The sequence below is a fragment of the Macrotis lagotis genome, chromosome 1 (assembly GCF_037893015.1).
Source record: "Macrotis lagotis isolate mMagLag1 chromosome 1, bilby.v1.9.chrom.fasta, whole genome shotgun sequence".
Lineage (NCBI taxonomy): Eukaryota > Metazoa > Chordata > Mammalia > Peramelemorphia > Peramelidae > Macrotis > Macrotis lagotis.
In genome coordinates, this window is record NC_133658.1 from 666,032,403 (window position 1) to 666,609,118 (window position 576,716).

The 576,716-nt window shown below is 35.2% G+C and overlaps 6 protein-coding genes, 4 long non-coding RNA genes and 1 pseudogene across 23 annotated transcripts; 6 read left to right on the forward strand and 5 right to left on the reverse strand.

Annotated features, from left to right (window-relative positions):
* Window positions 1-7,088: 7,088 nt before the first annotated feature.
* Window positions 7,089-7,743, forward strand: LOC141522625 (large ribosomal subunit protein eL14 pseudogene; annotated as a pseudogene).
* Window positions 7,744-95,918: 88,175 nt separating this feature from the next.
* Window positions 95,919-203,719, reverse strand: PMS1 (PMS1 homolog 1, mismatch repair system component). Its single transcript, XM_074215503.1, is given in 14 exon segments — window positions 95,919-96,253; window positions 97,438-97,598; window positions 101,100-101,230; window positions 103,569-104,060; window positions 116,046-116,584; window positions 116,586-116,945; window positions 117,802-117,945; window positions 118,295-118,417; window positions 133,769-133,885; window positions 161,036-161,199; window positions 185,077-185,179; window positions 195,015-195,197; window positions 197,937-198,085; window positions 203,535-203,719. Coding segments are annotated over 13 exon segments (2,811 nt in total). The 5' UTR covers window positions 198,069-198,085; window positions 203,535-203,719; the 3' UTR covers window positions 95,919-96,091.
* Window positions 203,720-203,863: 144 nt separating this feature from the next.
* On the forward strand, window positions 203,864-217,098 carry ORMDL1 (ORMDL sphingolipid biosynthesis regulator 1). Its single transcript, XM_074215504.1, has 4 exons — window positions 203,864-203,980; window positions 205,187-205,367; window positions 208,111-208,262; window positions 213,423-217,098. The coding sequence occupies exons 2-4, from the start codon at window positions 205,194-205,196 to the stop codon at window positions 213,556-213,558; spliced, it is 462 nt and encodes a 153-aa protein (XP_074071605.1). The 5' UTR covers window positions 203,864-203,980; window positions 205,187-205,193; the 3' UTR covers window positions 213,559-217,098.
* Window positions 217,099-219,160: 2,062 nt separating this feature from the next.
* LOC141507642 (uncharacterized) lies at window positions 219,161-223,871 on the reverse strand. The gene is made up of 2 exons (XR_012474212.1): window positions 223,704-223,871; window positions 219,161-220,461 (listed from the first exon to the last, which is right to left on the reverse strand). It is a non-coding gene; the product is annotated as an uncharacterized LOC141507642 (long non-coding RNA).
* Window positions 223,872-223,968: 97 nt separating this feature from the next.
* Window positions 223,969-258,176, forward strand: OSGEPL1 (O-sialoglycoprotein endopeptidase like 1). Of its 2 annotated transcripts, none has more exons than XM_074215509.1 (8): window positions 223,969-224,092; window positions 238,063-238,302; window positions 240,592-240,979; window positions 245,278-245,482; window positions 245,566-245,714; window positions 246,229-246,359; window positions 248,034-248,105; window positions 250,155-258,176. In XM_074215509.1, exons 2-8 carry the CDS (start codon window positions 238,082-238,084, stop codon window positions 250,225-250,227), a joined length of 1,239 nt encoding a protein of 412 aa, XP_074071610.1. In that variant the 5' UTR covers window positions 223,969-224,092; window positions 238,063-238,081; the 3' UTR covers window positions 250,228-258,176. The 2 variants fall into 2 exon arrangements, with proteins under 2 accessions (XP_074071610.1, XP_074071611.1); XM_074215510.1 differs by lacking the exon at window positions 250,155-258,176 and adding an exon at window positions 249,661-250,137.
* ANKAR (ankyrin and armadillo repeat containing) lies at window positions 253,315-344,140 on the reverse strand. 4 transcript variants are annotated; one of them, XM_074215506.1, is made up of 25 exons: window positions 343,963-344,140; window positions 343,625-343,850; window positions 338,703-339,324; window positions 329,504-329,941; window positions 318,040-318,203; window positions 313,165-313,265; window positions 311,617-311,797; window positions 306,396-306,621; window positions 303,663-303,704; window positions 297,144-297,345; window positions 290,272-290,480; window positions 287,189-287,293; window positions 281,708-281,952; window positions 279,728-279,896; window positions 277,962-278,203; window positions 277,480-277,633; window positions 275,688-275,849; window positions 271,295-271,401; window positions 265,243-265,365; window positions 260,655-260,813; window positions 259,856-259,973; window positions 258,971-259,080; window positions 257,857-258,053; window positions 255,616-255,662; window positions 253,315-253,725 (listed from the first exon to the last, which is right to left on the reverse strand). In XM_074215506.1, the coding sequence occupies exons 3-25, from the start codon at window positions 339,295-339,297 to the stop codon at window positions 253,460-253,462; spliced, it is 4,362 nt and encodes a 1,453-aa protein (XP_074071607.1). In that variant the 5' UTR covers window positions 339,298-339,324; window positions 343,625-343,850; window positions 343,963-344,140; the 3' UTR covers window positions 253,315-253,459. The 4 variants fall into 4 exon arrangements, with proteins under 4 accessions (XP_074071607.1, XP_074071606.1, XP_074071609.1 ...); XM_074215505.1 differs by lacking the exon at window positions 343,625-343,850; XM_074215508.1 differs by lacking the exons at window positions 329,504-329,941; window positions 343,625-343,850.
* LOC141507643 (uncharacterized) lies at window positions 283,058-318,168 on the forward strand. Of its 2 annotated transcripts, XR_012474214.1 has the most exons (7): window positions 283,058-283,143; window positions 290,400-290,523; window positions 294,253-294,416; window positions 296,184-296,274; window positions 303,683-303,885; window positions 304,408-304,712; window positions 317,948-318,168. It is a non-coding gene; the product is annotated as an uncharacterized LOC141507643 (long non-coding RNA). The 2 variants fall into 2 exon arrangements; XR_012474213.1 differs by lacking the exon at window positions 294,253-294,416.
* A 4,811-nt stretch (window positions 344,141-348,951) lies between the features above and the next one.
* On the reverse strand, window positions 348,952-359,676 carry ASNSD1 (asparagine synthetase domain containing 1). 3 transcript variants are annotated; one of them, XM_074215512.1, is made up of 5 exons: window positions 359,642-359,676; window positions 356,201-356,254; window positions 352,275-353,807; window positions 351,285-351,466; window positions 348,952-349,299 (listed from the first exon to the last, which is right to left on the reverse strand). In XM_074215512.1, the coding sequence occupies exons 3-5, from the start codon at window positions 353,724-353,726 to the stop codon at window positions 349,044-349,046; spliced, it is 1,890 nt and encodes a 629-aa protein (XP_074071613.1). In that variant the 5' UTR covers window positions 353,727-353,807; window positions 356,201-356,254; window positions 359,642-359,676; the 3' UTR covers window positions 348,952-349,043. The 3 variants fall into 3 exon arrangements, with proteins under 3 accessions (XP_074071613.1, XP_074071614.1, XP_074071612.1); XM_074215513.1 differs by lacking the exon at window positions 359,642-359,676 and adding an exon at window positions 359,170-359,485; XM_074215511.1 differs by lacking the exon at window positions 359,642-359,676 and adding an exon at window positions 358,828-359,485.
* Window positions 359,543-454,173, forward strand: LOC141507645 (uncharacterized). Of its 6 annotated transcripts, none has more exons than XR_012474219.1 (8): window positions 359,543-359,740; window positions 366,158-366,259; window positions 411,916-412,134; window positions 414,518-414,603; window positions 417,364-418,812; window positions 432,293-432,344; window positions 448,393-448,424; window positions 450,740-454,173. It is a non-coding gene; the product is annotated as an uncharacterized LOC141507645 (long non-coding RNA). The 6 variants fall into 6 exon arrangements; XR_012474220.1 differs by having other exon boundaries at window positions 417,364-417,418; XR_012474218.1 differs by lacking the exons at window positions 448,393-448,424; window positions 450,740-454,173 and adding an exon at window positions 433,130-433,515.
* A 31,176-nt stretch (window positions 454,174-485,349) lies between these two features.
* On the forward strand, window positions 485,350-513,023 carry SLC40A1 (solute carrier family 40 member 1). 2 transcript variants are annotated; one of them, XM_074215514.1, is made up of 11 exons: window positions 485,350-485,562; window positions 485,659-485,745; window positions 487,398-487,488; window positions 490,157-490,293; window positions 490,997-491,064; window positions 496,738-496,897; window positions 499,055-499,170; window positions 500,102-500,228; window positions 503,858-504,103; window positions 505,205-505,864; window positions 507,476-513,023. In XM_074215514.1, exons 4-11 carry the CDS (start codon window positions 490,251-490,253, stop codon window positions 507,787-507,789), a joined length of 1,734 nt encoding a protein of 577 aa, XP_074071615.1. In that variant the 5' UTR covers window positions 485,350-485,562; window positions 485,659-485,745; window positions 487,398-487,488; window positions 490,157-490,250; the 3' UTR covers window positions 507,790-513,023. The 2 variants fall into 2 exon arrangements, with proteins under 2 accessions (XP_074071615.1, XP_074071616.1); XM_074215515.1 differs by having other exon boundaries at window positions 485,695-485,745.
* Window positions 513,024-548,211: 35,188 nt separating this feature from the next.
* Window positions 548,212-554,798, reverse strand: LOC141522671 (uncharacterized). The gene is made up of 3 exons (XR_012478244.1): window positions 554,584-554,798; window positions 552,672-552,802; window positions 548,212-548,670 (listed from the first exon to the last, which is right to left on the reverse strand). It is a non-coding gene; the product is annotated as an uncharacterized LOC141522671 (long non-coding RNA).
* Window positions 554,799-576,716: the final 21,918 nt, after the last annotated feature.

The following is a 576,716-nucleotide window of genomic DNA, read 5'->3' on the forward strand; positions in this document are numbered from 1 at the left end:
TTTCCTCAGACTATCCCCTACACTATTCCTGATATCTAGCCATTGGTCTGTTTTTTTTAAATATTTCCCTCTCTCAACTGAAATGTCCTCTGCTGAAGTGCCAAATGCCCTAAGCAAAAGAATTACTTCTTAAGGCTTTGATAAGCCTATTATTAATGTTAAAATCATAAATATCTGAATATACAAATTCAGATAAATGTAAAAACAAGACAGCACAGTGATTCTTATTATGTTAGCAAATAAAAGATAATGTTTTGAATTAAGGTAGTAATTTAGAAATATAGTTAATGACTTCTATTTTAAAAAAATAGCAAACATCTAAAATTACAAAGCAAGTAAATCAGATGATTATTTGCATGAAGATCATTCTCCTAACAAAAAGATTTACTAATTGCCTCCTTTGAGTAGGAGCTTGACAGAACAGCTTAAACTTAAGAGCTATCTAATCCCACCTCTTTGAATGATGGAAAACATTATATATATATATATAGAGAGAGAGAGAGAGAGACTGACTAACTTTTAGATGCATTACTTTTCATTTGTAGCTGTATATATGTGTGAAAACAAGACTGAGGATTTTAATAAACAAGCCTAAAAGAGTAATTAATAAATTCAGTATATTTCTTCTTAAACAACTTATTACAAAGCTAAAAACGTGTTTAATTAAATTTCTGCCTCAAATGTATCCAGTTAGTTTTTGGAAAACAAAATTCAAAATTACTTCTGTTCACACAAGTCTTCTTATATATCAAGGAAATATGTTTAGTCACCATTTTCACCTTTAATTGACACATACAAACTTACTCAAGGTAATCTCAAATAAAACAGTGATGAAACCTTAATTCATGAATCTGTTCTTTGTTCTTTCTTGCTATGGATATTGGCCAATATCTAGATTTTAGCAAAAACATGTATAGTATACTTCAATTCTTTACTTTATTAAACAATCTTTTATCAAAGTATAACATATTACTGAAATTTATGTATAAATCACTGTTAATTCAGTCACTTGAAATCTATAATGAAGCTATGTAATAATCTTCCATTTATGCAAAATGAGGTGTCCTAGTTCACCTGAATGTTCACAATAATAGTGTTTTACCTATGGCAGATATTTACTGTTTGCTTATGTACAACTTGTGTATTGCATATTTTAAAATTATTGGAATACCAAAATAAACTTGACTATGAACAAACTAATCTAACTAAATAAATGTAATCTCTCTTAGATAGTTCTAAAACTATTTTGCAAGGCTTTAAGATGATTATTTTGGATGTTATCACTGTGTAATACTGCAAAAATAATTCTGATTATAAATTTTAATTTTTTTGATAAATAGGAATTTATATATATAAAATATATTTAATAGCAGATAAATAATAACAGTAAGTTCACATATTTGTGATGACTTAGATATAGCTGTACCAATTTGCCTTATTTTACTTAAAATAAAACCTAAGAAAATGAAAATTTATTCAAAATAAAATATTAAATGACCAAATTTCCATATTTTTCAAAGAAAGAATTCTTTTAATTATGTGCAAATTAATATGAAACAAGAGCTTCATCCTCTCCCAAATTTTCCCCTCGGCCTTCTATTTAAAGCTATTGTTCATATAACCTCAACCCATGAAATTCTTTATTCCTAAAGAATTAGGGATATTTTTTATTTGCTTGTCAAGAGTTATGATACTTTTTACATCTTCTGGTCCAAAGAGCTATATTCCTCCTTATATTTAAACGTAAAATAAATGCCCATTTCAGCCATCAAATCATTTTTTCCTATTCACTCTTCCTTATGATACAGGAATATATTTTCTTCCCCCCCCCCTTTGATAGACCTATCCCCAACTAAAGAAACAATCAGTAAAGAAACTTATTCAGTCACTTTTATAGTAAAATTAGATTAAGGGCCCAGAAATGAGCCATTAGAACATGTGACATTCAGTTTGGAAACATCTCTTAGAAAACAGTTTTCAAGTCTTATATAGAGTATATAATGACCTATATATTAGCATTAATTTTATACATTACTTGTAATCATACCTGCAACACGTTCAGTGGGTAATAAAACATACCTGCTGCCATACTGAATCCAAAGCTTTATTAAAATGAAAAAAAAATTGTATAAGAAATTTCCACTTACATATTATAAACTGTGTGTGTGTGTGTGTGTGTGTGTGTATGTATATGTTAAAAAAAGAAATTACCATGAAGCTCCTGGTGATTTCCTAAATTCATCACTTGAAATTATTCCAAACTTCTTAATTCTCATCATAAGCCTCTGAAAACACAGAAACAAGATAAATGTTTTAAAATATTAAAAAATAACAATACCAGAACTGCTATAAAACTACATGAGGAATAAGATGGCAGGTCTCAATATGCATTCTACTAACTCAAAATTTATGAAGATTCAACCTGAAACAGGCAGGAATTTACTTTTGAATTATCTATGAATAAAGATTTTGCTAAATAAATTCTAAGATAGTAAGATTGCAGGGTACATATATTTTAAACAACCTGAAATTTTTGTTTATAGAGACTTTAAAACATATAGTTTAGATGCACCTACATGTTGCTATTTACAAATGACTGCTGAAGTATAGAAGTACATCTTCACAACACCGCACTCAAAAATCTGTCAATGCTAGAATGTCACTAAATCAAATATAATGAAAAATGTATATTTTGATGCTTCTGAGAAAATGCCAGTCTAAGAGATTATAAGAAAGACCAGTTCTCTGAGATTTCTATCAAACAATGTAGAAGTGCCAAAAAGGAGTAACTAAAAAAACCTCAAAAAAAATTATTTTATAAACTTAAGTTCAAAGAAACAAAATACAAAGCATGAAGTGAAAGAAATCAAAGAGAAAGCATTAGAAGGGGAAAAAAATGATGATTAAAGATCAACAGTGGTCCACATAAATGAAGCTGAGTTGAAACTATCATACAATACATTATAAAAACAGTTAAGCATAATCAACTAATCCAGATATGTTATTTTAAAACTATTCTTAGTGCATATAGAAGGAAAAAGGTGAAGAGACAACACTATGGCTTTAAAAGTAGAGTCATTTAAAAATAAGAGATAAAGGATCTGAGTTTTACTGAACAGAAAGAAGCACCCTTGTCTAAGCCCAGGAATCACATAATGTGATATATATTTTGTATAAAATATACCAAATTAATGTACCAAAGAAATTGTCTAATCCAATTTCATTTATTTTACAGAATGAGAAATTAAGGCCCAAAAAGGCAAAGTATCTTTGCTTAAGATCATATTTAAGTAGAGCTGGGATTTGAACACACATCTTCTGACATAAAATTCAGTGTGGAACGTGCTATACTGTTAGCCTGGCATTGAGATAGTTCATATTTGGTAAGACTCTAAACCAATGAACAAATCTAAGTACCAGAAGGGTTATTAACAACTACAGAAACTACTATTGTTCCATTCTGCCTTACCACATGACCAAAATGACCATATTCATTGAAATAAGAAAAATGACAACTACACGTTTCCTGGGATTAAAGAATATCTTTACCATATACTACTTCAGACTGACAATGACATTTTGGAAATTCTGCTCCTGTTCTATCCTCTAAGATCCCTTCCAGCTAAATGGCCTCTGAGGTCTCTTCAAAATTTAAATCTATTATACTATGATCCCTTCATTCATGGCTATAAAGTCCTACAAGTAGCCATCAACACATACAGTAATTCTGTTGTTACTGTTCTCCCTTCCCAAATGACTGCAAAAACCTGGGGACCACAGATACTAATTCCTGTGAGAGCCACTGCTGCTCCATTCTCCCTTGCCACAAGACCACAAAGGTTCTGAGTGGCCTAGACCAGTGCAGAGCCTTCTGCCTAGGACCTGATTCATTTAACCTGGATATGAAAAACTTAATCTAGAACTGTTCAGCCTAGATTAGAGTTTACTGACTCAGTTTTCCTAGACCAAAACCTGAACCAAATTAGTCACTGGACACCTGAAGGTCAGGTGCTCCAAACACACAGACCATTTCTGCCTCCAACATTCACTGCAAAATCTCCAGCACTGCCATACCTAGCTGTCTTCTGTTTGGAGATAGAAAACGTTTTGTACGGATACTCTTCCAGCAACCCCACAGCCCATTATCATAGATTCCGGGAGAAATGGAGCACCATTCAACTGATACTTCACCTATCCTATGATAGTTCCACTAATCTCTGTGACTTATATTCAATCTATCAAGGCAAAAAAAGTTTCCCTATAATATCTACGCATACTTACATTCCTATTACTCTTCCTTATAATCCTCTGTTCTTCCTTTTCACTTTGTCTTTTTGTTCCTCAACTCTATCATTTTCAAATTTTCTTTAATTTTAGATCTTTCAATTTCTTGCTTTCTTGGAAACTAAACTTCCTCAAAAAGTCCATTTCTGACCACTCTTTCCCAGCAACAATTTCTCATTATTTCTGGCATCCTACCGAGTGAGGAATTGACAAATTTCTTATTCCCTACCATTACTACTCCCAAATTCTCCATCTGCAGCCATCATTCTGAAATCTTTGCTCTTTTGAAGAGAGAAATCACCAAGCTTGATGCAACAGTTTGCTGCCCCATCTATTTGATCTCTCCATCCTTCTACTCAAGTCATAGTTTCCTTTCTATACCAATCCCTATGACTCCAGTGATAACCTTTCTCCTAAACACCAGTCTCATTTTGGTCAACTTCCAGCAAGACATCTCTACCTAGTGGGAGATCACTCAATAGGAATGGAAAATAATCCACTATCTTTTCCCATTTCCCAAACCAACTTCTCTAATCTTTATTACATCTATTAAGGACATCATCATCATTCAGGTTTATAACCTTAGAGTAACAGAAACATTTATAGCTGAAAGAATTTCAGAGATCATTTTATCCAACACCCTTATTTTACATATGAGCAAACCGAGGCTGAAAGAGTTACCCTAGATCAACCTCTGAGACTGAGATGGTGAAATTCTGGATGCTATGAGATTTAAGTTCACTTACCAGGGATGTGCACAATGATGATGAAATGCATACATTTCTAGAATTGATTCGGTGTTTGGCAGGCTCCAAAAGCAAGTGTAGGATAAAAAAAGTTATTAATCTATCTCCCAAACTGAAGATATACATCACTGCTGTGCTGACCTCTTTATTGTATGCCTGTAAAACCTGGGCAGTCTACCAATTCCATGTTAGGAAACTGAATTGCTTTCTGATGCTCAGACACACTGAGGTCCTTTTTCTTGAACTTAACTACCAAGCATTCAAATTCTACTGCAGACAATGAATCTCTAAAGGGCTAGGCACAATGTTTGAATGTCAAACATACATTTAGCCTAAAAGGCTAGTTTACAGAGAACTTAAACACGGGAAGCACTCACATAGAGGTCAGAAGAAGTGATACCAGGACACTTCAAGGTGACTCTGAAAAACTTTGGAATCAATGGTGAGAAAACTGGCAAAGGACTGCCCAGCATGACAAGCCTCTATCAAAGAAAGCACTGTGATTTATAAATGAAGGAGAACTGTATAGCTCAAAAGAAAAATGAGATATGTAAATTTAATCTCCACTCCAGAAGTTCATGTGAACTTTTTGTGCCCAGCCTGTGGAAGAGCCTTTCGAGCTCATATTGGTCTCATCAGCCATCGTCAGACACACTGTACCTTGACTCCAACATAGGGATATCATTTTGATCTTCTTTAAGAATAAAGGACAAGGGGCAGCTAGGTGGCACAGTGGATAGAGCACTGGCCCTGGAGTCAGGAGTACCTGAGTTCAAATCCAGCCTCAGACACATAATAATTACCTAGCTGTGTGGCCTTGGGCAAGTCACTTAACCCCACTGACTTGCAAAACTTAAAAAAAAAAGAATAAAGGACAACAATCAACCAAATAATGTCCAAAGGTAAAAGTAAAGAAGCTTACAAGCTTTGGGATCATGGACAAGTGCTTTAACTTCTGCCTGCTTCAGGAATGGGGGATAGCCAGTGAAAATGTCGTAATTTAGGAGATTGGAGTGTCTTGTTTGAAGAAAAGAAAGTGTCACTGAAGGGATTTAAGGAGTAAGCAGATTGCAAAGGTAAGAGTGAATCTGTCTGAACACTGAGGTGATAAGGAGCCACTGGAGGTTACTGAATAGGAGAGTGGCATAGTCAGAAATATATAATAAGGGGGGGCCGGAGCCAAGATGGCAACAAGAAAAGATCGAGTCTTAGGTGCTCTCTGATAAAACTCATAAGCTAAGGACTCTAACTAAACTTTCCAGAGACAGAACCCACACAGGGACCCAGGGCACACAGCTAGCAACTTGTTCTTTTGGCAGCTCAGATCCAGGAATCTGAAGCAGGCAGAGCTGGTAAGCAGGAGCCCCCAGGGCATGAGCCATTGCACCTAGGGAGGGGAGTGAAGAGAGACTGCAGAGCTCTGTCCTCTGCCCCAGGAACAGGACTGGGGCTCTGACCACATTTAGATCCTGATCCCACTCTAGGGCCCCCGGGAAAAGCAGGGCACCCCCCCACCTCAGCCCCGTGGCAGAGAGGGGTGCTTATGGTCACTCACAGACCAGGAGGGAGGACAGAGCCTCACACACTGAGACCCTTGTGGGAGTGTCCCAAAAGCTCAGGAAGCACCCCAAAACCAGGCTCGGGCTGGGAAAAATGAGCAAGCAGAGAAAAAAGAGGAACACAATTGAGAAATATTTTGCAAATGAGCCCAAGAAGGATCAAAATACTCAGTCTGAAGATGAGGAAGCACAAGCTCCTGCATCTAAAGACTCCAAGAAAAACAGAAATTGGGCTCAGGCTATGACAGAGATTAAAAAAGACTTTAAAAATCAAATGAGGGAGTTAAAAGAAAAACTGGGAAAAGAAATGAGAGAGATGCAGGAAAAACATGAAAATGAAGTCAGCAGCCTAGTCAAGGAAATCCAAAAAAAAAAAATGCTGAAGAAAACAGCATGCTAAAAACCAGCTTAGGTCAAATGGATAAAACAGTTCAAAAAGTTATGGAGGAGAAGAATGCTTTAAAAAGCAGAATGGGCCTTCTCGCTCAGAGCTGCCAGCATGGTGTTCAAGCGCTTCGTGGAGATCGGCTGCATGGCCTACGTGTCCTTCGGGCCCCACGCAGGCAAGGGGGTGGCCATTGTGGACGTGATCGACCAGAACCGGGCTTTGGTGGATGGCCCATGCAGTGTTGTGAGGAGGCAGGCCATGCTGTTTAAGTGTATGCAGCTTACAGACTTCATCCTCAAGTTCCCACACAGTGCTAGGCAGAAGTACGTCCGTGCTGCTTGGGAGAAAGAAAAGATCAATACAAAATGGAAAACCACAAGATGGGCCAAGAAGATTGAAGCCAGAGAAAGGAAAGCCAAGATGACAGATTTTGACCGTTACAAAGTCATGAAGGCCAAGAAAATGAGAAACCAAATTATCAAACATGAGGTGAAGAAGCTTCAGAAGGCCGCTACCCAGAAGGGCTCTCCCAAGAAGGGAGCTGAGTAGAAGGCACTTGCCTCCAAGGTTTCAGCCAAGAAGATCCCAGCAAAGAAGACAGAGGGTCAGAAGGCAGCTCCAGGCCAGAAGGGGCAGAAGGGCCCTAAAGCACCTGGCCAGAAGGCCCCGGCCAAGAAGGGACCCGCACAGAAGGCACCTGCTCAGAAAGCTGCTGCTGCTCCAAAGGCCAAAAAATAAGACTACCAGAAATCTAATAAAGGTTTTGCTACACGCAGATAGACAGATAGATAGATAGATAGATAAAAAAGCAGAATGGGCCAGATGGAAAAAGAGATAAACTCTCTGAGGAGAGAACAAATCCTTCAGACAAAGAATAGAATTCAGGGAGATTGATGAATTTGCCAGAAATCAGGAATCAATACTTCAAAACCAAAAAAACGAAAAATTAGAAGAAAATGTGAAATATCTCATTGAAAAAACAACTGATATGGAAAACAGACTTAGGAAAGATAATTTGAAAATTATTGGAATACCTGAAAGTCATGATCAGGAAAAGAGCCTTGACATCATTTTCAAAGAATTACTACAGGAAAATTGCCCTGATATTCTAGAAGCAGAGAGGGCAAAATAGAAATGGAGAGAATCTACTGATCCCCCCAAGAAAGAGATCCCAAAAAACCAACCCCTAGGAATATCACAGCCAAGTTCCAGAACTCCCAAGTCAAAGAGAAAATATTACAAACAGCCAGAAGGACACAGCTCAAATATCGTGGAGCTGCAGTCAGGATCACACAGGACTTAGCAGCAGCTACATTGGAAGCTCGTAGGGCTTGGAATAGAATATACCGGAAGGCAAAAGAGCTGAGAATGCAACCAAGAATCAAATACCCAGCAAGGCTGAATGTCCTCTTCCGGGGAAAAAGATGGACTTTCAATGAACCAGGGGAATTTCAAATGTTCCTGTTGGAGTGGCCAGAGCTGAACAGAAGGTTTGATCTTCAGATACAGGACTCGGGTGAAGCATAGAGATTGAAGGAGAAGGGGAAAATATGAGGGACTTAATGATGATGAACTGCATGTATTCCTGTATAGAAAAATGACACTGATAATACTCATATGAACCTTCTCAGTTAATAGAGCAGGTAGAGGGAGCTTTTATAGTTGAAGCACAGGAGAAAGCTGAATTCGAAGATAAAATATGGTGTAAAAATGGAGTCAATAGAAAAACAGGGAAATGTAATGGGAGAAAGAAAAAGGAGGGGGGAATAGGCCAAGATATTTTATGTAATAAGATTTTTATTATAATGAGCTATTGCAATGATATGGAAGGGGGGGAAGGCAAGGGGGAATGAGGGAAACTTCGCTCTCATCAGAGGTGGCTAGGAGAGGAAACAGCATATATACTCAATGGGGTATAGGCATCTGGAGTAAGAAGGAGGGGGGAGCAGGGGGAAGGGGTGGGGATATGAATAAAGGAGGAGAGGATGGACCATAGGGGGAGAGTGGTCAGATATAGCACATTTTCTTTTTTACTTATTGCAAGGGGCTGGGATTGGATGGACTATCCAGGACCACAGGACCAAGTAGATTCTGGGCCTAAGGGGTGGTATGGGGGCTCGGGGCCTCTTGGCCCCAGGACCAGGGATCTGTCTGCTGCGCCACTCAGTGACCCTACAGCAGAGTCAGAGTGAAAGGAGAGAGAAAATATAGTACATGGTAGTGGAGAAATACGAAAGGAGGGAGTTGTGATCAGCAATGGCAACGGTGGAAAAATATGGAAGTAACTTTTGTGATGGACTTATCATAGAGAATGTGATCCACCCGTGACAGAGTTGTTAGTGTTGGAACAAAGACACAAGCACATTTTTTTTATTATTATTATTTTTTGGGGGGGGTGCAGGGCAAATGGGGCTGGGTGGCCTACCTGGGGCCGCATAGCAGGGTGATTGATCCTTGGGTGTCTGAGGCCGGATTTGGACCCGGGTGCTCCTGGCTCAAGGGCCAATGCTCTGTCCACCACCCAGCCACCCCTACTATTATTACTATTTTATTTTATTTTGGGTCTTTTTTTTTCTTTTTCTTTTTTTTGGGGTTTTTGCAGGGCAGTGGGGTTCGGGTGGCTTGCATGTCACATGTCTGGGTGAGTGTTGGGTATATGGGGCCAGATGTGGGCTCAGGTGCTCATGGCTCCAGGGCTGGTGCTTTGTCCATTGCGCCACCTGGTCATACCTACAATTATTACTATTATTTTTTTAATTTTAATTTTTTTCTCTCCCCTTTACTTTATTGCTGAAGCAAGTCTGTATTTATGGGGGGAGGGGGTATCTTGTTTACTCTTAAACAAGAAGTTTTACTGATGTAAAAATAACATTAATTGCACAAAATGAGAATAAATATTAAACTAAAAAAATTAAAAGAAATATATAATAAGAAAATCTATATCATAACTGAATAAAGGTCTGTTGGAAGAAAAATTTGAGACAGGAAGATCAACTAAAAGGCTTTGAGATGGTAACTGAGAAGGTATGAGGTGATGAGGGATGGCCACCAGAGTTGTGAAGATCCAAACAAAATAAACTGAAAAGAAGAGAATTGAGAATGATGATAATGACAATGATGATGATGATGGTGATGATAACAATGATGATAGTAATTACTAGCATTTATAGAACATTTTAAAGTTTGAAAAATACTTGGTAAATAGTAATACATTTTTTCCTCATAATACCTGGGACACCGGTGCTAGCTATTATTATTATTATTATTCAGAGGGCAGAGCCAAGATGAAGGAGAGATGCTAGGAATGTCCTTAAACTCTCCCAGGTTTTCCTCAGAAACAACATTAGTCAAGTCTTTAAATGAATTCAAGAGTCACAGAACTCACAAAAGAACAGAGTGGAGCATTTTCTAGCAAGACCTATATCAGGTGCAGCAGGAATGTGACCAAGGCCAGGGAGTAGGACCTAGGGCAGGGAGCAGAGCCCAAATCATGGAGCTGAAACCATTGTGGGTGAGGTATGGAGGGAGCCAGCTGGAGGTTCCTGACACCAGCAGAGATCTGCAGTAACCCCTGAAGTCCCAGGTCAGCAGACCAACTGGAAGGACTCCAACACAGATACCCCAGACCCCTTGTTAAACTGGTGTGACTGAGGTGGATGATCCAGTTCAGTCAGCAAGCCATTAGCATTCTCAACATAGAAGACCTATCCCAGAGAGAAAGTCATTGCAGAAGGTCTGTCAGTGGCCCCTTCTTTCCAACATAAGAAACTTAGGTCAGAAAAGGCCAAAATGAGTAAGAAGTCAGAGAAAAACCGTGCCAATAGAAAGATACTTTGAAAGTAAATAGGGGTGAAATACCATCTCAGAAGAGGGCAGCCGAAAAAGTAACACATGTGAAACCCCAGAAAGGAATATGAATTGATCTCCATCCCAAAAAGACCTCTTGGAAAGCTCAAAAAGGATTTTAAAAATCAAGGAGAAAAATTAGGGGGAAATGAAAGAGAAATTCAATATCTTGCAAAAGGAAACACAAAAATTCACTGAAGAAAATGATTCCTTTAAAAACACAATTGGGTATATAACATGGAAACAATGTAAGAATTATCAGACTGCTTTCTGGGGAGGGGTGAGGGGGAGGGGAGAGTGGGAGAATGTGTAAAATTCAAAACCTTACCAAAAAATGATAGGTAGAAACTACTACTGTATATAATTGGGAAACAAATAAAATATTTATATAATAAAAATAAAAAATAAAATTACAATTGGGCAAAAGGAAAAAGCTCCTGGGAAAAGGAGATGCAAAAGCAAATGAAAAAATAATTCCTTTAGGAACAGACTTGAGCAATGCAGTCTAATGATCTATGAGACATTAAGAGTCTGTCAAGAGCTTCTGGTCAAAATGGCAGAGAGAAGTCACGCACTATCCTAAGGTTTCCTGGCTTTCCCTCAGGATATGAATCAAACATTTTTAACAGAATTCAAATCCACAAAATCCAGATAGAGCAAAGGAGAAGAACATCTACCAACAAGGTCTTTCTCAGGGGAATGTGGGTGAGCTAGGAACAGAGAGCAAAGAGGCAACATAGGGGTGGTAGGGAGAGATCTGGGACTAACCTCAGAACAGCCACAGAAGCTTCTGGCTTTGCAAGTGGGCAGGAGAGCTCCAGCACAGTGGCTAGACATCAATCAGGTCAGCTGGTGGTCTGGAAGACCAGGGCCCCATATTTTCAGCCACCCCCCATCCCTGTGAGAGAAAGGGACTCCTCCCAGAGCAAATACAGTAACAACCTCTCTATTCCACTCCCCAGGCTCTCTCTGAGTACTAAGTAAATAATGAGATTAACTACATAACCCAAGGGCCCAGCACACATTGTTCAAGGATGATTCAGACCATGTTGCTCCCCCACCCCAGGCCTACGGAGTGGGCCCAAAAAGGAGGTCACAGACACTCCAGAAAAAGCCTCTACACCCCCTACTAGCCAGCTGACTTGGAGTTACTAAGCCCAGTAAGGAAAAACTCTAAGATTTTCAAAACCAGTCCCTTCCCCAATACAAGATCCTAGGAAAATGAAGAAAGGCCAGTAAAAAGGGGGTTGTCCCCTTGAAAGCTACCTTGAAGAAAAAGACCCTAACTCAGAGAGAGCTAGAACTCCTGAAGAGAATATCAATTGATCTCCAAACCAGAAAGATTTCTTAGAAGAGATCGGGAATGAGTTTAAAACTCCATTGGAAAAACTGGGAAAAGAAACCCAGGAGAAAATTAATACCATGCAAAAAAAAAGTTAACACCTTGTAACATGAAAAATTAAACTTGGAGAGATCAGTGGCAACAGCTTGAAGGGGCAGTGAGAGAACTCTGCTCCAGCAGAATGAGTGTGGAGTGAGGAGCACAGGTTGCAGAATCTGCAACGAGAATCTGGAGAAAGCAGCCTTCACCCCCAGATATGGTAAGGGAAGTCTGTAGAGATTTCTCTGCTCTCCTTGAGGTAGGGCTCTGCTGTTTCGGCTTCCATATTAAATAACCAAGCTGGATCCCTCCTTATAGCCCCCAGGGCAGAGGGAAGTATGGGGGCCATCTACATATCAAAGCACAGGCAAGAGAGCATAAGACCTTGGTCCCACTGGGGTGTCCCTCCAAAAAAACAACCCCAAAGTCTTGAAAGTGCTGTAAATTAGTCTTGAGCTGAGGAAATGAGCAAACAACAGAAAAAGAAGAATCTGACCATAGAGAATTAGTTTAGTCCCATGGAAGATCAAAACACGTAACTCAGATGATGACAAAATACAAGACTTCCGTATCCAAAACTTCTAAGAGAAATAAAAAATGGTCTCAGACTATGGATGAGCTCAAAAAAGAGTCTGAAAAGCAATTAAGGGGGCAGCTAGGTGGCACAGTGGATAGAGCACAAGCCCTGGAGTCACAAGTACCTGAGTTCAAAATCTGGCCTCAGACATTTAATAATTACCTAGCTGTGTGGCCTTGGGCAGGCCACTTAACCCTATTGCCTTGCAAAAAAAAAAGCAATTAAGGGAGGGGGAGGAAAAATTTGGAGGAGAAATGAGAGAGAGAAGGAGATGCAGAAAAATTAGGAAAACCAAATAAAAACCTTGGTGAAAGATATAAAAAAAATACTAAAGTAAATTAATATGTTAAAAACCAGTTTAGGCCTAATGAAAAAAGCAAAACAAAAGGCACATGAGGAGAAGAATGCCTTAAAAAGCAGAATTGGCCAGCTGGAAAAGGCGATAAAAAAGCTTTCTGAAGAAAATAACTCCTTCAAATGCAGAATGGAATTAAAGAAAGCTGATGAGTTTACAAGAAAGCAGGAAGAAATAAAACTCTTCCAAAAAAACATCTAAAATTAGAAGAAAATGTGAACTATCTCATTGGAAAAACAACCGACCTTGAAAATAGATCCAGAAGAAATAATTTAAAAATTATTGGGCTATCTGAAAGTCACAACCAGGATAAGAGCCTAAACTTCACTTTTCAAGAAATAGTACAGCAAAATTGCCCTGAGATCCTAGAAGTTGAGATTAAAATAGAAATCAAGAGAATTCACCGGTTACCTCCTGAAAGAGATCCCAAAAGAAAAACTTCCAGGAATATTATAGCCAAATGCCAAAACTTCCAAATCAAAGCTGCCAGAAAAATCAACTACCGAAGTTTCACAGTTAGGATTACACAAGATCTGGCAGCATATACATTAAGGGCTCATAGGGATTAGAATACGATATTCCAGAAAGCAAAAGATCTTAGTTTACAACTGAGAATCTACTACCCAGCAAAACTGAACATCCTCTTTCAGGGGAAAAGATGGACTTTCAATGAAACAGGGGACTTCCAAACTTTCCTTCTGAAACAACCAGAGCGGAACAGGAAGTTTGATCTCCAAGTACAGGACTCTGGTGAACCATAGAGGGGGTGGATGAGAAGGATTAACTATGAGGAACTTAATTGAACTGTTTGTATTTCTGCATGGGAAAAAGATACTGATAACTCATATGAACTTTCTCATTTATGAGAGCTGATAGAAGGAGCATATATAGACAGGACATAGGAAGGAGTGGAATATAATGGTATAATATAGTAAAAAGATGGAGTCAGTGGGTGATAAAGGAAAGCACTGGGAGGAAGGAAAAGGAGATGAAGAAGCTAAGAAATTTCACATTAAAAGGTCAAGAAAAAGTTTTTTCAATGGAGTGGAAAGGTAGAAGGCAAGGGGGAATGAGTGAGCTTTCATTCTCATCAGAAATGGCTCAGAGAGGAAATAACATACACATTTAATAGGGTGAGGAAATCGATCTTACCCTAGAGAAAAATAAGAAGAAAGGGATGGGATAAGGGGGAATGGGGGAGGAAAGGTGGGAATAGGTGATAGAAAAGAGGGAAGATTGAGGGAGAGAGTACTCAGATTCAAAACACTTTTGGACAGGGCCAGGATGAAAAGAGAGAGAATAGAATAAATGAGAGTGGGGAGAAATAGAGTGGAAGTATAGCTAGTAAAAACAACTGTGGGAAAAATATTGAGGCAACTTCTCTCGTGCATTTATGATAAAGAAAGCAACTCACCCCAGAGACAGAGCCATTGAATTCCGAACATAGACTGAAGTACAATTTCTCCTTCTCTCTCTCTCTCTCTCTCTCTCTCTCTCTCTCTCTCTCTCTCTCTCTCTCTCCCTCCCTCCCTCCCTCCCTCCCCCTTGAGGTTTCTCATCTTCTTATCTTCTGGGGTGGGGAGTATGTTTATTCTTATGTTTACTCTTATAACACATTCAATTTACATCAGTGTATGGCATGGAAACAAGGTAAGAGACTATCAGACAGCATTCTGTGGGGGGGGAGGGGATGGGGAAATTGTAGAATTCAGAGCCTTGCAAAAAAAAATGATGGATACATATTACTATTGTATATAATTGGAAAACAAATAAAATGTTAAAATGAGAAAAAACATTATTTCTCTCCACTCTTCCAAATCCAATAAAAAGGCAAAGGAGTGGGAAATCTATCCAAGATGAATGGGAGGATGCATTATTTATTCATCAGAGAACTGCTGCCGGCTTCATAGAGTGATGGGTAGCAATTTTTCAAATGGCTAGTCAGATGACAGAAGTACATCCCAGGAAATTATTTGAAGGGAGACTCTCTAGCTCTGTTTCAAATTTTTTTCTTTATTTAAAAACAGACTTTATTGATCTATCTTGTCTTTATATCATCAAAAATTCCCCTTATATTCCTCCCCCTTCTCCTTTCCAGAAAGCCGAACTTTGCAATAAAGAATTACTGAGAAAAAAAGAAAATAATTCAATGCCAGTCAATGCACTGAAAACATCTGATATCATATACAAAATTCCATAACTATGAACTCTGATCTCTACAAGGGAAGAAGAGAGCTATCTTCTCATTTATCTTCTTTGGAGTCAAAGTTTCTCTTTATTAACTTTGTAAAATTCAGTTGTTGATAGCTTTGTGGCAGTGGTTGTGTTTTTTAATTTACATTATTGTTGTAATGGTCAAATTGATGCTTTAGTAATGAATAAGTTATTAATTACATTAAAAAAAACCTTGGAAAATACAATTGGATAAATGAAAAAAGAAAATAATTCTCTCAAAACCACAATTGGGCAAATGGAAAACTCCTTCAAAAATAGAAATTACCAACTGGAAAAGGAGTTGCAAAAGGTAAATAAAGAATATTATTTATTTAAAAAAAAAGAATGAAATTTGTGGAAACTTGTGACTTCATGAGACAGCAAGAATCTGTTAAACGAAACAAAAAAAATTGAAAAAATAGGAGAAAACCTAAAATACATCACCAACAAAACTACTAACCTAGTGAATAGATCCATGAAAGACAACTTAAGAATCACTGGGCTTCCTGATCACATTGAGCATTAAAAAAAAAAAACAAACCCTGGATTCAATATTTCAGAATCTTTTGAAAGAAAATTGCCTTGATTTTATAGAACTAGAGGGCAAAGTAGTTATTGAAAGAATGTATTGATCCCCTCCTGAAAGGCATCCCAAAATGAAAACACCAAGGAATATTGTGGTCAAATTCCAAACTATCAGATAAAAGAGAAAATCCTGCAAGCTACCAGAAAGAAACAATTTATATACCAAGGAGCCACAATAAAGATTACACAGGACCTGGATACATGAATAAAATAGAGAAAGAGGAAATCAATAAACTAAGCATAAAACAACAGAAAGAACAAATTAAAAACTTCAAATTAAACACCAAATTATAAATTCTAAAAATTAAAGGAGCAATTAATAAAACTGAAAGTTAATGAACTAATAAATGAAACCAATAGCTGGTTTCATAAAAAAAAATCAATAAAATTGATAAACCATTGGTTAATTTGATTAAAAAAAGGAAAGAAGAAAAGCAAATTACTAGATCATAAATGAAAAAGGTGAACTCACCACCAATGAGGAAATTAAAATAATCAGAATTATTTTGCCCAGTTGTATGTCAATAAATTTGATAATCTAAGTGAAATGAATGAAGATTTACAAAAACAAAAGTTGCCCAGGTTAGATGATGAGGAAATTAAATACCTAAATAACCCTATCTCAGAAAAAAGAAATTTACTTTTTTTTTTAAAGTTTTTGCAAGGCAAGGCGGTTAAGTGGCTTGCCCAAGGCCACACAGCTAAGTAACTATCAAGTGTCTGAGGCCGCATTTGAACTCAGGTCCTCCTGACTCCAGGGCCAGTGCTTTATCCACTCCACCACCTAACTGCCCCAGAAAAAAGAAATTCAACAAGCTATCATTGAACTCCTAGGAAAAAAATCCCCAGGTCCAGATGGATTCACAAGTACATTCTGTCAAGCATTTAAGGAAAAATTGGCTCCAATTCTATATAAAGTCTTTGGAAAAATAGATGAAGATGGAACTCTGCCTAACTCCTTCTATGACACCATTATGCTGCTGATACCTACATCTAGGAAGAGTAAAAACAGAGAAAGAAAATTATAGATCATGAATATGGATACAAAAAATCTTAAATAAAATCTGAGCAAAGTAATTACAAGTTATCATTAGCATAATATATACTAAGACCAAGCAGTAACTATTCTACGAATGCAGGGCTGGTTCAATGTTAGGAAAACTGTTAGTATAATTGACTGTATCAATAACAAACTTAACAGAAATCATATGATTTTCTCAATAGATGCTGAAAAGGCCTTTGACAAAACACAGCACCCATTCCTACTAAAAACATTAGAGAGGGTAGCTAGGTGGTGCAGTGGATAGAGCACTGGCCCTGGAGTCAGGAGGACCTGAGTTCAAATCCAGCTTCAGACACTTAATAATTACCTAGCTGTGTGGCCTTGGGCAAGCCACTTAACCCCATTTGCCTTGAAAAAAACCTAAAAAAAAACCCCAAAACACTAGAGAGCATAGGAATAAGTGGATTGTTCTTTAGAATAAGTAGTATCTATCTGAAACTATCAACAAGCATTATCTGCAATGGGGATATGCTAGAGGCATTCCCAAATAAGATTGGGGTGAAACAAAGATTCCTGTTATAAGCATTACTATTCAATATTGTATTAGAAATGTTAGCTTCAGAAATTAAGAGAAGAAAAGGAAATTGAAGGAATTAGAATTGAGAAGGAAGAAACAAAACTCTCAGTCTTTACAGATGACATGATGGTGTACCTAGACAATCCTAAAAAATCATCTAAAAAAACTACTAGAAACAATTAGCAACTTTAGCAAAGTCATAGGATATGAAATAAGCCCACATAAAGCCTCAGCATTTCTATATATCACTAGCAAGATACAGCAGCAAGAGATAGAGAGAAATTCTATTTAAAATAATTTCAGTCAATATAAAATACTTGGGAGTTGACCTAAGGTAGACTCAGAAACTATGAAAACAACTATAAAATACTTTTTACACAAATAATATCAGATTTAAATTACTGGGAAAATATCAACTGCTCGTGGTTAGGCCAGGCTAATATAATAAAAATGACAATTTGCCTTAAATTAAATTACTTATTCAGGATCATACCAATCAAACTACCAAAAAATTATATTATTGAGCTAGAAAAAATAGTAACAAAATTCATCTGGAAGAACAAAAAGTCAAGAATGTCCATAGATTTAATGGAAAAAGAGTGCAAAAGAAGTTGATTTAGCCTTACCAGATCTAAAATTACATTATAAAGCATCAGTCATAAAAACTGTCTGGAATTGACTAAGAAATAGAGTGGTGAATCAGTAGAATAGATTAGGTGCAAAAGAGAGAGAGCAGGAAATGATTATAGTAATATGCTGTTTGATAAACACAGAGCCCAGTGTCTGGAATAAGAACTCTCTTTTCAATAAAAACTATTGGGAAAATTGGAAGTTACTATGGCAGAAACTTGGATAAGACCAACATCTCACATCCTATACCAAGATAAGATCAAAATTGGTACAAGATTTAGACATATAAGGCAATATTAAAAGCAAACTAGGAAAGCAAGGAATAGTTTATCTGTCAGATCTATGGAAAGGAACGCAGTTTATGACCAAGGAAGAGATGGAGAACATCATTAAAAACAAATTAAATAATTTTGATTATATTAAAAAAAAAGCTTTTGTACAAACTGTAACCAAGATCAAAAGAAATGTAGGAAATTGGGAAACAACTTTTACAACTAGTTATTTCTGACAAAGGACTCATATCCTTTGATTATTTGTCATTTGGGGAATACAGTCCTCTGTATATTTTAGAAATGAGTCCTTTGTCAATGCAATAACAAGGAACAACTTTAGAGTACAACACAATTTGTCTATCACTACTCTTTTATTTTCTCCTTAAGGATATGATTTCTCTCTCAACACATTCAATTTCAATCAATGTATAATATAGAAACAATATAAAGATTATTAGACTGTCTTCTGTGGAGGGATGGGGTAGGAAAGGGAGGGTGGGGAAAAAAACTGTAAAATTCAAAACCTTACAAACAAGGATAGGTAGAAACTACTATTGTATATAAATGGAAAACTAATAAAATATTTTCAAAAAGAAGAAAAAAGAATCAATCAAACAAAATAAAAAAAGAAAAATATCAGAAAATGTAAATTACCTCATGGGAAAAACAACTGACCCAGAAAACAGATCCAGGTGAGATATTATTGTACTACCTGAAAGCCATGATCAAAAAAAAATAGACTGGACAACATATTACAAGAAATCAACATGGAAAACTGTTGTGATATCCTAGTATCAGAGGGTAAAATAGTCATTAAATAATCACCTCCTGGTAAGAATCCCAAAATGAAAATGCCAAGGACTATTGAAGCCAAATACCAGAATTATCAGATCAAGGAGAAAATTCTATAGGCAGACAGAAAGAAGCAATTCAAATACCAAGGAGCCTCAGTCAGGATTACTCAAGGCCTTTTCAGCATCAACATTAAAGGATCGAAGGGCCTGAAATATGACACTCTGGAGGGCAAAAGAGCTTAGATTACTACCAAGAATCAACTACCAACCAAAACTGACCATAGTCTTTTAGGGGGAAAGATGGACATTTAATGAAACATTATTCCCCAATAAAAAAGTTTGATCTTCAAATAAAAGTCTCTTGAGATTCATGCAAAGGTATCCAAATTAGATTAAACTGGCTACATATCTTCATGGGAAGATGATACTTATAACTCTTAAGAACTGTATCTCTATTAGAGGGAGCATACTTAAAGTATGGGCATAAGTTGATTCTGATGGAATGATTTTTTTAAAAATTAAGACATAAAGGATTGTACTGGGACAGGAGGAAGGAGGAGACAGAATGAAGTAAATTACATCAAATGAAGAGGAACAAAGGACTTATTACAGTAGAGAGAAAGAAGGGAGAGGATGAGAATTGTTTGAATCTTACTGTCAAAGGATTTGGTTCAAAGAGGGAATAAAATCTACAGACAATTGGGTGTAGAAAAGTATTTTCCCCAACAGGGAATTAGGAGAGGAAAGGGTGGGGACGGGGGGAAGGGTCTGACATACAGGAGGGAAGAAGACAGAGGCAAAGTGAAAGGGGGAAAGAAAAGGGATTGATAGAAGGTGGCAGATAGATGTACTGTTCAGAAGCAATGGTGAGGAAAGATATAGTGAAAAGAGAAAATACAAATAGAGGGGAGAAAGGATGGAGGGTAACAAAGAGTTAATAATTATTACAGTAAATGTGGATGGGATGAACTCTCTCAGAAAACAGAAGCAGATAGCAGAATGGATTAAAAACTAGAATACTATAATATGTTGTTTACATGAAACACATTTGAAGCAGAGGGATATATACCAAATAAAGGTAAAAGGCTGGAGCAGAACATATTATGCTTCAGTTGAAGTGAGAAAAGCAGAGGTAGCATTTCTCATCTCAGACAAAGCAAAAGGAAAAAAATAAATCACATTAAAAGGCATAAGGAAGGAAACTATATCTTCCTAAAAGGTACCATAAACAATGAAATAATATTAATTTTAAACATATATGCATCAAGTGGAATAGCATCCACATTCCTAGAGGAAAAGCTAAATGAGTTACAGGAAGACATAGATAGCAAAACTATATCAGTAAGGGACCTCAACCTCCCTCTCTCAGAATTAGATAAATCTAACCACAAAATAAAGAAGGAAGGTGAGAAGGTAAATAGCATGTTACAGAGATTGGATATGAATGATCTCTGGAGAAAATTAAATGGGGGATAGACAGGAATGTACCCTTTTTTTCCAGTGGTACATGGTACCCTCACAAAAACTGATACGTATTAATAAATTAGGGCATAAAAATACTTCACAATCAAATTCAGAAATGTAGAAATATTAAATGAACCCTTTTCAGATCATGATAGAATAAAAATCCTATGTGATAAAGGGTCATGGAAAGATAGACAAAATTAATTGGAAACTAAATAATCAAATTTTAAAGAATGAGTGGATCAAAGAACAATCAAATAAATAATATTTCATTCAACATTATGACAATTATGAGAGAACATACAAAATTTGTGGGATACAGCCAAAGCAGTTATTAAGGAAAATTTTATAGCTCTAAATACTTCAATAAATAAAATAAAGAAGAGATCAATGAACTGAGCATAAAATTTAAAAAGATAGAAAAAAGAACAAATTAAAAATCTCCAATTAAATACCAAATTAGAAATTCTGAAAATCAAAGGAGAAATTAATAAAACTGAAAGTAAGAAAACTATTGAACTAATAAATAAAAGTAAGAGTCTTAGGGAAAAATCAATAGAATTGATAAATTTTTGATTAGTTTGATTCAAAAGAAGGAAGAAACCCAAATTAATGGTATCAAAAATGAAAAGGGTTAAGAGGAATAAGGAAAAAATTAAGCAATAATTTAGAGCTATTTTGCCCAACTACATATACATAATATATGTCAACATATATATACATATATATGTCTAATAATATATACATATATGTCAACAAATCTGATAAGTGAATGAATGAATATTTACAAAAATATAAAATACCCAGATTAACAGAAGAGGAAATTAAATACTTAAATGACTCCATTTCAGAAAAAGAAATTGAATAAATCATCAATGAACTCTCTAAGAAAAATAACTTCAGGGCCAGATGGATTCACAACTTAATTCTACCAAATGTTTAAAGAATAATTAATTCTAATTCTATATTAATTATTTGAAAAAATAGGTGACGGAGTTTTGCCAAATTCCTTCTAGATACCTAAACCAAGAAAAGTAAAAATAGAGAAAAAATTTATAATGAATATTGATGGAAAAACTTTAATTAAAATATTACCAAAGTTATCTTGTTGATACTCTATGATCAGGTAGAAATTATAGCAGGAAAGCAGAGTTGGTTCAATAATTGAAGATATCAATAACAAAACTAAGAGAAATCACGATAATTTCCATAAATGCTTTTTGACAAAATACAACTTCCATTCCTATTAAAAACATTAGAGAGCACAGGAATAAATGAAATTTTCCTTAAAATAATAAGCAGTGTCTAACTAAAACTATCAGAAAGTTTTATATTAAGGGGGATAAGCTAGATGAACTCCCAGTAAGACCAGAGGTGAAACAAAAATACCCATTATCACCACTCACTATCATTCAATATTGTATTATAAATGTTAGTAATAAGAGAAAAAAAGAAATCGAAGGAATTAGAATAGGCAAAATCTTTCTTTGAAAGTGTTATGAAGAGAAATCTAGAAAACCAACTAAAGAACTTCTTAAAACAATTAGCAATATTAGCAAAGTTGCAGGATATAAAATAAGCTCGCATGAATCAGCATTTCTATGTATTATCAACAAAGCACAGCAGAGATAGAAAAATTCCATTTAAAGTAAACATAGACAATATAACATATATGGGAATCTACCTGCCAAGACAAACTCAGAAATTATATGGAAACAATTACAAAATATTTTTCACACAAATAAAATCAGATCTAAATAACTGCACAAATGTCAATTGCTCATGGTTAGACTGAATTAATATAATTAAAATGACAATTCTGCTTAAATTTAATTACTTATTCAGGATCATTCCAATCAACTACCAAAAAATTATATTACTGAGTTAGAAAAAATAGCACCAAAATTCATTTGGAAGAACAAAAGGTCAAGAATATCAAGGGAATTAATAAAAAAAAAAACTGTAAAAGAAGGTGACCTAGCCATACCAGATTTAAAATTATATTATAAAGCAGTGGTCATCAAAACTGTTTGGTACTGACTAAGAAATAGAGTGGTGGAACAATGAAATAGATTAGATACAAAAGGAACATTGACGTGATCTACTGTTTGATAAACCCAAAGACTCCAAATTCTGGCATAAGAACTTACACTTTAAAAAAAAAAAATTGTTGGGAAAATTGTAAAAAAGTCTGGCAGAAACTAGGCATAGACCAATATTTCACACTCTTTGCCAAGATAAGGTTGAAATGGGGATGAGATTCCACAAATCAGTTAGGAGAACACGCAATAGTTTGTCAGGTCCATGGAAAGGGGAGGTGTTTATGACCAAAGAAGTGATAGAGAATACTATAAAATGGAAAATGAACAATTTTAATTACATTAAATTAAAAATGTTTTAATGCACAAATAAAACCAATGAAAACAAGATTAAAAGGAATGTGGTAATTTGGGAAACAATTCTACAGCTAGTGTTTAAATAAAGAACTGATGGGGTGGGGGAGGGAAGCAAGATTGGGGGAAAGTAGTAAAATTCAAAGTAAATAAAATCTTTCTAAATAAATAAATAAATAATGGAGCCAAATTTATAAGAATACAAATCATTCCTCAATTGATAAAGCCAATGGATACAAGCAGGCAGTTTTCAGATGAAGAAATTAAAGCTATCTATAGTCATATAAACAAAAAGTTCTAAATCACTACTGATTAGTGAAATGCAACTCTGAGGTACCATCCCCTGAGGGTAATATCTATCAGATTGGTCAATATGTCAAAAAAAGGAAAATGATCAATGCTGGAGGGTATGTGGGGAAATTGAGAAACTAATGCATTGTTGGTGAAACTGTTTACTGATTTAACCTTTCTGGAGAGCAATTTGGAACTACATCCAAAGAACAAAAAAAACTGCAAGTTTTTGATTCAGCAAGCCCATACTATGTATGTTATCTCAAAGAAATCACAAGGAAGGGTAAAAGAAACCCACAAGGACAAAAATATTTATAGCAGCTCTTTTTGTAGAAGAAAAAATTGGAAATTGAGGGGATGGAAAATAGTTAAACAATTTGTGGTATATGAATGCGATGGAGTACTATTGTTCTGTAAGAAATCCTAAGTACCTGGACTTCAGAAAAGCCTAGAAAAACCTGCATGAACTGATGCTGAGTGAAGTGAGCAGAACCAGAAGAACAGTGTTCACATGAACAGCAACATTGTGTGATAATCAAATGTGATGGACTTGCTTTTCTCAGCTGTGCAATAATCAAAGATAATTCTAAAGGACTTGTAATGAAAAATAACTTTCATATTCAGAGAAGGAACTATGGAGCCTGAATGCAGAGTAAAGTTTGCTATTTATGTTTTATGTTTTCTTTTCATGTTTGTGGTTTTTCTTTTTGTTCTTCTTTTCATAACATGATTAATATGGAAATATGTTTAACACCATTCTATATGTATAACATATATTAGATTGGGGGAGAGGGAGGGAAGGGAGGAAAGGAGAAAAATGTGGAACTCAAAACCTTACAAAAATGATTATTGAAAACTATCTTTATATATAGTTGGAAAACTAAATATATAAATTTATTTAAAAAAAAGAAAAGAAAACTGAGTTAGGAAGAGATTACATGACATTTCCAGGGTCACATAGTGAATGAGACTGCATTTGAACTCAGATCTTCCTTATTCTGGGTCCAAAACCGTATGTACTGCATTGCATAGCATCTATACAGATGAACCATAAAAGAGAAGTGTCACAAAAATTAAGAGACAAGAGAGGATGTCAAAGATTCCAGAAAGGTCAAAAAGAACAAAGACTTTAAAAAAAAAGATTATTAGATTTAGCAATTAAGAAATCATTTGTTACTTTGGGGAAGGCAGCTTCAACTGAATAATAAAGGGAAGCGAAAGGAATAATTATTTATGTAGCACTTACTACATATCAATTATTTTTCTAAGCAATTTACAAATATTATCTCATTTTAAGTCAGAAACCAGTCTATAGAGAGTTAAGAAAAGATTGAGAAGAAAACAAGTAGTGGTTGTAGATTACATTTATCAAGGAGTTTAGCTCAGAAAAGGAAGAGATTATAAAATGAGAATAGAGATAGAGGAATTGATATTAACATTTATGAAATGTTTTAAGTTTTGCAAAGTATTCTAGATATACTATTTCATTTAATAACAGAACTGATTTTAAGAATAATAGATTTAGTACTGAAAATGTGCTCTGATGTAACCCACCCATCTGTAAAATGAGGAAATTGGGAGTCAGAAAGATTAAAGTGATTGCTCAAGGTGACCTAAGTAAAAAGTAGCAGAGAAGGGATTTAGATCCAGGTTCTTTGACTCCAAATTCAGAACTCTTTCCACTTTATCATGAATTGTTTAATATAATAAAGTTTCTCTGCTATGAACACAAGAGTGAAAGCTGAAGAAATTTCTTATAAATTAGTTTTAAAATTAAGCATATAGTATTTATAATGTTATGTTCTATCTCCAGTTCCACAGATCAAATGAGTTTAAAACTTTGGACAATTTATCTGAGTTTTGAAATGATACCATGCCTCACTGCTTTCGAAAAAGTATTTCAGAATCTAAATTTCATAGCTATAAAGGTACAGCCAAACAGGGTTTGTGAAGCTGGCATTTTCTCTAATCTAGACTACCTAATAGGAGTGAAAGAACTCTGAACCAAGCCCCAGGTTCTGTTCATTGCTAATGATATATAGAAGGGATTAGTCAGAACTGGAAGATAGTTGGAACTAGAAGATAGCTGGCTGTTGACCATGAAAATATCTGACCTGATATAATCTTTCTTGGAAAGTGAAACATGGGTCAACTTGCAAGTAGAAGTCCACTCCCTTGTCCTGTGATCCTAGTAATCCTTGAGGTTTTGGAAGAAGGCCTCACTAAAAATGCAGATGGGTAACATCTTCACAAATGAACTGATGAAGTAGACTTCTAATACTATAATAACTCTATGAGGAAGCTAGGTACCAATTAAAATGAGCATGGGAAGTATCTTGTGAAGTGCATTATCCAGATTTGCAGTACATATTTCCAATAGGCTAGAAACAACAAGCACATTTTATATCATGACTTCACATAGTGCAAGTTCAAATACACGACGATTCAGTATCCACACTAATTGGGACTTAACTAGAGATGCTATTATCACTAGATATATTAACTATTATAATGAATATTTCACACCATGAAAGTGTTTGTACAATAAAAAGTGAACAAACTCTTTGGCAAATTTTTTTTAACTTTTTTTTAAGACTTCTGCCCAAAACAATTATATGGTAATATCATTAGGTTTGTACTTCAAAAGAAATTAAATTTTATCCCTAAATTAACCACCCATCAAAACTGAGTATACTTTTGGCACAGCAGTGGTGAGGAATGCAATAAAGAATCAATTAGGGAATATCAAAAGTGTAATCTTGTGGCAATAGGGACCAAAGAGAATAACAAATGGTCTAAGGATATAGTTCTGAAACTATTCGTACCACTCTGATTTGAATTCATTTGATGGGTTCCCTGTGGCTGCTACCCCAGGTTCTACCCTCTCTGTGGTTCTATACTTTTGAAACTATACTTCATTAGCCCCTACGAATTTACTTTTAACAGAGCACCAGCAGACAAAATAAGTTCAAAGCAAAATCATTTACAAAGATTGAATAATCTTGTAACAGAGGCTCCTACAAATACACCTGGTATTAATGGTAAAAATGGGATTTCTATAAAGTATCCTGGTAATGAGGTACATATGTAGTGAACATTACAAGTAATTCATGCTTCCAGCAAAGCAGATAACTTATGTCCTTTTTCATTGGTGATCTCCTAATGTTTTACACCTGTTATAGTGTCTATTGGGAAAACTGCTCTAATGGGATTCCCGGGCCTACCCCACTTTGTAGCTCCCACTGACTATCAGGACTAATTTCCCTTGAAATATATAAGCTGTCTTTCTTCTCTGCCATAATCAGTACAACTGAGGCTATGGCAAAATGTCATGAGATGGGGCATAAAGGGGGGGGGTGTAGTCAATATGGCAGCATGAAGGCAGAAATTCATTCTCAAAAAAACCCCGCAAAACTGTCAAATTATTATTCTAGCCAAAATTTGGAGAGGCAGAACTCACAGAAAGACAAAAGTGATACAATTTCCCAATTCAAGTCAACTTAGAAGATCTGCAGAAGTCTGTTTCACTGGAACTGGGGGTCGGAAAGAGCCGCAGTCACAGCACAGCAACAACCTGACCAGAGCAAACCAGCTCCAGCCTTCCAGAAAGAGACCGTGTAGTGCCTGGGTCCATGACAGAGGAGGTGGTTTCCAGATCTCTTGACCCAGGGATCATCAGGAACAGCCAGGAGGGGTGGTAAGAGTACGCTGCTACACCAGGGAGCACGGAGTAGAGCTCTGGCCTCAGAGCAGCCCTGTGGTAAGAACTTGCAGTGGGAATCACTGGAGTCACCCAGCACATCCAGAGCTCCCAGACAGTAAGGGGGGGTCGAGTGAGACTGCAGAGGTTCCTCTGCTCTCCCTGGGGCAGGATTCTACTGTTTGCCCACTCAGACCCAGGTTGCAGTTTGGGCTCCCATACCACCATAGTTGAGCAGGGACCCTCCTCACAGCTCCAGTGCAGGGGGGGGGAGGATCTGTGGTCATCCACATACCAGAGTCCAGGCAAAACAAGCAGTCAGAGCCTCTCATAAAATCTTGTAATTAAGGTCCCTGTAGGATGTCCCCAACCCCCCCCCCCCCCCATAGCTTTGGAAGTGCAATAAATCAGTCACAGGCTGAGGAAATGAGTAAATAACAGAAAAAGAAATATATGATCACAGAAAATTATTTTTGGCTCATGAAGGATCAAAATACATACCCAGAAGATCACAAAGTTGAAGCTTCTGTATCCAAAACCTCCAAGAAAAATAGAAAATGGGCTCAGGCTATGGATGAGCTCAAAATAAGCCTTTGAAAAGCAATTAAGGGAGGCAGATGAAAAGTTGGGAGGAGAAATGAGAGCGATGCAGATAAATCATGAGAACCAAGTTAGCAGCTTGGTGAAAGAAATACAAAAAAATACTGAAGAAAATAAATGTTAAAAACCAGTTTGGGCCAAATGAAAAAAGCAACACAAAAGGTAAATGAGGAGAAGAATGCCTTAAAAAGCAGAATTGGCCAGATGGGAAAGGAGATAAAAAAGTTCTCTGAAGAAAATAACTCCTTCAAATGCAGAATGAACTAAAGGAAGCTGATGACTTTGTGAGAAATCAGGACAAAATAAAACCATACCAGAAGAACCAAAAATTAGAAGAAAATGTGAAATATCTCATTGGAAAAAAAACTAACCTTGAAAACAGATCTAGGAGAGATAATTTAAAAGTTATTGGACTATCTGAAAATCATGACCAGGAAAAGAGCCTAGACTTCATTTTCCAAGAAATAATGCAGCAAAATTGCCCAAAATTGAGGGAATTCATTGATCACCCCCTGAAAGAGATCCCAAAAGAAAAACTACCTGGGATATTAAAGTCAAATTTCAAAACTCCCAAGTCAAAGAGAAAATACTAAAAGCTGCCAGAAATAAACAATTTAACTCCCGAGGCTCTATAGTCAGGATTACACAGGATTTGGCAGCATCTACATTAAGGGCTTGTAGGATTGGAATATGATATTCCAGAAGGCAAAAGATCTTGGTTTGCAACCAAGAATCAACTACCCAGCAAAACTGAACATCTTCTTTCAGCGGAAACAGGGGACTTTCAAACTTTCCTATTGAAACAACCAGAGCTGAACAGAAAGTTTGATCTCCAAGTATAGGACTAAAGTTAACTATAGAGGGGATAAGCAAGAAGGACTAATTATGAGGAATTAAATGATGTTGAACTGTTTGCATTCCTGCATGGAAATAAGATACTAATAACTCATATGAACTTTCTCATTTATAATAAGACCAGTTAGGAGGAGTATATATAGACAAGACACGGGAAAGAGCTGAATATAATGATACAATATAATGATAAGATGGAGTCAATAGGTGACAAAAGAAAGTACTAGGAGGAAGAGAAAGGAGAAGAAAGGGTTAAGATATTTCATAAAAGAGTCAAGAAAAAGCTTTTTCAATGGAGTGGAACAGGTGAGGGGGAATGAGTGAGCCTTCATTCTCATCAGAAATGGCTCAGAGAGGAATTAACATATACATTTAATAGGGGATAGAGGGCAGCTAGGTGGCGCAGTGGATAAAGCACCAGCCTTGGAGTCAGGAGTACCTGGGTTCAAATCCAGTCTCAGACACTTAATAATTACCTAGCTGTGTGGCCTTGGGCAAGCCACTTAACCCCATTTGCTTTGAAAAAACCTGAAAAAAAAAAAACAAAAATAGGGGATAGAAATCTATATTACCCTAGAGAAAAATGAGAGGAAAAGGATGGAATAAGGAGGAATGGGGGGGTAAGGGGGGGTAGGTGATAGAAGAGAGGGAAGATCATGGGAGAGGGCACTCAGATACAACACATTTCTGAACAGGGACAGGGTGAAAGGAGAGAGAGAATAGAATAAATGAGAGTGGGAAGGAATAGAGTGGAGGGAAATATAGCTAGTAATAGCAACTGTGGAAAAAAATAGTGAAGTAACTTCTCTGATGGACTTAGGATGAAGGAAGGCAACTCACCCCAGAGAGACAGAGCCATTGGAATCTGAATACCAACTGAAGTACATTTTTCTTTCTCTCTCACTGTTCTTGAAGTTTCTCTATCCTTAGGGAGGGGGATTTATGTTTACTCTCACAATAAGATTATTGTAATAATATAAAACAAATCCCCCCCCCCAAAAGATATCATGAGGTAATGGTCAATGAAATGAAAGGGGAAGAAAGAAATCCCTTCCATTCTTCAAGAGGTGAGGAGGCATTCCCTTTCAGGAGTTGGGCTTTTTCTGCATTTCTGATTTTTCTCTATATTACATTGGGTCATATTTCTTGTAACTGCTTCCTGCCTTCCCTGTGTCCCAGAGTTGGCAGCAAGCTTGCTTTTTCTAATTTAGCTAAATAATGTCAAATTAGCATTCTTACTCCATCAAGGAAGAACTTTTTCACCTAGCACAAAGCAGTGACAAAATCAAAGTCCTTTATATTTTATTTAATAGAGGAACACCTTGCTATATGTGTGTAATTTATTCCTTCTGTGATTTCATCAACTGAGTAGAGGACTTGTTGTTGTTGCTATTTTTGTTGCTTGTCCTTCATTCTCAAAGAAGACCATGAAATCAAGGAAGAGATGCCATGACATGCAAGTGAGATGGATTTATGTGAGGAGGTGCAGTATAAAGTCACCAATCTCACTTTCTCCTCTGGAGTTATCTCAGTCCAGTGGCCAGATATGGATCAGGACAACTGGAGATGGCCCTGGAGTTGAAAGGTAGATACAAGAGCAACTGAGCAGGGAAGTTCTGGCTAAATCCCATCTCCTCAATATTTATTGTCCCCTGAAAATCAGCAATGATGATTTTTACATATTTGTTCATATCCCCAATTCTGGACACACACACACACACACACACACACACACACACACACACATCTTGTGACTTGGTGAAGTCTAAGCATTGTCTTTTTAAGTACTTTCTTCCAGAGTTTTGCAACAAATAGTCTTGGCAAAATTCATATGGTACAACTCTTGAAAAATTCAGAAATTAGCATTCTTCCAAGAGGGTCTGGGACTACCTTAATTCTTATACCTGGGAATTACCTTCACTTATAAAATTAACAGTTTGGTATTAGAAGCACAAAAAACACTGAATACTGAAGAAAAGAAGGCTTTAAAAAAGCAGAATAGGTCAAACAGAAAAGGAAGTTTAAAAGCTCACTGAAGAAGAGAATCACTTAAAATAGAACTGGACAAATAAAAACTAATGACTCCCTGAGAAATTAAGAAACAATATAACAAAGTCAAAAGAATAAGAAAAAAAAGATGTAAAGGTGAAATACATCATTAGAAAAATAAATGACCTGGAAAATAGATTAAGGAGAAATAATTTAATAATTATTGGACTATCTAAAAGCCATGATGAAAAAAGAACCTATATAGTATATTTGAGGAAATTATCAAGGAAAACTACTCTGACATTCTAGAACCAGAGAGTAAGATGGAAATTAAAAGAATTTACCAATTACCTCTTGAAATAGATCCAAAAATGAAAACTTCCAGGAATATTTTAGCTGAATTCCAGTGCTCCTAAGTGAAGAAGAAAATATTGCATTTATCTAGATAGAAACAATTCAAATAGAGAGCTATAGTCAGAATTGTAGCAGCTTTCATATTAAAGTAGCAGAGGATTTGGAATGTGATATTCCAGTAGGCAAAGAAGCCAGGATTATAACCTAGAATATTCTACCCAGAAAAACTGAGTATAATTCTTCAGGGGGGAAAAAATGAATATTTATTGAAGTAGAGAACTTTCAAACATTCCTGATGAAAAGACCATAACAGAATGGAAAATTTGATGTTTTAACCACAATAATCAGGAGAAAGATAAAAAGGTAGCCACGAAAGGGAAACCACAAAGGACTCAATAAAGTTATAACCTATATAAGGAAGACGATATATGTAACTCCTAAGAACTTTATAATCATTATTAGGGCAGTTAGAAGTAGTCTACATAACAGGCATGGGTGTGAGTTGGTTATATTAGGATGTTCTAAAAGAATGGAGTGAGAAAGAGGGATGTAGTGGAAGAAGGGGGAAGGGAGAGGTAGAATGGAGAAAAATTTCTCAAATAGAAGTCACACAAAGAACCTAAATGGAGTCAGTGTTGGTGGAGGGAGACTGGTGAAATGTGCTCAAACCTCACTCATCTAAATTGGTTAAAAGAAAGAAAAAAATCTATCTTATCCAACAGGAAAATAGGAAGAGAAGAGAATAAAAGAGAGGAGGAAAGCATAAAAGGGAGGGCAAATTAAGGAAGACAGTGATCAGAAGCAAAACAGACATCCGAGGAGGGACAGGAGAAAAATAGAGAAGGATAAATCAGAAAATAGAAGAAAATTCATAATTAATAATTATATAACTATGTATTTGAATGGAATGAGCTTCAATAGCAGAATGATTTTAGAAACTAGAATCTAGCGATATGTTGTTTACAAGTGACCCACTTGAAACAAAAAGACATGCAGAGTTAAAATATGAAATTGAAGCAGACTATAATCCTTCAGCTGAAATAAAAAAAGTTAGGGACAGCAATCATGATTTCAGAAATAGCAAAGGCAAAAAAGAGTTAACTATAAGAGACAATCAGGGAATCTAAATTTTGCTAAAAAAAAAAAATCACCAGAGAAGAGAAACCACTGAAATTTTTATAGCTCTGATGAAGGTCTCATTTCAAAGGAGACTGAGTGAAATTTATAAAAATAAGAGATATTCCCCAACTGATAACTGGTCAAAGAATATGAACAAGCAGTTTTCAGAAGAAATTAAGGCTCTCTACAGAGTCATGAAAAAATGTTCTGAATCACTCTTGATTAGAGAAAAGCAAATTAAAACAACTCTGAGTATCACCTCAAACCTATCAGAAATGACAAATACTGGAGGAGCTGAGAGAAAATAGGTACACTAAAGAATTGTTGATGGAATAGTGAATTGACTCAACCAATCTGGAGGAAAAATTTGGAGCTATGCTCAAAGGACTACAAAACTCTATATATTGAGCAATATCAATACTGTTCTAAACTCCAGAGAACAAAGAAAAGGGAAAAGGACTAATATGTACAAAAATATTTATAGCAGCTCCTTTTGTGGTGGCAAAGAACTGGAAATTGAAGGGATGTCCATCAATTGAGGAATAACTAAACAAGTTATGTAATATGATTGTGAGGGAATACTATTGTGATCTAAGAAACAATGAGCATGATGGCTTAAAAAAATCAAAATCTGGGAAAATATAAATGAACTGATGCAATGTAAAGTGAGCAGAATTAGATTATACACAGAACTAGCAATATTATAATGATGATCAATTTTGAAAGACTTGGCTACTCTGATCAATATAATGATGCAAGACAATTACAAAGGACTCATGATGAAAAAACGTTATACACCTCCAAAGAGAAAAGTGATGGAAGTCTCAAGTGCAAATTGAAATATTAATTTCTCATTTTAAATTTTTTTCATCCTTTTTTTGTGATGTGACTAACAGAAATGTTTTGCAAGATTTCACACCTAAAATAGCTATCATATTGCTCATTGAGGGGTAGGTGGTGGAAGGGAGGGAAAGAATTTGGAATTCAAAAGTACCCCCACCACTGACTCAAATTACAGGAGCTCCCAAGATACTCTTTATGGCATTCCAAACCCTTTCTAATCTAGCCTAATCCTTTCTTTCCAGTGTTTTTATAATTTACTTGCCCACTATATACTCTTCCATCTAGTGAAACTGGCCTCCTTGCTATTCCACAAACAAGACACTACACCTCTTAGCTCTGGGCACTTTCTCTGGCTATCTTCCATGCCTGGAATGCTCCCTCTCCTCATCTATATCTACTATCTTCCCTGTCTTCCTTTAAATGCCAACCAAAATTTCCACAGGAAGTCTTTCCCAATCCCCCTTAATTCCAACCTTCCCTCTGTTGATGATTTTCTATTATTCTCTATAATGACTTTTTATAGATATTTGTTTGTTTGTTGTCTCCCCACCCCAATTAGACTGTGAATTCCTTGAGGAAAAACATGTCCTTTCTCTCTTTTTGCATTCCTAGCACTGAGCAGTGCCAAGAATATAGTATAAGTTTAATTAATGTTTATTTACTGACTAAATTCATTCTAACCATATACTTTTCATACTCATAGTGGCCACAATAATATAACAAATATTAGTATGTAAACATTCAAATATACACCCATGCCCAAGTACTCCTGAATCCATACCCTAGACCCTATGGAAGTTATACACTCACCTTTAGAGTTTTTGTCCAAGTTGATTGGTGACTTGGGTATGTTCAAACTGGTCTATTATGTTTACTTGTTGGCCCTTACTTCACAAACCATTCAGTTTTATTAAGTCATCCAGCCTGGCCATTTTACTATATTCCTACCTCTTCTGATTAAGCTTCTTCCTGAAATATTCTGAGTAGTCCTCCTAATTTTACTAGAGGAAGAAGGGAAGGGGGGAGAGGGGAGAGGAGGGGAGGGGGAGAGAGGAGGAAGGGGAAGACAGAGGAGAAAGGGAAAGGGAAAGAAGGAAGGGAAAGAAAGAAGGAAAGGGAAAGAAAGGAAAGAGAAAGAGAAAGAAGGGAAAGGGAAAAAGGGAAGAAAAAAAGGGAAAAGGAAAGAGAAAGGGAAGGGGAAAGGGAAAAGGAAAAAATCTTCTCTATACTGCACTCAAAGCATTAATAACTTATTGTCTGTTACCTGCCCCTTCTGTGATTTCAGAAAGTGCGTTGGTGGAGTGGTAAGAAGCAATATTGAAGGTGTCTTGACAAACTATCTCTACGTACATAGTCATTTGACTTAATAGAGTACTATTCAATAAAATGTGAAAATGAACTAAGAAGACAGAAGATAGGAGTGATTCAGACTTGAAATTTTAAGAAGGCATGAGCAATATGTCAAAGGGAGCAAGGGATTTGAAAGAAAAGCCTGCTGAGAAAGGCAGAAACAGTGAATACATCTTTCTCAGATCACAATGCAATAAAAGTCATATGCAATACTGGGCCAAGGAGATAAAGACCCAGAACAAATTGGAAACTGAATAACCTCATTTTAAAAAATGAGTGGAACAAAAAACAAATTAGAGAAAGAATTAACCATTTTATTATAGATAATGATAATAATGAAACAACATACCAAAACCAATGGGATTCATTCAAAGCAACTCTCAGGGGATATATTATAACTCTAAATGCTTATATGAATAAATTGGAGAAAGAGGAAATCAATGAACTAAACATGCAACTAAAAAAATTAGAGAACGAACAAATCAAAAATTCCCAATTAAGTACTAAATTAGAAATTCTAAAAATTAAAGGAGAAATTAATAAAATTGAAAGCAAAAAAACTATTGAATTAATAAATAAAACCAAAAGTTGGTATTATGAAAAAACCAATAAAATTGATAAACCTCTGGTCAATTTGATTAAAAAAAAAGAAGAAAACCAAATAGCTAGTATCATAAATGAAAAAGTTGAACTCACCACCCATGAGGAGGAAATTAAAATAATAATTTGAAATTATTTTGCCCAACTCTATGCCAATAAATATGATAATCTAAGTGAAATGGATGAATATTTACAAAAATATAAGTTGCCCAGGTTAAATGAAGAAGAGATTAAATACCTAAACAACCCTATCTCAGAAAAAGAAATTCAACAAGCCATTACTGAACTCCCTAAAAAAAAATCTCCAGGGCCTGATGGATTCACAAGTGAATTCTACCAAACATTTAAGGAACAATTGGTTCTAATCCTATATAAACTCTTTGGAAAAATAGGGAAAGATGGAACTCTGCCTAACTCTTTCTATGAAACCAATATGGTACTGTTACCTAAACCAGGAAGAGTTAAAACAGAGAAAGAAAATTATAGACCTATCTCCCTGATGAATATAGATGCAAAAATCCTAAATAAAATCTTAGCAAAACGATTACAACAAGTCATCACTAGGATAATACATTATGATCAAGTAGGATTTATTCCAGGAATGCAGGGTTGGTTCACTATTAGGAAAACTGTTAGTATACTCAATTATATCAACAACAAACCTATCAGAAATCATATGATCATATCAATAGATGCTGAAAAAGCTTTTGACAAAATACAGCATCCATTCCTATTAAAAACACTAGAGAGTGTAGGAATAAATGGACTGTTCCTTAAAATAATTAGTAGTATCTATCTGAAACCATCAACTAGCATTATACTCAATGGGGAGAGGCTAGAGGCATTCCCAATAAGATCAGGGGTGAAACAAGGGTGGCCATTATCACCACTACTATTCAATATTGTATTAGAAATGTTAGCATCAACAATTAGAGAAGAAAAAGAAATTAAAGGAATTAGAATTGGGAAGGAAGAGACAAAACTCTCACTCTTTGCAGATGACATGATGGTCTACCTAGAGAATCCCAAGAAATCATCCAAAAAACTACTGGAAACAATTAGCAATTTTAGCAAAGTTGCAGGTTATAAAATAAACCATCATAAATCCTCAACTTTTCTTTATATGTCTAGCAATAAACAGCAGGAAGAGCTAGAAAGAGAAATCCCATTCAAAGTAACCTCAGACAATATAAAATATTTGGGAGTCTATTTGCCAAGACAGACTCAGAATCTTTTTGAAAACAATTATAAAACACTTCTCACACAAATTAAATTAGATTTAAATAACTGGGCAAATATCAACTGCTCATGGATAGGCAGAGCTAATATAATAAAAATGACAATTCTACCAAAACTAAACTATCTGTTTAGTGCCCAACCAATGAAAATTCCAAAAAATTACTTTAACGAGTTAGAAAAAATTGTAAGTTAATTCATATGGAGAAATGAAAAGTCAAGAATTGCCAGGAGCTTAATGAAAAAAAGTGCAAAAGAAGGGGGCTTAGCCCTACTTGATCTAAAATTATATTATAAACCATCAGTCATCAAAACTGTTTGGTATTGGCTAAGAAATAGAGTGGTGGACCAGTGAAATAGACTAGGTGTAAAAGCAGGAGATGATTATAGTAAGCTCCTGTTTGATAAATCCAAAGAGTCTGGCCATTGGGATAAAAACTCCCTCTTTGATAAAAATTGCTGGGAAAATTGGAAGTTAGTATGGAAGAAACTTAGATTAGACCAACACCTCACACCCTTTACCAAGATAAGATCCAAATGGTTACAGGACATAGACATAAAAAACAATACTATAAGCAAATTAGAAGATCGAGGATTAGTCTACCTGGTCAGATCTATGGAAAGGGGAACAGTTTATGACTAAGGAAGAGTTGGAGAATAGCACCAAAAAACAATTAGATGATTTCGATTACATTAAATTAAAAAGCTTTTCCACAGATAAAACCAATGTAACCAAGATCAAAAGAAATGTGGTAAATTGGGAAACAATCTTTACAACTAATGATTCTGACAAGGACTCATTTATAAAATATACAGAGAACTGAGTCATATTTTTAAAACAAAAAGCCATTCCCCAATTGACAAATGGTCAAAGGATATGCAAAGGCAATTTACAGATGAGGAGATCAAAGCAATCCATGGCCATATGAAAAAATGCTCTAAATCATTAATTATTAGAGAAATGCAAATTAAAGCTTCTCTGAGGTACCACCTCACACCTCTCAGATTGGCCAGTATGACCAGAAAGGATAATGATCATTGTTGGAAGGGATGTGGGAAATCTGGGATACTATTACACTGTTAGTGGAGCTGTGAACTCATCCAACCCTTCTGGAGAGCTATTTGGAACTATGCCCAAAGGGCAACAAAAATGTGCAGACCCTTTGACCCAGCAATACCACTATTGGGTCTATACCCTGAAGAGATGAGGAAAAAGGGTAAAAACATTACTTGTACAAAAATATTTATAGCAGCCCTGTTTGTGGTGGCAAAGAATTGGAAATCAAGTAAATGTCCTTCAATTGGGGAATGGCTTAGCAAACTGTGGTATATGAATGTCATGGAACACTACTGTTCTATTAGAAACCAGGAGGGACGGGATTTCAGGGAAACCTGGAGGGATTTGCATGAACTGATGCTGAGTGAGATGAGCAGAACCAGAAAAACACTGTACACCCTAACAGCAACATGGGAGTGATGTTCAACCTTGAAGGACTTGCTCATTCCATCAGTGCAACAATTGGGAACAATTTTGGGCTGTCTGCAAAGGAGAGTACCATCTGTATCCAAATAAGGAACTGTGGAGTTTGAACAAAGTGCAAGGATTATTCCCTTTAATTTAGAAAAAAAACGATAGCTTATTGTCTGATCTTGTACCTCTTAGACTTCTCTTCTCTTTAAGGATATGATTTCTCTCTCATCACACCCAATTTGGAACAAGGTACAACATGGAAACAAAGTAAAGACTGACAGAGTGCTTTCTGGGGGGGGGGAGCAAGATTGGGGGAAAAATGTAAAACTCAAATATCTTTAATAAAAATAAATTTTAAAAAAATCCACAGACAATCCCTCCCCCCCAAAAAAAAGAAAAGCCTGCTGAGTTGAACTGTTATCTGTAGGACCAGGTAAACAAATTATCAAGCATTCATTAAGCACTTAACAGGTTCAGTGGCACTGTGAAGAATACTGGGGATATAAAGGCAAAAAAAAAAACACCACACCTCCCTGCAGGTAACTTATATTGAAATGAGGAAAACACATGTAAATAACTAGCTACAAACAAGATAACCGATTAGATGGGAAATCTTACAAGGGTAAGGCACAAGCAGCTAGAAAAGATTTCCTATAGCATAAGAAACTTGAACTGAGTTAGGAAGACAGGAAAGCTAAGTTTGAAAGGTGTGGTGGTTTGTTGAACACTGAGAAGAAAGAACAAGAAAATATGGTGAAAAATAATAATTGACAAAAAATCATTTAAGATTTATAATTTACAATAATTATAACACTGGAACTTCAAATTGTGTGAGGTAAATATTATATAAGATATTATTATTCTCATTTTGCAGATAAAACTCTAAGAGAAAAAGATTTTTCCCATGGTATCTTAGCTAAGACAGAATACAAAGGGTACGTATTAAAACCTAGGTGTTTCCAATTCCAAGTCCACTATTCAATCCACTCTGCCGGGCTATGATGAGAAAGCCTGGAGAGGTAAAGAAGAGTTTTGAAGTTGAAGTCAAGTAGATCTGAGTTATAATGCCAACTCTTACATTTAACAGCTATGTTAGCATGAGCAAGCTCTCTAAACCTCAGTCTGCTAACTTATAACATCTAACTATAACCTGAGTACCTAATTCATAAGTTTACTCAGAAAATGTACAAAAATGCTTTTCAAACTTTAAAGGTTTATAAAAATGTCAGCAATTGTTGGTTACATAAATATTTGTTAGACCTGACACTGCCAAAAGCAGAACAGCTAGGAATTTCTTGACTTGCTTTAATAATAATTATATCCTTCCAAGTTAAAAGAATAGGTCATAAGAGAAATAAAAGGAGCATCTTGGATGGCTCAATGAGTAATTAAGACTTAAGAGGTATTGGTAGAGTAGTGGGAAGAGCACAAAATTTGCTACAAGAGGACCTGGGTTCAAATCTCACTTCTGCTACTATTTGCTGGCTATGTGGTCTGCGTTGTCACTGCATTTCCTTTGACTTCAGTCTTCTCATCTAGAAAATGAGCAGGTTAAAATTATCCCAGGAGTTCCCAACCTGTTCAATAAAACTTCCTATTCAACATAAGAGAAAATAAATTCTAAGGTTTATCATGTACATAAAAACTGAAATTAAATAGTTTAATTAAGTTGGTAGACATTTTTACCAACAAGAAGAAATTGGCTGTTATAATAAAAATGATGTGAAACTTGAGAACAAGTTAACACTCAATCACCAAGTTTGTGATAGAGAAAGAAAAGAAATCCAGGCACAATCTGCATAGGAGAGAGAATTATAAAGGATTAAGAGAAAGGATAGGTCAAATATTCTCCATGAAAATTCAATTCAAGGAGAATAGAAACTTCTCCAAAATTAAATTCAGAAAGAACAAGAAAACAATTCTGATAATAATTTATTTTATTTGGTATCCTTCACCAAAATATGATTTTCCTGTTTATGTCTTCTTGTAGAATCCAAAGAAGTCAGAAGAAAGAGATGAGGAGTGTTCCTAGAACTTCCAAAGAAAAGATAGTGAAAATGTCTGGAGTAGGGAGATGTCTTGTTTGAGGAATAGCAAGGAGGCCAGAGCTATTGCAATGACCCAGGCATGAAGTTATGAGGGGTGATGACAATGTCAGAGAGGAAAAGAGTGCATATGTAGGAACTGTTCAAAAAATAAAAATTGGCAGGCCTTGGCAACAGGTTGGATATGGTTGAAATGGGGCAACAGGACTGAGAGTAAAGGAGTCAAGTATGTCACTAAGGATGCAAACATGGCAGAATGATGATACCCTAAAACAGTAATAGCAAAATTAGGAAGATGAGAGACAGAAGGTCAGTTTAGAAAGGAGTGTAGTTTGAGATATATTGTAATATGGCCAATGCAGTAATTTATTTTGTTTGACTATGCATATTTTTCCTTAAGGGCTTTTTCCTTTTCTTTTCTTGTAGGATGGAAAAAGGTTAGACAGAAGGCAGATTTTCATTCATTGAAAAATCAAATTAAAAACTATATACAGAAGATGGAAACAAGGACAAGTAAGGGAAGGAAATAGCACTTATTAAGAACCTACTTCTTGTCAAGTATTGTTTGGTTCTCACAGTAACAATGAGATAGGTGCTATAATGACCTCCATTTTACAGCTGAGGAAACTATACAGGCAAATGTTTAATAATGTGCTAATATCTGAGGTTTGATTAGAACCAGGATCTTACTGCCTCCATGTCTGATGCACAATCCACTGTGCTACCTAGCAGAAATACAAAAAAACAAAACAAAACAGTACAGTGCTATAAAAATGACAGGAATGATAATACTATCACAACAAATTCAGGCTGAAAATGAATAGAATAACTAAAATTTTATTTTGCCTTGATTTTCTCTAACAAAAACAATCCTTAGACTATAAAGGAAAAATAGCTAAAAGAAAGTTGAAACTCTAAGTAGAGATGAGTGCTACCTTTAATTAGTTTAAGTCACTAGATTCAGAAAAACTAAACAAATTGGCATAAGAGCTATTGTCAATGATCTCTGAAATAGTATGGAGAATAAACAAGGTTTCATAGAAGTAAAAAAAAAGTCTTGATTTTCAAAACTAGAAAATGTTTGAGGTTAAAAACTGTAGACCAGAAATCTGAACTTGAACCTATGGCCAAATTCAAGTATGCATGATTTAACAGTTAGTTAGCAAATATCCAAAAAGGAAGCAGGAATATAAAGTAATTTTTCTTGATTATAGTGTTTATCCTATAAGTATTTGGCACAGAAATGAAACAAAAAATGGATGCAAAGAAAAAAAAATCTTTCCCTTAATCTACTGTCAAGTGTCTTTGGGTTTGAGGAATCTATAAATATTATGCCAAAATTACAAGGGGTAAACCAGAAAAGATTTACTTCACCTGGTATCAGTTTCTGGACACTGAAGCTAGGTACAAAAAAAGGCTTCCTCTACTAAGGAGACACTACTGTGTCACACAATAGCCACTCTGTAACCTAATCAATGGAAACGTTTTCAATCTCAGGGAATTGGACAAGTTCATATAAATGCCGCTAGCCTCCCCTCCTAAACGTGGAGTTACAAAGTAAGCATTTTTCTCGGGCAAGTGCACTGGCTTCTTTGAAAATGCTTGGAACTTTACGCTCAATCTTTTGTTACTAGTTAAGGCCGTAGGTATAAATTTAGGCCACAGGTATGAATTAAGCATCTTCTTCCCAAATAATCAGATAACCTATTAAAACCCCTCCTTGAAACCTGAAGAAAGCCTGAAGTCTAAGAGGTTAAAATGAGACTGAGAATGCTCATCTGTCAAAATGACTACAGTAAAAATTACCAAACAGGACTGTAGTGAACTGATAATAAATTGTGTCATCTACCTCTTGACAGAAAAAATGATGAACCCAATATGCACAAATTAGACATTTTCATACACAGACCATGTGGGAATTTATTTTGTTTTACTATGGATATTTGTTACATTTATTTCTCTTTTTCCCTAAACTTGGGAAGGGTAAGAATAGAAGAGAACTGAGAGAAGGCCATTGAAGCACACTTTTTTAAAAAAATGCAAAGACCACCAGACAAACAAGACAGCTTTGAAAACTACAGATTAAATGTTATATATTTAAAAAGAAAGATGCATGTAATAGATTTATGGTTTTGCAAATTCTTCTTTTTCTAACCTACCATGTATATGAGACTACAGGTTTTATTTAGTGTTTTTAAGTTCAGAAAAAAAAATGATCCATTTTTCAAATGAAGGGTTACAGTAGCTGCTAATCAAGGAAACCATAGAATACAAACAATCAACTAAGGAGATTCAGGAAAGTCTTAAGGGAGGTAAGGGAATAACTATCAAATAAACTCTACTTTGGGGATGGAGCTAATTACAGAGGTCAGATATGAAACAAGTAAGATGTGAGATTAATTGCTAGACTGTCCAAATCCCATAAATAGGGTTACTCAACTCCTAACTGCAGGTTTTTCAGATTCTAGGATTAATTCAGTCCCTTGGCAAAGTACTCTTAAATGCATAGCTCAGTATCAAGTCAGTCTTTCAGCCTGTCCCCTTTTGACCTTTTAATAATAGTATTCCTATCTTGGTTTCTATATGCAGCTTCCTAGTTCTTGAAGAAAGTGCTTGCCCCACCCATTTTACACCCCTCCCTCCACTAAACCTTGCTCTTTCCCAGTCATCTGAACTGTTGACTAAAACAGATCATCTAAGGAAGTTCTAACAGATGAATAATTACTATCAGGAAGTTCTTCACATTACTGCCCTCTGTCAAGACTAAGTTCCATATACTAACCTACACTGCTAAAAATCTGAGTCTTATCCTTGCTAGTCACTCACTTGTGTTAATTACTGAGGATATAAAAAAAGGCAAAATGTAGTCCCTGTCTTCAGAGTTCACAGTTTAATGGAGATAACTCTAAATGCAAATAAGATATATAAAAGATGAATTGAAGATAATCAGTGTATATAACTAATAGTAAATGAATACAATAAACAGCCTCCTGCGTATAGTAATCCCTGTTATTATCTCTTCTCATTTGCCATAGAATGTTAGTTGTTTGATTACAAGTATTTCTCCATTCTATTGGTTGGTTGGTTCTTGCCCTTCATTATCGAAGAAGACCAAAATGACATCACAGTGAGACAAATTACAGTGTGTTCGACTGTGGATGATGAGAACAATATGAGTATGGAATGTTTTACTGCAAGTCTGGCACAAATAGACTATGTGAACACCTGGGGTACTTTACTCTAAACTTACGTATGTATGTTTCCTTATGAGTTGTTTCAATTCTCATAGAGCATAGCACCCTCTTTGATGAGGGTACACCATGCTGGGAGGTCTTGTGTCAGTGTCTCCCATGTTGTAAAATCAATTCTGAAGTCTAATATCACTCCTTTCTGAGCACTTGCCCTTTGTGAGTTCTCCATAAAATAGTCTTTTTGAGAAGTGTACTTCTGGCATTCTAACAATTTGTCCAGTCCATCATTCTATGTAGGAATGTTAGAATGAGTGGCAAGGAAGAAAGGATCCCAGTATCTTCCCCTACCTGGTGATCTTCAAAATCTTCCTAAGAAAATTTAAATGGAATTGATTCAATTTCCTACCATGATGCTGGTAGACTGCTCAGGTTTCACAGGCATACAACAGTGAGGTCAGGAGCACCAGCCCTGGAGTCAGGAGGACCTGAGTTCAAATTTGAGCTCAATAATTACCTACCAACACTTAATAATTACTAGGTGTGTGACCTTGGGCAAGTCACTTAACCCCATTGCCTTAAAAAAATGAGGTCAACACAATGGCTCTTGTAGACCTTCAATTTGGTAGTCAATATAATTCCTCTTCTCTCCCACACTTTCTTTTGGAGCCTACCAAATACTGAGCAATGCAAGTATCAACCTCATTGTCAATGTGTACCTTCCTGGAAAGGACAGTGACAAGGTAAGTATTTAAACTTCTCTATTTGCTGTAATCAATGGCTCCACGTGAGTGAACTAATGGAGCACCTGGGTTTTCTTGGTGTTACTTATTAGACCAAAATTAGCCCAAGCAGCAGAGAATCAATTCATACGTTGTTGCATCTCAGCTTTAGAGCTGCATTGAGGGCACAGTCATCTGCAAACAGAAGATCATGCACTAATACTCCCTCCACTTTGGTCTTGGATTCTAGCCTTTTCAAATTGAAGAATTAGCCATCAGTAAGGTAGCTGACCTTGAGGACATGTTCATCCTTAATGAAGGCATTTGATAACATGGCTGAAACCAGTAATAATGTCTCATAGTCAGTAGGTACCCAATAAAAGCTAGTTAATTTATTGATTGGTACATACCTGATATACACTGCTGAGCATGATGTTCTTTTTTAAATGCTATTTCATTTTTTCAATCATATGCAAAGATAGTTTTCAACATTCATCTTTTTGTAAGCTTTTAAGTTCCACTTTTTTTGTATTCTCTCCCTTCCCTTTCCCCATGTACAGGAACTAATCCGGTATAGGTTATATATGTATTGTATTGTCAGGTTCAACATATTTCTATACCAGTCATATTGTAAAAGAAGAATCAGCACTAAGTGGAAAAAAAATTTAAAAAAACGTAAAACAAGTTTTTAAAAGTAAAAAAACAGTATTCTTTGGCTTGCATTCAACTCCTCCCCCCACCTTTGGATGTGGATGGCATTCTCCATCACAAGTCTTTTAGATTTGTCCTTGATCACTGAACTCCTGAGAGTTACAGTAAGTTCAGCATAATTAATCATCACACAATGTTGCTGTTAATGAGTTCTCCTGATTCTGTTTAGGATTATTTTCTAGAAAAGGTCAATCAAGATCAAGGTTAGCTGGTACAATTCACTATCCAGATGTCACTATAGCTTTCCTCCATATTTACTTTTCTATTCTGATGCCTTCTGTTGGGCACATGCAACAATCCCAAAACAAACATATTACAATGATGACACAGGGAAAGGAACAAACACTTGCGTGTGCCACAGGTGTATCATGTCTCCCTGTCTTAACTAGTTTTTTCCTAGGACTAACTTTATTTTCACCAAATGCTTTCTTACATTATAATCTGACTTTAATCTAGCAACCTTTCCATTGTCTAGCTTGCTTAAATGCCCTAGGAGAAATGTGCTTACAATTAGCAAGCACCAGTATAAGTTATTTCCTTCAGGGTGACAAGAATAATAAGGAACAACTCAGATGAATATCTCATATGGCACCTGTGGTCTTTTTCATTCCCCACCCCAGAGAACCCTATTGATATCTTCTCTATGATTAGGTACATTCTAAATTGCCATTTAATTGACATTATTTTATACCTGACCTGAATTAGATTAAATCTTTCTCTTTCTTTGTAGTTGATTAAACTTTCTACATAAGAAGCCTCTGTCTTGCCCCTTGAGGAAAATAGTTGATGGCTGGTTGTTTTGATCTGTTTTGATTCCATGTGCTGAAAATCCTTTTATCTCTCAGCTTCTCTGATTATTTTGTCTGGGTCCTGCCCTCTCCTCAGAAGAAACACAATTCCTAAGTCCCTGTCCAGAAGGCTCTGCCTCTTAGCCCAGCCATGTAAATCAGTATAGCAATAAATATAAAAAAGATTTTAAGGAGGTACAGGGGAATCAAATTAATTTTAAGAAATCAAAATCTAAGAAAGTATGGCACAAAAGGAAAAGAAACTCTAATAAAACTATATGAGGATTAACAACCAATGACAATTATGTGGAATCTTGACATTTGTTTCCTATGTGTCCTTGAACAAGTCCCTATTCTACTTGAATTTCACTTTCTTCATTTACAAAACGAAAGGGTCAAACTAAATTATGTCTAAAATTTTTTCTAGTTCCAAAAATCTATTATCCTATGAATGATGACACAGTATTATCTATCTGTCCTCCAGATGTATAGTTTGTTACTCTAGCTGAGGGGTAACCAAGTGACCATATGCTGACATGACTTAGCTAATCAGGAAGCATGCTGGTTTCCTGGCTTGTATATCTGAAGCCTGCCAAAACTTATCAAACCTAGCAACTGTTACCTACTTCTGATTTATGGGAATGAATGATATTAGGCCAGAAGAAGCCTAGAATCTATCTTTAATGACCTTGAATTCTTGGATAGGAAAAGGAAGCACTTGGGGGCACAAGTTGTGTATTCATCTCTTAGTCCAAAAGAAGGCCTAGTCTTTGAAGAGAAAAAAAAAAGATGTGAAGAGTAAATACTTCTTTATGTGGAAGAATAAGATTTAGATAATGCCTTATAACAACAGAACAATAGAAAGACAGACTTTTGAGGATTAAGAATCTGTTTGGTGAGATACTTGCTAATTTGATCAAGAAGGTTTTTAAACTGATATTTTGAAGATGGGGAAAAATGCCCAAATATAATTGTACATTGAGTATAGTACAACAGAAAATTACAGAAAGTACCATAGTAGATGAGATACAGAAATTCAATTCAATTCCACAAATATTGTTAGGAGCCTTATTACATGTCAGGCATTGTAATAGATGCTAAAGATACAAAGACAAAAACAAAACACCTCTTGCCTTCAAGGACCTACTGGGAGTAAACAACATGAGTAAAATGATTTTTGATTCATAAAAAAACCTTTTGTTCACAACTATTTAAACCACAAAAATTACACAAACAAGCAAATTTACGGGGCAGCTAGGTGGCGCAGTGAAAAGAGCACCAGCCCTGGAGTCAGGAATACCTGACCTGGCTTTGGACACTTAATAATTACCTAATTGTATGGCCTTGGGCAAGAGACTTAACATCATTACTTTGCCCCCCCCCAAAAAAATAAAAAAAAACCCTAAAATAAAAAAGAAGCAAATTTATAAAGTGAAGTTTTAGCATAATTCATTCCTCCTTAGATTATTTACAGATCATCATAAACCAAGTCATTTCTTTAATACTAACCTCTTCATCTGTCATTGCTGAGATACTCCTCAAGGATACCTTCTGAGGTTTTCTGGTACTGTCCAAAATGGAAAATAAAATATTAATATCAGATTTTAAAATACAAACAAATACCTCACATTGGTTAATAAGGAAAGAAATATGAATTCATGAATGTATATTTTGTACACAGAAAGATATTTGTGAGATTGACAATTAATAAAAATTTATTAAGCACTTACTATTTGCAAAGCATTGTGCTAAGCACTGGAAATACAAATAGTCCAAAATATAGTTCCTGCTGTCAATGAACTTACAGTCTAATGGAATCCTATTCTATGTATCAAGGAGGCATATATATAAAAAGAATGTATTAGGTAGAAGATAGAGGTTGAATGTATAAGTGTATATAAATTGAGGAATATCGGTAAAGTGTGTGTGTGTAAGTGTGCCCATGCAATAGTTCTATTCCTTCCCAATTACTTTAGTATAGGATGTGTTCAAGGAAAACTAATACCTCTGGTGTGAGGGCTACTGAGCCCTTTTCAGGACTGCTTTCTACCACTGATGTCCACCTGAGCCACCTAACTCTCACCTGTGGTTCCAAGAAGCTGTAGCATGCACAGCAGACACACCCTGGTACCCAGATATGAGTAACTAAGGGACTTCTAAATTCACTGATGAATGGGGGGGGGGGGGGGAGTTGTCTACCCCAAGCATAGGAAGTCTTCCATCAGTGCAATGAGCAGATGAGAACACTTTGTTCCAATGGCCATGAAGGCAACTGAAGCATGTGTTGTGGATGACTTAAGAGGTTGGTTAGATATCGAAGACATACACAGGATCATCCACTGCATCTAGAGTCATCACCAGTTGTCTTGACTCTGTTCTTGCCACTGGATCATGATGGCTTTGGAAGAGTGAGGCCAAGGACTTCATGCAATTCCGTCTCACTTAATCCAATTTAAGTAGGAATCAAAAGACATCACCCATACCACTTTACCATTCCTTTAGTCCTGTGATAGGCAAGAGAAAAAAGTAGCAGGTATGGATATACTGGGAGCTGTAAACACAACTTGTGCAGAAACAGTCCAAGTCATAGGGTAGTCTCCCTATTGAAAACAGCAATGGGATTCAGCAGTCCCCTGGGTATCTGAACAGCCTTTTTAAGGATCACACTGCTCACCTTCTGGTGTGAGGAAGGAGTTAGAAAAAGTACCCTAAGGGGAAGCTAGGTGGCACATTGGATAGAGCACTGGTCCTATAGACAGGAGTACCTGAGTTCAAATCCGACCTCAGACACTTAATAATTACCTAACTGTGTGGCCTTGGGTAAGCCACTTAACCCCATTGTCTTGCAAAAACCTAAAAAAAAAAAAAAAAAAAAAAAAGGAAGGAAGGAAGAAAGTGCCCTAAAAATTGTCTGCTTAGGCAACTCTGGCCTGATTACCTCAGCAGGCAGGGATCCACCCTATGGTCAAAACACAAAAATCTACAAAAATTTCTTCAAAGATTCTACTTACCAAGGAGCTTGGAATATGTGTATATTCATAGGATAACACAAAATCCAATAGAACTAAAAGAGGAACACTCTTTTTTGCAAGAAAGCTCAGTAGATATCATATCCAAATAGCAGCCCTGAGTGAAACAAAGCCAACAAAGGACAATCAGCTTACTGAAGTTGGAGGTGGAAATAGGTTTTTCTGGAGTGACCACAGTGAAGGGGAACACTGTGAAGCTGGGGTACATTTTGCCATCAAAACTAATCTAGCAGACTTCCGGCCAAGAAGGTGGAGAGAAGACAGGCACAGTTCTAAAATCTCCTCATCTTTCCCCCATTCATGATATGAAACAAACCTCTTAAAAGAAATCCGACCCACAAAACCCAGAAAGAAAAGCCAGGAGCAAAAACATCTACCTCAGGATTTCTCTCCCTCAGCAGCATTGGCTGAATTTGGGTGGGTGAGTCTGGGCTCAGGGGGAGGATCAGCCCCGATTAACAGCTGAATTGGAGCCAGGAGTCTGAGGGCCCGAGAGCCAGCCCTGCTGGATCAGTGGTGGGGCTGGACAACAGGGGCTTGGGTTGGTGGGGGAGTAGAGGCGCTGGTGTTGGTGCTGTCCCCCGGGAGCTTGCAGACAGGGCTGGGGGGAAAGTTCTGGTGCAGGAGAGCTGAGGACACCATCCCTGGGCTCCTTTGGTCTGAAGAACCCAGAGGCCCATTACAGCTCAGACCTCTTCCAAGCAAACAAAGAAGCTGTAGCATGCACTGCAGGTGTGTGAGCAGAAGAACCAGCCCAGCTGACGAATGACCTCAGGCCAGGGTAAAGAGCACCATTGATTAAAGGCAAAAGAATTCAATAGCTCCAACTCCTCCCTTCAAGCAAAGGGAAAAGGCCTCAATCAAGGTCACAGACACTCCAGAGAAAGCAACCAACACCTCCTACTGGCCAGCCAGAGAAATTGCACTCAGTGAGCAAAGCCTTTAGCGATTCCCAAGCCCCTGTGAACCAGCCCCTCCCCAACTCAAGGTCTTAGCAAAATGAAGAAGGGTCAGCAGAAAGGTGGATCCACAGAAAAATTCTTGGAAGGGAAAAACCCTACCTCAGAAAGACTGGAACCTCTGAGGAGAATAAGATCTGGTCTTCAGCACAGAAAGACTTCCTCGAGGAAATAAGGAGCTTAAAAATTTGGGAGAGACAATACCTTGCAACAAGAAAACAAAATCTTAGAAAGTACAATTGGACAAATACAAAAGGAGAATAAATCTCTCAGATCCTCAATTTGGACAAATACAAAATGAGAATAATTCTCTCAGGTCCTCAATTGGGCAAATGCTAAAAGAAAATAATTCTCTCAAAACCTCAAATGGTCAAATGGAAAGCTCTTTCAAAAGTAGAATTGACCAATTGGAAAAGGAGTTGCAAAAGGTTAATGAAGAAAACTCCCCAACAAAAAGAATGGAGTCTACAGAAACTAATGACTCCATGAGACAGCAAGAGTCAGTTAAACAAAATCAAAAAATAGAAAAAAATAGAACAAAATGTAAAATACCTCATCAACAAAACAACTGACCTCCAGAATAGATCGGGGGGGGGGCAACCTGAAATTATAGGACCTCCTGAAAACATTGAAGAGAAAAAAAGCCTGGACTTAATATTACAGGATCTAGTGATGGAAAACTGCCCTGATATCATGGAACCAGAGGGCAAAGTAGTTATTGAAAGAATACATCAATCCCCTCCAGAAAAAGATCCTAAAATGAAAACACCAAGGAATGTTGTGGCCAAATTCCAGAACTATCAGATAAAAGAGAAAATCCTGCAAGCAGCCAGAAAGAAACAATTTAAATATCAAGGAGCCACAGTAAGGATCACACAGGACCTGGCTGCATCAACATTAAGGGATCAAAGGGCCTGGAATGAGATATTCTGAAGAGCAAGGGAGCTTGGAATGCAGCCAAGAATCTACTATCCTGCAAAGCTGAGCCTTCTCTTCCAGGGAAAAAGATGGACATTTAATGAAATGGAAGAATTCCAAAAATTTCTGATGAAAAGACCAGAGCTAAACAGAAAATTTGGACATCAAACAGGAGGCTCAAGAGAGACACATGAAAAGGTTAAAAAAAGGGAGGGGTGGTAAAAGGAAAAAAAAATGCTATCCAGTAAGTTGAAACTGGCTATATCCCAGCATGGTGAAAAAGATTCTCATAAATCTTGAGAATTATAACCCTAACAGAGAGAATATACGTAGCCAGAAATGATGGACATTCATGACCTATCCATGAGACTGCTATCTAATGGGATGTAATTGGCTTTAACTCCACTTGGGAGAAAGACTCTAATAATTCTCAGGAATTTTGACTCTATTCGATAGAATATACTGAACTAGAAGGGACAGACACTCAGAATTTTCTATTACTTAGATAGAATGATCTAAAAAACACTATCTCCTTAAAAAGGGGGACAGGAAAGAGCCAGGAGGAGGGAGGGGATTGAATGGGGTAAATCTCATTACACTAAAGAGGTACAAAAAAACCTATGGTAATAGAGGGGAAGAAGGGAGCACATGAGAAACACCTGAATCTTCTTCTCATCAGACTTGGCTTAAAGTCAACCTATACATACTCAGTTAACTTATAAAACATCTAACCTTTCAAGTATTAAAAGGGGAAAAGGGGAAGGGGAGTGGGGGAAAAAGGGGGAAATAACAAAAGGAAGGGAAGGGAAAAAGGGAAAGGGGAAAGAAAGGGGAGGGTGTGATATAGGAGGGCAAACACATTGAAAGGGGTGGTATTCAGAAACAAAATACTGGGGAATATGGATAAGGGGGGAAGGGGGAAAAACACAAACAGAGAGAAGATAGAATGGAGGGCAATAAAGAATTAGTAATCATAACTCTGAATGTGAATGGGATGAACTGTCCCTTAAAAGTAAGTAAATAGCAGAGTGTATTAAAAACCAGAATCTGACAATATGCTGCTTACAAGAAACTCATCTGAAGCAGAGAGATACATACAGAGTAAAGGTAAAAGGTTGGAGTAAAATATATTTTGCTTCAGCTGAAGTAAAAAAAAGCAGGGGTAGCAATCCTTACCTCAGACAAAGCAGCAGCAAAAATAGATAGCTTTAAAAGAGATAAGGAAGGACACTTTATCATCCTAAAAGGTACCATAGACAATAAAGTCTTTTCAATACTGAATATATATATATATACACCCAGTAGGACAGCACCCAAATTCTTAGAGGAGAAGCTGAAAGAACTACAGGAAGACATAGACAGCAAAACTCTACTACTGGGAGACCTCAACCTCCGCTCTCAGATCTAGGTAAACTGAATCATAAAATAAACAAGAAAGATGTTAAGGAGGTAAATAGATTGTTAGAAAAACTAGATATGATAGACTTATGGGGGAAATTGAATGGGGATAGAAGGAATATACCTTTTTCTCTGCAGTACATGGAACATATATATATACAAAAATTGACCATGTAACTAGGACATAAAAACCTAATGATCAACTGCAGAAAGGCAGAAATAGTGAATATATCTTTCTCAGACCACAATGCAATAAAAGTCATATGCAATACTGGGCCAAGGAGATATAGACCCAGAACAAATTGGAAACCGAATAACCTCATTTTAAAAAATGAGTGGACCAAAAAACAAATTATGGGATTAATCATTTTATCCTAAATAATGATAATAATGAAACAACATACCAAACCCTATGGGATTCATTGAAAGTGACTCTCAGGGGATATATTACAGCTCTAAATGCTTACATGAATAAATTGGAGAAAGAGGAAATCAATAAATTAAACATGCAACTAAAAAAGTTATAGAAGGCACAAATCAAAAATCCTCAATTAAATACCAAATTAGAAATTCTAAAAATTAAAGGAGATATTAATAAAAGCAAAAGCAAAAAAAAAATATTGAATTAATAAATAAAACCAAAAGTTGGTATTATGAAAAAACCAATAAAATTGATAAACCTCTGGTCAATTTGATTAAAAAAATAAAGAAAACCAAATTGCTAGTATCATAAATGAAAAAGGTGAACTCACCACCAATGAGGAGGAAATTAAAGTAATAACTTGAAATTATTTTGCCCAGACAAAACCACTGTAACCAAGATCAAAAGAAATGTAGTAAACTGGGAAACAATCTTTACAAATAATGTTTCTGACAAAGGACTCATTTCTAAAATATACAGGGAACTGAGTCAAATTTATAAAACAAAAAGCCATTCCCCAATTGACAAATGGTCAAAGGATATTCAAAGGAAATTTACAGATGAGTTCAAAGCAATCCATAACCCTATGAAAAATTGCTGTAAATCATTAATTATCAGAGAAATGCAAATTAAAGCTTCTCTGAGGTACTACCTCACACCTCTCAGATAGGCCAATATGACCAGAAAGGATAATGATCATTGTTGGAAGGGTTGTGAGAAATCTGGGACACTTACAATACTGTTGGTGGAGCTGTGAACTCATCCAACCCTTCAGGAGAGCTATTTGGAACTATGCCCAAAGGGCAACAAAAATGTCAAATGTCAAAGGGTATGACCCAGCAATATCACTATTGGGTCTATACCCTGAAGAGATAATGAAAAGGGGTAAAAACATTACTTGTACAAAAATATTTATAGCAGCCCTGTTTGTGATGGCAAAGAATTGGAAATCAAGTAAATGTCCTTCAGTTGGGGAATGGTTTAGCAAACTGTGGTATATATAAGTCTAATAGAACACTATTGATTGTTCTATTAGAAACCAGGAGGGATGGGATTTCAGGGAAGCCTGGAGGGATTTTCATGAACTGATGCTGAGTGAGATGAGCAGAACCAGAAAAACACTGTATACCCTAACAGCAACATGGGGGTGATGTTCAATCTTGAAGGACTCACTCATTCCATCAGTGCAACAATGGGGAACAATTTTGGGCTGTCTGCAAATCTGTATCCAGATAAGGAGCTGTGGAGTCTGAACAAAGTTCAAGGGCTATTCCCTTTAATTTAGAAAAAAACAGATTATCTAATTGTCTGATCTTGTTACCTCTTAGACTTCTTGTCTCTTCTTTAAGGATATGATTTCTCTCTCATCACACCCAATTTGGATCAAGGTACAACATGGAAACAAAGTAAAGACTGACAGATTGCTTTCCATGGGGGTAGGGGGAGGGAAGTAAGATTTTGGGGAAAATTGTAAAACTCAAATAATATCTTTTTCTTTTTTTTTTTTTAGGTTTTTGTAAGGCAAATTGGGTTAAGTGGCTTGCCCAAGGCCACACAGCTAGGTAATTATTAAGTGTCTGAGACTGGATTTGAACCCAGGTACTCCTGACTCCAGGGCCGGTGCTTTATCCACTGCGCCACCTAGCCGCCCCCAAATAATATCTTTTAATAAAAATACATTAAAAAAACTAATCTAGCCAACCATCTTGAATGCCTACCAAAATGAGTGAATGACAGGCTCACGACAAAGAAATTGTCACTAAGAGAAATATATTATGCCATCATCACCAGTACCTAACTCCTACCATAATGAAGCCTGATTAAAGAAAAATTTCATGAAGACCTGGAGATCCCTATTATCAATATACCAAAAGAGGACAAGTTTATAATTCTAGGTGACTTTAAAGTTAGAGTAGGCTCAGATTACTAGACAGAGCAGGGAGTACTTGGGAGGAATGGAGTAGGAAACAGCAATAGCAATGGTCACCTACTACTAAAGTCTTGTGCATCTCATGACCTCAGCACTGTTTACCCAATAAAACTTCCTTGAAGTACCTGAGCAACAAACATTGGCATCTAATAGATTATATTATTGTAAGGAGAAGAAACAGATAGGATGTGAGAGTGACAGGATGTGTGGACTGATCATAGATTCATCCTTTTCAAGCTAAAGTATTCCCATTCAATGGAAGCAGTAGCCCCAAGGCAAAGTGGTTTCCAGAAGAATTAAATAACTTCAAGAGATTGTCTGTCAGAGTTGGAACAGTTTGTTGCTAACTTGGAGGGTAAGTTGAATCAATACACAATTGGCAACAGTGAAGCAGAAAAAGAGTGAGCAGCTTTCAGACTTGGGCTATAGCACTGCATTTAGTCATGTGGGTCAGAACACTCTCAAACATCTAGACTGATGAAAATGAAGGGGAAATACAAAAGTCGCTAAAAAGAAAAATGAGAATTCCACAGGATTTACCAACAGGATAGCTCATTCATTTTTAAGAATGGCAGCATTTAATTCCACCAAAAGTAAATTAAGCAAAGCTTAGAGAGATGTAGGGCTCTTGGCTCAGAAAGAAGATAGATGAAATTCAGTTTTATGTAGATAATAACAATCTAAAGTGCTTTAACAATGCCCTGAAAGTTATTTATGTGCCAAAGACCTATGGTCCATCTCAACTGATGGATTAACGATAGGGATATGATCCTCGAGAGATGAGCTGAACACTTACAGATCATCAATCAATGTAGAAGTCATTGACCATTTACCTCAAGTTGAAGTCAGTATGCCCCTAGTTGAAGTTCCATCTGAAGAAGAGATTTTGAATGCTAATAGGTTTGGTTCATATGGCAAAACATCTAATGCTGATTCTATTTCACCTAAGTTTTCAAGGTGGGAGGGAGTCCATTCCTCATTCCAAAGTTGACTGAAATTTTCCAGGTTACATAGCATGAGGTGGTTAGCCCCCAAGAATTCAAGTTTGCCTCCACTATTTATCTTTGTAAAGGTAAAGGAAATAGACTGTCCTGTAACAGTCACAAAAGTGTTCCTCTTTTAGTCAGTGCTGGTAAGATTCTTGCCAAAGTCCTTCTCAATAGGTTGATCCTTCACCTGGAATCTGGTCACCTTCCTGAAAGTCAGTGAGGCTTCAGAAAGGATCATGGGACAGTCAACATAATGTTTGCTGTTCAATAACTTCAGGAAAAATGTCAGCAACAGAACAGAGGTCATATACAATGTTTGTAGATCTGACCAAGGCCTTGGATACTGTCATTCTTGGGAGGTTATGGAAAATCATGTCAAAATTTGACTGCCTGGAGAAGTTCATCGGTAATTTACATCAACTTCATGACAGCATGCATGTTCAGGTTCTGTATAGTGGACAATGCTCTGGAGATTTCCCAGTCACCAATGGAGTGAAATAAGTCTGTATCCCTGGCTCCCCTTCTTTTTAGTTTGATGTTTTCAGCCATGTTATTAAATATCTTCAGAGGATGAACATAGCATCAAAGTCAGCTACTGCACTGCCAATAAATTATCCAACTTGAAAAGTCTACAAGCCCAGACCAAAGAGGAGAGTGTGCTGGTGCATAATCTTCTATTGGCAGATGACTGTGCATGCTATGCAACCTCTGAAGCTGAGATGAAAAGTATGAATCCTACTGCTTGAATTAATTTTGAACTAACAATTAACACCAAGAAAACACAGATGCTCCATCAGCCAGCAGACACCATCCATATGAGAAACCATCAATTACAGCAAACGGAGTTTTGAGAACTGTGGACAAGTTCATTTACCTTGGTAGTTTCCTTTCCAGGGAGGCTGACACTGACAGTGAGATTGACATATGTATTGCCAGAGCCAGCTCAGTATTTGGGAGGCTCCGAAAGAAAGTATGGAGGAGAAGAGGTATTAGATTGACTACCAAACTGAAGCTCTACAGAAGTCTTTGCATTGACCTCAAATGTGAAACCTAGACAGTCTACCAGCACCATTTCAGGAAACTGAATTAAATTCTCTTAGGAATATTCTAAAGATCACCTGGCAGAAAGTGCAAAAGCAATGGGCTGGGCATGTTATTTTGGAAAGTCAGAAGTATGTACACTTGCCAAAGACTGTTTTGGGGAGATCTCAAATAAGGCAAGCATTCATTCTTAATAACTTTAGAACTGATTGCACAGCATGGGAGACACTGGCATAGGACCACCTAGAATGGGGTACTCTCATCAGAGAGGCAAGTTGTGCTCTATAAGTAAGGCAGAACTGAAGCAACTTAAAGGAGAAGTGAGATATGTAAGTTTAGAGTAAACACCCTAGGTGCTCACAAGATTTATTTGTGCTTGACCTGTGGCAGAGCATTCTGAACACATATTGGTCTGATCAGTCACAGTTGGAAACACTGTAATTCATCTCTAACATAGTAATGTCATTTTGATCTTCATCCATCATGAAAGTCAAGAACCAGTCAACCTTAAGATTCCCTTTTCGGTAAAGATATTCTAGAATGCTTTTATTTCTGATTAAGTAAAACTTGGGATTCTTTCCTGATAGTATTTTACTCTCCTTTCCAATTCTTTCAGGCACCTTGCTCATATAACTATGATATTCAGGATCATTGTTTTTATTGTTTTTTATGGGAGGACCTGATTTTGCTCTGAAGTTTATTCCATTTATACATTTTTTTTAGTTTTGTCTTACCTCTTTTCTTTTTCTGAATGTTATGCTTCAATATTTTCCATCATCACAAAGTGAAGTGAATAGAACCATTATTACATTGAATATAGTAATAGCAACATTGTGATAATGATCAGCTGTGAAAGATTTACCTATTCTGATCGAAATAATGATACAAAGTAATTACAAAGGACCCATAAGGAAAACTATTATCCACCTCCAGAAAGAACTGATGAATTGCGTGCAGAATGAAGCGTATTTTTTTTTTTCATTTTACTTCTCTTGGTTTTGTGGGAGACAGGATTTATTTTTCAAATGTGTTTTGCATGACTTCACATGTATAACTGATATATTGCTTGCCTCCTTAAAAGAGTAAAGGATGGATAGGAGAGAGGAAGAGTATTTGGAAATCAAAAACTTTAAAATTGAATGCTAAATTTTTAAAAATTGCAATTAGGAAATGTAACACAAACACACACACACACAACACTGTCCACTGTCTGTTTCAAACTATCAATTCCCTTGTTTGTCTTTTCACATTGTTTTGTAAAAGCCCTTGTTTCAATCCTTAGTCTTTCTTCCTTTTATTAAGCTTCTAACCATAATGTTGGAGGATTCTTGTAGTTGTTCCATTTTCATTTGGGTGAGAGGGGTCTGGTTGTTGTGGCTGAGATGGTATTCCTTCCCCCCCCCCCCCCACAAGATTTCACTTTCTTTATTAATCACCCAAACCCCATTCCACAACACCATCACTAGACACATCACTCCTATTTCCCTCAATCCTCCAACCCCAAAGTTTCAATCTAATTCCACCAAGTCCTTCCATTGTGCCATCTGGAATACCTTTTCCAAAGGCAACAAATTTCCCTTCATCTTAAATCTTTTCTTCTCCCACTCCTTCCACCTACTAGCTCTTACTGAAACTTCTCTGATTACACAGCTTTCCTGGCCATTTTGTCTAGTACTGCCTGTACCTTCATTCATTCTCTCTGATTCATTCGTCAAGAGAGGAAAGGAGGGAGAGTTGGAATACCACTTGCTCTGCAACCCCACTTGTAGATTTTTCTCTCCCTCCATCATTCAGTGACCTCTCTTTCTTTGAGATTCATTCCATTCACACACCACTTAATCAAAATTCTGGCAGCTGTTGTCTACACACCTCCAGTTCATTCTTTTTTCTTCATTAATCAGTTTGGTATCTAGCTCATAATTTTTTTTCTCCTCCCCAACTCCTGCCCTCAAACTAAGAAACCTCAACATAAATATTGATTCTCCTTCAAAAACCAAACTAGTCCCTCAACTTACTCATCATCTCCTCCACTCTTTGGCCACACACAAAGTTTACCATATCCTTAATCTTGCCACAACTCACAAATGTATTATATCTCTGTGTTCATGAATATGATCATAATCTACTGGCTTTCACCTCATGTCTTCCTTACAAAACCTACCCTTTGTGTGCACTATGACATCCAACCTCTTAACCCCTCAATTTTTTCTGAGGCCATATCCCTTGCACTAGCCACTCTTTCATTCCCTACCTCATCTTAAATTCTTGGTGAATCAGTATGAAATTTTAGACTATCAAAGCATAGTTATACTCAGTCAAGCTTTAGCCTCACATCACTCCCACCATTTGTCACTCCTATATTCATGCTGCTGAACAATAGTAGAATTATTTTATACTACCTTAGCTGGCTGGGGCCCTTGATGCTGCTTAGGTAACCTTATTATACCTCCCTTATCAACTATACACACACACACACACACACACACACACCACTCTCCACACCTCCCATGAATCTTCCTACTCTACTGAGCCAAGAACATTGCTTTTACAGAAAACGATGAGGTCATTCTCTGTATACTACCTCTTTTCCCCTTTCCCCACTTCTTCTATCCTCCATTGAGGGCAGCTAGGTGATGCAGTGGACAGAGATCAAATCCTGCCTCAGACACTAGATGCTTACTAGCTGTGACCTTGGATAAGAAACTAAACCCTGACTGCCTCACATCCAGGACCATCTCCAGTCATACTGATTCATATTTGGCCATTGGACTTAAGATGGCTTTGGAGGTGAAAGTGAAGCTGGTTACTTAGCACAGCAACCCCTCACTCAAATCCAATTCATGTGTTTATCATGGCATCTCCTCCCTGATATCATGTTCTTCTTCAAAAATGATGTCTTCTGGGACAGCTAGGTGACGCGGTGGATAAAACAGCAGCCCTGGAGTCAGGAGTACTTGGACTCAAATTCAGTCTCAGACACTTAATAATTACCTAGTTGTTGTGTGGCCTTGGGCAAGCCACTTAACCCCATTTGCCTTGCAAAAAAAAAAAACAACACCTAAAAAAACAATGTCTTCTTCCACTTACTCCTACTTCATCCTTGTCTCATATGATGTAGTCTTACTCCTTACCAAGACCAACTCTTCTCCTTGTTACAGTAATTTAATTCCATCTTGTCTTCTCTAGCAGATAGCTCCCTCTGTCATCTGTCCTCTTATTTTCAATATTTTTCTAACTATTTACTTATTTCTGTCTATAAACACAATCATTTCTTCCCTATTCTGAAAAAAAAACTCACATCCTACCACTCCTGCCCTTGTCCTATTTTTTTTACTCTTTGTAGCTAAACTCCTTGAAAAGATTATCTATAATGGGTAGCTCCCCTTTCCTACTCTCACTTTTCTTAAACCCTTACAATATGGCTTTGGATCCTATCATTCCATCAAAATTATCATCCATACTCCAAAGTTATTAATGACATCTTAGTTGCTAAATCCAATGGTCTTTTCTCAATTCTCTTTCTCATCAATCCCTTCACAGCCTTTGACACTGTTATCACCCTTTCTCTTCTCTACATTTTTGGGAACCATTCTCTTCTGGTTCTCTGGCTGACTGCTCTATTTCCTTTGCAAGATCCTCCTCTGGATCATAACCTCTGAATACATGTATCCCACACAGCATTCTGTCCTGGCCCTCATGTCTTCTGATATTATTTTACTTGGTGGTGATCTTATCAGCTCCCATGAATTAATAATTGCTTATTTCTAGTAATTCTCAACTCTATCTTTCTTAATCCAATCTCTTTGCTGACATCCTACCTCACATTTCCAACTGTCTTTAGATATCTCAAACTGGATGTCCAGTAAGCAATCTTAAAATCAATATATTTAAATAAGAAGTCATTCTTTTTTCCTAAGCTCTTACCCCCCCCCCCCCCCCCCATTTCTATCAAGGCCAACTTCCTATGCTCAATCCCTCAGGCTCCAATCTCTCATTTCCCTTAACCAATCTGCTGCCAAGACTTGTTAATTTCATCTTTGCAACATCTGCAAATATGACCCCTCTTTTCTTCAACATTGCTACCACTCTAGTGTAGACTGTTATCTCCTTGCTCACAGCAACAGCCTGCTGTTGGTTCTGTCTGTTTCAATTATCTCCCTGCCTTAATCCATTCTCCATTCAATCATTGCTGCCCTGGATAGATGGCAGTAATCTTGGGTTCACGATTTAGGGCTGTTCCCATCAGTGTATAAGAGGTGGTGGAAGTGGTAGTCTAGATGGTGGTGGCTTGACTCACTCAGCGCATGCCACTTGTCTGTCTCATAGGTGATAGTTTGTTAAGCAATTTGTGGGGAAGACTGGATTCTTCCCTAAAAGATGATTACAGGGGTTGAGATGAAAATTGGGTTAGTGGTCTGAGGAAAGGAGATATAGATATTCCTAGGACTCTTGGGTCTACCTATCCTGCAGAAGTAGTTGGTCACTGGTTAGAGGTAGAGTGGCAAAGATGATAGAACCCTTTTCTATAAGGGTTGACTTCAAGGACTATATTGGCCTACTGACTTATCTTTTACAAAAAGGAAAACTTATACTAGTCATTAAGGTGTTGAGGAGGGAAGGGTAGGATATACCCACCTGATAATGAATAGATTCAGAATTAAGGTCCAAGGGAACCTTAGTTTTAATGAAGTGTCAAAATCCAAAGCATGCAATTTAATGTCAGTTGGATCCTCTTTACTGATGTATTTTATTCATCTCTTGTTTATCAAATTCCCTGCTGTACAGCTGTTTAAAAATATTTTTAAATCTCAAACTCTGTATTAATATGGATATATGCTTAACATAGTTATACATGGGCAACTTTTATTAGATTCCTTTTTGTTGAGGGAGGGGTGAGGAAGGGAGAGAGGAAGAAAAATGTTTAACTCAAAACCTTATAGGGGCAGCTAGGTGGCGCAGTGGATAAAGCACCGGCCCTGGAGTCAGGAGTACCTGGGTTCAAATACGGTTTCAGACACTTAGTAATTACCTAGCTGTGTGGCCTTGGGCAAGCCACTTAACCCCATTTGCCTTGCAAAAACCTAAAAAAAAAAACTTACAAAAAATAATTGTTGAAAAAAGTCAAGAATATCAAGGAAATTGATGAAAATACAAAGGAAGGTGACTTAACAGTATCAGATCTAAAACTATATTATAAAGTGGCAATCATCAAAACTGCCTGATATTGGTTAAGGGATAAGAGTAATGGATCAGTAGATTAGAATAGATACAAAAGAAACAATAGTAAATGACTATAGTAATCTACTGTTTGACAAACCCAAAGACACTGGCTTCTAGGACAAGAACTTGGGAAAACTGGAAAATAGTATGGCAAAAACTAGACTTAGATTCATATCTCATACCCTATACCAAAATAAAATTGAAATGAGTATGGGATTTAGATAAAAAGGGTGACACCACAGAACAATTAAGAGAACAAGAAATACTCTGTCAAATCTATGGAGAAGTTTATGACCAAACAAGAAATAGAGAACATTATAAATTGCAAAATAAGATGATTTTGACTTATTAAATTAAAAAAGCTTTTGCAGAAATAAAACCAATGCAGCCAAGATTAGAAGGAATGCAGAAAGCTGGGAAAAAATATTCACTTCACAGTTTTTCTGATAAAAGACTCATCTCTATAGAGATCTGAATCAAATATTTAAGATTACAAGTCATTCACCAATTGACAAAAGGTCAAAGGATATAAACAGGAAGTTTCCAGATGAAAAAATTAAAGCTATAGTCATATGAAAAAATGCTTCAAATCATTATTGATTAGAGAAAATGCAAACTATGAAATACCACCTCATACCTGTCAGATTAGTTAAGATGACAAAAAAGGGGAAATGATAATGGTGGAAAGGATGTGGGAAAATTAGGACATTAAAGCAGTGTTGGTGGGGTTGTGAACTGGTCTAGCCATTCTGGAGAGCAATCTATAACTATGCCTAAAGGGCAATAGAACTATGCAAATCTTTTGCTCCACCAATACCAATACTAGGTCTATATCCCAAAGAGATCATAAAAAATAAGAAAAGTATCACATACTCAAAAATACTTATAGCAGCACTTTTTGTAGTGGCAAAGAATTGGAAATTGAGGGTATGCCCCTCAACTGGGGAATGATTGAACAAGTTATAGTACATCAATATTATAGAGTACTATTGCTCTATAAGAAACTATGAATGGAAATCCTTGCATGAACTGATGCTGAGTGAAGTGAGCAGAAATAAAAGAACATTGTACACATTAACAATATCATTGTGAAGTAATCAACTATGATGGAGGCAGCTCCTCTCAGCAGTTCAGAGATCCAAGGACAATCCTGAAAGACATGCTACAGACAATGCCATCCAAAGGAAAAAATATGGAGGCTAAATACAGAGTGTAAAGCATATTCTTTCCATTTTTTAAAACTTCTTTTATGTTTTTCCTTTGTTTTTTTCTTCCCTCTTAGTTCTAATTTCTCTTTCACAAAATGACTAAAATGTTAAATACGAATGTACATGTATAACTTTTATCAGATTGTTCATCACTATGGGGAAAATGTAGAACTCATAAATTTGAAAACAGATGTTGAAAAACTACATTGCATGTAATTTGAAAAATAAAATAAAAATTTCAGTTTAAAAAATGACTACTGAAAACTCTCTTTGGATGTAATTGAAAGAATAAATAAATGAAATATTAAAAAAAATCTCAAACCCTCAACACTATCCCAAATCCCTTTCTCCCCAAATGGCCTTGCCTCTGATTTTAAGAACATGAAAGACATTAGATATGGTCTTGCTAAGTCTCTCAAACTGCTTTTAATTTCAAAGTTTCTCTATCTTCATGTATTTTTCCCCATCATTCCTGCTTTTGATGTTTATATTCTTCCACTATACCAAAGCTAACTTTTCCACTTGTGGTCTTGATTCTATTCAGGATTCTCTTAGCGATTCTCTCTTCTCTCCTTTAGAAAAATTAATCTTTCTGCACGATTTTCTCCTCTGTCTACCTGTAAATACTAAAAAATATTTTCTTTAGTCTTTCCCTTGAATATATTAGCCTAATATATGTGTATGCGTATTTTCTCTACTTTCAAATTTCTTGAAAGTTGTTTACATTTGCTACTTCCAGTTACCCCTTATCTACTCATTCTTTAATTCCTTTAAGTTCTAAAAATGCTAGTTAACATTTTATTAGCATTTTAAGTTTTACAAAGTTGCTCTACATATATTATTTCGTTTCATTTTCACATCTCTTCCCTTTCTGCAGATAAATGTTATACTCCATTTTCCTTAAAGGGAAATGGAGAATGAAGGAGGTTAAGTGACTTACCTAGGGTCATAGACCTAAGTGAGTATCTGAGGCAGGATTAAAGCTTCTTCATTCCAAGTGCTTTACACTATGGACGACACATACCTATCACACAGTACTGAAACTCCTCTCTCCAAAGTCACCAAAAATCTCCCATTGCCAAAATTTAATCGTCTTTTCTTAGTCTTCATTCCTATTTACCTTCTGGCCATATTACACATTGTGCCTTCTCCATCTTCTCCAAATTCCTTCATCTTGCCTTCCCTTGAAGTTCTACTTTGCTAATGATTCTTTCTTTTACTAGTTCTTTTTAACTCATACTCCATAGATGCAGATATTGCCTAGATACTCTCCCTCCTTGAAACCTCATCATTTCCCTCAAATAATCTATTAATAATAAATAATTAAGTATTATATATATGTATATGCTATTTGAGAAATGGGCTAAACATTAAGGATATAATAGCAAAAATTTTAAAATCCTTGACTTCAGGGAACATATTTTATGCCAAGAAAATAAATGTACACATTTATTAAAAACATGATTTATAAAATTATACTATGTATAGTATAGATTTACAAATATAGTATAGATTTACAAACACATGACAAAATGAATACAAGATAATTTTGAGATGTAAGATACTATATAGCCTGGAAGGATCAGAAAGATTTCATGTAGTAGGTAGTAATAGAGATGAGTCTTGAAAGAACCTACAGATTCTTTGGTGCATAGGTTAAATGGGAATGCACTCCAGATAAGTAGGATAACCAGGAAAAAGGTAAGGAGACAGGAATAGCAGGAAGGCCAATATGGCTAGACCTTAAAATTCATAGGTGGGAATGTATAAGACTGAAAATGTAGGAAGTGTACAGATTGGAGATTTAAAATGCCAAACAAAGGAGTTTATATTTGATCCAAAGGCAATGAAGCAACATTGGAATTTTTTATTCTTGCATTTGTTCTTTCTTTCTATTCAAATGTTCATCATAGTTCAGACCCCCATCACTTTCACTTAGCTACTGCAATGGTCTCCTAATTCAGTACTCTCATCAGTCTATCCTCTATATATCCAGCTGCTTAAGGTACAGATATGTCTATGTCATTCATCTCAATAAATTCTGCTACCTCTTCATTGCCTTTAGGACTAGTCATATTAGCCTTCTTGCTATTCCTATCTCCATACCTTTGTTCTGGTTGTCCACATTTATGTTTTTCTAAGTCAATAAGTACCCACAGGGATCCTTTGTTAAATTCTGATTTTATTTAAATTTAACTATTAGTCTACAATGAATGATTCTTAAATATTTTACTCCTGTTTTTAACTAAGTTATTTTTATATGAGATTCTTTATATTTTCTTTTAGTTTTTCAGTCTTTTGATTTTTTTTTAATGTTTCTCATTCTCATCAGGTCATTGGCTTCTACCTGGTCCAATATCATTTTTAAGAAGTTTGTTGGCTTTGGCAAAGTTTCATATTTCTTCAGTAAAGTTTGCTAATTCCCTTTCTAAATCTTTCTTTCATAGCTCTCAGTTCCTTTCCTCTAGCATTTCCATTTCATTTATAAAAAATAGTGAAACTTTTTTTAACTTCCTAACTTCATCCCTTCCAAGAATGCTCGTTGAATTTGTGCCCAATATGAGTTTTTCTTTGAGACTTTGCTTGTAGAGGTTTTAGAGTCACTCTCTTCTTTCAGGTTTGTGTCATAATGTTTCTGCCATAATAGCTCTTTATGATGAAATTATTTCTTTGTTCATTATTCCAGCTCACCTCCTAACTTTGGCTTTGATGTGTTAGGCTCTGCACATTTCTGGAAGGAAGGTCTAGTCCTGTTGTTGCTTTCTTTGAGTCTTACATTGTTCCAGGATGGCAGAGACAGTTCAGGTTAGGCACCTGCCAGCTTTCAGTATTCTCAAAGTGATCTGATCCAGGCAGCAGTCTGATTCTGCTCTTCTGGGCTAAGCTTTTCAAGTTACTGACATGGATTTAGGTTTCAGCAATGAGAAACTACAACTGCACTTAACCACTATTAGCCCAACTGGGAAGCTCTGCTGCTTTAAAGTGACAGATCTTTAAGCTCCCATTTAGTCTGGTATTCCTTCCCCTATTACTCCTCTATAGGCTTTAAGGAGGATTTAAAGGAAATGAGATCCCATTCTACTAATAGACTCAGAGTCACATAGATGCTACTGGCTTCAAAACTTACTTTTCTCTTGGTTGGTACACTTTCAGGGTCCACTACTGCCTCTCACCCTGAACTGCCATACCCCTAGGTACAATTTCTTTTCTTAGTCTAACTTAGATCTGGAAGCTTAAACTATTAATTCTTATATGGAAGTGGAAAATGAATGATGAGGTTGTCAATTGGCATCTGTTCCCAATATGGATGAGATGGGTACCATGGTATAGGGGGGTTCCTGCTCCTGCCCTAGTGCATAGCCTTTTTCCTTCTTTGGAGTGCTCCATGGTCAGCAATCTTCTGGCTAGATTCTATCCCTAGTGTCTAGACCCTGTCCTCAGTTTTCAAGGTACTGTCTCCTTATACCAAGTTTGGAAGAAAATAAATGACTCATTGTACTTAGATTTCTCCATCAGGTTTCCATGTGGCACATTTTGCAGAACTTTTTGGAAGAATTTTGGGAAGGAGCTTGCCTTGTTACTTCCTGTTATTCTACCATCTTGGCTCTGTACTTCAGACTTCTTTTCAATTACCTTTTTAAAACCCCTATGATAGCTCAATAATTCACTCTTTAAATATTTCAATTTTTTTCCTAAGCTTCTGGAGCTTTTTCTCTGCTTTTCCTCTATTGGAAATACCCTCTTCTCTACGTTCTGATTCAACAAATATTGTGCATTTTTCAAGAGCCAGCTCAAATTCCTTTTTCAAGAAGCCTTTATTAGACAACTACATCCAACTACCATAGTCTGTCTTATATTATTATATAGTATGTCATGTTTTATTATTTAATAACAAATTATATATTACTTCATGATACTTTACTCCATGGAAAGCTAACAGAGTTATTTTTTATTGTATTCTAAACTATAAATTTCTTTTAAGCAAAGAACTTATTTTTCAAACCATCTATGATGCCTAGCATAGTGCTTTTATCATGATGCTTCCTAAATACTAGTTGCTTAACTTATAGACTCTTTTAAATTAGCTATGTTTCTCCTGTGGTTATTTAACCAAATTACAGAAATTGTTATTTTTTTATTCAATTTTTTCTAAAAAATACAGTGTTTTACTAAAATCCAATGCCATTACTAGAATTGTTACTTGTTATATTTCCAAAACAATCTAAAATTTAAAGAAGCATAAACATTCTGAAACAGTTAAGCATCTCACTTAGAAATTTTTCACTGTTTTCCATCAATGTTCAAACTAAACTATTTCCTCCAAAGTTTTAGAAGTTAGAAATTCTTCTTAACATTTCTTTGTGTCTAAAGCATTGTATAGAAACCCTCCTAGTTAGCTTTGCCATGTATTGTGAATCTATCAGCCTTTCTTTTGCTACAGACATCTTATTTACTCAAATCTTCATACTTGGTTAGGACCCCGATTACTGAGACTGCCTATCAGGACAAAGGTATTATTTTCCCTTCCAAATTCTCTCTTTCCTTCTGCAAAGAAAGAGAGAGGAAAAAATCATATAATAACATTAATATACTGCTTTATGGTTTGCTTTATAAATTCCTCCCTAGAGCTACTTCCCCAATACCCACCAGAATTAGAACATCAGGTTCCTAAGGGTTGGCTGACTATTTCTCACCTCATAGTTAAATAGGCAACCTAAAATATCTAGGACTTCTAATAATGTTTATCATGAGCCTCCACTGTTGTGCTTTCCCATATCAGACTTAGCTTTTAGAGGAAGTATTTACATATTTTTCTCAGCATTTTCTGTGGATGTCAGTTCTTGGTTTGACTTTTTTCAATAATAGTATCCAGAAAGGTAGAGGTATAGGTGTGTTGTGAAGACTAGTACTTCTAATATGAGGGCTGCCAAGCTCTTTTCAAGGTTGCTTTTCACCTTTGGTATCCACCTGATCCACCTAACTCTCACCTCTGTTTCCAAGAAGCTATAGCATGTAAAGCAGTCACATCCCATAAACCATTTTTGCAAATGGGATAAACCAAGTTGTGGGTAACTGAGGAGCTTCAAATCTGTCAGTGAATTATCTGTCCCAAGCATGTTAAAGACTTCCCCTAGTAAAATGGCAGATGGGAATAATTTGTCCTAACAGCCATGAATATAATTTACACATAAATCAAAAGACATTACCTATACCATTTTACCATTTTTACCTATCTCAAAGTTCTGAAACAATAGGCAAGTGATGAAGCAATGATACACTGGGAGCTGTAGTCATAACCCTGCATACAGATGGTTCTCGATGAAAGCAGCAGATTATTCAGTAGCCTCTTGGATATCTGAGCAGTCTTAAAACTGTTTGATGGGGCAGCTAGGTGGTGCAATGGATAGAGCACTGGCTTTGGGGTCAGGTGCACCTGAGTTAAATCTGGCCTCAGGCACTTAATAATTACCTAGCTGTGTGACCTTGGGCAAGTCACTTAAATCCATTGCCTTGGAAAAAAATGCCTGCTTACCCAACTTTGATCTGATTATGTAGCAAGCAGGTATCCCACCCTGTGGTTGAAACACAAAAAACTGTACAAAAACCTCCCCAAATATTTCATTCACCATCAGAACATACATTGTGAGCAAACTTACTGACAACACAAAATCCAGTAGACTTGAAAGATAAACAACTCTTGCTCAGAGAAGCCAACATCCAAATAGCAGCCCTGAATGAAACAAGGCTGGCAAATAAAGGGCAGCTTCCTGAAGTCTAAGGTGGATATTCATTTTTCTGGAGTCGTCTCAGTGAAAGAGAATGCCATGAAGCTGGTCTAGGTTTTACAGTCAAAACAATCTAGTGAACAAGCGTGAATGCTTACTAAAAGTAATGAATAACAGGCTCATGACAGTGTATTTGCCACTTGCAGGAAAATGCCATGCCACCATCATCAGAGATACATTCCCACCATGACAAATTCTTATGCGATCAAAGGAAAACTTGTTGGGACTCCAGGGACCTAGCATCCCTCCATCATTAATGTGCCAAAAGAGGACAAGCTTATAATTCTGGGAGACTAATGCTAGAGTAGGTTCAAATTACTAGACAGAGCAGAGTGTCTTTGGAAGGAATGGAGTTGGAAACAGCAACAGCCATAGTTATCTACTACTGAAGACTTTTAGGCATCTCATGACCTTCTCATCACCAACACTGTCTTCTATTTACCTAAATGCCATATAACTCCCTGGATGCACTCTTACAGCAAACACTGGCATTTAATAGACTGTAGGACTGTAAATTAGATAGAATGTGAGAGTGACAAAGGCAATGTGTGATGCAGAGTCCTCTATTCATCACAGATTCATCCTCTCCAAGCTAAGTATTCATATTCAATGGAAGCAACAAACAGCCTTAAGGCAATAGCATTGCATTTGGTCATCTGGATCAGTATACTCTCAAACATGGAAACTAGTTTGATGAAAATGAAGGGGAAATACAAAAGCTGCTAAAAGAAAAACAAAAACTCCACAGGGTTTACCAGCAGGATAACTCATCCATTTCCAAAAAAGCAATATTTAAATAAAGAGAAAAGGGTGTGTGTGTGGGGGGGGGGGGGGGGGCAAGTGATGCTTAGATTCAGTATTTTTAGCTCAGTAAGAAGTTAGATTAAATTCATATTTATACTGATAATAACAATCCAAAGTGCTTTCATGACATCCTGAAGGTTTATTTATGGGCTATGTAATTTATAATTTGTCTCTAATGTAGTGATGTCATTTGGTCCTCCAAGAACAGGACAAGAACCTAACTTAATCAGAAAAGAATGGTAGAATAAGGAAGAAGACCTTGAGTTCTCTTCCTCCCATGAGACCTCATGAATATGGGTTTCAGCCCTTTGTTAGCCTGATTTGTTCTTTTGTTTTAGGAGGTGAAATTAGGTTTCAACTTTGTCAGAATTAGAAGATCCAGAGAGCAAGCTGTCCAGGGGTCCTAGAATAAACCATAGGACTAGAAATATATCTGATTCTTTCAACCAGTTATTGTTTTCTCTGTAGTATCATCTGGCTTCATCCAATGATCAAATATTCCTAAATCTAAGGACAAATATAACCCTGGTTATATGTATACAACCTCAGTTGAATGATTAACCCATCATGTTTTCATAACTTCTGTAATTACATTAAGTAGGATGGGAGGTTTCTACCACCACTCTTATACATGCACATGTATGCACACATTTGTATACTGTGTGTATGCCTATATGCACATGTAAATATGTATATACACACACAACCATGTAAGAGTAGTGGTAATAGTAAAAAAAAAAGTGTATGTGTGTGTGTGTGTGTGTGTGTGTGTGTGTTTGTGTGTAAATTAAAAATTTTCATCTGATACTCACACCAACCCTGTGAAGTTGATGCTAATATCCACTCCATTTTGTGTATGAGTAAACAGGTTATAGGTTGCAAAATGATTTTCCCAAGGTCACACAACTATGAAGTATCTGAGGTCACATTTGAACCCAAGCTCTTCTTTCATATTTTAGTATTTTATCTACTCCATGTTACCACTTAGATTCATAATGGTATGATCTATAAAATCCTTTAAGGGTATTTTTCTAATCAATAATTTGGAAGACAACTCATTCATTTGTTCCCCCTTTTCACCTTCCTTCTACAATTTCTCTTGTATTTACATACAATATTCATTTCAGTATATATGTATGTGTGTGTGTGCACATGCGTGCAAGATTTTCCTAATTATAGAGTATAACATTTAAACAAAGCATATTAAAGTTTTAAAAACACATAAAATCACAGAATCTAAGAGTTGGAAAGGGAGCTCAGAAAAGATCTGCTCTTTCCTGTTCTTGATCCAAAAAACCCTTTCTACAAATTGATTAATAAAAGTATACTGTGAGTTTTGATAAGGCAATGGTAGTTAAGTGACTTGCCCAAGGTCACAAAGCTAAGTAATTAAGTGTCTGAGACCAGATTTGAAATCAGGTCCTCCTGACTCCAGGACTGGTGCTCTTTCCACTGTACCATTTAGCTGCCCCCTTAATTTTTATCTATAAAGTCATTCAGAGGAAAGTGGCAGTTGACTCTGGAATTTCTACAGATAAATTGGTGACTCAAATTACTGATGCTGTTTACTAGTCTAAGTCTTTTGTCAACAAACAAGATCTCTTTACTCTATCCTATCCAAAATTGGAAAGTGAAATTTGTTTTAAATTTACTTAACGATCTAACCAAATTTATTTAACACCTATGCTCAATTACATATGCCAAAAACAAACCTAAACTTAAAAAAAGGTCCACATTAGTAAAATATCCCTCACCACTGCCAATTTATTCTAATGAAATTCAGCATATTTATGTAATAAAATAACTCAAATATGTGAAAATATCAGATCAACATATCAACCATATCAGCATATTTTTTGAAAACTTCTGTCATAAAACATCAGCCCAAACAGGCAAATTTGAAATCAACGCATTAAAAAATTCATGTTTTCATCAGTATGCAGGATTACGCTACCAAAGCCTATTCTATTATTTTTTAAGGTTTGGTGCATGTTCTATAAGAATTACTGTGACAAAAAAATTTATCACTATATGACCTCTACTCATAGATGAGTCCTTTTTTAAGTTGGTGCTCCAAAGACACAGTCCAATGCTGGTCTATACAGAAAACTTTTCTAGTTTGGTTAAAGAGGAGTCTTGAAGGACCCGAGGTATATTACTTTACAATGAAGATTCTGATTAATCACAACATTGTGCATAAATAACTGTGTCAAGTCTTGAGGATAAAAACAAAAGTCCATGTACTCCAGATTACAATCCAATAGAAGCATAAACTGTGTTAATTTATACATACAATATAAATTAGAAATACCTAAACAAAATATTACCTACTTGACTCAAAGATCTAAATTTCTCCTAGGGTATATAAATAGGTAGAGGGCAGTTAGGTGGTGGTGCATAGAATGCTTGACCTGGAATCAGAAGACTGCTCTTCCTGAATTTAAATCTAGCCTCAGACACTTAGTAGTGTGTGCCACTCAGCAAATCACTTAACCCTGTTTGCCTCAGTTTCCTCATCTATAAAATGAGCTGGAGAAGAAAATGACCAGTGTCTTTGCCAAGAAAACCCCAAATAAGATCACAAAGAGTCAGACATCACTGAAAACTAATGAACAAAATAAAATAATAGAGACAAATTAGTTCTACTTTAGATAGATGTTCTAATCAGAATAAGAGGTGATCTATTTATAGAATTGGGATGGGTAAAGCAGTGAGCAGTTGTGGCAGAAAAATTAAACAAATTTTCTAAGTTTTCCTTTACAATGTAGTTTCATTATGCTGTTTAAAAATTGAGAGGGAATCTATAATCAAAATCCCAATTAAAACAAAAAGTAATTCTTTCCAATCAGGTTACCCCAGTTCATGTTGGCAAATTAATAATATAAAAAAATAAAATTATATATTTGTGATAAAACATCATATCATGATATGACATAAGAAAAATTTTAAATATGAACGAATAGCATTTTACATGCCATTGTAATTGAAAATGAATCTTAATTTTTCAACTGCTTTAAAAGAAATTTAATTGTAGAAAAATTTAAAAGATATTTATAATTTACTTACTTATTATGTACTTCTTTTGAACTCTCATCTTCACTTATAGTTTCTGTTTCTTCTTCCTTTGAAAAGAAAAATATTCAAACTCTGGTCTAATGTTAATTGTAGTTTTATTTTAAAAGTTGTATGGTCCTTTTCTTCAAATATTATCCCCATTCTACATAACTTCTCACCAATTAAAGATTACTTAGGATTAAGGAACTTTTAAAAATGTAAATATTATTGTAATGGTTAGAGGGTTTTAAGTTATTCATATTAAAGAGGTAGGGCAAGAAAGAAAAAGGAGAGTAAAGTAGTAGGAGACAGCAATGAATTTTGTAGCCAGAAAGAGTAGACTGGGTAGTATAGTGATGTAGATGGTTTGGGCAACTAGAGAACAGACTGAGAGCACTAGGGCCTGTTTAATAGAAAATTCAGAAAGTGGAAGAGGTACATAAAAAGAAAGAGAGATAGACTAATGACTATGGAAAACTTCCACTCCAGAATTTTTCCCAGGACAAGATCTATGCAGCAACAAATACAATACAGTTTACACAGTCATTTTAATTCCTAAATATCTCTTAGAAGATATTTGAAAGTATATTTGCTCTCCTGATAATAGCTGATAAGATAAAATTTTAAATTAATATAAATTAAATGTATAATTTTATCATAAGACATGGGAATTCATGAATTATTTTGGTAAATGTATTTCTTGACATACCACTGACATACCATTGATGATGTGCTGTTATTTAATATGACAGAAAAATAAATTTTAAAAAATATTTTACATACCTCAAGAATGTCAAATTCTTCCTCCTCGAGTTCTTCCAAACTAACATCATCTTCTTCTAGGTTGAATGAAAATAAGAGAACTCATGTACATTGACATTAGACCACATACTAAATAAGGTATTAAACAATAATTTCAGCAGTTGTAATTTAGATAATAAATTAATAAGTGTAGGAATCAAAATTTAGAAAAAACTTTAAGAGATCAACTAGCTCAAATTCCTAATTTTATAGGCAAAGAAACTTGCTTAACAGTGTATTTTCCTCAGCATTCTGTAGTACAGGACAAGAGTAATAGAATTCTGTACAAAGTAAATAAGATGAGCTCATTAACATGTAAGAATTTTACCCATTAACCAGACAGTATTATGGAGGATCATCAAATGGCAAAATTGAGACAGAAAAACACATTGACAAATTTTTACATTTAAAATTGAAGGCATTTATGTAACAAGTAAGCAATGGTAAAAGAACCCAAGAGGGATGTGAACCAGAAGTAATGCTCAGGGTAGAATTGAATAAGTTTAAGTCAATCATTAATTTCATGTGATCCAGGACAAGTTTTCACAAATAAGGTCTTTTAATGTGCCCAACACTCCTTTTCTACTCCCACAATCACCAAAGTAGTCAGCTAACAAATTGTATTTATCTAAAAAGAGCCTGGATTCTAAGTCAAATTCCAACATTTTGAAGTAGTACTTCATTTTTGAGACAGGATTCTTAAAGAAGGAGGTGCACACATAACAGAAATTGCCCAATTCCTTAAAAATGTTGATAGTTTTAGGAATAAGACAAGAACAGGCTGCTTTATCATCCCGAGGTTGGAATAATTAATTGTATAAAGATATTAATTAAATTTGATTCCTTTGGGAATTAATTTTAAAATAGGAAACTATGAGCAATAATATAATTTGCCCAAAGTAGTACAGGATTTGAACCCAGGGACTATGAGGCCAAAATTCAGTATTACTCTTCCACTAAACAAAAGGAAATAATTAAGAACATAAAGATGTCTCATAAAGGTGTTGAGGAAAACCATTATAGCCATTAGTACTGGATAAATCAGTAATCACAGTAAGGCAAAGAGAAGGAATTCAAATTGTTTAAATGAGGTAAATAAAAAGGATTCACTCATTTCCTCCCAGTATCTGTCCAATATACCAGAGAATACTTTTATCACACAATTTTCTGAGAAAGTGAACACAGGTATATCAAATCACTAAGACTACTAGTTCCAGCCTAGCAGGAAACTGTTCTATTGTTCTACATTTGATAAGCTGACAAATGCTGGCTTCCCTCAGAGCGGCTAATATTTGCTAGTCTCTACTTCAGTATGCTGTCGACTGCTGACTCTCCCCTTAGCTACCTATTGCTTTAGTGAACTGAAGCTGCTATAAGGCCTCTTTTTGCTGAGAGAAGTAAAGACAGTAAAGACAGGAGCATACCCACCTAATCTATTTTAGCTCTTTTGTCCAAAAGACTCAGGCTTGCACCTAGGCAACACTCCCTTTTAAGATTTCCTCTTTCTCTACCCATATTTCTTTGGTGAAAGGTGTCACTTATCTATACTAAGCTGCTACAAAATGCTAATTGGTTGTGTACTCTAGGAAGGCCTAAAAGTCATAAAAACTAACCCAGTATCCTAGAAAGTTGAAGTTGCTATCTGCAGTTTCCCTAGAATACCAATATATTTTTCTTTTTAGCTTGGCCTCCAACTTTGACTTGTGGTCATTAGAACTCCTGTGACTGCTAGGCCTCTCTCAAGAGGAACCAGTTGCTCTCTGTAGGAAAAATTCCCACATACTAGTTTCATATTTGAATTGGGATAAGCAAATTCCTTTCAATTCCCATTATATCCCAGCTAGTCTAGATTGATGGAGATTACGAAGCTTCATTTTTGCAAGACAAGGGAGGCTAGATAAAAGGTCATCAGATTTACCAGTTAATAGATCACACACAGCCTTTAGCTCTAACAGAGGTGGGGTCAGAAACCAGATGTGAATAAGTGGTGAACAAATAGATCAAAAGAATTTAGATATTCTAGGAGTTTGGCAAGTCCCTATCACCTCATGCCTGGACTATTTCAGTAATAAGTTTTGCAGCCTTAAGTCTCTCCCTATTCTAGTACTTCCTCCAGTCAGCTGTCAGTCATCTTTCTAAAATGCAGGTCTGATCAAGCCAGCCCACAGCTTGATCAACTACCATCTACAAATAAAATACAACAGTTATTTTAGACATAAATTTGGACATGGGGAAGTACTGCAGATGGTAGTTTCTTCTTTGACACAAATTTTCAATAAAGCAGATAGAATTTAAGAATTGAAAAAGAACTAAGATCTAGTTCTAATATCTCCGGGATCAAATATAAAATTCTGCGTTTGGAATTCAAAAACCTTTCATAATTGGACCATCCTCTCTTACAGACACACATTAAACAGACACAAAATCACACACACACACACACACACACACACACACACACACCCTCAGCACCTTCCCCAATACACTCTTCAATCCATCGACAATAGCCTCCTTCATCTCTCCACTCAGGCATTTTCACCAGGAATAAATGGAATTCTCTCCCTCCCTCTTCATTTCTGTCTCTTGGTTTCCTTCAAATCTCAGTTGAAATCTCACCTTCTAGAGCAGGGGTGAGGAATCTTTTTTTCTGCCAAAGACCATTTGAATATTTATAGCAACATTCACTTGCTATATTTGGTCTAACTAAATTAATTTACCCCTATGAAATTAGGAGTCCAGCCTACAGTGGCCTTGGCAGCCCCAGACCACTGAACTTACAGACTGTGGGCAGGACCTTCCTCACCCGTGTTAGAGGAAGCTTTTGTTCATCCCCCTTCTCTCTTATGCCTTCCCTCCATTAATTATCTCCAATTTATCCTGCATAAAGTTTGTGCATAGTTGTTTGTAAGTTGTCTCCCCACCACACAAACATTTGCTGAAGTGAATTGGAAAAAGGAGTCAAGGTTATGATCTTCAAGTACTTGAGTATCTGTCACATGGAAGAATGATTAGCCTTATTTTTGTTTGGCCACAGAATGACTTGGAACATTTAATGGAAGTTACAGAAAGGCCTAATTTTGGCATATTACGAAGTTCTTCCCTTATAAATTAGTACTCTTCCTCAAAAAGTAATGAGTTCCCCAACACTGAAGATCTCCAAATAGGAGCTGAATATACACATAACTACAAAATTACATCAATTATATTCTAAAAACTAAACTTTTTGTTTGTAACTCCAAATATATTTTCCCATAGAAACATTGTAATATTGACTATAATTAACATTTCTTTAAAAGAAAAAAAGACCAAGGTAACAAGCTTATAATGGTCCCATGAGAGAGAAAATGGCATCTGAACAAGAATTCTGTTCCCTTTACAGAATAACCAGTAGGGGTATTAAATGGTCATCAAGCCTTTGCTTAAACACCTTTCTGCAGGGAGAAGACCACTACTTCCCAATTATAGCCCATTTTATATTGGAACAGCATTATTAGGAAATATTTCCTAACAATAAAACAAAATTTGCCTGCCTAAAATTTCTACCTACTGCTTTTAATTCTGACATTGTCACAGAAGTGCAAGAAAGGCCATAAAAGACCATTTTAAATTTTTTTCTTTGCTCCTTGGGTTGTCAAATAGAGGCAGGAGGAAATAAGATTTTGGATAGGTGCAAATGGGTTGGTAGTATGGTACTGTAGAAAGAGCACTGGTATTAGAATGCTTAAGTTTAAGTTCCAGTTATATCACTTATTGCAAGTGATTATGGTAGAGTTATTTAAACTCATAAGCCTCAGTTTCCATAAAGAAAATGACATTTTCACTTACTCAGAAAGTAAAGTTTTGCAGTTTACAAAGGAATATATATATATGTATATATAATTACAGATATCTGCAAACATATATAAATCAACCAAACCATAACTTTTTATTTATTGTCTAATAGGTGCCAGATACTATGTCCCTGAGGATTCAAAGACAAAATTGAAAATGGTCTCTGCCCTGTCGGAGGGAGGGGGTGGGTGAGCATAGATAGGCATTAGTAGTGGGCACAGATGAAGAATTAGCAAAGGTAGGTGTATTAACAGAAGACCCATGAAAGAGTGGTGTAACAAAAGCCTAGAGAAGAGAAAGTGAGCAACAGTTGATGCTGAAAAATAAATAATTTCATAAATTCTAGTTGTGATGATGGAAAAGAAATTAGATAAATGAGAATATATATAGTCCATAATATCTATTAAAAATAGAAAGTATAATTTATGCTAATAAAGGGAGATACACATTGGAAGCTTGTATCAAAAATATTTTCCTCCTTTAATTATACTCTTATGTCTTATAATAACTTCAAGCCTAGGCTCTCAATATTCTCCTCCCCACTCTGCTTCCAGCATCCATAGTAAATGCAATATTGTTAATTAACAACTTGAGCTCATATTTCTATGATTTAATAAGCTTCAGTGACCTTTCATCTCCACTCAGGTGCCCATATCACAATCTTCCAAGACCTCAAATTTTAAAATTCTCGTAAGTGTTATCATCTTTTTAATCTATTTCCTCAGTCCTATTAAATCTCATCATTCTCACTTACAACCACACAGTCTCTCAATCATTCTATATTCTTCTAATCATAGAAAATTCTTGTCTCCTGGCTCAGCCTGTGACTTCAGGATTTATATATTAATGATGCTTTCACAAGCATAAAAGAATCTTTCATTTTAACCTTTCGCAATTCCTGATTTTCCAGTAGTCATACCTAAATAATTTTTAATGTTGATGTGATCCATGTCTAAACCTGGGAATCCCAGGGAAAACCAAACTATACTTACTGAATATAGTTTGGCCACCACTGCAGTTGGACAGCACTTTTATTCTTCTTGTCTTGAATCCCCATCACATTTCAAAGCAGCTGTGCCAACCAATTTCCACTTTCTTCAGTCTTCTAACCTCCCTCAAAATTCCCTTCTTCTCAATAAGTAACCTTTAGTTCCCCTTTTCTGAGAAAATTGTGGCTGATATTTCCCTCAGAATTCTCATTTTCCATTTTAAAGGTTCTCTTTATTTTTAACACAGTCTTTCTTCTATTTTTAAGGAAATGTACTTAAAGATAAATCATTTCATCTAGCTCTTGATTTTAATCCCTTCCCACCTCCCTCTGACTCTGTTCCATCAATTTATTTAGTTATAAAGAAAATGCCTTAAAAAAACAAAATATAACTTCTTAAATAACAAATTAACCAGAGAAAACATACCATTTTCTTCCAAAAGCATGTTCAACTCAGTCACAATTTCTTGTCTGTTTCTTCTCAATTCTTCATTCATTTCTATCATCTAAATTAAAAACAGAATCACAGAATTTTTCAGGATTATCTTCTCTACTCCAACCCCCTTACTTTTTGGATGAAGAAATAGGCCCAGACAGATAATATATCCTGACTCTTGTTCTGTCCATTATAATACAAATACTTAAGTCAAAAAATTTCATATCAACCTCAGAAAATTTAAGACTAAATAACCAGTTTCTGAATGTAAATAAAACATTCAGAACTGGTATTTCTACTAAAATGAATATAAATTTTTAAATGTACCAATTCTTTCTTAAATATCTCATTTATGGGACACATCTAAACCCCAGACTGGTTCATGAAGAACTTCATTCTTTGAGCTTGAGTTAATTAAGTTTGAAACTTTGGGGTCACTACAAAATGAAACTGATAGGTTTCTGCCCAGGATGTCTGCCTAGGAGTCAGGGAGCCTAGCTCAACAAACATTAACCAGAAGAAAAACTAAAAATCACACCAGATTAAATAATGACCATGAAATCTGATGGAAAGGGCTTTAAAAGCCTCAGATAATATCATATTTTTGTACTGTGTCAGACAATTTTGAATTTTTCTCATTTCACCTCTCTCTTTTTAAAAATTCTTTATTAATAAAGAAGGCTTTATGACCTTCCTTTATAGGGGAAGAACATGAGGAAAATTTAAGAAATATAAAAACAAAAGAAATTGTTAGCAAAATGTATTTTTTTGGGGGGCAGGGCAATGGGGTTAAGTGGCTTGCACAAGGCCACACAGCTAGGTAATTATTAAGTGTCTCAGGCTGGATTTGAACTCGGGTACTCCTGACTCCAGGGCCGGTGTTCTATCCACTGCAACACCTAGCTGCCCCAAAATGACACAAAAAACTAGCCAAACTATCTCAGACAATAGAAAAGGGGACTTGTTGGCATCAGTTCAGACAAACAAGAAGGCAGTCTACCAGTTCAATCAGATCCAAGACACAGACACCTGTAACTTAGCTTACAAAGTTAATTAGAGGCAATAAAAGCAAAAGTTCAGAATTGTTTGACAAGGCAATTGGGGTTAAGTGACTTGCCCAAGGCCACATAGCTAGGTAATTATTAAGTATCTGAGGTCATATTTGAATTCAGGTCCTCCTGACTCCAGGGCTGATGATCTATTATCTATCCACTGTGCCACCTAGCTGCCCCAAAGCAAAACTTCTTAAAAAAAAAAAAAAAAGCACCAATGATCCAAAACCCATAGCATGGGCCTTGTAAACATTGAGATTTGCAGAAATTTAGTTTGGGCAGCAGTGCTCAGACCAAGGCAAGCCAGGCCTTTGGGCTCTAAGGTCTCCAGCATTCAGTCCTGAGAAACCATGGAGGGCCCTGAAGATCCAGGTTTTGAAAGCCTAACTGCAACAGGCAAAGCTCACTGCAGGAACCCAGATGCATTAAAGCAACGATAAGCAGAGTACACTACCTCGTCCAAAAGCACCCAGGAGGTGTAACTTTGCCCTAGAATGAAGCCACATTAAGGCTAGTGAGTGGAATATTCCCTCTTAAGAGCTAATATTTCTAGTGAAGTCCTCTCAGGGTTAAAAAATCATTAAAACAAAGACAAACTATTACTCTTAGACTATTCTTAGAAGAAAGAGGGAGAGAGACCTTGCATTCCAAGAAAGGCACCCTCCAGATTCTGTTGGGGGGGGAAACAGTGGACTATTTCCAGAGATACCATGCATTTTTAGTCACCCATTTGATGATAAAACTATCTTTACTGGGAGAATAGTAGACTGTTCCCATGAGAAAAACCTTGCATTCCAAAGAAGCTCATTAAGACTCCTCTTGTTTGATGATGAGTAGACTATTCCTAGACCTTGTTTTACTTCAATTAAGATAGTTATAATTCTGAAAGTTATTCTCACCATCTGGATGGTGAGGCAATATTTTATGAAAACCTTTCATTCTTTTCTTTGTTACTGGAGTAGACTTTCACAAGTAGAATGTGACTCTGAAAACTAACCAAAGAGTCGACAGAGAGGGACAATAAGGAGGAGGAGGAGGAGGAGGAGATCCAGTTACCTGGGGCAACTCCTTGATCTTCACTACCTTTGTGAGACTTGGAGTGTGCCCTTTTCTCGAGAAAAGTCAATAAACTTTTTTGTTTTTGCTCAGAGGTGCCTCTATATTTTTTAAGTGGATTTTTATCCCACACACTAGAAAGTTGAGTAAATACAAAATATACAAAGAACTACAAATAAGTATAATAGATCAAGAAATGCCCTAATATTGAAACCAGAAGAAAAGAGTAACTCTATCTTAAATATAAGCATTTAAAGGAAAAATAGGATTTACCACAAGGACTAGAGAAGTTCTTAGAAGAAATGAATCAAGGGATAAAAGTAAATAAACTTTGGAAGAGAGTAAATAACTTAGAGCACAATATTTAAAATCTTTCTCAAATAATAGACACCCTGAAAATTAAATAGACCAAACAAATCAGTGACTTCACAAGATAACAAGAAAGGTTAAAATAAAAATCAAAGATTGAAAAAATAAAAGAAAATGTAAAAGTACTTGCTATTCAAAATAAATGATCTAGAAATTATGCCAAGATATTTTAAGAATCATAGGGCTCCTTAAATACCATGACCCCAAAATAAAAAGCCTGAAAACTCCATTTTAAGAAATCATAAATGAAAACCAACCAAATATATAAGATGCAGAAGACAGAATGAAAATAGAAAGAATCCACAGATTGCAACCTGAAAGGGAGGCTGAACCTTTAAAGTAATAAGAGAACTTTTCAAACATTCCTGATGAAAATATAGTGATATGTTTGAATTATGAAATACAAAAATCATCTGAAACCTAGAAAAATAAATTGATTCATGAAAAGAAACAAGTTTCTCTTCAGAGCCATACAGTCTTTAAAAGGTATTGAAAGGGGGGCAGCTAGGTGGTGAAGTGGATAGAGCACCAGCCCTAGAGTCAGGAGGACCTATATTCAAATGTAGCCCCAGACACTTAATAATTTAATTACTTAGCTGTGTGATCTTGGGTAATTCACTTAAACCCATTACCTTGCCAAAAAAAAAGCGGGGGGGGGGGGGGGGGTGTGTGAAGGCCCAAAAAGAGGACCTGGAATACTTCTAGTTCCGTTTTGAGATTCTAAGAGGGGAAAGAAAAGGGACAATAAAACAAAGAAGACAATTCACTATTTCTCATAATTGGGGTAAGAAAAATATACAAATTCAGAGGAAGAAATGGGAGAACAAACATCAGATGAATCGCACACCCTGGAATAAATAAAGGAGGACTGAATACAGAGTTAAGTGTAGAGATATATCAAATTCAACTAGAGACAGTGAAAAGATACAGAGAGAGAGAATGGTAGCAGGAAGGGGGTAGTCAAACTTCCTGCTTGAGGGAGAAAAAAGGTAAAGGAAAAGAAAAAAGGAAAGAAGATGCCTAAAAACTGAGGCATAAGTGAACAAATTATTATATATAAGTGTAATGAAATATTTCATATAAGAAATTATGAAAAATTATTCAGATTCCTGAAAAATAGGACATAGTGATGAGTGAATCTGTGAGAAGCAGAAAAAAAAATTACAAAGCAACATTTTAAGGAAAAACAACTTTCAAAGACCAATGGCCAATCACAGTTCCAGAGAATGTATTGAAGTCTCGTGACATATTCATGGTGTAGAAGGATTCAGATATTTTTGGATGTGATCATATGCATATTTATCTTGCATGCTATGCTTATTTGTAACAAAGGTTGCTTTTTCATGCATCAGTGTTTAGCATGATTGTATGTATGACCTAAGTTGGATTGCTTTCTGTTGGGGGAAGAGGGGAGGGAAAAGGAAGAGAGAGGGAGAAAAATGTAAAATTCAAAACCTTGCAAAAAAAAAAAAATGATTGTTGAAAACTACTGTTCCACAAAGCTGGAAAATAAATAACATTTAACAAAGATTGTTTTTGTTTGTTTTTAGTCAAAGGACTTGTGAGGGAAGGAAGACTGTTGAAACATTTTTAAAAGTACAAAGGGAAAACAGGATTGAGCACAAACCAGCAAGACAACTTGAAAATAATTATTTTTAAAAGCAAACAAGGAGCAGAGATTTCTCATTTCCTATACAATCCTTTTTGTATGTAGAAATGTTTATTAAATACCCTGATGGACTTGCTCATCTCTTCAGTGCAACAACCAGGGTCAATTTTGAGCTATCTGCAATGGAGAATACCATCTGTATCCAGAGAAAGAATTATGGACTTTGAACAAAGACCAAAGACTATTACCACCAAATTAGAAAAAAAAAGCTTTATATTACTATGCAATTTTACTATCTCATACTTTATTTTTCTTCCTTAAGGATATGATTTCTCTATCAAATTCAACTGAGATCAATGTATAACATGGAAGCAAGTTATCACTAATAGAATGCCTTCTGTGGGGGGGGGGGAGGGAAGAATGGGGGAAAATTGTAAAACTCAAAATAAAATCTTTCTTTTAAAAAAAAATGCTTATTAAGGTCAACTTTTGCTGCCCCGCCCTCCCCCCCATCATCCTCTACCACTGCATAGCCCCACTGAAGGATGGAGTCTTCAGCTTGCGTGGGATAAAAATCCACTTTAAAAAATAAAAGTGATGATGGAAAAAAATAACATAAACGATAAATATCTAGTCAATAGATATTTATAATAAATATCTATTTAAATATTTATTTAAATTAAAAATAAATTTAAAAATATTTATTTAAATATTTAAATAGATATTTAAAAGACATTTAAGATATTTAAAAGATATTTAAAAATAAATATCTATTTAAAAATAGAAAGTATAATTTATGCTAATAGAGGGAGGGAGAGAGATGCATAGTGGAAGCTCCTCTGAGCAAAAAAAAAAAAGTTTATTTTAGCTTTGCTCAGGAAAAGGGTACACTCCAAGTCTCACAAAGGTAGTGAAGATGAAGGAGCTGCCGGAATTGAGAGTCCAGCAAGATTATACGGTCTGACTCCATCCCCCTCCTCCTCCTCGCTATCCTCTCTGTGACTCATTGGTTAGTCTAAAATCAATTTGCCCCAGCAATAAATAGAAGAATGAAAGGTTTTCATAAAATATTACCTCACTATTCAGATGGTGAGAATAACCTTCGGGATTATAACTATTTCATTGAAGTTATGTAACTTGTCTTGGAATGAAAAGTCTAGAACAGTCTACGAAGCTCCTGAGCTTTTTTTTCTCATGGGAAAAAGTCCACTATCCTTCCAGTAGTCAGTAAAAGTGGTCTTATCAAAACCTGTTTGGACTACAAGGGGCTTTCTTCTAGAAATAGCTTAATAATAATAATAGTTCTTTGTTTAATACTTGTTCCCCTGGGAATGTTAGCCCCGAAGCGGTTTACTGGGCCTGTTCCACTCGGGCAGGAGGCCTTGGCAGCGCCCTCTCCGCAACTGTGCTTCCCTGTGAGCTCAGGCTCCCGCCGCCCGGGCGCCTCACGTTGCTTTGGGTTCCCAATCCCTGAGCGGCCGCTCCCGGAGGCGGCTGGCGCCCGGGCTGACCCGGCCGGGCCCCGCGCGGCCGCATCCCCCACGCCGCCGTTCTGGCTTGTCTTACCGCCCTCGGCTCCGAGGCCGGGCGAGGAGGCCGCGGACAGTCCGCCTGGCATCGAGCGGCGGCGCGGCCTCGCGCGTGGCACCCCCCCCACTCACGGCCTCGCAGACGGCCGGGCCTCCATCCCCTCGGGCCGGCAGTTACCTCCACCTGGGGCGCCGGGGCTTCGGCGTCGCTGCCGCCGACTCCCGCCATGTCTCCGCTAGCCCTTGGCTCCGGGAGGCGGCAGCGGAGGGGCTGGGGCTCCCGACCTCACCCGGGATGCGGCTGGGCCGGCGGTAACCGAGGGCGCGCGAGCCGCGTCCGGAGCCTCCGCCAGGTCCGAGGTCCGAGGGCCGAGGTCCGCTGCGCGCGCAGCTCCGGGGCACGTGCAGCCCCGAGGCACGTGCAGTCCCGAGGCACGTGCAGCCCCGAGGCACGTGCAGCCCCGAGGCACGTGCAGCCCCGAGGCACGTGCAGCCCCGAGGCACGTGCAGAGGCAGGCGGGGCGCAGGCCACGTGCTGCGCGGGGCGGGGCGGGGCCTAGACCTCTGCAAAGGGAGGTGCTTTAGAGCCTGGACCCGGGAAAAGCTTCCCTGCGCCTTGACAGAGCTGGTGGGCCTAGGACCAGGTTTTACCATCCCACATTTAGTTGGGGGCAAAAATAATCAATCAGCAAGCATTTATTAAATAGTTATTAAATAAATATTTATTATTAAATAGTTTGTTTATTAAATATGTATTAGTTTATTAAGTATTTACTAGTTTGTTTATTATTAAATAAATAAATATTTATTATTAGCTTATTTGCATATTACATATTTGTTTATTAAGTATTAAATAGTTTGTTTATTATTAAATAAATTGAATAAATATTTATTATTAGCTTGTTTGTTTGTTTATTACATATTTATTAGTTTATTAAGTATTTATTAGATAGTTTATTTATTATTAAATTGAATAAATTTTTATTATTAGCTTATTTGTTTATTACATATTTATTAGTTTATTAAGTATTTATTAAATAGTTTATTTATTATCATAGAAATTAAATAAATATTTATTATTAGTTTATTTATTATTAAATAAATCTTTAATATTGAATAGTTTATTTATTATTAAATAAATATTTAATATTGAATAGTTTATTTATTATTAAATAAATCTTTAATACTGAATAGTTTATTTATTATTAAATAAATATTTAATATTGAATAGTTTATTTATTATTAAATAAATATTTAATATTGAATAGTTTATTTATTATTAAATAAATATTTAATATTGAATAGTTTATTTATTATTAAATAAATATTTAATATTGAATAGCTTATTATTAAATAAATCTTTAATATTGAATAGTTTATTTATTATTAAATAAATATTTAATATTAAATATTTATTTATTATTAAATATTTAATATTAAATAGTTTATTATTAAATAAATTAAATAAACATTTATTATTAGTTTATTTATTATTAAATGAATTAAATAAATATTTTTATTAAATAGCTTATTTATTTGGCTATTTATTAGTTTATTAAGTATTTATTAAATAGTTTATTATTATATAAATTAAATAAATATTTATAGTTTATTAAGTATTTATTAAATAGTTTATTATTAAATAAATTAAATAAATATTTATTATTAAATAGATTATTTATTTGGCTATTTATTATTTTATTAAGTATTTATTAAATAGTTTATTTATTATTAAATAAATATTTATTATTAGTTTGTTTGGCTATTTATTAAATAGTTTATTAAGTATTTATTAAAGAGTTTATTTATTATTAAATGAATTAAATGAATATTTATTATTAATTTATTTATTTGTTTATTTATTAAATATTAAGTATTTAAGTAGTTTATTTATTATTAAATAAATATTCATTATTGAACAGTTTATTAAGTATTTATTAAATAGCTTGTTTTTATTATTAAAAATTAAATATTTATTATTAAATAGTTTTTTATTTGTTAAATATTTATTGAATAGTTACTATAACAATTAAGCAGTCATAAAAACCCCTGCTATTGGATTATGGAAAAAACAAAGGAGTTCCAGAAACCCCACCATCACCACCACTACCATCAAACATCTACTTCTGCTATATTGTTACACTCCTTGACTGTGTGGGTCATAACAAATGTGACAAGATCCCAAAGAGATGGAAATACCAGATCATCTTATTTGTCTCCTGAGGAACCTGTATTCCTATCCAGAAGCAACAGTTAAAAATTGACCATGGAGCCACTGATTGGTTTAAGATTGAAAAAAGAGAATGAAAAGGCCATATAATTGTCAGCTTAGACATCATACAAAGTGCCAAACGGGTGAATCAAAAGCTGGAATTAAGGTTACCAGGAGAAAATATCAATAATCTGATATGATATCACTTTGATGGCAGAAAGTGAAGAGGAATTTAAAAAGCCTCTTCATGAGGGTGAAAGAGTGTAAAAGCTGACTTGAACCAATGTTAAAAAAAAAAACCCTCAACGGTTTTGGCAACTGGTCCCATCTATTCTTGGTAAATACAGGGAGAAGAAACAGTAGCTGTGTCAGATTTTATATTCTTGGACTCAAAGATCACTGCAGATGACAAGTGCAGCCACAAAATTAAAAGACACTTTCTCCTTGGCAAATCTGAGCAGTTTACTAAAAACCAGAAACATCATCTTGCTATGTCAAAGCTATAACTTTTCCAGTAGCAATAATATGACTGTGAGAGCTGGACTATAAAGAAAGGTGAGCATCACAGAATCAACACTTTCAAATTGTAGTCCTGGAGAAGACTTTTGAGAATAGCTTAGAAAGCAAGGAGACAAATCAATCAATACTTAAGGAAATTAATTCAGAGGATTAGACCACACACTGAAAGGTCAAATACTAAAGTTGAAACTTAAATACTTTGGCTACATATTGAGAAGAACAGATTCATTAGAAAAGATCTTGATGTTGAGAAAAACTGGAGGCAAAAGGAAAAGGGGATGTCAGAGGATGAGATGGATACATAGTCTCCTGTAAACAATGAACATAAACTTGGACAAACTTTGAGAGATAGTGTGTTTTGATCTATAATTGAACAACAATATGCAAATGTTTTCTTATTTGATCTAAAGATGACAATTCTGGAAAGTAAAGTGCTATTTTCCCCAATTACAGATGAAGAAAGTGAAGTAGACAGTTTAGTGGCATGGCCAGACATATATAGATAGTTAATTATGAGTCTGGATTTCAATTCAGTTTTTCCTGACTTCAAGTTCAAAGTTCTATCTGCTGTGCCACCAACCTGCCCCATGTATCAGGTACTGAGGTCAATAAAGAAGCAGAATCAAGGAAAGGAAGTTAGAATTTTGAGGAAAAGAATTAAGAAACTTCTGGCAATAAAACTTGAAAAGGGAATTAGAGCCTCAAAAAGACAGTTTACAAGACAAGACAAAAAGGGAAAGGTAAGTAAGCAGAAAATTGATTTAGTAACAGTAAGTGAACAAATTGTTGAAAAAAATTTATAGACAATTTCTCAGATAAAGGTTTCATATCTCAACTATATAAAGAACTCTGTAAAATATATAAAAACATGAGTCAATCCAGTTGATAAATGGTGAACAGGCAGTTTTTAAATAAAGAACAATTTATACTCATATGAAAAAATCCTCTAAATCATTATTGATAAGAGAAATGCAAACTAAAGCAACTTTGAGATATCATTTCACAAATATTAGATTGGCTAAAATGATTGAAGAATAAAGGATATTGTTGAACCAACAGAGGTTGGTGCAAGGCTAGTGAGATTCTGCAGCTGTTTTATAGACTAAAGAAAAGTTGAGTGAGGTTGTAGATTATCAGATGCTTATTTTTAAGGGAGAAATACCCACAAGTAGTTATTTAAAAAAAAAAAAAAGACTGCAGAATATTCAACCGCTATGAAGGATAAAGATTTTGCAGGGACTTTCATCAAGTGTGTGTGTGTGTGTGCGTGTGTGTGTGTGTGTGTGCATTTCCACTAGAGTTGAGCTCTTGTTACCTCTTTCAGAAGAAAAGGTGAATGTATATAAAGAAGTGTACCCCTCCATGTTCCAAGTTCTTAAGGAAAATAAGGAACAGGAGCAAGGTTTTAATGGGGGAAGAGATCAAAGGTGGAGGACGTAAGACTTGACACTTGTCAACATTTTAAAGAATGGAAAAGTATTACACAATAGAGGAGTGAAGGAAAAGGATAGCTGTGCAATTAGACATTAAAACCAGATTGAGGCTCATCCTTAAGAAAAGGGAATTGGAGGTTCATGACAAAGTAATTGCCACTTGCAGGCCAGTGATATGCCACCATCATTAGTGAGTATGCTCCCACTATGATGAGGTAAAATAAAAATGTTATGAAGATCTGGAGGCCTTTCACCATCAGTGAAAGAGGACAAGTTTATATTTCTGGGTGAATTTTCATTCAAGAGTAGGCACAGAGTATCATACATGGCAAGAAATTCTTGGAAGAAATGGAGTCAGAAAAAAAGTGACAACAACCATCTTATTTGAATGAATATTTATATGTCTCATGACTTCGTCATTACCAATGCTGTCTTGTCTGAACCCTGCAGCAAACATTGGCATTTAATAGAATATAATTAAGGATAGGATGTGAAAATGATGAAGGTGATGTGTGGTGCCAAGCATTGAACTGATTATAGACTTATCCTTTCACCAAAAGCAATGTCTTCAAGGCAAAACTCTCAGAAGACCTAATGTCAACAGATTAGAGTGCTTCTAGTAAGAGTTTTGTTAACTTGGAGGGAAAGCTGAACCATTACACAATTGGCAACAGTGGAGCAGAAAGGGAGTGGATAGCTTTTAGAGATTTAGTATACAGAACTGCATTTTACTTTTCTGGGCAAATATCAAAAAAGCTTGAAAATATCAAGATGGGTTTGACAAAACTCATGGGGAAATCCAGAAGCTGTTAAATGAAAAATAAGAACTTCACAGGGTTTGCCAGCAAGATAGTTGATCTGACTATCTCTAAAAAGACAGTGATTAACTCCATCAAAAACAAGTGCAAATATAACTTAGAGAGAGATGCAGGATTCTAGGCTCAGTAAGATGGCAAGTAAAATTCAGTTTTATGCTGATAATAACAATTCAAAGTGTTTTTATGATGCCCTGATGGCTATTTATGGGTCAGAGACCTATGGGGCATCTCAACCACTCAGTGCTGATGGAGCCACATTGATTAGTGATGAGGACTTGGTCCTGGAGAGATGGGCTGAACACTTCCACAGCATTCCCAAAAGACCCATCAATCAATGCTGAAGCCATTGATTTTATACCTTAGATTAGATTCAATTCCTCTCTAACTGAACTTAGAACCAAAGAAGCTGTGAATGCCATTTGTGGCAAAGCACCTGGTGCTGAGCCTATCTCAGCTGAGCTTTATATGGCTGGGATTTACTGTTCATAGAAAAGCTGGCTGACATTTTCCAGGTTATATAGCAAGAGGTTATTCCTCAGGAATTGAAGGATGCCTCCACTGTCCATCTGTATAAAGGAAAAAGAAATAGATTATCCTGAGACAATCACAGGGGTATTTCTCTCTTAGTCATGCAGACAAGATTCTTATCAGAGACCTCAATAGGTTGCTCCTTCACTTGGAAAAATGGTCATCTTCCTTAGAGCCATTATAATTTCATAAAGGACAGGAAAATTGATATGATGTTTGCTGCCTGACAACTCCAGCAAAATTACTAAGACCATAACAGAGATCCATACATAATGTTCATCCCAAGGTCATTGTTACTATAAATTGTGAGGGCTTGTGGAAAATTATGGCAAAATTTGATTGGTTAGGGAAGTTTATCAGTATTGTATGTCAGTTTAATGATGACATTTTTACATGGGTTCTAGATAATGGACAATGAATGCTCTTGGGTTTTCCCAGTCACCAATAGAGAAAAGCATGGTCATAAGACTGCTCCCATCTTTTTAAGTCTGATGTATTCTGTGATGTTGCCATACAACTTCAATTAGGATGAAATAGCATCAAGATCAGTTACCACACTGAAAGTAAATTATTTAACTTGAAAAAGCTAAAACTGGGGCAGCTAGGTGGCGTAGTGGATAAAGCAACGGCCCTGGAGTCAGGAGTACCTGGGTTCAAATTCGGCTCCGGACACTTAATAATTACCTAGCTATGTGGCCTTGGGCAAGCCACTTAACCCCATTTGCCTTGCAAAAAAAAAAAAAAAAAGCTAAAACCAAGTTTGAAGTGAAGGGAGAGTTGGTGCATGATTTTTGGTTCACAGATGATTGTGTGATCAATGCAATCTTTAAGACTGACATACAACAAAGTATGGTATGATTCTCTACTGTTTGTGCTAATTTTGGCCTAATAATTAACACCAAGAAAACACAGCCAGAACCACACCATCCATATGTGGAACCATTGGTTACAGCAAATGGAGAAATAGTGCTGTGTGGAGAAGTTCATCAACCCTGGCAGTTCACTTTCCAGGGATGTACACATAGATGATGAAGTTAATGCTCACATTACCAGAGCTAGTTCAGCATTTGTGAGTTTCCCAAGGAAAATGTGGAAGAGAAGAAAAATTACACTGCCTACCAAACTGGAGTTCTTCAGACCCATTATGCCTGTGAAGCGTAGACAGTCTTCTAGCTCCAAATTAGAAAATGAATCACTCCTGTTTGAATTGTCTTGGGAAAGTTTTGAAGATCACCTGGCAAGATAAGATAGCAGACACTGAGATCCTTTCTCAAGCTAAACTGCCAACCATTCAAATTCTATTGCAGAGAATGCAACTCCATTGGTCTGGTTAGGGTGTTTGAATGCCAAATGCAAGTTTGCCTAAGAGATTCATTTTTATAGATAACTCACAGAAGCCAAGTGCTTATATGAAAGTCAGAAGAAGCAATACAAGGACATTCTCTGAAGAATTTTGGAATTGATGGTGTGAATGGGAAACACTAGCAAAGAACCACTCCCCATGGTGTGCCTAATCAAAGTGATGTGCCCTATGAGCTAAGCAAAATTGCAGTAGCTCAAAAGAAATGTGAGATGTGCAAATTTAGAAACATCTCCACTCCAAATGTTCACACGAATTATTTGTGCTCAACTTGTGCTATAACCTTCCAAGCTCAGATTAGTCTCATTGGCCACAGTCGGACACACTGTACTTCCAACATAGTGATATTGTTTTGGTCCTCTGCCAGAAAAAGTTAAACAACCACCTTTACAATTGAGGGTATCATTATCTTCCCAGTCACCTAGGCTTATAATCCAAGTGTTTTTCTTGACTCTTCACCCTTGCTTATACCCCATATCTAATCTGTTGTCAGGTCTATCATTTATGTTTTCATAATATCTCATATGCTCTTTCTTTTCTTGAATACTGCCAACCATTTTGCTGCATGCCCTCATCACCTGAACTATTGAAAAAAACTTAATGGTTGGTATCGTCAAACTGATCATCCTAAAGCACAGGTCTGATCTGTTGTATTCCTATCCAAAAAATTCCAGTAACTCCTTTTTAATGTCAAATATAAAATCCTCTCTTTGGCTTTTTAAACCTTTCATAACTTGAACCCCTCCTACCTTTCCAGTCTTCTTACATCTTATTCCCTTCCAAATATTTTGTACACTAATGACCCTGGTCTCCTTGTTATACCTCTCAAAACTTACTTCATCTCTCAGCTTCATCTATTTTCTTTTTTTTTTTTCTTTTTTTAGAGGTAGACTGTATTTAATGACTTGTCTAGGATCACACAGCGAGTAAATGTCTGAGGTGAAATTTGAGGTCTTCTTATGTTCAGGGTTTGTGCTCTATCCACTGTACCACCTACTTCAAACATTTTTACCAGCTGTTTCCCATACCTGGAGCTGTCTCCCCCTCTTGTCTTTTTTTTGCTTCTTTTAAACTTCAACTCAAGTCTCATTATTTGTAAGTCTTTTTCCAGTCCTTAGTCTTAGTGTCTTTCCTCTGAGGTTATCTCCAATTTATTCTGTGTATCTTATTTGCATCTAGTTGTTTGAATGTTCTTGCCCACATTAGACTGTAAGCTCCTTGAAAGCAAGGACTATTTTTGATTTTCTTTGAATTCTCAATGCTTAGCATAGTACCTGTCAGATAGTAGGCACTTAAAAACTTGTTGACTTGACTTAACATCACATCTTCCCAGGGAGTCATCTTCTAGATGAATTCTTCCCTTTCCTTCTCCCTTGAATTCCTATGACTTCTAATTCTTCTTCTGTTAATCCTTTCCTAAAACATTACCTTGGTCCATCTATATTCTCTTCCTTTCCCAATCTCAATTCTTTAGAGAACCAGTTCAATTCTTCATTATCCTTTGCTTTGGACTTTCTGGGATTTATGTGTTTTCATTAATTGTACCTTACTGCAGCTCAACCCGTTACTTCCACCACCATCATCCAGGCTACTGAATGGAGCTGGACAACATCACAAGACCATCACAAGACTGAGTCTACTACAAATTTACAAATATGAACTGGGTTCTCCCTGAAGTATGGTAATCTTTCTACTTCCAAGTCAGTTCTCTATCACAAAAAGAAACTGTTCCATACCTTTTCTTCTCTTAAACTTCCCATGTTACCCTTCACACACTCTGTCAGTTGAGGCCATCAGCTAAGAATTTCTCTTTTCTTCTCATCACATATCACTCAGATATATTTACTCCTTTATTCCAGTTTCTGACAAAGAAGCAGGCTTTCGCATCTTTTTACTTCTTCAATTAGTAGTTCAAAGGATAGTTTTAGACTTGGAGTTAGGAAGACCCAAGCTCAAATCCAGTGGCAAATACTTGTTAATGGTGTGATCCTGGATAAGTTCTCATTGCCTATTAACTCTAATCCAAACTCCATAATGGGCATTTCAGAGTGTTTTATAATCTGGTTCTAAGACCTTTATATATCTCCCCTTTCTATAGCTTAAGATCACTCATCATTATAGAACACATTTTATATTTTCTTGTCTCTCAGTCTTTACTCATGCTGCTTCACACTTCAAGAATATTATTTTGCTTTTCTCCTATTTGAGACCTGATTTTTACTAAGATCCAGTTCAAATGCTATGCCTACTGGAATGCTTCCTGTTCTCCTTTTCTAGAGGGCAGCTAGGTGGATAAAGCACTGGCCTTGAAGTCAGGAGGACAGGAGTTCAAATCCAACCTCAGACATGATACTCACTAGCTGTGTGCCTTGGACAAGTCATTTAACCCTGATTGCCTTGAATCCAGGGCCATCTCCAGTTGTTCTAATTCATATCTGGCCACTGGACTCAAATGATTTTGGAGGAGAGTAAGGCTAGTGACTTAGCACAGTACCTCAAATCCAAAAATTCAATTCATGTGTTTGTCATGGCATCACCTTCCTGATGTCAAGGTCTTCTTTAATAATGAAGGATAAGAGGGGCAGCTAGGTGGCACAGTGGATAGAGCACTGGCCCTGAAGTCAGGAAGGCCTGGATTCAAATCTGGCCTCAGACACTTAAAATCATTACCTAGCTGTGTGACCTTTGGCAAGTCACTTAACCTCACTGCCTTGCAAAAAACAACAATTAAAGAAACCTAAACAATGAATGAAGGAAATATAACACCATCCTCTGAACTTCCTCCTTGGACTTAAAAAATAATCTTTTAACTGGGCACTTAATCATAACCTGTATATTATGTATCTGTATTTATGTCATATCATCTAATAAAGTGTCTTTAAAAGACAGGGAGGGAATGTCTTTTTTATCTTTGGTATTCCTGAACAGCACTTGGCCAGATACTTCAGTAAAATATTCAATAAATATTCATTGTATCAAAATATAGTAGCTGTAATACTTGCCTCCATATGTGTGGGTCTCCCAAAGTCATCCTGACTAAAAGGTTCTTTGGGTCTGCAGCTATTCAAAAATCATAATTCAGGAGTCTTCTACAATATGTTCACTTTTACTCAGTGAGTCAGAAGACAGTCAAAATAATATTTAAGAAAGTAGCCATCAGAAAAAGGAGCAATAGTGCATATCAGTAATGAATGAGGGATGCACATGTAGAACAAATGTTGAAGACAGCTAGTGTACTTCACTATAACACTACTGACTATTGAACATTACTTAATATAAGATGGATACATCATTTATTGAATTCCTTCAGAGGCATATCAGATACCAAAATGACCAAAACATTTTATTATTAGATGCCTTATGTAAAAGACTGTTCCATGTGACATTTGTGATCATGGAACAAATATCGAGGGGCAACCTATGCCTCAGATGTATAGCTGCTCTGGTGAATCCTCCAGTTAATGTCAAATGTTATTCTTGCTGGGTGCTGCTCTCTGCTGAGTCTACTGATCATTGGGCACTAGATCCAAATGTTGTCCTTTGATGTGGTAAGCATGTTTATCATGAATTTTTTGGAATTGCATTGATTAGCGTTCCTAACTCTTTCATAGTTGTTTTTCCTAAGATTTTTATTGTCTAAATTGTTCTTCTAGCTCTGCTCATTTCACTCTGCATCAGTTCATGTGTGTCTTGCTAGGTTTCTCTAAAGAATTCCTCTTCTCATTTGTAGCACAATAGTATTCCATCACATTTACATATCTTGCTGCCTAACCATTACCCAACTGAGTATCCTCCTGTTTCCAATTCTTTGCCATTACAAAGCAATCACTATAAATACTTTTGGACATATGGTCCTTTCCCTTTCTTTGATCTCTTTGAGGATTTGGACCTATATGTTGGTATAAAAAAAGATTCATACATGGACATAAAAAATTCATAGGCACCAATTTTTGACCTGTTTAGAGTATGCATGGGTTTAACTAATTTGGGGGTATACATAATTGCTTCTCAAAAAGGTTGAACAATTCACAGTTCCACCATTAATGTGTATTAATATATCTAATTTCCCCTCAGCTTGTCTTGCTTTTTGGTCAGTTTTGTTCAATTGATGGGTGTGAGTGAAGCAGAACCTGAGTTGTTTTAATTTGCATTTCTCTAAAACTATTATTGATTTTGAGCATTTTTTTTTCATTTTGCTATTGATAGTTTTTTCCTCTGGAAAACTGTCCACTCATTGACCTTGTATCATTTGGGGAAGTTTTGATTCTTATACATTTGAAACAGTTCCCTATATATGCTAAAAATAAGATTTTAGCCAGAGAAATTTGGTGTACAAATCACCACACCCACCCTCATTTTCCAGCTTTTCTAATTTTGGCTGTATTGGATGTTGTACAAAGACATATAAATTATATTTAATCAAAATTGTCTATTTTGCTTTCTATGATGCACTCTTATTTCTTTTATTAATTGTTCCTCATCTGTAGATCTCAATAATTCCTCCTTTGCTCCTCTAATTTGTTCAAGATGTCACACTTTATGTCCAAGGCATGTATCCATTTGGAGTTATCTTGGTGTTTACAATGTGAGTTATTGGTCTATGCCAACTTCCTGCCAGATTGCTCTCATTTTCTCAGCAATTTTCATCTAATTTCTTCTTTATCTGTTTTGGCTCTTTATTTTTTCCATCAGCTGTTGGAGTCCATGTGGCCAACTTATTCTTTTAGGAGTTTCTCCTCCAGCTCCCGATTGATATCCACAGCTTTAGTTCTTGGATTAGGACTTTGTGCCACAAACAGGAAAGTACACTCTCCCGTTTCTCTGTCTTACTGCTGGATGGGGTAGTTAAGCTAAGATCTGGTCTCCCATTGTAGTTTTGGTGGGGATGGTGCTGTACATGGGTTAAGTCCTACCTTCATTATAGTCTGAATTGAGCATTGGACCACAAGGCATTGGTATCAAGGCTCACCCTATAGCCTGACTTCTAAGTCTGACCCAGGTAGCATTGGCTCTAGGATCCAAGTTGTTTTGATATTACTCCTCCCTAAGTAGCCACCTATGCAGATGTCTTCATCTTCAGGCCCAAAGAACACTCCTGAGATGAAAAAAGATTTAAATTGATTTTCTAAGGTATACTCAGATTCCTCCAACTTGCTTTGGACATGGCCTTTTCCCCCATGTGTTACCATTTAGCAGGGAGCCTCAACCTCTGAATGAGATCAGGAATATGACCCTTTTGTTATCCATGATAGACTAGAAAAGCTCAGTGGTGTTTTTCTTTGGTTTGTTGTTTCATATGGAATTCTTCAGCATTGTTAATAAATATGCCTCAAAGGATAAGGTTGAAGTTTGTAAAAGATATTTTTGGAACCCCAGGAATTAGAACTGTATTTAGTGGATGCTGATTGATATGGTGTCCAACTGAATAGTTCTAATATAGTATATTTATAAAAACTGATTTTTTTTCAATATGAAGTCTACAGTGACCATATTAAATACAAATGACAGGATATTTTAAAATGTCTTCTTATGTTTGGGATTATACCTTACAGAGTAAATTATTATGAAGAAGTTAAGGAATATTTACTGAATTTATCGAATGAATAAAAATGAAAAAATGATGAGTTAATTTAAAATATATATATATAAAGAACAAATCAATCTAGCTGGACTTTTTATATGTATGTGTAATTTATTTCAGTTTACAAAATGGAGAATCTTCATTAAAAACAATTATTTATAATACAAATAAATGATACAAAAATGTTTAAGACATGATTATAAAGTTTTAAAGCAGAAAAGGTTTCTTAACTGAAGAGAAGAAGGAAATGAAATATTGTTTTGTTGAATAATTTATAAGCATAATTTAGTTTTTTGGAAGATATATTAAGTGATGAAAAAATGGGCGACCATGAACACATCCTTTAATTTCATTTCCAAGCTGTAACTTCATTCTACAGATAGTATCTTGCACATCTTCTTTTGATAAATACAAAGGTAGCTGTCGAGAGAGACGCACTGCTTCTCCCTATAAGGAAAATATCCACAAGATATCAAAAAGATACATTCTTAATTGTGGCAGATTTGATAAAGAAAATTTGGATATATATTAAGTTTTTATTTTTTAATTATATTAATATAATAATTTAGATAAAAGATACTTTCAAAAGACACTACTTAATATGAATAATTTTGGATAGGAAAAAATATGCAACTTTAATATTTTTATTTCCTTTTTCTACCTACTTTCAAGAGCATGAAATTGGTTTTATCTTAATCTTACAATTCAAGATACTTTCCCCCAGCATATTATATAATACAAAAGGCATCAAATTTCCATTTATTAAATAATATGGATCTGTAAAGAGAGCAAATGTTGGAGACAGCTAGTAAACTTACTTAACCATAACACTATTGCCTACTGAAACATTATTTAGTATAAAATGGATACATCATTTGTTGAGTCCATTTAGAGGGGTATTATTAGGTACCTTATCTATAAGACTGTTACCCATGGCATAATCATCCAATTTGGAAACAGCTGACCCAGCTGTGATATATGATTATGATAGAATATTGTTGTGCTAAAACAGATGATGAAGGGGATGGTTTCAGAAAAACCTGCAACACTTATATGAATTGAAGTGAAGTGATCAGAACAAGGAGAACACTGTACACAATTAAAGCAATATTGTGATTCTAATCAACTGTGAAAGACTTAGTTATTACTTTGATCAGCATAGGAATCCATGACAACTCAAAACTCCAAACTCTCCAGAGAGAGAACTGATAAGCTCTGAATACAGATAGAAGGATATAGTTTTCCTATGTTCTTTCTTTTTCTTTTTTGCCCCATGGCTAATATGGATATGTTTTTTTCACATGTATTATGGGTATTATATTGCTGTCTTCTTAATGGGGGGGGAAGTGGGAGAATTTGAAATTAAAAATATAAAAATAAATGTTAAAAAAAAAGAAATCATAGTTCTACCCTACTTCTCCCAAAGGAAAAAAAAATAAAATGAGAAAAATGTAACTGATAATAAAACCATAAAACAAAAAGCAAATAAAAGACCATTCCCTGTAATGAACCAAAGATTAGCATGATAGTAAGGCTTCTAAACATTCAATTAATAAGGAAATGGCATAATATCTTAAGAATCTTTAACCATTTTAAAACCTGCCAACTCTATAAATGCTAGCATTACATACCTCTAAATAACTTATTACTTTACGAGGTCTACATTCATAAACTTCCTTTGCATTTTTATTTAGCACCGCATTAAGGAGTTCCTTTAAGTCCAATATTCCATAGAATGGGAGACAATTAGCCATTCCTTCTATTTCCAGATGGTTTTCAGTAACTGAAGTTCCTGGAATAACAAAAAAAAAATAAAATCTTACATCAATTTTGAATTACATTCCAGAACATGTCTATTAAAAAAAAAATCAATGTTAAAACATTTAGTGAACTTTGATTAGAATTCAATTCGGAAAAATATTTCTTTTTTTCCCTTTCTTAGAGACTATATAATTTCCCACAGGACTCTACATTAAGAGGTGGTGCCCACTGACACTCCACATGTGCCTTAAGTAATGTAATTTCATCTAAGTTATTGCTGTTTTGCTAATTCTATTTACTTAAAACATTTCTTTCTTTGGAGAGAAAATGAAGTCCCATGACATTTATTAAAATAAAAGTGATTTTAAGCATTTTACCAACTGCTATCCAAGTTGCTTACCAAGACTCTGTTCTGGGTTCTATCTTTTCTCTCTCTTCCTTTGCAAATTTATCAGTTGATATAGGTTCAAATATCATCTCTAAAAAGAGAATTCTTAGATTCATATATCTATCCCAAATACTCAAATGAATCTGTGCTGGAGATCATAAATCTCTTTTTTGATCATAAATCTGATATGTTTGTAATCAGTGTAAATGGTGTATAATCAGTAATCATGACAAAGTTATTTTTGTTGTTATTTGTTATCATCATTTAAGGAATTATGAATAATTTTGATGTTTGGATATGAGATACCTTGTTGAAACCTTTTAAGGTGACACTTTGTTCTACCCATCAAATGCTTTTTTCTAGTGGCATCTGGTGCTATCTTTACTTTTCAGTCAATTGTGCAATGATAAAGATATAGTTCACTATTACCTCTTCCTAATCCCCTATGTTCAACTGTTTTCAAATTCTGCACCAAAATCTTTTTATTCCATTTCTACAACATCTTTCATGGCCGTTCTCTTCTCTCTACTGACTCAACTTGAGTTAAGGATTTTATTATCTCTTGTCTGGATGAAAAAAACTGGTCTATCTCTAGAATATATCCTTTCCAATCTGTTGTTTATATAGCTACCAAAAATCTCAATTATCCTCATATTGCCTCTAGGATGAAATACAAAATCCTAAGCCTAACATCCAAGTCCTTTCATTTTTCCATAACAGAGTTCCCACCTATCTTTCCTGTGTTATTCATACTATTCCCTGTCCCGTCCTCTGCTACTCATATCAATTTGGCATAGATGACATTCCATTTTTTTGTCCACCATTCCTTTGCAGAGGTAGTTCCTCTGATATCTGGAATGTCCTCCTGCTTTAACCTGTGAGTTATAGAATCCTTAAGTTTCCTTTGAAGCACAGAACAGGTGCTATCTTCTATAAGAGGTTATTCCCCATATTTCCAGTTTTTAGTGCTACCTTCTTTTTGAAATTAATTTACACATAACATATATTTAATCACAGGTTAAATGTTATATTTCCTCAGTAAACTATAAGTTCTTTGAGGGCCAGAATTATTTTGGGTTTGTCTTTGCATTTCCAGCATCTATCACAGTGACTAGCACATAGTGCTTAATATCAATTGAATTAAATAGAACTGAAAGTTGCCTTGGAAGCTATAAAAATAAAACATTGTTTCTGGTCATAAGGGGTTTAAACAAATAGAAGAGTTAAGACTAGTACCAGAATAACTGTAATTAACAGAGAAAGGATGAGAGAACAGTTCAGAGGAGAGGTACAAAGTACTATGAGAACACAAGAAAAAGACTGCTTCCATCTTGACACTTGACACTCAGGAAAATATTTATGAAAGAGGATGACATATGGTCTATTAATGATAAGCAGAATTGTGACAGAAGAAAATGAGGATGGGCAAAGAATATTCCAGGAAGAGATAATAGCAAGAGTGATATAGAATTCAGAGAATGGTGATCATACCATACTGATTAGAATACAAAAATAAAAGGTTCATGGAGGGATTACATGGGAGATAATTTTTTTAGAATTAATTAGGCCTATCATTTGATATATTGTTTGAAGGCAGGAAAGATAGTACATTAAAATGAACACTGGCTCTGGACTTAAGAGGACCTAGGTTTAAATTCTGTGTCTGGTATTTACCTCTTAAATGAGTTCTGTCCTTCAGTTCTACATTTATGAACATGTGACACAAGTATACCACCTTTAACAATTGGACTCTAGAGAACTGCTTCCCTGAGAACATTGTGACAAATATCAAAGAAAATTCAAGAAAATCAGCAGAATTGCTGATTACTTGATTATTGCAATATTGTTTAGGACATCAATTATCTCTGTTCTACAACCAAGCACAGGGCTCAGGTTATCAAGTTATCTCAAGTTATCTTAGCAGAAAACAAGAACTTATCTAGCAACTTACAAAGAATAAAGGAAATTTGAGAATGTAAAAAACAAAGAAGTTAGTTTCTAGCGGTGAGAGAGGACTAAAGATCTACAAAAAAGTTCCAGAAAAAGAAGAAATCTACCATCAAGACCACATGGCTACTGAGATCAAACTGATGTTAGCTTAGAACAAAAAGTTCAATAAAGACTAAGACCAATTTGGACAAATTGCTACTAAATGATTTAAACAAACCATACAGGACAGGGAAAAAAATGGGTCAAAAAAGGGTAGGACTTCAAAGAGCTCTGAACCATTGAACTGATGGGACAAAGCAGAAAACCATAGATGACCTTGAGTCAATAAAGTGGATCCTGAAGTTCAAGGGCAAAAGTTTATTAAAGTCTTTTCCTCATCCAGGAGGGAAAGATCTTTAATAGATGCAAGGAATGGCTGTAAAGCAATACTGTATGTTCTAGAATTAGAAAGTTGAACTAAAACAAAGACTGACAGATTGCGTTCCGTGGGGGTGGGGGGAGGGAAGATTGGGGGAAAAAATTGTAAAACTCAAAATAAAATCTTTAATTAAAAAAAAAATAGAAAGTTGAGCAAAAAGATTCAGCCTAGAGAGAAGATTAGGGGGAAAAAAAGTCTAAGAAGGGAGCAAATATCAGCTCACCATTCCAGTAAGAAGTTCCAACCTAAATCCATTTAAGAATGGATACTTCTTCATTCTTCCTAAAAAAAAGGACTATGGAAGGGGAAAGAATTAGAGGTAGAAAGTCAATAGACTGTGCAAGCCATTTTCCTCTGGGATTATATGTTTTAATGGTCAAACTGAGGAATCTTAATCTTGTTGAAAAAATAAATAAAAAAGTACAGTTCAGCCAATATTTCTACCAATCACTAAGTAAAACATATAGGGTACTCTGTATAGTAAAAGGACAATAAAGATTATTATGAAGTCATTTGATTTATTAAAACAAGACATTGTTTCAAATCCCACTAAGCAGAAACCAATGTTTTCTTACCTGTTGTGTGTATGATAGTCTTTATGAGACTAGGAAAAGTTCTTATTTGCTACTATTTCACATGTTGAGAAGTTAATATATTAATATTATAGAAAACAATTTAAGGAAATTACAATTCAAATTATAAAATTCAAAAGTAAGCTTTTAAAAGAGAGTACTTGACTTTGTTTTTCAAACTTAATAGCAAACATCTTATCACACCTGGTATCAATTTTATTCTGAATCCATTTGCTGTAAGACGAGGATCAGACAAGTAGGTTGAACCACTTAAGTCTTGATCATCTGTTGTCATTTTATTTAAGACTTCTAAATAATGAGATCCATTGAAAAGACTGAAAAAGAAATTAATTTATTAAATCATATATGGCAATTTAAGAAAAAAAATGGAAAACATTTCTCCCACAACTTCCTTAGAAGATTACTCTAGGTTCATTTAAAAAATATTCTCATGGATGAATCTCATTGCAAAAGAAAAATCTAATTCAACAATACATTTATTAAGTAACTGTACTTTGTAATAAGTAAATAGTAAAAAGTAAGAGTAATAGTTTTGAGGTTGAGTACCAATACTAATTGTGTTATTTCAGGTGTTACCTACTTCTCTAAGACTCAGTTTCCTAATCTGAAAAATGGAGCTAATACTTGCACCATCTACCTCATACAGTCATTAAGAAGAAAACAGTAATTTAACTAATAATTACTCCTTACTCTTTTAGTTAAAATTTACATAGAATAATCATTCTCACAACATTCTTAAGTTGTTAGTATTAGTATCTTGATTTTACATATAATGAAACAGGGTCAGAGAAGTTAGATGATTATATTGATGTTTGTCTTTCATTCTTTTTTTTTAAATTTAAGGCAATAGGGTTAAGTGACTTGACCAAGGTCACACAGCTGGGCTATTATTAAATGTCTGAGGCTGGTTTTGAACTCAGTTTCTCCTGATATCAGGGCCAGTGCTCTATCTACTGTGCCACCTAGCTGCCCTGTCCTTCATTCTTGAAGAAGATCATGACATCAGGGAGGTGATGCCATGATAAGCACATGAATTGGATTTGAGGGAGAGAAGTAAGATTGAGTCAAGCCTTGAACTTCTGTCTTCTGATGCTAAGTCCAATATTCTTTTTACTCTGCAATATACCCCTCAGGAATACAAAGGGGTGCATTTTGCTAGCCTGGGGCCTTGGACATAAATAAGCACTCAAAAATACATGCAAAATTGAATTTTTCAGGCAGTATTTTTTGCCAAGGATTTACAGTATTGAAAGCTTGCTTTAGGCATTACAAAGAACTAAAAAGAAATAAAAGATTTAGCCTACAGTATCCACTATACTGAAATAAAATTTGTAAGACTGTAGAAAATGCTTTTCAATATAATATTCCAGATATCTTTCATATTATATATACATAATATATAAATCTTTTATAAATCTATGGCATTCTACCTGTTAAGTGGCTTCAGTTATACATTAATTATCAAGCCATTTAAGAGATCATCTCACTTCGAATCTCTGGGCAGGGCTTTTAAAATAATTTGTGAGATAATATTCTTCTTATTCTTAAGAACTTTTGGAGAAGTAGATTCTATAACATTTCTTAGTAATTTGTTCCAATATCTACTAACACTAATAGTCAGGGAAAGCTTCCTGCAGAGTTTAGAGGGGAGATCAGCAGCCTGTGGCACTTGTGCCAAGGATGGTCACGAGCTGAATTTGAGTGGTGTGGCCTGGGCTGGCCCTCTGCTAAACTGTGAAGTAGCCAAAGTTCATCTTTGGCACCTACCCAATCAATGTCAATCTTGGTTAGACTGTATCACACAACAAGTTCTTGGGGGGGGGGGGGGGGTTGCTGATTTCTGAGTGTCTATCATCTTATTCTCAGAAAGGAGTGCTCTCATACCAATTCCCATTCCCTCTTCAAGAGAGGGAATAAATGAAGACCTTATCAACATATGGGCTAGAGAAGAGAGACCATAGCCTGAAAAAAATATTTGGCTGCAATCGGGAGATATGTGCTGTCCTCACTTTACATTGGTCACACTGCCTGTTTGCCTTTAGAATATCACTTCACTTCTTTATGCTTTTATTTTACCAATTCCAAAAATGGGAATATCTGCTCCTATATAATATTTCAAGCATTACTTTGAAAAATACATAAGTATACAAATAATATAAAAATTCATTCCAGCTCTTTAATGAAATATGCACTATATAACAGAGACCATTACTAGTGTCAGAGGACATAGATCATAATACCTGTGTCACAGTGGAGGTTTTTCATAAAAATTCAGTGTACTATGTTAAGATATTAGCTACCAGTAATTCATACTAAGAGAAAGCAATCCCATTGTTCCCTTATGATGCCCAAATTAGTAGTGATGATTTGGGATAGCAGGCCATTGAGGTTTACAATAAATATTATCTTAGCAGAATCACTTAATGATTAGAATTAATGAGCCTGATGCATAAGTGTACTTTATAGAAAGTTCTATAAATCATTACATCTCTGTAGAATTTTAAAGGCAATTAACTATAAATAAATACAGGTTTTTTTTAAAGCTTAGAATTAAAGATATTCTTTAAGTACATACAACTTCAGGTTTAAAATTTCTTAATAAGTAATGTTAAAAAAGACAAAATCCTGCATATTTACATATCTTCAACATACCTCTCTGTTAATATCACTGGTTTCTCCAATGGCTCTGCAGGAAGCTTATGATTCTCAAGAAGTCTTTTAAATAGTAAAGCTTCTTCTACTCTGTATGGGTTTAACAACATAATCTCTGCTTTGGAAGCAATTATCCATGCATCAGGAAAACTTAACTGGTGGATCAGGCAAAGTTCTTCTTTATGTAGCAAGTCACCCTTCATATACTTGGCAAACTTAAGTTTTAAGGTTTTCATAGAAAAAGGAACTTGTATAATTTTTGCATTTTGTGTCTTGCTTTTCCTTTTCTCACTTTGGGATTGAAAAAGTTCATCAAGTTTTGGCTGATTAGGAAATGAATCTTTCAACTTGTGTTTCTGTGCCAGATTCTGTGCTGCTGTTAGTTTTACTCTTTTCCCACTGTCTTTTGGTGTTCTTTGTAATCCCTGCTCAGTAGCCTTCTTGATTTGCTTATGGTAGCGCTCTAGATCTTTAGAAGCTTTCTCTTCATATCTAAAAGGAGGGAAAAATAGAGCCAATAAGAACATAATCAGATATATTCATAATTGATAGAACATAGAAAAATAATGAAATGACAAATACAATATAGCTGGAAGTAATATTAATGAATTTATTTTTGTGTGCAGAAACTACAGTGTTCTTTATTAATATTTAAGTTCTCCATTGGTGTTTTCAATTTCACAGAGTAAATTAAGCAAATCAGTACATCTACAATTCCTTTAGATATTTCCCTCACAACAACAATAAAAGTAAATGCATTTTTAAATGGTAATACTATGCTTTCCACCTTCTCTTCTGGAATCACTGAAACTAAATATTAAACATTAATGTGACAAATTTAAACTCCAGAATTGTAGAAAAAGCAAAATTTTGGATGGAAAAATTTTGTGTGTTGGGGGTGTGTAGTGATTGGGGATAGAGACTGGGGGGGAGGAAATGAAGGAATGTAATGCACCTGTGATTTCATCAATATTGGAAATTCTTAGTGCAAATGAGAAAACCTATTCTATCAATGTATACTGGCATCTGTTCTGCAACTTTCAACCTTAGTTATCTACCTGGAGCACTGAGAGATTAAGTCACTTGTCCAAAGTTACACAGCTAGCATTTATAAGAGGTAGAAATGGAATTCAGATCCCTATGACTTCAAAAACAGTTCCTTATATACCTCTCAGGATGAGAATATCAGTTTTTTAAAAAAACTGACTCAAAGACAAGAGCTTCTAATTCTTTTTATTTTGAAAGGTCCATAACAGCCCCTATTTTGAAATTTTAGTTTTATTATAATGCTTTAAAGAATTTGTTAATTCATGAAGACCTATACCCAGAGTAAGGAGGCCTGAGTTTGAATTCCAACCCTAAAATTCACCAGTTGACTGATCTTAGACAAGTCACTTCAATTCTGTGGATTCTCATTTTTCTTATTAGCAAAACATACATTGAAAGAATTAGTTATCTTACAGGGTTGTTGGGAAAACTCTTAATAACATTTAAATATGAATGTGAGTTATCACCACCAATACTCCTTCCTCTAACACAAAAAAAATGACCTCTCTATACCTTTTCACCTTGTACAACTCTAGTTCAACATTTCAAGAAACAGTTATTAAAGCACCTATCATGGGCAAGGGATTGCTCTAGGTTCTTGTGCCACACAAGATGACATGTGATTCTGCTTTAATTAAACTTACCCTCTAATAAGGAGAGAAAGGTATACATATAAATAACTGATATAAGGAAAAGTGAATTAAGACTGGGAAAGAAAAAATGACAGGGAAGAGGGTGGAACTTGTATTAGGCTTTGAAGGAAGGGAGGGACTTCAACAGATAGATGAAACAGTGAGGAGGATAAGTCTCCTGTAGGAATGGATGATAATGTGAATAAAGGTATAAAGAAAAGATGAAATGGGGGCAATAAGTGGATAGAGTTACTGGACCTGGAGTCAGGAGGGCTTGAGTTCAAGTCTGGCCTCAGACAATTACTTAGCTGTGTGACCTTGGGCAAGTCACTTAACCCCACTGCCTTGCCAAAAAAAAAAAAAAGGAAAAAAAGAAAAGATGAGATGGTAGGACAAAGAAAAAGGTAAGAGAATAATCTAGTGTGGTTGGAATGTGGAATGTACAGGAGTACAATGAGATAAGGTTGACTATAGTCAGACAGTATGTATTAAATGAGAAAGTATGTGTTAAATGAGTTTATATTCTAGATCTTTTAGGGTTAGTGGAAGTACCATCTATAAGAAACAATTTTTTTCTTTACTGTTAACCTTCTAAGTACCTCCTAGACCTTAAAATTACTTTGTATTTGTTCTATATGTATTTTATACTTATTTATCTGTATATATGTTGTGTGATATGTTCAGAATAATGTATTATTTTGATTGGTGAGGAAAGAGAGGAGACAAGAAGACCAATAAGGAGCCTATTACAATAATTTGTTGTCTTACAAATTCTCTATGGAAAAATCTACTAAATAAAATGGAAATCTTTCTTCTGTTCTTTTGATATCTTGGATATACCAATATATAATTCAAGCAGTCCATTTCCTGGATTTTATTTTTACAATGTAAGCAGCTCACCCTATTTTTTTTAATACATTATATTTATCAAACACACCTTTTTTTGTAAACCGAAGATGTATTAAATGTCTGAGAATTCACCAATGTAAATAGTTTTTAAAAACCTTAGTAATTTTGAAAAAGGAAAAAGTATGGTCTCAGATAATATTTTTCATGTATAACTTCTTCAAATGAAGAGGTACATGAAATGTGTTAGGCAATGAAATTGTTGTGAAAATTATAGATAAATATACATCTTTGAAAGGTATAAAAAGGAAAACAATTCTCAGGGACAAACAGCACTGTTTGACTATAAACAAAATAAAAAATGTGCTGGGGCACCTAATCATTCCACATCTGCAAATTTTTTAGTTTCCTTCCTTTACTTAAACAGAATCTGGGCAGCAATATAAAAATCAACTTGATTTTCAATATAGAACATGGTAGTAACAATAGAAATAAGTATTTTTAGTTGTGGAAACATTAAAATTCAGGATTTTTCCTGTATGGTGGAAAATTAGTTCAACAAAAAGGTCACCATTTGTAATTAATTATAATGTTCAAACTTTCACATATGGTATCAATCTTAGGTTTACTCAAGTAGTCAATTTAATTAGTTCCTTGGGATGAACAGAACGCCATGTCCAAGAAAATATTAAGCGAATGTTAAGATAAAAAACAGCTGCTACCTATGTAGTTAATGTAGTTAAGGAATATATTAACCTGAATGGAAAAAGTTAATCCTTAACACTATTGTGGTTTTGTTCTGACCAATAAGCAATCTATTCAAAGGATGTTTCTGGAATAAAGAAAACATCTAATTATATGGCTTTGACTTTTAGTTGTTTTAATACTCTGGTGCCTAAAATACCAATTTAACAGTACAAATGAATTAATGACATGGCTTCTCCAAAGGAATCCTCAAATTACTATTTATTTGACTGAAATTCCCAGTGGCAGAAGGCATCTATGGCCCAGAGTTAGATCCCAATCCACTGAAGGAGGACAAATAGGCAAGAAATCTCAGTCCTGTTACCCTTTAAAACAGAGCATCAGAAAGTAGCTCAGAAGTCTTGATCCTATCCTATCCCTGTAAAAGGTTTTCTTCCAAGTCAAGTTAACAAATATTTATTAGGCACTCATTTTGTACCTGGCTCTGTGCTAAGTGATGGAGATACAAAGAAAGGCAAAAAGCAGGGCCTGCTCTCAAAGAATGCACAATCTAATGGGGAACACAACATGCAAACCACTATGTACAAAAATGCTACATACAGGATAGAGTAGAGAAAGGCTCCTAGTCTAAGATGGGAAGGCTGAGATGCCAGAAGGTGGAGAATGAAGAGAATGATAACCATGTGGGGAAGTCTATGGAAATGCATGAAGTTGGAAGATGGAATGTCTTGTCTGAGGAACAGCAGAGAGGCCAGTGTCACTATCTGGAGGGGAGTAAGGTTTAAAACCAAAAGGTGGGAATACATACTAAGACAGTCACTGAAGGCCAAACAGAGGATTTTATATTTGATCTCAGAAGGAAGAGTAAGTCACTGGACCTTATCAAATGTGTGTGTGGGGGGAGAAAAAGGTGTGCAAGATGTGATCAGTCTTGTGCATTAGAAATTTGATAACCAAGTGCAAGATGAACTGGAAGTGTAGAGATTGGAAGTAGAGAAACAAAAAAAGAAAAGGCTACTGCAACAGTACAGATGTGTCAGAGAAGAGAAGAGGAAATATATATAAGAAAATGTTAAAAAGGTAGAATCAACCAGTAATTGGCAACTGATTTTAACTTTAGTAGGAAAGAGTATAGAATGGAACCTTCAATAGAAATAGGAAGGAAAATGGGAGGGTTGGGGGGAAGGAGGGGAGTGAGTTCAGTTTTACAAATGTTGAAATTAAGACATCAATAGAAAACCCAGTTAGAGATGTCCCCGAGGCTGTTAGGGACATGAGACAGGAAGTCACAAAGGGAGGAGAATCTGTATAGAGATGTTAATTGAATCCATGGGAGACAGGATTTCTTTCTCCTCCCAGACAGCCTTGGGGGACACATTGAAAAATAGTCATCCAGTAAAGGACACTGAGAAGTAGCAGTCAATCAGGTAGAAGGAGAACCAGAAGTAATCTCACAGAAACCTAGAAAAAATGGATTGTCAAGGAAGAAAGGACATTGGATTCTCAAAGGTTGTTTTTAATAATGTCCAAGTATTATTACTCTATCAGGTAAAGAAACTTATCTCCAAATAGGGCACTGACAGTACTTTAGTGTAAAGAAAAAGACCTTTTTAAATTAATTAGTAAAAGATTTAAGATATTGCCTTTTTCATAGAGAGAGGATTAGGGAAAACTGCACTGGTTTAATAAAAATTTCTAAAATTTGTATGTAAAGAAACAGTTTTCATGTGAAATTTGAGAAATTTGGGCAAGAAAATGAATTGATGCACAAATATAAAGACAAATCATTTAAAAAGAATGTAAGATGATTTTTCTCTTTATATATAAAATTATGTCTACATGTATATTCACATTTTTATATGAACATATATACATATGTAAACATACATATACACATATAAATAGATGGATGTTTAAAGAGGACAGAGAAAGTACTTGTATTTAAGTGTGAGGAAACCTTGTAAAGGATAAAAAAAATTAAGAGGGAAAGCAGTTTTGAAAATTTCTGGAGAAGCATGATTCAACTCACTGAAAATAATTGTTTTTTTTCTTTAAATCATAAAACTATTTGAAAGCTGATTAAATACAGACTGTTGATTTCATAGGGGAAATGTGGCCAGCTGTAACCTCCTAAGTGAAAAGCTCCAGAAAGCTGAAAAGGCTAAGATGATGAAGGGAAGAGAGTGAAGGATGTGTCAGAAGAGGAAAGTCTCAATAGTTGTTTGAAGAAATCAGCAGTAGAAGCAGTCAACTGACAAGAAGGTTTAAGCTACTATTTCTTTATATATATATACATATATAAATATATATATATATACATACATACACATATATTCATATATATAGATATATATATTTTCCAATTATATGTAAAAATAATTTTCCAAATTCATTCTTTTTCAAACTTTTGAGTTCCACATTTTTCTACCACCCTCCCTCCATTTCCTCCCCACTCCCCATGGCAGTGAGCAATTTGATACTTTACAGATTGTAAAGTTAAAATCATGATTAATTTATTTCCATATTAGTCATGTTATGAAAGAATAATTAGAACTAAAGGAAAATATAAGAAAAAACAAAAGAAATTTTAAAAAATGAATATAGCATATTAAACTGCTATTTCTTAATTAAGTGAGTAATTCCAGCTACTGTCCTTCAATCTAATGCATGGAGCTTGAGAGAAGTGAAATAAGTGTTGCTCTTTGCTACCCTCTCTGGCTTCAGCCAGTAAAGCAGAAAGGGGAAAGAAGTTTCCCATCTGCTCTGCAATATAGGAAGATCCAATGAGAGCTAATAGATTGACTCAGGATCCTGTTGGGTGGAGAGTTGATAAGTTAGGTTGACCTTTCCCAGAGAGATAAGCTGAGTAGTTCTGAGTTTTGTTGTGACTGGATAGTGCAGCTAATATGATCTGTACTGCCCAGAGATAACTAGCAGTTCTCTGGTTTAGAGGGAAGTGCTAGCCAATTCAACTCATTTCAAATGTTATTAAAATGGGAATCTAAGTTGAAAGAGATTATAAATGCCAAACTAGAGATGGGAAGGAACAAACATTTATAAAATACCTACTATGAGTCAACCATTAGGTCAAACACTTTAAAAACAAAAACAAATATTAACTGATTTGATCCTCACCATAACCCTGTTAGATACTATCATAATCCTCATTTTATAGTTGAGAAGACCAAGGCAAATAGTGTCTGATGGTAATTTAAACTCAGGTCCAAGGATAAAAGAGAAAAGTTGCCTAGTTAGAAGTTAGGAAGACCAGCATATGAGCAGATTAACAAAGAAATGACTTTGTGTAATGCAGATATTTTTGAATGGAATGATAACAAAATCCTGTAGTCTAGAGCTATAAGGCATCCTGAACACATAAGTTTTCCTTCCTCTTGTACTTTTCTGTTAATTTTCTCTAAGACTGTTCACTCTCCCCAATAGATAATGGACATATAGTAAGAAAGCGAAACCTAGATTTATATGTGGATTGGGATGTATTTACTATTTCAGCATTTGTTTTATATTAGTAGTACCTGCTTTGTACTAAGTAAATGGTTATGTTTAAGATATCAAAGTATCATCATTGAGAGTAGCTGGTTTGTATAAATCAAAATACACCAGCAAGAATCATGAGCTAAAATAGATAAGCGGGAAAATGTATCTTAAAAGGAGTTGTCTGTAGGACCCTAATATAATAATCATGTGTAATTTCATGATAGTGGTCCTTCTCTAGAAACATGGGTAAGTTATAAGAGCAGTTTGGAAGGAGTCAACCAGTCCAAAGACTAAGAAGGTGTCCAAAATACTCATATATGAAAATCAAATATGGGGGTTTAAATACCTCATACACTCTTACATCTGCATCACAGAAACATGTTTCTCTATAATGGGAAAGGCATTTCTACTATATTTCCAATCTTTACAATACCATCATGATGCAATGGTTCATTGGTAGGAACCAGCATAATCTAGAAAGTTTTATATAGTCTACAAAAGAATAGCCTCAAAAGTTATGGAATTAATATCCCCTACCTTCTTCAGATAGCAATTTTAATTTTTTTTATTTTCTATAGAAAGGTCTTTAGTTGCAAGCTGTGAATCATTTCTTCAAGTTTCAATACATATCCTACAAAATAAATTTAACCTTAATATAGAAGATGAAAAACAAAGTCAATACTCAGTTTTCCCCATTATTCTATCCTTAAATGGAATAAGAATACTCTTACTTTAATGCAAATTATAACCTATTTATGTCTTTTTATACTATATAACTTTTGTTGATATCTTCCTTTTCACAGGTGGGCAATTCTAGTAATATTCAAAAAATATACATTAGTCCTAATTCGAGAGCAGTAGAAAATGATGAAAAATTTGCTTGGATAGAAGGGGGAAAAAATAGAAAGGAAAATGTCCAAGTTTTCTTCAGTGTTGGATGGAAGATTTGTCAGTGCGATAACTCCAGTGTGGGGTTTAACTGGACATTTTGCTGCTTCTAGTAGAATGCTGATGGCAGATTTACTATCTTATAATAGTAAGCCTGGAATAAGGAAGACAAGTTTAAATCTAGTCTCAAGACATTTAATGACTTTATGACCCTGTGTAAGTCATTTAACCTCAGTTTCCTTAGCTATAAAATGAATATAATAAAGCACCTTCTCAAAATGTTTTGAAGATAAAATAATAAGATAATACTTATTTTTAAAGGTTCTTGGGGTTTCCAATTTCCAACATTCAAACTAAGAGTTAAGTAATTCACATATCAGGACACTGTGGTAGGAACTACGGGAAATATGAAGACAGATAAATCATAGTCTTTAAGCTGCTTATTATAGCTTAGCAAGAAATGTATAAATGTGAGAAATTCTTTCTGATTGGGGAGATCAAGGAAGGCTTAATGGAGAAAGTGGTAATGAAACTGAGAAGGACAAGAATAATTTCAAGAGAAGGTGGAGAAATGCTTTTCAGCTTTTGGGAAGAGAATGAAGGTGTAAAGGCTAGAACAGAAAGCATATGAGAGAAGGGTTAGGTAAGGATGGAGAAAACAGAGACAGATTATGGAGAGTTTAATAAACCAGCCTGGTTGAACTTTATTTGATAAGTAATGGGAAATCAGTGATAATTTTTTTAAGAAGGGGGAAAAATGAAAATCAGTGGGATCACTGACAGAAATATAAATAAATAAAATAAAAGAAATTGGAGCAAGTGAGACTGAAGGTTGGGAAGGAACATGAGAAGGCTAGGGCAATAGTCTAGCCAAAGGGTAATTAGGGCCTGAATTAAAAGAGTTAGCAATGGGATATAAAGAAGATTAAGTGACATTTCTTACTGAGTTAGAATCAAGAGAATTTGGCAACTGTCTGGATTTGGAAGAGTGAGAAGACAGTAGAAGGGGAAAGGAAGAAACTTCAACTAATTTTAAGTTTTCCAAACTTAGTGACAACAGAAATAGGGAACTTGGGATAAGGCGCAGTTTTTATTATTTTATTTGTTAAATAATGAGTTAGTCTTTACTGATGATGAGCTTGAAGTACAATAGTTCACCAATGGAAGTGTCCAGAAGTTAACTGGAAATGAAAAGATCTTCATCAAGGCTAAATATATAAGTGTAGTTGTAATTGTAGAAGTCGATGAAAGTCCAGGGAAATGGAAAAAGGAAGGTTAAGAGTAAGATCTTGGTGGAAATGAAGGAACGAGAAACATGTAAAGAGTGACCAAAAAGGTAGAAGGAAACAACACAGCAGCATGAGGCCAACAAAGGAATGAATTTTAATGATATTAACTAATGGTCAGTGTTAAATGCTGCAGAAGCCAGAGGATGAGGGTCATGTAAAAAGACACTGGATTTGTTATATTTACTGCTCACTCCAAAAAATAATTTACTTCTTCAGGAAAATGAAACATTGTACTATTCTATTTATGTTTGTTGGGAAGATGTGGTAATCATCAGGAGTTGATACATGGGAACAAAGATCAGTAGTATAAGATAACTGGCTGAGAAATGCATGCTTATAATAAAATTTTATTAAAACTGCAAGAGTTTCAATTGAGACAAATGGATTAGGACAAAGATTATCTTATTTAAAAGTAATCACATTATAAGGGGCAATAATAAAGATGCAAAGGAGAAAAGGCAGAGTACTTAGTGGGCAAAGGAAGGGAAAACATGGTAACTATATGGGTAGTACTATAGAGTCCTGAAACAGTAAACACAGGTGGGCTGGACCTAAGAGTATATATTAGATTACTCAATCTAAGAGACTTGCATACCACATGCATGATAAAAATTGTAACAAATACTTATATCACTATTACTGGTGCCAAGTGCTATAATTTCTTTCTCTACAACATCTCTCAAATACATTTGCTTCTCTGTAGTCACAGTCACTACCCTAGACCAGGCACTCATCACTACCCTGAGTACTGAGTCTCTTAATTGGTTTTCCTGTCTTAAGTCTATCAGTACTCCATTGTACCATCCACATAGCCATCCTAAGGCAGAGGCCAATCTAAGTTTGTTACTTCATTAGTCAACAAACTTCATTGATATTATTTTGCTTCTAGCATCAAATAAAATTTTATTTTTGGCATTTAAAGCTTCTCTCTCTCTCTCTCTCTCTCTCTCTCTCTCTCTCTCTCTCTCTCTCTCTCTCTCTCCCCCCCCTCCCCTCTTTCTCCCTCCCTCCTAGAAAGTAAATTAAATCTCAGATTATAAAACTATAGAAATTCTAGGTGAATTTGAACATTCTTTTTCTTTTTATTCACTACTACTTATATATTGTTTTTCTTAAGTGTGTCTATTTTGGCTAACACTTCTAATTAAAAAGTTAACATTCACATTTCTAGATTTCCCAGTTTTGAGAAAATTTTACTTAAAAGTTTTTCTGAGGTGTTTTTTTCCTTTTCACCGGGAACAAAGTGTCTAGATGCACTATTTTGGGAATATGTCTTCTTGCTTTCTGCCCTGCTTCTGGGATTAGACTTATCTTCAAATAAACCTTTCAAGTTGAGACATTGTTGGAACTTTTATCCTGAAACCCCACCATCCTCAACAGCAAGTGCTTCACTTGACCCACTATATCACAGGTGGCTTGCCCTTGCTTTGCTTTACTCTTTAAGCATCTTTTCACCTGCCCACCTTACTGATCCATGATTCCATATCTCCCCGGTCCCTTGGGACTGTCATTGCTACTATAATGTCAATCCACTCCCCTAACAATCCCTACAACTTTCTAAACCACAATATCCTCCATTCTGACACACTTCCTTATTCCTGCTAACTTTTCCAATGAAATGTAATCTTCTTTAGGGTAGGATTTGCACAGAGCCTACATCATAAATGTTCCTTCCCTCCACTCAATTAGGTCTTAAGGCTCCTACTAATTCTTTGGGTGACTTATGAAATTTCTAGTAAAATAAAAATTCTGTAGTAGTTGATTATTTTCTAATTTAAAAAATTTTAACTCCATAAAGAAAAATTCACATAGTTCCTAATGGTTCAAGTACATAGCTAAGAAGCAATTTCTGTTGATCTAATAGGTTAAGGATACCACATTAATTGCAAAGTTACTTATCCTTTGGTAGTTCATACAAAAGGAAAATATCTTCAAACACTAAATTAAAATGTATTATATATGAATCTGGATTTGACTTGTTACTTTATTCCCATAAAGAAAACATATATATCCTGAAACATTATAGTACCATAGCATATGCCTTAAAGGGAAAAAAAAAATCTTTCCATATTTCTCCCTATCTAGCTATTAAGGAGGAATAAATAAAGGAATGAAAGAAGTTTAGGTTAAATTTTATAATATACAAGACATAAAAAGATTCGTGTTGGCTTTAGAGGAGAACAGCTTTTTCTCTCACTCTGGAATCATATCCTGATTTTATAGAACCAAATTAACTTCTACCTTTGGAGTTTAGGCTAGTCAGTGATCTAAAATCTTATAAAAAAAGATTATGGGTTAAAATAAATCTTTCCTGTTATCATTAAGATATCTTGGGAGACTTTAAAAGAAAATACTACAATAAAGAAAGATGAATAGGAGAGAATAAAAACTTAAAAGAAATTATTTAAAGCATTCTGGTGATTTTTTTTTTAAATACTGGATGCCAGTGACTGTTGTATGAAGAACAGCTAGGATATAGTAGAGTTCTATCTGTTTGTCCCTTAAGAAAAGAGATTTTTAAAAATTCTGAAACACAGGATATAGAGAATAAATAAAATAGTGACTGTCTTTTAATACTAGGGTTTGTTTGCTTGTTTTTTATTGTGAATTTTATTCATAAAAATCATAATAAAAATATTTCCATATGCATATAACTTAAACTACCAGGTTGGGGAAAAATATTTCAAATATTTTATCTCCAAATATCTGACTATATGTGAACATCTTGATATTGGCAAGGGAAATTTAATAATCCCATTTAAGTATTCATTTTTCCATTGTGTTGCATCATGCAAAAAATGCTATATCTATTTAAATGAGAGGTTCTTGGGGGGTCTATGAACTTTCTTAAATATTATAATAATTTAATTTCATTATAATTCGTTTCATTTTGAAATCTTGCATTACATTTTTGCCCTTAAAGACATTATTCTGAGGAATACCTAGGCTTCAGCACATTGCCAAAGAGGTCCAGGACAGAAAAAAAAAAGGTTGAGAACTTCTTTTCTAATTCAATTAATATATCATTTTAGTTTCTGAATACTTGTTCTGGTCATCTAATTTAAAAATGATGATTTCTGTACTGAGTCAAAATGGATAGCTACTACTCAAAGTCTGGCAAATAGTACTACTGATTTATAGTTTTAAAAGTTTCTAATTATGATAATATAAAATATAATTAAGTCATAATTATACTAAAACATAAAATTACATAGAATACTGGGGTAACAACTCTTCTGAGTTGTCTAGATCAGTGTCACATGTCTAGTCTTAGTAAAATGATATATCACTTAAGTAAAACAAATAATAAAGAAAGTGATGCTTTTAAACTGAAAAGCAGAATGGAAAATCTCTAACAAACTTAAATCAGAAAACAGTAAGGGCCTGTAACAAATAAAAAATGAAAATCAGAAATAAAGTAATGCCAGGAAGGGATTCTAGCCATGCCAAAAAATCATTTTCCATTTTATTTTTCATAAGTAATTAATATTTGTTTTATTTTTTTTTCACCTAATGAGTCATATAGAATGGAAACAACTAAGTATTCTGGTCACATGTAAGATCTGGAAACTTACTTCATTCTTTCCTCTTCACTCAATGTCTTCCACAGTTCTTCAGTTTGTGCTGTCATATCCTCCATGTGGGTCTTTGAATTTTCACTGAGAAATTTTGAACGCTGATCTTGAATAAAAAGGGCTCTTGCTGAAATGGGCTTCTTAATTATTCGGTTGCTAATTAAATCATAGGCTGTAAGCTGTCCACATTTGTCATCTATCACATTTGATTTCTTTTTATTAGGGCTTTTACTGGGACTCCTCTGTTCAGTATTTTGTTGGTCACAGCTTATATTTACATCAGATGTTAAATCTTTTCCTGGTGGCACAAAAATTTTCACAGGTTCAATGTTCTTTCCTTTTGAGTTTTTTAGTGCACTTCCCTTACTCCAATCATCTGCGTAGATTTCAAAAGATGTTTTAGATACTATTGCTTCTTCATTTTTTTCCATCTCATTAATAGGACTGTCTCTATTGCGATTTAGAGAATGAACGTGCTTTAAAGCATTTAGATTAAACATTTCACTATGTTGGCCCTGGTTATCCTTACATGATGAAAAAATTATTTATGAAGATGTCTTGACATGCATTTTGATTTGCCTTATCAGTGCTAGAAATTTCACCATTGAAACTATGAGGATTATCATGACACATTATCTGATCCTTTAAACAGATCTCAGTGTTATTTTCTAATTCACAATTTTGCATGTCATGTTGGAATGAAAAGATTGAAATATCAACATCTGGATAACTGTTTCCAGATGATTCCATTTCATTAACATTCACATCTGTTAGTACTGTTCTGTTAACAGTCATGTCAACTGAGGAAACATCTGTTCTATTATTTTCACGAGAATTTGTACTAGGTAGTGGTCCATACCATGATGTCAACACATTTTCAACAGCAATTAAAACAGATTCCTAAAAACAAAAGTAACCAAATATTAGAATAAATCATTTATAAAACAATAGATGTGTAGGAAACATGACAAAAATAAGAGAACATCTGAATATAAATCTGCAGTTACAATGGTTCTTTATAAAACCCATTTTCATATGAACTCTCATTTTGCAGTCTCTTTTCTTTCAACTTAAAACATTAGATGAATTTAGGCATAAAAAATTAGAGAAAGTCAGTATGGTTAACTATACAAACATAAATTAGTGGGTCAATTTCACAGGCCATGTTGCCTAGTATTTTGTTCTTGATAATGGCACAAAAGGATGTTTAGTCTAGGGACATTATTGCTCATCATTACAACCACAGAAAAGTTTAAGAATTTAGCTCAGCAACCATCCCTAGGGTTCTCTAATAACCTATTATGGATCACTGAATTTGACATAAGTCTTCTTGAATCTATCTCATTTTTCAATCTATAATTGGTCTTTGGGGTAATGAGTTACATAACTTTAATACTTTCTGTTATTTATACTAAAGCTATCAAACTTCAAAATATATCTTCTTCCCCATGTCACTTCTTTTCCTTATCTTCTCCTCTCCTTTATCTATCTTCTTTTCCCCTTTTCCCCCTCCCTCTCCTGATATGGAATACAGAGAGGTTTACAAGGATAAAAGAAAGTTCCATGAAATTAGGTCAAGGAGGATGTCAAACTTGACCTCAATTTCTCTTAAATTTCAGGGTCTGGTGGGATAAGTCATTTTAGTATAACTTTCAGAAATTTATAAACTTCCATCAAATCCTTCCTCATTCTTCATCTTTCCACACTCAAAAGTTAACATAAATTAGCATGAAGAATATTTATGAAATTATGTTACCTTATTTTGTAATAATACTTGACTTTTATCAGGTGTTAAATTTACATCCACATCAGCTGCAGGCACAACAATTTTCATGAAGAAAACTGGATAAGAACGATTTGACTCTTTTAGGCATTTCTCATTGTAGTAATGTCGAATTAACTAGAAATGTATATAGCAAAATTAAGTTAAGAGTTAATTGGAAAATAGAAATAAAATAATGAACATAGGAACACATTTATCAAAGAAAGTTATCTGATGATCATCAAAACATGTTGGGACAATTTCTATTCTAAAGTTCCTTTAGGGACTTTGAATTGTTTATGAAAATTTAAACAATTATGATCAGAGAAAATCCAATGACCCAAAGCCATTAGGTTTCAGATTTAAAGGAAGTTTTTCTCTTTTAAAAGAATTCTAATGCCCATAAAAACATTCAGTCTCTGTTTGTAAATGAAAATATATTTGATTTTATATCATATTAGTTTTTAATTTTTTAAAATGTGGTTACCTTCAAGATGTCTTTTTGATGTACTGGTCGATTATTTATAAAAATAAAACTCCTTTCTGGGGTTGAAAGATTTGTCAAGGAGTGATCAGAGTCAAGCTTTGGAAGAAATCCACTCAAATAAATCTAAAATTTTAAGAAAAAGTGAAATATTAATTTTAAAATAATTCATATGCAATTTTGTATTAAGAAAGGTAGCCTCTGAAATAGAACAAAGATCAGATTAAGAAATGGATCTATGATTTCCTCATTATAGGTAGCTCCCAGATGAACAAGTTCCCAACTCAATTGCAAGATAGCACTTTTTTTTTTGCAATTTCTAATCTTATAGCAGGAGCTTTTAGTGTTTTCTGTATCAGAGATTCCTAGAGGAAAGTCTTTGGCTCTTTCTCATAATGTTTTTTAATGCATAAAATATGTAGGTTTACAAAAAAAATAACAATTATTTCAAACAACTACCAAAATTTTTTGATCATAAGTTAATTAATGATTTGTTAAATTGAACAGAAAATAAAAATGAACTTGAAATAATGGTTAAGAAACAACTCCCCTACTACTCCCTGCTCCAGCTAGACCCTTAGGGAAAGGTAGCTTTTTTTTAACAGCCTCTTTTAGAGTTAGCCTCTTTTGATACAGTTTTATTATAAATATAAATAAAGGACTATAAGGGGATAGTTAATGATATAGGTATATAATCTTACATAACAATATAGCTAATTATAAATACACATATACACATAAATACACACAGACACAGACACAGACACACACACACACCTCTCCTCACAAAATCAATACAAAAGCTTCATTTAAGGCCTTAGTTTCAGTATTTTCATGATTAAGGGTATATGATATTAACACTGATCACAGGGTTCAATACTACTGAATTTTATGCTTTCTTTCCTTATGTCATTCCTTTTCATTACCATATATGCTTCTTTCTCCTTCTTTCTTACCCTATACTCTATTCTCTCTCTCTCTCTCTCTCTCTCTCTCTCTCTCTCTCTCTCTCTCTTGAGGTGAAGAACAGAAGGGCTGCTGAAGTGTCTGAGGCTGGATTTGAACTCAGTTACATCTGACTCCAGGGCCAGTGCTCTATCCACTGCGCCACCTAGCCACCCCTCACTGCACCACCTAGCCATCTCTCACTGCGCCACCTAGCCGCCCCTCACTGCGCCACCTAGCCGCCCCTCACTGTGCCACCTAGCCACCCCTCTGAACACATTCTTAAGAAAGATTTTCTTGGAAAGACCTTCTTATGGAATTTAAAAGTTAAAAAATCTCAAATATAAACAGTTATCGATTATCATTCTTAAAATTCTCTGCCTTCTTCAAATGTTTCCTTGTTATCCTCCCATCTTTACATAATATGTAGGAATATTCAGAGAAAAAAAAGCAAAGCTTGTTTACATATTTGTTATATCTCATTTGAATTTTGAGGATAAGGCAGTCAAATTATAAAATAATAATCTTACTGAATTTTTGTTTGAGTCTCTTAGTACTTTTAACTTAAATAAAAATTATCTATTCCATTTCTATAATTAAAATTCATGTTTGCATTTTTGTTTTTAATACTTCCAGAGAAACATAAGTTTAAAGTAAGGGGAAACTTCAGGGAGGGATAAACTACAGAGAAGACAGGGAAGAAAAGGCATGGAAAAAGACCTTACTCTATCCATTCAGTTTAATTTAGTCCCCACCCCCATGCCCCATGGCAAGGCTCTGGTTCTAGACTTGTCACAAACATCCTACTCACCTCTCCCAACATTATCTTGCTAATTCTGCATTCTGGCTATCTCTAGCAACACAATGTTCTTCTGCTTGCACATCTGATCAGGCCTGCCTCCATACAACCCAAGTAAGTTTCTTGAGGGAAGGGTTAAGTTTTCGATTTTTATTTGAATTTCCAAAGCTTAACATAATGCTTAGGACCTGGTAAGTTCTTGGTGACTGACTGATGATCTCCTTAACCCATATGCTCCCATTAAAAAATTAACCGACTTGTCCTTCTGCCTTCCATGGTGATGGCAAGCAAATCTTATAAATAACTTAACATGGATTACTGGAAGAGTACCTCCTTTTTCCAAGGAAAAAGTGAATTGTAATGTTTTTCAAAAATAGTTCTGACATTTACTGCAAATTTTCTTACTAAAAATAAGAGTAGGTTAGTAAAGAAAGACCTTGAGGCACCTTACAAGACACATTGTGTGGCCTGACACCTTAAGTATAAGGTTGTCCCTGAGGTTGCAAATAAGTTTAAGTATTTAGGGATATGCATTACGCATTACTTCTTTTAGACCACTAAGTGCATTATTGTTGCTGTGCCAAATTTTACCAATTAGTGAAAATAAATAAATAACTCCACATCATCCATTACAAATGATACTACTTAATTCATTGTAAAATTTCACAGTACTTATAAATGGTAGTTTAATTTATAAGGTAACTTGAGATATCTCTGTAGCACCTGTTGAACAGTAGGGTGAGGCTGCTGGGTCTTTGAAAGATTTACAGAGTTTATGAATTTCCAAAAAGTGTCTGCCCCAGAAAGGATAATAAATAAATAAAAAATATTCTTAATGTTTTGTTTTCTTACTTTTTGCCCAATTATTGAAGAAATATAATTTACTTTAGGGATAGGACAAACTTATATGGTTGAAGCTAATCTCAACATTATAATATTTGGTTCTTATGTTTAAACATTAGCATAATGTTTAGTTCTTATGCTGAAGTTATATAAAAGGTGAAATAAAAAGGCAAAACAAAGGAAAATAAATTGAGTAACTATCAAATAAAAACTTCTTTGGGGAACAGAATCTTATATGACCCACTGAAATTTCACTTTATCGTTTGCAATTCTTCATTAAGTTTAACATAATACACTGTTTTTTGTGAAAAAATTTACCTACAATGAAGAAATTTCAGGGAATGTGTATTTCTAATTTTAAAAAGGTTTTAGGGCAAATTAGCATGACTTCTTTGGGTTCTTTTCTGGATATAGTGGAAAGTTAAACCAGAAAGAATCCCAGCAGTATGATACATGCAGAGCTTGTAAATTGTATCTGTGTGTAAAAAGAATAGGAAATGCAGCAACTTTCAACTAAACATGGAGGGACTTCACAAAAAAGAAAAAGAAACATCAGGTAAGAAAAAACATGTAAGAAAAATAAAGTATAGTCTACTAGAGACATAAAAGAATACCTATCGCTTTATTAAATAAGTATAAACAATAATCAAAACAAAAATTTTTATTATTTCGTATGAAGAAAAAATTGATTATGAGGGACATAGAAGGGCAGACTCTTAATGTGTTAACTGTCTATGATTAAAGTAACTCCTATGGTACTCAAGCATAAAGTTAAATAATTAGACACTATTTTAAAATGTTGGAGTTGTTCAAATCATCAGAGTTCAGGACAAGCAGAAAATTTGTATAAGGAATTGGTAAAAATTATAGGTCTCAATGATTAACCTTAAAGCCTAATAAATCAGAGTTATTAGAAATATTCCACAATTGGAAAAAGTTCAAATATTCTGCTCATATTTGAAAGATTCATCTTAAACACTGTTCTAATAAGGTTCCATTCTGTTGCCTCACTATTGTAATGAATTGTTCCCCAGTTCTTTAAGTCTTTGCCAGCAAGCACACAGTCTGTCAAGTTCTGTAAACGTGGAGATGCTTCAAGTATAATTCTTTTGATGGATAGACTGTATTTTACTGGAGTATCTGTCTCTTCATTTAGAGAGATTCAGTAGTTGATTAGGCCAGGGAATGATGAGTTTTTGGTCAAAGAAATTCCTGAAGACTATAAACTAAATTACAGAGGGATTGCAATTTCTGTCGATAAAAGGAGTGTCCATACTGATAAATTTACAAAATACTTAAAATCTTTAAAATACTGAAGTATAAGTAACCTATAAATGGTAGACTAGTCAGTCACCTTAACCTAAGAAAACCAGGAAAAAAAGTTAATATTTAAACTGACTAGCAAGAAATACTAATATTAAGGAATCCATTGAAAAACCATTCAATCCAGTATGACAAGGATACCTTAACCACATACTTGGCAAGTGGTTATTCAGCCTTTATGTTAAGTAACCCTTTGAAAAGGGGGGAATCCACTATTCCTTGATAGGCATACATAAATAATATTATGTCTTGTTGAGGACAAAAGTCACTTAGGTACTAAGAGAAATTCCCTATAACTCAATTATTGAAAATCTTTCATAAATTATTTTCTTTAAAATTAGCAGAAAGAACAGTCAAGCTAGATCTCTCACTCCCACTAAGATGTGAAAACTCCACAAAGATGGCTTAAAATTGACAACTCCTGCTGATCAATTTAGCCTGAAGGCAAAACAGGTTTAAAAAAAGTAGGTATTCACTTCTACAGCCTCCAGATTGCAAGCTCACTGAGTCACTCAAAGGATAACTCACAATAGGTTGGCATAGGTCAGGTCCCAGAACATTCTGAGGGGATGGATCTATGGTGTCCAGGAAAGAAGGTAGGAATGAAGCATGAGGATGCTATTACCTCCTCTCCCCCTTTATATTATATCCTCTCCCTTTTTCATTTCAATACGTTCAGGTTTCCCTCACCCTTTAAAAAAGCCTTCTTTTACCCTATTCCCATTCAAGGAATCATTTTCTATGTCTTTCTCAGGCCTATTTCTTGAAAAACTATCTATATTCCATGTTCTCTATTATCACACATCTCTCAGATCTTTGCAACCTGTCTTTTTTTTTTAAGGTTTTTGCAAGGCAATGGGGTTAAGTGCCTTGCCCAAGGCCACATAGCTAGGTAATTATTAAGTGTCTGAGGCTGGGTTTGAACTCAGGTAGTCCTGACTACAGGGCCCGTGCTCTATCCACTGCGCCACCTAGCCACCATCACTCTTCTCCCCAATGTTAAAAATTATTTATTTTTTCTCATTTTTAATTTTTTCAAATTCAAACTAATTTTATTTGTAATTCCAAATTTCAGCTCCATACATTTTGTCCACCCCCACTGAAAAAGCAAGAAAAATGAAACCCATTATAAATATGTATAGTCAAGTTAAAAATATTCCTTCATTAGTATATGTATATAGATATATCTATACATACACACACACACACACACACATATATATGCATGTATGCAGTGTGCAGTATATACTTCAATTTGTAGTCTGAGTCCATTATCTCTCCTTTCACCAAAGTGCTCTGGAACTATGGTTGTGTTGGTAAGTAAGAGTTATTACGTTTTCAAAGCTGTCTGTCTTTATAATATTGTTTTATATAGGATATTCTCCTAGTTTGGCTCACTTCACTTTTCACAGAAATCTACTCAGAGGTTTTTCTAAAAAACTACTCCTTTTATCATTTTTACTGTTCAACAGCATTCACATTTTTACACCTTAACTTGTTCAGTCATTCCCCAATTGATGAGAACCACCTCAGTTTAGAACATATGTAGATATGAGTCTTCTTCCTCTTTCTTTATAGGTATATAAGTAATAATCATTGTGTAGCTGAATATGCAGAGTTTAATTGCTTTTTGGACATAGTTCCAAAATGATTTCCAGAAATTCTAGACCAGTTCACAGTCCCATCAACAGTACATTAATGTCATTTTTCCTTTTCTATCAGCTTTGCCAATTTAATGGGAAATGGTATCTCAGAGTTGTTTTAATTTGCACTTATCTAATTTTTAGTGACTAAAAGCATTTTCTTTTTTTTAAAGATTTTATTTATTTTGAGTTTTACAATTTTCCCCCTAATCTTACTTCCCTCCCCCCCACCCCCCACAGAAGGCAATTTGCCAGTCTTTACCTTGTGCCATGGTATACATTTATCCAAATTGAATGTGATAAGAGAGAAATCATATCTCCAAGGAAGAAACATAAATTATAAGAGATAGCAAGCTCAAACAATAAGATATTAGTTTTTTCCTACATTAAAGGTTATTACCATTATTATTATTATTATTATTATTATTATTATTATTATTTATCATTATTATTAGTCCTTGGTCTTTGTTCAAACTCCACGGTTCTTTCTCTGGATACAGATGTATTCTCCATTGCAGAAAGTGCCAAATTGTCCCTGATTGTTGCACTAATGGAACGAACAAGTCCATCAAGGTTGATCATTGCCCCCATGTTGCTGTTATGGTGGTACAGTGTTTTCCTAGTTCTGCTCATCTCACTCAGCATCAGTTCATGCAAATCCCTCCAGGCTTCCCTGAATTCCCATCCCTCCTGGTTTCTAATAGAACAAGAGTGTTCCATGACATACATATACCACAGTTTGCTAAGCCATTCCCCAATTGAAGGACATTTACTTGATTTCCAATTCTTGGCCACCACAAACAAGGATGCTATGAATATTTTTGTACAAGTGATGTTTTTATCCTTTTTTCATCATCTCTTTAGGGTATAGACCCAGTAATGGTATTGCTGGATCAAAGGGTATGCATATTAAAAGCATAGTGGTATTTCTTCCTCTGAAAACTATCTATTCGTATCCTTTGACCATCAGATAAGGATTGACTTGTTCTTATAAATTTTAATCAGTTCCCTTTTATCTTAGAAATGTAAACTTTACCCCAGTAATTTTCTACAAAGATTTCTTCTTTAATTTCTTTCTTTTCTTCTAATTTTAGGTGAAATAGTTTTGTGTAGAAAAACTCTTTAGTTTAATATAATCAAAATTGCCTATTCTACCTTCTGTGACCATTTCTATGTCTTATTTGGTTATAAACTCTTCCCTTGTTCATATTCTAGGCTTGAATTCATTTATGTTATCAACCTTTAAGTCTAAATAATGTATCCTTATCTTGGTAAAAAAAAATGTAAGATGTTGGTCTTCACCTAGTTTCTCCAAGATTGTTTTCTAGTTTTCCTAACAGTTTTTGTCAAAGAAAAAGTTTTCTCCAATAGTTGGGATCTTTTGGTTTATCAACACTATTTGGGTTTAGCCTACTATTGTGTTTAATTGCTTCTGTTACACTAATCAATTTATTTCTTATCCAGCACTAAATTGTTTTTTAAATAATTATGGCTTTGTTAGTATAGTTTGAGACCTACTACTACCACCAAGCCTTCTTTCTACTTTTTTTTAATTAGTTATCTGACATTCTTGACCTTCTGTTCTGTTCTTTCAGACAAATTTTGTTAATATTTTTTCTAGATCTCCAAAGTAAGACTTTGGTAGTTTAATATGATTTAGGTAATAGTGTCACTTTTATTATATTGGTCTGGCCTATTTATGAGCAATTCATATTTCTACAATTATTTATATGCAACTACTTATAATTATGTTCATATGTGTCTTGGCAGAGATTCAAATATTTTATAATGTCAATAATTTTAAATGAAATTTTCTCTTTCTTGCTGGTCTTGGTTAGTTAGTGATATACAGTAATGCAGATGATTTGTGTGAATTTAATTCATATTCCACAACTATGCTTAAGCTGTTATTACAATTAATTTTCTAGTTTAAATTCTATAAGTACATCAACAGAAAGTGTAAATTTTGTTTCCTTTTTAATTATGCTTATGCCTTCAATGCCTTTTTCTTGTCTTAATGCTTTAGCTGGTATTTCTAGCACTATCCTAAATAAATTTGGTAATAATTATTAGAAAGACTTATTGATAAGACTTCTAGTTAACCTCCATTACAGATAATGCAGATTCTTGATTTTAGATAAATGCAGTTTTACCATTTTAAGGAAAGTCTCATTTATTTCTGTTTTCTGGTGATTTTTGTTGTTTTTATAACTAATATGGTCAATTTTGTTTATGGTTTTCCTAATATCAAACCAGTCCTATTTACCTAGGAAACAAATTCCCTGAAAGTTAGAATTGATCAAATAGAAGCTAATGATTTCATGAGATATCAAGAAATATTAAAATGAAAAGGATAAATAAAAAAAGAAGAAAATGGGAGGGGAAAAATGACTTGGAAAACATAGCAACGAGATAATTCAATCATTAAATGAAATAGTTCAGCTACCTTTAAATGAGAGGGCAAAGTAGAAATAGAAACAATCCACTGATTAATTCTTTTTTTTTTTTAAAGGTTTTTGCAAGGCAAATGGAGTTAAGTGGCTCGCCCAAGGCCACACAGTTAGGTCATTTTTTTTTTAAAGTACCAGAGGCCGGATTTGAACTCAGGTACTCCTGACTCCAGGGCAGGTGCTCTATCCACCTTGCCACCTAGCCACCCCCCACTGATTAATTCTTGAAAGAAACTCAAATGAAAATTCGTGGGAACATTACAGCAAATTCAGAATTCCCAAGTCAGAGAAAAAAATACTAAAAGCAGCCAGCAAGAAAAAATTCAAATGCCAAAGAGGAATTCACACAAGATATAGTAGCCCACAAAGCAGCATAAAGCTTGAAATGATCTTCCAGAAGATAAAAGGCAAAACTGAGTATAATCCTGGGGGGGTGAGGGGAGGAGGAAATAAATCTTTAATGAAATAGAGGAAGTGAGTAAAAGACTAGAGCTGAGCAGAAAATCTGACTATAATATATAAACATAGAAAAATTACATCATAAACATGGAATATATATAAAAGGGGGTGGAATTGGAAGGTAGTGGGAGATAGTTGAACCAAACTCTTGGTTTTGGGGGGTTTATTTTAGGTTTTTGCAAGGCAAATGGTAACCGTGGCTTGCCCAAGGCCACACAGCTAGGCAATTATTTAAGTGTCTGAGACTGGATTTGAACTCAGGTACTCCTGACTGCAGGGCCAGTGCTTTATCCACTGCGCCACCTAGCCACCCCACTGAACCAAACTCTTAACTGAACTAGTTAAAGTTGGTAAGAATACATATAAACATTCACACAAAGTTAAATATAGAAATACATTTAAACTGAGAGAGGAAACAGAAAAGGGATTAGGGGAAATAGGTGGAGGAAAGAAGAGAAAAAAATAGATGAAGGAAGGGATTAGACAGGAGCAAAAATAATCTTCTAAAGAGAGATAAAAGAAGAAAAAGAATAAGATGTAATTCACTATAAAATGAAAGGAGATAGAAGGAATTAGAAACCAGAATTCAAAAAATATATTGCTTACAAGAAACACATTTGAAATTGAAATATATATATATATATATATAATAAAGGGCTGAAGAAGAAACTTTTGCTTTCAGCTGAAGGGAAAAAAAGGCAATAGTAGCTGTAATTGTAAAAAAAAACCCAAAACAACAACAGCAAAAACAAACCTAACTAAATGAGATAAGAAATTAAATTTTGCTAGAAGGTTCCATTAACAATGAATTAGGGGGTGGCTAGGTGGCAGTGTATAGAGCATTGGTCTTGAAGTCAGGAGTACCTAAATTCAAATCTGACCTCAGACACTTAATTACCTAGCTGTATGGCCTTGGGCAAGCCAAGCCACTTAACCCCATTTGCCTGCAAAAACCTAAAAAAAAAAAAAAAACCCAACCCAATGAATTAATATCAATTCTAAACATATACGTGCCAAGTGGTATAGCAAATAAATACCTAAATGAAAAGTTATATTAATCAATAGTAAAATCTTGTAGTGGGAGACTTCAATTTATCCTTCTCAGACCTATATAATCTAACCAAAAAAAGAGAAAAGAAAAAGTCTCAGTCTCTCTCACTCTCTGTCTCTCCCTTAATATCTGGTCTATTGTAGTAGCTTGTTGTTGATGTTGAGTATCCCTAGATTATGTCTCTCCCAACTCCATTTAGCTATCAAAATGATCTTACTTAAGTACAGGTCTGAGGAATTTTAATGGCTCCATATTATCTACAGGATCAAAAATAAAATCCTATTTGGCATTTAAAGCTCTTTATTACCTGGTCCTTCCGAGTTGTTCCTTGAACAAATCACTCTTTCAACAATGTACATTTTCTCTCTGTCCTTCAGGCTGGAATTCTCTCCCAACTTTTTGCTTCCTAGCTTCCTTAAAGTCTCAGCTAAAAATTGCATCTTTTGTAAGAAACCTTTATCTAGTTCTCCTTAATATTAGTACCTCCCCTCTGAAATAATCTCTAATTTATCCTGTATATATTTTGTTTGTATATGTTTTTTACATGTTGTCTCCTCCCATTAGATTGAGAACTCTGTCTTTTTTGGTATCTTCAGTGTTTATCATAGTGCCTGGAACATGGTAAATGTTTAATAAATGCAAGTTGAATTGACTTTTTGGAAAAAAATTGCTGTGAAAATGTGATGTCTGGCAAAGTCCCTTCTGAAAGACAATCCCAGTTCTTGAGAGAAGAGAGTCAGCTGTGAGTCAAGAGAAAACACAGTGGCAGTTGGGATTCAAGAAGTAGCAAAGTGGCCCAAGGATCAGAGATGAAAGACCTCCCCAGCAGGATGCTCTACTTGGGGGGGGGGGGGGGGGGGTTAGTATGAAGACATTATGACCAGAAAAAGGATATTCAGTAGTGCTGTGAACTGATGGGTCACCTGAGTTCCCAGTATATTCTATGTAGGTACCCACTTTTCCAAAAAATTGTAGGTATATACCCCTATTTGTGGTTATGTCCTGGATTGATATTGAGGAATGATTCTACTATTCTTAAAATATTCTTACAATTTCTTAGCTTGATGGGGATGCATGGTACAGAAGTTAAAGAGTGAATTTGGAACTTTCAACTGGGGTGGGAGGTGGAGAAGAGGGAAGGAGAGATATTAGAGATTTAATAAAGGAACTAGAACTTGATTAGCATTTCAAAGAAGAGAGTATAGACTTAATAGAGGAGATAAATGAATTGATGGGATAAATAAAATTGATGAAAATGCCAAGAATGAAAGTAAATAAAGAAAGGACCAAGGGCAGAACCTTTGGGGATACTCACATTTAGGAGAGAAGAATCTGGAAAAAGAAAGTAGAAAATCAGAAGAGACCAAGAGGAAGTGGTGTGGTCAGGGGTGGAGGTAGGAGGAGAACCAGGTGAAAAGAATGTCATCAAAGTCAAGGGAAGAAATACTTTTTATCTTAATTTAAAAAAATTATGCAATTAATACAAAAAAGGGGAGCATTTACATATACCAAGTAGAACAGAAAAAGATTGAATATATAAACCAAGAATCTACAACTTAACTTGCTTTAAAAAAGTATATAAATGTTCATATAAATTATATATATGTATATATAAATAAAAAGTGCATACAAAGTAAAAGAGTACAAGAAATTTAACGTTACTTCCAAAACTGTCCTCTCTGTCTATTTCTTTCTGAATTTCCTTTTGCCTTCTATACAAATTCTTTTAAATATTTCAATAACTCTCTTTTTGGAGATAACACAATTGTAATACCCCTTCTCTATCTCCTTCATTTGACTGCAAAAATGAAAACTGAAATCCTAATAGTGCATAAACATAATTACCCATTGGCTATATGTGAAAATATGAGTCTTTTTTGAATCTGTTACTTCTCCAGTTGGGACCTCATATCATTATTAGGCTTTTAGTATTATGGTTGCACTGATCTAGGTGGCACAGTGAATAGAACACTGTCTTTGGAGTCAGGAGGACAAGAGTTCAAATCCAGACTCAGAAACTTTTCTCTTACTGTGTAACCTTCAGAAAGTCACTTAACCCTGATTACCTCACATTTAGGACCATCTCCAGTTATCTTGATTCATAGCTGGCCAATGGATCCAGATGACTATGGAGCAGAAAGTGAGGTTGGCTACTTAGCATAGCACCCCCTCACTCAAATCTAATTCATAAGTTTGTCATGGCATCACCTCCCTAATGTCATGGTCTTCTTAAAAAATGAAGGACAAACCTTAGCTTTTTTTGCACAAAACAATGTTCTTAATAATTTCAAAATTGATTTTCCTTATGTTATTCTTATATAAAATGTTGTTCTGGTTTGGGAACAGAGAATATTAAAAGGGTCGTCAATGATGCACAAAGTGCAAAGTGCAAAGTGTCAAATGATGCACAAAGATCAGGGAGAATGAGCACTAAAAAAATTGGCAATATGGTCATTTGTAACTAAAGGATTGAGGAGAACATGGGCATTAAGGAAAAAGAGACATTATAGACCATTTTTTCAAGTTTTATAGTGCATGAAAAGGGAAATATAAGAAAACAGTATGAAAGGTCTGGGGAAATTTCTTGAGAAAAGAGTAAATATGATATATGTTTAAAGGCAAAGGAGGAGAGAACGAATAACAGAAATGATAAGAAGATGGAATTGAATGCAAAAGTAAAAAATAGCTTTGAAAAACTGAAGATCATGTTTGTCTCAACATACAAAATAATTAAGTTCTTCAAATCTGACTAGAAACAAATTTAAATTTGGCTTAAATATTCAATGAAATAAATTTATATATAAAAGATACTTCTTTATGGACAAGGTGAGGATCTTAGAACCAGAAGAATGGAAGCTCAGTCAGGATATACTAAGTCAGAAAATATTTGAACAAAGGATTAGTATATACAAGTACATGTTTACAAATACACCACATAGTCATAAAGTCATAAAGAAAGTATTCCTAGGAATTGTAGGGAAACTGGGACATTAAAGTTTTGATAGTGGAGTTGTAAACTAATACAACCTTTCTAGAGAACAATTTGGAATTATGTCCAAAGGGTTAGGTGTGTATCCCAAAGAGATCATACAAGAGGGTAAAATATCCACAAGTACGAAGATATTCATAGCAGTTCTTTTCATGGTGGCAAAAAATTGGAAATTGAGGGTATGCCTATCAACTGAGGAATCAGTGAACAAACCGTGGTTTATGAATATGATAGAACACTATTGTTCTATAAGAAATAATGAGAGATGGAATTTCAGAAAAGCCTGGAAAGACTTATGTGAACTGATGCTGAGGGAAATGAGCAGAATCAAAAGAACATTATATACACTAACAACAACACTGGGTGTGATCTACTATGATGGATTTGTTCATTTCAGTAGAACAATAATCAAAGACAATTCTAAAAGACATATGATAGAAAATACCATTCACATCCAGAGAAGGAGCTGTGGAGTTGAAATGCAGACCGAAGTTTACTATCTTCAATTTTTTAAAGTTGTTATGTATTATGTTGCTTTTTCCTTTTTTCTTTGTTTTTTCCTTTCCTTTTTTTCTTTTCATTTAGATTTGATTCCTCTTTCCACAACAAGATTAATATGAATCTTTCTCTAGCATAATTACGAACATAGAAACTATATTAGATTTCTTTCTGTCAGATGGGGTGAAGGGAGGGTGAAAAATGTAAAACTCAAAACCTTGCAAAAAATGAATGGTGAAATAAGAAATGATCCAACAACAAAAAATGAATGGTGAAAGTTATTACTGCCTGCTGTTGGCAAAATAAATAAATTCAAATATTAAAAAAAAAGAAAGTGTTCCTATAGCCCAAAATATTCACAAAAAAAGTCAGAGTCTACTATTAGATATCTGTCTCAAAGAAAGAATAATCAGAGCAAGATTTTTTTGGAGGGATAGGGGAAAAAATTCAAAGAAAACAAGTGAGTGAACATACACTAGAAAATGAATATACAAATTGTGTATGGGATTACGGTATGCCATTTAAAAAAAAAGATGACTATGCGGGGTTCTTAGAAACACAAGAACACTTACATGGATTTATATAACCTGAAAAAAGTAGGAGCACATCAAGACAATATATATATAAAATGATAACTTATTATAAATGATATAACTCAAAAAGAATGCTGAACTTATATTTATTCTTTATTACAAATGAGAATGATGGATTGTGAGTGAAAGCTATGTATTAGTAAATTACTATGTTATCAAAAATAAAGACATTAATTTTTTAATAGGAAAGAAGGTCCTGAGAATCACTGTTTACAGATCATTTACAAGAATTGATATAATAGACGATACTCTTTAATGTCAATATTCATTTAATGTTCTAATTGCTACAGTACCAGAGAAACTGAACACATTGACCTGATGCTAAAAATGAAAACAGTAATGATACAAGTACGGGAACTGAAGGTGGACTGGTCATTTACTGAGAATGAGAGACAATACCTAGAGAGCCTAAGTACTATATTGATAATGCCCAAGATCTTGAGGGGCATGGAATAGATCTTATTAGAAAATTTAAGGCTGAACTTGAAGAAAACTTGAACTCCAGACAAAGAGGATCTGTACTGGTAACAGAGGTACATACACACTATACTATTGATGTAAATTATCAATAACTCAAAATATTCAAATTAAAATAAGTAAATATTAAAATAAGTAAATATAAATAAAGTAAATAAGTAAATAAGTAAAATTACAAGCAAAAAAGTAAAATAAGCAATCTATGACTACAGACTATTCTTTATTAAAGTTTAACAGTGAAAAAGCAAGAAATAGGAGAATAACTTGAATAAGTAATTCAATACATATTATTTAAATATTAAAGAAAATAATTGATGGAACAAGATCTCTGAGGAAACCTTGATCCTATTCTATTACAAGTGAAGGGACTATCCTTAACGATGAAAATCATTTAATCATACTTAAGTTTTATAAATCTAATAACAATATTGAACTTTTATGAAAACAGTACTTTGCAATTGCAAAGTCCTTTATATATATCATATTTCATCTGAACCTCACCATAAATGGGAATAATACCAAGTCAATTATCTACCTGATTATCTGATTAGCTATATTTGGCATTATTATGATTTTTTTATTGATAACTCAATATATTTGTTATGAAGGTGATGGTATGTAGTGAAGTATGAAAAGATGGCAATAAGTATATGTATGTGATGGAACACTATTATTCTATTAGAAACCAGGAAGGATGGGAATTCAAGGAAGCCTGGAAGAATTTGCAGTAACTGATGCTGAGCGAGATGAGCAGATCCAGAAGAACATTATACAACCTAACAGTAACATGGGAGTAATGATCAACATTAATGGACTTGCTCAAACCAACAGGGCAGCAATCAGCTACAATTTTGGGATATCTACAATGGAGAATGCCATTTATATCCTGAGGAAAGAACTATGGAGTTTGAACAAAGACCAAAGACTATTACCTTTAATTTTTTTTTAAAATGTTACCTTATTGTGTAATTCTGCTATATTTCATACTATATTTTCTTCCTTAAGGATATGATTTCTCTCTTATCACATTCAACTTAGATCAATGCATACTATGAGAATGACATAAAGACTAATAAACTGCCTTCTCTGGGGGGGGGGGGACGGGTTGGGGGCAAAATTGTAAAACTCAAAATAAATAAAACTTTTCTAAAAAAATGAAAAAAGAAAAGATGGCAATAAAAAAAAAGGTGACATAAAAAAGGAAGGAAGAAAGAATTTTTTTTTTATTTTTTGCAAGGCAATGGGGTTAAGTGACTTGCTCAAGGCCACACAGCTAGGCAATTATTAAGTGTCTGAGGCCAGACTTGAACTCAGGTTCACCTGACTCCAGGGCCGGTGCTCTATCCACTGGGCCAGCTAGACACCCCCGAAGAAAGAAAATTTTAAATTACATTATCCTTTGGTTACCTGAGTTTCTTCATAATGATGTTGAAAGGCTGCCATATTGCTCATCATGGTAGTTCCTAAGACTGCCATTAAAGCTGTTTTGTGATCTGAAACCCTGCTTTTCTGCCAAATAATTACCTGAAACAAAAAGAGTCAAATCTTATAACACTGAATTTAGATTTATAAAACTCAAAATGCCTATAAATTATGAATTCATGGATATGTATATTTATATATGTTCTTTTTTTTTGCAAGGCAATGGGGTTAAATGACTTGTCCAAGGTCACAAAGCTAGGTAATTATTAAATGTGAGATCGGATTTGAACTCAGGTCCTCCTGACTCCAGGGCTGGTGCTCTCACCGTGCCACCTAGCTGCCCCTACATATATTCTTATATTAAAATTCCAACTCAAATGATGCTTTCAATTTCATTTAAAAGCTTTAGTAATTCAGCTCAGAAAATCTTTAAGAATAGGCTCCAAGTTAAGTACTAATTTTTATTGATGACTAGAAAATATACTGTAACATTTATATAAAGCCTGATTAATACAAAAATTAGAAATCATTAAGTAAAAAAGGTAGTTTCAGAAAACTGGCCTTAGAATTTAAATTAAATTAAGGTCTAGTTTCATTCAAGTCAATACTGAAATCAACGATGGATGGAGATAAGATATAAAGGTAAAGAGCTGCCAATTCTGCTCTTTGATGCTAACTATTTGAAGAAGTAAATTAATAATGATGGGGGCAACTAGGTGGTGCAGTAAATAGGAGCACCAACCCTGGAATCAGGACCTGAATTCAAATCCAGCTTCAGACACTTGATATTTATTAGTTGTATGACTTTGGGCAAGTAAAAAAAAATACATTCAGAGCTCATTAATAATGATAGAACTAATTACCTATCAATTTATATTTTAACAAAACAAGACTTTTAAAATTATGTTTTAATAGGAACACTGATATACTATTGGTAGAGTTGTGAACTGGTCTAACTGTTCTGGAGAATAATTTGGAACTATGACCAAAAGGCAGGAAATGTTCAAAAAAACCTGGGAAGACATATAAACTGATGCAAAGGAAGTAAGCAGAACCAGGAGAATATTGTACACAGTAACAACAATATTTTAAGGATTATCAACTATGACAGGCTTAGCTACTCTGATCAAATCAGTGATCCCAAACAATTCCAAAGGATACATGTTGAAAAATGTTATCTGTTTCCAGAGGCGAACTGATGAACTGGAGTGTGGTTATAAATAAGTCTATATATATAATAGACACACACACACACACGCATACACAAACATATTTAGAAAGAAAGGGTCCTAGAACTTGGGTAGAATCTGGAAAGACTCTATGTAGAAAGTCTTAAGGGAAATAAGGGAACAAGTCTTAAGAGAAATAAGGAATTTTTGTCAGAACTGAGGAGAAAATCCATTCCACACATTGAAGATGACCATTACAAAGTTGTGTGCAAGAGAAATGAGAGTATGATATGTGAGGAAGACCACTCTGGCTGGACTGTGGAGTACAGGAAGAAAAGTAAAACATGAACAATCTATAAATATAAGTTAGCATTTTAATAGGCTCTGTCCTCAGACAGGAATTTAATATGTTACTTTGGTGGCAACAGGTAGCCACTGACTTACAGAGTAATGGAGAGACTTGGTTAGATCTGTTTTTAAGAAAAATTTCTTTGGGAATCATATGGAGAATGAACTAGAGTGAATGGATGATTAAATAAATGAATAAAAAAGCACTTAATCTAAGTGCTGAGAATACAAATAAGCAATAAAGTGCTCTTAATTTGCTCATATTCTAATAAAAGGGGTAGGGATACATTTGAGACAGGAAAGCCAATTTGAACAGTCTTAGGAAAGGTCACTGCACAATGATCAATGTTGGAAGGAATGTGGGAAATCTGGGATATACATTGATAGCGGAGCTGTGGACTCATCCAGCCTTTCTGGAGAGCAATTTGGAATTACACCCAAAGGGCAACAAAAATGTGCAAACACTTTGATCCAGCAATACCACTCCTGGGTCTATACCTGAAGAGATTAATGTAAAAGGGTAAAAATATCACTTGTACAAAAATATTCAATAGCAACCCTGTTTGTGGTGGCAAAAAATTGGAAATTAAGTAAATGTCTTTCAGTTGGGGAATGGCTTAGCAAACTGTGGTATGTCATGGAACACTATTGTTCTATTAGAAACCAGGAAGGATGGGAATTCAGGGAAGCCTGGAGGGATTTGCATGAACTGATGCTGAGTGAGATGAGCAGAACCAGAAAAATATTGTACATCCTAAAGCAACATGGAGGTGATGATCAACCTTGATGGACTTGCTCATTCCATCAGTGCAACAATCAGAGACAATTTTGGGGTATCTGTGATGGAGAATACCATCTGTATCCAGAGAAAGAATCGTGGAGTTTGAACAAAGGCCCAAGACTATTTAGAAGAAAACGTATCTTATTATGTAATTCTGCTATCTCTTCCTTAAGGATACAATTTCTCTCTCATCACATTCAACTTAGATCAATGTATTCCATGGAAACAATGTAAAGACTAAGAGACTGCCTTTTGTGCGGAAAAATTGTAAAACTCAAAAATTAATAAAATCTTTCTAAAAACAAAAAACAAACAAAAAACCAGTACTATGATAATTTGATCATAATTGAATAGTTAGCACTTGACTCAGAAATCTGTCTACTTGTATATAAAGAACTTTAAAAAAAAAAGGTAGGTCACTGCAGTGTTTAAGACAGTCCCTGAGGAAAACTTGACATTAAGTGGTGGTCATGCGAATCATCTGAATAAAAATATGAAATAAGAATATGTTATGAAGGAGAGAGAATTGAAGATGAATGAACTAATGTTAAAAGGTTTATTAAGTGTCTACACTGCCAAACACTGAGCATAAAGTAGCTATTGATTCTAGCTATAGAGAGGTGGGATTAAACATGTAGTAGTAGAGCAGATAACCAGAAAATGTGAAACATTACTGGAGTCAGCAACATATAATAAAACATGTAATACATGAGTTCCAGATCTGAAAGGGATAAACTGCACACATCATAATCTCTGAAAATGCCATAGTCTGAAGGAAACAGCACCAGGCTTGGGGATGGCAAGAACAAAGATGGGGAGAAAAATGTTGTAAACTGGGAGATTTTAAAGGTAATGGCATCCTCTAACAGAAAAATCTATCCACTTTTTTCTGCCATGAGGGAGGAAGTCATAGAATAATGGATTAAGGCTGGAGGCACTTTAAGAGATTTAGTCCAACTCCCTCATGAGGTGAAAAAAAATGAGGCCTCAAGAGATTAAGTGACTCGTGGGTAGAAAGGAGCAGGATCTGGAGTCAGACTGAGTGCTTATAATCATTAATACCTAAGTTTGATTTTTAGGTTACATGACCAATAAGACAGAAGACTAGTCATTTTCACTGATCCTTGTGACCTCTCAAAATTCTTCAGCCTCAAAAATAAGGCAACTACAACTCTCTCCACGGTCTAAGATAGCAGGAGCCCATTTTAGGTAACAATCTAATGAATTAAACAATGGGAACCAGTCAAGAATACACCATGTGGAACATTCTGGTGCTCTAGACTGAAAGAAGACTGAAGCTCTATAACAGGACAGGAAGAGGCTCCAGGCAGTCCCCGAACTAGTTCAGGGTATGGGAATTTAACACCTCTGTCATTCATTACTCAGTCCCAGGTCCAGGAAAAGTTTGGTATATAAATGTGATGAAGTATTATCGTGCTCTTAATGATGATGTGGATGATTTCCAAGAAACTTAAGAAGACTTTTAAGAACTGAGGCAGGGGCGGCTAGGTGGCGTAGTGGATAAAGCACCGGCCTTGGAGTCAGGAGTACCTGGGTTCAAATCCAGTCTCAGATACTTAATAATAATTACCTAGCTGTGTGGCCTTGGGCAAGCCACTTAACCCCATGTGCCTTGCAAAAAAAAAAAAACCTAAAAAAAAAACTGAGGCAAAGTGAAATGAACAGAGCCAGGAACACAATTTATATAATAACAATATTGTAAAGACAAAGACAAACAACTTTCTGATCAACACAAACCAATCACAATTCCAGGAGATTCATGATGATGAAACACTTCTCAACTTTGCAGACAGATATATGATGGACTCAGTGTGCAGAGAGACATATAGTTTTGAACTAGGCTGATGCAAGAATATGTTTTAACTCCATTTTGCCTCTGCTGCGCTCTTTAGTTTCAACTAAACAGAACAAGATGCCCTTGGTGTTCCCCCTTATCCTAACCCTCCTTATATTTCTGCCTCATTTTGTGTTCTGTCTCCTTAATTAAGTTAATGGAAAACTTTTTGAAAATGAGGAGGTTAGGAAGGAGAGAACAGGTGGAGGTTAAAGAGAAAAAATTCAAACCTGAAAATAAAATAAAATTGAGGGTGGAGAAAAGGGGGGAAAGATTTCTATAACAATAAGAAATCTGGAATGTATTCTGGAGATCAAAGGAATCCAAAATCCAACCTAAAATGACTGATATACTCTACAAAGCCAAGCACAGGACCTTCAGTAAGGGGGGGGGGGGGGGGGGGATGAGCAAATTATTTCCTTTGCAAACACTCCAAATAACAAAAATTCAAGAAACATAAATAAATAGTTATTCCCTCCCACGTTGAGACTTTCTCCTGTGCAGTTTTACTATATTATGGGTTAGCAAAAGAATTTAAATGGGAATTTTGTGGACAGATGGAAGAACTAATGGTGGAGATATAAGCAAAAAACCCTACAGACATCATAACACTACAAGTGGGACTAAACTGAAGAATGTGAAGGCAAATAAAAAAGGGGCTGGGGATTAGAGAAGATAGGTGGGAATGTGTGATGTTTCCTAATCAAAGCAATGCTAAATAATGAAAAGAAAAGAATTCTAACCTTTTTTAGGAAGAAATCTTATGAGGAAATGGGTAAAGATGACAAAAGGGAATGATTAAAACAGGAAAAAAAAAAAGAGGAATCTTGATTCAAAGTGGGAGGGGTACCACTGAAGAATGCTCCTGGAGTTGTGAAAGGATCCTATAATGGGAGAAAAGGACCTTACAATGGATATTACTTTACAAAGATCTGGTACTTAGATCACTAAATCTGAGAGAGTATTGTGGCCTAATGGGTAGCGTCCAGCATTAGAAGGTGAGTCAATATTATTAGAAAACTGACATCCACAAAACTTGGATGGCATAGACTCACAGGGAAGATTCATGACAAATAGAGGGGAAATTATCATGCAGAAGATAGCACAATTAGGAAGAGCAGGAGAGTTTATTTCTATCTCTTGCAGTAATTTATACTTCTAAAAATGAGGTAAAAAGCAATAACATAAACCACCTGAAAGTAAATCAAAACTTAACCTTTCAGCCTCAGTTTCCTCATGCATAAAATGGGGTTCATAACACCTACTTTACAGTGTTGAGAATATCAGCTGCTGTGCTGTTTGCAAACTTTAAAGCATGAGTGCTGTTATTTTTATTATCGTATAGAGTTCTCGCTTTGGTTCTCTTGTTTTACTTTGCATGGGTTCATAAAAATCTGTTTCTTTGATAAAAATAAAATCTTCTTTCTTCTCTTTCTCATGTTTTTATTTCTAACTGCATAAAAATTTTATCATATTCATGTCTGTCTAATGATTCCCTATTGAAAACATTGACTTTGTTTCTTATTTCATAACTTTTACAAATAATTCTGCTATGAATATGTAGGTTTACACTGGACATGTTTCTGTTTCATCCATCACCCTCTGGAAGAGGGCTTTCAAAGTTCCCACCATTTTTTTGACTAGGTTAAAGAGGCTGCTCTCTGCCTCATTTCTTTCTAACTTAATTATTTAACTTAATTTCTTTTCTAACCTTAATCACTGAATGGGCATTGCCTCAGTCAAACTGAGAGCTGCTAAAAAACCTTAGATTGAAAAGGCCAAGATATCCCATTGCATCCAGGGCCTTCTCCAGTTGTCCTGATCCATATTTGATCTTGGGTCCAGATGGCTCTGGAGGATAAAGTGAGGCTGGTGACTTTGTATAGTACCCCTCACTTAAATACAACTTACTACATGTCATGGAATCATTTCCTTAATGTCTTGGTCCTTTTCAAGAACATGGATAAAAGAAATCTGTTAGTGACTTCTCTAAAGTTAGTCTGTGTCTATTCATATGTGTTTTATATTTATCCATTTAGAAACATCTTCTCCTCATTGGAAACATTGGTTTTGCCTGTTCTTTGTATTTTTCTTAGCTTAGCATATTGTCTGACATATAGAGGGTCCTTATTACTTATTGTTTTTGACTTGAAGTAAATGCCCAATAGTTATTTTGCTGAGTCAAAAAGTATATAGTCAAACTATTTGATTCCAAATTGCTTTCCAGAATGGTTGGAATAGTTTTATAGCTTTATCACAACAATGTAATTGTCTTACCATAGCTCTTTCAACACTTTTTCTCACTGACAGATTTTAGAAAATAAGATGAAATATCCACTGTTTTAATGTTCATTTCTATTATAGTAGTGTAGTATAATGGTTAGAGTTGGCCTTAGAGTCAAAGATTTGGGTTCAAGTGCTATCTCTGACATATATCAGTTGTGTGACATTTAAATAAGTCACTTAAACTCTCAAAGTTCTATACAACACTCAGCAACTATAAGTTTCTGAAAAAAGAACCAACATGTCATTTCTTTTAGGTATACTAGAATGAACCTGGTCTCTCTTCTGGACTACCCTAAAATGCATCTCCATTACACTGGCTAATTCCATATTCCTTGAATTTTATTTTTACTGCTATTCTCTATTTCTCATTTGTTTGTCTACTCCAATTCAGAGGATAGAACCTAATCCCTCATACCCTGCTTATCAGTCATCTAATTTTCAGGGATATTTATTAATAATGCTTCTTTTTTAGAAGTTCCTCCTCTTATGCCTTTGTTACTTCTCAAAACTTCAAGGATTCACTGGAATTTATTCCTGGTAATATTAATTTTTGATAAAGGCAATGGAATCTAGCACTTTTTCTTCATTGTTTATCTCTTTGGTGATCATTTTGCTTTTCATCTCAACCTCTGAACTCCTGGTTCTTCCACTCACAAGTTTGTCCTGCAAGATGCCCAATCTTTTTCTCCTTCCCAGTGAAAGCTAACAAAATACATGAATCCATCTTGTAGAATACTAATATCCTAGCTTCATTTTTCAAGAGTCTAGACTCATTTTCTCCTACTTTTGAGGGTTTTCCCCCCATTTTCTTTTCATGCTCCATCAGCTTCTCTGCTTGGTTTCAATTTCAAAAACCAGCTTATCACCCCCAGAAACTCATCCCCCACCGGAAAATCTCATTCTGAAGAATGCTTCAGTTAGGATACTCAGCACCTCCTTTACACCCTCAATGGCCTCTTCCTTCTAAAGGAAAGACTGGTTCCGCCCAAGATGGCAGAGAGAAGACAGGCACAGTTCTAAAGTCTCCTGATCTTTCCCCATCTAGCATATGAAACAAACCTCTTAAAAGAAATCCAACCCACAAAACCCAGAAAGAAAAGCCAGGAGAAAGAACTTCTACCTCAGGATTTGTCTCCTTCAGCAACACTGGTCAAATTCAGGCAGGTGAGTCTGGGTCCCAGAGGGAAGATCAGCCCCAAATTAACCAGATTAGCAGCTGAATTGGAGCCAGGAGTCTGAGGGCCTGAGAGCCAGACCTGCTGGATCAGCAGTGAGGCCAGACCCGCTGGAGCTTGCCACCAGGGCTAGGGGGAGAGTCCCAGTGCAGGATAGGTGTGGACACACTATCCCTAGGCTCCTCAGGTCTAAGGAACTCAGAGTCCAAGCCTCCACTGCTGCTGAGGCCTCTTCCTGGAACAAACAACAGAGGACTACTTCTACCTCAGGCATAGGTGTGTGAGCAGAAGAACCAGCCCAGCAGACAATAGGGAGAGGGATGACCTCAGGCCAGGGCAAAGCCCACCATTGATAGAAGGCAAAAGGATTCCATAGCTCCAACTCCTCCCTTCAAGCTAAGGGAGAAGGCCTCAATCAAGGTCACAGACACTCCAGAGAAAGCAACCAGCACCTCCTACTGGCCAGCCAGAGAAATTGCATTCAGTGAATAAAGCCTCTATAGATCCCAAGCCCCTGTGAAGCAGCCCCTCCCCAATTCAAGGTTTTAGCAAAATGAAGGGTCAGTGGAAAGGTGGATCCACAGAAAAATTCTTGGAAGGGAAAGACCCTAACTCAGAGAGACCTAGAACCTTTGAGGAGAATGCGACCTGGTCTTCAACAAAGAAACACTTCCTTGAAGAAATAAGGAATGAGTTTAAAAATCAACTAGAAAATTTGGGATAGACAATTAATACCTTGCGACAAGAAAACAAATCCTTAAAAAATACAATTGGACAAAAACAAAATGAGAATAAATCTCTCAGATCATCAATTGGACAAATACAAAATGAGAATAATTCTCTCAGATCCTCAATTGGGCAAATGCAAAAAAGAAAATAATTCTCTCAAAACCTCAATTGGTCAAATGGAAAGCTCTTTCAAAAGTAGAATGGACCAACTGGAAAAGGAGTTGGAAAAGGTTCATGAAGAAAACTCCTCTCTAAAAAAAAAGAATGGAGTCTGCAGAAACTAATGACTCCATGAGACAACAAGAGCCAGTTAAACAAAACCAAAAAATAGAAAAAATAGAAGAAAAGGTAAAATACCTCATCAGCAAAACCACTGACCTTGAGAATAGGTCGAGGATGGGCAACCTGAAAATTATTGGACTTCCTGAAAAGTGAAGAGAAAAAAAAGCCTGGACTTAGTATTACAGGATCTAGTGATGGAAAACTGCCCTGATATCATGGAACCAGAGGGCAAAGTTGTTACTGAAAGAATACATCAATCCCCTCCAGAAAAAAGATCCTAAAATGAAAACACCAAGGAATGTTGTGGCCAAATTCCAGACCTATCACATAAAAGAGAAAATCCTGCAAGCAGCCAGAAAGAAACAATTTAAATATCAAGGAGGCACAGTAAGGATTATGCAGGACCTAACTGCATCAACATTAAGGGATCAAAGGGCCTGGAACCAGATATTTCCAAGAGCAAGGGAGCTTGGAATGCAGCCAAGAATCTACTATCCTACAAAGCTGAGCCTTCTCTTCCAGGGAAAAAGATGGACATTTAATGAAATGGAAGAATTCCAAAAATTCCTGATGAAAAGACCAGAGCTAAATAGAAAATCTGGACATCACACAGGAGGTTCAAGAGACACATGAAAAGGTAAAAAAAAGAGGGGGGGGGTTGGTAAAAAAACTGCTATCCAATAAGCTGAAACTGGCTATATTCCAGCATGGGGAAAAAGATTCTTATAAATCTTGAGAATTATAACTCTAACAGAGAGAATGTACCCAGCCAGAAGTGATGGACATTCATGACCTATCCATAAGACTGCTATCCAATGGGATTTAACTGGCTTTAACCCCACTTGGGAGAAAGACTCTAATAACTCTCAAGAATTTTAACTCTATTAGACAGAATGTACCTAGCCAAAAGTGACAGATACTCAGAATTCTCTATGATTCAGGTAGAATGATCTAAAAACACTATTTCCTAAAAAGGGGGGACAGGAAGGAGATGGGAGGAGGGAGGGGATTGAATGAGGTAAATCTCATTACACTAAGAGGTACAAAATACCTATTGGTAATAGAGGGGAAGAAGGGAGGAGATGAGAAACAGCTGAATCTTCTTCTCATCACACTTGGCTTAAAGTCAATTTACACAGACTTAGCTAACCTAAAAAACATCTAACCTTTCAAGGATTAAAAGGGGAAAAGCAGAGGGGGTGGAGAAAGGGAGGGGGAGTGGGGAAAAAAGGGGAACTAACAAAAGGAAGGGAAGGAAAAAGGGAAAAAAGAAAAGGGAAAGAAAGGGGAGGGGTTATATAGGAGGGCAAACACACTGAAGGGGGCGGTATTCAGAAACAAAATACTAGGGAATATGAATAAAGGGGGGGGAAGGGGGAAAATACAAACAGAGGGAAGAAAGTATGGAGGGCAATAAAGAATTAGTAATCATAACCTTGAATGTGAATGGGATGAACTCTCCCTTAAAATGTAAGCAAATAGCAGATTGGATTAAAAACCAGAATCCAACAATACGCTGCTTACAAGAAACTCATTTGAAGGAGAGAGGTACATATAGAGTAAAGGTAAAAGGTTGGAGCAAAATATATTTTGCTTCAGCTGAAGTGAAAAAAGCAGGGGGTAGCAACCCTTATCTCAGACAAAGCAGCAGCAAAAATAGATAGCATTAAAAGAGATAAGGAAGGAAACTTTATCATCCTAAAAGGTACTATAGACAATAAAACTATTTCAATACTGAATACACACACACACACACACACACACACACATATATGTATGTATATATGCACCGAATGGGACAGCATCCAAATTCTTAAAGGAGAAGCTGAAAAGAACTACAGGAAGACATAGACAGCAAAACTCTACTAGTGGGAGACCTCAACCTCCCTCTCTCAGATCTAGATAAATGGAATCATAAAATAAACAAGAAAGAACTTAAGGAGGTAAACAAATTGTTAGAAAAACTAGATATGGTAGACTTATGGAGGAAACTGAATGGGGATAGAAAGGAATATACCTTTTTCTCTGCAGTACATGAAACTTATATGAAAATTGACCATGTACTAGGACATAAAAACCTAATGGTCAACTGCAGAAAAGCAGAAATAGTGAATACATCTTTCTCAGAACACAATGCAATAAAAGTCATATGCAATACTGGGCCAAGAAGATATAGACCCAGAACCAATTAGAAACTGAATAACCTCATTTTAAAGAATGAGTGGACCAAAAAACAAATTATAGACAGAATTAACCATTTTATCCTAGATAATGATACTAATGAAACAACATACCAAAACCTATGGGATTCACTCAAAGCAGCTCTCAGGGGATATATTATAACTTTAAATGCTTACATGAATAAATTGGAGAAAAAGGAAATCAATGAAGTAAACATACAACTTAAAAAATTAGAGAAAACAAATTAAAAATCCTGAATTAAATACAAAATTAGAAATTCTAAAAATTAAAGGAGAAATTAATAAAAGCAAAAGCAAAAAAACTATTGAATTAATAAATAAAGCCAAAAGTTGGTATTATGGAAAAACCAATAAAATTGATAAACCCCTGGTCAATTTGATTCAGAAAAAGAAAGAAGAAAATCAAATTGCTAGTATCATAAATGAAAAAGGTGAACTCACCACCAATGAGGAGGAAATTAAAAGTAATAATCCGAAATTATTTTGCCCAACTCTATGCTAATAAATTTGATAATCTAAGTGAAATGGATAAATATTTACAAAAATATAAGTTGCCCAGGTTAAATGAAGAGGAGATTAAATACCTAAACAACCCAATCTCAGAAAAAGAAATTCAACAAGCCATCATTGAACTCCCCAAGAAAAAATCTCCAGGGCCTGATGGATCCACAGATGAATTCTACCTAACATTTAAGGAACAATTGGTTCCAATTCTATATAAACCCTTTGGAAAAAATAGGGAAAGATGGAACTCTGCCTAACTCTTTTTATGAAACCAATATGGTGCTGTTACCTAAACCAGGAAGAGTTAAAACAGAGAAAGACAATTATAGACCTATTTCCCTGATGAATATAGATGCAAAAATCTTAAATAAAATCTTAGCAAAATGAGTACAAGTTATCACTAGGATAATACACTATGATCAAGTAGGATTTATCCCAGGAATGCAGGGTTGGTTCAATATTGGGAAAACTGTTAGTATATTCAATTGTATCAACAACAAACCTATCAGAAATTATATGATCATATCAACAGATGCTGAAAAAGCTTTTGACAAAATACAGCATCCATTCCTACTAAAAACACTAGAGAGTGTAGGAATAAATGGACTTTTCCTTAGAATAATTAACAGTATCTATCTGAAACCATCAACAAGTATTATATTCAATGGGGAGAGACTAGAGGCATTCCCAATAAGATCAGGAGTGAAACAAGGGTGCTCATTATCACCACTACTATTCAATATTGTATTAGAAATGCTAACTTCAGCAATTAGAGAAGAAAACAAAATTGAAGGAAATAGAATGGGGAAGGAAGAGACAAAACTCTCATCTTTGCAGATGACATGATGGTCTACCTAGAGAATCCCAAGAAATCATCCAAAAAACTACTGGAAACAATTAGCAATTTTAGCAAAGTTGCAGGTTATAAAATAAACCCTCACAAATCCTCAACTGTTCTATACATGTCTAGCAAGGTATACAGCAGGAAGAGCTAGAAAGAGAAACCCCATTCAAAGTAACCTCAGACAATATAAAATACTTGAGACAGACTCAGAAAATTTTTTAAAACAATTATAAAACACTTCTCACACAAATTAAATCAGATTTAAATACCTGAGCAAATATCAACTGCTCATGGATAGGTAGAGCTAATATAACAAAAATGACAATTCTACCAAAACTAAACTACCTGTTTAGTGCCCTACAAATCAAAATTCCAAAAAATTACTTTAATGAGTTAGAAAAAAAATTGTAAGTAAATTCATATGCAGAAATAAAAAGTCAAGGATTTTCAGGAGCTTAATGAAAAAAAGTGCAAAAGAAGGGGGCTTAGCCCTACCTGATCTAAAATTATACTATAAAGCATCAGTCATCAAAACTGTTTGTTATTGGCTAAGAAATAGATTGGTGGACCAGTGGAATAGACTAGGTGTAAAAGCAGGAGACAATTACAGTAATCTGCTGTTTGATAAACCAAAGAGTCCAGCCATTGGGATAAAAACTCCCTCTTTGATAAAAACTGCTGGGATAATTGGAAGTTAGTATGGAAGAAACTTAGGTTAGATAAACATCTAACACCCTTTACCAAGATAAGATCCAAATGGTTACAGGACTTAGACATAAAAAAAAAATACTATAAGCAAATCAGAAGATCAAGGACTAGTGTACCTGTCAGATCTAGGGAAAGGGGAGCATTTATGACTTAGGAACAGTTGGAGAACATAACCAAAAATCAACTAGACAATTTCGATTACAATAAATTAAAAAGCTTTTGCACAGATAAAACCACTGTAACCAAGATCAAAAGAAATGTAATAATTTGGGAAATAATCTTTACAACTAATGATTCTGACAAAGGACTCATTTCTAAAATATACAGAGAACTGAGTCATATTTATAAAACAAAAAGCTACTGCCCAATTGACAAATGGTCAAAGGATATGCAAAGGCAATTTACAGATGAGGAGATCAAAGCAATCCATAGCCATATGAAAAATTGCTCTACATCATTACTTATTAGAGAAATGCAAATTAAAGCTTCTCCAAGGTACCACCTCACACCTCTCAGATTGGCCAATATGACCAGGAAGGATAATGATCATTGTTGGAAGGGTTGTGGGAAATCTGGGACACTATTACACTGCTGGTGGTGGAGCTGTGAACTCATCCAACCTTTCTGGAGAGCTATTTGGAACTATGCCCAAAAGGCAACAAAAATGTGCATACCCTTTGACCCAGCAATACTACTACTGGGTCTATACCATGAAGAGATGATGAAAAAGGGTAAAAACATCACTTGTACAAAAATATTTATAGCAGCCCTGTTTGTGGTGGCAAAGAATTGGAAATCAAGTAAATGTCCTTCAATTGGGGAATGGCTTAGCAAACTGTGGTATATGAATATCATGGAACACTATTGTTCTATTAGAAACCAGGAGGGACAGGATTTCAGGGAAGCCTGGAGGCATCTGCATGAACTGATGCTGAGTGAGATGAGCAGAACCAAAAAAAACACTGTATACCCTAACAGCAACATGGGGGTGATGTTCAACCTTGAAGGACTCGCTCATTCTGTCAGTGCAACAATCGGGAACAATTTTGGGTTGTATGCAAAGGAGAGTACCATCTGTATCCAGATAAAGAGCCATGGAGTTTGAACAAAGTTCAAGGACTAGTCCCTTTAATTTAGAAAAAAAAACAGATTATCTCATTGTCTGATCTTGTTACCTCTTAGACTTCTTGTCTCTTCCTTAAGGATATGATTTCTCTCTCATCACACTCAATTTGGATCAATGTACAACATCGAAACAAAGTAAGGACTGACAGATTGCTTTCTGTGGTGGGGTGGGGGGAGGGAAGTAAGATTGGAGGGAATAATGTAATATCTTTATTAAAAAAATTTTTTAAAAAAAAGGAAGGACTGGGGGAGGGCAAGTAATAAATTTCTCCCAAAGCTTCTCTTTATAGAGCTCTCAGAATTTAATAGCCATTTCTTCATTTTACATCAGCTGCTATGCTGTTTCCAGCATACCATGCATCCACACCTAGCATTCTCAGCTTCCCATGGTGTACTGTCTTCCCTCAGGAGACTGTAAATTCCTTGAGGGCAGGAACATTGTTTTATTTGTATCCCAAGCGCTTATTGGCCTGGCACCTAATAAGTTCTTAATAAATTCTTACTATTAATTTTTATGCTTCTGCCAGACTATTTAGTTGCTGAAGGATATATCTAACGCCTATTTTTAAAAATTTTCTTAATGTTTTATATTCCCCAACTACAAGCAAAAATTTTATAATATTTGGGTTTTTTCAAATTTTGAGTTCCAAATTCCTTCCCTCCTCTGATATAGTAAGCAATATTATATAGGTTATACATGTAAAATCATGTAAAACATTTCCTTATTAGTCATTTTATGGAAGATATCCTAAACCTCTCCTAGCCTGCCCCCTGCAAAAAAAAAAGTGAAAAATCATATGCTCTGCATTCAGATGCCATCAGTTCTTTCTCTGGAGGCAGATAGCATTTTTCATCATGAGTCCTTTGAGATTGTCTTGGATGACTGTAGTGCTGAAAATAGCCAAGTCATTCACAGTTGTTCATCATAAATTATTGCTATCACTGAGTAATGTTCTCTAGTTCCTGCTCACTTCACTCTGCATCAGTTCATGTAAGTCTTTTCAGGTTCTTCTGAAACAATTCTGATCATTTTAAATAACACAATAGTATTCAATTACAATCATAAAATAAAACTTGTTCAGCCATTCCCCAATTTCCTAACTAAAATCCCTCTTTCTATAGAAGTTTTCTCAAACTCCTTAATTTCAATCCCTTCCCTTTGTTAATTATTTCCTATTTATCCTGTTTGAAGCTTATTTTGTATAGACTTATTTGCATGCCCTCTCCTTGAAGGCAGGGGATATATTTAATGTTTTCTAGATTTACTAATTGAAAGAGATCATCCAGAGCATGTGGGTAGGTCTCCTGTAAAGGATTTACAGGAGGAAATAAATAACAGTCATACAATAAGAGAAGGTATGATTGGAATGGGACCTGGAACACTGGAGGGAGTACCCATATCAACAAGATCTCAGATCCATTAAAAAATTATCAAAATAAGTTTGGGTATTACAAAATAATGTGGTTTGGGAGTATCAGAAAGTTATTTTCCAGTTTTAAAGTTCATATTATACTTAAAAAGCTCCTTGAGGGCAGGGAATATTTCCATTTTGTACAAGAATCCCTAATTGCTAGCACAGTATTAGCTTTATGGTGGATTTTAATAAATACACGTTGATTGATATTGCCATAAGCTTGGATTAGATTACAATATGTACCCTAATTATTAAGTAATTTAAATTTGTACAAAATCTTGCAAAAATATACTTATCGGTAAGAGTTCTAAATCATATCAATGTTCCTTGAACAGTATCATTTTTATCTTTAAGAGAAGAGAAATTAATCTTGGGTTATCTTTTCTTCTGTTTAAATCTTTCTTATTTCTTAATCACAAATCATTTCTTCCTTAAAGACAGTCTTTTCCCTTACAGTTTTGCACTACTTAGCTCACAGAGCTGTAAATAGAAAAACAACTGTAATAAAACATAAATCATTCCATAACAAAATTTTATTACTCTACCTATCTATGAATATCATTCTTCTAATACTTTTTATTGCACTTTACTTTATTGACTATATTTTAATAGTGCTCAGTCCATTTTTCTCTACTTCACTTTTTGACCCTCAAATTTTATTATTGATTATACTCAATCAAGATGTAATAAGATTATTTATATTAGAAAGATGGATCTCTAGTCACCAGAATATTAAAGAATCACTGAATAATGAGCACAACGGCATCTGTGGGATTATTATTTCATTTTATCTGACAAAAATAAATATAATAAAGGACAAAGACATAGAATTTACTCATAGTTCATGTGCTTGTTTGATTATCTCAATAATCAAGAGGCAGTATGCTAAAAGGGAAAAAGAACTAAAGAAAAAATAAGGTTTTTCTCCCTTCTCTATATTCACATGGCAACTATTATTCAGGTTCTATCACTTATCACCTCTACTGCTACAATAACTTCTTTTCCATGCATACCTTTATTCTTAATTCTTTTCTTTTGTCTTATTGCTATTGTTAGCATTCATAGAACTGTATCAAATAACACTGAGGAGAGTGGCCAAGCTTACTTCATTCCCATATTTAACTAAAAAGGTTCAAGTATATTCCCATTACTTAAGATGTTTGCTTTTGTTTTCATATGATTTGTTTTTTTAAAAGGTCCTTCTAGGCCTATACTTTATGGAGTTTTTAGCATAAAAGAATGCTGTATTTTGGTTCTAATATGAATAATTATGTTGATTGCTTTCCTAAGGTTCAGCCATCCTTTCTCCCTGATATAAATCTCATTTGATATCATAATGAATGAATTCTTAGATCAATCAGTGTTCTTTTTTAATAATAGGATTTTCTTTAAAAACTATCAAGTCAATCTTCATTGATGATATTGGCCTAGAGTTTTCTGTGTTTTATCCTTCCCTAATTTAGGCATTTGGAGAATATTTGCCTTATAGAAGGATTCTGATAGAGTTCTTTTCTTTTTCAATAAAGAGAATAATTTGGATAATATGGGTATTAATATTTTTTAAAAGTCAGATAGATCAGGGGCAGCTAGCGGAAAGGAACACTGGCTCTGGAGTCAGGAGGATCTGAGTTCAAATCTGACATCAATCTCCAGCTGTATGATCTTGGGCAAGTCTCTTAACCCCACTGTCTTACATAATTTTTTTTTAAAAGTCTGACGGGGGGCAGCTAGGTGGCATAGTGGATAAAGCACAGGCCCTGGAGTCAGGAGTACCTGGGTTCAAATCTGGTCTCATACACTTAATAAATACCTAGCTGTGTGGCCTTGGGCAAGCCATTTAACCCCGTCTGCCTTGCAAAAACCTAAAAAAAAAAAAGTCTGACAGGGAGTGGCTGGGTGGTACAGTAGATGGGAGCACTAGCCTTGGAGTCAGGAGTACCTGAGTTCAAATCCAACCTCAGACACTTAATAATTACCTAGCTGTGTGGCCTTGGGCAAGCCACTTAACCCCATTGCCTTGTAAAAACTTAAAAAAAAAAGTCTGACAGAAATCTCCTTTGAATCTGTCAGGCCCAGGAGTTTTTCTTTTGTAGCTATTAATCTATTTCCTCTTCTAGAATTGGATTATTTGTTCTCTCTCTCTCTCTCTCTCTCTCTCTCTCTCTCTCTCTCTCTCCTCCCTCTTTTGATATTTTGAATGTTTCATATTTTTAAGGTATCCCTTTATTTCTTTTGTGTTGTCAGTTTTGTTAGCATTTAACAGGATACAATATGTTCTGATTATTCTTTTTTGTTTCTTCTTGTTCTGCTGTGATTTCACATTGCATATTTCCTATTTTATTGATTTTCTATCTTTTCCTTTTAACCAGATTAGCAGTGGTTATCAATCTTTAGAAAGAACTAGCTTTCACTTTTATTATATATATTTTACTTCTAATTGTTCCTATTTTTACTCATTTTTAATCTCTTGTGCTTATTTTGGATTTTTGTGCTTATTTTGGATTTCTTTACTTATTACCTGTTTCAAAAAATGCACATTAAATTAATTATTCTTCTCTTTTTTTTAATTTTGTTTATGCATGATAAGAATACAATCTTCCCTGGAACTGAGATGACAGAGTAAAGGCAGGGACTCACCTGAACTCTCCCCCAAGCCCCTCCAAATACCTTTAAATAATGACTTTAAACAAATTCTAGAGTAGAAGAACCTAAACAAATTCTAGAGTACAGAACCCACAGAAAAAGGGAATGAAACGATTTTTCAGACCAAGACAACTTAAAGGATCAGCAGGAAAGGTCTGAGGCACCAGGGTAAGAGAGGGTTACAGTCCAACTCAAGTCACACCAATATAGACCAGACCACAGCAAACCAGGAGCAGATCTTAGGGTGATTGAATCAGTAGTAGTAGTGGTGATTTCCAGATCTCTCAGCTCATAGATAGTAAGGGGATTGGACAATGGGTCAGAAAGAGATTTACAAGGGTACCTTTGCTGGCACCAGGAGCAGTACTCTACTGCATTGCCCATACTTGGATGTGGGTCATAGTCCTGGGTCTTAGTCCTAGTGAGAGAAGGAACACTACCACTGCAGAGCTTACAGACAGCACGGGAAAACGGACCCTTGGTCACAGTTCCAGGGTTGAGAAGAGTATTTGTGGTTGCTTACTAACTAGTGCCCACTATAGAAAAATAGGAAACAATACTATCCCTAGATCATGCCACTGTGGAAGAGTCAAAGACTTACAGGTCCCCAGAATGAACTTTGAAAAAATTGCACAGGGCAGTTAGGTGGTGCAGTGGATAGAGCACCAGTCCTGGAGTCAGGAGGACCTGAGTTCAAATCTGACCTCAAACACTTAATACTTACTTAACTTTTTACCCTTGGGCAAGTCACTTAATCCTATTGCCTTGCAAATCCCCCCCCCAAAAAAAGGGAAAAAAAAGAACTGCACAAAAATCCTAAAACTGAAACAGTGCCCCCTCCACTTGGGAAGCACAGTCCTACTTTAGCATAGAGTTTAAAACCAAGAAATAGGCTGGAAAATGATATAAAAATATTCTGACTGTAAAAGTTACTCTAGTGGTGAGGAAGATCAAAACACACACACTCAGAAAAAGATAAGTCAAAATTTCTGCATCCAAAACCTCAAAATAAAATATGTATTGGTCTCAAGCTAAGGAAAAGCTCAAAAAAGATTTGGAAAATCTAGTAAGTGAAGTAAAGAAAAATTGGAAAAGAGAAATAAGAGTGATGCAAGAAAATCATTAAGAGAGTCAATAGCTTTCTGTAAAGGACACACACACACACACCCAAAAGAAAACACCCTAAAAAAAAAGACTAGGCCAATTATCAAAGAAGCACCAAAATCCAAGGAAGAGAAAAATTCCTTGAAAAGCAGAATTGGTCAAATGGAAAAAGTTATACAAAATTTTTCACTGGAGAGAAAGAACTACTTAAGAATTAGAATGGGCTGAATCAAAAAATGAGTACAAACTCTCACTAAAGAAAATAATTTCTTAAAAGTCAGAATTGGACACATGGAAGCTAATGACTTTAGGAGATACCAAAATAAAAAGAATGAAGAAAACAGAATGCAAAATATGCAGAAAAAAGAATGCAAAAAAATATAAAATATCTCATTGTAAAAAGAGACTGGAAAACAGATCCAGGAGAGATAATTTAAGAATGAAAGGACTAGGGGCGGCTAGGTGGTGTAATGGATAAAGCACCGGCCTTGGAGTCAGGAGTACCTGGGTTCAAATCTGGTCTCAGACACTTAATAATTACCTAGCTGTGTGGCCTTGGGCAAGCTACTTAACCCCATTTGCCTTGCCAAAAACCTAAAAAAAAAAAAAAAGAATGAAAGGACTATCTGAAAGTCATGATCAAAAAAGGGCATAGACATCATCTTTCAAGAAATTATCAAGGAAATCTGCCCTTATATTCTAAAACCAGAAGGTAAACTAGAAATGGAAAGAATTCATTGAGCACCTTCCGAAAGAGATACCAAAATGAAAACTCCCAGGAATATTATAGCTAAGTTCCAGACCCCCCAGATCAAGAAGCAAATACTGCAGGTAGACAAAAAGAAACAATTCAAATACAGTGGAATTACAGTCAGGATAACATACACTGAACATTCTACATTGAAGCATCAGAGGACTTGGAATATGATATTTATGATATCATGGAAGGCAAAACAACTAGAAAGAGACAAAGATTTTCAGGTCTTTTATCCAATGAAAATGAAAATAAACTTTCTACAGGAAAAAATATATGTTCAATGAAATAGAGAATTTTCAAGCATTCCTGATGTAAAGATCAGAGCTGAACAGAAAAACCTGACTTTCAATTACAAGATACAAAAGAAACATATAAAGGCAAACAGGAAAGAGAAATGAGAGGGAACTCAGTAAGGTGAAACTATTTATAGTCCTACATGGGAAAATTAAATTTATAGAAGCTTACTCTTACCAGAATTAACTCAAAGAAGGAATAATATAAACACTCAATTGGGTGAAGAAATTTATCTTACCATTCAAGAAGGTAAGAAGGGAATAAAGAAAAAGGAGCACAGAAGGAGAGGCACATGTAGTTAATAGAAGGGAGGGCAGCTTGAGGGGTTGAAAGTCAAGGGCAAAACACTTTTGAGAATAGACAGGGTAAAAGGAGAGAGAGAGTAGGATAAAGACAAGGGGAACATTACTGTGAAAAAAATTTTTTACTGGGAATTTCTCTGACAAAAGACTTCATTTCTCAAACATACAGAAAACTGATCAAAAGTACAGATGAGCAAATCCTCAATGGATAAATGGTCAAAGAATATAAACAGAATTTTTTCAGACATAATCAGAGCTATCTGTAGACCTAAAAAAAGTTCTAAATTGCAATTGATGAAAGAAATACAAATTGAAACAACTCTGAGTTGCTACCTCACAACTGTCAGATTGGCTAATATGACAGAAAAGGAAAATTAGAAATGTTGGAGGGGATAAGGGAAAATTAAAACACCAATGTACTATGGTAAAGTATACTGATTCAGTATTCTGGAGAGCAGTTTGGTACTATGCCCAAAGGGCTATAAAACTTTTTTCTTTGTTTTTTTCATTAAAGATATTATTTGAGTTTTACAATTTCCCCCCCAATCTTACTTCCCTCCCTCCACCCCCCCTACAGAAAGCAATCTGTCAGTCTTTACTTTGTTTCCATGTTGTACATTGATCCAAATTGAGTGTGATGAGAGAGAAATCATATCCTTAAGGAAGAGACAAAAAGTCTAAGAGATAACAAGATCAGACAATAAATTATTTTTTCCCCTAAATTAAAGGGAATAGTCCTTGAACTTTGTTCAAACTCCACAGCTCTTTATCTGGATACAGATGGCACTCTCCTTTGCAGACAGCCCAAAATTGTTCCCAATTGTTGCACTGACGGAATGAGCGAGTCCTTCAAGGTTGATCATCACACCCATGTTGCTATTAGGGTGTACAGTGTTTTTCTGGTTCTGCTCATCTCACTCAGTATCAGCTCATGCAAATCCCTCCAGGCTTCCCTGAAATCCTGTCCCTCCTGGTTTCTTATAGAACAGTAGTTTTCACAGTTTGCTAAGCCATTCCCCAATTGAAGGACATTTACTTGATTTCCAATTGGCCACCACAAACAGGGCTGCTAGAAAAATTTTTGTACAAGTGATGTTTTTACCTTTTTTCATCATCTCTCTTCAGGGTATAGACCCAATAGTGGTACTGCTGCATCAAAGGGCATGCTCATTTTTGTTGCCAAAGGGCTATAAAACATACTCTTTGACCAAACAATATACCTTTGACCTCAACTAGATCTAAATCCCAAAGAAATAAAAAAAAAAACAAAAATGAAAAGGATCCATGTGAACAAAAATATTTATAGCAGCTCTTTTAATGGTGGCAAAAAAAACTGGAAATTGAGGAGATGTCTATCAATTGAAGAATGACTTTTGTATATGTTTATGATGGAATTCTACTGTGCTTTAAGAGATGATGAGCAAGCAGACTCTCAGAAAAACATAGAAAGGGGGCAGCTAGGTGGCACAGTGGATAGAGCACCAGCCCTGGAGTCAGGAGTACCTGAGTTCAAATGCGGCCTCAGACACTTAATAATTACCTAGCTGTGTGGCCTTGGGCAAGCCACTTAACCCCATTGCCTTGCAAAATCCTAAATAAATAAATAAATGAACAAACAGATAAATAAATAAATAAATGGCTGACTGAATGGATGAATAAGGCTTACATGAATTGATGCTAAGTGAAATGAGTAGAACCAGGAGAACATTATACACAGTAACAGTAATATTGTATGATAATCTACTAGGAGTAACTTATTCTCAACAATACAATAATTCAAGACAATTCTGTGGGACTTATAATGAAAGGTGTTGTGCATCTCCAGAGAAGAACCTAATTATAGATCAGGTTTTTTCTTAAATCTTGTTTTTTTTGGTCTATTTTCTTTCATAGAATGACTTACATACATATATGTTTTGAATCACTACACATGTAAAACTTATGTCACATTGCTTCTCTTCTCAATGGAGGGGGAGAGGGAGAGAATTTGGAATTCAAAATTTTTAAAAAGTTAAAACTTTTCACATGTAATTAGAAAAAAGTAAGATTGTAAAAAAATGAAATATTACTACCTTATTTTCAAATGATTATGGCACAGATTTTGGGACAATAAAAAAGACTAAAATACTCCCACTGAGGAATAATTTAATTCCTTTCCTGAATTTTAGTATGTTATTTCATTACTGTTTACTTTTACATAGTTATTCACTATTTCTAAAGTTTGTTCTTTCATCCACTCATTATTTAAGGCTTCATTGTTAAGTCTCCATCTTTTATTTTTGAAGTCCCTGAATCAATTTCTGCTTTAGTTGCATTAGGAATGTAAAGAATTTATCAACCATTCGAGGCTTTTTAAATTTCTTTGTAAAATCTCTTTGTCCAAGTAAAAATTGCATGTGGTAGAGAGATATATATGCAGATTCTTTTGCTGTCCAATTTAGAAGATGCCATAAATCTTTTTAATGCTGACTTCTAGACAAATTTAGCAATTTCTGTGTTTTCTCTTTTGTTATCTTTGGGTTAGAATTATCCAAAACTAAAAAAGGCATATTAAACTCTCCTGTCACAATTCTGTTTCTACTATGTCTTTTTGAAATTCCAGTATTGTTTCCTTTTTAAATATGAATGACAAAGCACTTGAAACATAGTTTTATTCATGATTTTGATTTGTCTACATTTTCTTTCAGCAAAATATTTCTTCGTTGATCCCTTTTATTTTTTGTAACGTTTGTTTTTGCTTTGTCCGATAGCATAATAGCAACTCTTGCTTCTTTTCAAGTTCATTCACTTGATGCATTAGACAAATTTTTCTATTTCCTTAATTTTATTTTGGCTGTGTTTTTGTTTTTAAAACAACAGAATAAAGGATTTTTTTTTCTTATCCAAGCTGTCATTCTTTTTTGTTTTATTGAACTATTTAACCCATTCACATTTTTATTTTAAATGTATTTATTTATTATTTTATTTTTTCCTAGTTATACGTAAAAATAATTTTCCTTCCACCTCATCCCCATTGAGAAAGCAAGCATTTTGATATAGATTATAAATGTATAGTCATACAAAACATTTTCATAATAGTCATACTGTAAAAGAAAACACAGACTCACTACCCTGCAAAAGAAACTGCAAGAAAAATAAAGTTTTAAAAAAGTATGCTTCAATCTGCATTCAGATCCATCAGCTTTTTCTCTGGGGATGGATAGTATTCTTCATCATAAGTCTTTCAGTATCCTGTTCATTATATTGCTGAGAAAACTAAGTCATTCATACCTGATCATTCTACACTACTGCTGTTTCTTTATATACAGACCATTTCACTTTGCATCAGTTCATGTCTTTTCAGGTTTTTCTGAAAGCATTCTTCTCATCATTATTTATAGTGGAATAGTATTCCATCATTTTGTTCTGAGAACAATGGTAATTTTTGAGATTTCATTGTAAGATAACTTACAATGTTCCATGGTAAGTTATACCCCTCCATTCAGGACCCCCTCATCTGTTCTATAACCTCTCTTTTTGACCATTTTCCCCCTACATTTGCCTGAAAATCTCCCTGTTTACTGCTTTCCTGCTCCCAACAGTGCCAATTTCCCCTAAAGATGCCAAATCCCCATCCTTAGACAAGAACACCTTTTAAGGCATCAAATTCCCTAGTCCTCAATCAGTGCAAGGTTTTCATTTCCCTTGACTCATGGGAATATGTACAAGTGAAACTCTTCTCATTCCAAAGTAAAGACCCCTTCCTTTCTTCCCCTCTTCAAAATTTCCCCTTTCTCCTGACCCAGTCCCCTGTAGGTCCTTTTCTTTCTGAAAACACAGTGGTCACCTTCCCCTCAATGTTAGTTCGTGATTTGATCCTAGTACATCACTCACTACTCCCTTTTTTCTCTCCTCTTCCTTCATGTACCCTCTCTTACTTTTCATTGCTATCTTTCATTGCTATACACCTTCAACCCCTGACTCTTTCCATACACTTAGAGAGAAGTCTCTTACTGGTCTTTCTGTTGTCACTCTGTGGTTGTTGCTGTTTGCATTTATTCAATCCTCTACATTTCTGTTGTTTAGCATATTAGCATATTCATATAATCTCTTCAGTTCTGGTTTTTCATTCTAAGAATGTTTTAAACTCTTCTTTATTATTGAACATGCATCTTTTATCCTGCATGGTTAGGCTCAGATTTGCAGGAATAAGTTACCTTGGCCTGCAACCTGGATTCCAATGCTTTTCAGAACATAATATTCCATTCTCTCCTCCTTTTTCTAGTAGATTCAGAATAGTCTTGAGGGAACCAATTATCCTTTCCTTGATGGCCTGCAGAAATTGTTTTCAAACTGAATTGTTACATTTAACCAAGAGTATTGGAGTTTGCAGACTTGGCGTTCTATTTTATCCCCCCTCCCCCCCGAGACAATCTATGTATTCTTTCAATTGGAATTTTATTTTTAATGTTCTGAAGTCCTAGGCAGTTCTCTTCTATTATCTGATTCAGTATAATTATTAAGGGTTTTTTCCCTATTTGTTCTTCTTTGAGACCAAAGATCCTTAAGCAACTCATGTTTTGATTTCAGTGAATATATTCAAGTTCTTTGCTTTTCTTCTAGATTGTTCTTAATTTCTGTGTAATGGCATCCATCTTTGTTCTCTCTTACATTTCTTTGGTGAAACTTGACATTAAAGATTCATTTTTCTGTTTTGCTAATTATTTTTGCTGTGCAGTATAACAATTCAGTTCCCATAATTCTCATTTCCCTTTTAAATAACTCAGAAACATGTATGGTTCTATGTCCTCCTTAATTACCATAGGGTCCTCTGTCTCAACAAGTGTTAGATCATATTCCTTCCTTTTGCAGTATTATTTACTAGATGGCTGAACTTGTTCACTAGATCTGGAGGTCATGTTTCCATTTGTTATTACTTTTTTCTTTTCATTTATCTATTTGTATTCAAGGTCTTTGTAATTGTTCTTCTTGGAATTTTTGGTACTTTTAGTTCTTCCCTCTTTAATTTTTCTAATTCCACTGTTTCTGATTCCCTCCTTTCTACCTGCTCCTTTGAATCTCAAAATAGTTCACCCATCTCCCACATTGGGCAAATTGTGATTCACCAACCTGGATCTTTGTCCCAACTTACTTTTAGGTTGTTAGAACTAGTCCCATCTGGATACTGTGCTCTTTCCTTAGGTATGAAAGAATGCTGAACACTCTCAAAAGCAGGGTGATCTGTCCTCAGACCTCTCCTGGTGATCTAACCCAATCCCTCAGTTTCTTATTTCTCTTTCTCAGCATCAGAAGTTTTGTTTCACTGGAAGTTCTAAGTTTTCCAGCACTGATGCTTCCAGGTTTCAGTCTCTAGCAAGCTTTTACTTCTGAAGGGCTGTGGCCAACCTGACTGTTGTGGTCTCAGAAAACTTCCCGCAACCTGCAGCTGGGGATCTCTACAGCAGTAAAAAGAAGGAAGGAACCCTCTTCTGGGGGGGGGGGGGGGGAGAGTTTTGATGTAAACCTGTGTCATATTATGCTAGTAGGGGTCTTGTTACTGGTGGCATAAGAGGGGAAGGGTATTCAATGAGCTCAGTCAGTAAGAATGGGCTCCTAGGTTTATATTTTCTTTTGGATTCTGAGTGTCTTACACCACAAAAACAGCTCCAGTTACTTCATCTTTGCTGCAAAATTTCTGCTTTGGAAAGGTTTGAGAGGACATAAGGATTGGAGAACATGTGTTGCTTTCACACAACCAAGCCTTGCAATAGCTCAAATAACTCCCTGCTTTGAGTCTGCCCTTTGTTCCAGCTCCCCTCCATGCAGTTTGTAAAGTAATTTTTTTAACGTACTCATTTGACCACGACATTTTTCTACTCATTACACCCTAGTGGTTCCCTCTTACTTTTGGGATGAAATATAAACTGCTGTGTTTGACATTTAAAATCCTTCACAATCTGGCCCCAATCTACCTTTTCAATATTATATGTTACTCTAATTAACAAATTCTATGATTTAGCAAAATTGACTTTATCTCTGATCTTCACACATAGTAATATATCTTGTTTCACTGTGCCTGACCACTCATTCTTGAACTGTATTCTCTCCTCACCTCCATTTCAGAGAATACCTAATTTACTTCAAAACTGAATTCAATGGACACATGAAGCCTCTCTGATCATGTCATCCCTTTAAATATATATATATATATATATATATATATATATATATATATATATATATATATATATACACACATACACACACACACACACAATTTCATTTGTATATGTTGTCTTCCCTGATAGAATGTAAATTTTCTGAAGACAGGAACTGTTTTATTTTTGTCTTTGGAACCGCCAGGCCCAAGCACAGTGCCTAGAATATATTAAGAGCTTTACAAATGCTGGAAAATGGATCAGCATCTGTAGGTTAAATTATTACCCGAGTAGCCATTTTACCTCAGTGAAACCTTCCCTGATCTCTAGTCATTCAAATTATATTGTCCTTCCTAAATTTATCTTGCATTTACTATAACATGTCATGAAAACTAGGACATTGTGCTATTTTTTTTTTTTGGCCATATCTCCTCCTGATGCAGAGTAAACACAAATTGTTTTAAATTGTACAACTGATTCTCATAGAGAGAAATCACTATAAATGAAACTGGGTATAAATGATGGACTATCCTGCACCATTCCTTTTAAAAACCACATTTCATAAATTATTTTACAAAAACCAAAAATCTTACCTTATTATGTGTGAAAATAATCCTCAATTCGGGCTTGAGAATGCCATAGGCTATAAGGAGATCTTGGATTTTTTTTAATTCATCCTTACATCTTTTAGCAGTTGAGTAAAATTGTTTTCTTACAGGTAGATTCTTAAATAGTTTTAATGCAGTTACAGTTGTACCTATAAGCAAAATATTAAAAAAAAAATCAACTCTCCCCAAAACAGTGCTAACAAAAGGCAAATTTTAACTACAATTCCACTGAAGAAATAATTTCATAGATTAAGTAATTTGAAAAATTTCCCTGGGTCAGATCTTTAGGAGATTTAAATTAAGTCTGGAGATTTGATATTCAAATTCTCAGTAACAAAAAGAACAAAACATAAAAATAATTAATAACTGAGAGATAATCATAAATGGTAAAACAACATGATGAAATTTCTGGGATAAAGTATTCCTAAAACAAAGGTATCCCTAAAAACAAACATTATCAAAATAGAAAAATGGAGAAATATTCATTTAAAAATTAGAATGTTAAGAATTAAACTCAAGATAAAAAAGGCAAAGATCTCAAAAATTAGTGAAGTAATTCAACTGTCATATAAAAGTCTATAAAGCTGATAATCAAAATTAAAAACTAATTCTTTGAAAAGACTCCATTTATTTGCCAAGGCAGACTCAAAAACTTTTTGAAAACAATTACAAAACACTTCTCAAGCAAATTAAATCAGATTTAAGTAACTGGGCAAACATCAACTGCTCATGGATAGGTCGAGCTAATATAATAAAAATGATAATTCTACCAAAATTAAACTACTTGTTTAGTGCTCTACCAATCAAAATTCCAAACAATTAATTTAATGAGTTAGAAAAAGTTCTAAGTAAATTCATATAGAGAAATAAAAAGTCAAGAATTTCCAGGGGATTTAATGAAAAAAAGTGCAAAAGAAGGTGGCTTAGCCCTACCTACTCTAAAATTATATTATAAAGCATCAGTCATCAAAACTGTTTGGTACTGGCTAAGAAATAGAGTGATGGACCAGTGGAACAGACTAGATGCAATAACAGGAAATGATTGTAGTAATCTGCTATTTGATAAATCCAAAGAGTCCAGCTATTGGGATAAAAATTCTCTCTTCAATAAAAAACTGCTGAGAAAATTGGAAGTTAATATGGAAGAAACTTAGATTAGACCAACACCTCACACCTTATACCAAGATAATATCCAAATGGATATAGGATTTAGACAGAAAAAAACAATGCTATAAGCAAACTAGAAGATCAAGGACTGGTTTACCTGTCAGATCTATGGAAAGGAAAGCAGTTCATGACTAAGGAAGAGATAGAGAACATCACTCAAAACAAAATGGATGATTTTGATTTTATTAAATTAAAAAGCTTTTGCACTGACAAAAACCACTGTAACCAAGATTAAAATAAATGTAGTAAACTGGGAAACAATTTTTACAATTAATGCTTCTGACAAAGGACTCGTTTCTAAAATATACAGAGAACTAAGTCAAATTTTTAAAAAAAAGGCATTCCCCAATTGACAAATGGTCAAAGGATATGCAAAGGCAATTTACAGATGAGATCAAAGCAATCCATAGTCATATAAAAAATTGCTCTAAATCATTACTCATTAGAGAAATGCAAATTAAAGCTTCTCTGAGGTACCATCTTATACCTCTCAGACTGGCCAATATGACCAAAAAGAATAATGATTATTATTGGAAGGGTCATGGGAAATCTGGGATACTATTACATTGTTGGTGGAGCTGTGAACTCATCCAACCTTTCTGGAGAGAAATTTGGAACTACACCCAAAGGGCAACAAAAATGTGCATACCCTTTGATCTGGCAATATCACTACTGGGTCTATACCCTGAAGAGATGATGAAAAAGGGTAAAAACATCACTTGTACAAAAATATTTATAGCAGCCCTGTTTGTGGTGGCCAAGAATTGGAAATCAAGTAAATGTCCTTCAACTGGGGAATGGCTTAGCAAACTGTGGTATATGTATGTCATGGAACACTATTGTTCTTTCTTTCTTTATTTATTTTTATTTTTTTAGGTTTTTGCAGGGCAAATGGGGTTAAGTGGCTTGCCCAAGGCCACACAGCTAGGTAATTATTAAGTGTCTGAGACCGGATTTGAACCCAGGTACTACTGACTTCAGGGCCAGTGCTTTATCCACTGCACCACCTAGCTGCCCCAGAACACTATTGTTCTATTAGAAACCAGGAGGGATGGGAATTCAGGGAAGCCTGGAGGGATTTGAATGAACTGATGCTGAGTGAGATGAGCAGAACTAGAAAAACACTGTACACCCTAACAGCAACATGGGTGTGATGATCAACCTTGATGGACTTGCTCATTCCATCAGTGCAACAATCAGGGACAATTTGGGGCTGTGTGCAATGAAGAATACCATCTGTATCTAGAGAAAGATCTGTGTAGTTTGAACAAAGACCAAGGACTATTAACTTTAATTTAGAAAAAAAGAAACTGATATCTTATTGTCTGACCTTGCTAGCTCTTATATTTTATGTTTCTTCCTTAAAGATATGATCTCTCTCAACACATTCAATTTGGATGAATGTATACCATGGAAACAATGTAAAGACTGGCAAATTGCCTTCTGTGGGAGGTGGGGGGTGGCAAGTAAGATTAGGGGGAAAAATTGTAAACCTCAAAATAAATAAAATCTTTAAAATTAAAAAAAAGACTCCAAAAACTGACAAAATATTAGCCAACCTGATTAAAAAGAAGGCAGAAAAACAAATCAACAAAATAAAAAAAAGAACAAAGATTAAAATCACAATTGAACCAGAAAAAATAAAAAAAATTACTGGAACTCATTGTGATTTGAACAGAAGAGAAAAGGATTACACCAAATACTCCAAATAACAACACCAAAAGTAAAGATCCTACAAAAAAAAAAAATCTAATCTTAGGAATTGTAATAGGACCAGAAGAAAGGAATGTTTTTTAAAAAACCCCATAAACCTAATGAACTTACAGGAGAATTCTATCAAAGTTTAAAGAAAAATTAATATCTATAACTATAGGAATTATTTTCAAAAATTGGGAAATATATAAAATTCATTTATAAAGGAGACAAATATAATCCTAATACCTTAAAACAAGGAAACATAAAAGAAAGGAAACTTTAGAATAATATTGTTAATGAATATTTTTTAATTTTAATCCTAAACAAAAAACAAGAAATCTTTCATTATGATCAAATGAGATTTATAGTAGGAATACTAGTAAAATACAACATTAAGACAATAATCAACATAATTATATTTAAAAATCCAAAACTACATGATTATCTTCAGAGAAGAAAATAACTTTAATAACACATTAAAAATGATCTACCTAAAACCAAAATCAAATAAGCAATGAAAACACAGAAGTGAAATTATTTTTGCTTTTTTTTTAAATTTTATTTATTTTGAGTTTTATAATTTTTTCCCTTAATCTTCCTTCCCTTCCCGCCCAAGAAGGCAGTTTGTTAGTATTCACAATGTTTCCATGGTATATACTGATCGAATGTGATGAGAAAGAAATCACAGCTTTAAAAAAAGAAAAATAAAGTATAAGATAGCAGAATTACATAGTAAGATAATAGGTTCCCCCCCCCCAAAAAAAATTAAAGGAAATAGTCTTTGGTCTTTTTTTTTCAAACTTCATGATTCTTTCTCTGGATCCAGGTGGTATTTTCCATTGTAGATACCCCAAAATTGTCCCTGATAGTTCCACTGTTGGAATGAGCAAGTCCATTAAGGTTGATCATCACCCCCACGTTGCTGTTAGGGTAGTGTTCTTCTGGTTCTGCTCATCTTGTTTAGCATCAGTTCATGCAAATCCTTCCAAGCTTCCCTGAATTCCCATCCCTCTTGGTTTCTTTCTTTCTTTTTTTTTTTTGCAAGTAAACTTTATTTAGTATTACTATTATTACAATAATTTTATTGTAAGAGTAAGCATAAACCCCCCTCCCCCCCAAAAACGAGAAACCTCAAGAATAGTGAAAGAGAGAGAGAAATGTACTTCAGTCTGTTTTCAGATTCCAGTGGCTGTCACTGTGGTGAGTTGCTTTCTTTATCATAAGTCCCCAGAGAAGTTGCTTCAATATTTTTCCCACAGGTACTATTACTAGCTGTACCTCCACTCTATTCCTCCCCACTCTAATTTATTCTATTGTTTCTCTCTCCTTTCATCCTGGCCCTATCCAAAAGTATGTTGTATCTGAGTACCCTCTCCCATGATCTTCCCTCTCTTCTATCATCTATTGGCCCCCCCTTCCCCCTTATCCCATCTCTTTCTTCTCATTTTTCTCTAGGGTAAGATGGATTTCCTCACCCTTTTAAGTGTGTATATATTATTTCCTCTCCGAGCTGTTTCTGATGAGAATGAAGGCTCACTCACCCTCTTGCCTTCCACCTTTCCACTCTATTGAAAAAGCTTTTTCTTCACTCTTATGTGCAATTTCTTAGCTTCTTCATCTCCTTTCCCTTCCTCCCAGTACTTTCCTTTATCACCCCATTAACTCCATCTTTTTACTATATTATACTATTATATTCTACTCCTTCCTGTGTCCTGTTTATATAGGCTCCTACTAACAGCTCTTATACATGAGAGTTCATATGAGTTATCAGTATCTTCTTCCCATGCAAGAATACAAACAGTTCAATATCATTAGGCTCCTCAGAGTTAGTCCTTCTCATCCACCCCCTCTATGATCCAACAGAGTCCTGTATTTGGAGATCAAATATTCTGTTCAGCTCTGGTTGTTTCAACAGGAAAGTTTGAAAGTCCCCGTTTCACTGAAAGTCCATCTTTTCCCCTGAAAGAGGATGTTCAGTTTTGCTGGGTAGTAGATTCTCAGTTGTAAACCAAGACTTTTTTCCTTTCGGAATATTGCATTCCAATCCCTATGAGCCCTTAATGTAGATGATGCCAGATCCTGTGTAATCCTGACTATGGAGCCTCAGTAGGTGAATAGTTTGTTTCTGGCTGCTTTTAGAATATTTTCTTTGATTTGGGAGTTTTGGAATTTGGCTATAATATTCCTGGAAGCTTTTCTTTTGGGATCTCTTTCAGGAGACCAGTGAATTCTCTCAATTTCTATTTTACCCTCTGCTTCTAGGATCTCAAGGCAATTTTGCTGTATTGTTTCTTGAAAAATGAAAAATGAAGTCTAGGCTCTTCTCCTGATCATGGCTTTCAGATAGCCCAATAATTTTAAAATTATTTCTTCCGAATCTGTTTTAGAAGTTAGTAGTTTTTCCAATGAGATATGTCACATTTTTTTTCTAATTTTGGGCTTTTTTTTGGAAGTTTTATTTCTTCCTGATTTCTTGCAAACTCATCAGCTTTCTTTAGTTCCATTCTGCATTTGAAGGAGTTATTTTCTTCAGAGAGCTTTTTTATCTCCTTTTCCAGCTGGCCAATTGTGATTTTTAAGGTGTTCTTCTCCTCACTTGCCTTTTGCTTTTTTCCATTAGACTTAAACTGGTGTTTAACATATTATTTTCTTCAGTATTTTTTTTGTATTTCTTTCACCAAGCTGTTGATTTGATTTTAATGATTTATCTGCATTGCTCTCACTTCTCCTCCCAATTTTCTTCCACCTTCCTTAATTGCTTTTCAAAGTCTTTTTTGATCTCATCCATAGTCTTAGAGCCCATTTTTCTGTTTCTCTTGGAGGTTTTGGATATAAAAGCTTCTATTTTGTTGTCATCTGAGTATGTGATTTGCTCTTTCATGGGACTAAAGTAATTCTCTATGGTCAAATTCTTCTTTTTTCTGTTGTTTACTCATTTCCTCTACCCAAGACCAATTTACAGCACTTCCAAGGCTTTGGGTTTCTTTCTTTCGAGGGGGACACCCCACTGGGAGCTTCACTCCTCCAAGGTCTTATGCTCTCTTGCCTATGCTTTGATATGGAGATGACACCCCCTCCAACTTCCCCCTGCCCTGGAGCTGTAAGGAGGAGTCCTGCTTGGCTACTTAGTATGCAAGCCCAAACTGCAACCTGGATCTGAGTGTAGACAAACAGCAGAGTTCTATCAGGAAGGAGAGCAGAGAAATCTCTGCAGTATTCCCTGACCCCCTTACTGTCTGTGGATTTTGCTCTGGGGGTACAGACTGGTTTCTCCAGATTCTTGCTGCAGATTCTGTGGACTGTGCTCCGCACTATACACTCATTCTGGTGTAGCAAAATTCTCTCCCCACCCCTTCAAGCTGTTCCGGGGATGCATTGCGACTGGGACTTTTTCCAACTCCTGGTCTCAGTAAAACCCACCTTGCCTGTGGAACGTCCAAGTTATCTTGGAATGGGAAAATGTATCACTCAGTCTTTCTGTGGGTTCTGCCCCTCTAAATTTTGGCTACAGTCATAATTTGACTTTTAGAATTTTTTTGGGGGGGGGGAGTTCCTGGGAAATGCTGCCTTCATGCTGCTGTCTTGGCTCCACCCCCCCTTGAAATTCTTATCTGTGAATTTCTGCTTTTTAAAAATATAATGTGGAGGGGCGGAGCCAAGATGGTGACATGAAGGGATCAGGTCTTAGGAGCTCTCTAATAAAAACTCATAAACTAAGGACTCTAACTAAACTTTCAAGAGACAGAACCCACAAAGGGACCCAGTGAGGCAGTTCTCCTACTCAAGGTAACCTGGAAAAGAGCAAAAAGGCTCTGCTCCCCGGGGTCGGAGGGGTGGCCCGCCAGAGCCAAAGAACTTCAGCCTCCCGTAGGAAGCCCCAGGGCACTGGGAGCCCCAGCTCACAGCAGCGGGGGAGTCTCCTGAGCTGCACCCCGGGGAGCACGGGGCACAAAGTGGGGGAACAGCAGGGGGACCTCTGCCAGAGCGAGCACGAGGAGCCCAGCCCTCAGGGCACACAGCAAGCAGCTTGGTCTTTCTGCAGCCCAGACTAGGAAACAGAAGCAGGCGGAACTGGTAAGCAGGAGCCCCCAGGGCATGAGCCCATTGAGCTGAGGGAGGGGAGTGAAGAGAGACTGCTGAGCTCTGTCCTCTGCCCCTGGAACAGGACTCTGGGGCTCTGACCACATTCAGATCCTGATCGCAGTCTAGGCCCCCCCCCATAGAACAACAGGGCCCCCCCACCTCGGCCCCGTGGCAGAGGGGGGGGCTTATGGTCATTCACAGACCAGGAGGGAGGACAGAACTTCACACACTGAGACCCTTGTGGGAGTGTCCCAAAAGCTCAGGAAGCACCCCAAAAAACAGGCTTAGGCTGGAAAAATGAATAAGCAAAGAAACAAAAGGAAGACCAGTGAGAAATATTTTGCTCATGAGCCCAAGAAGGATCAAAATACTCCGTCTGAAGATGAGAAAGCACAAGCTCCTGCATCTAAAGACTCCAAGAAAAATAGAAATTGGGCTCAGGCTATGACAGAGCTCAAAAAAGACTTTGAAAATCAAATGAGGGAGTTGGAAGAAAAACTGGGAAAAGAAAGGAGAGAGATGCAGGAAAAACATGAAAATGAAGTCAGCAGCTTAGTCAAGGAAATCCAAAAAAATGCTGAAGAAAACAGCATGCTAAAAACCAGCTTAGGTCAAATGGATAAAACAGTTCAAAAAGTTATTGAGGAGAAGAATGCTTTAAAAAGCAGAATGGGCCAGATGGAAAAAGAGATAAGAAAACTCTCTGAGGAGAACAAATCCTTCAGACAAAGAATAGAATTCAGGGAGATTGATGAATTTACCAGAAATCAGGAATCAATACTTCAAAACAAAAAAAAATGAAAAAGTAGAAGAAAATGTGAAATATCTCATTGAAAAAACAACTGATATGGAAAACAGACTTAGGAAAGATAATTTGAAAATTATTGGAATACCTAAAAGTCATGATCAGGAAAAGAGCCTTGACATCATTTTCAAAGAATTACTACAGGAAAATTGTCCTGATATTCTAGAAGCAGAGAGGGCAAAATAGAAATGGAGAGAATCCACCGATCCCCCCAAGAAAGAGATCCCAAAAAACCAACCCCCAGGAATATTATAGCCAAGTTCCAGAGCTCCCAAGTCAAAGAGAGGATGTTACAAGCAGCCAGAAGGACACAGTTCAAATATCGTGGAGCTGCAGGCAGGATCACTCAGGACTTAGCAGCATCTACATTGGAAGCTCGTAGGGCTTGGAATACAATATACTGGAAGGCAAAAGAGCTTAGAATGCAGCCAAGAATGAACTACCCAGCAAGGCTGAATGTCCTCTTCCAGGGAAAAAGATGGACTTTCAATGAACCAGAGGAATTTCAAAGGTTCCTTTTGGAATGGCCAGAGCTGAACAGAAGGTTTGATCTTCAGATACAGGACTCAGGTGAAGCATGGAGATTGGAGGAGAGGGGGGAAATATGAGGGACTTAATGAGGATGAACTGCATGTATAGAAAAATGATACTGATACTGATAATATTCATATGAACCATCTCAGTTAATAGAGCAGGTAGGGGGCAGCTAGGTGGCATAGTGGATAAAGCACTGGCCTTGGAGTCAGGAGTACCTGGGTTCAAATCCAGTCTCAGACACTTAATAATTACCTAGCTGTGTGGCCTTGGGCAAGCCACTTAGCCCCATTTGCCTTGCAAAAACCTAAAAAAAAAAAATAGAGCAGGTAGAGGGAGCTTTTATAGTTGAAGCCCAGGAGAAAGCTGCATTCGAAGATAAAATATGGTGTAAAAATGGAGTCAATAGGAAAAAAAAGGGAGATGGAATGGGAGAAAGAAAAGAGAGAGGGGGAATAGTCCAAGATATTTCACATAATAAGTTTTTTTTTATTACAATGAGCTGTTGCAATGATATGGAAGGGGGGGAGGTGGGGGGGAGTGAGGGAACCTTTGCTCTTATTGGAGATGGCTAGGAGAGGAAACAGCATATATACTCAATGGGATGTAGACAACTGGAGTGGGAGGGAGGGGGGGAGCTGGGGGAAGGGGAGGGGATGTGAATAAAGGAGGAGAGGATGGACCATGGGGGGACAGTGGTCAGATATAACACATTTTCTTTTTTACTTCTTGCAAGGGGCTGGGATTGGATGGCCTGACCAGGACCATGGGGCCAGGTGGATTCTGGGCCTAAGGGGTGGTATGGGGGCTCAGGGCTTCTTGGCCCCAGGACCTGTCTGCTGCACCACTCAGCAACCCTACAGCAGAGTCAGAGTGAAAGGAGAGAGAAAATATAGTACATGGTAGTGGAGAAATAAGAAAGGAGGGAGTTGAGATCAGCAATGGCAACAGTGGAAAAATATGGAAGTAACTTTTGTGATAGACTTATAAAGAATGTGATCCACCCATGACAGAGTTGATGGTGTTGGAACAAAGACTGAAGCACATCTTTTGTTATTATTATTTGGGGGAGGGTGCAGGGCAAGTGGGGCTGGGTGGCCTGCCTGGGGCCACATAGCAGGGTGATCTTTGGCTGTCTGGGGCCGGATTTGTACCCAGGTGCTCCTGGCTCAAGGGCCAATGCTCTATCTGCCACCCAGCCACCCCTACTATTATTACTATTTTATTTTATTTTGGGTCAGTTTTTTTTTCTTCTTTTTGGTTTTTGCAGGGCAGTAGGGATTGGGTGGCTTGTATGTCACATGGCTGGGTGATTATTGGGTTTACGAGGCTGCATATGGACGGGTGCTCGTGGCTCCAGGGCTGGTGCTTCGTCCATTGCGCCACCTGGCCATACCTACAATTATTACTATTTTTTTTAATTTTAATTTTTTTCTCTCCCCTTTACTTTTTCGCCCAAGCAAGTCTACCTATATTCATGGGGGGAGGGGTAATTTGTTTACTTGTAAACAAGTATATTTTATTAATGTAAAAAAAACATTTGTACAAAATGAGAATAAAAAATAAATTTAAAAAATAAAAAAATAAAAATGTGGTTTTTTAATCTTATGATTTTTATTTATTCATTTAAAAACCTTATTCTAAGAAAAGGCTGAAAGATTTCATTTGACTGCCAATGTGGTTCATGAATAAAAAAAATATTAAAAATATAAGCTTTCCCAACAAAAAATAAAGTGTATATATATATTTTAAACATATATAAATTTTATATAATTTATTAGATTATGATATAATTAATTTATATAATTAAAAATGCTATTATAGCAAGAAGAGAAAAATGAAGACAAAACTAGCTCTATTTGTTGATACAATATTTTACTTAGAAAAATTTAGAGAATCAGCAAAGAAATTGAGACAATAGCTTTAGCAAAGTCGGAACTACAAAATAATTCACAGAAGTTCACAGAATTATTATATAACAAAAAATCCAGAGGCAAAAATAAAAAAGGCAGTTCTACTCAAATGAATAAAATATATGCAGTTGATTTAACAAAGTATATTCAATACTTTTAACCAAAGCTGTAAAAGCTATCTCCTTCAACATGATTCTGAAATAGCCTTCACAATTTAAATTCTTGTATTTGTTTGAAGTTTGTTGTGGTATGTGTTAGAGCTGTTGCTCTAAGACTGTTTTTTATCAGATTGTTTTCTAGTATTTTTGTAGTACAGTGGCTCTTAAAAGTATTTTGGTTTCAGGCCCCTTTATCCTCTTATTTTTATTTTATTTTATTTATTTTGGGGGGGGGGGGGTTTACAAAGCAATGGGGTTAAGTGGCCTGCCCAAGGCCACAGGGCTAGGTAATTGTTAAGTGTCTGAGGTCGGATTTGAACTCAGGTACTCCTGACTCCAGGGCCAGTACTCTATCCACTGTGCCACCTAGCTGCCCCTCCCCTTTATACTCTTAAAAATTATTAAGGATCCTCAATGAGGTGTTGTTTAAAGAGCTTATAATCTATTGATAATTACAGTATTGGAAATTAAAACTATTAAAATAGTTTAGACTTCTCTAAAACAGTCTCAGCATCCTCTGTCCACATTTCTAACAGTCTAGAACTACTGTACTAGGGAATTTTAACTCAAAGAGTAGTTATCTTATGGTTTGTTGAATGCTAAACTACTATATAGGATTCTCCTGGATTCTCTAATCTGTTCTAGTGAACAACATTTGTTGTTAAGCAAAAACAATTGGTTTCTTGATATCTATTACCATATAGTTTTAGACCTATTACTTCTAGGTCCTTTTTCAACTTAAAAAGACAAAATAGTATTTCTATTGGATTTCTTGACAAATTTATTCCTCAAAATGAATTGTTATTTTTTATCATCTGCCCTAAAGTAACCATTTAGAAGTCTGATTCTTCTGACATTTAGGAATCAATTTAGGAAGTATTATCATTTTTATTAAAATACAGAGGCCTAATCATGACTGATAGTTCTCCAACATTTCAGTCTAACTTTATTTCTAGTGTTCTGTAGTTCCCTTCATCTAATTCCTATGTATTGTTTGTTACGTATTGTATGTTATTATGTTATCTTATGTATTGTATGTTCCTAGATATGTTACACATTGTATAATTATTCTGATTTGACTTTCTTTTTTTTTTTCATTTCTTCTCAATAATACAAAGAAAGGTTTAGGATTTCTGCAGGCTTACTTTATGTCCTGCTAATACTTAGCTAAGTTGTTCCAATTTTTTCTACATCTTTAAGATTCTCCAAGTAAACCAACAAAGCACCTGATTTTTAAAAAAAGTGTATTTTCTGCTGATCTATTAATAGCCTTAATATCTATTCGGGGGTGGGGTGGTGATTGCAACAGAATTTCTAGAAATAAATTAAACAAGTGCTAATAATATTTATCTAAATGTTACCAGAATATAGTGTTTTTCCAATATAGATAATGTTAGCTCTTAGCTTTAAATAGATGTTATTAACTATATTAGAGAAAACTTTATTTAGAACTACATTGCTCAATAGTTTTTTAAACATAAAGGGTGCTGTATTTTATCAAAAGATTTTCCTAAGCACCGGCCCTGGAGTCAGGAGTACCTGAGTTCAAATCTGGCCTCAGACACTTAATAATTTACCTAGCTGTGTGGCCTTGGCCAAGCAAGTCACTTAATCCCATTGTCTTGCAAAAGATTTTCCTGAATTTACTATCATGTGATTTATATTGCTTTTGCAATAAAGTCATATATGACTCTTTACTAATATTGAACCAACTTTGCATTCCTGATATAAATTCAAACTAGTTATAGGATATAGCATTTTTAATATACTGTTGTAGATTATAATATCTTAAATGAATATTTATTAGTATAGATCTATAGATTTCTTTCTCCACATCTTCTGTCCCAGGTTTAGGTATTATGAACATACTTGTTTCGCTGAAGAAGGAAATAAGCTTTCTTTCTTTTTTTTTCAAATAATTTATGTAGCAATAAAGTTAGATTTTCATGGAATGGTTTGAATTGAAAGTTATTTGTAAATTGATCCAGGCCCAAGGGATTTTTTTTCTTTAGGAGTTCTTTTTTCTTCTACTAGCATTTATATAGTGCTTTAAGGTTTGTAGAATACTTTTTACTGTTTTCTCATCTTGTGAGGTCTACTGGCTAGGTGGCACAATGGATAAAGCACTGACCCTGGAGTCAGGAGTACCTGAGTTCAAAACCAGCATCAGATACTTAATAATTATCTAGATATGTGACCTTGGGCAAGTCACTTAACCCCATTGCTTTGCAAAAAAAAAAAAAAGATTGGATTATTCAAATTCTCTATTTCTACTTCTGTTAATAAGGATGTTTTTTAAAAAATATTTCTCCATTTCAGTTACCAGCTTCTTGGGGCATGTAACTGGACAAAATACCTTCTAATGATTTTCTCTTCATTTACAATCAATGTTCTATTTTTTTTTTTGAGTATGATACTTTGGTTATATCCTTTAAAAAATAAGCATCAGTTTGCCTAATATATTAACTTATTATTATTAGTGTCTAGTTTTAGTCATCAAGTTAACGTTTTTAAAAATCTGCTTTTTTACTTATCTAATGCTCATTTTTGTGTTGATTTGTTGCTTTCCTATTTTTTTAGTTGAATGCCCAATTTACTCAACTGTTCTGCTTTTTTTTTGGTAAAAGGAATTAGAAATATTCATTTTTTTGTCTAATAACTACTAGCTATATCTCTATACAGTTTGGGGATTTGGCTCTTTGTTATCATATTTTTACTGAAATTATCAATCATTTAGGAGCAGCTAGGTGATGCAGTGGATAGAGCACTGGCTCAGTCATATACTTAATATTTACTTAGCTGTGTGACCTTAAGCAAATCACTTAACCCCACTGCCTTACAAAAATCAATTAAAAAATTATTAATCTTTCCATATTTTCTTCTTTGTTTGATATCTTTCATAGGATTATAGTAGTTTCTATTTCAGTCTCAAACATTTCAAATGACTTTATTAATTGTAATATTTTATTACATGTAGTTTGTAAAGGATTTGTTTAATATTATTGCTTTTCTGAATTTATTTATAGTTTTCACACCTTAGCAATTAATAAAAATATCTATGTGCCAGGAACTATGCTAAGCCTAGGGATACAAAAAGAGGCAAAAGACATTCCCTGGCCTCAAGGAGCTCACAATCTACAAATCCATGGTTAATTTCTATAAAAGTTTGTGCACAGATGAGAAATAGGTATACTTTTGATGATTCCTACTCAATAAGCCTAAAAGATTTATCCTATCTAACTTTTGTAAATTCTATACAAGTCAATCTTTCTTGTTTATCTTTTTTGTTAACTTTGTTTAGGTATTAAAAAAAAGGTACATTGAGAGCTCCAGTGATTTAAGTTTTGAGGTCTACTTTTTCCTATAGTTCAATGTTTTTCTTTCATTACTTAGTATATATATATATTCAGTAAAAGGCATCTAATTATTAATATTACTGAATCAAGTATGGTGCTAATTTTGGTTGCTGTTTAGCTTTTCTGAGATCATCTGAAACAGGAAGAAAGAGTGTATGTGTGTGTGTGTACGCCTTCATCCATCCCTTTGTATTCTTGTATTTACACTAATGCCAAAAAAATGAATCATTTTTAGTATCCATCTCAAAGCAGACATTGCCAAAAAACAAATGCAAGAGAGCCAAAGAGTTGTAACACAAGGCAAATATCGAACTTTGTCCTTTCAAGTGCCTAGTAAGGAAAACCTTAACATGTCACCAATTCTATGCTCAGGGGAAAAGGGTCACACAAGAGCATTCTAATAGATTCTCACTTCACTGACCCTTGTTAATCAGACAGATACAGTAAGCAGATTATCTAATCTAAACTGTCTTTTATTTAGCATTACAATAATATTTAGAGCTGGAAGGGATCTTAGAATTCATCAAGTTCTGATTCTATTATTGGTGCAATTACCAATTCTATGACTGGTGCAATTAAAGGAAGCTAGGTGGTTTATTAGACTTGGAATAAAGAAGACCCAAGTTAACATTCTGCTTCAAACATTTACTAGCTTTGTGACAATGGACAATTCACTAAACTTCCATCTCTCAGTTTTTTCTTTATAAAAGGGATAATAATAGTGCTGTTTCCAGGACTGTTGTGAGAACTCACAAGATGAGAAAACAATAAAAAGTATTCTACAAACCTTAAAGCACTATATAAATGCTAGTTACATCTGTGATTTCATCAATGAAGTATTCTTGCTGTAGGATTACAGACTACATTACTTGAAAGACTGTATTGGAGTTGACTCATATTGGCCTGCAGGTTTGTCAGAGTTTGTTATATTTTCACCCTGAACATTTACACCTTGAAAAAGAGAAAACTACAAATCATAGCTTGATTTATTGTTCTTCTGATTGTTTAAACTTAAGAAAATGATAGAGAAAATGTAAATAATTTAGATTAAACTTAAAAGTGTGTCATTAATTTTTGAATAGTTAACCAATGCTCCTAGGGATCATCCTCTTTTTAAAAATATTTGATGGGGAATAAGGTAGTCTGGAGAATAGGGTGGTATAGTGTATAGAGTTAACCTGGAACTATGGAAAACCTGGGGTCAAATTCTTATCTCTGATACTTAACCAATTATGTAATTTTGATACTTAACCCCAGACATACCTCTAAAATTGTAAATTCCAAAACAGTTATCTGTCTACTCAGCAGAAGGAATTTCTTTTTCAGAAGTTCATTATACCAGAGATGTCAAACACTGGGTAGCTTGTGGCCCACACCATTCAAACTACATTAAAATGTAACTGGGAAATAATCAATGAAATAAATAAAATATAATAAACATAGATAATATTAATATATGGTTATCTAAAGCAATATGTGACACCTTCCACCAAGATCCTTATGTATAATTTAGTAGCTCTTGTTTCTGAGTTTGGCACCACTTCCCTACACCAATAAAACTACAGGCCCAAATAAGAACAATAAAAATGCAGAATGGGACAGTCTATAAATCTGTTATTTTTCAGCTTTGCTACATGATTGGTTCCTTTCTGTTTCAGTTCACACATTTATTGTTCTGTTATTTCAGTTATGTTCAACTCTTTGTGACCCCATTTGGAGTTTTCTTGGTAAAGATACTGGAGAGGTTTGCCATTTCCTTCTTCAAGCTCATTTTACAGATGAGGAAATTAAGTGACTTGCCCAAGGTTACACAGTTAGTAAGTATCTAAGGTCAGATTTGAAATTAGGAAGTTGACTCTTCCTAACTCGGGCACAGAACCCTATCCACTGCACCACCTAACTGTTCATATATGATGTTATTAGTGATCCTTACATGCAAATCAATGATGCTATGTAGTACAGCCTATTGATGATAGTTGAATATATGTGTATGTACATTGTATATACACTAATTATATGAACAGGTATATAATTGCATGTATAAGTATACATATATATGTATGTGTGTGTGTATATATATATATGTATATATATATGTATATATATATATATATATATATACATGTGAAAGTTTATGATAAGAGAAGTGGCCTTGGAGTCAGGAAGACTTCTGCCCATTTTCTGAGTAAGAGGTAAAAGCTCAAGGTTGTTTTATTTCACATTTCTCTTAGTAGTGATGATCTGAATCATTCATGATTATGATTAAGTTTAAAAAGTTGTTTTGAAAAGTTTGTTTGCTTCCTTTGACCACTTTAACAGCTATATTGTTTTTAATTTCTTATATATCTTAACTATTAGACCTTTAGCAGACATAAATACTATTTATCAGTCATGACTATTATGAAAATTTCCCAATCAAGTTTCTCTTTTTATCATAGCTGCACTGATTTTGCTCTGAAAAGGGTTTTCAATTTCAAGTAATCAAAATTGTTTTTTTCCTTTGTGATCTCCTGATTTCCCTGTATTATTAAAAATATTCAGGGTGGCTAGGTGGAGCAGTGGATAGAGCATCGGCTCTGGAATCAGGAGTACCTGAGTTCAAATCCAGCCACAGACACTTATTACCTAGCTGTGTGTCCTTGGGCAAGCCACTTAACCCCACTGCCTTGGAAAAAAACCTTAAAAAAAAAGAAAAGAAAAAAATTAAAAAAATATTCCTCCTGGATTTTGGTGAGAAAGGTATGTCCATCTCTTATACTTTTTTTTTTTAATGATGAGTCCTTTTACATAAAGGTCAAGGAAATATTTAAAGTTGATTGTGGTATATGGTCTAAGATGCTTGTCCAAAATTATTTTTTTGTCAATTGTTCTCTAGTTTTCCCAGAAGTTTATGTCAAGCAGTTCTTCACTAAGTAGTTTTTCTTGGGGGGAGGGGTATATTAAATATTGGATTATTGGATTCAATCGTTTCTGATCTTTACTAATCAAGTCTGTTCAGCTAATCTACTCTCTTTTTTTAAACAGCACAATATAATTTTGATAATAATTTTTTGTAATATAATCAGAGGTCTGGAAATAAAATTTCATATTATTCCTAACATTTCCCATTATTTCCTTTTGGATTCTAGACATTAAATGAACTTTGCTACTGTTTTCTCTAGTTCTAAAAATTAACTCCGGGGGTGGCTAGGTGGTGCAGTGGATAGAGCACCGGCCCTGGAGTCAGGAGTACCTGAGTTCAAATCCAGCCTCAGACACTTAATAATTACCTAGCTGTGTGGCCTTGGGAAAGCCACTTAACCCCATTGCCTTGCAAAAAAAAATAACTCCTTAATAGGTTGATTAGTAGAGCACTAAAAATGTAAATCAAATCAGGCAGTGCAATATTTTAATGTCTTGATAGACTTGACTCCCAGATATTTTATTCATTTTGTAGTTATTTTAACTGGAATTTCTCTTTTCACTTTTTCCTCCTTTTCTTTCTTAATGCTATACAAAAAGGATAAAAAGTTTGTGGATTTACTTTATATTCTACTGCATTAATGAAATTATTTTTTCAGTGTTTTCTGCTGATTACTTAGGAGTTTCAACTAAATTCCCCAATGTACAAAAAAGTCAAAATTATAATTCCTATTTGTTGATGTTTATCTTCTTTAATTTTTGCTTATTCAAATTGCATTATTTCTTATCTGAACTGCAAATTCCATTATTTCTAGAACTGCATCAAATAATAGTGGTATGAGAGAGAATCTTACTATATTTATTAAGAAAGTTTCTCCTATCTTCCAAGTATAAATGATGTTAACTTTGGAGTGCAAATAAATGTGTTTTGTCATATTAAAATTTAGCTCTTCTATGCCCATGCTGTTTTGTTTTCTTTCTTGAATATTACATAATCTAGAGCTATATTTGTCAAAGATTTTTTATATCTACGGATAAAATTATGTGGATTAGCTCTTTTTGTTTTTATATTATGAATTATGCTAATAATTGATAATAAACCATCTTGCATTCATGATATAAATTCAATTTGATCATTAACAAATAATTTTTTGTATATATGGTTATCTTTTTTGATAACTTTTTATCTAAAATGTTGAATCAATACTCATTAGTGATATTGAGTTATTGTTCTCTTTTTAAAAAATTCTTCTCTAGTTTAGGTATAGAGACCATATATCTGATAAAAACAGTTCTGAAGAATTCCAGCTTTCTAAATTTAGTGAGAATAACTTTTGTTATTCCACATTTAGAATAACTTCTAAACAATTAGATTAAATATTCTGGTATTTGATAAATTTATATGAAAATCTATCAGGAGTTTTTTCCTATGATAGTTCTTTTTTTGATTTCTTCAATTTTACTTTCCAAGATTAGATTAAAAGTTCTATTTCATGTTCTGTTAACTTGGGTACTTTACAAACATGGGATAATTATCTATATACTTAAAATTCTAGCATATGATTGCATATAGAAAGTTTTGACAATAGTTTTATTCCTTTAATTAGTTGTGAATTTACCTTGTTAATTTTATTAATTTGACATTTTAATTGTACCATCTCTCATGAGATTAAAGGTTTATTGATTTTATTATCTTCAAAGATCCAACTCTTTAATTTTATTATCTCTATAGTTTGCATTTTCTCTATTTTTAAAGATTTCTTATGAACTGAGTTAATTTGTTGATTCTCTAAGGTTTTAAAAATTGTATATTCAGTTTATTAACCCTCTCTTTTTCATATTTATAATGAATTTTCAGAGGTATAATTTATCCTTTGATGACTTTAGCTTCATTCCCAAAATTCTTTTCTTACAGCTGTTAATTGTTTTTGTTAGGGGTAAAGTTTTCTCCTTTTCCCTTTCAGTCTTCATACTTTTGCTAGATATGTGTCTTAGTCACTCATAGGCCTAATAGAATATTAAAAGTATTAAACAGTCTCTCAACTGGAATGACATTGGATAAGAATTATGTTTGGATGGGTCATGAAAACTTGACTATATCCTAGGGATCATCTACATCTTAAACTGAAAAGGGGATTAGATTCCAGAAATTAGAGAAAATGTAGCTTTCTAGCAGACCACCAAGGATGAACCACTTAGGGGGAGAAAAAAGAAGAGGAGATGGCTTTGGTCAAGTCTTCCTTCTCCCTTTCCCATTTTCGTCAAAGCAAGACTTCGAAAGCTCTAAAGCAAGGATGGGGAATCTTTTTCTGCCAAGGGCCATTTGGTTATTTCTAATACCATTCATGGGCTATATTTGGTGAAACATTTAATTCATCCCCCCCTAAAAAGCTATTAGATTTATTGAGTTTTGAATCCCACCTACAATCACCTTTTCATTGTTTTTTTTTTTAAGGATTTTGCAAATGGGATTAAGTGGTTTGCCCAAGGCTACACAGCTAGGTAATTATTAAGTGTCTGAGGCCAGACAGGGCTGGTGCTCTGTCCACTGCACCACCTAGCTGCCCCCTGAAGTCACCTTTTCAGTGTTGACCAACATGGCCCAAAGGCCAGTGGTTCTCCACTCCTGCTCTAAAGAAACCATAATATTCTGGACTTCCCATCTTCCTATCAGTAGCCTAAAGTCATACCTGGGACAGCTGAACAGAAGAGTCATTCAATGCAGTAGAAGCTTTCCTTTGATTATCTTCTTCATCTTCCCTTTTTCTACCACTCTTTTAACTACTCTGCTCTTTTTGAATATTCAAGAGCATAAATTAGACATACCCTTTCTACTGCCATATTTCAGTCATATAATATAACCCATCATGTCTTAGGGTTATTCATGATGTTGAATCTGCTTCTTTCTCTTACCTGTAGTTTCATGATAATTCATAGTTTATTGTCTTTGTGAATAACTATTTACGGTCATGAATGCCTACTTTACTTTTTTCCTGGATACCAAGACTTCCTAGATTTCTCCACCGTTATTATTCATCCCGAGTCATACATTTTATTCACTAGGATATCTGGGATATAGGTAATTAGTTTTCCTCTCTATTTTCAGTTTGAAGACTCAAATCTGTAAGTCTTCAGACAAATATATCATTTTCTGTCTTCAATAGTTGAACTTTATCTCTATCTAAGAGTCTGTTATTATTATATTTTAAATTCTGGTAGAAGTTCAGATTCTCCAATTTAGAAACAGAATTCTAGAGTTGAAGGGGATCTGAGAAGTCAGGTCACACCCAGATAACAATCTCCTTTACAAGATTATATTCTCAATCAGTTCTTGACTTAAAATGAATCAAATAAGATTTTTTTAAAAAATGCTTAGAAAAACACAAAATTTCCTATTCTGGCCTTTACAATTTCAACATTTTAATATAAATGGTTATACTTCCCAAGTCATCAAATTATCCCTGGATTTAGAATATATGTCAGAATAGGAAAGAAAAATTCATAGATCTTTCTTCTCCATCAGTTCGAGATAATCTCTCAGGTTACATTGGGGCTTACACAAAAGTTTTTATATATGATCTACAAGTCTTTCATCAGATTCATGAGCTCAGTGAAGTAAGTACATCCTTTAGCATAGATTTTTAACTTATCTGAGACTTCTTGGCCTATGTAATTCTTAACAAAGTCTTTTTCATAAATCCTCCAAAAAGAATCTACTCAAAGTAATGGAGGCCTTCTTCTGATACTAGTGCAGCAATAAGGTTATCTATTCTATCATGTCTACTTCCTTTTCCAGTGTCCTTAATGATGTCTTTACAGACATGAAAATTCACTAGACCTTAGTTATTAAATAGGATCCATCCATAAAAAAGGCTGATCCTTTAAAAAGAAGTTGATGCTTCCAAATTGAGGTCACGATCCACTATCAGATTTTATAAGAAAATTCTTATGATTTAACTGCTTAACTCTGACTTCAGTATATTCTAGAGACTCTGTAATTAAACTAATCTGTTATATACAACCAAATAGGCTATATAATTAATAAGGCAACTATTTATTATCATACTGTAAAAAGGTATGTCTATTAGTATATCAGGAATGTTTTTAAATATTTGTAGAAAGCCTCTGTTCCTAAATTAAGCTAAAAAGATCTTTCAATACATACTCATTTGCCCTGCAGGGATTTAAAAAGAACATGATGCTCTACTTTAAATAACAGGGTAGGCAAATGAAATGTCTCAAGTAAAGTACTTGAAGTATGTTACTTTCAAAATCTGAGAAGTTCTTACTGATGTAGCAATAAAAGTTGAGATTTCATCTACAAAAGTAATCCATAAAAGTAGCTCTAAAATACTGATAACTGATTCAAAGGGATTAACTGAGGTAGTGATAGAAGGAGGATATGGGAAAAAAATTGTCTTTTTTTTTGTTAAATGAATTTTAAAACTTTAAAATAATCTTATTAGTTTTTATTTCAAAATAAAAACAAAGTGTCAACAAATATAAGGCTATTTAACAAATATGGATTAAATGCTCAAAGACAACATTAAATGACATTTGTGTAATGGGTACTAAATCAAATTCTTAAGGGTTTTGTTATTTCTCTTCAGTGATACATAATCTTTAACTTTAAAAATAAGAGTAAAATCCATTGGTATTCCTGGAAAGTGAATGTTTTCAAAAAAAAATAAAGAGAGTTTCAGTGTGCTACAGACTTAAGTCATCATTTGTGCCTAGAGTTAACTTTCTATAAGCATCTTCCAATTTGATGATGTGAGAAGTAATGCTAAAAGAAAGAAATTTACTCTACTGCAAATATTAACCTACAGGAATCTTAAAGGCACAGGTATAAATTGGGATGGCAGTAGTAGTTTTATCTTACACTGAAAATATTTAAATGGAAGCTGAATGACAGCTGCTGAAATGTGACTCTGTGATTCAATCACTCAAATAAATATCATAGCTAAGGCTATATAAACACAAAAAAACTTTTGCAAGTGTTTGCAAATTTCTATAATATATTTTCAAATGACAAGTTGATATTTGCAAAAGCATTGGTTTCTGTTTACCCATTCAACCAATTATACTTGAAGAGAATGACTAAGTGACAGAATTAAGTTTTAGACTAATTTTTTAATGTATACAGCTTAAGAAAATAGTTAATTCATTAAAGAATAAAAGGTACATAAATGACTAAGGAGTTGTCCCTACACTTGTTCACAGTCATACCTGACTCACATTTGCTAATGGGAGCAAATATAAGAAGGGCAAAGGTGATTAGGAAGAGAAAAATCAACTAGCAAAAGGGCAAAGATCAGGTGGACTCAATGCTTAAGGTTTGTTATTTCACAGTTCCCATGGAGATGAATACAGAGAGGCTTGAGAACTATGAGTGATGCAGAACCACCAGTCATCTAGATCAGACTGCCTATTACAAAGATAAAAATAAATACATTTAAGTTTTATAAGGTGACTAGATTAGAGCAAGGCACTCTAATGGAATCTCCTCTGGAAAGCCACTTAAACTTTTCCTAATAAGTTTCCTAATTTGACCTCCCAAGAACTAAAGACAAAGAATTGACTCTTTTGCTCAAAATGCCTTTCTTTTATATCTTAATCTTTGAAACAAGGAAAAGATTCAGATGTTACACACGTAAGTAAAGAATTTAACAAATTCGCTATTTCTTAGAATTTAAAATTAGTATTACAATATATATTTTGAATAGTTATTAGAATTTAATTCATTTTTTTAACCAAAAAAATTCATGATTTTTTGATTACCTATGACACTGATTTTTCCTTCATTTAATCCAGTCAAGATACAAATATAAAAATAAAGGAATGGCTACCAGCAAGTAATCTGAGGATTTTGAAGATACAAACAATGCTTATAGCACTTTTCTTAGCACTGAACCAAACAGTAACAGTAGCCAATGAAAAGAAGCAAAATTTCAATTAGGAAGATTATAAAACAAAAATATCTTTGGAAAAATAATAGTAACTAGCTTATATTTAAAGGCAGCAAGAATTTAGAAAAATGTTACTCTGAAAAATAAGAAACTGCAAAATTAAATATCAATTTACAAGGCAATTAGAAAAAGAAAAAAGGGCAAACAATCCATTTCAAAGACAATTCCATTGACTACCAATTTAATGAGTTTCCTTCTATAATACTCTTAAAACTTCATTGATCTTGTTAGCAGAGATAATACATTTTAAGCATATGCATGCACATGCTCACATACACATAACATACTTTTCATGACCCATTTTATATTATAGCTACATATATGTTTTCCCTTATTAGATTGTAAATTTTATTTAGACAAGGGATGTATAATGATCTTTATATATTCCCCAGGGTCTACTACAATGCTTTCTATATAATAGCATATTATACTATTATACTATTTCTACTATTTAAAAAGTGAAAAGAATTTGCAGGAAAAAGAAGAAAAGATCAAAGAATGCATACGATATCTAGTTTAGAAATTTTATCCTTACAATTGAGAAATGAACACCAATAAAAGAGATGAATAAATAGGCAAGTTATCATTTATAATTAAAAATAAATGAACAAATATGTAAAAGCATGTGTGCACATGCATGTGCATACACACACACACACACACACACACACACACACACACACAATTGGATTACTACTACCAATAAAAATGTCTGGAATGTACCCCTTCCTCACCTGTGCCTCAGGAGACTTTCTCTGAGGCTTCTCTTAGGCTTCATGAAGTGTATTGCTATTCCCCAGTTCTTAGAGTGTTCTCCTCCTGAAATAACTAATGTACATTCCTTTGCAGGAGGGACTGTTTGATCTTTGTCTTTAAATTGTCCAGAACTGGGTGGCTATGTGGCGCAGTGGATAGAGCACCAGCCTTGGAGTCAGGAGTACCTGGGTTCAAATCTGACCTCAGACACTTAATAATTACCTAGCCGTGCGGCCTTGGGCAAGCCACTTAACCCCATTGCCTTGAAAAATCTAAAAAAAAAAATAAAAAATGTCCAGAACCTAGATCATTTACACACAGTAGGCATGAGAATAAAAGTTTGCTGAATGAGCAAGTTTCATCTGCAACACTCTGATACTGGTCAAATATTTTTACTTTAGTGCCTTAATATAATATGTTACTGTAGATTAAGAGCCTGCTTAATTTATTCATATTGTCTTGTCCTATTTGGCTTGTAAACAATTACAAGTATTTCTAATATGGTTGAACAGGATTTGGGCTGAGAATTAAAGTCTTTAAGCAAATGGCCTTAGCAGTTCCAACTAAATGTCCAGGAGGAAAAAAGATTTTGCTAACAAGGATAGGGTATACAACTTATAAAAGCTTTTAAAATATGCTGAATAAGATATAGATGAGAAAGTGAAAACAACATTGCACAATTTCTTTACCTTGTCCAAGATGTGAAGGCTTTTGGGAAACTATATGACCACTGCTATCTAAAACATACTGGGTGCTAAAGTTGTCAGCAGCTGTCTTTGTTGTAATTAAAACCTGAAAAAAATTCAAATGAAGTGATTTTTAAATGTTTAAAGTGGACCCACTTAATAGCTGTGTGTCACTGAGCATATCACTTAGCCCCATTGTTTGTAAAATCAAAACTAAAAATAAAGTGGTCCCATAAGCTAATCTAGATTTCAAATGATTCTTATTCATAACTCTACTTATAACAGATATTTTAATTTCTGTGATAATTTCCATTATTCATAAAATTAGATAAAAGAAGGATGGAAAAATAGTAATGTTTGTTTTACTGAAAATTTTAGTGAGTTTTGTAGATTATATTTTCTTTGTGGCATAAATATAAAGTTTTCTTAGAATTCCTATTTACATAAATTTGTTCAAGTTAAAAAAATGGTTTTTGTTTTGGGGGGTTATTTATAAAATAGATTTAAATAAACTGTAAAGTTTGCTTTTTTTTTTTTTAGACAGAATCACAGTAATACTTTTACAATTGAAAAATCAACTTTTGGGGCAACTAGCTGGTACAGTAGATAGAGCACCAGTCTTGAAGTCAGGAGGACCTGAGTTCAAACTCAATCTCAGACACTTAATAATTATTGCCTAGCTATGTGAACTTAGGCAAGTCACTTAATTCCATTGCCATGCAAAAAAAAAAGAAAAAGAAAAGAAAAATCAATTTTTTTACATTTACAATTTATATACAAAATAGATTTTGAGTTTTTTAAACAAATTTTATGCACACAAATTTTTCAAATACCACTTTGAACACCATGGTTTCTGTGTATGCCATTGAAAGAATCATCAACATTCAATATAAACTTTGCATAAACATAATTTATTATTTACATTAAAGGGGGAAAAAACTAAAGAAACCATTTGTTCCAGAATGAAAAGGATTCCTACACTGTTATTTCTGGCCATGGAAATATAACTTTGGAGCAGAGGTCATATGACAATTTCTAATACTAATGTTTTCTTCACTCAGTCGCTTTGAGAGGAAATTGGAAAGGAAGAAAATGATCAAATGTGGCAAGGAATCTTAATGGAGAATCAGTTAAGAGATAGAAATTTCCCTAACATGTGAGCTTCATCAGTCTACTGATAGATACTGGCCTTCTTGCTGTTCCTTGCACATGATAGTTATCATCAGGCAGGATTAAATACACAAACTATACAACTATCTGCCTCTGTATATTTAAGCAATTTTTCAGGCCCTTTCCCAACTACTTTCTACTGTCTTCTAACTCATAACCAAAAATTCTCCCTAAAATTAAGTTAAATTCCACTTAATACAATTCAAATCAAATACCTATTTAAAAGATTCCCCTCTCTCAAAAAGAATATTAATTCTTGCTTAAAATCTCCTGGAGGCATTTTATTTTTTCTAAATGAATTATTCTAGGATTGTACCTTTAAAAGTCACCCTGTATTTATATACTCTCTTCTCCAAAATGCCAAGGTCAACTGAATTCTATTTCTATTCTCCAAAGAACTAGCCATCTGAGCCAAGATGGTGTCATAAGCAAAGGATGGCCTGGAACTGAGTTCTAGTACTAACTCTGCCAGTGGCTTGCTAGATGGTTCTGAATAAATGATTACACTATCATCTGTAAGATGAGAGTGATGATAAGATGCAGATGATGCTAATACTTTGTAAGGTTATGTAGTGTCTTTGGCTTAATAAGTTCAAAGCATTTCCTACCTAACCCATTCATCCTTTAAATATACTAGTGAATGACAAATATTTTCTAGTCTAGTTGTCATGAAATGCTAAAAAAGAATGGACTCTCAAATGAATTAATGCAGCAACCAAGAACAGAACCAAATATCTTACTCTCCAAAATATAAAAATTATAAAAATTAAAATTTGTATAGTGTCATAAGAACTGAAATACATGGGAATTGATCTGTGACTCAGTCATGGACAGTAAAGACATTCATGGGACTATTTTATAAATTATAAACTACTAAGTCACATTGTCACAAATTTCAAGAATATAGTTCAAATTAACTGCTTTAATTAAATAAAAAAATCAAAATTGGGAATTATTGTCCAAATTTATTAATATATGTTAAGCCATTAAGAGAATGTCTACCTTTAATAATAGCACAAAAATGATTCCCAAAAATCATACTTTACTAAATTGAGAATGAAAATACATGTGTCCTAATCCTGATTCTACAGCTAATTAGCTGGAATAGTTTGAACAAATCTCTTAAACTCTTTGGTCCTTTGTAAAATGGAAGATGATAAAAGAGGGTTAGTAAAGATATAATTTGATAAGTTTTCCTAATTTGCATTGTGCCAGGCACTTGGATATCAGGAGATAAAAAGTTAGATAATATTGTGCTATCTAGAATAAGAATGTAACATTATACATATGTGTATATGTACACATATGTATATATCTGTATATATATATACATACACATATATTTATTAAGCAAAATAATTCAATACTTAAATGATATCTAAATCCTTTTTTGTTTACTTTCTATGATTATTTTATTGAAAAAAAAGACAAAAAAAGAGAATTCCTATAATACTTGGGTATTTACTTTCATGAAACTGTATTATTCTAAAAGCAACCTAGAGAGCACTGGCCCTGGAGTCAGGAGTACCTGAGTTCAAATCAGGCCTCAGACACTTAATAATTACCTAGCTGTGTGGCCTTGGGCAAGCAACTTAACTCCATTGCCTTGCAAAAAAACCAAAATAAATAAATAAATAAATAAAAGCAACCTAGAACAATAGCCTTCAGGAATAGGGAATTTTCTTAAATCAAAGAAATCTTAGCATCTTGTGAGATAAAGGAACAGGATTTCTGCCTCAATAACAATTCCAAATCAGACTATGTATGTACTGATTATAGGAAGGAAGATAGGACATAATCTTACAAAGGCACACTGAAGTTAAATTGGAACAAAAGAGGTGGTGGTAGAGCCAAGATGGCAGAGAAAAGACAGGGACTCACAAGAGCTCTCCTAAATTCTCCTCCAAACAAGTTTATATAATGCCTCAAAACAAATTTTTGAGCAGAACACATAAAAATCAGGATTAGGGGTGAAACAATTTTTCCAGTCCATGACAACTTAGAGGGTCAGCAGTATAGATCTGATGCAGGGTAAAAATAAAGCAAAGTCCAGCACAGGCAATGCCAAACAACTTTCTGAAAGACAACTGAATCAGCTGAAGCAATGGTGCCCAGAGCTCTCAGTCCATAGATGATAAAGGGGTTGGGTAGCTGATCAGAAGGGGATTACAAGGGTCCCTTTTCCTGGGATTGGGAGCATGACTCTCTCTGTTGCAATGTGTGTACACAGATCCAGGTCACAGTCCTGGCTTACAGTCTCAGGATGAGGAAGAACACTAGCACAACAAAGCTTGCAACAAGGGAGCAAGAATGCTTGTCATATCAAGGCAGGAAAGGCTGCTTTCGGTCACACACAAAAGTGAGCACAGGTCAGGAGAGTAGTAAACACATCTCTATTCAGATTATACTTCTTTCAAAGAGCAAAAAACTTAACATACCCTAACAGCTACCTCTGAAAACAACTGAACAAAAAAATCTGAAGCATTAAAACAATGTCTAATCTACCCTAAGAGCAGAGTTTAAATTTAAGATAAAGTTGAAAGTCAAGAAAGCAGCTAGAAAAGTGAGCAAATAATAATAAAGAACCTGACCACAGAAAGTTCCTATGGTTAAGATCAAACTACAGTTAAGCTCAAATCACAAATTCAAAAGAAGACATTGTAACAGTTATACTCAAAGCTTTAAGAAAAATATGAATTGGTCTCAGATCCACAAAGAATTCCTAGAAGAGTTCACAAAACAATTTTAAGAATAAAATGAGAGAAAAGAAATAAGAATTCAAGAAAATCATAAAAAAGAGTCAACAGCTTCATAAAGGAGGTACAAAAAAATAATGAAGAAAATAACACTTTAAAATCAGAACAGACCAAACAGTAAAAGAAACACAAAAATTTATTGAAGAGAAAAATGCTTTAAAAAAGCAGAATTGGTCAAATGGAAAAGGAGGTATGAGAAAAAAGAAGTGATGAAAAAGATACCTTAAATATTAGAACTAGGCAAGTGGAAACTAATCACTCTACAAAACATTATTTTTTGCTGTAGTTGTTGAGGCAATTCAATCAGGTCTATTGTTGCTGTTGTTATTTCAGTTATGTCCATGTCTTCATGATTTCATCTGGGGTTTTCTTGGCAGAGATACTTGAAGTAGTTTGCAATTTCCTTCTCTAATTCATTTTATAGATGAGGAATTGAGGCAAAAAGGTCTAAATGTATTACAAAGGCAAAGAGCTGGGAAGTGTCTGAAGTCACATTTGAACTCTGGTATTCTTGACTCTAGGCCAGTATTCTATCCATTGCACCACCTAACTGCCCATGAGCTATCAAGAAACAATAACACAAAATGAAAAGGATGAAAAAATAGAACAAAATATCAATTTCCTCATTATAAAAACAACTGATCTGGAAGATAAAGAATAGATAATTTAAGAGTTATTGAACTATCCAAAAGTCATGATCAAAAAAATCTTAGATATCATCTTTCAAGAAATTATAAAGGAAAACTGCCCTGATAGTCTAGAACCAGAGGATTAACATGAAAGGAAGAGTCCAACAATCGCCTCCTGAAAGTGATCCCAAAATGAAAACTCCCAGGAATATTGTAGCCAAATTCCAGAGCTCCAAGGTCAAGGTGAAAATATTGCAAGCAACCAGAAAGAAAAAAGACACAGGACAGCACAAGATTAAGTCATTTTTATATTAGAGGATCAGTAGGCAAAGGAATTAGCATTACAACTAAGAATCACTTATCTAGCCAAATGAAAAACAATCCTTCAAGGGAAAAAACAGATATTCAACGAAATAGAGAATTGTAAAGTACACCTTATAAAAAGAGATTATAATATGTACAATTTTTTTTTAGTTTTTTGCAGGACAATGGGGTTAAGTGGCTTCCCCAAGGCCACACAGCTAGATAATTATTAAGTGTCTGAGACCGGATTTGAACTCAGGTACTCCTGACTCCAAGGCCAGTTCTTTATCCACTACACCACCTAGCCACCCCTTGTACAAAAATTTTTAAAGCAATTCTTTTTGTGGAGGCAATGAATTGGAAATTGAAGACATGTCCATTAATTGGGGAGTGGTTAAACAAGCTGTGGCATGATTGTGATGGAATATTGTCCTATAAGAAAAGACAAGTAGGATGCTCTCAGAACAATCTGGAAAGATAAGACATGAACTGATACAAAGTAAAATAAGCAGAACCAGGAATAGTGCACACAGTAAGAACAATGTTATATGATGATCAATTGTAAATGACTTAGCGATTCTCAGCAATACGATCCAAGACAATTCTGAAGAACTTATGAAAAATACTATCCAACTCCAGAGAAAAAAAACGATTAAGTCTGAAAGCATCCTTTTTTAACTTTATTTTTCTTGGTATTTTTTTGCTTTTGTTTTTCACCACATGACTAATATGGAAATGTTTTGAATGACTGCATAAGAATAACCTATAAGCAAATATGCTAGCTTTTTCAACAATGGTGGGAGGTGAAGGAGGAAGAGAATTTCGACCTCAAAATTTTTTTTAAATAAATGTAAAATTTTTTTATATGTTAATTGATGAAAAAATAAAATGTTAAACAGATATGTATTTTTAAAACAGCATATTTCTACTCAAACAGATAAGGGATTTCATTTATTTGGATATTACCACCAATGATATGGTTTACAACTCCTGTTCATGTCCTTAAAGGTTTCCCACAAGGAGTCCATTTACCCTACTGGAAGCCCACTTAATTGTCTCCTCAGATTCTGAGGATACTAAGAGAGCCCACATGTGACAGCCTTCTTCCTCTTGCCACACGTGGGATGCCATACACATGATGAATCATCTTTACTACAGTTTTCCTAGTTATCTGCTATGTGTTATAGCCTGTTCCTGCCTACCCTACCCTGCCTATCCTCCATATTCCCCCAAGTAATATTAATTTTTAATTTTAAAGGTTGACCTGTTCTTTGACTCAGTCATAGAATATTATTAGTAGAATGCTAGTGTTAAAAAAAAAATTGACCTTTGGTTCTGAAGAGGAAAAAAATCCTGTAGACCTTGTAAAATGTTACTTTGCATCTTACAAGGTCCACTCCTTTGCCTCTCGGACTCTTCCTTTTCTACTGATTGTTTTGCTACATTTCAAACTATGAACCTGTGCTGCATGCTTTCCCACCATCTCCTCTTCTAGGCTTCTCAACTCCCTTTGGTGTGCTGTCTTTCTTCATGCAAACACTTCTTCAATGTATTGTTGTTCAGTCACATCTGAATCTTCAGGACCCTCCTTCATGCTACCTTCTCTCTCCTGCCCCCACCCCAAATCATAGGGTTCTAATACTGTCCATGCAGTTTTCCTGGCAAATTAATGAGCGTGAGTTGCCTTTCACTGCTACAGTGGATTAAAGCATACTGAGATTAAGTGACTTGCCCAGGGTTACATACCAAGTAAATATGTGAGCCTGGATTTGAACACAGGACTATCTGACTCCAGGTCCAATATTCTATCTAATGAGTCACCTAGCTGGTTCTTGGCCTCACTATGTATCTCCTTCCAAATGTTCAAATCAATGTACCTTTCTAGTATTCTTTTAACTACTGTGTTTGTATTTGAAAGTTTATATTAAACTCTGCTATTTTCATTAGAAATGCTTGGAAATCTTCTGGTGACTTTCATTAAAGGTTCTCTTTTTCCCTCAATGAAGAATTTTCTCCTCAAGTTTTACTCAGTTTTTGTCTTTTGCCCTTTTTAAACTATTTCTTTCTGTCTGCTTGCAGTATTTCTTGTGAACTCTTTCTATTATTCTTCTGCTTTTTGATTCTAATATGCCTTGATTGTTTTCTTCTTTCAAGATATCTTGAAATAAAGTGTGTAGGATTTTGTGGTAATGATTTTGATTACACAATTTTTAGATTCTCTCTCCTTGACCTGTTTTTAAGCATAATTGGAGAAGATGCCTACATATTCTTTCTCTTCTTTTTTCTTCTCTCAAAGAATCACTGATTTCTCTTTGGTCCATTCTAATTTTCAGAAGTTATTTTTGGTAAAGCTTTGCAACATGAATAGAGTTTATATTCTTTCTAATTCTAGAGTTCCCATTTATTTTCTCATATCCCTTTTAAAAAAATCTCTTAAGCTTTCCAGCAATTTTAGCAGTAATTGTACCTATGCCATACCTTTATCTGAGGTTCTGTGCACCGTTGCTATGAAGTTATTTTCTTCATCTTGGTCTATGTCCTAGATTCATAAAATTGCTTAATTATCAGCATATTCGCCTTATTCACAGTATCAGTTTTATTGAATGGCACTTTTTTGTACAGCCTCGTTTTGACTGATCTAGCACTCTTGGATATAACATGTCATCCATCATCATGATGACAAGTACATATGTCTCCAGACTATATTGTTCTCAACGGTCTTCACACCCACTGGTGTTAGTAAACAAAGTCCTAAAGATCTCAAGTTTTTCTTGAATAGTCTAGTTACCCAGTATTGAACTCTTAAAGAATATAAAAGTATTTGGTCAGTGTGATACAAAACTTTCAGATACTAATGCTTTCCGATGTAAAATTTTCCATGTTTACCACTAGATTTAGAACCCTGCTAGTATATGACTGCCCTGAAGTTCTTGAGTCTTCTGGGGTCCCCTCCTTCAGGGGAGGTTATTCCTGGAGTTTCTTTACTATAGATAGCATTTTACATAAGGGAATCAAGCTGTCTTGTTCCTGGTACATAATGCTGCTATAAGTTCCCAGTTTCTCTGAAGCACCTTGAAAAGTCTTCATGTACTGTTGTCTCCCCAGCACTTCCAGCTAGACTCATACTATACTCTCTGTAAACTTTAGGGTGTTGCCCCATGTTATCATGGCTTGGATAAAGACACTTAATATGGTTCCCCCCCCATTCCCCCCCAATAATTATTTGATCTGATGTTCTTTTTTGGTCTTCTTTTGAATATATAAATATAGTAACCAGACTACTCTGTTATCTCTGCTAGCTTGCTAAGTCTCCCCCCTGATCTTTCCATCTGACTTGCAGCCTGTTTTTATTAAGTTGTGTCCAATTCTTTGTGATGCTGTTTGGAATTTTCTTGGCAAAGATACTAGAATGATTTACCATTTCCTTCTCCAGCTCATTTTAAATTTTATAGGGTGAAGTGACCTGCCCAAAGTCACATAGCTAGAAAGTATCTGAGGTCAAAGGGGAACTTGGGAAGATAAAGTCTTCCAGACTGTGGGCCCAATGTTCTATCCACTATGCCATCTAATTGACTAGCCAAAATCTCTTAAATGCATTGTCTCTCCCAGTCAGAATGTGAGCTTCTCAAGAGTAAAGATTATTTTGTTTTACTATTTATAACCTCAGTGCTTAGTACTTTATGCTTATATGCTTTGCACAGAAGTATTTAATAAATGCTTTTTTCATTTACTCATTCATTCAAAAGCAAGGATGCCCATTATCACTACTATAAGTCAGTCAATAGGCATGTATTAAGCATTTACTGTATTTCAGGTCTGTGGTAAGCTGGGGATATGATGACAGATCTGAGTTCAACTTTACCCTCAGACACTCACTAGCTGTGCGATCTTGAGTAAATCACTTCACCTCTCTCAGTCTCAGTTTCAACTGTAAAATGGGGCTAAAAATAGTATCAATCTCCCAGATTGTTATGAGAATGAAGTGAAATATTTGTAAAAAGCACTTAGCACAATGCCCACATAGTCAGCATTTAACAAATGTTTGTTCCCTTCTGATCCTCCTTTGATGTAGACATAAGAATATATATCCTTGAATAGGTCACAATTATCTTATTCCATTTTCTTCTTTGTTAATAGCAATACAACTTTCTTCATAAAAAGATTTATGTACTTCCTTGCACAGAGCAGGCATTCAATAAATGTGTTGATTATCTAAGCAGTAATTTTTTCTGAGAAGACTGATTCTCAACATCAAAGCTATTATTTTATTAATAACTAATGCTTTCTTATAGACAATAATAAAATAAACTAGGATAAGGCACCATGATACAACGAAAAGTTTTGTATTGTTTCTAAAAATTTTCAGGGAAGGAGATGTTAGAGAATCTTCTAACACATTCCATAACATTTCAACTAGTTTAACAATACAAGCAACAGTTATTTATAAGAAAAATCAAAATTGTTTTTTATTTATTGTTTTTATTTATTAAAATGATTAATGGATAGTCCTTCCCTCATTTCTTAATTCTGAATAGTAAATTTAGCTTTATTTCATATTTATTGAATGTCTCAAATATACAAATGAAAAGTAAATGTATAGGTTTAATTAAACTAAATCTTATAGGTTTAATTAAATTAGAATTGTATAGGTTTAAACTAAAAAAAGAAAGGCAGTTATTTTAAACAGAAAATTCATCATACAGAAACTGCATTCACAGTTTAAAAAAAAAAAGGAAAGAAAATGTCACATTGCTTCTATAACCCTGAAGTAAAAAAGACCAAGTATAGTGCTGCCATCTAGCAAGCAAACTCATAAATTACTCAGTAGCAGCTCTGAAAGTGAATACAGACTTAACTGAGATAATCACAAAAAAAGAACAAATTCTGATTTTTCTAATATTCTACCTATACCAAACCCAAAGGTAAAATATTATTTGTCAACTATAAACAAATGCCAAAAAATAAGTGATTTAAGTTGACAAATAAGAAATATGCATTTCAGGATATATAGATATAGATATAGATATAGATATATAGATACATAAAGGATTATAGGAAAATATTAATGAAATTCCTATCTTACCTCAGCTATACAACAAATTGATCCTAAGGCTTCCCCACGAAAACCGTAAGTTGTCAAGTTTTCAAGGTCTTCATGACTGTTTATTTTTGAAGTATAGTGTTTTATTGCCATCACTGGTGCATCAATAGCTTTGATCCCATCTCCATTGTCTCGAACTTCTATCTTGTCAAATCCATAATTTTCCTGGAACAATAAAAAGTTATGAAAAACTATTCAAATGATTCCTGAATTTCTAATTCACCAAGCACAACAGATACAACTGAATCATGTCACATTTTTATAGATTTAAATATGGGGATATTCAACAACAAATTTCTGTTTTTCAAGTATTTTGTCTCTGGCTATAAATTGTAGTAAAGAAAATGTTTTCTGAATCATCTTACACATATAATTGCTACTAAGTTTCTAAACACAAATTATTCTAATAGCTGCTTTCTGTGCAATTTTAATAATCATCTTTCCTTCAAAGTACCTTTTCTGAAATCATTATCAAGATTTTAAAATTGTCTAAGTCCCCATGAAGCAAAATCAAAATTGTATTCTTGTAATATTCTAAAAATAGGGTAATCTACTAATTTCGAAAGAAATCTACCAACAAATGGAACTTGAATTTGAAACCATTAACAAACTACTAATTTAAAAGACAATCTCATTTGAGATTCACAATGATCCTGGTATAATAGGTATTAAGGGTACTTTGATTCCTATTTTTTAGATGGAGAAACTCAGAATCAGAGAGCTTGTTTATTTTATCTATTTTGAAGATGTTTATTTTACTTTCATAAATGATTTTCCTTTTTCTTTACTAATTTAGAGTGAGGAGAGGCCTTTAAAATCATCAGGCAAGTAGTCTCCTATAGAATTTTTGAAATGTTGTTTCCCTATTTCATTTGTATAACTAGGTAGCTGGGTGGGAACACTAGTTAGGGGCAACTAATGACATATGGATAGATTATGTGGAATCAGGAAGACCTGAGTACAAATCCTATCTTATAACACTTACTAGCTGTGGCCCTGGGCAAATCATTTAACTACTCTGTCTTAGTTTCCTCAATTGTAAAACAGGGATAATAACAGTATCTACCACTCAAGGCTGTTGGGAGGATCAAATGAGATAAAAACTGGAAAATGCTTAGCATAGCACCTGGCACATGGGAAGCACTTGTAAATATTAGCTATTATTATGACTATTATCAACTATGAAGTCTGAGTCCTATAAAAGAGTGTCTGAAAACTATTGCCACATTGACATAAGCTGATACTCTTAGTAGAAAGCACTGGGGGAGGCAATCAAAAAAGAAGGCAATGCCTATAGCTCTCAAGGAATTTCTTTCTTATTCATGTCCCACCAGGAGTAGAAAATGGTAACTTGCAAAAGAACATGGCTGGACTGAAGAGTATTCTTGGACTTCCAATTCCTCTTTGCCTTCTGTCCATTGTACTCAATTTTCTTAGAAGAAGACATAAACTAAAGTTCCTAAGAATGAATGGGCTTTTCCAATCTTAGGGGCTTACTTTATAAATAATCAATCCTACATTCAAAACATTTCCAAGTTTAAGAAATCTTGGGTTCAAGTGTCAAGATCTTAAAAATTAAATAAGTAGTTTTACTCAACAATATACTAGCTGGAGAAGAAAACCACTAACATGGTATCTATATCTAGAGATCTGAAGCTCTATCACGTGGATCCAGAAGACCTGGGCTTTTCCAAACCTCTAAGTGACTACACAAGTTGCTAGGTGGCAGTTAGGTGGTTCAGTGGATAGAATGCTAGGCCTGGAGTCAGGAAGACCTGGCTCAGTAACTTACTAGCTGCTAACTATGGTCAAGTCATTTAACCTGCTCTGCTTGAATCCTCAACTGTAAAATGAGGATAATAATTGCACCTACCTTCCCCCCAAAGTTGTGAGGATAAAAATAAGATATATGAAAATAGCTTAGCATGGTGCCTGGTACATAGTAGTCTTTTTGTAAATGCTAGCTACCATGATGATAATAATAATTATTACTATTATTAATACTGCTCAGACACCACAGGTCCAGAAGAATCAATTACTCAGCTTCTCTGCAAACTACTGCTGCTATTCTGGGGAAAACCTGATGGTACATGAAAGTTTTATGTTTCTGTATTTGTGGGTTCCTATGAATTCTTTGCACTTTATTTGGTGAGTGAATAAAGGATATTCCACAATTAATATCTGTATTCTATAGTGAATGTTGCAGATGTTGAAGACCCTGTTACTCACATATGGGCTAAACAGCATGTTTATTAAGAAGTTTTTATGAAATACTCCAGATGGGGGGTGTGAACCAAGGAGAGCAATTTTCTGGGGTCAAATTCTAAATTTCAGACCTTGGGGGTGGGGCCCCTAGATGATGGAGCACATTATTTTCTACCCAATAAACAGAAGGGAAATCCCTGAAGTCAGGAACTATTTCATTTTTGCCTTTGTATCTCTACAACCTATCACAATTTCTGGTACAAAGAACACATGCATGATAAATGTTTAAATGAATGAATGACTTAAAGACAGGTTAAGTGACTTGCTCACACAGCTAAATCAGTGCTAAATATGACATTTGAATCTAAGTCTTCTAGAAAACAAGTCTAGAATTATATTCATTGCCTTAAATGAGATGGATCTTTGTGTACAAATAATAATTCATTAGCATGCAAAAAGAAAATATCCTAATTGCTCTGGCCTTTCACTGGTTTATTTTAATTGTTAAGAAAAATCACCAGTGGGGCAGCTAGGCAGCACAGTGGATAGAGCACCGGCCCTGGAGTCAGGAGTACCTGAGTTCAAATCCGACCTCAGACACTTAATAATTACCTAGCTGTGTGGCCTTGGGAAAGCCACTTAACCCCATTGCCTTGCAAAAACTAAAAACAAACAAACAAACAAAAAAAAACAACTCACCAGTTTAACATCTATATTTGTGGCACCAGCATCTAATGAATTTTCTATTAGTTCTTTTACTACACTGATCACAGAAGTGATCACTTGAGAACTTGAAAGGAGACGAACAGTTGCTGCAGGTAACTGCTTCATTCTTCTTAAAAGTAGAACTGTTTGGAGAGAGCATAGGAAATAGTGAGAGGATAGCATATCACAAAAAAGGAGTTTCTAAAATATGTCCAACTTCTATTTTTGGACATTTAGATTTCTTATCTTTAACTCACCAAGTCTAAAACCAAAAAAAAAAAAAAATCAGACCCACATTGGCTTGGCCTGCCCCAACCCCCAATTACCTGTACTAGATTTTTCCTATTTTCTGTAATAGTACCATAATTTCCTCTTTTAATCTACCTTTCCCCCATATCTTCCTCCTCATATTCAATCAGTTTTCTTCCACATCTCAAAAAATCTTCGTCTTGATGATTATTCATCCAATCTTTTCCTATTCCTATTCCTACTGCTACAATACCACATATCATACCATACTATTTTCCAAGGACTCAGTCTATAGCATAAGCTACCCAACTGGTCTTATTTCTATTTTCTTCCTCCTCCAGACTGTATTACACACCACCACAAGAGTAATCTTCCTATAAAACCTTTCATAGTCTAACCTCAGTCTAAATTCCTACTACTAGTGATTTATCCTTGGTTCTAATCAAACCATCTAGTTACTGTTGGTTGACTCTTCCTGGTATCATGGACCATAGCACATCAATACTGTCCATGGGGTTTTCTTGGCAAAGACACTAGAGTGGTTTGCCATTCCTTCTTCAGTGGATTAAGATGAACAGAAATTAAGTGACTTACCCAAGGCCACATAGCTAATATGTGTCTAAGGATAGATTTGAACTCAGGTCTTCCTGATTCTAGGCCCAACACTAGCTTCTTAGCCACTGAGCTGCCTCTAATCAAACCACAAATCACCCTTTACAGTATCTTGGGATATAGCTTATGAATTCTATTATTTCCCACTCTGATAGCCTTCAAAAATTCACTTCAAGGTTTATCTTGAACCTCCTTCTTAGATGCAAATGATTTGTCTCCTCACTTCTAAAGTACTATCCTCTGTATCAATTTTTTGTTACCCACCATTCATTTCTCCAAATGAACTGTAGGCTCCATGAAAATAGAAACATCTTTTCACATAAATATGTACACACTCACACATCCCAAGTATAGTGCTTTGTACTTATGTTTTTAAATGAATATTTATTGAATGATTTAATACTATGTTGTTTGTTCTGTTGTCATTTTTTTTTCCAAGGATGTCTTGACTTGTTCATGAATTGGAGATAAGTGAGGTGGAGTTGCACAAAGTCCTCAGCTTCACTATCTCTTCCAGAGTCACTGAAGTTCAGGAGCAAGACAGAAGTCATGACAGGTGGCAAATAAGCAAAGATTGAGTGAATGACCTTAGTATCTTTAATATCTAGATCAAGCTCTAAGGGCTCCACAGTGCCAGCTTCAGCTGCCTTCCTAACCACTGGTACATATTGTTCTCATTTGTCCATTCCATCAGTGGAAGTCCTCACATGCTTGGAATAGACGCCCACCCTAACAAAACAATAAGTCTGTGGCTGTAGGTTACCCTCAACCATCTGCTGAGATAGTTTTCAGGGGAGCAGTCACTGCATGCTACAGTTTCTTGGAACTACAGGTGAGAGTTGGGTGCCAGCTGGACACCAAAGGTGGATGAGCAGCCCTGAAAAGGGCTCAGTAAGCACTCATTCGTTTCCCTTAAACACCTTGATACTAGAGTTAATTAAGAAGCCACTGGAGTTTATTTAATGTACTTAAGGAAAATGATTTTGGTAATTATGTGTAGATTGGTTTGGGAAGAGACAATGCAGGAAAATCAATCAGAAGGCTTGAAATAGTTTTGCTGGGGAAAAAATTGCTCTTGGTTGAAGGGAGATAAAGTAGAGGTAAAGTCACCATAACTTGTGATGGGACATGAAGACTTGAAGACTGATAAATTGTGAACTTGTCAGTGACTAGGAGAGTAAAAACCTCAATAGAAACAGGAATGGATTTTATGGAAAAAATAATATTGAGAATAAGATGGGAGATCGGGTTTAAAATGCCTTAGTGGCAACTGGGGATGTGGAATTGGAGTTCAAGCAGGAGACTCTATAGAGAGAGAGATTTGGAAGTCATTTGCAAAGTGAGAATTCATGAAAATGTATACTATTGATAAGACTAGAGAGACAGAAGAGAATTTAAGATAAAATACTATACAACCACAGAAAAGGAATATGATAATTCTGCAAAAGAAACTAAGAAGGAATGGTCAGACAAGTAGAAGATGAAGCAAGGGAAAAAAAGAATAGTAAAAAGTTCCTTTTCTTTGGACTGAAATTTTCTATACAATAAAATGATGTGGATTTATTCTTTAGAAATCAAAACTGGAAATGAGATTTTATTATTTATGGAAACTCCCTCTCCCTAAGCAGATTGAAACCTTCTCTGCAACTTATAGCCATAAAGATCTGCTGGGAGCAATGAGAAATTAGTGATTAGTCCAGATCAAAGAGTCCCAGAGGCTAAATGGGAACCCAGGTTTTCATATTCTGGAGTTCTCAATTCACTTCACCAGAGGTTAGCAAACTACAGCACAACTATCATATCCAACTCACTGTTTATTTTTGATGACCAAGAGCCAATAATTTTTAAAAATTATTTGCTTCCATAGTTTGCCAACCCTTAAACTTGCCATTCATTAGTCAATTCACTAGTAAAGCATTTATTTAGTTCCTACTCTATTAGAAACAAAAGTGAATGTATTGGGATAGAAAGCCAGTCCAAGAACCAGGAAAACCAAAGTTCAAGTCCCACCTCTGATACATACTAGCTATATGACCCTAGGCAAGTTACTTTAAAATTGTATCTTGGGCAACTCTAAGTCTAACTTCAAAGATGGTGGAATATTAGTAGAAATTTTCTCATTCAGCAGTTCCCTATACTAATGAAATCAAAGGTCCTATCCCTCTATTCAAGGGACCTCTAAGGTTCTTTAAGAGTTTTGAGATTTTGTTGCTTCACTGTGATATAACCCCTACATCTTACCTCAGCTCTTGCTCTACTCCTGATTCCCATATCTCCACTCTTTTCCTGACCAGCTGTGAGACTTACTAGTTAGCTGTGTGATCCAAAGGAAGGAAACAAATGCCACTTCTGTGTCAGACATTGAGCTAATCACTTTACAAATATTATCTTATTTGATCCTTACAACAACCCTGGGGTGGAGGGCAGTTGAGGATTTTACAGTTGAGGAAACTGTGACAGACTGGGGTTGTGGCTTGCCTAGGGTCACATAGTTAGTGAGTATCTATGGGTAGCTTTGAACTTGTATCTTCCTCACTCACTGTACTATGTACCTACCTCTAAAGCGTCCATTTTCCTCATCTGGACTATCTAGACTAGTCATCCTTTCCAAAGCATGTCTTTTTTTTCCTCATTGCATTTACCTCCCTCTGTACTTACAATTATCTTTTTCTCTCCTAAAAATACCCTTACCTTCATCTCCACTTGTTAACATCTTATTCTTTTAAAATTCAATTACAAAACACCACCTCCTTTAACTGTTTCCCTATAACACACCACACTAGAAGTAATCTCTCTCTTTTTCTGCATTCTTATACATTAATACTTATATCCCACTTCTTCCTAGATTATAAACCTCTGTCCTAAGCAGTTAAATGGTACAAGAGATGGAGTGCTGGGTCTAGAGTTAAGAAGACTTGAGTTCAACTCTTAAACTATTAAACACTTACTAGATGTGTGATCTGGGAAAGTAACCTAACTTCTATTTGCCTAAGTTTCTTCATCTCTAAAATGAGGATAACCCACTGATCTGGAAGGGTTGTAGTGAAGAACAAATGAGATATCTGCAAATTGACACAGTGTCTAACACAAAGAAGGTCCTATTTAATTGCTTATTCCCTCCCCTCTTTGTATTCTCAATAGGTCCTTTGACTTTAAACTCAGAATTATTATTGTAAGTGCATCATCTCCTGATCATCATAAATTCACAGTAAGTAATGGAAGAGTTGAGAGCCAAAGGGAATATGAATCAGAGAAAAATACTGAAATTTAAATGAGAGCTATAAAAAAGAATGATGACTTTAAAAAAAATCTTCCCCATAAATCTCTCTTTTTTTTTTTTTGGTTTTTGTGTTTTTTTGCAAGGAAAGGGGGTTAAAGTGGCTTGGCCAAGGCCACACAGCTAGGTTAATTATTAAGTGTCTGAGACTGGATTTGAACCCAGGTACTCCTGACTCCAGGGCTGGTGCTTTATCCACTGCGCCACCTAACCACCCCAAGGGTTTTATTTTTGAGTAAACTAAATGCCAGACATTATGAGAATCGGGGATACAAACAAAAAAATGAGACAGGAGTTTAAATTGATTAACAAACCCACTGCAACCTTACCTATACTTAGTGCTCTAGATAAAATAAAGTATTCCCTGTTCCCTCTATATTGTCCACCTTCCTGCCAACTTATCATCTGTTGGTCTTTTCACTTGGAAAGCTTTAATGATACATTTTTGACTCTGTCAATACATTCTTCAACTTCAGTATAAGATATGTAACAACTCTGTGCAAGTCACTTAAACTCTACTGTCCCAGTTTCCTCATCTGTAAAATGAGGGTAATAATGGCATGTACCTCTCCAGGCTGTTGAAGATTAAGTGAGATAATGTCTGTAAAGTACCTGGAACTCTGTTCTCCTTATATCCCCTTACTGGATTAGATCTCTCCTTCCTTTGAACTTCAAACACACTTTTCTTTTAGAGTACATCTCCCAAAAAGGTAATACACTCCTTTTGGGCTAAGACTTTCTTACTCACCATCATCTTCCCCAGAATAACTAAAAGTGTCTTACTATAAATAGGCCCTTAAATATAATTTGTTAAAATGAATTAATTGTCCTTTGCTACGTGTATGGGTTTTCTACTTTCAAAATAACAACGAAGTTGGGGAAAGGAATAAACCTTTCACAAGATGTTTTTATTTCACTCTAAAACTGAAAAAAAAAACAAAATAGAGAAGAATTCAATTAAAATTTAGTTTACTCAACGAGTAAAATCCTTCTCAGGGTTCCAATTAGGGGACGAATCAACAATAAAACAAGATCTCTGATTTAAATATAGAAGGGTCCCGTAAGTCATCTGGTTCAGATACCTAAAGACACAAGATAAAAGAGGGCAAAAATTCTGAGTATGTATTTTAATACCAAAAAATCCCTATACCGAGTGCTTTGGCAAAATACCCCAATCCCTAAAGAACAATATGAGCTAGAGTTGTGGCCTAAGTTACCTGACAGGGTGGGATACACTGTAGTTTCCTAGCAGGTGGTAGGAGAGAAGAATGAAAAGCATCAGGTTACAAAATTCCTTTTACAAAAATTAAAAAAAACACCCCAAAGCCCAGCACCCCCTTTTGCCCGCTTTCCGAGACTCTAGCAGGCGCCACGAACACCGGCGCGCGCATGCGTGCACAAACGCCGACACAGACGCACAGCCCGGGGCCCGCGGGTGCAGAGCCTCACTCTACCTGGGAGCCCCCACGCGCGTGGCGTTGTCACTCGCAGCAGGTTACGTGGGACAGAGGAGCCCCGCACAGACAGGAAAGGAAGACTGCCCGTTGGTCACGTGGCGCCCCGCCACCGGGAAGGCGCTACAAACGAGCGGCGGCAATTCCTACTTCCTCCCTTCCTCCGGGCGTCAGCCGCCGCCGACCCCGCCCCCGGACGTCGGGCTCCTCCCCCCCGCCCCGAGGCCTCCTGATAGGCCGGGAGCCCGGGGAAGCCCCGCCTCCGACGCTCCCGGACAGGGTGTGATTGGCGGGCCGGCCCGTCGGTCCCGCCGCCGCGGCTCCTTCCTTAACACTTCCGCAGGCGCCGTTCTCGCCCCCAGGGAGACCCGGGCTCAGTCTCCCGCGTAGCTGCGGGCGTCGGGCCCGCCGGCTGCCTCCCTTGCCTGCCTGGGGCCCGTCCTCAGGTACGTTCCCGCGGGCGGCGGAGGGAGGAGGGCGGCCGGGAGGGCCGCAGGTGGGCCCCGAAGCCGCGCGGCCCGAGGCGGGCTCGCCGGCCTGGGCACCGCGGCGGGCAGGGGGGCGAAGTCGACTCTGACCTTTAATCCTCCCCTCGTGTGCAGCCTTCAGGCTGACCCGAGTCCTGCGGGGAAAGCCCGTTCTGCAGTTTCGGGGAGGCTTTGGTAATCGCCCCAGTTGAGCAGAAAGTCCGACTTTGCTATTACTTGTATTTTCTGTATATCTTACAGGATAGGGTATGGGGGGGCGAGATTTTCAGCGATTTGAGTTGCGGAATGCTGTGCTTTAGCCTCAGCAGCAGCCAGGCCTGGAGCTTCTCCAGGAAAAGCTGTCCCCACCGGTCTGAGGTCTCTTCTCACTTGGAGATTCTGGGACTCCATACCTTGACCAGTTTCCCAATATTGGGGGAATGGGAAAGGTGTTTTCTTCTGTTCTTTAACTGGTAAAAGACTATTCAGGTTATAAGCATATATATATGTGTGTGTATTATATATATAAGTATACATATATAAGTATTCCTATTTATGATACCATTTAAGACATGCTTTTTTTAAAAAAGCAAGCATTCTGAGAAAGGTGATGATTTATTCCTTTTTTTATCCCCTTCCCACCCACACACCCCCATGAAAGAAAAGGACCTGTTTTTTTGACCCTACTAATAATCAGAAGTGGTAAATATTTTTGGGATGCCGGAACTTAATGATTTACAAATAAATTGGTGGCTTTACCACAAAAGAAAAACTTTCCCCTCCTTGTCTTTTGAATTTTTTTAGTGAAACTTTTCTAAATACCACTGATATTTCAAGACTTATTAAACAAACACTTGGAAAGTATAATTTTTAATTCCTCTCAACAACTCTTTGAGGGACTATATCAAAAAATTTATTTCCATTCATCCATCTGGAAAATCACATTTTTTTTATCAGAAATCTGTGGAAGGAGACTTTCAGAAGGATTTGAGTTTGAGGACTTTACAGAGGTTCTCTACAGAAATTATCAGTGTCTGCATGCACTAGGTATTTCCTTTTATTTTGAAACAACAAAGGGATTAATGGCAGTGACCATTTCCTTTCTGGTGTTTTAGTAGGATTATTTTAAAGATTCTATTCATCTTTTCAATAATAATTTTGTTTCATCTCATTGCTTCCCTGCAGAGCAAAAATGAATGTTGGAGTTGCTCACAGTGAGGTAAATCCAAATACCAGGGTAATGAACAGTCGTGGTATGTGGCTGACCTATGCATTGGGAGTTGGTTTGCTTCATATTGTCTTGCTCAGCATTCCATTCTTCAGTGTTCCTGTTGCTTGGACCTTAACAAATATTATACATAATCTGGTAAGAGCTTTGCCACATCAGGTATTTTGTAAAATTGTTTATTATTAGGGGGTTAAAAACAAAAGTGAAGTTTAAAGTAATCAGGAACTTGAAAAGATTTTTATATATTTTGTAAGCTATTCATGTAGAGAATTTGGAATACTAAAAATTTAAGAATAGAAAATGCAGTGTTTTACAAAATTCTTTCTAGAGATGAAATTTAGCACACATTTTAAAATGTATTATATAATTTTTCATTAATGAAAAGCCCATTGGTAGATGTTATTTTTTCCAGTAATGGTAATGAATTTTTGCTGATCCATTATACACTGTTACCTAGTCCCTCTAAAAGATGTGATGTAGCCCTCATTTGTAATATCGATAACTAGAACTGAAACATGGTTTCACAATGAAGATTAACTGGATTTGCATAGGATCTAACCTGTGATCTTGGCCTCATTAAAAAGACACTTCTAACCTGTGGCATAAAGATCCTAAGGCCCACCAATTTATAGATTAAAGTTTACTTCCAAAGAGTTTTAAACCAGCTATATATGTCCTGTTTGTTTTTAAATAATTATGAATATTGTCTTAAAGTAAGAGACTTGAATAAATAATATAGTTAATATAAATATCTTATAGGTCTAAATTAATGAAACAGTTATACTTGTGTTTTTAATTTAATACTTCAGGTATGTGTCTTTATGCATCTATATGTTAAGATTGCAATGTAAAGGGGTTTTTTTTGCCAGTTTCTTCAAGACCACACCCACTTACCACTCTAAAATGAGTCATGAAGTTGTTCATTTAGTCTCAGCTGGGCATTTGAATTGTTTAATCAGCAAAAGCAGAGATTGGAATTTGCTATTCAAGGGTACAGAGTGTATTTAGGTTAAATTCATTTGTATGTATGGGACAGACTAACTTATTTCAAATTGAATTTTTTTCCTATAAACTTAAATTATAGAAGTTTCTCTGGCATTTAAAGTCTGTGAATTTGTATATATTTCTAAGTGAACTCAGACTTGGAACAGAACCAGAAACTTTTATGCAAAGCTAGCTACTCAGTCATCTAATCTCTAAAAATAGGAATAGACCATAAAAACTAGACTGCTTACATCATAGGGTTGACAAGGATCAAATGAAATGATGTATATAAAGCAAGCATTTCCTGACTCTTATATAATTGTGCATTCTAATTAGTAGTATGAAATCCAAGTATTATTTTAAACATAGTAAATCAACTTTTTGCAAAAACTAATTTATAATTACTTTCTCCCTAAAGAATCTTCATTGCTAAAGGTTTTGGTGGGAAAAATATTGTGAAGACAAAACTATGACTGTTACTTTAGGCTATTTATTTTTGTATTAGAGGAAGACATTCTAAATTAACCTAAAAGAAGTCTCTGAGCCTTTTTGTTGTTTTTTTCATTGAAGATTTGTCCATGGAACTTAATATTTTGTTTTTGGGGGGGGGTGCACGTTAATGGGGTTAAGTGACTTGCCCATGGTCACACAGCTAGGTAATTATTAAGTGTCTGAGGTCAAATTTGAACTCAGGTCCTCCTGACTCCAGGGCCGGTGCTCTATCCACTGCGCCACCTAGCTGCCCAGGAACTTAATATTTTTAAGAATAAATTTAGCACAAGTACTCTAAAGGCTTCATGATAAAAAACGTTATCTACTCCCAGAGAAAGAACTTATGGAGTGAGAATGTAGATCAAAACATACTATTTTCTACTTTTGGTATTTTTTGTGGGTTTTTTTTTAATCTGCCTTCTTTCACAACATGACTAATAATGTCTTGCATGATTTGCATATAACCTATAAATTGCTTACTGTCTTGGAGGGAGAGAAAAAATTTGCAACTTAGAATTTGTTAAAAAAAAAAAAGACCAATATGAAAGGGGTGGCTAGGTGGTGCAGTGGATAGAGCACCAGCCCTGGAGTCCTGGAGTCAGGAGTACCTGGGTTCAAATCCAGTCTCAGACACTTAATCATTACCTAGCTGTGTGGCCTTGGGCAAGCCACTTAACCCCATTTGCCTTGCAAAATCCTAAAGAAAAAAATATGAAAGGCAGCTAGGTTGTGTAGTGGATAGAGCACCGGTCCTGGAGGTAGGAGGACCTGAGTTCAAATTCGGCTTCAGATACTTAGTAATAGCCTAGCTGTGTGACCTTAGGCAAGTCACTCTTAACCCCCATTGCCTTAAACAAATTAAAAAAAAATTTTAATGTGAAAATTTTCCTTTATTTGTAACTAAGGGAAAAAATAAAATACTTTTTTTTTAAAAAAAAAGAAGAAATTTGGCTCAGCATTAAAGTACCAACACTTCTTCTAATCTCATACTTTGGTAGAAAGCCATTGGCTAAAAAAAAATGCTTGCAGTTCTAACTTGCTGCAAACCAAATGTGGAAAGAGGTAAGAAATTCTATGTATTCTACTCTGAGCTTTAATATTTTAGTTACAAAGTGTAAGCTTCATGTGGCTTACTTTTGTCTTATGTCTTCAGCACCTATCACACGGTGCCTGGCACATAGTAGCTACATGATAAAGTTCAGTAACAGAAGAGTAAAAAGGTACAATTTTTTCATCACTGATGGTTTATTGTCACACTGGTGTTGGCATTCTAATAGTAATGAAAGTTTAAAATTCAAGTTGTTAATGTACAGACATGCATATACTAATTCTTTGCATTCTTTCACGCAAATAAATACAAATATTAAGTTGCTTTTTTGGTGATATATATCCTTTTATTTTCTAGGGAATGTATGTATTTTTACATGCAGTAAAAGGAACACCTTTTGAAACCCCTGACCAGGGTAAAGCCAGGCTGCTAACTCACTGGGAACAGTTGGACTATGGAGTACAATTTACTTCTTCACGGAAGTTCTTCACAATTTCTCCAATAATTCTGTGAGTAGAAATAATTCATAGTTTAAGAAGGCTTGAAAAGGAAAGAATTACTTTAAAATTGTTTTTTAATTATTGTATTTATGGGAATGTTATGAGAACATTTATTTCAGCAGGTAAACACTGATACCATTCTATAACAAGAAGCATTTAAGAGAGCATTTTAGGAGAACATTGTGCCAAATGCTGGAAGGGATATGAGAAAAGTGTAAGACATTCTTTTCCCTCATAGAAGAAAAGGGTCCGATAAATACACACAAAATATACAAATACAAGACAGTGGGAATATCCCACATCCTGTCTCCCATTAATCTCCCTAAAACATTTGTTTGCTTGTGTCAACCCCTGAGAAAAAGCCAGCAATACCTCAAGGGTCAAATTTATTTTTTATGAAATGGAATCTGTGCTCTTTTAGCTTGACGTTTAAGGTCCTTCACAATTAAAAGACCTTTTACCTTATGCTAGTGCTCCCCTCCACAAAATTTCTGCTCCAGCCAAAGTGTTGTACTTGCATTCCTTTACCTTGTTTTCTCTATTCATTTTTTTCCCCATGCCATTCATCTTCTGTGAAATTCAACCAGCATCTTTTTTTTTTTTGAGCACCTACCTTATTCAGGGCACAGTGCTAGTCACTTTGATACTCTCAGGGACTCCACAAATGGGAGATAAATAAGATATATAATCGTAATAATTATTTTAGTTTTTTCATGTTTACAGAGCACTCTCCATTATAAAACTCTTTGAGATGTACAGTATATTACATCCATCTTACAGATGAGGAACCAGCTCAGAGGTGAAATTCCTTGTCCATGATCACTCAACTAAAAAAGATTAAAGAATCAGGCCTCCTGATTCCAAGTCTGGTAAAAATTTCTTCTAGAATCCACCTTCACATTCCCTCGCATAATACAAAAAAGTGTTTATTGTGTTTCACTTCACTGCCCTTTACAGATGTGTTTTTTACAGATTGAAGATTTGTGGCAACCCTGCATAGGTCCCATTTTTCCAACTGCATGCGCTCATACTGGTTCTGTTTTGTTTTGTTTTTTTTACGAATTCTCAAAATATTTCAGACTTTTTCATTGCTACTATATCTGTAATTGAGGATATATGATAAGTGATGTTTGATGTTATGTAATTGTTTGGGTGCAACATGGACTGCACCCATCTAAGTAGCAAACTTAATTGATAAGTGTTGAGTGTATTCTGATTACTCCACAGACAGGCTGTTGCCTTTTTTTCCTCCCTCTCCTTGGACCTCCCTATTCCCTGAGACACAACAATATTGAAATTAAGCCAGTTATTAATGCTACAGTAGCCTTTAAGAATTCAAGGGGAAAAAAAAATCAGTGGTATGGTGTGGCAAGCTTCATCGTTGTCATATTTTGAGAAATTGCCACAGCCAACTTACCCTTCTGCAATCACTACTTTGCTCAGTCATCACTATTGAGGCAAAACCCTCCACCAGCAAAAAGACAGTTAAGCATTTTTTAGCAATAAAATAATTTTTGAATTAAGGTATATAAATTTTTTTAGACATACTATTACTGTATACTTAACAGTTTACAGGAAAGTATAAAACAACTTTTATATGCACTGGGAAACTAAAATTATTCATGTGGCTCACTTTATTGTGATATTCTATTTATTCTGTGGTCCAAAACCGAACCCAAAATATCTTGGAGATTTTGCCTCTATAAGAGTATGAATGCTGCAAAGAAAGCTGTAGGGGAGCTCAAATGTAGGAGAGAATGAGTTGCTTTCCACATTGTAAAATCTATGCTTCCATCAAAAAGACCTTATCTTTGCTAACCACATAGGTGTAGTAGATTAAACTTTGATCTACTGCTTCTTATACTTCATATCCTGGTGACCCTGTGCAAGTTGCTTAACCTCTCTGCCTCAGTTTCTTCTTATAAAAGGAGGGGCTGAACTCTAGCTTCTAAGGTCCCTGTTAGAGCTATGAGGTCAGTATTTCTCTTTTAAACTATTAATCATTATATCTATATCATTCAATGAGCTGGTTTCCCTAACACTTAAGGTTTTTGAGCTCAACAATTTGGTTTTTCTTTTCTTGAATCTTTGCTACATCGTGGGTTTTGTATTGTATCTTTTTCTCCCCGTTTTATGTCTTCTGTGCATCAGTGTAGTACCATATGGACAAAGTGCCTAATATTTAGTAGGCCCTCAGTAAATGTTCATAATATTACCAAGTGGTACAGTGTATATATGACCTTTAAATGTGAAATTAGAAAAAGAAAGTTAATGGTGAACTACCATCAGTTAAAGGCAAAGGCTTCCTATAGGTAACACTGTAACTTGGAACAAAAAAGTGCTTAGGATTTAAAAAGCAGGCAAGAAAGCATCACGGTTTGTGAGAATATGTTCATATTCTATAACTCCTTTTCTACCTAATATATTTCATAGTTCTTTGTACAAAAAGAAAATTGTCACTTTTAGTTTTCTCTGATACTTTTCCTCAAGGAGATGGTGACATTAATGTTGTATAGATGCATACTATTGTATATCAGTGTTCTAATATACAGAACTCTCCTTCACATATTAAAAAATTATGCTACAAGTATTAAAATCTATTGTGAAGTTATCTTGCAAATGATTATGATTACTGTTATTATGATTATTACTACTACTGCTACTATACTTTACATTCTTCAAAGTATATCTTCTGCATTTTATAGATGAAGAAACTAGAGTCAGAAAAATTAAGACTTCCCCAGAATATTACAGTTAATTGGTGTCAGAGCCTAAGGTTCTTGATTCCCATTCCGTTGCCTTTTCTATCTTACCATACTGCTTTCCATTTGAAGCCATAGATGTCATATTTTTTTTTTGACATTGCCCCAGGATTTTTAGGTGTCTTTTTTAAAGAGGTATCATGAAATTTCTATTATAATTTTAATTATTTTAAGTTTTAATGTATAAACTGGCTGATACCTTTCAAAAATACATGAAATGGGGGCAGCTAAGTGGCACGGTAGATAAGAGCACTGGCCCCGGAGTCAGGAGGACCTGAGTTCAAATCCAGCATCAGACACTAAATTGCCTAATTGTGTGATCTTGGGCAAGTCATTTTAAATTGCTTTAAATAAAATTTTTTTAAAATACATGAAATGACTTAATAATAGAATGCTAGAGCTACAAAAAGATCAATAACTACCAATGTATGATTATTATTATTAACACAAATATTGATAGGAACAATAATGTTATCCTGTTTTGTATAGCATGAAAGAAGGGCAAGAAGAGGAAGCAAAAAATAATGTTTGTAGGAAAGTATTAAGGGAGAAGAATGGGTTTAAATTGCAGAATGAATAGTGGGGTACTGGTAAAGGTTTAGCAACTTGCTTTCTAGGAAAATGTATATGCTTTCCAATACCAGTCTTAAATTTTCCAGAGCTCTTGTGTTTAATTTTTATGCTTTCTGTATGTTAATTATTTTGATTGCAATGTATACTGAAAGTAATAAAAATTCTTTTGACTATCTAATCATCATCTTGCAAGAAATTAATGTAAGTCTCTTTACCAAACCAAAAGTAGGAACAAAAAAATATGCATATGTAGGTTTTGAAGGATAGGCTTATTCATTTTCCAGCAGTAGCAACTTGTAATCACATGCTAATTATTTATAGTACTCAATCAGTTTTTAAAATTTCAGGTTTTTTTAACTGATTTCTGGCTTGATCTGATTTTTATTAGATTTTTGATAAGGAGTAGATATTTCAGATATTGAATTCTCACATAAGTACAGATGATGATTTAAACAGCATAAAGTGATAGATTTTAGGGAAATTTTCTAACTTTATGGCTCTTCTAGACTTTCTTCCCAGCATTATATTAACAGAACAAAGTGAAAATTTAAATTTGTTTTTAAATATCCATTATTGAAACTATAATTATCTAATGAGTAGGCAGTAAGGTATTAAAGGTAAATCCTGCTGTGGTGGACAAGTTATCTCAAAGGAACAAACAACATTGCCTTTATAGGAGCCAATTGAACTGTGCACTGGAGATAAACCACTATTGTGCTTTTTTTTTTTAGAAATAATAGATGCTTTATCAATTATGATACATACTTTTAATTATTTTCTATAATATTCTTAAAACCTCAGTTTCTTTTGTGATGTATTCTTGTTGCTTATATCAGTTAACTATCTACTTTCTTTTGTAGGTAGGAAACTGAGTAATTTCTTAGCTTAGCTTACAATTGTATACCTGGATACTTACCAACTTTCAAGACTACCTCATGGGGCAGCTAGGTGGCGCAGTGGATAAAGCACCAGCCCTGGAGTCAGGAGTAGCTGGGTTCAAATCCAGTCTCAGACACTTAATTATTACCTAGCTGTGTGGCCTTGGGCAATCCACTTAACCCCATTTGCCTTGCCAAAAAAAAAAAAAAGACAACGACTACCTCATAAAGCAGAATTTAAGAATGAAGACAATGGTATAGAGAAAAGGATATTAACAATAGATTTTGTGTTTACCCCCCCTGAATAGATTAGAAATTATCTGTCCACACAAGAAACTACCTTTCCAGTTATAGTCACAGAGAACATTTTATTCTTTACTTTTTTTTTTATCAGAAAACTTTTTATAACCACTTGGGCTTCATTCTAACATATATATATAGTAGTAGTAAGTGAAGTGGTAGCAGAATTGTTTTTAATTTTGCAAAAAGATAAATTATGTCTTTTCAATCCAAATGTTTAAATATAAGCAAGATAGTTGGAATTTACAAGTGTTTTACATTTTTCCTATTTAACTGGTTTATGAACCACTTTGACTACAATATCCTATCTCAGAAGGGAACATCCAAAAGGCAGTGTTTTTGTTTTCTTTTAAGACATTACAAACATTTGTTAACATATTATGTAAACATAGAATGTTCCATTTCTTTGTAACAACTGAATATATTAAATCCAAAAGCTAAAATTTTCATCTAACTTAAATCATTGAAACTTTATGCTTAAGTATTGTCTTTTGTTTCACTTTTTTTCCTCTTTTGTTCTAGGAAAGGAATTGCACTGAACTTTTAAAAACTTCATTTCTGTGAACTTTTTCTCTCTTTTGTATTTTTAAAGATTTGTGAATATGTATTGTTGGATTTTTTTGTTTTAAATCCTTAACCTGTTTTTGTTTTCACAGATATTTTCTGGCAAGTTTCTACACCAAGTATGATCCTACACACTTCATCTTAAATACAGCTTCTCTTCTGAGTGTGCTAATTCCCAAAATGCCACAACTACATGGTGTTCGTATCTTTGGTATTAATAAGTACTAAGCTGAAAATGTGAAACTGAACAATTCTGACCAAAACTTTGTGGCTACTGCTTTTTCTATAAGGAAGGAATAGGTAGCATGCTATGCCATTTACATTGCATTGTGCAATGGAAAGTTTTTACATTCAAGGTCTAATACTTATTTGTATGCTATTTGGAAAAGCAGATTTTTACGAGATGCCTCTAAGTATTTAACATGTCTGCTAAATTTCTGCAGAAGTTTTCCAGGAGAGCAGGGCAGGCCCTGCTCACAAATGATTGACAGTACAGTGGGAGCAGCAAAGCTCTGCACATTGACACAGGAGTCTTGAGGATAAGAGTAGCTTAGGTTATTATGAAAGGGGCACTGTTTAGGAAGAGTTATCCAATCAGTCACAGTCCACTTGAAAGTACATTTATATGTGGAGCAGAATCATCCTCTACAAAGGACCTATTCCTAAGACAGCCAGTTCTTTTTTTTGTTTTACAAATATACTTTTTTTTTTGGTTAGCTTACTGTTTTGTATCTAGACCTGTTCGGTTCTGGCTATATCAGAGGACAGATGTGTCCTGGTGATGTATTTTCAAGCCTCATTAATAGATGTCATTGTGGCTTCCTGCAGCTTTCTAGTGCAGCTTTTTCAGATATTAATTTTGGGCAAAGTTCTACTGGTTGTTTTTTAAAAGGCTGCTAATCATTTTAGGGAAAAACTAATTTGATTCCCGGCAGTCCGAAGCATAATGTGCAATTCTCTGATTATCTAGTTGAACCATTTGATGGTTAAAATCTCTTATCTGGAGAAAGACAGTTAAATACTAGACATAAAGCTATAAAGAAATTAGTTGTCTAGTAAAAAAATAACTTTCTCCAACTATGGTACAAGTTAAGTTTGTAAACACTGGGTCTTTTTTTTTTGGATAGTTTTAGTCAAGGATTATACTTTCCCTTTATGTTCCTCTTCATCTTCATTTTAACTATTTACTTTCAAGATGGCTATCAATTTAAATTTAAATGGTCAAGGAAGTATCATTTTAAGTCAGTTACTAGACTGTTCTTTGAATTAGGAGATTCCTGACCCTAATTGATAGACATAATTCCTTATTTAGGTTTCCTAAAAACTTTTTACTAATGATAATTAGTTATTGCAAACATCAGAAAATAAATTAGTGAAAAATTAAACACTCTAAAATCCAATTTTTTTGGAAAAGAAAATTATATAGTTTTGAGCTACATAAAAATCAGTATATCCTAATAAAGCCACACTCCCTTCAAATTGTCTCTATTGGGGTGATGATTGTGTTGCATTGATAGTCTTCATTATGGAAATCAATTGAGTAATTGACTTTGTATGTTTTTTGCCTTTTTCTCACATTTTGAAACACTGAAAAAATGGGTGTTTTGCTTTAATAAATATTTTTTTTAATGGCTGTAAGATTATTTCAATATGTAAAAATTGTGTTCAACTTTTCCTAATATAACTCTTACAATGGTCTTCCTGAATTTATTTTAAATCGGTTTTATAACTTTGATTCAATTAAAATCAGATTCTTTTTTTCTTCCTTAGCAATTTCTTTCAAAAAGTATCTGGGGTGGCTAGGTGGGGCAGTGGATAGAGCACCAGCCCCGGAGTCAGGAGTATCTGAGTTCAAATCCAGCCTCAGACACTTAATAATTACCTAGCTGTGTTGGCCTTGGGCAAGCCACTTAACCCCACTGCCTTGCAAAAAAAAACCTAAAGAAAAAGAAAAAAGTATTTAGGAAATTTCCTCATTCACCTTCAGAAATCTTTTGTGTACCATACATAGGGTACTAAAGACAGCCTTTCTATCATCATAGTTTAAAATTTTTTAACGTTGCCTTTGTTAGAAAAATCTACAATTTTTATATTGCAAAAAAGCAGATAAGAGCGTGTCTATTTTGAACATACTAAAGCAGCTGAGGTTTTTGTCATTTTTAACATTTTTAATATTGCTGCTACCAAATATAGGTAGGATAGGTAATGACATGTCTATCTTAGTAGAGACCTGAGACAACTGTCCTTTACAGATGACACAATAAAATTCTTTCCTTTCCTCTTTGTATTGGCCTGTTCCGTGAATGGACCCCTGCACACACATTAATCTCGTCTGCTTATCCCTGTGGTTAGTCATTTTTCCTGTGTACTGTGAATTATATACATTATCCAACTCCAGGGCTTGTCTCAAAAATAAATCAGTAGCTGCTATGTGTCCACATTTAATCTGTCAAAATATCTTCTGTTGAAGCTTTCTTTCACACCAGCTGTCTGGGTCATCTTTTTACTTTTGTCCCTGCCCAACCACTCTAAAGGTACACTTTGATACCAGTCATCCCTAAGTGACCAAGCCAGGCAGGGAATAGCTGGTCTCAGAATCATTTTTTTTACTTCTTCCACATCTGTATTCTCATTAAGAGTGCTTGACTTGGCAGGGTTTGACTCTAAATCTGACTTACTGACATGTAAGTCATTTACTTTTCTGATGCCCTAGTGTTTCATCATCTTAGAGACGATATTGAACATTTGCATTATTTACCTTAACAGAGTTATGAGGAGAGTAAACTTGTAACAACTAATTTGTTGCCCCTTTTCTAAAAGATTGTTACTTGTGATCTTCATGGAAATCAATGACAATTTGTCAGGAACTGGTGTAGAGTGGAAAAGACATAGGCCTGGAATCAGGGTTCTTAACTATTTGACCTTGGATGAATTTCTTAAGTCTCTGTGAAATGAAAACATTAGACCTAAGTCCTTTCTTTCTCTCACTTAATGTGGACCTGTATTTGAATTTCTAGGTTCTGCCTCTTATAAGCTATGTCTTCATGGGCAAAAATCACTTAGCTTTTCTAGGCCCCTTGCTCATGGGTAAAATGTAAAAACTGTCCTTATGGACATATTTTAGAATTAAATGAAATAATGGACAGAAGTATAATAACAAAGTCTGCTAGTATAACCACACAATGCCTACTAAAAACATTCACAGGCAATACAGAATTTTAATTAGAGAAACTCTAAAGATGTTCTCATTTTTACACTTGAGGGAAGCTGAGGTCCAGAAGGTGAAGTTTGTACAAGAGCTACATCTGGAACCAACATACAAATTAAGTGGATTATTATGAAAAGATCTGTTGCTTGGAAAGTGCTTCATCCATTGATTAAAGTAGGTTTTCCCCAAGCATTTCATTTCTGAAAATGGAATTTGCAAACACTTCATTTTCAAATGAAATGGCTAAAAAGTGATACTAAGTGAGTGACCATTGATGAACTGCAAGCAGGAAGACAACTTTGGGTGTCTAGGTCCATCTGTGCCAATGCAGGGGAGTAGTAGCAAGGATTATACATGACTTTAAGTAAAAGTATACTATATGGAGTCATGGTAAAGATATTTTCATCTTCCTATCATTGTTAGTTTTGTGGAATACAGTACTCTCATCACCCTAACAAAGTTTAGAAATGTGGTCTGAAATGACTTATTTTGGGTCTATTATTAACTACTTTGTTTATGAACCAATTATCAATTCTATTTCCACCCTCATAGGCACATTAATCTCTTGTCTATATTTAGTCTTCAGTACTTCAGGAAATCAGTTGTATGACTGACTTTGTATGTTTTTGATGATTGTGGTTCTGCTGCTTTTTAATTCAAAACACTTTTGTTTTAATCTCATTTAATATTTTTCCCAATTACATTGTAAAAACAATTAAAACATGCTTTTTTACTCCATTTTTGAGTTCCAAACTCTCCCTCCCCCCCCACCCTCATTGAAAAGGCAAGCAATTTAACATAGGTTATACATATATAGTCATGCAAAACACATTTCCATGTAGGTCATTTTATGAAAGAAAACATTAAGATAAATAGTGTAAAGAATTACAGCTCAATCAAATCAGTTACTTTCTCTGGAAATGGACAGCAGCTTTCATTAGTCCTTGGATCATTGTAGTGCTGAGAATAACTCGTTCAGTTTATCATCATACAACATTGCTGTTACTGTGTACAATGTTCTGTTTCTGTACATTTCACTTTGTATTAGTTCATTTAAGTTTTTCCAGGTTTTTCTGAAAACATCCTGCTCGTCATTTCTTAAAAGTACAATCCATTACAATTATATACAACTTGTTCAGCCATTCCCTCAATTTCCACCTGTATGTTATAACTACAGGAACTGCCACAGATATTTTTGTATACATAGGTCCTTTTTTTGTTGTTTTTATCTCTTTGTGATACAGACCTACTAGTGTTAACTATCTGGTCAAAGGGTATGCATGGTTTTATAGCATTTGGGACATAATTTCATTGCTCTCCAGAATGGTTGCATCAGTACTTAACTTCACCAATAATAGTATATTAACGTCTTAAGTTTTCTCAGACCCTCTCCAATATTTATTTTCCTTTTCTGTTGAATTAGCAAATCTGATAGGTATGAGATACTGTTGTTTTAATTTACATTTCTCTAATCACATTGTAGAGCATTTTCCATAACTGTAGATACTTTTGATTACTTTATCTGAAGGAAGATTGCTTATTCATATCCTTTGACCATTTATCCATCAAGGAATGACATTTCTAGTTTTTTTTCACAGTAATGATTACAAATTATTTTCTTCCATCCTATTTCCCCCATTTATCTTACTCATTTCTTTTTATCTTGTCCATTCTCAAGTGTTTTTACTGCTTTTAACCCCCCCCCCACCTTCCCTTCTATTAGTTCTTGTAACCCCTTCCCTTCCTATTTTCCTGTATGGTAAGATAAACTTCTATACCCAATTGAGTGTGTATAGATAGACAGATAAATAGATAAATAGATAGATGACAGACAGATAGATAGATAGTATTGTCTTTTTGATTCAATTCTAATGAGATTTAAGATTCATGTATTTCCCTCCCCATTTCCCCCCTACTGTAAAATCTCTTTCAGGCCTCTTTTATATGTTAGATAATTCATACTATTCCCCCTCTCCCAGTGCATTCTTTCTCATCTCTTAATTTTATTTTTTTTACATAATCATACCATCACATACAGCTCACATCTCTGCTTTCTTTCTATGTCTACTCTTAACTACCCTAATGAGAAGGATTTTAAGAGTTAGATATTTTCATGTGTAGGAATGAATATAAACAGCTTAACTTTATCTAATCCCTTATTCTTCTTTTGCATCTTTTATTTGAAAGTCAAATTTTTTATTCAGCTCTTTTTCATCAGGAATTCCACTGTCTGAAAATGTTGCTCAATTTTGTTGTGTAGTTGATTCCTGATGGTAATACAAGCTCTTGCTTTCCTGAATATCACATCCCAAGACCCTCCCTTCCCCCCACCCCACCCCAATTCCCCACCCCCACCCTACCCCCACCCCAATCATTTAATAAAGAAACTGCTAAATCTTTTGTTATACTGACTGTGACTCCACAATATTTTAATTGTTTCTTTTTATTTGCTTGTAGTATTTCTCCTTGATCAGGGAGGTTTGGAATTGGGCTATAATATTCTTGGGAGTTTTCATTTTGAGATCTTTTAAAGACGGTAATTGATGGAGTCTTGCAGTTTCCATTTTATCTTCTAATTTTAGAATATCAGGGCGATTTTTCTTAATAATTTCTTGTAATATGATATTTAGACTTTTTTTTTGATCGTGGGTTTCAGGTAGTACAATAATTCTTAACTTCTCTCTTCTGGATCTATTTTCCATTCAGTTGTTTTTCCAATGAGATATTTCACATTTTCTCCTGTTTTTTTCATTCTTTTGATTTTGTTTGATTATTTCTTGATGTCTCATAAAGTCATTGGCTTCCACTTGACCAATTCTAACCTTTAAGGAATTATTTTCTTCAGTTAGCTTTTGTACTTCCTTTTCCATTTGGCCAATTCTACTTGTTAAGGAGTTCTTCTCTTCAGTGAATTTTTGTATTTCTTTTTCCATTTGGCCAATTCTGCTTTTCAGGGCATTCTTCTCTTCAGTGAATTTTTGTATATCTTTTTCCATTTGGCCGATTCTGCTTTTTAAGGTGTTATTTTCTTCAGTATTTCTTTGTGTCTCCTTTATCAAGTTATTGACTTTTTTTTCATGATTTTCTTGCATCATTTTCATTTCTCTTCCCAATTTTTCTTCTACTTCTCTTACCTGATTTTTAAAATCCTTTATGAGCTCTTCCATGGACTGAGACCAATTTATATTTTTCTTTGAGGCTTTGGATGCAGGAATTTTGACTTCATTGTCTTCTTCTGAGTGTGTGTTTTGGTCTTCCTCATCACTATAGTAACTTTCAATGGATGGAACTTTTTTCTGTTGTTTGCTCATTTTCCAATCTATTTGTTGACTTTTAAGTCTGCTAAAGTGGAGCTCTGCTGCTCAGGTGAAGAGGACAATGTCCCAAGCTTCAGGTTTTTTGTGCAGCTGTTTTCAAAATTCTAGGTATTTCTAAGTCTTTGCCTCTTGCAAGGTGGAGTGATCTAGAGACAAGTCTGTTTACTATTCTCCTATACTGTGCACAAGTTTGTGAGTGACTGTAAGCACACTTTCCAACCCTCAAACTGTGACCCAGATCCCTGTTCCACTATGGCCTGCAAGCTCTAATAAGCTAGTGCTCCTTGCCTCACTGATACTAAGGCCTAGGACTGCAACCCAGGTACCAATAGACAGTGCAATAGAGTCCTGCCCCTGGTGCAGGATAAAGGACCCCTGTAAATCTCACCAATTGTCCAATCCCCTTATGGGCTGAGAGATCTGGAAACTGCCACTGATTCAGTTGCTCCAAGGCCTGCTCCTGGTTTGCTGGGATCCAATCTGCACAGGTGTGGCCTCCGCTGGACTCTTAACCTGTTGCAACAGACCTTTTCTGCTAATCTTCTAAGTTGTGTTGGGCTGGAAAATTGTTTCGCTCTGTGTTTTTGTGGGTTTATCTGGAAGAGTCTGGAGAGAGAGAGCACTAGGTGAGTTTCTGCCTTTGCCTCATTTAAACAGAAGATTCACACTTAGAAAAACTAGTTCATGAGTGGCAAACTTCTCTAAATTGTTATCTTGTTCAGCAAAGATGCTAGAAATGACTTTTAAATGTAGATAGAATCTTAAAGAAGACATAAATATATCATTTCATTTTATAGGTAGCAAAAATGTTTCAATTTCATGTCTTCCCTAGTTTGAAAGCTGAGTTAAAATATCCTGATATAGAAGATTTCTTCCTAGGTTTCAAAGGCCTAATTTTTTTTTAAGGTTTTTTTTTTTGCAAGGCAAATGGGGTTAAGTGGCTTGCCCAAGGCCACACAGCTAGGTAATTATTAAGTGTCTGAAACTGGATTTGAACCCAGGTACTCCTGACTCCAGGTAGCCACCCCCTCAGAGGCCTAATGTTGATGGTAGATAAAACTCTTGTCTGAAGTAATAGATTTAACAAAATAGTTTCTGAGGGCTTTTCAAACATTGATTCTGTGAGATGCAGACAGAAAAATATTAAACTAATAACTGCAAAGTTGTGCCAAGAACGTGAAATTAGGGGCAGCTAAGTGGTGCAATGGATAGAACACTGGTCCTGTATTCAGGAGAACCTGAGTTCAAATCCAGCCTCAGACACTTAATAATTACCTAGTTGTGTGACCTTGGGCAAGTCACTTAACCCCACTGTCTTGCAAAAAAAATAAAATTATTCAATTAGTAAGATTTAGGCCTGGAATGTTAAAGATCATTAAATCCAACATCTTCATTTTACAGATAAGTTATCTGAAAACCATTAAAGTTAAGAATTTAAGGTCAGAGGTTGAAAGAACCAATAATTTAAACACAGGTCTTTTGATTCCAAATCCAGCAATTATTCCAATATGCCATGTACACAGCTACCCAACAAGCAAGCATCCCATGCGTGTACCAACTATCTAATGAGATTCTCTCAAGGAGAATGAGGCACACAAGTTTGATGTGAGAGCTTGCTAACTGATCCACAGTTAAGTCTATGGAGGGCAGGCCTGAGTATAGCTGAAGAGAAGAAATTTAGAACCTTCTGAAGAACCAGAACGGAAAGAAACTTAAGATTATACATAAATAAATGGTTATGTCTTTCTGAATGTTAAACTAGTAAACACACTTAGAATGGGAAACTAAATTACTTAAAAGTCATTTAGGCACTATGTGCTAATCACAATTACTGCAATTAGTATAGCAGAACATTTAAAAATTGAAACTGATCATACTGCTTTCCAATAACTACTATAAGTATGTTAGACTTAACACATCTTGAAAGGCTACATTTTTCATTTGTTCTTACAGCATCCTTATGAAGATGAAGTGACTACATTAAGGTATTACTCTGATTTTTATAAACAAAGTTAAATGATTTACTTGGGCCTAGTGCTTGACAAAAAAAACATAGAAAACACTTATGCTGGTCTGCAACACTTTAGCAATTATTTAGAATATAACCACAGTATAATTTATAGTACATTCTACTATTTAACAAATCTAAGGACAATGGCAATAAAGATTAAGCTTTCAATATTCATGCAAACCTAATTAATGTTTCATCAGTTGAACTGGAATAGCTGTGTAAAGAAATGTTTTTAATTGAACAAGTTCTTTTATCAAATTGATGATCTGCATGAAGCTAGGATAAGCATTAATGAAACCTCATCCCTTCTAAAAACTGGTACCTGCAAATTACATTTGTTAAGACTAGAGGGCGTAATCTTGTCTTTCACTTACCATCCTCAAAGAAGAAAAATGAAGCTACTTTCTAGTCCAAAAATAATCAGCTAGGTTTTGTTCTGTTCTTGGAGTAATGGTTAACATGTTACAATAATGTTGATCCTGTATGTCTGGAGTGAAAAGATGTGGATTGGCATATTTTTGAAAGGTAGTTATACCTGAGAGTAACTATTTTTTGAATTTTAATCTATTTTCTTTTGAATGCTAATATGAGGATTCCAAACTCTACACAACCTCAGTCCTTTGGGAATGTGGAAAATGAAAGATTAATTTTCTAAAGTAATAGGAACATGAGAATGAAGTATCTTTCCATAAACAACTGCACCAAATTTGAAATAACTAATAAACCTAATGTCCAACCTAATGATCAGCCAAAGAGTAATAATGAGAAAATAATAAAGCAAGCAGTCTGCAATTTTGATGCCATGCACAATGAAGCAATGATTATCAGCTGTCTTATCAGATGAGTTATACTTCAGAATTCTGGAAAAATTCTACATAAATAACAGTCTGAAAAAAATACTGACACCTGCTGTTTGCCCAGTGTGGTGGTAAGCTATATATGTTTCCAAAAACTCTTTTCAAATACAATAATGATGTCATTAATAGAACTGTGGAGAAGATATGTTAGTATTCGTTTTAGGGAGACGTCGTATTAGAGATAAACTGAAGCAACGATACATAGTGAAGGCTAGGCAGGATATATAAATTATTCCTGTCCACAAGTGGAATAAAGGACTGAGAGACAATGGGAAACACCCGGGTTAGAGATTTTGGAACTGTCAAAACAAGAGGTGAAAGACTGCTAACACTGATTTCTTGAAAAGGGAGAGAATAATAGGGCTAAGGTTTGTAAAAGCCTCCGAGAATACCTAAAATTGGAGAGGCAGCCTGGTCAGGATAGTGCAGGATGATACATCAATAGAAGGGGTGGTTAACTATCAAATGCTAATTAAAAATCAAAATTTAATAATTAAGAGGGACAGAATTTGGTCATTAGGTTCCGCCGTCACGGGTAGTTTCAGTCGGTTTGGGTGCAGATTTGGGGGTAAAGGAGGGAATGGAGACGGTGACAGCTCAGGAACTTATTAACCGCGCAAAGGGAGAGACAACAGACCCACAAGGCGCATCCGAGGAAAGGAGGCTGGCTCGTCCCTGCAAGCGAAGGCGAAGGGGCAGAAGTCTGAAAACCGGTCCCCAGAGCCCCGCAAAGGGCCGGGAGACAAAGGGCGGGACTGGAGCGAGCCGGGCGCGGCAGGGCCCGGGGCTGCAGGTGCGGGGAGGGGGAGGGGAGCAAGGCGCCATGACGTGACGCATTCATCCACCTTCGCCTCCCCTCCCCCATCCTCGCTCCCGCCTCGGAAAATCTCCCCGAATGTGGGCCGCGTGGGTCAGCCTCGGGGAGGCTCAACCAGCGGGCCCTCCGGGTCCCGGGCGCACCCCTCCCCCGCCCCACTCACCCAGCCCGGGGCCGACGAGGTCCCGCGTCCACGCGATGGGCTCTCCCAGCCGCTGTCCCCGCGTCTGCGAGCCCGCCGGAGGAGGTCTCCAAGCGCCGATGCCGCCCCAAGGCCGCACCCGATGGCTGGGTGCTGCAGCTCCGCTGCCCGCTCCGCTGCCCGCCCGCTGCCCGCCCGCTGCCCGCTCCGCAGCCCGCTCCGCAGCTCTGGGGCGCAGAGGCGCGTTCACGCGACCCCGCCCCGCCCCCGGCCCGGGTGACGTCACCCCGCTCCCGCGCAGGCGCGCGCGTGGCCGGCTCTAATGGCTCTGAGCGGGCCCCCTCCCCCCCAAGCGACGTGGAGCAGGCGGTGACCCTTCGCGACCTCTGACTTCTCGGGCTCCCCCAAAGGTCAGTTTCCCACCCCCCATGACCCCAGCGAAAGCTATTCCTGCGACTGAAAACCTGGGATCCTTTGGCACGTGATCGTGGGGAGGCGGCGCCATGCGCCCCAGTCCCGGGGGACCGACCCCCGAAATCCGCCAGTTCGGTCCCATCTCCCCCCTGTCCCTCGGAGTCAAAGGAAGCCCGCCCCGGCGCCCCCGAGTTGTGTCAAGACCACTTCTCCCCACGATTCATCTCTTACTTCTGTAGTGAAACACTAGGCACTTCAGAAGGAAATCCTTTGTGCACCGTGAAGGGAACAAATCCATTTTAGATCCGAATGAATGCCCGAGATGTGAACTTGGTGATGTCAGCAGGAAAGTGCTGGACTGTTTGGGGAACAAAGGTGTAACCTTTCCCAATCTCTGCTCTGATCGATTGAACCTATGAAACAGGTAGCCCGCTCTGGTCTAGACGATTGAAAGCCAGCCTTGGAGTCAGGCGAACATAGCCCGCTCCCTTCCTCCGACATCCGCTGCCCCTGTCACTCCTGACAGATCCCTCCCTTAAGCTCTCAGGATTCCCCGGCCACTGTCCAACACCCGTAGTAGGCACGTTCAGTCGGAAATGCTAGTAGTAGTTCCTCCCATCATCCTGGCTTGGCTTCTCCTCCCTTCAGCCCCCCCAAAAAAAATTTGTCAAAATATAATCTTTGTGTCAAGCATAAACATCTCAAATTCACTTTGCCCTTTCCCAGGGAATACCTGACAACATAAACACATGGAACTTCCCTAAAAGTAGTTATTTCCCCTTATAAGCACTCAGACTTAGAAATACAGATCCACTTCATTTACTTAAGTATCTTGAAAAGATTCACATAGATATCCTTAGAGTTAGGCCCCCACCCCTCTATTGTGCCACCTTTCCCTTAGGGACTTATACAAGTTAACTTATAGAACTGTCCTAGGTATCACCCCAGAAAGGGCAAAAGTCAGATTTCACTCCTTTCACACTGATAATCTGTGCTACATAGCTGTTTTTCCATCTTCCCTCTTATTATTCCACTATTATTTTCTAATAGAGAACTAAATGTCACAGGCATACTAATCTATCACTCTAGTTAGGGATCTTTGGATGACTTGAGGTCAATGGAGCTATCTTGAGATATTAGTTTCCATCCATGGTATCTGTCACTTTGGTATTACCAGTATTAGAGTAGCAGTCAAAAAGCAGAACTGCCTTTAAATTTATTCTCTCTCCTCATCTGCTATAGACAAATCAGCCCTTGCAAGAATTCTCATATATTTGCTTGGTCTGTATCTTAAATAGCAATTCTAATCTGGACCATCTAGTGATCCAGCTAGAAATTAGCTAATGCTGCCTCTGTGGCTCTCCCACTTTGCCACTTCTTTTAATGTCATTTTCTGGCTTGTCATCCATATCATGTCTACCAATTGTGGATATACCCCCAAGATTCTATCAAGGATCTTCTCTTTCTTGCTTTGTGATATAATCCACTTTCATCATCTTTGTGCATATAACTGACAAATTTATATGTCAGGTGTTACTCAACCTTTTGTTCCCAAATCACCAACTTCCTATTGGATATCTCTAATTGTGTATCCTCAGGACATCTCAACCACAACATATTCAAAACATCTTTTCCCCAAAATTCACCTCTCCTCCATACTTCCAACTGTCTGTCAAGTGTATCACCATCTTTTAAATGTCCCAAATTCTTTCAACCACATCATTTAAATTTTCTGTAAGCACACATCTGATCATGTCCACTCCCTTCTAAATAAATGAACATTTGCCTGTTGCCTCTAGGATTTATTGTGAATTCTTCTTTGCCTTTTAAGGCCCTTCAGAAATTGAACTTGACCTATTTTTCCAGCCTCATTGTACTTTACTCTCTCAAATGTGCAGTGATCCAGCCAAACTAGCCACTTCTCTGCTTCTCCCCTCTGGCATTTTCATCTCCATAGGTTTGCACTGTATATCACTATTCCTGGAATGCATTCCCTTCTCACCTCTGCCTTATAGAATCTTTCTTCAAAAAAAAAAAGTTCATTTTCTTTCATAAATAGCACCTTCATGAATACATTCCTTATCCTTGTTACAAATATTGCCTTCCTTCCCACAACATTGAATTTATTTTATATTTGCTTCTATATGTACATGTTGTTTCCTTCAATAGACATAAGCTAAACTTGATGGCAGATATGGTTTCATTTTTGTCTTTATATCCCTAGCACATAAGGATCCTTTGTTTCCTTAGCCTGGCATGTAGTAGTCATTTATAAATGTTTGGTGATTGATATTTAGGTCTCAGGGGGGGCAGCCAGATGGCACGGTGTTTACAAAACTGACCCTGGAATCAGGAAGACTTGAATTCAAATCTGGCCTTAGTAACTTACTAGTTGTGTGACCCTGGGAAAATCACTTGACTCCAGTTGCCTCAAAAAAAAAGAAAAAAAAAAGAGAGAAAGAAAGATATGTAGGTGTCAGTTTCTTAAATTGCCCATATTCCTGCTCTCCTGTTTTCTGCAAAGTCCAGCCAATTCTTTGTAAGCAATAAATGGTAGCAATGAATTATCTTTGTGAGGGTCCTTGACATTCTTTGGAGCTAACTAGTTTTTCATTTTCTTAGTACAGGGTGACTCTCCACCATTCCCTTCTTTTGTGTTTTTCCCCTCCAAAATTTCACAGAAGGACTCTTATTTTGCAGCTGGAATCCTGGAAAAGAAACTTAAAAGATTATATTGCTATTACTCCTGCTCTTCTGAGCTGAAACCATGAAGTTTCTCTCAACTGATTTCTTATGACAAATTCTTATGATAAATTGGTCATAGGTTTCAAGATCTTTTCCATACTCTAAAACTCCAAAGCACAGGGTAATGGTTCCCTTGTTACCCAAACATTTTATGTATAGAGTAAGGCCACAAAATGATTACCCCTGGCTGGCCTTATAGACACAATACAAAAATACATCATCCTAATTGGCCTCAGGATTATTTCTTGAGCTTCAGTGACTCCAAAATATTTAGTAGAGTGCAATTCAAATTATTCAACTATGAATTTCCTTGATAATATTGTAACCATGATTCTTTTTTTTAATTTATTTTTTATTCTCATTTTGTACAAATGTTTTTTTTACATTAATAAAATATACTTGTTTACAAGTAAACAAAATACCCCTCCCCCCATGAATATAGATAGACTTGCTTGGGTGAAAAAGTAAAGGGGAGAGAAAAAAAATTAAAATTAAAAAAAATAATAGTAATAATTGTAGGTATGGCCAGGTGGCGCAATGGACGAAGCACCAGCCCTGGAGCCACGAGCACCCGAGTCCATATCCAGCCTCATAAACCCAATAATCACCCAGCCATGTGACATGCAAGCCACCCGATCCCCACTGCCCTGCAAAAACCAAAAAGAAAAAAAAAATGACCCAAAATAAAATAAAATAGTAATAATAGTAGGGGTGGCTGGGTGGCAGACAGAGCATTGGCCCTTGAGCCAGGAGCACCTGGGTTCGAATCTGGCCCCAGACACCCAAAGATCACCCTGCTATGTGGCCCCAGGCAGGCCACCCAGCCCCACTTGCCCTGCACTCTCCCCCAAATAATAATTACAAAAGATGTGCTTCAGTCTTTGTTCCAACCATCAACTCTGTTGTGAGTGGATCACATTCTTTATGATAAGTCCATCACAAAAGTTACTTCCATATTTTTCCAACGTTGCCATTGCTGATCGCAACTCCCTCCTTTCTTATTTCTCCACTACCATGTAGTATATTTTCTCTCTCCTTTCACTCTGACTCTGCTGTAGGGTCGCTGAGTGGCACAACAGACAGATCCCTGGTCCTGAGGCCAAGAAGCCCTGAGCCCCATACCACCCCTTAGGCCCAGAATCCACCTGGCCCTATGGTCCTAGGCAGGCCTTCCAATCTCAGCCCCTTGCAAGAAGTAAAAAAGAAAATGTGTTATATCTGACCACTGTCCCCCCATGATCCATCCTCTCCTCCTTTATTCACATCCCCACCCCTTCCCCCTGCTCCCCCCTCCTTCTTACTCCAGTTGTCTATACCCTATTGAGTATATTTGCTGTTTCCTCTCCTAGCCATCTCTGATGAGAGCAAAGTTTCCCTCATTCCCCCTTGCCTCCCCCCTTCCATATCATTGCAATAATTGTAATAAAAAAAAATCTTACTATGTGAAATATCTTGGACTATTCCCCCTCTCCTTTTTCTTTCTCCCATTCCATTTCCCTTTTGTTCCTATTGACTCCATTTTTACACCATATTTTATCTTCGAATTCAGCTTTCTCCTGTGCTTCAACTATAAAAGCTCCCTCTATCTGTTCTATTAACTGAGATGGTTCATATGAATATTATCAGTATCATTTTTCTATACATGCAGTTCCTCCTCATTAAGTCCCTCCTATTTCCCCCCTCTCCTCCAATCTCCATCCTTCACCTGAGTCCTGTATCTGAAGATCAAACCTTCTGTTCAGCTCTGGCCAGTCCAAAAGGAACCTTTGAAATTCCCCTGGTTCATTAAAAGTCCCATCTTTTTCCCCTGGAAGAGGACATTCAGCCTTGCTGGGTAGTTCATTCTTGGCTGCATTCTAAGCTCTTTTGCCTTCCAGTATATTGTATTCAAAGCCTTACAAGCTTCCAATGTAGCTGCTGCTAAGCCCTGTGTGATCCTGACTGCAGCTCCACAATATTTGAACTGTGTCCTTCTGGCTGCTTGTAATATTTTCTCTTTGACTTGGGAGTTCTGGAACTTGGCTATAATATTCCTGGGGGTTGGTTTTTTGGGATCTCTTTCTCGGGGGGATCAGTGGATTCTCTCCATTTCTATTTTGCTCTCTGCTTCTAGAATATCAGGGCAATTTTCCTGTAGTAATTCTTTGAAAATGATGTCAAGGCTCTTTTCCTGATCATGACTTTCAGGTATTCCAATAATTTTCAAATTATCTTTCCTAAGTCTGTTTTCCATATCAGTTGTTTTTTCAATGAGATATTTCACATTTTCTTCTAATTTTTCATTTTTTTGGTTTTGAAGTATTGATTCCTGATTTCTGGTAAATTCATCAATCTCCCTGAATTCTATTCTTTGTCTGAAGGATTTGTTCTCCTCAGAGAGTTTTCTTATCTCTTTTTCCATCTGGCCAATTTTGCTTTTTAAAGCATTCTTCTCCTCAATAACTTTTTGAACTGTTTTATCCATTTGACCTAAGCTGGTTTTTAGCATGCTGTTTTCTTCAGCATTTTTTTTGGATTTCCTTGACTAAGCTGCTGACTTCATGTTCATGTTTTTCCTGCATCTCTCTCCTTTCTTTTCCCAGTTTTTCTTCCAACTCCCTCATTTGATTTTCAAAGTCTTTTTTGAGCTCTATCATAGCCTGAGCCCAATTTCTATTTTTCTTGGAGTCTTTAGATGCAGGAGCTTGTGTTCCTCATCTTCAGACTGAGTATTTTGATCCTTCTTGTGCTCATTTGCAAAATATTTCTCACTGGTCTTCCTTTTGTTTCTTTGCTTATTCATTTTTCCAGCCTAAGCCTGTTTTTTGGGGTGCTTCCTGAGCTTTTGGGACACTCCCACAAGGGTCTCAGTGTGTGAGGCTCTGTCCTCCCTCCTGGTCTGTGAATGACCATAAGTGCCCCCTCTGCCACGGGGCCGAGGTGGGGGGGCCCTGTTGTTCTATGGGGGGGCCTAGACTGGGATCAGGATCTGAATGTCATCAGAGCCCCAGAGTCCTGTTCCAGTGGCAGAGGACAGAGCTCCACAGTCTCTCTCTCCGCTCCTCTCCCTCAGCTCAATGGGCTCATGCCCTGGGGGCTCCTGCTTACCGCTCCGCCTGCTTCTGTTTCTGAGTCTAGGCTGCCAAAAGACCCAGCTGCTTGCTGTGTGCCTTAAGGGCTGGGCTCCACGTGCTCGCTCTGGCAGAGGTCCCCTGCTGTTCCCCCACTTTGTGCCTGGTGCTCCCCCTGGTGCAGCTCAGGAGACTCCCCTGCTGCTGTGAGCTGAGACTCCCAGCGCCCTGGGGCTGCCTCCGGGAGGCTGAAGTTCTTTGGCTCTGGCGGGCCACCCCTCTGGCAGGCCGCCCGTCTGACCCCGGGGAGCAGAGCCTTTCTGCTCTTTTCCAGGTAACCTTGAGTAGGAGAACTGCCTCACTGGGTCCCTTTGTGGGTTCTGTCTCTCGAAAGTTTAGTTAGAGTCCTTAGTTTATGAGTTTTTATCAGAGAGCTCCTAAGACTGGATCCCTTCATGTGGCCATCTTGGCTCCACCCCTCCATAACCATGATTCTTAATTCTTCCTGAATCAAATACCCTCTTGACTAATTTGCTTTTAAATTTTCAAGCTTAATCTGAATGAATCCAGACTTTGAAGCTTTATGCCAAGAATGCTTCCCTCATAAAATGTTGGCCAGTAAGAATGTCATCTGTTTGCTAGATCAAAGACTTATGTATTACAGGTCAAATCTTTCACCACAAGTAGAGTGTTGCTCATTTCCTTTGGAGACAAGAAATTGGCACATAAGCTCCAAAGCTTAGATTAGTGATCTCAAAATTTTTTCATTGCTCTAACAGAAAAAAATTTTAACATATCCTAACATTTTTATGTATTCTTATAAATTATGTCACTGAACACATAGATCTATATAGATGTAACATGTGCATATGTACATTGTTATACATCTAAATGTACATATGCATATGTGCATTGTTGATTGATATGTTAGGTCTCAGGAGGCAGCTAGATGGCACATTGGATAGAGAACTGACCCTGGAGACAGGAGGACTTGAATTCAAATTTAGCCTCAGATACTTCATAGTTGTGTGACCCTGGGAAAATCTCATTATAAATATATACAAAATAGAAATTTTGCAAGAGTGAGAACAATACCTTTAAAATATTTATTTTATTTATTAAGGCTATAGAATAGCAGCGAAGCACTTCTCCATAGCTCATATTTTCCCTTTCCAGGACTGCCTAAATACGTGGACCTGGGCAAGACCCTTTGGATTCTGAAGTATGTTGGCCATACTTGATGCAGTTCCTCCTTTGTGTGGTTAAAGTCCTGGAATGACCACCATTGATTCAGTGCAAAGAATCTGGGTCTCCCTGTCCTCATTGTAATTCTGGCTCTGTGGGGCACTAGCCAGTGCACCCTTGCAATCTTGGAGTGGAGCTAGTTTACCCAGTCCTCCATCTCTCCAAATTATAGCCTTAAAATCTGGCTTAGCAGGACCTCCTAGGTCCTCTTACTACTCAAGCTCTCCAGGAGTTGAGGTGGTGTGTGGATCCCTGGCCAGGTGATGTACCAGGTATATTCTGGAGTTCCCATGGATGACTAACATAGACCTTGTTTGACTAGAGGAAGGAGAGCAGTTAGGGCAGTTAGCAACTGCAAATATGATAAACATTTCATTGACAGATCTATTATTTTGGGGGCGGCTAGGTGGCGTAGTGGATAAAGCACCGGCCCTGGAGTCAGGAGTACCTGGGTTCAAATCCAGTCTCAGACACTTAGTCATTACCTAGCTGTGGCCTTGGGCAAGCCACTTAAGCCCGTTTGCCTTGCAAAAACCTAAAAACAAAACAGATCTATTATTTTTAAATTAATTTTTTTCAATTAACATCTATTTTCTTATCCACCTTTAGAAAAAAATAAACCAATCTTGCAACAGCTTTGGACAGTCAAGTAAAACAAATTCCTACACTGGCCATATTCAAAAATTATGTTTCACCTTGAAGTCATGATCAGAGTTCTCAAGTGTTTCAAAGTTGTTTACCTGTACAATTTGTTGTTAAATTATGTTACTTTCCTGATTGCTCTTTCTACTGTAGCTAACTGAGGTCTTTCCTACCCATGAGTTCCTAAACTCTGACTAACAGTTAATTACCCCGGCAGCTAGGTGGAGCAGTGGATAGAGCACTGGCCCTGGAGTCAGGAGTACCTGAGTTCACATGGGGCCTCAGACACTTAGTCATTACCTGGCTGTGTGGCCTTGGGCCATATAACCCCTTTGCCTTCCAAAAAAAAAACAGTTAATTACCTTCTTTCATCTTGGAAGATCTCTTTATAACCAGGAGTTTACTGGTATATGTTTAATAGTCAGATCTACAGGGAGGTAGGAGAGATTGTGAGCCTAACTCCCTCTTAAGTCCACCTTGTCTTCTGTAATCCTCTTTATCCCTTGTTTGGTCATAAGGGAGACCCAGATTCTTCCTCTAACCACAGAACTAGAAGATAATTTCTTCTTTGCTCCTTTAATTTGTTTATGATATCATTTTTTTTCACATCTAAGTCATGTATACATTTAGAACTTATCTTGATACTTGGTATTTGTATTATTTCATGCATTTCTCTTAAATGTTCACTTTCATCACTTCTTTTGGCAGCCCTATTCATATGTCCTTTTTTTTCATTCATTCTCCAACTGATGGAGTTTCTGGTTTTTTACACACAAAAAGAGCTATTCCTAATAGTTTTTGTACATGCATACATAAACATATACATACAATCCTTTTTTTTCTTTCTTTGATCTTTTAGCTGGGTGGCCCAGTGGAATAAGTACTGACTTTGGAATCCAGCCTCATACACTTGATTCTTACAAGCTGTGTGACCTTGGGCAAATCACTTAATCCATATTGTCTTGCATCCAGGGCCATCTCTAGTCATCCTGATTCATATCTGGTCACTGGACCCAGATAACTCTGGAGGAGAAAGTAAGACTGATGACTTAGCACAGCACCCCTTCACTCAAATTCAATTCATGTGCTTGTCATGGCATCACTCCCTGATTTTGTAGTTTTCTTCAAAAAATGAAGGACAAACATCATCAGGTATAGATATAGTATTGTATTACTGTGTCAGAGAGTATTCACATTTTGTAAGTTTGGGGACATAGTTCCAAAATACTTTCCAGAGTAGCTGGATCATTTCACAGTACCCACCAACATTGTCTTAACATGCCTACTTTCAAATATGACATTTTCTTTTTTGTTAACTTTGTCAATCTGATGGATGTGAGGTAGAACATCAGAGTTGCTTTAATTTCCTTTTTCTATTAGTTATTTGGAGTATTTTTTCATATGAGTATTTGATACCTTGGATTTTTTCCTTCTCAAACTATTTATTCATAGCCTTTGGCAGCTTATCAGTTAGGAAATGCCTATTATGTTTTATTTTATATCTTAGAAGTGATATCCTTATCAGAGAAACTCATTGCAAAGATTTTCCTCAGTTATCTCTTACCCTTCTAATTTTAGGGATATTTGTTTTAAGAAAAAAAAATTATGTAATTGAAATTGTCCACTTTCTCTTTTATGATCCATCCATCCATCCATTCCTTGTTTGGTCACAATCTGTTCCCCTCTCCATAGAACTAGAAGCTAATTTCTTTCAGGTCCTCTAATTTGTTTATGATATTATTTTTTATATCTAAGTCATGTATCCATTTAGAACTTGTCTTGGTACATACTGTGAGATGTTGGTCTATATTTAGTTCTCATGTTTTCTTCATACTCCCCAGTGGATTGTCCTGGTTACCTATATCTATATACACTGTTTTTTGTTTTGTTTTGTTTTTTTGATCTTATAAAACCTGTTTTTCACCAGATCCAGACTTTTCTTCTGGTCTAACATGGGCTTAGATATAGATAATGAATAGCAGAGCCAAGATTTGACAGAGCTAAGTTTTGAACAAAGGTCCTCTAATATCAAATCTGTCACTCTTTCTACTGTACAGAACTGAGGATTTTTCTAGCCATGAGTCACTAAACTTTGATTAATAATAATTACCTTCCTTCATCTTGAGAGATCTCTTATAACCAAGAATTTACTGGTAAATATTTAATAATTGGAGTTGCAGGAAGGTTGGGAAGAATGTTAGTTAGCCTGACACCCTAATAAGTTAAATTTGCATTATTGACATTTTTTTCAAGACCTGACAATAAAACAACACATCAATCCCTGAGTCATAGTGATTGCCAATTTCCAAAATGAAAATACTCACAGTGAAAATTTAACAATTTACTTTTGTGTCTGGTCAAGCTGGCTCCAGTATTCCCCATTACTCCATTATAATTTCAACTTTTTCCACTCTCAATTGAGCCTTCAACTTAATTCCTTGAGCACTGCATCCTTTCTTCATTGCTAGTATCAAAATATTGAGACCCTCATCCCTGTTCAAATTGGGTAATCAAGATTAAGCTTCAGAGCTATACATTCCTGCCAATTCAGGTAACATACCTTTTTTAAAAAAATTTTTGTTTTTCCAACAACATGCTAGAGTAGTTTTCACCAATCATTTTTTGCAAGGTTTCAAGTTTTATAGTTTTCTCCCCCTCCCCTTGACAGAATGTAATCTAATATAGGCTCTACATGTACAATTATGCTAAACATAGATCCATATTAATCATGTCAGGAAAGAACCAAATCCAAATGGAAGAAAAAAAATTAGAGAAAAAAAAGATATAGACAACTTTTGAAAGTTGAGGATAAAAATCTTTGGCTTGCATTTAATTTCCACAGTTCCCTCTCTAATTTGGAGCATATCCTTTTTTTAAAAAAATAATTTGATTTCTTTGGTTTCAGGCCTTAATATAATGCTTACTTCTTTGTATCAAATATTACCTTCAGGGTCGGCTAGGTGGCGTAGTGGATAAAGCACGGGCCTTGGAGTCAGGAGTACCTGGGTTCAAATCTGGTCTCAGACACTTAATTACCTAGCTGTGTGGCCTTGGGCAAGCCACTTAACCCCATTGCCTTGCAAAAACTAAAAAAAAAAAAAAATAGCTTATAAATAAGATTATGTCCTCACCTCCCTACAGAAGCCTTTTGGGAGTATAAGACTAACTCCCCAAGCCATTTATACTGGCATCAGGTTATAACACAAATGGTTCGACTTAGATCAGGAAAAGCTGTGTGAGGTAGCTACAGATTCTTAAAGGCCTTACTGTATTTCTTGTTCTATTAATTTCCATAAAACTCTAAGAAATCCATCCTGAATCACTTCTTCAGGATGCCATTTGCTGTTTCTGAACTTTCTGTTCTGCTTATAAGTTCCTTCCAATAATTTATTTACAATTGAAATCAGTGATGAGTTCTCTACAAATGGCATATTTTTTCACAAATTCTAGTAGTAGCCTTGGAATCCCAAAAGTACTATCAATTCCTGATAGTTTTTAGACCTGGCCAGATAAGAAGTGGTATTATCTTTTGTATACAGAAATGTTTGACCAAGGCTTGTAAACATAACATTTGTCAAATGGCAGCTTTAGATTTAGTAGTCTCTGCCCGATCTCATAGCTCAAGTAATTTCATATATTTCTAATATCTTTCTCCTTCCCCACATAAAATCATCCACCTCATCAATATTTCTGTGAAGTTATGCCACATTCCACATTTTCCATGAGTTTGTGAAAAGGGAAAGGGACTCGGGAATCTCTTGAATATAGAACAATTTGGATCTTGTCATTGTCACACAGTATCCTGTGATTCTAGGTAGAATGAATCTAGAGATGGGTAGGAATAATTTTTAGGGGCCAGGGTCCACTAGCATTTCCAATATCATATACACAATAATAATTTAACAGTACTCTCCAGATGCTTTCAAGGGTGTTGATACTCCTAGAGCAGAAAACCTTTGCTCAAGGAGTAGGGAGAAGAAAGTGAAGAAAGTGCTAAGGCTCTTAAAGTAACACTTTTGTCAGAGGATCCTTTCTAATACAAAGCAGCACCCAAGTGGATAGACTGGGAACTATGCTATTTGTTGTTATCCTACTAGCTTCCCCTAAAAACACTCAGCCTCACAAGGCTTCTAAACATAAAACTTCTTTGCTAGTGCTGGGCTCAGGTTTCTCATATCCAAGCTCATAGAGAATCAAGAAACCCACTGCTAAGCTGAGAGTGTATTCCCTTCTAGAGAGCTATCTTCCAGGGCAGCTAGGTGGATAGAGCTCCAGCCCTAGAGTCAGGAGGACCTGAGTTCAAATGTGACCTCAGACACTTAATAATTACCTAGCTGTGTGGCCTTGGGCAAGTCACTTAACCCCATTGCCTTAAATTAAAAAAAATTAAAAAATAAATAAAGAGCTATCTTCCCCCAGTACCTACATGGTCTCTGGGACATATACTCCTAGAACCTGGAGTGATTGGGGTTCTTCCTCCCAATCACTGTTCTCTATATTTCATTATTCTTTCCTGGGCACTATTCCTAATAGTGCTCCCTCTTTACTATCATTCTGGTCTTGGTAATGTCTATAAATCCATTTAATCCTCCTAGATATCCCATATCAATTTACAGTCCCACTCTCCATAGAATGCCTCTAAACCTTTTCATCCTTCCCATCATCCTCAGTAGAGAACCTTACCTAATTTTTTACAAAAAAAAAAAAATTGAGACCATTTGTTCTGAGCTCTCTCTTTTCTCCTCATTTGTCATTCTGATGTCTTCTACCATTATCTCCTCCATCTGTCTCACAGGATGAAGTGGCCTTACTCCTTAACAAAGTTAACCCTTCTACCTGCTCAAGCAGTCCTATTCTCCATTGCCCTCTGTCATCCCCACTCTGTTTACTGGATTTCTCTCTACTCTCTTCCTTCCTCACTAACAACCTATATCTCTTCTGACCTTAGTAGCTAGACTTGAAAAAGCCATCCATAATAGATACCTCCACCTTCTCTCCTCCCACTTTCTTCTTAACCCCTTACAATCCAGCTTCCTGTCTTATTATTTCACTGAAACTGCCCTCCAAAGTTATTTATGACCTCTTAGGTGCCAAATCAATGGCTTTTTCTCAGTGCTCATCTGTCTTGACCTTTCTACATACTTTGATACTGTGGATCTTTCTTTCCTTCTTGATAACTGTTTTCTATGTTTCAGGACATCACTCTCTTATCCTACCCATCCCCCAATTCTAGTGCTTTCCTCTGTTATTTCCTATTGTAGCTTGCTTTGAATAGGTTTGCATATTGTCTTTCTTATTAAATTATAAGCTTCTTGAGGGAAGAAAGGTCTTTCACCCCTTTGTGTGTTTTCTCCTCTCTGTCCCCTCCTCCCCCCCCCCCAAGCTTAACACAGTAGCTTTCACATAGCAGGCACTTAATAATTGTTGATCCTCAAAGCCCTTTAGCAGATGGTACTGGTAATTTCAACCCTATAGAACTACCTTTAACAATTAGCCTACAGAGCAGTTACATTAAAGGAGTCACATCCTAGAATCAGAATGTTTCTGGCTTCAAAGACCCAACAATCTTTTTTTTTATATTTGATTCTTCACCTTTCTCCTCCTACTTTCACACAGAGTCTTCTCATCTTGCTATGGGTGTATTTCTTGGATTGCTCATATAGAGTTTTGCTCTTCAGATTGACTTGATCCTTTGTCTATTCTGACATCCACCTTGTTGGCACTTTTCTTCATGCTCATGTCAGCACTTCTCACAGAGCTTTGGGGGGATTCTGGGAGGTCCTCTTCTTGTTTATTTTTATCTCATTTTCCTCCGGAGTGTATGGATTGAGTTGTATAAATTACCAAGGCTATTTCTTCAAGATCCCCAAAAGGGTCAGGCTCTCTATATCTTATGTATGGCTCCTGCACACTATTCCTAGTGCAGATAGTTGTCACTTAGAAAGAAGAAAAATTCCTCACTAAACAAATATAATATGACACTTGAGGCTTTTTGATGCTAAGCATTTCATAAAGAAGAAAGTGGTTTCACAAGCCCTATTTATAAAATTACTGCTATAAAAATCCCTATATCCTATTTACATTCCCTCCCCCCTCAAGCAGCAGGAGTCTATTTATGTGGTATTTAAAAAAAAATTATTGCTAGTTTTCATGAGCTTCCCTATAATTTAAAACTGAAGGAGAATGTAAATAACATCCAAGCCTCTCAATTTTGTATTAGACTTCTGAGTGTTTTGCATAAAATTATGCACAACCTAATACATGCCTCTCCATTTGGTTTCTAGGCAAATTTATAGATTCAATATGCTGACACTGAATAAAATATTGGAGATTCCTTGTAGATTACCCAAATGGAAAATCCATGGATTTTTAAGAGGTTTTACTTTTCATTCTGGAAAACAGTCCCTTCATAAACTGGTTTTAGGAATTGAAACTAGTTGTGATGATACAGCAGCTGCTGTGGTGGATGAAGCTGGCAACATCCTAGGAGAAGCACTGCACTCCCAAACTGAAGTTCACTTAAAGTAAGTAGTCATTATCATGAATAATGGAAATAATCCTTCTTTATTTGTTCAATAGCAAGATTAGTATTAATTTGTGTCAGACTTTATAATTGAATACTTTTACATATATTGGTTATCCCATTTGATCTTCCCAGTAATCCTGGAGAAATAGTGATAAGGAAGTTGAGACATAGAGAAGACTGCCTAGTCAGTTAAGAGGAGTTAAGATTTAAGATCAAGTCTCTGACCCATGTCCATTACTCTTCAAAAGTAAGTCTCTCTTACCCCCCAAGTATTTATAATGACCCAGTTGACCACAGAAGAAATGAGACAATTGGAGAACCATTTCTCCAAACCTTTTTAAATTGTAATTTTTTTCCCCAAAAAATCTTAGATCCTACCTTCCTCCTTGAAAGTTTCCTTGCTTTTTTAAACTCATAATAATTTTTCCTCTCTGGGAGGTCTTATATCACTTATTGTGTCCCTTAATCTTATACTCTCTTTCACTGTTAGAAAGTTCATCAACAAAAAACAAAAGGAACTTATTAAATGAAATAGTGAATGAGGAAGTTCACAATATATCTTGTGATTGATCCTTTCAGAGTTAGTAAGATTTCTTATTTGTTAGTTTAGTAGTATGGACAAACCTACTTCTTGTTCTTCTAGAGAAGAACATTGATTTCAAGATCTATTTGAATTACTCAGCTCCACATTCAAGAACTAGTCAATGGGCATTATTAAGCACTTACTATGTGCCATCATTGTGCTTAGTACTAGGAATTCAAATAAAAATTAAAGACACTTCCTTCAAGAAGTTTAAATTCTATGAAGATAGCGTATATAAGAGAGAGTTAAAAAGGAAAGGAGGTTCTTTTAGAAATCATAAATAGGGGTGGCTAGGTGGCGTAGTGGATAAAGCACTGGCCCTGGAGTCAGGAGTACCCGGGTTCAAATCCAGTCTCAGACACTTAATCATTACCTAGTTGTGTGGCCTTGGGCAAACCACTTAACCCCGTTTGCCTTGCAAAAACCTAAAAAAAAAGAAAAAGAAATCATAAATAGTTGGACTCAAGAGAAGCATGGAATGAGTTACAGGATCTGATGCTGAGTGAAGGGAGCAGAAATAAGAGAACAACATTGTGAGATGATCAACCTTGTTGGAAGCAGCTCCACTCAGCAGTTCAGAGAGCTAGGATAGCTTTTTAGACTGACCATGAACAATGTTATCCCCATCCAGAGGAATAAAAACAAAGCAAAACAAAACAAAAAACTTTCAGAATCTGATGAACACTTTTTAAAAATTATCTTATGTCTCTCTCTTAATCCTAATTCCTCATACCAAAAATGACTAATCTATAAGCAAGTTTATCAAAAATACTTATGTAATGTTAATCTGACTGCCATTGAGGGGAAGGGGGTGGGAAGGGAGAATGGAAGGAAATTTTGTAACTTAAAAATATACATATGGGGGGCAGCTAGGTGGTGCAGTGGATAAAGCACTGGCCCTGGAGTCAGGAGTACCTGGGTTCAAATCCAGTCTCAAACACTTAATAATTACCTAGCTGTGTGTGGCCTTGGGCAAGCCACTTAACTCCATTTGCCTTGCAAAAACCTAAAAAAATATATATATACATATGCATATGCGTGAATGTTGAAAAAATTTTTATAACATATATTTGGAAAAATAAAATATCAACTAAAAAAAGGAAGGGAGGATACTCATATAACAAATCAGGACTGTGAAGAACAGAACCAGTATAGGGATGAAGGGTGACAGCCCTGAAAGTTTTTCAAAATAGAGGTTCTGAGAGGAACTCATTATTAGGAAGAGGGGGGCTATAAAGGGTGAGAAGACTACAACTTTTTGCCAAATCTCCATTTAACTCTTCTGTTTCATTTGTATAAAGTATAAAGATGTATTTCCTTTTACTTATTGACTAAATTTAGACCTGAATTTTCTAATGATCCCTTGGATTTTGTTTCTCATTAACATCCAGGTTTCTTCTCTCTCTTCATTAAAGCTTTTCGGATAATTTTAGGCAGTTTTCTCTTTCATTTATCTGTTTTATTTTAAAGCCCTTTTGAATAGGTTTATAAGATGTCAGACAAATAGATATTTTTACCAGCATTTGTTAGAATGCTCCTTTGGTGAGATTTTTTTCCCTAAAAGTATTGAACTATTAAGTTTGAAAAATATGCTTTTAAAACTATTTTGGTACTAGGAGAGAAGGGAAAATTTTATGAATGCAGACTTTCAGTTTTGAGGTCTTGTAATTTGATATGATAAATTTATGACCATTTTTCTCCCAGAACAGGTGGTATTATTCCTTCAGTTGCACAACGACTTCACAGAGAAAATATTGAACAAATAGTGAAAGAAACTCTTTCTGCCAGTGGAATCACTCCAAAAGAACTCTCAGCAATTGCAACCACTGTAAAACCAGGACTTGCTTTAAGCTTGGGAGTTGGCTTGGAGTATAGCTTACAACTGGTAAAGCAGTACAAGAAGCCTTTCATTCCTATTCATCACATGGAAGCACATGCACTTACTATTAGAATAACCAATAAAGTGGAGTTTCCTTTCTTAGTTCTTTTGGTCTCGGGTGGTCACTGTTTACTGGCTGTAGTTCAGGGTGTTTCAGATTTTCTTCTGCTTGGAAAATCTTTAGATATAGCACCTGGTGACTTGCTTGACAAGGTAAGAATTAATCTAAGAATTTATTTCTTTTTGTTTTGGGAACAATTGGGTGGTACAAGGGAGAGTGCCACATTTGCTGTCAGGAAGACTTAGATACTTAATTGTGTGAGCCTAGGCAAGTCACTTAATCTCTATTTGCCTCAGTTTCTTCATCTGTAAAATAAGGATAATAATAGCACCTCCTTCCCAGGTTTGTTGTGAGTATCAAAGGAGATAATAATTGTAAAGGACTTAGTAAATGTGCCTCGTGCTTGGTAAATAGTACAGAAATATTAGCTATTGTTATTGTCGTTGTTGTTGTTGTTTTGTGTGTGTGTGTGTGTGTGTGTGTGTGTGTTTCCAGTGTAGCACCTGGTAATTATTTAGATGCATATCAGTCAACAGTAAGTGACCACTGAATTTCAGTACCTGTCGATTTCAATTAGAGATAAAATAATTCCATTGTTGTTTAATAGCCTTAATTAGGTACAAAGGTTGTAGGTAACTAGGTTGGTAAGGACTTTATCTACAGTAAGAGATCAAATTGAAAATTGAATGTAGGATGGAATTTTGTGTGGCATACTAAAATTTTTTCTAGTATAGTTTCTATACATCTAAAATAGACATGTTTTTCCTTTACATATCACTCTAATTTTAAAGTTTTCAAAACCTTTAAGATTTAAGATTGTATTTTGAGATGAATTTACTTGGAAATTTAAGAATTATCCTCCTTAGTAGACTTCACTCATAAAGACCTATTATTGGTGGTTCCAATAATTTTCTTTCTGTCTGATTATGATATAATCATATAATTGGTGCTTTGGAGACCATGAAATTCTACCACCTCCCATTTTGCAGATGAAGAATCCAAGGATCAGGGAGGAAGTTATTTGTACAAAGTCATGGGTTCTAAAGCTAGAATTTGAACCTAAGTCCTTTGAGCCCCCCTGTTCTTTCAGTTACACTGGGTTCAGATCTTCCTCTTCCTAAAACAAAAAACAAAACATTTTCATTTGATCCTACTATCCCTCATGCTGTCATTCTATAGCTACTCTTCTGTAGCCAAACTTATAGAAAAATTACTGGTACTTGTTGCCTCCAATTCCTTTCTACTTCTGTTCTTGGCCCTTTGCATTCTGGTTTCCTAAGTCACTAGCCAAATGAAATTGCCAATGATCTCAATGATGACCTTTTCTTAATCTTTATCCTTCTTAAACCTCTTCAGTTTTTGACAATTGTTGGCTAGCCTTTTCTTTTTGTGACTTTTGATCACTACTACCACCACTCATCTCCAATCAGTACTAGCATCTATCCTGGAAAGGAAGTATCTGTGGACTGCTCCACTCTACCTTCCTTTCTGTATATGTTGCCTCTATCTGTGACTCTTTGAAGGAGAAACTGTCTCTCTTCTATTTTAGTGTTATCAGCACTAGCACAATGTTTGGCACAGAATAAGCATTAATTTAATAAATGCATTCATGTTTAATTACTTAGTCTATTTTCTCAGTCTCATTTACTGGATTCTTATTTATGTACTGGCCCTTAAAAATAGGCACCCATAAGATTCTATACTTTCTCTGTCATCTTACTAGCTCCATGTTCTCCTTGCTTTATAGATGTAGTACAGGAGAACAGACCTTGGATCTGGGAACATAAGAGGTCATAGTCCTGCCTTTGATGTTTACTCCCTTGGTGAACCTTGACCTAGATGACCCTTCAAAATTCTTCCATCTAGATTGTTCAATAGAGAGAGCACTGGACCTGAAGTCATTAAGACCTGAGTACAGGTTTGGATTCAGGCATTTATTACTAGCAGTGTGACCTCAAGCAAGTCACTTAACCTCCATCTTTCTAGGTATCTTTGGTTATAAAATAGGAATAATGTTAACACCTCCCTTCCAGAGGATCAAAAGAGATCATATTTGTAAAGCACTTAGCACAGTGTCTGGGCCATAATAGGTACTCAATAAATGCTTATTCCCTCCCATGCTTTTTTGGCACCGCCCCCCCCCCCCCCCTTCAGCAGCTTAGTCTAAAAACACCAAACAAATTCAACTTAATCTTTTCAGTATTTAGTTCTCTATGTTCTCACCCTGCAGTACCTTCATAGCATTCATAGACTTAGTCTTCCCTTTCTTCCCTTCCTTCCCTTTTCCCAGGCCATCCATCATGCCTTAATGTTCCCTTTTCTCATCTCACAGAATCCCTTGTTTTAGTCAAGGCTTAGCTTAGGGGACTACTTACAGTACCATACATGATCCTTAGAATTATTTATATTTTCAAGTTATTATTTGTGTACTCATTTGTTTCCCTGTTCTAACCTCCTAGAGGAAATTAATGTCTAGAATATATGTATATGTCCAGGACTAAGTACAGAGTCTTGCACATAGTAGGGTTTTTATAAGTATATGTTGGATTGGACTGGATACCAGTATAATGACACAGTGTTGAACTTGGAGTCAAGATGACCTCAGATCTCACCTCTGGCAAGAATGAGCTCAACATGTTCAAGGCAGTTAATATCTCTAAGCCTCAGTTTCCTTCTATGTAAAATGAAAATTAAAAATACCCATAGTTCTAGCCTCATGAGATTGTTAAAAGCTTCAGATAATATATGTAAAACACTTTGTAAACCAAGACCAAAAGAAATGTAGTAAATTGAGAAACAATTTTTACAACTAGTTTTTCTGACAAAGGACTCATTTCTAAAATATACAGAGAACTGAGTCAAATTAAAAAAAACCATTCCCCAATTGACAAATGGTCAAAGGATTTGCAAAGGCAATTTACAGATGAGGAAATCAAAGCAATCCATAGTCATATGAAAAATTGCTCTAAATCACTACTTATTAGAGAAATGCAAATTAAAGCATCTCTGAGGTACCACCTCACAACTCTCAGACTGGCCAACATGACCAAAAAGAACAATGATCAATGTTGGAAGGGATGCGGGAAATCTGGGACACTAATACATTGTTGGTGAAGCTGTGAACTCTTCCAATCTTTCTGGAGAGCAATTTGAAGTTACGCCCAAAGGGCAACAAAAATGTACATACCTTTGATCCAGCAATACCACTACTGGGTCTATACCCTGAAGAGATTATGAAAAATGGTAAAAACATCACTTGTCCAAAAATATTCACAGCAGCCCAGTTTGTGGTGTCAAAGAATTGGAAATTGAGTGAATGTCCATCAATTGGGGAATGGCTTAATAAATGTATGTATGTGATGGAACATTATTGTTCTATTAGAAACCAGGAGGGATGGGAATTCAGGGACACTTGGAAGGATTTGCATGAACTGATGCTGAGTGAGATGAGCAGAACCAGAAGAATATTGTACACCCTAACATCAATATGGGGGGGTAATGATCAACCTTAATGGACTTGCTCATTCCATCAGTGCAACAACAATCAGGCATGATTTGGGGGTATCTGCAATGGAGAACACCATCTGTATCCAGAGAATTGTGGAGTTTGATATTATCTTTAATTTTTTTTTTAAATTATCTTATTATGTAATTTTGCTATTTCTTATACTTTATTTTTCTTCTTTGAGGATATGATTTCTCTCTCATCACACTCAACTTAGATGAATGTATACCATATGTCCAGGAAACAATGTAAAGACTAACAGACTGCCTTCTGTGGGGGGTGGGGGGAGCAAGATTAGGGGAAAAATTGTAAAATTCAAAATAAATCAATTTAAAAAAAACACTTTGTAAAGTTCAAAGCACCATATAAAAGTCTGCTACTGTAAAGAACTGTAATGTGCTACTTGATAATTGCAGAAATGAAAACCTGAAGTGCAATTATTGAAGATAAAGTTCTTTGACTAAACTGGAGAAATATTACTATTATAAAGTTGTATATTTCCTTCTTTCCCTTATAGCATAGTTATTAATCATTGCAAAAGAGAATGGTAGATGGTAACCATACTGCTGCTTCTCAAGGATAGGACCACAGTGGTTCTTCACTTCTGTCTTCATTGTAATTGAAATTTTTCCCTGGAAAAATGGAGTGGTTTTAACTAAGTAGCTCCTCCCCTCTTAGCTACCTACAAAGTAGAAAAATAGGACAACAGCAATGATTATGAGGAATTTATTTTCTTTGATTCCCAGATATATCAGTCTGTATCTATTACAAGCCAGCCCACTGCTGTGAATTGTATTTTTAGAGTCTACTAGCCACAATCTTTCTTTTGTAGCATTATGTTTTCATAATATAGTATTCAGTAATAGGATTTTGATTTTTTCCTTCTAACTTGAAAAGTGTGAGCCAATTATATCATGTCTTACAAAGCATTTTTTTCTTTGCTAGGTAGCAAGAAGACTTTCTTTAGTAAAACACCCAACATACTCCACCATGAGTGGTGGCAAGGCTATAGAACATTTAGCCAAACAAGGAAATAGATTACATTTTGATTTTCGACATCCCCTGCATTACTGTAGAAATTGTGATTTTTCTTTTGCTGGACTTCAGAGTGCTGTTGACAGAATAATAACACAAAAGGAAAAAGAGGAAGGTGTGTATATTTATCCAAGTTGAATATGTAATAAGACATAATGAAATTATCAAATTTAAAAATCAACAAATTTTATTTTTCAGGAATTGAAAAGGGACAAATATTATCCTGTGCTGCTGATATTGCTGCTGCAGTACAACACACAGTAGCAAGCCACATTGCTAAACGAACACATCGTGCTATTTTATTTTGCCAACAAAGAGGTTTCCTAACTCCATCTAATGCAATATTGGTAAGTGTTTATAAGCTTTCTTATAAATAGTGTTATAGCACTTTGTTTTGGTGTATAGTAAAGAACCAGATTCATGTGCATATACACGAAAAAGGAAAGTTCTTTATAACCACACATACTTGTATGTGGTTTTGTGAGGTGGAGGAAAACCCATCCATAGCATGTCCTGCCTGCAAGAACATTGACGCTTTATTGGGTCTTAATACAGACTGAATAAACCCCCAGAAACCCTTAATTATTGTTCTTTAGGATATAGAATATTCTGGGAATTGAATTTTGGAGCAGAATAAAGGAAATTGAGCCAGTTTTCACAATAAAATATTACTGCAAGTAATTGATGTATACAATTTAATATGCAGTATTTTAGCAGGACAAAATAATACTAGCATCAAAATTTTCTCATGAAATTCTTATTTATAGCACAGGTAATACCTTCACATAGTACTATTTGAAAAATGCTAGTTCATACTTTTATTTTTGTGGTGGTTAATTTCAGTATTTTAAATTTCTTCAGGTTGCATCTGGAGGTGTTGCAAGTAACTTATATATTCGAAGAACTTTGGAAATTATAACAAAAGCAACAAATTGTATTTTATTATGTCCTCCCCTGAAATTTTGCACAGATAATGGAATTATGATTGCATGGTGAGCAAAATTTTTTTATATTAGTCCTAAACCATAATTTTAGTTCTGTGGAAACATTCCTACTAATAAGCTGCTAAGAGGGAATACTTTGTAGTAGAGACATTCTAGATGATAGGTTTAAAATTGGAAGGAACATTATATGTTCTAATTCCACTTATATTACAGATGAGCTGGTCTTTCTTTTTGCCAAGGCAAACCTGTCTACTTTTCCATCCTGTCTCTTCCAACAGATTGCTCCCTCAGTCTTAATCTGCTTCTCGACTGCTTCTAAACGTGTCCATGTCTTCCCTAGTCTCAAAAACTCTTCAATTGATCCTTCTATCCTTACTGTTGTGTCAAATGTCTTCTGCCCTTTGTGACTAAGGTCCTTAAGAAGGTTATTTGCAATAGATGCCTCTACTTCTTTCTCTCTTCCTAACTCTACCATCTGACTTCTGGCCTCATAGTTCAAACAAACTCCAAGGTTACCAATTGATTTCTTGGTTGTCAAATCCATTGGTCCTTTCTTAGTCCTTATCCTTCTTGACCTCTGTATCCTTTGACACTGTCAAATACCCTCTTTTCCTTGATAGTCTCTTCTCTCTAGGTCTTTAGACAACTCTCCTGGTTCTCTTCTAATGTACATCAGACCTCAGTGTCTTTGCTGAAACTTGTTCCGTGTCATACCCACTTGTCCTACTGGGCTCTTCCTAGACTCTCTTCTATACATCTTCATTTGGTAATCTCATCAGTTCCTATGTATTTGTTAGAGGATTCTCAAAACTACTTATTAGCCCTGACCTCTCTGCTTACCTCCAGAATCACATTTCCAACTGCCTTTGACATTTTAAACTAGATAGCCAGTAAATATCTTTAATACATATCAAAAACTATTTTCGTTTTCCTTCCCTTTTCATCTTTCCCCTTCCAAACTTCTCTATTACCATTCAGGCCACCACTATCCTCCAGTTCCCTATGCTTGCAAACTATATATCATCCTCAACTAATCATCCGTCACTTCCCCGCCACCTCATGTCAGATCTCTTGCTAAGATCTGTCAGTTTCTCAAATCTCCAATATTTCTCAAACATACCTCTACCCTCTTCTCTCCTCTTACATTGATACCACCCCTGGTGATATTCTGTTGCAGTCCACTCTTCACGTTTGGTCATTTCAACAGATTTCTTTACTTCCCTGGCTTCAAGTTCCAGTTGACATTCTACCATCTACAGGAAGCCTTTCCCATCCCTCTTAATTGTAGGACCTTCCCCATATTGGTTATTTCCTATTCTCTGTGTAACTTGTTTATAAAATTTGTACATACATGCTTGTTTTCTCCCTCATTAGAATGTAAGCTCCTTGAGGTCAGGGACTGTTTTGACCTTTCTTGGTATCCCCAGATTTTAACATAGTGCCTGGTAGATAGTAGGTGCTTAATAAATGCTTATAACTGACTTTAGTTTAGAGAGGTTAAACTATTTGTAATACAGATAGTGAGGGATAGAGTCAAGATGCAGTCAAAAAAAAATCTGGACTCAAGTCCTGCTTCATATTTTGATGAGCTTTGTGACCATGGATAAATCACTTAACCCCTTTGTGCCTCATATCAAAAATTATAAATTATAAACATCAGTGAAAGAAGTTTCTGCACAGGGAGTTCCCCACAACTGAAGTATTTCTATATTTTTTTTTTAGGAATGGCATTGAGAGGTTGTATGCAGGACTGGGCATATTACACAATGTGGACGGTGTCCGATATGAACCAAAGTATGTGGCAAACTTCACTTCAAGCTGTCTTCTAAATGTCACTGCACTAATTTAAACTTGTGATCCCAAGTTTTCATTGAAGTTCTCTTAATGTCACTTTAAATATGCAGGGAAGCCACACATAATTCCTTTCATTAGCTTCCTTTATGAAGGCGGCACCCTTCTAAGAAGCATTTGACTATGATTGTTTAAGAAGTCATAGAAGAGATTTTGAGTTCCAAACTAGACATCCAGAATAATTCTTGGCTGTTTAAAAACTTAATGAACATTTAATTTAGGCCTGCTCTTAACAGTGTTTCAGTTTTTTAAAGTTGTAAGCAGGTGGATACAGCTGAAATAACTGAACAACAAGTAGTTTGGTAGAGTCTGACTGGGCAACCTGGTCCCTTCTTGCTCCCCCCAGCTAAGTAAACACTCTGGTCCAATGGGATCCACCCTAGTCAATGTTAAAAGCATGCTTAGCCAATATCAAGGGAACATTGCTCTCTGTCTTTAGAGCAAGAATAATTCTAGGCCTAGATTATTGTGTATATATTGGGCAAGAAACTGTTCCTTGGTAGGCATTTAGCAATTTCATGTACCACCAAAGAGTAGGAGCAGTCCTTTAGAAGCTGGGCCTGACTTCAGTAACTCATCCTCCATACCACCTCACCTCAATTGTTGATGGATGTTAGAACAGAGCCCTCTCATACCTTTTCTAGCTGGGTACAAGTCACATGAGAGAATACCAAGTTTCAGCCCTCAAATAGAGTGGCATATATTTATTTGATCCTACTCCCTCCATTCATCATTTTTAGTTCTAATGCAGTTGAATAGAAAAGATAGGCTATGAGTTCTACTCTAACTCTGAAGCACTATATAAAAGTGTCCTATTATTACCAATGATCCCAACTTGACATTTCCAAATAGGCTGCTGGTAGTACAGTGGAAAGAGGCAGTACCTGGAGTCTGGAAGACCTGATTTCAAATCCAGCTTTAGATATTTCTTTAATATCTAAATATTAATATATTGGGCAAGTCACTTAACCTCAGTTTCCTCAACTGTAAAATGGTGATAATAGCACCTACCTAATCTAGTAAGACACATGTAAAATGCTTAGTAAAATGTTTGGCATATATGGGCCATATATATGTATAGTTTATGTAACATTATATAATGATTGTTAGAATATAAAACATTCTTACTGTTTCTGTGCTTTTTCTATTTTTCTGATCAAGTACACATTGTTTTGTGTTGAGGTTTGGTTTTTTTTTTGGTCACTCAGAATTGCCCCCATGTTCCATTTACTTTACCAATAATTCATTTGAATTATGTTACAAGCTGTCTTATCTTTGTTTATGCCCAAGTAGGTTAGCTGTTTCCACTAAGGATTATTCTAGTAAAGTATTATTTATATTCAAGGACCAGAATTTACCATAGATTAAACTGCATACTAACATATCCTATAAATAGGAATTGCACATTGTTGTGGACTTGATCTCCTAATGATTTAAAATCCTGGATTAAGTTCTATCCCTAGTTTACATAATATGACTACTTGCTTTTTTTATACAGTTTGGTTCTAATCCAAACTTCATTTTAGGGAAACAGAAACCTGGGACCAAAATCTTACCCAGCAGCATAAAGAACCATAGATTTAGCTCCTGAATTTTATGGAAAACTAAGGTCCGGAAAGTTTAAGGTATGGCTCTAAATCCAAGTCTTGTTCCTCTTGGATAGCAGTAATTAAACTATAATGAACTAAATGAAATAAGAGTGTTTCTTGAAATCCTTTGGACAAGAGAGACTAGAAAGAACAGGAAGTTGACTTACAGATCTGTCAGGTCTTTGCTTCTTTGTCTGAAGACTGTCCCACTGTCAGAACTGATCCTCCTTCCTTCCCCTCTACCCGCACTCCAAAGTAAAAAAACCAAACCATTTGTATTTTTCTTGTTCTGTGAGCCTCATTGTGGACCCTCTCATTACCAGTGCAAATATAAATCTAATCTGTATTACTCTCTCAATTTATAAAAGTTAAATAGTAATACATTGTATTTTTCATAAAACAGATGTCCTCTTGGAGTTGATATATCAAAACAAGTTGGAGAAGCTGCCATAAAAGTACCAAGTGTGAAGATTTGATTTTCTAAAGAATTTCTCAAGGTTTTGATTCAATGTCTACTGAAGAATTGCTCCTCTAGCCTCTGTGGAGAGGAGATTAAGGGAAGAAAAGGGACACACAGATGTTTCTTCAATTTCCCACTGTATACACATCTTTTTTTCTGTTGCTTTGTATTGACCAAAGGAATAGGACTAACTTTTTTTCCTCTTAACTTTATTTGCTTAAGAGCCAGTCTTTATCAGATAAATTTTTGCCCTGTGTTTCTTAGCCTACATAGTGTATTAAAGGCTCTGTGGATTGGTTTGTATTGATGCCCACTCTTGTCCTCCACAGTTCTCTAAAGAGGCTGTTGTAGTCTAAGTTCTTGAACTTAGAGCATACTCCTGTGCATACACTGTTGATTGTGTATCAGTGGGTAAACTCAACCCACTCAGGATCTATGTTATAATGCCACACACAAAATGATTACACACAAGTGTAGTTTTTTCAGAGGTCTCAATCAGATGGCTGGTTTGGAGTTAGATCCAAAAGATGTTAGCTTTCCTTTCCTGTTGTCTTACAGGAATCCTCATTTCTACTTTCTCCTACCCCATTCTCTACTCTACTCCTTTCTCCCCAGAGATTTAGGGTTACAGGGTTGAGCCTAGAGCAAAACAGGAGTTACCCTGTTTGTGTGTTTCAGTGTAACTTTCTTTTTATTTTTAAGTACAAAAGAAATAAAGGCCTTGAAGGGAACCTGGGCAGGAGTGAAAGGCATATTTGTTTCTCCTGTAGATGCTTGCTTGAGGCAAGAAATTTTATTTTTGTCCCGAGTGTTGAAGTGATAGGACCCTTGATCCCAGAGATTAACAGACTGTTAATACCTGAATTCATACCTCTTGCCCAGGGTTGTTAATGATAGTATCCAATTTAGGGCACTGAGACCAGTGTGAGCTCATGGGGAACCCAAAATGTTCTGTAGTGAAATTAATGGCTACTGGGGGTAGAGATGCAACCTACTGAGATTGCAAGCCTCAACGTTCTGTGGGGCCAAGGTATTCAGATTAAGATAGAATTTAATTTGTTGGACATACAGACTCCAGAGGCTGCATCTCTTATTTAACTTTAATTTAAGGCAGCTATTTTATGCTCCACATTATCAGTGTTCAATTCATCCTTCTCATCAGGGATGGCACCAGTGGGGGCAGAGTATGGGACCACTGAAGAGTCACCAGGAGTTCTGTGAATATCTTACTGGCTTTGGCATATGCAATCGTATCTGCTTTATCAACTCTGGTAGAGTTAAAAAATTTTCTCTGGACTTATATTTATTTCCAACCTAGTTTCCTATTATTTCAAGACTGGATTAAAAGAAAACAAACCACAAACATATATATCTTAAAAACTTCACAGTGATTTTAGAAACATAAACCAAATTCTTCATTCAACCCTGTATGAAGTCTGTTAATGTCAGATTAGATAGGAAATAATTTTCAATTTAATCCTGAGCTAACCTCCCTGCTTAGAGCATACTGGTTACCTCTCAGCAGATATGGAAGGTTAGTAAATACCTTAATAAATTCTAATGTTTTTCAGAGGATAGTGTTACACAGAAATGGAGCTCATTTGATCTTATTTTTAGTCTTTTTTCCCTAATTCTTTATTAAATCTCTGACTTCATTTCAAATGCCAAAAAAAAAAGAATGTTAATTTCTTTTAAGTTCTTTATTCACTTCCCCCTTTTTTTGGTTTCCCCATTCCTTGTGTTTTACCTCATTTTATAAGATGCACCACAGTATGGCAAAGCTGTTAATTTAGAATTTAATGTGAAGGCTAAATGTTAAAACGTTTTTAGTGTATTTTTCAAGTGATAAAGTGGGGAATATGATTTCACCAACAATATATTCAAATATATGTTCAATATATTCAAATCCTTAGCTTACATTAGAAATCTGCTGACTGGTTATAAGTGAAGAATGGATTTCAACTAGATATTAAAAACAGGTGCTCTAAGTTGAAGTGGGGAACTGCAAGCATGACAGATTGGAAAAAGGGCTTTTAAGAACATACTGATTCCCAGTTTGCCCATCCAGACCAGTCATGGACTCCATAAAGTAACAGTGGTAAACAAGTTAATCTGGTGTGTATCATTCAGAAAGAAGTAGAGCAGTTCATTCTATAAGAAGTAAACCTGGTTACTTTTGTGTCTTCCCATTAAGTTACCTGTAACACAAGGTATTATAAGAGTCTTTGAGCTGAATTTTAGCTTTTTGCTTTTCTTCTATATTCTTTACCTAGATATTAGAGAATCAAAATTACAACTATTATGAAGCAAAGACATCAAGTATTCTAAAAAAGCCAGCCTTTTCAGCTACCAGCCAAGTTTTAACCATATGAAGAGAGAAGAGTTGATTATCCTTCAGTCTGACTTTTATACATGATAAAATTATTGCCCCCAGTATCTTTTTTTCTCTGAGAAATAATTATTTTTTAAAGAAGATGATTTAGGGTCATTTATCTTTGATCTTTTGTATGCTTTTTAAATTTAATCAAGTGCTGGGCACAGAGTAGACGTTAAATAAATACTTATTGGTTGGTTGCTAGATTGAATACAAATCAAGTGAAGGAAAAGTGTTAATAGGCCTATAAAACTAGTCTTCTCAGCTCTCAAGCCCTAAGAACCAATGTTTGGATGAAGAGATATATTTTTATATTACTATAATACATATATACAATCAATGTCCTTGGAAGACACCTCCCTCTCCATCATAGCTTTGGGCCCACTGAGCACCACAGCCATACATACTCCTTTGTTTGCCATGCCACACGAGAGGTTTCCACCACGACTGCTGCCAAGGACAACAGGCGGCAGCTTCAGGGCTGGCTCGGTGCAGGGTGGGGAAGGGATGGAGACAAGGCTCCTCGCCTGGCACCAGAGCACCCTTTGGGCAACAGAGCCACCGTTCCTTACCCGGGGCAAAAGTAGCCTTTCTTGTCTCCTGTATTTGAAGGACAAGGGACTCTTTGTGAATTATAACCTAAAAGAAGAGATCAGTCTGTTTCAGTCAGTCCTCTTTATCCTCCCATATTTTGAAATGCTGCATATGACAAATATTCATTTGTTGTCATTGTGTGCATCATGAAATTTTATTAAGTTTGAGTGCAGTTATTCTAATTTACAAAAGAAAGTTTTATTCACTGAACCAAATTTTCCCTATCAATATTTAGAACTTCCTCTTTTAAAAATGATACCAGCTCTCTAGCTAAGATTCTTCATGCTGAAGTGGCTTGAGCATTTTCCTGAGTGTCATAGAGGGCTTTCTTCTCTTTAATTTCTTTGAGTTGACTCATTTTCACAATTCTTGGCCTTGAGACTTCTATGAGATCTGATGGAGCCATAGTTGAAAAAGAAAAAAATCTACTAGAAGTAGTGAGCCTGGTTGCTTTGAGTCTTCCCATTAAGTTGCCTGTACAAGGTATTATAAGTAAAGAGTCTTTGGGCTGAATTTTAGCTTTTGCTTTTCTTCTATGTTCTTTACCTAGATATTAGAGAACCAAAATTACAACCGTTATTCTCAGATTTTTGTCACCTTTAATGAATCATTTTTCCTAAAGTGAAGTAAAGGTGAGATTGATTTTATTTTCCCATTTTAAAATTCAGTTCATGTTCAATAAGCACAGATGCTTTCAATGTCCTATCTAAGAAGTTGCCTCAGCCCAGAATTAGACCAAGTAGTTCTTCCTCAAATATTGTCAGATTGTCACTCTGTAAACTGATTAGCCCACAACTAAGTCCATGGCAGCTAGCTATCAGACAAGTTGTTTTCCCCTCTTTCCAAGGAATTAAGTTAAGTCAGCTGTTCCCATTGCAGTCCTACTTGATCTGAAACAGGTAATTCCATTTTCTTACCTATATCTTCTTGTAAATACCTTTCTAATTGTAAAGTTTGGAGATTTGAGTTTCCAACCCTATCTTCTAACTTATTTATTTCTGAAATGATATTTAAGTCCTTACAAAAGGTGTTTTTTAGTCTACTCCCTAGCACTAAGGGCACATAGGGACAAGCAATGAATTCTGCAAGGAAAAATTATGTGTTAACCTTATTACAAGAAGTCTATGTGTATATATATTAGGAGATAGTGGTTAGAATCATAAAAGTTTCATAGTACAAGGGGGCGTTTGCTACTTCTTTTCCAATCTGATATATAAATAGGAATGAGATATTTCTCTTCAGGATTAGACTACTCAATTCTAATCACAAAAGGATCTGTTGGCCTCTTAGTGTTTGAATTACATTACTAACTTTTGAGATACTAAGACATAAGAAAAAATAGCAAACTTTTTAAGTTTAGAGAAAATGACAGCAGATACAGGATAATTTAACCTAAGCAAATAAAATGTGACAATATAGTAATTTTTGCTTATAATTTGTAGTTTCTCTCCTTATTTATGGACACTACTCATACAAGTCCAGAGGAATGAGCATGAAGTATAAGGAGAATTGCTGTGGAATAAAATCATTGACTAAATCTAGAGAATGAGAGAAGATTTGTGGAGGTTGTGAGTCTTGTATGGGAGGGGAAGTGGCAGGACTGCATTTTAGGCAGAAGGAACACATTTGAAACTTTTTTATGGGGATAGAGAGCTTTTGGAAGAAAGCTTGACAATGATATGATCCAACTTTTTTTTTTTTTTTAGGTTTTGGCAAGGCAAATGGGGTTAAGTGGCTTGCCCAAGGCCACACAGCTAGGTAATTATTAAGTGTCTGAGGCCGGATTTGAACTCACTCCTGACTCCAGGGTCAGGGCTCTATCCACTGCGCAACCCCCCCCCCCCAACTTTTCTAAATAAGAAAACTAAATCTCAGACAGAATAAGTGATTTATCCAAGTCTACATAGCTAGTTAATAGCAGACCCAGGACTAGAACCTAGGTTCTTGATTGGCTCAGTAGTTATTCTTCTGTATTATGCTATCTCTTATGAAATAGAAGAGAATCAAATACATTGGTTCTCCTCCATCCTACCCCCACCAAAAAAAATCCTTTGGTATTCTGACGTTACATGGATCTGGCCAAACAAAATAATCTTCATAGATTAATGGTTCTTAAGGGAAAAATCATACTTCATGACAGGCATACATTTGACTGAACTGGATAATTCTTTTTTTTTTAGGTTTTTTGCAAGGCAAATGGGGTTAAGTGGCTTGCCCAAGGCCACACAGCTAAGTAATTATTAAGTGTCTGAGACCAGATTTGAACCCAGGTACTCCTGACTCCAGGGCTGGTGCTTTATCCACTGCGCCACCTAGCCACCCTAGAACTGGATAATTCTTGAGGCCAAAGAGTTAGTTTTGATTTTTAATACTTTCATAGCCACAAAGAAAATAATTTTATAACTAGTTAAAATTTTCTCAGAAGAAAAGCATTACCTTTTCTAATGACGGGAATTACGGATGGGCCTCCATTTATCTCTAGACTGAAAAAGAAAGAAGAAAAAGTTAGAATGTATTTATTAAGTGCTAATTCTGTGTCGAACACTGAGAATACAAATACAGGGACAGTTGCAGCTGTCAAATAATTTATATTCTAGTGAGGGAAATATATATATATATATATATATACATATATATATGTATATAGTGGGAATAATAGACAGGGAAGGAAATACATGGGAAGTCACAGGAATGGTGAGTTGATCCACAGAACCATCATAAATACTTATTCTAAATATATTTTATAAGATCACTTATATCTACATGCTGTCACTAATACTCTAACTCATGCTTTAGAAAGCTTGCTTTTGACATTGCTGAGTTGTACTGTCACATCCACATATGTTAACACCACTAATAAATTATAACTAGGTTCCACCATAACTTGGCACCACCCAATGATGGCAACTAATCCCCAGAGATATTAAGTCTGTTTTCTTACCGGTTGAGATTGAGGAATAATCTGCCTATGAGCCTTTAAAACTCAGTCTAATTGGGGAAGAATTACTGAATAGTGCCATAGTAACCTGAAAAGTTACCAGTAATGTCCTCACTTACATACCTCCTGCCCTCTCCAATCTCAAATGGGCCATAGCATTTCTATTTACAGAGAAACTAACACCAGAGAGAATCATTGTTAATCTTTATTGCTTCTTGATCTTAGAATAAGGCAAACAATGCCTCAGGCTTGGCACAGTGTCTGGCACAGAGTAGGCTTTTAATAAATCTTGATTGGTCGGGTGAAGAAGGAAGGTATGAATTTGTGAAGATAAGAAGAAATTGTAGGAGAACTTGAGAGCCTACTTCCAACCATTAAGCACCAAGGCCTACTATATGCAGAGATATATGTGAAGAAACTCAGCTATCTCCCACACCCCAGGGGAGAAATTTCCAAGATTTTTGGTGGAAAGGAAGGAAGAAGTTGGTGGAGAAGAGGTACTTGGCATTACCATTTTAAAGCTAAAATGTAAAATCTCTATGAAAATCTAATTTTATGCTATTATAATCTGAATTTTTAGCTATTCAAAAATGAATGTTATTTATAATATTCTATGGAATTCATGACCCCTTACTTGCTGTTTATTGCATAATAGTTTTTCATAGAACCAATTAGTGGAATCTGGTGGCATATGCCTAGTAATAACAACCTTATACAACAAATTGTGTTTGTCTAGCATTTTTTCATCCAAAAAAATTCCTTATTAACTACATGTATCACTAGTTCACTGAAAATTTATATTTTAATGATTCTCCCAAAACACTTAAATATCCAGAATTTCCCTCTGAATCAGAGAAATTAAATTTTGTTCATATTACTTTTAGTATTCAGTGTTGTAATTTTCTAATTCCTGGGAAATTGGCAACCCTTCTATGGTTCATATGATAATTCTGTATTATCTAGAATATTTGATTATAAATAATACCAAATTAGCTGACATTTGAATATCAAATGTTAATTGTAGAACACTACATCATTGGTTCTTTTTTATTTTATTCTATAGTTAAAAATCCTCCACATAACATAAACTGTAGTATAGACTTTGGAAAAAATTAAGTCCATCTTGGACAGTATCTAAAGGGACTTCATTAAGGAAAGTATAAGAAGAGTGTTATATAAAATAACATGTTCTAAAGAGTGCATTTATCTTAAAGGAAAGAAAGCACCACATTATATTTCATCTCATCTATAACCATGTGGTCAGTCTTAGTCCTTTTCTGGCCTTTGGAGTTTGAACCTAAGTGTTTGATTTAGTTCTGGATTAATGCTTTGCCCCACCATGGAGGTTTTCAAGCACAGATTCAATGCCATTTGTTAAAGTTTATGGCAGAGGGGATTCTGGTTTGGAGTAGATAATCTGAGGTCCTTTCCAACTCTAAGCCTCTGTGAGTTAGGGGGAAAAAACACTGCTGAATTGAAGATTGGTTTCAAAGTTGTCCTGGCACTCTACTTTGTTCTGTGATATCTATGTCAACTCTAGATTGATTCAAGAATGGACATAAAACTCCTGGATTTAATTTGTAAGTACCATAACTTTCTAGTAATCTTCTGGAATAAGACTAACACTTTTCAAATCTGGGCATCTTGAAATCTATTCAGATCATTATGTAACTCTAACTCTAAAAAGAAATGACTTAAATATAAATTCATTACCATAATTTCAGATAAATGCATGATACCTTATAGAAGGCAGCCCAATTTTTCTTTGCATTTGAAATTCCTTTACAAAACCTGGGTTAATAATTGCATCTCTGCTGATGTTATTCATTAAACGAAGAAACTGATTAGGCTTATTTCTACATTCTTTTAACAGGTGTCGATAAGCATTTGCATTATAAGTTAAGGCACCAAGAGCACAGGCAGAAGATATACGAACCTAAATGAAAAGAGAAACATTTCCTTTTTGGTCATTGATTTCCAATTTTTTTAATTTCAAATTTTTCTCAGGGGCGGCTAGGTGGCGCAGTGGATAGAGCACCAGCCCTGGGGTCAGGAGTACCTGGGTTCAAATCCAGCCTCAGACACTTAATAATTACCTAGTTGTGTGGCCTTGGGCAAGCCACTTAACCCCATTGCCTTGCAAAAAAAAAAAAAAAACCCTAAGTTTTCTGTGTCCCTCACCAAATATTTAATAGTAATTCACCCAGTACATTTTTATGGCAGGTAGATGTGTGCCTCCCTCCAACAGAATTATAAAAGAATGATGTCTACTCCAACTACCTTATTTAATAGATAAAACTGACACAAGTAGAACAGCCACATATGCTTCTAGAGAGAGGGTACTCCTATACATTGAAATGGTGCTTATGGTTATTTCCCAAAGGTCAAAAGGTTAGGAAGCCACAGAAGATCTAGTAGTAATTGTCCTTAAAACTGCCATACTAAGTATCATAGTCATCCAACCCAAATAAATCATTTTACTTATGCTTTGTGTGTGACTGCTAAAAAATGACTTTTTTGTTAGAATTTGTTTTGGTAAAAGGAAAAAAATGTAACAAAAAATTAAGGAATGGCCAAATTCTTCATAACCAATTCTATTAATTCTGGAGTTATGCTTTGAGTAAGAATTAAATTAATGGCTGTTAACTTCTCGGTCACCATATAAATGATCAAGGATGATAAGAATAAAAGATGACAAGTAAATAATACTTTAAAAAAAATCCACCTTTAAGGTGTTACTATGAACCAAAGTTTATAATTTATGAATCAAATTATGAAGCTACAAACAGGGAAATGAGAAAAGGAAAAATTACATCTTATATTACTTAGGCAGAATGAATTTTTCTATTTTACCTCTTCTTTTTCTGAGTACAAGTGGTAGCAAAGCCTTTGAATTGTCCTTAGTGTGGTAAAGGCTTCTGTAATACCAGCTCTGGTATGAGCCAAGCTAGCTATCAAATTTCCTATAAATCAACAGATAAAATTGTTACACAAAAGGATATATCCTTTTAATATAAAGGTATTACTTTTTTTATTAAACGGAATCAAATGTAAATGTTTAATAAAGCAGTATAAATGAAATTCTCTGAAAGAACAGAGAAGGAAGAATTTACTCTCAGTTAGAAAAGATTGAAGAAGGGGGCAGCTAGGTGGCGCAGTGGATAAAGCACTGGCCCTGGAGTCAGGAGTACCTGGGTTCAAATCCAGTCTCAGACACTTAATAATTACCTAGCTGTGTGGCCTTGGGCAAGCCACTTAACCCCATTTGCCTTGCAAAAACCTTAAAAAAAAAAAAGATTGAAGATAGCTTTGTAGCCATGGAATAAACAATTAAATGTGACTAGACAACTCATAAATATGTATTATGGTAAATGGGTCTTGGTGGAATCTATTCACCATATCTGGAAAAAAACTCATTTTAGTAATAATAGAAAGCACTGTCATCTTGTTTAGGGAGGGGGAAAAAAACCACATGACTCTGTAGCCTGAGAAAATAATTGAAACACACTAACAACCGTGGTAACATTTGTTGCTCCGGGTTTTCCTGAATTATTCTAGTACTGAAAGTCTCTAAGACTTCCTCCCACAGGTCAGTCAATCATTAAACATTTATTAAGCAACTTCTATGTGGTAGGCATTGTGGTAAACTCTGGGGAATACAAAGAAAAGAAAGGATGGTCCCAACTCTCCAGGAGCTCACAATCCAAAAGAGGAGACATAATTTTATTAATTCCTTACCTGTTAAGACTAGAGTAGCTGTCTTGGGTGAATACAGAAGATCAACTAAAATAGTAATACCTCTTGCAGACAAAGTAATATGATCCACATCTACAATAACTTTGGCTAATACAATTATCTGAAAATAAAGCAAGACATTAGAACCAAAAGCTTTCTTCATTTTTTTTTTTCCTACCAGAAGGGAAAGTATAACTAGTAACCACATCCTCTGTTCATCTTGAGGTCAGTGCTACCTTTGCAGTGACCTCAGAAGTCTATCCCTTCTCACGGAGAGTACAACTTTGAGAATTATGTGGAACTTGGAGAGGAAATAGTAATAGTTTTGGCTACAGTTATTTTCCAAAGGGCATGGATAATGAGATAAATATAAGTAGTGATAGGTTAGCAAGTTAGAGAAGAGCAAGGGCTAATGATCAGACTAATTTGACATGTCCCCAATGAAACTTATAAACAGACAATGTAAACACACAAATAAATGGACAATAAGACAAAGCAATGTGTGCTTTGCATGAAATTATATTGTATTTAATGATGTATATAATAATTAATGCATGCTTTTCTTTTATCTTTTTCTTCTTTATTGGTTTTGTATTCATTTCAATTATGTGTTACATAATTTGTTAACTATGTGCTAGCAAATTAATCCACCTATTTGCAACATGGGATTTTGAGGGGAAACAAAGTAATGGGCAAGACAAATACAAATTTTACACATCAAAATTTGGGGGAAGGTTTTTCAAATTATTTTATATTAAATTTAAATATTTAAAGATTTGGGAATGATAATTTACTTTTATACCTGAAATGCTGCCATTGCCTTTTCAGTCTCAATATCTGATTGCAGAAAAGGTTCAAAAATAGATATTCTAATTGCTCCACTTTCCAGTATTAGGTATTGTTGATAGGGATTATTGAATGCAAAAAGTGTTATCGCATAACCTGCTCTTAAGCAAATATCCTAGAAATGAGAAAAACATTATCTTTTAGGTTATTATTTAATCATTCACAAATTAGTGAATTAATAAAACATGTAACATTTAATTCATAAATTAGACACTAACCTACACTAGGGATAGAGATTGGATTTAGGATTTCACTGACTTGCAGAACTCCTATATGAAGAAATTCTTTCTACCAATACAGGTCACTCACTGCAACTTACAGCCTTAGTTGTGCCTTGGCCAGGGTCACACAGCCAGTGTATATCAGATGTGGGACTTGAACCCAGGTCCTTCTGGCTCTCTGGACATCTCAAAATTGGATTATAATCTACATTGGTGCAGGGAATTCCCATATAAGAATCCTTTTATAATTCATTGATATAAATATATTGCAAAAGATAGGTTTTAATGATAGCAAAACTCTCTATGATCTCAATCTTCATTTTTAGCAATGTTATCTCACAGGAGCCCAGAGTCGACAGGAACATTACAGTAGATTTCTTTCAACATCTTTTCCATCGATGACCAAGAATCCCCTCTACAACATGCCTTAACAAGTGGCTATCCAGTCACTGATAAGGACTTCTGGGGGGACAACCCACCACCTCTGAACTTTTCTCTTTTTACTTTGGATTTTGTCTAATTACAGTGCTATAGTAGATGTTTAACAAATGTTTATTATTGATTTGTTAATTGTTAGGAAGCGTTTTCCTGATTTCAGGCTTATAAACCTGCCTCATTTCAATTATCATCCATTGCTCCAGGTTGTGCCTTCTGAAATTTAAATTCTTCCACATAATGGCTATAAACATCTTTAGTTCCTTCATATGGCATGAACTCGAGGCTCCTCATCCCCTTGATCACCCTCCTTTGGAATCTCTTCAACCTATCCATGATCTTTCTAATAATGTAGAAGGCAGACTGGTCCTGGACTACTGCTCCTCTCAAACAGATGATTATCTTAACTTTCTTGGCTGATAAACATTCTGTTGACTTCTGTTAAAGTTGGTGTCTACTAAAACCTTGAGATGTTTACTCCTGTTTCACTCCCATCCACTGGTCAAATCTTTGATTTGTAAAATCTATTTTTTAATTTTTAAAAAATATTTTGTCAATTATATACCATAGTAGTTTCTACTATTTTTGTAAGGTTTTGAATTTTACACATTTCCCCCCCATCTCTGCCCACAGAAGGCAGTCTGTTAATTTTTTACATTGTTTCCATGCTATACATTGCTTGAAACTGAATGTGTTGAGAGGAATCATATCCTTGAGAAAATAAAATATTATAGATGGAAAAATTATGTAGTACATAAGATTTTGTTTTTAATTGAAGGTAATAGACTTTGGTCTTTGTTTAAACTCTACATTTCTTTCTCTGGATACAGATAGTATTCTCCAATGAACAAGTCAATTAAGGTTGAGTGAAATCTACTTTTGTAAATATAAGACTTTGTATTTCTCCCTATTAAATTTTACCATATTAAATTTAGTCCAATGTTATATCATCAGTGCTTATTAGTTTTGTGACATCTGCAAGTTTGATAAGCATCTTATTTTAATGCCTCTATTTTGGTTACTGATTAAAATGTTAATATAGGGTTACCAAACATAGTTCCCAACAGCATTCCATGAGAAACCTGCCTTGGAACCATCATTAGTCCCAAATCTACTAGTTGAACTCTTATCTAGCCCACATCTCTTCATCTTTTCAATTTATATATCATGAAACTTTATAAAAATTCTTTGTTCTAATCTTAGTCAACTATATTCAACTGTATTCCTTTAATCTGATATCAGAAATATTTCTAAATATCTGGTTTCAATAGACATCATAAAATCTAGTAATCCTATCAAAAAAGGAACAGACTAATTTGGCATGGATTGCTCTGTTATTACTTCTTCATTTTTTTTTTGAGATTCACTAAAACTCTCCATAACATTATGTTCCAGAATTTTCTAACAATTGAAATCTAGCTCACTGGCCCCTAGTTTTCAGCTTCCATTCTCTTCACTTTTATTAAAATCACAATATTGACTCTTTCCCAGTTCTCTAGATTAAGGTTCCTAACCTGGCATAAATAAATTTGTTTTTAAATCTACTTGATAAGCATATTTTAATTTAATAGGTTTCCTTTGTAATTTATGTATTCTTATATGCATTAAAAACAATATTCTGGAAAGAAGTCCTTAGATTTTACCAAACTTCCAAAAGATTCACACACACACACACACACACACACACACACACACACACACACACACACACACACACAGAGAACCCCTATTTTAGGATTTCTTCTATTCACCATGATCCTTCAAGGATCTGATAGGGACCATACTTAGGAATGGGTAGGTCAGTAGCTTGAACTTATCAAGAACAGCTGGTGGCCTCTTACCTACTTCTAATCTTATGTATTAACTCTGATATAATCATTTTTATTCTGTTCTTCCCAGTCCAAAGATCTTTCTCCTTGAAAGAATGGAAGCAAATAAATATTTGAGCTTACCTTGTTTCTATATTCTATTAGACAATTTCCTTTTTTCTCTCAAACGGAATTGTTTTTGTCTTCTGAATTTTCTCAAGAGCTTCCTATCTGTCCTAATCTGATTACCCCTGTAAAATTTTAGTTCCTGGGACTCTACTTATCCTTCCTTTTTTTTTTTTAACCCTTTGAAACCTCTCTGTAAATCTGCAGTGCTTGTTATATTCTAGGCCTAACTTTTCTCTCCATCACAAGCTCTAAGAGGAAGCTTTTATCTTCCTCCAAGTTTCTCATTTCCTCCTATACTTAAATCATTTCAAGCACTGGGAATACTTCTTGAAACATTTAAAATAAGTAAAAGTCTGATATTTCATTTTAAGGGGGGGGTGCAGGAAAAAATACCTTTTTGGAGGTCTGAACTTGTGATTTTTCTTGATGTTAGTAACTTTTGTTGTAGAAATTACTGTCAATGCTGATGATAACAATAATTACCTAGTTCTGCAAAATATTATGTTAGAGGTACATTTAGTAATCCAAATTTACAAGGGAAGAAATTGAGGCCTAGAAGATTAAGTGACAATGCTCAGTGTCACACAGCTAGTCAATAAAATATGCCTGAGATGAGATTCGAACAAGTTCTTGATTCCAGGTCTAACACTCTGTCTACTGCTTACCTCCTAGCTGCCACTGAGAGAGATTAACAATTATTCTTAAATTTATAGTATTAGCAAATTTCCTGGGTCAACTGAAAATTTAAGGTACTAGTCTCTCACAGCTATAGTTTGTATTTAACAATACTGGAAAAATTACCCTGACTCCCAAGGCCAGTTCTGAAACACCAAGTTTGAGAATTTAAGAATGTAGCAAAAGCAGAGGAAAATTTGTAGGAATTACTACCCTTTGAATTCTAGAATCTAATCCTCTGGGAGAATCCTCCAAAACCTCAAAGAACAGCAAGAACTAAACCCACAAACTAGGAGAACAAAAGACTGAGTCATATCTCTCTGCACTCATATCCAGGGACCTTTTCCTAATCCTTATTCTCCTTTTCTGTAGCCTTTGACACCACTGATTATCCCCTTCTCCTTGATACTCTATTCTCTTTAGGTTTTTAGGTCATTACCCTCTCCTGGTTTTTCTTCTATCTGAGCACTTCTCTATCTCTTTTGTTGGATTCTTATCTTTCCTTTAAGTATCTTTGAGGGTTCTGTCCCAGGTCCTCTTGACTTCTCCTTCCAAACTACTATTTACCTTGGAAATTTCATCTGCTCCCAAGGAAGATGGCAAAGTATTAATAAAGAAATTTTCATTGTAATTTTATAATTATAGTTATTACCCAACACCCATGGAATACACACTGAGAATTATATTTGCATCAGAGGCTTAGTACTGGAATAGAGTCTAAAGTCCTTTCTAATTTTTGTAGCACTAGACTAGTCATTCAATCTCCTCAGTTTCTCAGAACCATGTGCCATTCCATAGCATTATTTTTTTTTAGGTTTTTTTTGCAAGGCAAATGGGGTTAAGTGGCTTGCCCAAGGCCACACAGCTAGGTAATTATTAAGTATCTGAGACCGGATTTGAACCCAGGTACTCCTGAATCCAGGGCCGGTGCTTTATCCACTGCGCCACTTAGCTGCTCCCTCCTCAGTTTCTCATCTGTGAAATGGAAACAGCAATACTTGTACTGATTACAGTTAAAGATTATTGTGAAAAAAAAGAAAATTTTCAAATGTTTTACATGTACTTTACAAATAAATTGCTATTTAAATTTTTAAGGAACAAAGGATGGGAACTTAGGAAACCTATAATCTAACCCAAGCCTTTCCCTTCTGGACCTCAACTGTAAAATGTAAAGTAATTCCAATTATAACTGTAAATCTTTTCCAGTTCTAGTAGTTTATTTTATGGGATAATTATATAGTATAAACATTTTATAACAATAGCATCTTTGAAATACCTTTTCTGTTGCATGAAGAAGATAAAGGACATCATCATACCTAAAACCTTCTTCTTCTTGCAATATGCTTTGCAATTTATCATTCTTCAGGACAATGCAAGCCAAGGCACAAGCCACTTCAACCTGAATATGTTGTTTAAAAAAATATTATTTACTAATAATTTATCCAAAGAATTAAGTGAATCAATCAAAAATATTTATAAGATGTCCAATGTCAGTAAGGCACAATAAAAAAATATTTTCTAGATTAAATGGACTTCTCTGTTTAAATCACTTGGCAAATTCTAAAAAGTTACTTAAATATCATCCTCATCTCATCATCAATCATAGAGCCACTAAGTGGTACAGTGGCTAGACCACTGTGCCTAAAGTCAGTAAGACCTGAGTTCAAATTCAGCTTCAGATACTAACTTTGTGACCTGGGAAAGCATTCTCTTTGTCTCAATTTCTTTATCTCTAAAATGGGGATAATAATAACCTGAATAATTGTTAGGGGCTATTTTCTATCTGTAAATACTTACATAAATAAAAAAGAAAATTGAAAGTTAAGAAAACTACTGAATTAGTAAATAAAACTAAGAGTCGAGGGACAGCTAGGTGGCACAGTGGATAGAGCACCGGCCCTGGAGTCAGGAGTACCTGAGTTCAAATCTGACCTCAGACACTTAATAATTATCTAGCTGTGTGGCCTTGGGCAAGCCACTTAACCCCATTTGCCTTGAAAAAACCTAAAAAAAAAAACTGAGTTGGATTTGTTAAAAAAAACCCAACAAAATGGTTTAATAAACTTTTGGTTATTTTAATTAAAAATAAAAGAATTAAACCAAATTATCATTATCAAAAATGAAAAGGATGAATTCACCACCAATGAAAAGGAAATTAAAGACATAATTTGAAGCTATTTTGCCCAACTGTATGCTAATAATACTGACAATCTAAGTGAAATGGAGAAATATTTACAAAAATATAAATTGCCCAGATTAACAGAAAAAGGAAATAAAACACTTAAATAATCCCATTTCAGAAAAAGAAATTGAATAAGCCATCAATGACTTCCCTAAGAAAAAATTTCCAGGGATTGATGGATTCTCAAGTGAATTCTACTAAATATTTAAAGAACAACTAATACCAATACTATATAAACTACTTGGAAAAATAAGTTAAAAAGTCCTACCAAATACCTCTTATGACAAATATGGTGCTGATACCTAAATCAGAAATAGCCAAAACTAAGAAATAAAATTATGGGTCAATTTCTCAAATTAATATTGATGCAAAAATTTTAAATAAAATATTAGGAAATAGATTACAGCAATTTAACACCAGGATAATATACTATGACCAAGTGATATTTATACCAGGAATGCATGACTGGCTCAATATTAGGAAAACAAATCAGTAAAATTGATCATATCAATAACAAAACTAACATATGATTATCACAATAGATACTGAAAAGTTTTAGACAAAAGAGAGCACCCATTCCTATTAGAAACACTAGAGAGCACAGGAATAAATGAATTTTTCTTTAAAATGATAAGCAGTATATCTAAAACTATCAGCAAGTATTATATGCTAGAAGCATTTCCAGTAAGATCAGGGATGAAATACAGGTGTTATTATTCAGTATTGTACTAGAAATCTTAGCTTTAGCAATAAGAGAAGAAAAAGAAATTAAAGGAATTAAAGGAGTTCTTTGCAGATGATATGATGGAATACTTAGAGAATTCACTAAAAAACTACTCAAAGAATTAACAACTTTAGCAAATTTGCAGAATATAAAATCAACCCACATAAATCATCAGCCTTTCCATTTATTACCAATAAAGTCCAGCAACAAGGGATAGAAAGAGAAATTCCTTTCCAAATAACCATAGACAATATAAAATATTTGGGAATGTATCTGTCAAGACAAACGCATGAATACAATTACAAAACAATTTTCAAAGAATAATAATGTCAAATCTAAACAACTGGGAAAATATCAATTGTTATTAGGTAGGTTGAGTTAACATAATAAAAATTATAATTCTGGGCCGGCTAGGTGGCATAGTGGATAGAGCACTGGCCCTGGAGTCAGGAGTACCTGAGTTCAAATCCAACCTCAGACACTTAATAATTACCTAGCTGTGTGGCCTTGGGAAAGCCACTTAAGCCCATTTACCCTTGCCAAAAAACCTAAAAAAATTCTACTTAAATTATTTATTCAGTGTCATCCCAACCAAGCTACCAAAAGTTATTTTAAAGAGCCAGGGAAAAATAGTAACAAAATTCATCTAGAGGAATATCAAGAATATCAAAGGAATTTAATAAGATAAATGCAAAGTAGCCTAGTCATACCAGATCTAAAACTAAATTAAAAAGTAGTACTTCTCAAAATTCTTTGATATTAAGAAATAGAGTGGTGGGGGTAGCTAGGTGGCACAGAGTACCACCCTAGAGTCAGGAGGACTTTAGTTCAAATCTTATCTTAGACACCTAAAAATTACCTAGCTGTGTGACCTTGGGCAAGTCACTTAACTGCATTGCCTTATAGGGAAAAAAAAGGGGGGGGGAGAGTCCTGGAGCAGTAGATTAGATTAAGTACAAAAGAAATAGTAGTAAATGACTGTAGTAATCTACTGTTTGATAAACCCAAAGACTCCAACTTCTGGGATAAGAACTTAACTCTGATAAAAACTGCTAGGAAAACTGGAAGAGAGTGTGGCAGAAATCAGGCATGGATCAACATTTCACACCCTATACCAAGATAAGGTCAAAATGGGTTTAGATATGAAAGAAAATACTATAAACCAATTGGGAGAACAAGGAATAGTTTATCTGTTGAAAAAGGAGCAGTTTTTGACCAAAGAAGAGATAGAGGACATTTTAAAATGAAAAATGGATAATTTTGATTGCATTAAATTGAAAAGTTTTTACACAAAAAAAAACCAGTACAACCAAGATGAAAAGGAATGCAGTTAAGTTGGGAAACAATATTCATAGCTAATGTTTCTGATAAAGGATTCATTTCTAAAATATTTAGAGAACTGAATCAAATTTTTTTTTTTAGGTTTTTGCAAGGCAAATGGGGTTAAGTGGCTTGCCCAAGGCCACAAAGCTAGGTAATTATTAAGTTTCTGAGGCCAGATTTGAACTCAGGTACTCCTGACTCCAGGGCTGGTGCTCTATCCACTGTACCACCTAGCTGCCCCTGAGTCAAATTTTTATAAGACTACAAATCCCCAATTGATAAATGATCAAAGAATATGAACAGACAGATCTCAGAATCTATAATCATATGAAAAAATGCTCTAAATCATTATTGAAAAATGCAAATTAAAACAACTCTGATGTACTACTTCATACCTATCAGATTGGACTACATGACAAAAAAAGGAAAATAATCAGTGTTGGAGGGGATGTGGGAAAACTAGGACACTAATGCATTGTTGGTATATATATATAGTTTTTTTTGCCCTTCGGGTATAGTTTCAAATACTTTCCAGGAAGGTTGGATCAGTTCATAGCTCCACCAACAATGCATTAGTCCTTTGATCCAGCAATACCACTATTAGGGCTGTATCCCAAAGAGATCATTAAAAAGGAAAAATGACCTGTATGTACAAGAATATTCATTACAGCTCTTTTGTAGCAAAGAATTGAAGATTAAGGATATGCCCATCAACTGAGGAATGGCTAAACAAATTGTGTTATATAAAAGTAATAGAATATTATTGTTCTGAAAGAAATGATGAGCAGGCAGATTTCAGAAAAACCTGGAAAGACTTACATGAACTGATGCAGAGTAAAATTCACACAACCAGGAGAATATTATATACTTTAACAATAACATTGTGCAATGGTCAACTATGATGGATTTAGTTCTTCCCAACAGTAGAGTAATCAAAGGCAGTTCTATAAAAATATGGAATCTGAATGCAAACCAAAGCATACCAATTTTCACTTTTTAATTTTTTTTTGTTTTATATTTCACATAGCTTTTCCCTTTTGTTTTGATTCTTCTTTCACAGTCTGTCTAATAGGGAAATGATTGTACTTGTATAATCTATATCAGATTGCTTGCTATTTTAGGGTTGGGGAGAGAAAACTAAAAACTTAAAGTTATTTTTAATTATAAAGTTATTTTTATAATTATAATTTATAATTATAAAGTTATTTTTAATTATAATTGGAAAAAATAAATAATTTGTAAAAGAAAAACAATACTACTATTCTATTTTCTTAGCAGTACATTTAAGAGTAGTTTCTTAAATCTCTTGAAGGGATATTTCTTAAAGACCTTGACTTGAAAAAAAATAGCTAAAATGATAGCACATTTGCATATACAACAATCCTGCCAGTTCAGTGCTCTTATTCATATCTTAAAAACAAGGAAACATAGGTTTTTGTGAAGTTGTAACTTGTTCAAGATTCCACAGTTAATAAATGTCCAAGGCAGAATTCAAGACCAGATTGTCCTGGCACCATGTCCATGACTATACATTGTTCCTGATCACCTCTTTTAAAAAGTTGAATGAGTGGAGATTTTCCTTTCCCTTGTACTCATACTTAATGCCATTTGATTTTTTTTATGCCATTAGATTTTGCACAAATTTAAGACAAACACAAATACCTTGCCCCATGGGCTGGGGACAGCAGCACATGCAAATGAGTGTTTGTTCAAGTATCTGTTCTACATCTAGCCAGACACCTTTCTAAGGGATTCAGAAACTCTCAGAATTGCTTATCTGGCAGTTATTGTGACCAAATTCTAAACTCTGGAAGAGCATCTCTTTAGAAAAAGGGAATGGTGTGGAGATAAAAGTTTTCTCCATTCTACAGGTAGAGAGAAAGGAGTGTCATTGAATACATGAACTCATAAACTAGAGTCAAAAGGGGCAATCTCACACCAAATTAGAAGGAAGGTACAAATCAATATAGTGTCATCCTGTATTTCTTTGAATTTCTTTAGATCAGTTAAATACATAAGTGCAGCTTAATATTTTCTCTGAAATAAATTTTCTAATCTGAAAGGAAAAAATTTTTCTCTTGAATATGTTTTTCATATTCTTATAGGGTTTTCCCATTTACTTTGAAAAAAAGGTTAAGAACCTAAGTAATAACTTACTGTAATTAATATGACAAAACAATGAGAAAATGACAATCTTATAAAGTTTCCTAGATCAGCTCTCTTCTACCTCACTAATATTTAAAATGGCTCCATAGTCTATAATTATGCCCCTTCTGATAACAAGTACAGTTTATCAAAGTAAAACAGTACCATATTTACTTATGTTTCCCTCAAATTCCAACAAATAATCATTTCCTCACTTGCAGTTTTAGGAAAGTATTTTTCCCCCTTTGTATAATTTCTTCCTTGAATAAAATTGTTCTTAGCAATAGTCTTGATTTTCTTTTTTTTTTTCTTTAAGGTTTTTGGCAAGGCAAATGGGGTTAAATGGCTTGCCCAAGGCCACACAGCTAGGTAATTGTTAAGTGTCTGAGACCAGATTTGAACCCAGGTACTCCTGACTCCAAGGCCGGTGCTTTATCCACCTAGCCACCTAGCCACCCCCAATAGTCTTGATTTTCTAAAAATTTACTACAGGTAACTATACAGTGTGTAATGAAAGGCTATTTGATGAAAAGAGTCAGCTATTTATAATAGCTCTTTATCTACTTACTTCCTTCAGGTGCGCTACTAGATATTGCTAGCTTTAGCAGCCCAGAAAGCAAAAAGCAATGCTGAAAATTTGCCAGAATTTACTGGAATATAAGCAATAACACATAAGCCCCAACCTTCCTTCCTAGTCTTCTGTTTTAGTAGTAAAATAAATGCAAAATGAAAAGGAAAATTTGTATATAAATATAGTATTTCTGGTCTTGTCTAAAACTTTATTTTCAGGAAAAGTAAATAAAATGGTTAATAAAAATTTGACTTAGCAGACACTCTGAGCATCATTAATTGGGTGAATTTTTAAATTTTATAGTTGCACAAAAATAGATTCTCAGAAGATTCTACTCCAGATGTTTTTACACTTAAGAAAATGTTAAAATCCTTTATACAAACCTTAATCTGAAGAGATGGATGGTTTCTCAAGAGGTGAAGAAGTATGGGGAAGGCTTGTTCATCTACAATATATTGCTGACTAGTAGCATTGCTCGTGTGGGCCACACCTGTTAAAGTTCACATGTCAAAGAGATATTCTATTCCTGCCAATATATGAAAAACTTAACACTAAAAAGGAAACCAAAGTCCCTATATTGTCACTAGTAAAATTAGAGGATTGTAGGTAATTACAGTTGGCTTCATTGCGAAAAGATCACCTCCATGCAAAAAGAATCGCCAAAACATAACTAATATGATATTGGTCTTAGATGTGTATTTACAAAAGGCATTTCATTAACACTTGTTCAAACAAACAAAACCAAAAGGAAGGCACTGGCAGCTACAGGAAAGAAAAAAATATATGTAGCTCATAAAATTTATCAAATTTGTTAAAGACTCACAGAATTTGAAGACTGGAAGAAATCTCCAAAATCACTAGTCCAAACCATATGCAAAAGGAATCTTCATTGGAACATACCTGAACAGTGATAATCCAGCCTCTGAAAATCTCCAATGATATGGAATCCTCTGAGTAAAGTTATCCTCAAAGTTAAAGTACTGAAAAGTCTTTTAAGTTTCTTTTTATCTTTATTCCCTGTTCTTTTGACCTTGGTGCCTCTAGCCTCCATTTTATGAACTTGTCACTCTCCTGCTATTGTATTCCACAGTACTATTCTCCTAAAAGAATTCAGACTCCCCCAAGATAATGAAATCCTAATGGTTCATTCCAGAATAATGGAAGCAATTCTCTTTGCTAAATTATAGCACCATGAGGCTTGAAGAATTTTTAAGTAGTGAAAAGTTATCATGCTTACAAAAGTTGACAAATCAAATCAACAATATTGGATTACTGTATCTACTGTGATGTATAAAGAAGTATGCTGGGGCAGCTAGGTGGTGCAATGGATAGCGCACTGGTCCTGGAGTTAGGAGGACCCGAGTTCAAATTTGACCTCTGACACTAAATAATTGCCTAGATGTGTGATCTTGGGCAAGTCACTTAACCCCATTGCCATAAATAAAGTTAAAAAAAATTTTTTAAGCTGTATGCTAATCACTGTCAAAAGCCACAAGGTTAAAAACAGTTAAATGAAGCATAGCTTTCAAAAAATTGTAATCACTCTGCACACATTATTTCTTCTTGATCTTTTCAATTATATACATTTTTAAAAAGTGACTGTAGAAATGGTTGATTTGTCATAGAATTAAATCTGTCATAGAATTTGTCTCTAGAATTAAATCCTAACCCACTAATTTAAAAGATGTCACCAAATTCCACTGAAAAACTGATGGCAATAGTCATAATATCCATTGATACTGTTTTTTTTTCTTGTTGAAATTTTTTTCTCAAGAGTTTATGTTAATCATTACATCAATGTTTTAATGAGTCTGTGATTTTAGTTGAATATTGTATCTTTTGCTCTCTAATCCTGTCAACCAATATACTTTCCTATAGATTTTTCTTTAATTTTGTGAATACCCATGGAACATTACACCTATCCACTTATTATCCCTTTCTCTCACCATAACTGGGTCACCAACTTTTCTGATCAGACATTTCTTTAAAGACAGTCCTCTTCCCTAAGCCACTTCTCTAACATGCTTCATCTTAAAAATGTTTCTGTCTGCCTGTGCCAACTCTGCATTGTATTCTTCTTTACTAACAATTTTGATTCCTTAAATGAACTTTCAAGGGGATCATTTAGAAATTCAAATAAGATAATGGATAAAAAACACATTGTAAACCTTAAAACATTATATAAATGCCAATCATCATCATCACACTATTGTTATTGTTAGCCTCCATTCTGATGGTGACTTCATTATCTAAACCTTGTCTTAGAGTTCTGCTGATTTTAAGCAATACAGAAGTATACTAGTAAATGTTTAACAAAATGCCTGGCTGGGAGGAAAAAATATGAGCGTATCATTAACATTTTCATAAATCTAAATAATCCACAAAACAGTAAATCAAACCTTGATATTTAAGAATTGTTAATTTCTAAAGTGTTACACTGTAAATTTAACAATCAGCTACATATATAGTTGGTAGAACTGTTAAAAATTTGAGTTTTTGCATCAGGGAGAAGCTTGAAATTCATTTCTTTCCCCTCTAGAATGACTCTTTTCTCTATGTGTACATTTTTTTTTTTGATATTTAAAACCAAGATTTATTATGTACATCTCAGAGTCTGGGCATTTTCTCTGGTGTCCTCCATACCTAGAACACTACCTCTTCATCACTGCTTCTTGGTTTACCTGGCTTTCTTCAAGTCCCAAGTAAAATCCTACCATCCTCAAGAAAACCTTGCCAATCCCTCTTAATTCTAGTGCCTTACTTCTGTTAATTATTCCCCATTTCTCTTGTATATAATTTGTTTGCATATATTGTCTTCTGCTTATCTTCCTATCCCCAGTTCTTAGCACAGTCTCTAGCACATAGTAACTACTTCATGTTAATTGAATGGCTGACTAGTTGATTTGCATTGTTATAGATTTTGTTTGTATTGTTTTCTGAATTTACTTCCTTTATTCTGCCTCATTTCATATAAGCCTATCCCTTTTAAATAATTATGGATCTTGTCACTGAGGCCTGTATTGTTCTGAGTCTTGAAGCAGGTGGCATACTCTCATCTGCCAATAGTAACTCTAGAGGACCTCACAATGTATGTATAAAGTATCTGGCTTCCATTTAGATTCTGGTAAGATCATCTCCATGTCAGTGATAAATATTATTGGCAAGCATGATCTTTTGTGCATGCATTTAGATCATATGAAAATTCCTTGATAAATACAAAAAGCATAGCTCTATTCAGTGATCTCAGATTATTAACTTTAAGTAAGGCACCAAAGTAATATCTTTGTCAACAGTAAATAATAATGTATATAAAAATATTTGTTTACAATATAGTATTCTTCTTTCATATCTTGGAGGGCTCTAATAATAATCAGGAACATTAATATGACTCTAAAGTTGCAGTCTCCTTGCACATTTGTATGAATTTACTCCTTCAATTCCAAGGAGGAAGAGAGTCACGTTGACTCTGCCAGTTCTCTGGAGAATTGCTTGGCTGACAGCATAGAAACTCTCCCAACTCCTAGTGTCTAAAACAAAGATTTTTCCATAAACTTGAAAGTTGATATATAGAAAAGGAACACAGTGGATGGAGTAAGGAAGACAGGAAGCCATTTAATTAATTTATTTTTTTAAGTTTTTTTTTTTGCAAGGCAATGGGGATAAGTGACTTGCCCAAGGCCACACAGCTAGGTAATTATTAAGTGTCTGAGACTGGATTTGACTCCAGGGCCAGTGCTCTATCCACTGAGCCACCTAGCCACCCCAAGCCATTTAATTTATTGACAGAATCATTGTAGCTTCACCTTCCCCAACACTAGTATGGTTATAATTCAAACTAATAGATCTCAGTTGATTTGGCAACATGGAAAATAGGAGATATAAATTTCTTATCCTTTCATAAACTCAAGGCTACTTTCTCTGTAGGATCTGAGAGCTTTGCCCTCCACTTAGTGGAGTGCAAAAATTGATTTAATTGTTACTTATCACACTATAAATGTTAATATGATATATTTAGTTAATAACATACTAGCCATGTACCTAGGGTATGTCTCATGCTGTAAGCATAATAAAAAGATTGAGAGGACCTTAGCCCCATTCTAATAGGCCTCTAGCACTGTCACATAATGATTCAACATGTAGTTCATTACCATGCATCATTTAGAATTCTTCCCTGACATTTTATTATTAATAAATCAATATATACTGCCTTATACTTATGACTTCAATGAATGACATGCTTGATGACATCTACCAAAACCTAGGATAAAAGTAAATGAATGAAGTAGTAGCAATAAATTAACTATTTTTAATATATATTAATTTTATACTAATTTGTTTCAACATCATGAACTAGTGTTTATTGAATGCTCTGAGAAGAAATTACAAATTGTTGAAAAGAAGCTTATAACTTTGCAAACTATGAGAACATGCAGTTACAGTTATACCTTGATGTAAATGGATCAGAAAGGAAAGTCCACAGAATGAATATAAAATGGGAATTCTATGTTCTAGACCAAAACAATTTCTCTCATTTTCACATGAGAGTCAATGAGGGAATGGAATGCTAAGCCCAGTTAGGCTTAGATGCCCTTTAGCACTCCAGTGACAGGAGATATATTAAAAATGTAGTTTAAAAATGATCTTTGGAGAAGAAGATTATCAATCTACCTAAGATAGTCAAATATTATGGAAATGAGATAAAATGAGGATAAAAGGTTAGTTTCTATTTCTATTAAAAATTACATATCTTTAAGAAAAAAAAAAGATCATACAAACCTAGACATATGGTTCCCACAGCTCTGATAATACTCAAAAGTGTACCCACAGCTATCTTGCTAACTCTCAGTAGTCGAACCAAAGGTGCAATACCATTTCCTTCACATATTTGGTTTTGATGCAATTTACTGTCCTTACTCAGAGCTATAACTGCTTCACCTCCTAGCAGAACAAAGAAAAAGAGGTATCTCTTTAAATATTGGCATATATTTTGCAAATTTGTATTTTTCTTCAAAAGTAATACACTTCTTCAAATCTGGCCTCAGAAACTTAATAATTACGTAGCTGTGTGGCCTTAGGCAAGCCACTTAACCCCATTGCCTTGCAAAAACAACAACAAAAAAAAGTAATACACCTCATTGTAGCATGGTTCTCAAAGGTTTTTGCCAATAGACACTGATTACATGCTTCCTCTGTGCCTTGTGCTGAGCACTAGAGATACTAAGAAAGGCAGAAATATACTCTCTACTCTTGAGCTCAGGTTCTAATGAAAAAAGCAACATTCAGAGAGCACTGTAGCTACAAGATACATAAAATGCAAATGGAAGGTAGTCATTAAAAGGAGGCACTAGAAGTTGGGAGGGGGATCTTAAATGTGGGATTTGAGTTGAATCTTTTGTTTGTTTGTTTTTGCAAGACAAACGGGGCTAAGTGGCTTGCCCAAGGCCACACAGCTTGGTAATCATTAAGTGTTTGAGATCAGATTTGAACCCAGGTACTCCTGGGCCAGTGCTTGATCCACTGCGCCACCTAACCACCCCAATTTGAGTTGAATCTTGAGGGAAACCAGGAGGTGGAGGGGAAGAAGTAGCATGTTCCAGGCCTGGAGAAATGGCAGGTGAAGAGAGTCTGGAGGTAGAGCGTCAAGTACAGAAACAACAAGAAGGCTAGCGTCAGTGGATCACAATCCATGGAGGAAAGCATAAAATGATGGGAATGTTTAAAAGAAGCAAAACTACAAAGAATTTTAAAAGCCAAGCAGATGATTGTAAATTTGATCCAGGCAGTAATGAGGAGTTTCTGAAGCTTATTGATAGGAGGGTACTTTAGGGAAATCATTTTAGCAGCTGAGTAGATAGATTGAAAGATATTTGGCAGATAGACCAATTAGAAAGCTAATACAGTAGCCCCTGCAACAGGGGTAGAGTCCTGCACCAGATGACCACTTTGTGAGTGGAAAGCAGTGGACATTTAGGAGTGATGTTATAGAAGTAGAAAACAACCAGTCTTGGCAATAGACTGGATATGTGAAGCAAGTAGAGTTGAGGGTGACACTAGCTGACAGGGAGGTTGGGTGTGTTCTCAACTGTAATAGGAAAGTTAGGAAGAGGGAAGGACTTGGGATGGGGTATAGGGGAGAAAGAATGAGTTCCCTCTGAGTCACATTGAGTTTTAGATGCCTATGGAACATCCAGTTCAAGACAGTCAAAAGACAAGTGGTAATGAGAGATGGAGCTAAGGAGAATGCTTTAGACCTGAATTTGTAGAACTGGTAATTATCAGAGAGATGCTAATTGAATCCATTGGAACTCATGAGATCAGCAAACCTAGAACAAGCTTTCACCAAGATAAAAAAGCTTCAAACTGAACCCTGGCAACAAACTGTATGTTTTCAGTTTAGTTAGTTTAGAATCTGGAATATTCTTTTAGCCCCCCAGCAATTTGTTAACCCCTTCAATAAGTACTGGAAGGAAGAATTGTGAGCTAACTAGTGGAGGGAATACCCACCCCAATGAAATCACAGATCCTTAAAATATTAAGATGTTCCTCCCCTCCCAAAAAAGTTACTTACCAACATATTGCATTTTAGCGGATGGTGACAAAAGCATGTCGATTATAAAATTGTACCCAATCTGTTCTGCCATAAATTTCTGTTGTTTAAGAGTTTGTCCTGCCAAGGCCCATAGTGCTAAAGCTCCCTGTTCCTTAACATTTATTTGAAATGCCTGAAAATTGGGAGTGAGGGAGAGTATTTTTATTTATTCATTAAAGATGGACATATTGAGCAGCTTATATTGTACATATCATTATACTAGGTCTCTACTACAAATTTTTTTGTATTTATTTTCTTGTTTCTATACACAGAAATTATATTATATTATATTATATATTATATCCATTATATTCATGTAACACAACTTGTTTAGCCATTTCCCACTAGATTCTTTAAAAGTCTTTGAAGGTTTCCCAACTCTAGTAGAATGTATAATTGGAAAAATTAAAAAAAAATTGAATTACTTTCTGGATAGATTGAAAAGTAATAAAATTCTTTACCTTCAAAAGTTTTAAGAGATATTTTGTTAATGATTTTTCTAGAAATCCTTTTTGTATAGCTGCATTATGACTTGCCAGTGATTCTACGGCCACAGCTCCTTCCACTTGAACACTGATCTGTTTTCCTTTAAACATTGCTACAAGAGGCATGATTGCGCCTTCCTTGGCCATAGCATCCTGCACTTCTGAGTTTCCACGAGCAATTTCAGCAATTGTAGCCGAAGATACAGCTTGCAGCACATCTTTAAAGAAGCAAATTGATAGGCATTTACTTTGTTTTCAGTAGAATGTACAATTTTTGTAAAAAACAAAAACAAAAATTCTTCTATAAACTCATTTATATTGTGCACTGTTATAATTAAAAATTGAAATATTTTTGAATAAATTGGAAGGTAATAAAATAATTCCTTTCAGGACATATCGAGTTAATTTTTCTATAAATTATTTCTGTAAAACAGCATTGTGACAAGACTTGGTGAGACTTGGATATAGGGATGAGGGAAAGGGAAGATAATTAGAAGAATGGTTAAGTTACCATCAGATGAAAAAAAAATTGGAAAAGAAGAAAGTTTAGAAGGGAAAATTACAAATTCTATTTTAGACATGTTGAACCTGAAACCTATCCAGGCAGAAATATTCAGCAGGAAACTGGTGATGAGGGGTTGTAGCTTATGAGAGTGACTGGATTATGTAATGAATGTAGGAAGGTATTATGTCATCTGCAAAGAGATGATAATTGAATCCATGGAAGCTGATGAGATCAACAAAACAAATTCTAATTAATTCTACTTTGTAATTGATTATGTATCTGCTTAAGTTCGAATTGAGCTCAGCCATCCAACTTACTCTCAGAGTTAAAATTATAATTTAAAGGAAAGTTATTATCTTTCATACTGGTAAGCCCCTGGGATACTTTCAGGATGTCTGTTTTTTTTTCAGCCACACAAATTAACTTTGTAATATCTCCAAAAGATATATCATCTCTCCTTGCCTGTTCTTGAACAATTAGGGAAGTTTTTATCTTTTCCATGGAGATAGCAAGTTTGAGACTTTTGATCTCCTCACAAAGATTACAAGATGCAGATAGGTCCCATAAAACAATTTACATTCCTTCATTGTCAGAGAAGGGTTACTACCTCCATGTGGATCCAGCCACTTTCTTTGATGTAAGTAATCATGTTGTCCCTACCTCCCATGGTGCTGTCTACCCTATAATCAATCCCCACCTACCCAACTTGGTTCTTTGTTCTCCTGTACATTCCAAAACTATGTGAAGGCTAATAAATGCTACCTTGGTGTCTTTGGTCATTGAGAGAAACCATTGACCCAATTATTGGTTACTGCTAGCCTAACAAAGTAATCATGCTGAGAACTTTGTCTCTCAGGTTACCTTAATTTTCAAATGCAACAATAGGGTATCATCACTCTAAAAAAGGGTATCATCCCTTCTACCATAAAGATATAGGCATATATCATTTGACCAATTCCCATATATACAACCAAGGTTTTGGAAACCTTCAAAGGCTTTTAAAGAATCTAGTGGCATGGCCCTCTTTCCTCCCAGGATGACTAAGCATGTTGTTATCAGAGCTATCCCAGAAATTCAGTAGCTGAAGAGACTCAGATATGTATTTTAAGGAAACCAGACATTCCATTATAAGACAAATTCTAGACACATGCTCATAGAGGACAAGTAATACTTGTCATAATAATACTATCTAAAGCACAATATCTGGGCACTTAACTTCAGTGAAATGAAAGCTCACCTGACTCTGATCTCAGAAAGGAAACAAGAAATGGGATGCCTTTGTGTTCTTTCACAGACCTTTGATTTTCCACATGTCCTATACATAATACTCGCATACAGTTCATTACATTCACCAGGAGTTCCTCTTGGTCTGACTTCAAGAGACTTATCAGAGCACTTATTCCATTCTAAAACAAAAACAAAAGGTCTATAATTACCAATTATATATATTTGAGTTGTATATTTTTCATCTGAAATTATGTATTTATTTTTTTCATGATGTCTATTAGCTAATTATGTGTATGGCCCTACTAACCAAAGAATAAAATTTAATATTTCTTGTATATAAGCATGCCTGCATTGTGGGGAGCATTTCATTGCAGGCCAATCTTTATTTGGTTAAGAAAAGTTCTCATTTTGGCTTAATGTCCCTGAAAAGGGAAGCAAAAATGCATAAGGTATCATGGCATAATAGAAAGAATTTGCATGGGGCGGCTAGGTGGTGTAGTGGATAAAGCACCGGCCTTGGGTTCAAATCCGGTCTCAGACACTTAATAATTACCTAGCTGTGTGGCCTTGGGCAAGCCACTTAACCCTGTTTGCCTTGCAAAAACCTAAAAAAAAAAAAGACTAAGAAAGAATTTGCATGAATATGATAAAAAAAACCCTGGGGGCAGCTAGGTGGCACAGTGGATAGAGCACTGACTCTGGAGTCAGTAGTACCTGAGTTCAAATCTGGCCTCAGACACAATAATTGCCTAGCTGTGTGACTTTGGGTAAGCCACTTAAACCCTACTGCCTTAAAAAAAAAAAAAGAAACCTGGGTTCAAATCCTACTGAGTGGAATATTCCCTGTAAAACCCTTACAAGGTTAATATTCCTAGTGAAGTCCTCTCAGGGTTAAGAAGTATTAAGGAAAACAAACCATTATTCTTAGATAATTCTTAGAAAAAAGACCTTGCATTCCAAATGACACTTGTAATGCCACCTGTTTTCTCAATAAAGATATTTATAGTAACTGGGAGGATAATAGACTGTACCTAGAAAGATCTTGTGTTCCAAGACCAAGTTCACAACTTTTTGATAAACCTATTTTTACTAGACTTAGACCTTACTTCATTAAGATAATTATAATCCTGAAAGTCATTCTCACCATCTGGATGGTGAGGTAATAGTTGATGAAAATCTTTCCTTCTTTTCTTTGTTGCTAGGGTAGATTTTCGTGAGCAGAATGTAATTCTGAAGACTAACTAACGAGTTGACAGAAAGAAATGATAGGGAGGAGGGAATCACATATGGCCATATAATCCTCCTTGACTGCTACATCCTTTGGATGCAGCATCTTGATCTTCACTACCTTTGTGTGTCCTCTCAAAAAAAAGTAAATAAACTTTTTTTTTAAATTTTTGCCCAGAGTTGTCTCTCAATATTTTTAAGTGGATTTTTATCCCACACACTACTTACTAGCTAGGTGACCATAAGTCACTTAATTCCTCTGAGCCAATGGGGATAATGATAGCTATGATAAGGTTATTTATTGTCAGGTTAAAGTAAAAGTATGAATAGCATTTGGCACTGTAACTTAAATTATTATCAAAGAACAATAGAATGAAGTACTACATTTATAATTACCTGCCAGTGGAGACACTAGCTCAGTTATAATTATTATCTCTGTAACACAAAACATCATGAATTCAATCCAATTTTTTAAATAAATGACTTGACCTAATTTGACCAATTAGAAAATATAAATGAACCAAGAAAAATGATAAATTCTTAAAGAAAGCATCACTCCAAGATTATAAACTATGAGTGAGGTACTGCCTTGCATTTACTAAAGATTTCTCATCCATAAGTGGCCTTCCCCAATGAAATCCAAGTTTCACTCTTTATCCCATAAGACCTCCGCCCAGTAAAGCAAACCCCCTCTCACAGCCCTCTGGAATTCATCTCCCAGAAATTCTATCAGTTTAAATTTGGCACCAGGAAATAAACTTACATGTCTGGCAATTACATCCTTGTAGTTATCAAGCTGAGCAGCATCATAGAGAATTACTGCACAGCGTGATTGCAGCACAGGCTCATCTAAGAGTAGCAAGTTGATGAGCACTGGAATGCCTTCTGCCTCTACCAATGCATTGCAAATAGACTCATGAGGAGAGATGTTGCTCAGCAGCCCTGCGATTTTACACTTCAATTGTATTTTGTTACTTTTTAGTAGTTGGATTAAAGCAGAAATGGTTCCTGGGAGGAGTAAAAATGAGGTAATTTTATGTAAAGCACTTTGCGAATCTCATGTAAATTATTATGAAGAAATCAAGATAAAATTCAAGTTGTTTCTGGGAATTCAAAGTTTTATTTTCTCAGTATTATAATTCAAACCAGGAACATGAACATTGGTGACATAAATATCTGTTATTAGAGGTGATCTCAATAAGTCATCACTGTCAGAGAATTTATGGTTTCAGGTAAGGAATTTTTCAAATTATTAAAGCTTACCTCCTTATACATCAAGACATTTTAACTTTTTTAAATAAAAGTCCTTATAAGACATATTACATACATATGCCCTTTAAAACTAAATATACTGATCATTATTTAACCTTTCATTACTTCATATTGTTGTACATGTAGTATTGTTATTATAGGGCTGACTATCCCTCTGCAAAAGGGCTCCAGGCTTCTCAGGAATTAGATGTTAGCCTGTGTCACTGTTTTGCTTTGGAGCATAATCTCTGTGTGTGGAAATTTCCATCCATCCATACCACTTTGCTGAAAGTGAAGATAGGGAGTAATTAGAATTTTCTCAAAATCAACAAATGCATATTCCAGGAATGCAATGGTGTGAACTGTTCTGACAATTTTGGATCCCCTTTTGCTGACACTTGTATCCTACTAGATTTTTATTTCTTGTTTCCTGAATCTATAGACAGGAACACCTCTCTAGGATAGCCCATTCTCTTCAATTTGGCTTGAGTAGGTGTCCCCTCAGTTCCCTCTGAGCATGCTATGTGCTCCACCCCCTTAGTGACTTCCTCTGGTACCTGGTCTTGATTTTATTTGCCAAGTCCTGCAGTTGGTGAATACATAACCACTTGTCTAGAAGCTGGACTAAATGACCGGAGGTCCCTTCCTACTCTCTTTCTGTGATTCAGTAGACACGTTAGAATAATTCTTGTATCTGTTTTTGATAATTTTTCTGCATTCCTCATTGTCAAGCTTGTAAATTGGCATTTCCTATTGTTTTTATGATGTCTGCCACTAACTGTGTCTATCTCTCCAACCCATTTTTAACTCCTGATCAGCTGTAGCTAGGAAACCAGGTTATTCTAGAGTGTTGATGCTAGAATGGATCTCATCCAAGACTCATTTTCTAAGGGAAGAAATCAAAACCTGCCTGCCTGAGCAACAGAATAAAAGCTTTGGAGATAAAAGGTACTTTCAAGTCATTTAGGTCCAACTCCTTTGTTCTATAGAAGAACCTAGGGAAACTGGGTCCAGAGTAGTGGAATGTTTTGGCTGAAATTTGTTAGAATTATGTAGAATATTTATTTATTTATTTATCTATCTATCTATTTATTTAATTATTTATTCGATTGAAATGATTACATTTTAGAACTTAAGAACAACTCCTACAAGTTAGGAAAGAAACTGACTATAGAGTGAGAATAAGTTCTCAGTCTTTATAAACAGATACAGATACTTTGATGGCTCAGATCTTTTTTTCACAGACTCATAGAATTTTAGAGTTAAAAGAAACATTGGAAAGTACATTGTCAAACAAAACACCTCTGAGGTCTCCTGGCCCAACCAAGACTTACTCTAACATCTGTGATTATACAGCCTATGCTTGAAGATTTCTAGTATGGAAGAACCCATTCTTGTAAGGTAGCCTACTCCATATTTGGAAAATTGTAATTAGTTTGTGGTTTTTATAATATTTTATATTTTCCCCCATTTACATGCAAAAATAATTTTTAACATTTGTTGTTCTATTTTTTAAAGTTTTGAGTTCCAAATCCTATTCCTTTCTCCTTCCCTGAGAGAATAAGCAATCCAATATAGGTTAAACAGGTGCGATCGTGTAAAACATTTCCATACTAGTTATTTTTGCACAGGAAAACTTGAACAATAAAAGAAAAATAGTATGCTTCAGTCTGTGTTCAGACAACATTAGGTTGGGTTTTTTTTTTCCGCAAGGTGATGGGGTTAAGTGACTTGCCCAAGGTCACACAGCTAGTAAGAGTCAAATGTCTGAGGCCAGATTTGAGTGGAGAAGTAGAGCGCTTCTATACTAAGTATTCAAAATGTATTGGTTATGAGATGATATTTTCAAGCTAAAATGTTTATTTCTAAGATCAGCAGTTTATTTTCTCAATGATACTTCCAATGTAATCTTATTTTAAATCACTCATTTGTCTATAATAGTCATAAATGAATTTTTTCCTTTAATTTAATTCCTTTTTTGTAACTTTAACTTTTACATTGCCTAAACAATCAAAGTCATATGGGAATTTTGCAGTATCATATTGTTCTGTCTACAAAAAGGTAATACACATTTAATACAAATATAACTGGACCCAAGGTTAAATCTGGACCTGATTCAGTAATTTATTAACATATCTGGAAGCCAAAGACTGGTCTATCTAGAGCCATCTTGAGAATTTTGGTCCAATTTAGAAATGGGATCAGGAAATTTTAGAACAAATCAAACAAAAGATTTCCTGTACCACTTGGTAAATTTTCCAAGTCCAACAGGAAAGGACTTCAGAATTTTCAGAGACATCAGCTTACTCTTTTTTCAGTTTGGGGTCCAACAAGTGTTTTCTTTGTAGCTTCTTCAATAAATAGTCATCCAAACTCTTCTTGATGACATTCACTGAAGAAGAATCATGCTATCTCTTTCCAAGGGAACCCATTCCACTTTTAGGAAGTTCTAATTCATACAAAATTTTCCTTCTGTAGCAGTGTTCTGACAACAGTCTTCCAGAATAAGCTTACCTATGTCATTTCCTCATGGGTTTAAGGATTACCCCTAAGAGTTTGGGAATAATCTAATTCTATCAACCTGAACCCCCCGATCTGATGTGATTCCCACTGTTAAGACACTACTGATTAATGTCCGAACTTTATTTAATCACAATTTTAAAATTTATCAATTATATTTTTAAAAGAGCTATTTATTTTGAAGCTATAAGACCAGAATCATTTCCTCCTAAAACCTGGGAGCAAATTCCCCTATATCACCTCAGATTCTGACAAAAGTGGGATTAAAATTGAGTTTCAAATACCATTCATCCCACCCAAGTTCATTTTCCAATGTGGAATAGCTAATGGATGATGAGTCCAAAATTCTGCTACTACAAGCTCTCAGGATTTTGCTCCTTACCGTCTGGTTTCTGATACATACCAACATGTATTTCAACTCTGTAAATTCTGATGACTCACTTTGCTGAACTTTCAAAGCTTATAAGATCATAGGCCCCAATGCCCTTTACCTAAAAACCTGAAACAATAGCACCCACAGAGGGAGAAACCACAGCAAACATACACATTCTAGGGGTCATGCCCAAGGTTCCTCATGCACTTAGGAGAACCATAGTACTTCATTCTCCTCCTCTAGGGCCAGCCAAATTTAGGAAAAAAACTATAACCAAGAATTTTGCCCTAGTTATCAAGTCCCTTTTCAATTTATTCCTCTTCCAGTTACACAGCTAATCAATAGTCTATCTCCAGATCATGTGGTTAGCAGACATGAACTGGTTACATGTTCCAAACTGGGGAACAGGACATTTCCATTATACAATAGAATTTCTTTCTAGAAGGAGGCTCCTCAGCTTCTTCCAAATGAGGATTGTCTTTCCTCCTGCACCACAACCCCTGCTCATTATTCTCAAGTCAAATCTAAATCTACCTTTCTGCAAATCCCTCCTGTTACTTCTAGTTCTGCTCTTTAGGGTCAGTTAGATGAAGTTTAAGCCTTCTTTTTCATGGCATTTGTCCATAGATTTGAAGACTATTCTCATATTCCTCATAAACTACTTCTCCAGGCTAAACCTTTTTCATTCCTTGAATCAGTCCTTGTATATCATAATATTCATTCATCATCCTGGTTACCTACCACTAACTGTACCCTGCAGCTTATCAATACTCTTCTTTAATTATGATATTCAAAATTGAATGCAATATTACAGATATGATCTGTCTAGCACAAAATACAGTGGGACTATCAGTCCTTCATCTCGGAAATTATCTCTTTCTTAATGTAGCCTAAGGCCATAGTATACAATCCACTAAAACCCCCAAATCATTTTCATACAATTTACCCCATCCTATCCCAGAGAAACTGGTTCCTTGATTTTAAGTGTATGGCTTTACATTTCCTTATATGAAATTTGTCTTCAGTACATCATTTTAGCTTGTTCAGATATTTTCAGTTCCAGGTTCATTCAGTGTCTTAAATATTCTTTCCAGTTTCAAATTTAAAAATCTGGAATCTTGGCCAAGCCATTGTCTAAAATGTTGAACAGTCCAAGGTCACTGTCAAATTATTGAGATGCCCAACAAGCTGACATCCTCCAATTAATGACAAGTTCCAAATCCATTTAATTGTCCTATTGGCTATTCTACATCATTCCATCTTGACAATGGTACAATAACAGTTAATGACTAAAACTGTTAAGAGACTGAATACTAATCTATTGTGTATGTAATAGAAGTCATTCCTATGGTAGACAGTCAAATTGGGCAACTAGGCAATGCATTGAATTGAGCACCAGACTTGGAATCAAGAAAACCTGAATTCAGATCCAACCTGTTGTCCCTGGGCAAATTACTTAATCTCTGTTTGCCTGTTCCCTTCTCTGTAAAATGAGAATTATAATGATAGCAATTAACTTTCCAACCTTGTGAAGAATAAGTGAAATAGTAACTATAAAGTACTTAGTATAGTGCCCAACCAGTTGATATAGATGGAAAATTCTAATTCCCTTCCCAAAGTAAGTTTTTTTTTTAGGTTTTTGCAAGGCAAATGGGGTTAAGTGGCTTGCCCAAGGCCACACAGTTAGATAATTATTAAGTGTTTGAGACCAAATTTGAACCCAGGTACTCCTGACTCCAAGGCCGGTGCTTTATCCACTAGGCCACCTAGCCGCCCCCCAAAGTAAGATTTTGTGCTAAAAAGTGAGCCTAGAAATAGAACAGAAACACTTTGGATCATAAATATTTGTTGAAATTAATGAAATTGAAATAAATGAGGTAATAAATCAACTTATATCTATCTTGAAAAAATATGTGGAATTCCACAGAAATTAAATCAGTATGATTTCATGAGACTGCATGTTTTCTATAACCAAATAATTAGGCAATAATGAAGCTATTCTAATGAAATCAATCTAGTCCTACAGTAGCATTATATAAATTAACAAATGTATATAGAATGATTTAAAGTGAGCTATCAGTTTGTTTCTTTTCATTTTACCTGCATTTAAAATACACTTCCAATAATTTTCATTTGCTAAGCAAATTACTTCCAAGGACATGACTGCCATCATCTTCCGTTTATAACTTTCAGACTGCAACATTTCTGATGGGAATTCAACAGAAAAATATAAAGTATGATTCTATAAGATACAACTATGTGATAACTAGGGTCACAATCACCAAATCCAAAAATCAATGAAAGTCTTACCTGTGCATGGCCCTGTATAAGGTGAAGAAAAATTAAGTTAGACCAATATGATTTCTGATCTCTATGGTCTAAATTATTTAATAATTCAAAAAGAGGGGATAAAGTGACCTTGCTAGTGAGGAAATTAACATTTTCTTTGGTTTACATCATCTAGATTGATTTTCCAAATGGCTCAAAAAACACTATTTACTCTGCAATATACTTAAGTTACAATTCAATGGACAGTCTAAACTAGATTATTGTCAAAGAATGTTTAAAATTACAACAATATATACTTCTAATTATTCCTTGAGAGAGCAAAGTGAGAGCAAAGAAGTAGCAACTCCATTTCCCTTTCCTTTCTCCATCCCCACTAATCTTCATCATCACTCTTCTTTAATGGTAACTCATGTATGACTACTCCAAATCTTTCTGTGCCACTAAAACCCTTCTCCTGGATGCCATCCCTGATTCTATCACTAATCAGATCTTTAAGCACTGTTGGTCACAAATGTTCATTTACAAGGAATAGGAAATATTTAGGGCTGTTCCACTAGTAGCAGGCCCTAGACAATTATAAAACTTGGATTGTCTCTTTTTTTGTCCATTCTCTGTTTCTCTTGGTTACCAGACTAGATTACCTCTAAGGTTCCTTCCAGATTTATGATCCCACTGGCAGACATCTCAAGCTGTCATCATATTTCGCTTCCAAATCATCCCTCTTACAAATATCCTTGTACCACTTGGTACATTTTTTTTATTCCATCATATTCCCAAGGATGAAGCTTCAAGTAACCTTGACTTTCTCCTTTGTTCTCCCTATATAAATAGTTGCCAAGTCTTGTCAATCATATCTCTACAACTCTCATATCTGACCACCTTCTGCCTACTTTTTGGTTATCACTTTAATTCATTTCTTATCACCTCTCACCTGGACTAGTGCAATTGCTTTCTAATTAGTCCCCCAATTTCTCTTCTCTCTAGTCCATTTTCTTTTTTTTTGTTTGTTTGTTTTTTTGTTTTTAGATTTTTCTGCAAGGCAAATGGGGTTAAGTGACTTGCCCAAAGCCACACAGCTAAGTAATTATTAAGTGTCTGAGAGCGGATTTGAACCCAGGTACTCCAAGGCCAGTGCTTTATCCACTATACCACCTAGCCGCCCCCTCTCTAGTCCATTTTCACATAGCTTCCAAACTCTTCTGTTCAAAGTAATTCCCTCATTTCCAGGATAAAGTGTTAAGTGCTTATTCTGATATGTAAAGCTCTTCACAATCTGACTCATCTACCTTCCCAGTCTTATTTAATTAATATTATATTCCTCTTCTTGAATTCTCAAACTGTCTTGATGACTATTTCTTAAATGTTGTAATTAATTTCCTTTGTACAAATTGTCTTTCAAATCTAGAATGCACTTCTTTTCCTGACTTAGAATCAATATACAGTTGACATGTCACACCTCACCTCCTAGGTACGGCTCTATCCTAATTATCCTAGTTATTAAGGTTCTATATTTTTTGAAATAATATGGTTTTATTTCATATATACTTCATATATTTTTATTTTTATATAGATCCTATGTAATCTCCACTAAGCATACTTACTATCATAATAGTAAATTCTTTTTTTTGCAAGACAATGGGCTTAAGTGACTTGTCCAAGGCCACACAGCTAGGTAATTATTAAGTGTCTGAGCCCAGATTTGAGGTCCGATGCTCTATCCACTGCATCACCTAGCCACCCCATGATAGTAAATTCTTAAGATCAGAGACTATTTTGACAGTGTTTCCTTAGGGTAATCACAATACCATACAAAAGGCAGGTGGCTGAATAAATGTGAACTAGAATTAAATTGTGAATAAAAAACAAACCAAACACAATTATGTTGCATTTTGCTTGCCTCATTTGTAAAAGCTTAATTTTGCTAAAACTCTATTTTAAAAAATAACACATTTAGAGGCAGCTAGGTAGATCAGTGGATAGAGCACTGGCTCTGAAGTCAGGAGGACCTGAGTTCAAATCCAGCCTCAGACAATTAATAATTACCTAGCTGTGTGACCTTAGGCAAATAATTTAACCCCATTGCCTTGCAACCCCCCCCAAAAAAAAGAAAAAGAAAAAGAACACATTCACTTTGCCATCTATCGTCTCTGATAAGGATATGTTTTCCAGGAGATAAAAGGATGTATCATAAATATGTATCAAATGCATTTCCCAAATGTTAATGTGAAAAAAGGATACAAAGCTAATAGTTCTCAAAAGCATCCTAAATGAATAACAACCATATTTGTTCTAAATTACTAATAATAAGAGAATTGCAAGCCAAGATAATTTTGAGAATTCCCTTTACTTCCAACAAACTGACAAAGAATGGGGATGATGGAAATGATCAAAAATAGAGGGGTTGTAGATACACAAATATTGGAATTATGAAATGGTTCAATCATACTAGGAAGCAATTTGCCATGATTGTAAGAAAGTAACTAAAATGTCCACAGACTTCAACCTAGATGTACCACTTCTAGGCATATACCCCAGTGAGGTAAATGGTTTAAATATCTGTGTGTGTGTGTGTGTGTGTGTGTGTGTAAATATATGGATGCATAAAAAGAGAAATAAAGGTGATAATAAAAATAAAAATGTCAGGTTTTTTGGTAAGGGAATGGGGTTAAGAGACTTGTCCAAGGTCACACAGATAAAGTAATTATTATTGTGCCTGAGGCCAGAGTTGAAATCAGGTATTCCTAACTCCAAGGCTGCTGCTCTATCCACTGTGCCAACTAGCTGCCCCAAAATGTCAAATTTTTAAAAAGAAGATGTAGTTCATTTGTAGACCCTACTTCAGAGTGAATGCTAATCATTAAAATGATTAACAATTTCAAAATTTGTCTACTTACCTACCAAGGTTTTCCATACTGGGAGTTCAGGTTTATTTAATTCTATTATATGCTTCAAGACTTCTGTGTGAAAGTTTAACACTGATAAATGAATTATATTGTTTCCTTTGTTGTCTGTTTTTTGCCAGTTAGCCCCATGAGAATACAAATAATGGAGAGTGTCCAGTGCTCCAGATGTGGCTGCAAGTAATAATGGAGTACATCGATTTCTGAAAAACACAGGAATACATTGCAATAATATGCTATAATAAGGTACAGAATCAAATTTGTTAAGTAATCTGATTCAAATATATAAAATGAAAGTGATCAAAATGTTAGTTCAAATAGTTTTAGATACTATAAAAAGTATAGCACTGTGTGTTCATCACAATACCTACACCCTCTTCTGAATTCCTCAAGCAATTTTATCCCACCAATAGACATCTCCCTCAGTCTATTAACATGTTCTTCTGCCCACAGACTAATTCTTTCCTTCTTTTTTGTATCTCTCTTGCCTCTATTCTTCCTATTTATCCCAACTGCTCACTTGAGGGCATATTCACTTCACCCCTGCACATTTCTATTTGCCTTGAATTTGCCTCTCAATCACCTCCTGTGCCCTATAGAAATTCTATTCTAATAGGGAAAATGATTTTACTCCCAGTCCACTTCTCTAACAATATCATGTTGCTAGCCAATCTATTCTATGAAGACAACCTTTTCCTTTGCCCCTGTGAACCATAATTTTCTTAGACTGAAAATAAAATAACAAAAAGTTTATCCATGATGTTTTATCCTCTAAGATTTTACCAAAACTTATAAGGTGGAATAACATTATCAAAGATGACTTCTCAGATACAAAGTTTGGAGGTCATATTTATATAGAAAAGACAAAGAGACATAAAATTGTTGTTGATCAACCAATTAAGTCACTAATTTGACCTAAGATTTCTCTAATCTGTTCACAAAGTCTGTTTTATTGTAAGAAAACTGCTTAGATTTGGTTGGAAGGAAAACTATTGCCTCCTCTTCTGGTATAGCCAGACCATGTCCTGCTTCCTCAGAATAGTCTTTATAACCAATTGTATATAAATATATATATATATATATATATATATATATATATGATATGTTTGTATATATGATATGTTTGTATATATAAATATATCTGTGAAAGCTAAACAGTTATTCTCTTTGTATCACAAAACTCACTCTTACTCTACATTCTCTTTCCTCATTTGAAGCTAATTTAACAATCGTGAATATATAGATATATTTATATAGTTTTGACATGGTCCTGACCTAAATAGCCTTTCAATCTCTTAAAGGAGATAAAATCCACACACAAATAATGTTATTCTAATTAGTTTTACATATTTTAGTACTCTAAATGAATATTTTTTCCTCTGCCTAACTTTTCCTAACTTTAAATAAATAAATCTTGCTAACCCATAACTCTCCTACTAGTATTATCACCCTCAATCCTGAACGTAACCTTCTATTTTCTTAGTACTTCTATTCTGCTGTCCAATCTATACCTATTGTCTCTGGAAAAAAAAAAATTTAAAAGCAGAAGAGACAACTTATGGAAACATCTGAGAAGACATTTGAACTGGATCTTGATAGGTCAGATTCAGCACTGGTAAACTATATACATCTGCCATGTTGAACTCTTAGAATTCATCCCACCCTTTCTTACTTCAGTGTCTTTGTTCTATGCAGGAGTTTCCTATATTTGGAATCAAGGTGGAGGGAATGACATTGACCAAGGCATGGGGTGGGAAAACTTGAGCAATGTCCAAAAAAGATCTTTCTGAATTAGCTTTTTCTTTAAAACTTCAAACATGTACAAGAAGCTACTAACAAAACAACAACAAAAAAACTAAACACTTTCACTTGACCCTGCCATTCTAAGGAACTATTATCTGATTCTGTCCTTTTCACTACCAAATCTGATCATTTTACATTTGCTGGTTCCACTGTCTCCTGTTTATTTTCTTTCATTTTTCCTTCTGATTGACCTATTTGTCATATGGACTACTATTAACTCTGTCCTCTTTCTAGAAATTCTCTGCTTTTATCATATTAGAATGGTTATTCAATGCTTTATCACCTCTACAATGATTCCCTCACTGGCTCTTTGTCTTGCTTAGACCCTTTAAAAGTAGGCATTCCCTAAGAGGCAGCATTTGCCTTCTAATCATTACATTCTCTTTCTTGGAGATTTTATTCATTCATTCACACAGTTTCAACTTTTATGAATTTTTAAATCTATATTGTTAGCTCTGATCTCTCACCTAAGTTTTATTTATGCTTTTTTGGTTGACTGTTGATTCTTTCCATTGTGATATTTTAACTTTACCTTATACTTAACATCTTTAAAACAAAGAGAGAGTCAGCTTTCCACCAAAACTGCCTTTTCTTGACTTTTTTACTAATTTTCCCAGTCAGTATGAAAAATTCTGAGCCATATTCCTTGATCATGGCCAAGTTGTACAAGTATATAAAGATGGTAATATTACCCAAATAAATTTATAAATTCAGTGTAGTAACAGTCAAAATACTATTGGGATACCCTTTAAATAAATAATCAACCAAACTCAAGAAACTATCTAATGATTTATATTTTATTTCAAAAGAAAGGAGTACCAGATCTCAAACTGCTTTATTAAATAATTATTAAAATTATCTTGTAATGGATGAAAATTAGAAAATAGGTTAGTTGAACAAAATGATTAATTCAGAAGCAGACTCAAGCATATGCAATAGGCTTAAATTGGATAAATCTGAAACCACAAAACAGTAGTAAATAAAATTTTTTAAAGCAGCATTATGATTTACAATAGAATTAGTACATAGTGAATTAAATTTTGAGTGATTCAGTGATCTTTCTAATTAAAAAAATTAGAAGAATCTAGTATGATGTACCTAATCACCATTGCAAAAAGGAGTAAAATTATTTATTCAATATTTAGAAGACATTATAGGACTCAAAAGAGATGAATTCAATTATATTAAAATAAAATTTTTATAAAAAAATATAGTCAGGAAAAAAATTTAAAAAATATTTGCTGTACACATTTCTGATTTTTTTTTAAAAGAACCTTGATAACATTTGGAACAAAATGACTCAAGAATGGATTTATTTCCCCTAGCTATTTATAATCACCTGAAAGGTTATTTACACCCTGAAATGCTAGCTTCTATCAACTAAATTGGTAAAGATAGCTAAAAACTATAAAATTCAGTTTGTTGGGGTTCACACCTCCAAAATATTGGGGTTCAGTGTTGGATATGTAAGAAAGAATTCATTAGATGTGGGCTCTCTCCCAGGCCAGTTGGCATGTTATTGGGCACTGTGATGGGTTGAAAGTTGGCAAAGTAGGACCTGACAATGTCCTCATTTACATAGGGAGAAAAGGAAGAGAGAAAAAAATTATCACAGATAATCTTTTGAAGTAGGTTTGGAGGTCAGAAGTTGGCACCACCAAGAGACAGAAGGGACAGAACTTCTAATTAAGTTATAAACGTGCTTGTTAAGAAGAGCTTTTGGATATCAAAGATCATCCCAGGTGCTGATAAAAAAAGTGATTTAAATCTCTAGACAGACCAGACCCCAATCTTCACATAAAAGGTTAAAGGGCAAGGATAACTGGATAATTCAAAGACAAAAAAGGCCTTGGGCAAAAGCAGAGATAGGGACTGCAGAGCCAGTAACTAAGCTATAACTAGAATTGCCAGTTCTATTAAGAACCCAGGAAGGACACTCAGAGTAGATCAGGATGTTGGGAAAGGGGTTCATTACTTGGGAACCCATCAGAAGAAATATGAAAAACAAGCATCCAATTAGACAATTAATAATGGAAATGTGAGTTGATATAATATTTTTGGAAAGCAACCAGATAGAACATACTAAAAGACACAAACTATTAATACCCTTTGAAACAATGACCAGCATATAAGGACAAGTCTTCAACAGCTTAAAAATCTTTTCTCCTGCAGAAGCAGCAGGCACTTGTAAGCTGCTTGTGGGTAGAACAACAAAAGGCTGAGTTTGGAGTGAGAGAGAAGAAAGTAAAAAGGAAACCAACCAAGCAACCCAGTTAAGAGGAAAAGGAGAGGTAGCCAGCCTTTCACAAAGGGAGAGTGAAAGAAGAGAAAAAAGGGTCAGTGCTTTCCTTCTCCACTTAAATGTACTTCTGTAGCAGGTTGGACAAGGGTGGCACTTGAGGGGTGGTCCCGCACCTGGCTCCAAGTATTTGCCAATAGGCAAGCTACTCGCTGGTCCTTTCTGTCCAAAGGTGCCTGACCTCTAGACTCAATCCAATAATGTCAGTTCCTGTCACACCAGCTCAAGCTTTTGCAATCCATGATCTGGACCACCTTGTATCATATAGGCCAAGGCTGTTCAAAATGCTACCTGTAGGCTGCATGCGACTGACAGGGAGAATTTATGTGGCTGCCTTTGGGTTTACTAAATGTTTTAGTAAGCTGAGCTACAGCAAATAATTGATTTTTGGTAAATCAAAATATATTGTCTGCTGTTTTAATAAAATCTTTTAAAAGGTTGGACAGTCCTGATGTGTGCTATTGAATTGTCTCCCCTTTGCTCTTCCTACTTACTTTAAGCCTGTTCTCACTCCAATTTCTCCTCCACAAGTTGCCAAAAAAAATTTTTTTTAACAAAGCACAGATCTAATTTCATTATTCATCAAACTCCAGTAGTTCCCTATTACCTCAAGGATCAAATATAAACTTTTCTTTACTTCACAACTTGTCCCCTTCCTACCTTTCCAATAATCTTAGTTTTCTCCCCTTCTTCCACAGTGTTCTAGACTTTACAAGTCATAATACATGATGCTCCATTTCCCATCTCAATGCCTTTGCAATAATTTTCTATTATGCCTAGAATTCATTCCCTCCTCATCTCTACTTCTTGGAATCTCGAGTTTCCTTCAAGAAGCATTTCAGCCATCACCATATTAATGAAGATTTCCTGGTCCTTCCTCACTCCCTCCCCAATCCCACCAGCTTCTAGTGTATCTTTTATTATTCTGCACATATTCATTCCTTCTCCTCCATTAGACTGTAAATTCCTTATGGCCATGGACAGTTTCACTTTTGTCTTTCTATCTCATTAGAACAGTCCTTTGAATTGAAAATGCTTAATATTTGTTGATTGATCCTTTCATAAATCCATTCTTCTATTGAGAGAATGTTTTTAAAAGATGAGTTCTCATAAGATGGTAGAAAACTGAAGAGAGGAGCCAGTACTACCTCCTTCCCCACAAGGTAATAATGTTCAAAAATGAATGAATGAGTAAATACAAAAGATTTTGTAGGAGGAAGGATAGGAAAGAATAGGGGCAATTCTCAAAGAGAATTGCCTCTCAGATATATAAAAGGGAAAAAGAAATAAACAAGCCACAGGAAAAATCCTATCACAATAAATCAATTTTCAAAACAGTCAAAGAAGGGATATGTTCTATCAAATTAAATAATGAACACTTTGAAGGAAATTTCAGGACAATCTGATATCAGTAAAGAAAGATATAAGAAATAAGTATCTTAAATGAGAGATGCATCAAAAAATGAACATAGTAAAATAACAAAAGCTACCAATATGAACTTTGTAATATATCAAGAAAAAATGTAGAATAGGAAACAAAACTGTCAATAAACTGAACCTGTAAAGAATGCACCCAAAGCAAAAGAATGACTCATCTAGATAAAAAGTTGGAAATTTTATAAACAATGTGATGTGGAAGAAAAATTCAGAGATTTCTAAGATTTAACTGTAATGTAAAATACAAGGAAAAATATTTATGACAGATTTCAGATTTAATATAATTATGTACAATGTTTTGAGAGAGAAAAAAATGTTTCAATTCATCTAACATTGCCATACTACAAATATTCTTTGTTATGGAAAGGATCTTAGAAGATGTTGAAAAACAAAGCTATCACCTATCAAGGCAACAAGATAAAATTGTAAGAATAATTCACCCTTCATAAGAAAACATGGTAAAAGCTGGAACATGATTTTGAGAAACCTGATAGAAAATGTACTTCACTCTTGAATCAACTATCTAGCTAATATAATAATAATAATATATGAGGGTCAGCTGGGTGGCATAGTGGATAGACTCATCTTCCTTAATTTCCAAGTCTCTTCCTAGCTCTGTGACCCTGGACAAGTCACTTAATCCTATTTGCCTCAGTTTCCTCATCTGTAAAGTGAGCTGGAGAAGCAACCAAATTTTTGAAGTCTCTTTGCCAAGAAAACCCCAAATGGGATCTTGAGTCTGACATGACATGTTCTGAGTCTCAATGTAATCATTAAAAGGGACATCCTCATCCATTACACTGTTATCTAGAAGAAGGATTACCCTTATCCTAGGAAATGCTAGAGTGCATTATGATTTGGGCTTGCAATAACATGTATCATTGTGTTCAAGGAGAACTGGAATGTTCATGTTCAAGAACATTACATAAGACATTTCTTCCTAATTTGGGAGTCAGGACTAGATGATCTCTAAGATTCCTTCCAATTCTTAAATTGTATGATAATAAAATCTCTAACATAAAATTTTTATAATTCAAATCAAAATGAAACCAAGTGAAAATATTTTTTTTTTTGCAAGGCAATGGAGTTAAGTGGCTTGCCCAAGGCCACACAGCTAGGTAATTATTAAGTGTCTGAGGCCTGATTTGACACCTGACTCCAGGGCCAGTGCTCTATCCACTGCACCACCTAGCTGCCCCCAGGTGAAATTTTTTAAGAAGTTAAATGATCATACTATGCTGGCTAGTGGTTGGCATGGATTTCCTCTAAGCTGTCTTCCCACTTAAGATTCTATGATTCTTGGACAAAACTGCCTTATGTGACTTACTCAGCTGCTGTCTCAGCTTCTAGCAAACTAGGATCCTTCCTACAGAGAACAATGATGATGCAAATATTGTCATAGAAAGCAGCAACATGTATAGGCAGCCATCCTCTTTTTTCACATAGGGTATAATCTGCTTTGTGAGTTAGTAGACAGACAGTTGATTCTAATGAGCCAGCCTGAGCTGCAAGGTGTAGTGGTGTTGGACCTAAAACAAATAATTAAATAGGATTAGAAGAATAGTGCTTCAATGCTTATATGATGTTTTAAAATAATTCATTTGATGTTTCTAATAGTCTTATTATGGGAAAATTCATAGCTATTGCTAATACCATTTTACAAATAATGAAACTGAGGCTCAGAGCCCTTAAATGACTTTTCCATGGTAGGTGTGAGAGGCAGGATATGGACTACTTTCTTCTAGGTTTCTCCTAACTCCAGGTCACTCATTCCACTAAACCACATCAGGACCTCACACTTTCAATGAATGAAATTTATTCATTTTAATCTTATGAGTATTAATTAATGAACAAACTAAAACCAGGGTGACTTGAAAGCTGTTTGCTTAAGTGGTCCAGGTAATTTTCAATATGTACTATTAAAATTTTCTAAAAAAATAAACTATAATCAATTTAATGTAATAGGATTGTATCAGGGCCTAGCTTGTCATTATTTAAATTTTAAATACTATGGATGACTATATCCCCCTTAAACAGAAATACATATACAATTACCCCCATATATTTATATATAAATATATATATATATATATATATATATATATATATATATATATACCATTTATTATAGTATACCTCCAATTCCCTCCATTCCAACAATATATAAAGTCTCATGTACTGGATTTTAGAAAATTCTGTATGTGTTATTTGTTTTACTTTGGAGTATGAGAATGAAAGATAAATAATGACGAAGTAGAAGAAATCACATTAAAAATAAAGAGAATTTGCTGATTTTAAGGTTAGGATACATAGATATACTAAAGTGATGTAGCTATCTAATTTCATTCAAATATAATGTTCTAAAGGAATCTAATCTTTTTTTTTAAGTGATTCAGAACAAAACCCATTCCTCTGTTCCTAAGATACGTTTAACCAGTAAACTGCTAACTGGAGAAGGGAAAAAAAGGAAGCTATTTCATTTGTCTCCTTAAGGTAGCAAAAGAACTACTTTGGCTCTGAGAAATACTTTTTAACCAATTTCACCCTTCCAACTTTTTTTATGACAAAAAAAGGAGAAATAAAACAGGAAAAAGAGATACATAAAAAACTGTTTTTAAGCTTCTTTGAGATACCACCTCACATCTCTCAGACTGGCCAATATTACCAGAAAGGATAATGATCATTGTTGGAAGGGTTGTGGGAAATCTGGGACACTATTACACTGTTGGTGGAGCTGTGAACTCATCCAACCTTTCTGGAGAGCAATTTGGAATTATGCCCAAAGGGCAACAAAAATGTGCATACCCTTTGATCCAGCAATACCACTACTGGGTCTATACCTTGAAGAGATGATGAAAAAGGGTAAAAACATCACTTGTACAAAAATATTCATAGCATCCCTGTTTGTGAGGGCAAAGAAATGGGAATGGAGTAAATGTCCTTCAATTGGGGAATGGCTTAGCAAACTGTAGTATATGTATGTCATGGAACACTATTGTTCTATTAGAAACCAGGAGGGACTGGAATTCAGGGAAGCCTGGAGGGATTTGCATGAACTGATGCTGAGTGAGATGAGCAGAACCAGAAAAATACTGTTCACCCTAACAGCAACATTTGGGTGATGATCAACCTTGATGGACTTGCTCATTCCATCAGTGCAACAATCAGGGACAATTTGGGGCTGTCTGCAATGGAGAATACCATCTGTATCCAGAGAAAGAACTATAGAGAGTTTGAACAAAGACCAAGGACTATTACCTTTAATTTAGAAAAAAACAAACTGATATCTTATTGTCTGATCTTGCTATCTCTTACACTTTATGTTTCTTCCTTAAGGATATGATTTCTCTCTCATCACATTTAATTTGGATCAATGTATAGCATGGAAACAATATAAAGACTGGCAAATTGCCTTCTGTGGGAGGTGGAGGGAGGGAAGTAAGATTAGGGGAAAAATTGTAAAACTCAAAATAAATAAAATCTTTATAATTCAAAAAAACTTTTTAGTTGCAGTTGGAAGTTTCTTCTACTAATAAAGGAAAAAGAGAGGGAGAAACTGGAACAATGGGCATAAGAATACAAAGAAATTGAAGAAAGCAAGGAAAAAAGGACCAAGAAATAGAAAAGTCTTTCATACTTTTTAAGTATGGTGATAAATGGGTATAGTTCCAAGTTATGTTACACGGGATGAATCATGTCCTGAATTAGTGCTATGCTCTCAAAGACCAGGTTCAATTTCTCAATGAGTGTTTTCTGTGACTCATTTTGTTCCCACCCAACGTTCCCCCAGAAACATCAGAATTGCCTCCAGGACTGCACAGTTCACATAACTCATGGTACCAGGATAGGGCAAGGTCTGGGTTTGCTCCTTCATTATTGTTCTTTACACTTTCCCCTTTGTTCCAGCCAATACTGTGGTCCAAGGTTCTTTGCCAGAGGAAACCTCTTTTTCTCCTTTAGTAATCTATTCCTCAGCTGCTCTCTGTGGCTCATCATTGCCCTGATCTCTTTGGAGATTTCATTTGAATTTGCCTTTGCTTCCTCTATACTGCCATATATTTACCACTTTCTATCTAATTCAGGAATTAGTATAGCATTTATAATGTGAAACCCAGGCCCCAAATATCTCTAAAATAGTTAATATGTTTCTGGCTCTTTTGCTGGTCAGACACCAGCCCTACCTAGCTTGCACATAAAAGGATGCCTTAAATTGCTAGGAAACCCTCTAAGGTGAATCAGCTTGATTTTATAGTTTCTATTTCCTCATTCCTAGATGAGTTTGGGTAACTGATTTTTCTCAGCTAATCTCTATCCTAAGTGTGCAAGTAGAGTATCCTCTACATACAACTAGAGCCTCCAGTTGAGACATTTTTCAGAAGTTTGGATTGAACACTGCGGAAGAACACTATTTACTTTTCATTCGTGTAGCCAATTCCCATCATCACCAACTATCAGGACCTTCCACCCTTTGTGCTTAGAACCTAGGCATGCAAATTCATTCAAGTTCCTGAGGAAACTCAATTAAGGACTACAGCCAAGAGAGCACCATAGCTAGTGGTTTACTACCATCTGGAACATCAAAGGATTGTGTATCTAGGAAAGTAATGAAAAATTGATTCAAAGAGTGAGCATTAACAGCAGTGTTTTAGAAAAATTAGAGGGTTTTTGGAAGGTGGGTTGGAAGAAGAGCCTGACTTGGAGGCTGTTGAAGTAATCAAAGTTTGGGAAAGTGAGTAGCTTTAGTGAAAGAGATTTATTCCTTCTCTCACTTAATCATCACACATATAAGTACTTACTATTTGTGCCAAATCAGTCTCTTACTTTCCACCACAGGTAGCAATAGCATAACTATTTGTTGTACATCCTCCTTTGTGCATTTCTTATCAATTTCAGGGCACTGTCATCATTTTTTTCTCTGTCTATAGCATTTTCAGTCATTCTGACACTTAACCATGGACAACACAATGCAAGTATCATTTATGTTTTCTCCAATGCCACTGCAATTCTTTTAGCAGACTCTCCTTACCTCCTGCTTGGACCATTTTTTTCTATACTTCCAGTCTTTCATACTGTTGTCAAAATAACCTTCCTAATTAATGCACAGGCTTTCACTGTTTCTCCACTGTATATCAAATAAAAAAACTTTGTCTAAAAGACCTCCTTAAATTCTGGGTCCAAACTATATTTTCCTTTTCTTATACTCTTGTATTTTAGACAGCCTGAATTACTCACCATCCTCTAATCTTGTTCTTTCCTTTCCTACCTCTATAGCTTTCATGCATGTCACCTCTCACATCTAAAATGGTCTTTCCTGACAATTTCTGCCTACTGATATCCTTCTCTACTTTCAAGGCCAACGCCTCCTTTAGCCTTCCTGACTCATATCCTTCTGTATGGGCTTCTACCTTGTACTTGTCATTGTACAGTTGATGTTGTGGTTATTTTTACTTTTGTCTTATTTTGTAAGTTCCTTTCTATTGTTTAATTTTTGTACTCCTATCATCTATCACATTACATGACATGATAGTTGCTTAATGAATGTTGAATTGAATTGGATTTCTATTAGCTGTTTTTGTGAATCTATCTTCTCAACTAGGGTATAAAAATTGTCCTTTAACCTTTCCTAAGTGTCATGCACATAATACCCATTACCCTGTAATATTTAATGAAAAATAACAGTTAGGAGTATAACTTAAGATCCTTAATTGTAGCTTAAAAGTTTTAGGCATTGCTAACATTGAAAGCATTCATTGTTAGATCAAGTGGCATTTGTTTGATTTAACTACATGGTGCAATGGATTAAACACGACATGGAATCAGGAAGATCTAATTTTCAATCCTACCTCAGATATTTATTAGTTATGAGTCCTTGGACTAGTCATTTAACTTCTCTGTGCCTCAGTTTCCTCATTGGTAAAATGAGATCAGATCAGACTGTTTGTCCCTCCCCTAAGGTCCCTCTAGCTTTAAAATTAGAATAGTATGAGATATATTTTTGATAAGAAAGCAGTTATGCTAATATCCCAGGTCTGTTCAGATCATATGTTATACTTAAATTCTGAGTTAGATTTTTGGAGAGAGAAATAAATCTCTTTGAGAACTTAGTAAATATCGCATTTTGGGAGAAAATAGAAAAACAAGTACTTTACAATCTTAACAAAGAACCATTAGGACCATTACTAGATGCTGAGGAAAACAAAGTTCTCACTCTTCACAGATGATATGATTATTTAAAGAATCCTAGAAAATCATCTAAAACCTCCTTGAAACAATAACTTTAGCAAACCTTCAGTATATAAAATAAACCCACATAAATTTCTATATAATTACTAACAAAGTCCAACAAGAAGAAACAGAAAAAGAAATTCCATTTAAAGTAACTGTATACTTGGGAATCTGTCTCCCAAGACAAAGCCAGAAACTATATGAATGCAATTACAAAATGCTTATCCCACAAATAAACCAGACTTATAAAACTGGAAAAATGTCAATTACTCATGATTAAGCCAAGCTAATGTAATAAAAATGACAAATCTATTTAAATAATTACTTATTCAGTGCCAATTAAACTACCAAAAATTATTTTAAAGAGCTAGAAAATATAATAACAAAAGTAATCTAGAGGAAAACAAGGTCAAGAATATCAAGGGAGTTAAGGAAAAATTGCAAAGAAGGTGGCCTAGCTATATTAGATCTAAAATGTTAATATAAAGCAGCTGTCATCAAAACTGTCTGGCATTGGCTGAAAAATAGAGAAGTAGATCAGTGGAGGTTCAAAAACAGTAGTAAATGACTTTGGTAATATACTATTTGATAAATAGTATCTAGCTTCTAGGATAAGAACTCACTATTTGATAAAAACTGCTGAGAAAATATGGCAAAATATGACAAAGTATGGCAAAAATTAGGTGTAGACCAACCTCTCACACCCCAAACCAAGATAAGATCAAATGGATACTACTCATAAAGGGTGATACATAAGCAATTAGGAGAACAAGGAATAATCTATCTGTCAGATCTATGGCATGAGATAGAGAACAAAGCATTGTTATGTTGTTTGAAAATAGTTAAAAGATGCTGAATGAGGTGAACAGAAACAAAAGAACCTTGTTCACATTAACAACATTGTGAGATGATTAACTATGATGGATGCAGCTCCTCTCAGCAATTCAGTGATCAAAAATAATCCTAAGAGATTATGGAAAATGCCATCCATATCCAGAGGGGAGAAACTATGGAGTCTGAATGCAGAGCAAAACATATAATGTTCACTTTTTAAAACTTTTAGGTTTTTTCTTTCTTACTCATGGCTTTTCCCCCTTTAATTCTGATTCCTCTTTTACAACATAACAAATATGGAAATATGTTAAATACTATTTTACATATACAACCTAAATCAGATTGTTTGCTGCCATGGTGGGGGGGGGAGAGAGGGTGGTAGAAAAATGTGGAACTCAAAAGCTTTTAAAAGGATGAGTTCTGGGGCAGCTAGAGGCACAGTGGATAGAGCACTAGCCCTGGAATCAGGAGTACCTGAGTTCAAATCCAGCCTCAGACACTTAATAATTGCCTAGCTGTGTGGCCTTGGGCAAGCCACTTAACCCCATTTGCCTTGCAAAAACCTAAAAGAAAAACTAAAATAAAAAAAGGTTGAGTTTTAAAAACTATCATTTCATGTAATTGAAAAATAAACAAAAACAGAAATATTACTGTGACCTTTAGTTTTTAAAGATCCTTTTGTAGATGAAATATTTATATAGTAATAAAAGGAATGAAGTTTTTAGCATGCATGGCAAATTTCAAAATGGAAATTTTATTAATATTTTACTTATATATAATAACTTACCATTCTTGTCCCTTTTCAAGTCTCCTTTGGCAGACTCTTTTCCTAAATAGGAATGATCAAAAGAGTATGATTAATCACCACTTTCAATTACCTAATTCATTCACGATATAAAACTCATACTTCAGAGAAGTTGTCTGAGAATGTGCCTGCATAGTCTACATTGGGAACTGACAGTGGAAGTTTTCGGAAAAAAAAACACTAAAGGAACGCTAATCCATTTCAGGTACTGTCTTAAAGTATGCTATAGGTGCTCTTATCCTCATTTCATAAATGAGGAAATTTTTATATAACTTTCCCTGGGTCACACGACTGGCATCTGAGGCAAACAGATCTTCCTGATTAGTTTCCATATTTTAGGTAGGGTGTGCTCTGAATAGATTGTTCAATTTTTCCAAGTAAGCATTTAAATTTCAGAAATTGGAGCTACGAATTTGTCTAGACTACTCATAATACATGTTAAACTTTAAATGTATATATGTACATTTTTTCCCCCAGAGAACTTAGTTGTTAAATATTTACAGGCACAGCCTTATATTGCTTGATCAATACTGTTTGAGCTCTGAAGTGTAATTGAAGGCTTAGGGAATGAAATTATCACTAGACTGGAGAGGCTTGATAACTACAGGCTAATTATAAAAATAATGATGATGATGATAGTCATAATAATAAAAGTGTCACTTATATAGCTCTTAGGTTTGCAAATTGCTTTGTGTTTGTTATCTCATTTGAGTTTCCTACTTTGAAGTACTAGGTAAAATCAACAGTTCCCTGACTGGACATCAGAAGTGTTCTAAGAAGAAAAACAGAAAGTAAAAGATTAAATGGAAATTATCAGAAATTGAAGCGAAGATCAAGAGGATAAAGAACATAAGAGTGTAACATAAAAGAAAAAAGATAACGAGTCACTGCATTTGTGCAACAGGAATGAAATCCTTCCCAGAGAGGGAAGCACCAGCATTTCATGTTTCACAAAACAATAAAGAGGAATTAAAATAACAACAGCAACAACAAAAACTTGTTATTGGACCCAGGAGAAAGAGAAATAATAAGGTAATCACTCCTGCTGAGGACTATAGATAAACTATGCAGTGTGTGTTGACTAGTATTGAACATATTCCTGCAATGTGTATCCAGTACACAATAGTGAACCTTATCCTATCATTGTCCACTTCTTGTGATTCACACTGGGAAAAATGACCAGAAGAAACTTTAAAAAGTTCTCTAAGGGGGTGGCTAGGTGGCTTAGTGGATAAAGCACTGGCCCTGGAGTCAGTAGTGCCTGGGTTCAAATCCGGTCTCAGACACTTAATAATTACCTATGTGTGGCCTTGGGCAAGCCGTTTAACCCAGTTTGCCTTGCAAAAACCTAAAAAAAAAAAGTTCTCTAAGGACCATGAAATCCTGGGTAGGAAACTAAATGACTTAAGTCATTCAATAAACATTCTAAAGATTCATCATAGTTAAATGCTGTGAAATGCCAGGAAGGTACAAAAAAAGACAAAAACAAATTATTTCCTACCCTCAAGAAATTCCATTCTGGAGACAGAAGGAATGAGAAAGATCTCTTGTAGGAATATGTTCTTGAGATTAGAAGGCTTGAACAGGTGGAGGTAAGGAAGGGTCACAACCAGATATGGGAAGCAGTTTGTATAGAATCATAGCAATAGATGTCATGAGTGAGGAGCAGTAAGAAGCCAAATTTGGCAGGACCATAGTGTGTGAAGGGGAAAAGTGTACAATAAGTATGGAAAAATTAGACTGGAGACAGATTGTGAAGGATTAAGTGCCAAATGGAATTTGAATTTTATCTTAGAAGTAATGATGATGATGTTTTGTCCTTCATTCTCAAACACAACCATGATATCAAGAAGGTGATGACATGACAAGCACAAGAATTGGATTTGAATGAGGAGGTACTGTGCCAAGTCACCAGTCTGACTTTTTCCACCAGAGACATCTGAGTCCAGTGACTAGACATGAATCAGATCGACTGGAGATGGCTCTGGATTTGAGGCAATCAAGATTAAGTGACTTGCCCAAAGTCACACACCTATTAAGTGTCTAGCATGTGAGGCTGAATTCAAACTCCTGTCCTCCTCACTTTAAGACCAGTGTTCTATCTGCTACAGCAATAGGGATAAAAAAAACATAGTCTGCAGTACAACCAAACGTACCTTATTATTCTTTACATATCTCCTGATCTGGTACATTTGAACAGGTTGTTCATCACAGATGATAAACATTTGTCTCTCACTCCAGTTTCTCCTTCCAGACATAGCTCTTAGAATTCCCTCCTTTCCTTCAGGACTTCCCTTGAAGCACCACCTTCATGAAGCCTTTCTCTATCTTTCTAGTTGCTCATGGCTCTCCATCTCCAAATCACTTATTTTGAAGATATTTTAAACAAAATATATATAGCTGCAAATGTACATATTGCCTCTTCTGGGTAAAATGTAAGATCCTTGAATGCAAGGACAATTTCATTTTTTGTTTTTTATAACTCCAACACCCAGCATGGTGCCTGCTTCATAGTAGGTGTTTAATAAATGCTTGTTGACTAATCAGTTGAAATAAGAATTTAGGCATTGAGCAGGAATCTCTTAAATCACTAAAATTTATGTCACAATCAGATTTAAATGACTATCCATAGAAGCAATACCATCATGCAGATGGTTATTACATTATTTGGGGTCCAGAAGACAAACACAATATAATTGAAGTTTTAAAACATACCTGTACCTAGGTTGCTTAACATAAATCTTCTCTGGTTCACATTCACATTAGCTCTACACAGTTGACATATGATTGGCACTCTGTTGTGCAGAGCAGCATAATGGAGTGTAGAATAACCCAATTCATCTATAACATTGATGGTGGGCAATGAGGTTTTTCGACAGAATGTATGAAAAACAGCAGTTAATCCTCTTTCAACAGCACACTTCATACCATAAGGCAAACTCTAAAAGCATAATAAATATTTCAGAATTGCTTTCCTTACCTTTATTATCTAAGAACAAATAATATTTTTGCATTATAACATTATTGAATCTGGGGATTCAAACATAACTTTAATGTTAATGAGAGTTGGCACTTATTATGAATGTACTGCGTTGTGCTTTACAATTATTATAACAACCTGGAAGATAGATGTTGCTATTACCATCCCAATTTTATATATGAGGAAACTGAGGCAAATAGGGTTAAATGATTTGCTCAGTTTCACAGAGCTAGCAAGTATCTAAGGCCAAATGAGACTCCAGGTCCAGCACTCTAAGAAGGATCCATAATTTGCTTTTATACTAAGCAGAATTTAGTCTTCATTTAGGTTTATTTAGGCTTATTTTAGGTAATAATTAAAAGTTGTTTAGTCCAACTAACAAATATGAAACCTCTTGGAAACCATTGTAAAAATTTATTTTTAGAAAGGTAAAAGTGAGGCAGCATGATATGATAAGTTGACCACTGATCTAATGGCCAAGATAATTGTGTTCTAGCTGTGATCTACCACTAATAGGTTGTGAGAGCTCAGATAAATCTTTTTGGGCCTCAATTCCCACATTTGTAAAACAAATATCTAAAGATATATTTTGGCTCTAAAATATGACCCAGGGCAAGTCATTGTCTATCTGTCTCAGTTTTCTCAGGTTTATTTTGATGGTCAAATGAGATAATCTTTGTAGAGAATCTTATGAACCTTAAAGTATTATATGAATGCCAGCTATTATTATTTTCTCAGGTCAGTGCTTCATTGGATTAGTTCTTCTCCCAATGATGTAAATCGAAATCTGTATCTTTTTTTTTCCTTAGAGATTCCTATTTATATTCTTTCATGACTCAGACCATCAAGGGAACAAACTGTTTAGCCTATCTCTTCTTTTCCTGCCTCAAAAGGAAAGGTGGTCTCGCTACTTTCCAAGGCTAACTTTTTACCTGTACCTTTGGTCTCTTCCATCCCTTTCCTTTATTTTTCGATAATTCCCCCCCTTTCAATATATTTATAAATAACATTATTATAAAGCCCATTCTCATCCCTAGCATTTGCCTACTATTCCATCTCAGACATAAGACACACTAACAACATATGAACAAAAATCCCTAAATCAACATTTTTCTATTTGCTGAACCTATAGCAAGTTCTAAAGATTGGGAGACTGGCTTATCTGTTAAGAATTAAGTCAGAAATTTAGGCCATTAAAAACAATGACCACTTTCTATCTGTCCTTTATTAACCAAAGGACACCTTTGCTCAAAATGAATTCACTTAAGCTCTTGGAATCTCACCATTCTATTGTAACTGTTTTTAAAGAGTCACTGAGTTTGATTCTGAGCAAAGTGAGCAGAACCAAGAGAACCTTGTACACAACATTAATAACAACATTGTGAGTTGATCAGCTATGATGGATGCAGCCCCTCTCTCAGCCATTCAGAGATCTAAGACAACCCTGGAAATCTATTATGGATAACATCATCCACATCCATCCAGAGGGAAAAAAATGAAACAAAGAACTTGAATGGATACTTTGTTCACTTTTAAAAAAACTTCTCTTATGTTTTTCCTTGCTATCCCATGGTTCTCTTTCTTTTGCCTTAGTCCTAATTCTTCATTCACAAAATGACTAATATGTTAACTTGTTAAACACAATTGTACATGTACAACTTTTGCCAGACTGTTTACCATTGATAGGAGAAGGGTGGATAGGGAGGGTGGTAGAAAAATATATAACTTATATCTAATCTACAAGTGGAAAAAATCTTTGTTTTGTAGGTTTTTGCAAGGCAATGGGGTTAAGTGGCTTGCCCAAGGCCACACAGCTAGGTAATTATTAAGTGTCTGAGGTCACATTTGAACTCAGGTACTCCTGACTCCAGGACCGGTGCTCTATCCACTGCGTCACCTAGCTGCCCCCAAGTGGACAAATCTAAAAAGAACTTTCGTAACATGTAATTGGAAAAATAAAATATCAAAACTACCCACAAATAAATTTTATACAAAATAAAATATGAGAAAGAAAAAAAGAAAAAATTCACTAATCAAAAGAAATTCTTTATTGACATATCCTCATTGACTTTTTTTCCTGTCTTCACCTTCTTTTATCTTCTAAACATATATCATTACTTTGATCACATCCTATTTTTTGATGCTCTATGCTCCTTTGGGTTTCATTTTTTTCACTTTTCATTTTCATTTCCCCACCTCTCTCATCCCTTCTTTTCTGTCTTCTTATATGGATCCTCTTCCTTTTTCAACACTTAAATGGGAGCATTTCCTATGGCTCTATCTTTTCCCTCTCTTTTCCTTGTTATATCCTTTCACTTGATAGTTTTTCCATTCCTTTAACTTCAATTATCACTTCTGTGCAGATAATAACTGAATTTCTATTTCTCTATATATATTTCCAGTTATCTGTTAGCTAGATCTAGTGGCAATTCAAGCTCAACATAATCTAAACTGAATTTATCATTCTCCCCATAAACCCCACCCACCCAAATTCTCCTCTTCTGCTTTTCTTTCAGGCAACCAGATTTAAAACTTCTTAATTCTTTCCCCTTTCTCACATTCAGTATGTAATCATTTGCTTCTCTTCCATACTCTTTCTCAAATCTGGCCTTACTTTCTACTCTTAATGCTGCTACATTTAGTAGTAACTCATCCATACTATTTTAATGCTTCTCAAATGTTTCCATATGTCTAGTCTCCCCTCTCATTTAATAACTGAAATACTAATGTAAATATCTGAAACCATCACTTCTGTATTCAACAGTAGTTTGTATTGCATCCTATAGAAAGTCTTAAACAATTATCTTAGCATTAAAGATGCTGAAAAACCAAGACTCCCATTGCATTTTTTTACTTTGCCACATACTTTGTCACAGACCATTCATTTCTCCCTAATCTCTCTCTATTCTTCCTCACCTTTGTATATATCTACCTACACTTTCTATTTACTTCTCTTCAGCTATATCCTGTTTCTTTTAGCCTTCCTTAATGTCCTGAGCTATAAAGCTCATCTTTTACATCATTGGGATTGGATCTGTCTTATACATTAGTTATAGTATAAGTTGCATTCAGTGACTGTTTTGTCCTTTCTTCTCAGAGATCATGACAATTGGGGAAGTGATTCCATGGCAATCACATGAATTGGATTTGCGTTGGGGGAGTGGGGGAGCTGTGCTAGTTGGTAGAAATATAGCTGAAACAATGAATTGGATTTGTGTGAGGGGCTGCTGCGCTAAGGCACCAAGTCTCACTTTCTTCTCCAGAGCCATCTGGGTCCAATGGCCAGAGGTGAATTAGGTCTAGGGGAGATGGCCCTGGGTGCAGTGGAGAGAACACCGGTCCTGTAGTCAGGAGAACCTGGGTTTAAATCCAGTCTCAGGGGGAGGCTAGGTGGCACAGTGGATAGAGCCCTGGAGTCAGGAGTACCTGAGTTCAAATCTGTCCTCAGACACTTAATAATTACGTAGCTGTGTGGCCTTGGGCAAGTCACTTAACTCCATTGCCTTGCAAAAAAAAAAAACTAAAAAAAAAAGTCAATAAATCCAGTCTCAGACACTTGACATTTACTGTGTGACCCTGGGCAAGTCATGTAATTTGATTGCCCCACATCCAGGGCCATCTCCAGTCTTCCTGGTTCATGTACAGCCACTGGACCCAGATGGCTCTGGAGGAGAAAATGAGACTTGGTGTCTTTAGCACAGCAACCCCTCACATGAATCCAATTCATTGTATCAGCTATATCTCTAGCAACTAGCATCTTCCCAGTCCCCCAGGTCTGAAACAAGTTATCATTATTATTATTTTTTTTTAATTTAAGGCTTTGGGGTTAAGTGACTTGTTAAGACCACACAGCCAGGTGTCTGAGGTTGGATTTGAACTCAGGTCCTCCTGACTCCAGGGCCAGTGCTCTATCCACTGTGCCACCTAGGTGCCCCCTGTGAGATGTTATTCTTGACCCCTCACTGCCTCACTGTCACTGTCTAGTGTGTCAACTTCACCTTGGCAACATTTACATCCCTTTCTCTCTTCCAATTTTGCCACTGCCCTGGTACAGGCCCTCTATTTGGTTGGGTGGCTACCACAATCTCTCCTCACTTCAGTTCTTTCTCCATTCAGTCTCCAAAGTGATTTTCCTATGGTTCTGGTTTGATCATGTCATTCCTACTCAAAAATTTCCAGGGACTGCCTATCACCTCCAAGATGAAATACAAAATGCTCTGTAGTTTAAACTTTTTCATAACCTAACCCTCTCCCCACCCTCAGTATTCTTTCTTGTAGTGACAGTGGCCTCCTGGCATTTTCTCTGGCTGGCCCCAGGCCTACTGCGCTCTCTCTCTCTCTCTCTCTCTCTCTCTCTCTCACTCTCTCTCTCTCCATCTCTGTCTCCTGACTTCCTGAAAAACCCAAATAAAATCTCATTTTCTTCTTGGAAGTCTTTTCCAATCTTGTTGAATCTAGTGCCTTCCTTATGATGACTATTTTCTCAATTACCCTGAATATCATTTGTTTGTTGTTTGTCCATAGCTGTGTATTATTTTCCCCAATGGATTGTGAACTCCTTGAGTCAGGGGCTATCTTTTACCTTTCTCAACACTTAGTAGGTGTTTAATGATTGCTTAAAGTTTTGGTTGAACTGAAATGTTCATGGTGGACAGACGGACATGCCTTACCAAGGAAAGTAGATTTTTGTTTGGTAGAACTTATTCTAGATGCAATGCTGAGATCAAATCTCAACTGAATTCAGTTCAGGGAAGGGTAACTTGTTTTACTTCATGGATTTATAATGCTAAAGGATTTTTGCCTATTAAAATGTATTTTATTTGAATAGTGAAGTTCAATATTCAGATCTCTAAGAAAATATTTTCTTGAAGACACATGATTTTATGTAATATTTATCTTAAAATCTTGTTTATCCACACTAACAATCAATTTGCAATGTAACATTCAATGAGATACCTTGCACTTTATAGCTTTTTTGAAGCCAAATTTTTTCTTGAATTGCTCATGTAATTGAATATCTGACAATGGAAGTCTTTTGGGTCTAAGGCTGTCCATGATTTCATTTATGGCTCCCCACCACTGGATCTTATATAATTGCTGATAGAAAGTTTCAAGTTCAAAGTAGATTACACAGTAACTGTTAGGAAAAAAAGTATAGGGTAAGAAAACATATTTTTCCAACTTCTAAATTGGATTTTATATATTTTTGTACAAATATATCTGATTTTCTACTACAATTATTTTTAAAATTTGTAGCTAGTAAATATCAATAATGTATGGACAAACAATTGAAGCATAATGGTTTGTTTGTCAAAAGTTACACATCTGCTCATATATTGTCTTTTGTCTTTTCAAATGAAGGGATATATAACTTAATGAATTTATGTAGGTGTGTTCTTTCCCTTGACCACATTACAAAATCTCTCCCTTATATTTTTTCCACTCCACTATTTTCATCTGTGAGTTAGCATAAATCTGTTATCAGCCCATGTTCAATAATGTGTTAGTATACTCAAATTTAGTCTAGCTAATCATTTTAACTAGTTATTCATCATTAATCAACCCTTAGCTAAAATATTTGGAATGCATTATTGAATGAGTCCATAAGAGATTCCATAATGATTCCATACTTAATTTGGTATATTCCTGAAATATTTATTTTCATGGAGGTTAGCAATGGAATAGATGGACAATAGGAAATGGAAAATAAGCTAAATCTATTATGCTACAACACAACAGACCTCAGTTCTTATGAAAATCTTTCTCTGACTTAGAACATAAAGGGAGGGGGGAAGAGGGAGAGAAAAAAGAGATGTGGAGTATAAAGAAAGGCTAAGGTGTATAAATAAAGAATTTGGTGATTTTATAGATCAATCCTGGATCTTATCCAAGACCCTATCCAAGAGACACCTGATCCTTATGAACATGGCTTATGGTCCAGGACAAATGTATCACCCATTCAGTGTCTCCAGGCCTGAAATAGTCAAATATACATTGAATCTTCTGATCATCAAAAAACATCTATTTACACTATTTTTGTTCAGGAATATTATTGTGTTTATTTTTAACCCAAAGAGTTAATAACAATCAGAAAAAGGAAATCATCTTGAGCTCTGGGACATAATACTTCGAATTATGCCAAACTTTGGGAAACTCATTTTGTCCCTGAATGCTACCCCTTTTGTAATATATAGTTTCTACATATTTTTCTATCTGAGGTGCCTTTAGACATTGTGTAATGCCTTTATCTCAACACCATTTTCTAAATTTCCCCTTTACTTTTTTTTTTTAGGTTTTTGCAAGGCAAACAGGGTTAAGTGACTTGCCCAAGGCCACACAGCTAGGTAATTATTAAGTGTCTGAGGCCACATTTGAACTCAGGTACCCCTGACTCCAGGGCCGGTGCTCTATCCATTGTGCTACCTAGCCTCCCTCCCCTACTCTGTTGCTTTTTGTAGAAAAGGAGCAACCAGTGACCTTGGGGATATTCCGAATATTCCTTACCTTTTTCCATTATATTCAATGACTGGTATGGGGTAGAATTCTTTGTATCCTAAATCTGAAAATGATTGAGAAGCATAGTCTTGCAATTTTTCATGAATCTCCTAAAAGATGAGAGTTGTTTTGTTACTAAATATAGTCACCTTCAAATCAATGTGAAACATATCTTCCAAGTAATAATTGGTAATATTTTTTAAAAATTTTCAAATGACTAAAATTTTGTCAAAGTTACATATAATTTCACTTCCCAAATAGAAGACATTTATGTAGTGAAGGAAAAATAAAAGGATATTAAGATACACTGAAAAGAAATAAGAATAATGATGAATATAATTAACAAAGCTGACAATTCCATTAAAAAATATTTAACCCACAGTTTTATCTACAAGTTATAGCAAGAATCCTGAAGTGACTCACATCCCTAATATCCTTGGAATGAATTTCTTACAAATTCATAACACAAGAAAGTAGCTCAATTTTTAAATAATCTTCAGTGTAATAAAATTTATATAAAGAACACAGTGGGAAGAACATCTCTTATTACATTGAAATATACATTATTCATAAATATCTTCATTTCTATTAGAGATCCATTCTATTTAGTGTCTCCTACTATCATTTAACATCACATTTTCTTGCCTTTCAGTTATTTAGAAGATAGCTCTCAGAAAAGTAGGTATCCTGTTATCCTGAGCAAATGATACCATCAACGGACCATGTGGTTGGATTAAGGAGGTGGCTCTCTTTTGCTAGCAAAGCTAGACCTTCTTACTTCAATTGATCCATTACTTAAAAATGATGGGGCAGGAGTGAGGGAATGCAGCACTGACAAGATCATTGGTTCTAATACAGTACTGGACAAGTAGAAGGTATGAACAAAAAAGGACACTGGAGTAGGTGTATCAAGAAAACACTCAATTCATGATGAGTGATTTTGAGAAAAGTGAGAAGATCTTTATTAACAACTGTGCCCAATGTATCACAGTTAAAAAGGGAGGCAAGCACAAGATTAGACCTAATTTGAGTAGACCCTTTGGATAAAAGACTGGTTAGGCTCCAAAATTCTCTTATACAGATGGAAACAAAAAACAAAGGCAATGTCTGAATACTTGGTAAAAACTTCAGGAAGTATATCCCTGGAATAAAAATGATCTGATACAAAGAACAAAGGAAAAAGGGCAGACTTGAAAGCACATAGCACTGAATAATAGTTTACTGTTACTAGACAAAAAAGATATCTCATTATGAAATTTTTAAAAAATATATATTATACGGGCATGCAGTGGATAGAGCACCGGCCCTGGAGTCAGGAGTATCTGAGTTCAAATCTGACCTCAGACACTTAATAATTACCTAGCTGTGTGGCCTTGGGCAACCCACTTAACCCCATTGCCTTGCAAAAAAAAACAACTCCCCCCCCCCCAAAAAATATATATATATATATATATATATATATATATATATATATATATATATATCATAACTCTACTCTGTTTAAATTGATTTCATCAACCCAACAAAGAACTTTGATGTTGAATGTTGTTTTTTCAGAATTTCTAATAAAGTAATTACATAGATTAAGCATGCTGAAGTTTATGTAATATTTTTTGGTGGTTTTTGTCATATAATTCCAATCACAATTAAGTTAGCACACAGATCCACCACGTTTGAATTCTGTTATCTCAGTCCCTCATATGCTCTTTGAGGTATTAGAAACTGGAGAAGCTGGTCCAGTCTAACTCAGAAGAAATCTGTGCATGAATGACTATGATAAGCACATTCAAGAATTGGTTCTCAAGATGTGTGAAAGAAGGGAGGATGTTAAATAGATGGAATAATCATGAATGATATTATTTCATCTCTCCCCCCCAAAAAAGGAAATCAAAAGACTATAAGAAGTTATCAATTCATATGCTAACTTTCTCATGTATATTTATAAAAATATATCAGAATAACCTAAACACATATTAAGGCAATCTGATGAAAATAGGAGACCAGTACAGACATATTTCCATGAAAGATATATTCTATAATCAAACTTATCTTCACAGTCACTCAATTAATTGAAAAAAATGAAAAATGCAAGATTCTACCTTTTATAGATTTTTAAAAAAGCATTTGGTGCAGTATTGCAAATTGTAGCTTTAAAGTTCCCTCCAACATCATGTCTTCCATATATATGTTAAGTTCATATCATATCTTTGATAGATAAAATCATATAATATCTAATAATTATAACAGCATAGATAATTTTATTTGCTGACCTATTTCAAGCAAAATGGGCAAAAAAGGGAAACACTGGCTGACCAAAGCTCTTTACTTGGAGGATGTTTACATGGAGGATGTTCAATGCAGAATTCAAATGGAAAAAAAGATTCCTTACAGGATCAAGAGTTCTTACTCTTTTTTGTGAATTATAGACTTCTTTGACAGTCTGTTGATATATATATATATATAATATGTATACATATATGCATATATATCCTTTCTCGAAATAATATTTTAATTGTATTAAGTAAAACATTCTATAAGAAATCAATTATATTGAAATAATTATCAAAATACATATAGTTCTTAAATCCCAAGTTAAGAATCCTTTAATCACTTTAAGATATTCTTGTTTGCAAATGACATTGTGCTGATTTCATTAGATTATATGTCTCAAAGTTCTTAAATAAGGTCCACAATTACTCAGAGCTTAATATTGCATACTAATAAAGACCACCCTTTAGGCTATGATTTGTAGTTGAATGGATTGGCTGCTGAGGCAGCACAAATATCTTTTGAGTAAAAAAGGACAATGCACTGGGAAAAGAACTGAAGGAAGAGAGTGGGTTGTATTGAATTAGATAACTGCATAGCTCTTTCAATAATGCTGTTCCCTAAAACAACCACTCATCTTTCTTACACTGATATTCTTCTTGTTAGGTTTGTGGCTGCGAATTAATATTAAGTATATTAAGTATCAGAAGTAGTGAATGGTGGGTGATCCAAAAAGCCATGGGGAGATATATGGTGGACCTTAGTTTGAAAGTATAATATCATGAATTGCATCAATTATGTCATGCAGGAGATGTGTAATTGGAAAAACATTCGGGTCATTCACATAGTGCATCATTGAAACCCTTGGAATGCTGGAAGGTCTGAAGATGTATAGGAGGATGTGCATATGATCACAAAGAGATTTGCATGGGTTATGCTCTATAGCACTTGAGAGAATTGCTACACTAATGAGATCAGAGATCAAGTAAAATATAACTTCTCCCATAAGGACCTGATTGAAATTCTTTCCTAAAATGCCTCTATAGAGCCATTATATTAAAGGGAGTTACTTCAGACTGACTTTCAAGTTCAGATTCCAGGACCAATTTGAGCCTTAGTCAGGAAGAACATGGATACACATAGATCTATAATTTAACAGTTCAGCACCATCAGTTTTATTTCTGATCCTTCTCTGACCTGATAACCTGGATCTACTGTTTAGGATTTTGCTTTATTCCCTCTGCCTAAGCCCCAACATCATGTCTCATTTCTAGTAACTGCTGGATTTGTATTTTCAGGACCAGGTCTTATTACTTGTCTTATCTGGGCAAGGCTCTGATCTCTCAGGGCCTCAAATTCTTTATTTGTAAAATGAAGGAGCTGAACAAAAGAGTCAGATTCCTTGTAGTTTTAAAATTATGATCCTATAATCCCGAGGCCATATCTTCTTCCTACATGCTTGAGTGTTTTGGTTTCTTTCCTCATACCCTAGTTCTTCCAAGATGAAAATCCTGCCTCTTTTTACCTCATTATCCCAGGGTTTGAAATCCTGCCTCTGAAATCTTTTTTTCTATGCCTAAATCTTCAATGACTGTTAGAACTCAATTACCTAAATTTTTTATTATACAAAAGATCATTTAGAGTCAACTCAATAAATGTTCCTGATTACCAGACTTAGAAAACAAAGTCACTTCTTCAGACTTTAGGGAAAATTTGCTCTATAAATACCCCTAGGAACAGTCTATAGGGTTATTAGTTCTAATGTTAATCTTTGAGAGTCACTAAAAAATCATATGGTATTGATCCTAGAGGATTATTACTATATTTCAAGAGGTATGTTCTGTGGAAAATAGGATCCATTATTGTGAGGAATATAGGGTAGAGGGGGGGGTCCCTAGGGAATCCCTTACGGGGGGAATAGCCCTAGTCAATCACAAAACTGGGAGAGTTTTCCTAATTCCATTCCAGAGATGACAAACCCAAGGTCAGAAGAAGCCAGTTCTCAACCAATCAAGAGTAACCTAGAGATCTTAACCTAATGCAACTGAGTTTGAGCAGTTAGGTAATTAAATATCCCACACACACCCCTGTGATGATTGGGGTTCATTAGCATATCATGCATCATATGATGGGGGAAGGATCTTATTAAGGGCATGTCATGAGATGGGCAGACCTCCTAGATTGGAACTCAATGAAAATCCAAGAGGGAAGGGAAAGAGTTTCTGAAGACTATAAATTACCTGATGTTCAAATGCTACCTCATGCTTCACACTAGGTGAAGTACCTGTATCCTGTAGGATTTGTGAATAAAATCTATAATTTTTCTCTCACTCTAGCAGGTTTTTCTTTCATTCCCTTTATAAAAATTATATAATCATCACATTATGGGCATTAAATAAATTATATGTTAAACAGAATTCTAAGCCATGGATGCATTGTACAGTGACAAACAATACAGTTTCAGATCAGTGAGGAAATACCCTTATAGCATTAAGGAACTTTTTTTTCTATTTCTTTTTCACAGCCACTACTTCTTTCTGCCTGTCTACAGAGAAAACAGAACTAAACAAGTTATGAGCATGGCTACTATATCAGGAAAAGTAAATCTTATTAAACCTGAAAAGCTTCTGAAATTTCCTGAACTGGAGGGGTGCCCATGTCAAATTCAACTCCTCCATGAGCATGAAAATATTGATTCGCTGCGTAATGAAAATGCTGGCACTTAAAATTCGGTCCAGAAATAAATGGTGGCAATTCTCGTTCTGTCTTGACTTTGTCATCTTCAAAAGAAAAACAAGAGTTTTATTTAAAAAGAAAATAGCATGCAAACAAAAAATATTTTTGAAGGGTCAGAATAGGAGGGAAGCAAATTTACCTTCCTATGTGTAAAAGAAACACTAATACTTCTTGTGAGGAATCTGTGGATGTTTGGGTTCCACAAGAAAGTGAATGGAAGATTGTTAGTTTACATTACAAAGACTAGGGTCCGCCTATATTGTTGCCTATGGGCAGGTACTGAGTTAAAAGATTTAGCCTCCATTTGATCAAAAACTGCCCCACCTATTTTTAAGATAACCTCGAGTCTTGACCTTCTCCTTTGTGCATGCTCAAGGAGAGCTAGCTATTCTTCTCATTAGTATAAAGAGCAGGGCAGGGGAAATATATAGGAGCCTATGTATCAATGAGGAGGCAGGAAACTGCATTAAAAAACTGCATAAAAGTTCTTCCATTTCTGGGATTTGTTGCCCTTCTCTCCCAGAATGAGGAAGGTATGTCATTTTTGTTAAGATATCTTAATAAAAACCATTTTAATCACTCTGGACTAAGTATTCACACCATTTATAACAATTTTAATTGAAAAATCATTTCTGGAAGGATTCTGTTGATTTTACTATTTTGTGATCTTTTGAGAGAACTTAGATGTGAATACAGTTTATATGAAGAATCCAACGAGCAGGTTGCTGTGAGGATCAAAATGAAAAAGATTTATACATCATCAGTGTAAATGATGTGCTTGTTTTCAAGACAAAAGTGGCTTGCCCAAGGCCACACAGCTAGGTAATTATTAAGCATCTGAGGTCAGATTTGAACTCAGGTACTCCTGACTCCAGGGCTGGTGCTCTATCTACTGCACCATCTAGCCACTCCTAAAATATCTTTTTTTTTTAAATGGTGATTCAGCTAAAAAAATATTGACAATCAAACAATTAGTAGGAAGAGGGATTCATTATACATCATTATGGGTCACCTAGCTACAATGTGTCCAAATACTCTCTTTGTTCCCAAATATTTCCTAGCACGGGCCTATCCAGGTCTGTTCCACATTCCTCCTTAGTTTGAAATTCTGGTGAAGGAATTAGCCAAATAAGTATTTTGTCTCCACAAAACTACAGGACAAGTAAACATTGCTCAGAGATGTCTCACTCTCTCTACATCCAAGTAGGAATTAGCACACTAATGTACTCACCATAAAAGTTTTTTTCTCTCCATTACTTCCTTTATCCATTCAAGTCATTAACTTTTTTTAATTAAAGATTTTGAGTTTTACAATTTTTTCCCAATCTTACTCCCCCCCCCACAAAAAGCAATCTGTCAGTCTTCACTTTGTTTCCTTGTTGTACTTTGATCCAAACTGAGTGTGATGAGATAAAAATCTTATCCTTAAGGAAGAAACAAAAAGTATACTAGATAACAAGATCAGACAATAAGATATTTGGTTTTTTTTCCTAACTTAAAGGGAATAGTCCTTGAACTTTGTTCAAACTCCACAGCTCTTTATGTGGATACAGGTGGTATTCTCCATTGCAGACAGCCCCAAATTGTCCCTGATTGTTGCACTGATGGAATTTGTGAGTCCATCAAGGTTGATCATCGCCCCCATGTTGTTGTTAGGGTGTACAGTGTTTTTCTGGTTCTTCTCATCTCACTCAGCATCAGTTCATGCAAATCCCTCCAGGCTTCCCTGAATTCCAGTCCCTCCTGGTTTCTAATAGAACAATAGTGTTCCATGACATATACATACCAGTTTGCTGAGCCATTCCCCAGTTGAAGGACATTTACTTGATTTCCAATTCTTTGCCACCACAAATAGGGGTGCTATGAATATTTTTGTACAAGTGATGTTTTTACCCTTTTTCATCATCTCTTCAGGGTATAGACCCAGTAGTGGTATTGCTGGATCAAAGGGTATGCTCATTTTTGTTGCCCTTTGGACATGGTTCCAAATTTCTCTCCAGAAAGGTTGGATGAGTTCACACCTCCACCAACAGTGTAATAGTGTCCCAGATTTCTCACAACCCTTCCAACAATGATCATTATCCTTCCTGGTCATACTGGCCAATCTGAGAGGTGTGAGGTGGTACCTCAGAGAAGCTTTAATTTGCATTTCTCTAATAATGATTTAGAGCAATTTTTCATATGACTACGGATTGCTTTGATCTCATCTGTAAATTTCCTTTGCATATGCTTTGAACATTTGTCAATTGGGGAATTTTTTTTTAAATATGACACAGCTCTATATAGTTTAGAAAACAAGTCCTTTGTCAGAATCATTGAAAACAAGTCCTTTGTCAGAATCATTAGTTGTAACCATTGTTTCCCAATTTACTACATTTCTTTTGATCTTGGTTACAGTGGTTTTATCTGTGCAAAAGCTTTTTAATTTAATGTAATGGAAATCATCTAGTTTGTTTTTGGTGATGTTCTCCATCTCTTCCTTAGTCATAAACTGCTCCCCTTTCCATAGATCTGACAGGTAAACCACTCCTTGATCTTCTAATTTGCTTATAGTGTTGTTTTTTTATGTCTAAATCTTGTAACCATTTGGATCTTATCTTGGTAATGGGTGTGAGGTGTTGGTTTAATCTAAGTTTCTTCCATACTAACTTCCAATTTTCCCAGCAGTTTTTATCAAAGATAGAGTTTTTATCCCAATAGTTGGACTCTTTGGGTTTATCAAACAGCAGATTACTATAATCATTTCCTGCTATTGTACCTAGTCTATTCCACTGGTCCACTACTCTATTTCTTAGCCAGTACCAAACAGTTTTGATGACTGATGCTTTATAATTTTAGATCAGGTAGCGCTAAGCCCCCTTCTTTTGCACTTTTTTTTCATTAAATTCCTCAAAATTCTTGATCAAGTCATTAACTTCTAATAATCCTTCTTGCAATAACTCCTATATTTCACCTCCTAACTCTTCCTACTCTTAAGCTTCAAGTTCATGAAATTTCATGTCAGAACAACTGTACACTTCCAGGTCTTTCTCTATGTCTAATCTATTCTAACTTCATTCCTGTCTGATAACAACCACCAGATTTTCTCAAAGATTTTCTGAAATGTTTAAAGGTTGATCTAAGTTCACATCCCAACTCACACAATAAATGTGTTATCCTGGGCCAGTCAATGAACTTATCAGTCTCAGTAAAATGGAGCTAATAATAAAATCTATCTCCCAGAGTTGTGGGAATCAAATAAGCAAACACATAGATGTCATTTTGTAAATCTTAAAGGTCTATATAAATGCTAGCTATCTGACCATTATTACTTCATTGTGCTGTTTTTTATATTATATAGAACTTTTTTTTTTAAATTTTTGCAAGGCAAATGGGGTTAAGTGGCTTGCCCAAGGCCACACAGCTAGGTAATTATTAAGTGTCTGATTTGAACCCAGGTACTCCTGACTCCAGGGCTGGTGCTTTATCCACTACGCCACCTAGCCGCCCCCTATATAGCACTTTTTAGGTAGTCTTAGATGGTCTTAGATTTTATTTATTTTGAGTTTTACAATTTTTCCCCTAATCTTGCTTCCCTCCCCATCCCCCACAGAAGGCAGTCTGCTAGTCTTTACATTGTTTCCATGGTATACATTGATTAAGATGATCTTCTTAATTCACTATAAGCTTTTGAAGGCAGAGGATGTATATTATAATTAACAAAAAGTTGTTGTTTCACAGTATTTCATTATCTTATTTGAACCTCACTTAACAATCCTGTGGGCTGGGTAGTATTATGCTTTTTAAAAAAATAGATGAAAATAATGCTCAAGGAGGTTAAAGTGATTTATCCATGGCAAGCTAGTAAGTGGGGAGGTCAAACTTGAACCCTGGTCTTCCTGTTTCCATAACCAGTCCTTTTTTCACTATAAAATGTTGCTAACATAAATGTTGCTAACATACTTTCTTTGTATTCTTCAAGTACCCAACATGGTCCCTTGTACATACTCAGTGGTCAAAAAATATTTGTGATTATTGATCAATAAGTATGGTTATATAATGGTAACATTCTTAGATATTTATTAAGTATCTACTGGATGCAAATCCATTATACTTTGCAGTATGGGATATTGTTTTTCATCTTATGTACTCTAAGAGGATCAAAATGGTATTGCTATATCAGGGTCAGTACAGTGTGTACAATATATGGTTGGAAGGTTCTAATACAAGTTGAGCAAAAAAAACCCCATATGAACATTTGTGATGAAAATAGCTCTAAATTAATGAATCTCACATTTCTTTCAAGCTACTGTCATTCTGCTTTGCTTATAGAGCATAGTCCCTTCTTTGATACAAGTATATAATATTGGTCAATCCTGTGCTAGTGTCATCTGCATCTCACAATGGATTCCAAATTTCTTCAGAGAGACCTTGAGAGTATCCTTGTATTTATTTATTTGTTTGTTTTTGCAAGGCAATGGGGTTAAATGACTTGCCCAAGGTCACACAGCTAGATAATTATCCTTGTAACAATTTTTCTGACCTTCATGGGATCACTTGCTTTGTATGAGTTTTCTATAAAGTTAAGACATATAGACAAAATTGTGTTTGGTATTTCAACAATGTGGCATACTCATTGGAGTTGCTCTCTCTGCAGTAGAATTTGAACGCAAGTGAGTTTGATAAAGGACCTCAGTGTCCAGTATTTTATCTTGCCAGGTGATCTTCAGAATTTCTTTAAGACAATTCAAATGGAAGCAGTTCAGTTTCCTAGCATGGGACTGATATACTGTCCAGGCTTCACAGACATACCACAATGAAGTCAGAACATCAGTTTTGTAGATCTTTAGTACCTTTGTCTCCCACACTTTTCTTCAGAGTCTCTCAAAACACTGAGTTAGCTGGCAATGAGTATATAAACCTTGTTATTTATGTGCACACCTCTGGAAAGTGCATTGTCAAGGTAAGTGAACTTTCCCACAGCATTCAGAATTTCTCCATTTGCTGTAACTGATAGTTCCACATACCCTGTGGTGGTGCTGCATGTTGGAAAATCTCTGCTTTTTTATGTCAATCATCAGGTCAAAATTAGTAAAAGCAGTAGAGAATCAATCCATATTCTGTTACATTGAGTGCATAATCATTTGCAATCAAAAGGACATGTACCAATTCTTTTAGTTTTGGCTTATAGCCTTTTAAAATTAAATAATTTACTATCAGTGTGGAAATAGACCTTGTTTTTTTTTTCATTAAAGAATCTGACAGCATTGCTGAAAACATTATGATAAAAAGCATGGGATATCAAGCACATAGCCCTGCTTCACACCATTGGTGACTGAGAAAGCTCAAGACCATTATTTTTTTATCCAGAAACTGTGGGGCAAGTGTGCCATCATGGAACTGGACTACAATATCTGTTAAACTTCTCTGGGAAACCAAATTTTGCCATGATCTCCCACAAACCCTCCAAACTGCCTATGTCAATGGCTTTGGTCATATTAATGAACAATGTTTATCTTCCTCTATAGGTACTTCTCCTAGAGTCAGGGAGCAAAAATCATATTTAATGCTCTTTGAACCTTTCTGAAGCCACAGTGGCTCTGGATGACCATTTTCTAGGTGAAGGATCAGTCCGTTAAGGAAGACTCTGGCCAGAATCTTGTCAGCAAAGACTAAAAGAGAGATCCTAGTGTGATCGTCATAGAACCTATTTCTTTTTCCTTTATAAGTTAAAAAATGGGGGAATCCTTGAACTCCTGGGGGATAATCACCTCTTTTCATATAATCTGGAATGTTTCAATCAGTTTTTCTGAATAGTGGACCCCCAGTCTCATTGATCACTGCTGGAATGGAATCAGTACCATGCACTTTGCCACACAAGAGGAGTCTAACAACACTCAAAACCTCATCTTCCTCTTGGAAGTTTGGCTAGAAAGGCATTGACTTCAACATATGGTCAATGGCTTCAGCATTGGTTGATGATAAATCTGTCAGTCTTCTAAAACGATTTAAGTGTTCATTCAGCCCATTTCTCAAGGGTCATATCCTTGTAGTTTATTAGTATAATGAGTAGTTGAGAAGTACCATGGGTCTTTGGCCCATAAATGTCCTTCAGGACATCAAAGAGCATTTTTTTGTTTTAGCTTTCAGCATAAAACAATTATATCTGCCTTCTTACTGAGCCAAGAATCCTATATCTCTCTAAACTTTGCTTTCACTTTATTTTTGATGGATTTGAATGCTGCCTTCTTAGAGAAAGAATAACCATATTTCCCCATGTATAAGACATTTTTTTTTGAAAAATATGAGGTCTAAAAACTGGGTGTGTCTTATTCAGTGGTTGTAGATTTTTTACTTGCATTTCTCACTTTTTCTGGTTTGATGTCTTTGTGCTCATTGTTTTGCATTTGTTACCGGTATATTAAATTACATTTTGTCACATTCTGTCCAAAAATGGCTCAGAAAAGATTTTCATACAGTGCTGAATTCAAGATCAAAGTGATCCAGTTTGCAAAAGTGAATGGAAATCCTGCTACTCCAACTGAGAAAACAATCTGAGACTGGCTATGGGAAGAAGGAACCCACCCCCGCCCCCCAAAAACAGATATGGCAGAAGAAAGCCATGAGAGACAAGTCAACAAAATGGTCCTGATTTAGAGAGAGAATTAGATATGGATTAAAGAGCAAAGGGCAAGTGGAATTTCTGTGTCCATAAAAGATGGTTCAGCAGGAGGCAAGAAGGAATTGATGAAAAAGAAGTGACCGATTTCAAAGGAGGACAAAATTGGTGTTTCAGGTCCATGAAATAGAATGGACTAAGCATGTGTCCATGCACCAGACCTGCCCAGCGACTGCTGGTGGTCAAATACAGACCAGAGCCCAGGCAGGAGAGCAGTCAGAGCCTCTCCTAAGACAGTGATTCACCATTAAACACAGATGAGAATGAGCTAATGGATGGGAGTTTTAATGGCAATGAGGAGTTGTACGAATTTTATGATGAATAAAACAAGTTCAATAACTTTATGCAACACTTTTTTTTTCAAATTTCAGACCCCCAAATTAAGGTGTGTCTTACACATGGGAAAATATGGGACTCTGCTGTAGAGTTCTATTTAGCAGTTTCTGAATTTCCCCAATCATTTTCATCAAACCAACTTGATATTTATAAGTGTTCTGATCCAGATCAGTAAATGCAATGCTTTATACCAAGTTTCTGAAAGCTTTCACTCTTTTTTTCTGCTCCATTGTTGCCAAAAGTGTCTTGGTTCAACACAGTAACATTGACATCAAATCTTCAGGTAGATATTCTGTCTTGGGGCAGTTGCTTTTTTTTTTTGAAATTTTAGCTTGGAGTCTATGTCTTTGGTCTAGCCAACACATGGTTTTTGTCTCTCACATCCTGTCTCTTTTCCTTACAATAACAGTCTATTAAATGCCAAATGCTTCAAGAATGCACCCACCAAGTCTTATTGCATTTAGGTAAATGGAAAACAAATACTTGTTAGGGTTAGGTTAGATGAAGCTGACAGTTTTTAGGTCAACTTTTCTAGCCTTTTCCTCTCACCAGTCTGACCCTGAAAGGGTGCTCATGGAGGGTGAATGAATGAATGAATTCCACTGCTACGTCCATTCAGGAAGATGACGGCCTTATACCTTGGGCTACCTGTGTACAGATTGGTGACAACAGCTCCTGCCACAGGACAATGAAGTAGATAAAAATGGTAAACTGGTACGGATGGTATCTGTTGACTTGCACAAAAATTGGATTTAAGTGAGACAGAGTTTTGCAAGATTTTTCATCTCCACTGTCTTCTAGAGTCATCAGAGTCTGGTAGCAAAACAACAGTCAAGACAAATGATGCTGACTGGGTGTGTTTCTGTCTGCAGAGGTCTTGTTCACCTCTGCCCATTTTACCAAAGTCTTCACATGCTTCACATACTCCCTAACTCTCCAATGGGTTTAAGGCCTGTTGGTTACCCTCAACCTGATTTATCTCATTTGCGGAGGCAGTTTTACCAGGGTGTGGTAGCTGTGCATGCTTCAACTTCTCAGAGTCACAGGTGGCAAGTGGAAGCCAAAGACTGATGAGCAGCCCTGAACCTGGGAGCCTTCATACCAGAGATTCCTTGAACACCTGTACACCCCCACCATGAAATATAAGAAAAGATAATACAGAATTCCTTCCATAATAGGGATTATTATCTAGTTTTAAAAAAATACCTAAGTACATCAGACATTTAAATAATAAGACAGCTCATGATTAAGGAATATTTGGAAGCTTTCATAGAGGAACTGGAATCTGAGATAGTTCTTTATATAGGTGGAGAATTAGGAAAAAGGAAAAGGATAGTCAGGTGGGGGTGGAGAGCAGTTTGAAAAAAGCAAGGAAGCCAAAATGACTATTGGGTGGGTTTAAGTAGCAATAAGGAGACCTGCTTGGATGACACTGAGACAATAATGGGAAATAAGATTTAAAGATTTGGGAAGGATTATAGGAGATCTGAAACACCAGGCTGATAAACAGGTGTATTAAAAGAGTTGTCCACCTGGGAGAAATTGTCATGAGACCCCCCCCTTCCAATAATGAGTGATTATTTATAAAAGAATGTGCAAGGGGTAGTTAGGTGGTGCAATGGATAGAGTACCAACCCTGGAGTCAGGAGAACCTGAGTTCAAATCTGTTTCAGACACATTATAATTACCTAGCTGTATGACTTACCCGAATTTCATTTATGACTATTATAGACAAATTAGTGATTTAAAATAAGATTATTATTCTCAAAATGATATTTTTCCAATGTAAACTGTTGACCTTAGAACTAAACATTTTATCTTGAAAATATCATCTCATAACCAATAAATTTTGAATACTTTAGTACAGCAATGCTCCACTTCTCCATTCAAATTCAGCCTCAGACATTTGACTCTTACTAGTAAGTCAACCTCATTGCTTGTCAAAAAAAAGAGAATTTGCAATATGAACTGTAAAGTGAATTTTATGAACCTCTTTAAGATCTTTTGTCTTGATATTACTCTTCCCCTTTAGTTTACATTTTATCTGGAAGGCAGCTGGAGACTTGTTTTGAGTGACTGTGGGGTTCTTATGTGGTGATATTAAATTTAATTCATCTGACAACAAAAATTAAAGAATCTTAATTTCAGAAAAAAATCTAGCTACCTCTAAAAAACATACAAGAACCATCTTAACTGATATTTCTTAAGAGAATGGAAGATGGGAATGGGGCATTTTCCCCTAGATAATTATTAAGAAACACTTCCCAGGGGGCAGCTAGGTGGCATAGTGGATAGAGCACTGGCCCTGGAGTCAGGAATACCTGGGTTCAAATCCGGTCTCAGATGCTTAATAATTACCTAGCTGTGTGGCCTTGGGCAAGCCACTTAACCCTGTTTGCCTTGCAAAAAAAAAAAACACTTCCTGATCAATTTTCCTGCAATTTTATGTAGCTGTTTTATTATGTTCTACTATTATGCAGTGGAAATGTGGACTACTACTTGAATGCATCTTTCCATCTTGTCAGGCTAAGAAAACTTCTTATAATCTTTATTTGTATGCCCTTTAAACCACTTTGAAACCACAAAATTTTTTTAAAGCTTTTCTGTATCTATAAGTGTTTGAGGTGGACAATAGTTAGTGATATGTTCTATTCTATATGTTCTATTTCTAATTTTAACTCTTTTTTTAAATTCTTTTTTTAATTCAATTTCTGACTGGGGATGTTCAGGTGGAGTTGGAAAATATCTTGAGAAAAGAGAGAAATGATTAGTCTGTTGAAGAAAGTGAGGAAAAACCCTACCTGGATGGCATGGAGGTTTCCAATTAGACAATAATAGGAAATAGTAATCAAAGGCTTGTAGAATTGCAAAAAGTCTTAAACATCAGCTTGACAAACTGGGATAAATACAGTAAAGAAGAATCAGAGCCAAGAGGCAACAAAATCGTAAGAAACCCCTTTCAATGATCAATAATTATTTACAAAGCAATTCACAATGTAGAATGTGAGATAAAGTTTGTAAAGCCTTCACCCCTGAGTCCTTTTACCATTATACTAATTTTTCTCTGCAGGTAAGTAAGTTTTTTTATCTTGTCAGCAAGGTTATCTCAAAATTTTCTTCTCCCTTATTATTATCTTATTTCAAGTTAACTGAGTGGCAAGGGGGTAGAGCACAGAGCTTGGAGATAGGAAGACCTGAATTCAAAAATCAGCCTCAGAAACTTAACTGTGAGATCCTGGAGCAAGTCATTCAAATTCTCTAGCTCAGTTTCCTCAACTATAACATGAGCAAAATAATGTTACCTACCTCCCAAGGTTGTTTTGAGGATCAAATGAGATAATATTTGTCGAGTGTAGTACAGTGCCTGGCATACCCCTGGCATATTCTAAATATTCATTCCCTTCCATTTCCCCTCTTTTTCCCCTTCTCTTTGCCCATTTACAATGTCAAGCTTCAGGTAGGGATTGAAGTCGAAAAGAGGTGGGAAGCAGACAGTCAAGGTTGGAGAAGACAAAGAAAACACTATAGAGGAAGCCTATTTTTATTTTCTCACTCCAGTCCCTGTCCCAGTGCACGCAATTCTCTGCTAAGGATATATCAATTGCTATAAAAAGCCTGATCACTACTACCCTCTTACAGAATGCTACTCTTTGCACTCAGGGGATCAGAGGTTAGAGTCAGAAGGGGAACCTCATCTAAGAGGGGGAACAGGCACCTTTGCGCAGGCTGCACTATCAGGCTTCTCTTCATGCAGAAGCAACTTCCAGATCAGATACAGATCTAGTGGATAGGAATAATACACATGCAGAAAAAAACTGCACAACAATTCCAGTAAAATCTCTTTAAACTGTTCCCCCCCCCCCCTTTTTTTTGCAAGGCAAACGGGGTTAAGTGGCTTGCCCAAGGCCACACGGCTAAGTAATTATTAAGTGTCTGAGACCATATTTGAACCCAGGTACTCCCGATTCCAGGGCCAGTGCTTTATCGACTATGCCACCTAGCCGCCCCTTTCCCCCCTATTTTTTAAAAATTTGATTTATTTAAGACAATGGGGCTAAGTGACTTACCCAAAGCCACACAACTAGGCAATTATTAAGTACCTGAGGTCACATTTGAACTCAGATCCTCTGGACTCTAGGTCAGGTGCTCTATCCACTGCACTACCTAGCTGCCCCTTCCCAAGCTCTTTAAATAGTGTAAACTTATTTTCTTCCTCTTCTTCCCTCTTACTTCCTGTCTGACTATATCTCAGTATGCTAGCAGTTAAGAGTTATTCTGAGAACCCACTTTTCCTAGATATGTTTTTTTAATTAAAAAAAAAGTTGGCCTTCTGGTGGTAACTATTCTTACCTGAAAATGGTGGAAGCAGAGTACTTAAGTTTGGAACCTTCATCTTCTTTTTTAAGCCAAGCAAGAATGGAATCATAAAGCATATTAACTTTAAATAGGCCATATTTTGCCGCATTTCAGATTTCTTCTCAAGGTGTTTCTCTATCAGTTTTTTTTGAAGAGCTAGTCTTTGCTGTATTCTTTGATAGGTACAAATATCAAGATAGTCATCTGTATACTTTATTACATTAGAAAGCCAATGGGCTGTTTCAAATAAGAACACATTATCATATTGCTGAACTAGTGTGTTGGTAAATGTCAGATTTATCTTTATATTTTCAACATATTTCATGAATATAGATTTTTCTTCAAAGCTATTTGGTTCATAGGTTGGGTCCTCATTCATATTTTCATCATATATTCCATCAAAATCTGGATCCTTTGTAATATCAACAAGACCTTCAAAGTAAAAAGGAAATTTTCAAATGGTGAAACTTCACATTTTGAAAGCAAAATGATTTGAGATGTTTTATACTATTTCCCCCAAATCAATAAACATCTTTTGTAGAGGGTGAAAATGTATCTGTCGATTAATTAAAACTTTAAAATATACTTTCCAGAATACCACTTTATTGAGTTCTCATTTTTTTTTTAAATTTAGGTCTCCTTTGGCACTGAAAGACTCTTAAGATATTAGACCAAAAAGTGTAGATTAAGGCAATTCTAGAATTTGACATCAAAATTGTCTTTAAAAATAGTTGATAGTGTTATATATGCCTTCCAGGAGGCACAGTCATACAATGTGATGTTTGTATTCCTTTGAGAGTCTAGTATTGCTTTGTGGCTTTTTGAGCTGATGTAAATACATGCAGAGCCATAATTAGAAATTTTTTCACCTGGGGCAAAAACATTTGGGGCTGGGGCAGCTTTGGGTGGCTCAGAGGACAAGATGATTGGAGGAGCAGTTTGGCCTTCTCTCTGTGCCTTTTGAAGGAAAGTCTATTGATCATCCAAAGAAGCTCCTTGGGGGGGGGGGGGGGAAGGATAACAGTTATCCCAAAGACTAACATACTGAAGAATTCTGATAAGAAGAGATCAGATATTTAATGGCAAATGTGTTTTCTCTGGGAAATATTAAGTTCAATCCCATCTTTGGGGTGCTTCTGGCAATACAAGGAATCATTTCTTCCATCTCTTTAACTGATACATGGGAATTTGGTCACTGACCTAATAGGCCTGCATAATGGCATATTTTCTTAGTCCAAGGAGAGGCTGGGAACTATATAGCTTGCACACTTCAATGTGACTCACTAGGAATCCAATAGAATGATTCTTTTTGATAAACCCAAACTTGACATCTGTTGTCATCAAAGACAAGATTTGTGGCAGTGAGGTTGCAACTCTACACATCAAAAAATAAACAACTTCTAATATATGCTATCCAGTACACAGTGGTGGATCTTGACAAGAGGATCAGTGAAATACAAAGAAAGCAGACCCCATAACTGCTGAAGGTTGGCAAAGACATTAATGTCTCTTCAGATTTGTGGAACCTTATAACCATACTTTCGTCCTAATGAAAGGTTGAGTAATATAAATTCATAAACAACTATCTCAAAATCCATTAGAAGGCCAGAAACCATCCACTTGGCATGACAACAAAGTCCAAGCCAGATTTGTATCATAATAGGGGAAGAGGAAGTTGGCAACAAGATGCCGCAGTACAATTCAGTATTTAGGGGAATATGGGTTAGGCCTGGGATTTCACTGGTACAGGGCACTTCTTCCTAGATGAGGAGGCATCTCTAGAGGAAGGACTGTGCAAAATGGCTCTTTTATGAAATGAGGTTTCATTCATTCATTACTCCAAGGACACAGTAAGAGAGTTTTTTTTTTTTAAGGGAACTAGTTTACACCACTACAAATCAGTGCCTAAGGAACTCATACCATTAGAACAGTTTGAACCAGATAGCCAACAATAGATTTCTTAGGGTGCAACTCAGAGCAACTCTGTTTACAAAGGGGAGTAAGTGCCCTTTCTTCTGGATGTGTAAATGCTGACTCATTTGAAAGCTAGAAATCTATTTTTTATTCTAAGAAATAAAACTGAAGAAGAGTTTGAGCATCTAACCAGAGTCTTTGAACCAGCTATACAAACACATCATGGCACACTCTGCCAGTGTCAAAGTCTAATCAAAAGGTGAGACATTATGGGAGATATCTTCACATCCCTTCATTCAGATGTGTCCTAAGGCAAAGGAAGTTGGTCAAGAAGGAATTGTCAAAGTTATTCAAGTTGAAACACAGATTCATCGCAATTTCCTTTTGAACCTGAAGACACGGCTCACCTGAACACACCTGAAGAAACAATATCAACAGTTGTTTCCAGTTAGCAGTGTCTTCATAAAACAGTAACTCAGAAACTACACTCTAATAAATGAAATTCCTCAAGTAGTCATTCAAACTTATGGTACTCTTTGGGCCTATATTCATTCCAAAAAATAGCTCATAAGACTCTACCATTTACTTTACAGAAAAGTCAGTCAGAGGACTCTATTCAAAGAAAAGACATTTAATGAAATAGTATGGGAAGACAATAGAAAATTCTCTTTTTCTACTTAAACCAAAGGCACCCTTCTCTCATATAATAATATCATTGGTATGGGCAGCTAGGTGGCGCAGTGGATAAAGCACCGGCCCTGGAGTCAGGAGTGCCTGGGTTCAAATCTGGTCTCAGACACTTAATTATTACCTAGCTGTGTGGCCTTGGGCAAGCCACTTAACCCCATTTGCCTTGCAAGATAAACCTAAAAAAAAAATAATACCATTGGTGGAAGAGTGCTCATATATATAGGGGTTCACACATGAGGGATTTGTATTGGGGGATAGAAGTGGACTACAAATTTATACCTGCTGCACTGCAAGGTAGTTGATCTTTAATGATTGTTATCACCACTGCTCTCACTGGGTCCACCAATGGGTGTGGCATTTCAGCTAGGATTAACTCTGTTACTTCTGATGGTCTGTAGGGACTGCTAGGTTGATATCTCTACTGCTCTGCTAATCTTGTTGAATTGGGACACATTCTTTATTGGAGTCATAGGGTCTTTGTAGGGTATGTTACTCTGATGGTCCCCTAGGCTCAACTTAATGTTGGTCCCTACTGGTCCCTAGGTTCACTCTCTCTGGATAAAATAGCTAGAATCTTCCAGATTTACACTTTTTTTGGTCTTAGTCACCACACCTAGATAACAAAAGTCAGGTAGAATAGCTCCAGATTAGTAGGGTTCTCTATTTACCTAGCCCATAGCCTGATTTTTTTTTTAATTTTATTTATTTAAGGCGATGGAGTTAAGAGTGACTTGCCTATGGTCACACAGCTAGGCAATTATTAAGTGTCTGAGGTTAGATTTGAGCTCAGGTTCTCTTGACTCAAAAGCCAGTGTTGCCCCCTTAGTCTGATTTTATTATGCATACCGGTCTGCAGCAAACCTTCTGTCTGGGGCTTTATTTTGACCAACAAAAACTTTAAGCCTCCTCACATTCTCCCTCCCGCCTCCAGCAATGAATTTTCAATACTGGGAAATTACCTGGGCACATAAATCTTTGAACAGTATAAACAATATAAATTGAGAGAGCAACTAACTCATTCACCCTAGAGTTGCATGGAGCTAACTTTGATGCATGTGAAAAGCATAATACATCATATAATCAATATTTTATATTTAAAAATGGCCCATATTTAAACAAAGGACACAAATCTCAAAGCAGTCAGTGCAAAACACATGGCAGTTGCATTAGATAACCAAATAAATCACATGCAAAAAATCATGCAATTTTGCACCACCACAGTAGAATGTGCAACACATTGCAGAGAAGCATAAAAACCAATGACACAACACAGCAATATATGTCAAACTCATACATTATAAGGAACACATAACATGTATTAATTACATACAGAGCATACATTATCCATCCCATGATACCACTTTTTTCCCATTTCTCTTAAAGTATTATATGAGAAAGTGGTCTAATTCAACTGTCAGGGCACTGTTAAAGTTGTCTAGAGTTGTAGACCTAATCCAGAGGTTATTTATGCCTCTAGGTTCCTTTACTGCAAAGAGACCAAGAGTAGATCTTTCTTTTTCTTCCTTTATGTTTGCTAGAAACTAGAATTGTGCCACAGTGAGTGTCTGCTATTATAACTGACTTTAGGAGGTTGTATAGGACATGTAGGAAAATGAAGACTGAATTTGGGGGGGGGGTCATGTTATTTAATGTCTTTTTTTTTTTTAATTATTTTTCCGGGGTGGCTAGGTGGCGGAGTGGATAAAGCACCAGCCCTGGAGTCAGGAGTACCTGGGTTCAGATCCGGTCTCAGACACTTAATAATTACCTAGCTGTGTGGCCTTGGGCAAGCCACTTAACCCCATTTGCCTTGCAAAAACCTAAAAAATAAAATAAAATTATTTTTCCAGTTTTCAATTTCAAGAGCACTTTCCCCAGGATAATTTTACTATGAAAAATAAAACACTTGAAAGCATCTTCTCTTGAGTCATCTGGCATTCAATTTTTAGCTATACCTCCTAGGAAGAACCACAAAATGAAGGAAGCAATAATTACTCTCTGGTCCCACTATACAGTAGTTGTTTAGGTATGTAAAAACATGCTGTTTGGTTTCCACAGATCATTATCAGAACAATCTAATCACAAAGACAGGGGGTCTAAAAATAACCCTGACCAATCATATAGCTGGTAGAATTCTTGAAGCTCCTCTTGAAGGAGCCCATGCTCAAACCAGCTCAAACTGGATGAGGGTTGTATAATCTGATATTCTTTAAGATGGAATTTAATATTTCTTGAGCAATATATTTCTAATCAGAATTTCATTTCTTAACCTTTAACTAAGTGTTGTAAAATGCAGTTGGCTATGTAAGGTCTGTTTCCATGCTGACTACTACCTGTGTCAATACTATCACAATGTTAGTACCTTGGATCAACAGATAAGGGACATCCCGAATGAACAGAGAGAAAATCCTATTGTTGTTTTTAGACATTTACTCTTCAGCATAAGTGGAATTCTTGTCAATAGGAATTTTCATTAAATATTATAAGATTTGAAAGAATTGTAGTTGTAAAAACCATGTGAAATCTCATTGTTTGACACCTAAAGTTTTACTGCTTTGTCTAAATTGTATAAAAATTCCCCAAAACGTTGGGTCAATGTTGGCATTTGTAAGGATGACATTCACCCATGGGTTTTGGTAAGATCCTAGAGAATTAAACTTCATTTATAAAGCTAACTTTGTTGGTTTGTTTTAGTCAAAGGGAAATAATGGTTAACAGGGTTAAGAAAAGATCACTGACTTTTCACAAGCTTGCATACTTTATAAGCTTCTTGCATATTAACTTACATGCCCTCTGTGACAACTGAGTTTCATTAATATAATATGTTGTATGATGAAGAGGGGGAACATATCAAGGAGTGGTATGGGGTGGGTGTATTAGGTAGATAGATTGTAACCCTGACAGGCAAGAATCAATTCAGATTCTGATGGGAGTAGGAGGGTTGAACTAACAGGATAGAATATTGATCTTGCTTCTATAAAGGTGTTGTAGGTCCAAGGGACTCTCCACCAGCTTCTCACTGGAATTGTAACAAACATTTCCTTCACTCACTTCAGTTTAAGTATTGTTTCTTAGAGGGAGTTGATTAAAAGCCTCACAGAAAAAGTAAATGCTCTGCATGCTTAAAAGATTATTAGCTAAGGAGGGATTTTATGTATGGTGGTTGAATGTTAAAAGTTTTTACCAATTTGAGTTATTAAGTATTCTGTTTTAAGTTGATGGAATTGTATGCTGCAGGGACTTCTTAGGCAGAGTATTTTAGCCCTAGGAGCTTTGCAGTAACAAAAGGGTTATTCTTTGAAGGTCTATTCATTGTTGGCTTTACCAACCTAGAACTAGAAATAATTCAATGTTCCTATTGCAAAAAAGCCTTACAGATCACCAATTCCTACCAATTCTTATTATAGATAACAAAACTAGGGTCCAAGGTTACAGGACTAATCAGTAATAAAGTTCAAATCCAAATTTTATATTTTTATATAATACTGATTCTTTCATGTTTGAAGAAAGTATTATTTAATTTCATTTTCAAAATACACTCTAAGGAGAGGAAATTTCCAGAGAAATATTTTCTATATTCTTTTCCCTCTGAAATGATCTCCCCAACACCTCCCTCCCATTTCATTGTCCAAAATGTCCCCATCTCTTGCTCTCATGTTTAATGCCCCTTTAAATGTAAACCTAAATTACCTCATCTCTGCTCTCTGAGGTACCTGCCCCAACCTAGGGTTCCCTATGTTCTCCTTAGTTGCTTGTCTTCCTGTGAAGCTAGGGGATTCTGGGGGGAGAGTGATCCTCCAAATAACCTCTCATTCCCCTTTGCTAGTCTCTCTCTCTCTCTCTCTTTCTTTTTTTTTTCCCTTTTGCAAGGCAATGGGGTTAAGTGGCTTGCCCAAGGCCACACAGCTAGGTAATTATTAAGTGTCTGAGGTCAGATTTGAACTCAGGTACTCCTGACTCCAGGGCCGGTGCTCTATTCACTGTGCCACCTAGCCGCCCCTAAATGCTTTTTGTTTTGAGCCTCATGACAACCCTGTCAAGTATATATTGTAAGGATTATTTATCCCTATTTTACCAATGAGAAAAGTAACTGGACTGAAGTCATATACATAGTAAATGCCAGAGGTAGGATTTGGACCCCAATTCCTGTATTTTTCTGAATACAAGTCCATCAGTCTATCTGCTAATATTAATTACATCTGTATAGTTATTTAGGAAGTCATCCATCCCATCCACCCACCCCATCCCCAAGCCCCTTACAGGTGGTCCCTAATCTTACAGGTTAGGTAATTTGCCTCAGGGCTGAAGATTTAAAAGACACCAGTCTGCTTTTGAGGAAAGAAAGCTGGGAAGAACCTGAAATGGGTAGGTTGTGGAGCTGTAAGGAGGCAGGGCCTATGCTTGGATAGAAAGAGTAAAGGCTGAGCAGGTGCTTGCTGGGGCTAGGGGAGTGGGGGAGAGCATGATGGAGTCAACCATAGCCAACTATATGCACCTAGGATTCTTCAGGACCTGTGGAGGCCAGTGGAACCCAAGCTAATCATTGGGGGGCCTATAGCCAAGGATAGATCACCAGAGTCAGGTTGAAAGTGGAGTTAGCTATCATGTAAAGAAAATGGGCAAGGTTCTTCAGAAATTCTGGACCCAGGGGCAGCTAGGTGGCGCAGTGAGTAGAGCACCAGCCTTGGAGTCAGGAGTACCTGGGTTCAAATACGACCTCAGACACTTAATAATTACCTGGCTGTGTGGCCTTGGGCAAGCCACTTAACTCCATTGCCTTGAAAAAAAATCTAAAAAAAAATAAATTCTGGACCCTGTGGGGAGTGGGGGGTTGGAGGGGAAAGAAGTTATGGAGGGAGATAGAGGCAGAGACACAGATACTACAACAAAAGGACAGAAACAGAGGTAGTATGGAGTAAGCATTTCAGCTGAGAGATAGCCAGCCCCTCAGGGCTCCCCATCTTCTTATATTTCTTTCCCTTCAAAGTTCTCTTTAGTTGATTAAACTTTCCTAGGGAAAGATGAGGCCACCAAGATGGCATGCTAGGGCTGAAGAGTAGGACTGCATAGCTGCTTGTCCTGTGTTACAAGACATGGACTACTTCTCTGCGAGGATGGCCTACCATTTTATCCCTTAAGCAGTCCAATTGCACAAGCTGCCTAAACTCTCTGGAATGGAACTTAAAAAGCTGTGTTCTAGTCCTTGTCTGTTTCTTCCCGATAATTGAGGTGGTTGGACAGGATGTCTCTAAGCTTCTTTCCAGATCTAGCTTATAACACTTGGACATTTTATTCCATCTCAGTTCTACTTCAGTTTCAGGTGGAGCTTGATTGACCTGTCTCTGATCCCACAGGGTAAGTCACTCCCCTCTTGGGAAGCAGGCAGAAGGCTCAGCTTCCTCTACTGAGAGTTATGGGCCTCAGTATCCCATTATTCCCACACCTGCTTGTCAAACAATGTTGAGGGAAGTGTCACCCAGTCCCCTGATATTGGTCCCCTAGTCAAGTCATCCCTTACCTGTGACCTTTGTACCCCACCCCTACTTGCAAGTTGTCATGCTCTTGCTGCCTTGGGGAGAAATTGAGATCAAGGGCCCAACCTCTTCTGCTGAGGTGGATATATCTCATCTTAAAGTTACCTATAAACACTGGCTTCACCTTGAAGTCATCATTGATCTTCAGGGACCAGCCCACCTATAAGCTGCTAACTTGCACTTCTAATAAACTTTTAATTCTCGGTCCTGAATGTTGCCTCATTGATTAATCAGTGAGGGAAAAAAAAAACAAATAAAATTATTTATAATTTTTTCAATATAACTATAAACATCCAAGAACTGCACTGTACTTAACAGGTGATGCTTGAGTGCCTTTTCAATTCTGCCATGCTATTTTATGGATTATTTTGTTTTGTTAGTTTAGTGGGTAAGGGGGGAGATTGTAGGGGAAAGTTCTAAGTCCTTTTTCTTCCCCTTCTCCAAAAGTTTGTTTGTTATATGGGATATGCTATATACTATTCTCTCCATTGCTCTTCTCCATCAACTTTTTTGAATGCCACGTGTGAAGAAACAGTTGACTTTGATTTATAAAGAACAATTAGTTTAAATAGGAAGCCACTAAATGACCTAAATTACTGGAATGGGTAAGGGCAGCCTCCCAGGCAGTGACCTCTTTCGGTCTCTTTCCCTTCATAGGGTAGTGTCCACCACACTTTCCCTACCTCTGACTGAAGGTACTCTTGCCTTGGGAATGGTTTATAGTATTTGCCCCACATACATAAATTCCTAGGTACAAGCTCTAGCTCAAAATAAACATCTTTGGCTAAAAAGCTATAATTAAAAAATTGCAGACATGTTTGTGGGATACAAAAGAAAAGTGGGTAGCAAACTCATGAATAATTATGATTATAAATTGATCATTATTTTTATAATGACTGAATAGAATCAGTCTTTAAACTTCAAAATATTTACTTTATTAAATTTTGGAAGCAATTTTTTTTTACACAGGGAAGTTTTTCAAACTACTTTGTGAAATGGCCTAGAATAATTTCAAATACAAAATGAAAAATACAAATTAAAGAGTGTATGCTTACCTGCTGCATTAAACTCTGCAAAGATATCTTTATCTGTTTGAGGTTTCCCTTCAATATTAACATCCAAAAGGGTGCGCCACATTTCTGAGAACCTCACCCTTTTTTCTTTTGGCATATATATTCCATGCCAAAGTGATTTTATCATATAGTCAACATTGATCAAAATTTGTCCAACTCGGGTGTCAAAATAAGCAGGAGGCAGTTGGCAGGATGTGCTTTGATCATAATTAATTTCTAAACTGAGGGAAGGAATTTGATTCAAACAATAAATTCCAACAGACAATTCTCTTATGATCTGATGTACTTCTCTATAATCCATGTTTGCATTTGGATCTACTGGTGCTAGCACAACTGCTGTGGAGAAACCTACATTTTTCAGTTGAGTCATAAGTCCTTCAGGGAGTTCTATTTGAGTGCGCATGTCTTCTTTTCCAGTGAGCCAGTTAATTGCAGTAGCAATTAATTCTTGAACCTCATTTCGATCATATTTTTCAAAAAAGGCACTAGCATTCCTCTTCACTGCCAAATTGTACAGAAAGGTGGTTTCATCTGTTTGATCAAATCTAACTAATCCTTTTTTTTGATACCTTAACATCTTCTGAAAAGTTTCTTTTTCGCATTCCTAGAATTAAAAACAACCAACCACCATTATAAAAATGACAAGGAATCTGGATTTCAAAAATAAATATAAACTATATTATGCAAGCACCCATTCCATTTTTGTAAACTTATTTTATTGCCAAATGTCAAAATTTCAGCACAGCAAGAATAAGAGATAAATCAAGCATGTAATTAATAGTAATAAAAAGAAAAGTGGCAAAGCAAAAAAAGGATCCAGGACTTGAAACCAGGAAAGCCCGAGTTCAAAAATTGTGTCTGGCACAGATCATCTGTGTGATCTTGGGCAAATAATTTAATCTCTTGATGCTCTAGGACTATTTTTTTCAGAGAAAGTGCTAACCTGAAGGAACATTTTTTTCCCTTAGGAGGAAAGGGGCATTATGTTTCTATGGGACTGGATTTAACACCTTAGGAACCCAATGAAGGAGAAAAAAGTGAATGAAAATCACAGAGAATAGCTATCATTTAAAGAATTTCTTAGAACAGAGAAGATATCCTAATTCAAAACAATGACTTGCAAAGTTTAAATATTATAAAGATTTGCAGGAGAGATAAACTTATTTGTAATGGCTATCATGCTCATATTCTTTAGTATAGATGGCTAACAACAAACCATGATATTTCAAACACTACCCACTTTCACTCAAAGCAGAACCTCAGTAACTTCTGAGTGCCTTAATACCTTAATGGTTTAGATGAAATCTTTGAATGACCACTTGCTAATTCTAAAATATTTATTCTGCTTATAAATCTGGACTATGTACTGTTAATCATCCAATATTGATGTGTCACTGATAGCAATGTCCGTGTCCACAAACTAGTATCCTTTATACTGAAGGTGACATCTTTCAGTTGCACTTTTTCTTTCTTTTTTTTTAAAGGTTTTTGCAGGGCAAGGGGGGTTAAGTGGTTTGCCCAAGGCCACACAGCTAGCTAATTATTAGGTGTCTGAGACCGGATTTGAACCCAGGTACTCCTGACTCCAAGGCCAGTGCTTTATCCATTATGCCACCTAGCTGCCCCTTCAGTTGCACTTTCAATGCAATCTTTGAAAAGAGGCTTCTCTATGATTAAGAAATCAGCATTTTGAACATATCAGGAATCTCTTGCCATTTCTTTGTGATGAAATCTTTCTCTTCTCTTTTATAAATGTGAGGATTGTTTTGGAAATACTGTAATATTTCCTTGTTCCTTGGGCTGTATAAATAGTCTGTCAAATTTTGACATACATTTCCAATTAAGTGGGAGGGGTGAAGTAGTTCAGTTGTATTCAGGGCCATGCTCACTGAATACCAATTTACAATAATTTTACAGTGAAGGTATTTGAGGTTGCTCAGCACAGAACATTTTTCTATTCTAAATTTTACTTTCATTCTACTGTATCTATTTTTGTGTCCTTGTCACTTTCAGATTATAATGTTAAATGTGTTTTTAAAAATGTCTACATCATTGGAAAGGAATAGACTCAATCTTTATTCCTTAGATAGTAATAAATTTAGCTTTAATTGCCTTATGCTTTCTGTAAATGTAAAACATGCTTTCAAAGCTGGAAAAAAAATTAGAAATAAAATGCATTCTTTGGCTATTCTGTATATGAAATGCCTTGTTACACTGTCATATATTCAGTTTATTTTTATTTTTACATTTCAGTTGGAAAAAAGCTCAATTTTCAACTTCTGTATAACAATGGTGTCAGGAAACTTCATTCCTGAAGTAGACTGTGCTGGGATGGTTACAGAAACTACTTTTATAAACTACATCTCAGGGCGGCTAGGTGGCGCAGTGGATGGAGCACTGGCTCTGGAGTCAGGAGTACCTGAGTTCAAATCCGACCTCAGACACTTAATGATTACCTAGCTGTGTGGCCTTGGGCAAACCACTTAACCCGATCATTGCCTTACAAAAATCTAAAAACAAAAACAAAAATCCCCAAAATAAACTACATCTGGCACCAGATTGGCTAAAATGATAGAAAGGGAAAAATGACAAAGGAATGCGGAAAAATTGGGACTAATATGCTGTTGGTGAAATTAGGAACTGATCCAACCATTTTGAAGAGCAATTATGAAGGATTTATGCACAGAACACATTATAAGTCTCCCAGTCCTTTGGGCTCAGAATATAGGAGTCATCCTGGATTCCTCAACTCTCTCAACCCCCAACAACCTTATATAATTTGTCAAGGTCTGTTGGTCTTTTGGTTGATTCCAACCTTTGCAACAACTATTCTCTGACACTAACCACTCTCTAGTGCAGTCAGTCCCTCATCACCTCAAACCTGGATTACTGCAATAGCCTACTCTGTCTCAAGCCTCTTCCTACTCCAAACCATCCTGCATTTAGCCATTAAAGTGATTTCTGTAAAGTGTTGGACTGATCCTGTCAATCTCCCTACCACATTTCCGGCACCCCCAAGTGGCTTCCTATCTCTCCAGGAACAAATGTAAAATGCTGTTTTTGTCATTCAAAGCCCTTTATAACTTGGCCTCCTCCTGCCTTTCCAGGCCTTTTAACATGCATATTTTTTCATTCAATGGCACTGACCTGGCTGTTTCATGAACAAGACCTTCTCTCTCTCAGCTTTCAGGAATTTTCTCAAGTTATCCCCCAAGCCAACAACACTCTCCCTCCTTGTTCTGCCTGCTTACTTCCCTGGCTTCCTTTAAGTCCTAAGTAAAATTTCATCGTTTTCTGGATGCCTTCTCCAACCCCTATTAATTCTAGTGCCTTCCTTCTATTGATTACTTCCTATTTATCCAGTATATAACTTGCTGTGTTTATAATTTGCTTGCAACTTGTCTCCTCCATAGAATTTTAAGATCTTTTGAGTGCTGAGACTTTTTTTGTATCCACAGCTCCATATGCAAAGTAGGGCATTAGTAAATGTTTATTGAGTGACAACAGTATTTGTAGGCCAAAGAGGCATAAACTTTTACTTTCCAACTGTATTATTCCAAAATGTTTGATTCCTCTAGTCATTTATTTGTATCCTCTGAGGCACCAGGCACAAGGTCTTGTATGAAGGATTTCTTTGAGGTCTTACTTCACTGATTATCTTCCCTTCTCTATTCCCTGAATCTTTTGTTTGACAGACTCTAATTACAATGCTTACAAATTGGGCTGAAGAGGACCTTTGAGAGTCCCTTGCTCAGCAAGGAGATCACACTGGTCAATGGAGGCTTTTAGCTGGAAGGTTAAATATCATAGTTGAAGCTTAAATGTTTTGGCTACATAATGACAATCATTGGAAAAAAAATTATGTTGGAATTGAAGGCAAAAGGAAAAGGGGATAGGCAAAGGATGACAGATTGATAGTATGGACACAAGGAACTTGGATGGATAGTGGAGGAAAGAAGGGCCTAAGCAGAAATATTTCATGAAGTCACAAAGAGTCTGGGCACAATTGAACAAGTATATGCTTGTTCAATTGTTAAAAATTATTGAATTGCAACTACTTAGCCTGATATTAAAAAATCAGGCTTTAGATTGTCTTTTTGGCCTTGTATCAAGCCACTTCCCTGAATTTCATGTACCCTATAATTTTACCAAATTGGACTACTACTGTTCCCTGAACTCATTCCAGCCTCATCACTTCTATTCTCATCATTAAGGCAAGAGTGATGCTGGGTATGCAATCAGGCAAAATTGGGTCAAATTCCAGCTCTGCCATTAATTTTATGACTAAATATGTCTCTTAACCTCTCTGAGTTTGTTTCCTCATCTGTAAAATGATAATCTGTAAAACTAAGTAATCTCAATGATCCCTTCCAGTTCTGTTCCTCTGCCTGGAATTAAATGTATTCCTGGCTCTTCTCCTCAGTCTCTCCCCAGTGAAATCCAGGTGATAGCTCCTCCAGGAGGGGAAAGTGAGCTCTCCCAGCACTTAGCTTTCAGCCTTACAACTGAATGGGATCAAGTCTGAGATTTCTTCAGTAGAATATTATAGATTAGAAAAAGTTGAGCTCTATGTCATGTCTCTTTTTCCCTGCCTCCCCTGACAAGCAATTTAATGTTACCTTGACCGAAATGTAAAGAGTAAACTGACCCTGTCTTAATCTGGACTGAAATCCTGATGTTTCTACATTCCTTGTCCTGGAGGGGGAGAACCTGTCTATTTGAATTATATGCTTTTTCTTTAATTTATGCATCTAGATTGTGAAGAGCACATTCCTCACTAAAGAGGATGGGTCAGTGGGGGGGGGTCGAGTTAGGATAAAGCGATTTTGGATCCCTTGCTCCCCGTTTTAAGGCAGAGTCAGGGTCCAATTCTTGAAAAATCGAATAAAACTTTGTCTTCATACCTTGAGAAATCTCTGGATTTTACTTTAGTGGGTAGGCTCATCTGACACACAACCTTCAGCAGCATCCTAATTAGTTACTTAGGGATAGGCTTACTCCCCATTTCTGTCTAGATTCTCATTAGAACCCACGAGTGCGGTGACAATCAGCGTGGACCAAGGGCTGGGCCAGTCTCCTGCCTCCTACATTTTGGCAATGGCTTAACCTTAGATGACTCAGTTTCCTCATCTGTAAAGTAAGCCGGAGAAGGAAACGGCCGCCCTCCAACCAAGCTCCCAGGGGGGTTGGGAGAGCGGGGCAGGATCGGCAAGTACCCCAGGGGCCCCGTTTGTTGTCTCACCTCCTTTTAAAAATTGGGGTCCGATTCCCCTAGAGGGGCGCCCTCCCGCGGGGCGGGGCGGCTCGAGCCGGGGGTGCGGTGGGGAACCCGGCCTCACCCAGGGCCGCCCGCCCGGCAGCGAGGAGCCGGAGGCGGGCGGGCCGACAGCGAGGGGCCGGAGGCGGGCGGGCCGCGAGGGGCCGGGGGCAGGCGGGCAGGCAGGCAGGCCGGCAGGCCGCGAGGGGCCGGAGGCGGGCGGGCCGACAGCGAGGGGCCGGGGGCAGGCAGGCAGGCCGGCAGGCCGCGAGGGGCCGGAGGCGGGCGGGCCGCGAGGGGCCGGGGGCAGGCAGGCAGGCCGGCAGGCCGCGAGGGGCCGGAGGGAGGCGGGCGCGAGGAGCCGGAGGCGGGCGGGCAGGCAGGCCGGCCGGCCTCGAGGGGCCGGGGGCAGGGGGGCAGGCGGGCGGGCGGGCCGCGAGGGGCCGGAGGCGGGCGGGCCGCGAGGGGCCGGGGGCAGGCGGGCAGGCGGGCGGGCGGGCCGCGAGGAGCCAGGCGGGGGCCCGTCTGCGGATCTCCGGCCGGCCACCGAGGCTGGGGGCAGCGGCCGCGGAGGGGCTTCGGGGTTCCAAGCCGTTTCTGGACTGGTGGGGCGGGGTGGCCGAGGCCCCTCCCCCGGCTTGCGGGGGCTCCCCAAACCACTGAAATCAAAGGCTCGGCTTGGGAAAAAACTGGGACTGTTCAGTGGTTAATATAGCAGTAACCCAGTATGTGCAAGATTTAGGGGAGATGTGGATTGCAAATAAACTCCAAAGCACAGTCCTTGTTCTCAGAGTTTACAAAGTAGTAAGGGAAAAGATGTCTGTCTGAACTTGCAAATCTTAAAAATACATATAGATATACTATATACACACACACACACACACACACACACACACACACACACACACACACATATGTGTATATATATGTGCATATAAACGAGTTGTTCTTTGTGATAGCTGAAAACCTCAAAGAACTTTTAAGAGCAAATAGAACAAAGTTATAGTATGTGACCAACAATGAGTGTTAGAAATTACATTAAAAGCATAAAAAATACAGATTACCAGATTGAGGTTCTTAATAGTCTAAGTGGTTCAGTGGGATTATTCCCAAAATCATATTAAAACAAGTCAGACAAGAATTACATGATGAGGCTGCATTACTCTATATTAATGGAGGGATCAACCACACCAATAAAATCACAAATTCTCATCAGATCAGACAGAAAGATTACTCAAAAAATTGTTGTGTTAGGAGTGATGAAAATCTTTTTGGGAAAATTAAGAAGAGTGAACTATAATCAAGAGGCTGAAAGCAATGAGACTAGGTAGGAAGTTATGTATTTAATAATAGTTCGTAAGTAATTCGATGTGCTTGCTTCCCTCCCAACTTTCTTGCAAAGTAGGTACTTTTAATAGGGACACTTACAAGGAACACAACGAATTAAAACAGCTTGTTGATGATATATGGGTGGCAAATTTCTGAATATCATTCTAAGGAACACAATTTCTTTATTTGTACCCTAGGGAATTTTAATTCTAAACTTTTCATAATTTAGGAGAATTAAGAGTTCATATTCTTAGCATTTTGTTCAGGTAGCTGAAAAGGAGGAACCACTTCATAAGTGATTTTCAAGAAGGAAAAGATGCTTGTGGAAAAAATAATGGGTAATATTAGCTAAAAATAGCTATAAAGAAAACAATAGGGACCACCAACTCCCCAAAACTACTTTCTAATCTTTTTTTAAAAAATTTGAGAATAATTTACATGCATAATAACAAGGGTGGGGGCATCTAGGTGGCACAGTGGATAGAGCACCAGCCCTGGAGTCAGGAGTATCTAAGTTCAAATCCAACCTCAGATACTTATTACCTAGCTGTGTGGCCTTGGGCAAACCACTTAACTCTATTTGCCTTGCAAACACCTAAAAAACAAAACAAAACAAAACACAATAACAAGGGTGGTTTCAATGAAAACAGAAGAGAAAGTCAGGTTTTCATGAGTCTCTACATTTGGGTTTTTCTTGGCCATAAAACTGAAAAATGCAATATCATTATGTGGTTAAAGATTCTCCCCCCAAACAAAATCTCTTTTTAATATCAGAATTATCTAAGACTTCTTTACAAAGGCAGTCACTCAGATAACTGTTCACTGATCTTATCTGCAAAGCAAAGCACAAAACTGAAGTCAAAGGAATTTGCCACTTTTAAAGGCTTGTTTTTTTAAGGGAAGGATTTCCTACTAATCTTAAACATGCTCATATGCAGAAATGGTGGAGGGAGATGGCATTGAGCTTAAGAAAATTATGACTGGTCAAGAGATTTGTCAATAAATTTGGAGGAAAAACTAAATGGACAAAAAATGTCCATTGTTCAGATTATGACATAGGTGATTAAATCTAATGTTAGTACATTAGTACATATATTTAGGATAGGTATTCTATATTATAGATAAGAGAACTAGTTAATTTCCTTTGAGAAATAGCATATCACTTTTAAGTATTTCAAAGTACTTCCTGGTGCAAAGACCCATCTTTTCAATACCAATTTACTTTCAGAAATCTTGAATACCAATTTCAGAGATTAAAGTGAGTATAGACAGCCGCATCATTTCCAAAGAGAGTATTTTAGGTTTTTTTGTTTTTGGCAAGGCAATGGGGCTAAGTGGCTTGCCCAAGGTCACACAGCTAGCTAATTATTAAGTGTCTGAGGCTGGATTTGAACTCAGGTACTCCTGACTCCAGGGCCCATGCTCTATCCACTGTACCACCTAGCTACTCCCTAAAGGCAATACTTTGACATGGATATTAGAGATGTTTGTTCTATCAGTGTGGCAGCTAGAACAAACTGCTTTATAAATATGTATGTATTACAAAGGTGACGCAAATTCCTACACATACAGTTGAAGGAATACCCCACTATTAGTTATCCAGTGTTTCCGATTTATCCCCCAAAAGGGATTCTGCTAATATTGGAAGCATAACTTATGAGATAATAAAATGATTAAATCAGTTACTAAAGAATGCTATAAATAGCCTCTGTATATTTGTCGGCCTTTTTTTCATAACTTATTTCACTGCAATATAGATACATAATCCTTCATTTAACTTTCAGTCTGAGGGAATCCCTATAGGAACAAAATTTAGTCTATGTGTGGAAGGGGGAATGGCTATATATTTTGGTCTTTCTTTGAAATGTATATTATAGACCACTAAGATAATGGGAAAAGAAAAAAAATGGAAAAAAGAAAAGAGAAGATAGACATGATTTTAAGAAGAGAATGAAATTAAATGCAAAAATGGAAGTTAACTTGCTTACAAAGGGAAATAGTGATTTGTGAAATTTCCTTGTTTAGTTAGGCATGTCTTACTCTTCAAGACCCCATTTGGAGTTTTCTGGGCAAAGATGTAGTTGATGCCATTTCTTTCTCCAGGTCATTTTACAGATGAGGAGCTGAGATAAACAGGAATAAGTGGGCAAGTGCCCAAGATCAAACATCCAGTGATGCTAGATTTGAGTTCAGGAAAATGAATCTTCCTGATTTCAAGCCTGACACTCCATTCCCTGTGCCATTTAGAATTTATATGTAAGTGGATTCATTGGCTCAGAGTTTAAAGTTGATTGTAAAATGTGATTAAGTTCCCTGCATCTTAAAACTGTAGCAGTGATCTTTCTCAGAAGCACAGTGATAAAAATTAACTAATTCTCCCCTTTTTATGAAGTCCTGATATTAAAAAGTTCAGTTTCTTGAAGGACATTGCTGATGAGATTGGACTAATTTTCTTATTCAGACTCCACCCAAGTGGAGTGGTCAATGTATACTTTGAATATATTCTTTTAATAGATTGCTTAAGAATGGGGATGGTCTGAGTATAGAAATAGGTCTCTCTGTCCAAGGGTAACAAAATATCATTCTTAGAAAAAGAGATATCCAAATGACCATCCTTTTATTGATAAAGTGTTGGCCTTATTAATAAAATGATTAAATTACCCAGAAACCCCTGTCCCTCAAACCTTTTTAATCAACACAGCAGCTTGAGTTATCTTTAAGGATGACCCATAATAGGGGCAGTTAGGTGGTGAAATGTATACAGTATTATCTGTGGAGTGAGGAGGACCTCAGACACTTAATTCTTACTTAGCTGTGTGACCTTGGGGGCAAGTCACTTAACCTTATTGCCTTGCAAAAACAAAACAAAACAAAAAGAATGACCCATAATAGATTCAGGCAAAATAGTGATTCCTTTCCCTATCCCTTTATAGACCCAGATTCTTACTTTTAAAATTATGAAGAATAACGGAAGAGGCCTATAATCATAAGTTCTAAATTGAAAACACATAATCCTGAAAAAATATTTACCCAAGTCAAATCTTTTTAAGTTCCTACTACCTAGAAATTGGACCTGTGATTTCACTGAACACTGAAAAAGTCAAGCAAGTCACCAAGTCACCACTATGTGACAAGGCAAGATTAAAGCCCAGTTTATATATTGCATTCTATATTTCTTATATTTTTAAAGAAACATAATTTAATCTTAATCAGTGATATGATTTCCTTAGAGTAAAAATCTGAGATCCTACTGAGAATACTTACTGTCCTTCAACAGCCTTAACAACTAGCTTAGTACCCAATAAGAAACAAATTAAAACAGGAAGCTACCAGATGACACATTCCTTCCCTAATTTTTATCTTGTGCAACTTGCTTCCAGGCACAAAATTCTTAGGTGCAATTCTGAACTTTAGGAAATAACCTTGAACAAGGCTAAGGTATCTATTCTATAGGTAACTTGACTTTAATTACAAGTGAGTGAAGCAAATATGGATTCAAAAGTATGTTATTTTGATTGTCATTTTAAAATATTAAATTTGTACTTTCAAGTGCATTTAAAAAACAAGACAACAATTTGGTACTAATAAGCAAATGGTTTGCAATTTAAAGAAAAATTAGTCTGAATTTTAAATTAATTACAATACACACTAAGAGAAAAATATTTTATTTTTATGTAATTTAATAAATGTTGCAATGTGCATAGTCATTAACACTGAACAGTCTATTCATCACTACATTATTCTGAAGATAACTCTTGAAGTCGACTACATTTATCAGAAGCCTTTTCATTATTATTTTCTAGTTTTGCAATTTTAGATCCAAACTGCATGGCTCTTTTAGGCAGGACAGTGGAAGCTGTAAGACCAAGTTCTAATGCTGCAAGGCGCAAAATCAATTTCTCACCAATTCCACGGGGCAAAGTCAAGTCTGCTTTTTCCAAAATAGACAGAGAATTTAGAAAGGAGACGACATTTTCATCAAGAAAAGGAAACCTAAATTGAAAATAAAAATTTTTATGAAAAGGGGTTGAAAAAAAAAGCCCTGTGTTCATTTCTGTTTTAATATAGTTTATTTAACAGGAATAGTTCTAGTTGAAAACTGAACTTCAAAGGTTCTACTTCTAGCAATGTAATTAAGAAAACTAGTTATGCAATAAATGAATTAGTGAATTAATGCAAATAGAAGCTGTTCATTCAAGATAAAAGAGATATTTCTCAATAATTGTCAAGTAATGAAAAATAGGTTTTTAAATTACTGAATGAACATATCTAGGATTTTAAAATAAAATCAGGGGTGGCTAGGTAGCACAGTGGATGGAGCACCGGCCCTGGAGTCAGGATTCAAATCCAGCCTCAGACACTTAATGAATACCTAGCTGTGTGGCCTCGGGCAAGCCATTTAACTCCATTTGCCTTGCAAAAAAAAAAGAAAAAAAATAAAATCATATGAATATTTTGGTCTTTTCTATCTCTTCTAAACCATAAAATTAAAGGTTGTGAGGAATGAAAAATGAGGTATCAAGGTGCCAAATCTTTTATATTTCAAAGTATGGGGTAAACTCAGGAAATCATATTTATTTAATTATATTCACACTTTAAGTCACTGAGAGAGAAAGACAAGTCAAATATAATTTTTAGGGTCAAGTATTAGGTTATTAATAACAGTAATCTCTAACTTCAATCTTGTTTCAGTTGGTTTCACTTCTTTTCTAGTTTGGCTAATATTTTACTTACCAATAGCTGTTAGCCCTTTTTACTCCTTTTAAGTTCTACTGACCAATCCCCCCAAATCAATTATTATTATAAAATAAATAATAAATGCCAAATAATGTTTCTGATATATTATAGAGTGATTCCTCATCAAAAAAGGTTGGCAAAAAATTATGCAACAGTACTTTTTGATCAGAAGAATCCTAAATAACAGTAAAGCATTTTTACTATGGTTCAGTTACCAAGATATATAGTAAATTAGTCTCTCTACTTATGGTATCAATATATTAATAAATAAATAAGAGAATATAATAGTATTTATTAAAATAGAATTATGACATGTATAATGGTAACATAATGACTAGGAACTTTCCTAATGTATTTTTTCTCCTGAGATAGAATAATTTATATTCATATATATAATAATTCAGGTCTTTTGAATCTGATTTAACTAAAGGAAATAAATTCCCTCTCTCTAAACTACACAGGCATGTTTATGATATAAATTTACTCTGTAAATTTTAAATATATGTAACAAATAACTGGTCAAAATAAAAGGCCAAGATTAGTGATATGATATGCATATTTAACTATTTTTAGAGACTATTTCATTGTATTTCATTGTCTGTGCCTTTTAGAAAATGCTGCTTCTAGAAATAAAGTTATAAATAAAAGAAACTGGGGCGGCTAGGTGGCGCAGTGGATAGAGCACCGGCCCTGGAGTCAGGAGTACCTGGGTTCAAATCTGGTCTCAGACACTTAATTACCTAGCTGCGTGGGCTTGGGCAAGCCACTTAACCCCATTTGCCTTGCAAAAACCTAAAACAAACAAACAAACAAACAAATAAATAAATAAAAGAAACTTAGAGCAGGTATAAAATCATACATTGAAAATGTTTCATGTTCTTTGGAGGTTAGTATCATAGATGTTTCTAATTATGTTATCACCCTTAAGAAAAACAAGAAACCTAAAAAAAAGCACAATTTTGGATTATGGACTGGAAGTTGATAAAAAGAGTGACCTTAATCAAGCCACTACTTCTATAGGTTTTGTTCATCTGTAAGAGGAAAGTGGATTATAGTATCTTTAATAGTTTATAATTGAGTTTCCTTTTTTTTTTAAAGCTAGGTAATTATTAAGTGTCTGAGGCCGGATTTGAACCCAGGTACTCCTGACTCCAGGGCCGGTGCTCTATCCACTGTGCCACCTGGCTGCCCGAGTCTCCTTTTCTAACCTCATCACTAAAACCACATGCCATTTGAATTACCTTGCTTCTTTTCCATGATCACTGATGACCCTATCATCACGGCCAAGATTTCTAGAAGAAATTCGACCTAGTTCCATTTCTAGTTCTTTACTTAATCCTTCTAGACCATGTGTTTTGAAGCGAACTCGATGACGAGAATATCCTGCAAGCTGTTCATCTGCACCAATCCCAGTAAGAACTACCTAGAGAAGGTTAAATAAATTTAATTAGGTTTTTTTAAAATAAAAATGAGTAAAATAAGCCTACCAGAAGAGAAAGCCATCATAAAACTACAGTAGAAAGGAAACATTTCTAAATAAAACAATTCATAAAACATAAAGGCATAAGAAATTTGGATATCTTAAAAAAAGGTTTATGTATTATATTGCTAGACAATTTAGGTATACTATTGTTTTTATTTCATATTAAAATAATAGGGTAAAAGCTGTTCCAAAATAATTAAATCTTCATTCACTAAGCATTCATTTCCAGTAGTGAAAAAGCAAAAGAAATAAAAATTAACAACTCTTGTCCTCTATTTCCTAAGAAAATACATTTCTAGCCTTGGAAATATTATTGATTTAGGGATAAAATTCTCCCTTTACAAAAATTCTTAAAAGTAATGGATGTTTTATGAAGGAGAATATTAGAGCTACTTTATTTCAAAAATTAGCTATCATTCACTGGTGCTATATAAATCAGCCAAAGATTTTATTTATTTATTTATTTACTTACTTTAGGTTTCTGCAAGGCAAATGGGGTTAAGTGGCTTGCTCAAGGCCACACAGCTAGGTAATTATTAAGTGTCTGAGACCACATTTGAACCCAGGTACTCCGGACTCCAAGGTCGGTGCTTTATCCACTAGGCCACCTAGCTGCCCCTCAGCCAAAGATTTATATAAGTTATTTCTCTTAATAATTTGATAACACAATTATCCATTCACTATTTAATATACTGCTATCTGTAGTAAGACTAAGAAACTATTATGATATAAGAAACCTCTAACATACCTTTGCAGAACTTTGGTATGGTTTCATTTTATCTTCTTTCATAGCACAGCCCACTCCTCTAGAAGCAAACCAAACTGCACAACCAATGCTGTCATCCAAAACTGTATCCAAGGGTTGAACTAAATGGCTTATTTGGTGTTGTCTCATTCTCTGCAATTCTTCCAGGGAAACATTAATTTCAACAAAATTCCACATTCTTAAAGGATTTATAGCTTTTAATTCTTTTAGCCCTGCTCTGCCAGTGAGTCGATCTGGCACATTAAAGTTCTGGTCCTGAATATTATCAGTGGTGATATCAAGTCTTTTAATGTTTTCCTGAAGATGTTTTTTCAGCTTATCACTTTTATTGGTGAAAGTAGCATGCCCAACCTTTTCTTTAGTCATGAAAGCTACATTAAGAAGATCAATTGGTTCGTCAAAAGGAACATGTCGATCAGCAAGGCTTGCAATAACCATGGAATCAATGCCACCAGAAAAAAGTATTGCAATATTTGCCTTCTTAGCAGAGGCTTTAGAATGGTCATCATTTAGGGAAACACTTTCAGTCCTAGATAAACATAAAACTCGTTTTTTTACAGCTTCACTTAAGACATGAATTAATTGATGAACTGTTTTTTTCATGTGCTCATCTTTAAGAAAAACCTGAAGATTTTCTATAGTAGCTGGGATATGGGAACTATGATCAGATGTAAATGTATCTTTTCGAAACTTTGTATTTAATGGAACAACAGGTGTCTTTAGACAAAGCCTAGCTTCATTTAGCTCAACTGATACAAATTTTGGCAAATCACCTGGAATCTGATCAAGACTCTTGTCAACTTCCTCTACTGTATTCTCTTTAGAAATATATTTCCAAGGATATAATGTTAAAACCATGTGTTTTGAAATAGAAGAGGATTTAAGATCAATTTTGAAAATTCCACATGCTGGAACTTCCTGCCACTCGTTTACTACTCCAGCAGCTTTAGTACCTACTGAAGCAAGACAAAAACCCTTCTCTGTATTACTAAAATGCCAAAGTAAGCTTCGACGACCAAAATAATCCCTACCAAACCACACACAATTACTAGATGCTTGGTAATAAATAAAAGCCCATGGACCATGGACACTTGAAAAAAGTGAGAGAATTTCAGATTCCTTATTAAATGAGGAAAGATGATTAAACATAATTTGAGTATCATTATCTTCAGTTCCTACAAATATTCCACCAAAGATTTCTCCATTCCAAAGAAATACATTGCCTTTTTCATCTTCAATAGGCTGGGGAGTCAAAAGGCCTCTTAAGTGAAGGACATGACCAGAAAATAAGCAATGATAATCAATATCAGTCTTTAACACCTGTTGACTACTGTTAGGTCCTCGTCGTTTAAGATTATGAAGTAGATTCTTATGCAAAAAATCGTACTTGCCATGTTCAATGGATAAAGTGACTGAACAACAAATGCCACACATTATGTACAGTTTATTTTTTGATTTTGTTTTTTTCCGTATTTTCTATTTCCTGGTAGATTTTTTTCAACTCATCTAATGTATCTGTGGAAACAAAAAGGAAATATTAAATTAAGTAAATCTTTTAGACATCTATTAACTCATAGTACAGGTAGTATGACTAAATTAATCCTATAGTTATACCCTTTCTGTAACAAGAATACTTATCATTTTATTTATTTTATGATGTTTAAAATATAGGACAGATAACCTGCCTTGAAAGGTTAGTAAAATTTTGTAGTTTTCCAAATTTCTTAAGATTTAATTCATAGATCAAACAACTTCATTTAATTGAAATGTACAAGACTAATTCTTTACTAATATATAGTCATCAGTACCATCCCTCTAGTATGACTTTTTTTTTTAACATGTTAGTAAAAAAAAGAAAATCAACTATCATCATTCTTTTTTTCCTTGGGACACAAGAAAATAAATACATAAACAGAAAAAACTCACTTTTACTTTCAGAGAGCATTTCTGTTCTATCTGCAAGAAAGAATATGTTGCTGTTTGGTTGCTGTTTATAAACTTTCTGCAAAAGAAGATTTTAGGTAGATATCAAGATTTGATCCATTAAGCAGCAATCTTTGAAAACATTTCCAATCACTGAATGATTGAACACTTAATATCTACTTACAAAATAACTATATATGGTTATATTGGCAGTTTCTAACTAAGTGATTAATAATCTTTAAAATAGTTTTGTTTTATCTGAAATCTGCTGAGCAACTGAAGACTTAGAAATTTATAGATAAGTACTTTCTTAGTGTAATGTAGCCAGTATGTGTCAGGACTTAAATAAAGGTTTTTGTAATTCCAAGTCTAGCTCTCTATCATCTATGCCACATTCATTTGCATGGTTTTTATAAATATTCAAATGTATTAAATTGTATTATTCTACCAAAACTTTTAACAAGAAATCTGCATGCCTACTGGTTGCATCAGAAAAGTGAAGTTTGTGAAAGATTTGTAATAAACATTTTGTGTGCATAAATTTATTCATCAATCAAACCTATTTCATTTAAACAAGTATTTCTAACTGTGATTAGTGTAATTTAAAATAAAGTACATTTTACTTCTGAAGAAAGATACTAAAGACAGAATGATGAAGTAGAAAGGGCATGGGCTTTAAAGGATCTAGCTTCAAATTTCTTCTTCTGATGGACATAACTATATGACTTGTTCATGTTTCCTTCCTTACTTGTTCATGTTTCCTTCCTAGTTCCCAAGTTTCCCAACTGTGAAATAAGGGGGTTAACTATCTGATGGTCTCTGAGGTTCCTTTCAATTTTAAATCGTTAGTCCTAAATTAATCAAATAAAATCAAGAACCCATTGCTTAAGAATATAAAAGGAAGCCTAACAAAATTGTCAATGAAAAGGCACTATAAATTGCAAGCATAGTTAAAAAATCAGAACAGTGATTCGTGTATCAAAAAAACCTGTGGTTTTGGTAATTATATAAACTAAAAAGGTATAGTAATCTTGTATTTTTCAGATCTAAGCTAGTTCTGTTATAATATCATGGCAATGCCTGCCTTATGGGACTTGAAGTATGATTTTAAGATCATACATTTCCTTAATAGTTCCTCAGAGTCAAAGCTAGAGCACTATAAAAGGGCATTTGGAAGGAAATTTCTACAGGTTTTACATAGTGAATTAGAGGATCAGAAGCATCTGCTAAAGGTTAGCTGGCTCACTTATCTCAGATTTATTAAACACTTAGTAAACCATAAGGTGTGCTATAAAGAGATTATTTGCCTATAACCATGCCCAAAGGGATAGGGTTAGGGTTTGTTTTTAGAAAGACAGATTAGATTCTAGCCTATGAGAATTTTTACAACCTCGCTTAGTAGCATACTTCATCACTTTAAAACTCTTAGTCAAATTATCTAAAACTGAGTCTCTTAATCTTAGTTTAAGTTCACTTTCTATTACTTTATCATCACTTAAGGACAACTTGTTACTACCCTCTGCAGGACAATTTCTCAAGTGGAAACTCAACATTAAAAGTTCTAATGACTGTCCTTTCCAGATTAAATAATTCCAGTAGATGTGAGAGGGGAACAGATAGTAAAATTACACAAAGGACATGGTGCTTATAATCATTTATTGAAGTAGGTGACTAAAATTCTAGGAAAAAATTATCTAGGCTTTGAATGATTTAGTTCTTAAATTACAAACATATAAGGAGATTTTGTAGCATAGTGGATTTGAAATCAGGAAAATTTGGATTTGAATTCTGTCTTTTCCATTTAACAGCTGTGACAAATAGGTCAGTCATTTAACCTGAGTGTCAGTTTTTTCATATGTAAAATGGAAATGATATCTATACTCCATAAGGTTTTAAAGCTAAGATAAGGTGAGAAAGATTGCTCTTTAAATGTTTAATATGGCAGTTTGCACCTATTGTGCAAAATTAATTTTGAAATTACTTACTCTGTTTTTCTTCAAGTTGGAAAGTTCATCCACGACAACTTTTTGTTCCTTTATCTATTAAAAATAAGGTTGAAACAGATGTTTTAAAATGTCTTTTGAGAGGGTGTTCTATGTGATAATGTGGCTGGCTTCATTTTTTCAACACTGGGAGCATATCACAATGTTTACAGGGGAGGTTGATAATATCTAAATAGTAGTCTGCTATGAACTCATGTAATTTTTCTGGAAAACAATCTGACAATATTCAACAAGGTCCTTTGATTCAGTCATCTTAGTACTGTAAATATATACCAAGGGAACAATTAAAGAGAATCATTTGTAAATAATGCTTATCACTGAACTACACAAAAAAGCAAAAATACAAAGCTAAACAGACCAGCATATCAATGCAGCAAGAGAATGTTATACCATAATAAAGAATACTATGAAAGATAATACATAAATACAAAAAAAAGAGAAAATAGTGCAGAATGAAAAAAAGAGAACAAAGAGTGCTGTATACATATGTAAATATAAAATTATAATAATTAGAAGATATAATATAAATTGTGACTGTATATAGTTCAATAGTTCATGGATTTGTGATTCTGTCCATAGGAATACCACCTCTCTCCATCAAGTAGTCCCTCTAAAATTTAGCAGATGGTCTGTGAAAATCTTTTAGCTTGACAGGACTCCTAAATTCTACTGGAATAGCTCAGGATCATCTTCTCTCCCATGACAATGGGTAGTTCAGAAGGCATTTGTACATATAAGATTAGTTTTTAATGTAAACTTTCTTAAACAGATAAAAATGTTAATAACTTGAGATTCTAACTCCTCTCTTCTTGATGCTGGACAGAATGGGAGAACTAGTTACCAAAAGAAGTGTGGAGGTGTGGTTATTTTATGAATCTCCACAAGTTAGTCAGCACACTATCATTAGGAGGTAGAGATTGAGGTAAGTAATAGCCATCAGCATACTGATTACTGACTTGGACTACATAAAATCTAATACAGCTGCAAATCTAAAAAAATTGATAGTTACAGTAGCAAATTGATTTACTAGAAATAACACTAGACTTCTTCCATCATGACTTTGCCACTTAAAAGCGATCTATCAGTAGGCAAATCATAACTACTATCGTTATATAATTCCCTACATGTAAAATGGGAACACTAGTATTTATACTATTTCTCGAGGTTGTGGGACAAATGTGAGACAAATTTTTATTTATTGTCTTTTTTGCAAGGCCCAAGGTTACACAGCTAGGTAATTACTAAGTGCCTGAGGCCACATTTGAACTCAGGTCCTCCTGACTCCAGGGCTGGTGCTCTATCCACTGAACTACCTAGCTTTTTAAAATGTATATATGTGAGCTTACTAATACTATATTCTGCCAACATAACAGTGCAGTGTCACTGGCAATACCCTTACCAAACTAACAAATACATTTTACTTTCCCTTTGAATAGTCTTAGTTTTAAAAGTGCATCCTTCATAACAAACCTGTGAGAACACTAGTGCAATATTAACATTCCCATTCTACAGAGAAAGAAAATTTACCTCAAGCATCAAAGTGTCTAGGATAATAATAAATAATATTCTATAATACTTTAAGACTTGTGAACAGTTAAATTTGAGCTTTCCAATAACTGTGTGACAAGAATACAGTTATTCACTATTCATTTATTCATTCATTCATTCAAGTTTTTGCAAGGCAATGGGGTTAAGGGCTTGCCCAAGGCCACACTGCTAGGTAATTATTAAGTGTCTGAGGCTGGATTTGAATTCAGGTACTCCTGACTCCAGGGCTGGTGCTCTATGCACTGTGCCACCTAGTCGCCCCTATTTACTCTTTATTATATGAGCTATGTTCAGTTCGGAAATTAAGTAATTTGTCCAAGATCTCTCAAATTCTGGTCTTCAGTGTAAGACCACTGATGTAAGCTCTTTAAAGGCAAGGTCTGTCTTTTGTCTTTTTTTTTTTGTATCCCAGGAGCTTTAATGTAGTGCCTGACAAAAAGTAGGTGCTTTCCCTTTATTGATTAATCTGTCAGTTTCAGAATTCAAACCTTGATGAAGCTGTCAGAGTGGCATTTTGGAGTCAGGGGTCAGAAGTCAAAATTTCATTTCTAATTTCATTTCTGTGATCATGGTCAAATCATTTTAATAGGCTGGGCTTTAAATTCCTCAGTCCTCCCTGTAGGCTAGGCACTGTGTATTTTATCCTCATAACAACCTCAGGAGGTGGTCCTATTACTATCCTTATTTTTTAAGTATTGAGGAAACTAAGGGAAGCAATTATCCAGGGTCATAGTTGTCCAGTGCCATACAGCTAATTAAATGTCTGGGGCTGCCCAGCACTCTTTTTTTATTTTTATTTTTTAGATTTTTGCAAGGCAATGGGGTTAAGTGGCTTGCCCAAGGCCAAACAGGTAGTACATCCTTCACAACAAACCTGTGAGAACACTAGTGCAATATTAACATTCCCATTCTACAGAGAAAGAAAATTTACCTCAAGCATCAAACTGTCTAGGATAATAATAAGTAATATTCTATAATACTTTAAGACTTGTGAACAGTTTGCATACAGTATTAAATTTGAGCTTTCCAGTTAACTGTGTGACAAGAATACAGTTACTCACTATTTATTCATATTCATTCATTCATTTAAGTTTTTGCAAGGCAATGGGGTTAAGGGCTTGCCCAAGGCCACACAGCTCGGTAATTATTGTCTGAGGTCGGACTTGAACTTAAGTCCTCCTGACTCCAGGGTCGGTGCTCTATCCACTGTGCAACCTAGCCCCCCCCCCCAACACTCTTTCCATTGAACCTAGTTGGATGCTGGTTGCCTGGAGAATAAGATTACTGGCCAGACAAGTGATCTTTAAAGGAACTTTACAGCTGTAAAAACTAAGCTCCCAATTCTGGGTGGAAAATCCTCGCTCTTTTGCAAGCACTTCTTCTTAGCTTGAAACCGATGTGACCTTGGCATTTCAGAGGTGGAGGAAAGTATCCCGGGGCCCAGAGATCCCGACACTAAGTCTCGGTTTCTCCCCCCAGGGCTTCTCCTGGCGGCTCATCGATTACCACCGCTGACACGGTCAGGACGACCCCTGACCCGGAACTAGAATGGCGGCACCATCCCACTGCACCGCCCGTTCCGTCTGTCGGCTCTTGCCCCCTACACCCCTTTATCGGCCCTTAAATCCGCCGTGACTCGTGGGGCGCGAGCCTTCCCGTGGACTACGGCCGCTTCTCCACACGCAGTCCAGCACGGAGGCGCCTTGGGGGAGCCGGCAGGGCGGAGGCGCACGGAACCCTTCCGGGTCCCCAGAAGCAGCTTCCTGCCGCGCCCCAGGCGCAAGGGGTCCTGGGAAAGGGCGTGGGAAGCGGCGCTTGGCCTCAGGGTTCTCCCTTCGCCCGGAGGGGACGCTTCTGAGGAGGTTCCGGCCTTACCTTCGAGTTGAGCGCCTCCGTGTTTGGATACACCTCAGCAGAAGCGGCTCCATCTTCCCCGCGCGTCCCCCTGCCTGGCATCCTTGCCTCGGTGCCAGCGTGAGGAGAGGGACGGGTCGGGGGCGACTGAACCTGAAACGATCCCGCCTCGAAACTTAAGTGCACTTTCCTCTCCGCCCCGCGCCCTCCCCCAGCCCCTGTGCTTGGTTCTCTCTCCCCTGTAGGAGCTCGGGCCTGGAACCGGCTAAGGGCACCCAGGCGACTGGTAACCGGAGTTGGGCGCATGCGCAGCCTTTAGGGCACGCGTCTCTGCGCATGCGCAGCCGCCCCGGCCGCTGCTCCGGCCTTCTCCAAAGAGTGATCACGTGCTAGGAAGAATGCCCAGTCTCCTGTCTCTTAATCTTTTCTCTCCTCTCCTGGAGTTAACGGGCATTTGTTTTATTTTATTTATTTTTTTATTTTTAGTTTTTTTTCTGCAAAGCAAATGGGGTTAAGTGGCTTGCCCAAGACCACACAGCTAAGCAATTATTAAGTGTCTGAGACCGGATTTGAACCCAGGTACTCCTGACTCCAAGGCCGGTGCTTTATCCACTGTGCCACCTAGCCGCCCCAAGCGGGCATTTATTAAGCGCTTACCTCGTGCCCAGCATCATCCCCAATATCGTTTTACTTTTCACTTGAAGGATCTCACAGCCTTGAAGGTTTCAGAGAAGCTGGGAAATGGGGAAAGGGGCGGTTCAGTGCCTTTTCCAAAATTTTTAATCTTGAGTTGCCCAGACACTTAAGAGGTTAAGTGATTTGTCCAAGGTTACTAAGTTACAAGATGTCAGCCGGAACTTGAACCTATATAGTCTTGAGTGGAATATTCCTAATAAAACTTTATTAGGGCGTTGATATTCCTGGCGATTCCTTTGTTTTGCTCAGACTAGTATCTGTAAATTTTCTTTAGTGGATTTTTGTTACACTCTGTGTTATAGCACACTGCCTCTCTATATTATTTATTGTCATAAGCAAATTTTTAAATTTTTTTTTTAAATTAGCAAATATTTTTTCTTTCCTTTTCATAATTCCTCCCAATGAATAAGAAAACCGTTGTAAAAAAGTATGCTTAGCAAGCAGCAAGTTGGCACAGAAGATGGAGCACCAGCTCTGGAATCTGAGCTCAAATCCAACCTCAAGTCTTCATGATTTCCTGGTTGTGTGACCTTGGGCAAGTCACTTAATCCTATTGCCTCACAAAAATAAAAAGTTTGCTTAGTCAAGCAAAGAAAATCCCCATATTAGCTCTATTCTTCAAAAGTACACATTTCATTTTACTCTGTCATCGTTTGTCATTACATTAATCAGAGTTCTCAAATCTTATAAAGTCTTTCTAATGATGAACAAACTGTTTAATTGTTCTGGTTTTGCTCAGTCCACTCAATTTATGCAGATCTTCCCAATTTTCTCTTAAACTATCCATTTCCTTGTTGTGCAATAATATTCTACTGTATGAATTATAGTTAATCTCAGAAGAAAGATCCACTTAGTTTCTAATTTTTTGCTACTACAAAAAAGAGGTCTTCAGACATTTTTTGTATATATATGGGTCCTTTTCCTCTTGCCTTAATCTCTGCAATTTGGGCCTAATGATGGTATTACACTTGAATCAAAAGAGCAAGAACAGTTTAATGACTTGAGACATAGTTTCAAATTTCCAAGTTTTAGTTCCAGTAAATTAGTATGCTTATTTTGCTGCAATCTTTCAAGCAATCATCATTTTTCCATTTTAGTTAATCTGGTGATAGGAACAATTTTGTGATTTTGTGTGTGTGTGTGTGTGTGTGTATGGGGAAGATGTTGGCAGAATTGATTCCTTCCTTTTGAAAACTGCTTATTTATAAGCTTTATTCTCAATTGTTAGCAAAACTCTTTTTTAAAAATTTTTTTTAGCAAAACTCTTAATTGGAACACTAATTTATTATGGATAGCATGCTGATCCAGCCATTTTGGAGAGCAATTTGGAATTATGCTCCCCAAATTATTAAACTACCTATATCCTTTGACCCAACAATACCACGACTAGGTCTGTTTTCAATGATGATAGGAAAAAAAGAAAAAGGATCTATATATTCTTAAATATATTATAGCAGATCTCTTTGTAATAGCAAAGGATTGAAATTGCAGGGGTGCTCATCAGAGGGGGACTCAACTGAGCAAGTTGTAATATAAGATTGTGATGTAATATTACTCTGCTTTAAGATAGGATAAGCCCAGTGATCTTAGAAAAACATGGAAAGATTTGAATGAAATAATGAAGACTGAGCAGAGCCAAGAGAACAAGAGAATATTGTATATAGTAACAGTAATAATAATGTTTGTCCTTCATTTTTTTTTTTTAGTTTTTTTTTTTTTTTTGCAAGGCAATGGCTTGCCCAAGGCCACACAGCTAGGTAATTATTAAGTGTCTGAGTCCGGATTTGAACTCAGATACTCCTGACTCCAGGGCTGATGCTCTATCCACTGAGCCACCTAGCTGCCCCTTGTCCTTCATTCTTGAAAAAAAACCATGACATTAGGGAGGTGATGCCATGACAAGCACATGAATTGAATTCAAGTGAAGGGGTGCTATGCTAAGTTACCAGTCTCACTTTCTCCTCCAGAGCCTTCTGGGTCCAATGACAGATATGAATCAGGATGACTGGAGATAGCCCTGGATGGGAGAAATCAGGGTTAAGTAATTTGCCCAAGGTCACACTTCTAGGAAGTGTCAGAGGATGGATTCAGACTCTGGTCCTCTTGATTCCAATGCCAGTACTCTTATTTACTGTGCCATCCAGCTGCCCTAGTAACAGTAATATTGTTTTAAGAATAACTTTGAATGAATAAATTGTTTTATTATAAATGTTCAAAATAATATAAAGGGCATATAAAGATAGATACTATCTCTATTCAGAGAACTGATAAATGGAAGTTTGTATAGAATAATTTTACATATTATATACACATCTATTTCTGTTATATATATCTGTATATCTATATAAAAGCCATCTCTAGAGTGGGGTGGGGACAATGTAGAATAAAAAGAAAAAAATTTGCACGACAATTTTGTTGTATATTTGAAAGGAATAGCAAGTTGTACGTGGTAGATTTACAGTTTTATGTAGTACAGTTATCATCATGTATATCAATACTGATGAGAAACATTACTTTTGTTTTATCATACCAGTCATTCTTGATTTTTTAATAGTTACATCTAGTTTTATAAAAACTAAGATGATATCATCTAGCTTAGTGACCCACCTCATAAACCATATTTGAATCTACATAACTTGGGAATATTAAAAAAAATCAAATTCATTTTTATATCAATATGATAGAGTGACTAGAGTACTGGGCTTAGATTTAAGAAGATCTAGCTCTGAATACCACTTCTGACAACTTAATAGACCATAGTTGAGGGCTTAATAGACCATGGTTGAAGGAGTTGCTTAACTCTCAGCTTCAGTTTTTCTTTATCTGTAAAATAAGGGTAATTCTATCATCTATACCTCACAGTATTGTGAGGTTCCATCCCAATAATGGATGTAAAAAGTACCACATAAATTATAGTTGTCAATTATCTTTGTTTTTGTTAAAATGGTTGAATAAATGTTGGCATGGTGTGATCAGAGACTAGATATGTAATTAATCAAATAGTGATAATAACTAATATCACTCTTAAGATTTAGCTGAGGAGGTTCTGGCAATCACTTTGGGCTATGAAGGCTTATCAGTGTCAGCCATGATAGGGCTTCCATCCCTCTATTTTAAAAAGACTTTAATTTTTGGGAAGCAACATGAGTGTTACCTTTGTTACATTTCCTTCTTTTTGCCTTTCTACCTTTGGCAGATTCCTATAGTTTTTAACTCAAACTGGCAACCAACATACCTTTTGTGGCAGCCTACTTGAATTTTGGTGCTCTGTATAATAAATTTATAGACCTAAATTTATTCCTGGAGTCTTCCTTTTTCAGAGGGTAGGAGGCTGGACTGGTTATTCAACAGAATAAATTTTAACTCAAAGTTGCCTTATATTTGAAACCTGCCTCTGATACATATATTATCTTGGGCAAATCACTTAATCTTTCTGAGCATATCTCTATTCTTGCTGATTTCTGTACTTCAAAATGACTCTCTGATACCTTCATTCTCCCCTACCTCCTCTTGCTTTTCAGTTCCTTTTTGTGTCATCTTCCCTCATTAGAAAGTCAGGTCCTTGGGGGCTTTTTTTTTTTTTGCTTATATTTGTAGCCCAAGTGCTTAGTGCAGGCATGTTTAATATATCCTTATTTCCTTCCTCTCTCCCTTTCTCCCCACCATCTCTTCTTCCCTTCCTTCTCTAGTCCTTTCTTCCCTTTGCAGCAATGGCTGGGTTGTCTGCTGTTTTGCTTTTGTCCCGGTAGGGGGCTGCAGAGACCATGGACCTGTAACAACTCTTGACCCTACGGGAGAATTTGAGAGTTGCACATTTCTAACTGAAGCAGTGGCCCGGGGCCCCTAATGGCACTTCAAGTTACTCATATTCATTTATTTATTTATTCATTCATGCATACATGCATTTTTTTCTGTGCAGGGACAGTGTTCCTGACCCTAGTGAAATTGTTTATGTATTCCTGATAGTCTGATAGAAGTGACTCTTAAGGTATTCCTAGCAGGGTAGGCTGCCCACTGGACACTATCTAACTCAGGGGTAATAGCTCCCCCAATGAATGATGTTGAGGGAATTCTTGAGATCTCTAGACTGTGATTGTCTCCCCTCCACCCCCCTAAAAAATTGATCTGGCTAACTAGAGAAATACCAAAAAGGGAGCAAAGAAAGAATGGCAGTACCAATTCCTTCTGTGCCCTGAGTCAGAGCTTGACTGGATTCTAGCAGATCAGTTTCATTGTAGCCATTTAGGAGGAATTACCCTATACAAAGTAAATTGACTTTTCCTTTCTTATCCCAGGAATATGTCCCATAAGAATAGAGAACTGAGACCACCATAACTATAAAGCCATGACAGGGCCATTACTATCCAGGTCCAGGAGACAATAGGTTATCTACTGTTCTTGATACCCAAACTGATGGATCAGTTGGCATTGGACCTCTGGTGAACATACAATGTAATTCAGATTCAAAAGAGCAATGAGCAGTAAATGGCTTCTTAGACTTATTATTGCTTATATGAATAATATGATTTACTGACAATTTTCACGGAAAGAAAGGTTTTTCTTGATTTTAGATTTTATTTTCATCTTTTTCTAGAAATTCATCTGTCACACTACACTGGTCTGAGTCATTTGCCAGCTTTTATATTAGTATAAGCTATTTTGCAATTTGGAAATGTGCCAGTTTGAGAAAGTCCAGCAGAATAAAGTTTAACTCAAAGGGCCTATATTTGAAACTTGACTAATACTTCTATGATCTTGGGCAAATCACTTAACTAAAATTCTGGATCTATTTCCTTATCTATAAAACTAAATTTTTTTGGGGGGAGTAATGGGTTTAAATGACTTGCCCAAGGTCACATAGCTAGTGACTATCAAGTGTCTGAGGCAGGATTTGAATTCAGGTCCTCTGGATTTCAGGGTCAGTGCTCTATTCGCTGCACCACTTAGCTGCCCCTTACTTACAGAATTATAAGACCAGACTAGGTAGTCTTTTTGGATCCCTATAGCTTGAAATCTGTAATATGAGTTCCTGAGACTAATAATATCCCAATTTGACCCTCACAAGGTTGAGGCCATGGTGTTGTAGAAGGACCCTTGCCCTACAAAATAATCTTTGGTGGTTTCCCAACTTTTCAGAGTACTAGTGTTGCTTTATTCTTAGGTTCATCCTCAATCCCCAAATGCCCAAGGGAAAGGACATTTAGCAATGTGTTCTCCTCAGCCCCTTATCCTTTCACTTTGATTTTTTGTTAAATTACTATATTCATTGCTCCCCATCCCCCCTCCCCAAGGCAAACAAAACAAGTCTAACTCCTTTTTTCATGTGACTTGTTTTAAATATTTGTAAACAGCTATCTTGAACTTCTTAAATCTCCCTTTCTTCAGATTAGACACCCCTATTTTATATGCTATGTTCTTCAGTCTTTACTATCCTGCTTATTTATTAAGGCATGTTCTGATTTCTGTCCTGAAAATTTTGTTTCCATAATTGACCACTGTACTCTAGATCTAGTCCAATCAAGGTAGTAGTGTATAATACTATATCACTTCCCCTTTTCTAATCAGTAAGCCTCCTTTAGATAGAGGATAACATTATTTTTTGGGGGGGAGGGGCTGTTATGTCACACTGTTGACTCATATCTGACCTTGTAATCAGAAAAAAATCCCTAGTTTTTTCTTACAGAATTATTGGATAGCCAGTGATGGTTTTTTTTTTTTTTTTGGTCCTTCATCCTGGAAGAAGACCATGAGTTCGGGGGAGGTGATGTCATGACAAGCATATGAATTGGATTTGAGTTAGGGGGTGCTGTGCTAAATCACCATCCTCACTTTCTCTTCCAGAATCATCTAGGTCCAGTGGCCAGGTATGAATCAAGATGACTGGAGTTGGTCCTAGATGCAAGGCAATCAGGATTAAGTGACTTGCCCAAGGGCATATAGATAGTAAGTAGCAAGTGTCTTACACTAAAATTTGAACTTCTGTCCTCCCGGCTCCAAAGCCAGTGCTCTATCCACTGTACCACTACCACCTAGCTACCAGGGTTAGCTCCTATATTCTCTATATGAAGTTTATTTTTAAAAACTTAAATGTTAAATTTTGTCTAACTTACTATTATTTGATTTGTGATTTGTCCCATTTTCCTGATTTGAGATCTTTTTTCTTTCTAGTACTATTTAACATATTAAGTATCCTTATCAGCTTTGTATCATTTGCAAATTTGACAAACAGGCCTTTTATGACTTCTTCCATATCATTGACAAAAAATGACATATTCCAAGGTATTCTCTTTGATAGCTCCTAAACCAGCATAAAACTCATTAATGTAAAAAAACTCTTTGGATTGAATCATCCAAATAGCGATTGATCTAACAAAGATGCCATATAGCCCATGCTGTTCCATCTTGTCCATATGACTAGTATGTGATATTTTGTGTGTAATACTAGGTATCTAAAATATTCCTTTATTGGAAAGTAATTTTTTTTTTTTTTTTAGGATTTTGCAAGGCAATTGGGGTTAAGTGGCTTGCCCAAGGCCACACAGCTAGGTAATTATTAAGTGTCTGAGGCTGGATTTGAACTTGGGTGCTCCTGAGTCCAGGGCCGGTGCTCTATCCACTGTGCCACCTAGCTGCCCCTGCAAGTAATCTTTTTAAAAAAGGAAACGGGATTAGCATGGTATGATCAGTTCTTTTAAAAATATTATGAATTTGAAAAAAATCAAGAAATGAGATCATTTTTATAAGAACAGAAAAAGAATTGTGTATGAAATCATAATATTAGCTAGTATTTATATGTCACTATTTTTAGATACTGTGCTTTACAAATATCTCATTTGATTTTCACTATAATTCTAAGGGGTAGGTGCTATTATTATCTTCATCTTGCTGTTGAGGAAACTGAGGCAAATAGAAGTTAAGTGTCTTGTTTGGAATCAATAAGTGTCTGGCTAATAAGTGTCTGATCCCAGATTTGAAATCAGGCTTTCCTGACTTCAGGCCCAGTACTCCATCTACTGTGCCACTTGCCAATCTAGGTGAATCCTTATTATATACAACATTTTTCCCTTAAATACATAATTAATTTGTAATCATGGTTCCAAGAGTATACTGATTATCTATTTCTCTTTTAAAGCTTTCTTCTCTTCTTATTTGTGCATTGATGTCCTTTTCTTCCCATCCTTAACAATACACCATCTAGCTCTTTTATTTTTACTCTTCCCCCAATAAAAGATCCTCTCATAACAAATATGTGTAAACAAGCAAAATAGAACATTTTCTGCATATAAGGATGAATGTTTCACTCTATACCTTTAGTCTGTCATCTGTCAGGAGGTGAGAAATACAATTTTTCTATCAATTTCTAGAAATATATGGGGTGGCTAGGTGGCGCAGTGGATAAAGCACCGGCTCTGGAGTCAGGAGTACCTGGGTTCAAATCCGTTCTCAGACACTTGATAATTACCTAGCTGTGTGGCCTTGGGCAAGCCACTTAGCCTCATTTGCCTCGCAAAATAAAAAAAAAACCTAAAAAAAAAAAAGAAATTAGTTGTATATTACTTTGGTCAGATCTTAACTTATTACATTGAATAGTTTTAAGTTTTTCAGGTGTAGTCATTGTATAAATTATTTTTATGATTCTGCTTATTTTAGTCTTCCTCGATTATATAAATCTTTCTAGGGTTCACTGAATGTTTTAGAAAGTTTTGTAAAATTTCATTATATCCACATACCATAATTTGAATAGCTATCTCTTATTAATAAGTACCTTCTTTGTTTCAAGTTATTTTGCTATAACAAAAAGTTTTATTATAAATTTTCTTATGCATATATATCCTTCTTTCTTTGATATCTTTAGCATTTACACTTCATAGTGGTATCTTTTGATCAAAATATACAGTTTTAGTGCCTTTTGGGAGCATAATTCTAAATTGTTTTCCAGAATAATTGAGCCAATTTATAGCTCCAACAACATTTCATAAATCTTATTGTTCTCCCATAATAACTTCAATAATCACCATTTTCTTTTGTTGCCATATTTTCTAACCTAATAGGTGTGGAATAGAATCTGAGTTATTTTCATTTGAATTCTTATTAGGCTTTTGAAATATTTTTCATATTGTAGTTTCAGTTCTTTTGAGAATTAGCTGTTGATATCCTTTGATCATTTATCTGTTGGAGAATAGCTCCTATTCTCATATAGTTGAACTAATTTTTTCTTTTTTCCTTTTTTTTGCTCTCAATGTTTTTATTTTAAATATTAAAAATATTTCAGTCTTCTATTTTTTTTTGGAACCAATTTCTTAAATGTCTTAGATATCAGACCTATACTAGAGAATATTTTTTCAAGGACTTTTCCCTACCTGTTTCCTTTTTTCATTTTAACTACATGTTTGTAGTTTACTACTCTTTGGGTAAAACTTTTTCAATTTTCTCCTGGAATTTTGGAGCATCTTTATCTATATTTGTAACTTTGTTGCCAAATGTGTTCACAATATGGTACATGCATTAGAATACAATCTAACTCTTCCAAGCATATACAATATATGAATAGCTAATTAAGTCAGCAAAAATGATCCAAGAATACATAGCAAATTCATACATTGGGCCAGGTTTATTTTTTCAAGTACAATAAGCAGGTTGGGAAAAGTAAACAACAAAAGGATAACTTGTGGTTCTGAACCATCGACCTTACTCATTGTAATTACATGGTTCTGTAACTTTTCCTGATGTGCCAGATCTAATAAAAAGCTTTAAAAGATCAATGTAAAAGTTTATCAAACACTATTTACTTTCAAGTTGGAAAACTATACTGCATATCAAATGTTTTATCTTGTTATCTTTTGTAGTATATAAAATTTTATCCAAATTCATCAACTCCTTTGGAAATATAGACAAATAAAAACATGCTGAGCAGCTAAATCAAAACAGACTCATTTAATCTTTTCATTTAATATACTTGAGACTATAAAGACCCATGGGAAATCCATGGTAATAATTAGAGAATCAGCACATACCCATGGTTGTTTTTTGACATTTAGGTTACCATTTCCATTTTTTATCTCACTACCATGTACAAATGCCAATGAAAAATGCTTATTTCAAACTTTTCAATGATTACCACCACTGAGATTTAAAAGTAAGACTCTAGGTTTGGAAGCTATTCCAAAGCATTTTATAATAATGCAATAAGATAAAGGGGTTTGTGGGCCCCCAACCGAGGTGCGTACTAGGGTAGGAATGAAGGTTCCCATTGCTTAGACTTCTCCTCCTCCTCCTTACTTTCATCCTTTACAAAAAACTGACCCACCTTAGGCAGCCATAGGGCTGCATAGATCACTTCCTCCTCAATGCGAGGAATTTTTGAACACACACACACACACACACACACACACACACACTTTTGGCACACGAACTTAACGGAGGAACGAACCTTGACCAGAAGTCATTTCTTTCGAGATGGGCCCCAGCCCAAATTAGGCAATAAAATTTAATCATTCTCTTCATCCTTTCCTTGATACTTTGGGATTCGGTCCCAAATACCAAGTCTAGTCCCTAAAGGACTATCAACCGGCACCCCATGGAGTGATGGCTCCTTGCCACTTAGTTTTGCCTCTCCTCTCCCCATCCTTTTCAGATTCTTGCCTCCTAACTTGAATCTGACCTGTGCCCAACTTCTCCCAGCAGACATGACAGAATGCCTCTTCTCTCTCCACCCCATAGACTCTTTGCTGTTTGGGGGCTTAAAGAGAAAGGGGGGTTCACAGATTTTGCTCATCTGGGGCTGTGAACACAAGCATGCGTGAGCCCGATGGCCTCTTGGTTCAACTTCCTGGGGGGGGGGGGCTAATGTTTTCCCTCTCTCTTGAGAGTGTTGCCTCCCCAGGGCTTCACCTTTGCTCAAAAAAAAATCTTAAATAAAATTTTAGCAATGAGACTACAAAAAGTTATTACTAGGTTAATACACCATGATCAGGTTAGATTTATACCAGGCAGGCAGGGATGATTCAACATTAGGAAAACACCCAACATAATTAAACATATCAACAGTAAAACCAGCAGAAACCATATGATTATCTCAATAGATGCTGAAAAACCTTTGATAAAATACATCCATTCCTATTAAAACACTAGAAAGTATAGGAATAAATGAAGTTTTCCTTAAAATAATAAATAATATCTATCTAAAAACCATCAACAAATATTATATTTAATGGGAATAACCTTGGAGCATTTCCAGATAATTCAGGAGTGAAACAAGGATGTCCACTATCACCATTACTATTCAATATAGTAAGTCTCTCCTCCGGGTTCTTTTCAACTCCTCAAGAGATCTGCCTAGAGGCAGCTAGGTGGCGCAGTGGATAAAGCACTGGCCCTGGAGTCAGGAGTACCTGGGTTCAAGTCCGGTCTCAGACACTTAATAATCACCTAGCTGTGTGGCCTTGGGCAAGCCACTTAACCCCATTTGCCTTGCAAAAAAAAAAAAAAAAAGATCTGCCTGGACACTAAATCACAAGTTGCTGAAATTATCAGCATGGCCTGCCTGCTTGTATCTGTGTCCAGGAGAGTTAAGGAGGGATGATTTCCTGGCCAATGCACCAAACTGTGTGGGATAAAAATACACTTAAAAAATATAGACTCTACTGAGCAAAAAAAAAAAAAAGTTTATTTTGGTTTTTCTCTAGAAAAGGGAATACTCCAAGTCTTACAAAGGTAGTGAAGATGAAGGAGCTGCGTTCGAGGTACAGTCAAGCAAGATTAGATGGCTAATGCAATTCCTCCCTCCCCCATCCTCTCTGTCGACTCATTGGTTAGTTTTCAGTTACATTCTACTCATGAAAATCTACCCCAGGAACAAAGAAAAGAATGAAAGGTTTTCATACAATATTACCTCACCATCCAGATGGTGAGACTAACCTTCAGGATTGTAACTATCTTATTGAAGGAATGTAACTTGTCTTGGACTTCAAGGTCTTGGAACTATTTACTATCCTCCCATTTAGTACTTATCATCAAACAATTTGGAATGCAAGGTTTTTCAAATGGGAAAAAGTCTACTATCCTTCTAGTAGTAAGTAAAAATAGTCATCAGAAATTAGGAGAGTAAGCCACCTGTCTGGAATACAAGGGACTTTCTTCTAGAAATAGTTTAAGAATAATAGTACTTTCTTTAATAGTTCTTAACTCTGAGAGGACTTCGTCAGGAATATTAACCCTAAGAAGGCTTTATTGGGAATATTCCACTCAGTAGCCATTAAAAAAAATCACTAGCCATTTCACAAAGAGACATTTTAATCTTTTTCATTTTTTCATTTTTATTAAAGATTTTATTTATTTTGAGTTTCACTTCCCTCCCCCACCCCCCCACAGAAAGCAATTTGTCAGTCTTTATTTTACTTCCATGTTGTACATTGATCCAAAATGAATGTGATGAGAAGGAAATCATATCCTTAAGGAAGAAACAAAAAGTATAAGAGAAAAATCTTGTTCATTTTTAATGCATTTTGAATTATCTTTTTGTTTGTAACAAAACTTAAAGTCACAATAAATAAGATAATATCATCAGAAGTAGCTATTTCAATATGATTATTTTTCCAAATACAAATAACTTGATTAATAAAATGAAAAAACAAAAAAGTTCAAATTCCAATTCATGAGGAAAAATAAAGACACGTGTATACACAAAAACCTCAAACCTCAAGTCTATTATTTTTAAAAAATGTATAGAAAAGGGGCAGCTAGGTGCTGCAGTGGATAGAGCACTGGAGTTAGGAGGACCTGAGTTCAAATCAGACCTCAGACACTTAACAAATACCTAGCTGTGTGACCTTTGGCAAGTCACTTAAGCCTTGCAAAAACTAAAAAACAAAACAAAACAAAAAAAAATGTACAGAAGAGATAAAGCAAGGGGAGCTAAAAGAGAAAATTTTAGAGCACATCTTTTATATGTAAAATAGTATAAGAAATCCTAACATTTTGGGGTGGCTAGGTGGTGCAGTGGATAGAGCACTGGCCCTGGAGTCAGGAGTACCTGAGTTCAAATCCAGCCTCAGATACTTAATTACCTAGCTGTGTGGCCTTGGGCAAGTCACTTAATCCAATTGCCTTGCAAAAAAAACCCTCAAAAAACAAAAACTTAAAAAAAAAAGAAATCCTAACATTCAACTCCAAAGTGAGTTGAAGTTGGAGAGGACAGCCAAGGACAGCAAAAATGGTTCTTGTGTGTGTTTGTTGGTAGAGGAAGACCAAAAAAGGCATGGGACCATTTCTTCCATTGAAAATAACCTACTCATATCCTTTGACATTTTATATATTAAGGAATGTCTCTTATTAGGTATTTTAAACAATTTTCTATACATCTTGGATATCAGACCTCTATTTAATAAAATGTTCTGGAAAGATTTTTCCTAGTTAACTGTTTCTCATCTATTCATTTCTGCAATGATTTTATGCTAAAAATTTTCAGTTTTGTAATGTGCATAAAAAACCCCAACACCCATTTCATCTTCTGTGATCCTTTCATTCTCTTGACTGATCAAAAATTCTTCCCTTATCCATAAAAGGAATCCATATAATAGCAAAAGAAATGTCCTTTTTATGCCTCTTAATTTGTTTATGATAATGACCTATATTTAGGCCATGCAACCAGTTGGAATATATTATTGCTGCATGTGGTGTGAGATGTTGGTTTAAATCTAATTTCTACTAGATAGCTTTGCAGTTTTCCTAGAGTTTTTGCAGTTAATAAGTCTTTACTTTCTTCTGAATGTTTATGTTTATTTTCTTTTGTATGTTATATACTTAATCTATTATGTGTATTAATTTTACTATCCTTAAACCAATGGCAAAAAAATTTTGGTGATTACTGATTTTTAATTTAGTTTGAGTTCTGATATTTCTAGGCCAAATATATATTATTTTAGAGTCTACCAAATTGTGTAACTCCAGTTTTCTGGGACAGGATTTCTAGAACATTGATATTCACAGTGCTCATAGCTAGCAGACTGTGAATAAGACTGTCAAGATATGCATTTTGGAATGGTCTTACATTGTAATTTCAGCAAGTATGGGACACATGTGAGTCACTTTGAATCCATGATATTGATAATATTTGATAGTTTGCTTCTTTTTTCAAAGTGCCTACTGAGAGAACAATTGGGTTGAACTGCCATTCTCAATTTAGAGAGCTGAGTGAACAAGAAGGTTTTGGTGACACATTGGTCAGTCATTCTACCAAAAGGTTTTGGTAGTGAAAGTAGGAAGCCTTCATCTTGGGGATGGGGGGGAGGGTAGGTCCAATTGACTTGTAAGCTATCTTATAGACTAAATTATAGGATCAGATTTGGGGTATTGGAAGGGATCGCAGGGGTCATATAGTTCAATCCATATTTAAAAGGATTCCCAACTATATCATATCTGACAAATGACCATCCAGCTCTGATTGAATACCTTGAATGATGAAGAACCCATGGAAGTTCATTCCATTTTGAGTCAGATCTAATCATTAACAAGTTTTTTCCTGATGTCAAACTTAAATTCACTTCTTTGCACCTCCTACCCTTTGTTCTTAGTTTTATACTCTTTGGCCTAACAGAACAAATCTAATCCCTTTTCCACACAGTGGACTTTTAAATATTTGAAGCTAATCTATCCAGTTTCTTTGAGTCTTCTGTTCTACAGACTAAAAGCTCCCAGTTCCTTTAATCAGTATTAATATAGCATGGGCTCAAGGCCCTTCACCATTGAGATCTGAAAACCACGATCTTAAGTCACAATGAAGTTGTTGCTGGGACTTCTGAGCTTTAGGTATGACCCATACACTATGATAATGGGACTATGGTCAGATATGACATAGAATCATAATATTCTGAATTGGAATGAACCTTAGAGAGATCATCTAGTTCTCTAATCCCATAATTTTACAGATGAGGAAATTGAGGTGGGGACATTAAATGATTTGTCAATGGTCATAAATGTATATGGTAGTCCTACTGTAGAACCTAAACCTTCTGACTCCCAACTTCAATATTCTTTCCCTTAAGAGTAAGAAAATTCTATTTTCCTGCTATGGAATAAAAGTTGAAATTTTGTAGAGATATGCTAAATTTTTTCTCTAAATACTAAATAATTCTGATGTAGAGCTGTGGGCACTGAAATAGAGATTTTAGTTGGCCAGGAGATGAACATTAAGTATCTATAATTATATGCTTAAAGTAGGTGTGGACCATGCAATGATCCATGGAGAGATTTAGGATTAGAAATCTTGTACTAAAGATAGAATTTGCACCAGCAAATAGCATGTTACAGACATTGAAGCTGATCTATTAGTATAGATTTTAGCCATAGCAGGATGTATTAGTTTTTCAAGGGCTGGTTCATAGCTAAAGGTTGAATGTGTAGTGGGGCACTTTGCCCCTGCCCCTCCCTCTTCAAATGAGTATGCCCAGATATTCTCTTCCTGCTTCCAAGGGGCCATGTGAAAGACTTTTGGGACTAGGTTGCAGTCCCATGGGAATAGAAGGTTTGAAGGGATCTTGAACTGCATCATTCCTAGGGATTGTGGGTGACATTGGAGAATGTCCACTGTGGGACATTGTGATACTTTGGACTATTGCAGTTTTGCCTGTTTGTTTATTATCTTTGTTTGCTTCTTTTTTGGCACACTGGAAAATGCTTGTAAATGGGGGAGTTGGCAGCAGTCTATACAAGGCTGTCCAAAATAGTTCTGAGTATGACTATTCTTGCCAGATTTAGGAAGAGCTCAAGTAAAGAGCAACACGTTAGAAAGGTCACCTGGACTCTTTGTATTATGGTTATCTCTGACACAAGGTTATAAAGAAATACAAATCAGGTGGTGTGAATTCTATCCTGTGCCAACCATGATAATATTATTGTTCTATATAGTATGATAACATCAGGAATTTTGGCTACTTGAGGAAGTAAAGAGTTCAGAAAGCAGCAATAAAGACAATACAGAAAAGAAAAATTGATTATGGAAGTATTTATTAAATCCTTACTCTGTGTCAACTTCCAGGTTTATCTTTGAAAGCTAAACAGAGGCATATATGCTTTATCCTAGAGCTACTGAAGTTTTACCGAGTAATGATGTGGTCATATCTATGTTTAAAGAAAATCACTCTGGTAGTAGTGTATAGGAAGAATTAGAATGGGAAGAGACTTGAAATGGGGATTACAATGAGAAGGCTGTTGCAGTTATTTAGGTGAGAGATGATAAGGACCAGAACTAAGGTGTAGAGAAGAGATCAGATGTGAGAGATACTGTGGCAACTGCATAGATATGTGTGTTGAATGAATGAGGAGTCAAGGGTAATGCTAAGGTTATGAGTCTGGGAGATAGGAAGAATGGTAAAAAATCTACCTTTGATTGAGAAATTTGGAAGGGAGGTGCATGGAAGTTAATGAATTCTCTTTGGGACTTATTAAGTTTCAATATTTTAGGATTAAAACTATGGAGAGACTGGAGCTGACTATATTAGCCATATGCATAGATAATTAAATACAAGAGAGCTACTGAGGTCACTAGGATAAAGTATAGAGAGAAAAAAGTAGGAAGCCTAGGATAAATTCTTGGGGAACACCAAGAGTTAGGGGGTGAAATGGAGAACAAAACAGAAAAAAGGACTGAGATAGAGCAGTAACCAGATAGAAAAAGCAAAAGAACAGTGTCATTAAAGCCCAGAGATGAGAGAGTATCTAGTAAAGGGTGGGCAACAGTTTCAAATTCAGTGGATGGTCATGAAGGATGACTGAGAAAAGATAATTATATTTGGTCAGAGATCAAATTGCATAGGATTAAGGAGTGAGTGAGAGGTGAAGAAGTAGAGGCTGTGGATATGAACATACTGTTTTAGGATTTTGTGGATTGAGATATAGGACAAAAGAAATGAGTGAAGGATTTTTTTTTTTAAGGATAGAATGATGACATGTATTTTTGAATGTTGTTGAGAGGAACCAGTAAAAGAGGAAGAGGCCAAATATTAGAAAAATATTAGAAAAAAGATATTTGGTTGAGATTAAATTCAGCAAGTAAAGATGGGAGAAAATGGGATAAAAGGAACAGTAAAGTGACTGGTCTTGGGAAGGAGGACCACCTTATTTTGACAGACTGAGAGAAAGGATGAAAAGGGGAATGATGCCAAGGAGGATGAATTACTGATGGGTCCAAGGACTAGAGGTCTTGATGAAGATGAATAATAAGGGGGTTTTTTAAATAAGAAAATTATTTTAATATAATTTTTAAATGAGCAAAAGATGATGCACTGATGTTATAAATACTTTGAAAATATATTAGGATGTAGTGATAGAAAAATAAAATACCAATAAAAATATATTAGGATGTATTGAAACAGAGATCTGAGAAATTCTAGACTTCAGAAGACTTTGGACTATTTACTAAACTGTAGCCAATACTTTTTTTTGTTTGTTTTGCAAGGCAATAGGGTTAAGTGACTTGTCCAAGGTCCCACAGCTAGATATTTATTAAGTATCTGAGGATGGATTTGAACTCAGATCCTCCTGACTCCAGGGCCAGTGTTCTATCTACTTCACCACTTAGCTACCCCTAATCAATTTTAAGGAAAGATATTGGATACACTTATTACCACATAGGCGACATGGAGAGAGAGAGATGAAGTGATAGAAGGTTTTTGTTAGGTAGAGGCATATCAGAGTTTTTAATTGGCTAAGTGGAATACATGGATAATGATGAGTTAGAATGTGTTACCACCATCCCTATGTGTGACTGAAGTAAAACAGAGTTCATATTATTTATTTATTTGGTTTTTAGTTGTTTTTTTTTTTTTGCAAGGCAAATGGGGTTAAGTGGCTTGCCCAAGGCCACACAGCTAGGTAATTATTAAGTGTCTGAGACCGGATTTGAACCCAGGTACTCCTGACTCCAAGGCTGGTGCTTTAGCCGCTATGCCACCTAGCTGCCCCTAGTTCATATTATTTAAGTAGTTGTATTGAGTAGTTTGGAGGGTAAAGAGTTGTGGGAAGATTAGCATAAATGTTGAAATTTATTAGTACAAGGGTAGCTACGAGTTAGAAAGGAGAGGAAAATGGTGAGTCTGGTATTGAACTCCTTGAGAAAGGAAGAATTAACTGGGAGAGTATTCATTATACAATAACCAGCATAATATTGACTGGGTGGAAAATTTTGGTACTGTAAACTTAAAAAGAGGTTATTATTAAGTGATGGTGATAAAGGGAGAGTCTAGAAGAGAAAGTAAGGAGCAAAATGTATTGATTCCTCCCTTTAAGACAAGCTTGTTAGTGTGGGTGAACTAGCCTAATCCTGAGCTCACTGAGCTAAAATTAAGTGAGGTTAGTAGATGGAAAGTTTGTGATCAAGAATTCTGGGATGAGGGAAGTTAGTTCACTATGGAAAATGAATGTTAGAGGTAACAGTGGAAGAGATTGACAGGGTTGAAGTGGATGATGGTTAAGGTAGGATTAAGAAGTATGAGAATAAGATCATCAGGTGGTGGAAGGGGGTTGGGAATAGTTTTCTTTTTTATTTCTTGTGATTAATCAATACAAAGAGGCAAAAAGAAACAGTTGGGAAATTGATAACCAAAGCAGGAGAGTGAGTGGCAGATGAAAAAATAAAGGGAAGGTAGTGACCACTCCCTCCTTGTAAAAAAGAAAAACTCTAGTCATAATCTGACATATACTTTAGATTTTGAGAAAGCAGATTTCAAAGGTTCAAAGAAAGATTAGATAGTATAACATAGACTAATATTTTACCAGAGAAGTCAGGTCAGAAGGGATGGGAACTTCTCAGGAAAAAATTCTAGAGACACAAAGAATAATATTTCTAGTGATGAGGAAAGAAATGAGTTATTTGAAAAGGTCACTATATGTGGACTTAGTTTTTTTTTTAGGTTTTTGCAAGGCAAATGGGTTTAAGTGGCTTGCCCAAGGCCACACAGCTAGGTAATTATTAAGTGTCTGAGACCGGATTTGAGCCCAGGTACTCTTGACTCCAGGACCGGTGCTTTATCCACTATGCCACCTGGTCGCCCTGTCTGGATTTAGTTTTAAACTAAATCTTTCTACCTTGGTAAACCAATAAGTATCTATAAAATACAGTGTTTGCCAAAACAAATATTTGCATATTTGTATAATGTTCCTTTTTTCAAAAAGCTTATAAATATGTCGTAGTACTCTCCCCTCCAACAAGGTTGAATGATTGTGTCCATTATAAAGAGCTATCAATAATAGTACAATTTTAAGATACTCATTTCATTTCCTCTCTAGGAAAATTTCCATCTAGGGAAATAATATATATTTGACCTCATAGTCATACTAATTTTTCTGACTTTATGAAGCAATAAGCCTGGAAAAGACTATCAAAGTGTAAACAGGTAGGTCAGTTCAGGGCAAAGTTGTTTGCTAGTGGGTTTTATTGTTGTTTTATTTTTACAGGTTTTTCTATGCTATGGTTATGAGCTTATCTCTATTAAAAACATCATGATCATAGATGTGTGCATGCATATCCCAATGATTTAAGAGGGAGGAAGTTAGATGTGGGAGGATGAGAATTAAACTCTGCATGACTGAAGGCTCACATTCAGTCATCATTGGCATAACAGCCACCTAAGCAACATCTGCAAATTGGGATGAGGGGCTGCAAAAGGAGGTAGCAAACTTTCCAAAATACATAGGGAGGTCAGAAGAGGAAATATAATGACTTGAAGTGGGACAATTCTCTTGCAAATTTTTACTCCACACTTAGAAATTAAATTTATGTTATTGAAACTGATAGTTGAACAGTTACAGTTTTAGATAAAGGTGTTTTTCTAGGCAGAGAAAGCAATGGCTCTATTTTTTATTGTGTCTACCACATATTTTTATAGCTGTTACCAGCTAGTTTTAATATTCTGAGTACTTTTTGTCTAGTTAATTTCATTTCAATACTTTAACATTTGGTTTTCAATACAAATTTTGATTTACTTCATGTCTGTCAGGAATGCATAACAATGGAAGATTCAGCTTTCATATACCCCTGTCATTGTTTTCATTTATTTCATGAGTGATTTTTTATATTTATATTTACTTATTTTAGAGAAAAATACATTAATGAATTTGCTGAAACTAGAAATTTAGATATGATGCAAAAGTGATATAATAAATATGATTATATAAATATAGGGGATAAGGACTAATAGGTTAGGAAAGAAAACTTAAAATTCTAGCCATATATGAATAAATCTTTACTTTTTATTGAATAGTATAGGAATCTAGGAAAAGAGAGTAAGAGAAAGAGAGAGGTAATAATTTTTCTTATTCACATTACTAAGGAATAACTTGTCTCAAGTGACACTCTGTTCAGGTAAAAAACATGCTATTTCCCTAATAATGTTTGTGTTTGTGTTATAGGTTATGTGTACATTTAAAACAAGGTATGACTGCCAGCTTGTCATCCCAGACTGGTAGGTAATTATCAGAATTGTGACTAGATTTCTGGCACTCAGGATAAATTTAGTTCAGCAGGGAGATAGGGAATGGGGAGTGAATACACTTTTCTGTACTGGTGTGTAATGCTTCATTACTTTCATAGATTCATTCACTGTAAGTTCTTTCTCTGATTTTGATTAAAAGAATTCATTGAACCAACCTTTTGCATGAGCAGGAACAAGCAAGAATCACATAAAAGGCAAACATCTGCCTCACCTAAATCTTTTTTTTTTTTTTAAATAGCAGGGAAAGTCAAGGTTCAGAACTGTCACCTTCTAAGTAGCAAATTTGTGTTCTACTTCTAGTATTTCTTGCCCACTTTTTTTCATGTTCCTAAGAATTTCACAAATGCGTGTATTAGTCCTTAAAATCCATAGTGGTCTTTCTTCCTTTTAAGCTAAAAAAATGGATCAATTAATATGAGACCAATAGGAAAACAATGAGGAAAATATTATCTAGTTTTGTGATACTAGACAATTCACTTAACCCTGTCTACCTCAGTTCTCATATCTAAAAAACGGTAATAAAAATTGAACCTTCCTCCTAGGGTATTGTGAATGTAAAATGAGATAATATAGTTAAATTTCTAATAAGATAAATATTGATAGATATCCATATAAATAAAAGCTCTTTGGGCCAGGTTCTCAAAAATTTTAATGTGTATAAAGGTATCCTGTGACCAAAGACTCCTTCTCTAGAATATTGTGACCACTTGAAATTTCTCTGTGACATCTTGTAGATTATATTGCTATGAAATTTGTCCTTCATTTTCAATATTTTTGCTAACACAATTATATATCATGTATTTTATCTCATGTGGTGTATAATATAATTAATTATATAAAAACTAGCAATATGACCAGAAATCATTGAGGACTGAGATTGTTTCATAACAAATCGTAATTCCACTTCTGGGGAGCTGACCTCATCACCCCAAATCAGTACATTTGGCAGCTTTCTAATTAAGCCAATAATTCTTGATAACTTGTTGCTGATGTTGGTCTTCATAATAAGCAGCTAAGTCAGTCAGTAAACATGTATTAAGTACTTTCTGTTTACAAAAAAGGGGGCTAAGAGCTGGGTATATAAAGAAAAGCAAAAAAAAAGTTTCTGTCTTCAAGGAAATTCCTATTTTAATAGGAGGGAGGGGAAGAAAATGGAAATAAATACATTCAATATACATAAATAGTAGATGTAAGGTAATCTCAGAAGTTAAGTCACTAGCATGGTATGACTGGGGGAAAAACATCTTGTAAAAGATGGGATTTGACCTATATCATAAAGGAAGTCAGGTAACTAAGAGGCTGAAGAGAGAGAAGAGAGAGAGAGAGAGAGAGAGAGAGAGAGAGAGAGAGAGAGAGAGAGAGCGCATTCCAGGTAGAGGGTACAACCCATGCAAAAGTCCAGCATAGAGAGGAGTAAAGTGTAAGAATCTTGGGAAGGTAGTAGTAATGACTAGATTTTGAAAAACTTTAAAACTAAACAAAGGACTTTATAGTTGATCTTGAAGGCAATAGTAATGAGCTTCAAAAACCATTTCAGCATCTAGATGGAAGTTGGATTGGAACGGATGGTCAAGATAGCTGTTACAATGGTTCAGGTGAGACATTATGAGGGTCTAAACTACAATGATGACTCTGTGAATAGAGAGAAGGAAATGTATTTGAGAGATTTTGTAGAGGAAGATTTGACAACTGTTTGAATATGTGAAGTGAGTAAAAGAGAGAGTTTGAGGATCACACCAAAACTGTCAATCTGGGTCACTCTAAGAAAGATGGCACCCTCAAAAACATTTGGGGAATTCAGAAGTGGGACTGGGTTAGGGAAATATAATGAGCTTATTTTAGACATGTTGAATTTGAGATGACTTTGGGGCATCTAATTCAAAATGTCTAATAGGCAGATCTCAAGACTGAACCTCAGGAGAGATTAGAGACTATATATATATACATTTAGGAATCACTTAAAATCTAACAGGGATGATAATGGGACCTATGGTGAGGACATTAAGTGTGAGTGTATAAAGGGAGAACATAAAAGGGCCCAAGCTAGAATCTACTACTCAAGTTAGTAGAAGTGACATGAACAGGAAAGTACTTTCAAAAATAAAGTAAAGGAGTCTTAGGAGAGATGAGATATGCAGGATAAAGCAGTGTCATGACAATTCATAGAGTTGAAAATATCAAGGATACTCAGGAGAATATCAGCAATGTCAAATGCTTCAGAAGTCAAGAAGGATGATGACTGAGAAAAGATTATTGGATTTGACAATTAAGATATTAGTAAAATCAGAGATGGCAGTTTCAGTTAAATGATGACATAAGAAGTGTTTGCATAGAGTTAAAAAGAGAGTGAAAGGAGAGGAAGTTGAGACACCTTTTAGGGAGTTTACTAGAGAAGAAGAGAAGAGATATGAGAGGTAATAGAAATTGTTGGATGAAATGAGGCTTTTTAAATTTGTTTTAGGATGGGAGAAGATATGGTGCTACTTATAGGCAGCAAGGTAGGAGCTAGTAGATAAGGAGAAATTTAAAATTAAAGAGAGTAAGTATGATACTAGAACAAGAAAGTATGTATATAGAGTGGTTGGTCTTGGCAGGGAGTGTCATCACTTCATCTGACATAGAAGTGATGTGAGATGAAGAAGGAAGAAGAGGGAGTTCTTGGGAAATGGATAAGAAAATTTGAGAAGCTTCAGTTCTAGAAGACATGTCTTGTGATGAGTATAAAAGAAATGTGGCCTAAGACATCAAATTATCAATAAAATATATGAAGAGTTTGTGGTTAAGATACTCATAGTTGTATAAGATGAACAATGTCCTGGTAAATATTTAATAATTAGATCCCTAAAAATGTACTTATAACACACTTTTAAGTGAAGTTTGCATTGTTAACATTTTAACTGTTATTAAGTATGGAAATCAATAAAACAGTAAACCAATCCCTGATTTATAATAGTCACTATAAAAGATCCCCTAGTCCAGAGGAAAAAAACATTCACAACTCACAACACAAGAGTAGTGTTGAGTTAATCATCACACATACACAAAAGTCATCAACAGAAATAAACAACATCTCTATAGTGCTTTGTGACTTATCATGTGATTTATATCCATTATTTCATTTGATCCACATTTGATCCCTTGAGGTAGGTAATACAAGTCTTATAATTACCTTTTTATATATAAGAAAACTGAGGCCAGATAAGGGGAAGCCATAGGAAGGGAAAGAGGCTACAGGCTGGAACTGGGTACCAATGTAGCCTATCCTTGTCTACTAGTCTTGACTTGGTAGGCATGGCAAATGTGTAATTCCTTGGGCACACAGTCCCTGAATAAGCTCTCATTCATGTCAAGATGAAACTGAATCTACTTGGATGCAGACAAACAGCAACAATTTCCAACAAAGATAGGAAGGGCACTTTCACAGTGTGCTAAGATAGTGACAACCTTGGTGGTTGGACAAAAGTAACAAGTGATCTGCCTATGTTCTTACAGCTGAGAAGTATGAGATGCTGACAAGTCTTTTTGTTTTTGTTTTTGTTTTTTGGGGTGGTAGCTCTGTTCCCAGTCATTTTCCCTGAATTTCTTAATCTCATAGATTGTTGGAACAATGCTAAGTGGAGGAGGGTAAGGATGGAAAAGAAGAGAGAAATATAATTTTATAAGTAAATAAATAAATCAATGGGTAGATAAATGACCACATCTCATCCTATATATATATATATATATATATACATGTATGTATATAGTGTATATGTATATTTAATTTTTCTTATCTTGAAGGAAGCAGGATGCATTATTAATCTCATAATCAATAACAATAAATAGGATCATTGAGTTCCATTTTATAGTTTAAAAAATCTAAACCCCGCATTATTTAGTTGATCTGAAGCAAGAATTCCCTCTATGGTAGGACTTTTAGCAAAACATAGTTAAAACTTAAAAAAAATATTTTCAGCTAAGGAATAAAACATGACTAAAGAATTTGCTCTTCTGTTTTGTTATCAAAACACATTTGTAGTTTCCTTTCCTGGATTGTGGTCGAGATTGTAGTTCATCTGTACTGCACATTCAAAGATCCTCTGTACTTTGTTTTCAGGGAATTTTCTTAATTCAGTGGAGGTAAGCTCCTATAATACTGTCAGCCATTTTTATTATTCTTCATAATTATTGGTTTCTTAACTTACAATTAAGTGGTGTAACAAATGGAAAGGTGGCAATTGAAGTAGGAAAAATATGTAGTTAATTTTATTTACATCTTTGGTTTGTTATAAGTTATTGCTATTTCCAAATGAAGCCATTGGGATATAATGTTTCTAGTGATAATTTTCTCTTAGTCATCAAGATATGATAGAATACTTAATAAGAACAATTTTCAATTAAATACAACAGAAAACAGAAATCTTATTGAAAAATGAATTTATCATCTTAAAGATTTAAAATTGTGTTAAAGATTTAGAATGTGATTTTATTCTTATATTTGAATTGAAAACTCTATTTCCTAGGAATTTACCTCAAAAAAACCTTCCAACATTGTAATGAGCCAACCTGAAATTTTAAAAATTAGCCTCCTCAACTACTAGAAACCTAGTGTATGTTTTAAATAAGGCAGGTTAAGCTCATATAATAATACAAATCAATATTAATTATCTTTTCTCAGATCTTCTCAGGGACAGAGAAGATGCTTAAGGGCTTTATTTTTCTATACCCTTCTTCAAGTTGCATGCAAAATACTGAGAGACTTGCTGTTACAAAACAAGGAATTTACCAAACTAACTTTCATCAAAACAAAATTTGAAAGCAAGTTTAACCTCTATCTCATTTTATGGGTAAATATTGCAATGATCTACTTACTAAATTAAAATACGAAAGAATATCAGACACTAATTGAGTAACTAAGGAGGTACTTTCAATAAACTTGTAAAAAAATTGCCATTTATAAAGGGCAATTCATGTAAATCTTCTATGAAAAATTATGAGTACTTAACCACATTAGAAAACATAACAAGTTGATACCTAGTAACAAGCAAACTCATACTTACAAGTCATATGATGATATGACAGTAATGAATTTCTGAATTTGACTCAGCATCCAGGGAGAATATAAATTTCAATGTCAAAATTTTAATACATTATTTAAATCAAGGACAGCAAGACCCTAGTGAGGAAAAATTTATTTCAAAAACCTATTTTTTTTTTTGTTGGAAGGACTTTGAAGATGATTTTCTCTAACCTCCTCATTTTAGGGTGAGGAAAACTAAGATTAAATGAGATTAAATTATTTTTCTAATTTCATAAATTAGTGCATACCAAATACAGGATTTGAGTGAAAGTTCTCTGATTCTAAATCCAGGATTCATGCACTACACTATGCTGCATTTTCATTATTTGCCTTTTTATTCTTTATTCTTAACATGTTTATTTTCCAGTGTGGCATGAATGTGATTTTTAGGTTCCTTAAAACAATATTAGCAAAGCACAACTTGGGTCCCATCATACCAGGCAGGATAAACTTTAAATATTTATCTGATGATAGATTATGTGTCGGTCATCTAAGGACCTGCATAAATCATTTGGAGTTTACTTACAGACTGACCATAGGCTGAGGAATTTTTCTATCTCAGCATTTTCATTGAGACTACCCTACCTACTAAGCCTTTGAGTGATCATTTTCTTTAATGGTGAAGCAAGTATTCAAAATAATGAAAATGCAGAATAGTTAAAATAGTTGAAGCAATGTTTCCCATTATTAGATATGATTAAATTTTCAGACTTTCTAATTGCTGTATTAATGAAACAGTCAATATAGAAATTCTAAATTTGAAAACAGAAAGAAATATGGAAAATTGTATGTGGTAATAATACATTTTAATTTGGAGAAAATGTGACTTTGTTTTATTGTAATTTTATTCTCATTTAGAATTCAAGAAAATATTTTTCCTAGATTTTTCAACAATGACTACAAAATAAAATGGAAAGTTCTAAAGTTCTGAATGAGTTGTATTTACTTGAAAAAATAAGTGCAAATTTTTAAAAATAGTCTGGAGCAATTGATCTGAAGTCAGGACAGTGGGATTCATTCAAATCCTGATTCTGCTAATGAGGTACTCTTGGACAAGACATTTTAATGGACTTCAATTCCTTATCTGTACTCAATTGTTCCAATTCATCTGGAATTGAATTTTGAAGGTTCCTTCTAGATCTAAATCCTTTATTGGCATGTACTTTTTAATCTTTTAATCTTTCTATGCCATATAGTTGGAAATAAATAGTAAACTTACCTGCTAAATTATCCATTAATTTTTTAAAATTAGCAAACAACTTTATTGTTTTTTAATCAAATATTTATTTTTCCTAATTAAATGGAAAAAAAATTAGTTTAAATTTTTTAAAAATTTGAGTTGTTATGCACAAAGGGTAATAAAACTGCATATCCTTTGATCCAGCAATACTATTACTAGGTCTATAGCCCAAAGAAATCAAAAAAAAGAAGAAAAGACCCACATTTACAAGGGAGGAATGGCTGAACAAGTTGTAGTATATGAATATAATGGAATACTATTGCTCTAGAAGAAACAATGAGAAGGCAGATTTCAGGAAAACCTGGAAAGACTTATATGAACTGATGCTGAGTGAACTGAACAGAACTAGGAGAACATTTTACATCTTAAAACAACACTGAACAATGATCACCTATGATAGACTTAGCTCTTCTCAGCAATACAGTACTCAAAGAGAATTCTAAAAGATCTGAGATGGAAAATGCCATCCGCATCCAGAGAAAGAACTATGGAATCTGAATGCAAATTAAAGCATATTATTGTCATCTTTTTAAATGTGTTTTTTGCTTTTTTTCCTTCTTGTGATTTTTCCCTTTTTATTCTTTTTTAATTCTTTTTTTATTAAAGATTTTATTTTGAGTTTTACAATTTTTCCCCCAATCTTATTTCCCTCCTGCCACCTCCCACCCCCACAGAAGGCAGTTTGTCAGTCTTTACATTATTTCCATGGTAAACATTGATCCAAATTGAGTGTTTTGAGAGAGAAATAGTATCCTTAAGGAAGAAACATAAAGTATAAGAGATAGCGAGATCAGAATATAAGATATCAGGTTTTTCCTAAATAAAAGGTAATAGTCCTTGGTCTTTGTTCAAACTCCACAGTTCTTTCTCTGGATACAGATGGCATTCTCCATTGCAGACAGCCCCAAATTGTCCCTGATTGTTGAACTGATGGAATGAGCAAGTCCATCAAAGTTGATCATTGCCCCGACGTTGCTGTTTGGGTGTATAGTGTTTTTCTGGTTATGCTCATCTCATCAGTTCATGCAAATCCCCCCAGGCTTCCCTGAATTCCCATCCCTCCTGGTTTCTAATAAAACAGTAGTGTTCCATACATATGCCACAGTTTGCTAAGCCATTCCCCAATTGAAGGACATTTACTTGATTTCCAATTCTTTGCCACCACAAACAGGGCTGATATGAATATTTTTGTACAAGTGATGTTTTTCCCCTTTTTCATCATCTCTTCAGGGTATAGACCGAGGAGTGATATGCTGGATCAAAGGGTATGCACATTTTTTTTTTTACAAATAATGTTTTTTATACATTAATAAAATATTCTTGTTAAAGAGTAAACATAATACCCCTCCCCTCAAAATATATAGACTTGTTTGAGTGATAAAGTAAAGGGGAGAGAAAAAAATTAAAATTAAAAAAATAGTAATAATTGTAGGTATGGCCAGGTGGCGTAATGGATGGAGCACCAGCCCTGGAGTCAGGAGCACCTGAGCCCATATCCAGCCCAATACACCCAATAATCACCCAGCTGTGTGATGTGCAAGGCACCCCAACCCCACTGCCCTGAAAAAAACCCCCAAAAGAAAAAAAAGACCCAAAATAAAATAAAATAGTAATAATAGTAGGGGTGGCTGGGTGGCGGACAGAGCATTGGCCCTTGAGCCAGGGCCACCTGGGTCCAAATCCGGCCTCAGATGCCCAATGATCACCCTGCTATGCAACCCCAGGCAGGCCACCCAGCCCCATTTGCCCTGCACCCCCCCAAATAATAATAATAATAATAATAAAAAATGTGCTTCAGTCTTTGTTCCAACACCAACAACTCTGTCGCGGGCACATTCTTTATGGTAAGTCCATTGCAGAAGTTACTTCCACATTTTTCCAATGCTGCCATTGCTGATTGCAACTCCCTCCTTTTGTATTTCTCCACTACCATGTACTATATTTTCTCTTTCCTTTCACTCTGACTCTGCTGTAGGGTAGCTGAGTGGCACAGCAGACAGATCCCTGGTTCTGGGGCCAAGAGGACCTGAGCCCCCACACCCACCCCTTAGGCCCAGCATCCACCTGGCCCTATGGTCCGGGACAGGCCTTCCAATCCCAGCCCCTTGCAAGAAGTAAAAAAGAAAATGTGTTATATCTGAGCACTCTCCCCCCATGGTCCATCCTCTCCTCCTTTATTCACAGCCCCACTCCTTCCCCCTGCTCCCCCCCTCCTTCTTACTCCAGATGCCTATACCCCATTGAGTATATATGCTGTTTCCTCTCCTAGCCACCTCTGATGAGAGCAAAGATTCCCTCATTCCCCCTTGTCTTCCACCCCTTCCATATCATTGCAATAGCTCACTGTAGTAAAGAAAAATCTTATTATATGAAATATCTTGGCCTATTCCCCCTCTCCTTTTTCTTTCTCCCATTACATTTCCCTTTTTTTCTATTGACTCCATTTTTACACCATATTTTATCTTCAAATTCAGCTTTCTCCGGTGCTTCAACTATAAAACCTCCCTCTACCTGCTCTATTAACTGAGAAGGTTCATATGAGTATTATCAGTGTCATGTTTCTATGCAGGAATACATGCAATTTATCATCATTAAGTTCCTCATATTTTCCCCTTCTCCAATCTCTATGCTTCACCTGAGTCCTGTATTTGAAGATGAAACCTTCTGTTCAGCTCTGGCCATTTCAAAAGGAACCTTTGAAATTCCCCTGGTTCATTGAAAGTCCATCTTTTTCCCTGGAAAAGGACATTCAGCCTTGCTGGGTAGTTCATTCTTGGCTGCATTCTAAGCTCTCTTGCCTTCCGGTATATTGTATTCCAAGCCCTACGAGCTTCCAATGTAGCTGCTGCTAAGTCCTGTGTGATCCTGACTGCAGCTCCACGATATTTGAACTGTGTCCTTCTGGCTGCTTGTAATACTTTCTCTTTGACTTGGGAGTTCTGGAACTTGACTATAATATTCCTGAGGGTTGGTTTTTTGGGATCTCCCTCTCGGGGGGATCAGTGGATTCTCTCCATTTCTATTTTGCCCTCTGCTTCTAGGATATCAGGGAAATTTTCCTGTAGTAATTCTTTGAAAATGATGTCAAGGCTCTTTTCCTGATCATGACTTTCAGGTATTCCAATAATTTTTAAATTATCTTTCTTAAATCTGTTTTCCATATCAGTTGCTTTTTTCAATGAGATGTTTCACATTTTCTTCTAATTTTTCATTTTTTTGGTTTTGAAGTAATGAGTCCTGATTTCTTGTAAATTCATCAATCTCCCTGAGTTCCATTCTTTGTCTGAAGGATTTGTTTTCCTCAGAGAGTTTTCTTATCTCTCCATCTGGCCCATTCTGCTTTTTAAAGCATTCTTCTCCTCAATAACTTTTTGAACTGTTTTATCCATTTGACCTAAGCTGGTTTTTAGCATGCTATTTTCTTCAGCATTTTTTTGGATTTCCTTGACTAGGCTGCTGACTTCATTTTAATGGTTTTTCCTGCATCTCTCTCATTTCTTTTCCCAGTTTTTCTTCTAACTCCCTCATTTGATTTTCAAAGTTTTTTTTGAGCTCTGTCATAGCCTGATCCCAACTTCTGTTTTTCTTGGAGTCTTTAGATGCAGGAGCTTGTGTTTGCTCATCTTCAGACTGAGTATATTGTTCCTTCTTGGGATCATAGATAATGTATTTCTCAATGGTGTTCCTCTTCTTTCTCTGCTTGCTCATTTTTCCAGCCTAAGCCTGTTTTTGGGGTGCTTCCTGAGCTTTTGGGACACTCCCACAAGGATCTCAGTGTGTGAGGCTCTATCCTCCCTCCTGGTCTGTGAATGACCATATGCACCCCGCTCTGCTATGGGGCTGAGGTGGAGGGGGGCCCTGCTGTTCTATGGGGGGGCCTAGACTGCAATCAGGATCTGAATGTGGTCAGAGCCCCAGAGTGCTGTTCCAGGGGCAGAGGACAGAGCTCAGCAGTCTCTCTCTATTCACTCCCCTCCCTCAGCAAAATGAGCTCATGCCCTGGGGGCTCCTGATTACCTGCTCCACCTGCTTCTGTTTCCTGGAACTTGGCTGCTCACTGTGTGCCCTGAAGGCTGGACTTCAAGTGCTAGCTCTGGCAGAGGTCCCCCTCTGTTCCCCCAATTTGTGTCCCGTGCTCTCCAGGGCATAGCTCAGGAGACTCCCCTGGGAGCCGAAGCTCCCAGCACCCTGGGGCTGCCTCTGGGAGGCTGAAGTTCTTTGGCTCTGGCAGGCCACCCCTCTGGCCGGCTGCCCTGCCGACCACAGGGAGCAGAGCCTTTCTGCTCTTTTCCAGTTTACCTTGAGTAGGAGAACTGCCTCACTGGGTCCCTCTGTGGGTTCTGTCTCTCAAAAATTTAGTTAAAGTCCTTAGTTTGGAAGATTTATGAGAGAGTGCCTAGGACAGGATCTGCTCTTGTTGCCATCTTGGCTCCACCCACCTCCATTAATATTTTTAACACAATTTTTGAATGAACTTATCTATTGCTTGTTAAGATTTGCTAGATTACATTGAGAATCAAGTGAAGTCTACTGAGCCAAAGTGGAATAGAAAGTCTAGGATTTAGATTGAGAAAGAGGAATGTGATATGCCCCTTGGCTAATAGAACCTTGAAACTAAGGGATCAAGGTTAGAGGCTCCAGGTTATGCAGAATAATTATGGCAGGTTTATCTTTGCTGCTACCTGCTACAGAGACCATTTTTTGTTCTACGATTTACTTAGCTAGGTATGGCAAGGAATTAGAGGTCACTTACCAGCAAAGCTGCATTGAATGGAAAATAACTGGTAATGAGGAATCAGTTTCAAGTTTCAGGATCAAGTCACTCTGTGAGGAGAACCTGTAACATCCAGAATTCTTGAATTTTTATTTAATCCTGGGACTACTGGAAATATGAATTGCACATTGGTTGGGAACTGCCTTTATATTGCAGTTTAAGATTTCATCAACAAAACAACCTTGTGAGGTATATTTATTATTCCCATCATTGTTGATGGGAATTAAATAGCATTATGAATTATTTAAATATAATTATAGTTAAAATTAATTTAAATATATAAAGTTATTTATTAATGTTCTATTAGTATTCCCATTTTACAGATGAAGAGACTGAGGCTGAGAGATATTAAGTGACTTGCCCAGGTTCACATAACTAAAAGGTATCTGAGGCAGGATTTGAACTCAAATACTTATCATTTGAAACCCAGTGTTCTATCCACCAAGCTTTCTAAGCACAAGGAGATTATCTTTCTGACTCCCAAGTGCTATACTCCATACATTGTGCTTTTAGGAAGAGTAGCAATGGAAAATAATACGACAAACTAAACAGTGTGGCCAGTATAGTAACCTATGTACTTTTTTGAGGATGCCCAGGTCTGGGAGATGCTGTTAGTACATGGTCATATAGTTACTAGAAATTAGTGAAACAAGATAAGGAAGAAAGCAAGGCAAGGTCAGTAGTGGAGTGATTCAGAGTTTATCTGATTAGGTGAATCCACATTAGTCACACCTCCATCCTGGGCAAGACATCATAGCTGCCCATTTGGAGGAGAGGTGAGGAATAAAAGGTCATCAACTTACTGACAATCATAGAGTGCTTAGCACTTCCCCAATATACCTGCTCCATAGCTACCAGAGTGGTTGTAGGACTTCCTGCATCCTGATCTTGTTGAGTTAGTTTGATCAGAGGTTAGTGGCATGACCTGTTAGTTAATACTTAGAAGAAATTACTGTCCTTTGGAAATGTTGTTATTAAGGAAGTAATGATTTTTTAAACATTTCTAATTAGGGAGAAAACATGATGTCAACTTGAGACATCAATAATAAATTTTATTCCTCTGATTTCTACCAACAACGTATTTCTTATATTAAGAATACAAATTCTTCCATTGGTTTTCCTGAGCTATTAAGGTTGCTTCAGTTCATGTAAGACATAATATAAAGGAGGACAATTTTATTTAAAAAATAACTAACAAGAAATAACCATATTGGGAACTTCCATTTTCTGTTTTTTTCAGGTTATTATATATTTTTACATACATGTATATATATATATATATATGCTTTTATATATATGTATATCTATATAATCTACTTAGAACATATACTTTATTTATAGAAAATCATCTGTGAAAAGCAGCCTGTTCTCTTGTCAGGTTTTATCAAATATAATCTTGACCAATTCTTTTAAAGACATTTTTAGTAACTTAAGAGTAAGAAATGGGTCCAAATCATTTGGTATCTTCTCCTCAAAGATATCCTGAAAATTGACCTCCCAATATTTTAAAGAATATGTTGCCTCTAGCACTAATTTTTTGTATATTAAATCTTTCCTCAAATTCATTTTCTTATTACTTCTATTTCCTATATAGCACAGGTATTAGAATCCAAATGTGCTTGTTTTTCTATCAATAAAGTTAAAATATTATCACTAAAGACTATAGAAACCCTGAAAAACATTTCATTTCATACCTATTATTATCCTCTTTCAAATTTCCTCTATAAATGTTCCTGGGACAATCTTTCAAAACTCTAGGTCACCCAAGAGGCTAAATAATAGATTGTAGCATATTGCAATGTTGATTTGTGCACAAAAGTGGCATAAATTATATCATCCATGAAATGATTAAAAAAGGAAGTAGCCAATCATGTAGCAAGAGAGGAAAAGCACAAGGAGGACCTAATGGATACTCAAAAATTGGTTTAAAAAAAGAACAACTCTAGTAAGAACTTTGTCTTGTCCAGTAGCTAGTCTATTAGAGCCATTGTTGGAACACTCATATTCAGAGGAAGCAGATTAAAATGTAACTGAGAAATATTTAGTAAAATAAGTACACAATAATTTTAGTAAATATTTTAGTAAAATAAATATACAATTAAACAAAGATATTAATCAATATACAGCCTTCTGGGTTCCTTATATATGTGATTGTGTTTCTATTTGAGTTTTATGTCACTGTTGTACAATATTTTTGAGGACAAGAGCAAAGATGAAAAGGGGTGCATGAGTTACTACTGGCTTTCTTAGAATACCCACATCATTGAAATCACAGATTCACTGAAGTATTGTTGCTTCCTGTGGTCATTTTGTTGGCTTACATAAATATGACTAAAGACCAAAGAAAAAATAAATTAAAGGATTAATTCAAAGTGATATGATACCTATCAAAATCCTATTTGAGTTGAGTCATAGGTAAAATATGAAATTTTTAGGTTAAATGTTTATTACAAAGTATACATTTGCAAATTTTTCTCAATACTTTAAAAACCAGACTATAATTTTATCCCTTTACCTCTTATACTATAGGTATCAGTGATTCAAAAATCTTGGATTCTACCACTAATTTTCCATTGGCTTATATCACATTGAATAAATCTGGTTCCTCTATAAAATGAGAGCCTTCCAACTCTAATATTCCATGACTCATTATCAATGAAGATTTAGTGAATGAATGGGAGAAAGCTTTTATATCTGAAATGTCGTTCTCCACTAAGTTTACCAATGATTATTTATAGTACCAAGTGCTTCTTACCCTGTGAACTTTCAAACACTGAACTCAACAGGTGAGTACAGTGCTAGTTTAACTACAAAGTACATTTTAAAAATGGAACAATGTAGAAAGAATTTGTTAGACTGTGGACTTATTTACATGTGTCACAGACCTTATAAACCTTGTTCTACGTGATCATGACCTTGTACATTTTAAAGTTCACATCACTATAAAAATTACCCAGTATAACATATATACATGACACACACACACACACACACACACACACACACACACACACACATATATATATATATATATATCATTCTAAGACTCTCCTCACATAACACTTTAAAGGGATTGATACTCTGATGCAAAGGTTTCACATTTTAAATTACTTTTTAAAGCTTGAAAAATATGTCATATAATTTTCAAGGTAACTTCAACATAAATTGGTTGAAAAGTGACCTTTGACAAATTATATCATCTGGAAACATAATGAGTGAGATGAATTGGGAAGATTAATGTCAAAGTAGGAAAATATTAAACTTCTATATTCTGTGTGACAGGTAACATAAGTTTTCAGAAATTGTATACATGACAAGGTAAATTAAGTTGAGCTTTTAACTAAACATGATCAAGTTGGGTTTCCTCCTAAGAAGCATATTTTTACAATGTAAATATTACTCCACATATAATTTATTCTGTAACTGGACTGTTTCTGGAAACATCCTTGTGTTTATTCTTTAATGTTTTTTCAATTTACTTTTTTAGATTATAATATTAATTTTCCATATTAATAGTTTGTACTTAGTCCTTTTGATGCATGGACCTCAAATACTACACAAAGATATTAATTGTAAAGGGTTACAATATGTAGGATCAAACTATATATGGTCATTTCACATATGGTGAAAACAATCCAAGGTCACTGCCAGTTAAGGTATACCCTGATATTGTGATGTGAAGATGATAGAGATGATACTAGGTTTTTAAAGGCTGCATCAATAAAAAGAAGGTAGATTCTTCCAAAGTGGAAATGCTTAGAGTATGGCTTGTGGAAAGTGTCACTAAGGATCAGATCAATCAAATAATCAATTAAGCCAACATTTACTAAATGCCTACCTGTGCAAGGCATTATGCTAGGTGTGGATGTATAAAAGCAAAAAAAAAATCACTCTGCACTCCTGGAGCTAAATTCTCTTAGAGAAACAACAAGTACCTATATAAGTTGCACAGAATAAAGATAGATATATAGATAAAATAAACACAAGGTAATTAGGGAGACAGAGCACTAATAATTGGGAGAGCCAGTAAAGATTACTTGGAAGGTAGTGTTTGAACTGTATCTTGAAGGCAATGAAGAATTCGTTGAGACAACAGAGAGGAGGTAGGGCATTCCATTTAAGAGACATTACGTGTCAACACACAGAGACAGGAGGAGATGGAGTCCTGTAAGTGAGGAATGGAAAGAAATTCAGTTTGACTAGACCATAAAATTCAGGAAGGGGAGTATCAAAATGAGGTTGAAAAGTTATATTGAGGCTAAAATGTTTAGGGATTTGAAAACCAATTTTTTTTTAATCTTAGAAGCAATATGTATCAGTTGCAATTTATTGAGGAAGTGAAATGATCATATTTATATTCAAGGAAATAATTTTGGTGCAAGATAAATTAGAATAGGGAGAGACTTGAGGCAGGGAAACCAATTAGGAAGCTACTGTAGTAGGATAGGTGAGAGCTGAAGCGAGTCTAAACTCTGTGGGTAGTGAGTGGGGTAGGATCTAAAGGTTGGTGTGGTGATAGAAAACTCATTTGAAATGAGTTGTCTATTTGGAATGAAGTGTGTATAGAGAAGCTTATCAATGAAGGTTGATTGGTAACTGGATGATGTATCTTTTAAGTATGACAATTTATGGAAATAATCTACAAAGGAGTTGAAGGGTTGTAATCTGCTTAATTTAAATGAAGTCTCATTCCAGTAAAGTCATGGGTCCTTTATGTACTGAAGAAGATAATTATAGCATACAATTTGCAAAGGAAAAATAAAAGAACTTTAAACATTTTTTATTCTAACGTTGCATTCAGTAAATGGTACTGTTTCTGAAGAATGGGTACTGGTTTATAATATTGGGAAAATGGGAATCAGAACAATAATAAAAGACTAATGTTTCCTGGAATGGGATTAAAAATTGAAATTAAGAGTTAGGCTTTAGTGCTGATTCAAATACTTATAATTATGTTATGTGACCTCGAATAAATCATTTAAACCTCTATAAAATACAGATTTTTTTCTAAAATGGGAATATTAACACTTGTACTATATACTTCAAAGAACTGTTGTAAGAAACAATCATAATATTGAAAGACTATATAAGAATTTAAAGCATATCATAAAGTGTATAACTATAAAAGCTAATAGAGTTCTATTGGTTTGTTGATAATATAGACTAGCATGCTAGAAGGGGATTTGTGAATGCAAATAATAGAAACTCTGATCCCTCATTTTTTTAATTAAAGATATTATTTGAGTTTTACAATCCCCCCCCCCAATCTTACTTCCTCCCCCTCCATGGAAAGCATTCTGTCAGTCTTTACTTTGTTTCCATGTTGTACATTGATCCAAATTGAGTGTGATGAGAGAGAGAGATCATATCCTTAAAGAAGAGACAAGAAGTCTAAGAGGTAATAAGATCAGACAATAAGATATCTGTTTTTTTTTCTATATTAAAGGGAATAGTCCTAGAACTTTGTTCAAACTCCATGGCTCTTTATCTGGATACAGATGGTATTCTCCTTTGCAGATAGCTCCAAATTGTTCCCGATTGTTGCACTGATGGAATGAGTGAGTCCTTCAAAGTTGAACATCACCCCCATGTTGCTGTTAGGGTGTACAGTGTTTTGCTGATTCTGCTTATCTCACTCAGCATCAGTTCATGCAAATCCCTCCAGGTTTCCCTGAAATCCTGTCCCTCCTGGTTTCTAATAGAACAATAGTGTTCCATGACATATATATATATATATATATATATATATATATATATATATATATATACATATATATTTACCCTTTTCCATCAATTCTTCAGGGTATAGACCCAGTAGTAGTATTGCTTGGTCAAAGGGTATGCTCATTTTTGTTGCCCTTTGGGCATAGTTCCAAATTTCTCTCCGGAAAGGTTGGATGAGTTCACTGCTCCACCAACAGTGTAATAGTGTCCCAGATTTCCCATAACCCTTCCAACAATGATCATTATCCTTTCTGGTCATATTGGACAATCTGAGAGGTGTGAGGTGGTACCTCAGAGAAGCTTTAATTTGCATTTCTCTAATAATTAATAATTTAGAGCAATTTTTCATATGGCTATGGATTGCGTTGATCTCATCTGTAAATTGCCTTTGCTTATCCTTTGACCATTTGTCAATTGGGGAATGGCTTTTCGTTTTAAAAGTATGACTCAGTTCTCTGTATATTTTAGAAATGAGTCCTTTGTCAGAATCATTAGTTGTAAAGATTGTTTCCCAAATTACTACATTTCTTTTGATCTTGGTTACAGTGGTTTTATCTGTGCAAAAGCTTTTTAATTTAATGTAATCGAAATCAACTAGTTGGTTTTTGGTGATGTTCTCCAACTCTTCCTTAGTCATAAACTGCTCCCCTTTCCATAGATATGACAGGTAAACTAGTCCTTGATCTTTTAATTTGCTTATAGTATTGTTTTTTATGTCTAAGTCCTGTAACCATTTGGATCTTATCTTGGTAAAGGGTGTTAGATGTTGGTCTAATCTAAGTTTCTTCCATACTGACTTCCAATTATCCCAGCAGTTTTTATCAAAGAGGGAGTTTTTATCCCAATGGCTGGACTCTTTGGGTTTATCAAACAGCAGATTACTATAATCGTCTCCTGCTTTTGCACCTAGTCTATTCCACTGGTCCACCATTCTATTTCTTAGCCAGTACCAAACAGTTTTGATGACTGATGCTTTATAATATAATTTTAGATCAGGTAGGGCTAAGCCCCCTTCTTTTGCACTTTTTTCATTAAGCTCCTGGAAATTCTTGACTTTTTATTTCTTCATATGAATTTACTTACCGTTTTTTCTAACTCATTAAAGTAATTTTTTTGGAATTTTGATTGGTAGGGCACTTAAAAGGTAGTTTAGTTTTGGTAGAATTGTCATTTTTATTATATTAGCTCTACCTATCCATGAGCAGTTAATATTTGCCCAGTTATTTAAATCTGATTTTATTTGTGTGAGAAGTGTTTTATAATTGTTTTCAAAAAATTTCTGAGTCTGCCTTGGCAAATAGACTCCCAGGTATTTTATATTGTCTGAGGTTACTTTGAATGGGATTTCTCTTTCTAGCTCTTCTTGCTGTATCTTGCTAGACATATATAGAAAAGTTGAGGATTTATGAGGGTTTATTTTATAACCTGAAACTTTGCTAAAATTACTAATTGTTTCCAGTAGCTTTTTGGATGATTTTTTGAGATTCTCTACATATACCATCATGTCAACTGCAAAGAGTGAGAGTTTTGTCTCTTCCTTCCCGATTCTAATTCCTTCAATTTCTTTTCTTCTCTAATTGCTGAAGCTAACATTTCTAATACAATATTGAATAGTAGTGGTGACAATGGGAATCCTTGTTTTACCCCTGATCTTATTGGGAATGCCTCTAGTCTCTCCCCATTGAATATAATACTTGTTGATGGTTTCAGATAGATACTGTTAATTATTCTAAGGAACAGTCCATTTATTCCTATACTCTCTAGTGTTTTTAGTAGGAATGGATGCTGTATTTTGTCAAAAACTTTTTCAGCATCTATTGATATGATCATATAATTTCTGATAGGTTTGTTGTTGATATAATTGAGTATACTAACAGTTTTCCTAATATTGAACCAACCCTGCATTCCTAGGATAAATCCTACTTGATCATAATGTATTATCCTAGTGATAACATGCTATAATCATTTTCCTAAGATTTTATCTAAGATTTTTGCATCTATATTCATCAGGGAGATAGGTCTATAATTTTTCTTTCTGTTTTAACTCTTCCTGATCCCTCATTTTCTTGAGAGAACCAACCTACTAATGTAAGAGAGTTGAGAAAGTGAGCCTAGAGGAGTGACTGCACAATATTAGCTACCATTATTATTAATCAGCAGTTCCCTTTTATGGGTTAGCTACTTCTAGGAAGTTAAACAAAGGCAATTTTGTGGACACTTGTGACTTTATAACTCCCCTCAATAGCTCTCTTAGATCAGTTAGGAAAACATAGCTCTACAAATAGGATATTTTTATGGTATCCATGTCTGGTACTATACAGAGAAGTAGCCAAGTTCAATATGAAAAAGAAAATATAAAGAACCAACTTCAGAGTAGGAGTTCATGTTTATTCCAAAGGGAAATAAAGGTCAGTGGCTGAGATAATAATGTTATAGTATACAAGAAATTATAATTAGAAATGTACAGTAGAAAGCCTGATCATAAAACAAATAGCTCATAAATACCCACTATAAAGCGAAGTAGCAGAAATAGGATTAGAACATACATCTTCTGACCCTAGATAACTTACTTTATGCCCTGTATTATATTTTCCATACACCTAGTTTTCCCACTGTGCCCAGAAAGAACAAGTTTTATCCCCTATCTTTGAAATTAACTGTTCTGCTAACCTATTTTCTATTTCTATTCCAGTTCCACCAACCTCTCTCCAACCTGATTACCTTCTGGAGAATGTATTCCAGTATCGGAATCATATATATATATAAAATAAAATATGATACAGGGAACCATAATGTTAGAGCTGAAAAGGGCAGCAAAAATAATCTGATTAAACCCCATCATTCTGTATGTGAGGAAATTAAGGTTTAAAGAGATTGTGGAAGATTCAAGACTAGAACTTCTCAGCAAGGAATTTTTACACTTTACTGTATGACTTTTGCCTCCATAAATTAACAGTATAGGAGGGAGGATAAAACTAACACACATTAAAAAAAATCCTGCAAATGATACAAAAGTATATATGATATAATTGATAAATTGGCTAGAAAAAATAATTTAAAAAGTTTTAAAAGGTTTAGGTTTAAAAGAACTGAATCCTGTGTTAGGTCTTAAGAATGTGTAAGATTAAATACAGAGAAAGGAAAAAGAGGACATATCAGGCAAATGGAACAACATGAATAAAACCACGGAGATAGAACTTAGCATGGTGAAGTGGGCTTTAGATGACTTTTAAAGAAGTTCCTTCCAGCACTAAAATTCCATGAATCTCTGGGGAAGTATGATGAGTATAAGGTTATGTAGGCAAGTTATGGAGGATCTTAAAGCTTCATAATGTGACCCCAAGAGGCATATGATCAAATGGTGGAGGGTGAGATGTTGGATTGCATTCCACCTTTCCACTGATAGCCAATTGTGGGACTTGTCTCTAATACAACTACACTTACCCTTATTCTACAGCACTCCTTAATTCTGTCCCCTTTCTCTACTGTGCAAACTCCAAATATCTTTTTTTTCTGAGGTAGGTAGATCCATATCAATAACTTCATATGCCATTGGAAATATTCCATCTTCCTATCATTAATGTACTCGGACCCTGAGAATACTTAGTGATTGTGGCAGGCACTTCCAGGATGATGGATTCTATATTCCAGTACAGTGACAAGACTAATAACCTTGTCTTTTCTTTTTGGTTTGGATGGAACAGAATGAGTATTCTAGGATAGGCAAACATGGAGAAGTATTCATTTCATTTTATTACCTTTCCCCAAACCTAAGCCAATTCTAAACTTTCCTTTTATTCTTGAGGCCCAGGTCTCCTGGAACATTTTCTTTAGTTAGATGCTCCATTATTCTTGCATGATTTGTCCACTCTCACAGAGTTAGTTCACTTGTTAATGTGACCATTGAACTTGGAGTCATAGATAAATGAAGTTTCATAGGGAAATTGGATGATCAGCTTTGAGCTAGAAGGAACCTCAGAAATCATCTAATTCAATCCCTTCATTTTGTAGATGGAAAAATTAAGGTAGTTTGACTAAGTCACCAAGGTGAAAAGTATAAAGTTATATAAATAGTAAGAGAGGTAGGGTCTAAATACATGACTTCTGACTCTAAGATCAATGTTCTTTCCTCTGTCCTCTGTGATGGACCAAGAGTTTTTCTTGGTCCATCACATTCTTATTCTGATCTAATGCAACCTGAAATCAATTGCAAAAACAAAAACAAAACACATCAACATTTACTTGTTAGTATGATAAAGGGCAGTTAGGTAGTACAGTAGATAGTGCCAGACCTGAGTTCAAATTTGTCCTGGGACATACTGAGCATTTTACTTAACCCTGATTGCCTCAGTTTACTCATCTACAAAATGATCTAGAGAAGGAAATGGTAAACCACTCCCAATATTTTTGCCAAGAAACTTCCCTTCCCCCACTTTCCTTGACAAGGGTCCTAAAGAGATATACATAACTGAAAACAACTGAATAGCAACAACAATGTTAAGGACTAAATACTTTATAATATAATTTTAGATCAGTTATGCTAAGCCACTTTTTTTTTTTTGCAAGGCAAATGGTATTAAGTGGCTTGCCCAAGGCCACACAGCTAGGTAATTATTAAGTGTCTGAGACCGGATTTGAACCCAGGTACTCCTGACTCCAAGGCCGGTGCTTTATCCACTACGCCACCTAGCCACCCGCTAAGCCACTTCTTTTGCACTTTTTTCATTAAATCCCTGAAAAATTCTTGACTTTTTATTTCTCCATATGAATTTACTTACAACTTTTCCTAACTCATTAAAGTAATTTTTTGGAATTTTGATTGGTAGGGCACTTTAGTTTAGTTTTGGTAGAATTGTCATTTTTATTATAATTAGCTTGACCTATCCATGAGCAGTTGATGTTTGCCAGTTATTTAAATCTGATTTAATTCGTGTGAGAAGTTTTTGTAATTGTTTTCAAAAAGTTTCTCAGTCTGCCTTGGCAAATAGACTCCCAGGTATTTTGTATTGTCTGAGGTTACTTTGAATGTGATTTCTCTTTCTAGCTCTTTCTGCTGTATCTTGCTAGTCATATATAGAAAAGTTGAGGATTTGTGAGGGTTTATTTTATATCCTGCAATTTTGCTAAAATTGCTAATTGTTTCCAGTAGCTTTTTGGATGATCTCTTGAGACTCTCTAAGTATACCATCATGTCATCTGCAAAGTGTGAGAGTTTTATCTCTTCCTTCTCAATTCTAATTCCTTCAATTTCTTTTTCTTCTCTAATTGCTGAAGCTAACATTTCTAATACCATATTGAATAGTAGTGGTGATAATAGGCATCCTTGTTTCACCCCTGATCTTATTGGAAATGCCTCTAGCCTCTCCCCATTGAATATAATACTTGTTGATGGTTTCATATAGATACTGCTTATTATTTTAAGGAACAGTCCATTTATTCCTACACTCTCTAGTGTTTTTAGTAAGACTAGGTGCTGTATTTTGTCAAAAGCTTTTTCAGCATCTATTGATATAATCGTATCATTTCTGATAGGTTTGTTGTTGTTATAATTAATTATACTAACAGTTTTCCTAATATTGAACCAATCCTGCATTCCTGGGATGAATCCTACTTGGTCGAAATGTATTATCCTAGTTTTAACTTGTTGTACTCATTTTGCTAAGATTTTATTTAAGATTTTCATCTATATTCATCAGGGAGATAGCTCTATAATTTTCTTTCTCTGTTTTAACTCTTCCTGGTTTGGGTATCAGCACCATATTGGTGTCATAGAGTTAGGTAGAGTTCTGTCTTCCCCTATTTTTCCAAAGAGTTTATATAGAATTGGAAACAATTGTTCCTTAAATGTTTGGTACAATTTACTTGTGAATCCATCAGGTCCTGGAGATTTTTTCTTAGGGAGTTCAATGATGGCTTGTTGAATTTCTTTTTCTGAGATAGGGTTGTTTAGATATTTAATCTTCTCTTCATTTAACCTGGGCAACTTATATTTTTGTAAACATTCATCTGTTTTACTTAGATTGTCAAATTTATTGGCATAGAACTGGGCAAAATAATTCTTAATTATTACTTTAATTTCCTCCTCATTGGTGGTGAGTTCACCTTTTTATTTATGATACTAGCAATTTGATTTTCTTTCTTGTTTTTAATCAAATTGTTAAGAGGTTTATCAGTTTTATTGTTTTTTTTCATAAAACCAACTCTTGGTTTTATTTATTAATTCAATAGTTTTTTGCTTTCAATTTTATTAATTTCTCCTTTAATTTTTAGAATTTTTAATTTGGCATTTAATTGGGGGTTTTTAATTTGTTTTTTCTCTAATTTTTTTAGTTGTATATTTAGTTCATTGATTTCCTCTTTCTCTAATTTATTCATGTAAGCATTTAAAGATATAATATATCCTCTGACAGTTGCTTTGAGTGAATCCCATAGGTTTTGGTATGTTGTTACATTACTGTCATTATATATATATATAAAATAAATCAATTCTTTCTATAATTTGTTGTTTGATCCAATCATTCTTTCAAATGAGGTTATTCAGTTTCCAATTAGTTCTGGGTCTATTTCTCCCTGTTCCAATATTACATATGATTTTTATTGCATTGTGATCTGGGAAAGATGTATTCACTATTTCTGCCTTTCTGCAGTTGATCATTAGGCTTTTATTCCCTAGTACATGATCAATTTTTGTATAAGTGCCATGTACTGCAGAGAAAAAGGCATATTCTTTTCTATCTGCATTTGGTTTCCTCCATAAGTCTATCATATCTAGTTTTTCTAACAATCTATTTACCTTCTTAACTTCTTTCTTGTTTATTTTATGGTTCAATTTATCTAGATCTGAGAGTAGGAGGTTGAGGTCTCCCACTAGTAGAGTTTTGCTGTCTCTTTCTCCCTGTAGTTCTTTTAGCTTCTCCTCTAAGAATTTGGATACTATCCCATTGGGTGCATACATATTCAGTCTTGATATCACTTTATTATCTATGGTACCTTTTGGGAGGATATAGTTTCTTTACTTATCTCTTTTGACACTATCATTTTTGCAGCTGCTTTGTCTGAGATAAGGATTGCTACCCCTGCTTTTTTCACTTCAGTTAGAGAAAAATATAGTTTGCTGAACCTTTTACCTTTACTCTCTCTCTCTCTCTCTTTCTCTCTCTCTCTGTCTCTCTCCATATATATATATATATATCTGCTTTAAATGAATTTCTTGTAAGCAGCATATTGTAGGATTCTGGTTTTTAATCCACTCTGCTATTCGCTTACGTTTTAAGGGAGAGTTCATCCCATTCACATTTAAGGTTATGATTACTAATTCTTTATTGCCCTCCATATTTTCTTCCCTCTTTTTGTATTTTCCCCCTTCCCCCTTTATACATATTCCCCAGTATTTGTTTCTGAATACCACCTCCTCCAGTGTGTTTGCCCTCCTATATCACCCCCACCCCTTTCTTTCCCCTTTCTCTTTTTCCCTTTCCCCCTCCCTTCCTTCTGTTAGTTCCCTTTTCCTCCCCCTCCCTGTCTCTATCCCTCCTCCCCTTTTCCCCTTTTAATACTTGAAAGGTAAGATGTTTTTTTAAGTTAACTGAGAATGTCTGTAAGTTAACTTTAAGCCATGTCTGATGAGAGGAAGATTCAGGTGTTTCTCATCTCCTCCCTTATTCCCCTCAATTACCATAGGTCTTTTGTACCTCTTAATATATTTCTGTTAAAATACAGGGAAAAACCAGTAGATTTTAGAACTGTGCCTGTCTTATCTCTACCATCTTGGCCAGAAGTCCCAAGGACCAAATACTATATGACATGGTTCAAGGGAATGCTCAGATTAGGCAAATAGATTAACTGGAAGAAAGTTCTTGGAGTATGTGAATTTTGACTTGGGTCTTGAAGAACAAAGATTGGAATATTGCTGATGAGGAAAAAGATATGAACAAAAGTATAGACGTAGGATCTCACAGGGCTGTTTTGGATAATAAAGAGAAATGAATTTTAAAGTGTATGTGGGGAGGAGGGGTAGTGTGAGGAGATGAGGAAGACTTTGATAAGGGAGATTAATGAATTTTATTTGTTAGATGGATTTGAGACTATAGGTAAAAGGGAACCCCTTTAGCATGGAAATATGATGAAAATGATATTTGGTTCTTTTCCCACTAAGTTGTATATAGATTGGAGCAGGGAGAGATTACAGACAGGATGAACTTCTAAGTGATTATTGTTCTAGTCTGGACATAGGATGATTAGGGTGAGGATTAAAGTAGTTTCTGTGAGAATGGATAACAAGTTGGCATAGAGAAGGAAAGGGTGGAAAGAACAATTAAATGAATTAGACAACTTAGATTTTAGGCCTGACTCTACTTAACTAGCTCTGTAACTGATTATTTAATACTCTTAGGCTTTATTTTCCTCATCTACAAAATCACAGATTTGTACTAATCAGTTTCTAATATTTCTTCTAACTCTCAAATTCTAAATTTTTATGAAAACAGGAGGAAAGAACAAATCCTGAAGAAGATAAAATAGGCAACTGAAATTGATGGGGAGATAAAAGTTAAAAAGTGACATCATTTTGAAAGAGGAGATCTTATTTGGAGAGGAGACTTTAACAGTATATGAATTGGTAGAAAGAATCATCTGTATGATAGGCTCAGATGATAAACTCAAATGAGGTATGAAAGGTACAAACAGAGAGAAATTCTATTGGCAATTAGAAAAATGAGATTAGAGTAAGGACAAGATTACTCAGAAATGAGGTACAAATTCTCTCATCAATAGTTTGTAAGTGTAATTTGCAGTTAGGAATCAGTAGTATCAGTTTGCATGTCATCTTCTTAACATAAACCTGTAGCCTCAATGACTGTCAAAATCTTGGTGTAATTATTTAATGAACTTTCTAATTTTCTAGTTTCACTTTAAAGTTTCAAACCACCTCAGCCATTTTATGCATTGGAGAAATGTTACAAAGGTTGACAGTTTCCTAGCTCTGGAATCAAGTAATAGATTTTAAAGAGATTATTCTTTCCCAATAAGAGAACTATAATATAATTAATGCTCATTAATAGCTCACTGAAAATGTTTCAGTGATTGAGCATGGTATTGGTCATAAAATTGTTTTGATAAGAGTTCAAATTGCCAGTGATTAACCAATGATCTAGAAAACCTAACCCTTTTCCCCTTTAGAAGCTAACTGCCATTTCCTTTAGTTCAGAGTACAGTACTTTGTAATTTTTTTTTTTTAGGTTTTTGCCAGGCAAATGGGGTTAAGTGGCTTGCCCAAGGCCACACAGCTAGGTAATTATTAAGTGTCTGAGACTGGATTTGAACCCAGGTACTCCTGACTCCAGGGCCGGTGCTTTATCCACTATGCCACCTAACCACTCCACTTTGCAATTATTTTTTTTTAAAGTTTCACATTACTAATAGCTAGATCTAATGAATCACTTGGTTCTGCTCAAAAGGAGGTAATATCTTTGACTGAAGTTTATAAAAGCAAAATTTCCTTAAGTAAAAGTCTTACTTTTGTCCAGTTAACATTCACTTGGATAATTTCCTATGTTTTTAGACAAATTTTAATCTGTAATGTCTTATGAAACTGAGTATTCTAAGCAACTATTTATATTGTGAAACACCAGAATTCACTGTGGGGGCATTGCATAAGGGAAGTTCCTGGTTAGTTTTACTATTCTCTTTAATAATGTACAATACATATTAGGAGAGAAATAGAGAGAGTAATGACATTAGAATGGATATTAGGCAACAAGTCAGGAGAAACCAAGATTCAAATCCTGAATCATACTAAATAGCTATATGACCTTGGACAAGTCACTTAATGTCCATGAGCCTCAATTTTCACATCCAAAAAATTAAGATAATAACACTTATAATACTTGCCTCACAAGATTGTAAACTTTAGGGTGATATAAAAATAAGAGTTATTATTACTATGGTTCAGTAAAAAAGGTACTGGATATGGAGGCAGGTGGTTTAAGTTCCATTCTAAGCTTATTGCTGATTAGCTATATCACAATGGGCAAGTCATTTGACTTTTCTGGTCTTAGTTTTCTCAAGTTTAAAATAAAGGATCATACTAGATTGAGTTCTTTTTTTAAGTTAAAAAATTTTCTTGCTTTCTCTGCCTTCCATTTGTCCTCCCCCAACTCACTTGAAAAACAAAAAGAAAATAAAACCCATTACAAATGTGGATAGGTAAGCAAAAAAAATTTCTGAGTTGTTCATGTCCCCTTTCCTTTCTCCCTCCCCCAATGTCTTGTTAGATATTCTGTGTTTTTCACTTTTCTATCAGGAAGTAGGTAGCATGTTTCATTTTAAGTACTCTGGAATTGTGGTTGGTCATTACCTTGATCAGAGTTCTTAGGACAGTCAATATTTGATTTTACAAAATTACTGTCACTGTATAAATTGCTCTCCTCATTCTGTTCTCATTCTGCATCAATTCTTACAGGTCATCACAAGTTTCTCAGAAATTCTCCCCTTTGGGGTGGCTAGGTGGTGCAGTGGATAGAGCACCAGTCCTGGAGTCAGGAGTACCTGAGTTCAAATTTGGACTCAGACACTTAATAATTACCTAGCTGTGTGGCCTTGGGCAAGCTACTTAATCCCATTTGCCTTGCAAAAACCTAAAATAAAAAAAAGAAATTCTCCCCTTCATCATTGCTTATATAGTACAGTAGTCTTCCATCTCATTTATAATTTATAATTGCTCAATCATTCCCAATTGAAGGGCAGACTCTCAGTTTACAGTTCTTTGTCACTCCAAGAAGAACCATGAATCTAACGCAAAATTCAAATTGAAGGGGGATTTTTCTATCAATGATGAGATTCTACAGATGTACCAATTTGTAAATGACAAAGTGCTGATTGCATCAAGACCATAAATATTATAAAACCTTCTGGAAGAGATCCATAACCATTCCCAAGTGGATCAAGAATGTTTTTTTGTACAAATTATGGTGTACAGTTTGATGAAATACCTATAGAGTTTGTCAATCATTTTTATATCTATGACTATATATATCTATAGGACATATTCTTAAATAATATAGAAATTTATTTCAAACTTTTAAAAAATGAATATTTTTGTATATACTTAAGAGTTTGTTTTGCTTCTAATACTTCCCTTCAGACAATGATACTTCCATTAATCTGCCCTTCCTCTAAGTCTCCCTTCTCTTACCTTTATTTTTATTTATATTTATTTATTTATTTATTTATTTATTTATTTTATTAAAGATATTATTTGAGTTTTTCAATTTTCTCCCAATCTTGCTTCCCTCCCCCCACCCCCACCCCACAGATAGCACTCTGTCAGTCTTTACTTTGTTTCCATGTTGTACCTTGCTCCAAATTGGGTGTGATGAGAGAGAAATCATATCCTTAAAGAGGAGAATTCTCAGAGGTAACCAGATCAGACAATAAGATATCTGTTTTTTTCCCCCAAATTAAAGGGAATAGTCCTTGTACTTTGTTCAAACTCCACAGCTCCTTATCTGGATACAGATGGCACTCTCCTTTGCAGACAGCCCAAACTTGTTCCCAATTGTTGCACTGATGGAATGAGCAAGTCCTTCAAGGTTGAACAGCACTCCCATGTTGCTGTTAGGGTGTACAGTGTTTTTCTGGTTCTGCTCATCTCACTCAGCATCAGTTCATGCAAATCCCTCCAGGTTTCCCTGAAATCCCGTCCCTCCTGGTTTCTAATAGAACAATAGTGTTCCATGACATACATATACCGCAGTTTGCTAAGCCATTCCCCAATTGAAGGACATTTACTGGATTTCTAATTCTTTGCCACCACAAATAGGGCTGCTATAAATATTTTTGTACAAGTAATGTTTTTACCCTTTTTCCTCATCTCTTCAGGGTATAGACCCAGTAGTGGTATTGCTGGGTCAAAGGGTATGCACATTTTTGTTGCCCTTTGGGCATAGTTCCAAATAGCTCTCCAGAAGGGTTGGATGAGTTCACAGCTCCACCAACAGTGTAATAGTGTCCCAGATTTCCCACATCCCTTCCAACAATGATCATTATCCTTCCTGGTCATACTGGCCAATCTGAGAGGTGTGAGGTGGTACCTCAGTGTAGCTTTAATTTACATTTCTCTAATAATTAATGATTTAGAGCATTTTTTCATATGGCTATGGATTACTTTGATCTCCTCATCTGTAAATTGCCTTTGCATATCCTTTGACCATTTGTCAATTGGGGAATGGCTTTTTGTTTTTCTCTTACTTTTATATGTCCTTATTTACTGAGATATATTTTTTATACTCAACTATGAATATGTATGTATGTATGTGTTCAGATATATTCTTTCTTCCATTGACCAATTCAGATGAGAGTAGGGCTCCAGTATTAGCCACTCACCTCACCCTTTTTTCCCTTTTTTTAGCATTGATTTGAATAACTTGATTATATGAGATATTTTTTTTATTTTTGTTTTTTTTTTTAGGTTTTTGCAAGGCAAACGGGGTTAAGTGGCTTGCCCAAGGCCACACAGCTAGGTAATTATTAAGTGTCTCAGACCGGATTTGAACCCAGGTACTCCTGACTCCAAGGGCTGGTGCTTCATCCACTGCGCCACCTAGCTGTCCCTATATGAGATAATTTTGCCCAAACTTTCTTCTCTTATTCTTCCCTTCCCTTTCTATTCTTCTTTCAATAATAAATAAGGCTCTCTGTGTAATTAGACTCCTTCTATTACCCAAGATGATAATAGGGGTCAAAGGGGACACATATATCATCTCATATTTTAATGTAAGCAGTACACCTTCATTTAGTTTCTTATGAACTAAGTTTGTCTTTTTTTTTTTACTTTTAGTCAATTTAATTTGTTTTTTTAATTTCTTTTATTAAAGATATTATTTGAGTTTTACAATTCCCCCCCATCTTACTCCCCCCCCCCCCCCACTGAAAGCAATCTGTCAGTCTTTACTTTGTTTCCATGTTGTACCTTGCTCCAAATTGGGTGTGATTAGAGAGAAATCATATCCTTAAAGAGAACAGAATTCTCAGAGGTAACCAGATCAGACAATAAGATATCTGTTTTTTTTCCAAATTAAAGGGAATAGTCCTTGTACTTTGTTCAAACTCCACAGCTCCTTATCTGGATACAGATTGCACTCTCCTTTGCAGAGAGCCCAAACTTGTTCCCAATTGTTGCACTAATGAAATGAGCAAGTCCTTCAAGGCTGAACAGCACTCCCATGTTGCTGTTAGGGTGTACAGTGTTTTTCTGGTTCTGCTCATCTCACTCAGCATCAGTTCATGCAAATCCCTCCAGGTTTCCCTGAAATCCCATCCCTCCTGGTTTCTAATAGAACAATAGTGTTCCATGACATACATATACCACAGTTTGCTAAGCCATTCCCCAATTGAAGGACATTTACTGGATTTCCAATTCTTTGCCACCACAAACAGGGCTGCTATAAATATTTTTGTACAAGTAATGTTTTTACCCTTTTTCCTCATCTCTTCAGGGTATAGACCCAGTAGTGGTATTGCTGGGTCAAAGGGTATGCACATTTTTGTTGCCCTTTGGGCATAGTTCTAAATAGCTCTCCAGAAGGGTTGGATGAGTTCACAGCTCCACCAACAGTGTAATAGTGTCCCAGATTTCCCACATCCCTTCCAACAATGATCATTATCCTTCCTGGTCATACTGGCCGATCTGAGAGGTGTGAGGTGGTACCTCAGAGAAGCTTTAATTTGCATTTCTCTAATAATTAATGATTTAGAGCATTTTCTCATATGGCTATGGATTGCTTTGATCTCCTCATCTGTAAATTGCCTTTGCTTATCCTTTGACCATTTGTCAATTGGGGAATGGCTTTTTGTTTTTCTCTTACCTTTATATGTCCTTATTTACTGAGATATATTTTTTATACTCAACTATGTGTATATATGTATGTGTTCAGCTATATTCTTTCTTCCATTGACCAATTCAGATGAGAGTAGGGCTCCAGTATTAGCCAATCACCTCACCCTTTTTTTCCTTTTTTTTAGCATTGATTTGAATAACTTGATTATATGAGATTTTTTTTCTTTTTAGGTTTTTGCAAGGCAAACGGGGTTAAGTGGCTTGCCCAAGGCCACACAGCTAGGTAATTATTAAGTGTCTCAGACCGGATTTGAACCCAGGTACTCCTGACTCCAAGGCGGGTGCTTTATCCACTATACCACCTAGCCACCCTCTTTTTGTTTGTTTTGTTTTGTTTTTTAGGCACTGATCCTTTTTGAAATGGCAGGATAAGCAATAATGAAAAAAAGAATATGGAAAAGAGTCCCAGACTATGAAAGTAAAAAGACTTGATAATAAAGAATCAGCAGCACAGTGCTCATTTACTGTTGAAAAGTAATCAGAATTCTAGGCTGAACAACCATGATAGCTATGCAGTATTTTTCAAAGAGTCTTTCCAAAGGCAGTTATCCTTTCCACATCACAAGATCATGGTACCTTTGTGAAATGGAAAATCTGCATAAAATTTTTGACCCCCTCTTTGTATCACAGAAAATGCCTGAATTATTACAGTGTTTAAAGATGAAATATATTGATATTATACAGGATTATACATAAATTTTATATATTTCTGAATTTCTAAACTTTTTCTATGTCATTTTCTGGCTTCACATATTATCCCTGACTTCCACAAAACTCCCCTAGAATTATCATTTAATTTCTTGCTGGTATAAATTAAATAACTTTATGTGTAAGTACTTATTATATAACATCACATAAAAGTATATGCTATATGATATCACATATTAGAGTTACATACCAAACACTTTATATATCCTCAGTTATCCAAGTACCATCTTGACCTAAAGGTCACTCATGGTCTTAGGCAAGCATAGAGCACTAGTCTCTGAGTATCATCCTTGACCATCACTAACCAAGGACATCGTGCTAACTTTTACACATGATAATTAGGATACTTTTTCAGTTACTCACGCTCACATCTCTAATCTTGGGCCCCTCACCTTCTTTCAGCAAACTGGTATTCTTAGGCCTACTGGCTTAACACAAAGCCTTTCCTGATCCAAGTTAACTATAAAAGCTTTTTGGTACTTATTTGTTTTTCAAATACTTATTCTGCATATACTTAATATACGAATCTGTTATTTCTGACATTGGAATGTAAAATTCTGGTGAGCTAAGGTCATTCCGTTTGTTGAATTTTCAACCCCCAATCTCTAGAATAGTTTCCAAATGCTTATTGATTGATCGATACAATCCCAGTTCTGAGATAAAAAATTCCCAAAGTATATGGTATGGTTCTGACCTCTCATTGCATCTTGTAGATCATCTTTATTTCACTGGAGCTCCCAAAGTACTGCTGTTTTTTTGGCTGTTTGCAAAGAAGACCATGACATTATTTGACTGAAGGGGTGCTGTATTAAGTCACCAGTCTCACTTTCTTCTTTGAAGCCATCTGGGTCCAATGAATCTGGACGACTGGAGATGGCCTTGGTTGTGAGGCAATCATAGGACTAAGTGACTTGCCCAAGGTCACAGAGATAGTAAGTCTCAAGCATCTAAGGTCAAATTTGAATTCAGGTTCTTCTGACTCAAGGGCTGGTGTTCAGTTCATGTGTTACCTAGCTGCCCTTCCTGAAGTATTAGGCAGGAAATGAAGAACCCTTGGCACTTCTTGTCCTGGGAGATCCTTTTCTCAGACTAGGACAGAAGAAGAACCTTTGTCACTTCTTGTCCTGGCAGAGTCTTTTCTTAGTCTAGGACTGTATTGACATATCCTTCTAATCCAGTTTGGCTTATATCCTTACCATATAGATAATTCTCTGTAAATGGAGGTGACTCAACTTTCTACCTCCATCAAAAAACCACACCTACAACCAATTATTTTAGATATATCCTCTCTACCAAGGTAACCTATATTTCACTTAATGGATAAATCCTTTTGGCGGCTTGACTCTTTTGACTTCCTCTCTGTGTCCCTCTTATTTGCTTGAGAATTTAACTAATTATTGTTATGGAATCCCAACTATTTTTTAATGCTCTTTATTAGACTGACAGATTGTTTATTCTTCCCACTATTTGGTATAGGCTGACTCTCCACTGGAACATTATCTCAGAACATTATTACAGAACATCAAAATTTTATAGTAGGAGCCTGAATCCCCAATAGTGAATTTGATCATAGTATTGTTGCTTTTACCTCTTTGAGGATTTTTTCCCTTTCCCTTTGTCATTGATTCGTGGTGATTCTGAGCAACTGGAGAACCAGATCAAAACTGCTACATTTACAACTACTATTAGCATCCTTTTCAGAAGAAGTCCCAGACTCTCACCTATGCTTTATTATGTTAACAGACCCATCTCCAACCTGCCATATGATCACAGTTTCAGAGATGGAAAGAATCTCAGATGCTACCACTTCCAGCATATAAGTAAATAAGAATTCCTGGTTTTATCAAACCCAACAGGTAGAAATGTAGTCAGGAGAATCTCCTGTCTTTTGAGAAAACCCATTACATCTTTGGACAGCTCTAACTGGTAGAAATATTTTTCTTACATTCAGTCTAAATTTGCCATTTTTCACCTTCTACCAGTGCTTCTATTTCTGCCCTCTAGGGACAAACTGAACCAGTAAATGCTGTTTTTAGATGACAGCTCTTTAAATACTTGACAACAGTTATGATGACTCTCCCTAAATCTTTTCTTCTCCTGCTAGAAGATTACAAATTCCTTCCCCTGATCCTTATATGACATGAAATGAAGAATCTTTACCATCTTGGATGCCTTGCTATGGATCATATACCACTTATCAGTACCATGATATCCACCTTTCCCTTGGCACCTCTGACTTTTCTGAGAGGGTCCAAACCTACTAAAGCACAGCCCAAATATTAGAAGAACTTTATACTCATACCACAAAGATTCATCCCTTGCACAGGCTGTAGTGGTACTAAGTTGGATTTAAGTTTTCTCCCCAAAACTGCTACAGTTGACTATTCACTTGGAATCTACTGTCCACTGCAAATAAGACACTACTTAAGTTCCTGATGTCTTTGGTGCATGGTAGTCTATAAATTGAGGGAAAAAGTTCTTGAAAATGACTGGTGGATACTGAGGTTGGGAGGATGGTAGTGCTTTTGACAGTAAGATAAGAAAAAAGGTAAAGTTTTCAGGGAAAGAGTTCTGTTTTGGACATGATAAATTTGAGATGTTTATGGGATATTCCAGTTTGAGATTCCCAAAAAAGCAATTGATGATACCAAATTGTTGTTGAAGTCATTGTTGGCCTTTAAAGTCAAAGAGGATGAAAATGACATCTTGATGTTGGGATCAATGTGCAGTTTATTTGACTGTGGTTCTACCACAGGTCTGGCACTAATAATAGATATGAACATTTAGAGAGGTCTAAATTTGTGAATTTCATATTTCTTTTGATCTACTGCATTTCTGCTGTGCTTATAGAACACAGTGTCTTCTTTGATATGGTCCTATAATGCTGGGCAGTCCTGTTTCAGTATCTCCCATGTTTTATAATCATGCCAAAGTTGTTCAGAGAGAGCCTGAAAGTGTCCTTCTGAACTCTGTGCAAATATTTGTCTTATGTGAGTTCCCTGCAAAAAGTCTTTTAAACAAACATACATTGCACATTTGAACAACATGGCCAATCCATTGGAATGGTGCTCTCTGCAGTAGAATTTGAATGCTTGGTAGTTCAGCTAGAGAATGGACCTCTGTCCTATACCTTATCTTGCCAGGTGATCTTCAGAATATTCCTCAGACAATTCAAATTGAAGTGGTTCAATTTTCTGGCACAAAGCTGGTAGACTGTCCAGATTTCAAGTCGTACAACAATGAGATCAGCACAACAGATCCGTAAACCTTCAGTTTGTTAGGCAATCTAATTCCTCTTCTCTCCCCCTCTTTCAGAACCTTCCAAACACTAAGCTAGCTCTGACAATGGTTGCATCAATTTTATCATCTATGTGGACATCCCTATAAAGTATACTACCTAGGTAAGTGAACTGATTCATACCATTCAAAATCTCCCCATTTGCTATGACTAATGATTCCATATATGGATGGTGTGGTTCTGGCTGGTGGAAAAGCTCTGCTTTTGTTGGTTAACAATTTTCAGGTCAAAAGTAGCACAAATTGTAGAGAATAGTCCCACACTTTGTTGCCTTTCAGCCTCAGAGGCTGCACTATCATCTGTAAACAAAATATCATGCACCAACTCTCCTTCCATTTCAGTCTTGGTTTATAGTCTTTTTAAGTTAAATAATTTATCATCAGTTCAGTAATTGACCTTGATGCCATTTTTGTCCTTATTGAAGGCATCTGACAATATTGCTGAAAACATCATGCTAAAAAGCTGTGCTTCATTCCATAAATGACTGAGAAAACATGAGAACATTGTCCAGTCTCAGAACCCATGCAAGCAGGCCATTATGAACTAATTGCATACTATACCAGGCAGCTGCATTTGCCATAATCTTCCATTAACCCTCATGACTGACAATATTAAAGCTTTATTCAGATAGATGAATATTGTGTACAGAGCTCTGTTTTATTACTGCGGCTGTCAGGTAAGAAACATTAGGTTGACTGTTCTTTGACCCTTTCTGAAGCCACATTGGCTCTTGGGTAAATGATTGTGTTTTAGGTGAAGGATCAACCAATTGAGGAGGGCAAGAATCTTGCTGAAAATTACTAAGAAAGCATAGAGAACCATTTTAATTGTATTATCAAAAATAAAAAAACCTTAAAATCTTATTTCATTTCTACACTGAAACCTAACATTTCATTGCTACATCAGATACATATACTAATCTTTAATCCCCAAATGATCTACCAAATGATGAACTTTTATTCACCATTCCCCAGATAATGGGTCCAAAATATAAATGTAATAGAAAATATTGATAACTATACCTATAAAAATGTTGTATTTGAATAGAACAAATAAGTATGATTGCAGCATTAAATTTAAAATCCAGACCTTGGATGAGGAACATTGTGATGTCCAAGAGGAAAAACATAGATCCAGGATGAGTTTTTCTATAAGCAATGAAGTTATTTATATAAATGCATTTGAACCAGGACTCTTGCATCATCAGGTCCTGGATTCTTCATTTTGTGAAAAACTACCTTTTCTAGGAAATTGACCATAGCTATGTATGTATGATATAATGGAACTAATAAGTGACTCAATGTTACTTGTGTTTGTTAATATGTATGAATTCTATTGAATAAGAATTTCCCCACACTCCCCATATTGTCCAAGCATAATCTTATTTTTTTTCCTAAATAGAGATGGACAATGGAGACATCCTTGATCTCCTTTGGTATAACCTCCTCTTTCCATATAACTTGAAAGATTATTCAGTTTTTCTTTGAGCAATAGATTCTCCTGCCTTGTAGAACTCTGCTGGAGTAGAATTAGAATAAGATACTTTGTCACATGAGAGGAGTCTAATTGATGCTCAAAAGCTCATCTTTATTTGGAAGTTAGGCTAGAGAGGAATTGACTTCACATTGAGGTATAAATGGTCTATGGTTTCAGCATTGGTTGATGACAGTCTTCTGAGAACATCATGGAAGTATTCAGTCCTCTCCAGGATCATGTCCTTCTCACTGATCAGTATGACTCTATCAGTTCTCATTGGTTGAGATGTACCATAGGTCTTTGCCCATAAATACACTTTAGGACATCATACATGTGCCTTGAAGGGTTGCTACTATCAAAGTAAATCTGAGTTTCATCTGCTATCTTATGGAGCCAAGAATGCTACATCTCTCTAAGGTACACTTGTACTTTACTTTTGATGGAGTTAAGTGCTGCCTTCTTAGAAATGGATGAATTATTCTGCTAGCAAACCCTGTAGAATTCTCATTTTTTGATTGAGGAGCTTTTGAATTCCTCCAACATTTTCAACCAATTCTGATGTTTGTGAGTGTTCTGGCTCAGATGAGTAGATTAAAGACGACTACTCCTTTTCTGTTCCACAGTTCTTAGCCATATGTTGGTTTAGCTTTCCCTCCAAATTAGCAACAAACTTTTCCAGCAAGAAGAAGCACATTAATATGTTGTCATTAAGTCTTCTTGTAGTCATCTTGCTTTAGGTCTGCAGTTTTTGTGAAATTTGAATGTTTATTTTGGGGAGGATAAATCTATGTTGGATCAAGCACCACACATTACCTATGTCATTCTCACATCTTACCTGTGTCTTCTCCCTATAATGACATATCTATTAAATGCCACTGTTTGCTGTGAAGGCACATCCACCCAGTTTTATTCTGTTTAGGTAAATGGAAGGTAGCATTGGTCATGAGATTCTCAAATCTTTAGTAGTAAGTGACCATTACTGTTGTTGCTTTCTATTCCCTTTCCCCCCAAGGATTTCTGATATGTCTATTAGTCTCTGTCTACTCTGGCATTAAAATCACCCAGAAATACAAACTTGTCCTCTTTTGGCACATTGATGAGAATCTCCAGGTCTTCATAAATTTTTTCTTTAACCTCCTCAGGGTTTGTAAGTGGGAACATACACACTGATGATGATGTATGTCATCTATATGTAGTATTTGCATTGTCCTGAGCCTGCCATACTCTCCTTTTTTGGAGGCATTCAAGCTTGTTGACTAGTTTAGATTTGATTGTGTAACCTATTCCAGCTTAATGGTGCCCCATATATCCAGTTGTAATTTTGGTAAGCTGGCCTGCCTTTGCTGTATCTGCTGATTTTTTTCAATAAGCACTGCTCATCTTTCAGGTCTACTAGATTTTGTGCTGTTCCCCTAAGCATGTACACATTCCATATACCAATGGTAAGTGGAATTTCCTTTATAAAAATTTTGGTATAATTTTTTTGTGCTTCAATTGTAGAATGGATCCCTATCTGCCCTTGTAAGTAGGCCAAAATTAAAGTGAAGCAGGTGATTTTTTTAGGGCACCTTTACTAGCCCCTTTGTCATGCCAGGAGATAAACAGTGTAGTCCTAAAGAAGGCAACTCCAACACCCCTAAGATGTTGAATCCCAGTGCTGTTTCAGTCCAGTGAGAAGAAAACCTTGTACTCTGGTTACTGACTCAGCACTTAAACCTTCACAAGACTTCAAGGTAGGTAAGATAGTAAAGTAGTAATATAGTAAAACAGTAATATAGTTGAATAGCAAAATAATGAATAGTAAAATAGTATGGGTGATTTCTTGACTCATGGGTAAATTGTAGTTGTGATGCAGAATTGTATGAAGTCATCAGTCTCACTCTTTCTTCCAGAGTTATCAGAGTTTAGTGCTAAGGCTAAAGTCAAGACAACAGATAATGGTTCAGTATGTAGTGGGATGGCTTCATGATCTGTGAGAATAAATTGTTCAAATCTATCTACTCTGCTAGGAAAATCTTCCCATGATGGGGGTAGACAAGCCCCTAACTCACCAACAGGTTGAGGCCCATTAATTACCCTCAACTTGGTTTAGCCCTCCTGCCAAGATGATTTTACTGGGATGTGACTTCTGTGCATACTACAACTTCTTGGAACCACAAACTAGAGTAGAGTAGCAAGTGGTCACCAAAGATGGACAAGCAGCCCTGAAAAAGGCTAGGTATCTCTCATACCAGAGGGACTAGTCCTTCCTGAATCCATTATATACTCTTATCAGGGACTAGGGCTCTGGAAAGAGACAGGGGAATCTAGAAAATCATACTATAAATCAACATCATAGAAATCATAATTGAATCTATGACGGTTGCTAAGATTAGCATATGATGATAATGATACTTGTCTTTTGTTCTTGAAGAAGACCTTGACATTAGGGAGATGATGATGCCATGACAAGCACATCAATTGGATTTGAGTGAGGGGATGTTGTGTTGTCACCAGAATCACTTTCTTCTCCAGAACCATCTGGGTCTAAAGGCCATATTGGACCAGGATGATTGGAGATGGCCCTGGATGTGAGACAGTCAGGGTTAAGTGACTTACCCAAGGTCTGGATTTGAACTTAGGTCCTTCTAATTCCAAGACCAGTGCTATGTCCACTGCACCATCTAGTATCCCTTGCCCATGAAGTATCATAGAAGGAGAAGAGGACCGGACAGAACCTTGGGAGAGGTCTGCAGTTAATGGGGATGATATGGTTGAAAAATCCACAGAAGAGACTGAAGATCAGATTGGAGAGATAGGAGAACTAGACAGAGAAGTATCACAAAAACCTAAAGAGGTAAGAGGATTCAGGATATGATTATCAATGGTATCAAATACTATGGGGAGAGATTAAGAAGGTTGAGAAGTGAGAATAGATCATTAGATCTGGCAATTATGTTATCAAAGCTAATTTTGGAAAGGGCAGTTTGGGTTGAATAATTAGGTGCAGAGACATTGTAGAAATTATCTCTAGTCTTTAATTCAAACTGGTTTGACTTTAATATCTTATAGTTCTGTGAGTCTGTATTTGGCTACATATATCACCATAAACATTAGAGAAAAATTCTTAACTAATTTTAAGAGTTATTATATTTGTATTTTTATATTTTTTTCCTGTTTTTCTTAAAAGCAAACCTACTTGCCAAATGTTTTATATCATGAGAACTGGAGTGAGTTATCTCTCTATTCCTCTTAAGAGGAATTTCTTTGGGAATGTGTTTCACAATAATGTTTCTTCCACTTTGCTTGCACTATTCTTCCCCTCTCCTATCCTTTGATTTCCTCTTATGACCTTTAGCCCTTACTGCTATTTTGAAGTTTGTATTACAGCATATTAATGTTTTGGATCCTTTTCAAGTTCCTTTTTCAGAGAAAAGAATTTAAAAACAGTAAAAAGTAACGTGGCTAGTTCTCTGAAATAAAAATTGATCTTTTCCTAGTTAACAGATCCCAATGACCCCATATTTGTTTTGAAAGCCTCAAACAGTCAACAAGCTTCTATAGGAGACTAAACTGTTGTCCAATGCTATTTAATGAATATGAGATTCAGTCTGTTAGCAAGATAGAGTTATACTCTTATACTCTCATATATGCTATCCTCCTTCCTGAGAAAAACAACCAAAAAAAAAAACCCAATGACAACACTAATCATCAGGAATAAATAAAGTCAAATATCCCAATCATTCATAAACACCTTCAATTTTGTCACTCAGTTAACTTTCTTTTCATGGGGGAAAGAGTTGAAGAGGGTTAGACTATAAGATCATTATAGGCAGAGACTGTCTTTTGCCTCTTTTTTGTATCATTACATGCCTGGTGCAGAGTAATGGCTTAATAAATATTTATTGATTGAATGTGTTAGGCAATCAGCCACTATTACAGCAATATGTGTCCACTAAATTAATTAATGATTGTTCTTTAGGTATCTTCAGTGTTTGAGACACTATCCTGGTACCAAGAATGAAGCAATAAAAACTTTCAGAGTTTACATTAAAACAGAGATGATGTTAAGTACATAGTATGTACAAAATGGGTGTTCAACCTTTTAACTCTTCTTGTCAAGGACTGTATAATTTAATATTTATTTATAACTACATGTAACCCATGTTACCAATGTACTCCTATGATCCCTATTTTAGCGTAAAAGAAAATTAGATAAAGTGACTTGTTTAGGTCGCATAGTAAATATCTGAGGTCAAATTTGAATTCAGGACTTCCTTGATCCAAAGTCCAGCAGTCAATTCACTGTACTATATACCTAGTTGTCTTGCAAATAGGAACTGGAAATCCTGAATTTAATTCATGAGAGTATACCTAAGGATGATTAAGATATCATAAAAATTTAAATTCGTATGTATGAGTCCAAGTATATATATATGTGTATATGTGTGTGTGTGTGTGTGTGTGTGTGTGTGCTTACATATATTCAAGTTATCGTGATTAGACCAGATATCTGAAGTAATTTAAGTAATCATGTGCTTCCTAAGACTAGGGAGCTGACTGTCCTATTAAAACTTTACTGTGCAGGTCTCAGATGGAGAATTATGTTCATTACTGGTCATCACCTAGGAACAATATTGGTAAGCCAGAGTCTTTTCATAAGAGGATCATTCAGGATAGTGGAGGACCTTAAGTTCACCTAGAGGACAGAACTATGGACAATGTATAGGGGTTCTGAGTGCTGATTTTTTAATTTCCAAAGAACTGAATCCATAGATAAGAGCTAACCATCCTCCTCCTCAACCTTTAGCTTCTGTTTCTTTCCTGGAATGACTCAGTGTAAAAGAATTCCTTGGTCCAATCTCTGACATCATTTCCTTGTGTAATCATCAATTGGATTTGATTTTGCATACTGCTGTAGTCCTTGTAGGCTCCAACTAGACCATACTGATTTCAGGTTTCATTAAGGTCCTCCTCCTTGAGCCTCTTATATAGTCACTATCATTCTCTGTGGACTTTTCACCCTTTGCTAATGCTAGCACTCTTTGTTGTTGAGTTCCTCCTGGATTCCAGACTGGTCAACCTATATTCCCTTCCCATATGTGTACCTATCTTTCTGTGCTTCAACATCATGCCTCACCTGAAATTACACACTAGAACATTCATCAATCCCAGTGATCTTCTCATCTTACTATTGTGTTCTTCTTGGGGATCTTGATTTTGAAAAGGGCCCCAAACTTACTGACCTCAATTCCCTTCTTGGCTATGTTTCTGACTTCAGTACGGTACCTCAATATACAATCCTCCTTCCAGTTTCCTTTTGTGTGCTGTCTTCTATTAAATTATAAGCTCATCAAGGTTAGGTTCTATGTCCTTGTATTTGTTTTTTGGGAATCTCTTTCTGGGGTGATCAATGGATTCTTTCAAGGACTATTTTATCTTCTTGTTCTAGGATATTAAGGCAGTTTTCCATGATAATATCCTGCCTGATATTGTCCAGACTCTTTTTCTGATTGTGGTTTTCAGTTAGAGCAATAAGTTGTAAATTATTTCTTCTGGATCTATTTTTCAAGTTAGTCATTTTTTTGCCTTTTAATTTTATTGATGGAATTTTGGTGTCTAACAGAGTCATTCATTTCCATATGTCCTATTTCAGATTTTAAGATTTTATTTTCTTCAATTAATTAGTTATCTTTTCCAATTAGTTAATTTTATTTTCTAGCTGGTTAATTTTACTTTTAAAATCATTGTTCAGTTAATTTATCATAATTATCCTGTATGACTCTCATTTCTTTTCTTCATTTTTTCTTCTTCCTCTATTCTTTGATTTTTTTGCAAGGTAATGGGGTTAAGTGACTTGCCCAAGGTCACAAGACCAGGTAATTATTAAGTGTTTGAAGTCAAATTTGAACTAGGGTCCTCCTGACTCCAGGATCCTTGCTTTTATCCACTGTGCCACCTAGCTATCCCTATTCTTTGATTTTAAAAATTCGTTTTGAGCTATTCCAAGTGGTCTTTTTGGAACTGAGTCAGGTTCATTAACCCCTTAGAGGTTTCACATGAAGGCATTTTATGCTGCTTTCCTCTTTTGAGATGGTGTTTTTATCACCTCAGAATAGTAGCTGTCACTGGTTAGCATTTTTTTTTCTGGTCATTTTGTCATTTGAGTTCTGTTCCTATGGTTTAGGGATAATTTCAAACTTTTTGTGCTCCAGGGTGGGGGGTGGGGGTTGATTCCTGGATTTCTGTTCTGGTATTCCTGGCAGTCCTGGTTGCTCCCTGTGCTCTCTGAACTAGTGTTGGGACCCTTGCCTCTGACATTGCTATACCTGGACCTCAGATACACTGTGGCTAAAAGTCTCTAGCTGGCTTCCCAGCTCTCCTGCCTACACTGTAGGTATACTACCCCTTTACCCATGTGACAGACCTTTTCTTGAAGTTTCTCCAAGATATCTCTCGGAAAAGTTGTTTGACTGTTTTTTTTTGGTGGGTTCTGTTGCTTTAGGATTGATTTAGAGGCTTCATTCAAAATTGTTTTGGAAAGAGCCCTGGGAGCTTCCTAGCTTTGTGCCACTCTTGGTCCTTGCATTTGTATCTGTACTGCTTAGCACAATAGTCTCATGAAGCCTGACACATAGTTAGCGCTTAAGAAAAGTATATTAGTATGTCAATTAGAGCCATCTAGAAGTGGAAGGAACTACCTCTAGAGGTAGTAGGTACCTCCCCTTTGGAGGTCTTTGAGCAGACTGTATTATCCTTTGGTGGGAAAATTGAAGAGACTATTCTTGTTCTTTTATGAGTTTAATTAGAGTGCTGCTGATGAGATCTCATCTAACTCTGAGCTTCTGAATCTTTGAATTGATTTGTACCTATATTGGAGAGACACAAGAGATATTTTATAATTATTGCTAATATTTATAATAAAGATGAGTAAAGTTAGATGAATAATCAGCTCTATTAACAGTCTATAAAAACTTCTCATTTTATGCTCAGTTCAAAACATGAATTAGACTGGAAAGATAAGTATCTGAACACTAGCTTAAAGAAAGATTAATAGTTACCATAATATTTTATTGAAAAGATAAAATAAAATAAGATAAATAGTTACCATAATGATTCTTGTGAACAATTAAGACTTGTCTCCTGAAATATCATCTGAAAATTCAGGATGAAGATGCCCAGGAGGAATTGAACAAATTTAAGTATCCTCCAGGAAATCCAGACCCACAGTGCAGTTTCAGGTAACATTAGCATTCATTGTTGTGAAAAGATTGAGGTAACTTGTAAATAGAGAGTCATCATAATATAGTGTGAACATGAGTGGCACAAAATAGACATATTTTTACAATCTGCTGTCACCAGAGGAAATAGTTTCCCTAAACTGATGGGAACCAGAATTTGAGAAGGCTAATGTTTGCTGATCTAATTGATTATCCTTTTCATTTTTTTTGAGATAGGTTATTGTAGGGCAGGATGACTGTGTAAGTTTACTGCTAATAATTTCATAGAGGATCTTATGAAGCAGACAATTCCCCTACTTCAGTGTTGTTAATTCTTCCTTCAAAAAACCCATTGTATAAGTTTGTCTTCTGCTGTCAGTTCATTTAGGACTGGCAGAAGAAATCATGTTAAGTCTTTGTTTTCCTAGGAAGGTAAGGATCCATTCTTTTAGAAATGAGGCCTTAATCAGAAACACTAGCTGTGAAAATTGTTTCCCAGTTTTCTGCTTTCCTTCTAATCTTGATTGTTTTGTACTTGTTTGTGCAAAACCTTTTCAATTCAATGTAATCAAAATGATCCATTTTGTATTTCATAATGTTCTTTTTACTCTTCTTTGGTCATAAATTCTCCTCTCCATAAATCTGACAGGTAACTGATTCCTTGCTCTTCTAATTGGTGTGTGGCATCACCCTTCATGTACCCATTTTAACCTTAAATTTTTATGGGGTATAAGATGTTGATCTTAATTTTTGCCTTACTGTTTTCCAGTTTTCTCAACAGTTTTTGTCAAATAGTGTACTCTTATCCCAAAAGTTGGAGTCTATGAGTTTATTGAAAGTAGATTAGTGTAGCTACTTACTACTGAAGATGACAACTTCTGATAAATACTCTCACCAGATTAGCTGAGAGTATAGTTATTAGCATCTGTGCTGAAGAGATGGAGTGGGGTAGTAGGAGAGGAATTCCAATCACAATATAGACCAAGAGGTTAATAGCTTTGGTTAACAGCTTTTGCCCAGTGCTTGTGTTTTTGTTTTCTCCTTTCCAGGTAATTGTATCTGAGAACCAAGGGACATTTCTCTATTGTCAGTTTCTAGGAGTTGACTGTGACAATTTTATTTTCTACCACCCTATCATCACCCATAAAGGAATGGCATAACTTTAATTCCCTTACATAAAGGGGGTAGTTAGGTGGTGCAGTGGATAGATCACTGGCCTTGGAGTTGGGAGAGCAAGAGATCAAATTCAACCTCAGACACTTGTCATTTACTAGCTCTGTGACCTTGGGCAAGTCACTTAACCCTTATTACCTCACATCTGGAGTCATCTCCAGTCATCCTCATTTATATCTGACCACTGGATCCAGATGGCTCTGGAGGAGAAAGTGAAGATGGTGACTTAGCACAACATAATATTCAAATTCAATTCATATACTTGTCATGGCATCAGCTCCCTGATGTCATGGTCCTCTTCAAGAATGAAGGACAAACATCAACCATAAAGGGGGCTTAGGAAGCAAAACCCAAAGGAGGTCCTATCAAAAGGGAAAGATTTTATTTAGCAATGACATCTAGAGTTATTGAGAGCACATGAGCCATAGTTATTGTCAGAGTTGACTTTGCACATAGGTGTTAAAAGTCAGTTGACTAAATAATATTATTTCTAAGGTATCCTTCCAAAAAAAACTCTCATGCACATCAACTAGCATGCTAAGGACTCAAATTACTTTAACTGTACAAATGGACAAGGTCTTTTAATATATAACTAAAAGTAAAATCTAAAAGGGAAATACTTCTAAAAGAGGTAAGATTATTGACAAAATTCATGCTAAGTTGTGGTTTTGAATGACTACCCAGTCTTTCCTGATAATTGAGTTTAATGGAGAGAGAATGGAGTGAAAGGGAAGACTGAAGAATGGAAGAGAGCTGGTGAATACTAAAGATTAGAGTGAACATATTAAGGAAATAGGGTACCTGGGAAGGATGGAATAATAGACAAGAAGATTGAATAAGGACTTCTGGCTTTGAAATTATGACTTGATCTAGCTGTGATTATGCTCTTCTTTTTTGGGGGGGTTATTTATTTTATATCTTGTTATGAGAGTAAACATACCCCCTCAGAAGATGGGAAACCTCAAGAATAGTGAGAGAGGAAAAAAAGGTACTTCAGTCTGTGTTCAGATTCCAGTGGCTCTGTCTCTGGAATGAGTTGCCTTCTTTATCATAAGTTCACCAAAAAAGTTGCTTCAATATTTTTTCCCACAGTTGCTATTACTAGCTGTATTTCCTTCCATTCTATTCCTTCCCACTCTCATTTATTCTATTCTCTTTCTCCTTTCCCCTTGTCCTTGTTCAAAAGTATGTTGCATCTGAGTACCTTCTCCCATGACCTTCCCTCCTCTATCACCTACTCCTGCCTTCCCTCCCCCCATTCCCCCTTATTCCATACCTTTCTTCTCATTTTTATCTAGGGTAAGATATATTTCTATACCATATTATGTGTGTATTATTTCCTCTCTGAGCCATTTCTGATGAGAATGAAGGCTCACTCATTCCCCTTTGCCTTCCTCTGTTCCACTCCGTTGAAAAAGCCTTTTCTTTTCTCTTATGTGAAATATCTTAGCCTCTTCTTCCTCTCCTTTCTCCTCCTCCCAGTACTCTCCTTTATCACCCCATTGACTCCATCTTTTTTACTATATTATACCATTATATTCAGCTCCTTCCTGTGCCTTATCTATATATGCTCCTTCTAACTGTTCTTATAAATGAGAAAGTTCAAATGAGTTATCAGTATCTTCTTCCCATGCAGATCAATATCATTAAATTCCTCATAGTTAGTCCTTCTTGTCCACCCTATCTATAGTTTACCTGAGTCCTGTACTAGGAGATCATACTTTCTGTTCAGCTCTGGTTGTTTCAATAGGAAAGTTTGAAAGTCCCTGGTTTCATTGCAAGTTCATTTTTTCCCCTGAAAAGAGGATGTTTGGTTTTGCTGGGTAGTTTATTCTCGGTTATAAACCAAGATCTTTTGCCTTCTGGAATATCATATTCCAAGCCCTAATGAGCCCTTAAAGTAGATACTGCCAGATCCTGTGTAATTTTGACTATAGAACCACAGTAATTGAATTCTTTGTTTCTGGCAGCTTTTGGTATTTTTTCTTTGACTTGGGAGTTTTGGAATTTGGCTATACTATTCCTGGGCGTTTTTCTTTTGGGATCTCTTTCAGGAGGTGACTAGTGAATTCCCTCAATTTCTGCTGTACCCTTTGCTTCTAGGCTCTCAGGGCAATTTTTTGCTGTATTATTTCTTGAAAATTGAAGTCTAGGTTCTTTTCCTGGTTGTGACTTTCAGGTAGCCCCAAAATTTTTTAATTATCTCTTTTGGATCTGTTTTCAAGGTCAGTTGTTTTTCCAATGAGACATTTCACATTTTCTTCTAAATTTTTTTTTTGGAATAGTTTTATTTCTCCCTGATTTTTGCAAAGTCATCAACTTCCTTTAGTTCCATTCTGCATTTGAAGGAGTTATTTTCTTCAGAGAGTTTTTTATCTCCTTTTTCTGCTGCCCAGTTCTGCTTTTTAAGGCATTCTTCTCTCATTTGCCTTTTGTGTTGCTTTTTCCATTTGGCCTAAACTGGTTTTTAAAATATTATTTTCTTCAGTATTTTTTTGTATTTCTTTTACCAAGCTGCTGGTTTAGTTTTCATGATTTATCTGTATCACTCTCATTTCTCCTCCCAATTTTTCCTCAACCTCCCTTAATTTGCTTTTCAAAGTCTTTTTTGAGCTCATCCATAGCCTGAGCCCATTTTCTATTTCTTTTGGAGGTTTTGGATACAGAGGTTTCGATTTTGTCATCTTCTAAATCTTCCATGGGACCAATGTAATTTTCTATGGTCAGATTCTTCTTTTTATTTTGTTTGCTCATTTCCTCAGCCTATGACTGATTTACTGCACATCCAAGGCTTGGGGGATTTTTGGGACAACCCACAGAGACCTTAATTCCTCCAGGGTCTTATGAGAGGCTCTGACTACTCTCTTGCTTGTGCTTTTATATGTGGATGACTACAGACCCTCCCCTCTGCTCTGGAACTGTGAGGAGTGTCCCTGCTCTTTTATGGTATTATGGAAGCCCAAAGTGCAACCTGGATCTGAGTGTGGGCAAATAGCAGAGTCCTGCCCCAAAGGAGAGCAGAGAGACCTCTGCAGTCTCCCCCAGTCCCCTTACAGTCTGTGGGCTATGTTCTGGAGGTGCAGGCTGGCTTCCACAATTCCCATTGCGGGTTCTCATTGCAGGGTGGCTCTGAGGCCCATGCTCTACTCTGCTCTGTGCTCACTCTGATGTGGTGGAGTTCTCTCACCACCCCTCTAAGCTGTTCCTGGTGATTCCTGTGCTGTGCTGCATTGCAGCTGTGGCTTCTTCCACACCCACCCCCAGTTCTGGTGATAGAGACCTTTCTTGTGGAGCTTCTAAGTTGTCTTGGACTGGGAAATTGTATCACTCAGTCTTTCTGTGGGCTCTTCCCCTCTAAATTTTGGATAGAGTCATAATTTGATGGCTTTTGGAGTTTTTTGGGGAATGAGTTTTTGGGAATTCTTGCCTTCATGCAGCCATCTTGGCTCTGCCCTATTCTCTTCTTTTTAAAAATTTTTATTTATTTTTAATTTTTTTCACTGGGGAGCATTGGGGTTAATTGACTTGCCTAAGGTCACACAGCTAGTAAATATTAAGTGTCTGAGGCTGGATTTGAACTCAGTCCTCCTGACTCCAAGGCTAATGCCTGTCTGTGGCCATCTAATTGCTCCTTGTTAGTTCTCTTCTTGAACAATAAGCTATGTATTTTACTTAGGTATTTCTATTTGTGGTTGGGAAGTTGAGAAATTGATCAAATTTGAGATTCAGTTTGGGTGCCTGGAACTGGCAAGTTTCCTACATTACAAATGGCCTCATTCTGGGACAGGAAACTATTTTTTTTTAACATTAAATTACCACAAGAAGTCCTCCCTCTTGACCATGTAGTCATCCAGACTGCATCAATTACTCATTATGAAAGCTGACACAACTTGATCATACCACTTGGTAGTATGATCCTACTGGCGAGATGGAAGAAATACCTGGGCTTATCACTTGCTCTGCTGTACAACCTGTCATCTGCCTATCTGTCCTGTCTTGATGACCTCCAGACCCCTCCTTCTGGAACTGTCATTTCACTTAAGGGTACACCCCAAGGCTTCTTGGGGCCTTGCCATCTCCCCTATCACTTAAGATTTCTATTTCACCACAGCTGAATTTTCTTCTCTGTTCATCACCTCCAATTAGAGTTTGACCTCTTTGTGATAGCAGGAATTGTCTTGTTTTTTACATTTGTATCCCTAGCATTTAGCTTGGTGCTTGTCACATAGCATATGGTTAATAAATTACTTTTTAATCATTTATCCATTCATTTTCTTCATTAAAATGTTGCCTTTGAAATTCTGTGTTGACCAACCCTAATAATCAATTTATATCCTATGATATAAGGTACAAGTTCAAGACTTATTATGCCAGATGAAAAGATACAATATATATTAAATGTTATTTTTACTTTAATCTGGAAGTTCTGACCTAGATATTTTTTTAGTGGTTCTTTTAACTAGTTCTTCACATTAAAATCACAAGCTTTCTCATGCAAATAGTGTGGGGTCTTTGGCACCTCCAAATATCTATTGCTCCTGAAAAAGAAAAGAGAGTTTGGACTTAAATTCATTCTTAAGTTTTCAAAATGTCTGAGACTTTCTCCCTATCTGAAGTTTTCAATGACATCATAGATAGTAATTCTAACCCTCTAGGCCTGCAGACTTAAATTAGTCAAAACCAAACACATCCTAAACCCAAAACAAACTTCTCACTGGCTGTATAGAATTAATTGGCACAAAGGTATGAATTGAAAAAAAAGTCTGTCATTTTCATATCCCTGAATTAAGTGCCTCCATGGTCAAGCCAGTAGAGCATTTAAAAAACAAACAAATAAATAAATTTATCATTTTGTAAGTCTCTATTTGGGAAAAGGAAGTTGAGATAATGGCAAGGCTTCTCTTAACCAACTCTTATTCTAGGATTAAAATAAAAGATTAGATTATTATAATGACTTTATGTTTGTGCTGAGGTTAATATAGGAATAAGCCACATGCATCAAAAGGTCTTCTCTGGTGACATTAACATAGACATAATTCAAAGGACTGCAGGTTAAAAAATTAGTTTTAAAAATTCAGTAAGGTTTTCAATATTAAAATTTAAAAGAATTTAAAATATTAAAATATAATGTAACTTGCTACTTAGAGAATAGCAGCACATTAAATCCACTGGAGCAATTTAAAGACACCAATTTTTATTGTTTTGTTTTTGATTTTTAATTAGAATATTTATTTTTACATTACCTTCATTTCCCGATATATTCCTTCTCTTACTCATACCCAAAGAGCCATTGATTATACCAAAAATAGAAAAGGATTTTTAAGAGAGCATTTTAACAAAACTACCTTGTTATCACCTGGGACTAATAGTACAGGCAGTATTCCAAATATATTTACCAAGATTGGAAGGAAGCTCATTCTCAGGCTTTTTGGGTTTTTTTTTTTTTGGTGCCAAGTTTGGTCACTATAATAAAACTAAACATTTTAAAAGCATAGTCTGTTCTTTAAAAGTAGTATGGGACTTAGCATATAGCAGATACTTAATAAATACCTGTTAGATGAAAACTGAATGGAAAAACTAAATTTAATTAATTAATATGGCAGAGACTAAAGGCACATGAAACTTCTTGATGCCATGCCTTCCCTCCCACACAATTTTGTCTACTTTTGAAATAAGCAGTACACCTTGGAATAGTTGACTCAGCTTTATTAATGTTGAGGGGAAAAATAGTTTGCTTTTTGCTGACACTATTTTTAGGCAATATTTATGGACCCTAAAGATGGAAAAGTCTTTTTAAACCACTGAATTTATCCATTCTTGCAGAAAATATAATTAGAAACAGATATTTTTCTAAGGCACAGATTTTGTCTACAAAGCCCAGTTTCTGTCTTTTTAAATGTCCATTCTTTTATCTCAGAAAAAACCATTTTTTTTCTGCAATTCCTTTTAGTTTTCTTCCTCATTCTTATTTGTACAGGCTGTGAAACAGTGGAAAGAGCATTGTTGTAAGTCAGAATACCTCAATTTTCATAGTGATTTTTAAAGTAATTCATTGTATGATCTTGGTCAAATCTCTTAGCCTATCTGGGAAGTACTAGATAATATCAAGTTCTCTTACATCTCAAAATATTAAGATTCCATGATTATCCAAAAGATTAATGCAAACATCTTACAACTTTGATACTTCTGTGGAACAAGAGGAGAATCTGAATCCCCTCTAATCATATACCTTTGATGATAACTGATCAAGGCTTGTATGAACTATATACAAGGCAGGTATATATTCTGATATCTGAAGAAAGCATCTAGTCTATGACTTATGTTTTGTAAAACATATTTAATTTGATAATGTATATTATTTACAACTCTGTGAGGTTGATGGAATGAATATTATTGCCTTTAGTTTACAAATGAAAAAGACTAAGCATCTTGCTAATATGTGACAGAGATAATTCTTAAACCCAGACCTTCTGACTACAAATCCAGTGCTTTTCGCTACTCATCAATCTATTCTGAATTGTTCAAAAATATTGACAAAACTAAAATTATGTGCTAGGTAATTATCAAATATCCTCTCAAAGTATCAGATACTTCATACATTAGAATTGTGTTTATTTTTTATAATCAATAAGGAGCAAAAATATTAGCTACATATACTTTTCTAGAAAAATTTATGTTTCCTGTATCACACATGCCCTTCCCCTCTTGACTTGGCTAAATCCTATTATTCTTATTCTTCAAAATTCCTCATTGATTATATGTTGCAGCTTGTTCACACTCATCATGTGTCTGCTTTTTCCCTTTGTATATTTTCAGTGCTTCAGAGACTATTGTATTTATTAATCCTAAACAACCCTGGAAGAAATTGGTATTGAAACAATAGGCTTTTCTTCTAGTTTAGCTAAGATCCTTAAAGGATCCTTCTAATTCAACTTTCTCATTTTATAGATGAGGAAACTGGAGATTATAGAGAGCAAATACTTAACTGATGATCACAAAAGCAATCTATCCTTTTTGAATCTGACCAGTTTAACTCTGCACTGCTTAACTCTGTACTGTTGTTTTATTATGTTTTATTATGCATAGTCATAAAAAAAGTTTTCAATAAAGGCTTGCTTATTGATTGGTTTGATGATGGAGAAAACAGTTTCAGAAATGAATGAAATTCTGATGATTAGATAAATCCCCTGGGTGATCTGACCTTATTGGGTTGTGATTTTAGGTTTTGACCTTAAGGTTGTTTGTGAAAGGAAAGCTATATGTTGAGCCATTTATAATTGGTTTCTTTCAACTCTGGCTTGAATGATATAGGCCTGCATAAGGGAGGGGCAGAAGAGCCTGATTAACCTGCCTGTCATTGACTAACACTGCTTCAAACCAGTTGAGTCTTCTTAGGGAAGACAAGATGTAGACTGAAGGAACTAGAAGCAGGAGGATGCTCTGACCTAGTTATTCTGAGATTGAGTCATTTATGGGAAGCTTGTCAACAACTCCTCTACCATATAATACAAATCAACTCAAAATTAGGGGTATAGATTTTAATAAATGGATAATTTAATAGTTTTTAGATGGATGAGAATATGTTTTCCTCACTATTAAATACAATAGTTTATACAGTTTCTTAAGGCCTGAGGTATCAAGAAACAGGAAACTGACATTTATATCTCACATAAGGGAAAAGGGAAGAGACATTCATTGTTGTTCATGACTGCATTTGGGATTTTCTGGAGTGGTTTGCCATTTCCTTCTCTGGTTCATTTTACATCTAGATGAGGAGCCAAGACAAATAGGGCTAAGCGACTTGCCCAGGATCACTAAACCAGCTAGTAAATTAGGTCTTCCTGACTTCAGGATTGGTTTTCTAAGCAATGTGTCATCTAGTTGCCCTTTACCCAAGTAGTTAAAGCAATTCCTTATGCTAAAATTTTTCTTTTTCTTTTTTAGGTTTTTTGCAAGGCAATGGAATTAAATGACTTGCCTAAGATCACACATCTAGGTAATTATTAAGTATCTGACATCGGATTTGAACTCTATTCACTGTGCCACATAGTGCCCCTAAAGTTTTTCTTATAAATTTTAAGATTAAAAACTGTTTATACTAAAATGAGATAGGAAGAGAATATATGTAAAGCCTTTAGCACAGTAGGCATTGTATACATGTTTATTCCCTTTCCCCACTCCATTAATAAATTGAGTCCCTTTGGGCATGTCACTTCCACTTGTTCAGCTTCCAAACCTGTAAAATGAGATGTTTTGTATGATCTTTAAGATCTCTTCCAGAACTATTCTATTTTAGCCTTAACTGTACTTTGTCACACAATAGATTGAATTCAAGAATTCTTAATTATAAAAGTGATCAAAAATACTCTAATTTTAGTATAATCTGTTTTCCCCCTTCACAGTTAAAAATTGGCACACAGAAATTTGGTTAATCATTTGTTGGTTTAGGACTCTGCAGGGCTATAAATATGTCTTGAAAGTAAGTGTACACTATTACATCGTTGGTGGAGCTGTGAGCTCATCCAGCCTTTCTGGAGAGAAATTTGGAACTATGTCCAAAGGGCAGCAAAAATGTGCATACCCTTTGATCCAGCAATACCACTACTGGGTCTATACCCTGAAGAGATGATGAAAAAGGGTAAAAACATCACTTGTACAAAAATATTCATAGCACCCCTATTTGTGGTGGCAAAGAATTGGAAATCAAGTAAATGTCCTTCAACTGGGGAATGGCTCAGCAAACTGGTATATGTATGTCATGGAACACTATTGTTCTATTAGAAACCAGGAGGGACAGGAATTCCAGGAAACCTGGAGGGATTTGCATGAACTGATGCTGAGTGAGATGAGCAGAACCAGAAAAGCATTGTACCCCCTAACAGCAACATGGGGGTGATGATCAACCTTGATGACTTGCTCATTCCATCAGTGCAACAGTCAGGGACAATTTGGGGCTCTCTGCAATGGAGAATACCATCTGTATTCAGAGAAACAACTATGGAGTTTGAACAAAGACCAAGGACTATTAGCTTAAATTTAGAAAAAAAACTGATATCTTATAGTCTGATCTTGCTATCTCTTATACTTTATGTTTCTTCCTTAAGGATATGATTTCTCTGTCATCACACTCAATTTGGATAAATGTATACCATGGAAACAATGTAAAGACTGGCAAATTGCCTTCTATGGGGGGTGGGGGGGAGGGAAGTAAGATTAGGGGAAAAACTGTAAAACTCAAAATAAATAAAATTTTTAAAAAAATAAAAAAAAAGAAACCAAAAACCAACCAAACAAACAAAATCCAGCTGAAAAAAAAAAAGAAATAAAGTAAGTGTACATATATGACCTATATCAGATTGTTTGCTTCCATGGAGATGGGGGGGGAAGAAAGAGTGTTAGAAAAATGTGGAAATCAATGGCTTATTAATGGATGAATGTTGAAAACTATCTTTGCATATTATTGGAAAAAATAAAATAAAATAACATTAAAAAAAGAATCAGGAGATGACAGTAGTTCAGAATCAAAGAGGAGAGAGTGTACTCAATAGTGTACTCAGTAGTGTCAAAAAATGCAGAAAGATCAGGACTTAGAAAAGGTCAGTGCATTTAATTGGGTAAAAGATCAGTGGGCAAAGTCTGAAAGAGCAGTTTAAGTAAAATAAGGGGAACATTCATTTGAAATTAATTCCCATTAGTTTATAGGCTCATCTCCTATGTATAATCCATATCAAATTATTAAGTAAATATATACATATAGCAAACATTATATGCTAAAAAGAAAATAGGTGTTAAGAAATCAATTATTTGAGTCTCCAAATTTAAAATCAAGGAAATTTTCCTTTTATAGATTTTTTTATTTTGTTGAATATTATTGCTTGATTGTTGTTTTTGCAGAGGTAAGCATTTTGTATTTTGTTTTATAGTATCTGTCTTGGGAAGCAGAGAAATGTGATTAAAGTCACAATATCAAAATATGTTTCTAGTAAATTGATAATATTATATTTTGGAATTAGACTTCTGAATATTTGAAGGTAACAAAACAATGCCTAGGAAACAGGCTTGTATATCAGTGTTATTTTTGACATTTGTGATATCAGCTTTAGCAGTCATTCATGTATGACAAATTAGTAGGTGAAGCTATCTGAGGAAACTGGAAATAAAAGAATAAACAATGGAGATCTCAACTCTTAACAAGGACCTGAATGGGATCAATGAACTACAGCTTGAGGGAGAAGAGATCAGTTGGAGGGAGCTTCTCAATCCAACTCCACCCTCTCCTCAAGTCACTGAAGGTTGAAGAAATGGAATGCAGATCTTAGCTCTAAGGTGTGTATGTAGGAAGATGAAACTTGCTAGCTCAATACTGAAACCCAGCAAACTTCCTGTAATAGAGTGGGGACCAGCTGCTTCTTTATTGGCCAGGATGAGTGGGGAAGGGTTTAAATCATGGAAAATCATGGCAAAATTGTATTGTTCCATAATTTAGTAGGAACTGATTTGTACTCTGATTTATTTGATAAAATTTTATTTGTAGTTGTGAGAAACAGGAATTTTATCTGGGAATTCTAATTATTGCCACATAAATGTAAATCCATGAATGTTCAATATAAGAAAAAATTATCTTATTTGATTCCACTGATATAATCTGGGAAAGTGTTATTATCCCCATTTTTCAGATGAAAAAAATTAAAAGTCAGAGAGACTGAGTGATTTACTTGAGGACATATAGCTGTTAAGTTAGGCAACTGAAGCTTGAACCAGAACTTTGGATTCTAAGTCCAAGATCCTGAAAGTCTAATTAAAAAAAATTCTGAATTCTATTAATACAGGACTATTAACTTTTTGATGTTTTTCATTTCTCTCATGTATTTATATATTATTATAAAACATTATTTAAATATAAATTGACTTTTTGTATTTTATCTACTTATCTCAAAGAGATATTGTAGGAAAAAAGTATGCTGGAAATCTTAAATGCCTATATGAGTTGTTGTTAGATTACCTGCATATGTTTGTTTTGTTTTTTACCCCACTAAACTTCATTTTTTTTTTGTTTCAATCCATGATTTCATTGGTAGACAGCATTCCTTTTATCATTGTAAATTAGTAAATACTCTGCAACTTATACTCTTAGAGAATTACGTAGGGCCCTGAGGGAGGAATTTAGTTGAATGACCTGCCCATGGTCAGACAACTAGCATAAACTTGAGTTAGGATTTGAACCCAGATCATTTTAATTGGTTATCTCTCCACTATGCTAACATATCTCCAAAATAATAATTCACAATAATTGATATTTATTCATGACATATATGTACATGTGTTTATACATGCATCTCTATCTCCGTCTATCAAATCTACACACATTATGAAAACTGGTGTCAAATGTCATTTTAATATATATTAGGCAATTAATAATTGGATCAATTTGGATTAATTATTCAACTGAATCTGGTGGAAGGCAGCCCCAGAATAATGAAGTACCAGTGAATTAATAATGTTTTCAGCATTTTGGGAGCCTTTGTAATCCTAATTTTTAAAACTATTACACAAATATTTTAAAAACAAACTCACCTTAGATATAGATCTGAGAAGGGCATTCTTACCTGATTTCAGCTCTGATTAGAGTTTAGAAGGCAGATAAAAGAGTTTCTCAGATAAGCTTCCTGGAAATTTTTCCTCCTCCTACTTGAAAATGAGCTTTGCATTTTTCAGACATCAGAGAGAAGAAATATTCATCACCAAGGGATATATTTTGGCATTCTTCTTAAATTTAGCCCATTTTCTGATGGCTACAATTGTTGCTGTACTTCGGTAGAATTAATTGTACATGTGGAAGTATCTATATTTTAAGTGAATAGTTATATCTTATTTCATTGTTTGAAGTATTGGAAAAATATGATTTTGTATAAGATTTTCAAATAACATGAAACTGTTTGACTAATAAACTAAACTTACTATATATGCCATCTAATAAAAATATTTTTAGAATTTTATGGAATTTGATAAAGTTGTAAGCTGTGATTTTTTTTTTCCCTTGGGACAAACAATGTGATTAATTTATAGATAATGGCTCTTCTGCACTAAAGTCAGATCTACACAATCACAATTATCTAGATTCTTTTATGAATATTAAGGCAATTTGAGTTTTAAAAATCTACTTTTACCTGAATGTTGTTAAGGAAGAATTAATTAATTAATTACCTTAATTTAGTTAAGGAAGAATTGGAGTTTATGCAGAAAATTTTTAACCATATAGTCAGTGATGATCAAAGTCCTCTGTTTTGGTGGACAAAGAACTTTGCTGATAAAATTGTCATAGGATCATAGAGTCAAAACTCAAAAGCACCCTAGAGACTGAGTCCAGCCTCCCTCTACCTTCATTTTAGAGATAAAGGAAACCAAAGCCCAGAAGGCTAAGTGATTTTACCAGGATCACTCAAGAAATAAATGACTGATACACAATTTAAATTCAGGTCTTCCGGGCCCCAAGCTCTCTCCACTGTATCACCTACCTTTCTTGTCTAGTGATTGAATAGGGTAGCAACTATAGGAAAAGGAAGTGAGTTCAGTATCTATTGCTAAAGTCCCCCACTTGGGTCTCTGTCATAGAATTAGAAGTTCACATTGTCCTCAAGGCAAGAAAGAAATGGGACTTTTTCTGTCTAATCTTTACCCTTAGGAGGGAAGATGAACAGTGAAGCAGAGCTTTCCATATGACTATGTGATAATCTGACTGTGTTTCATACTGATATTCTCTCTGGCCCAATCTCCAACTTCCATTGAGAAGAGTGATATCCTTCATTCAGTGAAAAACATTTTCATATTTGGTCATATCCTTTATATCCCAGTGACTCTAAACTCCTCTGAATTCTTCCAAACCTTATTCCTATCCACTATCCCCTGTCATCCATTGCCTTATTCCTATCCTGCTCAACCCTCTCACCTTAAAATTTTAATTTAATAGCACCCAGTTCTTTGACTGAGTCCTCTGGAATGCCTGTTCATTGGAAACAATCTTCTCTTCATCATTAATCTTTTCCTCCCTCACTCCTTCTATTTACTAGCTGTTACCAAAATCTAGCTCCCCTCAGATGACATAGACTCACTGGTCACCCGACTGGCTATATTTTCACTCATTCTCCTTGACTTATGAGTTGGGGATGGGAATGGGGATGGGATATTCCTGCTTCCCATTGCCACTTTCAAGTACTCCCCATATCTCCATCATTCAATAAACTCTCTTCTTTTGAGATTCATGTATTCATATCTACCACCCAATCAAAATGATGGTAACTGTTTTCAAACCCCCAGATTACTCTTTCTTTCTCAATGAGTTTAGTACATGTCTTACAATTTTTCTCTCCTCTCCAACTCCCTACAGATTTCATCATACAAATCAACTGTCCCTCAAACTCCTTTGCTATTTATTTCCTCCATCTACTTACTTCCCATTATATATTTCTCCACCCCTTATCCAGTCCTTTGTTTTTCCTTACAAAGCCTTACTCTCCATTCTTATAGTGCCCTCCTAAATTCTCTCCCAGGTCATCTCCCTTGCAGTAGCCACTGTCTCTTCTTTTCCCCATCTTGACTTCTTGATGAATCAACTTAATTCTATATTGTGCTCCTTTTTTGAATTCCTGGGCCCCATATCATATCACTGATCACATCCTGCCAAGCCTCATTTCCTACCTTTGCTCCTTGACAGATGCTACTGAGCAAAGGTAGAAAAAATCATGTATCTGTTCTAACAAGGCTCATTACAGATTTATGTAACTCGGTCTTTATTGCTAGGCAATATTTATCAATCCACTATCAAACTGTCCATAGTAGTTCTTCTAAACCTTTTCGTCTTTCTTCAAATCTCCCATTGCTCCTCCTCTCTACATTCTTTTAACAGAGATCTTTGCCTCATATGTTATAAAAAAAATTGAGGTCATTTTCTGAGAGCTTCCTCTTCTCCCCTCTTCCTTCTTGCCTATCACTCAGATGCTTTCTGCCACTATCTCCAATCTTATCCCTGTCTAAGGAGGAAGTGACTTTTTATTTTTCTTATTATTTTCTTTTTTTGAAACATTTTGTTTATTTTGAATTTTACAATTTTCCCCCCTAATCTTGATTCCCTCCCCTCACCTCCCCTCCGAAGGCAGTCTGCTAGTCTTTGCATTGTTTCCATAGTATACATTGATCTAAGTTGAATGTGATGTGAGAGAAATCATATCCTTAAGGAAGAAAAATAAAGTATAAGAGATGGCAAAATTACATAATAAGATAACAGTTGTTTTTTAAAAATTAAGGTAATAGTCTTTGGTCTTTATTCAAACTCCACAATTCTTTCTCTGGATACAGATGGTATTCTCCATCCCAGAAACCCCAAAATTGTGCCTGATTGTTGCACTGATGGAATGAGCAAGTCTATTAAGGTTATCACTCCCCATGTTGCTATTAGGGTGTACAATATTCTCTTGGTTCTGAAATGGAAACAACATATAATTGGTCTGGAACATTTAGATAAACAGATAACAAGATTCAGACATTTAAGTGGTTACTCTGGGTCAGGTACTATACTAAGTCCTGGAATATAAATATAAGATAGTCCCTACCCTCAAGGAGCTTATATTTTAATTGGAGAATACAACACAAATCAGTAGGAGGCAAGGTAGCAAAACTCAGTGGTGGAGTCAGAAAGCCTCAGCATTTCATGATATGGTGGTCCTAGGCAAGAGTTTACTAAATGGAAGAAGAGAGAGATAGGAAAAAAAAGTTATAAGATTGAGTTCTTTGTTTACTTTCTTCATTATACAGATGAGTCTGAAGCCTAGAGATGCTAAAGATCCCATAAGTAGTAAACAGCAGAAAATAGGATTTAAACTCTAACATTAATTTTAACCCTCTTTGAAGTTGAATTGTGTATGTGCATGTGTGTATATATATGTGTGTGTGTGTGGAGGGGCACAGGGATATGTGTGTGTGGCTTAAATGCAAGGTTAGAGTGTTCATTTTTAATCCAAAGGTCTTTATCTTTGGGGCATAGGGAATATCATTTCACCATTACACCATGACTTCATTCACTTTCCCAAGGGCAACTTGAACACTGCCCTTAGGTTCTTGGGTTCTGATAGATGAATTTCTTCCTTTTTTTTTTTAAAGGTTTTTGCAAGGCAAACGAGGTTAAGTGGCTTGCCCAAGGCCACACAGCTAGGTAATTATTAAGTGTCTGAGACCGGATTTGAACCCAGGTACTCCTGACTCCAGGGCTGGTGCTTTATCCACTATGCCACCTAGCTGCCCCCCACTTCTTCCTTTTCTTACAGAGGCTCAGTGCTGGTAAATGTTTAACAGTATTACTGGGGGGAAAAATAAATCAAGGCCATGCTTTTTAAGTGTTTGCCGATTAATAAGCCGTATACTCACATTGAGAATTTAACAATCAACTCTCTAGAAGCCATTAGAGGGGACTCCAGCTCACCATTGGGCCTTGGCTTCAATAAAACCCTTCCAGCCATACCACATATTTTTGTACCTCCTTTCTGCTTTATGAGTTTCCAACTATCACAATATAAACTCTTTGAGAATAGGAATTGTCTTTTTTTGGGGCATATTTGAAGGTTTAATTTAGTGCCTCACACATAGTAATTGCTTAATAAACTCTCTCTTTTCTTTCTCTCATAACTATTCAAATAAAAGTAAACTATAGAAGGTAAATGGAGAAGTGACAGTTGGATTGTTGATTAGGATGATTATCTTGGCAGTTGTGTGAAGAATAGGTTGGAGATAAGAAGTTTAGGGCAGAGAGACAAGATAGGAGGCTATTAGGCAAGTCTAGGTGAGCAATGGTGAGGAACCAGACCAGGGTGGTAGGAGAGAGAAGGCTATGGATACAACAGATATTGTGAAAGTGGAACTGACAGGAGTTGGCAACTGGTTGAATATGGGGTGAACTGAGAGAGGGTAGAGACAAGGATGACTCCAAGGTCCCCATGAAGACACTTTGAATTTTCTAGATCTAATATGATAAATTCATGTTAAGTAAGACATAATATAATCTGATTGAATGCTCTGCAATCATTGTTTTTCCCCAGCACAGACCTTTAATAAATATCAGATTCTTCCTCAAGACCTGAGATATTTTTAGTCGTATGAGAGTCTGAAGATATGATTGTATTAAGTTCAAGACACAAGTAAATCTGTTCAGTAAGAGTTTCATTAATACATTCTAGCCAAATGTCACTATAACATTGCTCCTGTAGATCAAAATACCTGCGTTTTGCCCAGCCTGCTTCTGCAGATAGAACCGATGATCAGAGTTAGGCAAGATCTGCCATGTAAGTTTTGAGTAAAGCTTGAACTTTACTCAAAGTAAAATTCTTCTCGCAAACTCTATGATCTAGACAAACTGGTCTGCTTACTGTTCTCCATATGAGACATTGCAGCTTGCTCCTTCATGCCATTGCAGAATTGTTACCCAATGTCTGGAATGGTTCTTTTCCTCACATCTTCCTCTCGGAGGAAATTAGCTTCATTCAAGACTCAAATCAATTGATATCTCCTTTAAGAGTCCTATCCTAGAAACCATATGATCATATCAATAGATGCTGAAAAAGCTTTTGACAAAATACAGCATCCATTCCTATTAAAAACACTAGAGAGTGTAGGAATAAATGGACTGTTCCTTAAAATAATTAGCAGTATTTATCTGAAACCATCAACAAGCATTATACTCAATGGGGAGAGGCTAGAGGAATTCCCAATAAAATCAGGGGTTAAACAAGGGTGCCCATTATCACCACTACTATTCAATATTGTATTAGAAATGTTAGCATCAGCAATTAGAAGAAAAAGAAATTAAAGGAATTAGAATTGGGAAGGAAGAGACAAAACTCTCACTATTCGCAGATGACATGATGGTCTACCTAGAGAATCCCAAGAAATCATCTAAAAAACTACTGGAAACAATTAGCAATTTTAGCAAAGTTGCAGTTTATAAAATAAACCTCCATAAATCCACAACTTTCCTATATATGACTAGCAAGAAACATCAGGAAGAGCTAGAAAGAGAAATCCCATTCAAAGTAACCTCAGACAGTGTAAAATGCTTGGGAGTCTATTTGCCAAGACAGACTCAGAATCTTTTTGAAAACAATTATAAAACACTTCTCACACAAATTAAATCAGATTTAAATAACTGGGCAAATATCAACTGCTCATGGATAGGTAGAGCTAATATAATAAAAATGACAATTCTACCAAAACTAAACTATCTGTTTAGTGCCCTACCAATCAAAATCCCCAAAAATTACTTTAATGAGTTAGAAAAAATTGTAAGTAAATTCATATGGAGAAATAAAAAGTTAAGAATTTCCAGGAGCTTAATGAAAAAAGTGCAAAAGAAGGGGGCTTAGCCCTACCTGATCTAAAATTATATTATAAAGCATCAGTCATCAAAACTGTTTGGTATTGGCTAAGAAATAGAGTGGTGGACCAGTGGAATAGACTAGGTGTAAAAGCAGGAGATGATTATAGTAATCTGCTGTTTGATAAACCCAAAGAGGTCATCCATTGGTATAAAAACTCCCTCTTTGATAAAAACTGCTGGGATAATTGGAAGTCAGTATGGAAGAAACTTAGATTAGACCAACATCTAACACCCTTTACCAAGGTAAGATCCAAATGGTTACAGGACTTAGACATAAAAAACAATGCTATAAGCAAATTAGAAGATCAAGGACTAGTTTACCTGTCATATCTATGGAAAGGGGAGCAGTTTATGACTAAGGAAGAGTTGGAGAACATCACCAAAAACCAACTAGTTGATTTCGATTACATTAAATTAAAAAGCTTTTGCACAGATAAAACCACTGTAACCAAGATCAAAAGAAATGTAGTAATTTGGGAAACAATCTTTACAACTAATGATTCTGACAAAGGACTCATTTCTAAAATATACAGAGAACTGAGTCATATTTTTAAAACAAAAATCCATTCCCCAATTGACAAATGGTCAAAGGATATGCAAAGGCAATTTACAGATGAGGAGATCAAAGTAATCCATAGCCATATGAAAAAATGCTCTAAATCATTAATTATTAGAGAAATGTAAATTAAAGCTACACTGAGGTACCACCTCACACCTCTCAGATCGGCCAGTATGACCAGGAAGGATAATGATCATTGTTGGAAGGGATGTGGGAAATCTGGGACACTATTACACTGTTGGTGGAGCTGTGAACTCATCCAACCCTTCTGGAGAGCTATTTGGAACTATGCCCAAAGGGCAACAAAAATGTGCATACCCTTTGACCCAGCAATACCACTACTGGGTCTATACCCTGAAGAGATGAGGAAAAAGGGTAAAAACATTACTTGCACAAAAATATTTATAGCAGCCCTGTATGTGGTGGCAAAGAATTGGAAATCCAGTAAATGTCCTTCAATTGGGGAATGGTTTAGCAAACTGTGGTATATGTATGTCATGGAACACTATTGTTCTATTAGAAACCAGGAGGGATGGGATTTCAGGGAAACCTGGAGGGATTTGCATGAACTGATGCTGAGTGAGATGAGCAGAACCAGAAAAACACTGTACACCCTAACAGCAACATGGGAGTGATGTTCAACCTTGAAGGACTTGCTCATTCCATCAGCGCAACAATTGGGAACAATTTTAGGCTGTCTGTAAAGGAGAGTACCATCTGTATCCAGATAAGGAGCTGTGGAGTTTGAACAAAATACAAGGACTACTTTAATTGGGGAAAAAAAAACCCAGATGTCTTATTGTTTGATCTGGTTACCTCTGAGAATTCTGTTCTCTTTAAGAATATGATTTCTCTCTCATCACACCCAATTTGGATCAAGGTACAACATGGAAACAAAGTGAAGACTGATGGAGTGCTATCTGTGGGGTGGGAATTGGGGGAGGGAAGCAAGATTGGGGGAAAATTGTAAAACTCAAATAATATCTTTAATAAAAATTAAAAAAAAAGAGTCCTATCCTGATCCAACAAAGTATTGGTCCCCTCTTCCCAAGGCCTGTGCATTGGTTTTATATATATCCTACATTTGCTTATTTGGGAATGTGTACTTTTGGGAAGGATATAGGGTCTTTGAGGTCAGGGGCAGTCTCACTTTTTGTTTTACATCTCTAAAGCTTAGCACTGTGATTGGTACATTGTAGACAGCTAATAAATATTTGCTTATTGATTGATGAATTAAAGTTCTCAAAAAGCAAGTCAGTGAATGAGATTGAATAATTTGACAAATGATGCTTTAGATTCCTAAGAGAACACACATTTTTAAAGTTTTACAAGGATTATCTCCATTTTACAGATAAATGAAATGAGGTTTAGAAAGGTCAAATAACTTGTCCAAGTTCATCTAGTAAATAAATGAAAGATTCTGGATTTATTCTCATATCTTCTGACTCAAAAGCTAGTATTTTTTCAATATGACAGACTTCTGCTTATCAACTAGAGGAACACTGGATTTCAAATGGAAGAGTTGAATGAAACAGCTGCCAATTAATTTTTATGACCGTAACACTAAATCTCTTTTTTTTCCATTAATTATCTGATAAGCTAAAAAGATCATTTATCTTTCTTTACCACTTCTAAGGTTTCCTCCAGGTTTGTATACTATAATTTCCTTTGGTGACCCAAAATGAATTTATTGTAACATCATATCAGTGTTATCATTTTTTAGCCTCTTATTGAAGATTTAGAATCTAATTAATTGTGGAAGAATGACTCACCATCTTTCCATTTTTTGCTTCCTTTCCATAAACAATTGCTAAGATTATTGGTAAAGGGACACTTCCCACTTATCCTCTCTCCTCCATGTAACCTAATTACAGGGTTCTGCTTTCTTTATGCAGAGGTTAATATGTCAGTTGGTCAATAGAAATGAAAATGTCAGCACTATTGAATTTCTTTTTTTAATTTTATTTTAAAATGTTTATCCAAGCTACATGCAAAAGCAAGTTTCAACATTTACTTCCAAAATTTTGAGTTTCAAATTCTCTTCCTTCCTCCCACCCCACTCCCCACTGTGTCTGTATTTAGACATCATCAATTCTTTCACTTTGACATTCCTCAAAAGGGAGTTGTTGATCTTCCTTCTATCACCTAAAATCCCCTCCCCTCCTGTTTCCTCTCCTGTTTTCCCCTAGTGTAAGATCGATTTCTATGCCCAATTGAGTATGTTATTTTCTCTGAGCCACTTCTGATGAGAGTAAAGGCTCACTCACTCCCCCTCACCTTTCCCCTCTTCCATTCCATTGCAAAAGCTTTTTTTGCCTCTTTTATGTAAAATAACAGCCCCATTCTACTTCTCCATTCCCTTTCTCCCATTAACTCCATCTTTCTGATATATATTATACCTTCAAATGCAACTCCCTCCTGTGCCTTGTCTGTATATACTCCTTCTAAGTGCACTAATAAATGAAAATGTTCAGTTTATCTGTATCATCTTCCCATAAAGGAATACAAACAGTTCAACACCTCTAAGTCCCTCATAATTTGCCTTCCTGTATATTTTCCTCTATGCTTTACCTGAGTCCTATACTTGAAGATCAAACATTCTGTTAAGCTCTGGTTGTTTCATCAGGAAAATTTGGAAGTTTCCTATTTCCTTTAATATCTTTCCCCCTGAAAGAGTATGTTTTAGTTTTTTGGGCAGTTGTTTCTTGGTTGTAATTCAAGGTCTTTTATCTTCTAGAATATTGCATTCCAAGTCCCATGTGACTTTAATATAGAAGCTGCTATATCTTGTGATATTCTGACTTTAGTTCCACCATAATTTTTTCCTTCTAGCTGCTTGTAATATTTTCTCCTTGACTTGGGAGTTCTGGAATTTGGCTATAATATTCCTGGCAGTTTTCATCTGGGATCTCTTTCAGGAAGTGATTGGTAGATTCTTTCAATTTCTATTTTACCCTCTGCTTTTAGGATATCAGGGCAATTTTCCTGGAGAATTTCTTGAAAAATAAAGTCCAGGATCATTTTTTTGGTCATGTCTTTCAGGTAGATCAATAATTTTCAAATTATCTCCCCTGGATCTGTTTTCCAGGCCAGTTGTTTGTCCAACACATATTTCACATTTTCTTCTAGTTTTTCATCCTTTTGGTTTTGTTTTGTTGTTTCTTGATTCCTAACAAAGTTAGCCACTTCCCTTAGCTCCATTCTACATTTGAAGGAATTCTTTTCTTTTCTTTTTTTTTTTGCAAGGCAAATGGGGTTAAGTGGCTTGCCCAAGGCCCACAGCTAGGTAATTATTAAGTGTCTGAGACCGGATTTGAACCCAGGTACTCCTGACTCCAGGGCCAGTGCAGAATTATTTTCTTCAGAGAGCTTTTGTATCATTCTTTTCCATCCGGTCAATTCTACTTTTTAAGGCATTCTTCTCCTCATTGAACTTTTGACAGCTTTTTCCATTTGACCCTAAAATGGTTTTTCAGATGTTATTTTCTTCAGTAATTTTTTTGTAATTCCTTCACTAAGCTGCAGTCTTGGTTTTCATGATTTTACTTCATCACTCTCATATCTCTTCCCAATTGTTCTTCCACTTCCATTACTTGATTTTCAAAATCTTTTTTGAGTTCTTCCATAGCCTGAGATCAATTCATATTTTTCTTGGATACTTTGTGTACAGAAGCTTTGACTTTGTTATCTTCAGAGTGTGTATTTTAATCCTCCTTAGGACCAAAGTAATTGTCTATGGTTGAATTTTTTTCTTCTGTTTGCCCATTTCCCCAGACTGTGCCTTGATCTTTAATCCTTTGTTAAGCTGGGGCTCTGCTTCCAGGGTGGGTTAGAATTATCATATCAGCAGTTCCATTCTGAATTCACATGTGCATTTGTATATATGGAATAGTAGGAAAAAATTTTGAACTGGGAGACCTTGTTTCTATTCTAAGTGTTTCCATCTCCTAAATGTATGACCTTGTAAATCTTTTATCTGAGGCTTGTTTTTCTCAACTATAAAATAGGGCTAATGAACCTGTCTTACTCTATCTACTGGAAGTCACAAAAAAACCAAGTCAGGAATTACAAAAAAAAAATTGAAGAAAATAACATCTGAAAAACCAATTGGGGTCAAATGGAAAAAGCAGTCTACAAGGCCAATGAAGAGAACAATGCCTTAAAAAGCAGAATTGACCAGATGGAAAAAGGAGATATGATATATAAACTCTAAAATTCTATATTAGCTTGGGAAATGGTAATATATAATCCAACCACTTCAGCAATAAAGCTCTAGACAGAACTCCAAAGAACATTAGAGATTGTCTAGTCTAGGGATTCTTAATAATAGTATCCTTGAATCTGTTTCCAGTGTCCATGTAATTGGTTGAAACAAGTTATAACTTTATTTTCACTACCTTTAGCTTAAATATAGTATTTCCTTCAATTATAAATATTGACACCTAACATGATTCTGAGAAGGATCCATAGAGAAAGAATAGACTAAGAGCTTTTGGTCTAGTTCAACTTCCTTATTTTATAGACAATGAAATTGAGGTACACAGGTGAAATGACTTGCTAGTGACTAAAACTTGGGTCTCCTGAGGACCAATCCCATGTTTGTTCCATGATGCTATTTCCCAGCTGCCCTGTAGATAGGTTAATATTTTTTAAAATTCCTACTAACCCAAGAGACTTTTTTCTTAGTCTTCAAACCCACCTTCTGTCAGATAATCATTTCTTTTTTACATCTGGAAGGTGCTAGTTAGACACCCTTGAAATATAGAGAAGAAAAGTATTTCCTTTTTCCCATCTTATGTTCTTCAAATACTTTAGAGCAGCAATTCTTTTTTTTAAAGATGTTTTAAAAATTTTATTTTATTTATTTTTCATATTACTACAATAGTCTTGTAAAAGTAAACATAATCCTCTCTCCCCACACAAAGATAGAGAAACCTCAAGAAAAATAAAGTGAGAGAAAAAAAAAACTGTGCTTCAGTCTGTATCCAGATACCATCAGCTCTGTCTTTGGGATAGATCACATTCTTTATCATGAGTCCATCAGAGAAGTTGCTTCAATATTTTTATCCCCACAATTGCTAATTCTAGCTTCATCCTATTCCTCCCTAACCCATTTATTTTTTTAGAGCAACAGTTCTTTTTTTAGTGAATATTTGAATTTATTATTTGAATCATATTATCACAGAACTGGAAGAGATCTCAGAGACCATCTGCTTCAATATATGCCTAAGTAAGAGTCCTTTAAGATACAATGAATGTACTTCCTATGTAAGCTCTAATTTCTCCCTACAAAAGGTCACCTAGCCCTTTTTCTTTTTTTCCACTTTAAATTTATTTTATTTTGAATTTTACAATTTTCCCCCTAATCTTGCTTTCCTCCCCCACCCCCACAGAAGGCAGTCTGTTAGTCTTTACATTATTTCCATGGTATACATTGATCTAAGTTGAATGTGATGAAAAATAAATCATATATTTTGTTTTTTAGTTTTTGCAAGGCAATGGGGTTAAGTGGTTTGCCCAAGGTCACACAGCTAGGTAATTATTAAGTGTCTGAGGCCGGATTTGAATTCAGGTACTCCTGACTCCAGGACCAGTGCTCTTATCTACTGCACCACCTAGCCGCCCCAAAAGAAATCATATTCTTAAAGAAAACAAATAAAGTATAAGAGATAGCAAAATTACATCATAAAATAACAGTTTTTTTTTTAAAAATTAAAGGTAACAGTCTTTGTTCAAACTCCATAATTCTTTCTCTGGATCTAGATGGTATTCTCCATTGTAGAAATCCCAAAATTGTGCCTGATTGTTGCACTGATAGAATGAGCAGGTCCATTAAGGTTGATCATCACCCCCATGTTGCTGTTCTTCTGGTTCTGTAGAACAGTAGTTCTTAAAGTGTGGTTCAAGGATCTTGGAGGTTCCTGAGATCTTTCAGGGGGCTTGTTTGTCAGTCAAAACTATTTTATTCATAATACTAAGATGTTATTTACCAATTAAAACATTGCTCTTTTTTTCAACTACATATCTGTGTGAATCTGGATTTTCTTCAAATACTTCAATCAAAAGAAAATACTGAGACAGAATGAAAGCAGAAGAAGGTAAAAGAATTCAGTTTTCTTCCAATAAGCCAGAGATGAAAGAGATTAGCAAAATATGATACTTTTCTCATGAATTTTTTTGGAAAAGCAATTTTTTTCATAAAATGTTATGTTAACTTGTAATGGGTTTATCACTAATATTTTAAGTTAATAAAGTTTAAAAATTTTGTTTTAATTTTCATGAAGATGAATTGGAACCAGCTCAAATGTTCTTGAGAACCAATTGTTAAATTTTCAGTGTGAGCTTTTACACTTTGGAGAGAGGGAAAGTTATAAATCTGGGTTCAATTTTTTTAATTGTCCAGATTTAAGAAATGATGAAGATGTGAAAAATGCAGATAAAATTAAAAGCATGTTGTGAATAAACACACCCATATTCATATACATACACACACACATATATGAGAGAGAGAGAGGGAGAGAGAGAGAGAGAGAGAGAGAGAGAGAGAGAGAGAGAGACAGAGAGATCTATGGGTATTTTATACACACACACTCTTCTGGAAAGTTAGACATTTACCAGCACACTACTGGATGTAACATAGTCAGTCAATAAACATTTATTAATCTTTTCTTAAGGCATTGTGGTATGCTTTGGGGGATACAAAGAAAGGCAAAAGATAATCCCTGACCTCAGGGAGCTCACAGTCTAAAGGGGGAAAAGCAAACATGTACAAACAAGCTATATACATAAATATGAAATAATTAATGGATAGAAGGTAATAGAATTAAAAGGGATTGAGAAAGGATTCCTGTACAAGATGGAATTTTTGCTGGAACTTTAAAGGGAAGCCAAAGGCAGAAATAAGAAAGGAAAACATTCCAGACATGGGAAATAGCCTGGAGCAGAAAGATGGAGTGTATTGTTCATGGAACAACTAGGAGATCAGTATCACTGGATCAAGGAGTATGTGTGCAGTGGTATTATAAGTTATAAGACTGGAATGGAGGTGGAGGTTAGGTTATGAAGGACATTGAATACCAAACAGAGGATTTTTTTATTTGTTATTGGAGTGCTAATAAATCACTAGATATTATTGAGTGTAAGAGTGACATGGTCAGACCAGTGCTTTAGAAAAAATCACTTTGTTGGCTGACTGAAGGATAGACTAGAACAGAGAGAATCCCGAGGCAAGCAGACCAATGAACAGTGGGAGGGATCCAAAGCTGAAGTTTGGCAAGGTATGATTGGTGATATGATGAGGGGGTGAGGGAATCAAGAGGACATTGTAGAATTGAACATGTTCACCAAGGGTCAAGATGGGGAAAGGAACAGAGAGTGGCTAGTGAAGTGGTGATAATCCAGAAGAGAAATGGGGGTCAAGGCATCAGGGGTCATAATGTGGGGAAAACTAGGGTTTGGTATGGGAAGGCAGAGGAAGAGGTGGAAAGCCAATAGATAAGATAAACAACAGTTCTTTGGGATCCTAAATAATTTTAAACATGTAAAAGGATTCTGAGTTCCCAAATTTAGAGAACCAAAATGGCAGAGATTACACAAACAATTGACTAGATCAATACTTATGAGAAGATAATTTTTTAAAAACTCCTCCACTGGCATAGAGGAGCTAGTGTGCACTTTTTTAAAAAACAGAAATTGAATGTGTTGTGAGAGAAGAATGAGATCCAAAAGAAAGAAAGAAAACATTAGAGATAACAAGATTACATAATATATAAGACAATTTTAAAAATTATAGATAATAAGTTTTGGTCTACTCTGGATATGGATGGTATTTTCCATCACCAATCCCTTAAAATTGTGTTTGATTATTGTATTGCTGAAAGGAACAAGTTCATCATGGTTAATCCTTACTCCATGTTGTTGTTGTTAGTGTATATGATGTTTTTTCTGGTTCTGGTGAGTACACTTTAAAGAATTTTTATAGACAGATATTTAATCACCTATCTCCTATTTTGGGTGTCTTAGGAGTTCCTCAAACAAGGCTTTGTGCTAACACATTAGCATAGAACAGTGAAGGAACCTCATATATAGGATCACTGGATCTAAAGTTGGAAAGGATTTTAGAGATTAACTCAGTTAATACCAGTTAGTCATTAAGCATTTATGGGTCAGTCACTATACAAATATCACCATTCTCCTCTTTTACCAAGCATCCAGGGCAGGGAAACAAGACTCAGAGGAGTAACATAAATTTGCCCAAGAAGACTGTTAATTTGAAACAGAATTAGTACTTCTTACTCAATTTAGTTCTCTTTCTGCCATCCAAAAGATATTCAAAATTGTTTTCCTTCCTTCCATATCTCTTCTCACTTTAACACATATATAAAGCTAAAGGTATCATTGCTTATATTTGCAGGGGCCCTTCCTGGGAACCATTGTTGGGTCACCACTTTGGATGACTGATGGAAGAGGAGATGATGGAAATGACAATGCTACTTTAATAGCAGAAGCCTGAAAAAGAAATAGCACTCTGCAATGGAAAATGAAAAAGAGACTCCAGTGTTCATTAGTAAAAACATGAACCTAAAACAGCTTGAGGACAAAAACAAAAGATTTCAATTGTACTGCATTGCAAAACAACTGGGAGTTTATCATTTCTTGTTTGTTATCATTTCTAGGCTCATTGTTGGGAGACTGGATGGACAGGATTAGTGACTAGTTAACCTGAATTGTGGAAGTCAAAGCTAATAGGAATATAAGATTTAGAGCTGAAAGGATCTTTAGAGTCTCCCTATTTCCTTGCATGGCAGATGAAATTTTTGAAAGATTTAATGAATTGTGTGACCATATGGAGAAATATTAATGAAAATTATCCACATTTATGTAAATGGAACCAAATCCATCTGCTGCTTATATAAGCTCTTGGTTGATGACCAGATTGTTACTGCTAGGATCTCCATCCTTTTCCTTGTTTGTTCTAGGTTAGAATTGATAGACCATAGTAGACTGGATGCTTCCTTTTGTCCTCTGAAGAACAAAATGACATCATTGTAAACTGAAGTAGAAAGAGTGCAGAGACAAGGAGCTCACCTAGAGCCCACCTAGTTATTGTGGGTAATATGCTTGTGTATATACAAACACATAGGGTTATCCCTTCCACATTACAAGGGTTAAGTTTATGTCATCCACATGATCTGGAAAATCTGCGTAAAATTTTTTGACTCTATCTTTGTCCTGGGGATCAAAGCTCAATTTTTCATTTTTCTTTTATGGATTGATTATAGTACCTTATTATAAAATGTGGATTGATATTATACATCTATTTAATGCATTTCTGAGTTCCTAAACTTTTTCTGTATCACCTACTGGCCTTTGTGTGATGTCTATGGTTTCAGCGAAACTCCTCAAATTCCCAATTCATTTCTTATGTTGATACCCAATATAGCAAAACTACATTGGGAAAAGTTGTGATGTGCAAAGGATAACTATATAGTCTGAAACCAGTTCTACGAATTATTGCAATTGAAATTGTCATGCCATCAAATGAGTTTACATTTAACCTCTTCATATGGAGATACATGGTCACATTTAAGTATGGTCTTTTTTTATTTGCCCCTGTGATTATTTATATACTCTTAGTCTTTCTTTCTCCATGTGTCTGAGGTTTGTCTTGGAGAGAGTATGGAACCATGCATGTCCTCTATCAGTGAAGAAAGAGGAATGCCTCTCCTTTTCAAAGCTCTGCTTTACAATTTTTATCCATATAACTCTGTCATTCATATGGCTCAATATTCTCTCTGTCAAATAGGAAAGTTTCATTCCAAAATACCCAGATTTAGCTAGAAACTTGGGTTATACCAATATATGTTTTTGTGCAGCTACTATTATTATGACTCAGTTTAATGTGAAGAATTAAATAAGAAATAACATTTGTTTTTTCTGCAGTAAAAATTGACTTGGTTAGATAGGTTAAAAGAGGTAATGTTCATATGAAAAATGGACACTGTGCCTGGTTTTTATGACAGTATGGTAATTTTTTGACTTGAAGGAAGGTAGAAAGGAAAACAGAGCAGTTAAGATTAGGAAAGACTTGAAAAAAGTTCAGCTAAACCTTCTAAAGTATCACAAATGGATTTATCAACTTAAGTTATTCATTAAACTAAAGTCTGGATTTAGTACACAGGAAAACTATTAAAGAAAGCCCAATGGCCTGCTACTACTGTTTCCTATTTGCATAGTTTTACTAATCAATCCATTTTAATTCAACAAATGTTTATTATATAGGGCAGCAAATCACACAGCATTGGTGATATAAAAATGAACACTAATTTTTGACCTCAAGGTGCTTCTCATCTGTTAGAAGAATGAGAAATATACATAAATAATGATAACACAAATTATAATGTACTAAGGTGCAAAGATGGTCTCAGAAAAGGATGAATTATTACATTTGGAGGGATGACTTTGAGCTGGCAGTTTAAAGAATGAGGTCAACATGGAGATAGAGGTGTAGATAGAGTCTGCTCCAGAATTGGGGGACAATTTATGGGGGAAAAAAGGACAGAGGGAGAACAGGGTAAGAGTTCAGTTTGACTGGAATTTAAAAATGTGTAAAGGGGAATAGTGTGACATAGCAATGGAAATATGATTTCAGGTGCTCTTGAATAACTTGATCTTATGTCTTGATAAAACTGGTGCATCAGGAACATTATTTTCACCATGATATGAAGTAGAGATTGTAAAGGGTGCCCAAGAGAAGTTAGAAAACTATTATAATTGCTCATGTGAAAGTTGAAAAGGATCATAATTTAGGGGTTTGGCAGTGGAAGAGAAAAAGGTGGGGATGAGGAGTAGGAGAGAGATGATGGGAGAGATTCTGTAGAAACTTTTTATTGATCTGTCATTACTAAACAATGAGATTTTGTTTGAATAAGGAATAGAGTTTATGCATTCCCCTGCACTGAGGAGGATTTTTTTAAGAAGTGCTCTTTTGTGGTCAGGTATTTTGCTCTAGTTAAAAGCAGCACTTAATCCTTTGGTCACATGCATACTTGTAAAAGCACCATAATTATAATAATCAACAGTGTAGTGATAAGTTGCCTTTTTATAGCATTAGGGGTTTTATTGTTTGTTTTAAATATATGAGTAATCTTTAAGTTCAAATAACAATGAATCATTGACTACTACTATTAATTTTATTTGTAAAATAGCAGTACTTGAGAGGTTGATACCATGTTTGAAGGCAGTTAAATGGCAGACTGGATACAGTGTGGGCCTGAAATCAGGAAGACTCAGCTCTTCGGCTCAAAATCTGGTCTCAGACATTTACTCATATATTTACAGTGTGACTCTGGGTAAGTCACTTAACTCTTTTGCTCAGTTTCTTCATTTGAAAAATGAGCTGGAGAAGGAAATGGCAACTCTAGTAGCTTTACCAAGAAAACTTCACATAGGGTCGTAGAGTCAAACGTGAAAATGACTGAACAGCCATGTTTGATTATTGATTTCATGGGAAAGTCACAAGATATATTTGTGAAGACAAAATAAGGCAGTACATTTACATGCTACTGAGGACTTCTGAAAAGGATAATAAACCTAGTATTGAAAAGTGGGATTTGAGTCCCAGTTACACCACTTACTAGCTCTGTGACTCTTCAAGAATGAAGGATGAATAACAACTTTAGACAAAGTCATAACTTCTTGGAACCTCTGTTTTCCTCACCTTCTATTTAAAGAATGGCAGTCAATGATCTTTGAGGGTTCCATTCAGCTTCAAGACTCTGATCCTATGATTCTATCCAAATATAAAATTTTTCATTAAAATAGTCTTTATTATGAACTTCACAATCATCAAACATATTTTGGGCTATTTTTAAAAAGTTAAGTTTAAATTTTAACTTTTTTAAAAGAAAATTTTAAACTTAATAAGATGGTAACATTCTTCCATGTATTATTTTAATATTTTATTTTTAAAAATGCTCCTTTTTGTTTTGAAGACTCGTCCTTATACATTAATCTATTTCTCAACTTATCCCTCCTCCACCAGAATCCATTTCTTATAGCAAGCATGTAGAATAAAGCAAAATGAATCAATATATTCTCTATATCTGAGGATGCAGAAAGAGGAGTAGCTAGTGTAATCTGTGCCAAAAAGGGGATGTCTACATTGTTCAAATAATGTGTACCTTCCAAAACATTTTTCTAATATTGATTCATTTCATTAGTAATTTGCTAAATTCAATGAACATTTTTTAAAGTATCCAATACGTGCAAGTCACTGTGCTAGCTGTTGAAGGAGATGCAAAGATTAAAAAAAGTTACCAGTTCTTACAGTCAGGAAAATTACGATTCAATGGACCCTTATTGTATCTAGAATACACATACATATTCACAGTAAATTCCACATTTAATTTAATCTAGGGATAATTCACAATTCTCTTTGATCAATATTTTGACATCTCACAGAACTTCAGAGGTAGGGTTAGAGGATGACTTTGGATACTTTCTTAGGATCCTGGCCCTAAGCACTCATTCAGACTATCAATGTGATAATCTGAGGTTTGTACAATCCTCAGTTTTCATTTAACCATGGAAGTTTACTTTGATTTGAAATATACAGGACCCTTAATATCCATTTAAGTTTATCAATAAAGGAATAGAATCTGCCTTTCTTTTCTTTGTATGTGCACTGACCTAAAAAAAATTAATTGTTCCAAATATTCAACAAAATACATTAAAGTCAAAACATAGGCATCACAGTGAGGGAGGTAAGGAGTGAAAGATGGAGGAGGGAAAGAGAGAGGGAGAAGTGGAGAGAGAAAGAGAAAGGGAGAGAGAGAAATATGTGTGTGTATATATATTTACATATCTATATACAAATATATCCTGATGAGAAAGGAAAAAAGATGTCCTTTGAGAAGTGATTGTTTAGCTTACATATCTAATATGTAAAAGCAAAATCATGAAATATCTTGGTTTCTGTTACCATAAATATTTTTTATATTCTTGTAATAGTAGAAAAATAAAAATCATTTTGGTCCTTTTTAAAGACAAATTCAAATTTTCATGTAAAATTTATCTTTTGAAGTGAAATTTCTTAGACCATTGGTATTAAGAAGGAAGGGTTTACATATAAATGTCTACTACATGCTAGGACTGTGATAGAAATGTTTTCTTTACAAATATTATCTCATTTGAGCTCCACAACTATCCTGTATTAATGGGTTAAATGTAATTGATTCAAGTTTAATGCCAGCAGGTAAATTCCTTGGAAATTAATCCACATCAGAAAACCATTTCTACCAGAGACACATGATCCATATTAATTTCTTTTATTTTCATTTTATTTTTCAGATTTGAAAGGGGAAAGATTTTGCAATACTTGAAAGCTAGACCTTATCTCAAAGCATCGAATAGGATTGACATTGGACATGAAGTAAAATGAAGGACTATTGTACTAACTTGCCTGATATATCATTTTTTGGTTGGAGCTGTCCAGTTCTTATAATACTGACAGTGGTACAGCAAGGCCTAGAATTTCGTGACTCTTCCCCTCCAACAAATGTTAATTATTAATGAAGTCAACTTTATTCACCTAAAAAAAAAGATGAGAGGTCTAGAATGATTTGAAAAAAATCCATAGCTTCTAATGGAACTTAAAATTAATTATTTTTTCCAGTAAAGTTTTTTCAGATGTTTAGATACTCTAGGTAACAATTAGTCAAAATAGCAAGCTCTTGTAGCCCTTGGGATGAAAGACACCTGGATTAAGACAAATGGTTATTATTATAATTATTGATGACTTCATAGTGAATTTTTTAGGCAATAAAAATTATAATTTGGCACTTTTATGTGAGGATCTCAAAGAACATTAAAAAATATGGATTCATTAAGGTATTACAGAAACCTCTATGAGTTAAATTTTGTTATCCCTGTTTTAAAGACAATCAAACAAATGGAAAATGGCTTTTTGTAAGGTTACAAACAGGTCAGTAGCAGAATTGGAATCTGAATCTAGACTCTTATTCTTAGCATAGTTCATATCAATGCCTCTCAGGCAGTACTTAATACTTCTTTCAATTTTTCAGTCAGAGGCTCTCATGGTTATGCCCTGCCTCTAATTGGGGAATTTGCAAAGACTATTTTTATCAGCATGTCTTTACAATCACACATGTTTGCCTTTCATATGGCAAAGAAAGATGATTTATTTTTCTGTTTTAGTTATTAATATTTGCTGCTATGTGTAGAAGTTTTAAATACCTTATTTCCCTGAAAATAAGACAGGGTCTTATATTAATTTTTCCTCAAGATGAATTAGAGCTTATTTTTAGGAGATGTCATCATTTCTTTTTTTCATGTATAACAATCTAAATTTATTCATATACAAAAATCTACATTTATTCAAATACTGTCATGTCATCTTCTTTAAAACATCATCATAACTATTCAAACCCCCCAAATTCCAGCCTGTATTTCTTGTGACTCCATTTCCTATAGAATCTATCCTATAGAAATCCAATTTCTCATGTCCAACAGTAGAGCTCTCCTTAAATGAACACTTCTCATCCATATACCTTGCTCGTAGTGAATCGGAAACACAGCTTTCAGTGATTTTATCCCATGAATTTTGCAACTAAGTCATGACCTCTAGCAGGCTCCACTTCACAAAATTTTCATGCTGACTTCTCTCTATTTTTATTTTCAATAAAATGATTGATTTCCATGCACAAATGGTCCTTGAATGGCTTGTTTATTGTAATTTCGAGAGTCTGGAGATAGGCAGTAATTCCTGTGGGAATCATTATTTGATCTATTCTTCTTCCTGCAAGGACGTCCTTCATGTCTTTATCATGGTGAGTGTTGGCTGAATCCCAGACTAGTAGACCTATTTGGCCACCTGACAAAACAAGTGGCAGAATTAAAAAGACCCACTTCCTTATAACTGCTTATGTAAACCAAGCTTTTACAGTTTCAAGAACATAAAAGCCTGAAAAACCTTCAATCTTATCTTTCTTGTCCTTAATGATGATTAGAGGTGGAGTTTTCTTTCCATCTCGAGGCTATTAAATATGCACCTTATTTGCACTTTGTGTCTGTACTCCAGTTGGTCATTTGGCAATAAGTTTTGAGTTTATCTGTTTACATGGGTGTTTACCTCTCATCCAAAGGTATCCACTTGAGTATTTATAAATATTTAATTATAATTTATATTATCATTTAAGTATTAATGTCAAAAATATTATTTATTTATATTTTATTATTTATATTATATTTTTAATTCAATATATCCATCATGTGTTGCAATAGACTTACTAAATGCATCTGACTGATAATCTTAATGGGTTTATTTTGGGGGTAGGACTTATTTTAGGAGCTGAAAAGTCAAGCTAGGTTTTATTTTGGGGAAAATATGATAGGAATATTTCTTTTCTTTGATGTACATTTGCTGAAAGTCTTAAGGTTTTCACACATTCTTTTAATGATAAAAGAGTAGCTTGTAAGTTATACTTCTACTTACATATTTCATAATCAATTTATTGATTGATGTTTGCCCTTCATTCTTTACAAAGACCATGATATCAGGGAGGTGATACTATGATAAGTGATTTGGATTTAAGTGAGGAGGGGCTGTGCTAAGCATGACTCTAACTTTCTCCCCCAGAACCATCTGAGTCCAGAGGTCAGATATGAATCAGGGTGACTAGAGATGGCCTTGGGTGCAAGGCAATCAGGATTAAGTGACTTACCCAAAGTTAGTAAATGTCAAATATCTGAGGCCACATTTGAATTTAGGTCCTCCTGATTCCAGAGTTTATCTACTGTGCTTTATCCACTGTGTCACCTAGTTTCCCTTACATGAATGGTTGAAAATAAAATGTGAAAACTATTTTCCTTTTTATTCCTCTTATGCCTTCAACAGAATATAGGGTAACTCTCCATTGTACAATTAGTCCTTGAAATGTTTCTGCTTACCTGGTGTACTCTGAAGTTTGGCTTAGCAAAAACGTATTTGACAGTTAACAGAATGTTATCTTCTTCTGATTTTGATGGTTTATTGTTGAATATTTAAAAATTATGCTTCCCTTTGGAAGAAAAATAGACATTTCCCCCATTATTCTTGCCTTTTAGTCCTCATGTCAAAATAATTCAGAAGGCTCTGACTGTGTTGGTTGCTTTTTTTTGTTAGTTTTTATTTTTTGGTTTCCCTTTTTTGTTTTTGAAGCTTTTATATCCTAGTCCAGAGCCTTGCACATAATATTCCTGAGAGGTTGTGGTAAAATGGAATGAGATCATAGATATAGGTCTGGAAGGGAACTCAGAGGTGACCTAATCTAACCCATTCAATTTAAAGAAGAAAAATCAATTTAAAGAAGAAAAAAACTGAGATTATGAAAAGTTGGGAACTTCTTTAAGGTCACACAAATATCAAGTGTTAGAGGCAAGATCTGAACCCAGCAAAGCTAATTCTCATTCTACAATGCTTCCTCCCTCTCCTGCTGATTTAAGAAACTATGAGTTTGTCTCAGGCAGATATAAAGAATCAGGTTAGTTAGCAGCAAGCCTTCCTTTATTGAGCAGAAATTATTACCTGTTCATTTAAATAGATGACAAAGGTCAGATCAAAAATACATTATATTTTGTCTTACTTTGTAATTATTTTCCCTCATCTGAAGCATGGTCATATATTCACATGTAGATTTAGAATATATTTTAATTTACTTTTTAAGATAAATGTATTAAATGCTGAGAATTAAAAAACACACCAGGTAAAATAATGAAGGAATCCTATGAGATTTTGATTCAAGAGGATCAAAAAAAATGGTCCATTTCTTCCATCTTGTCCTACTTAATTCCTTCCTGGTCATCATGATTTCTTGGGGATGAACAGCATTACAGTTTAAGCAGAACTGTTCTTTCTAAGCTTGATTGCTTTTGGTTTATATTTTCCTTGACAATGAAAGTCATGAAATGCTTTACACTAAATTATAGTAAAATATCTTTCTGTTTTCTGGAGGGGCAGTGAATAAACTGACAATTCAATGAAATTAAGCAGAAAAATTGATATTACGAGGAAAAATTGCTACATGAAAAAAGCAACATAGATAGCCATAACACAGTTATTCTTAATGATTGATGATGAAAATAATGATGATAATAATAATAATAATAATAATAATAATAATAATAATAATAATTATCCAAAATGGCAGCCAGGTGGTACAGTGCATAGAGTGCTAGGTCTGGAGTTAGGAATACTCATCTTTGTGTGTTCCAGTCTGGCCTCAGATACTAGCAATGTGACTTTGGCTAAATCACTTAATCCTGTTTGTCTTGTAAAAGTTGGAGAAGGAAATGACAAACCACTCCAGTATCTTTGCCAAGAAAACTCCAAAATGAGGTCATGAAGAAATGGACTTGACTGAAAAGATAACAATAACAATAGCAAATAACCCAAAATGCTTTTTTCTTCAATGATGGGTATTATTTTTTTATTGAAATTAATTGTTTTGTCACCTAAACTCTTATACAGATTACAGGGTCACAGGATCATAGATTTTCAGTAGCAGGATACCTTACCTTATAGGTCATTTTTAAGGTTAACTACATAATACAGATGAGGCAACTGAGGCACAAAAAATTTTAAGTAACTTGCTCAGGTTCTAGTAGGAGATTTAAGAGATTAACCCATTTAAGAGATGAATCCATCCAAGAGATGAACCCATCTTCTGTGGCATTCTTTTCATAGGAGGGAGAAAGAAAGATACAATTTCTTTTATTTTACTCAGAAAACTTCTCTTTGTTTCTGAGAGCATATGGTCCTATCACTATTATTATCATCATCCATTAATACCTCCTTTTCTGCCTTGTTCAGGTACTTATTTTCAGGCTTTCTCTCTGCCTTTCTATTGTCCATGCCTTTTCTATGTGAATTCCATTGTTAATACCATCCCTATTATCTTTTTGCCTTTCTCCCACTTTCTAGTGTTTCTAAAATGTTGTATGTTCTGGCACAAAAGTGCCCTGTTCTTTAAGTATCATTCATATTCTTACTTTCTGTTATAATAAGTGTCTATCATGTAAAATATAACATTAAAGGTTGAGCTTTTCCACATTTCCATTGGTGAATATTTTAAAAATAAAATGACCATATTTTGGATATAGAACCTAAATGTTAAAGAATAAAAAAGATAAGGATAAAAGCTAGTTTTAGGAAATTAACATAAGGTAAAAACCATTTTTTATATTTATTTTAAGATTTAGAAAATTAAAGAGAGGATTGTGCTTTAAATTTGTCAGTCTATTTGGTTAGTATTTTTAAAAATTCAAAGAGATTGTTTTATGATGAACTGCTCCTTGATGGTTATTTATTTAGTTTTATTTTATTTAATTTTTGTTAATTATTTAATCATTGTTAGTCTAAAGATCAAATGATTCATTGCCAAAAATAAAATATTAAAAAACAAAAATTTGCCCCCACAAAGGTTTCATCCTTAGAATTTAGTTCTTAATGTAAATGGAAAGAATGCTGGTTTGAAGGCAGAGAACTGGAGGTTCAAATTTCAGTTTTGCTTTTTCCTACTTTTGTGACCTTAGACACAGTTTCTCTTTTCTGGTCTTATGTTATCATATTCATTAAACTAAGGTGTTGAACCAGAGGGGTCTCCAAGGTTCCTTCTAACTTTTAATGTGTTTACTACTACTGGATTAATGCTTTCATACAAATAATAATAGAATAATGTTATGACCAACCAAACCAATCACAGGAGTAATATTTTATAAGACTGGCAGGTTTCTGGAGAATTGGTAAGGACCTCTTGCAACATCCATCCACAATTGAATATATAATTGTTCAAGAAAATTCAGGAGATTGCATCTTAGATTTCCTATTTATATTTTACTTTTTCCAGAAGTTGATCACAGACCTTTCTATTGTCTTGGCTAGAATGTAAAAAGATAGTCTGTTTCAAACCTAGAAATCATTGAACATTGTACCCAAGGGAATAGGCACTTGTTGAAAGTCTAGCCTTTCAGGATGCTAGGTGACATAGTGGGTAGAGTGTCAGGTCTAGAGTCAGGAAAATCTGGGTTCAAATTTGGCTTCCAATACTTACTAGTTGTTGGAACCTGGGAAACCCTGATATGCCTGTTTCTTCATAAGATGGAAATAAAAATAGTAACTAGTACCTCCCAAGATTGTTGTGAGGATCAAATGAGAATAATTGTAAAGAATAGAAACAACTTGGTGGCACAGTTCAAAACTTACTAGTTGTGTGAGTCTGGGCAATTAACCTTGTTAACCTCAGTTTCCTCATCTGTAAAATGATCTTGAGAATGAAATAAAAAATCACTCTAGTACTTTGTCAAGAAAATCTCAGATGGGGCCACAAAGAGTTGGACATGGCTAAAAATGACAATGACAACATCAGCATTTAGCAAAGTGCTTCATAGTCAGTGCTATGTAAATATTAGGTATTATCAGATCTAAGGTATGGAAACTTTCTAGTTAGTTCTCTATAGAGACGAATCCCTGAAATAGTTGAACCATATGACAGAAACTCAATTCATTAATAATTCATCACCTTTTGTCATGGGGTGATGGGCTTAAAAATATCCAATACAGAATTTATTTTGCTGGACTACACACATATATGTAATGAAGGATTTTTTTTGGGGGAAGGCAATGGGGTTAAGTGACTTGCCCAAGGTCACACTGCTAGGCAATTATTGTGTCTGAGGTCAGATTTGAACTCAGGTCCTCCTGACTCCAGGAGCAGTGTTCTATCCATTATGCCACCTAGCTGCCCCGTAATGAAGGTTCTATTTTATTTTTAAAATTGTTCAATGGGGAAGTGAGGAGAGGTAATAAATACTTATAGAAATAAACAAATTAAAATTTTTTTGTTGTCTACAGGCACTTTATTTTATTTTTGTTTTTTGATTGATATTTTATTTTTCCAATTACATGTTATAAAAGTTTTTCACATTCATTCACTTGCCAATTTATAAGTTACACAGTTTTCTTCCACCCTCTTCCTCTCCTCTTCCCTCAGTGGCAAACATTTTAATGAACATTGTACATGTACATTTATGTTTAACAAATTTACATATTAGTCATTTTGTGTATGAGAAATTAGGACTAAAGAAAAAGAAAAAACCATGGGATAGGAAGGAAAAACATAAGAGAAATTTTAAAAAAGCGAACATAGTATTTATTCAGATTCTATGGGTTTTTTTTTAATCAGGATGTGGATGGCATTGTCCATAACAGGTCTCCCAGGGTTGCCCTAGTCTCTGAACTGCTGAGAGGAGCTGCACCCATCAAAGTTAATCAACTCACAGTGTTATTGTTAAAGAGTACAATATTCTCATGATTCTGCTCCCTTCACGTAGTATCACTTCCTGTAGTTCTTTTCATGCTTTTCTAGAGTCTGATCATTTATGGTTTCTTATAGAAAACTAATATTCCATAATATTCATATACAAAAATTATTCAGTCATTTCCCAAATGATGTGGCATCCCCTCAGTTTTTAATTCTTTGCCAATACAAAAAGAGCTTCTATGAATATTCTTGAACATGTAGAATCTTTCCCTTTTTCTATAATTTCTTCTGGATATTAACTTAGAATTGGAAATGCTGGGTCAATGGGTATGAACAGTTTTATTGCTCTTTGGGCATAGTTACATATTGCTCTCCAGAAAGGCTGGATTCATTCACAACTCCACCAGCAATGCATCAATGTCCCAATCTTTCCATAACCTCTCCAATAGTGGTCATTTTCTTGTTTTCTCATCTTGGCCAATCTGATAGGTGTGAGATGCTTCTTCATTATTGTTTTAATTTGCATTTGTCTAATCAATAATGATTTGGAGCATTTTTTCATATGATTATATATAGCATTAATTTCCTCATTTGAAAATTGTCTAGGGGTGGCTAGGTGGTGTAGTGGATAGAGCACCGGCCCTGGAGTCAGGAGTATCTGAGTTCAAATCTGGCCTCAGACACTTAATAATGACCTAGCTGTGTGGCCTTGGCCAAGCCACTTAACCCCATTTGCCTTGCAAAAACCTAAAAAACAAAACAAAAAAAATCCTGTCTGTTCGTATCCTTTGACCATTTATCAATTGGGGAATGACTTGTGACCTTCTAAATTTGATGCAATTTTCTATATATTTTAGAAATGAGACCTTTAGCAGAACCCCAGTTGTGAAAATTGTTCCCCAGCTTTCTGTTGGCAGCATTGGATTTATTAGTGCAAAAACTAAAAAGAAATTTAAAAGAATTACAATATTACCTAGCAAGCATAGTGTTTGATTCCCTTATCTAGGAGACTCCTTTTCCAGGATTAAGACACCTGGAGAAACAAATTAAAAATAAGAAAATTGATTCGAGACATTGAATTGAAACAAAAGGATGATCTCAAAGTGTTCTTTATAGGAACATAGAATTAGAGCTGGAAAAGAAGGAAAATAAATAGATCATCTAATCAAATCCCATTATTTTACACATTTTGAAACTGAATCTCACAGATCACACAAATGATAAGTCTCATACAGGTACCTGAACCCAGATCTTCTATTGTTCAATCCAATCCCTCCCCTACTTCCTAAAATACCTTACTATTTTTCTTTTGTCCAGGCAATCTGATAACTAGAAACATCTGAGAAATACTTATAATATCTAATGTACATAACAAGCTCTTCTTACTCTACTGTAATAACTTTCCTAGATAAGTGAGTTCCTTTTGTCTCCTAAACACTAATAAGGTCTTAATGGGTAATACCATGATATAGTGAGGAAGGTCCATATTTAGATTCAGAAGCATATTGTTTGTTTTTGAACCCTGCCCCTCAGTAGCCAAAATAGTGGAGCTTGGGTTTGGCTTTAGTTTCTCTGAAGTCTCAGTTTTTTCCTCCATAAACTAGAGGATAATAATACTTGTACAGGGATCAAATGAAATAATATCTGTATAGTGCTATATAAATGAGTCCTTTTCACTTTTCTCCTTACAGGTTCTCTTGGTGGTTCCATCTACATCTATAGGCAGGATGATGACCTCTGCATCTATTTAGTCTTAATCTCTATTTTGATCTCCTATCATATGGTTTCATATCACCAGCAGCTTATTGGACATCTCCACCTGGAAGACCCATTAACATTTCAACATCAGCATGTCCAAAATAGAACTTATCTTCCCTATATTTATCTTAAAAATTTTATACTATTGCTTCCACTGAACTTCTCTAATTTTGTTGAGAGCACTACTATCCTTCTAACCGTTCAGATTTATTGCCTCATAATCATCTTTGATTTCTTTCTCACCCCTCTCCCCAAATTCAATCAGTTGCCTTGTCTTCTTAACTCTTTCTCCATAAGATCCCTTGCATCTTTTCTCATTCTTCTACCCTCACAAACATCAATTCTCTTCACCAGGTCCTTGCCTATAATATTTTAAGATCTACTGGGTCTCCCTGTACCTGGTATCATTCTTTTCTAAGCCATCCTCCTTCATACAATTGCCAAAATAAATCTAATTAAGGCTTTGGCCATGTTATCCCCCCTTACCCCAAAATACTTCAATAGCTCCCTATTATCTCTGTGATTAAAAAAAAATCAAACCACAATTGTCAGTTTAGAATCTAGATCTTAAGGCCCTCAACTATCTATCCAAAATCTACTTTTTTCAAATTGATTTCATACTACTCCCCTTCATGTACTCTATGTATTGGTCACCTGCACTACTAGCCATTTACCAAACTCTACATGCCATTTGCAATCTCCAAGAATTCATATAAGCCATACCCTATGCCTGTAACCTCTTTGTATCTACTTTTTTGAATCCTTATCTTCCTTTAAGTCTCAGTTCAAATATTCCCTCCTCTCAGAAGCCTTTCCAATTCTCACAGCTGTTAGTGCTTTCTTCTCTTTCAAATTACCATGTATTTACTTAACTTGTTTGCACATGTTTTCCCTATCTCCTTCAACACATTACTTTCCTCCATGTCCCTAGTGGGCCAGGGAATTTTGGGTTTTGAATCCTAAACACCTAGTAAAGTACCGTACACATAGTAGGTGTTTAAAAGATACATACCAAACTTAATTAAATGTAAGCTGTTATAAAGACTCTTATTAAAACTCTGTGTACGCTTTTGTTTGCCTTTTGTATTGATATCTTTTGTCTTCACCTCAACATACATTACAATCTATAACTGTAATCTATTTTAAATATTAGGGTGTCGATTTACTGGTGACATGTAGGGAGGCACCTTAATCTAATCAAGAATTACTATCTCCAAATCAAGTTTGTATTCCTTCTGGGAAGTTTTCTGACAAACAACTTCAGGGTCCAATCCTATCCATAATTCTTGTTAAAGTAGTGACTTCTTGATCCAAATGTTCTGTCATTTTTCTAGCTTGGAGTTGAGTAGAGCCTATATCCTAGGCAGGTTGGTGGAATAATAAATAGAACATGGGGTCTTCAATCAAGAAGACTTGATTTCTTGATCTGTAAGTACAGGAAACTGGATCAAAGTGCCCATCCATCCTTAATACTTCGGTTTCAGATACTTATTAACTGTATAACCTTGAGCAATTCATTTAACCTCTGTCTACCTTTGATTCCTCAAATGAAAAAAGGGAATGATAATGACAGGGTTGTTTAGAGGATCTAATGAAAGAATATTTGTAAAGTGCTTAGCACAGGGTCTGACACAAGTAGGTACTTTATTTCCTTTTTCAGGTGGCTACCTGCATCCTGTTCTCCTTTTTGTCTGATCCTTCACTATGTGTTAAACAAAATAGTTTTATTTTATGAGGATGCCTTCTTTGAATTTATGTGGAAGGGAAAATATTGCCCTCCTCATTAAAAGTAAATTATGTTTGTGTATCCCATTGGAAGTAAGAACTTTTCCTTTTTATGCTCCAAAACAAATGAAGTGAAATTTGGGGCAATGGCTAGAGTATTAGCCATGGAGTCAAGAGGACCTGAGTTCAAATTGAGCTTCAGAAACACAATACTTACTTAGCTGTGTGAACTTGGATAAGTCACTTTACCCCATTGCCTTGAAGAAACAGAAAAAAAAGAACAAATGAAGCATAAAGAAAATTTCACCTGTAAATAGGGGACATGGAGATTTGAATCCAAGTTTTGCCATATTCAGTTTAATTGAGTGATTTTTGGATAAGCAAATTAATGACATTCTTTTTGACTAGCTGCTTAGGATGTTCCTGCCACTAGTCTATCCTTACCCAGGTGAACGTTGAGGGGGCTGGAGATAAGGGAGACAAGGATGACAAGTTCTCCTTAAAGTTCTCCAAGATCTTCTAGATCTCTGTTTATTAGACCAAATACAAATGCTTAAATATCCTCCCCACCCCCTGGTCCATTGCCACTCCTGTGGTACTTAGTAAAGCAATACTCTGGTACTAGAGGACACCAGGTGATAAAGGTTTATAGTACTCCTACACACAACAGTCCCTTACAAGTAAACTTATATAACTTTATGGAGGCTTTTGACCTAGTTAACATTTACCCTAAAAATGCCTATGAATTCTTTCTCTTCTCTAATGAGATAGGGTTCATCTGACTAGATGTTTTGTTAATATTGTATATTTATGTAATACTGAATAATACATTATTTTTTAATATTGTTTAACAAAATAGTTGGGATACTTTTCCAATTTCTTACAATCCATTTTATAATCAGAAATGTATACTCACAGGGGAAAGCTAGGTGGCGCAGTGGATAAAGCACCAGACCTGGAATCAGGAGTACCTGGGTTCAAATCCAGTCTCAGACACTTAATAATTGCCTAGCTGTGTGGCCTTGGGCAAGCCACTTAACCCCATTTGCCTTGCAAAAACCTAAAAAAAATGTATACTCACTGGTATTGTGTATCTGTTAATTACTTTAAACATGGTCTTCCATTTAACTTTAACTTTCTTCATCCATTGGTTCAATGAAACCTCTATATTCAAGCTTGAAACCTTCATTTTCTATTTTTTTCTTGGTATTCATGAATAAGTCAGTACATAGTCCAATGATGTTTTGGTTTCAGTGGAAAAATATTCCTTTAGATAAAGTTTTTAATGTTTTCTACGGAATCATATATGACAACTTGATATCCACATAAGTCAAGAGATTAATAAGATGTTTTTATTTGATTCCCTTTATATACTTAGTTCTGTTAAGAAATGACAGTGACTTAAGAAGGTTAGGCGGAATTGCATGTGTTTTAAAAGTCTCCCTAAAATGTCTTGTATTAAATGAATTTTTCTTCAGATAATTGAGTTGTTATAATTTAAATAGAGAATGGTTTCTCATAGGAACACTATGTACTTTAATTCAATATATTCAACACATTTGGGTCTCTTTTACATATTTACATGAGAAAGCCATGAATCTGGAATTGAGTCAAAAACATTGAGATAATCAACACAGGTAGTATAAATGTTGTGGCACATCTGGGCAATTTGTTTAGTATTACTGATTCCATATTAAGTTGTTCCCTAGGACTCTTGGCTTCCATAACTTGCTCCCATAATGATCAACCCTGTAATGTATAACCTGGCATCTATAATTCCTTCGTCCTCAACAGCCACAGCTATAAAGACCCAGAAAATAAAGTTTTTAGCCACCAAAGTCCTCCACACTGTCAAAGGAGATCAAAAGCAGAAACAGAAATTATTTGATCAATAGAAATTATATTAAATAAGATGCATTAGCTTCTGCTTGCTCCTGCACCAGGAAGACAATGGGACTTTTTCATCTGACTTAATAGCCGAAGTGTCATCTCCTCCTTTGGAATATAAGTAGACATTGTCTTATTTTCCTATTTGTATTCCCAGCACTTACAACAATGCCTTATATATAATAAGTGCTTATTTTAATGAGTCATTAGTAATTCATGTGTCATTGTGAAGTGTTGTAGATTATTAATCTTCTTTGACTCTCCATTTTTTTTGCCACAAAAGATAGAATTTCAGTCATTCCTTTTTCATAACTGTTATCTTCCATTATATTAACTGTGAACAAATTTTCAATTCCCCATTTGATCCAACTTGTGTTTTTGATGTGTTGGCTTTCTTTCAAACATACAGATAGCAGCAATTTTCCTTATCCTTTTTTTGGGGAGCCTCTATAGTGAAGTTTTAAATGGATTTTTATTATCAATTTATTATGCTCTTTGTGCTTCTGTATTACTCTAATATTTTTAATATTTTCGTTCAGTAAGTAGAAATTACAAATTCTGATATGCTTTGTTTTTCTGACTACATATTTTTGGTTGTAGTTATTGCCTTTCACTGGGAGAAAAGATATGGTATTCAGTTTTTCTAGTATTGAACAATTTAAATATTAATGTAATTTTCCAAATGTCCCTGCACACATCTTCAAGTAGTTTTACCTTTGGTCATCTTTGATTTCTGTCTTTAGGAATAGTCCTCCTTGATAGCTCTACCTTTGGTCTTAGGATTCTTAGTGTAGCCATGGCTGCCACATATCCTTCTGTGTGCAGGTCCTGAGATGGTTGCCTACTTTCTTCTAAATACCCTGGAAAAAAATTTCACAACACTCATAATATTAACTAGCCTTTTAAAACTATTTGGTATATTTAATCTAGTAGCTGAATTTATGGTATTAAACTGAAAAGGAACTTTTTTCAATTCCAGTCTAAGAATATGCTTTGCCTTTTAAAAATAATTTGAGACATTGGTGCTATTTTTGTTATTTCATTATTATAATTTCTAGAGTTTATATCAAGTAAAGATTTTTAATTATCTCCAGGTCTTCAACTTTTTTTTCTCTTCAGATTTTAGTAGCATCTTGATTTCATCTATTTTGTCTTTTATTATTGATAAAAATATTCAAAAGTTCCACTTTTTTAGTTAAATGGTTTGACTTTTTCCTTCTCATTCAAGAAACGGTATTGTTTTTCCTTCTGGAATTGGGTAGAGGAAAAAGCATATTATTCTATTGAATATATTTGAGGTAAAAACAATAAAAATTAAATTGATTTTAAGCAGTTTGTTATCATTTTCACTTTTTTCTAGTTTATTTATTATTAGTCTGAGAAAAGGATTTCTAATAGAATGTGAATTGATTGAGACTATTGAACAATAATATTAATTAGTTTGCCCTATAGAATTGTAATTTTGCAAAAAATAAAGTCTCACACATAAACTGAAGCTCTATCACAAATTCTAAAAAAGAGAGAGTAGAGAGTGGGAAGAAGGAAAAGAAAGACAGATTTTATCTAATCTTCGTCCTAGGAAGTGATAGGGTTCCCACCCATCCTGAATTCTATGAAACTGTTCCAATTTAACCAGGAAAAATCTCACATCCTGCAAGCAATGCTTTCATATCTAAAATGTATTTAATTTTATTTTAAATTAGGGGCAGTAAAACAACTTGCCTTCTGATGAAGGTTTTAACATAATAAGCTCAGGCTTACTTAGCGGATAGACTGAGAAACAGGAGAGTCTATTTCCCCAAAGAAGACCCGTAGTGAGTAACTTAAAAGATTGCATCCCTTACAACATGCCCATGTTAAAGGCAAATGACCTTTTGTCATAGCTTTAATCACTGGAGTGTTGTCTCAATAAAACTGAGACCTGGGAAAGACCTTAACTTAAAAATGTCAGTCTCTCCCACTGCATCTAGGACCATTTACAATCATCCTGATCTATATCTTTCCACATGATCCAGCTGTCTAAGAGGAAAAAAAGTGAAGTTGGTGACTTGACACTGCCCTCCCTCACTTAAATTCAATTCACTTGTATGTCATGGCATAACCTCCCTGATGTCATTGTCTTCTTTGAGATTGAAGGAAGAACAACAAGGGCACCTAATATAAAAAAAAAAAAACAACCAAAAACGAGTGTTTTGCTTAAAGACTTCCTTTTATTAGTATCACAAAGGTATCAATATAAGGTTCTCTAGAACTTCTATATTCTGGTACTTCAGAGTAAATTCATAATATCATCAGTCTGGATATTCGCTCTACTCATGTATATTTTAGCCTTTCTAAGCCTTCTTATCCTATGCAATTCTTCTCCATATACTTCCACAAATCTTTGATAAAAGTACTCAACATATTGGGGCCTAGAAATGAAAAAAACACATTTTTGGCTTTATCTGTGTTTAGAAGAGTGGAATTTTTTTTATTTCATGTCCATATCTACCATATTTGCACTTAACCATTTAATATTAGCATAGATGAATGTACTTTCATTGGAGGAATTCTTAAGGACATAGGTAAAATTAATGTCATTTTAGAATTCAACTGTCACCATTTAAACTATTTGTTTGAAATATATGTAATACTGAGGGCCTAATCAATTCTAAGAATTGAAGGTACATCCTATTAGTAATATTTCTGAACTGTGTAACTATGAAGGTTTTTATTGAAGTTTTTAAAGCATTGAATAATCTTTTTTAAGCTCACATTCTCTGACCTGGAACATTGTCTTGAAATTGGGGCTTTCACATACAAACAAGTCTGACTAGATTATTTTTTCTTAAATAGTGGAAGTTAGTAATAGGATTAAGAGGCTTTAGAGAAATAACAGACCTTAGATTTCATCTATCTAGTTCAGTGTCTTCATTTTACATTTAGGAAAGGTGATCCTCAAGGATATAAGGTGATTTTCCCAAAATCACAAAAGCAGTAAATAGAATTAAACAATTTTAGACCCAGAAAAGATGATGGAATTGTCATTAGCTACCATCCCCCAACCTCTGAGAATATAGCATATGTTATATTAATCTTATAATAAAGCTAAATAAACCCACATAAATCATCAGCATTTCTATATAACACCAACAAAGTTCATCAGTAAGAGATAGAAAAATTCCATTTAAAAATAACTGAAGGGGTTGGGGGCAGCCAGATGGCACAGTAATTAGAGTACTGGTCCTGGAGTCAGGAGGACCTGAGTTCAAATGTGACTTCAGACACTTAATACTTAGCAGTATGACCTTGGGCAAGTGATTTAACCCTATTGCTTTGCAAAAACAAAATAAAAAATAAAATATAGACAATATAAAGGACTTGAAAGTCTACCTACCAAGACAAATACAGGAACTATAAAAGCACAATTATAAAATGCTTTCCACACTAATATAATCAGATCTAAACATTAGAAAAATATTAATTGCTCATGAGTAGATTGAATCTATATAATAAAATGACAATTCTACCTAAATCTAACCTTTTAACTTATTTAGTGTCATATCAGACTACCAAAAATTATTTTATAGAACTAGAAAAAAATAAAATGCATACGAGGAACAGAAAGTCAAGAATATAAAGGGAATTAATGAAAAAAATATTGTGAAGGAAGGAGGCTTAGTTGTATCAGATCTCAAATTATATTACAAAGTGCTAGTCATCAGAACAATCTGACACTGGCCAAGAAATAGAGTGATGAATCAGTAGAATAGTTTAAATATGCAAGATACAGTAGTAAATGACCATAGCCATCTGGTATGTAATATACAAGATAAACTTTGGGGACAAGAACTCACTATTTGACAAAAACTTCTGGGAAAACTGGAAAGCAATTTGGCAGAAACTAACATCTCACACCTAATACTCAGATAAGGTTAAATTGGGTACATGATCGAAACATAAAGAGTGATACCATAAGCAAATTGGGGAATGTGGAATTTACCTATTAGATCTAGGGATAAGGAAAGAATTTATTACCAAACAAGAAATAAAGAACATTATGATATATATGAAATAGATAACTTTTATTACATTAATTAAAAAAGAGTTTGCACTAAGAAAACCAAATAGTCAAGATTAGGAAAAAAAATTGAGGGAAAATTCTGTAGTGAAGGCTGATAAAGGCCTCATGTCCCACATATATATGGAACTTAGTGAAATTTATAAGAATTTTTGCCATTCCCCAGTTGATATATGATCAAAGGATATGACACATTTTTCAGAGGAAGAAATCAAATCTATTTATAGTCATATGAAAAATGCTCGAAATCACTGTTGATTAGAGAAATGAAAATTAAAATAATTCTGAAGTATCACCCCATATTCATCAGATTGATTAAATATGACAGAAGAGGAAAATGACAAATGTTGGAGAGGATGAGGGGAAATTAGGAATTTAATGCAGTGTTGACGGAGTTGTGAACTGATCCCACTAGTCTGGAGAGCAATTTGGAACTATGTCCCGAAGGCTATAAACCTGTGCATAACCCTTGACCTAGCAATACCACCACTGGGTTTGTATCTCAAAGAGATTTTTATAAAGGTACAAAAACCTATCTGTCCAAAAATACTTATATCAGTTCTTTTGTGGTAGCAAAGAATTGGAAATTAAGGGAATACCCATCCACTGAGGAATAGCTAATCCAGATATGATTTTGATGGAATATTATTGCGCTATAAGCAATGATGAGCAGAATACTTTTCACATAAATCTGGAAAGATCTATATGAACGGATACAAATTTAAATGAGCAGAATCAGGAGAATATTGTACATAATAACAGCAATACTGTACAATGATCAACTGTGACATCTATGTTTTTTATTAAACATTTTATTTATTTTCAGTTTTACATTTTTTCCCCTAATCTTACTTCCCTCCTCCCACCCCCCACAGAAGGCAATTTGTCAGTCTTTACATTGTTTCCATGGTATGCATTGATCCAAATTGAGTGTGATGAGAGAGAAGTTATATCCTTAAGGAAGAAACATAAAGTATAAGAGATAGCAAGATCAGACAATAAGATATCAGTTTTTTTTCCCTTAAATTTAAGGTAATAGTCTTTGGTCTTTGCTCAAACACCACAGTTGTTTCTCTGGATACAGATGGTATTCTCCATTGCAGACAGCCCCAAATTCTCCCTGATTGGTGCACTGTTGGAACGAGGGAGTCCATCAAGGTTGATCATCACCCTCATGTTGCTGATAGGGTGTACAGTGTTTTTCTGGTTCTGCTCATCTCACTCAGCATCAGTTCATGCGAATTCCTCCAGGCTTCCCTGAATTCCCATCCCTCCTGGTTTCTAATAGAACAAGAGTGTTCCATGACATACATATACCACAGTTTGCTAAGCCATTCTCCAATTGAAGGACATTTACTTAATTTCCAATTCTTTGCCACCACAAACAGGGATGCTATGAATATTTTTTGTACAAGTGATGTTTTTACCTTTTTTCATCATCTCTTCAGGGTATAGACCCAATAGTGGTATTGCTGGATCAAAGGGTATGCACGTTTTTGTTGCCCTTTGGGCATAGTTCCAAATTTCTCTCCAGAAAGGTTGGATGAATTGTGACATGTATTTTCAACAATACAAAGATCCTAGACAATTCTGAAAGATTTATGATGAAAATCCTATCCACCTCCAAGGAAAGAAATAATGGAATATGAATGCATATCAAAGCATAGCAGGTTAATTTTTTTAGGTTGTTTTCTTTCACTATATGACTTATATGGAATTAAAAAAATAATAAAACTAAAACTGTAGGTCTTTTGACACAGAAATTAATCTGAGGCAAAATTGTGAAGGAGGTAAATTTCTTCCACAGAAACTTTACCATGCCCAGAAATTCAGTGCTGCATGTTACTAGGGATAGATATTAACCGTTTTCTTTACCACACTTTATCAATCACAATTTGCCTGTTCTGTGTCTCAGTTTGCTCTGAGACCTGTTCTATTCTCATTGATATTGGATGGGTGGTCATTGAGTTGACTCATATAAAAGGAACTTCAGCGACCATATAACCTAACCTATTCCTGAAAAGAATCCCAACTATTTCATAGTTAAAAGATTCATCTGATGTGCATTACAAAATCTTCTGAGGCAGTCTATTCCATTTTTGAAAAACTAATTTTTAGGAAGTTTTTCCTGACATCGAGCTTAAAATTTGTTTTGCTACAGCTTCCATTCATTATTATTTGGGGCCAAACAATAGGTCTAACCTTTTTTTTCTACATGGTGGCCTTTTAAATACTTGAAGGCAGTTATCATATTCTTCCCTGAGTTTTCTCTTCTCCAGGCTAAATACCCTCAATTCCTTCAACCCACACTCATTTGACAAGGATGTAAGGCCATTCATCAACCTCATTGCCCTCCTATGATATATTCTCCATTCTAACAGTGCACTTCTTAAAGTGTGATACCCAGAACTAAACATGTTACTTCCGATGAGGTCTAATGAAAATAGAGGAAAGAGGGTCTATCATCTCCTTATTCCTGGAAGCTATGTCGGTTTTAATGAAATCCCAAATCACATTAGTTTTTTTGGTTGCCACCATTCATCTGTTAACTCACATGGAATTTTCAGTCCAATAAAAGCCCTAATTCTTTTTTTTTTTCAGGTGAAATACTGTCCATCCATGATTGTGCTAATGAAGTCACTTTTTACATCCAAAAGTAATGCTTTAAGATTATCTCCATCAAATTGGAGCTTATTATATTCAATCCAATGCTCTAACCTGTTAACGATCTTTTTGGATCCCCACACTGTACACTGTCATCTAGTAATAATTATGCCTCCCAGCTTCAAGTCCTCTCAATCGATAAATCTTTTTTTTTTTTTTTTAGGTTTTTGGAAGGCAAGCGGGGTTAAGTGGCTTGCCCAAGGCCACACAGCTAGGTAATTATTAAGTGTCTGAGGCCAGATTTGAACTCAGGTACTCCTAACTCCGGGGCTGGTGCTCTATCTACTGCATCACCTAGCTGCTCCAATCCATAAATCTTTTGATGGGGATACACAAAGAGGCAAAATACAGTCCCTACTCTCAAGGAACTTAATGGGAGAGACGATGTGGAAACAAATATTTACAAAGCAAGTAATTTACAGGATAAATAGGAAACAATTAATTGAAGGCAATCACTGGAATTGAGGAATTAGGGAAAACTTCTTTTAGGAGGAGGGATTTTAATTGGGACTTAAAAGAAATCAAGGAGGTCAGTAGCCTGAACAGAGAAGGGAGAGTATTCCAGGACAAAAGCCTGGAGTCAAGAGATGGAGTATCTTTTCTATGGAACAGCAGGAGGCTGCTGTCATCAGATGGAAGAATGCCTGTATAGGAGTTAAGGTGAAGGAATACTGGAAATGTAGAAAAGGGCTAGGTTAAGAAGAGTTTTGAATGATACCAAAGAGAGCATTTTATATTTGCTCTTAGGAGCAATAGGAAGCCACTGGAGTTTATTAAGTGAGGGTTGGGAGAGGTGAACAAGGTGGAAGAATATGCATGTAAGATGTAAATAGTCCTGTGTTTAGGAAAATCACTTTAGTGACTGTTTGGAGGATGAATTGGGAGTAGGAAGAGATTTGAGGCAGGCAGCCCCACCAGCATGTAATTCAGGCATGAGGTGAAGAAGGCCTTCACTGGAATGACGGCAAATTTGGTACTCTTATCAAAATTACTGATTAACACACACACACACACACACACACACACACACACACACACAGAGAGCACAGAGAGAGAGAGAGAGAGAGAGAGAGAGAGAGAGAGAGAGAGAGAGAGAGAAACGAAAACATTAATTCCTTATCACAAGAATAGACACTGGGGAGTTCTGTTTATCACCTCTCACTTTGATAGAGAATCACAGGAGTACAGAATGCTATTCATGGAGTTAGGAAAACCTGAGTTCAAATTTTGTCATTCATGTACTAGCTTTGTGATCTTGGGGTAAGTCATGTAATCTCTTTCAGCCTCACTTTCCTCATAAAATGGGAATAATCACAGCACATACCTCACAGTATGGTGAGGAAACAAATGAGAAGATATGCAAGGACTTTTGTGAAGTGCTAATTATTTATTATTAGTAATTCTTAGTATTTTTAGTCATTCAACCAATTTTGAATCCAATTATATTATCCTTTATTCTTGCTTTCTATCTTCTACATAAGAATAGCATAAGATGATTCATAAGATGATTCTTAATTAAAATCTAGGTAAAATGTATCTAAAGCTTTCCTCTGATCTACCAATTTAGAAAATCTGTCATAAAAGGAAATAAGTTTACAATGACATGACCCATTTTTCATGAAGCTGTGCTGACTCTGCAAACTTTGTTTCCCTTTCTAGTAGGTCATCAGTTCTCTCTTTAATGATCTATTCTAGAATTTTCCCAGGAAAAGAAGTTATCCCACTTATAGTTCACAAAGTTTTTTCTTTCCTTTTTTGAAAAATCAGAACATTTGTGTTCTTCAATTATTAAACTGATTCATGGTAATCTGTTAGCTAGTTACTCTGATAACTACTCAGCTCTTAATCAATGCAATGGAAACTCTTTTAGTATCTTCACATGCCACTGAACCACTAAGATTGTTATAGAATAATGGAATTTTAGAGTTGGAAAAAAATCTTAAAAACTATGCATTTCTACCCCCTGAATCAATCAACTCTAGAATATCCTTGATGATGATCATCTAATCTCTATCTGAATAACTTCAAAGACTGAGGTGTTATACTATCACCTGAGGCATTATTCTTTCAGTTAACTGCATTCCTTCCTACATAGGCATCATCTTTGGTAGTCACCTATCTGTTATCACTCATTCTTGCTACATTTTTGTCTTACCCTTTATGCTCATCATAAATCTTTTTAATGTGCTACATCTGTGAACAAGTTGTCCAGAGAAATTTTAAACCAATTAATTGTACATTTCTTCAGATCACCTCTAAGGAGTTATTTTGATAAAAGAAATACAACTGGTAAGGTAGTCAGGGAAGTTATTTTTGGTTCAGGAGCTTTTATTATACTTTAACTCATCCTGTGTTGGTGGCTACCTCTCTTACACATAGAGTTGTCCCTATTTACGCTTGGCTTACACTTTAATTTTCAGATGAACACATTTATCATAATGCTATCCTTGTTAAGGATCTGGAAGTATCAATTACTCTGACCTCTCCTCCATATAAACATATGGTCTTTGTTGAGGCTCTTTAATTCCATCACATACTTTAATGTATAATGGGTGCAAAACTGAATACTAAATAAAATCATGGAGGAGTGCGCCTGGAAAAACAAATTGTAGTTCTTTGGAGAAGAATGGATGGAATGAGGAATTAGATTATCTTAATAAAATAGGGCCAAGGTCTTTGATTCCTTATTTAGTAGAAGTCAAGAGACAAAGGAAAAGGTCAAGAGTCCCTACATAAATGGACAAAATTCTTTTGAGAAGTACCATCCTGCTTCCTGTGACCTTATGTGCCCTGGGTGTGGTAACAAGGTGAGAAAACTGGGCAGTGACCGAGTGATAAACACCATCAGAGAGTTGGTAAACCTTGGCAGTACAAGAGGACTCTTGGTGCTGGACTGTAAGTAACTAATTCTCATATAGGATATTTGGGTCTTGGACTGACTATTGTTGAATATCTATCTATATATGTATGTATATATGTGTGTTATCAATATATATGCTGTGTATTATGTATATATATGTACATATATACTAATCTATGCATATATATATATATATACTGTATGTTGATTTTTCTTTTAATAAAATCTTCTGATACAAGATGGTCAACATGTTGGCAAGTGAGGAATTAATGCCATGCTTCAGGGCTATCTAGGGAAGAGATTTCCATTGAGACAGCTAAAGACATATGAAGTCTTAACACTTCTTTTGCAGGGTTAGATAATATAGACTATTCATTTGACAAAAAAGGTAAAGTTGGAGTATTTCTGGGATGTTCAGTCCATAGTGCTTGCTAATGCTGCCTAATGTATCTTGCAAAGCAGTTTGGGAATGAATGGAGTTATGGACAAGGCAAAAATACATGAGCAAACCAAAAGTCATGAGAAGTATAATTTTACATTTTCAGAAGCTGTTCTGTAATTAATTTGAAATTAGAAAATTTGTGAGTTTCTCAAATGACAGTTTAATAAATTAATTAGTTTGACAAATGGAATTTACTTAAAATTTGTGATCATCATCTTGTTTTTACAGGTCAAATATTTATAAAAAGTACCATTAAAAAAACCACAATATTTTAGAACTTGCTGTTGCAACAAATTACAAATTATTTTGTAAAGTAGTCTGTCCTGATATTAACTATATACAACTTAGAAGATCTTCCTTGTGAAGGGGTAGAAGACAATCATGAAAGTCAGACATTTAGCATAAAGGAGAATATATGGCACTTATTCAGTGAGAGAAAAATTGTGTATGTCTCCAAGTTAATTGATACCAAGAAGATACTATTAAACTCATTTAATGACACCTTACATGCTCATAAAAATGGTAATTGTAGCCCACGTGTTTTTTAGTTGCAATTTAAAATTAGTCAACACATTAATGTTTTCTAATGTGACTGCCCACTACTATGTTATTATTTTTTCAAAGATCTAAACACTTTTAATGCAAAGGAAAACTTGCATGTGCTGATGCCAAAAAAAAGCATATCCCTTGTGACCACATTATGTGTTCCTGTATTTGCCACAACACAACAAACCATATCCTAGTTGATCCACCTTTTTTTTTAGTTTTAGTAAATTGTATTTTATTTTTTCAATTAAATATATAGTGTTCAGCACTAATATTTTTAGGTTTTTTTTTGGCAAGAGTGAGGTTAAGTGACTTGCCCAAGGCCACACAGCTACATAATTATTAAGTGTCTGGGGCTGGATTTGAACTTAGGTACTCCTGACTCCAGGGCCAGTGCTCTATCCACTGCACCACCTAGCTGCCCCTCAATACTAATTTTTTTTATAAGATATTGAATTTTAATTTTTTTCTCCTCTTCTCTCTTCTTTCAAATCCTCCTCAAGAAAGCAAGTAGTCTGATATAGGTTAAATATATATATATATATATATATATATGTGCAATCATATAAACATATTTTCACATTAGTCAGGCTGTGAAAGAAGAAATAGAACAGAAGGGAAAAAGCCACAAAAAGAAAAAAAGAAAAAAATAGTATGTTTCAATCTGCATTCACACTACATTGGTTCTTTCTCTGGAAGTGAATAAAATTTCCTACCATGACTATCTTGGAATTGATTGAATCATTATGTTGCTGAGAAGAATAAAGTCTATAATAGTTGATCCTCTCATAATGTTGCTGTTACAGTGTATAACATTCTCCTGGTTCAGCACACTTCACTCAGCATAAGTTCATATAATGTTTTACAGATTTTTCTGTAGTTTGCCTGTCCATTATTTCTTATAGAACAATAGTATTCCAATATATTCATATATAACAACTTGTTTAGTTAAGCCTCAGTTGGTGGATATTTCTTCAATTTCCAATCCTTTGCCACTACAAAAAGAGCTATTATAAATTTATTTGGTTCACATGAGTCCTTTTCCCTTTTTTTATTTTCTCTTTGGGATATAGACCTAGCAGCGGCATTTCTGGATCAAAGGATTCAACTTTTCCTATTAATTGACACCAAATGAAAATGGGATAGAGATGAAGGGACAATCAAATAGCCATTAGAGCCAAAAGGAATTTTACAGCCAATAGAGCTTGAAAGGACCTTGGAGATAACTTAATGAAGAAGCTGAGGTATAGATAGGTGAAGTTATTTGCCTAAGGTCACAGATGGTTAATGGCATAGATGGACTTCGTGTTTAATGTCAAAAAAAAGGGTCAAACCCTATAACATATTGTTTGCAAATATAGAAAGAATGGTATCCTGGAACATTTGGCTTACCAAAGTGTTTGCATTCCTAAAGTTGGAGAAAAGAGCTGGGGATTGATAACCAAAACCCATTTTCCCCTGTCTATTTTGCTGCAAATTTGTATGTGATTATCCTTAGTAATGCTTAAAGGTGCGTAGTGAGAATCAATTCTTTCTACGTAAGTAAAAAGGTCTTCAGGAAGCAAAACTCCAAATATTCACTATTGCCTTTGATATAATAGCTGGAATAAAAGTCCTCCATCATTCAAAAACCAATTAATTCAAGTGCAGAAGCACCAGAATCATTAATAAGCCAAATGTCCCAACCTAAGCAACTCATCGATATTTTTCCAGGTTGTATGAGTATAGGCAGGAAACAGATAAAGCACTATGGAAGCAAACAGAGAGATATTTGCATAAACAAAGATTTTACTTTTTCCAGGAGTGAAACAATATAATCACATGTAAATGGAAATCTGAATGTGGAGACATCTTCCATCTTCTAACCTAAATGTTATATATATATATATATATATATATATATATATATATATATATATATATGTATATATGCATATATTTATGTATGTGCCACTTTATTCATTTAAAAACAGTTTTCTGAGGAGACCAGAGAAATTATTTTTTGTTAGACCTCTGATTTCATTGGTAGTAGAGGAAATTTCTGATCAGAAAACTCTACTAATGAAGATTGGCTCTTTACAGTTTATAATCTGAGAGAACAGGTTCTTGTCTTGGGATTCATGAACTAAATTTTTTTTCAATAAATGTGTTTCAGTATAGTTGTTTTCATCCTTTACATTTTTATTTTACTCACATTACAAAGATATTATTTCTTTGAAATATTGTTATCTTTATTTTTAGTCTATATTTTATCTCTGATGCCTTATGCCATGGAGGCAACCAAAAGTTCTTTTTTTGTTTTTTGCAAGGCAGTGGGGTTAAGTCACTTGCCCAAGATCACACAGGTAATTATTATGCATTCGAGGCTGGATTCAAACTCAGGTCTTCCTGACTCTAGGACTGCTGTTCTATCCATTGTGCCCCTTAGCTGCCCCCAACCATAAATTCTTTTAGGTTTTTCTTTTTTTTTTTTGCAAGGCAATGGGGTTAAGTGGCTTGCCCAAGGCCACACAGCTAGGTAATTATTAAGTGTCTGAGACTGGATTTGAACCCAGGTACTCCTGACTCCAGGTGCACTACCTAGCCGCCCCCCAACCATAAGTTCTTAAAAAGTTCTGATGGTAAAATGCATCAGATAAGAAAAATTGCATTTTCTTACAAAGCTCGTAGAAAGTAGAATTATTTAACCAGATTTTGTGATTTCATTGGTTTAGGGAAATTCAGAGGAGGAAATTTAGTGCACCAGTGCATGCTTGCAGTTGCTTGGCAACTTAGACTCTTAGTTACCTAAGGTTAGATAACTTGCTTAGGGTCAAAGTCTCTGTGGAGCTGTTATTTGAACCCAGGCCTTCAAGATTCCAAATCCAGCTTTATATCTACTATGTCATTCTACCTCTTTGAAATGAAATTACTTCTAATCAGTACCTGACCCATATCTCTTTCTACTATCATATAAGGCAAGATACTATGTGATTATATAGAAGAAATTCATTTAGATATTTTTGAGATTTAAAAAAGTCTCAAACTCATTAAACATGCTAATTATGAAATATATCAGATAATTCACCTGTATGTAGTCCAAAGAAAAAAGGAAAATTTCCAAAACACTTTAACCATGTTTTCTCCTGCCACACACATTTTACTACATTCTATGCGGCAAAATTTATCATCTCAATATCTCATATAATACGTAATCTTATTTCTAGATCTGTCCAATAGAACTCCTAAACCTGTGGATAGTTCCCTCATGTCAAAAGTACTAAGGACCAGTTAGATGTTGTACTCAACTCATTGATTTCTTTGGGCATTGCTGGACTTTGGGGTACCATCCCTGCTCATGGCAGATTTCCATGGCTTATGCTATGCCCCATCTTAAGAGAGCTCTAGTAATTCTGGAGCTTCTGAAAACCACTTTCAGCACTAGCCCAGGGAACCAAATGTTTGTTTCCCAGCTATGGGAAATACTTATTGGTTTGATGATTCATTGTAGCTGATATTGCAATTAAAACAATTTTGGGGGTCATCTATCCTTAAACTTGTATTTTTTATTTTTCAAGAGGTCAGTTGTATTTGTTTTGAATTTGTTGTGATGACTAATTCTGGGTAATGATTGTTCATTTCATCATTGGATTAGAGCTCTTCCAGGATGTTTGAAGGTCCTTTCCCATAACACTGATTTCCTATTCGATAAATATAAGTAATAAATTCAAGACCAAAATCAATTTCCAAATCTTATCAATTCAATTTCCAGAATTATCTCATATGTGTTTCATTATTTCCATTTGCATGGCCACCACAAGGCCAGAACCTGCATCTCTCTCCTGGCCTATAGCAATAGCCTCCTACTTAGGTCTCATTGCATAGACTCTTCTATCTCCAATTCCTACTTCATGATGATTTATGTGAAAATTCTAAAGCACAGAACTGATTGTGTTACTTCCCTCCTAAAGAATTTCCATTGGTTACAGATGCTTGCTAGGATCAAATATAAATTCAGCCCTTCTTACTCTGGCTCTAGTTTATTTACTTTTTTTTTTCAAATACATTACATGATAATCTATTCCTTTACTTTCTGATTAGGTCAAACTGGACTACCCTTAAATACAATGTTATATCTCCTTTCTCTTTGTCTTCTCATAGACTGCTCCCCATGATGAATTGTATTCCATCTTTCTCCCCTATAATCCTTATATAATATTTAGTTCCTTCAAAGCTCAGCTCAAATACCATTTCTTCCAGGAGCCCTTCCTGATCTTCCCATTTGCTAAAGGCTTCCCTTCCTAACCCTTTACAATTCACCCAAATTGTCTTATATTTACTTTATATATAATTGTTTCTACCTCAATCAGTAAGCAGTTACTAAACATGGGGCAGTTGGGTGGTAGTGAATAGAGCACTGGCCCTGAAATCAGGAAGACCTGAGTCCAAATTTGGACTCAGATACTAGTTAGCTGTATGACCCTGGGCAAGTCACTTTAACCCTGACTGCCTCACATCCAAGGCCATCACCAGTTATTCTGATTCATATCTGACTATTGGACCCAGCTGACTATGGAGGAGAAAGTGATTTAGCACAGCACCTCCTCACTCAAATTCAATTCCTGTGCTTGTCATGACATCACCTTCCTAATGTCAGAAGGACAGGGGCAGCGAGGTGGCACAGTGGATAAAGCACTGCCCTAGAGTCAGGAGTACCTGAGTTTCAATCTAGCCTCAGATACTTAATAATTGAGCAAGTCATTTAACCCCATTGCCTTAAATACATAAAGAAAAATTAAAAAAAAAAGAACAAAGGACAAACAACAACTAAGCACCTACTATGTGCCCCACACTATCCTAGACTGAAGAAATACAAAGATAGTGCCTACCCTTGATGAGTTTGCAAATATAGCCAGGGTTGTCAATATACACAAATAGTGTTCTTATTAAATTCTTATTGTAGTTTTAAGCTGTTAAAGCTTAACTTTCTGCATATTCAGAACTGAAACAAGACAATTTGGGGGATTGACTTGAAGAAATCAGAAAAAGACTGCCCATAAATGCATGACTCTTGAGCTAAGCCTTGAAGGAATCTAAGAATTTTTAAGAAGTAGAGATGAGACATGGGGGACCGTCAGTGTAAAGGCAAGGAAATAAGAAATGCAGCAACTCTGTTTTAGGAAAAATGAGAAAGCCAGTTTGATTGGATCATACTGTGTGTAAAGATGAATAATGTGTAATTAATCAGAAAGGTAGGTTCGATAATTTTGTGAGGGGGTTTTAAATCCTTTAAAAGAGTTGGATATTATGAATTCTAGGGAATCACTCAAGTTTGAATAGGCAGGGAGGTTCACACAGTCATTTGGTATTTAATAAAAGTCAGTTGTGTGTGTGTGGAGGATGGATTGAAGTGGAGGAGAAAACCAACCAGGAGGAGGAAGGAAAGAACCATGAATTTATTAAGTAATATAGGAATATGATATTACTCAAAGTAGTTTTGTGTGATGGTGTGTGTTATAGTTAAGAGTATGGAAGACTTGGGTTCTGCCTCTAACAATTTCTAGCTGTGTTTCCATGGATAAATTACTCCAGATAGTACTCTGGAGTCAGAGATTTTGGACTCTAATCTTATCTCTGATATTTACTACCTTTTGTGATCTTGGGCAAGTTATAATCTCCCTGGCTTTGTTGCTTCATTTAGAACATGGGTTTGGGGGGTGGGGTGAGGAGCCTAATAAGGCTCCGCATCTATAGACCTATGAATCTTTCTGGGCTTAGGTAATTCTGTAAGACTATAAATTATATTTTAATTTTATTTATATGTGTTCTAGGGAGGAGTTGGTGGAAGGACTTGCGAGGGAATCACAAGTCCCTGGCCATATTGACCATATTATCAAAGAATACTTTGCATTAGAGGTGGGGAGGGTGCCTCCAAACCATGAAGCCCCTCACCATGGAAATGTAGACATTCTAATTAAGAAACAATGTGAAGCTCTTTCTGAAATGTTTCCTGGGAGGAGGGCCCCCAAAAAGTAAACACTTACCATAAAATGAACTGACTGAAAACTGAATATATTATCATCAGAGTGCTGCTGAAAAAGCAAGTGAGGGGTAGAGCAAATTTAGTTATAGGAATAGGAACTTTAAGATAATTGTCCCTCATTACTTGGGTTTTACTAGGTATTATAATTCAGCTGGCCCTTGTAGGAGAACTATGAAGTTGGGAAGTATCCAGAAGAGAGCAATAAAAATGATTGAGTGCTTGATGAAAGTCTAAAGTCACTGATCTGTTCCCAAGTAATGAGGGAGATTTGAGAAAAAGGGAGATTGACTTACCACTGTAAGCAACTTACTTCTGCCTTTTTAAAAAAACATATTAAAAGGTAATAAATAGGCCTTAACTACAGCATGAGAGCTAAAAGAAACACTTTTTGATTTTAGAGTTCTGAGAAATGGACAAATTACTTAAGATGACCATGTATGTTTCATTTTTTTTGAAAACCTTAAAGAAAATGAGACTATTTCCTTGGATATTTTCATGTCAAACAGAAGAGTGATAAACTAGATGACTTCAAATTCTCTTTAGCCCTTATGAATTCATTATTGGATCAGCACTTAGTCCAATAAACATTATTGCTTTAAAAATGCCATGTGATGCATCCTTGACTCTTAGAAGTTTCTGGATACAGCCCTTATTTCAGTTTCAAACAGGAAACTGTAGCTTATCTATAAAGTGTGTCTGTGCTTATGTGTACGTGTCTATCTAGATGCATGCTGATGCCTTTCAGCACTGGGTATGTTTGGAGGTCAGACAACATGATTAGTGGAGAAAGGATATATACATCTATACATCTTTCTAGAAAATTGGTGCTTGCTACTTAACATTTCACAAGGGGACAATTTGACACCCATAGAGTATAGAAAATGTCAAGTGATGCTTGAAATATACCTATAACCTGGAGAAGATACACCTTTAACATGGCTTTAAAACTCATAGGTAGGTTGAAAGGCTTTACATTGAAAAAGATCACAGTGCTAGAATCTGAATTTTTCCTGTAATAAATGATGATAACTATATTACTTCTATTCAAAGCAAAGTGCTGAGGAGCATTCTTTGCCTTGTTTTCAGCACTGGTGAGACTATCGGATGTAGCGGAAGAAACTCAGAGTACTTTGAGGGGTAAGTAAAAAAATTAATAACTCTTCTTTCCCAAATGGGCTTGTATTAATTAATATTTTAAAATTAGAATACATATTTTATTCTTTTCCTGGACTTAGAAGAAGTTAATCTATTTGCAAACTTTTTTTAATCCAGAAAATTAAATGAAAAAAAGTTCTTTCACTATCCAGTTTTCTTTCCTGTCTTGGCACTAGCAAATTGAAGTAGTGATCAACAACTAGGGAAAAAGTAGTATTCCTTGTTCTTTGGGTAAAATATTAATAATCAGAGAATCATAGAATTTTGCAACTTAGAAATACTCTTAGAGATTAACTAGTCCATTCCCTTAATTATAAGGGCCTGCTTTAAAAAAAAAACCCAAATAACCAGAAGTTCTATTTCTTAATCGTTCACATTGTTTATTTATGAGAGATAGCGTGGTCTTATGAATAAAGCAAGATCTGGTTCAATTCAAAGTTTTCTGCCATTTGTCATTTAACCAAATTTAGGGACTCACTTCTAATTTTTATCTCCATGACTCTTCCTCTTTATGCACCACAATTATCTGTGATTCTCCCATCCCCTTATTTATAACTATAACGCTTATTTTTCTATTGTATAAGCTTCAAACAACTCACAAGGATTTGATCTTATAGCTCTGGTTCCTTTTTTTTTCAGAATATTTTTTACCCCCACTTAATCGTAGCATAAGCTCCAGTCTTATGTTCTGCTCCCTCCTTCCCCTCCCTCAAATTTTGCTCCTGAAGACTCTATCATAACTAAGAGAAAATAAGAGATTTGTGCCTCACCTATGAGTTCATCTTTTGAGGGGAACTTCCTTGAGTTACCTTTCTAACTTTTTCTCACTGTGTCTACCTGATGTAAGGCATTTAATTTCTATACAACCACCTGTAAGATGAATACAGTACTCCATGAGTAAAATATTTCCTGAGAAGTATAATAATGGCAAGAATTAATTAATGTTTATGACATACTTTGAGGTCCTTGAAATAGAAACACTGCAACCAAGAAAGGATTATTATTCTCTTTGCTTTGAGTCCTAGAAAACAAAATCCAACCACAATCATGGACAATTATCTATCTATCTATCTATCTATCTATCTATCTATCTATCTATCTATCTATCTATCTATTTATAGCACAGAAAGACTTTAGTTGTCTTCTTTTCTGCAGTTCCCCCCAGCCAAATGAGCTATGTTTTCTGCTTGTTTAAAGATATAATGAAACAATAACCAATTCTCAAATGAAATCACATGAGACGCAGGACTTTCCATTTCCCTTCCCATGCCTTTGCATTGACTATTGACCATTTTTGTAATTCTCTTTCGTTTCACCTCTAGATTTCCACTTCTAGTTTCCCTGATTTAATCCTAACTCCTCCATGAGTTTCTATCCCAATCTCCTTCCAGCTAAACACTTCCCCACTGAGAGTACCTTCCATAGATTCTGCATATTCCTTGTAGGTATTTAGCTATTTTTACATTTGTTTCTCCTATTAGGTCATGAAGTCCTTCAGCATATGGATTGTTTTTTGCCTTCCTATCCTCTGGGCTTAGTTCTAATGGGCTTAATAGTAAAATGCCTATTGACTATATTTGTAAAATTAACTATGTAAACCTTAAAACAAAATCACTATAATTTTTCACCTTTAGGAATCAAAGAAGGAAATCTCTTCTGGAGTAAGAAGACAGGATAGGCTTGTGAATAAGGAGAAAGGGAGCTTGGAAGGGAAAATAGCAGTTGGTAAGTAAAGTAACTAAACTGTAAACCTCCTATCTCTACTCTCCAGATCACATCCTAACTGAATCCAACTGTGCCCCACCCTTGTGTATGCTGTAGCATTAGACTGTCTACTACAAAAGTTCTTTCTAATCTTTCCCCTTCACAACTAACTAGCTTTTCAGTTTTCTTCCACTCCAAGGACCAATATAAAGATTCCATTTTCTGAAGTTTATTGTAACTGGGTAGAAAAAGAAGATGGACAGGATTCTCTCCAGGGCTTAAAGGGCTGAAGGATTTTGATCCCAGGAAAAGAATCTGTAAAAGCAGGAAAGAAAGTTAGGGAAGAAAAAAAAGACAGAGGTAAAAGTTTGTGAAGAATAGGATTGATGAGGAAAGTGCTTATGTCTTGTTTTTTCCCTTCCTGTCAAAATAAAATAATCATCTTTCTGAGATGATTTGGGAAAAACACCATGTTTGTAGCCCCTAGACCTAAGAGACTTAGCCCACAAAAGCTAGAAAGGATCTGAGAGGTTTTCTAGTCTAGAGATGACAAATAGGCAATCACAACTGCCTTCCCCCAGAATAGATTAAAAAAATGTAACTGGGAAATATTTTAAAAAGAAGTAAAATACAGTGAAACCTAGGTAAAATTACATTTAAAAAACTAAGTCAATGGCTGCCTTTCTGTACCAATTAGTGGCCTTCATTTCAATTTCATTTGTTCTTGAAGAAGACCATGACATCAGGTAGGTGTCAAGCAAATGAATTGGATCTTAGTGAGAGGCATTCTGTACTAAGTCACCACTCTCATTTCCTCCTCTGGAGTCATCTTGGCCCAGAGGCCAGATATGGATCAGGAGGACTGGAGATGACCCTGCATGTGAGGCATCTATTAGACATCTAACCGCAAGGTAGTATGGTGGATAGAATATCAGACCTGGGGTCTGGAAGACTCATCTTCCTGAGTTCAAATCTGACCTCAGACTCTTATTCTGGGCAGGTTACTTCTTCACAACCCTGACTTCCTTCTGTAAAATGAGCTGGAGAAGGAAATGATAAACCACTCCAGTAAGTTTGCAAAGAGAACTCCAAATGGGGTCATGAAGAGTAAGATATGACTGAAAGATTACTAAACAACAGCAATAGGCATAATGCTGTGAGATACAAAAAACTCTTGAAGATGCAAAAAGAAACATTGACAATCCCTGTCCTCAAGGAATTTAGGAGCTTACAGTCTAATTGGGCAGATAATATGCAAACAAATATGAACAAAGCAAGTTACAGGCAAGATAAGAGGAAATCAACTTGGCACTTGGAATTAAGAAAGGGTAGGAAGGCTTTCTATAGAAGTGGGAGCTTGTAGCCACTTATTCTAGTCCATTCTTCTCATTTGACAGTTAATCAGTCAAGACACTTTTTTGAAGCATCTACTTAGACGTTTAGACCCAAGGGTATCTAAGTGCATAGTGGGCTTCAAAGTCAGCCTTTCTCCTGACATATATTGGCTGTGTGACCCTGGGCACATTTTCTCTCAGTTTTCTACACAACCCTCTAATAGAGACTTTTTTTTTTGTCATTTTATGTTGGAAGATGGAGTTCCTTCCTATGAGAGTGGCCAAACTAATGAAATCACATTCTTTAGTCTTACTGTGTAGCCAATACTGTTAGGTGCTGGAGATAAAAAGACAAAAAAAATGAAACTCAATCAGCTTACATTACCAGGGGAGACAACATTTACATATAGAAACATAAACAGATTAAATACAATAGAAATGCAAGCTATCTAAATACAAGGTAGTAAGAGAGGAAGCGTTTAGGGGATCAGAAAAGGTTAATGTAGAAGAGTGGTAGAGATAGAACGTTTGTGAATATGAGGAAAAAGAGACGGGGACAAAAACACAGAGACCCAGAGAGGAGGAGGAGGAGAAAGAAGAATGGGAGGAGAAGGAAGAGAAAGAAACAGACTAGGAGGAAGAGGAGCCAGTGAGAAGTATTTCTGTGAAATGATGTCTGGAGACTTTCACCAAGGGCTCTACAAGCCGTCTAGTGCTAGGACCGAGTATGCGCAAGCAAAGCCTCTCCGGCGGCCAAGGCAGGGGACCTCCCCGCCCTCTCTCCCCTATTCCCGCCCCCTTCTTCCCAGGCAAACCTCCCACTCCCCCACCCCCACCCCCCCTGTTCTCAGCGCAGATGAAAACACGGAGGCCTGGGATTCCTGGGCCCCCAAATGCCCCTGAGGTGCAAGTCCCGGAGTCCTGGGGCAGCTTTTTATTCCTCAGAGGCGATGTCCATGGAGGCGATTCTCGTAGAAGGCGTCAGGGGCGCACCGCAAGCCGGCGGTCAGCACCCCATACCCGCCGGGGTGAGCTCACTAGGGCGGGCACTGGCCAGGTGCCCGCCCGAGCTCCACCCCCAGGTCGGTATAAGAGCTCGGGTGGAGGCCCGGGCCCGGGTGACAGCCTCGGCCGCTGGGAGCCTCTGTTGAGGCGCCCCCGACAGCCATCCGGAGCCTGCCTCCCCTCTCCCCTCGCCATAAGGCTAGAGCTTTCCAACTTCAGCTACAGTGATAGCTAAGTTTGGAAAGAAAAAAAAGAGAAATCCCGGGTTGCCTTTTCCCAAAATTTTAAAAAAGTTTTCTAGAGTATTGTTTTGGGTTTGTCTCCTTGCTTTTTGGTGGTGCTATCTCCAGTTAATTGCACTCCGCTTAAAGACAAGATACATCAAAACAGCAGTAGCAGCAGCAACAGCTGACAAAGGAAAGTCAACAAGGAGCTCTTGGTGCCATGAGCCCCCCAAATGACCAAAACACTCGTGGACGATGCTGTGGTAAGTGGGGGCATGCCCAGACAGCTGTCTCTTTTGTCAGTTAATCTAATGGGGAGATATGGATACGCAGGTTGGGTGAAGCGGTATTCACTGCAACGATTTTCGATAGTTATCTTGTATTTTGGTGAAAAATGGAGAGCAAGGGAAGTTTTTTGATTCTACAGTTTAAAAGTGAGCCGAAAGGGGTCATTTGTGTACTGTATAAACATGCCAGAGAGGCAACGCTGGGGGCAGTGATCTGGAAGTCGGCAAGACTTCAGTTCCTTCTTGACACTTGAGACATATCACCGAAGCTCTCGTTGCTCTAGGGAACTCTTTAGGACTAGAAAGTTGGAAGTTGTTATCCTGCCTTGTTGAGGTATTTCCCTCACCTAAGGGTTCATATAGCAATGAAATCATAGATCTGTTCCCTATTCCTATGTATAGGCACTTAAGTTTGGGATGCAGATGGGGATGAGGAGGAGGATTTTGAGGAATATCTGTCTTCTTTTTATGCAATTCCTCAGGTGCTCATTGACTTCATCAAAAAAACCAGATATCTCTCTTATTTCAGAGACCTGGTGAGAGTCATAGGACTCACTTCATGAAATAATTAAATCAAAATCAGTTTTAAAAGAAAGAAAACTATGAGAGAGTACAATTAATAAAGAATATCTTTTCTCAAAGACTGAATGCCCCTTTTCTGCCTTTGTCTCCATCGCAGGATCCTTCAAAGACTATGTTAGCTCTGCAAAATTTCTTCTTTATCTTGGTCATTCTCTATCTACCTGGGTAAGTAAAAATGTACTGTAGCAATTGCAACATAAGTCGAACAGTTTTCTTTTCCTTCTACCATGTGAGCATTGAATTGACTTTTGTCTTATAGTGCTACTAAAGAGCTAAATCACTTCATAAGCATTTATATTTTTATCAGCATTCTTACTTTCACATTTTCTCATCATTCACATTTTCCAATTGTTGTCTGGAACTTAGCTTTATATAGACATCCATTAAAATAGGTTACAGATGTCCAGAATGCACAGTCTAACTGACAAATCTTTGAGTTCTTTAATCTGTTGTATATGTGTGTCTTCTTACTATATTGGTATAAAGAGTAATGGTGACTCTCCCTTTAAAAAGGAGTGATGATTGAATGTAACTATTTGAAAAAGATTATTTTTTTTTTTGGTGGAAGCTTACTTCTAGTATGGGCTCCTAGGGACTATATAGAAGGTAAATAATGATTGTCAGAATTAACAGTTATTTGTACAAGTATTTGAATCAATGAGAATGCATATTTAAGTGGTTAAAAAGGCTAATCTTCTATGTTATTAGCTATTAGCTATTTGTGAAGCAAACCAGTTTGTGGTCCAATGAGCTAAGATTCTTGAACATCAAAAACTTTGTAGAAATTATACCACTGGGGCATCCAGGTGGCAGTGGACAGAGCTCTGGCCCTGGAGTCAGGAGGGTCTGAATTCAAATCCATCCTCAGACATTTAATAATTACCTAGCTGTTTGACTGTTGGGCAAGTCACTTAACTCCCCACCCCCACTCCATTACCTTGCAAAAAACCAAAAACAACAAAAAAGAATACCCCTGATTTAACATGTGTTCTTCATTAAAATTCTATGCCTTGGTTCTATAATAAGAAAAATGAGAATAATTATATTGGACAGCTACACCAAGTCCCTAATTATTGATTTAAGACTCCCTTCATTAATAAATGTTTCCTTCTTTAAAAATAAGCTGAGTGCATTGTATTCATACATCATGCTATATTAAAAAAGAGATGAGAATTTTTGAGAGAGAAGTAGATGATGATTTTTAGGATTTCTTAAAATTCTGAAGTCTTATATGATCATCCTTGACCCATTAATGAAATGGGTGAAAAAAAATCTATGCCCTGTGTAAATATAGTTTGATAGTTCCCTTAATTTTTCTAACATCTAACAGAAGTTTACTGATAGCTGTTTTTAAAAAGGCAGGCACGATCTCTTAAATCAGGTTGGACAGATGAGAGTGACTCTGCAAATAAGCTGTAAACAAAGTGTGGTTAGTATGAATTGGTTACAATCCAAACAGCAGATATTCTTATATTCTCTGTCTGTATTCTTCTCATTTTCGCTTGGGAAATTACCTTTACTAATTTTAAACTTGTAGCTTATTTTTCATAACCAAATATAAACCCAGGAGATCAATAAATGGCAGTAGAAGTACTTTATTTGTCATTCTCAGTTTATTCACAGGACTTAGCTCAGGCAGTTAGAAGGCGGTTCCCCCCTCACCCCAATATTTGCTAAGTTTAAGGTTAGTCAATTTAGTGTGTTAGATTGTCTAAAAGGGAGGCAAACTACCAGTCACTTGAAAAATCATCCCTCTTCCCACAGAGTGATGACTAGTTAATATAATCCCAAAGCAACCAAGGAAAAAAGAAAGTTAAATTTAAAGCTCCAAAATTTAGCTTCTTTTCCCCCTTTCATTTTGAAGCAAACAGTAGTAAGAGAATCTCAAGTCCTGTATTTTTCCTCCTAGTTTTAAATTCTGGAAAAAAAAAACATTTTCCATAAAGGATTTCATCCTACCATTTGTGCCTACTCTTAATGGGGAAAGATTATCTTCACCTGTGTTTGCTTGGATAAACCTAGAGGTTAGATAGAATAGAAGGCCTTTTTGTTTAGTGGTGACCAGTCAACAAATATTTATTGAAAATACTTATCCTGTTCAAATTATTGCCACAAAGAAGTGATCTCTGCTCTCCAGTCACTTGTTATTCTGTTAGACTTGTATATGAAAGAGATAATGGACAAATACAAGGTAAAAAGATGAGGGAACAAATTGATCATCCTAAAAGTCTCCATGTGATAAGGGGGAGAAAATTTTAAGAGAAGAAATCTAGTCACCTTAGTTAATCTCCACTTTTTATATCTAAAGTGATCATTTGTCCAGTTCAGCAGAAATTGGTGCTCAGGAAGTCTTGCCCTTGACTACAACCCTAGCTCCTTGCCTTCAACAAATCTTTGTTAAATGCCTCTATTGTATGGATAGAATATAGTCTCTGTCTTCCTGAAGTTCACAATATGTAAAATGTGAGTTGGGTGAGATCTGCGACAAGAGGAAGAATGCTGACTAGGAGGATCTAGGAAGATTTTGTGAAAAAAGTATTTGAGCTAGGTTATAGAAGATGAGAAGGATTTCTACCAGGTGAGATTGCAGGTTAATGGACAAAGGAAAAGAAGACATTTAAGGTGTAAGGAAGCTTGCCCCTCTGAACAAAGGCAGAAAGAGGTGTTATAGTTCCCAAGTGTGGACTGTGTAAAATAGTAAATTTAGTTCCTATTTCTAGAAAAAAAACAACAACTTCTTTGGCTACCATCTTACTAATATCCAGGTTAGGGGCTTCATTTTTAATTGATGTTTAAACTACAAAAGAACTTACATCAAAAGTCTAGCATCTCTCCTGTATCCCACCATTTAAAAAATGAAGACATTGTGATTTGTGTGACTTGCCAAAGCCAGAGATAGCTAAGTGGCAGAAATAGGTTTCAAACCCTCATATATTTTGCCTGCAATCCAAAGTTGTTTTTTTCTTTGTATCAACATCATTCTGTCTTGCAAAAAATATATTCCATTATTCACTTGGACAATATGGAAACTGGAGCTTGCTTTTGGATTACCTTCCTAAAAGTCTGAATCAGGGCACCCTTTGAGGCTATTTGGCCATCACTGTTGTGCCATTTTGAGCTTTTGTTTAAATAGACTAGAATATTAAATGTCTTATAAGACTGACTTTTAAATTCTATTGGAAGTTTAAGGAACAGTGGTATGGATGAGGAGTTGGAGATGTGAAAAAGGCAGGGAGGGGAGGAAAGAACAAGAAGAAAGGCAAATTTGATAAAGGAGCATTCTCACTGGTGTACTTCCTCAAGATGATTCTGAATCCAAGTCTTTCAGATGAAATTTTTTAATAAAAAAATTAAAAATTGTTTTTCTTATCTTCAGGCTGGGTAAAGAAGAATTTCATTTGCAGATGCAATGTCATAATTTTTACACTTGTGTTCACTTTTACAGAGAGAACCACCTACTTGAAATCTATCCCTCTCTGTTCACTACTCAAACATAGTTCACTAAATCAATGGAATTTTTGCTTATATATTTATGTGTATGTGTATATATGTACCAATAATAAATGCATATATATTCTCTGTATATGTATATATTTGTGTTTGTACAAATATATACATGTTAATTATAAAAAACCCATATTATTGAAATGCTGTTTGCTTATATTATGTACTTTCAATGATTCTGAAAACTTGATATTTTAATTATATAGCATGCTATAATTTTTTAGCATAGTTAAGTCTTGGTTAACTTTTAAGTAAAAGAAACTTCCTTTCTCTTATTTTTAAATGAAACTCACTGCCCTGCTCTCCGTGTATTTCACTTTATTTGTCTGATTTTCAAAATTCTTTTCACATTTTCATCATCAAATTATTCAGTATTATGATTAACTTTTCTTTAAGGTTCTGTTGAAATCAGAATATGAATTCATCACAGCAGGGTAGAATAAGATGATAAATCATTCTCTGTATTTTTTATTTTGTTAATCTCTCTATAAAATATCCTTACCAGTTTCATAGCTAATATGCAATTAATATAAAGAGGTATCATAGCTTGAGATTCCCCCATTTAGACATAGGTACATGGAATTTTTTTTTAAATTTTGGGCTAAATAAGCATCATGATATAGATGTAAGTTTATCCTAAAAGATTTCTAACTCAGCAGATCTCAATTTTGATGAATCTTCCATCATTTATTACTTTGTTTTCATTTTCATTTTATCTTTTTGATGTTCTAAGAAATTTAATTATTTTTATTAGTGTATTAGGAGCATGCTAATGTCTTCACAGTGGGTAAGACCTGGGATTGAGTCATCTGATATTCCATCTCTGACAATGACATTTAAGTATATTTTGTGAAGGATAATGATTGTCTTCCATAATCTCAGAAGATCCTAGTTTCCTTGAAAAACCTATTCCTAGATCAATCATCCATGAAGTTATCTAAATTCTTCTTCAGAATCTATTTTCAGTTTATACTATCTCAGATGCATTTGGGTTCCACAAGTATTTTACCTACTCTGTTATTGGTATCAGTGCTTTAAAGAAAATAAAATTCTTGATACTCAAATATTTTATCATTTATTTTTCAGCAAGCATTTATTACTAACATAGTCTGAGTGTTTTAAAACCTCCCATGAGTGAAATTTACTTTTATGTATAAGCTTAAATCCTTTAACTGATTGTTCATTTAATGCCAAAATTGCCACTTGTTAACCTTATCTTTCTGTATCTAGCTGCTTTTCCTGTTAATTTTTTTCTTTTGTAAAATTACCACAGGGAATAAATCATAACAGAATCAGAATAAAACACAACCTTTTAATCTTACAAATGTGGAAACTGGTCTTTTCCTGACTGATATTTATTCAACGAAGTCTTAAAAAAATAACTTCACATATATTAAATACCCACTATGTGCAAATCACAGCAGAGCATAAACATTGGAGAGGTATATATTAAATTGTAATAAAAAATTCTCTCTCCTTCCAGTTTAGCTATTTCTTCTGTTATACTATCTGACTAAGGCTGTATCTGATATTATTTAGGATTGTTTTAGTTTTGTCTGGATCAGTTTTGGTGCATCCAAAAGTATGATGGCACTAAGTTGCCTAGTGAAAATAAGGGTTGGGAGGAGGGGAAAACAATTGCTGATTAAGTCTGCCCCCCCCCCCCCCTTTAGACTTATGAGCGAGTATGATTTTTCTTTCCTTGCCGAAGGCTTTCATTGGAACTCACCTATTGGGGACATAATGCCTTCTGTATTCTATCAAGATTGCCAATTTTTATTCCTGACCATTTTACTATAACTGTTGACTTTGAGAGACAAGAATGTGTATCAGAAGAATTGATTTTTTTTTATTTTGGTGAATTTTTTTCCAGTTCACTATTTATCCACTTCCACCTTCAACTGCAAGTACCTTCCCACTTAGATTAGCTCTCATTCACATTGTACAATTCAGAACTCCTTCTTAATTTCTGCCTTCTGACTTCCTTCAAGTTTCCACCAAATCCCTCCTTCTACAGGAAAACTTTCCTAATCCCCTTTAATTCTTTTGCCTTCCCTCTTTTAATTATTTCCTATTTACCCTCTGTAGCTTATTTGTATGTTGTTATCTCCCCCATTAGATTGGAAGATCCTTGAGAACAGGGGCTGTCTTGTCTTTCTTTGTATCGGTTTCTAGCTAGTCTGATATATAAGTAGGTAATAACCTACTTGGAATTCTTAGTTGGATGGACTCTTCCAATAAGAAAGTAGCTTTCTCTATATAATTGTCTAGAAAATGAAAATACTAATGTACTCTTCCATTGCCTTCTGTTTTTTTTTATTTTTTTTATTCAAGGGAGATCGTATGTGGCATTTTGCAGTATCTTTGTTTCTGGTTGAACTCTATGGAAACAGCCTACTCTTAACTGCTGTCTATGGGCTAGTGGTGGCAGGCTCTGTTCTGATCCTGGGAGCCATCATTGGAGATTGGGTAGATAAAAATCCAAGGCTTAAAGGTTGGTATTCTTTGAATTAGCACTCTTCAAATCAAAGGGGTAGACATTTGTCTGATCTATATTTAAAAGGGGTTGGAGGAGAAGAAAGAAATAGTCAATGAATTATTTAATTTGTGATGAGAAATATTGTGTTAGGAAAAGAGCTATTCTTTCCTCTGCAAAGTCTTCAACTGTTCCTTCTACAATGCCAGTGTGATCAAATTAGAAGGAGGTTGAGTGGTTGAAGTACTTCAGCCCAATACATATTTATTAAGTGTCTTCCTTGATGACCCTTGATGGTTCCACCATTGGGAGTGAGTCTACTGCATCATGTAGTAATGCCTTCCATATTTGTGCTCAGGGAATAAAGGACTTTAAAAAATGCTTATAGCTCCTGGTAAAGTCCAAATGTTAATAATTAACATCAAGTGACACTTTTCTGAGAACCACGTTAAACATTAAAAACTGGCTTAACTCTGGTTTGATTTCTCTTGGAAATGAAATGAAATCCCTTTACAAGACTACTGCTAGAGAATAGGATGCATAATTATTTTATAGTCAAACTATGCTTAAATGGGTCTTTCATATGATAGTATTTTGGAGAATTTAAAATCTAAAAGTCCTATATCAGTGCAAGGTTTCATATCAGTATATATAGAGAGTAATAGATCATGTTATATTGGAGTGTCATTTTGTTAGATGTTGTTGCTTCTTACATACTATTCTTTAAAAAAAGAGGATTAGAGAAACCAGTTCCACACAGTCAAGAAATTTATCAAAGGACTAAATAGTTTCAATTTTCCACTGACTCAGGGCAGTGTAGATGGTCAAAGCAGATAATTCAGGCAAAAATTTCCTGAATTACCCACTTGTAACCAAGAAGGCCTGACAAGATTGTTAGAGGTCCTAGGGAAATATAAAGTTAACTTTAACATCTCTGGTCTTCAAACCAGCTCCCTGAAGGAAAGTTCCACATTCTAATTTTTTTTCCCCTAGCTATTTTGAATGTTACATGGTAGGAAAGGCATGCTTCTTTTTTGGTTAGTTCAAATTTTAACACAGGTGAGTTTTAGCCTTTTTTGTAGCAATTTTAAATAAGTCAGTTTCTTTGTATTTTTTTATTTCTATAAATGCTTTCAGAGATGATAGAATATTACACCTTCACAATACCATTATTGCAGGCAAGCATTCTTACCATTTTTCAGATGAGAGTCCTGAGGCACAGAAAGATTAAGGAATTTGCCACATAAGTAGCAAGGGGAAAATCTGGGACTTTCATTAGCTTCCATTAGCTCCTTGAGGGCAAGGACTGTCTTTTACCTCATTTTATATCCCCCAGCTCTTAATAGTAGGCACATAAGAACTGTTTATTGAATGCTATTAATTGACTTAAACCCAGGTTTTCTAATTCTAGACTTCTAAGATTCTCTAAGTCTAGAATAATTCTAGATTTTTAATTCTTTACACCATCACTTGCTTTTCTCTACATTGTAGGAATGCTAAATAAAATTTGTTTTAGGAGAAGATAGCTAATGATTTAGCAGCAACAATAAATTTTATGGTGCTAAAAGTTAAACTATTTCTCTGCAAACTTCACTATGAACTACTCTTTCTTAAAATTTTCAGTTGACTGAGTAGTATATTTCTAATTCTAGCTGTAGTATGGTGTTCATATCTTCTGTTCATATGAAGAGATATAGAACTTTTAGATTTCATATCTTCCAAAACACCACTTTGAAAGCTCCATTTTAAGCTCCATCATAAAGATCTGAAACTTCAACTAGAATTAAGAATCATTTCTTTGTAATAGTGCCAGTGAGAAGTTTATTCCTCCTTGAATTAGAGTAGTGAAAAAAACAATAAAAAATCCAATAAAACAAAAAAAAACTAAACAATTTCTCACACAATACTTTAGAAATTGGTCATTGTGAGTGATTATAGTTATGTTTGGATATACCTTATTTTGTATATTTTATTCTTTGATTTAGTGTATGATTGGGGGAATAGTTGAGAAAAGATTTAATCCAATGAATCAGAGCTGTTTTGTGTGTATATATAGGCGAATGCTACTCATTGCACTTTTCATTTCACGAAATTCTAACACTGAAAGTGAAGGTAGACATTGTTTCACTCTATATTTTTGTGTATAATGAGTATTTTTTATCTCCCTTGTTGTAGTGGCCCAGACTTCTTTGGTTGTACAGAATGTTTCAGTCATCACATGTGGTATCATCCTAATGATAGTTTTCTTACATAAAAATGAACTTCTGAACATGTACAATGGATGGGTTCTTGTAAGTTCTCAATTAAATACTTCAATGAAAAAATATTGACAGATGCTAGTAATAAAAGATTTAAGCATGGTTTCTTTTAATTCTGTTTATAAGGTTTCAGCACATCATTTTTAACTTGAGAGCTGTTTATTATTTATGAGAAACTATAGAGGTATTGGGATTAACCAATATTGTAATTTTCAGACACACATGCTATGACTTGGGAACTGAATTAAATGATTTCTCAAGGACCTGTCATACTGTGGTTCTATGGTGGTGGTTCCATGGAGAAAAGAGGAATGAAATGTTATGAAAAACAAAGGACCAATGTTACTTAATGAAATTGGGTCATAAGGAAAGAACTGATATTCTATGTTTCTTCCTGTTGGCATATGTCTGAGGAAAAGAATAAAGAAGGGAATAAATATTCCTGTCATGCTGGGTAGTGGACTAAGCAATTTTACAAAAAATATCTAATTTGATCCTCTCAAAAACCCAGTTAAGTAGGTATTTTTATTATCCCTATTTTATAGTTGAGGAAACTGAGGCAACCAGGATCACACAGCTAGTTAGTATCTGAAGTCAAATTTTACCTTAGGTCTTCCAGATTATAGACTCTGAGTTCTATCCACTGAGTGACCTTGTTGCTTCAACTATGTGCTTTGAGCTATTTTCCATTAAATTGTCTTTATGAATATTTCAATATTAGTTTCTATAAAACAAATGACCTAAAATAAAGAAAATACATATTCCGAAGTACTTTCTAATCTTAGGAGATCTTAGACTAATGCATTTTATTAATGTGCATTGAAAATAAAATGATTCCTTACAATGAAAGTTAAAATTTTAATAATTTAATTATATTTTTAAAGAATAATGTGTAAATTTTTTGTGAAGGAAATTCTTTAGGCTTAGAATTTTAACCCTAATTTCTCCCTTTGTGATTCTTTAGACTTCCTGTTATATCCTGATCATCTCTATTGCAAATATTGCAAATTTGGCCAGCACTGCAACTGGCATCACAATTCAGAGAGACTGGATTGTCGTTGTTGCAGGGAGTGATAGAAACAAATTAGCAGGTAAAATGTAGTAGCCTTTGTTTGCTCCCTCCTCTCCTTGCCTCTTTTAAGTGGCTGGGTTATTTAAGGAAAAATGCTTAAGTAAATGTTGATAAGAAAACTTCTTTTATGTTCCAGAAACTCTCTAACAAAAACAGTACTTTTGTGGTCATATGCCTAATATCAACAACCAAATGACAATAACAAAATTGGCTTCTGTTAAAATGATAAATTTACAAACAATTTTTTCCTCTTGATTCTGTTGATTTTGTTGTTTTTCTCTCATTACTGAGAATGGTTTCTAACTCTAAGTCAGGAAGACCTCGTTTTAAATCTCCTATCTGACCCTTCTTAGCTGCTGTGACCCTGAGCAAGTCCCTTGACTTTTCAATTTTTTATATCAGAGGTGTCCAACTCAGAAATTAGAAATTGGGCCAGTCTCCCTTCAGGATTCACATTAACTTGAAAACTCCATATTAACACTATCTATATTCTATTTTACTTTCTTTTATTTTTCTTTCTATTGGTAATTGTTCTTCAACTACATTTTAATCTTTTCTGGTAGTACAGAAAGTGTTGTGGATGACTTGTGGACCTCTCTGCTCTAAATATCTCTTTAGGACTACAATAAATTAGGGGGAAGGTGCTGATCTGCATTGTTAGTTGGAGTGTCTCATGTGGTAGTTCCCCAACCGAAAGAAAATCACAGATCCAGTCCCTAATCTCTAGAACATGAGAGGCAGGGTTGTATATTAGTTCAGGTCAGAATGCTGGACTTAGAATTTGGAGGACCTGAGTGTAAAGTGTATCTCTCACTCTTATTAGCTGTGGGACCCTGACTACTAATCTTTTTGAGTCTTGGGAAAACTCAGCTGCCTAAAATTAATCCATTGCAATAATCTGGTTACCTTCTGTGTGTGTGTGGAGGCAATTTCTTCACTAGTTGACTTTAAAAGGATGAATAATATTCAATCATCATCAAGTATATCACATTTTCCTCAAAGATTGAAGAAAAAAATTTTTTGCTTAATACCAAAAAAAGTCTTATTGTAATGTTAAGGTGAGAAAACAAATGTTTATTGGGCACATACTATATAATACAGTAATATAGTAGTCATTATTCAAGATACTAAGGAAATAGATAATATATAATCCCTGCCTGCAGAAGCTTAAATTATTAACTAAAGATATGAAAATTATATTGATCTCTTTATACATCATATTTCCTACCTCCTAAACTAAGTGCTCTATAATCTGTATTCTCTTTTTGCATATATGATGTATTCTTTTTTCCTTCCAAAGAGTTCTCATTTTAGGAGTGTGTCTAAATTCAGACCCATGTAGACCAATACTTGAAAGAACTAAGGAAACTTAAAAAGAAAATATCTGTACTAAAGAGGCTTAGATCCATTCCACTTGAATCTCTCCTTTAATGAGGAAAAACTTTCTGGAATATTTTACTTTTTTTTTTTTTTAGATTTTTCAAGGCAATGGGGTTAAGTGGCTTGCCTAAGGCCACATGGCTAGGTAATTATTAAGTGTCTGAGGTTGGATTTGAACCCAGGTACTCCTGACTCCAAGGCTGGTGCTCTATTCACTGCGCCACCTAGCCGCCCCAAAATTTTACTTTTGATTAGGTTTTGCAGGAAGAAATAGATTAAAAAATAGATATGTATAATTCAAGGATACAGAAGTTGGACCTCTTAAGTTATTGGCATGGGACTTTCTGAACAACACTGCTCTAGAGGACATATAGTAAATTCATGTTAGTTCATAGATGAGACATGAGAGACCAAAGTTAGTGGAAGAAATTAAAGGCTAAAAAAAGAGTTTATATTTCATGCAGTAGAGAGCTATTGCAGTTTCTTGAGTAAGAGTATTTTGTAGTAAAAGTATAATAACTTGAATGGTATTGCCACAGTGCTTTTAGGGACCAGTATGAATACATTAACAATTTGATACAGGAAAATGCAGTTCAGAAGACTTTTACCTATGTACTACCTGAAGCTAAAGTAATGATTCTAATTTTCTCATTAACCTTTCTTCTTGTGACCAGATGTTAATACTTAGCCTATCATATCTATTTTACATGTTGAACTCTTAAGATAAGGCCTAGCCCTTCTGGAATGCCAGCACCTTGTAGTTATGACTCATTCTGAGTTTTTTTTTTCTCTTAAAGTTCTCCTCATCCTGATTTTTCTCTTTTTCTCTTTTTTGTAGGTTAGTTACTTTTAGGAAATGCATAATTTTTAAAATGCCTAAATGATTGCCTATTGAATGACTAACTTCTTAAAATAGCTGATCATAAGTGCATTTTTTTGGGCATCTGGATATGTATACACACATGCATTTCCATATCTCTTAAAACAATAAAAACATCTATAAATATATCAAAGAAAATTAGATTTTTGAGCCATTTACTTTATGTAAATTGATTAACTAAAATATTGGCATAGTTAATTTTTTCCTATTTTTTTAAAGCATGGTTTTTAAAGGGTTTCTTTGTTACTTAACCTGTTCATCTTAGAAATCAACCTAATATCTAGTTTGTCATTATCATTAGTTTAAAATAATTTCACATTAAAATAGTTGCTTGTACTGTGTGCTATTTATTCAATGAATCCTTGCTATTTTAAAATTCTCATTTTACTTGTATTTCCCTTTAATTGTAGCTATTTACTTAGTTTCATTGCTTACTACAAATATAGCACAGACCTCTGAAAATGAAATTTGGATGCTGATCAATAAAACATTTTTCCTCTTAGAAAACAAATACAAATTTGGTAGAGTTAATAGTTGTATAGGAAATAATTATCACATATTAGTAATGAAACTAAAAATTGTTTATAGCTACAAAATAGGGCACAAACTTCTTATGACCTTATCTATTGAATTAAAACTAGACATGCTTATCTTGATTTTTCAGATGAAAGTTTTTTACCCAAATTATTCAGTTATTTGTTTTAATTTGACACTTCTTTCCTGGCCAGGTGGTATCTACACATAAAAAGTGTAAGAGATGGAATCTCAGTTTAATATTTATTTATTAACTACTATATTTCAGGCAATTAAGTCACTGTAAAAAATAGCCTCATTTAAAAATCAATATTACCTCTGCTTCTCTAGGGAAAGTAGGGAGCATGTCAAAGTTCTTCTGTTATCAATAGGCACTGTATATTCACCAGTCTAATGGGACCAACTAGAAGATAATTGACTACCAAAAGGAATTAGAAAAAATATTAAAAGGCAGCTTTTTCTAACCACATGATTGGTAGTCACAGTGCCTTTCTTTCAAGGCGCCTTGAACAACACATGGGATTAATTCCCCATTATATAGGAAATTTTGACAAGACAGGTAGGTTTCAGGCCTAGGTTTTTCCCCCCCTATAAAATGGCTCATGAAATAGAATCTTTCTGGATTGAAATAAAATAAACCTATGCATTTCCAAAAATACAAAATTTTGAGAGACTTTTATTTTAACTTGACAAAAATAATAAATATTTCTGCCAAAACAATACACAGATACTTTTTTTCTTTTAGAAAGAGGCTTTTTGAGATTAGGTCTATCTTGATATCAAACATGTGACTTTCTATTTCTATTATAGATGTTTTATATATATATATCTACCATTAAATGATTTTTCCTCAGGTATGAATGCTACAATACGAAGAATTGACCAGTTAACTAATATTCTGGCCCCCATGGCTGTTGGTCAGATAATGACATTTGGCTCTCCAGTGATTGGTTGTGGATTCATTTCTGGATGGAATTTGGTGTCCATGTGTGTGGAATACTTCTTACTCTGGAAAGTTTACCAGAAAACCCCAGCTCTAGCTTTGAAAGCTCTTCCAAAAGAAGATGAAACAGAATTGAAACAATTGAATTTACAGAAAGGTATTCTTTAAAAAAAAAAGATCAAATCTTATAGCCTGATCATCAAACCAATGACTAAAAATATTCAGTTTCCCAAGCTTTCAAGGTCCCCAAAGGGGTTGTTGTTGTTGTAGATAGAGAATTAGGTCTCAAAATCAAGAAATCCTTGATCCAAGACCCACATTTGACCCATGCTAGCTAAGTGACCTCAAAAAGCTTTGTAAGAGTATAAGAAAATGTGGACTTGCTTTACCCAGGAATTCTCTATGTCAATGAAGTCATAAGTCCATTCTCTATCTTTATTCTCTATCAAGGCCCCAACCCTACATTTGACCTTTGAGGTTGAGAAGAAAACTTTCTAATTAATGAAGGAAAAACCCAGGCTTTATTTAATCCATGTGGATTTGTCAGGCATAATCACCTCTTGACTGGAACTATAATGGGATGCTGAAGAAAGGAGATTTAATGGAGATGACTCATTGGGAAGCATATAGGTATGGGGAGTAGAATAGGGTATAGCTATAGAGACTTGTTAAGAAGGAGTTATAGGGAAGCTGCCATTAGAAAAGACAGAATACAATGAAGAGGAGATAAAAGAGCCCTTTCATGAAAACAGGTAGCTAATAAGCATTTTTATACACTTATTGTATATGAGGTACTGTGTTAAATATTGAGGTTGCAGAGAAAGGCAAAAGCCAGTGCCTGCCTTCTAGGATATTGTATTGTAATGAGGAGACAGCATATGAAAATAAAAAAGAAAGATGAAACAAGTTTGGTTATCATAAAAAGGATGTTATTAAAATGTGAATGTGGCAACTTTTTTCTTTTTTAGAAAATTCTCTAGAAGTTCATATGGTGTAGGTTACTTTTTGACCAGAATACTCAAATTGTTATTAAAGTAAATTATCTATTCAAATGAAATAATAAAAGAACATAAACAATAAAAATTATTATTCTAATAAAATAATAAAAGAAAATATTACATTTGGGGAAGTAGAAGAAAAACAATACACTTATATATGAATTATGATATTTATATAATATTATAAGGTAACTGCTGAATGATGTGCTATTTTCAAAAGTTAAATGCTTAGGGATCAATATTATTTTTTAAATTAACAGATATTGAGTCAAAAGCCCAGGAGGGATCCCATCTGATGAGTGAAAAAGATCCTAAGAAGTATGAATATGAGAGTGAAGAAGAGCCCGGCTGTGCTTCCCAGATCTCTGAGCCCTTCCGTACTTTCCGAGAGGGATGGATCTCATACTACAACCAACCTGTGTTTCTTGCTGGCATGGCTCTTTCTTTCCTCTATATGACTGTTCTTGGCTTTGACTGTATCACTACTGGCTATGCCTACACTCAGGGTCTGAGTGGCTCAATGCTCAGTATTCTCATGGCAGCCTCAGCCATCACTGGTATTATGGGAACAGTGGCTTTTACCAGATTACGAGAAAAGTGTGGTCTGGTTCGAACAGGTCTAATCTCTGGAATAGCCCAGGTAGCCTGTTTATGCCTCTGTGTGGTCTCTGTTTTTGTGCCTGGAAGTCCTTTGGACTTATCAGTTTCTCCTTTTGAAGACATTCGTACTAGATTTATTCAAAATAGTGAATATCCCCCAATAGAAACTACAGAAGAACCTGAAACTTTCTTTGCAACTGGAATGTACAATTTACTAAATGAGTCTTATCCTACTAAGGGATACACAGAGATGAGTCCAAAGCCAGTACCTTTACTCTCTGTCAGTCTGCTGTTTGCAGGGGTCATTGCTGCTAGAATTGGTGAGAATTTCTTTTTTATATATATATTTATCAGTTAAAGAAGACAAATAATTCAGTGATAAAATAATTAAGATATTTCCCTCTTTTAACTTTTTAAAATTTAATATACTTAGGTATCATAAATTTTATATAATTAAGTATTGTAAAGCATCATTAGATGCTTAAAGTTTAAGGATGTTTCTAAATATTCTTAATTCTGATATCTTAATTTAGGTAACAACAAACTTATAATCAAACTAATATGTGCAAGTTATTTCTCCATCTCTAGCATTTCTTATCTTGTTCTGTTGGAATTTATTCATTTAGAGAGCTTAATGTTTGGGATTGACTGTTTCATTACATTTTTATTTGGTAATTCAGAACTTCATAGCTGTACCTCACAAGTCACAGATATGTTTTTTACTTACAGTATTGTCATAGTATAGTTTCATGAGAATGAGACATTATTTTGGAGGTTATCCAGAAAAAAATAGATGAGAATAGCTCTTTTTTTGTTATTTGTCTTATTTTGTTTTTGGTAGATCTAAAAGGAAATATTGGTTCACAATATAAGAATTACTTACAGAGTAAAATAAAGAAGTAATCCTAGTGCTAGCATGTTACTTTTGATCTTCTTCCTTGAAATGAAATTGCATTCATCTTGTGGCATGAAATGAGTGCACTAATTTATCACACTTATCAATATGGAGCCAAAACAGAATCAAGCATAGAGGTAGAGTTTACTAATGTTGTAAAGAAAACTTTAGCCCTTTATCAAGAATATATAAGTGCCATTTATTTCATTCTTTTAAAATGATATTATTTCTTGTAATCTTTACATATGATGTTACAGATTAGATTTCTAAGACTTTCTTCTGTGTTGTAGACTATACTGGATAAACCAGTAGCAGAATAAAGTTGTGTTACCATTTGATCTTTATTATTTGAGTGGGTTTGAATAACTTAAGGAATTAAGTCATTAGTAAATTCTATGGCAGACCCTTACAAGGAATAATAACATTGGATTTGGAGTTGGAAAGGAGCATAGATTATCTAAACCTGTATCCACAATTAATAGATAAGGAAAACAGGTTCAGAGACTTTTTGTCTTGTCCAAGATTACCAGGGGGTAAGTAGCAGATCTGGCATTTTAACTTGTGTTATCTGAAAATAAATTTATTGTTCTTCCTAATACACTATAAGAGATAATTTGGTATTAGATCAAAGGACCTAGGCACCTCTCCAACTCTGTGACCTGTGTGATCTAGGGCAAGTTATTGAACATCTCTGGGAACTTTTTGGACCTCAGTTCTTACCAACAATGAAGGGGTTGACTCCAGTGACCTCTGACTTCCTTTCTAGCTCTAAATCTATGATACTATAGGAAGTACTCAATAAAATGGTATTTTAAAACATTGAAAATTTTTCATTATAAAAAAATCCTGTGAGATTTGTGGTGAAAGCATTCTTAGTCCCATTTTTACATATGCTTAAACAGAAGCAATAGTATCAGGTCTTTAACTATTTTACAAACATAGTAGGGTATTATTTTAGAAATCTGAAAATGTGATCATGAATCAAATATGGAAAAATGAAAGCATTTTTAATCTTTTTTTTAAACTATCATTACAGGTCTTTGGGCCTTTGATTTGACTGTGACACAGTTACTACAAGAAAACGTAATAGAGTCGGAACGAGGCATTATAAATGGTGTACAGAACTCTATGAACTATCTTCTAGATCTTGTGCATTTCATCATGGTCATCTTGGCACCCAATCCTGAAGCTTTTGGTTTGCTTGTGTTGATTTCAGTCTCTTTTGTGGTAATGGGTCACATGATGTATTTCCGATATGCGCAGAAAACTCTTGGAAATCAACTCTTTATTTGTTGTGCTGATACAAAAACAGTCTCCAATGAACCAGAAAACAATGTGTCTGTTGTGTAACAAAGTAGGTTAATTGTGGCTATCCCTGTTACTGAATTGTAGCACCAGTCCTTACTTTAGGGCACCCATAAATGGTCAAAATGTTTCTTTTGAGTTTAGGACAGTTATACCTTAAGGGGTAAGCTTCAAAGAAACTAAAAATATGTAAATAGAAGTTAAGGAGTCCCCTTCACATCTAGGGATTGACTAAGAAAAATAACCCACCAACTAAAATATGGGAATATATTGGTAATACTAATAATAATAGTCCCCTTTTGCCCTAAGGGTAGAGGAAAACCTACAATAGAAAAGTGATGCTTATGCTTTAATATGGATGCTCTTTGATATCCATTATCTATCCATCTATATGCTCTAGAACTCAGATGCCTTGCTTGCCTCCTTAAATGGCAGTTGTACTCATTCTTTTTGAGTTAGGCTAGCCTCATGTTCTTCGAATCTTATCCTCATCATTTAAATAATTTCTCATCCAATCATAAAAATTTTAGTTTGTTGACCTGGTTTCAGTATTATCCTGTTGATGGTGAGGGTTTGAGAGATATGTGGAAAGTTTTGATACTCATCTAGTATTTTATTACCATGGATATTTTAGTTGAACTTGGGAGAGCACAGTTATTTTTATTATTACCACATGGTATAGAATAGAGCAAAATATATTACACAAATGTAGCACTTCATATAACAAATAAGCATATAAGCTGCAGATGTAGTTATAATATAGCATTATAACCATCTTTACATAAAGATGCAAGACACGATGAAAGTAGTCTTCATATGGCAATAACTGTATTATATAAACCAAGAGCTAGAAATGAACATGAGAGGGACATATTTGAATTCTATTCCTAACAATGAATTAAATTAACTCTACAGTCTTAGATTGTAAGTCTTAAACATGGTGAGTTCAGTGTAAAGTATGAAAAGTAAACTGGCAAGGTTTTAATTTTATAAACCATCTAACTCGCTTTTTAGCAGACTTTTGATAAAGTAATTGAATCCACCCTTTTGGTATCAGAAACTATTTTAAAATAGTTGCCTAGTAAGAATGGGTTCATAAATGTGTTCCATGTAAATGTCATTAGAAAAAAGAAACAACTTTTGCATTTTTTCTTTCTAAGATTTACCAGTCATTATTGAGTATGCCAGCACCAAGTTGGTACTTTGGCATTAGCCATTGATGCACTTTCATGGAGACTGCAATACATTGCTATTAGCACTTTCTCTTTTTGTGTGTGTGTGTAATGTTTAATTTTTTCCTTCTTTCTTTTTCATTTTTCCTACAATATGACCATGTGATTTACTTTGTTGTAAAAAAAATCTTTGTAATAAATATTTCTATATAAAAATGTTTCCAAAATGCTTTTTCTTAAGCACTTTGGGGTGTTTGCCAAAACATTTTTTTTAGGTTTTTGCAGGGCAAAGGGGGTTAAGTGGCTTGCCCAAGGCCACACAGCTAGGTCTGAGGTCGGATTTGAACTCAGGTACTCCTGACTCCAGGGCCAGTGCTCTATCCACTACACCACCTAGCTGCCCCCCCCCAAAAGCATTGTTTTAAAAGACTTCATGGAAGAAACTTTTAAAGCCACAACTTTATAATAAGATTTAACTTTAATGGTATAGTCCTATTTTCCTTCTCTTTATACTCATTTGTATGGACATAAAGAGGTCATTCAAACAAATTAGATGGGGCTTAGATTATGAGGAAATGATTGAATATCCAGGCTAATGTGATAAGGCTCAAAAGTTTGATCTTTTAGCATTATCCACTAATGAGTAACACATAAAAACTTTTCATATTTCACTAAAGAATTTGAACCCATTTGCCAAGAACTTTCTGTTACTTCCTACCTTGTGTCACTTCTGTCTTCTGTCACTATCTCTTTTACACTTCTTCATGAAAAAGTGGCCTTTCTTACCAATGCAAACCTGTACAAGTAATCCAATACCACTTCTCCAGCAGATCTTTCCTCTATCATCCCTTCTCTCACACTAATCTTCAGTTTCTCTCTTGCTACTGGCTACTTCCCTACTGCCTATAAACAAGTCCAGGTCTACATAATCTTAAAAAACAAAGCAAAATAACTCTCATTTGACTCAAAACAACCCTGCTATCTCAAGTCTCATATTTCTCTTCCTTTTTTTGTGGCTAAACTCCTTTTGGGAAGACTGTTTACAATTAGTGTCTCCAGTTCCTTCTTACTCTCTTTTTAATTCTGTAGTCTGGTTTAAAACCTCTTTATTCAACTAAATTTAATCTCTTAATTGCCAAATCGAATAAATTTTTATCAGTCCTCATCCTTCTTGAACTTTTTTACAGTTTTTGCCACTGGGTAGATCACCCTTTTGTCCCTTTGATACTCTATTTCTGTCCAGATTTTCATGAGACTCTTGATCCTCCTCTTGCAGGATCTGAATCTAGGTACTCTGATTCCAGTATACTTTATAATGCTATGTTTCAGTCTAATTAAATTACAAATAAATAAATGACAAGTGGCAGATCCTTGTTTGCTCTCATGAAATTGAGAAAGTTATTTTAGGATAATTTTGCAGTAATTATTATGAACCTAATTCATATTAGAAATAGTAATTGGAAATAGTAGCAAATAGAGTATAAGATTAGAAGATATATGTTTGAATCCCAGCAACGATACTCGCATAGGCAAGTAGTTGAAACTCAGAGAAATTATCTTTAAAATGAGGGGACTAATTAGGCTCTTTCCAGAGCTAAATATCATAATCTAAGTTAGGGAAGTAGAAGAGTTATGGGCATGGTAAAAAAGCTATGGGCATGGTAAAAAAGCTGAAAGCTATATAACAATTTAAGGTTTAATATCCCTTTGGAGTCTCACAAGTAAGCAAAACAAGTAATAGAGATGCTAAGTATTAGAAGTGATTAATACCCAAGTCTTCCTGACTCCAAGTAGAGTTGGGATTTGCTGCTATTCTACAAACAAAGAAGGAGTGAAGTGGAAGAAAATCATTGTGAATTCAAAAAATCCTTGCCATTCTTTTTTTGTGTAAGGACCAGGGTTAATGTGGGAGAGATGGGGGTTGGGATATTGGGTGATATTTTTTTACTGTGGTATTAAATTATACTTTAATTTAGGAGGACAACATATATAAGATAGGTAGAATGGGAAGAATAAGTGTAAATCTTATACAAGTTTTATATTATTCACTTAGCCACCAAAGAGATTTTTTTCCTAAACTGCCTATTGACCATATTACCCCTTCCCCATTACCAATAAACTCTCATCACTTTCAGGCTCTTTATTATATCCAAAACTAAATATAAAATTCTCCATTTGGAGTTCAAAGTCCTTTAGAGCTTAGCCCACCCTTATCTTTCCAGTCTTCTCACATCTCTCACCAGATACTCTCTGATTCAGGGACACTGACCTCCTGGCTATTCCTTGAACAAGGCATTTCATGTCTTATCTCTGAGCATTTTCACAACTGTCTCCTATTCTTAAAATGGTCTTCCTTCTCATTTCTGACTCTTGACTTCCTTCAAGTCCCAACAGTCACCTGCAATGGAAATCTTTCATAATCTTTTTTAAATTCAAAAGCCTTTCCTCTGTTTATTCCAATTTATTTTGTACATAACTTGTACACAGCTATTTGCATGTTGTCTTCCTGTTAGACTATAGGCTCTTTAAAGACAAGGACTGGCTTTCACCTCTTTCTATAACCCCCCAGCTTTTTTTCAGTGTCTGGCACATAATAGGAACTTAAATCTTACTGATTGACTGACTAAAATTATTTTATAATATTACAAAATAATTTATTAGTTGCCACTTAGAATACAATCATTTCTCCATCTGGTAATTGCAATATTAATGCCAATGGTAATTCCACCATGCATACTTTTTTTTGAATATTCTATTGATGATACAAAAATCTATTTTATAACACCACTCTACTAGTTTACTAAGCTAATGAGTTTTAACTTTTCTTTTTCCAAAATGGTGGCTAATATGACTCTGGGTTTTCTTTATTCCCAGCAATTCTGTTAACTTTCCTTTCCTAGCTCCTTTAGCACTAGATAAGAGAAAAAGCAAGACCAGAATACCAACAAAACCTTTTTCATAAAACATTGCAAAAGTATAAACTACCTTTAGTTTTTTAGGTTTTAAAAAGTAGATGACTTTTTCCTTTAAATTGGAAATTGTTCAGCTTTTCTAACGATAAATAGGAGTCAGTATTTTATCTAAAGAATGGACAATGGGGTGGCTAGGTGGCATAGTGCATAAAGCACCGGCCCTGGAGTCAGGAGCACCTGGGTTCAAATCTGGTCTCAGACACTTAATAATTACCTAGCTGTGTGGCCTTGGGCAAGCCACTTAACCCCGTTTGCCTTACAAAAAAAACTTTAAAAAAAAAGGAATGGACAAATTAGATCGAAGTACATGTAATTCATTTTTCCACAGTACTTCAACTTAACTTCTATGTGTGTTGGTATTTCTTTTTTGTGAAAATTTTCCTTTATTGTATTCTGCCAGAAGAAATATATGTTGCAAAATATATTAATAAAATTTCCTTAAAATAGTCAGTTTAATAAACCTTTATCAAGTGCCTACTATGTGCCAGACACATAGAAGAGCTGGAGATACAAAAAAAAAAAAGCCAATCCCTCTCCTCAAGGTCACAGCCGGATGGGGAGATAACATGCAAGCAACTATGTGAAAATATGCTAAATACTAGATATATTGGAAATAATCAATAGAGGGAGGGTAATAGAATTAAGAAGGATAAGGAAAGAGTTCCTGTAAAAGATTGAATTTAATAAAACTAGAGAGTTTTACTTCATGAGTCTAACTATAATAATGACAAAAAATTTAAAAAGCTTTAAGACTTAATAGCAATAGTATTATGCACCATAAATGTATGGAATAATTTGTAATTGATAGGCCGTTTTTTGGAAATCTCTACTGTTTTAAGCTTATAATCATTTAAATTTTTTTTTTATTTAAGGCAATGGGGTTAAGTGACTTGCCCAAGATACAGCTAAGTAATTATTAAGTATCTGAGTCTGGATTTGAACTCAGGTCTTCCTGACTCTAGGACCAAGTGCTCTCTCCACTGCACTACCTAGTTGCCCCCTTATAATTATTTAACATTAAAACTAATACAAGTTCCTACATGATTAAGAGGATGTTTGAATTGCATTATGTACTTATTCCTGGAAAGAATGAGTTTTGCCCAAATAAATTTAGATTTAACCATCTGCATCAATCAGATCAGAGATCCATTGAAGTACCAACATGCAGAGGAATTTTCATATATATATATATATATATATATATATATATATATATATATATATATATATATATATGTATGTATGTATGTAGGATTTAGAGATTTTAATTACAATTTATAGGACATCTAGCATAGTCTGAGATGACAATTTTTCAAGTTAAGCAACAGGAATCCTTAATGTCCATGTTTTATTTTTTAGGATTTGCCCTGATGATTTCCTCAAAATAAAGACTATTACTTGGTTTCTTTATGCATAAAATATGAAGAATTTATGCTTATGTTTCTGCTTGTGTTAACTTTTTTCAAATGTCCAGTCACTGTACCTCAATACTTGTTTCTAAGTGTTCTTTGAATTTCATGTAGCACTTAACACTTTTTGACATACTGTAGAAATGAGTAAATTATCCATTTTTATTCTAAACTACATCTGTAATATTCATATATTGCAGGTGAGATAATTTTGCTGGTTTGAATTACCTTGTTAATGACTTCAATTAGCTAGTTTGGAAAAAAATTTTAACTTAATTTCAAATTCTTTTAAAAATCAGCAGTTTTTGGTTCAGCCTATTTTCATTTAATAGATTTCTATACTTTCACTTAGAAAAAAAGTTTTTTTTATACCAAGGCCATATTATCTCTTTGTTGAAATGAAAAGCTCTTTCAAAGAGTTGTATTTAATCTAAGAAATAATGTATGAATATGTTGTGGTCGTTCAGTCATTCAGTCACGTCTGACTCTTTATGAGTCCATAGACCATAACACATTCTTCTATCCTTCACTTTTCTTGAAGTCTGTCCAAGTTAATATTCATTGTTTCTGTGACAATATTTTCCCCTCTCATCTTCTGCCACTTCCCTTTCCTTTTGCCTTCAATCTTTCTTAACATAAGGATCCTTTCCAATGTGTCTCATCTTATTATATAGCCAAAGCATTTAAGCTTCACTTTCAGTATTTGACTTTTCAGTGAGAAGCCTAAATTAATTTCTTTTAAGTATTGACTATTTTGACTTTTTTGCTGTCCAAGGGACTCTCAAAGGACTTCCCAGCATCCTAATTCAAATGTGTCAATTTTGTGGTATTTAGCTTTCCTTAGAGTCCAATTCTCACAGCTATACATTGTTACTAGTTAAAAAAAAATTAAGTATTTATATGCAAAATAAGTCCAGGTTTGTGATTATTGTTGTTTATTCTTCATTCTCAAAGACTAGGACATCAGGGATATTATGCTATGACATACAAGTGAGTTGGACACAAGTGAGGGGGTGCTATACAAAGTCACAGCCTCACTTTTTCCTCAAGAGCCATCTGAGCCTAGTGGTTAGATCTGGATCAGGATGACTGGAGATGGCTCTGGATGGAATAGGAGACTTTGGTCTTTTAAAACTAAGGAATTTACCCCATCTTTTTGCTAGATTTGTTAAATATAAAGTATTTAGGGAAGGTGTAGTGGGAGAGTTGGAGTGAAATGTAGGTAGGGTAGGGTTGAGGAGTATGATGAGAGAATGGGAGAAGGAGATAGTTACTCCTAGGAAATGGTGATTAAATAACATAGGGCCAGCAAGAGGATGGTGGGAGTTTGTTTGTCATAGGGGTAGTATTGGGTGACACATGAAGAAAATGGTGTTAAAGGAGAAATGATGGGAAGTGAACTTCCAGGTCTGGTGAAGCATTAAGCTTTGTTTTCTTCTTTTTCTTGGATAGAAAGATGACGATGTTGGGAGAAGGAGAAGTATAGACTGTTACATAGTACATACTAAATATTTGTGGATTGATTTATTGCTTTAAAAAAGAAACTATAAGTAAAGAAAAAATCCATAACAAAAATATAGTTTCATCTTTTTTCCAATTAATATATTTTAACTCAAAGCAATTTATTTTAAAAAAAAGAATAGCTTAACATGAAAACAAAACAGAACACTACATGTCTATATCCTCCTACAGTACAAAGTGAAATGTGCAGTTCTAAGGCAAGTGAATCATATCTCTTTTTACTGGAAAAATTTCTATTTAAACTAGGGTCACTCTCAATTCTTGGAATAACTTTCCTTGGACTCAATACATAAACCTGAAATATAGAACCAGACTGAAAAAAAATGTCTTTCCAATAAAGATGTGAACCTAAGGACAAATTGCCAAAATCAAAAAACATGTAATGGTTCCTGGGGCCAATTGAAATGAGCCCCTGGGGTTGTTAACAGTGGAAATGCTTGACACCTCAGTTATCTATTGAAGAGAATTTTTGAAGGGGAAAAACCTACCAAAAAAAACCCCTTGTCATTTTTGGCAGGGAGGGATGAATTTATTTAAATTATTATGTTATTTAACTAATTTATATATGCAAGTGTGCATGGCTACCTACTTCTAGGCAAAATTGTGAAGTAAATAATATTTTTTTCCCTTTATGTCTCCTCATTTTAGTTCTTTTCCTATTCTGACCTCTCCAAAGTGGGGAATGTGGAGAAATACCATTCCATGGTGCACAGGTCTCCTGCCTTTAGGGTAAGGAAGAATGCCATTCCATTGGACCATATCTCCTGTTTTCATCAATTCTGTTCCCCAGAGGGAAGGGAAGTAACATCATTTCTTCAGTTCCAAGAACCTGTCCCCTCAACTGAACTACCTAAGTACTTGAGAGGACCTGAAACTAAACCCCTATGAACAATGAAAAGCTACCTACCTTAATTTCTCAAGGCTCAACAAACTCCTCTTTGGTCATGCCCTCTGCATCCCAGTGATTCTGAACCCTGCCGGCTGTTATCATTCAGCCTTTTCCCTAATCTCCTACTACTACCCCATTCTTTATTCTATTTCTTTTAACCCAACCCCCCCTCAATGTCCCAGTCTAAAGTTACCCATATCTTTCATTGGGCTCTTCAGAGTGCCTTTTCCATAGTCAAAAAAGTTGCTTATATTTTAAATCCTTTCCTTTATAATACCTTCCATTTTCTGGATCTCCCTAATACCTGACACTCTCATGACGAAATAGACTCCCTCACCTTCCTTTCCATCATTGGATATACCTTCACTCATTTTCTTTCACTCACTGGTTGAAGTAAAGGATTTGGAATACTCCTTGTTCCTGGTTGCCACTTCCAAGTTCTTTTACCACAATTACTTAGGAGCCTGTCCCTTGGGGTTTACTCAATCCATATGTACTACCAAATCAAAATTCTAGTTTCTGTTATCTCTTGTCTTCCTGGATACTACTCTTCTTTCCTTAATGAATCTCTCTTCCTTAATTTCTGCCCTAGGGGCAGATCAATATTCCCTCCAACACACTAACCTCTCAGTTCTTCAAACTATTATTTTGCGTGACCTAATCTTCCACTCCACCTCTGCCTCACAAAAAGATCTCCTTACCTTTGAACTTGTCATCCACAAATATATTACTTCCATGTTCATGAACTCTGAAATTTTCATATCTGATCATAATCTATTATCATTCTTCCTCTTTTTCTGTCTTGCAACTGCAAACCCCATTCTATGTTCACATGCTTTCCTATTCCTCAGTCCCTCAGTTTTTTGCCAGGCTATCACCCCTACACTAGCTATAGTCTCCTCCCTTACCTGACTCATTGGTGAATGCCATATGTAAATAAATTAGCCTTAAGTTAAGGGGGGACTGTGCAAAGTCATCAACCTCATTTTCTCCTCCAGAGTCATCTAAGTCCAATGATCAGATATAGATTAAGATGATTGGAAATGGTCACTTATACAATGGGAGGCCTTGGCTTTTTAAGCTAAGGTTTTTTTTTTTTTAACAAGTTTCAATTTGATTGAATTCAGATGCATTCAATGATTAAGGCTCGGTAAGAAAGAATTAAGACAAAGAATGGCCACTTTAACCTAGTCCCCCCACCCCCCACCCCAAATGAAACTGGATAGAATTTAATGGAAAGAAGATGAAAGATGCTCCAGTAAGGACCACAAAGTGTGTCATTTGTTTTCTGAGGACAATGTTGCTCACTGTAATTAATAAGTCCAACTGCCTTTTTTTAGTGCTGTTTAAAAATTTTTTAGTCACTTGTCTATTTTTCTCATGTTCTTTCTTGTTTCACTGTACTGGTTCATATAAGTGTTCCCATGTTTCTCTGAATTCCTCACCTTGCTTTTTCTTATGATGCATTAATATTCTATGATATTTATATAATATACCTTAATTTGCCAGTTTTTCCAGTCATTGGGCATGCATTTTGTATGTAGGTTTTGTTATCACAACAAGTGGTTGAAAAGGATTGACACCTTAGAGTGTCATTCAGGAATTGACCACCCTGAAAAATTAAAATAGGTCAAACAGAAAACAACAATTCAACACAAGGAATATTTTACAAAATTTAAAAATAAGAGAAGAAAAATTTAAGGAATTCTATATAAAAAACAAATAACCTGGAAAGGTTATTTGTATAGGTCAAGGAGAAATAATCCAAGAATTATCAGACCATTTGAAAAACTATGATTTTTTAAAAAAATATTTATTTATTTTTATTTTTATACAAATGCTGTTTTTTATGCATTACTAAAATATTCTTGTTTAAGAATACCCCTCCCCCAAAAATATGAACAATAAAAATATGAACAATAAAGGAAAGAAAAAAAATTAAAATTAAAATTAAAAAAAATAATAGGGGCAGCTAGGTGGCACAGTAGATGGAGTACTGACCCCGAAGCCAGGAGCACCCAAGCCCAAATCCAGCCCCAGATACCCAACAATTATCCAGCTGTATGACCCTAGGCAAGTCACTCCAACCCCATTGTTCCACAAAAACCAAAGAAAAACCAAAATAAAATAATAATAATAATAATAATAATAATAATAATAATAATAATAATAGTAGGGGCAGCTAGGTGGTGCAGTGGACAGAGCACTGGCCCTGGAGCCCAGAGCACCCAGGTTCAAATCTGGCCTCAGACACCCAACAATCAGCCAGCTGTGTGGCCCTGGGCAAGCCACCAAACCCTATATGCCTTGCAATCCCCCCCTAATAATAATAATAATAATAATAATAATAATAATAATGATTAATAATAATAATAACAACAAACAACAACAACAACAATAATAATAATAATAATAATAATAATAATAATAATAATAATAATAATAAATGTGCTTCAGTCTGTGTTCCAACACCATCAGCTTTGTTGTGGGTATATCACATTCTTTAGGATAAGTCCATCACAAAAGCTACTTCCATATTTTTCCACTGTTGCCATTGCTGATTGCAACTCCTTCCATTTATATTTCCCTACTACCATATACTATATTTTTTCTCCCCTTTCACTCTGTCCCTCTTCTTAAATGTGCTATGGGGTAGCTGAGTGGCACAGCAGACTGATCACTGGCACTGGGACCATGAAGTCCCAAGCCCATATACCACCCCTTAGGCCCAGCAACCACCTGGTCCCATGGTCCCAGATAGGCCATCCAATCCCAGCCCCTTGCAAGAAGTAAAAAAGAAAATGTGTTGTATCTGACCACTCTCCCCCATGGTCCACCCTCTCCTCCATCACTCACATTCCCCCCCCCCCCCCGTCCCCCCTCCCCCCTCCCCCTTCTCTCCTTCTTACTCTAGATGTCTATACTCCATTGAGTATAATGCTGTTTCCTCTCCTAGCCACCTCTGATGAGAGTGAAGGTTCCCTCATCCCCCTTGGCTTCCCCCCTTCCATATCATTGCAGTAGCTCATTGTAATAAAAAAATCTTATTATATGAAATATCCTATTCCACCTCTCCTTTCTCTTATTTCCATTACATTTCCCTTTTAGCTGTTGATTCCATTTTTACAATATATTGTATCTTCAAATTCAGCTCTCTCCTGTGCTTCATCTATAAAAGCCTCTTCTACCTGCTTTATTAAATGAGAAGTTTCTCATGAGTATTATCAATATCATTTTTCTATGCAGGAATACATGTAGTTCATCATTATTAAGTCCCTCATACTTTACCCTTCTCCTCCACTCTCTATGCTTCACCTGAGTCCTGTATTTGAAGATCAAACTTTCTGTTCAGCTCTGGCCATATCAGAAGGAACATTTGAAATTCCCCTGTTTCATTGGAAGCCCATCTTTTTCCCTGGAAGAGGACATTCAGTTTTGCGGGGTAGTTGATTCTCAGTTGTATTCTGAGCTCTTTTGCCTTCTGGAATATTATATTCCAAGCCCTATGAGCCTTTAATGTAGTTTTTGCTAAGTCCTGTGTGATCCTGACTGCTGCTCCATGATATTTGAATTGTGTCCTTCTGGCTGCTTGTAATATTTTCTCTGTGACTTGGGAGTTCTGGAACTTGACTATAATATTCCTGCCCTCTGCTTCTAGGATATATGGGCAATTTTCCTGTAGGAATTCTTTAAAAATGATGTCAAGGCTCTTTTCCTGATCATGACTTTCAGGTATTCCAATAATTTTTAAATTATCTTTCCTGAATCTGTTTTCCAAATCAGTTGTTTTTTCAATGAGATGTTTCACATTTTCTTCTAATTTTTCATTCTTTTGGTTTTGAAGTATTTGTCTTGATTTCTCATAAAGTCAGCAGCTTCCCTCAGTTCCATTCTACATCTGAAGGATTGGTTTTCCTCAGAGTTTTCTTACCTCTTTTTACATCTGGCCAATTCTGCTTTTTAAAGCATTCTTCTTCTCAATAACTTTTTGAACTGTTTTATCCATTTGACCTATGCTGGTTTTTAACATGTTATTTCCTTCAGCATTTTTTTGGATCTCCCTGACTAAGCTGCTAACTTCTTTTTCATGTTTTTTCCTGCATCTCTCTCATTTTTTTCCCCCAGTTTTTCTTCTATCTCCTTCACTTGATGTTCAAAATATTTGGAGCTCTGTCATAGCCTGAGCCCAATTTCTGTATTTATCAATGGTGTTCCTCTTTTTTCTCTGTTTACTCATTTTCCCAGTCTGTGCCTGGTTTTGGGGTGCTTCATGAGCTTTTGAGTATTATTGGGACACCCCCTCCCCCACAAGGATCTCAGTGTGTGAAGTTCTGTTTTCCCTCCTGGTCTGTGAATGACCACAAGCACACCCCTCTCCCATGGGACTGAGGTGGGAAGGAAAACTATGATTTGTTAAAAAATGTTTGGATACTATATTTCAAGAAAGTATAGATGAAAACTTCTTCCTTTCTTGACTTCTTTCCATTTTAAGGAAAGTGCTTAGGCCAATGTGTATTTATTCCTTTTCTGCATCCACTCTTAACTTACTGGACTTTCTCTACCATCTACCAGCCCATTCAATCACTCTTTCAGTTTCTTTTTCTGAGTTTTTTCTCTCCCCCCATCACATTAGAATGTAAGCATTCTAAAGGCTGTTTTCTTTCTGCCTGCATTTGTATTTCTACTTTTTAGCACAGTGCTTAATAAACACTCATTGACTGACAAAACAATAAAGGCTGTGGCAGCTGCCATTAAAAAAATAAGTTGTAATACAATGTTACAATACAAAAAATGGTTCTAATCAAGGAAATCTGTCTAGGAAAACTAAGTACTATCAATCAGGGAATGGCTGATTGTGGGACATAACTTGCGGGACATGACTGTGTCGGAATAAAAAATGACAAAGGGAATGGTTTCAAAAAACATGGGAAGAACTATATGAACTGATGCAAAGTGAAGTGAAGAGATACCAGAACATTGTACACAGTAACATATTGTAATGTCATCAATTGTGATAGATTTAACTACTCTGATCAATACGGTGATCCAAAAAAATTTTAAAGGACTCATGATGAAAAATGCTATGCACTTTACTATAAATGAAAGAAACAACTTCTAGAGAAAGAACTGATGAACTCTGAATTTAATATGAGTATAATTTTCTCGCTTTTTATTTCTTGCTTTTTGGTGATATAACTAATTTGGAAATATATTTTTGCATGATCGATATAATTACTATCATTTTGTTTGCTTTCTAAGTGGGTGATGGTAGCATGAGAGGGAGGAAGAGAATTCAAAACTGAAAATTTCAAAAGATGTTAAAAATAAATATATAAAGTATTTTTGTGAACCTTAAAGTACTATATACATTCTAGCTATTATTATCGTTATAATTATTATTGTTATCACATGGTGGTATATTTAGAGAACCTTAGAGTCAATTAAAATGAACTGAAAAATGATTCAAGGTATAAAATAAATCCACATATATCATTAGCAATATTACAAAAAAAAGCAAGAAAAGATAAGATAAATTTCATTCTAAAGAAGTACATAAGCTCTAAAATATTTGGGAGTGTATCTGTTAAAATGCATAGTAACTATATAAATCCAACTACAAAACTCTATGTAGAAACAGATTAACCTAAGCCATAGGAGAAACATTAATTACTACTGACTAGGTCAAGTCAACATAACTGATAATACTACCTAAATTACTTTTATTATTCAAGGCTGTATTAATCAAATAATATTTTATAAAGCTAGAAAAAAATGATAACAGAATTCATATGGAAGAGCAGATGACCAAGAATCTTAAGGATAATAATGAAAGAAATGGAAAGAAAGGGTATAGCCAAAAAAACAAATATAAACTGAAAGCCCTTAGTTATTACTAGGGAAAGAACTAACTGTTTAATTAAAACTTCCAGGAAAGCTCTACAGAAAGGTTTAGACCTCATATCATATACCAAGATGACAATGATGATGACGTTTTGTCCTTCATTCTCTGAGAAAACCATGACATCAGGAAGGTGATGCTATGACAATCATATAACTTATATTTGAGCAAGGAGGTACTTTGCTAAGTCACCAGCTCACTTTCTCCTCCAGAGTAATCTGGATTCAATGGACAGATATGAATTAGGATGACTGGATATGGGCCTAGATGTGAGGCAATCAGGATTAAGTGTAAGAACTATGATCTATATATCACTGACCACCCATGTTTTCAAGGTTCAATGACGACATATACCATTCATCTTCTGATAGGGATAAACTAATAGAATTAGACATGGAAAATTTAAGTACAGTCAATTTTGCTTACTTCAATCCACCCCCACCCCCACTGAATCTTTCTGTTGCTTTTTGAGGAAAAAGTGTAGATCTTTCTCCCTTTAATTATGAGAGAATATGAACACATCTTTCTGCCTTCCTCTTCAATGTCCCTCTTACAACTCCACTAATCATCTTGACTACTGTGGATTGTATTAGAGGTACTTTGTCACTCTGTTTTTTTTTAGGTTTTTGCAAGGCAAATGGAGTTAAGTGGCTTGCCCAAGGCCACACAGCCAGGTAATTATTAAGTGTCTGGGACTGGATTTGAACCCAGGTACTCCTGACTCCATGGCCAGTGCTTTATCCACTGTGCTACCTAGCCACCCCTTTTGTCACTCTGTTTAAAAGTGGAGGTGATGAAGGCATGGGACATTTCAAAGTATAGTTTAGGAACAGATGAGGAACTTAGCTGTTTTGAGAATAAGAGAATCATAATTTGTCTGTCGATGAATCTATCCTTGACTACATATACCTTGAGGGAGAAGTTGGGTTAGGGTTTTTCATAAACGCCATTGCCCTATAACAAACAACTCACATTATATTTGATGAAAGAAGTTACTCTTGAAAATCATGAATATTAAAGCTAAGAAGCCTGTGTGGGAAAAAAGCACTGGTTCAGGAGTCAGAAAGACCTGGTTTTGAATATTGTCTCTCTCACTTGTTACCTGTAAAACCTTGGATAAGTTATTTAACCTCTATCAGTCTCAGTTAATAAAGGGGATTGAACTACATGATCTCTAAGAATCCCTTCCATATCTAAATCTCTATTTTAGGCTATCTCTATTTCATTTTCATAGAAGTATCTAAAGTTCTTAGATCAGACCACTAGTAAGTGAGACAGGAATCAAATGAAGGTTTTCTAATTCCAAATCCCAGTGCTCTTGTTACTGGACTACATTGCCAACTGTCTGTCAGATAAACCAAATCTACAATACACTTTGACACCTACTATACCAATGTACTTACTTAATTGTGAGAGATAGAAAAGATGATACATGTCATACTTTGGAAGATTTCAAGTGAATTGATGAGAAATAGGATTTTCTCCACAAGAACGAGAGAGGATAATGGGAGACAGAGGTCATGACAGAGAGGAAAACCCTCTGAGGAAAGAAAAGACAGTGAAAAGAGGTCAGATAAGCACCAGATAAAGATCGGTAGCAGCAGTCCGTATATTGCAAGTGGAGGGTACAACTCCAACCTGATATAATCATGAATGTCTAGAACCCTGAATGGCTTGCTGGCCCTTTTAAGGAGCAATCTGGGCAGAATTTTGCATCTTCCCTGACTGTTGGTGCTACTAAGACTTGATGAATTCATTCCCTCTTTCCTTCTTTGCCCTCTCCATCTCATCATTTTCTGGAGAATTGTTATTAACTTTTCTACTCTTAAACTTTGCTTTTTTACTCTCATACTTTTAAAAGAGGATTTATCTTTAATAAAGCTTAAACTGATAATTATTGTGTTCTGATATTTGTTCACTCATAATAGAGAAAGATAAAAAGGAGTAATATCTCTATAGACTAGTAGACCTAGACTTAACCATTTACCCATATTGAAGCTAGCTATCTCTGTCTCTCTAGAGTAATGAAGGGGAGGTTTCAACATGTTCTAAAAAGAAGTTCATTTCATTTCAGTTCTTTTATTATATGATTATATGTGTAGGATTCTGTGCTTGACAATAAGAAGAATAAGATGGAAAATAACAGCTATTTCATGTGTAGCTTATGTTCTGAATTTTGATCCAGTTTTACTCCCAACTTGATCCATCTACTTGGAGAAATCTGACTTACCCATATAAAACAAAGAATACTGAGGAACAAATTTTGACAACAGTAGAAAATGAAAAAAGGAAGATTCGGATTTCTTCCAGAGCAGGAAGATTTGTATGAATAAATGAAGAATGAAATAAGCAGGAAAAATATACAGTAACTAAAATACTGCAAAAGAAAACCTGAAAGGACTTAAAAACTCTAAAAAATGCAATTAAATCATCAGATAACTGTTTATTAGACTAGATGTACAGGATCAATAATTCAGTTCAATTCACCAAGTATTTATAAGGCTAATATAATGGTCAAGGTTCTGGGCTAGCTAAAAAATAAAACTGATTTTTCTTTTGCTCCAAGGCAGAATAAATTCCTTAGTATATAAATAGATAATGTACATAAAGTGAAATATACAAAATCTATTTAAAGTGAATATAAATGCTAAGTAAGTAGAAAAATAGATTCAGAGTTGGTATCTAGGGTATCAGGAATGGCCTCCTAAAGGAAGTGGCTCTTAAGCTGTCTTAAAGGAAGCTAGGGATTCTGTGAGGTAGTGGTAAGTAGGTAGCACTTTCTGGGCACAGTCCCTTCAAAGACATGGAGGTGGGAGATATAATAAGGGGGAAAATGAATCTCGTTCTTATTTCATTTAATATTTCTTTTTTTTGTCAATTGCTCTTGTAAAAGAAAAGGATGTCTCTAAATATTACCGCCCCCCCCCCCAGCTATCATAAAAGAAGTGAATCTAAGCAAAGGAAAAGTAGAATAGTTCTGTTCACCCCATTTCACAGCTGCTCTTCCTTCCGCTTCTGATCCCTCTGCAGCCAGCTGAGACAGTATTGAGTAGGTAAAGTTACAGAGAATGAATAAGTATTTTTGTAATTCACCGAAACTCAGTCTAGCAGTTAAAAGTGTAAGGATAAAGGAAAAATCTAAACTTGTTCTCCCAGACTGAGGGAGAAATTTCCTTGTTTTTTCAAGTAATTTTCCAAAGTTAGTTTAAGCAGACATCTGGAAAACTGTCTCCCTCAAAAGGTCATCTTTAGCCTGAAAAAATAACTTCTAATGCTTCAGCTGAAGAGCCATTTTTTGGCATTAAGAGTTCTGCAGATAAAAGCCTGACCAGACCATTTTAACTTTAAGCCTTGGAAGGTCAGGGGCCAATCTAAAAAGAACTGCAGAGACTGAAAGTTGATCACATGTTTCCTTATGGCTTTTAGAAGATCTGCAGCACATAACTGTAGGGGTCATCCCTCCAATGGAGGTCAGACCTAATGGTATAAACATTGCACAACAGTCAGGAGAAGAAAAAAAAAGAAGCCACAAAAACTTCTTTTTTTCCTGTTTAGCTTGTTTTTTGTTTTGTTTTATTTTAGAAGATGAACGACTGGTAGAAAATATAGATTTGGTCATAACAAAAGTAGTTTAATAATGTATATTTTTCTAGGTGATCATAAATTTAAATGAAATATGTTATGCACATATTTCAAGTACACAGGGAGAGCTTTTGGTCTCTTCCAGGGATTTGTTGGCATTTGCGGTTAAGAGTTATTTCAGTTTCCAGATTGACTTCATTCCACAGAGACAGCAATTCTTTGACTGTAGAGTTTACATTGGAAAGGAACTACGGACTCTAGGGAAGAAATCTTCGACCACTGTTAGCCATTGCTTTCTTTTCTCTGGTGATCTATTAACCAAATTGAGCCCTTTGCTGTCCTTGCCAGGCAGACAAACCTATTTAAGATGTTATGAAAATAAAATCAGGTGGAGTTGCCCACCTAGCAACTGAATAGGTGCTTTGAACAGGAGATATTATGCTGAATAGTCACCCTTGGTATTGACTTTAGTTTTACTGCTATTGGTTAAAAAAATACCATCTGGAAGATTATAAAGTAACCTTTAAAAAAAATCCAACTTGGGAGTTAAATGATTACAGTGGGACCATATTTGGCAGAGAACAGCAGTGAAATATTCTTTTTTGATAGTCAAGGTACTCCATGGCCCAAGTGCTTTATTCTGGGCAGCTTTCAAATATATGCAGAAGTATGCATTAATATTTACAAAGCATCTTAGAAAGTCACCAATCTGCAACAGATCACACTGAAGTCATATTTTATCAATCCTTCCTGGAAGAAAACCATAGATTCTTAGTGGAATGAAAGTCACCCATTTTACTTAGGAAAAAAAAAATTAGTACAGATAGGAGCTTTCTGCATTACTAGTTAAAACTGTTTTCAATTGTCACTTGACAATTTTATCTCCAGATAAGATGTTTCAATTCACCCCTAACTCCTATTTATTATTTTTAATTAGCCTATTACTGAGTCATTTTGATAAATTAAGATAAAGTAGCTCTTAATTGTAAGGGGATTTTGGCTTCTTACTGTGACTCCTTCCAACTTTATTGTATCCTTTTAAAAAGAAAACAACTTTCTCTCCCACTTCTACTCCATGCTTCTTTCCATATCTAATCAGAATAATGTCTTGCACACTTGCACAGATTAAAGAATCACTGAAAAATATTTAAGTAGAAAAAAATCTGTTTTCTGGTCATTTCTATAGCTACTAACTTCTAATTTCAACAAAATAGCTAGCCAAACTAAGCTTTTTCACTGAAAACTTCCTCCTTTTTTAATGAGGACATGGCAAACAATTATTTTGTGGGAATTTCTCCATGTTACATTTAATGTTTTGTAAACTACTATAAGTGCAGTTTTAAAAGGTGTCCATCTTTCTCCTAAAGAGCAGGATAGACCCTGGGAAAATCTGGCTCAGCATATGTGACATTAGTCATTCCAAAAACAAGTTGGCCACCAATTTCTGGTTCAATTTTGTTGGCATCTCTAATGGAACTGGCAAAGGCAGAATGCACGATAATTGTTTTGATCTATTTTTGATCTCTATTTGTTTTGATCTGTTCTGGTCAATGTTGAAATACGTTCTGTCTATGCAGGAGTAAACTTGTTTGGCTGGTGTTTTCTTGTCTGCTGGTTAAGTATGCCATGTTCTACTACGTTTCATAGGTACTAAATTTACACAGGCTCTCCCTGTTGATATACATATGCAAATAGACATCTTTATATGTGTGCACACAGTCATGTAGCTAAATAGTTTTCTATGCAGCATATTAAAAAATCGAAGGAATTGTTACCCTTTGTGAGTACTATTTAACTTGAAGGAAATGATAATTAATTGCATTCATTATCTGCATTCCTGTTCAGGTACTTTCATCCTATGTAATTCTCATTCCATGCCCTTTTATAAATTATCCATAAGAGATCTACTCAATGTGTTTTATATGTACCTCTGAGTCCTTTAATAATTTGTGAATACTAGGACAACCCTCAGATTGTACTGTATTCTAATCATATACAAATCCAAGGGTAACCTGAATGAATTCACTTATGCATGTGCCTAATTAGGGATTGGATTGATGTCTGGTAATGGATAACAGGATCATAGGTCTAGAACTAGAAAGGAATGCAGAGAACATCTAATCCACCTCCATTAAAAAAACAGAGGAAACTGAAGTTTGTGTATTTGTGTATTTGAGACTTTGAAATTTCCCAGGAAAACAACTTCCCTAATCCTTCAAAGTTTGTCCAAAGTCTTTGAAAACCCAAATCACTCAATATATCTTTTATTTTTTTTGACTAGACCAATAATTTCCAAATGAGGAAAGGAAGCCTCAGAGAAGTTAATCAATTTGTCCAAGGTCACTTATGTGGCTCAGCTTTTGGCCCTTATTCAGGGATAACAACTACTTTGTGACATACAGAAGCAGTTATACATTATCAAGTAGGGGAAGAAACAAAGAAAAATGACTAAGCACTAAATTAGATGGGGGGAAAAATAAAGAAAAAGACATAGAATGAACCCAAAGGTTCATAGCTTGTCAGGTTGAGTGACTCCCTTTGCTTCATGGTAGAACAGGTTAAGATGCCAGGTAAAGTGCAACCTGTAGGCACTAAAGACTTTTGATCAACCCAGATGTTCCTAATTCTCTGACTTGTTTGTGGTTGGCAACTTCATAAATGCTTGAGAATGTCTTTAGCTCAGAATTGCATTTGGAATGTACCAGCTTCTTTTCTCTACTTCTGAGTATAAAACATTGTCATTCATTCCCTTTGTTACTAGTCCATTGGAAACCTCATTTCAATTCAGGACAGACCTAGTTAATGGCTGCATATAATATATGCTATGATGTGTTCCAAAACCAGGATGAAATTGAGATATGGCAGGATAAGGGAAATAAAGGAGTGTAGTTAACAGACACTTGTTTTTTGGCAATATCCTTTGGCTATAAGTAAATTTTGTTATAAAGTGGAGAACGAATGTGGCACATCACTTCCTTAAACTCATTAAATGTTCCCAGCCCATTTTGAACCTTTGGATTCATTCTATGTCTGTTGTTTTATTTTTTCCTCCCAGTTAATTTTATGCTTAGTCACTTTTCTTTGCATCTTCCCCTAGAAAGTGAGGCTGATGTCTTAGCAAGCCCTCTCTCACTTAAATCCAAATCATGTGCTTTTCATGGCATCACCTCCCTGATATCACAGTCTTCTTTGAAAATTAAGGAGAGATTTATTATTATTATTATTATTACTTGATAATGTATAATTGCTCCTGTATGTTACAAACTAGTTGTTACCCTTTGAATAAAGGTTAAGAACTGAGACACATAGGTGACTTTGGACAAATTGATTAACCTCTCTGAGGCTGCCTTTCCTCATTTGGAGATTACTGGTCTAGTCAAAAAAAAAAAAGAAAAGGTATATTGGGTGATTTGGATTTTCAAAGATTTTTGATGAATTTTGAAGGATTTGGGAAATTATATTCCTGGGAAATTTCAACTTAAAGCCTCAAATCACATTTCTAACTATTTATAACATTTCACATTCCTTTGAATTGCAATGAATACTTCATATAAATAATAATAAATATTTATTATAAAATAAATAATAAACTTCTTAATTTTTTTCCTGATTAAATATGGAGCTATGGCAATTACTAGCCTATCCTACCTTTAAGAGCATTTCCTGAAATCAGAGGAGGTGCTTCAGATCTCATTCTGTGACTTCAGAAAATTGGTGACCTTATTTAAGAATCAATGATTCTAGGTGGCACAGTGGATAGAGTACTGGCCTTGGAGTCAAGAGTACCTGAGTTCAAATCTGGCCTCAGACACTCAATAATTACCTAGCTGTGTGGCCTTGGGCAAGCTGCTTAACCCCATTGCCTTGCAAAAACTAAAAAAAAAATCAATGATTCAACATTGATGTGTCACATAGCATTGGACATAAGTAGTAGTATAGTATTAGGAAGAGAGCTGCCCTTAATTAAATTAAATATTTTTGTCAGCAAATTAAATATTTTGTCACTAAAACAGAATGAATCAATCAGAAATGCTTGGATGGAATGTTTTGGAGGAAGAATCAATCTTCCACTGAACAACTATTGTTATATACTCTAGTTTACTTTTGACAGAAAGAGAAGTTTATTAAAAGCAAGTCTAAATGCTTACTTAGAGATTTATCTAATTATAATGAAGAATAAAAAGATCATGCAACTCAATCAAACTCATGACAAAACTTAAGTAAATACAGTATTTTGGGGTCATGAATTTATTCTGAATTGCAATGGGAAGAATGAAGGAACTACTCATTTTATTAGGACTTAGTGACCTTGAATCATTTTCTATTGGGCCTTATTTCTTGCCTTCTAGACTTTCATCTCTCTCCTTCCTCTCTAAACTTCCTTGGACCCTAAATGCCAGATAGAGACATAGAGCTACTTGACTTTCCTGGGTTCTTGACCCACCTTAGCAACTTTGGTTTGGAAATAGGACATCATGGAACTGTTGGCAAAACAATGTATTTGAAATTTAAATCTCTTTTTTCCTACCTACCATCTCTATGACTTTAAGCAAGTCATTTATCTTCTCTGTTTCTTAATTTACTTATTTCTAAAAAAGATGTGTTTTGATGATTTCTGAGATTGCTTCTAGTTCCAAAATTTAATGATTTTTAGTTTTTTGAACCTAAAATCACAACACAGCTTTCCTACTTATTATCCATATGAGTTTGAACAAGTTCCTTAATTATTTCTAACACTTAATTACTCATATAAATTGGTATTGGTATATATAAGTATTATAATGCTTATATGAATTACTCATACTACATGAAATAATCTCAATTCACCCTTCTAATTTCAAATTATGATTTTATTTATTTTGAAAGTCATAGAATCAGTTACCCTCGTGTTCTTCTAGCTAGAAGAGATTTCAGAGGTCTTTTACTCCAACTCTTTCATTTTACAGCTAGGGAAATTAAGACACACAATAGTTAAATAACTTGCCCAAAGTCACACAACCAGTCAACATGAAAGATAGGATTTGAATACAAGAATCACTGTTCTTACCAATGGACCATACAACTTTCTTAAATATGAATGATATCTCTATAACATTCCCAAGCCAATTTTAGAATTTGTTCAGGTGGTCTGTTTGGATCAAAATAATTGGTCTATTTTCAAATAATTAGGCCATTCATGAAGTCTCTGGATAACATTATGATCCTATGACTCCCTACTCATATTACTTTGTAAGATTTAATTAACTTCCCTCTTCCATATCCTAAAGCAAACTCATGAAAAACAAAATAGAAAGTCTTATCATCTTAAAAAAAACAGAATTAGGGAAGAAGTCATGATAGCAGAGTTAAGAGAGGAAATCTTCACTCTCTCCCAGACCACTCTAAAAACCTCTAAATAACAACTCTAACCGAATTCTGGGGTGGTAGAATCACCAGAAATACTGAGTAAAACAATTTTCCAACCCATGACAACTTGAATGATCCATGGGGAAAGATCTGTTACACTGGTGTTAGAAAGAGCCACAGGGCAGCCCGGGTTGCAGAGCAAACTGGCTCCAAACATCCAGGAACAGTAAGGGGAACACATGGGTCTCTGGGGGTGACTGGGCTGATGGAAGCTGTGGTGGTTCCTATATCTCTCCATTGCAAAGGACAGCGTGGAAGGTCAGAGGGAAAACTCAGCTGCACCAGAGTGAGCATGGAGACCAGTCTAGTGCAGGCTTTACTATAGTCTCTACCCCAGGAACTTGGAGCTGGCTTGTTGAGTCACCAGGCAGGGAGTCACCTCGCTGCTGTTCCATAGTGCTCCATCCACAGATGGTAAGGGGGTTAGGGGAGATTGCAGAGGTCTCTTTGCTATCTCTGAGGCAGTCTCAGGAAAAAAGGAGCATTACTGCCATAGCAGAGGAGGGACCCTCCTCACAGAAGGGGGGAATGCTTGTGGTCATCCACATACCAGAGAATGGTAAGAGCCTCTCATAAGACCTTGAAGAAATTGAGGTTCCTAGGGGTGTGTCCCTGAAAACAGCTGCAAAAATCATCAAAGTTTGGGAAATTGCATCCTCCACCCTGTAAGTAGAGCCCCATTTTAACAAAGAGTTAAAAATCAAGTCATAGGTTGAGGAAATGAGTAAACAACAGAAGAAAAAAAAAATCTGACCATAGACAATTGTTTTGGTCCTATGGAGGATCAAACCACACACTCAGAAGATAAAAAAATCAAGGCTTCTGTATCTAAAGCCTCCAAGAAAAATAAGAATTGGTCTCAGGCTATGGTAGAGCTCAAAAAAAGATTTTGAAAATCAAGAATGGGAGGTAGAGGAAAAATTGGAAAGAGAAATGAGAGCAATGTGGGAGAATCATGAAAACCAAGTCTGTAGCTTGGTGAAGGAATTACAAAAAAAAAACTGAAGAAAATAACTTCTTAAAAATCAGCTTGGATCAAATGGAAAAAACAATCCAAAAGGACAATGAGGAGAAGAATGCCTTAAAAAGCAGAATTGACTAGATGAAAAAGGTAATACAAAAGCTCTCTGAAGAAAACGATTTCTTCAAATGTAGAATGAAGGGAAGTGGATGACTGTGAGAAATCAAGAAGCAATAAAATAAAATCAAAAGAAAGATTAAAGGAGAATGTGAAATATCTCTTTGGAAAAAAACTGACCTGTAAAACAGATCCAGAAGAGATAATTTAAAAATTATTGGGCTACTAAAAAAAAGAGCCTAAACTTCATTTTTTCAAGAAATGATACATGAGTTCAAATCTGGCCTCAGACACTTAACAATTACCTAGCTGTGTGACTTTGGGCAAGTCACTTATCCTCATTGTCTTGTATAAAAAACAAAAACAAAAAAAAATACAGGAAAATTTCCCTGATATCTTAGAAGCATAGGGTAAAATAGAAATCGAGGGAATCTACCAATCACCTCCTGAAAGGGATCACCAAATAAAAACTCACAGGAATATTATAGTCAAATTTCAGAACTTCCAAGTAAAGGAGAAAATATTGCTAGCATCCAGAAAGAAATAATTCAAATATTGTGGAGCTACAGTCAGGATAACACAAGATTTAGCAACTTCTACATTAAAAGCTTATAGGGCTTGGAATATGACATTCCAGAAAGGGAAAAGAATTTGGATTACAACTGAGAATCAACCACCCAGCAATACTGAATATTCTCTTTCAGGGGAAAATATTAACATTCAATGAATTAGGGGATTTTCAAATTTTCCTGTTGAAATGACCAGAGCTGAATAGAAAGCTTGATCTTCAAGTATAGGACTCAGGTGAAGCATAGAGAGGGTGGACAAGAAGGGTAAATTATGAGGGATTTAATGATGTTGAACTATTTATATTCCTGCATGGGAAGATGATTCTAATAACTCATATGAACCTTCTCATTTATTAGGGCAGTTCGAAGAAACTATAGGAGGGAGTTGAATTTGAAGGAATAATGAAGATGGAGTTAATGGGTGAGAAAAGAATGTACTGAGAGAAAGGGAAGGAGAGGTAGAATGGGCTAAGTTAATTCACATAAGAGGCAAGAAAAAGTTTTTGCAATGGAGTGGAAGGCAGGGAAGATGAAGGGAAATGAGTGAGCCTTCACTTTCATCAGAAGTGTCTCAGAGAGGAAATAACATACATGCTTGAGCATAGAAATCTTTCTTACCTTAGAGGAAAATAAGAGGGGAAAGGGATGGGAGAAAGGGGATGGGGTATGGGAAGGAGAAAAGGTGTCTAAGTGATAGAAGGATGGGAAGATTATGGGAGAGGGGAGTCAGATAAAAAACACTTGAGGAGGGACAGAATGAAAGGAGAGATAGAATAGAATAAATAAATGGAATGGGGAGGAATAGGATGGAGGAAAATACAGCTAGCAATAATAGAAACTATGGAAAAATATTAAAGCAATTTCTCTGATGGGCATATGATAAAGAAGGTTATCCATCCCAAAGACAGAGCTGATGGTATCTGTATACAACTAAAGCACACTTTCTTTTTCTTCTCTCACTTTATTTTTCTTGAGGTTTTTCTTTCTTTGTTGGGGTGGGGTGATTATGTTTATTTTTACAACGTGACTACTGCAGTAATGTGAAAAAAAATAACTAAAATAACTCTACAAAAAAAATAAAAGTGAATCCAAATGTAAAAAAATCAGAATTCATCCTAACATGTCATCCTATAAAGTTCACAAAATATACCTTTTGCTTACAAGTAGAACTCAAAGCCATTGCCTTTAAATTTGACCTGGATTTTACAGTGAAGCTGTTCTAGCTAACTCACATTTGTTTCAGTTTATGTATCTCTATGTTAATATGAAAGAAATAATCAAGAATATTATGATTATTAGTGATAAGCAATGGAAAGGAGAAAAACCCCAAACCTTCATTTTGATTCTTTATCTACATCCTCCATGGCAGTCTGAAATTATTTAGCATTTCCTTTCTTGAACTCAGGAAAAAAAATCCTTCCTTCTCTTCTTCTTTCAGACTTAATCCTTTCATCAACTTTTTACTATATAAATGAGAACTGGCTACTAGGGAGAATTATGGGGAAAAAAAAACAACCTTGCTAAAACTTAGGTATATTTTGTCTATGACATTTCCATGATAAACCAGTTTAGTAAATGCTGACAAAAACAATGGTATTAGTCTGGTATGACTTGCTTTTGATGAAGTAATTCTGGCACTTGTGAGCAGTATCTCTATTTCTAAGTAAATATTCACATACTATCCTTTCAACATTTCTTTCTATATTTTTTGCCAGGAGTCCAAAAGAAACTTGCCACCTGTAGTCTAAAGAATTACTTTTTCCCCTTTCTTTTCTTTTCAATTAGGAAAACATTTGCCACTCTTCAATCCTAGGGTGATTCTCTTATTCACCATGAATTTTCAAAGTTCAGCAACAGTAGTTTAGCAATCACAACTACCAGTTTTTTGGTGTCTAATATGTAAGTTTGTCAGACATAGTGATTTACATATATTGAGGTCAACCACTGGTGTAACATTAACATCTTCTCTCTCATCTTTAGTTTAAATCTGCTGTTAATGTTTTTTTGTTCTATTTTCTAAAGACAAGAGATTGGTTTCCTTGATAGAGAAATAGAAGCAGAATTGGGGTTGAATAGCAACTCATTGTTCTTATCATGTAATTATATATTCCAAGGAGTGGGTTTTCTCCTTTTTAAATTGTTAGCATTCATCTCCAGTATTAGCTCATTTTTTACCTCCAATCCTCACTTCTTATAGGACCATACTATTTCACATAGTAATTTTCAGAATGTGAAGTACTGTATTCAGTTACTTGTCTTTGTTTTCATCTTTTTTAAAATTGAAGTTGATAACTTATTTCTCTGAAATCCCACCTCAGTCTCTTTAGACAGTGCTATTTTGTCTTATTATTTGAAACTGTTTGGGTTGAATAAAATTCAGTAGAATTGTATTCCTAAAAGTTTGCCTTCCCCTGGATCAACTTCCCATGTAAAATTTTTGAACTTGACATCCTACTCATCCTTTATCTGAATTTGAAATCTTCCCTCCCCAAATCTAGGATGCTCCTTAGACTTTGTCCAATTTTCCCTGAAATAATGACTTAGGAAAGGCTTTACTGAAGAGCATGGACAAGGACCACATAGAGTGATAAGTCATGGATGTTTTTGATCTGTCCCTAAAGAGAGAACACCCTCATTGATAAAATCAAAAATCTCATTAAGGTCAGCAAAGTTATTTTGAAGCAACAGCATATCTATCCCCAATGGTAATATGTAATATGGGCATTTCCTTCTAGGGTTCCTGTCATTTCTACTTTAGCAGTTCTACAATGCTAATTAAGAATATAAATTTCCTCCCATAGCTTCCTTGTCCCAAATGAAGTACAACAAATGATCTTTGGATAGTGTTTTCAACTTGAGTCATGAGATCTTGATTTGAGTCATCTGATCCCTGGACTTAACAGAGAGCAAATATTTATTAATATATTATATATATATATATTAATACTATATCCCTTGGATATAAAGAAAATGGAAAATATAAAGAAAGACAAAATAACCCATCCTTTCATGGAGATCAGGGTATAATGGGGGAGATACCATGAAGAGGCTTTTTATGAACAAATTATATGTGGAACAAATTGGAATTAATGAAGAAATAACAGGAAATTTTTTTGGTAAAATGTCACATTTTACATGCAATTTTCAAGAATCCAGGAAGTAGAAATGTGGAGGGAGAAAGAATTTCAGGAATCAGGAACAGCAAGTAAAAATGCCTAGAATCTAGAGATGTCTTATATGAAGAATAGCAAGGAAATCAGGGTTATCAGATTATAGATTACATTGAAGAGAATAAATTGAAGGGAAACTGGAAAGGTAGGAGGAGTCTAGGTTATAGAGAGCTTTGAATGCCACCCAGAGGATTTTACTGTTAATTCTTGAAGTGAATGAGAGTTTACTGAATTGGGGGAGGTGTAGCAGTGACATTTTCAAATTTATGTTTTAGGAAGATTTATTTGAAAGTTGAATGGATGATAAATTGAAGTGAGGAAAGACTTGCAGCATGGAGAATCAGCAGGCTTGGCATGAAGTGATGAGGACCCATTCCAGAATGGTATCAGTGTCAGAGGAGAGAAGAGGTTGTATATATATATATATATATATATATATATATATATATATATATATATATATATATATATATATATTACATATAAATTATAAAGGTGGAATTGACAGAAGAATTTGGCAACAGATTAGAAATGGGGTCAATGAGAGAGAATGAGGAGTTAATGACCTAAGTTATTTTCTTGGGTGACTGGGAGGAAAGTGGTGTCCTCGATGGTAATAAGGAAATTTAGAAGTGGGGAGTATTTTGAGAAAAAAGATAATGAATTCTGTTTTGGACATATGGAGTTTAAGATGTTTTGATGGCCCATCTGACTAAGATAAGGAATAGGCAGTTGAGATAGAGAAGTACATAAGAAGGTCAGCAGAAAGGACAGGGGCAAGATAGATAGATTTAAGAATTCTCAGCATAGATATGATAATAGAACTGATGAAATCACTAAGTGAAACAGTATAGAGGAAGAAGAGAAGAGATCCCAGGGCAAAACTCTGGGAGTCATCTATCTTTAGCTGGAGTGATCTGGAAACATTCTGCAAAGGAGTGGTCAGACTTGTAGGAAGAGAACATGATAGGAGTGTCGAGTAGGGAGGGGCAAAGAAACCTAGAGAAGAAGAGAGTGTCAAAGAGAAGAGAGACAGTGTAGCAATATAGCATAGCACATATAACTTCTCTGAGACTCATTTTCCTCTCTAAGTAAAATGGAGATAGTAATACTCATACTATCTACAACATTAGAGCTTTGGTGTGAATAAAGGAAATGTGTATGTAAAAGCACAATGTAATTTTTATAAAGTGCTACTCTAAATATAAGCTATTTATATATTCAAATGGAGGAAATCATCCTGTAATTAGGAAAGAAGGAAATTGTTTAAAATTCAATATTTGTTTTCCTTTGACTAATAACAGCAAAAAAATTTATAACTAATAGCCTTTAAAAACCATTTCTATATAGGATTAAGAACAAAGATTCCTCAAAGACCTTTTTAGTCTTCCATTGCTCATCTGACTGGCAAGAAATCTTTAGAAATGGATTTTCTTGTTCCAGTCTCCTGGTAAATATTGGAAAGTAGACTCAATATCTACTCTTAACTGAAATGAAAGACAGGGATAAAATTAATGGCTTTGTGAGAACAGGCTGTGGGGACAAAGTTAGAGATAAGTTTGTACTTTACCTTATCAGTAAAGCACGTGTGCACATCATTTGAATGCTCTATGTCCAAAATAGTGCTTTTGGTTCCTAGCATTTGAACATAACCAGCTTAGCTAATTTGGCTCTAAAGCACTGGGGGATATTAGAAAGCAGGAAAACTATTTCATGACTGACAATGCCATCCTTGTACTTTTCCTGTCAATGTTTCATTGCATTCAGAGTTCAAACTCTAGGAAATGTCTTAGCAAGTCAAGAGGTACCTTATTGTCTTGAGTGTCCAAGATACTTAGTCTGGAGAGTATACAGAAAGAACTTGGTTTGGTAATAAAAGTCCATTACAATTAATTTCTCCATGGTTTTGGAGGGAGTTCTGCTTACTTCATTATATTTGCTGAAACTTACAAAAAATAAGAATTACAAAGATAGAGCTAGTCTTAATATAAAAGGCAATGTGGGATAGTGGGTTCAAATTCTGCCTGTGCTTAGTACTGTCTATCCCTCAGGTAAGTCATTGAACATTTTAGAGCCCTCAGGTCATTCTCTTACAGCCCCCCCCCCCCACAAAACAAGAAGTTGTTGATCTTCATCAGTGGAGAGAATTTTCTTACCAAGGACCTCCCTAAACTGCTGAAATTACAGACTTGAAAAAAAATCAAAATCAAAATTTCTTTTTTTAAAGAGTTTATTTGAGTTTTACAATTTCCCCCCATTCTTGCTTCCCTCCCCCCACCCCCACAGAAGGCATTCTGTTAGTGTTTACATTGGTTTCATGTTATACATTGATCTCAGTTGTTTGTAATGACAGAGAAATCATATCCTTAAGGAAGAAAAATGAAAAAAATAAAGTATGAGATAGTAAAATTACATAATAATATAATGCTTTTCTCCCCTAATTTGACAGTAATAGTCTTTGGTCTTTGTTCAAAGTTCATAATTCTTTCTCTGGATAGGGATGGTATTCTCCATTGCAGATAGCTCAAAACTGTTCCTGCTAAAACAAAATTTCTCAATGAACCATATCTAAAGCTGTACCAATACATGGTGATAAAATGAAGATAATCTTCTGGGGGCCATTTTATGACCAGTTGCTTTATGCACATGCACACTATATCAAGTTACCACATCTGGATAATTGATCTTTTTCTGTTGCAGTGATGAGAAAGGACCTATGTAGATAATAATAGCTAACGCTTCTGTACCACCTTCTATGGGTTAGGCAATTGTTTTTAGTTTTTTTAGTTTTTGCAAGCAATGGGGTTAAGTGACTTGCCCAAGGCTGCACAGCTAGGTAATTATTAAGTGTCTGAGGCCAGATTTGAACTCAGGTACTCCTGACTCCAGGGCCAGTGCTTTATCCACTGTGCCACCTAGCTGTCCTGGCTAGGCACTTTCTAAGGGCTTTATAATTATTATTATCTCATTTGATCCTCACATCACATTGAAGTAGGTGCTGTTATTATTCCTATTATACAGATGAAGAAACTGAGGCAAACAGAGGCTAAGTGACTTGCCCAGTGGGGTCATCTAGGTAGCAAGAGTCTTGGTCTGGATTTGAACTCAGATCTTTCTGAATTTCTGTCTAGAACTCTATCCACTGTTTCACCAACAACCATCAACAGACCTGGATTAGAATTCCAATTCTTCTATTTACTGGGTGACCTTGGGCAAAACTTTTCTTTTTTTCCTTCTTTTTTGAATTATAAAGATTTTATTTATTTTAAGTTTTACAGTTTCCCTGCTAATCTTACTTCCCTAGCCCCCACTCCTCACAGAAGGCAATTTGCCAGTCGTTATATTGTTTCCATGGTATACATTGATCCAAATTGAATGTGATGAGAGAGAAATCATATCCTTAAGGAAGAAACATAAAGTATAATAAATATCAAGGTCAGACAATAAGATATGTTTTAGTTTCTAAATTAAAGGTAATAGTCTTTGGTCTTTATTCAAACTCCACAGTTCTTTATCTGGATACAGATGGCATTCTCCATTGCAGACAGCCCCAAATTGTCCCTGACTGTTGCACTGATGGAATGAGGGAGTCCATCAAGTTTGATCATCGCCCCCATGTTGCTATTAGGGTGTACAGTGTTCTTCTGGTTCTGCTCATCTCACTCAGCATCAGTTCATGCAAATCTTTCCAGGCTTCCCTGAATTCCCATCCCTCCTGGTTTCTAATAGAACAATAGTGTTGCATCATATACATATGCCACAGTTTGTTAAGCCATTGCTGAATTGAAGGACATTCACTTGATTTCCAATTCTTTGAAACCACAAACAGGGCTACTATGAATATTTTTGTACAAGTGATGTTTTTACCCTTTTTCATCATCTCTTCAGGGTATAGACCCAGTAGTGGTATTGCTGGATCAAAGGGTATGCACATTTTTGTTGCTCTTTGGGTGTAGTTCCAAAATGCTCTCCAGAAAGGTTGGATGAGTTCACAGCTCCACCAACAATGTATTAGTGTCTCAGATTTCCCACACCCCTTCTAACAATGATCATTGTCCTTTCTGGTCAGGGCAAAACTTTTCTGAGCTTTAATTTCCTTATTTTTAAAATGAAAATAATAGTTCTTGCCTTACAGACCTTATAGGAAGGAGGAAAAGGAAGGAAACAAGAATTTATAAGCAAATGTGCCAGATACTATGTTTTATAAGTTTTACCTCATTTAATCTTCACAATAACCTTGGGAGGTCGATGCGATTCTTTTCCCATTTTATAGTTGAGGAAACTGAAGGTAGACAGCAGTTAAGTAAGAAAAGGACAACGGTAGTGATGAAAGGATTCAATAGGAGAAAGTATGGAAAAATGATGTATATCTACAATTAATTATACAAATTCAATATAGTATCTTTTTTAAAATTCAAGTTTAAGATATTGATTTAGGCAACCCTCATATCTGTGAAAGAGAACTAAAGTAATTCATTGATTACAGTGAGAAGCAGTCATCCTGACCAGTTAATGCTAATTTTCAAAATTCTTATAATCCTAATAAGTATGAATTGTATGAAAACCTCCAAATAATCTTCCTAATCTGTCTATGATATTCTCTGCTCAAAAGTCTTCAGTTGTTCCTTATTGTCCAGGAAAATATTCAGACTCCCTATTTAGGCATATAGGACCCTTTACAAACTAGTCCCAACCTACCTTTCTGGTGTGATTTCATGTTATTTTCCACTAGTTCTGGGAATTAAATTTTATGAAAGTCTTTTTAAAAATCAAAAACATTTTCAGAGGATTGTATCCAAGATCCATTGAAAGAATTGGGATATTTAGCTTGGAGAAAACAATACTTGGCATTTTTTTAAAGTGGGAAGTGTAGAGTTGGGTGGAAGTGGGAGGGAAATGATAGCTGCTATCTTCTAAGACTGGGAAGTTGATAACAGAACCAGTTTGGATGGATAGAAAATACATCCTGAGAAAAGGAAAAGCCATAAGACTCATTTCATCACAGAATGGGTAGCTTTGGGAGGGAGTAGAATGCTCTTCAGTGGAGGTTTGCAAGCAGGGGAGTCTTCTTCAGGTATAGATTGGACCAAGTCAACACTGAAATCCCTTGCAATTCTGAAATAATGGATTCTATGACTCTGTAACAATACCCTAATAGCTTGATAGTGAGTAAATTGCATTAAGAGCCTCATTTGATTCAATTTATCTTACAAGTTTATTTATTTCAATTTATTCCTAAAACCACACCTGTTGCCACAGCTCAAAAGTGAGAAATTCTGTATTTTAAGTAGTCAATAAGAAAAAAAAAATTAACTTTCTCAAAGATTCCCCATTCTCATAGAATTCAATTTCTCTACCACACTGCTTACTTCCCTGACTCAGATCAGTCAGACCACATTGGGAGGACAGGAGGGGAACAGTACCTTTTGAGGGTTATCACTTTTCCTTTCTCCTATTGCTTTTTCTTCCCCTTGTATTGACCCTATGAGGTGAGATACTGGTAACAGTCCTTCTTCAGCTTTTTAAAATATAGCTTCTTTTCCCTTCTTAAATAACCTTAAATAACCTTTAAATGACCTTTCCATTCCCATCCCTGTAAGAAGAAAGCCAGAATTCTCAAACTACCCAATCCCTTGGGACCACTCCTTGCTTCCCACTGGTAGTAGGCTGATCACCTCCTACATTGTAGATATGACTGCTCCCATCTGCTTGCCCAAGCTAGGAAACACTGACTGCAACACTTTCAGTAAAATGCTGGACTATTAGGTCTTTTTTTCTCCCATATAATAGTAAAGTCATTCAGATATTGCCACTGCACCATACTGACCCTGGGCACTGCCATCTGCCCTGTTAATGTACCAAGGGATGTTTGGCTGTTGCCATATACCCACAAGGTGTAGAATTTATTCACCTTTCCATTTACCCTGCAGTTGTGCTTATATATGTATATATACATATATATATATATAGATATATATATATATATACTTTTACATATGTCCCCTAAATAGAATTTGAACTTCTTAAAAGCAGCAACTCTCTCTTTTCTATTTATACCTTCAGTACTTAACACAGTGTTTGGCACATAATAAGCATCCAATAATTCCATTACTTTGCTTAATGGTATATGCAATCAAAAAATAGTACGGTCTGGAAGAAAGAACATTGGATTTGAGTCAAAAAGTCTGAGCTCAAGTCTCATTTTGCTATTTACTAGCTGTGGGATCTTGGGGGAACCACTCATTTTATTGAACCTCAATTTCTACACCTGAAAACTATAGATGTAATTCCTGTACTACTTATATGGAGGGATCATTGAGATCTTCAAATGAGATGAAGCATATACACCTGAAAATTAAAATCTATTTTAAGGTGGGGGGGAATGAAGAAGAAGATTCTGGCGTATTACCTACTTTGCTTTGCTTCAAGAAAAGACGTTTTCTTTATTTCATTGACACAAGGGAGAAGGATAGGATAGAGATGGCAAGACACTGATAATACATCTCAAACTAAATAAAAGTTTTGCAAACCTCAAGATTTTGGATGAAGCTATTGATAAAATAGACTTGATTCCTCTTCTACTGTCAGCTTCTCAGTATTTTAGTAGAAAGTAATTGGATTGCAGTGTGTATATGCCTGAGTAATTAGATTCTAAGAGTAGAAATTACAGTGAAATAGTTCTCAGGACCCTGACTATCCTCCATTAAGAAAGCAGAATGTACAGGATCACGTGAAGATTACATGTAAGATTTCATAGTTAAATCAAGCAATCTATCTTAGAGATTATGAAACTGAAGAATGTCCAATCACTCTGTTTCTGTGTTCGTCTTTGTTTCTATCTCTCCCTCTGTCTTCTTTATTTCTCTCAATCTTTGTTCTCCTATTTCTTTATCTTTCCTTCCTTTTGTCTTTGTCTCTCTCTGCATCTTCTTTCTGTCTCTGTCTCACTCTATATTTGCCCCTCTTTTTCTGTCTCTCTCCTCTCTGTTTCAGAATTGGCTTAAAAGAATGTTCAGGATGTAGCTGTTAATAATTACATAGAAAGCTCTTTATGGAAGTCTGTAAAATAAAGCACAATTTTCCTTGTGCTCAAGAAGGTGACTCATCAATTGGCAAAGCCTGTTCTGCCTCCTCCTGCTCCCAGTTTTAGCCCTCTTGCCCTCTGTTGCATTGATTGTTCCTCTGGTCACAACTGTGCTACTCACCTCAATTATGTCACATGATTAGTTCTCGTTTACTGAAGGTTCTACTAAAACTAATCTGATCACAACATTGACTTTTGAACTATCAAAAAATCCTATGACTCTTTTTCAGGATTTACCAGGACAGCTTGGGTATGAAATCGAGATTTGAATGCAGTCTGTTATCTCTTTACCAGATTTTCTGGTCTATCTAGATTGATTCTGGTCAGGGGTCACAGAAGTTGCTTAAATTGTTGTGGTGATGATTCTACTTCTGGCAATTTCTCTGAGGGTTTCTTTTAGTACTATAATAAGTTAGGGCTATATTATATAGTTTGCAACAACGGAAATATGAGGAAGTGGAATGCTTTGGGGATCTAGCATTAGAGGACATGGATTCACATCCTGACCCTATCATTAAATGCCTTGTGAACCTGGGTAAACCTTAATTTCTCTAAGATTCAGTAACTTCATCTTGAAAATGAGAGGGTTAGACTCAATGATTTTGAGGGTCCCATTTGATATGCAAGATTTTGTCAATCCTGGAACTCAACTCTCAGTAGGTGCTTCTGTACCTGGGGATTCTTCTGATAGGAGGGTGGGAAGCTCCTCCCACAAATTTCCTTTGGAGAAGGCATTCAGCTTTTTATCTCTTCATTTCCCACCTAGCTGCTCTCTTTGGATTTCTACATACCTGAAAGCCTGCATCTTCTCTCCTCTTTTGGCTTCCTTTTGTGTGTTGTTTTCTTCCTTTAGATTTTAAGTTCCTTGTGGATAGTGCCTTGTAACTGCTTAATAAATGTTTATTGATTGACTCTGTGTGTGTGTTTATGTGTAGGAGAAAAAGAAAGTCTTGATCCTATTTTCTTTGTTAATATTCTGAACTCTGATGCTCTTATGTTCCCATGTATTCTTGATGACTACCAAAGTTTTAGTATTTCCCCTTAAATCAGCAGTTTCATGATTCTGAAATTTCGGTTATTCAATTTAAACCAAGCAGGGTTAAAGTAGGAGGAATGAGGTCTAGTTAGCTTGAAATGAATCTATTTGTCTCATATTTTTCCCACAAAATATTGACTGTCCTGCTACCCATTGGGTTTGACCAGTTAAAGGTGATGTACCTTGAACAATTGTCCCTCCTAGGATATGTCAAGTTGATGTGTAATTACAGTTGTTTCAATATACTAAGACTGGCTATTGTAAAATAGTCTTGGAAAAGAAATGGGTGTTCTTAAGGCATGAAGCCCAGTTAAAATCAAACTTCCTATCAGATTTCCTACTTGCAAATTAGTTTTGTGTTATCCTCAACAGGAAAATAGTAAATTTATTCAAGTATCAAATCTAGAAACTAGTGAGTCTTAGGTTTCAGCCTACCAAGCTCATTAATAGAAGGAAAATAGTTTCAAATCAATGTTCTAATATTTATATTCACACCCTCATTTTATAAATGGGGAAACACTGGACAGTGTTGCCTGAAAACACAGGATTACATAGTCTGGGTTAGATCCCAGTGTCAAAACAGCTATCTTCAAGAAATCTAAACATATCACTTCTAAACAAGGGATAGTAGTTGAAAGGGTTGGCAGGAAGTCTCTTTCTTTTAAAATCATCTACTAAGAACCCTGGACAGGCAGAAATGCTGCTGGAGGATATAAATGGGAATAATTTGTAATTTGTCACTCCAGGGAAGATTAGAACCACAAAAAGTTGGCTTCAGATCTCATTAACATATTTCAAATTAGGAACAGGAAAGACTAAGTATGACATTATATAATATTCTAATATGTTTTGACAATGTAGTTTCAAATATTTTAAATGTAGACTTGGCCCCACAACAGAAGAAATTTCTCAGGTATGAGCTATATACCTGGCTCTTAATCTCTCCCAAGGGAAGTCATGAGAATTTTAGGGATGTTAAATGAGTTCCACAAGATATATTGGGAAAATAGTTCCCCTTCTCTCATTTATATGTACTACCTTCCTGCCCCCAGATATCAGCTGAAACAGGAAGTACTGACCCAAAAGAAGGCATAGTGTACTTCCCGACTGCTGCTGCTGTTGCTTCCTGCTCCAGCTGTGTCCTAAGAAAAAGCCACCGTTGCTTTGTAAGAAAATTTCCTGTGGCATAACCACCCAGCTTCCTGAGGTGGGGAAGGGGAAGAGTAGGAATGGTTATAAATGGCAAAAGACAAGTGAGAAAGAAATCTTATCTTTCTTTTATGGTCATTCCTAGCACCAAGAACTCTATAAAATCGAACTCCACCCTAACTTTCCACCTTTATTTTACGCTGCACACCTGGACTACTAATGCTGCCAATCTTAGGCCCTAAGAATTTATAAACTGTGTTCTCATGACTAAGATAACTGTCCTCCCAGTATCAGCCTAATAATCTAAAGTCAATGGACCTAGGTTTGAGTCCAAGCTCTGTTATTTGCTAACTAGATGACCTTACACCAATTAATTAACCTCTCTGGGCTTCAGTTTCCTCATCTGTAAATGGAGGGGCTTGTCAGGGACAGGAATCCTCCAGCTGGAGAGTCTTATTGGTCTGATGTTGCCAAGGCAATCTCAGGTGGTACTCAAAAGTTTTTTTTGGGTAAATTAATTAAATGTTTGACCAAATAAAACACGTGAATGATGTTATAAATTTCCAAATGGCCCTTGGAAGAAAAAAGGCTCCCTATGTCTAAGAGATAATCTCTGTGGTCCCTTCTAGCTGTAAAGCTCTGATTCCAAGATCCTGGCTTTCCACTTACTACTTATTTGACCTTGGATGGATCATTTTACATTTCTGAGTCTCATTTTTCTCATCTATTACAATACCTTCAGTTATACTCTTATTGTACCATGATTTCCTTCTTTTCCCTTTAAAGTTCAACTCAGACACCAAGGCTTCTCTCTGAAGCCTTTCCAAATTCTCTGAGTGGAAAGTGATCTTTCTTAATATTTTTTAAGTACTTCATCTATACCCCTTCTTTGACTTTTCATTTTTATACTCTAGTTCCCAGCACAGGGCTTTGCATATGGAAGCTGTTTAATAAATGTTTGTTGAATTGAGTTGAATCAACTTGCTCTTTTGTGGGCTGTTTATCTCTCATTACTTATTTTTGTTTCTGAAATGCATTGTTTCTTTAGTCCAGCTCTATTCTCAATCCTTTTTTGGATGTTCTTTTCCATGAGGTAACCAAGTGAAATTCTTTCAGTAAGCAAATGGTTCAAAACAATTTTGTATCACTATTTTCCATTAAAAAATAATTGTGATGCTTTGGAAAATTTTATCTCACAGTTGGGTTTATTTCCCTCTTGGTTTTCCAATGAATGATCTCTTATGAAGAAACTATGTTTCCTTTTCATATGATGAGGTCTTGGGTAGAGCTCAACAATTGGAGAGAGCCCCATGGTATGTTCATTGCAGTATCAAACTGTAAATAGAAATGGATCCCTGTAGGCAACATATTTCCTTAGAAAATTGTAAATTAACACTATCTCTGTAGTATTGTATTTATTTTGTTAGACATTCCCGATTATAGTTCGATCTGGCTTTGTGAGTTTGATACCTCCAGTTTAGGAGAAGAAGCCTGGATTATGGAAACAGAACATCTGAATGACCTGAGGAATGTTATGGGATGTTTCTGGGCCTCAGTTCCCATATCAATAAAATAAAGGTACTTAATTATGTTATGTCTCAGGCCCTTCCCAACTCTTTTTACTAGTGTTATCTTCCTCCCAGGACTACTTTCTGACTGGCATGGGCAAGTTTTTGTCCACAAACTCAGGGCTGATTGTTTCATAATTCAGTGTTGCTGGATGATTGAACTTTCTAAAATCATCACTTATATGTCCCCATCCGTTTATTGCCCTAATACTGATTAACCAGTTGATATCAATTAGATTTTACAAAAGGATATTTTCTGAGAAAATAGAGCAAAAGATAGGACCAACAAAAATATTCTAAAGAGGTTGGCTCATTTTCCCTTTTGTACTCATTTAGTTCCTGGGAAAAAGTGAGCCCAAGCTTAAGTAGGCATGTATAAAACATTTTCTCCTTCAACCCTGAATAGGTACTTTTAACCTCTTTGAGTCCTTTTCTTCCTTCAAGGAAGACCATCAAGTTCACTTCACAATATGGTAGAGCTGATGGACCATTTGTTTTATACTGAGATGGGCTAGTTCTTTTCTTGATTGGGTCAAATAAGTCCCACTTAAGGGCTGCCAGAATTGACTATTGCTATCACTACCTCCAGCTCTCTCTTTGTCAGTGTGACTTTGGATGACTTTGATGTATCTTCCTTTCTTATCAGTCACCCAAGCATTAAAATCTCAGGATACTCATTCATCTACAATCAGGATTAAAAAAAACAAACAAGACAAAAAAAATAGAAGTTCCATGAGGGAGACAGCTCACAGTAGTTTTTGTCCTACTTCATTACTCCAGGACCATATGAACACAAACAATTCTCTCAAATATGATTTGAAAAGAAAATTTCTAGACATAAGGTATATTATAATCAGGCTCCTTGTGTGAAATAAGTAACAGTAAATGGATTTTTCACATATAAAAAAATCTTCTAGGGGGAGTTGTTAGTTATTTCAGTTCCAGTTTGCAGAGAACTTCAGCTGAAAAGATGACTACTATTAGTGTGGGAGAGATGAACCTACATTGTTTTGGATAAAGCATGTTCCCAGTTGTTTGCAATATACATTCCCTTCTCCCCCTTCATTTTTAAATCTCTTGTTTCTTTTCATGATCTCAGTTAATGAACAATCTTCCAATAGAAGCCTTTCCTGATATTCCTAGTTGTTAGACAATACTCCTCAAATGGTCTCTTTTTATGTAGTGCATAACTCCAAATAGAAAATAAGTTCCCTAAGGAACTTTGTATATAAAAATATTGTACATTAGTTCATTTAATGAACAGATTTCTAGTATGTCACCCTAGAAACTGAGCTAAGACAGCAGAACCCAAATGGAGGGTTGGGCTGAGTAAGTATTCACCTGTAGTAGACTGTTATTAAGTTCTATTATTGGTCATTATTTAGTTAAACATCTCTTAGCTTTCATCATAGCCAATTCCTTCATTCCCTAAGGAGATCATGCATGACAACATCATATCATTGTGACTCAGCACTTTTAGTGTGACTCAGCACTTTTAATGAGTCTGTAACAAATCACATGAATAGTCTTTCTAGGACAGTAGTGAAACCAGAGATAGGACAAAATGCTTAGGAGTGTGCACATGTCTAATCTCATGATTACTAAAAGTCAGGAGTATACTAGGGGCTCAGATCAAGGGTTCAACTTGCTCATAGTATCTAGTTACCAGTTTTTCTTTTTCTGGAAGAGTTCAGAAATGACCGAGATAAAGATTTTTCTCCTTAACCATTTATTTTAAAAGCAGATCCCTAAAAGCCAGCCACTATGCTCCTATGCCTGGGAATGTTCTCTCCTTACCCCCATCTCTGAAATACCTTAACTCCCTTCTAGGTTCAGTTCATGTGTCATATCTTTCAGGATGCCTTTTGTGATTCTTACAATTTTTAGCTTCCTACTATCAAACACACACACACACAGTGAATACAGTTTTTCTTTTCCAGAATATTTTTATTTTATTAAATATTTCCCAATAACATGTTTTTTAACATTCATATTAAAAATGAGTATCAAATTCTCTTACTTCCTCCCTCCTTTCTCCTTGAGAAAGCAAGCAATTTGACATTGATTATACATGTGAAATCATGCAGAACATTTCCATATTAGTGTAGTTGCAAATGAAAAGAGACAAAAAAAACCACCCAAGGAAAATAAGAAAGCTTAAAAAATTGTTTCAATCTGTACTGAGTTCATCAGTTTTCTCTCTGGAGAAGTATACTATGTTTCATTGTGAGTCCTTTGGAATTGTCTGGGGTCATTGCCTTGATCAGACTTAGCTACAGTATGTATATCCATTTAAAAAAAATATATCCTGACCTTATTTTTTCTGTAAATATGCTCTGTCCCTTCAGTTGAATATAATTTCCACGAGGGAAAGGACTGCCTCACTTTTTGTCTTTGGTCTTCCAGTCTCCAGTCCAAGTATCTAGCAGCAATCAATAAATATATATTCATTAGTCAATCAAAAGACAAATTCTGAGTCATCAAAAAACATTTTCTGAAAGTAAATGAGGGAACTGATAATATCTGAATATAGACTGAGGCTTAGTTTTAAAATTTTTCCTCCCTCCCTCCCTTCCTTCCTTCCTTCCTTCCTTCCTTCCTTCCTTCCTTCCTTCCTTCCTTCCTTCCTTCCTTCCTTCCTTCCTTCCTTCTGTTTTCTTTGGCAACATGGCTACAATGAAACTATATTTTGCATGACTTCACATATATAATCTATTTCAAATTCCTTAACTTCTTAGGATTGGGAGGGAGGAGAAGAGGGAAGGAGAGAATTTATGTTAAAAATTTATATGTAATCGAGAAAAAAGTAAGAAACAATAGCAAAAAATAAATTAGGACAATAATATTTTCTAACTCAAGGAGGGGAATGTGAGGATCACATGAGAGAATGGAAGTAAAAGCCCTTTGTAAGCTATAAAGGGCTAGATAGATGCTGGAGATTGTTATTCATTTATAATAAAGGAATTGATTATTAAAAAGGGAACCAGAAGAAGCACAGTCTCTTTGCAGCTACACAATATTTGTTTTTCTCCAGGCAATAAGACTATTCAGTCAGGAAACTGACTCTCTTAGACCTCTATGAACTTGATTCCTTTTGTGGGTTGGATGGAATGAAAACATATAACATTAAAACCTTAGAAGTTTTGTAGATTCCTAGACTGAAATGTAAGGCAAAGTTCAACTCCTTGCCTCCCTCTCTTTATTGGCAGGCACTGGGTGTTTTTATTCAACCACACATGACAGTTCTGCCAAGGACATTAGTTGAAGTGCTTCTTTCTTTAAATCTGGATTAAGCTACAGGACTTCTCTTTGAAAGAGAAATTTTTCAAGTTTATGAGGAAAGAAAATAAAAACCTATAAACTTGTGGCTGGAAATCATAAATAATTTACTAGATCAGCATTTATTTGTGACATGGCAAGTAAAACTGAAACACTTGAATAAGGGAACATTGCATTTTAAAAACATTTATTTATTTTGGTAAATATTTCCTAATTAATATAAAACATTTTAAATTTAAAATTTTAAATCATTTATACTTTTTTGAAACCCAAATTCTCTCCCTTTCTTGATAAGGCAAAAAAATCTGACATCTATTTTATATATATACATATATATATATATATATATATATATATATATATATATATATGAAGTCATGTAAAATGTGCTTGTATATTAGTCATGTTGCAAAAGAAAACTGAAGAAAAAAGAAAAATAAATTTTAAAAAAGTAAGATTTAATCAGCAATAAGAGGAACATCCTGATTACTGAAATTTCTGTTTGAATCTAATTTTGAAAACACACTTTTGTATAGGGAAAAGGTATCCTATAATACCTAGGTTTGAGTCTCAACTTCCATCATTTCCTAGCCAAAGAACCTGGAGGAGTTTGCTAAATTTCACCAAGTCTTAGTCTGATTAGCAGTAAGATCATAAGGTTTAGAGATGATCATTTAGTTTAAGTCCTCAGTTAGAGATGAGAAAACTGAGAAGAGACAGTAAAAACTTTTATTAGTCTGTCAAGGGAATCCATGACACAAAGAGATTGACAAGTCCTGAGTAAAATGAGACTATGGTTTGAAAATATTAAGTGTTCAAAGACACAATTGACTTTGATATTTATAATGTAGAATATAATTTATGTTCTTTTCATGTTGCTTTGTCTCATAAATTACTTATCATGGAAGATGGTCTTTTATTTCAATCCTCTCAATTACAGATGAGGAAACTAAGACCCTGAGAAGTTGGTTCTCTAACTTAAAAACATAGCTCTCTCTTCCTACTCTAAGTAAAAAATAATAATTTACCTATCTCTCAGGGTTTTTGTGAAGATAACAGTTTGCAAACCCTTTTGTCATTGTTGTTGTTTTCAAAATTATTTCTTTATTTTAAATATTCTTTTCTTTTTAAAATTTTTTGAGTACCAAATTCTCTCCTTCCCTCCTATACTTTTCCTACCCATGGAAAGCAAGAAAAATATCAATTAAAAATATGACATCATTCAAGACTTATCTCCATATTAGAATATGGCAAGAAAAGTAAAAAAGCAAGAAAATGATTGCAACTGAGTTTACCATAAGTCCTTTTGGAATTGTCTTAGATCATTGGCTGATCAGAGTAGCCACATCTTTCATAGTTGATCATTATTACCCCATTGCAACAAGGATCTCCAGGTTCTTCTCACATCACTTTGTATCAATTCATATAGGACTTAGTGTGTGCTTGTTTCTGAAGTTACTCTTTCATCATTTCTATGCCATAGTCTGTTCTGTCATTCCCCAACTGATAAACATCCCTTCTATTTCCAGTTCTTTACCAGTATAAAAAAAAGAGCTGCTACAAATATTGTTGTACAGATGGGTCCTTTTCCTTCTTTGATCTCTTTGGGGCACAGACTGAATTGTAGTATTGTTGAGTCAATGGGTATGCACGGTTTTATAGCCCTATGGGCATAGTACCAAATTGTTCTTCAGAATTATTGGACTGGTAACAAAACTCCATCAATCAATATTTATTAGTGAACCTATTTTCCTTTAACTCCTCCAGTATTTGTCATTTCTGCTAGGTGAGACCTCAGAGCTATATTCATTTGCATTTCTTCAATCAATAGTGATTTAGAGCTTTTTCTTCTATGACTATAGATAACTTTGATTTCTTCTTAATATTTCCTGTTCATATCCTTTAACTCTATTAATTGGAAAATGGATTCATATTTTTAAAACTTGACTTAGCTCCCTATATATTTGAGAAATAAGGCCTTTATCAGAGAAACTTGCTATAAATGTTTTTTATTATTACTTCATGGCTTATTTTAACTTTTAGCAAAATGTGGTTTCCTGATTTTGTTTTAATTGGGTATATTTTTGCTTTTGTTTTGTATGTGATACTGAATACTATCGTTGCCTTTTTACTTCAACTGAAGCATAATAGATTCTGCTCCAGTTCTTCAATATTTTTCATGCCTCTTTTACCAATCTCTTAATTTTCTTTTTTATATTTTTCATACATTACCCTTTTCTCAGTTTTTCCCTAATCCCCCTTATTTCTTTAACTTTTTAGAAATTATTGATGGGCTTAGGTTCAATTAGCATTTTTCTTTTCTTTTTTATTTTAAAATTAGCATTTTTCTTAAGACTTTTTTGTAGCTATTTTCATGTTGTTTTCTTTTGAGTTTGTCTCTGTCTTTCCCACTACTGTAGTATTTTTTTTCTAATTTTCCAGTCTACTTGACTTTGAATTTTATGTTAAAGCTGGGCTCTGCTCATCTTGGGATAGACATCTCGGTATTTAAAGCAAGCTTCAAGTAATTTGTGTTTTTGTAAAGAGCTAGTTCCGGGGGGCAGCTAGATGACTCAGTGGATAGAGCACTGGCCCTGGAGTCAGGAGTACCTGAATTCAAATCTGGCCTCAGATACTTAATAATTACCCAGCTGTGTGGCCTTGTGTAACCCCGTTTGCCTTTCAAAAAAAAACTACAAAAAAAAGAGCTAGTTCTGGGGAATTTACAAGTTTTGGGTATTTCCAAGGTGAAGTGATTTTGGGAGATGTGTGTTCACTGCTCTCCTGACTGAGCTCTGGTCTTCATTCAGGACAAGTTTATGCTCTCCTGTAATCATAAGTTTAAGTGCTTCTCTTTGGTTTTGAACTGTGACCAGGACCACTGCTCCATTGTGACTTACCACAAGCATCCTTCTCTAAATTGTATTTGAGCAATAGAGTTCCCCAATACAACAACTGCACCAGGTGCCAGCAAAGGTTCCTTGTAATTCTTTTTTGACCAGTTGTCCAAACTCCCCTTACCATCTCTGGAGAGCTGCCTCCAAGGTCCTTCTGCTGGTGAGCTCTTGGTAAGCCTTCATCTTAATGTTACAGACCTCTACTCTGATATTCTGAGTTGTCTTTAGGATGGAAAAAATGTCTCACCTTGACCATTTATTGACTGTCACTTCCAAATTGATTTGATGCATGAGTTTAATATTCTTTGGAGGGGAATATTGGGGCAGTTCAGTTGGTTTGCTGCCTGTTTTCTGTCATCTTGTCTTCACTTTGCAAATCTGAAAGAACAATATAAGTTTAGGTTATCCATACTACACCTTCTGTTCTAGTCTAGTTCCTTCTATTAAAAGGAAACAATAATGCTTTCTTATCTTATAGATTGTAAACATCAATCCCCGTGATGGGGATTCTTCATTGGAAATATTTTGTTTTTTACCAATACTTCCAACAGTTTATTCACTGAGATTTTTCTTTTCTATTTGTTATGGGTGGAGCATTGATTCCCAACCTTTGATTTTGTTGTTCATTCTTCTTAAAGAAGATCAATGGAGAGCAGGAGGATGATATCTTGACTTACAAATGAATTGGATTCAAGTTTCTTTTGAAGGAGACTGAAGACTTGCATAGCCCCACCTCTAGAATCATTGAGGGTCCAGTAGCAAAATACAGAGTAGAACTAGTGGCAATGGCCCTGAGAGCGGAGGACCTTGGCCTTTTAAAACTATCTTTCCCAGGTCTCAGTTTGAAACAATATCCATTCAGTACTGATTAGGTCCCAGTCCATGCCTCATTTGCTCATTGTTTGAGTTCTGATTTTGTATCTTGGAGTACTCACTTATGTTTATGAAATGAAGGATAATTCCAAGTATGCTGTATCATTAGGTGGAGAGAGATCAGGTCTTAGGAAAGGGTAAAGAACTTGGTATTTCAGAGTCTAAGGAATATTTCCTTCTTTTAGATATTGGAAAAGGAAGTGAGGTGGATACAAGGAGATGAGAATTCAAGACAAGGAAGAGAATACCTGGGAGGGCTTTGACTGAGGCTTTTAAAATTCTCTAAAAAGAAGTTTGAAAAAGTCACTAATTGTTAGGAAAGTATACAGGGATCAAGAAAAAAAATAATTAAGGAATAAAATACTTAATGGGAAGCTAATGTAAATCAATGAGGAAAGAATAAAAATAACTCTTACAATAATTAGCAAGGACTTATAGCCCTAAAATATGTATTGATCCCTACACATCATTTGCTTGTATTGGTAATGGGAAATAAGATAGAAGACTGAGTTCTTCCTCACACTTTTTGTCCTTAAGAATATTCTCAGGGGCAGCTAGGTGGTGCAGTGGAGAGAGCACTTGTCCTGGAGTCAGGAGGACTTGAGTTCAAATTCAGCCTCAGACACTTAATAATTACCTAGCTGTGTGGCCTTGGGCAAGCCACTTAACCCCATTGCCTTGCAAAATCTAAAAAATCATTGCTAAGATTTTTTTAAAAAATAAATGCCACAAATATATCAGTGGCTTGACTAGCCCTGTCTTCTGTCCTTGGCAGTGATCCAAGGATTTCCCTCACATTCTCCAAATTATAGAGTAGGACACAAATTATTTTTTGGGAGCTCTCAAACTTGGTAGGATGTGTTAATAATCCAGCTGTTTTGACCAAAAAATTGAAGAATTGAGCAAAAGATTGTCAAATCTGGTATTTGATAGATTTATACTTTTGTCATGTTGAGCAATGGTTGATCAAAAATGAATAGATGGTTTGCTTATTTTAAAAAAAATTTAATCCTTTGGCAAACTCCCAGTTTAATAAAAGTAGGTCTACCAATGCAAGTTCAGCTTGGGGGGGGAATGAAGAAGATACTACTGGTGTATTATGGAATTTTAAAACTGAAAGGGACCTAAATGATTATTTTGTCTGACTCTACTTCTCTCCATTTTTCTAGATGAGCAAACTGAGGCCTGGAGAGAGTGACTTATCCAAGATCACACAATAACTCATTAGCAAAAGTGGAATAATTTTTACTTTGGATTAATGGAAATAAGAGCTGTTTATCTCTAACCTTTTGAGGCTGTCATCATGAAGTTCTATGCTCTTTCATAGAATACTCTCAAAGCCATCACTGGTGACAGAATGTAGGCCATCTGTTCAATGCTGTAGGACCTTCTTTGTGTTTCTGGTTATCAGACTCATTCATAGCTTTTCACGTGCCATATCTTTTCTCCATTATGTGGATCATAATTCTTCTTGAGAAGAATTCTCAGCAATGCTCTCTTCTGAGAGGAGACTCGGGTCTATTCCAAATGATATAAGGAAATCATGTTCTCAAATTTCTTGCCTTGTGGTTCTCATCTAGTTTCAGTTCCCTAGAGTTGATCTTTTTTTTTCCTGTTCCAAGCTGATGCAGAAAAATCAAACAGGAAAGTGATGCCTCTTAAAGTAGCTTCTCTTGGCGTTAATCTGTTAATATTGCAACATTATTTTCAACCTTTATGTTTACTTTGTGTTCTATTTTTCCTCACCTCAAAGATATTATCTCTGCACAAACAATGACAAGGAAACTGAGGTGATTCTGAGTTATGATGACATAATATGTGCTATGTTGTTGATGATTTCTTGCTATGCAGATATTGTGTTGTAAAAGAACTTATATTATGATTAAAAAATTATATTTAAATATAGAAAAAAGGAACTGGAAATGCATGTCTTTGAACTTCGAGTTCCTGAACTCAAGAAACCACTTTGCTAGATCCATGTTCTCATTGTGGGATTTCTTCAATCTACACAGGTTAACAACCCATCTGCCCTTTCTCATCCTGTGTGATTGCTCTCTATGCTTCAACTTTAATCCTAATCCATAAATCCAAAGAAGATATATCTAATTTGCCAGAGACCTTACTTCTGATCTTTTACCATTTCATGTATAGCTGTGCTATTCATTCAGTTAGGTGACACAGTGAATAGAGCAATGGTCCTGAAAATAGTTAGACCTGAGTTCAAATTCAGCCATAGGCACTTACTATGTGACTTTGGGAAGTCACTTTCTCTGCCTGCCTCAGTTTCCTTAACTGTAAAATGGGGATAATAGTAGCACCTACCTTTCAGGATTGTTATGATAACATTAAAAATTTGTAAAGAACTTTGCAAACCTTAAATTGCTGTATAAATGCTAGCTGAAATTGACTATCATCCATCCATTATCCTTTACTCTCATTCTATGAGCTTTTCATCTTTTCTTCTAGTTAAACATGCTCTCAAATGGAGTCCTTTCTGACATTTATCACTTCCAAGTCATTTTTGGTAAAATGAAAATATTTGTTCCTAGAGCCATTCCTAGCACATCTGTTGCCATTCTTCTTTGGCATATTTTGATTCTCTTGAGATGATACTGTTTTCTGATGCATAGCCATCATTCCTACTAGTCAATGATACAGATGAGAAACTTTAAAAATAGAAAATACTCTCCTATTGGAGAACCTCAGGGCTTTGTGATCAGCCCTGTTACATTGGAGCTCTTTATTGAGATTTAGCCCTAAGACTTATTTATCAAATTTGTGGATAACAGAATTATTATCAAATGAGGAGATTGAAATGGATGAGCTTTAAAATTCTTTCCAGTGTTAAAAATTCTATGATACTGTCAGCTCTGGGTTCAACCAGACAAGATGGAATCAGCTAAGAGTAAATGTAAACAACCACAGTTAAAATTTTTTTAAATGAATTCATTTGTATAAGAAGGGGGAGACATGACTAGATGGAAGTTCATGAGAACACCTAGGAGGTTCAGATAACTGGAAGTGTGAGTAAGCAGTGGCTTAAAAAAACAAAAAATAAAGCTAATTCAGCATTATATTGAATATTAATAGAATCATAATGTGTAGAATGAAGGAGATGTTCATTTTTTCTTACTTTGCTCCAGTTAAACTATATCTATATTACTGTGTTCAATACTGGACATTTGTTAGGAGAGATGTCAATAATGGCAACCACAGGAGGGTGGCTGGATTGGTGAGGGATTCATAATTGTATCATATGAAAGTTGAAGGCAACTGGGATGTTTATTTTGGTAAAGATAAAATATCAGAAACACAATAGCTGTTTTTAAATATATATCAGGAGGTATTCTGAGGGAGAAGGATTAAATTTTCTCCTTGTCAGAATTCACAGAGAGACAAATTTCAGCTGCATTACCAATTACAGATGCTAGGAAATGGAATGGAATGTTTTGATAGATAATGACTTCCCCTTAACTTGATATTTTCAAGCCAAAATTGGATGATTGTTTACTGGGGATAAGTGTAATGTAGATTCATTTAGTTGTGGATTGATTTGTTCATTCCAACTCAAGATCCTATGATTCTAGTAGGTTTTCTTTATTCTTAAGACTATTGCTAGGTAGCTGGGTGGCATAGTGGATAAAGCACCAGCCCTGCAGTCAGGAGTACCTGGGTTCAAATCTGGTCTCAGACACCTAGCCGTGTGGCCTTGGGCAAGCCACTTAACCCCGTTTGCCTTGCAAAACCCTAAAAAAAAGATTATTGCTAAGACATCTTACAAGCAGTACAATTGTTCTTCACATTAAAATCATTTTAAAAATACTTACTTTGGGTAAATGTGTGGGACAGGTAAGATTTTAAAATATTTGGATAGTATTCCATACTTTACTTTAGGTGTATATATATATATATATATATATATATATATATATATATATATATATATATGTGTGTGTGTGTGTGTATGTGTATTTCTATGTATATATGTATACACACATATATATGTGTATATATACATATATATATATATATATATATATATATATATATATACCACACATTTCTGACTAGTGACCATTTAGCCTTTCCTTGAACATCTCCAGTAAAGAAGAATCCACTTTCTTCCAAGGCAGCAGGACTACTTTAATTGCTAAGAATTCTTACTTTATGTCATCAAAATAGCATTTCTGTAACTTCAATCCACTATTCCTTACTCTACCTTCTAGACCTAAATGGAACAAGGTTAATTCCTTTCCAACATAATCACTTGAATATTTCAAGATTTCTGATATATTGTCCATATATTTTCTCCCCCCCCCCAGACTAAACATCCTCACTTCTTTCAACTGAAGGAAATGTAGTAGAATGGTGAAAGCTCTAGACTTGGAGGTGGTAAAACCCAGATTTTAATCCCATAGTATACATTTACTAACTATGTGACTTTGTACAACCTCTCAAACTCAGTTTCCTTGTCTCCAAAATAAAGATGCTTTACAAAACTAGAAGTGGTATTTTTATGCTAGAATTTATTTTATTTTCAATTTATGAAATAAAACAAGTGTTTCCATAACATATCAGTGATGTACACTGGTATTCATGTCTGAGAATACATAGTATCAAAGTCAGGGTATGGACTGTATGAACCTAACAGAGGTTGCACACGTATGTCTCTTTCAGGGAGACAGACTTGACTGTCTCTCCTTTGCCTCCCCTGATGCACATCACTATAACATAGTATAATAAAAAAGATGATTGAACATGAAACTATAAATCTATTATATACAACTTGTTATTCCTTTTAAAAATATAATAAAGTTATCATTTAATTTTTCCCTTTCCCCCCTTCTCAACATATCTGTTTATTATGCCTCACCTATTTTGGAATCATGCAATTGATTTTTAGAACCCAAGTATAGTATTTTATATTCATGCCTATCAAATTTTATCTTATTTTGACCTAGCATTTTATTTTTTGATTGATATTTTTCCAGTACATGTTATGAAAGTTTTTCAACATTCATCCACTTGTTTATTTATAGTTATACAATTCTTTCCATTCTCCCCCCCCCCCCCATGGGGGAACTGTGTAGTGAATGTTGCAATGTACATTTATGTTGAACATGTTTACATATTAGTCATTTTGTCTATGAGGAATTAGGACTAAGGGAACAGAAAGAAAACCATGGGATAGAAAGGAAAAACATGAGGAAAAAATTTTTTAAACTAAGGATTTTATTTGAGTTTTACATTTTCCTCCTAATCTTACTTCCCTCCCCCCACCCCCCACCCCCCACAGAAGGCAATTTGTCAGTCTTTACATTGATTCAAATTTAGTGTGATGAGAGAGAAGTCATATCCTTAAGGAAGAAACATAAAGTAGAAGTGATAACAAGGTCAGACAATAAGATATCAGTTTTTTTTTCTAAATTTAAGGTAATAGTCATTGGTCTTTGTTCAAATTCCACAGTTGTTTCTCTGGATACAGATGGTATTCTCCATTGCAGAGAACCTCAAATTGTCCCTGATTGTTGCACTGATGGAATGAGCAAGTCCATCAAGGTTGATCATTGTCCCCATGTTGCTGTTAGGTTGTACAGTGTTTTTCTGGTTCTGCTCCTCTCACTCAGCATCAATTCATGCAAATCCCTCCAGGTTTCCCTGAATTCCCGTCCCTCCTGGTTTCTAATAGAACAATAGTGTTCCATGACATACATATACTACATTTTGTTAAGTCATTCCCCAAATGAAGGACATTTACTTGATTTCCAATTCTTTGACACCACAAACAGGGCTGCTATGGATAATTTTATACAAATAATGTTTTTACCCTTTTTCATCATCTCTTCAGGGTATAGACCCAGTAGTGAGTATCAAAGGGTATGCACATTTTTGTTGCCCTTTGGGTGTAGTTCCAAGTTTCTCTCCAGAAAGGTTGAATGAATTCACAGCTCCACTAAAAATGTAATAGGTGTCCCAGATTTCCCACAACCCTTCCAACAATGATCATTATCCTTTCTGGTCATATTGGCCAGTCTGATACGTGTGAGGTGGTACCTCAAAGAAGTTTTAATTTGCATTTCTCTAATAAGTAATGATTTAGAGCAATTTTTCATATGACTATGGATTGCTTTGATTTCCTCATCTGTAAATTGCCTTTGCATATCCTTTGACCATTTGTCGATTGGGGAATGGCTTCTTTTTTTTTAAATATGACTCAGTTCTCTATATATTTTAGAAATGAGTTCTTTGTCAGAAACATTAGTTATAACGATTGTTTCCCACTTTACTACATTTCTTTTGATCTTGGTTACAGTGGTTTTGTCTGTGCAAAAGCTTTTTTAATTTAATGTAATCAAAATAATCTAGTTTGTTTTTAGTGATGCTCTCCAACTCTTCCTTAGTCATAAACTGCTTCCCTTTCCATAGATCTGACAGGTAAACTAGTCCTTGATCTTCTAATTTGCTTATAGTATTGTTTTATATGTCTAAATCCTGTATCCATTTGGATCTTATCTTGGTATTAGGTGTGAGGTGTTGGTCTAATCTAAGTTTCTTCCATACTAACTTCCAATTTTCCCAGCAGTACAAAAAAAAATTTATTTTAAATGAACATGGAGATCATTCAGATTCTGTGCTTTTTTCTGGATGTGAATGGTACTTTCCATAATAGGTCTCCCAGGGTATTCCTAGATCTCTTAACTGGTGAGAAGAGTGTCATCCATCATAATTAATCAATTCATAATATTATTGTTAATATATACAATGTTCTCTTGGCTCTGCTCCCTTCACTCAGCATCAGTTTGTGTAATTCAGTTTGTGTAATTCTTTCCATGCTTCTCTAGAGTTCAACCATTCATGGTTTCTTATAGAAACAATTGAATTCCATAAAATTCATATACATAAGTTGTTCAGTCATCCACCCAATTGATGGACATCCTTTTGATTTCCAATTCTTTGCTACTACAAAAAGAGCTTCTACAAATATTTTTGAACATGTGAATCTTTACCCCTTTTTTATGATTTCTTGTGGATATAGCTCTAATAATGATATTGCTGGGTCAAAAGGTTTGATCAATTTTATTGGTCTTTGGGCATAGCTCTAAATTGCTCTCCAGAATGTTTGGATTCATTCACGACTGTACCAAAAATGCATTTATGTCCCAGTGCTCCCACAACCTCTCCAACATTGACGATTTCCCTTTTTGTCAACTTAGCCAATCTGATAGGTGTGAGGTGACATTTCATAGTTGTTTTAATTTGCATTTCTCTAATCAATAATAATTTGGAGCATTTTTTCATATGATTTTATATAGCTTGAATTCCTTCATTTGAAAATTGTGCCCTATCATTTTAGCTCATTGAACCTTGTCATTTCAGTTTCATGTCATCTACAATTTGGATAAGCAGGCAACTTGCTTTCATCCAAAGCATTGATAAGGTTGTTTAATCATACAAGACCAAGCATAATTTCTTGTGATTAGATACCAGATACCTCCCTAAAACTTGATATGATCCATTAATGAATACTCAAACTAATTAGGGCTTTGATTATAATGTGATAAAATTGCATTTTGAGAGAATTGACTCCTTTTAAAATCTAGTTTTATATATATATATATGTATACATATGTACATCTACATATTTATCTATATCTCTATATATATATATATCCATCTATCTAGGCACCCAGGAAAGCCTTATTAACTTATTCTCTGCAAAGTCATATTTTATGTTAATTAGTGAGGCTAATTTTGCTTTTGCCAAGAGAATCAAATTAATACCACAAGTAAGCATGTCTTTAGGGGGTTTAAAAGACCAAACTGCCCTTAAACATCTTTGAACTTTAGAAACATTTGCTGACATGCAAATTATGGAATCTACTTAATTTAATCTACCTTCATGTATGACAGGGATAGTCCCAGTTTGTTTGGTTTTTAGAATTCTTTATCTTTCACAAACACTGCTCAGATAGAGGAAACCAAAACAGTCCCATGTGTAGGAACAATCATAGACACACCAGAAAGGACAATGATCTTTGTTGGAAAGGAAATCTGGGACACTAATATATTGTTGGTGGAGCTGTGAACTCATCCCACCTTTCTGGAGAGCATTTTGGAACTATGCCCAAAGGGTAACAAAAATGTGCATACCCTTTGATCCAGCAATATCACTACTGGGTCTACACCCTGAAGAGATGATGGAAAAGGATAAAAACATCACTTGTACATAAATATTCATAGCAGCCCTGTTTGTGGTGGCAAAGAATTGGAAATCAAGTAAATGTCCTTCAATTGTGGTATATGTGTGTCTTAGAACACTATTGTTCTATTAGAAACCAGGAGGGATGGGAATTCAGGGAAATCTTGGAGAGATTTGCATGAACTGATGCTGAGTGAGATGAGCAGAACCAGAAAAAACATTGTACACCCTAAGAGCAAAATGGGGTGATGATCAATCTTGATGGACTTGCTCATTCCATCACTGCCATCAGGGACAATTTGGGGCTGTCTGCAATGGAGAATGCCATCTGTATCCAGAGAAAGAACTGAGGAGTTTGAACAAAGACCAAGAACTATTTATTACCTTAAATTTAGAAAAAATCTGATATCTTATTTTCTGATCTTGCTGTCTGTTATACTTTATATTTCTTCCTTAAGGATATGATTTCTCAATTATCACATTCAATTTGGATCATTGTATAACATGGAAACAATGTAAAGACTGGCAAATTGCCTACTGTGGGGGGTGGGGGGAGAGAAGTAAGATTAGGGGAAAAAATTGTAAAACTCAAAATAAATAAAATCTTTATTAGAAAATCATAGACACAGATAGAGATATAGACACAAGTAGAATGTCCTTTCTAATATTTTCTACACAATATTAGCTTTAGTATAATTTTTACATTTCTTGTAAAAGACTTCAAAATATAATAATATTTGTCAATACAAATGGGAAAGGTCAAATTGAACTACCAAAGATATCTGAATTCATAGAATATTTTTAAGAAAATGCAATTTTATTATTTTCAAAGATGTGTTTTTCATGAGCTAGCAAAGTTTACCTGATAAAAATCCTACACTAATCAGCTTACATCAGTGGTTTGGAGCAAGCATTCCCATGGGCCAATTTGAATAGAGCTGATTTCTGCTTACATTGAGATTATATTGCTTGTATACAAAAAAATTTCATGTAAAGTGCCTTATGACAATTTAATCTCTTAATTCAATAGTATTCTTAAACTAATTTGTTTGGCAAATCTTTTCTTCATTGACAATGCAAAAATCAACTTAGACACTTCTAATGGAATTACCACAAATTCTGAATGAGTAACTGAAGTTACTGAAGCTTTACTGTAATAACGATAAAGAAATTATAAAAGCATGAGTTCTCGCAAAGAAGTGGAAAATGTCTTGAGTTTTTTCCTTTAAATAAGTTATTTCTTAATTCATATATGGTTAAGTCAGGGACATCATGTTTAATAAAATTTGTTTTTCATTATAAAAATAGTCAAAAGTATTCTTAGGCAAACCACAAGGTTCTCTTCAGAGTCAGCATTTTTATTAAGTAAATTCTTTGCTCTGCAATTTTGAAGTAAGATTGCCATGGCATGTGATTGACTCAATAACCTGAGACAACAAGAAATTTAAAAAGTAACATTCTCCAATAATGTGGTATGGAGTTTTGGATAAAAAAATGAAAAGTAACATAGGGATTCTTGGATTCTTCATCTTAAGTAGGTATGACTTACATTCTTAAAATAAGTAGGTGTAAGGTAGAAGGTAAGAAATCCTTTATTAAAGAAAGTAGTCATTAGGAAAGTAGATTTGTGTAAAGATTATGCATGTGTTTGTAAATAGAAATTATGATTTAAAATATTGAGTTGGACAGGTTTCTATAGTATCTTTAAATTTAGTTTGGCTTCATTTTCCTAAATTATAAATTAGGGATGGTTATATCTGTATTGCCTAGCTTGCAGGAGTATAATATAAAAAATATTTTATAAACCTTAATTCATCATATAAATGTGTTTTGTTACTTATATAGACATATACACAACACATATATATACATATCTGTAAATATTTCAATATGCACATGTATGTTTCGTATATATGTATGTATGGACTTTTTTAATAAATTGATTATTTTATTAATTTCTGATAATTAAATACTGGCAACAAGCATTTGTTCCATTCAAACAACATTAAAACAAAGGATTTAAAAAATATTCTGTTACATTTTAATTCAGAAAACAAAATTAAAACCTAATTAATTATGTAATCTAATTTTTTAAAGGAGGATTAATAATTTAGCTTATTCATTTACTCATGAAGTGGAAATTTAAACATTTCTTCTAATAGTTTTGGGTTATCATACTGTTTAGGAGTAGTATATACTGTGACATATTTCAGTTCATCTAGGCAGGCACATTACTAAGCTGCCTTATTTGAATTAATAAATTGTGCCCAAGATGCAAGCAATCAATATATGAGAGAAAGCACACTTCCAATCTAAGGCTGCCCTCAAGCTCTTGTATTGATTAAATTTTACATTTTCTTTTATAACATTATAGATTAATAATTACATAGGTTGTTATTTGATTGATTTTGTGACCCTATTGGAAGTTTTCTTAATAGAAATTTTGGAGTGGTTTACCATTTCTTTCTCCAGTTTATTTTACAGATGAGGAAACTGAGGAGGTCATACAGGTAGTAAGTGTGTGAGAGCAGATTTGTACTCAGGATGTCAATCTTCCTGACTTCAGGGTCAGCTTTCTACCCTCTGTACCACCTATCTGTCCTATAATTACATATAGCATATACCTTAAGTTAAAGAGAAGGAAAAAAATTTCTATTCAAAAATATTGTTCCAGATGACCATTTGGCTTGAATCAGAAGAAAAAGGACTTCTAGGGTAGGTGTCCAAGTCAGGAGGACCTGAATTCAAATCAGTCTCAGACACTTAATAATTGCCTAACTGTGTGTACTTGGGCAAGTCTCTTAACCTCAAGGCCTTAAATAAATAAAATTTAAAAAATTAAAGAAAAAGGACTTCTAAGAAGTTTCAGGATATAATAGAACATAGTGTGAAAACACACATGTATGTGTATATATGAGTTTGTGTTTGTCTATATGTTAGTCTGTGACTATAACTATGTCTATGTCTATGTCTATGTGCATGTGCCTGGAAGACCCAGTATCAAGTTTAATCTCCGATACACTCAGAATATGTGATAGGGGTCCAAGGTAAAGACTGAGAAGCATCAAGCGTCCCACCAGTCATCTCAGCTGGGGGCAGGCCTTGATACAAAACCCTGATCATTAACTGATGCTGGAGAGATGAGTAAATCAAGCACTATGTGGTATAATATTGCAAATCTAATTCTATAATACTGATAAGCAGAGACACAAAGGAAAAAAATAGATTTTATAGAAGTAAACACCTAGAAGAAATAAAATTATGGAGAAAAGAATTAGAAAGAGAAAAAAATTACATAGTAAAGAATCTACTTTAGAAGGAAATCTTATATAAGAAATGGAATCCCTGAAAACTAGAAACAAAGAGTAATCAATGATTTCATGAAACAGCAGGAAATATTACAACAAATCAAATGATTGAAAAATAGAAGGAAATGGTAAGATAATGGATTTTTTTTAAATTGTGTTTTTAAATAGGTCAAAGAGGAATGATTTAAAAAATAATTGAACTTCCTGAAAAGTCTGTTAAAAAAGCAAAGACACTGCATTTTAAGAAATCATAAATGAAAATTACCCTGATCTGACAGAGCCAGAAGACAAAGTAAAGATAAAAAGAATTCACTGATTATCTCATTAAAAGAACAGTGTAAAAAAAAAGAAAAGTTTCAGGTAAATCATAGCTAGTATTTTCTAAGCAATACATACATATGCGTGTATCTATGTATTTATAGGTATATGTTCATAAATGTTATATATATATATGTTTTATATATATATATATATTTGGAGAGAGAGAAAGAGAGAAGAGATAGATAGATAGATAGGGAGAGGGAGAGGGAGAGGTAGAGAGAGAGAGAGAGGGAGAGAGAGAGACAGACAGACAGACATGGGGGAGAGAGAGGGAGGGATGGAGCAGGGAGGGATGGAGAAGGGGAGTTGCAACTAAGAATAATTTTCCTAAAATAAAGCTAAAGAAAGGATTTTTTTCAGGCATTCCTAATGAAAATACCAAAGTTGAGAAGAAAATTTGAAATACACTTAAGAATTTAGAGAACCCTAGAAACGTAACTGTAGTTAAGCAATTGGGAAGAGAAATATCATAATGTAGTACAAACATTCTCCTTTCTGAAATTTAATTGCAGAAGTAAGAGGTCAGGAAGGTCAGGGGCTTAGCAATACTGAATTTTTTTTAAAGACCATTATAACACTTTTAAAAATGCACAAAACATAAAGAAAGAAGCTCATAAGGAAGCACAGCCAAAATGGACAGTTTTGAAAGTAATTTGTAGAATTTATTATATGCTTTAAAAAATTAGTTCTGTAAAATGGAGATTCCTGATTTCATATGGAATCCACTTTATTTTTTGGTCATAATATGAGTTTGGAAATGCATTTTTTGCATTTAAGTTCAGAATAATTTTAAATTAAATTTTATTTTTTCATTGAAGTAAAATCTACTTTCTCTAACCTCCCTCCCTATTGATAAAGAGAAAGAGAAACAAAACCAATACTAAATTGTTTCAAAGATTACCATTTTGCAATATAGTATGAAGTCTGTTCTGTTTCTTCCTTTCTACTTTTTTCCATTATTTTCTTTGAAATTCTTGCCGCCTTTTTAAAAAACTCTAGATGTTTTCCTCAACTCTCTAAAATAGTCATTTGGTATTATGGTTGTTTTGGCACTGAATAGAAAAGTTTAGATAGTGTTATATTTTTATTACAATGGCTCAACTTAACCACGAACAATTCATATTTCCCCCTATTATTTAGGTCTGTCTTTATTTGTGTAAAGGGTGTTTTTATAATGATGTTCTTACATCATTATACCACTGTATACCCTGGTAGATAGACTTCCATGTGTTTTATATTTTTAGTAGTTATTTTATGTGTGATTAGTGAGTCTATTCTGATGGATTTTACTGGTAATATATAGAAATGTTGATTATATATGTAGATTTATTTTATATTCTGATACTTTGCTGAATATATTGTTTTAATTAATTTTTATTGACTCTCTGGGGTTCTTTATATCAACTATCATGTTATCTCCAAATCAATATGAAGGAAAAAAAGAGGGGTATGGTGTGATTTTTTTAAAACCTCTTTTTAGGGTCTAGGGATAGGGTAGAGCAAAACAATGAGTAGCTTATTTACATCAAAGTCCCCTTGGGTTTTGACAGAACAAATGACTGTTTTCTCTTTGTCTGTATTTATTGTCTGAATTTATTTTTTTATCTCATTGATATAGCTAGAATTTTCAGTACAACATCAAGCAGTAGTGGTGGTAATAAACATCCTTGCTTTACCTTTGATCTCTTTGAAAGTTCTTTAATTTATCACTAATTGTAATTTTCATTCTTTGTTCTAAAAATATCATTTATCATTATACTTATCATTGTAAGGGAAGATCCACTTATTCCTTTTTTATAGTATTTTTTTAATACAAATAGTCAAAGTCTTCTTCATGAATTTGTTGATTTAATAATATTATTGGCTTTTGTTCTTGTTATTAACAGAATCTATTATTGAATATTTTCATAATCTTGAATCAATCCTTCATTGTTGGAAAAATCCAACCTGGTCATAGTCTTTGTTATGCATTGCTATTGTTTCCTTGCCAACATTTTATTGAAAAATTTTTTTATCAATATTCATTAGGAATTTTTTTTTAGTTTTTTTTTTTTTTTGCAAGGCAAATGGTGTTAAGTGGCTTGCCCCAGGCCACACAGTTAAGTGTCTGAGACTGGATTTGAACTCAAGTACTCCTGACTCCAGGGCTGGTGCTCTATCCACTGCAACCTAACTACCCCTATTAGGGATATTTTCTACAGTTCTCTTTTTTGTTTTGATTTTTCCTAGACTATGCGTCAAGATCATACATGTATCAAAGAAGAAATTTGGTAGAACCATTTTATTTCCTTTTTTTTTTTAGGTTTTTTCAAGGCAAGTGGGGTTAAGTGGCTTGCCCAAGGCCACACAGCTAGGTAATTATTAAGTGTCTGAGTTGGATTTGAACCCAGGTACTCCTGACTCCAGGGCCGGTGCTTTATCCACTGCGCCACCTAGCTGCCCCTATTTCCTATTTTTTGAAACAGCCTATGTAATATTGGATTAAATATTCTTTGAATGTTTGGGAGAATTCACTTGTAAATTTTATCGATCTGGATTATTTTTCTTCGTTTGGGAACTCATCTAGGATTTGTTCAATTCTTTTTCAGGGACTGGATTATTTAAGTATTCTATTTCTTCTTCTATAATCTGGGCATTATATATGTAACATATATACTATTCACAAATTTAACTTTGGTTGTTAGTTTTTTTGGCAAATAATTTAGCAAAGTAGTTCCTAGTAATTTTCATTATTTTTTTCTTTGCTTGTTATGATTTTTCTTTTTAATTTTTGTAACAAGTAATTTGGTTTTTCCTTTTTAATTTTTTAATCAAATCACTTAATATTTTTCTACACTTCTTTAAAAGGTTTAATTTTCTTTATTATGTTTTCGTTTCAAATTTTGCTAATCTTATTTTTAGGATTTACATTTTATTGTTTAATTGGGAGTTAAAGTTATTGGTTTTCTAGTTTTCTAGCTGCATGCTTAATTCATTGATAAGTTATTTTTATCTTTAAGTGTTTAGAAATATCAGTTTTCCTTTAAGGACTTCTTTGACCAAGTCAAATATTTTGGTATTGTCTCTTATTATCATTATTTTTTTTAGTTTTTTATTATCATTATCTTTAATGAAGCTATCATTTCCATAATTTGTTTTTTGACCTAAACATTTGAAGGATTGTTCTTTAGTCTGTAGTTAAATTTAATAATTTTCAGCTGCACTTTAATTAATTATATACTTTTAATGCATTATGTTCCAAAGATGTTTTTAAAATTTCTGTTTTTCTGCATTTGTTTGCGAGATTTTGATGTTCTAATATATGAACAATTTTTTTCAAAGATGTCATGAATAGCTACAAATATGTAGACTTCTTCCTATTCCTATTTAATAATGACCACAGAAACATCAGATCTAGATTTTCTACAATTTACTCAAGTTCTTACCTTCTTTCTTGTTTATTTTTCTTAAATTTGATTTGTCTTCCTCTGAAAGAGATTCATAAAGGTGTCCCATTATTCTTTTATTATCTATTTCTTCTTGTAATTCATTATATTTTTCTTTAATTATTCAGATTCTTTACTCTTTGATATATATATATATATATACACATACATATATATATTTAGTATTGGGATTAATTCACCATCTAAGATACTTTTCAACATAATGCTATTTTCCTATTTATGTCTTCTAATCAGGTCTTTTTCTTTTCTTTTTTTTTTTTTTGCTCTTGCCTTCTCTGAAGCCATGATTGCTATTCCTTCCTTTTTAAACTTCAGTTGGAACAAGTTCTGTGAAGAGTGATAAAGAAAAAATCAGAGATTAAAAAAGGATTTTGTACAGGTATGGAGGCCAATTTGAGGTTAAATAATATGAATTTGTAGTTGATCAAATCAGGAGGTCTTCCTCTGGTGCCCTAGCTTAATGGAAGGAGAAAGAAGATAAATAGTTGGAGATTAGGAACTTCTAAAGGACAAAGTGTCTATTAATATTAGAAAAGGATATTTTCCTAGAGAGTAACATAGAAACTACTGGTGGTAATTATTCATCTTCAACTAATTTAGTGATAAGTTGAAATGCTGACTTAGTCTTGCATGATTGCATATAAAAGTATGAATTTAAAGAATAGTACTATAACTGAAGAAAATTATGTTAACTCGTTTTGAAATGTTTATCATTTTTATTGAGTATCATTCCAATCTGATCTATGAATCCTGTCTTAGACTTGTTGTTTGGATTTTCTTTGAATCTAGACATTCCCTTCCTTTTCTAGTCCTTCCCTTCATCTCTTAGGTCACTGACTGACTCTCTACAATTATCATCAAGTTTCTCATCTTTTATTCCTAAATTCTTCTGTCATGGATTTTTCTTATTCTGGCCTCTAGGAGGTTTCAAACTGCTTATGTTAGTCCATAGTCTTAGTCCATAGTCTCAGATCATGGTATATTACATCAACGGTCCTGAGGTGGCATTAGGTGGTACAATAAACAAATGGGAAAGATTGAATAGTCAACCCAGTGCATTTTTAACACAGCTGATTCCAAGGTCGTGTCTATGAAAAGAAAATGGGGGTGCTGAATTTGGAGAACTAGGAAGGAGAGATGCACAAGAAGCTATGAGGAGGATGACAAGTAGGTCAGAAGAATAAAATGATGGGAGAGGCAGAAGGCTGCAAGTTTGCAACTATGGAAAATTTCACAGCGTAGCAGTTTGGAGTGATGTTGACATCTAAGGTAGTGGCAAAGGTAGATTGTTAATGAAAGTCATGGGAACTGAAGAGGCTAATGAACTGAACAGCCAGGATGTCAAAAGAGTCATAAAAATGAAACCTTAAGTCACTAAGGATGCTATGCAGAGTCTGGAGTAGAAAGCAAGATTATAAACTTGATATTGAAATCAAATAAATGTAGCGGAATGTTCCAAAGGTTCCTAGCTATCAATAACAAGGATCAAGATAGAATGATTTAATTGTATGGCACTGAACATCAAAAGAGGAGAGGTATTGAGTGCAGGCTCAGGACAAGTGTTTGGAAGTAGCAGTGGGGAGCATGAACTCATTCTCATAACCTTCTTAGTTGGTTATGGCATAGGGATAATCTTAGAGAGGGTGGTAAGTGATATATTGTCTTCAGCAGAAAGCCAGGTTTCAATTGATGCCCAGGTATGAAAGGAGTATAAGAGGGGGAAAGGATTAGGAACTTGTTTCAAGAAACATGTGTTCATTCATTCTCAACTAGACACTATATTTTAACATTAGGTATTTATTGTTGGAGCAGTTAGGTGAAGTAGGGGATAGAATACTGGTGCTGGAATCAGAAATATCTGAGTTTACATCCAGCCTTAGATACTTAGTAGTTGTGTGCCCCTGGCAAGTCATTTGACTTCTGTTTGACTCAGTTTCCTCATCTGTAAAATAGGACTAATAATACCACCCACTTCCTGGGGTTGTTTTTAAGATTGAATGAGTTAATAACCATAAGTTGCTTAGCACAGTGCCTGACACTAGTAAGAGTTTCATAATATTAGCTGTTAATATTATTAGTTATTATTGTTGATTAACAAATAGCTCTGAAAAAGAATTATTTTGAGGATAAATGAGAATTTGAATGGCTATGAGAGGTCACCTATTCCTACTTCCTACCTGAACAAAATACCCTTGGCAACCTACCAAATAATTTGATATCCAACCTTTTCTTAAATATCTTAAATATCTCTTAAATAGCTCTAGGATCTCCCTCCCACCTGAGGCAACCTGAGGCAGTTTGGGATGCTTTTTCCTTACCTTTTGCCTAAATTTGTCTGTTTGCTGCTTCTATGCATTTCTCCCAATTCTTCTTTCCTCTGGGAACAAACACAAGTCTAATTTCTCTTCCAGTTGACAATCCTTCAAATAATTACATGCTATTACCATGTCTTTCCTGCCCTGCAGCTGGTTTCTCTTTTTTTTTTCTATGCTAAATATTTCCAGTTCCTTCAACTGATCATTTGGTATGCACCTGAGGAATTTCAACACTTTAGTTGCCCTCCTCAGGATACTTTCTAGTTTATCAATGTGGGGCTCAGATTTGAGTATATGATATGACCAGGGCAAAGTACAGTGGCAATATCACCTCTGAAATCTTGTTAATGTAGTCTAAGATTCCATTAATTCTCTTGTCTATAACATCACACAATTGATTTATATATAGTATGCGGTTCACTAAAACTCCAGAGTATTAATAATAATGCATTGTAGATAGACTGTGAATTGTTTGAACCATTCTAAAAAGCAATTTGAAGCTATATCCCCCAAACTTAGAAAACTATACATTCTACTTCATCTAATAATATCTTTCCTTGGTACATATCTCAAAAACTTCAGTGGAAAAATACCCAAAATATATAAAAATTTTATAATAACACTTTTAGTGGTAATAAACAACTGAGAACTAAGTTGTTTCCCCACTGATTGGGGAATAGTGAATAAATATGAATATGAGAGAATCTTATTTAATCAAAGAAATGGCAAAAAGGATGGATTCAAAGAAATTGGAAGATTTTTTAGGAACTAATATAAAGTGAGAATAAAGAGAGCCATTTGTACAGTGAATGCATTATTAAATAAAGGAAAATAATTTTGAGAGACTAAAATACTCTGACCATGAATAATCATAATGTCAGAAGATTGGTGATGAAACATGAACCATATCTTAGTGGAGAGATGATGTATTACAGAAGAATGTGATATAAATTTTCAGACATGATCAATAAAATATAATTTTGTTTTGTTTGACTGCATCTATCTATCTATCTGTCTGTCTGTCTCTATGTTTATAGATAGATATAGATCAAGGGAGGGATTTTATTTAGTGGAATTGGGGGGGACAAGTGATGCAAATAAAAAAATTAAAGAGTATCAATGAGACATTCTTAAAAACTAAAGAGAGAAGGGAACTTAAAAGAATTCATAAACAAACCATTGTTGATACCACTATAATGTTTAAATTTAATATACTTTCGAATCCATTTGTAATAGATTAATGATTTCATATACAATTTTATTTTTCTAGATTTCCTGAAATATAGAAATGTTTATATATTTTTTTGATTTTTCTAGTTCATAATATTTTAAAGTGATTTTTTCCAAATGTTTAGGGTCATTTCCTTAGCTTATATTTGTGAAATTGATTATTTTGACTCAAATATACTACTTAACACTGATTCCAATTAAATTCTTCTTAATAATGTTAGCCAAAGTTTATCTTCATAGGTGATCCAGGACGGCAGTGAATGTATTGAATTTAAATTCACTCATTGAGTGAATCTATTGTCTACTATGTACTTTATAATACTATACAAAAAGCATTATGACCTTCCTAAATTTCATATTTTCTATAAAATTGCAAAGATATTACCACATAAATCATTACTTCACAGTAGAATGAAATACCATATGAAAGATATATTGCAACTGCAGAAAACTCTCTGGCCATGGTGCTGAACAAACTTGACCTCTGGAGTAGTGACCATAGCAAACTGTTGATTATGATGTAAAATTAGCAGGGGACTATTGAATGTCTTAGAAAATGAAGACTGATTAGATGTGCCACTGAGGCTAAAGAATTGGTTAGTGAGAATGGAGAGAAGAGGCAGAAAAACAAATCAAATATTAGTTGTCATTAAAGGATATATCTGGTTTGACACTTTGCAAATAACAATATGGTAATAAGTTCCATATTGTTATTGTGTCAGTGATAGATATAAATTAAAAATTTTCAAGAAAGGAAAGAATAGTCAGAAAACAAAAATTTCCCTAAAGGGAGAAGTTTCATATGTGGCATGTTATTCCCATTACAACTCAAGAACATAATTCTAGTGCTTTGAAAACAAGATGTTCTATTATTCTTTTTGCCTAGGCAGGGCATGTACTACATGCCTAGAGAAGTCCTGCTTCCATAGTAAGCCTCACCCTTGGGCCTCACCCTTGGGGCAGACCACCAACAAGATCTCTCCTCCAAGATCAGTCACCAGAAAAATGCTGTTATCATAGGGATACAGCAGCAAGTTTTCAATACTAGAGAAGGTAAGCTAGCTAATTCCGAACCCAAGGGAGGCCAACAGGTAGTCTCCCACCCTATAAAAGTCATAAGAGAAGCCTACCTTTCAGAGAAACAAGAAGCCAAGCAGTAAAGACCCAGAGTTCCAGCACAAAAAGCTTAGGGAAGTGCAGGAAATCCAGAAGAAGTAATAGAATTCTTAGACTACCAGACAATCATGATTAAAATAAAAAACTGGACATCTTTCAAGAAATTTTTGAAGAAAACTACCTTGATATAATAGAACTAGAGGGCAAAATAGAAATTGAAAGAATTCACCTATTACCACCTGAAAGAGATCCCAGGAACATCATAGACAAATCCCAGATCTCACAGATCCAGAAGAAGGTAATGCGAACAGCCAAAAAGAAGCAATCCAAATGCCATGGAGCTATAGTAGGGGTTCACAGGATTTAGAAAATTCCACATTAAAGAACCGGATATAAATCTCAGATAAAGCAAAAACAAATCTTAAAAGAGATAAATAAGGAAACTTTATCTTGCTGAAAGGCACCATAGACAAAGAAGTCATATCAATACTAAACAAAAATGCACCAACTGGAATAGCATCTAAATTTTGGCTTTAGATGGGTCTAAATAATGGATTTGAGTTTCAGGAGAAAATAGATAAAAGCATACAAGTGAGGGGCTACAAGTTTCCTCTCTTAGAACTTGATAAATCTCATTTAAAAAAATAACAAAGAAGTTAGAGTAATAAAATTCTGGAAAAGTTAGAAATGATAGATCTCTGGAGAAAATTAAATGGTAATAGAAAGGAATATACCTTTTTTAAGTAGTACATGGACTCACATAAAAATTGGGTCCTAATACACCTAAAAACCTCAAAACCAAATGCAGAAAAGCAGAAATAGATCATAATGCAATAAAATTACATTTAATAATGGACAATGGAAAGAAAGATTAAAAATTTATTGGAAATTAAATAATCTAATCCTAAAAGCAAATAGGTCAAAGAACAAATCATGAAAAAATTGATAATTTCAATAAAAGAAAATGGTAACAATAAGACAACATAACAAACTTTATGGGATGCAATCAAAGAAGTATTTAGGGGAAATTCTATTTCTCTAATTGTTTACATCAATAAAACAGACAAGAAAGAGATTAATGAATTGGACCTACAACTAAACTAGAACCACCAAAAAAATTAAAATCCCCAATTAAACACCAAATTGGAAATATTGAAAATAAAATGAGAGATTTATAAAATTGAAAATAAGAAAGTCATTATGTATAAATATATATACAATATATTTAAATATATAAATAGAAGCTGGTTTTATAAAACATTATAACAATAAACTATTGGTTAATTTGATCTAAAAAAAGAAAAGAAGAAAACCAAATTATTAGTATCAAAAAATGAAAGGGGTGACCACCACTGAAGAGGAAATGAAGACAATTGCTAGAAGCTATTTTGTCCAATTATATAACAATAAATTTGACAATATAAATAAAATAGATGACTATCTTCAAGGACACATACATACACACATATATATGTACATTTTATTCTGATTAACAGAAGAAGAAATAAAAACTTAAATAACGCAATCTTAGAAAAAGAGAGTGAACAAACCATGAACAATGAACTTTCTAAGAAAATATTTCTGGGACCAGATGGATTCACAAGTGAATTCAACCATATATTTAAAGAACAATTAATCCCAATACTATATAAACAATTTGAGAAACAAGACAAAAAAGGAGTCCCACCAAATTCCTTTTATGACACAAATATTGCTGATACTTAAAGCAGGAAGATCCAAAACAGGAAAGAAAACTGTATACCATTTCCCCTAATGAATATTGAAGCAAAATTTTCATTTTTAATTTAAAAAAGGATTTATTATTCATATAAAATTAGATTAATGTAGCCAATGTAAACCTTTTTTTTTTTAAAAAAAAAATGGATCTGCATGACTCTTATTTACTCAGAATTTGATGGGAAATGAATTTTGCTATCACCTAGAATAGTATAGTCATATTTTTCCCAATTTTGACCCAAGACTTTTTACTTTTGGCAATATTTTCAAGGTAATTTATGAATATCCTAAATGTTGATCTGAGTTCATCTACAAAGTAGATAACTATAATTTTTTCCATATTTCTTTAGAAATCACATATTTTTATTGTACTTGACCATTAAGTTCATAGATAAAATTTCTTTATGTAAATAACAATTCTGTAAAATGGATGCAAGATTATTCCCCTCTCCATATTCTGAATTTTTTGCCACAAAATTTAATTAGAAAAGTCAAGTCCAAAATGCATATGTAATAATAGGGCTTAAGTAATAAAAAGATATCAAGTTGACTGTACATTAGCAGGTCAACTTTTTTTTAAAGACTGCTGTGAAAATTTGCAAATGGTTTCATATAAACATTGACTTTCCTGTAGCCTCAAAATTAAAAAACAAAACCCAATATTAACCTCCAAATATCAAAAATGATTCAGAAAGAAAATTATTCTGTGATTTCACAGACAAATGTGGACTTTTCAAAAAAAAATACTTCAAGTAAATTTCATGCCAATAATCACTGAGTCATTTCTTCATTGAAAAAAGTGTACTTGTTACTTCTTACCTTCCATGGAGCATAGTTTGAATCATAATTTATTTTTTTTAAAAGAAAAAAAGACTTTTTTTTGGACAGAAACAATGAAAAAACTTCCAATTTTAAGTAGAAATAATGCAACTATGAATCCACATTTATATTAAATATCACTTACTATATAGACACTTGTCCCAATAAATAAAAGAAGGTATCTAGCATGAAAGTAAACATTAGAGATACTATCAACAAGCATCAAGTTTCCTAAAAGTCAATCCATCAAACAAACCTTTGGAGTAAGAACTATTTCTTGATTCCTCTTTCTTTCAGAGGAATGAGGTCCTAAAACAAGGACTTAGGGAATCTATGGAAAGAATGGAGTAACAGCATCAAAAGTATTTTTAACCTCTCCCTATTTTTGAAAAAGAATTATCTTTTATGTTCTGCATGGCACAGGACAGATCCCTTCTATTTTAATCATAAGAAGAAAAATTTCTGGAAACACAAGTATGCTACCTAAACTATATAGTCAATCCATAATATAATGCTATTGTAGGACAATAAAGAATTTTTTTCAAAGAAAGCATTTTAATTTTTCAAAGGTTAAAAAGTCTAAGCAGAACACATCAACAAACAAACCTCTTAGTCCAATTTTATAAAAAAGGTACAGTAATACACAGGCATTAATAGAGAACTGAAAATTCCAACAAATAAATAGTTCCAAATTAAGAATTTCCTACAAGGTTTCTTTAGATAACAAGACCAGAATTCTCTCCCCCCCCTTAAAAAATTGATGAACCTATGGAATGGCTTCACTTTCAGATAGACAAAAGAATGTTGATGATAGTATGATAGTACAATGATATATTTGGGACAGTTTACAGTAACATTTTATTGAAAAGTCTTACTAGTTTACTGATTAAGGCTAGAGAGCAAGTCATTTGGTCCTGCTTGGTACAT

Bases quoted from the DNA above. Each gene is read 5' to 3' on its own strand.
- ORMDL1 (XM_074215504.1), top strand. From the start codon at position 205,194: ATGAATGTTGGAGTTGCTCACAGTGAGGTAAATCCAAATACCAGGGTA. The intron at 205,368-208,110 runs GTAAGAGCTTTG...TTTATTTTCTAG, and splicing joins CAAATATTATACATAATCTG to GGAATGTATGTATTTTTACA. The intron at 208,263-213,422 runs GTGAGTAGAAAT...TTGTTTTCACAG, and splicing joins ACAATTTCTCCAATAATTCT to ATATTTTCTGGCAAGTTTCT.
- OSGEPL1 (XM_074215509.1), top strand. From the start codon at position 238,082: ATGCTGACACTGAATAAAATATTGGAGATTCCTTGTAGATTACCCAAA. The intron at 245,483-245,565 runs GTGTGTATATTT...TTTATTTTTCAG, and splicing joins ACAAAAGGAAAAAGAGGAAG to GAATTGAAAAGGGACAAATA. The intron at 246,360-248,033 runs GTGAGCAAAATT...TTTTTTTTTTAG, and splicing joins AATGGAATTATGATTGCATG to GAATGGCATTGAGAGGTTGT.
- ANKAR (XM_074215505.1), bottom strand. From the start codon at position 339,297: ATGTTAAGGTATCAAAAAAAAGGATTAGTTAGATTTGATCAAACAGAT. The intron at 260,814-265,242 runs GTATTTCAAAGA...TCTCATTTCTAG, and splicing joins TTCTTCATGCAACAGAAAAG to GATATTTGCTTAAGAGCAGG. The intron at 259,081-259,855 runs GTAAGGAATTAA...GTTGATTTATAG, and splicing joins AGCTACTCTAGTCTTAACAG to GAAATTTGATAGCTAGCTTG.
- ASNSD1 (XM_074215512.1), bottom strand. From the start codon at position 353,726: ATGTGTGGCATTTGTTGTTCAGTCACTTTATCCATTGAACATGGCAAG. The intron at 351,467-352,274 runs GTATGTTAGAGG...AACCTTCTCTAG, and splicing joins CATACCAAAGTTCTGCAAAG to GTAGTTCTTACTGGGATTGG. The intron at 349,300-351,284 runs GTAATTCAAATG...TTTTCAATTTAG, and splicing joins GATCATGGAAAAGAAGCAAG to GTTTCCTTTTCTTGATGAAA.
- SLC40A1 (XM_074215514.1), top strand. From the start codon at position 490,251: ATGAGCCCCCCAAATGACCAAAACACTCGTGGACGATGCTGTG. The intron at 490,294-490,996 runs GTAAGTGGGGGC...TCTCCATCGCAG, and splicing joins CACTCGTGGACGATGCTGTG to GATCCTTCAAAGACTATGTT. The intron at 505,865-507,475 runs GTGAGAATTTCT...CTATCATTACAG, and splicing joins GGTCATTGCTGCTAGAATTG to GTCTTTGGGCCTTTGATTTG.